Below are 521,864 nucleotides of genomic sequence, written 5' to 3'. Positions count from 1 at the left end.
ACAAATAAAACTACATCTTCCCAGCATTCATGAGGCAAATATTTGGTTAGAATTGATGCTGAGATGTAAAGATAAATAGAGGGAATTCTATAGAGGTGGAGGTGAAGCCACTCTTCCAAGTGTCCAGAATAGGAGGACATCTTTAGGTTGGGAAGTCAAGGACAGAGGACTGTATCCTCCAGAGCCCTACCAGAAGCATGACACAAAGCCACCTGCAAAGCTCCCTCCCTTTATAAAAACCCAGTTTGTTCTACAGTGGGGCCAGATTTCCTCTCATTGCACCCCTTGTCTCAACAGGTACCAATATGGAAGAGGCACAGAGAGCCAAACCAGAGCAATAAGACAGCAAAAAGCTTCACACAAATTAGCACCAGTGCCTGCAAAAACACACGGTCGTGGATGGAAAGCATCACGATGGAGGCAGTTTGCAGACAGGCTGGGAGGCTCAGGCAACAAGGTGTACGTAGGGTAAGTTCACACACTGAAAGCAGCAACTTGTGGCAGTCTGGAGGATCCTGCATTGACTGGTTCCTCTGTCAGGCCTTAAGGTCATGTCTTCGCATAGCACCTGGCACCATGGGGCTGGGTTACAGATTCATCTCTAGCAAGGGAGACCTGTTAATAAGAACTGAAAAAGAGTAGTACTACAGACTAGCCTAAGAGAAGGCTTTTAGTTTCATTTAACAAAAAAAGAACAACCTCTGCTCCTTCAGCAAAATGTAACATGACATGCAGGTTTTCCAACCTCTGCTACTTGCTTAATCAGCTCTGCCCTCCCTGAAAGGAAACAGCCTAGGCTTACTCACATGCAGCTGCCCATTCTATTGCAGGCACTGCTCCCTGCCCTGGAAAAAAACACCCAGCTCCTCGGGCTGCTTTCTGTACCCAAGCAACTTAACCCTCTCTTCTCTTGCTCTGTGCTCTTTGCAGTTTTACCAGGCGCCTCCTCAAATGTGCAGGCACCAAGAAACCAACCCCAGGTCAGGATTAGTGGAACTACCTCAGCCCACCCGATGCCTCGACATCAACAAAATGCTTGTGCTGCACCGACTGCAGCAGCAAAAGAGAAGGAGGAGTCTCTCTCTCTCCTTCCCCCTTCAGCCCTGACTCTGGGGCTAACCCAGTAAATACTAAAGGCCAAATTAATCCCTGGTGGGGCTCTATTGACTGACTCAGAATTATATTACACCAAAAAGTAAATTGGCTGTCAGTATTTAGGTGCGCAACATACCAGCTGTGGTTACATAAGCAGTTTCCGCTGAGATTTCTGTTCAAACATCAGCTTTTGCTCATTCTGAGCTGGGTGAAATATTTCCCCTTTTCCCTTGAAAGCAGGCAGGAGGGATTTGGGGCTGAATAAGAGGGATCTGACTGCACGAAGGTGCTCTAGATGATCTCGTTACCTGCAGAAATGGTAAATGCAAAGCACTGTGCTTGAGACTGAGGGAAGCAGCTGCGGGTTTTTAGCTTTACTGCTGTGAGAGTTTAATATACACACACATATATATATTGAGGTTTGAAAAAGTTTTGCTGCAGTTGCATCAGATGTTGGCTTCTATCAATAAACGGTGCCAGGGAACTCAGCACATGTGCACTGCAAAAGAAAGGGGGGTTGTTATGCCATATTTCTTCTTTTGCCTTTCATCTTAAGACATCGCTGTGCTTTAGTGAGGAACATATCAGTGCTGTGTGCCAAATGTATTGATGGGGATTTAAAAAAGAGAAAAGCAGAGGGACGATGAAATTTGCTTTTGAGATGGACCAGGAAATGAGGTTGGGTTGAATTAAGGGACAGGAGTAAGAGTTAAAAACGTACCTCAGCATTATCATGGCCCGAAGTGAGGAGTAGGTGTGTGTGCTTAGGAATATTGCAAAATATGGATTAAAAGCGAGGGCTCGGCTTTATGAGCTGGATCATGGCAACACTAGTGAAAAATTCATATGCACGGGAAGAATAAAATGTTATGCCTCGCGTTCCCTGGGTAGCCATTATTTTATGAAGTGTGATTCACAAAAGCAGTGAGACTGGAGAAATGTGAACACAAAACACATGTCCCAAAAAGACATGATGGGAAAGCAAACAGTAATTATTGGACCATCTGCAAACGGCGAGGCTTGAGGATGGGGTAAGTCAGCAGGAACAAATACATCGCTATGTTTACAGCTCAAAACACTGACTTTTTTCCCTCACACACAACTAATACAGGAAACCCAATAGAAATCCCGACGGCACAAGCTGAGGACAGCCTGCATTTCCATTGGAAACAGCTGCATCACTGCTAGAAATTCAGCCTTTTTGTGTCTCCCAGGTGTAGTGATCTGATACCGATGCACGTCTGTGAATAGTGACATTTCTCAGTGCTGCTCTGGTGGCAGAGGGGACATTTCTGCTTCTCCATGCTCCCATTAAGCCAACCTGCCTTTGCTGTCCAGGCTGGCAGAGAGGTGAAGTCTTGTCTTGGGGGATGAAATGAGGAGTGGATGGTGTTGGCAGCTTTGTAAATACAGGGATATAAGGATGGAGAACAGCCCTACCAAAAAGGTCTTGAGGGTAGTGGTAGATGGCAAGCCAGATATGAGCCAGCAACGTGCCCTCACACACTGCCAGTTGTATCCTGGGCTGTGTCAAAAGCAGAGTGGCTGGTAGGGCAAGGGAGGTGATCCTGTCTCTCTGCTCTGCACTGGTCAGACCTCACTCAAAGTACTGCATCCAGATGTGGAGTCCTCAGTGCAGGAGAGATGTGGGCCTATTAAAGCATGTCCAAAGGAGGACTACAGAAATGATCCAAGGGATGGAGCACCTCTCCTCCAAGGGCAGGCTGAGGCTGTATAGCTTGGAGAAGGGAAGGCTCCAGGGAGACCTGGTTCTATGATTGCCACTCCGTTCTTCTGCCCTGACTTGCGCCCATATCAGTCAGGGCCACATTCTCCAACCTGACACAAGCATCATCGTCTTTAAGGCTCCAGAGCACTGAGCATGAAGGGAATGCATTTATCATCTCCAGATTGCTCTTTACTCATGGGTTAATTCATCAGGTGGCTCAGGCTTGACACATGGGTTGCTGGTGTTCCTTGAGTATGTCCCCATTTCCCACTTGGGGTTTCAGTGCTGTGGTTTCTGCCTCCCTGCTTTCCATAGGAAAAAGCCCAGAGTATCGCAGTGTACCTGGGTAGCTCAAACACATTTCTGAGCACATTTCTGCTTCACTGAGAAACCTGAATTATCCCCGGTCCTGCTTGTCTGCTTTCATGCTATGAGGAAATATGATATGTGATGTAGAAAATATAATATGCTACTGGCAAAAGCCAGGACTGGGCACATCTAGATAAGCACTCAGACACTTGGGGCTCTGCCTGCTCTGTAACGAGTACCAGATTATTGTTTTAGTATGAAACAGGTGTTGTCAGATGTTTGTTTCCTTAAAAAATGACAATTCTGTGCAGCTTGAACCTCACTGAAAGTTGAACCCCCACTGAAAGGACATGGTTTAGTGGACGTGGCGGGGATGGGTACTCGGTTGGTCTTCATGATCTTAATAGTTCTATGAAGGTTTTCCCTTTGTTGTCTATGTACAGTCTTAAAGAAAACACAGTCTGATCTTAGAGGTGAAATAAAGGAGGCTAAAAGGAGCAAAGCTGAGCACATCATCTGCAAACCTCTGCTTCATCCCACAGGTTGCAGGGATGGATCAAGGTGCAGCGCTGGACTTTGGAGCTCATGGGGATGCTGGGAATCACCATCCTGCCATGCTGGGCACCGGGAAAGCAGCAAAAGAGTTAAGATAACAAGAGAGCAGAAAGTTTTATGGTGAGGCTTGGAGTTTAGCTGTACAAATCCTATTAGCATTAACATCAGCCGTGCAGTTAAATCCCTGCGTTCTGCACAGAAATTGAATCCCTGAGGGTCTGGCTTAAATCAACAAATACTACGAAAGGCAGAGCAGGGAGTGACATCCCTGTGCACAGGGAGTTTTGTCTGGGGACAGTGGCAGGGAGTAAATGAAACAGAGTTTGTTTCTATAATTTCTGGCATGCTGATTGACCCCAGTAGGGATGAGCACCCAGCATTGCACATGAGTCCTTCAGAAAGGCTTCGCTTTGATTTCCTTTCTCCCTTTTTACCTACTACTCTTTTATTTTAGAGAGAGAGAGAGGACACCATGACATGTTGGTGTGAACTTTAATTCACTAAGGCAGGTTTTTGTTGAACTCGGGACTGGAAAGTTGGAGCTGAATGTGTCTTGGATAGAGAGCCATGAGCACTTGGCCATCAGTGGGATTTGTTATCACCAAAATTAAGCTGCTGCCAAGACAAGATGGTTTCTCAAAATGGAGCCAATGGCCACAGATTGGGTGCATGGTAAAAGATATCTGAGATACAGACTGGGTGATACAGACTGGTTAGCACAGATTCTCTTGACCAGTGTGGTCAGGAATTGCTTTCAGGAAGCTGTACCATGTACTATGGATGGACACATGGCAAGCTCAAAACAAAACCCCAACCATTAATACTCACCATGGAAATGTCAGCACCCACTATGTTTAAGCAAGTTAGTTATTAGCTCTGTTTGGATCCAGCCTTATATCCAAAGCCATTCATTCTGCTATTACCATTCATTATTCTCTCCGGTCTTCCCCTGGATGTTTGAACTGGGATCTGCCTAATCCTGCAAAGCCCAGCTTCACCTCGTGCCAGAACATGGAACAGTCATAATTCCCATTTGCAGCCCTGCTGGCTGTTGCTATGGGAATGCTTGCAGTGTAATGGACTGAGCGATGCCGTGCCCCTGTGCAACAGTGCAGGTAGAAGGTTTGGAGCTCAGAGCTTTCCTGGGTGTGCTCTGATAATTAGCCAGGGAAGTTACTAATCACCTTGCACAGCACCAGGGCTCTTCCTGAGCTAATTGGTGGAAAACTTGCTCAAAGCTGTCACTAATGGCATCACATCTAGATTTGCACGGGGAAATTCAGAGACAGGTAAATTTCCAAAGCTCAAACATGCAATGAAACTGCTGCTGACCACAGCTTCCTTCCAACCCCTGGACAGCGGCTGATTGCTTAGGCAGGATCACAGCTCAGAGCACTTCATCATGCCCTTAGGTTCTGTATATTTGGGAAGAGCTGTAGGGCTCAACCTGCCCTTCTACTCACAACCAGCAGGTCAGACATTGCCAGATCCTTTTGCATCAGCACCACCAGACCCAAGGGCAGTGCACACCCACTGCCAAATCCCCTTTAATCGGTTGCCTCCTTCCTTGGCCAGCCCCAGCTCTGTGCTGGATCACGGCTTTAATAGCTCCAAAGAGGAATTCCTAAAGCAAATATTTTCTTTCCAAAGCTCTGCTCATTAGCTATAAGCACAGAGCAATGTATCACAGGCAGGTTCTGAAGAGCTCTGAGGAGAGATAAGAAAATGCACATAGAAACTTGCATTTACTGAAGTGCTTACAGGAGAAATGAGTGTTGCAGTGCTGTAGGTACCAAGGCAGTAGTGTCTCCATGCTGTGACAAAGAACACACGTATGGAGACCCAACCCAACCCATCCATGACTTTGTGATTCCAAGAGCAGCAGCTGGGTGCAAAGCTGCAGGGAGACTTTGCTGCGACTGGTGAAAGACGGTTGTCCAAATTGTGCTGAGTCAGTGGAAAGGAAGACATGCGCCCACGTGCTGCGGCAGCAGCTGCCTCCTTGGGAGAAACAAAAACCCCTTTGCACGGGGACAATTCTGTTTGCCAGCTCAGCTGCATCGCTGCCAACCCTCGCTGGTCCCAGCGGGCTGTCCCAGCAGGAGCAGCACAGCTCTGTAGGAACACTTAGCCCAGAGCTGCAGGTGCATCTGGCAGCACCGAGCTCCTGCAGCATCATCACCCACACATCCCTGAAGGACAGAAACACGGATGGACAGACACGTTGATGGGCTGCCTACCATTTGTTTGTTAGATCTTTTTTACCCCTGCCCCCCCCCAATTCCTACTTTCATGCTGACAACTGGGCCTGGGTATCAGCTGCTCAGTGCTCTGCCTTTCAGCCAACAGCAGGTGCAAGCGGGGTGACCCCGGGCTTCACTGCAGCAATCCCTGCACTTGGGCTCGAGAATGTTTTTGTCTCTCCTTCACAGTTGTGAATTCTTTTCTATGGGGTGGGAGGAAATCTCTTTCTAATCTTCCTGCTCTGAAGTGGGCAAGGGGAGCTCAGCGCAGCTGTGCAGCATCCTATGGGGCGGCTGCGTTGCATGGCATCCCTCAGCTGAGCCCCTTCCCTATTTCCAGCATGGGCAGAGGGTGTGGGACCGTGTCAGTTCCCCTCCTGCCTGTGGGGCAGTGAGAGCGTGCAAAGGGCACAGCTCAGCGTACAGAGCAAGGAGGTGACTCAGCAGCTCCGTCACCAGCCCTAAACCACAAGCAAAGTGAAAGCTCTGAACGCAGAGAGATTTTTAACGGGGGAGGCACTATACACGGAGATGGAGCAGCATCACAGAGCTTGGCCTCAGCACATCCCCTGCGGAGGGTGGAAGCGAGAACCTCTGCTACTTTCACAATGCGTTATCTTGTAGTGAAACTGCACAGCAACACCCAGCCCGGGAGGCAAACATCATCCCCCCCCTCCTTGTTGCCACGAGCACCGAGGAGCAGCACAACAGGCTCAAACCGCATCCCCTGCTGCATGCATGCAGGAGAACCAGCCCCAGACACAGCCCGGGGGGGGGGGGGGTACATTCAGGTCATGGTGCTTGAGCTGTGCTTTTATTGGGTCTGCAATCTCAGGGTCTGACTCTGCAGAGCAGCCCTGAACATGCAGCAAAAAATAAATGAATCACCTGAGCTGGTTCCCCAGAGCCAACAGCTCCAGCTCACATAGGCAGGGTGGTTTTAATTCTTTCCAGAAATCAATAAACTCTGAATCTGCAAAACTTACCCAGCTGCTGCTGCAGAGGGGAACGCTTTCCTTGCTCAGGAAAACTATGGCAGCACCCCAAACATCATTCAGTCCTCAACTGTGCCCTTCCCAGGAAGCGCCTGCAGATTCCTGATAAGCTGGGAGAAGCTTCACTATGATTTCACTATGATCCTGCCACTTTTTGCCACCTCCCCCCCCAAAACCTCAAGTTTTCCCTGTTAACTCTGCTGCTCTCCAGAGGAAACCTGAGGCATGGCCCAGATGTATCACTACGTATACAAACACATACACACACACATAAATATACCCACACTTCTATATATATAAACGTACCAGGTAGGAATTGAACCCCACACCTCTCTGGGAACCACCCCAAGACCACAAGGCTGCCCAGTACAAGCTGATCTAATTACATTGCACACAGATTAACACCCTTAACCTTGAATGCTGGTGCAGCTCCCAGCACCAAGAGCTTTGTTTTGGTACCACAGTGATAACTGCTCGGTGGGAAGCAGCCCGTGCCCTGGGAAAGCATGGGACATTCAGTTAACAGAACCCTGCTCAGGATTTATGAGTGCCTCCCTCCACCCCATCCCACGATGTATTTGACATTGATTCATGATGCCTTTAACTCCAAGGTGCTGCTCAGCTTAGAAAGTAAAGGCATTATTTATTGTTTGTATATTAAAAACAAGTTAGACCTCTACTATGATAGAGGACAGGTTTAAAAACCTGCGTGTCCCCTCCAGCTCAGTGTGTGTATTTTGTTTTAAACACCCTGATGCCGCTCTGACCTTTCTTCTAGGGATCTCCTCTGGTTGGAGACAGATCACAACACAATGATTTGACTCTGATGCCCTTCTGAGAGCCTTCAAGGAAACCTGCAGTGATTCACTCCCACATTAAGAGCTGAGGAACATGTAAGTGTGATACAAGTTTCCCACCACCCTTGGAATGAGATGTGCCACTACAAGCAGAAATAAAACAACGATACAAAAAAGTTTAAAATTCTTTATATTAAAACTACTTGGAGTTTGCCTGTATGGCAGCTGTTGAATTCATCCTTCTGTTATATTTACAGCATCCAAGCTTTCAGCGTGGTTCACCCTTGAAGGCCGGCAGCAGGGAGTGCAATTCTTTAACAAGGCGAAACTTCCATGTGCTCTATGTAATATATATATATATGGAGGACATCTCAAATACTGCTGCTCTCACTCTGACTTCTTCAGCCAGCCATCAGCAGAGCGTGATTGAATGCTTTTACCAAAAGAATAGCCTTCAGGAAAAGGAAAAAAAAAAACAAGAAAAAAACCCAAATAACCCCAACCCTGAAAGTCAGCCTCCTCCTGCCTGCCTCATTCATGGATGTCACAATACAGGTCTGACGTTTTAACTGTTCCCGGAATGATGGATGGCGGCACTGGTGGATGAATAACACAGCAGGAGGTGGCCCATCAGGGAGGCAAAGGGCTGCATCGAAATACCTTGAGAAACAGCAGGACTAGGAAAGGAAGTATGCACTGAAACAGATGTGGGACTTTGATGAAATGTTAAGAACCATCACCTTACACACCGGTTGGGTGCCTCTGATTCTCAAGTGTTCCAAAGGGCTGCCCCTACAACATGATTGGTGTCACGTGCCCCAAAACAGAAGTTTTTCATCCCATTGGAAGATCACAATGGGAAATCTCTCTTTCCAGTGGCAGCACGTCAGCTGCTGGCTATTAATGGCACACCGTTTTAAAAAGAGAACTAAAATCATTCCCATGATCATTTCTTAGATCTGAGCTGAACCCAAGCAATGGCTTTCCCCTGGTTCCAGCCATGCTGACAGCTGCTTTGGTTGCAGTTCGTCCTGCGGATGAACCTCAGCTTGACAGTGCTGATTTAGGATGGCTTACAACAGGGTGAATCAGGCTGATCACAAGAAGAAAACAAATACATTTCCCTTCTATGCTGCAGTCTGATTCACCCATTCAGAGAGCAGACAGGCTCCACAAGCGTCAAGGCAGGAATCACAAGAAGAACAAAGTTGTGCGCTCCAACCTCCACGTGAAAGGCCTCGTGGTGCTCAGTGGGCTGCCCCTCCACTGCTGGAGGTTACTTGAAGGCTGCATTGAAGGCCCTGCCAATGACCAGCCTGCGCACTTCACTGGTGCCAGCTCCGATCTCGTAGAGCTTGGCGTCACGCAGGAAGCGCCCCATGGGGTAGTCATTGATGTAGCCGTTCCCACCTACGACCGGAACCAAGTTATTGCTTTTCTCTCAATTGAGGGGCTCTCAGCAGCCTCCCCAAATAACACACTGGCAGCGACTGCCTTACCGAGACACTGGATCCCATCCAGAGCCACCTGGGTAGCGCACTCTGCTGAGAAGAGGATGACTCCAGCACAGTCCTGCGAGGAGAGAAGCAAATTATGACAGAGGCACGAAGGTGTCACCTGCCCTTTTCCCATCTATGTTGCTCTGACCTTTTCATTCCCCTACAGACATCTGCTAACAAACCTGAACCACTTCATCACAAAGGCACCAGGATTCATCCCCTGCAAGCAAGAAGCTGACACCGTCCTTCTGTCACTTTTGTCAGACTACACAAAGGTAGAAAATAGAGTGCAGCAGGGGTGCTGCTCTGCCTCGCGGATGGACATCACACCCCCTGGGGACCAACCTGATTCGATTTGATGCAGGGCTCTGCTCTGCTAAATGCCTGGTTCTCTCCCCCGACAGACACATGGTGACAAGTCAGTTGTGTCAGTGACAACAGCTCAGGATGGTTGCTATAGCCTCTTATAGCAGGCAGGATATTGTGTTAGGCCTTCCTATAAAACCTACCCATCCTGCTACATCTGTTCCATTGTACAACTACAGTTTCTGTCTCATGAGGGAAGAAGAGGGGAAAACAAACACTTGGAGAACTCAAGGTCGTTTTAACCCCCAGTATTCCCACCCTGCATGTGATGAGGAACCAAGCTGTCCAGCAAAGCACTGGAGTCACCATCCCCGGAGGTTTTCAGACATGGTTTAGTGGTTGGACTTGATGATCTTGGAGGTCATTTTCAACCTTAATGATTGCATGATTCATGGTTCAGTGGGCACTGTGGGAATGGTCGACAGCTGGATTTGATGATTTTGGAGTTTTCTTCCAAACTTAATGATTCAATCAAAGGAAGAGCATTCAGACACAACCCACATAGAACTGCAAGCTCACCTTCGCATTAAAGTGGCCGCGGTCACAGGCTTTGGCCACATTGTAGACGTACTGCCGACAGGCCATCAGCCGGGTATACATATCAGCCATTTTGCCCTGCATGAGCTGCACGTTGCATGAGAAAAGAGACATGTTGCAGCTATTGAAACTTAACGTGAGTCCACAGGGATTGAGGGGAAATGGTTTTTCTGCTTGAGCTCTGGGAATCAGCTGGGTTCATACAATGCATTCCCTGTGGTCTCTCAGAAATCAGTCATAACACCAGGCTACCTTCCCCATGAAAAGCCCTCCCAGCACAGAGCACCCCATCTGCTCTTTAAGAAGAAGAAAGACAGAAAAAGAATTGGGGTTTTTGTTTATCTCACCTGGAAGTGGCCAATTCTCTGTCCAAATGCTTCTCTTACATGTAGGTATGGAATTGCGTGGTCAAGAACAGCTTGCATGAGCCTGAGAAAAGCACAGATAGGCAGGAAAAGGAAAACAGGATCATTAAAATACAGATTACATCTTGGAAGCTCTATCTAGGGCAGGAAGGTTTTCCTATGCAGGAAGATAAAGTGCTGTCTTCCTACAGCTCCACTCAAACAATGCAAAGAATGAATTCCGAAAGCCTGTGTTTTCTCCATCATGTTCTATTCATTTGGGACATCTTGTGGTAGGGCTCTGCTTTCTTAATTCAGGAGGCTGAGATGGAGAGTGTTGAAGAGCCTTCTTACACCTGCAGCCAGGACAGTTAGTGCCGCCTTGTGTCTCCAGGAGACCGACAGAAGGGGCATGAGAAATCCTCCTTCTGCTTTGCAGACAATAGTGTGTCCATACGAGGGTTTTAGTGCAGAAGAGAGCACAAGGAAGGAGACAAAAGGACTGTAAATTAAATGCTTATGCCAAGACCACCATATTCAAAGCCATGCTCTGGATGGCAGGTCCATGGAACCACCTGGTTCATGCTACACTGGAAGGCAGGGATTCCCAATCTTTCCTTCTTGCATTGCTTCTATGAGGAATGGAGAGGTGACTGTGGCTGATCTTTCTGGCCTTACAACCTATCAGAGGTGGCAATCCCTTACCCCAGTGGCCCACCAGACAGCACGAGCCTCTCCAGGTCCAACCCGCTCATCAGAACGTAGACTCCTTTGCTCAGCTTCCCCAAGATATTTTCAGCTGCAATCAAAGAAAAATGAGTCACCTGTACGCAAACCTAAGATAAGCCATTGTCTGATGCTCTGTGTTCTCTGGACAAAGGATTCAAACCCTCACTGACATTCACCTTACCTTCTGACTTGAGACATTCTCAGGATGAGCTAGACAGGCTGAGTTTTGGTGCATACACTCCCTACCACTGAAACATCTTATAGCAAGCATTACTTCAAAGAACAGAGCACAAACTCCATCAGAAATAGTAAAAGGAGAGCACTGTTTAGGAGTAATGACATTCCATGGCTTAAAAACCAAACCCAAAAAACAACACAAAAACAAAGAGGACCAAACTGGCTGAATGTTCTCCTGTACACCCAGGGATAGGGGATGGATAGGTATGCAGGGAGCTGAGAGACACGTGCTGATTGCACAAGGGAGGGTGAACCTGCTGGCTGCACATCACAAAGAAACGCTGAGGTTCTGAACCAACTTTTACCAAATCAATATGACCAAACCAACCCAGGGATGACACTCAGTATGAGAAAAAACCACTCAGTGGAGCACGGCTGACAATGAAAGCCATATGTTTGAAAGCAGATGGAACCACAGTGCCAGAGGAAGACATCTGAGACAAAGATTCTGCAGACATATGAAACAGCATCAAACTGGTTCAGCTTCCAAGGTAGAAGATCAGAAGCAGCATTAATGGCCTGAGTGCAGAGCGCGTTAACTTTCAATAGTGCAGCGATGCGTTTCTCCAAGTTATCAGAAAACTGGGATCTGGTTACCATGAGAACACGCTGTTCTGCACAGATGATTACCCAGATGATCATCTGAAGTCTCGAGTTGTGCCCTTTCTGATTTCAGACTTCAGGAGTCTGGGCAAGTTAGAAATGCCAGATTTCAGCTGAACAGATTTACCTAAGAAGAGAGTGCAGCTCCCCACATACATACTGCCACAACTTGGAACCAACTCACCAGGGATCTTGCAGTCCTCAAAGATCAACTCACAGGTGTTAGACCCTCTCATTCCCAGCTTATCAAGCTTCTGTGCCGTGCTAAAGCCTGGCATTCCCTGCAAAGCCAAGACATCAAAACTAAGGATTCCAAGCACTGACAGTGACAGGACTATGCTAATCTCTCCGTCAGGTAAGTCCATCAGAAAGTTTACTGATCTCTGAGAGTATTGTTTATTTTACAGCTTCCTCACTGGAAAGAAGATGCAGAGTGTGGTCTCAGTTAACTAAAAGGAAAGAGAAACCCCAACAGATTCCTGTTTCCCAAGGGCTCTCTATCCAAGTGCAGAGGACAAATCTCATGGGTTTATAAGGCTTACGCAGGGAATAGTTTGTCTTTGAGGGACTGACTGGTATCGAGCTGATTTCTAAACAAACCACTTAGAGCGAGGGAGGTAGCTTTAAAAGCACACCAAGATAGAACTGTGACAATTATTAAACAGTAACTGAAACCCACCTTCTCCACAATGAAAGCAGTTATCCCTTGGGAGGCTGGAACGGCATTAAGGTCAGTTTTAGCATAAACGATGAGAACATCTGCATCTGGCCCGTTGGTGATCCAAAACTTGTTCCCATTCAAAACATAGTAGTCCCCTGAAAGCACAGAGTTGTTATATTGTAATAGATAAACCAACACTTACATCCTCACCCCATTTATTTCAAGGGTGACCTATCAGATCCCCATGAACAACATGCACACAGCCCTCCCCAAAATCAAGAAAACTTATGACCTTCATTTCCAGAGTCCAAAGACAGGTTAATGAATGCCTGACAAACTAAGGCTCCCAGCACTGGTTCCAACAGATTGTAATCTTCCACTATCACACTCAGAAGTCGACTTGGGACCTTCAAACCACCCACCCTGTGTCTTCACTACCTTGTGTTATCACACACTGATTACTCTGGGAGGAAGCACAAGGCTGCCAGCATGCCCTGATAAATGCTGAATGGCATCAGGGAGGTTAGCTTCGGTTCACAGGAAACATTTGCACTGGAAGCTCACAACAGGTTTTACCTTTCTTGTCTGCCTTCAGCTTCATGGACACAACATCAGAGCCAGCATTGGGCTCGCTCATTGCTAAGGCTCCAATGTGCTCCCCACTAATGAGCTGGAAAAGAGAAAGAGAAGAACCTCCTCTGGCATGACTTAAGGACATTATGTCTCATCCTTATTCAAACCAATTCAATCCATCAGCACATTTCAACAGAAGTCTCAGTGATATACTCAATTTTAGTTAATTGAAGCACTACTAAGAACTTGGTTCTTACTCATCTTGTTTCATAGCAAGTAATTTAAGCTATTGCACTACCCATATTGAAAGCCAGTGAAGGAGGGCATCAAAATACACCTGAGCTGCAATGAAGACCACGTGGGGTCACATATCACTGCACAACACTTGTTTGAGGAGTCAAAAAAACCCAACAAACCCCAAACCCCCCATCCTGCCATTTCCCAGCATCATACCTTGGGCAAGTACTTCTCTTTCTGGGCTTCATTGCCATTCCGCACCAGCTGGTTGATACAAAGGTTGGAGTGGGCTCCATAACTCAGCCCAACAGCAGCTGATGCACGGGAAACCTCCTCCATCACCAGCACGTGGTCCAGATAGCCCAGAGCAGAGCCACCATATTCCACTGAGAAACAAAAGCTCTCATGAACCACCACAGAGCGCATCGTGTACGTACAAGATCCCAGGGTGAATGCCCCATCCCTGCAGGCATTCAAGGCCAGGCTGGATGTGGCTCTGGGCAGCCTGGGCTGCTGGTTGGTGACCCTGCACACAGCAGGGGGTTGGAACTGGATGAGCACTGTGGGCCTTTGCGACCCAGGTCATTGTGTGATGCTGCTGTGTGAAGCATTACCTGGCAGATGGTGGGAATGGACTTACCAGGAGCTGTGATCCCCAGAACTCCCAGCTCCCCAAGTTTCTTCCAGAACTCCTACAAACACAGAAGTAGCAGTCAGGCCAGTGGGACAAAAAAAGAGCTCCCTGGACACATGGATTTACCTCGTTGGTGTGAGACCTCAGAGATAAGCACATCAACAGCAGTTCCTCCTGCTGCAGCAGCTTCACCCTTCAGACTAAGAACCCACACAGTCTTAAGGACATTAGTTATGCTACAGTCTGTTGACTGAAGAAAGGTAACTCATAAACCTGAATTTAATTTGAGGCAGACAGGTTCTAAGATTTAAGAATTCAGATGAATTTAAGCCTCCTATTAACTTCAAAAACTGCATTTTTAGATCTTCTTATGCTGTATCAAGCTAAAGATAATTTAAGACTCAGGATTTAAATTGACACTCGCCTTTTACCTCATACAACTTTGTCACATTTGTGGCTCTATTAGCGTGTGACTGCTGCAAATAGCAGATAGCATAAGTTATCCACGAGTGAGACACTAGGAAAATATGAGAAGAGTTGCAGTCACTGAGCAATTTAAGACTCTTTAAGTAAAACAGAAACTAGTATGGAAAGCCAAGGAAACTGTTCTAAACACAGATTTGTTAGCACTGGAAGGGACCTTTAAAGGCCATCTGCTCCAACTCTGCTGCAATGAACAGGGTCACCTACAGCTCCATCAGGTGCTCAGAGCCCCATCCAGCCTGACCTTGCATGTCTGCACACATCAGCTGTGCCTCGCACAGAGCAGCACAGACTAAAAGGGAAGCCATGAGTAAATGCAGCAGGGACAAAACCACCAAGGGCCACTTCTGCTGTCACTTCAGCCTGTGGGCTCTCCTCCATTATACAATGGACACAAAGGTAAATGCTTATTAATCTATGAACAGCCCCAAGGCACTTCAAAAGGTATTATTCAATAGCACTGGATGACATCTGGTGTACCAGACTAAACCTATATAGTTAACTTCAAAGCTACACATATATCCCTGAAAATATCAACATCAGAGCTCCGGGAGATCCCAGCAGATGTTACAAGTGTCTCAAGTCTTGTGGAGCTTATGAAAACCAATAGTGAGAGCTCTCATTTTCATCAATCAAACCTCCCTATTGCACAGTTTGTTGCTCCTGCTAGAAAGAAAGCTTTCGACTCGGCAGTCCAACAGCTCTATGCTTCCTGCATTCACACATGATGTTTCCAAAGCAAAAAGGAGAGGAGGCTCAGATATCCAAGGAGTCGTGCACAAAATGAGCCATAGCAGGGAGAGTGAAAAACACACATGAGAGGAGGGGTCTTCAAAGAGAGCCAGGCACAAATACCACAATGAAAATCTAAACAAGACCACGATCAATCCACCTCTATTTCTTTTTTAATCAGATGTTGGCTCAGATCTTCCCCAGGTTGTTCAAAGTTATCAAAAGAAGAAACAGGAAATCAAAAAAACTTCTTTTCAAGTCTGAAAAGTTGATGCATATCTTCCTGTGGTGCAGACCGGGTCTTTGTCTGAACTTAGGTACAGATCAAAGTACAGACTACCATCTATTTCATAGGCACACATCAAATACTTACTCGCATGCCTTTGAATTCATTCTCCTGGTCAATTTGTTGGGCCTTTGGAGCCAAATGCTCTTGACAGAACTTTGTCATGGTCTGTCTAAGCTGGGAAAAGAAGCGAGGAGAAACACACGTGTTACACTCCATCAATATATCATCATCTCCTTTGCTGGGATCCACCACTGGGCAGTTCTATGATTTGAAACCCAGGCACACAAACATCAGAAAATCTCTATTTCAGGTTATGAGCTGAACTACAGCACAAAATACCCTCAGCTTTTGGAAGGATGGATTTGACAGAAGTGTTAATTAACAAGCGTGGCTTATCAGGCTGGGACTATGTGAACTATCCTGGTATCTTCAATAGAAGGAAAAAGTCATCGAGTCAGGTACACTACTTGTTCTATGTGCTGCAATGAAACCAATTCAGAGTATTCTCCCAGGCGTTAAGATTCATATACTCACTGTTGTTTGTACTCCAAATAAACTTAAGCAATATTTCAAGCGTTTATAATAAGAAGACTTAAACAACAACAAAGAAGTAGAGATGTTGTGGTAGAGCTTAAGAATCCAGTTTTAACTCTTGGTTCTTTATTCCCTTACATTAATGTCAGAGAAGGAACATTCTGCTGTTTAACCAAAACACTCAGAAGGGACAGATGCAGCAAAGCAAAACGTGCCCGGTCTGTTCTGCCTCTCTCCCTTGTTTCAAGTTAAAAAGACAAGTTAGTTGCCCGGATCCTGTATCCCCCCAGCAGTGCTTGGTGCTGAGGAGGCTCTGAGGTCCCTCCCCCCCCAGCTCCAGCCGTGCCGCCCACCCCACCCCGCTCCCGGACAACCCCCCCGCGGGAAACGGCGGACACGTGTCAGCAGCGCAGCGCCGCGGATTGGCCAGCTCCTGGCAGCCTCAGCCAATCGGCGCCCTGCCACCCGGACACACCCCTCGTTAAGGCGCGCCGCCGCTCGGTGCCGCGCTGCAGATCGGTGCCGTGCCGTACTGTACCGTACCGTACCGTACTGTACCGTACCTGGCGCTGCTCGTCGCTCAGCCCGTTCACCGTGTCGTCCACCGCCAGCCCCGCGCAGCTCCGCCGCACCAAGGCCTGGCACCGCCTGGCTCCAAGCAGCGCCGACCCGAGCCCGGCTCTACCCAGCACCGCCGCCATGGCTGCCCCGGGCCGCTCGCGGCGCGCAGGCGCGGCCCTGAACCGGAGAGAGCCCCGGCCCGCCCAGCGCCGTCAGGGGCACGAGGGGGCGGCACGGGCAGCACCGCGGGGATCCGGCAACGAGCTGCCTGGGGGCACCACAGCCAGCAGTCTTTGTAACGAGTTTAATATAAAACACTTGATACAAGGAAACAAAACGCCGTGGATACAAGGTGTGCGGGGAGGAAATGCAGGCTGAGCCCCAGCAGGAATCACTGCTCGCCTTGCCCCGCTGCTGTTACCGGCACACGGGGCTGGTCTGCCCAGCTTCGTGTTTAGACAGAACAAGGTTTGTAACACAGACACTGTGCAGTCCGTCCTCGCACCTCACTGCGCCAGGAGCTGCTCCAGCTGGTCCAGGGTCGCCGAGCACTCCTTCAGCTGCTCCTGGAAGGAGGAGTGCTGCTGCAGGGAGCGCTGCCGCTCCTCTTCCGCCACTTCCCACCTGGCCAGCGCCGCCTGCGGCACAACAGCAAACTCACATGAACGCACTGAGCAGCAAAGCTGGCTTCCAAAAGGCAGCTCAAACCACAGCAGGCAACAGAAGCCTTCAGATGCTGGAGCTTAATGGCTAACTGGGCCAGCGTATGGACAAGACAATAACACAGGAGCTGCTTGTGCTTGTATATTTCTTAGTTCCCAGAGCGATCCCAGCTCAGCTCAAGCCTTACACTGAGCACACAGTGCATGTTAACAGGTTGTCTGCTCTGTTTGGAGCCCCAAACCACAGGGTCAGCCTTACCCGAAGTGCCTCCTTTTCTTTCTCAGCTGTTTGATTAAATAGCTTCAATTCCGCCATGAGCTTCTCAGTTAAAAGCTGAAGAGACAACAGAAATAATGAACACACCCCAGCAGCAGCCGTGACAGCAGCAGCACACACGGCACCAAAGCCCCTTCAAGGACTCTCTTACCATCGTTTGCTTCTGGCATTCCTGTGTTTTCTCTTCCTCCTCCAGGATGTTGTTGCCTGTAACTGATGGATGAGATACAACATACAGAAGTGCTCCCAACACCTCCCCTAAGGCGGCTTTACAGCATGAGAACTGCTGTCAAGGCTTCCCCAGGCAGCAGCTATTCCCCCTTAAGCAGAAAGGAATCCCACAGTACGACATCAGTGCTTCAGAAACATAAACCACACCGTCCTTACCGGGATCGATGTTCCTGCTTTCTAATATCACCATGCAAGTCTCCTGGAATTTCTTGAGCTTTTCAACCTCTTGCAGCAGGCCTTCGTTCTCCTCCTTTAACTCCTTTATAGTGCCCTGTTAGTAACACAGCAATGTTTTAAGTGAACCGATGGCACAGCATCATTCCCTGCCCAGTCTGGATGTCAGCAGGCAATGGGATGAGCTGATCGACCTCCCATGTTAAATGTGATTTGCTGAGCAAATCAATAAGCGCTGGATTAGGGTGATCCAGCTGATAACGGCCACAAGCTTTTGGACTATCCCCCCAAGGGGGTCTCAAAGAAATTAAGCTACGAGATAAAAGGAAAGATCATCTCAGAGATTAGTAACTGGTTGAGAACTAGGAAATAAAGCGAGCTTTTACAACTGAAGGCTGCACATAGGGCCTGTTGTACATGGCAGAGATTATACTGCTCTGATCAGGATGAGCTGTCCCAGCTCTCAGTGTTTCCTCATAGGATAGAGGCCCTACATCCTCCAATAGCTTAGAGGCCCCTCTATGGGCTCTAACAACACGCCCTTCTCTCTCTTGTACCCAGCTCCATGCTCCCGGGTACAACACTCCAGGTGTGGCTCAGTCAACTGCCTTCCAAGGGAGACTGGAAAAGGAGCCAGTCAGCCCTTGGATTTTACCCTGCGGGGAGTAAGAATTACTCACTGATTTCCAGTGCTTACACCTACCTGAGCTCCCGTTAACCTGGAGTGCAGTTGCTGTTTGGCTGATTCCAATAGCTGATTCTTGGCCTTCAGCTCTGCCTCTAGTTTGTACCTGGTGGGAGGTCTGTAGAATCAAACATCAAGGATATAAGTGAATAGACACCTGTATCACACACCTTTTGCTTTCATAAAGATGTCCTTCTTTGAAAGATTTGCTCTTGATCCTGGACAAAAAGGCCATTAGCAAAGCCTTTATAAGGTTAGAGCTCATCAAAACTCACTGAGAAGGAACATAACCACATAGGGACGGCTACTAACAATATAGTAGTAACAAGATACATACCCTCTTGCGGCTGCCTTCTTCAATGACAGCTCCGCTTTCTTGGCAGATTTAGGAATCCTTAAACGACAAGGAGAACACAGTTATCCAAAGATCATTTCATATTCACATACCACGTACATCTGACAAAACCTCTTTGTCCTTCTGCACTCTGAACTGATGAGACTGTATGTTGAATGCTGTGTTCAGTGCTGGGCCCCTCATTTCAAGATACTGAGTTACCAGAACGTGGCAGGACAAGGGGAAATGGTTTTCAGCTGAAGGAGGGAAGATTTAGGTTGGATACTGGGGGAAATTCTTAACAGAGAGTGGTGAGCTGCTGGAACAGCTCCCCAGAGAGGTTGTGGATGGCCCTGAAGGTGTTCAAGGCCAGGTTGGATGGGCTCTGGGCAGCCCGGTCTAGTATTAGACATGGAGGTTGGTGGCCTCCATGGACTTTTATGGGGGACGTTTATCAAACAGCACACCCAGCAGTTCTTTAATTTACCCTTGGTTTGTAGCTCTGAACACATCATCCGCGGCAACGTTGGAACCTAAGTTAAAATCGGCATCTTTGTTGGGCTCCATCCCCGCTGCTTTACCAGCACATTGCTTCTTAGAAGAAAAGGGCACCTGCATTTCTGCAAGAGAAAGGCAGCCATAAGAACACCACAGCCCACAGGGGCTCAGCATCAGAAGCACACACTAAGCAAAGCGAAACCTCACCAGGAACCCCCCAACCCCGCAACAGGGACCTCCGTATCGCATGAAAGCACACAATAAAGCGACAAAACGTACCCATACGGCTGCGGTAGAGCGCTCCACAGACGGGAATACGGGAGAACTCGGCGTCCATGACACCGACCGGACTTTACCTCACGGCGCCGATTTGAATCGCGGCCGGCGCCCAACGGTTGGGCGGGTTCGCGCATGCGCAGTGCGTACCTGGAGCTTTACTTCAGGGATGGGGTTGTTATCAGGGGTGGGTGTAGTCGGCCATTAACCCTTGCAGCTCCCCTTAGGATAATAGGAAAGCCTTCTACCTCCCTTCAATGTTCTCGCCGTGTCGTGTTGCAACCGTCTCAACAAGCTTATATTAGCTTTATATTCCTTGGTTACGTGGGGTAGCCCCTCTCCCACAGAGCTGGGAAGTCTGCTGGGGGCCCGTTCTGTCAGAACGATTTTCCCTCTACTGACATGAAATGGCATTAAGTGCCTTATTACCGCCTTTAACCGCAGTATATTTGGCAAAAAATGAAGCATCACGCGGATATAGCAAAAATTTGTCGTAAGCATTTATTTTACATCAGCTTGTAGGGGGAATTATGTTGGTTTGTTTTGACAAAGGGGAAGAAATGTTTGTCTGCCTGTTTCTGGCAGAGAACAAAAAAATATACATAAAATCATATGTAAATTCATAAGAGTTATGTGTTTGTAGCCTTGTGTGGAAAAGGGCAGCGGGGACGGAATGCATCCAAAGGGATGAGGGCACTTCTTGAAGAGATCTCTCACTGAAGATCTTTGGCAGTACCAGTAATTATGCTGAGAAAACAAGCTAAAACTGCCCCCAAAAACAGCTTGGGGATCGATTCTACAGCCTCCTCCATGGTCATTAAGAGACCGAACTACCTGAAACCTCATGGTTTGAGTCTTAAAATAATATCTGAAGTGTTTAGTAGAGATCTATGTACCTGAATTCATCTATTCCATAGAAAATGAAAGACTTGGTTTTTGTTTTTAATTTTTATTTTTTTAAACACTACACTCTCCACTGGAAATCTATTTTTATTTTTTTTTTCCATTTTCCATGGCTGTGGGTTTGGTTTTTGGCTTTTTTTTTGTTTTTTTTTGTTTTGTTTTTGACATGAACTCTCTGTCTCTAAATATCTGGGGAGATTCTTCTCATTATTTCCCTCCTATGTGAGCTTGGCAAGAGAAAAAAACCTTATCACCATTTAGGAAACGACAAAACAGGTTTACTCGGTACATTCTGCAGTACGGCTGTGAATATGGCACAGGACACTGGAAGGTCAAAGGGTTTATGCTCCACCACGACTGATCTCACCTCTTCTCGCAATATCAGATTTGCTGGCTCTGTGAAAGCACAGCTGAAATACCACAAGATAGTTTCAGCCTACGGAGAGGTGGGAGAAAAAAAATGATATTTACAGTTCCGAGGAGATGTTGACTTCCCCTTCCCCTAGCAGTACAGTTTTGTTTTCCTGCAAGATTTCAACTGTTGTAACCAGAACTTTGTGCGCTAGATCGCTTGATCCAAACATCAGGCATGTCTGGTTGGCTGTTTGGTAGCACAACGGGCCCTTCGCTCCCTAATCCAAATCGATTTTTCCATGAAGAGCTGTTTTGCTGCGATGCTGCTGGAGAGATATCAAAGACAGTCTCCCTCAGGTCCAGACGCAGAGTATCTCTCTTCCCATTCAAGTAGCCTCTCTCTGTTTGACTGTACGAATCAGAGAGCTCTAAGACATCAGGACAAGAACTGGCTGATTCAGCGAGCTTTAGGCCTTGCTCAAAATCACTGATCGATGTCTCACTGGAGATGTTGAGCATGTCAAAAGAGCTGCCAAGAGAACAAAGGCATCTGTGAATTTTGTAGATGTCAGCAGCAGGAGGATGGCTGTTGTCTGAGGTATAATCCGACTGCTGCTGGGCAGTGTCAGTGGAGCACTGTGATTTATCGAGCTGCCCTTCTTCATTCACACCAGCTGGCTGAATATAGTCCAGCCCAGAACTATCCCAAGCTTTTGGCCTGTATTTTTGACACTGACAATCTCTGAATAATCTCTCCCTATGAATTTCTGCTCCTGAGCTGCTGTGCTTGTAAGGAGAGGAAGTTTGCAAGGCAGGACACCGGCACAGGACAGCCTGGTCATCTCCAAGGTTCTCTTGCAGATTCTGTCTCTCTCTTTCGAGGGGAGGATGGGTTCCTATTCTTGGGCACCTGTTATCTTCGGCTTGCATGTCTTCAGAGAGCACTGATGGCCTGTTGGACAGCTTGCTTGTGGATGTGCTGTTGTCAAAACTGTCGCTGAGTTTTCTGGACAAAGGCTGGAGCTCGTATTGTTCATTTGCAGTGTTGGACTCCTGGACCTTCCGCAATCGGTTTTGCTTCTCGTTTCCCCCACAGGCATAGGTTCCATTTGGCTCAGAGTCATTGGAATAATCTTTCATGGTGTGGGCACAAGGCCAAAGGATCTGCCCGCAGTTCTTCTCCGGGCCAAAGAAGCAACACAGTGACTGGAAGAAGAAGCTGGCAAACCCACAGCTGATACACTTGATCATCATTATAAATATCCCCAACTTTCTGTAGGCCAGGACTGTAGCGGGCAACATAATGACTCCCGCAGAGAACAAGGCAGATGCTGCCATTGCGGTGGCACAGCTCATCTGCTTCAGGGAAAAGGCCACTCGGCTCAGGCGGTCCGAATGGGGGCACAGGTGGTAGGAGATGCAGTAGTTGACAGTAAAGTCAACGGAAAGACCTACTGCAGCTGAAATGAAGAGAGACTCCACCGCATTGAGCTGCCACTCCAAGAGGACCAAAAGGCCAACAGTTACCAGGACGGTGCCTGCGATGGCGGTCACAGAGAAAACGCTAAGGAGAACATTCCAGGTAGTGAGCAGCAGCACCACAAAAGAAATGGCAATAGAGAGCCCCATGACCACCATTGTTTCTGTGCTGAGACTGTGCTGGAGGTTGTACAGCTCTAGTTTACTGGTAAACCACCCGTTTTGAAGTCCCACAGGGGCAGTTTTCATTTCTTCTGTTACCCAGAGGTTGATTTCTTCATAGAAGTGTTTGGCTTTGCTGTAATTGAAGCTATAATGATAAACAGTTTGAAACTGCAGTACTAAGGCAGCAAGATTTCCCTCTCCATCAAATCTGAGGCCCAGATCGTATGTTTCTGCCCCTTCCCTGCCTTGTTCCAGGAGCATCATTTTGATGCAGTGCAGGAAGACTTCGCTTCCATAAGGGAAAGAGAACTGGTTACAGCACAGGCTGAAGCTGTTGTCTCTCTGGGAGCACTGGCGACTATCCATCCACCTGACAAACTCCTCCATGAAACACACAGTAGATTTCTGCTCTGGATCATGGTAATAGAAAGTTTGGTTCTTCACCTTTTGACAGAATTCAAAGAGCCATTTCTGGGCATCAGGACTTTGGATTGTGAAGGTGGCATCTGCCACCAGGGTGCCATTACTTTTTGGATCGAAATGGTCCCCGTTGTCCACAGGCAGGATACCCCAGATGATAGTGACAGGCATACGCTGCCCTTCTCCGTGCTCTATCCTCTCAAACATGAACTGGTGGCAGTACTCAGAGTCGTACCTCTCAAAGGGGTGGCTTAGTCTGAACACCTGAACAGACGATGACTCGAGAGTCGGGAGTTTGAGCTTTGGGTTGGAACAGGAAATGTAGGCACCTCCGATCGCTAGGGCGGCAAACCAGCAGATCCAGATGTACCGAAACTTGATGACCCCACAAGGCAGAAGCTTTTCAAATAACAACTTGGAGGTTTCACACAACGTCTTCTGGAGACCCCTGAGAACATAGTGGAGGGAGAGAGCGACTCTCTTGTGGCCGGAGTTTTTCCAGTAGTCTTCCGGCTTGTAAACACAGCTTGTTGCAATGTAGCGCTCGTACAGCACAGCCGAAGAAGGAAGCCAAGTCATCATGAATACGAGATTCACCAGGACGGAGGTGCCCATGTAAACAGCAAAGCAGCGGATGGCTATTATATTGCTGATGTAGCTGGCATAGAAGGCAGCACCCGTTGTGAAGCAGGACGCCAGCATGAGATACGCAAAATGGTGCATGGTTTGACTCACCCGCTGTGAAAGCCCAGCAGAAGGGTTCTGGCTCTTGCTCAGGTTCCAGAGGTCAAAGAAGACAAAGGCGTGGTTGGCACAGATGCTGCTGAGAATGATAACAGCTGTCAGGTTTACAAAAGGGAAGTAGGTGAATCTGAAGGCCACCTTGTACAAGAAGTAGGAGATCATCAAAGAGCTGACGACAGTGAGCAGGACCATCAAGGTAATAAAGACCGAGCGTAAATAAAAAGAAACGCTTAGAAAAATAGCTAATATTGCCAGAACTGGATACTTAGTATCCAGTAAAAGATAGTGCTGGAATAGTTTCTGTTTAAGGCCCAAGTCCATTCCAGTGATAGATGTATAGTTATCAAATAGATCCCAGGATTCCAGATTGTCTAAGTAGATCCCCATCATAGACGCACCTTTCCTCGTAGGCAAAAAGAGCAGGCTGTACTTGAGGGATGGCACTTGGTACTCTATTGTCTGGGGACTAAGAAAGTCTCTGTCGACCAAGAAGTGAAGAAGCTGGTAAATAGCATTGAAGCGGGTACATTTTTCTGGGACTTTGGCACATTGAGAGTGTTTCTGTCTGGTGGATTCGGGACCAATGCAAGATGGAGTGAGGATACCTTTGTGGTAGTCTGGAGCGCAGGCACGAAGGAGGGCCAGGGTGTGGGAAATGTCTCCTTGAGTTATTTCCAGACAAGAAGACCTGTTGTACAGGACAGCAATGTAGTTCCCCAGGGACCAACTTGGGCAGCATTCGTTGGCTTCGGTACGTTGGCAGAGGTCTCTAAAATGTACGTGTGACCGTATCTGAAAAACAGCCAAGGGAACATCATGGGAGGTCCACTGTGCACGCTTCGTCTTGCTCCTCACAGTAACCCTGCCCTCCAGCTGTACAAACCATACACTTTCTACTGATTTTATTTTCTATTTACTTCTATTTTTATTTTACTCGTATTATTATTACTAGATTTGTGAGTAGAATCACTGGTAGCCAAGGACACTATGTGCAGTCCTCCAGGGCACACAGTCTTGATGTCTTACCTGTTGTGCCTTGGGACTTCTTGCTCTGTGTGCTTCTCCATTGCAGGCATTACTGTGCTGGCAGCTGCAGGCACACCACTGCAGCTCAGGTGTGGTTGACAACATGACAAGCACTGCTGAGTGTGCAGCATGCAGTGATGTGGATGGGTCTGGGAGCCTGTGCCCTCTGTGTACTGTGGCATGGTTTTAAAGCTAGTTTGGCTACAGCTCCCATAGCTGCATACCTGGCATGGTGTAGTGTGAACACACAGCCTCCTGCCAGCAGGATGTCAGGCACTTGCAGTGGAGGTTTTCTGGAGTCTTATCACCTAGAGTTGTTCAAGATCCTATGGCAAACACAACTAATCCCATTAAACGTCCCTCTTAAAAAACTCACTGTGGCAGTCTCCAGGACCATAGCTCCATTTTGGTAATTGGGTTCTGCTGCTCAACATTCTCAACAGCTTCTGATGGATGGCTTTGGCCTCTGCACAAGGTTTTTGGCCTAGTGACTGCGTATTCTTGTTAAATGGCAGCTGGACTTCAGAGATCGGTGAAATCATTCTTATGTTGCTAGCTAGGTAAAATGCTCTGGAGTTCTCTAGGCTGAAAACTGCTCTGTAGCTTATGTTGTTTTTTTCTGCTAGATATTCAAGATAATGACAGTCAAAAAAGAGAGTACATGTATGTATGTATGTTCTTTGTGACATTACTAACCTTGTCTTGTTCAATTTGACACATGGACTGAATAGCTTGCAAGTTCCATAAGCTCCCAGCAGTTGTAGACATAAATACCAGCTGGGAATAGCCTTTCTCTGAAAGAAAAGAAAATTAAAAAGAACAGAAAAAAACCCCAACAACAGAGTCTGAGGTAACGAAGATGAGTTAACCAGGCTGGTTGGAGTAAACCCTCTGGGCATTGAAATAAATAAATTCATCTTGCAGTCTGTAAGACTGTTTTTCACTGTCATATGTATTTCAAGAAGAAAAGAAGAAAGGGGACTGGTGTTGTGTGCACTGTTTCCTCTGAGCACTTCTAGAATGTTTTCCAGTGTCCTAAAACACTCTGACAGTTCTGTCCACTGTTGAATTCTGGGTGCACAGTGCACACTACTCCATCACCACACCACTCACCTGGGGGACCGCAGAAGAAACCATCTACTCCATAGATTTGTTCCACCATTCTCCGTGTCCTCGCTTCTTGTCCTCCCTGAACAGCCTTCTGTCCTCTGCTAATGCCGATGTCATCGTAGCTAGAAAGAGATGATATCATTTGTGTAAGTAGAGAGATCAGCTGGCAATGAGTGATGTTGACTAGAGAGTCTCCGGTAAACAGTGAAGTGAACACCTGGAGAGTTTAGAGCCTGAATCGTGGTTTCCAGAGGGGGAGGTCCAGGCCCATCTCAAGGCTTTTAAGACTTTAAATCCTCCAGTGCTTGGTTGCTTTTTAGCACAGGACATAGACTGCAATTTGTATAGGTATCTTGGAACAGTGAATCGGTACCTTTATACCCAACATTTTCCCCAAAGCCCACACACCAAATGCAAATACCTTTTCTTCTCAGCATATGGAGAAAGTGAAAAGGTCTTCTTGTAGCCTGTATGGCTCTCTACATTTCTCCACACAATGAGCTTTCTGCCAATGTCGGTATCTCGTGGCTCAAAACCCTGCAGCCAAGCAGAAGGGTTTTCTCATTAGCTTGCATTTTAGCATAGCTTAGCATTCCTTAATGCTTCTCCTAGACACAGAAACTATATGAGCTAACTTGGAGAGATATACGCAATGATTTTTCCCTGGTAATACTGCATCCAAGAGGTGAGAGGGAAAAGAAGTATATTTCTCCTTTCTTTTTTGGGCAAGGATGGCTATAGTGTGAGTCCTCAGCACTGCAGAGACAGGCTGGCGGTTGTTGTTGGCACAGGGTGTGCTCCCTAACCCAGCTCAAGAGTGAAGCTCAGCTCTTCCACAGCTGCCAAGTGCGACCCAAAGTTTGCTGTGCCCCAGTCCTGAGAGATGCACTCTGTGTAAGGAGGGAGGTCTGGAGATGCATCTTTGTAGGCTGGAGCAAACAGTCCTCAGGAGGGAGCTGGAGTGTTTAGAAGCTGCTGAGGACATCCTACAGAGCAGCATGCTGGGCCTCAGGAAGGGGACTTAACACTGAGTACTAACAGAATTGCTTCACCAGTAAGAGCTATTAAGCAGTGCAGCAGTGAAATAGCAAGGAAGGCAAGTCTTCTGCTAATGAGTGATGTCACTATTTCTGTTTTTGTGACCGTGGTATCAAAGAAACAGCAAGCACTGAGCATTACTCTGAAACATTATGTCCATGCAGAAGGAATCTTGCTTTGGTTGCACGCTGTGAAGATGAGAGGGGAAAAGATCACAGCAGATCACTGCTAAATATTGCCATTTATTTCTAGTGGCCTTAGTGTCCTCCTGTCCTGCCTTGCTGCCTCTATCTGCAGAGAAGGAAGGAAGCATAAGCTTGTTTTGTATGGCAAAAAGAACACATTATTAGTCACCCTGTCGATTTTCCTTCTGTTCACGCTGACACGTTGCCTGTAGGGGCTTACCATCAGGGGTTCTGAGAAATCCGGCAGATTTCCAACAAGCAGCCCAGCTAAAGTGCAAACCACAACCGTCACTGAACACAGCACCAGCACAGCAACGGGCCACTCTGCGATCATCTGAGAGTAACTAGAATCAACAGGAGGAGAAAAAATGCAGCTGTTAGAGCCCTTCTGTTATTAGCTTGAAAGCTGCCGTTGAGCCAACATAATGCTAATAAAAGGAAGGAAAAGAATTAGGGAATTTGGGTTTGAGCATTTGTTTATTGAAAAGCTTAGAGGCTCTAGTGCAGATATTAATGAATGTATTAGACCTCCAACCAGATGTTTGAAGGCAACTCTAATTAACTCAGGTAGCCATACTTTGCCTCTCTACATTTTCCTACTTTTTCAGTCAGAAATAATAAAACCAAGACTATCCCATCCTGAGGCAAAAGGAAGCTTTAAATACTTAAAAGGCTGCATTTAGAAGGAGCTTCTTTCTCCCTTGCTTTCTTTTTAACAATTGTACAATTGAAGCCGGTAGCTGTGTTGTTATTTGGCCTGCAGATTTTCTGCCTGTGGACCCTGAGATGTTCAGCTATTCTGAAAGATCTCCTGAAGATAACTATCTCAAGCAAGTCATTATCATTGTTCTAAATTCACTCACTGTATGGAGGCCTGCCTTACTGCTGGGAAATACCTGCAAAGTTAAAGAAGGATGAAAACCACTGATCTGATGTTCAGCCACTGGCAGCAGCAGTCATGGAGCGGGCAGGTTGTTTTTCAGTTTAAGCCTCGTGAATCACTGTGCATAGTCTTGCAACAAAGATCTCTTCTAACGTAGCTTGTGAGAAAATCAGGACTGCTGCTATTGCTCCTGCTGCCCTTCTGATTCCCCATCTGGTGGGCCAAGCTGGATTAATCCAATCAGTGCAATCATAAATATAAAGCTGTCGTATGGACTAGAGCCAGGCACCTGCTTTGAGGATGGCTATCAAGGCAGCGTTGCTATTCAGTAGTGCAGGCTGCACTAGTGCAAATAGAGGTTTTTCCAGGTGGATGAGAAGCATGGAGCAGGGAGCAGCAGCCTTGCCTCTGAAACTGGGCCTGCTGGGGAGGTCACTAATACTGATGCCCTGCATTTCCTAATAGCAGAGTAGGAAAGCCATGATAACAGGGTAGAAGAACAGCAAGGGTTTGATATGGAGCATACCTTTTGGGCATCCTGAAAGCTTTGTCGTGTCTGCAGACAGAAAAGAAAAAAGACATACATTTATTATTTTCCTGCTAAACACCATCCTGGGCTCCTAATGGGCAAGTTAACCCTTTCAGAAGCTGAGCCATTGCTGTGGGAGTTGGTTGGCACTACATGGATTTGTCTAATGAATAACAGGGTCTTTCCGTCTCATTGGCATTTTAAACAAACCTGATGGGAAAACTCTTAGTAACTCCTCTGTGTTGCCCCTCCAGAAAACACAAAGAATGTAAAGGACATAAACAACATAATCCCATAGGAATCACACTGTAACACTTCTCCACTAAAATCTATCTGTTTCAAGAGCTTTCCTGCTGAATTTTTAAATTACCTCTTGGCAACAGCATAACTCTATGAAATGTTATGATTGGGGCTTACAATGCCTATAGTGTTTATTTCCTGTTCAACTCAGCAAGGATTTTCCAGCAAGTCAATCTCATTTCTTTCCCAAGCCATTTCAAAGATGACATTTGTCCAGTCTAGAGGAACCTGTTACAGAGAAAGCAGCTGATGATTCTGTTAATTCAATACTGATACAAATGCAAACACAGACAAATTAAATCCTCTGTTAGTGGTTAGAAATTGAGATGATAAAGGACTAATGTGCCTAACCCTGCATTGCTGTAAAAAAGCAAGGATTCCTATACCACTGGACTTTGCTTGCTGCTTACTGCTTGTTGCAAAGCAGCCTGGAAGACCAAGTTGTATTCCCCAACTTTGTATTTCTCCCTGTATTTCCCTCCCCTCCATCACAGGCAGCAGCTTCACCGGGAGTAGAAGAAATTAACCATGTTCTTATCACTCAGAAACTCTTCCAAGATAAAGGATTAGCCAGCTGACTATCTTGCATTGTAAATGGAGAATGGGGAGGATGGTGCAGAGCTGGATGATGCAGAGTGACCTTGACTCTATTCCACAGGTCACCTTGAGAAGGAAATCCTGATTCTCCCAGGTGCAGGAATGGCAGCTCTGTATATTCCTAATGGGTGGAGAGAGAAAATTCTATCCCTCTATATTTCGGGGGGCATCTGCTGCTTTGAACTGGCGAGCAAAATCACTCAGAGCCTTCTGTGATTCTGATCCTGTCCCAAAGCTCAGGAGATGCCTCCTGAAAGCTGCTGAGCTGCGCTCCCCATGCCTCTTACCTGACTGTTACAATGTGGTGCTGCACCGGCCGAGAGAGTCGCTGCCCAGGAGACCACCGTTTCCAGGGGGTTTCCAAAGCCTCATGATGAGAAGCTGGCACGGGATCGCTGCTGGAAAGGTGGGAACACAACGTGGACCTCTCACCGTGCCCAGGGAGCAGGGGCAGGCCGTAGCTGCCTTGGGGCTCCTGCTGGTTGCAGGAGTAATACAGGTGATGCTGTTGCAAGTCATGGGAGCTCGACGGTACCTGACCATTGGACTGAGTGGAGATTGGCCCCAGTGTGTGGCTGGAGGAGGGCAGGTGGTCTCCCCCCAGCCTGGGAGATGCAGGAATGGGGCAGTGATGGACTGGGCAGATTCTTTCCCAGGAAGTGCCACTGTAGCTGGGCTCAGTGTTGGCAATCTCTGGCATGGCGAGACAGGTCTGGCAAGGTCCTGCATTTCTTTTTGCTCTGTGAGGAAATAAAGGGGTGGTCAAACTTTTCTGGTTTAGAACAGTTTTCAGCTCCTGTAATGGCTATGGTTTTAGAAACCAGGTATGGCTGCAGTGTATAGGCAGAGTTAATTAAATGTTCATGGCATTTAATTAGATGGGCCTCCTTACTCCTTGTTATTTCTTCCAAGACATTTCAGTGCAAAAAGGACAAAACACACTGGTGATAAAGGCAGGGTCCTAATGCAGGAGCACAGAGTAATTACAGAGATCTGAGTCAGTCTGAAGAAAACCCTTCACACACCATAGGATGAGGTCACACTGACCCACAAATGCCTTTGAAATTACCATCTCAGTGTCAGGGAGCTTCAGAAGCACTGTGCAATTTGGAGTTCAGGAAGCAAGAATGATATCGAAACACCTACAGCCTGTGGTGGTTGATCATTGAACGTGCCATAGTGTCTACAGCTGAGTTATATGCTTGCTGTAGTGTCTGGCATTGAGCTTTAAGTATGATGGATGATTTGGGCCAGCTAGAATCACAAAGTGTCTTGAGTTGTCGGTGAATTATGAGTACTGGATTGAGACAAGCATGAGATGGGCTTTAGCCTGAGGCACCTGATGAGATGTGGAGAAAAACTGAAGACTAAATATGACTGAGAAGGGGATATTTGCAAAACTTTGCAGAGTTCAGCTCATTTCTCTTTCAGACAGACATGGAAAAAGACGGAATTTCAGCAATTACAAGTCTCTGGAATTGCACCAGCAGTTAAATAGCAGTATCGATGACAAAAGAGATTTGAAGATTTCTGTTAGCTTAGTACTGCTTGAAAATTGCTATTTTTTCCAGAGAGAAGAAGATCATATTGGCCTTGGCAGCTCATGCTGTGTGCTTTCCAACATCAATTGTGCTTATCAACACTGGGAAACCATATTTCATGATATACAGAATGGGCTCGTTTCACTAAAATCACATTGGGTTATAGCTCTGAAGGCAGCTTACAAAGAAGGCTACAAATTGTTGGCGATGTTTACAAATGTGCTGCACAATCAGATGTCAGCGATGCGTTCATGAGATGGAATCTGGGGCTCAGTGCAGCCTCATCAAAGTCACCTGCACTGGGGGGATCTACATTTAAGCTACGCAGAGCAGGTGCAACAAAGGCAGAGAGGGGAAAGCCTGTGGTCTGTGGTAGGCAACGAATGAAATGGCATATTTAATTAATTATTGCTCATTTACAGTAATTGCAGAACCAAGTAGCCAGGGACATAGTAACCACCACATCCTCCCTGTCTGTGGGAATGAGGTTTATTTGTCAGTATCTCACTTCCACTCTTGAGATTAAAGTGTAACTCCTCTCCCATCTCCCAGGTTTCCAGTGGTTGGAGTGCAAGTTAATTTCATTTGGAGGCTCATAGTTTTGCATTAGCAGAGCTGAGGCACTGAATCATCACAAAGCTGGGACTGTGGTAGCGTTATACTTTTGCAATGTCTGGACCTCTTCTCACTCCCCTTTTGATGTCTCTTATTTTCCCTCTACCTTCAGCGTATCATTTTCCCTAATTTAGATACACCTTAAATAAGTTATTTTCCTAAAATGCAGAATAATTCACAGAGTCTACTGCACCGACCATTTATGCTTCTGGCATTTCCACGCCTGTAAAATTGGACTGCACTGCCATGTTTGCCTGCCTCATCTGTAACACCGGACAGGAGGAAAAGGCTTTCAATGCTAAGAGTTAACAGGCAAGCCCACTCCCCTTGATTATCATCTTGGCTGTGAAATACTGTCATGTTCTATTCTTTCCCCTCATGTGGTCTCAGCTCCTTCCCCTGGCTGCTCAGCAGCTTCATGTTTTAGAATAACTTTACCTAATTCAAACCATTCACTCGTGACTCTTCTTCGTTATCTCCTGAACAATTACAGCCCTGTCAGTCACACTCCAGATCCAAGTTGCCTTCTGCTCATCTCCAGCTCTGTGACAATGTGACCTTGGTTATCCAAAATCTCCAGGGAAACCCAGAGCTCGCACATAATGATGGGTTTGGATAATTACTGGTGGCAGGTCTGAAGGTTTTGAGTCTTCAGTTGCTACTCCCTCAATTAACCAGGGTGCTGGCAGGCTTCACATTTGATCTGCTGAGATCTGCACCAGAGATGTAGGCTGCTCCATGTTTGCTTTCCTTTCGAATGTTCATTCCCATTCAGGGCTGTGTCAAATGTTTGACATCTTTGGGATAGTGTGGGCAGAAGTGGTCTCTTGCCACAGGAAAACAGTCAAGATAACACCGCTGTTATTTCTTATGTTTGCTTGTGCTTTTAAGGTGACGAGTGCACGTACCTGGAGATTATAGGAGGGCTTATTGCATTTCACTCTCACCTATTATGCAGGTTCACTGCCCAGCTGGCAGGGAGGGATGGGCACCTGTCAAGCAATTCATCTCCTCCTTTGGCAGGGTCACATTCTCATACACTGGAACATTTCTGTGTAGTTACTCCTTGTTTTACTATTTCAATCACATTTCCTTAAGGAGCCTTACAATCTTTTTTTTTTAACGAGACTCCTGAGTATGCTAAATCTTCATGAAAAATTAATGAGACTGAAAAGCTCTCCTTCCCACATAGTCTGCCAAGAAAAGTTTTGTTTTATTATTCTTCCCATTGACTCGCCTGAGCAGCCTTACCCTCACCGCAGGCAGCCAGCAGTGCTGTGGGTACAGGTGTTTGTGATGGGCTGCAAGCAGACACTAAGGGCTCAGCCATCCCCTTTTGTGGCTACATGAACAGCCTTGCATAAAGAAGCATTTATTTACGTGCTTGCTCAGGAGGCAGAGAACTATCTGTTCAAACGAGCAAGGATTAGACAGGCAAGCAAAGCTCAGACCCCACCCAGTGCCTGAGATTTAAGGCTGAGACATGCAGAGCTAAGGGGATGCAACCCCCCCCAGACAGGTGGGGATGGCCTGCCGTGAAGACCCCATGTCAGTGCAACTCTTTGGGTTTTCAGAATGAATTTGTGTGTTGTTGACCTCAGGATGTGCCTTGATCCAGAGAATCTGAAGAGCTCAGATGTGTTGCGTTCAGTCTAACAAATGGCAGCGTGGTCAAAAACATGGGGGTGGCTCAGTGCCCAGGATCGTGGGCTTGTTGGCATTTCTAGAAAACTGCAATGATGGTGGCTTCCAGCCTGGATTGAGGCACCAGCTAAGGGAACATATGGCACAGGGGGCAGAAGGAGAGGGAAAAAAAACCCTTTGAATTGAAACCAGTTCTTGTCCAAAGCCAGGTGAAAAGAGGACTCTATCCAAAACAGGCCGAGCACCTCTAACAATACCTCACCACTTGCAGGTGCGGTTGCTCACCTTATTCAACGATAAAAACCCCCCAGGGAGGCCAAGTTCGACAGCAGCACAGTGGGGCACGAACCACGAGAGTGCCAGCCGGGCAGCACCGCTCTTTTAAACGCCGAAACGAGGGGCTTAGAACGAAAGGCACATGCCCCTCGATGGCGCTGGACGGCAGTGCCAAGCCTCGGGATAACCGAGCCTCGCCCAGTCACCCCCCCCAAGCAGTTTAGCGCTCACCACCGTCCCCGCTCTCCGTGCTCCTACCTGGGCGAGGCGGAGCCGCGGCCACGACGCGTCCCCTCGGGCCGCTGCTCCCGGCGCGGCGAGGCCGGCCCGGCCTCCATGGCCGGCGGCGGAGGCGGCGGGGCGCTGTCCGCAGCTCGCGGTGCTGAACGCTCCCGGCGAGGCGGCGGCGGCAGCTCCGCGCGGCGCTTGCGCGACCGCGGAGGCGGGCCCGGAGCGACCGGCCAATGACCACGGGGCGCTGCCGGTGGAGGCTGAGGGCGGGGGGTGGTTCGAGTGGATGCTAGGTGGTGTGCGTTAGACCCCCGTAGTCGGGGGGAGGCTGTCAGGAAGGTACAGGTGAGAACTCTGGGCAACCCGAGAATGTGGGGTTCTCTCTGAGATGAAGCAAAGAACCTCACCCAGCCCCAAACTCACTGTGCACCCTCAATGAAAGACATGCGGTAGAGCAGGCTATATGTTCAAACAGTGCATTCTTAGAGTTGCTCGTCCCTTGTTCCATGAACAGTTGTGCTGATTTGGCCCAGGGTAGGAAAGCTCCCAATGACACTCTTAGACTTCATATCACATGCACAGGGCAGCATGTTGAAGTGCAGAAGTTCATGATACAGATTTTAGCAGAATTAGGTTTGTTTAAATAGATGGTAGCTTTGAAACAACTGAATTGAACTCTAGAAGAACACCAGGAGGTCAGATCTGCTAACACTGGTAATCAGTACTATAGCCCCATGTGAACGTCTGATTTTACTTGTGCTGGGAACAGCCTGAGCCTTTCTCTTGGCTGTGTAGATGGCCAGGGGAGTGGCAGAGACATTCTCCCTTCTCTTAACCCTACATGTGGCCATGGGCATGGCTGTGACCTTCTCCTTTCTCATGGCTCTGTCTATGACCCTTACGGGGGCAGTGACCTTCTTTCTTATGAGGGTGGCATCCTTCTTGCTTCACATGATACAAAAAAGCCAAAGAAAAAAGGGAGTATTAAACCAGAGAGGATCCTGTAATTCCCACTAATCCTCTAGCTGTTTTGAAATAAGCCCTTCCTGCCTTAATGATTTAAATGCCCAAGTCAGTTTAAAGAACAAAAAGCTTTCTCTAATGCTACTATACTCTGTCCAACTGTAGGCTATCACCTCTTCAAACCCAGCAGGAGGGACTTCCAATAGCCCGGCTTCAAGTGTCCTAGTGAGTTGAAACTCACTGGGGTGCTGCCCGCAGTGAGGGGAGCAGGCTGCTTTGCTGAGCCTTAGCCACAGAAATGTCTGGTAGATCAGATATGTCGAGCAGCCAGAGAGTAGCTTGTATTATGTTGCTCAGCAGGAAAGACTAAAACCTGGTATCTGCTGAAAGGATTGGCTGGGATTAATGGGATGGCAAGGATATGGTTGCTGTTTCCTTTTCTTTCTTTCTGACGCTAAATAATAATACTTACAGCAGCAATGATAATAATAAAGCTATGGGAGCTGAAAGGACGATGGGAATAGGCTGAATTGCAAACATCCCACTGCTTCTGACAGACAGTCACACATACAGCTTCTAGTTTGGCTCAGTGCAATGTGTGAACTCCCTGTCTGTGAAGCGAGGCTGATAACACTTCCCCACTCCCACAGCTTGGCAGTATCCCTCTGTGGCCTGTGAAATATTCAGTGCCTGGATTTTTTTAAAATTGCCCTTAAACGAGGACTACAGAAGGGCTCGTGCTCCCATGTAGAGGCTAAGCACTGTGCAAGGTGTCAGTGGGGCTGCTCACCTCTTTCTCAGGGCTGTTTTCACCCAGACAGAGACAGAGCATTGCAATGATTTAGTCACATGTTGGAGCTGGATCTTCGCCGTGATAATTCACATCCAAGACCTACCAGCATCACCTGGGTCCAGCTGGTCCCCAGTGGTGAGAGGGGCACAGAGAGAAGTTGCTGAAAATGCTATAGAAACTAAGAGAAAAAATAGAAAAAAAAAATAGAAGAAAAAAAGAAGGAGATGTAGGTTCAGGACTATTTAAAAAAAGCAGACAGGCGTTAATGGAAATGTGTGTGGAAAAGGAGAAACTTGGTGAGCAGAGATCAAGGGAGAAGGAAAATATACAAGTGAATGGGATAAGGATGCACTGAGGGTGATGCAAGAGGTGGCTGAGGTAGGTTTACAGAGCTGCTATGCTGCAAAACCACTTTGTCATCCACGACAGCAATTTTCAGCTACTGACCCTGAGAAACCTAGGGGGTCCATCAAGTACTCCACGTTTCACGAAGAGCATCCAAGAGCAGGAAACCTTCTGTGTGGGGGTTTGAGCTCCATTTCTTTGGCTTGGTGCACCCTTTGAGCACCAGGGGAAGAAAAAAAAAGTGAGCTGGAAATATTACCTGCACCTCCAGTTAGGGTAAAACCTAAGGGCCTTTATTCCCTGGCTGCAGTGATCCACAACAAGCAGCACAAGTTTGCACACAGCTGAGGCATTTCATCATCCGGCACAGCCATGTTATGCAGCAATGCTTCAGAACAAGCCTGTGCCTTTCTGGCCAGACACCCACATTCTGCTGCTTCCTTGCTCTGCTCTATGTGTCTTGCCAGCACAGAGGAAGAAACAGCAAGTCCTGCAGTCCTATTGGCAGCTGATGCAAACAGCCTGCTGCAAATGCAGCTCTGTTCACACCACGCCATTTACATTCATGGAGGAGACTGGCTTTTCTTAGACCTTTACCTGATCAGCACAGTGGATACAGGCTGGTCCAGATCCATACCTTTGGATGGGGATGCATCCCTGCCTCTCAGTGCAGGCAGTGCTACTCTAGCTCTCCAAAAAACCACATTCAGACCTAACTGTTTGCAATGGTGACCCCACTGCAATGACAAGGATTGTGCTTTTTACAGCAAAATCACTCACATTGTGTGTTTTATGAACAGCTGAGCTCTTGGAGTCACCATGGTCACATCAAGGCTGGAGATGACAGCTCAGCCTACAGCTTCTCTGCAGCTGCACTCGCTGCTTCACTTGGCAGTAGGCTGCCAATTTGCAAGCAGTGTGCACTGTCTTGCAGATCTGCAGCCAGCTGCATTGGAACTCAGGTCTGCCCGTGCTCACTGTAGCAATAAAATAGCAAGGGTATTTTTGCAAGGGACTGCATGCCAGTCCCTTCCTATGCTGGAAGGTTTCTGTGAGTACACAGCAGTAGTCCTGAGCTTTTCTGCTTCATAAACCTCTTGTTGCCTCAGCCCATTAAATTGCTTCCTTAGCTGGAGCACAAGTCTCTGTGGGGGCTGGTGCTGTGTTAGCAGATTGAGCCCCATTCACCTTCACTGGACAGAGCTTATTTTACAGGTGAATTTATCTACCCCCTTAATGCAAGCAACTTCAGGAAGGTTTAATTTAGTATAGAAAGCTGCTTTAGTTACAGGCTGAATGCCATGACCTGATGTATCCAAAGAGCTGCTTACTTGTAGACTGACGCTTAGGCCAAAAACATAATCTCTGAGGCTGAAAGAGAAAGGTCTGGGTGCACGGTTTGTCTCCTGTATACTGATCTGATTTCCTGCACCAGTTGCACAGCACAAGCAATGCCACTCAAAAGGACACATATCTCTGCACACATTCACACTCAGTGGAGCCTGTCACATTCCCCTGTGTGACTCCATTTACATGTGTCAGGTGAAGTTGTCTGCACTGATAGGAAGCATCCTCTGCAACCAATGCATCAGCACACAGCATGGGATTTCAAGGGGACTAAGGAATCAGGCTCACAGGACCTGCTATTATTTCTGCCCATCACAGGCATACAGCAGTAAGGGGCAGAACACCCACAGAGAACTATTTCACCATTGTCTTGGCAGGGAAAATCTCCCTGTAGAAATATTGTACCATTTTCTGCAGTGCCTTGTGCTGGGACCACAGCCATGTTTGCTCTGAAGCAGCCCATATGTTCGCACTGTTTCCCAGTGTGACTGAGAGCGAGCCAGTTCCCTCAGAGCATCTTGAGATATGCAAGACTTCATTTTTTGCAGGTAAATATGGTCCTCATGAAAGTATGGGACAAGTTCTCAGCTTGAGGAAGGTCAGAGAAGATGCCAGGGTATATATCAACTGCTATCTTGTCTAACTGTGTCTGCTGTGTCTTCTTTAGCTTCAGAAAGGTTTGAAAATCACAACTGACTTTTAGCAGAACTGAGGATCTCGCAGACACCCTTCACAGAATGGCCCTAACAGGACGTGGCTGAATTTGTGTACAAAATCCAACACTTCAAAACCAGCCATCCCCTTCCCAGGCTCCTGCAGTTCACATGTGAGACCCACATTTCAAGCCTGGTTCTGCAAAAGAGGCTGAGCCCAAATGTTTCACAGCATATTAGAGCCTAGCACCAAGATACCCATATCTCTGGAGTATTGCTGATTGCTTTCAGGTTTCTTTGTGCTTAAAAAAGCAGGAAAAGAAGGGGAAAAGATTTGGCATTAAGGATGCAGTGAATGGAGGAAGATCCTTCCTTTCAAAGCCCTAAGAATAAATGAAGACGTGTTGCCACTTATCTGAAAAGGGCTGTGTTGAAGAATTTTACAGAGCAGCAGCCATGGATCAAGATAAGGACTTCACAGAGCAGCAGCTACGGAGCAGGGTAAACAGCATGAGAACCAAGGACACCTCTAGGAAAAGAATGGCTTGTGGCTTTGAAGGGGGGGTTTAGGGTTGTTATTGCAGTAGCTTTCCTCCAATTAGTGTGTGTGATTTTTGAATGCCCTCGTTTGCCTGCTATAAAAGTATGGCTTTTCGGGCAATAAATGGACACAGCTATATTTAACCATAATGGTGTGTGGCTGTTTGTCATAGTGCACTGACCTTTTGCCTTCAGGTTCACCTGCAGGGCTGAGTCTCGGGGAAAGCCCTGGCATGGTGTTAGTCACCCTCTCTACATCCTATGCACATCCTAGAAATGGGAATTTTGCCTGGGTTCTGTCATTCAGGATTCATAGCACATACACTGCCTGCTGAGTGTGAGAGGATGCTGTGCACGATATGTGACCCACATTGTTAACACAGTCTTTGATTCTTTCAGCTCCAAGAGAAAAGCAGCAAGCTAGATACAGACCTGATAAAGACCATGAGGGAGAACATGAGGAGCCTACAGAGTTTTTGAAGTAACCCCAGGACAGCCAGGATACATAAACTCTCGAGGGAGAGGTGCTCCTCTATTGTTAGGAAGATGTAGGAGGAAGGAGGACATGGTTGACAATCACCCTGTACCATCCATCCTGACAGAGAAAGAAACAGGTCACACATTTTCTGCTACATCTGTTGAATCTCTGCACAACTTCCTTTTCTCATACCGTATTTGTTCACGGCCTATTGCAGGTAAATTGTTCCTTAAAATGGATTGATCACAGTTCAGTGAGCCTCAGACATTACATCTTCATTCCGGAAGTACAGGCTAATAGTAAAGAGGCACACTGAGAGGCACTGAGAGGGGAAAAGAATCTTATAAAATACTGTCCTGTGGTAACTGTGAAATGTGCCCTTGGAGGCTTACGCCTTCTGCTTTACCTTCAAAATATTTCCACAGAGCTGCCTCTAAATCCCACGGAATGCTGCTCCCCAGCATGCACATCTCTGGCATCTCCCTCCTGGCCTGGAGGTTCCTTCTGCTCGGAGCTCCCCTGCTTTGCTAGCGCAGGATGTAACGAGTGCTGCTGGTTCCTGTGGTTTTGTGGCTGACACGACACGTGTTATCTCTGCTCAGCAAACACAGCCAAGGTATCAGTTGCCAGGAGACTCTCAGCCTTTCTAATCTAATTGTTCAATAAGGAAAGTTTGTCTTGAGAGCTCCAGAGAGCATTTAACTGTCTGCCCTCCTGCTCCAGCCATGTAAGGAGAAGACCATGCTGCTCTTTTTATTGTGGCAAAGCTTATTTAAGGGCTTCCTGCTCTCCTCTTCTTCATCTGAGTTTGTTAATACAGTTCTAACAGGTTTATGGGCAAAGGAAAGTCTCAGCCTGTAGGACTCTGTCCATACCATGGAAGAGAAAATCAGATGAATCAGCAAATCAGATCAGTGGTTATCAGCTAGAAAGTTTTAATATGGGAATAGCTTTTAAATTTACAACCCTATTATGTCATTCTTTCTCTTGATTCATCTAAGCTTTGTTGCAATGACTGCAAAATATGAATATTCTAGTCTTGCCAAGGATGCGTTTAAATTCCACTGATGAGTGACTTCATGCTGTGAGTCTGTAGGAAAAGCCTTTTTCTCCCAGAGCTGATGTTTGTAGACCACAACATGCTCAACCCATTAGTGGTGGCATCTCCTTGGCTCTCCCAGGGCACTCGTATTATCCTACAGCTGCTGACCTACCAGTTACCCCAACACAGAGGGATCAAGCAATAAATCTAGCTTTTTTCTCATGCTTTTAAAGCTCTTATGCTGCGTTCACATGTAATCCTAACTTTGTACATCATCCCAACCATCCAACACCCCAGCTTGATGATGGTGTGTGTCATTCATCTCTGCCAGCGCTACCTCCCTTCCTCTCATTACTGGGTTTGAACTTTAATTTAGGATGACTCTTACTTTTTATGTAGGATTAACATTTGCAATTTCTCAGGTAGTTAGGGGTAAACTTCTGCCTGGCTCTGGGTCAGTGAGGGCTGTGCTGGCTCCTGCACAGCCTGCTGGGGCAAAGGGAAGCTAGCACAACTGGGATGGTTTCCCTAAAACCAGTTTGATGGCTCTGGCAGGTTTCTGGACTGCTGTGAAGGTGATCAAAGCTTCAGATAAGAATAGGACCAGATATAATGACAGACAGAAGACCTACTCTCTAACAAATCCTCAATCTTGTCAGTTTAATGCATTCTGTATTCAGGTACGAATTTGCCCATTTGATTTCACAATAACAACTGTAATGCTACTCAAACCACAAATACTAGCTTTATTGCTGGATCTCACAGGGTTCCAGCTATTCTGGCTTCTGCACAGTCCTCGATGCTGGGAGAAGACTCAAGCTAGCAGGATTGGCTGCAAACTGCTGATCCCTGCCTGTGCCTGTCTCATACCCACAGGATATATAGGACCCAGCAGGAACTGTTCTGTCCCTATGGCAACAGTGCCAGTGATTGGGAACTGCCCATTGACATTTTGGAGAGGAAATATTTGTGTTGTCTCCTTTTGGACCTGGGTAAATCCTTTGCCTCCATGTGTCTCTTGGCAGGATGTTCTGTGGATGTGAAAGAAAGCTTTTGTCACTTTGAATTTGGCTCCTGTTACCTTCACCTGATGGTCCAGGGGTCTTAGTGTACTTCAGCCCTTTCTCTTCACCCAAGGAGAGTACTGTTGAACTGGTTCTTTAATACTTGTCACCTTGTCTCCTCTTTTCATCTCCTCCCTTCTCAAATCATTTCTGCTCCTCACCTTCTTCTGCAAGTCCATCTCTCTGCTGAGCCCAAACTGAACCCATAGAGCATCAGCATGGTGTGATGTCAGTGGAAACCATGTTGAATCTTCGGTCCAGTTTAAACCCTGGAGCCTAGCTTGGTCTCTAGAGTTTGATTTTGAGTTCTGCTGGCAAAGCAAAGTGAGTTGGATTGTTAGGTTTTAATTCAGTTTGGTTGGGATGAGATACCTGGAAAACAGCCATGGAGTTTGCTACTTCTTTCCTCCTGCATTAGTCTGGATGTGAGTCATGTTGCTTCTGGTGTTGCCCCAAAGCAGCTCTGTGTCAAATAAGTTGGACCCTGTAAAGTTCACAAGGCACATGTGACCATATTATGAACCAGTTGGCTTCTGGCTTTCTCATTTGCACTTTGCACACTGCAAGTTATAGGCCATTGAATTTCCCATGTCCTCCTAGCTCTGGGCTGAAACAATGTGCTGAAAAGAAGAAACACCCTTGGCCCTGCTGATGACAGCCTGCACCCGGGGAGAGCTGGTTGCTGTCTGCAGTTCTCCCTGCTTTCCACAAGTCCTGCAGTTCCATAAGAGATGAAAAGAACCTGTTTGACTGGCTGCCCCAGCCACTTGTCACATCTTGGCATCCTCTTGTGTCCTACATCTGAAGGCTGGGGATGCAAATGGGGTCAGCAAACCTGCATTTGGTCCTGCTCTGCATGTCTGGAAGTGGGAAGAGACCAGACCCTTTTCTTATTTTGCTCACAATTACTTCAGGGACTTTACAGCAAAATTACAAGTTTTCCAGGAGTGGCAGAAATGTTGTGAGAGAAGAAATGATTCATGGTGGCATTAAACACTGGTAGGCTCAAAACTTACCCACGGGGTGTACAGCAGCAGCAGCCTGCAAGCTGGGATGGTGTGCAGGGAGGGGGAAAAGAGGGGAAGAAATTGTCTTTCAGTTGGAACAGAGCTGCTCTGCACATTCTGAGTGGTTCCTCTGTTATGACTGGTATCACTGTATGAAAGCAATTGCTTTTATATCCTTTAACCATCTTTGGTAGTTTTCAATTTCTCTAGATATTGATGCATTTCAAAATGAATGCCTCAGCAGTCCTTAGATCCCCATGAGTCTCTCCAACTAAAACCCATTTAAAATTGCTGGCTTATACCTCCTCCCAGTCTAGGGAATATGCTGATCTTTCATCTGGCTGGCTTGAGGAACAGCCTAACTCCTTTTTATCCTGCAGTTGCAGCTGGTCAAAGGGCCAGAACAAGGAGTGAGTGAGCAAGAGAAGCAAATGGGGAGATCGCTTATTGCAAGGAAATTTGCTCTGTGGTTGGTACAGAAGGTGCCTCCAGGCTGTCAGCAACCTCTTCTTTGATAATCTGTATGTTCCTGCATCCAACAGGACTGGAAAGGTATTGCTGATTCCTCTCAGGAGCCTTGGGCAGCATGATCTGAGGGTTCCCTGGTGCATGTGGCAGCACACTGCAGTGTTTCTGAAATTGAGAGATGAGGCTTATCTGCTGTCCCAATACATTATATACAAGCAGCATCCCAGAGAAGGCAGATTAAACTCCTTCTACAGTGGGCTTTTTGGCAGCTGGCTCCCAGCTTCTCCCAGCAGTTACCGAGTGCCATCTGTTGACTAAATAGTGGTCGTGCAAAAAATGGAAGGGAGCCAAGGTGAAGCTGGGCACAGGGCACTTGGGAGACGTGTCAGCATGGGAAAGCCCCTCACTTTCTCTTTATTCCTTCAACTTTCATGGTTTTCTGAAGGCAAACTTCTGTCCATCACAGGGACTTCTCTCTCAGAGGGTTCTGACAGTTAGCAAAAGCTGATACATCCCCTTTCCATAAAGTGGAAATCATAGAGGCAATCTGGAGTGTCCATGCTGGGTACTCCCTGTGGCTTTAGAGATGGAACAAACCAGTCCACATCAGCCAGCCTACAATAAAAACAGATCAGAAAGCAGGTCATCCTGCATATTAAAGGCCTTCTGGTGATTTTAGAAGAATAAAGGGATTACCTTGGGGGTGGTGGACAAATTTCTGCATGAGTAATTAGCCTGTTTCCTCCAAACATCCTTATTGTCACACATGGATTTAATATACATTCACTCTCTGAAGTACACCATCAAGTGCAGGGAAATAGCTGCCATTGACTGCCTGAGAGAGTATTTATGTACTTCAGCCACCAAGGTGGGTGTGCTCATGTGAACAGGTTTCAGAGTGTCCTGAGGTCCTGTAAGGCCACTGAAATGTCCTATATCCATCACAGCCCTCTCCACTGTAACTGAAGACTAGGGACTATCTCTGGCTCCTCTCCTTCCTGGTGCATTTTGGTGCTCCCCAGGGTCAGGGTGGTGGTTCTGGAGGATCACCCTTACCCTGTGGTATGTATGGATCCCATGGGAAGGCATCACTGATTCCAGGAATGACACATATATAAGAACAAAGCAGGGTTTTTGAAGCTGAGTATGGCTCTAGTGTAGTTGCAGCTCCTTCTGGCCTTAACACTGTGTATAAACAAACATATGTGCATGCATAAAACCCCATAAACCTCAGCATATTTATAGGATTTGTCTTCGTACATCCAGTGAGAGTCCCAAGAGCACCAACAGGTCCCCAAACCAGCCTGTTCTGCCCCACTGCTGAAGCTGCAGATTCCTTGTTCCTTTGACTGGTCCCTTTTGCCCCCAGGTTTCTGTGTCCACAGCTTCAACAGAATCCTTATCCTCTTATCTGTCTCAGATGATGATGCAGAAATACATGCCTGTCAATTTTGTCACTTAGACTGAGTGAGGGACAGCTGAGAAACGTCAGCTGTTTCTGCTGAGCACAGCAGAGGAGCTGACGCTGCCCTGGGGGAAACTGCTCAGGGATGTTTCTGCTCCCTGACAGCCCAGCACTATCTGCCAGAGATGACCCCCTTCCCTCTGGCCCATCAATAAAAGGGCCACTGCTCTGCTGTCACAACGACCCATACTCGGAAACCCAATGCAGCATCATCTTCCCAGCTCCATCTGTCTCATGTGGGCTCCAAGGGCAAGGAAAGGCTCTGCATGGCCCCACACCTGCACATAGCCATTACAAACCTTTTGCTGTAGCAATGCTCTTGTGTCTTTCTCTGAAGTTTCTACCCACAGGAATGTCTTCATTTCTTTCTTCAAGCCTGAATCCAGAGGCGCTGCCTGGGAAACGCTTTAAATTGCCTTTCATCGTTGCAGTAGCTACTAATTAATATGGGTCAGTCTTTCCCTCTGAGCACTTTTGCTAAGCCATGCTTCCTCATCCTTTACTCCTTTAGTAGTCCCGATATCCAGTATTTAAAGCTAAGAGGAGCCAGATTCAAAGTTATGCAGAGTCTTTTGAGGGCCTCCCTTGGAACTTGCTGGATTTGGGGTTGAGATTTCTGGATTTGTGAGTGGCTGACCTACTTAATTGCGTTAGAGGGGTTATGGGGGTTATGTACCAGCAGTGGGTCTGTTATTTCTTCATGCTACAATACAGAAACAGAACTGTTACTGAGTTTGTGGTGGGTGGTAATCCTTGAGCAACAGAATATTCCCCTATGTTCTTCCAAATCCCATTCACCTCTTTGTGGATCTTGTAAGTTAAAGTCTCAATTCAGCATAGAGGAAGGACACAGCACACGGCCAGGAGGTGTTCTGAGATTTCTTTTCCTTTTATTCCTCCATAAAGACTCTCTGTGACTCTTCTGGGGTCACAGAATCATAGAATCATAGGGTCATTTTGGCAGCTTTCAGGTGAGGACTTTCTGAGGGTCCCTCTCCCTTGACTACGTGCTTTATGCCAATCATGGTGCTGGTTGACCATGTCCACCCCATGTCTTCTCCCTCCCTGAATGAAAGACTCATTTTAAAAGTAGAGAAATAATTCCCAGAGAAGACTGAAAATAAAAGGGCAAATCTGGCACTTATTTTCCCATAAAGATTCATGCATGTACTTGCAGCGACAAGGTATTCAGGACTGCAGATATTACCCCAATTCCCTGCCAGGCATGCAACTGGCCATGCATAGCAAATAACACGACCCCATGAATGGCCACAAAGCGAAGTCAAGCTGTTTGCCTGATCCATTTTTCACTGTTTGCCAAGCTTTCCCCACTTGCAATGAGGGCTCGTGGCATCAGGAAGTTAAAAGGAGTCAGGAGGGGGGAAAAAGGGGGAGTGTTTCTTTTAAAAAGAGAGTGAGATTGGAGAGGAGGACACAGGCACTCAAAACCCTGTCTGTGCTTGGTATATTAGGCAGCCAGCGCTCTTGGCTGGGAGCCCAGACGAGGCTTTTGTAATCAAAACATGATCTTGTATGCTGTGCAACCAGTGCTGAGAAAGGCCGTCTGATGGCTCTCCTCTTTTAGCTCTGTGCTGGAATCTGCCGGGCTCTGCTGCCGATGTCTGACATGCACCGAGCGGTGAGTGCTGCCTTCGTGGCTCCCAGGAGGGTGTGGGCAGTGGGGTCTGTACCCAAAAAGGCCCTGAAACGACTTGCACTTGGGGTGGCCTTTCGCTGGTTGGGGCTTTGTTATTTTCATTCCTCGCCCGCCTGCCAGCAGGCACTGGGAGCAAACAAACACTGCTGTGTCATGGGGGGGTGCCAGGGGGTGGATGTGGGGTGCCGGGGTTTGTGTTGCGATCTCCAGGGTGGCTGCTTCAGGACAGTGTACCTCCTGGGTGGGTGGGAGGTGGGTATAGATAACAGAGACCCACGGAGCGCTGGATGTTGCCTATCCCGACAAGGGTTGCAGCTGTCAAGCCAGAGGATATTTCTTAAAAAGAGCAGATGCGTTTGCTTATGCAGAAGAGTGTTTGTTAAGGTCCTTGCTCTTCTCTTCTCCTCCCTCCCCCCACCTTCTGTCTCTCTCTTTCCCACTCTTGCTGCCTCCGAGGTCTCTCGCTGCAGAAGCAGGCAGCTGTAGGAGCTTGCAGGAAAATCCTGCACGCAGCTCCAGCCTTGGGTGAGGCATCCCTGGGGAGCTGTGCAATCTGTGTGTGTGCCACCAGGGTGTGGGGGCATGGCAGACCGAGGTGTCGGCATTTAATGGAAGCACCAAGGTTCTCACCTGCTATTTCTCATCTTGTGCCATTTTATTTGTGATAGAGAGAGGCCTCTCCTTCCCTCTGCCCGGCTCTCTTGGAGGCACTGGGCTTTCTGATTCAAAGCCATTGCACGTCCATTCTGCCAAAGCCATTTATAACTCTCCCTTCTCTAACATACGGGCACCTCACTTCCCCGGAAGAGCTTCATTCTGCAGCCACTTGTCACCCCAAGCACCAGCTTCAGCAGGGGCTGGGCGGACAGCTTGGTTCCAGAAGCAAAGAAGAGGGCATGTCCTGACTATCAGCTGGCTCACAGCAGCTGCTGAGCTAACGCTGACTTGGCTGAACTGTACAATGGATAAGCCCCAGCCATCTTTTGCTTGTTAAAAGAGAAGAGCACAAATACAATCTCTACTGGAATTGTTAAATTCTTCCTGAGCAGGCAGCTCTGTCAGCCCTTGTTCAAAGAAATGTGAGGATGAAAGGGGTGTGTTTGAGGGCATGCACTACTTTGATCCCACCCTCAAGCAGCCAACACCCCAGCATTCAGCAAACACCGAACCTGCCAATTTAGAGCTCACAGAATGGCTTCTGTTCTGGTAAACACAGGAATTCAGCTTTAATCAAGCTTGCAAAATGGCCATGAAAGTGTATCCACCCACATGCACAATCTACTTGTCTGTCACGTACCTGAATGATAGATGGCAATAGGAAAGTGCGTTTCATTCTCTCTCAGACCTCGACAAAATACCATTGTCCAGCAGATGAATGTGTGGGTGAATGTGTGGTTTAAATGTCGCTGTTGTTCCACCTGAACACGAATGTGTTCCTGTGTCCTGGCAGAGCAGCCTTCATGAGGGCTGTGATATCATCACTGATAAAATACCATCGTGGTGGTGTGATTGAAGGTATACTTGTGCAAACTGGTTTTCCTGCCTTTCCCCTTTCTGTGGCTCTATTCTTTGCAGTGATGGTCAAGTTCAAGCAGCAAGTCTTGCTTGATCAGAGCTGAAATGGCATTAGCTCTGTTCTTTCTCATGTCAAGCCCTTGAAAGGAATACCTGGCATTGCTGGGATGTGTGGTGATTCAGTAGCTGGATCCCTTCCTTTGAAAACGAGTGTTGGCCATGAACAACAGCAGACGATTTGCAGTCCTGGTTCCCAGGAGCCCCACAATGTTTTTGGAAGAGCAGTGATGCTCTGGCTAAATTCCCACCTGCTACCTATGATTATTTTCTGCATTACCGTGGGCTGCCAGGAGCCCAGTTTGCTGCTTCTGCACCAGCACAGGACAAAACCACTTCTCACTTTTTCTCTCAGTTGAGGAAGAGCCTTGTTTGACAGCACTTTCTCTGGACCTCCAGTGCTCCAGTTGTTCCTCTGGTGACCTAATTAGGACCAGGCAAAAGGTAGGAATGCAGGAGAAGCCCTCTCTTTCCAGGAATTAGCTTTGCAAGTCCACTGGTTGGCTTGAGGTGAGACCCAGGGCAGACTGGCTGACATCACAGGCAGGAAGGCACCAGGGCATGGCGAGGGTCAGACCCAGATCCTGTGACCCAGCAGCCATGACTGGACCCTGACGTATCCTTTCCTGAAGTAGGCTGCACCTGCCATGTCGTGATTAATGAAGGAAAAACCTCTCCTGCCTGTACAGAAAGCTCTTCCCAGCCTTTGCTGTTCTGGATTTCAGTAGTGGGGCTGATAGGATTACTGGGGAAGATGCCATATACCCAGAGGATACAGGCATGTACAAGCCTCTTCACCATGAGAGCCACCTCTAGTTGTAGTGTGATGGATGATGGCTTTGTTGCATTTGTTTCTTCCTCTGAACGTTCCCTGTGCTTTGGGCAATATGCATCACACTCAGCAGCTTGATTTGCTAAGCAGTGCTCCCACAGCAGATATTCTGCATGGGACAGGCTGTGGGTAGCCTGCTGGCTAGAACTGTAACAGCAGCAAAATAGATGATGCAGTGCCTTGCTCATGAACCAAGAGTTTTCTTTCCTCCCCTCCCCAAGCCAACTTTTGTCTTACTCAGCTCTCTGTGAGCAGAGGAGAGGGAATGTGAAATCTCTGCAGCATGCAGATGCCGTGCTGATAAGGAGAGTACAAACACACTGTTTAAAAATAAACCTGTAGTGCCTTGGAGATCTCAGCCTTTCCACCTTGCTCTTCATGTAAGTGGCAGGCAGTCTAGATGATGTGGATCAGCTTGCTGCAGTGTGCTGATATCCATCAGCATTACTTTTCACTTGATGTTGCTGTCACTAAAGTTCTAAAACCCGATTTCTTATCCCCTGTGGTAACCAAGGTGCTGTCTGAATGTAAATGGAGTGCACTGGGTGTGCCTGAGAGCACCTGAACTGAGAGCAGGCAGAGGTGTCATTTACTTCATGCATTAAGTGGTGTGGTAACTCTGGAGTTACTGGCAGCCATCAACGTGGAGCATTGCTTTTTCACTCCAGTTACTTCATTGGAGAACAAAACAAGTGCTAAAGTAGAAAAGGTCAACTCTGTAGGGAAGAATTCAATTTGCAAGATGTGATGTGCTTTTAAATGGAGGGCTAAAGGGGGAAATGGTGGGAAAAGACCATTCAACCTCCCTCCACAATCTAAGCAGAAGGATCGGGCAGTGTGATGACTAAGAAAAACTTTGCTCTTTATGTTTTCAGGATGCCACTGTGGATGATGCTGTGCTAAGGAAGAAAGAACAGAAGGATGTTGAGCTCGATAAGAAAATCCTGGCTCTGCGGAAGAAGAATGAAGCTCTTATACGAAGATACCAGGTAAGACTGCTTGATTCTTATTTTACTCAGTTCTGTTTTGGAGACCTCACAACTCACAGCATGAGGATAGTCAGCAGTGGATGACTTTGTTAGATAACATTATTTTGTAGGAAAGTGTTTGGGGAAGGTCAGCCAAACTCTGCTCTTTGCTACAGCTCCTCAGATTAGAAACCAGGCTCACTGATGCTTCCCTTCCTGCTGCAGCATTTCTTCTCACCCTACTCCCTTCCACCATCTGCATCACAGCTTTCCCATCTTTTCATCTAATACACACTGTCTTCTTCCCCTTCTGTCCTTCCCAGTGCCTCATGCTTATTCTCCTGGGTATATAATATAATGCATCCCTGAGACATCTGAGAGAATTTGTCTTCCCTCTTGCTGTCCTCACCCAACATGGGGCAGTGGTATGGGCTGAAGCTTGTCCCAGGCCAGTCCCAGTGTTTCTGTAGAGCTCACAGGGGAGAAAAACATGCTGGTTTTTCTGGTCCTGGATTGATTGGCCTTGGCCAAGAGAATCTACCTAGTGACCCGCACAACATATCCAGCCCGGCTTGTAGGAACTGTTCAGTGTCTTCAGTGTGACATTATGGTAACTTGGAGCTCTCTTTAGGTTTGTCTGACTGTCTGCATACAGCAGTGCAGACTAGCACAGTCTGAAGGTACTACTGGAAGAAGGATCCCCTGGCTTGCCTGGAATATTCTCTTGGCTTTTCCAATCACTGCTTGGCTTTGGGGGCTGCTTAATATTTGCTGGCTGGCTGGGCAGTCTTGAGAGTGGCAAAGAGCATGTTTTGCGTCTTGGACCAAGAACCAAAAGGTTCAGTGGTGCTCTATGCTGGGTCTTGCTTAAAAAATGTACTTCCTTTGATACCAGAAGAACCATCCTGGACATCTTTTGATCATAGCAAAAAAAATTATATCTAGTGGAAAACTATAGGATGAATTGAATGTGACAAGCATACAGGAACTCTCACCCTCATATTAAATGTTACCTTCCTACTGAAGCTGCTTGGCTTCAAGAAGAAGCTGCCTAATAATCAGATCACAGCCAGAGATGCCAGAGCAGATCACTGTGAACAGCTGAGTACAGGCCAATAATAAGCATGTGTCTGTTTCAGGAAATAGAAGAGGACAAAAAACGAGCTGAGCAGGAGGGAATGGCTGTTACCTCCAGGAAGCCCAAGCAAGATGGACTCACTATTACCATCACCAAAGCTCACAATGTAAGTGAGTGAATGCCTCTTCACCACAAGCCACCACAAGCTTCAGTCCTGCCTCCATGAGCTTCACAAGTGGCATTGCTGAAGGAGACAGCTTCCAGAGCAAAACTCTTTCAGGCATGGAACGTAGCTTCTAAACATTCCTATAAGGGTGTAAAAGCTCAAAGTGCCCAAAGTGTTGTTTGCTGATCCACTCATTTCCAGCCATGCCCAGGCACCTGTACCCAAGCATTCAGAATGAGCACGCATGCAAATAAGTGAGTAAGTGAACAGTTAGTTACATTTGGCCCTCGGTGGGTCCCAGGTGTGAAAACTGATGCAAATATATAGGCAGAACCTGTATGATGTGTATGTGCCATCAGGAACACATTTGAAGATATGTGCAGGCTGGGTGAAATCACGATCTCATTAGGCTTTGTACTTGCAATCAAATAGCTTGTAGTTACTTGGGGGCTTTGAGGCAAATGCTACAAGTCTCAGGCATCCTTTCTGACTGCATTAAACCTGTATCAGACAAACCTTATCCTCCCCTTCTGGCAGTATGTGGCCTGCTAAATTACTAGGCCAGTCCTGTGTGAGCCCCTGGGGGAATCCCAAAGCCAGACTGAGCTGGCCCACTCTCCTTCTGCACCACCAGCACTCTTGGGCTGTTAGATCCAGACTAGTGCCTTGCTTACTTTACCATGCCCCGGCCATTGCTTTTCTCTGGAGGTGCTCTGTTGCACACATTTTTCTCTCATACAGGACCTGAAAGATGCAATTACCCAGACTGAACACTATGGACAAGATAGCCAAGCCCTCTCGATGGTGAGCACTGACCCTCAGGAGCCGTCCTCTTGGCTTCCCAGGCAATCTCCATCAGGACTTGGACTTTTCTGATCTAACTCAGAGTGCTGCAGAAAGAGATAAAACTCTGACACTTTAGTCTGAAATGTCAGATTTGTAAGTGCAAAGGATTTTCCATGCCCACTGTAATTGTGGGTTTTGCTGCTGAGCAGACAATCAGCCCCTTGTTCTGCAGGAATGTCACAGCACAGTGCCATGCACAGAAAGCTTTCCCAGGGCAAGGCCTACCATTCCATAACTGGTCTGCCCTGCTTGTGTGCAGGGGTGTTTGGGGAGGGAGAGTGCACTGGTGAGCTGAGGGGCTTGGATTTGCTAACTGAAGTGCTTCATTTTCCAGGACAAAAGGGTTGTGAGTGAGAAAAAGAGCCCCGGCCCTGTGAGCACTGGATTTGGCATCGGCAGTGAGGAAGAGGAGGAGGAGGAGGAGGAAGCAGATCATATGTTCACATTCAGAATGGGGAAGAGGATGCAGCTAGCTGTTACCATGGACAACAAAGCTAAGGTGAGCAAGGAAGAGGATTCCTCTTACACTGCAGTCTCTATCTTACAAAGGGGCTTCTGTTCCTCCTCATCTGAGCTTTCTGCTCAGCGTGTCCCCCAGTGTCTTCTCTCTGAAGAGAACAGCTTCCCTCTCACTCCTTTCCTCTCATTTCTTGATCCCTCAGTGCAGCCTCAGTCTTCAACTCGAGGTGCCATGCCTTTTGTTTTTCTCTGTATGTCTGATTCACTGGAATCAGCCCCCAGGCCTTGATAAAGCTCCCAGAGGTTCCACCCACCGTGCACAGCCCTTTCTGAGATCAGTCATCTCATTTCTCACTGGGGTCACCGGTGGAGTATCCCGGAGGAGTGACCATGTTCTTGCTGGAGTTATTGGGTTTGGCCACTGAGATAAATAGGAACAAGGATCAGAAATGCCACATTCACTGGAAATTTGTATGATCTGCATGAACAGACGCACCCATGTGGGAGCACAGGGAAGCTCTTAGTGAGTCTCTGGAGGGAGATTGTTGCTATGAGTGGAACTTCTCACCATTTAATATATTCCAGAAGAGTACAAGAAACAATGTTATCCATTTATTGATTAGCACTAAGAAGATACCAGTGAGATACCTGGAGACACAGTGCCAAGATGAGCATGGCCCCATTTGTGAGGTCTGTGTCAGTGTGAAGGGGATGCAGATCCTCAGCCATCCACACCAGAGTGGATGAGATCAGCCCATTCCTTTTCACAGCAGCACAGTGTAAAGGAAACAGTGGCAGCAAATGTTGCTCCCCTGGAGCCTCTTTTAGGCTCAGCAACATGCTTGGCCCACAAAATCAGAGAGGGCTTTTTTGAAGGGAGGTCCAAGCCAAAGACATTTCCCAGGGTAATGAAGTGCAACCTCACCCTTCCTGCTGCCCGGGAGGTTTAGGGTAGGAGTGCTGAAAACCTTGGCTGTAAACAAAAGGCATGGAGCCATTTACTCCATCTGAAGCAGCTTGAAAATATTTTTCCAATGCTGTGCCTTGAATTCCTTTTAATTTTTGTTTCTCTCTGACCTCGCTACCATTTATTTCCATGAAGAAATAGGCCACAATCACTGCGCCATTACAAAGTCATTATATGTTACCTTGAAGGAACCGAATCATGTTGGAAATAATGTACCTTTCAGGATGAATTTTCAGGAGAAAAGAGGCTGAGGTCTCTCATTTCCTTCATTCCAGATAGATAACCAGTAGTGCAAACATCCCTTTCAAACAAAATCACATTCCATAAGAACCAAACCACCTTCTGATGTAAAAGAAAGAAGTGCTTTTTTTTCCTTAGGATAGAGGGCACGTAGACATCTAACCACCTTCATTACCAAGTGAATTTAGCAGTGAAATATTTAAGAGTTTTCCCCATGGCCACGTAGCTGGGGGGAGAGCGAAGGGGATGACTTATATCTGAAGTAATTACATTTGCAGAATGAAAGGCTCTCACAGACAGCCTAAGTCCCCCGGAGCCCTTTCCTAATCTACAGCTCAGAACTCAAGTCCTAGGTGGGGATTTATATTAGTGCATAATGCTGACAGCTGTATCATTTTGCTGCCTTAAACTCTGCACCAGTGTTTTTCAGCACGGCCAGTGAGATTTTTCTTCTGAAAATACAGACCTCTTTCTTTCTTATATTTTCTTTTTTTTCCTGACAGCCCCTCAGGTGCACATTTTTAACACTACCTTTGCCATCTAGGGCATGCGTCTGACCTAAGAGAGGCACTTCTTGATTTATGGATCCTCATCAAACAGCTACAGGGAAAGCAAAGTGGCTTTGTGTGGCTGCAACCAAACAGCCAGTGCTGGAGTCTCAGATCTCACACAGGGAGAGAGGGTGCAGGGACTGGCTTTCCACTTTCCAGTGGCTTTTCCAGCCACTGCTTTCCATTTGGACTCCTCTCTTTGTTCCCGTTGGCTGTGCATGGGCTCTTTCCTCATCTCCCTTGCTCTGGGAGCTAGCCCACTGACAGCCAGGATTCCCCAGTGTGGTACAAGTAATCTAGGAAATCACTGATGTTCTTAAAATAGTAAACAAGCAAAAGATGTGTTGGCATGTTAAGCAGAATGTGTCTTCAGGCAACCCGTTTTAGCTAAAAGTAACATGCAGGGGGAGGAGGAAAATATATTTCCTAAAAAAGCCAGTGGTCTCCCACTCCTGCTTATGCCCAACTAACACAGCTCTGCTAAATAGGTATTTCCTGTATCAGCCTCTTGGGCTGCTCTGCCATCTGTTCAAAAAACTGCAGGGTTTAATGGCTTTGCCAACATGCCAACTTTCCTACTGTGATTTTTAGTATCTAATGACCTGCAAATCCAGTAACACACTTTGGAGCATCAGTCTCATCTACAGTATTTGGATACAAGCTCCTCTGCACTGTTTATTTTTGTTATGATTTTGGGTAGAGGCTTTGCTGTTGTCTATACTCCTGGCCTGTATCCATACTCAGGAAGGACTTTCTCATATAGCAAGTGACAAAGCCAGCTTTCAACCATACCCACCCAGTGCTCAGTATCCCTGGGAAGAGTTATTGGTGACCATGTTATTTGTTCAAAGAACAGGTCCATTGCCACCTAAACACCTAAAAGAGCTCTTGGGTGCAGCTAGAATTCATGCTAGAACTAGGGCAGGGAGGCAGGACAGCAAGCAGTTCAGTGCCTGTTCTGCAAGGCGTTGTATATCCAGCTGCCTTCAGAGGTTCCCAGTAGCTCTCAGCTCTTCCCCGGATACATTAGTCATGCAGGATTCAGCCTTATTCTGAAGGTCTAAAATGAGTAATTCCTGTGATTCCCAAAAGCTTTGCTGTTATAGTGGGAGAATGCCATCTCTGTTTGCCTCCCGAGGAAGCAGCAGTGCATTGCTTGGTCTGCAGAGTTCCTCAGTGGCAGTGGGCAGCCTCCTTGGCTTGCGGGTTGATGCCGGGGAAGCAGAAGCTGAGGAAAAGACAGAGATTCTTTCACAGAAGATTATTTTACAGATTGCCTTGGGCAATTGCCCAGATTTCTTTATGGAATTCTTCTCCCAACAGACATAAGCGAGGAACAGGTTTTAAGGAGAAGACAAGTTGTGGGGAGAGAAAAGAGAGAAAACAGTCTTGTACATGCCTATTCCTATAGCAGGGATGGCTGGTTTTGTCCCTTTTGTGACTCCACTGGCATTGCTGTGGTTAAGCTGGGGACCAGTCATATGTAAGGGGCTTCAAAAAACTGCTAAGCACTTTTCTTCCATGTCTTGAGGCACAAGAAACTGTTTGGTTTCCCTTATATAGGAGAACTGTGAAGCACACACAAGGATGTTTTCTACTTCATCCTCACTAGCTGTGGGACCGTGTTTCAATAGGAATGCTTAGGTTTTCAGAGCAGCTAACAAGATTTAATTTTCACTTCCTTTTCATTGCAATGGGAAATGTTTGTTCGTGTATCTGGAAGACACGTGATTTGGTTAGCATAACTTGGCAAGCTATTGTATAAGAGATAGCTGTTTACATAGTCTGTAAAGGAAGAGTTAAATAAAACTTCTTTTTCCTGTGTTTATCACAAGATTAAAACAGTCATTGCCCATTAGTACTGAATAGTGTATTCCTAAAATGACCGTGTTAATTCTGTGTTCCTGAAGTCACCTCAGCACAACTGCCAACATGAGTGAGACCAGAGAATACTGCAGTGGCTACAGATGTTGCTCCATGAACCCAAAGGGGATGGCAAGAGAGATTTACAGCTTCAAGTTAGCCAGTCCAGCTCTGTGGTCTGAAATACAAGACCAAAATAGTCAATTCAGAAGGTTAATTTTTTTACCCATGACTATTAGTATTGGTTTGTATTAGCATAAAGAAAAGCCACATTGGTTTCTTTGACTGCAAACTGGAATCTTCTGCTGACCATTCTAATTCTGGTCTCCGGTTTCACTGAAATTTAGGAATAAAATACATGAATTACAGAATATGAAAAGGATTTGAAGCATTATTTTTAGTTTTAAAGCATCCTCTGTTTGAATTAGCCAATAGTTCTGGCAACAGAAATACACCACCCCTGGACATGATGTGACTCAGTCATTCAGAAGCAGGTGCTGCTGAAAGGCCAAGACGTAACAACTACAAGCTTTGTGGCTGGCTGATCCCGAATTCTGGTCTGTACTATCTAGTTGTTGTATAAAAGCTGCAGGCTGAACAAAACAGACACAATAATATGCATTTGTACACATGAAGTTGTGGATACGTGCATGTACACACCTAAACAGGTTTTACTTCAAAGCTGAGGCAGTCTAAAAGCTGGAACACAGCGTTAGAACCCAGGCAGTTGTGGGATGGAACATCTGGAGGTCTTCTACTCCTATCCCCTGTTAAAAGCATGCCTCTAGTTTAATAGTTGCTTAAGGCTGAGTCTAGTCAAGTTCTGAACCTCTCCAGCACTGGAAGATTTCACAGCTGCTTTGGGCTTGGTTTTCAAGGGTTTGACTACTGTCATTGTGGCTGCTTGTGTCACAGAATCACAGAACTGTAGGGGTTGGAAGAGAGCTCTAGACATCATCTAGTCCAACCCCCCAGCCAAAGCAGGCTCCCAACATCAGGTCCATTCCTTGCCCTTTGAGTACATCTGAGAGAAGTCTGGCAAATCTTGCCAACAGACTAAGTCAAAGAAGGCCTAGAGTACTTTATTCCCTTCTGCAGCACTAAGTTGCTCACCACATTTCGCATCCCAGGCCAACATCTTCTTTTGCTGCTGATGTACGTACAGAAGTCCTTCTTGCTGACTCATCTCTCACTGGCTTCAATCCCAGCTGAACTTTGGCTTTCCTGACCCCATTCCTGCATGCCCAAGCACTGCTAAAACATTCTTCTTTGGGAGCCTGTCCCTTCCCACCTCCCACATACGCCCTTCACACATTTAAGTTCAAGCAGGAGCTCCCTGCTTGCTTCTTACCACACCTGCATTTTCTTGCACAACAGGAAGTCCTTAATTATATTCTCCAGCTTGGTGTATGAAAACCAGTCAGGTCTCCTGAGTTCTTTTCCCCTTCAAGACTTGTGTCCTCAGCATCCTGTGTACAAGCTACCCAAACAAGCCAAATCTGCTCTCCTGGAGCCCATGGTCTTTCCTTCATTGCTGCTCTCAGGCTCATAAAAACCAACATCCTCTGATCACTGATGGCTGCCTAACCATGGTAGATGCTAGGACAGTTGTACTCCATGTTTAAACAATTGCCTGTTCTCTTGATTGAGCAATAAAAAAGGTCTTGCTTATGGAAGCTGTCTACACTAAGGCTGCCTCCATGCTAACATCTGTACTTCTAGCAGAGCCAAGTGGAGATGAGGCTAATGCAAGACATCTTGAAATCATATTTCAAAGCAAATTCATAGATGCTTCCAAGACTTCCATACGAATCTGAGGTCAGTGTGTTCTGTTTGTTTTTGAAAACAAGTTCATAGCAACAAAGAGTTCCCAAGTTTCACAGCAATTTACTAGGAGAATTTGAGAACCTTTGAGACTTTGAGATCTATTGAAATCAAGCGTCTGGTATTTGTAGAAGTCCAGGGAGAAAATCAGAAGGAAATCCTTTAGAGAGGGATGCTTCTGAGGGGTGAACTCAGGTAAGATCAAGCAGAGAAGTCACTCAGATGAAAAGAAATAACTCAGAGATAAAGATGGAGATGACTTACTGAGTCTTTCATTTCCGTGCCAGGCAGAAACAAAAAGACACATGATGGAACCAAAAGGTAATACTTTTAAATGAGAAAAAAATCTGTATTTTTGCACAAAAGATGTACTCATTTTGTGGAAGTGATGGCTGAGGGCACTGGCAACGACTCCACTGGCTTCAAGGATAGTTAACAAAATAAGAACCAGATGTAAATCCATGCATTAAAGACATGAACTGATACAAACAGCTGGAAATAATAATATCTGAAAGGAGTAAACTGTCCTTGTTCAAGGATTTATAGATCTGTTTTCTCAACTTTTCTTCTGTTGAATAAATTATTCCAGAAATAGACATGCACAGTGATTACAAAGGTGACAAATTATCAGGGGTTGGTGCACTTCAGAGTGGTGGCTGCTTTGCAGACAGGAGTGGAGAGAACACCACTATTTCCTTCCTATCTTATCCTGTAGGTTCTGCTCCAGTGCAGCCTCACATTTTGTTGGGTGACAGCTTTACAAACCAAGAGACCTGGCTTGTGTTTCTGTTCTGTCAGACCTGTGCAGTCTGGGTACAGGAAGGGAAATGGATAGAGCTAATGGTGGTGTGGTAAACTCAACCTGTCTTTTTCAGGGCAAACGAATTGTCAGTGAGAAGCGCACTGAGTGCTTCCCTGGTCCAGGCAGGATGCCAGACCTGAGTGAAGAAGAAACAGATCACTTGGTGGCTGTCCGCCGGGGGAGAAGAATGCAGATTGCCATCACCATGGATAACAAGGAAAAGGTAGGTACACTGTGGATGACTAGGTTGCAAATTATCAGTGGCATCCAGCAGGTCTGCTGGATGAGAAGTGACATGTGGACAATGTTGCTGGCACAACAAAAAGACATTGGGCGAGACTGTATGTTAGTAGTATGGAGCTTACCATATAAAAGTCTCTGGTTTTGATCACTGTGGAAGGGGAAAGGCTACAATCCTTTTTCCGTTCTCTGTATTCATAGCTACAGCTAGCAGGCTCTTAAATACACAGGATCCCTAAGAAATACCAGGTGCTGTTTCAGGAGAATCGATGAAAGCATTGCCGGATATATGACATGAATCTCACAAATGAGTCCTGCCTCTCTTACCACCTTCTTTTTAGGGCCATAGAGTAGGCTGTCAGTCAAAGGCCTGGCCCCTTGATGCACAGCACAGCTTATAAGTTAACAGAGCTGGGCAATACCTGCTTCTAAAACCAAGTCCTGCTGTGCCTTGCCATAACCTACTGGGTGAACAGACTGAACTTTGTTGATCTTTGAAACATATTTCAAATACTTCCTTGCAAATACCTTCCTCTTTACACACACGGAGGCATGTGGCATTTTCCTATTCAAGAGTTTGCTCAGATAAGTAAGAATGCCTGCAGCAAACAGGGTCAGCAAGAACTATGAAGGAAAACAACACTTAAAGTAGCTGCCAAACACACCCAGGAACACTGGGAGACCTATGCAGTGCCATCTCTGGGACAGCAGCCACCCATCTGTTAGCTGCCCATGTTAATCTTCAGCTTCTCCTCCTCCCCAGAGTTTCCTTTGAAACTCTGAAAGTTCATGAGCTCCTTTCTCATGACTACCAAGCAGCTCTTTGAGTGCCATCAATCTCATGTTGGCCACTGGTGCTTAGTGATTCACCACAGGTTCACATTGCTGCTGTCACTTGGTTCAGTCAGGGCATCAGGGATCTAAATATGATGATGGGCTGAGGCTGACCTGACTGTTCCTGTGCTGTAGCTATCCTTCAGGCTGTCAGATGTAATTCTGTGTCACTCATGGCAAATCTCTCCACTTTGGCTCTTGCTGGGCTTGTTTAAGTTTTTATCTCTGAGGTCATCAGGTCTGGGATCATGCTAGAAGAAAATAGTAGTGCCTACGTTTTTATTTCAGACCCTGAACTCTGTTTAAAAAGTGATTTTAAAGGACAGCCCTGGAAAAGGTATTAACTCATTTACTATGGAACGCGAAATTTGAGGCTGAACGTCTGCATATTCTGTAATCTGTGGTTTTGGTGATGCCTTGCTTATGTTAATCACGAAGTGGTTAGATTCAGAGTGTGTGAGAGTAGGCCTACAATTGTGCTAGCTTAAAGCCATGTCTGCCAACAACTCTTTACATGAATCTGAGGCTTTGAGACTTAGATGGGCAAGGAGGGTGTGATGTCCCTAATGACTGGTAGATCTGATTTTGATGATTGAGCAGAGATTGTGTTTTACTCTTGATAACTTCAGGTCCCACTGTGCTGCCATTCATCTAGCTCATTCATTTAAATTCATTCTCAATGAATGCAATTACCTCCATGTAGCAGTACAACGAGCTCGTGTAACTGTTGTCCTGCCTTTCCTCAATTGTATGTAGCCACAGTGGTCTCCTTCACACAGCTTGGGCTAGAATGTAATCCTAATAATCCCTAGGAATGCAAACAACTCCATGCTGCTGCTCCTCAGACACCAAAGTTCATTTGAAGTGTTTCCTTTTCTTCTTCCTTAATCCAAAGCCAGTCACTCAGCTGGCAGAAGGTAGGACCAAAGCCCCAGCATGCTTCTAGTAACAGTGGGCTGTGAGAGAGGTTACCAGCTGCTGATGTCTGCAGGGAAAGGCATTGTATAGAGACATTCAGTGCCTCTGTGCTTTGGATGGTCAAGGAAAGGATCTCTGTCAGGAGCACAGGGAAGCCACGGGGGCTTGATATAAATCTAACTATCAATCAAGAGTACCAAGGAGCAGCGCATGCCCTCATTGTTACTAAGAGTAAAAGGAAAGATCAGTTTTCCTTGGTCACCTGGTCTTCTGGCAGGACAGATATTCTGGCTCAACAGCAGTCTTGGACCAACGTCATTGGCAAGATTCATTTAGCAATAGCATCACGCTTCCTTCTGGCACACAAGAAAATTGTGCCCTGCTTTCAATTCCTGAGCTTGGCATCATACCTCCCCCAGCCTCTCAGGAGCTCACAGAGAACAGAAGGGGAGCTTGCAGCTCCCTGGAAGACAGTGTGCTTTCAGGAATCATGCACTGGGACAGCAGGCAGTTAGCTATCTTCTGTAGCTAACAAAGATACCTTTTATTAGTATTTTAAATGTGTGACTTTGGGGCATAAAAGAGCTCTCAGTGCACAGGCACCTTTCAACTCAAAGGAAGTGGCTAAATGAGAGCTAAGTGTTTGGGTTTCCCAATCATCTCTACAAGCTACTTCCATCCATTTGCACTTTGTCAATGTTTTCCTGAGATCAGTGACGAAAGCAGATGGGCCCCAAAGTGACAGGTTACATTGGCATCTCACACATCATACCAGCTTGAAATAATGCTTGAAAATAGTGCTTGAAATAAATGATCCCAGGCGAGACTGATTTCATGTACTGTGCCTCAGAGCAATGAGTTTCTCCACAAGGCACCGGAAGACTGCAACGCAGAGGGCAGATCAGAATTAGTAATACCCAAATGGATTAAACCTTTATTAAGTAATGTTAGCCTGCAGAGCTCGCTGTGCGTCACATGGATGTTGAATACAGCAACCCACTTTGGAAATGGAGGGCAAATCCCACCGGTGCTGATCATGGCATCCACAAACCTCCAGTTTCCCCCTGCATAAAGGGGGCTTTAGTGTTCCTTTGCCTCCCGAGCTTTGATGGCAATAGGCATGTGAGCAACACAGAGCTGCTGAGCACAGCATCATTACAGGAAAGCTGATAAAGAGAGCTGGTTCCTCTGCAACCCAAAGCCACTCCAGCACTGCAGAGGAGCTCATGAAGCACTATATGCTCTAAGTGTTTGCTGCAGCAGCACAGGGGCTCAGAATGAGCAAACCAGGGATGTCTGCAGTTGTTCCTCACCTCCTTCACTCACCAGCCCCCAAGTTCTCTGCCAGGAGCAGCATCTTCCTCTTTGATGTGTCTTTCTTCCCCTGTTCTCTTTTTCAGACTACATACGATTTCACTGACCTGTTTCACATCTCCCTTCTGCCATGTCTTCTGCAGGCTTAGGAGTCCAGCCCTGCTTAGACATGTCTGCTGAGGAAGTAGTCCAGTATTTTGGATCACCCCTGTTGTGCCTCCTTTGCACCTTTTTAGCTTTTACTGTATCCTTTTAACATAAGAGGACCAGAACTGTATGTGGTATTCAAGCTGTAGGCTCATTGTGAATGTACTCAGTAATACAGCGATGTTTCTGGCTTGTTCTCTATTCTTGTCCAAACAATTTTGCTTTTTCTTTGCTTTCTTTTCTTTTTCTTACACCCCCCCCCCCCGAATAATTGAGCTAACATTTTCAGAGAGCTACTCACAATAACACCAACATTTTATTCTTGAGTGGTAATCATAGCTCACACTTCACCGCTGTGTGCATATGTATTAAAGAAGGAGCGTTTTTCTCCACGTGAGTTCCTTTGCATTAGTGATACTTAATTTCATCTGTAATTTTATGATGCAGGCATTCAATATCAAGAGATCTTTTTCAGCTCTTTCCTAGCAGATTACATTCCTTGCCCTGGATGATTTAGTACTACCAGCAAACTGTCATCTCTCTATTCGGTTACTTTTCCAGACCATTTATGAGCATGTTGAGCAGCACATGTTCCAGTGGCACACCCCTGCTAATCTTCAGCTACAGGAAATTACATTTTCTTGCCACTTTCCGTTTTCTACCCTTTTATTAGTTGTTAATCCACAAAATAAACTTCACTTCCACCCCCAAATTGTTCAGCTATCATGGGATGGCTATCATAGGATAGTTCTGTTATCACATGTCAGGGGGGACCAAATCATCCTGTCTCTTTGCAGGACAAGCCAATCTGAGCACATTGCTCTACTGATACAGCATCACAGCCTCCAGTTCTGCTGCTGGCTTAGAGATCACACAACTGAGACTTCTCTTCCCACCTCTGCCTGCATACCCCTAAATCTGCCATCACTGGGGCTCTTTCTGCACACAGGACCAGGGATAATGCCTGATGTTTAGCCCTAGTTTTCCCATGCTCTGGCAGTGTTTCAGGATCATTAGGGCTGTAAGCCAGCAGCACAGGACCAGTGGAACACAATGGTTAATTAGCAGGTTGAAAATCATCTTGTAAATAGACAGCCGTAACAGTTTAAGGTCTTTTAAATTGTCCTTTTAGTTTTCCATGATGACGTATCAAAAATGACTGTAATCAAGAAGCACAAAAGCTGTTTTCGGGACTCAAGCAGGTGAGCCTGACTCTGTGCTTGCTCACCAAACCTGCAGCAGGAGAAAACACTTTTACACTGCAGATTAGAGGCAGAGACAGGTAGGGAGGGTGGCTGGAAAGCCTTCAACTCCCTACAGACCTCACAGTTAGTAGGCAGATCTTTCACAAGAGATGGGGAAAAAAAGAGGTAGGTTTGCAAATCCTGCCCAGTGAGGGACCTGAGCTGCAAGCCTCCCTCACCAACCTGGGGCTGAGGGATTTAGGAATCCTTAGGAGAAATAAATGTAATCTTCTCTGCTTTGGGCTTTTATTTTCTCCTCACGTCTCCTCCCTAGCTGGGCAGGAACAGTTAAACGAGGAGTCAATAATGTCATTGTCATATTTCATCATTTTGGGGGTGGAGAAGAGGAAGGAGGAGAAAAACATGTTTTGTTTCCCTGTGGCCTGGGTGTGTCATAACAGGCTAACAGTGGCTTTGGGGCAGAGTGGAGAAAATGCAAAAATCTGCTCCTGAGCCAGTGCAAAAGCCAAGCTAAGTGTGTTTTCTGACCTGCACAGTTCAGACCTGCTTTTCTGGTAGAAAAGAACCAGATTTTTTTGGTTCTGTTTTCCACAGAGTCCTTTGAGAAGCAAAAATAGAAACCAGCTAAGGAACAAGGCAGCCCGGCTTTGAGCAGAGGGAGGTATAAAAGGATGGAGAGTTGCACACTGTCCCTGGAACAGAACAATTTGTGGTGCCCAAAACGGGACAGCCTCCAGCTTGGCCAGCCGCGCAGCAGCTGCGTCTTCCTGCTTCTCACAAGCTGCAGTGCTGTCCCTCTGCCCATTTTCCAGCACGTTTCCTGGGCGCAGGCTCACTCTTCATTTCTCTTTGGCAGAGCCAGAGCTGAAGTCAAACTGTGCTGGGCTGCAGACAAGCAGAAGCACACTGTTCCCAGCACAGCCTGCACAAGCCCTGGCTCAGTGCTCTGGCTGTGCGGATGCTCTGGCTTTTCACTTCCCATCTTTGGGGACACAATCAGGCATTGTAAAAGCTCCAAACCAAATCACTTTCTGTGTGAGCTTGCATGAGAAATATGCAGACACAGATGAAACAATAATCACACCCATGCAGTTCCCTGCTTCAGTTTCTCAATGAGCTGTCTTTGGCATTTCCAAGGCAATCAGTGCTCCTTCTCTTCCATCTCTTCTCCCCGTCCTCCCATTTCCCCCAGGGACAGAGGAGCTCCAGCTTTCTAAAACAGCTCATGTTTCTTACTACTGCTTCACAGGCTAAACATCCATCTACACCTTGCTCCCCAGCCAGCTTCCTCAAATAAGCTAAGTTTCCCGGTTTCTTCTGTTTTAATCTCTCTATAAATGCAATGTCTCAATTTATAGCACTGGCTATAAGATCACGTTTCCCACCTGCACAACCCCCCAGAAAAGACTGCCTGCTGCTGCTGACAGTTTATCTGGACTCCAGCTCCTTCCCTACATGATACCACAGCATACATGTGAATAGCAGAATTAGTTGCTTTGGGGCACTGCATAGAGATGTGGAGATCCAAGTTTCCAGCATTCAGCCCTGTCGTGCCACGCTAAAGCTAGGGGTGCTAAATAATTGGATTATAATTCTGTTTCCAGCCTGGGTTGGCCCTCACAGCACTGATGCTTTCTCGAATGGCTGATCTGGCAGTTTGCACTGTGACTTCCCTCTTTGTTTTTCAGTTTTGCCTGGCTGTGCAAAACAGCAGCACGAGAATCTCAGCCTCACACGTAGCCCAGCTCCACAGAGTTCAACAGGGAAGGGAATCTGTGGATGCCTCAGCATCCTGTAGGAATTCATCCCTTCTTCTTACATTCCTTACTTTCCAACTTTTTCCCTTCTTCATTTTAGCTTGAGTCAGGATTCCAGGAACCAACCTCTTTTTCCTAATCTTTCTAGGGCAGATCTTACATGTCACAATGAGCAGAGGGATTGCAAACACAACCCCAGCCAGGAGTCCTTGCTTTATCCTGAAGTAATTCCTGTGTCTGTGCCCTTGCAGATAGAGGAGAGGAGAACAGTGGAGAAGAGGAGATCAGACAGTGACAGAGGCCCTGAAAGTGAGCATGGCCGTAAGGTGAGTGCTACCCAATGTCCTTTAAGCGACACTTGTCTTGGAGATGGGAACCAGCAAAATGTGCCTCCCTGTCAGTAAATTACCTAAGTGCTAAAACAAATAGCACTATAGTCTGATGTGGTCCGCATTGCTTATTCCTCTCCTCCTCTAAAGCTTTGCTGAACAGCTAACACACCTGAAGCTAAGGAGCCAGCCTCAGAGCAGCAGGAACTTGCTCATCACATCTTGTCATGGCTACTTATATCCCTAGCACAGAAGTGGGAATATAGGGAAGCACACTTACCCAAGTGCAAAAGCACAGTCCTAATCATTTCCTCTCCCTGTGGCTTGGAAGTCTCAGACCTCATTAGCTGCAGAACCTCACTTGAACAGAAGCTGAGCAGGATGGAGGTAAATTAAAGCACAGGCCTTCCTACTGACTGTTTAATGCAAACCTGGAGGACATGCTGACTCCCATGAGCCTGCAGATGTTCTTAATTAATGGAGCATAAATTGAATAGACCCACCTCAACAGGATTCATTAAGAGAACACAGATGGGCTCTTAACTGTTAATCCCAGCTGAGCCCCCTATAGCAGAACAAGGTAGCACAGTAGCTTTACAGTCCAGCTAAGCACAGCTGTGCCCCAGACAAGGCAAACCCCTGCTCAGATACCATCTCCCACTTCTTGGCAGGACCCACAGATCCCACTGCATCCACCCGTGGGAGAGGATGGGTATCAGCCTCAGTTTTTGGCTTCTTCTTTGCTAACAGTCAAGGTGATGATTCAGGGCACATCCTTTATCCCCTGACTTGGGAGTCTGAACCCTGCTCTCTCCAGCTGTGTGCTGTTCAGCTCTTGCATGCCTTTCATCTGTGGATGCATTTGCTGTGGCAGGACCCACTGTGCTTTTCTGGCTCTGGAGCTCCAGAGCATCTCTTAGCCTTACATCCAAACCAAGGGATTGGTGGTTGCCTTTGCTTTGCTCTGCCTTTCTGTAGACCTCATCTTTCCATTCTCAGAGAGGCAGCCTCAGGTCCCCCAACTCCCACCAGCTAAGGAACAGAGGAACAATTACTGCCACCTCAACTCCAACCCACGCAGGTACATCTCCTTGGCAACAGGGCTTTCAGCCATTCTTCCCCTCTGCTCTGCTTTTATCAGCAGTACAACACTGAGGAGTTAATTCCCATGTGGAGAAGGGCACATGTATGAAGTAATGAATTACCCACTGGTAATTAACACCCCAGGACTCAGCACTAAGCTATTTGCTACACAGCGTTGCTTAACAACACCGGTTGGCTCCTATTTCTACCCCATCCATTAACTTGATGGCTGGATTACCCAATTCTCCCTCTTTGCACATTTTGCTGGAGTTTCACAGAGCTCCATCAGCTCTGAACGATCTTTTTCCTTAGGAATATAATGTTGTCCATGTTAATCTGGACAAAGTGGAACAGCTATTCAGAAATGCATTGACACAAACAATCATCTTGCTGTTGAATATCTCTGGGATGGAATAGTTGCTAGCTCTAATCTGACCATGGATTTACAAAGTGGATCTGAACAAGCTGCATAACTTCTTTTTTTTTTCTTTTTTGTCTCAGTTCTTTTCTCTATAAAGTCAATTAGATATTACCAACCATGGGACCAGCATATTCAGGCTATGGTTAAAGTGGAGTCCTTCTGTGTGCACGTTGCTTTACAGAAGTGGCACCTTGCTCCAAATGGTTTTCAAATATTAGTGAGCATTAAGGCGAGAGGTAATGGCCTGCAGTTGTGCCATGGGGGATTCAGGTTGAATATTAGGAAGAATTTCTTCCCAGAATGAGTGGCGATGCATTGGCATAGATGTATAGGGTAGATATATAGACACATATATAGACATAGGGTAATTGTGGCACTTAGGGACATGGTTTAGTGGTCATGGTGGTTGAACTCCATGATCTTTTCCAGCCTTAATGATTCTCTGATTCTGTGATCTCTGGTGGTAACAATCAAATACAGATGTTTCAGGCAGTTTATTAACAAGAAGCTCTTTTGCCTCCCTAGGAGGGTGGGAAGTCAGTCCAGAAGTGCCTCGGAGACCTCAGTTTCCCCTTGAGTGGACGGGAACGCTCAGAGTACATCCGCTGGAAGAGAGAGCGAGATCAGATTGACCTGGAGCGACTGGCACGGCACAAGAATGCAAAGGGCGAGTGGAGGCGGGCTTGGGATGTGGAGAAGTCAGAGCACATGTAGGTCCTCCAGTGTCCCGGGGTGGTTTGTCTGCAGCAGGCTGAGTAAAGCCAGTGATGAGATCTTGTACAGATGTTCATTGCTTACGGAATCCCATGCTGCCATCTGCCTCTCCCTGACTCAATTTTCATCTCTGCCTCCAACCTAAGCCGTTCTGTGGTTCTTCTGCTCATTTCTGTCAGGTGGACCAGATACCAGAGCAATTCTCTTCTTTCTGTCTTCTACCCTGATAGGAAATACTTTGTGCTAAGATTGCTTGCCGTTGTTCCTACAAGGACAAGGGCTGAGGGAGGAAGGGAAGCATGAATCCATGCTTAAGTCTATGCCTGGAGAGTCCTCTCTATCCCCACTAGGACAGGTCCAGTGGCAGGGAGGAGGTGCAGGTGCTCTTCTTGAAACAAGAACAGACAAACTTGTGTTGCTAGTCCAAGGGTTTTCTCAAAGCCCTTGTTTCTCCTTTTCAATCACAAGATGAGAAAACAGGCTTATATCCTCCCCAGGGAGGAGTGATTACTTCAGAGACCACCTGCATGGTACAGGAGAAATGCTGGGTAGTGTGGGAGAGCTCTCAGTGCGCTCTGACATCTCCCCACTTTAAACACGGTTCATTTAACTGTGCTTTTCCAGCTGAGCTGCACTGGCTAGAAAGCTTTGGAGGATGCCTTAGCACCTGCAGCAGGATAGGGTTTGGAGTCAGGGCACATTCCATGGGCTCACTGCTAAATGACTCAGGGCAGAAGGATGGGACAATCTTTTGGTTGGAGAATAGGACTCGAATATGTAGATTTTTATTGAGATTCCAATAATCAGAGGTTGACTTCAGCAGGTGCTGAGTATTGCTGGTAAGACAGCTCTGAGTCCTCATATTCTCCCAAATATCCATTTTTAAGAAAAAAAGCCATAATACTTGACAAGCAGGATTAGAAACCAACCAAACAAATCTAGTCCACAGGTCTGACCTGAGATGACAAGTCCTGAAGCTACTTCAAATTGTGGTTAGGAGCTTGGGAATCATAGAATCATAGAATTGTGTTTGGGCTTTGTACGGTTACACTACAGGCATCTCATAGATTACATGGATATTCATAGAATTAAAAACATATAGGTACAGACGTAAAGATTTTAGAGGTTCTCCTTTGGGGTAGAATTGCCTCACAGCCTCATCTCTCCTGGTTAATGCATGCAGTCTCAGCTTCTGCTGACAAACCTGCACATATTTGCCAGTGGGCAGGTGAAGAAGGGCTGGAGCCTGTGTCGTCTTGAGGTCTCCTGCCCACACTTTTGCACAGTGGAAGAGAATGGTCAGGTCTGACAATGCCTGTTTTTAACCTGCAGGTTTGAAGAGGACTTTGTTAAGGATGGGGAGCCAGCCTTGGATAATCCCAGCAATAAGAAAGGTTGGCAAGGGACACCTAGATTCTGTCCTGATGCTAATGAATGCTGATCGTGCGAATCCCAGTGCCACAGCTGTCATGGCTGTCACTCTGCTTTCCTCGGCAAATGCCTCTGAGTGCAGTGTTGGGGTCTCAGCCCTCTCTGCTTTACAGAGTGCTCAGGGGATGGGATTTGAGCATCTGGTTGCTAGTGCTTCTTACCTTCCCAGGGAGAGCAGTGGCATGGTTTCTGTAACCTTGTACAACACAACGCAGAGGCCCACCACTGCCTCCTTTCCCAAACAGTGGTTTGAGAGGCAATCCTATTCCAGAGCACTTCATCTCTGATCCCTGTGGCACATGCTGGCTTCTTTACTAGCATAAGTCCATCACAATTCCTGTTTCTCAGGAGATGGACTGGCACAGCAAAGCTTTCCCTTGCAGTACCCTATTTGAATGCCAAGCTCTCTGCTACCTGTCCGATACGGGCTGTCACTCACTTTGTGCATGCTTTTCTTTGTCCTTTTAGGGGGAAGAAATGCAAGGAAATTCCAGCACAGGTCCTTTCCTTCCAATGGGAGAGGTGAGTAAACCACATGACTCAGTTGTGTCACCCTCCTAAATGTCAGCACCTTTGACGTGCCCCATGGGGAGAGTTCTAAATTCTCATTTTGTATTCATAGCTTGTTAAATGTATGTATAGTATGCGTGCAACTTCAGAGGCTTCCCCATCCAAGGGTATTTTCCAGTGATACAAGGATGTTGACCCCACCAGTTCTGGCAGTTCTGTCTGCTTTTGCATGGCCTTTACAACCTGTCTCCTAGGTGCAGGACAGCACAGCGTGAATGTGAGCGATCCTGGTCCCAAAGCAACGAGCAGCCGAGCCAAAGGAAAGGACAGACTGACGGGCAGAGCCAGAAGGTAAAGAGACTGGCAGCAATGCCACAATCCAGTGCTTGTGATGTCCATTTCCAGGTCTGATTCATTGCCTGATGCTGAGGGCGGACAGAGATACTGTGCAGTGGCAGCTGCTCAGATGGATCTGCATTAGCATGGACCATGACTGGCAGGACTTCACTTCATGGGGGGTTGTGGCAGCTGTGGGGTGCATCTTCGCAGTCCTGACCTGCTGCATCAATGCTCTTAGGGCCGCCAGCAGAGGCTAGGGATACTCTGGAACCAGATTTGGGCACTGGCACGTGCCATGGGAGGCTTTTGAACACATTATCTGACTTCCAGGCATCTCTGATGTGGGGGAGCTGCCTCCAAAGATAGTTTCCAGCTGAACCAATAGTAATTAGGGTTGATAAAGTGCTAGAGAAGTGACCTGTTCCTGCCAGTTGTGGGCAGCACACAGCAGTGTAGTGATTTTCACTGAAGCAATTTCAGAACACCTGCAAAAGTAAGTGCATTTTTCAGGTTCACCCACATACTCCCTTGTGTCCCTTCCCCTGCTGATCTCTGTAATTAAATCCAGCACAGTCTTCAGGCTCCCTGAGCCACGCTACCTAATGGTTTAATAATAGAGATTGTCTTCATAGCGCTGCTGTGCCCTTTAGCAGGCAACAAAAGGATGATGATTACATACCCCAAGCTTTATCTGGAACACAAGACCATTCCAGTAGCTTTTCCTGTTAGTTCTTCAACCAGTCAGGTCAGTTATGGCCACACAGTTAAACAGGTGCATAAACAGGTTTGTGTTTTATAGGCATAAAGCACAGCATTGTACAATAAATTAGCTGGCTGGAGGTCATCTGCTGTTTGCTGGATGTAGGAGTGCTAGGCAGGGTCTGTGTATGCAGGAGTCTGCTGTCAGGGTAGTACACAGGTAGCTCCAAAAGTAATGCCTCCTATTTATTTTAATGGAAACTAAAGCATGTGGTGTTCTTTCCGTTCCTGTATGAGCACTTGTGGGACCCACCTGGTGCAAACTTTGCGATATTACATCATCATCTTCATTTCAAACACATTGAAAACGATATTCAGCTCCTACACAGTTCTCTGGTTGTAATCTGGTTCAACTTCTGCTGCCATACCACCAATATCTGCCTGTGACATCGTGGGCAAACATAATAAAACAGGAGGCTCTGCCTTCTGCATTGACAAAGGTTCATAGGACAACTCATAGCTGCGGAGTAGAACATGTCTCATTGTGGGAGACACACTCAATGTTCCCAAGGGCTGGAAGAAGTCGCACAGAACACTGTGATTTCCCTGCCAGTATTTTCTGGGAATGTGAGTTACACTCATTGCAAAGATCGTGTTGTTGCTCATAAGAAGCAGAATGTAAGGAAAGGCCTTAGAAAATAGGATGGTGTTGGAAGAATAGGGCTTCCAGTGTTTAATCTTAGAGTTCAGTACTAATATCAGTCATTGTGTTGTGCTCTGTGGATGTTTAGTTGCACAGTTTGGTGCATTTATCTGGTTAAATGTGTGCTGGGTGTACGTTCAGTGAGAGAGCTGTGTGGATTTTCAGTGGCACTTTGAAATGGATGAAGAGTTTCTTACTTCTCTTTTATAGGCAAAGCAGATAGATGGATCTCATAATGATCTGCAGGTCAGAGGGCTACACTCAGGTCCTGCCTCTGGTTCTATCTTGATCTCAGTCAGACTCTGGGGAAGGTCAGACCACTGTTTTCATCTCCTCCTCTTCAGCAAAGGTTGACTTACACCCCAAAGTATGCCTGTGTCAGAGGATGCTGACTGGTTACCAGAAATCATAACCAGCTCTTGAGATGTTTCTTTCTCCTTCTGTGTTGCATTCTGAGCACCATGCTCAGAAGGAATGCCTTGGCTAGCTGTCTTATGTCAGGAATTCAAAGAAATAATGTTGGGTTGGGATTTAAGCTTTTATACAGACTGCTGCTGAGCCCCTGCGTGGCCAGCTTGGAGTGCTGTTTGATAACATCTCATTGAGCTGCCACTCATTGGCAGCTATGGGACTTTCTTCCCACAGTGGTCCCTGCTTGCCTCTTCTGCTCCTGCACTTGTGTAGGTCATCAAAGGCAGCCTGCCCTCTGCCAACAGCTAGGACAGATAACATCATTTAAACTGTAGTGTTCTACATGGGCATCAGCACTTTTAATTACTTAGTAGGTGTTTTGATTATGTAGTAGGACAGTGTTATCCCTTTGCTTTCCTCAGATCACTGCCTTTAGCAGGTTTATGCAGTGCACCCAGCTGACTAAAGGCCTCTTGAGCCATGGACTTGCACAGCCTGTTCATTTGTTTTCACAACAAATTGGGCAAGTGTGGGTTTTCAGTATATCTGTGCCCCCAGTGCAGAGGCTTGGAGGCATTTTAATGTATCTAGCCACTGTAGGGTCACTGGGTTTAGTCAAAATGATATTCATACCCATTAAAAACTTTAAGTCCCCAGAACAGCTGGTGCTGGAGTCCTGTTCAGATGCCTAACTTATCTTGCTGATGAAATTATAAAATTTATTGTACTGTTGTCTTCAGAGAGACGTTACTTTTTTTTTTCTTGCTTTATTTACCAGTGAAATAATTCATCGTACTCCTCCATGAACATTGTCCATTACAAACTGAGCTAGAAAATCTCTTGATTGACTTTTTTCATTCTTGTTTGCTGTTTCAGTACTCCATATATATCAGCTACCAGGATGGAAAACCATGGTTCATTTATAACTACAGAGAAGTATCTTAAGCACTGCTGAGATGAGTAGGAACATGGAGTCATACCCTAAAGTCCTTGTGTTCATCTGTGGACCTTGGAAAAATGAGGAAGCCAAACATTTGTCTACTGCAGCATGGCCGCCTCCTTCAGCACTAATTGTGCCATCCTGCCTGAATAACTTCAGAATAGCTTTCCTTCTGCCCACCCATCTCACCTCCTGGACTTCCTTTTTCTTACCTCCTCTCCACTGCTGCCTCTGCGTCTCTGTTGATCTAGAAGATGTCCTGTCTGTCCATGTAATCGTATCTTTGAAGCTGGAAGAGCATCCTTTGCTCTCCTACTTTTTTTTGGGAAAAGCCATTCCTCAAGCCTTTCCTCTCATTCCAGAAAGGCTCAAGGTGCCCTTGAGGTGCTGAATATTCCTTACCTTCGTTTGGATCAGCCCTTTATCGCTCACAGACTTTCCTCCCATTCAAGTCCAAGCAACCCAACAGCAGTGGTAAGATCCATTTGGAGCATTTTATGGATGCCCTGTCCCTGGAGACATTCAAGGTCAGGGCTCTGAACAGCCTGATCAAGCTGTAGGTGTCCCTGTTCAATGCAGGGGAGTTGGACTAGACAACCTTTAAAGGTCCCTTCCAACTCAAATGATTCTGTGATTCATGACTTCCAGACAAAAACTGTAGCTGAGTTCCCGTGTGCTCACCTATCATGAATAACATCAGCATACTAGGGAATGCACTGAGTATTTCTTTTGGGTGTCAGTGATCAGCAGCACATTCTGGTATGTTCGTGGTGATGATGGGGAGGAGGAACACATCAGGCAGTGATGATTATTTCAGGATTGGTGTCTGGTTTGTTTTGGCTGTATTTAGGCCTGTGGTGGTGACCTGTTCTGGACTGGCTTTGCAGGAGACACGGTGGCTGAGTAGTCAGAGCAGAGTTAGCTTATTGAAGACACCATACCCAGCTCTACACCCTGTGAGAGCCTTGAAGTGCTTACAAATGCAACTCACTGCTGCCCAAGGGGCTTCACTAGCTGCAGAGACAGCGTGGAGTAGTTCAGTATGATTGTACAGCAGAACCTGTGATGGCAATTCCCATACAGGTTTCACAAGGGCACGTGTGATCACTGTAACTGTGCACATTTGCCTCTGGAAATGCCTGAATGCAGTCACCCCAGTGTGCATTGTCGTTTTTTAGGCCCAAGTTTGCCTGCTGAAGTGGCCAGCGAGTTCAGCATAATCTGTCTAGAGAATTAAATCTCATACACCTCTGCACATGTGCTTTTAAGAGTATGTGGCAGGGAGAAATGCATACAAATATACGTCTATGTTGTGCACTTGTGACTCAACTCATACATTTGAATGGCGAAGGATTACAAGACCTGCCATACCCAGTAGTTCTGCATGAACAAATTCACATCTACATTTACCCAAGCAAACTCCAACAAGCAAAAGAAAACATTTCTCTGTGCAGCCTTTGGCTGAGCTGTTGCCCTCTTTGGCACAGGATGTTGTAGCTGCTGCAAATTTAGTATGGGGCCAAAATGCACTTATACAAGCCTTTGGAAGAGACTGAACAGAGCATGACTCAACACACAGATAGTGTCGCAGGCTCAGGAAATTGCAGAGCTGCATGTTTCTGGAAGCTGGGCAAGGTTCTAGGGAAGGATTAAGTACATCAAACTGTACCCCAAGCATCTGCCAGTGATGCTGGGAGGGCAAAAGGGCTTGGGTTAGGTGGGTTCAGTCTGACTCTTACAGCCATTCTTGCAGTCTTGTACGTGTCCTTACCTCCGGTTCCTCCAGCTATTCCAGTGAGCTTTTACCCTGCAGTGTCTGCCTTCTGTGTCTGCCATTGCAGATATCTGGAACATGTGGGCACTGCCAGGGGAGCAGGACCAGGCTGTGGTCAGCACAAACAGACCATATATCTTGTTAGTCTAATGACAACTGTCTGTTCTGGCAATTGGATTTTATGTTTTCATTACGTTTGGAAGTATAACAAGCAGTTCATCAAGATTTAGTGGTCTCAGATGAGCGTCTCTGAACAGGCTGAATGCTTTGCAGGTGCCAGGAAAGGAACTGGACCAGTTATGTTGACCACTGTTATCTTTTATTACTTGGAGATGGGGCTCAGACAAGGAATGGATGGCACTGGTAGAAATTCCTGCCCAGGCATCCAGCAGGGAACGCAGCTTTTTTGTGAGACCCTGAAAGCCTGAATCTTGTATTTTCTCTCTTGACAGGTGGGATGCAAAAGAAGGCGAGGACACGTCTTTTCTGAAGGATGAACCTGACAGCCAGGTGAGTTCAAGGGGGGCTGTTGAGTTTACACAAAGCATGCACCATTAGTAAGCTTGTCAGCCAGTACAGAGAAGGGAGATCACTGTGCTGGGATAAATGTACCCCTTGACAGCACTCTCCAGGTGGCAGGATGTGAGGGCATTGACCCTTGGTCAGTATAACAACCCCCAATTAGTCTGTTTCACCTTTTGTTTCTTTTAATGGCCTCAGCAAATTTATTCTCCTATGTTGGGAAGCATCATAGACAAGGAATAGCATATACTGATATTTTAATAAGCTGAAATAAATATATCCGCCGTTGTGGGTTTTTGTTTGTTTTTAAGAGGAACCTTGGTACAGACAAGCAGAAAAGCAAAGGTGAAGAGGTGGTGGAAGAGAACTGCCCAGCTGAGCTGGAGGAGAAGGTGAAACCATCAAACCTTCAAGAGCCTGGGAGGCGAAGTGGGAAGGCCTGGCCTGCCCACAGTGGCCAGAAGGAGGAAAGGAGAAGAGTGAAAGGACTCAGCAAGGAGGTCTCTGAGGCCAGCACAGGTGACTTGGAGCTGAGGTCCAAGGCAAGTGAGGAACTTATTGAGGAAGATGCCAATGGGAAGCCTGGCACTGCTGATATCCCCCAGGAGAATGAGAGCACAAATAGCAGTGCTTCACAAAGTGGCCTTTCAAGTGCTGTGCAAGCCACTAAGCACAACAGTGAGGAGACCTTATTATTGCCTGTGGGAGCTGAGTTAGATGGAGGTGGCTTAGAGAAAAAGACAGCTTCTGAACAGGAATCAACTGAGGACTCTTCTAACAGTCACGGAGGAAAAATGGACACAGATGCAGGAGACAGACTGGATGCAGATCAAGGACAGCTGGTGGGAAAAAGAGGGGAGGAAGTGGCCCAAAACACTGCCCTTGAGGGACAAACACTTGCTCTGAAAAGAGTTGAAGATGCTGAAGACACTCAACACACAGGAGAACCTTTGCCCACAGAGAAAAACAATTCCAATGGGACTGTTATTCCTGAGCAGGATGTGGCAAAACGACAGTCCAGGGAAGGGGACCAGCCTGAGGATGGCAAGGACAAGGACAGTGGGGACACTCTCAACTAGCAAATAATGCAACAGTCTGTCTGAGATGGAAGGTGAGTTCCTGACCCCACTCATCATGGTGTCCTTTGCCAAATAGTTACCTTTGCCAAATACATTCCTCCCAGGCAGTGTCACAGCCCAAGGTGTCATACCCACATGTGCTACATCAGCCCAATAAGTCAGGATGTGGTCCTGCCACCAGGGGAGGCTGTATCTCACTATCCTGTAAGAAAAAAGGCAGCAGAACTATTCCTAAGTGGACACTCCAGGCATCAGCTGCCCAGATGGAGGCCTCACCAAAGGCTTTTCCCTCATTCCAGCAGGCTGTTTTCAGACACCTAACCAGAGGCACAAAGGGGCTTAGAGATGAAGTGGTTAAGCTTTGCTGCGATCCAGTTCTATACAAAAGGCACAGAAAGCACAAGCTCAGCAGCTATATAAAATAAGAAAAAACACCAAGAATTAGCAGGAACTAATGTCTAAGTCTAAGGAACTAAGTGGGTACTGGAACTAAAACTCTTCTAAGTGAGGAGCATTATTTAAGAGAAAGTTGGGACCTGAATGCACATAGTACATGGACTTTAGTGCCCAGGCTATGCCTCTCCAATCTACCAGAAATACCCCTACAAGTATAGGAAGAAGGAATTAAAATCATCCTGAGTGATAAAAGTAGTCATTAACTAGACACCAGCTAAGAGGGAACAATAAATTAGAGCAGTCCATTTTCATCTCAGCAATGCAGTGAAGATTCCTATGGCTTCATAATGGGGCCCTGAGTCAATTCAGCACAGTTCTTTACTCCATTACTTTTCACTTAAATTATTAAGGCAGGCTTAATTATAAACACAGCCTTTATGCCTTGAAGAAGTCTTGGAGGTGACTTAAGCTGGTGTTTGCATTTAAGCACTCGTGCATCCATTTGGCTAAGCTGGAATGTGAGAGACCAAGAAAGCTCTTTGAAATTATTTATTGCTTGGAAGACACCAAGCATAGTGATGCCAGGGGATCAGTCCCCGTGCATAGCTACTGAGAATCCTGAAGGCAAACATGGTGCACCGGCATTTAGCTCAAGTCCGTTATATTGGAGCAAAAAGGTCTTGTGCCATTGCACCTGATGGCAGGGAGATGTCCCCTGGTTCCAAGATCCCACCTATCCCAAAGCACAGCAGTTATCTGTAGCAGCGGATAACTCAGCAGCTGCTGCCAACTCAGGCATTTCTGCAGAGCAGCAGCTCCTTGCAGCAGCCACTGTGTGGATTTCACAGCTTCCACCACTAATGTCTATTTATGGCACTGAAAATCTCCTGCACCTTCAAACCAGTTGGAGATGCTTTGCAGAGAGTGTGGTGGGGCTTTCATCATTTGCTTCAAATAACAAGGAATAAATATTTATCCAAAGTGCAGGACTGGAATCCCTGGAGAATGTCCAACAAGTCCCAGAGAAGTAAACGATACACAAAAACCACAGAAGCTTTTTTCCCTGAATTCTCTTGAGAAAATTAATCTTAACATCTTTAGAGAAAATGCAGCTGGGGGTACATTTCCAGAGCAGCTCCAGGGATCTGACCTTGCAGCTCTGGCTGACGTCAGCAGGAGTGGGGCAGGCAGGGCCTGCAGGATGGGGAGGGCGGACAGGGTCAGCTGTCTGATGCAAACCAGTGCTAAAGGTTGGTGCTGGAAGCAGGACAAGCAGAAGCTCACACTTCTCAATGCAGTTCCAGGGCTACAAAGAACATACCTCTTCCCTCAAGGTCTAAGAGTTGAGAAGATACTGCTGCTATGTCTCAGATGTTGGTCTGGGGTTAGGCAGGCAGAGATCTCAAGGGTTTAGCTTGGAGAGCACTGGTCCCTCTGGTCCTTTTATGCAGCCCCAACATGCTGGTACCCACAGCAGCCACATCCTTGCAGGAAGGTCAGGCTGAAGCTCAGCAGGCACTTTAAATTTAATGCTCAGCTGTTCCCTGAAGGCTGATAACCCTGTTACTGTCTCTGCTCTTGTTTTGCCAGGATAACGTGCTGAAGGTGGTGGATGAGAAGAGGAGCACGACGATAGCCTCACTCTTTGATCTTCTATGAAATCAACTTTCAGCGCCTTCCCTGTGCCCTTCATCACCCTCAAGCTCAATTTCAGCATCAGCCCTTCCTCTCCATATGCCAAAGAGCAGGGAAGGCTACCCACACTCCCCACAAGGAAAACACCATCACTTCTCTTTTTTATTTATTTTGCCTATATTGTAGCTGTGTGGCAAGCCAATGAAACATCTACTGGATGCACTTTATTTTGTTTCATAACTAATTCTGTTTAAAGTTAAGATTTTTTCCTTCTGGGCAGCTAACCCACTTCCTCCCCCAGAGGCTGGCAGGGAAGCACATGTGCCAGTAGGGAGCAGAGGCTGCTGGGCTCTCCAGAGCAGACAAATGACAAAGCAGAGCATTAGGAGACAGCATGAGATGCTATGTCGTAGCTCAGTAGGTGGGTGAAGTAGTGGTCAGGGCAGCTCTTATAATAGAGATCTGCGTGTAGTTGAAGTGGTGGTGGGACATAGAGTTGCATGGGTCACGGGCACAAAGAGCATTCTTGGGTTACACTGTGGAGCACAGATGGTCCTATATGGAGCCAGGAGTTGGATCCTTGTGGGTCCTTTCCAACTTGGGCCGTTTTATGGTTCTCTGTTGGAAGAACAGCGTTTTTTCCTATAGGAGGTAGCTGCTTCATCCATGAAGCTTGGCAAAGTACTGCTGCCTAAGACCAAGAAGTTCAAAAGCTGCATTGACTGGGGATACAGCTTTGTGTTAAGTAAGACAAGGAGCAGAGCAGCACAGATGCAATCCCCTCCTCCAGCAGCAAGGAAGGAGCTGGCAGTGAGGAACACAGCCAAACTGGAGTTGAAAGTCAGAGCTTCCTGTCAAGTGCCAACCTTCCTGGTTGTGCCTTTCAAAGCCTTGGGCTTGAAGAAGAGGGCAGCTGCTCCCTTGAAAGCTGCCAAGCATAACTTTGGAGCAAACCTTAAAAGATACCTTTCACATTAAGGAACTGAGTGAGCATTACAAGCACAAATGAGGACAAAAAACCCAGCTTGGATTCCCAAGCAGCTGTAAGGCTTACAGCAAACAGCAACTATATGGCTACCTATTAAGGGGCAGGCAGAAAGCAGGCACAAGTGCTTAGATTCCTAAGTGACAGAGAAGCAAGGATATCACCTTCCCTTTGAAGCACTGCCCTAAAAACCTGAAGCAGTTTCAGGAGTCAACTGCAGGCACGTATGCATGGAGATTTATTGGATTTCATTGCAAGATGCATTTGCTAGCTAGAATGGCAGGCTGCCTTGGTGATAAGATTGGCATATGTGGTGGACTGAAATACTGTATGCTGTTTTAATAAACTAGTATTTGCACATGCAAACATTTGGCTTTTCCACGTCTGTAGCACCTAAGTCATGAAGAACAAGCCTGGGAATTCCTATGTGCCAAACTGAGGTGAATTTATTGGCTTCATACCATGCATTAGCAAGAAACTCTCGAGTGAGAGCTCCACTGATCCCTTAGGCAAAGACCCCCCTCCTGGGCTCACTGCAGCCGTGCAGTGAAACACAAGGCTCACTCATCCATAGAAGCATCGAAGCTACCTCATCAATGTCACCTTCCTTGCAAGCAAAGGTGATGGCAGCTATGAGAGTGCAAATTAAGCTGCCTGTAGAGACACCTGTTCTCTCCCAGCAGTAGCTGGTAGGTCAGGGATGTTCTCAGCTCAAGATATTCTTAACTGTTATGCACAACAGGGAAGCAGGAGGAGCCATCAGGCAGAAGACACCTTTCCCTTCAAGCCAAAGGAACAGCTTGACACTACTTGAAGTTGGCAAAGTTGCATTGTCAGTTTCAGCACAACTCTGCAGTCAGATTGAATATCCAAATAGGTTACAGACCAGTGAATCAGTTCTTGATTCAATGAAGAAATTCAACCCAAGGACAAAAATACATCTGGATAAGGTTGGAAATATTCAGCCTCCAGAGCTTTACAATCCTAGTGCAACACTAGAAACCCTTTCCAGTCATTCCAGCTCTGTGTTCCCCAGCTCAACAAGGCTAATGCTGTAGCAGAAGGGCACCACTCGGCTTTCTAAAAGCAAGCAAAGCCCTGTACAGAGACTGAAAGTATTGAAGTATCTGAAACATTCACCCATTTTCCACACCAATTCCCCTCCGCATCAATTGGATGCAAAAGGTGTAGGTGCCTGAAGCTAAGCTAGCACTTAGTGAGAAATTCTTGTAATTTAAAGTTTGTAATAGTGCTTTTCTTAGTTATGCAGAAAGCTTGAAGTCATTGAGAGGTACAGAGCAGGGTACAGCACTGCTGTGAGGTTAAAATGCTGCCTGCTGCCTTCCCTTTGAAGGGCTGTACAATGGCTCAGCTCGCTTGCAGGTTTGCACTCACAGTCACTGGCAAACCCAGCTCTGACATGGCTGTTTCTTCTATCATTCTCTCCTAGAAGTCAGGGAATAAGAAAATACCCGTTACACCAGATGAGGCCAAGAGAGAAGATGCAGAGGGGGGAATCAGGTATCTTTCATTATATGAAGATGTGAGCCAGCTGCTGGAGTGCATTACACGCCCCAATAACTTTTCTTCCAGCTATTTCCCTTCCTTCTGGTCATATCAGTGCACTCTCCTAGAACAAACTGAGCTCAACAGGACAAGACCAGTGTGTACAGACTGAGGGCAAGTGCATTAAGTCAGTCAGGTTCCTTTCCTCAATCAGGAGACCCTTCTCAGTCAAAAAGGAAAAGCAGAACAAGGCCTGGTCTTTAACTCCATTCTCTTAAGCAATTACTGTGACTAGGAATTGGAAACTTTAAGCTACCATGTTATTTACTTCCTCTTGACACTTGACAATGATGCGTTCTGACATTCCGGTACAGAACTATGCTGCACTTGAAGCACAAATATGCAGGAATTTCTGCACCACAAACTCTTCTAAAGGCTGGAATCTGGACTCAAAATAAGGAGGCTTGAATTGCTGCAGTGAATTTGGCATTCAGCAATCAGCAGCACATTTATCCAAGAGCACAGATATCACTATTCCAGATACCTTCTTAGGGCCATCGTGCTTTCACATGAGTGTCCCATAGCCAGAAGATCTGATGCTGTTAACAAGCTAATACCTCTTGCAGCCAAACTGCCTTCCCCAAACACTCCAGTACCCATTGGTATTAGAAGTTAACATCCACATGCACCCTCATCCTGAAGATCCTTGGCCACCTCTACCACACGCAGGTGAGCAGCTTGAAGTTGTTACAGCATCTCTCCCCTGCTACACGGCTGGTTGGAAGAGGGCCATGCAGCCCATTTAATCCAATTCCCTTCCTCTCCCATCTGCCCTATGCAGCCATGCCCTATTAGTCTTCTGAGAGCAATTGTATTTAAAGAGAAAAAATGCCAGGAGTCCACGTACATCCAGCGTGCTTGGGATGTACTGTTCCAAGCCAGCTCTGAGCTGCAGGCCAGTACCAGAGCAATCCCAACCTCTGTATCGTCCTGCCCAGCTTTTATCTTTGAAGATGGCTTTAAAAATTAAACAGAAACCCTTCCCAGCTGCTCCTTGATTAAGTACCAGAGCTAAAACACAGTCCAGTCACTACAGCAAATGAAAGGGAAGAGCTCAGATGCAGCCCTGGAGGTAACGATGCAGCCATCCCCTTAACAGCAGCTTCAGGCTTCCCTCTCCTTCACTTCTTGCTCTCTCACCTGCCCTGCAGAAAGATGGCAATTTGACAGGCACATTTTGGTTTGAGATGACTAAGCTATTTCCCCACCACCTCAGCTTCAGAATACAGCCTCACCGTTACGCTGTACAACTGAAACCACACGCACAACGCAGGCACACAGCTGCCCAGTGGGCAGCCCAAGGTGACAGCCAGCACCATGGCCTGCCACCTGCCAAACCTCAGCTCAGCACTGACAGCAGGAGACAGACATACACAGCCTCACCTACAGGCACCAACAACGAATGAATGAAGATCACGATACATCATAGAATGGCCTGGGTTGAAAAGGATCTCAAAGATCAGCCAGTTCCAACCCCCTGCTGTGTGCAGGGTCACCAACAGACAGACCAGGCTGCCCAGAGCCACATCCAGCCTGGCCTTGAATGCCTGCAGGGATGGGGCATCCACAGCCTCCTTGGGCAATCTGCTCCAGTGCATCACCACCCTCTGGGTGAAAAACTACCTCCTAATATCCAACCTAACCCTCCCCTGTCTCCGTTTAAGCCCATTCCCCGTTGTTCTATCACTGTCCACCCTTGTAAACAGAGCAAAGAAAGCAGTTCTGTACCCGGAGCTCTTCCATCCTCCCACCCCACCGCAAAGAGAACGTACCGTATTACAGAGGCTTTCATACTGGGAAAATATTTTAATATAGCAAACAAGTCGATTTACCTCTCACACGGTTTAAATAAGTTTACGCTCATGGCTAAACAAAACTCGGGACTTAAAACGACGTGTTAACAGCCTACGGGTCGGCATCGCTCCCAGGCGGTCCCGCACACCGAGCTCCTCGGTTGGCCACAGTCCGGCGCTGCTCGGGGGGGGGGGGCGAAGAACGGAGAAGAACGAAGCCACGGAAGCCCACAGCAACGAGAGTCAACAGCACGCCGTCCCTCCGCTCAGTGTCCTGCGCTGCCCCCCCGGGCCTCCATCCATCCATCCCTCCATCCCTCCATCCTCACGGCGCACTGCGGCCCTCCCGAGCCCCGCGCGGCGCTGGCAGCTCCGTGCCGCCGGTCCCGGCCGGGCTCCCCCTGGGAGGCGGCGGCGTCGTGGGGCCGGGGGGCGGCGGAGCGACGGAGCGCGGCGGCGGAGCGATGCGGGGCTGCGAGGAGGAGTTGGCGGCGGGGCCGGGAAGAGACGGAGGAGAAGCCGAGGAGCCGCCGCCTCCGCGCACCGGCTGCCAGATGAGGCTGTAGTAGACGGCGAGGACGATGGCGGCCAGCGAGACGGACAGCACGTAGGCCAGCACGGTGGCCAGGCGCACCCACTTCTTGTTGGTCTTGGCCGCCATGCGAGCCTTCTTGTCCCCAGTGTAAGTGGCGGGTTTGCCCCGCTCCGCCCCGGCCTCCTTCTCCTTCATGGGGGCCCGGCCCTTGGCCCGCTGCTCCACCGACCCCTCCGTGGTGGCGGGGGCTGCGCGCCGCCGCTCCGCTCAGGACATGCCGCCGCCACCGACACCCCCGGCCGCTGCCCGCGCTGCTCCGCCGCGGGGCGGCCCCTGAGCCACGGCACCGCCCGGCAGCGGAGCGGGGAGGAGGGGGCGCGCCTGCGTGGTACGTAGGAAGCGGGTGGGTGAGGAAGGGGCAGCACCCCTACCCAAAATGGCGGCCGTGCGCCACCTCAGGGCTGGTGCGGGCCTCTCTTCTCCTGGGTACGGTGATAATGAGAGGCAGCGGCATCAAGGCGCACCAGAGGAGGTTCCATCTATTGCAGCGTTTCGTTTCTCCCCTTTAATAGCAGGGTGAAAGCTGAAGGGTTGGGAGAGAAGGAAAGAGCTCCGTGTTGCTCCATGGTACTTGCAGCTCAGTTGAAGGCTGCTGGAGCAGGGGAGAAGGTGGGATCACTTGAAAGCAATCACAGCTCTTGCCCCTGGTGAGGGTAGCAGTGATTCCTCTGCCTGTTGAGGGCAGGTGGGCCTTAGAACATAGTAGCACGAAAGAATTGCATCTGGCAGCCTGATATGGTAGGTAGGAACTGACACTTCAACACGCATCCTGTGGTGTTCTGTAGGCGCTATAAAGATATATGTCAGGTGCTATGTAGGTGCTGTAGGTGCCATAAAGATATAAAGATAGATCATCTGGCTATGATTGAACGTGCCTTATGTTGCAGGGTCTGATTGACTGTAAACTCTGATCTCTCACTTTGCTTGTCTGAGGGTCCTCCAGGAAACTCAGTTGCTTCTGAGCCTGCTGTGTTTAGTTGGAAACCCAGATGCTAGGACACGTTGTTGAAGGTTAGATGTTCCACCCACATAACTGCACGGCATCACTTGGATTCTGCTGCTACCTGTTGCACTGAGAGGTTTGTTTGCTCTATGAGGGCCCCTGAAGGTTGTCGCTAAATAAACCTGTAGTATTGATTTGTCCATGTTCAGAGTCGGTGAAGAGTATCTACTGCTTCAGGACAGAGAAGACTTAATTAAGGGAAGATTATTGGCCTAAGATATCGCCTCTGTATAGACCTTGCTTTCGAGAGCAGTGGAACACTACGATGGATGCCTGGGAGGTTGGCCAGCCTCCCGTGCTAATGGAGGTCTCCTGAAGCTCTCTCAGCTAATGTCTGTCAGTGCTGATAAATCACAGCTGATCCTGCCTTGGGGTGAAGGACAGGCAGGATGGTTTCCCACAGTCCCATTGTTCCTCTGCTGGTGGTTTAACAGCTCTTCTGCCTTTCCTTATGCTCAGTCATTGGGAGGCACTTGGATGTGACGCCCTACAATCAAGTTGCTCTGTGAGGTGTGCAAACAAAATAAGCTTTATTTTACTCTGTTGTTCCCATCTCCCATTTGAAACCTACAGGGTTTGCTCCTCTCTGGTGTTTCTCTATTGCACTTCAGAGTCTCTTCTGTCTTATATGGGGAGGTGCTGTCTCTCATTTGACTACTAATGTTATTGATTGGCTGTGATCCTAAGGGTGTTCTTAATACCTTCATGATTCTTGGATACAAAGTGGAAAAAGGGGTAATAAAGAGGAATGTGGTTTTGCTTAGCTGTGAGTTCATCACTGGTGTTTGAAGACGACACTGAAGGCTCATGTGCAATGTCATTACTTCTTCACTAGAGGACAGCATTACACATTGCAAAGTGTAATTATAATGGGAAAGATGTACTGGTTTCAGGAGAAGTGGGTGAGCTGGAAATAGGTTGGGGTTGAGGTTATAGGGTAATGTGCTAGAACTCAGGAGCCACCCAGTCAAGGTGGTTCTTATGTAGCATGACTTAAAATCACCACCTACAAACCTTACTGTGTTAAATCAGCAGAGGATGGTGCAGAGTATCTCACCCCTGTATGTACTTGATTTAGAGGCAGCTGAATAGGTAGTACAGAGGAGATAATGAGGGAGGAATAAAGGGGGAATATGTTCAATATCAAAACTCTTGATGGATAAAGGGAAAGGATGAAAGCCAAGGAGGTGCAATGGATGTGGGATGGCTGCAGACCAGGTGATGGATCCCTGCAGGAGAAAAATAGCAAAGGGCGGTCCAAAGAAATGCTGCTCACAGTGCTGCTGCTTCTGCCTGCTTTGATATCAGAGCTTTCAGCAGAGGGCAGGACTGTTTTGTTCTATCGCTGTTCCATCAGCTGTCTCTTCGTGTGAGACACAGAAGCTCTGACACAGAGCAAGGAGTGTGAAGTGAGAGATAAGGAGGTTATGCGAGGCTATGCAAAAAGAAGGGAGCCGCAGCCAAAGTGACCATCGTTATGCAGCCAGAGGTTTTGGAAGTTATCACTGCAGCACCAAGCAGCCTCTGAGGACAGAGCTGGCTTGGTTGCTTCTTCATATTTTTTTGTATTTCTTATTTTATTCTTCAGGGAAAGCTGACGATGTTGGGAAGATACAACTGTTGATTCCACGGGTGTGAGAGAATTCAGGACAGAAGCAGAGATCCCAGTCATGACAAGAGGCAGATGTTGCTTTTGAAGCAATAATGTGGTAAATACAGGATGGTCACTGGAACCAGGAGATGTGACAGAAGGGATCAGCTGAGAGTAGCTACGGTTTCCTCACTGCAGTGCTTATGGTGGCCTTGCTCTATACATACCTAGGCTTCAGGGTCTGTTCCTAAGCTGCTCTCAAGAAGAACAGAGAACAAAAGCACTCAGCAGTGTGTGGGTTGTTTCATTGACATTTATGCCAAGTCACACGCTGTTGGTGGTGTGCATGAGCTCCTCCATCTCAGCCTTTGGGACCTGGGAAGCCATTGTCATCTCTTAGAGTCCAAGCAGGCAGCTCCTCATTATGCTGGTGTGGGACTGAAGCACCCCACTGCTTTCCCAGCACGTACACAGAAGCTCAGGTTATGAGATGAGGCGATACATGCCCATGTCCCAGTCTCAGCCATGACACTGAGCAACCACAGTCTTGCAAGGTATGCAGAAAACTCAGTAGTAGCTGGTAGTGTAAAAGCTCTCTCATGTGCTTCTTCCCAGGCAGATAAACCTGAGTTTGCTATCGTGGATGTTTCCTTTCATCTGGCTGAAATTTCCACCTGCTCTGTCTCAATTGGAGGTTGGCATTCAGAAGAAACCTGTAAAGCAAAGGAAAAAAGTTCATCTGGACCCCACAGACTGAGTCGACTGCGTGATATATGGTCCAGTTGCACGAAGGAGGCTGTCTGCTTGTAGCCAAACCCCGCGCTGCTCTGTTAACCACATCTGCTGAAACAGCTTTGAGTGTCAGCTGGCAATGCCTGCATTTTGTCAAAGAAAACATTTAAGGAAGTTCCCTTGCGGAAGTGCACTGAACAGCGTGCTTTGCAAGCAGAGCTCTGAGGAGCAGATCCCTCCCAGAGGGACACTGTGTGTGTGCATGTGTGCCCACACGGCTGGTTGCAGGCTTTCCCTCCAGGTGACCTGGTGCCTGTTTTGGAGAGCTGTTAATTTACAATGCAGATTCATCTGTTGTCGCCTGCCTGTTGTTGCCTCTCCTGAATTTGACTGGGATGTAAGAGGCTGTTTGCTCTCTGATGCCAACGGTGGTGATGGCAGAGAGCCCTGCCATGTGAGAGGCAGAGATAGAGGAGAGGGGACGAAGGAGGAGTAAACTGTGCAACTCCTATTGCTTCTGGTTGTCCGGGGAGCAGATCTACGGGACCATGTCAATGCTCACCCCTGTCCTGCAGCCCCCAGAGGTGAAGGAGTATCTGTCCAAGGGCGAGCGCTTCATCAAATGGGACGATGTGAGTACTGAGACTTCACTTGGCTGGGTTGTATGAGTGGTGATGATGTTTTGGTCAGGTTTGAGGGGAGGCTGGGAGTGCATCTGTGTGGAATGGGGCACTAACTGCTGCTTCCTCTATGCAAAGCCAGTCCTGGGAAAGGCAGCCGATGCTGGGAGCCTCCCTGGGCTGAGAGGCACGCACTGCATTCAGATGTATCTTGGGGAGTGTTGGGTAGGATTTACTCACTGCATGGACTCTCCATGCTTTGCAGATGGGAGGAAATATACCTCCAGCTTGCTTCCTCGTACAGCCCTGCTTCTGGAACTGATGGGCATAAGCCTTGTCCTGGCTTGTGGGTCTGTGAGCTACCAAACGCACAGCAGCCAAGCTGTGCAAAGCTGCCTTCCTCTCCAGCTCCATGTCCTCTTGTGTCTTCAAAATACCTTGTTTGCAGGCTGAGTTCCCCTTTGAGGGGAAAAGAATGTGGATCAGCAGAAAAGTAGGGGTTAACTTGAGTATGGTAGTTCCTCTCCTCACTTTCTGAGAAGGCAAGAGAGTATTTCCCCTAATACCCAGGCACAGCGATGGCAGTGCCTGTCCATCTTGTTTGGAGTTTGGTCTGTGTATTATTGAGCGTGCACATAAGAAGGGCTGGTCCAGGCAAACAGAGACAGAAGGCAATGCAGTGCTGACAGAGTGACTGAGTGCTAAGGAAAACAGGTTGGAATAGCATCGTGCAGTTCCTCCTCTAGTTCTGTAGGAAGATGACACCAAGCTTTGGTAGAATGAGCGACATTCCCTTCCCTTTCTTCCTAGCAGGGCAATTGCCTGCATAATGTCGTGGGTTCCTTAAGGTTGAACAGGGAGCTGGTTTCTGAGAATAATGGAGGCCAAAGTTGACTGAATGAAGGCTGAGCATTTCCAGAAGTTAAATCATAGAATGGGCTGAAAAGAAACACAGTTATCATATAGTCTGACCAAGCTGCCATTGACTTTCTGTGCTCAGTCCAGGGAGGGGCCACTTTCCAAAAGCTTGAAGCTATTAAGTACTTCCCAGGGATATTCAAGTTTCCTTAAAGCCCCAACTGAGGATCTATGGTTGGAATGAGTGCACTCAAGTCTCGTGTGCATTTTTACCCAGGATTTACTAGTCTGAATTTCCTGGAAAAGCTTCATCTAACTATTTACTAAGTTTATAAACTTGAGCTCCGACAGTAACGAAAGCCTTCACAAAGTGCTGGTCACATTGCACCATCTTATCTTGCTTTCCTGCAGTTACAGCAGGCTGCAAAGGAAGGTGGAAAAAGCTTCAACCTGTCAGTTTGCTGGTGGAGGATCAGGATGAAAGCAGCTCTCATGCCAGGCCACATTATGGAACAGCACTCGCTTTCTGTCCTAGAATTGAACTCCACTCCACAGCATGAGCAGCAAACACTTGAGCTGCCAGACCATCTCCTTTGGGATTCACCATCTCCTCTGTTGCCAAGGAGCCAACCCACAGCAGGGTATAGCTGTGCCCCAAAGCCACCCGTGTCCCCGATCAGGGGGTGGCTGTCCTTATTGTGGCCTCACCTCGCCTTCAAGAAAGCTGCTTCACAGGAGATAAGGTTTATCTTGAAACAAGGCAGAATCTTCAGTAGTAGTATTACAGTGTCTGTTCTACTCTTCATGGCATGGAGGAACCCAAGGCCAAATGACAGATTCCATGACTGGTTTCATCTCAGTAGCTGAGTATTTCAACTTCCTGAAGTCGATTTGAAGCCTTCTTAGAAACGGCTGATAGGCCTTGTGATTCTATCTATCATCTGTGGCTCCAGAGGTCAAGTGCAGTCAGGAGCCTGCTAGGCTGAATGAGCAGCTGGACTAGGGCCCAAGCAGGGTCACCAAGCGCTCTCTATCATTGTTTCCAAAGAGCTCATGATAATTCATCTCTTAGCTTGCATGCAAGATGGGAATGGACGCTGTGCTGGGAATGTCTGTGAAGTTGTCTTTTGTTTTTTTTTAATAGTCCATTTAGAGCTAATGCATTGAACTCTTCTTGACTACATCTCTGGAAAGAGAGCCACGATGGCTAGCACAGGTAGACATCTGGGTGGTGTCTCTTCTTGGCCTTGATCCTTCTGGAGCTCAGAAGGAAGCAGGTTCCTTGAAGAGAAGGCAGTTCAAGTGGAACAGTTACATCAACAAGGACCTTCTTCTCTATTGACTGTATAGAAATGTCCAGAAGAGTTGCTTTAGCTAAATGCATAGTATTAGGTGAGTCCTAGGCTTCAACAGGGATTAGGTTTTGTTGCTAATTACTGGTTCATCTCCATAAATCAGATGGTGATTCACTTTGCTGGGTCTGTGTTTTAATGAAGAACCTTGTATGGCTGAAGGAGTCTATCATGGGATGCGAGGTGCTAACCTTTTCTCTTTGCTTATGTCTGTGGGTTTATTTTTTATGTGTGTTAGGAAACAGCAAGTGCTTCTCCTGTGATTCTTCGAGTGGATCCAAAGGGCTTTTATTTATACTGGACGTATCAGAACAAGGTAAGTGTTAAGATTGCACAGGTTGGTCACCAAACAGTCAATTCAGGTTTGTGCAAGATTAAAACACAGGACGACACAGAAAGGAATTGTACTGATACGCCTGTTTCACAGCTTGCTAAAGGATTCTCCAAATCACTGAAGTGGTGCAGTTAGATTAAAAATAGCTAGAAATGTGCAGTTCAATGTATGCATCACCAGCTAACTTGTGCCTTCGGTGTCGGTAAAGCACAAGGGAGGGTGAGAGCTGCCAGAGGGGAGTAAGATGCCACATATTTAGGAAAGAGAACTGTGTTCCTTGCTGTTGGGTAGCAACAAGGGGTGGAGGGATCTGCCTTGTCAGGAGGTGGAAGGCTGGGTTTACTTCTGCTTTCCAGAGCAGAGCTGTGGTTCAGCTCTACTTCCTCCTTGTGACCTACATGCTGAAGAAGCATGGTAGATAAAAGAGACAGAGCCAGTGCTCCTCCACAGCAGCCTGGCCAGGCAACCTGACATGTTCTGGTGAGCTCTGAATTCTCAGAAAGTTGTGCCCTAATGGCAGCTTGAGCAACTGGCACACAGCCACAGCATCTGAGAGTGGTGTTGCAATGCTGGAGACTCTGACATCCCTGTCCAAGGCGTGCTGGTCTTTTCCAGCCCTATCTGTCACTTATTCTCCCTTTCAAGGACTGCTCAGTCCTGGTGGAGATTCAGAAAGGAGTGAGATTAGGAATAACATTTTCATCCTGCTTGACAGTAAAGTGGGGATACAGCCAGAAGGTATGGTATCCACATTGTTCTTTATTGTGATCTTGGAAAAGATCTGCTGCAATGAGTATAATTTGTTCTCCAGATCCGTGGTGAGCAGGCAAATTAGTAACAGAGGAAGGAAATTCAGGTTGGATATTAAAAGAGCAAACAAAACAGACACAACAACTAGCCAGCAGTAGGGACAGTGAGGACATGGAGCAGACTACATAGGGAACTTCATGGAGTGTCCTCTATGGGAATTGCTTCAGAAGGTCTTCTGGTACAGGAGTGAGAGAATGTAATAGTAGCGTAAGACAGGCAACATGTGTGTCAGATCTTTGCACGTGCTTTTTTTTGCACTACCCTTCTCCATAAACTGAACTAGATGGTACAAAGTAGGATGAACACAACCAGCTCCGTGCTCCTCCTCTGCAATGCTTGCTGAGAACTTCATGTTCTACCACAGCTCTATGCAGAGTCTTCATTTTCAAGATCACGCTCTCTGCTTCATTGGGTTTTATTTACCCAGCTCTAGTTCAGCATCCTCATCCTGCCAGTTTGTAGCCTGAGGCAGAGGTGCAGGTGCAGTGATGTTCCTGTTCCCTGCTTGCCAAAGTTGGCAAAAATACTGTCTAGGCTTTCCCACTCCTGTTGTTTCTGCCTGGATGTCTGGGCCAGCTCAAATCTACTGTGGCTATTTAGAGCCAAATCTGAAGCTCAGAGGAGGAGATCTGGGTAGAGAGGAGCCATGTTCATCTCAGTAAACTACAGAAGGTTTCTGGCCTCAACCTGAAAATGATGAAGTAGCCTTCCAGCTGGGAGTAGTCCCCTGCCTGCCTTGTTCCTTGGAGGTGAGCTTTTCCCCAGTGATGGGTGCTGCTTCAGACCTGCTTTGCAGCTTCTAAAGGCTCTGCAAAGGTTTTAACTTCTTCCTTTCTCCTTCCTTCATCATCATTGTCCTTATTCTCTTGTAGGAGATGGAAATTCTGGATATAACCAGCATCCGAGATACCCGAGTAGGGCGATTTGCCAGAATCCCCAAGGTGAGTGTGTGCTTCGTTCTGCCAGGTTGTAGGGGGATGGAATTGCTGCCTGTGCCTTTGACATAAGCTGAGGCAGTTTAGCCTGGCTTTATGTTACAAGAAGGTGAGACAACCTTGTCTGTTCACATCAGAACAATGTAAATATAGAGCTAAATATAAATATAGAGTAAATATAAAGCTCCTACTCTCGTCCCTGGACTCCCCAGCAGTTCTCTATGCACCTAACAGACTCTTATAGACTGTTATATATGAGTTTGTTGGAAAGAAATCTTGGATAAAACAGCAATTCAACTTCCAAGTAAGTGCCAAAATTGTGATTTTCTGCTGTGCACAACAACTAAGCTCTCTCCTGAGCCGTGCATCTGGCTAGTTTTAATCTGGACCTGGCATTTCAGCTCACTAAGCTGCACTCTGAGGTCCTGCATGGGGTGATCCTGTGTTGAGTCACTAGAGCTGCTCTTATACAAAGATGCACAAGTTGGGTCAAGGCAGCCACAAACCTGGAGTTACAGAGTGAGTCCAATGCGGCACGTGGTGTTCTTTTCCTTTAAAGGGAAGAAAATGTAGTAATGGCAAAAGTTACTGGGTGTTTTTCAGATAGTTTTCAGTTGCCCATTTGCAGAGTGCACACAATTATGCCTTTGTTTTTGGTTTCAGTTATAACTGAAGCTTCCTGCAACACAGTTGCCCTTGTTAGGACTTTTTTCTGGGCCTGATTTTTGTTTGTTTTGAACTTTTCTGTGTATCAAAAGACAAGCAGCAAATTGAAGCTGGAATGTGAAAGGGAAACAAAAAAGTAAAGATAATGGCTCTGTATGGTAACAGCGATGATTCTCAGTCTAATGTGAAAGAGGAAGATCTTGCAATCCATACTGAGAGACTTGAGCAGCCTCTTTGCGTAAGAAGTATGGATGTTTTCCTAATACCTCTCTGAAAATGCTATCAGGGCATTTATATCAAACAACAATTGTTGTTGTTTGAGATAAAGAATCGAATGCTTGGAGCTAATGGGGAGAGTGCTGCACTCAGAGTATAGAGCTTGCTATGGAAAAGACCTACCTAAAGGAGAGGCCTGAGGTACTGTTTTCTAGGGCCATAAACTCTAGGAATAAACTGTTTACAAAACAAATTAAACTCTGTAGATTAGAAGTTAGAGGCGGAAGCGCTGAGACTGTAGGTGGGTGTCTATTTGGCAGCAGCAGCCAAGCAGGAGAATGACTTAGAGCTCAGTGAGTATTTAAGGAAGACTTTCTGTTGCAGAATACCAGGAAAAACATGGCAGTCCAAGTATCAGGGTTGCCTCTAGACAGAGGAATAAGAACCAGGGATTGCAGAAAAGAGCATGGCCAATAAGGGCATGAAATGGAAGAGAGGTGGTGGGAGAGCAGACTGCCTGCAGACTGGCAACATGAAAAGTGAATTGGGGAGTATTGTGGAATGCTGCAAAATCAGGATCTGAATAGAGAAGGTGAGTGTGAAGTTGTTGCTCAGTGTTTCTCCTCATGAGAGCTCTGCATCAAGTGGAATTTTCCAAAGGTTGAGAACAAGCAAAAGGAGGTGCAGCTGTTTGACTCATGTCATTGCACGGTGGGATGCCTTCCTGCACAAGTCATGGAAATGTGTGTGATTTTAAAGTTAGGTCAAGAAGGGAATGCACTTTGAGGATCTTAAATACAAGATAAGACCGTGGCTTGGAAAGTTGCTGAGCCATAAATTGCTGGAAGCTGCAGAAATGTGTCAGGGATGTATCATTGCATTTGCCCTTTCTTTTCCAGGCATCTGGGTGGCTCTTTGGTCTGATGTGGTGTGGCTGTTGTGTTCTAGCTGTTTTAATAGGGCAGAAGTTGTTATACAGTGCTGGGAATTGGCTACAGTTCATTTAGGGGAAAAAAAAAAACACAACAAAAAACAAAGGTCAAGCATTAAGTCATTTATTAAGTACTCTCAGTGGGCACAAGTGATGCACATGGTGATAACCTCTGCTGTGAAAATCCCAAGTGCTTTTCAATCTCTGCATCTCAGACCCACTTAATGTATCAGTCTCTGTTTTATTTCAGGGGATTTTCTGGCCTTTCTGTGATGATGTATGTGGTAGAGTGCATTAGGCTGGCTCACCTTGATGAAAGGATTTGTGTGGGCACTGAAATGGGTACTGAACCAAAACACAACGGTGCCATCTGGGCCTGGCAGTTTCCAGTTTCCACATGGCTGTGCTGTCCTGAATGCTTCTGCAGAGCACATTGGAAGTCCTCAGCAGTGCGTTCAGGTGGCTTTGCTGAGGACAGGATTTGAGAGCACGCAGAAATGCAGGAGGTGGCAATTTCTTGGCACAAGTCACCCTCCACACAATGCATCCAAGTCCGGTGCACCATCACTAACAGGTATCAACATGAAAATCCAATGGGACAAAGAGGTGGAGGGTAGAAGGATGAAGATATGTGCCATTCTCCTGTGCTGCCCCAAGGTGAAACACAGCTGTGCCCTTGGAGCAAAGACTTGCTTTATTTGAGAGTTCTGCAGCTTTTCAATGGGAGTTTCTCTTTTTTTGAGAGCCAGGGCAGGGTGAACTTTGGCACATGTTCAAGGGTAATAAAGATAAGAATTAGCAGGGACTTCTAACATAAGCGAGACAAGATAAAAAGCTATTGAATGTAGTTCAGCAGCGTGCCGAAGCAGATCAAGATGTTATTTACAATGCAGTTTTTATTTGAGTAACAAGGAACAATAACAGCTGCTCCATTTTGTTTTACTTCTGATGCACCAAGAACCCAGAACATTTGCACAAGCCAATAATTAGCACTACAGTATATGATGCTGCAGGCTAAGCTGCTGAGCTGTTGGCTTCAGCCTGGGTTTTGTTTGGGCATGTCAGCAGGCACGGGCTTTGAAATGAGTCTCATTTTTCACAACACAAACTTGTGTTTTCTCACTGCCGTTCATTATTATAATACAATTTCATCCTCTGTACATATTTTGTTGCTTTTGAACCCAGACATGCAGGCTCTGAGGACACAAAGTTTGGATCGCTCCCTCACAGTCTGTTCCCCATTTGGTTCCAGCAGGCTGAGGGTTATTTGGTGCCATGTGAATCTGTGTGCTGCTGCATTCTTCATCTCCTTTAGATAAGGCAGCAGTGAGAGCTGAGAGTGCTTAGCTGCATCTCCCTTGTCCCTCCAGGTTGCTTGGCACAGAGACGTGCCCTGCCACAGTCGTGGTGCTGCTGTCCTAAAGAATACACGGGAAGGGAGTTTGCTTGTGTTGTGCACTCCAGCACTGCACCATGAAGATACAGGACTGTCATATATAGTGATTGCAAGCAGCTGGAGCAAATCCTTGCTGTCATCTGCTTATGTCTGTTTCAGGTGGAGAAAAGGCTCTTTCCATCTCTTGCATTAAGCTCTGTCCTTTGCGTTTGCATGAGAATTTGCTTTTCTCAGGATTATGAATATGGTTTATACAGATCAGGTTTTTAGGGAAATCAGGAGAGTGGGAAGTGAAATGAAAGCTGATTGTGTATTTCAGCCATTCTGCTGCTGGGTTGCTTTCTGTGTGTGTGTGTGTTGTTTTTTTTCTAAGTGGATTTGCTAAGCATATTTCCCTTCCTGATTTGCATGGTTGATACGGTTGCCTATTTTCATGGACTGATGCCTCCTTCTCTGTCCACCTGCAGTGTGGCTCTAAGGAATGGCAGTGAAGCTGCAGCACAGGAGAGTGAGTTATTAAACAGGCAAAACGTGGCATCAGGACAGCATCTGGCCCATCCTCACCATTGCTGTGCCAGCATCACTGCCTTTATCCCAGGAGGGAGATAATCCCTGAGTACAGCAGGCAGCACAGAATGAGTGAGTGACTTACTTCAGGCTAAGTGGGAAATATGCTGGGAGAATATGACCCAATTTAGATTCCTAAGAAGATCATCCTTTCCTGTCCTTGCTCCTCCCTGCTGTAGTTAGCTAACAGAGGTGTTGGGGGGGTCCTAAGCTATGCTGACAATGTGCATCCCATTTGGATAGCTGTACAGGCTAAGGATGTCCAGTTCTTGTTCTGAGGTGGTGGTTGAGCCATTCTAAGGGCTGTGTGTGCCCAGCTTTGTCTGCAGAGCACAGGTGGAAGCTCAGAACCAGCTGGGGACACATCCTGAGCAGAAGCTGGGGAGCCAAGTGACACCAGATTGCAGAGGAGGAAGGGGCGGGAGGAGCCGCCTTGTAACAAATACAGGAAATGAGCTTAGCTCAAACCACAAGTTCTCTATTGTCTTAGCTTCATCGAATTTACAACACCAGAGGTAAGGAAGCTGAACAAATGCCCCTGGGTTTGCAACATGAAGTTCAATGTGAAACTAAAATCTAACACTTTGCCACTTGTAGTTCCATCAAGTTGGACTCGTTTATCCTTATGGGTCCCTCCCAGCTCGGGTCTGATTCTCTGAGTCTGGTAGGATATGTGGGTGCTGTTGGCTTCTGCAAAGGAGAATTGCAGCTGAGCTGCAGGGCTGACTTAGTGAGTGCTTTGCATTTATAGCAAGCACATGAAGTCAACCAGGCAGGAAACAGGACCCGAGGAAATGGCCACAAGTTGTATCAGATGAGGTTTAGATTGGACATAAGAAGGAACTTTGTCTCTCAGGCACTGGAATAGCTGCCCAGGGAGGTGGTGGAGTCGCCATCCCTGGCAGTGTTTAAGAGGAGTCAGGATAGGGAGCTAGGAGATATGGGTTAGTGGTTTGCTGTAGTTATGGTAAAGGGAGGATGGTTGGACTAGATGATCTTGTAGGTCCCTTCCAACCTTGTGATTCTATGATTCATTTAACGTAAAATTCTCTCACTGAGGTCAGTGTGGTATCTGTAACGTGCTAGGATATTACTGATGCTTTAATCTGTTGAAATGGAGTAACTCAGCCATATGTCTAACATACAGCTTACAGCTCCAGGTACATTTCTGAGCCTGCCCTGCCCTGCTAGCAATTGCTGGTGATTAATTTTGCCCTTAGTTTCTGAAGGAGCAATGCTCTGCCAGTTTGCTTTGATGGATCTTTGATGGATTTCGTGTCATGAATTGCTGCGCATTGTGGTAGGACATGGGAATGTTATCCTTCTGTTATAAATAGCAACCATTGGTGTAACTCCAGGATACCTTGGCTCAGTTATGCCTTATGTAGGATAGGAATGCATGAAGTGCTAAATAAGTTAAAGGGATCCTATAAATACTTTCGTATGGTGATGAAACCCCAGTATGACTAATCGGATGAGCTTTTTGCTTATCAAATCTCTGGTGAGCCATCGCTTGGGACATTGTGATTGCTATGGAAAAGAAAGACAACAAATTTAGCAACTGACAACAGGAAGAAAATGTCACTTGGAGACTGAGAGCGAACTTCTGTCCCCAGCAACAAGGCTTAAATCTATTTGGCCTTCTGGGACCCCAGACAGCACATTGCTTGTGGTGGGGCAACAAGTGTCACACCAATTGAAAAGCCATAGCATGTTTCCACAAATGGATGTCTGTGCTAACTTGGTTACACACCCATGCCAAGTGGAGGTCAGATACTCTTCTGTTTGCCTGCCTGCAAGTTGAGGCTGAAGTTTCACATGCCATTTATTCTTTTTTCTGGTGCAGTTTGCCTCACTCTCCTTTTCACCCCATTTGTTCTGTTTGTGTTGCAGTGCCAGAAGCTCCGTGAGGTTTTTAACTTGGATTACCCTCACAGCACCTTTCTGCTGAAAACTCTGACGATTGTATCTGGCCCTGACATGGTGGACCTCACTTTCCATAACTTTGTGTCCTACAAGGAGAATGTTGGCAAGGTATGTGGGCCTGAGGGCAGAGAAGCACTATGAAGGACAAAGAGTTGGCACGTTCCAGAGGGAGCAGAAAAGGAGTTGTTGGGTTTGTAGCTCAGCAGTATCAACCCAGGCTGGTGCCCTGTCCATGCAGTGTACTTGTGCTGTTCCATCAACTGCCTCCACCCTTATGTGTGTGTCTGTTTTTTCTCCAGAGCTGGGCTGAGGATATTATGGCCATTGTTCAGAATCCCCTCACATACAACGCTTCTCGGTACACCTTCCTAGAGAAAATGTAAGTGGTTTCTGATAAATGTTGCTATCTGAAACATTTGCTTGCTGCCCTTTCTGTCTGTAATGGAAAGAAAAGGCTTCTTAGCATCCGAGTCCTTTGGCAGTCTCCTAAGCAAGTCCTGTGCCAACTCAGGTGCCCTCAGGTGCATGGCTGTGGGTGGTCAGTGGGCTCTGTGCTGTGTGATGACTGACCAGCACTGCAGGACTTGAGCCTTGGTATTAGATACACATATAGCACTAGACAACCTGAAATTCTGAGCTTCAGTGCTCACCTCAACTTGGTACTGCCTCTTCTTGGCTCTGTGATACTGTTCGGTTTGGCAGCATGAGATTGTCAAGGAGGACTTAATAACAGAGGATACCATCATCTCACATCTGTCATATGTTTCAGAGGGATCTTTCTGATATCAGAACAGTTTGCCTGTTTCTCTTTCCAAAGAGATGGGAGCAGGTTCTATCTGAGGTTAAGCTTACAGCCTGTAAGACCCTGGTTTTCAGTTAACTTTTAGTTTCCTTTCCCAGTTGTGTTTTCTTTTTTCTTCCTCATCTTGGCTTTTTTTTCCACAGCCTGGTGAAGCTGAAGATGCAACTGAATGCAGAGGGAAAGATTCCTGTCAGGAAGTGAGTAAGGCTTTTGTTTGTCTTTTATTGTATATACAGTTAGATGAAAGGCAGAGCAGCTGGTAAGAGAGTGGTAGCCCTGTGCTTTCGGCTGCCTGCTTCTGCTGCATCTAAGGGCAAAAAACATTGTCAAAAACCATGACCTATGAGGTAAAAACTATTCAAGTCATGAGAGGACTCCTGCTGCACTTAAGTTCCTCCCACTGAAGGGCCTGGTAACATAACCTGTGTCTGGAAAGGAGCCTTTCTGTGACTGCAGCAAGAAGAGATGTCTGATACAGGCTGTAAGTAGCTCACTTCAATGCCCTGGCCTTGCTTGTAGAATAGCAAAGGTGGTTTATATGGTCTAAACCATTTCACAGTTAAATTGTCCAGATTAAGAGCCAGACTTATAAAAAATATTCAGCATCTCTGAGTGCAGCTGTATATGAAGCTTTCTGAGCCTCCATGTCAGGCTTTATTTTTACGTTCCATGTTTACTTGACTTTCACTTTGGACATTAAAATCCCTTTTGAAGTATAACAAGGATGCTGCGATTTTTGCCTTGCAAAGGGCTGCTTGGGAGCAGCGTGCAATGTTTGCATATGTCAGCTAGAGCTCCAGTTGAGCGCTTTTCCATCTGTCAACATTATTTGGCACTTTTTATTCCCCTTCTTGACTGTGAGCACCTGTTATTCCAGGAGTGTAATAGACCTGACATCTGAATTTATCCACAAGTGATACATCATTGTTGCTGATTGGGATGTTCTGAATCTAGGGAGAATTCAGTTATTGTTACTAATCCATAATACTACAAAGAGACTGCTTTAAACTGAAGTCTTGACCAGATGCATTCTGCCCTGCAGACCAGTACCTGGCTTTCTGCATCCTTTTACATGGTGGTAATGGTTTCTTGTTTCCCTGTCTGTGTAGTATTTTTCAGATGTTTCCTGCAGACAGGAAGAGGGTGGAAGCAGCATTAAGTGCTTGTCATCTTCCAAAAGGCAAGGTAAGAATGTTACCAGGTAGCCACTAGTTTGGGAATAATCTTTTTGCTTATCCTGACTGTGCTGCCCGTGACTTCCAAAACATCAGCTGCCCAGATTCTTTGAAACTGCTTTGAAATCCTATCCTTGTTGTTAGCTGCCTTGCCTAAACTTCAAGCCTTTCTAAGATATGTTCATAGCGCTTGCAGCTCTATGACTTGCACTGTATGGCGTAGGAAGCAGCACGTTCCCTTCTGTCCATTTCCCCTACTCTTCGAAGCAACAGATCTGATGGCACTTCTGCCAACCTTCAGAGCACCATCCAGACCTCTAACAGCTCCTATCTGCTCATTGTGCGCTTTGTCATTGAACAGGACCCACTAAGTGACAGTTTAAATAGCAGTCCTTTCTGAAATAGGCCATTATAATGCCTCTCCACTCCATCTCCTCTTTCCTTGCTAGGTGTGCCAATTGCTTATCTGCCTTGTCACAATGAGTGCTGGACTGCAGGCGTTGGGTGTTAACAGGTGAAAATCATTGTGGGTTAATGATACTGACATGTCTTTCTTTCATTCTCAGAATGATGCCATCAACCCAGAGGACTTCCCTGAGACTGTGTATAAAACTTTCCTCATGAATCTGTGTCCACGGCCTGAGATTGATGAGATATTTACTTCACAGTAAGTTTCCTTCAAGCCACAGAAGAGGAATTCATCTCTTATGGCAGAAGAAAGGCAAAAAAGGGTTTCAGGTTAATCTAGGTGATGGTAATGAGACTACTTGTGGCTAGCCCCAAACCAGACCATGCACAGCATAAAACCCATTAGCCAGTGACTTGTTTTCTGTGCATTAGTTAGGAAGAGGTTTTTAGAGGAGGAAAGAAGACCAGAGTAGGAAGCATCATTTATAGGAAGAAATGTAGATAAAAGAGAATTTTGTGGTCTCAGAGAACTGTGCACTTACTGTTAACCCGAGGAAGGACCAGTGCCTCCATTATGAAGTTTTCTGGCACATGTGTTTTTATGTAATTCTTTCCCCTTAGCCATTTCAAAGCAAAGCCCTACATGACCAAAGAACACTTGGCAAAGTTTATCAACAAGAAGCAGCGAGACTCTCGCCTCAACGACATCCTTTTCCCACCAGCAAAACCTGAGCAGGTGCAGAGCCTGATAGAGAAATATGAGCCCAGCGTCATTAACATCCAGAGAGGTGAGTCTCACTCAGCCCATAGGACTGGTTCTTCCTTCACATCCCACTATGAAGGTAGCCTGAAAATAGCAGAGCATCTCATACCTTCTGGTACCCTGGCTTTTCCAGGGGAGCAACCAGCCTGATTATCACAAATCTATGCCTTACTGGGTAGGAGGTGCCAGAACCCTTGTGTTTCAGCACCATTAAAGCTTTCTTTTCCATGTAGGGCAGTTGTCTCCAGAGGGAATGGTCTGGTTTCTCTGCGGCCCTGAGAACAACGTGATAGCACTGGACAAATTGATGCTGTATCAGGACATGACACAGCCACTCTCACACTACTTCATCAATTCATCCCACAACACTTATTTAACAGGTATGAGCATGTACAGAACTGCCTGATCTCCGGCACCTACCACCACAAGGGATGGGTGAATGATCCTGACAATCAGGCAGATGCATCTCCCCTTTAGTTTGGTGGGCTGACCTCACCACTTCTTTCCAGAACTTGTTTTTTTCAATAACATCCAACATATTTTCATTCTGCTCAAAGACAGCAGATGTTTTTGCTGGTGCCCCACGTGAATGGCTAAAGCTGAACCTCCCTCCTTGTGTTCTCCTCCAGCTGGCCAGTTTTCTGGTGTCTCATCTCCTGAAATGTACCGTCAGACGCTGCTGGCTGGGTGTCGCTGTGTGGAGCTGGATTGCTGGAAGGGCCGTCCCCCAGACGAGGAGCCCATCATCACTCACGGGTTCACCATGACAACTGAAATCCTCTTCAAGGTACAGGATTCTTCTCCACACACTTGCCCTTGCTTGGATTTAGACTGATATCCATTCAAGTTGACTGACAGTCAAACATATGGGCAAAGATGTTTTGAAAGAGAAAGATTCATGGCAAGGTCACAAGGGAATGAATGTGTAGATAGAATGAAAGATGAGCATATGTGCAAGAGGTTGGATTTTGTGTGCATCATTGGACCTGGAGGACCACGAAAGGTAGATGAGGATGAATGAGTGATGGGAATACAGGTAGTCGATTAGAAGTGATGGAGGGACAATTGAGCTGGTGTGCCTGCATGCAGAGTTGTGTAGCACGATGGATATATGGACAGAAAATTGCATGAGAGTTTTACAGCTGGATGCCAGACAGACAAACAATCGAGGTGGCTTGTAGAAAACAAACATTTAAAGTGAGTTAAAGTGTGCTTTACAACCTCAGCTGGTGGTGCTTTGGAGGAACATATTTTAATTACTTAATTACATATCTATCTGGTGGAGCAACTGCCCTCTAGCGCACTGAGCAGACAGCTTCCCTGAGGGCTCAGCTCCCAGGCTTCTGAAGCACAGTTCAAAGCCTTGCAAATGCAGGGCATTCATCCACAGAAGTTACAGACAGCTTGCAGGTTAAAAATCAATGCACCACGCTTATTTTTCTGCCCTCATGTACACAGCAGCTGCCAACAGGAGGGCACTTCTTCATTTTAAAGCTCTTTATTCATATTCCGTATCTTTCCCCAGTTCCAATGCTTCTCAAGTACTAAAATATTTCTTACCCAACGTGGGACCACCACATTGAGGTCCTGGTGCTAGACCTGGTCTCACCATTTAATCTGGAGCCCACGTGTAAAGTTAATACACAAACACAACTAGAATCAGGGCTGGAAGGTAATTGCAAAGGAGCAAGTGATGCTTCTTTACCATGTCATTAAGCAGCAATGGGAAGAAAATAGTGGAAAGTTTGTGGAGCTTAACAGGGATTTGGAGATAATATGATTTTTTTTACTTTTTTTTTCCTCAATGTTATTAATACTGAGTATGTTTCCATGGTATTTGCATTGGAAATGTCAGCACTGCTGGTGAGTGAACATTCCAGATTTCTCTGCTGCTGGATTTGAAGCATGTTGTGAGCAGGTGAAATGACAGAGAATTGGGCAGCTTCAGAGGCTGGTGTAAACTTTTTTACTGGAGAAGCCCCTGACTGATCACTGTAGAGATTCGAAACATGGGGAGGGATCAGTTTTGTGGGGAGATCAGATCTGTTACTAATGAGTGCTGGTCTCTGTGATGTGCTCTCCCTCAGGACGCCATTGAGGCCATTGCAGAAAGTGCTTTCAAAACATCTCTTTACCCTGTCATCCTCTCGTTTGAGAACCACGTGGACTCGTGAGTATCTGGTGATTGTGGTGACACAACGTGGGAAGATTGTATTCTCTGTTGTCCAGAGCAGAACAGACCAGGGCTGATTGGTTTGAAATGAGTGCCTGTGTTGACATGAAACACTGTTAGGGATTTCTGTGGCAATTCTAAGTGGGTGAGGATTTATGGATCTCAAGATAGTTGCTCATGCTAAACTCTGGATTTGGGCATCTGTTTTTCTGCTCACTCCAGCTTTATCTCTTTGTTTATTAGGCCTAAGCAGCAGGCAAAGATGGCTGAGTACTGCCGAACCATATTTGGAGATATGCTGCTGACAGAGCCTCTGGAGAAATACCCAGTAAGTGGGAGCTGGGGAAGGAGGCTGAAGAACCTGGTTAGGGGAGAGGTCTTTCTGAAGAAAAAAGTGGCTCCTGATGCCAGGAGATGCCACAGGGGATATAAGGACAGTGATGAAAAAGGATAAATGAGCTCAGTACATTGGGGTGAGTAACCTGACAAGTGGAGGAAAGACTTCTCAGTCACAGGGTTTTTCCTGAGAACTTGTCTGACCCTGCTCCTAATGCTCCATCCCTTCAGTGACTTTGGAAACTGAGCTGTAAGTGACCAGGCTGTTCCCATTGCACCAAGATGAATCAGTGTATTTTCAAGGGTGTCTGCACTTGCTTTGGAAAGAACCAGGAGTGAGGGCATAGTAGCATTTCAGGCTCTTCCAACCATTGTTTCTAAATTCCTGTTTCCAGCCTGGAAATAACCCCTTGGGGGCATAGATGGGCAGGCCAGTGACATGCATCACACTGAGATAAAAAGAGCTGAAAACAAACAGGGATCACACTGATGATTGCCCACTGTCCAGTCCCGTGTCTTTGCCCAGGCAATGGGGAGAAACAGCAGGATGGATGTGGGACTGGGCAGCCTGGTCTTGTGGTTGGTGACCCTGCACATAGCAGGGGGTTGGAACTGGATGATCATTGTGGTCCTTTTCAATTCAGGCCATTCTATGATTCTGAATTACTAATAGATCTGTTGCTATCTGTATGGGGAGTGTAGGTACGGAAGCAATCTGAGTCACACATCCTCATGTGACATACAAAGCCACTGCCTTTGAGATTTTTTAATTTAGGAAGGTGAAGACTTAGGAAAAAATCAGCCTAGATATAGTGGGACGTGCCTGTAGGTGGAGAAATTAAAATATACAGTGGGTGAGAGGTGTTTTCATGCGCCAGTAAGTGACCACAGGAGGGGCAGGATGGCTGAGTGTCTAAGTTGTATCTTTGCAAAGAAAGTTCATTTTGAAGTTTCTCTTTTGCAGCTGAAGCCAGGAGTTCCTCTGCCAAGTCCTAAGGATCTCTTAGGGAAAATCTTAATTAAGAACAAAAAGAAACAGTCTGTATCTGAGAAGAGGCAGAATTCTATGAAGAAGGGGAAGAATGTGGAAACAGAAATCATGGAGCAGCCAGCTTTTATGGATGCTGAAGATACTGGTATGTCAAAGGGGGAAAATGGGACCAGTGTAGCTAGATGAGCAAGTCTGACCTGCTAGGGACTTTCCAAATTGCCTGATAGTAGCTCTAGGCAAGGCGATACCAGTCATCAATTCAGGCATCTCAAGAAGAAGCGTAAGCTTAGAAGATAAACTAAATCTTCGGAATATTTTCAGACACTGTTCCAACTAAATACTTAATAGTAAAGTCATATTGGCTGTCACCAGTCACCTCTCTATTTTCCATGTGCTTTAGCATAGTTTCCAGGAGGATCTGCTCCATGACCTGGCTGAGCACAGAGGTGAGACTGACTGGCCTATAGTTCCCTAGGTCTTCCTTTTTGTTCCTTTGTAAAAGTTGAGGTTATGTTTCCCCTTTTCCAGTCAGTGGGAACTTCATCAGACTGCCACAACTTCTCAAATACAATGGCTTAGTAACTTCATCTGCCACTTCCCTCAGGACCCTCAGAGCTCTTCACTGTTTGCAGTCAGAGCAGTCATGGAATCTTGTCTTCACGTTCTACTAAGCACTACTGATGTGGGCTCTATGCTTAGTCTGGGCAGGTGATGTGGCTGAAGAGGAACCAGAGGAAGAGGATGATCAGCTTGGAAACCTGGATGAAGAGGAAATAAAGAAGATGCAGTCAGATGAGGTACTGTTATTATGGTCTCTGTTCCTTTTCTGGTTTGTTTGTTGTTTTTTTTCCCCCTGTCCTCCAATTTTCTCTGGAAACTCACTGTTCTGAATGGAGATTAACTAATATCAAAATGCAAAGGGGAGCAAACCATGCTATGACAGCTTTGCTTCCTTCCCTTCCTTCATGCAACCCTCCTGCAAAAGTTGTGACAAATATAGAGGCCATAGAGAAGAGGTATTATTTCTGAACCTGACTTTGATATTCTGCTTGATTTGGAGGTAACTCTCTGCCCTCAGGGTGTTTGGAAAGGCTTAGCCTGATAAAAGTTATAGAAACATGAAGTGCTGCTTCTAAAGGGGAAGAAGCAGATCAGCATTGCCTTGAATGGAAAAGATCCATTTCCCATTTCCCTTTCCCTAGTGTTACTCAGAGAAGAGGGCAAACAGTTTATCTTCCTGGTTTGTCCCAAAGGTTTTGACAGACTTTGACAGGTTACAGAGGTCCTGAACTTCTTATGAACTGTCCAGATGTGTTTTATTTCATCTCTGGAAAAGGTCTCTTCATTTTTCTTCTTTTGTATTTTGTTGCATTTCTTTTCCTGCTCAGGGCACTGCTGGTTTGGAAGTGACGGCGTATGAGGAAATGTCCAGCCTTGTTAATTACATACAGCCCATCAAATTTGACTCCTTTGAAGTCTCTGCCCGTAAGTCAGTCTCTCATCACACGCAATGAGGACTGGGTGCACCTTTCTTCTAAACACTTTCTTGTCTTCTCTTTCTAGAGAAGAACCGGAGTTACGTCATCTCTTCCTTCACTGAACTGAAGGCTTACGATCTGCTGACCAAGTTCCCTGTGCAGTTCGTAGAGTATCCTTTTGGCAACGTTTGCCCCCTGCAGTTGGTTGTATGAAGTGTGAGAGATGGGTTAAGGCTAAGGTGCAGTCAACTGAATTCTGGGTTCAGGATATGGTAAACTCTTCATCACAGGTGTAAAGTGTGCAGGTGCTGGTGATGCACAAGCCACAAGGGTGGCTTGGGCTTCTCACATTGATTCTTGACAGCAGGCATCCTGCATTAACAAAAGGCAAAGCTGTTAGATGTTTACTCTTAAACAGGAAGAGATGTAGGAAAGGAGTGTTGTTGCCCCAGCTTCTCTTTCTTCTTCTTCAGAAGGCTCTGAGTTTTCATAGGAGAGCTTAAATGACTCTTAAATCTGAATTCATGAGCTAGTGCCAGGGTGCACAAGGAGTGCTCCAGTTTGGGTTCCAATAGAGCAATTGTAGATACAACAAGCGCCAGATGAGCCGGATTTACCCCAAAGGCACCCGGATGGACTCCTCCAATTACATGCCCCAGATGTTCTGGAACGTTGGCTGTCAGATGGTGGCACTGAACTTCCAGACCATGGGTGAGTGTCATGTTGTCTTCCAGCTTCTCAGTGGGTGAGGCAGTGTGCTCATGTTCATTATCTTTCTTCCCTGCTGTTTTCTACCACTCCTGTTCTGCACTCCTTGTTCCCAGAGTGTTGCTCTTCTCTGAGTCTCTCACAGACCAACAGCACCTTTCTGGGTCCAGCACAGTCCAGGCATGCAGAGCCTGCAATGCCTGTCCGACATGTTTATGTTTATACGTGTGCACAGGCTTGCTGTCCAATATCTGGGTACCATGTCTGCCTAGTTTGTAACATGATGTCAGAGTAAATAACGTGAATGAAGGCACCAGGAGCTCCTGCATTCCCTTTTCCTACAAGGCAGCAGGCATAGCTCCATCTGGCCACAGGGCTGTTCTGTCTGTGCTATTATTTCCAGTACACTGACCTGAGCAGGGAAGAAAAGCCATTTCTTGCTGCACAGCCAGCGTAAGGGGAGGCAAAGAAAAGCCTTCAGATAACACTGTTCTTTACTGTTTCCTCTGTCTCATGTATGGAGAGTGGAGTAGACTGGCTTACAGGATCAATAGGAGGGAAATAAAATAAAAGAGAGAGTGAGAGATTGGTTATGAAGAGGATATCATACCAAAGACAGGTGCCAAAACCATAAGCCACTGTTAGTAAGACAAGAGGTGGCAGAGGAGAGGATGGACTGAAGGGAGCCCCAGAATGACAGAAGGAAGGAGTGGAGAGGTTCAGGCAATGATTTGCCTCACACCCACAACAGCGGGTACTTCTTAGAGTATTTAATTTAGTTCTACCCATGATTTATGGTGCAATCATAAGCAAACCACTTTACCTTTCTCATAATAGCTGCTGTAATATTTTTCTCTGTAGGGTGCTGAGAGACTTAATTAGTTTTTGAAAGGGCTTTGTGAGTCTTTGGTTAGCGTGGGCTGCAAAAGTACAGCACCTCTCAGCTCACTGAGAGCCACCTGATTAGATCTCACAGCAGTTTTGCTCATTGCTTTCCTCTCTTTGTATCTCAGATGTCCCCATGCAGCAGAACATGGCTCTGTTTGAGTTCAATGGCCAGTGTGGCTACCTGCTCAAGCACGAATTCATGCGGCGTCCAGACAAGCAGTTTGACCCTTTCTCAGTGGAGCGCATTGATGTGGTGGTGGCAAGCACCCTGTCTGTCACGGCAAGTACAGCCCTTGGAGCTCTTCCTCCTCTGACAGCCATTTGCTATATAACCAGTGTGTATGACCCCTCTATTTATTACCCAGTGGGGTTCTTAGTGGCAAATGAACCCAGGGAATCCTGTGAGAGAAATGCGTTTCCGTGGCAACTCCCCACCTTTTTGCTGTTTCAAATTAATCATAATCACAAGAGAATGGAAAATTAGCATCTGCCAAGCAGAAGGATGCCAAGGCTGTGATGCTGGGGAGGGAGGAAGGTGGAGGAAGTGTTGGTGCAAGAAACAGGGGTGAAGGAAAGGTAAAAGAAAAGCCTATTGTGGATTGGAAGGTGCAGCAGAAAAGGTGATTTGGAGCTGGAGAGGAACTTAAGGTGTGGGTGCGTTCTTTTGTTTTATTCTTTTCAGCTAATGAACATTTCTGTTTGCTCACAGATACTTTCTGGTCAATTCCTCTCAGACCGCAGTGTGAAGACGTATGTGGAAGTGGAGCTGTTTGGGCTGCCAAGGGACACGAAGCGCAAATACAGAACCAAAGTGACCTCCACAGCCAATTCCATAAACCCTGTTTGGAAAGAAGAACCTTTTGTTTTTGAAAAGGTAAGGAGCACTTCTGTAAGGATTCGGAGTGACACCAGGAGGGACTCACTGGAGAGCTCACTTGTGGCTTTAAACAGACCAAGAGCGTTGCACCCTGAGATAATATCCAAACAATCTACAAAACAGCTCTCCATGAAGGTTCCTTTGTACAGATATGGAGCGGCTGGGAACATTGATGGAAATAACAGGTTCAACCTCCCCTTGGTGGTGCACTTCAGAATGAATTCACTGATTAGATTTGAAGACTTCAAGCATAAGGAAGCAGAAGGAAACTGTGGTTAAATTGTCAATGGGGAGCAGGCGTGATGGGCAAGTAATGGGACCAGCAGGAGGTTTTCATCTGTGCCTGATAACAGAAGGCTGTCCTGTTTGTCTGCCAGAATTCAGTGCTCACTAATCCAGCTATGGGGGGGTTAAGCAAAGGCGATATTAAGGTCTGGCTTTTCTGCAGTTAGAAGAAAGGTGCATTACAAATTCAGCTCTGCCAACACACTGTGAGATAGCAGATATTTTCAGCCTACTTGGGATGCGGTAGATAAATATTATCCTCATTTCAGAAAATGCTTTTCAGGCTACAGTTTTGACAGACTGATTTTTAGTTTTAGAATTTTATGGCAGAAAAAAAAAATGAGAGAGGATGATGAAACAGCCCTTATGGCAAAGTTACCATGCTTGCTAAATTATCTTTCCAAATGCGTTTCCTCATTCTGTGAATTGCTTTGTGGGAGTGCTGGTTTGGAGGGTTTATTGCACAGCTTATTCTTTAGGTAGCCTGCCCTCCTGCAATCCCTTGCAGTTTCTCCTCTGAGAAGCCTGTGTTTGGTGGAGTTTTTGTAACTTCACTTGTGCTCATGACAAACTGCAGCTTTAATTTACAGCGTTTGGAAACAGGAGATGGCTTCTCTAGAGAGATATCCCTGTCCATTGCAGGAGATTTGGACTGGATGACGTTCAAAGGTCCCTTCCAACTCAAACAATTCTATGATTCTATGAGATTGCACTGTCTTGTTGGAAGGAGTGAAGTTGTGCTCAGTGAAGCCAATATGCTGTTAAGGAACAGAGTGAAGGTGTCTCACACTGTGTGATGTTTTGTTGTGTTTTTCTCTAGATCATGATGCCTGAGCTGGCATCACTCAAAATCGTGGCCTTTGAGGAAGGAGGAAAGTTCATTGGTCATCGTATCATTCCCATTATTGCAGTACACTCAGGTAGGTTTTGTGGCAATCCCTTCCTCTTGGGTAATCTTGAGGTATATCCATCTGAACATCTGCATGTTTTCCTTCTACACCTGTTGTGTGGAATATCACCTGTAGGCATTGGAGCCTTCAGTTTCATCTGATTATATCCTTGGTTTAGCACCGTACATATTCACCATGCCCTCCTGCAGACAGAGGCTTCATTTTACTGTTAGGGCACATAGACGAGAAGGGAGGAGATTGTGTCAACTCATCTCTTCTGCTTTCTGCTTTCAGGCTATCACCACATTTGTCTCCGCAGTGAAAGTAACATGCCACTCACCATGCCCTCTCTATTTGTGTACCTGGAAGTAAAGGATTACGTCCCTGATGCTTGGGCAGGTAGGATGCTTCAGAATGTGCCTGGGGTTTTGTCCAAGCTTCAGTCTAGAAGCATTTTCTGTCCTCTTCCTTTAAATAGGGAATGGCCAAACAGAGAGAAATGAGGAAAACACCCCTCTGGAGATATTAGCAGCAAAACTTTTTAACAGTCATGAACAAAGCCAAGTAGGATGTCATGGCAACTGCCACAGGACTTCTTGTCAATAGTATGGTTTTGACCATACTCTCTTTCTCTGTATCCATAGAAATGAACCTTGTTCATGGAGAGAAATGCTGGGAAACTGATGGTTTTAACACAGATTCTTAATAGGAAAAAAAATTGGGTTAACGCAGCATTGGATGAGGGTTGGAGCAGGCGTGCAAGCTGACAGTCTTAGCCTGGTCTGTCTTCTCCACAACTTTTTGCCTTTTGCCAGAAAGGAAACCAGAGGGTGCTCAGTGTTATTTGGTAATTCAAGCAACATTTCCTTTTTGTTTCTAGATCTGACTATTGCTCTCTCCAACCCAATTAAGTTCTTCAGTCTGCAAGAAAAGCGATCAGTTAGTCTAAAAGATGGCTCGGAGGTGGAGGTAAGTTTTCCCAAGTTCTGCCATTGTCTTTAAGATGTGCTGCATGGAATTGATCTGAAGTATCAGGGGGGACTGTCAAGGGGCTGCCCACTGTCCTGGAGCAAGGCTGTCCACAACAAGCCTATGTGTTACATCTAGGCAGGCAGAGGACTGCCTTGGGTATAGAAGTGGAAAGTGTCAGAGACTAATAGCAGCTTCTCTTAGCTATGAGTAGTTAACACCATTGCCAACAAAGGGGGAAACTTTGTGGCATACAGGCAGATTTCCTAAGAGATCAACAATGGAGAAAGCACATGAGAGCTCTCTGTGTGTCTTTGCTGCAACTTTTATTTCCTAATGTCAGTCTCCAGTTCCATTTGCTATCCTTAGATTTACCTCTGATCTTTGTTGTAGAGGCCTGACATGCAGAGGAACTTCTCATTCCCTGAAAATAATGGGATACCTGAGTCTGCCAGGAAATTCAGCACCCCTTTTGCCAATGGGCCTGCAGGTAAAGCCAGAGCCATGGGATGAACTTACAGAGGGGAAAGCCAGGCACTCACATGCCTGGAAAAAGATAGTGCTGGAAGATGAAGATCCTTGGTAACAGGATCAGAACTTCTTGAACCAGTTCAGCAACTTACATTCTGGTGCTTGTCATTAATAGCAAAAATTGTGTGTGTGCTTTGGGTATTGTGGTTGGAATGGATGTGACACATACACTGCTTTTACTCTGCAATGGAAATGTATTATCTGGTTTGGTCCTAACCCTTAACACCTCTCTGCCCTTCAGCTCTTTGTTGTTGAAGGATCTCTTGTAGCTCACTGTTCCTTCTGACATTCTAAGTGTTCTCCCTGAAAACTCAGTGCCTTGTGAAACTGTGCTTACACAGAACTTCTGTGTAATGTTGGGAGCTGTAGAGGCTGGTAGTTTTATTCACCAGCTCAGATGTGAGCACTAGACTTATTTATAAGAGTTGAAAAAAAGTTAATGGATTTCCTTGAACAGGAGGCAAAGTCTGTTGCATTTATTACTACTGAAGAAAGCATTTATTACTCTGTTCAATTAAGATGTAACAGAGAAAGATCACATAACATTGCTTGTTCCTCTCATATGGGCACCTTCTTGACCTTGCAAAACAAGATAACCAACAAATGTAACAGATGTCTGTGACAGTGCCAGAAGGAGCATTTCTTGAACCTGCACTTAATCCAAAGTGATTGATAGTCATTCAGGTTAGGTAAAAGCACATCTCCCACCGTGCACTTAAGATTTACTCATTCTGTTCTAATTTCTGGCATTGATGATCTCTCCTCTGTCCATTTTCATCCCAAAGTTCCAAGGTGGAACACTGACAGCAACCTCTTCTGTCATTTTAGGAGCAGCAGCTCTTGTCAAGGATGGAAACATGAAGGAAGTGACACAGCTTGCAGGTAATTCCCTTTGTGCTGTTTGTGAGAGCTGAGGTGTTGTCAGGTCCTTCGCTGCCCAACTTCTGTCTGGAATGGTGCTGAAACCTGTTTGCAAATTAAAGAGGAACCTAGCCAAGAGTAAAGTTGTTGCCCTCAGGCCATGGTGCCAAATAATTGCTGTGTGCAGCAAGTTTTGTTTGGTTGGTTTTTTTTCAAGTTACTCCTAAACATACACAGTAAATATTCCCTCTGGCAAGAGGTATCACATAATATGGAGCTCAGTGGGCTCTGATTTGAAAGACCAGACTTACTGACCAAGAGACTTGCAGTTGAGCTGCACACTTGAGTGTCCTCACTAGGAGCCTTTAGTAAGAACTTGACCCCCATTTGTAGACACACCCTCAAAGCTCAGCTAAGTTTTTACACATTTGAAGCCAAAAGTAAAAGTGACTTCCCCTGTGAAGGTAACTCCCTGTGGCTTTTTTGCTAGATAACCACATCTGAAGCCAGTCAGTAGACTTGGTGCTGCCAGATAACAAGTTCTCCAGCAGTTCACAGCCATCCTCCTTCTCAGTGTCTTCACTGACCTAGGGAGACCTTTCACTCATTCCTTACAAGTGAAGCCAACTGTTAGAACTGGAAGAGCTGACAGCTCTTGTCATTGTCACCTGACTTTGCCTCCCCCCTCATTCCCCTCCAAAAGAAAATAAAAATAGTAATGAAATAACAAAGCTTTTCCCTCATAATTAGAGCTGCCAGCTAGCTTAGTGCTTGGGCTGCTTAGGACTATGGAAGAGGAGGCAAAGAAAGACATAAGGGTATGTTACTCCATCATGTTCCCCTGGGCAAAATGCCAGAAGGCAATTGTTCTCGCTGTCCCCAAGGCAGGCAGCCAGCAGGTGGGGAGCTGAGCTGGATGCCATGCTGAGGAGATAGAAGGAAAATTGAATTAAGGCATCTCTCTGACCCCAAGAGGCATCACAGCAGGGTGGGAAAGCAACCTCTGTTTGTATTGCAGAGCCTCAGACAGCCAGCCTTGCAGAGCTGCAGCAGATGAAGCTGTTCCTGAAGCTGTTGAAGAAGCAGGAGAAAGAGCTGAAGGAGCTGGAGCGGAAGGGAAGTAAAAGGAGAGAAGAGTTGCTGCAGAAATATTCTGTTCTCTTTTTGGACCCTGTCTGCCCCGGAGGCAAGAAAAGATCCACGCACTCCAGGAAAACCCAGAAGAAAAGGTAAATATGGCAGAGGGTTCTCTGGCCTGTGGAGCACTTCCATAGACCAAAGCAGAGGGATTTCTGAGATGAACAAGGCCAAGCAATGCAGTACAGGCCTCTGTGTCTCACTGGGTCACTTGGCTGTTGGGTGGATGTTGGGTCAGCAGGGTATTAGCATCCCAAAAGCAACACAGCTGCTGTATGTGTTCTGCAGGAGTCTGACAACAGGTGATGTCGGTACCTGTGTGCAACCTGTAGAAATGGCAGAAAGCATGGATAGCAGAGTTTTGGAACTGAAAGAAAGGCTGGAGATAGAGCTTGTCCGCCTGGGGGAAGAATACCACAGTGGAATTCGAAGAAGGAAAGAGCAGCATGCCACAGAGGTAAGGACTGCATGTGCCAACCAAAAAGTAGCCTGTGAAATCCCCTGCAGGGACAGCTTGAAAAACAAGTTCCTCACTGAACTGTGAGGTCAGAAATGTGGCCACGGGGCAGAGAAGCTCTCAGAGCAATTGTCAGGACCATAGAAGGTACTTGAAAAGAATGCAGACAAGTGATGTTTGCTTGTCAGAAGCTACAAAATCGAGGCCCATCCTCATGAATTAACCAGCCCTGGGACTCCAGTGCAGGAAGGGCTAAAGCTAAAACTGGTGGTAATTAGATACTGACAGTGCACTGTGTCTCATCTTGGTCTGTTTGGTTTTAATCTCACTTTCATCCCTTCAACAGCAAACAGCCAAGATAACAGAGCTAGCCAGGGAGAAGCAGACAGCTGAGCTGAAGGCACTGAAGGAGTCATCAGAAAGGTAAACCCTGCATTTGAACAGCAGACTAATGATAAGTAGCTCTTAGTTTGGGGAGCATTTCCTGTTAGATTGCAGAGCACTGTCCTACAGCAAGTGAATGACAGAGAGGAGAAACATTTATTTGGTGGTAAATTGAGGTACAGCAACGTGACGCAGTGTCCCATAGTCACACAGTGGCAGTGTTGAGAGCAACTTACCACAGGTGTTAGTGCCTGAGCTGCAGCAAGTAGCCTTGACTGAGTCAATACAGGGAGCAAGGCTGCTAGTCACTGTCTGTCACCTCCGTGTGCTGCAGCCAGTACATCAGATAATCCCTTCCAGGGACTGATTGGCTCAGTCTTGGCTCCAGCACTTGAATAAACTGACAGAATCAATTTGCTAATTTCTAGTTGGGCATATGTCCATCTGTTCTTGCAGTCACACTGTTCTGAAGCTAAAATCCCTGCTCGTTCCTCTTTACCTCTTTAGCCTTTAGCTGCCAAGTTTCAGATGAAACTTCTTTCAGTGTCCTCCATCAGGAATGATTCTCAGTCTCCCTCAGCTGCTGATCACATTCAGACGAGACTAAGAAAAACAGGCTGACCAGTTAGGTAATGGTTTTCTAACAACAGAATGTAATTTAGTTGAGTCACACCTACAACTGGCTGTGAAACATTCAGAGATCTTAAGCAGCAATAAGGTGGCTGTGGGGGTCAAGGCAGAAATGGCAGCATCATCTCCAGATCTATCTCCATAGTAATTTATGTTAAAAAAAATGAATAAATAGGACTGTGAGCTTGAAGAACAGATGATTGAGGAGGATGTGACAGAAACGTGTAACATCATGAATGCCATGGGGAAGTGATTATTGTTTCTTATGAGAGGAGGAATTCTTTGGGAGTACTTCTTGCATACAGCATATAAATGCTGTTCTTTGCCTCTCAGAGCAAGGAGCAATGCAGTCTAAAAGTAGAGCTAAAACTCCAAGGTACAAGAGACGCTTAGGAAGATGAACACTTTTCTTTTCACAGCAACATTAAAGACATTAAGAAGAAGCTGGAGGCGAAACGATTAGACCGAATCCAAGTCATGATGAGGAGTACTAGTGACAAGGCTGCTCAAGAGAGGTACTGAGGTGGATGTTGTGGGGTTTTATCTTTTTGGAATGCTAGCTGTGCTGCTCCAGGCAGGGAACAACGCTACTCCATAGTCACTGTGACCATCAGGGATACTTTGGAAAGCAATCAAAGAGGCAGTGGCAGAGCTCCAGTGGTCAGAGGAGAGAAGCTGGCCTGTCTTCACTTCAGGCACAGCATTCTTTTTCCAGTGCATTCCAGTACAAAGTGAAGCCAAACATCTGCTCCCTAACTGCAGTGATAGTGTCATTCCTGCAGGCTCTGCTGACGTTGGCTTCTGGAGCTTTCTCCCTAGGCTTAATTTATGTGCAGCAGTCAGCAAGATCCGTGTCACTTACTGCACTTGTGAATAGCCTGAGAGCAGAGCATCAGAAATATCTGCAGGGATTAGGAGCTCATATGGAGATGCAGTGGAAGGTAATTACCATGGAGAAGTGGTACCTTGAAGACAACCCTCCCCTATGGCCCCTGTATCTTTGGTTCTGTTACCTCTCAGCTTCTTGCCAGAGGGACAGTGTTCCATCCATCCTATTCAGCTGAAGTCTGGGAGCACTTCTAAATCTTTCCCATCTGCCCTCATGAGTATTTCACCCCCCTGTCTTCCCGAGCCTCACTAGAATCTGTCCATGATGGTTTCAGCAGGGTGTGATTGGGTGCGTAATGGCTGCATCCTTCCTTGACCTTCATTTTGTTACAAAAATAATAATTCTGCTGCTGTGCTCTTGTACTCAAGGACTGCTTGATATGAATCAGTTCTAAAAGCTACATATGTTCAAGTATATAGAAGAGGGTACACTGCCTCTTCTGCTTCCTACTCACAGCAAGGTCCTTTTACTGTCTGCTTAGAGGAGAGGACGCAACAAGAGTGTAACACACCACCAGCTGTCCTGTCCTGCCATATAGAACTTTATCAGTATTCATAAACAGGCTTTATATAAAGATAACAGATGCATTATAGGATTTTATATATATATAAACTTTTTCCTTCACAGGTTGAAGAAAGAAATTAATAGCTCTCACATCCAGGAAGTGGTCCAAACAATCAAACTGGTAAGTTCTGCTTGTGGCAATCTGTTCTGTGCAAAGTGGGGGTGTCTCACGTACAGCATCAGATGTGCCAGGGGGGAGTGCGAGCTCTCTGAGCTATTTAAATCCCATTAAGCTGTTGCTGTATTGGGGTCTGAGTGCTTACTTCAGGCAGCTAAAGTGCAGTTGCAGACAGTTAGTACCCTCAATAAGATCCTGCTGCTCCAACACAGTTCAGTCAGTCCACCCAGCTGGTTGCAGAGCCAACAGACCTCAGTACTTTGAATTTCTAATACAAGTGATATATACCCCTCTATTTGCTGTTATAAACATTCATTTATGATAACTGATGTAAATTTGGATGTTGGTTTTCTTTATTTTGTTCTTTTTCAAGCTGACAGAAAAGACAGCCCGGTATCAGCAGAAGCTGGAAGAGAAGCAGGCAGAGAATTTGAGAGCAATCCAAGAGAAAGAAGGCCAGGTAAAGGCAGAGATAATGCTTTGGGTTCACTGCTGCTACTCAGTGCTGTAGTTCCACAGCAGCACCATGGCTCAGTCTTCCTCCTGTATTCTTTAACTAGAATTTGGAATCACTGCTGCACTCATCCTCCACACACACACACTTAGCCACCCACTCCTCAGCATGCTGAGGAAATGAATGGCTGTGAAGGTGGCTCTACAGAGCCTGCAGCAAGCTGAGGCAGGGACACTGCACTCCTACAGTCCCTGTATAGCCTTCATTTAATCACACAAAGCCCCCAGCATTTAAAATGGGATGGAGCTGTGTCTTTTGCAGAGGTGAGTCTCCTTCCCAAACTCCTCAGACTCTCAAACCATATTCATGTACCAAATTGTGGTGCAAATCACAACAGTGCATCCTTCCTCTTCCCTTTATCTGCAGGGAAGACAAAGGTTGCCTGAGGCGTGGAGATATGTCATTTAATGAGACCAAAACTGCACAGTGCTAACACTGCATCACAGTGGTCTCTCTTAGAGCAAGTTTTTATTCTGTTTTGAGCCTGAATTCTGCTTATCCTCAGTGTCTGGAGGCTGACTGGAGGTCTCTGTTTGCAGCTCCAGCAGGAGGCAGCAGCAGAATACGAGGTGAAGTTGAAAAGTCTGACTGTGGAAGTGCAGGAGTTGGTGAAGAACTATGTGAAAGAAGTCTTTCGTGATGGGCCGGTGATTCAGAAAGAAGCAGTTCTGAGCATTCCCGTGGAAGAACAAGGCTCTATAAAGCAACTGGAAGAGAAGATCCCAGGGGCAGTGGTGTCAAGGCTGGAAGCAGCTACAGCTGAGCCTCCAGGAGCAGAAACAGACATCAATATTGAGGAAAGCATTCTGTGAGCAATGCTTCCTTTGTTCCACTTACGGAATGTTTATGGACATATGTAATGAAGTTAAAGACCAGCTTGACAAACTACTTTTTCTTTCCATTCTGGGTAACTCCTGAAATCCTTCAGGAATTTTACTACTTTGTTATTCTAGGTATTGGAAATAGTCTGAGGAGCTCACCTACAGCGAGCACTTCACTCTCCTTAGCACTATAGTGTGTTTCATCAGTGGGGCTGAAGACAAGCTGGTTGTTGGCACTGACAACAGCATATTTTGGCCTGGGTTCAGTTGTCAGTTTTCAGAGCAAGATCCCTCATTGTCCATTATGCACTTGTTCACACCATAGCAATCTCAGAAGTAGATCCCTCTGAACAAAATATAACTCTCCAACTGTCCACTGTTGATGCTCCAACCAGCTGAGAGCCAGCCTGGAAAAAAGCCTCAGAAATGCACGTGAATGGAAACAGCAGAGGCTCAGGAGAAACTGTTGCTCCCTAAAGTGCTCTTCCACCTGGCAACAGTACCTGCTAACAGGTAACTACCTATTACAGCCCCTGTTTGTAGGAGGAAAGGTCAGTTTAAATCTCCTATCTTTTTGTTTCTTAGCATTCCACTTCCTTGCACAACCAGTATGGGCTTTTCAGTTGTTTTCCACCCCGGGGGCTGATTCTCACTCCCTATTTTGACTTTACCACTTTGGTGTGTCTTCAGGCAAGTTCTTAGATCTGAATCCAGTATCTCCTAAGACCCTTCCAGTCTTCAGCAGACTCGTTGGACAATTGTAAGGTACACTATGAGGAGCCTAAGAGCCTTAGCACGGGTTCCTGCTATCACAAACACACTTGCAGATTCTCTACTACCATAATTAGATGCTGTACAGAGCATCACTGCAACTTTTGCCCATGAAGCTAAACTATCTCCAAGCTACATAGTATAGCAACCTTTACCAATATCTCTAAGCTGCTTGAAAATAATTATGTTGCTCAAATGAAGAGCCAGACAGTTATATATTGCCCATAAGAGTACCTCACACAGAAAGCTCAGCACAGAAAACACATTGCATCCATTCAGTAGCTGAAAGAACAGCAGATCTCTGAAGCTTCCTTTGCCTGCTGCCATCCCTCTTAAAGAATGAGAACAGTGGGTTCAACAGTGATGAGGAGAATCTGCTCCTGGGAAAGCCCAACTCCTCAAATAATTCACATGCTCTTTGGGACCTGCAGTGTAAGACAACACTACTTCTGTGTGAAGGTGCAGTGCTCACACCTTTCTCCAAAGCTTCACTCACTTCCCATTTCTCCATGAGTTACAACCACTCTGACTGATAACAATTCTCTCCCTTTGGTGACATAACAAATAAGTCTTGTTCCACAGCCTCACTGAAGGAAATCTGCCCAGCTCTGCCCAGCAGCACAACTTGAAAGATGAATGGTTCTCAGCCTCTTTTAGCCATAGCAGGCACCTGCTGCTGTCTGTTTTCACTCATACAAAACCTTTCCAGCAGAGGGTCAGGTTCCCAATGATTTGGCTTTGTCTTGCAGCAGAAAAAAGGGCACATTCCTCTTAGCCATCTTTACACTTTCTAGGACAACAAAGCCTTATGTTGTGAATGCAGAACTTACATCACAGTCCCCTGCCTCCATGCATACTTTCTCTCACCTGTGTTATGATTTTGTGCTCTGAACAGCGAGTTCTCACTCATCCAGAAGGAAGGAACTGGCAACATATGGCCCAACTCCTTCCCTAGCACTGTGTAAGACAGAGCTTGCTAATGGATCCTAAAAAAGCAAGAAATAACAGCAATAATTCAGTACAGAACAGAAACACGCTGGCCTTCCATCAAATCCTGTATGCCTTAACACCAGCCCCTTGCTTTAATGCACCCATTTGGGCAGCCATGCCACCACAGAGCTGCAGAGGGTAGAGTATCATTAAACCCAGCCAACATGCAAGAATACAGCCTGCAAAGCTGCTCTTGTTAGTGAAATCTTTGCCCTTAAACTGTGCATTCCTGACTGCAGCAAGGGTTTCTCTCCCCTCCCTACAATGTGCCGCTGCAGTATCGTCTATTGCCACTGCAGTATCGCCTATTAGTCTTCTCCACCCCTTGACCTGTTCTTCAGGTTTCTGTCTTTTCTGGAGCAGTGAGCTCAATCATGGTTGAACCTGCAGCATGCAGTGGTTGTCAGATGAGAGCTGTTACACCTCGAAACTGCACTGGGGAACGTAACGTCAAGTGCTGCCATAAAAACCAGCTCAAGTAGGTATGAGATGAGATGTTCCAAACCTGGTCTGACATGCAACAGGAGACCAATACCTCCCTGTGGTGTTAACTTAGTACTGGAATTGTGTGATGTACATTGCTGACTTATTTATTTTCTAAGATAATAAAACACTGCATTTCTTACCGAAAAAAAAGATCACCTTCTTTATCTACCAAATGGAGGCCAGTGGATATGGGTTCAAGTCCCACGTGTTGCCCAGCCTACACACAGACTGTAATAGAGTGTGCACAGGTCTCAAATTCAGCTTCTCCATTTCCTAAATATGCCATCGCCTCCAAGCAGAACATCGTTCTCTTGCCAGCCTTTGGACAGTGACTTGGTTAGAGGAATCAAGGGCTGAAATAACACCAGGGTGCTCTTTGGGAAGCTGTAAGGGTGTGGACATTGAAAACAAATCACAGCCTCTGGAGGAAGTTATTAAATGAATGAGATACTAAAGTGGCTGCAGCTTCCAGCACAGAGCTCTGTTTGACGAGGACAGGCACCATTATATATACATAAGTGCAACTGGGAGACGACAGCAGACGCAGGATCCCACTTTGATTTAGCAAATTGTTCATCTCTATTCCACCTGCCAGCTTCAAAGGCCTGTGCACACCGACTGCCAGGGCTGAGACAGCACAGAAAGGCAGAAAGGAAAAGAGAAAGCAACATTTGGGGGGAAACATGACACAGAAGAACAGCAAACCCTGAGATACAAACGTAACCTTGTTGGAAGCTGATAGGAAAAGATCTTCAGAGGGAAAAAGAAGAAAAGAAACAACATCTCAAAGCAGAAATTACCCACCGAGTAGGCTGCAAGACTGCATTTTGCAACGTACTTACTTAGATATCGATTAACACATGAGAAAGCTGGCTATAGAACATTACTGCAGTGCAAATCTAAAAGGTTAACGGCATGAGTTTCAATAGGGCCAAGTGTTGCGTCCTGCATTTTGGTCACAACAACCCCAGACATCCCTACAGGCTTGGGGAGGAGTGGCTGGAAAGCTGCCTGATGGAAATGGACCTTGGTGTGCTGATGGACACACTGAATATGAGCCAGCAGTGTGCCCAGGTGGCCAAGAATGCCAATGGCATCCTGGCTTGTATCAGGAATGGTGTGGTGAGCAGGAGCTTTCCTTTTCTTACACCTCTGAACTATAAACACATTTCAAAGCATCTCAGCAATGCAACAGGCATATGAATAAATCAAGGTCTACTTTAATTTAAAACACAAGTGCAAAGGATTCACAACCACAGGTGAGCAGGATCGCTTGTTTTGAATTATAAATCTTTTTCAAAGCCCTGCTCTTTTGCATTAAAAAAAAAAAAAAAAAAAAGAAAGAAAAAAAAAAAAAGAAAGAAAGAAACAGAAACATTTGACATCAAAAACTTTCCAGTGCAGCTCAGGAAGAGCTAAACAAATTCATTTCAATTAGCTTTATCAACCACGAACTCAGACATCCAGTCAGTGCGGACCACCACGATCTGCTGGCCACAGGTAGAGCGCCATTGAGAGGCAGCAAACTCATCCCTCAGCAGGCAAATAAATACTGGAGCTGAATCACCTTCTGGAGCTGCTTCTCTCATCACAGCCTACAGAGGCAACCAGTGTGCTTGGCAGTCTCAGCACCCACCCTTTATGTGACTGACAAAAGTGCAGATGAATTCCATCCCAAATTACTTCAAGTAATCAACTGTGGCTTCAATTCTGAAGCAGGATCTATCATTGGAGTAAACAGCAGAGGACAGAGATTATCAACATCTTCTGAAGAAAATGCAGTGAAGGGTATCTGGGACAGCACGACTGTCCCAAGAATAACTTAATTTTCAATAACTTTGAGTTTCAAAACGGGATCCCGCTTTCATACATAAGACACACTCTTGAGACCTCACAACAATAGGCACCAGCACTGCACAACGTGACATCCTGACCTAGAGTCCAATTACCTCGACTATCTCACTGATCAGAAACTGCATCGTACAAAATACCTAAATCCATTTAAAAATAACCAAGAGGTCTGCTTAGACAACCAGAGTCCTTCTGAATGTATCACCAAGGGGGTGATGGAGGAAGGACACACCAATTACAAAACGTACATCAAAAGTTCCCCTTCTCCCCATGTCCTGCAGTAGGAAGCAAGGGAGAGGGAGGCTGAACAAACAGCCTTGCTGTGCACATAAAAATCTCTCCTGGGATATAGGCAGGACAGCTGAAACTCTTTCATTCTGTCTCCCAAAGAGTTCCCCCTCCAATGGTCTCCCCTCCAAAAGTTTAAGGGAATGAAATGGATTCAAGACTGACCACTAAACCGTACGTATTCCTCAGCAAAAGAGATGCGTGTTGATGCAAGGGAGCCATTGGAAAACAAATACGTACATATCACATCTGCTCCCTGGGGAAATATGTACAGCATTCTACGTCCACGTTTAATTGAAGATTAAAATCGTCCATGGAGGAAAAACAAAATATGTGAAGTCATTGTGCAACGTTGGAGAGTTGAAAGGCATCTGTGCCCCACAATGTACATTTAGGGGAGCCCAGCGCTCCAGTGTACGTCTGACAAAGCAAAGGTCACATTTCTAGTAGGGAAATTCTCTTCCAGTTCAGTAATCAGCAGCCAAGGTTTGCAGGAACCTGCAAGCACTCAGATACACAACCTCAGGTCCACATACAAATGCCATTCTTTGGAAGAAGCGATCCAGAAGTCATCCAGCACCTGCTCTGCTCTTGAGAAGAACGCGGTCGTATTGAGTCTGCATTGATTGTCTTTAGCAAAAGAGAAGTCACAAAGGCCGAGAACACAAGGGCCTATCCTGTGAGAAGACCACTGACGAGTCCCGAGCACCATTACACAGGATAAGACTGCCTGGTCTCCTGATTGTCTCTTACACGTTACCTTATCCCAGCATTTCCCCTCTGTGAAGTCAGCAGGTAGAGGTACGCTTTCTGTATTGCTGGATGAGGGGGACCAGGCACTCTGGGAGCCCTGTCTGGAGCAGAAAGGGATGGTCCAGAAGTTCCTGTGCCGTTGCTCTTTCTAGTGGCTCCCGTGTTAGCATCCTTTCCAAGAAATCCCTCAGAACTGGAGACGTCTGTGTGTGAAAAAGATCAACCAAGTCAAGCCCATATAGGAGAGAGGCAACACTGACAACAAGCTACCAAGATAGGATTGCTTAATCCAACTCTGTCACTCTAGTTTCTAAGATAAATGCATGCCGTGTCTTTAAAATGAAGCTGGACTAGATGACCTGAGAGGTCTTTTCCAGCCTTAATGATTCTATTTCTATGATGAAACTAAATTACCTCCACCCTTTAAAATATGCACATTGAAGCCAGTTGCGTAGCCAGGCTCAAGAGCCGCTGAAAGGCTCCGCTCATCTCTTGCTGATAGTAATCCTCCGTGTCATTAAAACTGAATAAAAAATGAACTTGGTATATATTTATTTATTTTAACGCCACTAATTACATCCATTTTAGACTGGGGGCATTTTCTTAGCTCTGGTTAACTCAGCAGTAGATCACAAACTACTGCTTACAGTGAGCTACAGCTTGTTTGGTGAGTGCTTTGAACAACCACTGTGATGGCCAGAGGGAAAAGGCAGAATGCAGCTGAGCACCAGGACTCAGCCTCTATCACCCTGTCAGTAAACCTGCCTATGCTTTAGAAAAGCAGCAGAGCATCCCAAGGGGTGTCTGTTTAGCTTGTTGTACCCCATACCACTGACTGACCACAGTGAACCACTAAGGGTGATCAGAACAGAGGGCTGAATTCACAGCAGGTGCTGAGCCCCATTCAGACAGCAGTGAGAGAGGATGATGGGGTTTTGCTTCCCAGACAGCTGTGGGCACAGCTCACCTTATGAAGGGCTCTGGCTTTCACAGACTGCAATGGGGTCATCCTACCAAGTGATGTAGACCTCAACTGGTTTTATGCTGTCTATGCAGGTCCTGCATGCGACCCTGACATTTTAATTAGGGTTGCAAAGGCAAATAGGAAAGACAGCAGCTGTTGATGTTTGAGTGTGTGCTGTTAGCTCAGAAGTCTGCTCTGTTAAATAATTCAGGTTTAGCAGCTGAAAATATTCTGATTAATTGGAAAGGCCGGAGAGCTCAGAACGCTGCAGAAGCTATTTGATCTCAGAGGCTTGGACTGAAATGAAAGGAGGACTGTTCTAAGAGAGGACTAAAAGGTAATCACTGCATTTCTTATGTCACTGATAGTTTTTCATAAGAAACCATGAAGATGAGCTAATCTTCAAAGCACCCGCAGCATCCTCCATGAGCTGCTGTCTGTACTGAGCCTTCTTGCTCTGACCATAATGCAGCCTTTGCATTCCTGAAAGCTGCTGAGCTGGAAACTCTCAAGATCAGGGAGCCTCCTGTTTGCTTCCCTAAAAGGTGAGCAAGATATTAGGATAAATATTGGCTCCACCCCGAGCAGTTTTTGATTTGCATCATCAGGTTTATGCCCAAGCAACCTTACATTATTAGGACTGCTTCCCAAAACAGCCACTAGCTGTCAGCAACAGCTTGTATCCATGGAGGTACCATGGCCAAAGAAGGTCCCCAAGAAACATGTTCTAGCAAGGCCGCTCTCACAGCCAGCTTTACAGGGAACAGCTGGTCAATGTGTTTCCCCATCAGGTTTATAAGTGCTTTGCCAATATGCTCACCCTGTGGAAGTTTTTCAGTTTGGGAGGAGGACTGTCACGGAGTCTCTTCATTGCCTGGACTGGAGAATCACTGAAATAGGGGGGTTCTCCATCCACCATCTCTATCACCATGATCCCCAGAGACCAGATGTCCACCTGTGGGGACAGTGACACATCTATACACACAGCCCAAAGTAACAGGTCCTCGCTTTGTTGCTTTCATAAAGGTTACAACACCCACTCCACCTATGACAAACGTTATTGGGAGAGTAAAACATGAATCCCCTTGGTGCTCTTGGATCATCATTTCCTACCCTTCTGACATCAGGGTAGTTGCCCCTTACCTCAGTGGTGTACGGCACCCTTGCAATAACTTCTGGAGCCATCCAGTAGGGAGTACCTACCAAGGACTTTCTTTTAGGTACATCTTTACTGATCTGAGCACAGAAACCAAAATCTGAGAGCTTGACCTGTGCAAAGAGAAAGCAACCAAAGTTAAACACGACTGTTAAACTATGTGGATCTAGATGACCTTAAAGGTCCCTTCCAATGCAAACCATTCTATGGAAGGAAGCACCAAAGGCAAAGAAGACTAAAAGGAGTAAGAGGATGAAGTATAAACTGTGAACAGCAAGGAAACAAAGAAGCAGACTAAGGCTGCAACAGCAGAATCCAGGTAACATTGTGGCCAAGGAAACCTACCCTTCCATCCAGGGTCAGAAGAATGGAGTCGCTCTTAATGTCCCGGTGAATGACCCCCTGAGAGTGAAGGTAGGAAAGAGCCTGCAGCACTGATTCACACACTGTTGCAATTTGCTCTTCGTTTAGCCTGAAATTAAGGACACCATGTTTTAATGGCATTGTACCCTCTTGCGGCTGGTGTTAAGTCACAGTCGCTGTCAATGCTCAGTGCAGCTTCATGCAGCTGGATAATCTAGATAGTCTTATGCATAACTGAAGGTAGCACAGGTTATAAGCAGGGGAAGACACTATGTCTACTACTACCAACACAAGAGCCCTCATGATCAAGTGTAAGAAAAAGAGTAGAAATGAAAATCATCTCTTGTTTCAGGGGCCAACGCTTTCTGCACATATAGACTGACTTAAGAATTGTAAATCAACACTGAAGTCCTCTGAGTGCTTTTGATTCTCAGCTCTAAGAAAAGCTGATACGTCTGAACTCTGTGGTTCTCAAAGATAAGGAGGAATACGTTCAGCGTGTAATGTATGGAATCTGGTTTCAGCCAAGTGATTGCGTGGTGCAAGAGAGATTACGGGGGGATTAGCTGACTCCTGGAGATGCAAATCAGTTATCACCTTCAGCAAGTATTTAATGAGGGGAATGAGGGTGTTTTCCTCCCTGCGAAAAACTGATAAAGGCTTGAAGCTGACTTTGGATAAATGTTATGGTTATAAAAGATCCTGTTTCCACTGTGTGGAAAAACAAGAATTCATTAAAGGGTTGAAAGGAAGGCTTTGAGAAACAACATTTAGGCTGACATCCCGCAATGGAATTCAGTCTCACTACATAAACCTTTCACAGGCCCTTCCAGAATTATTATTATTATTATCTGTAGCTCTATTGGCTCTACTGACATCAGCTATGGGCTATGAGAGTTTCAGTGGCTCTGCGATGCCGTAACTCAGCACTCTTTGGGACTAAACATTCTGTTTCCTGTCTGGGAGCAGATACTCAAGAGAAACCTTCACTCATTCTCTGTGTGCTTCCAATGGGTGACAGTGATGAAGTATAGCAGTTTCCAGGTAGTGCAATTACAAAGTGCCACAAGAACTCTGAGGGAAACTGCTCCTCTGAGCAGCCTCCAATCTGCCATTGCCTGTGAGGTGCACATGAAAGCGTTGACGTTTTGGGTTTCACTTCTCACCTGATCTGAGACACAATGTCAGTGAGGGCCCCCCCCTGCAGGAACTCCATCAGCACCCAGAGCTCCTCTCCCACCAGGTAGCTCTTGTACATCTCCACTACATTGACATGTTGGTAGTCCCTCATTATCACCACCTGCAGGGAACACCACACAGGGAACAGCTGATCACCAAAGCACCACTAACTCTACCCACAAAGTCAATATGATCAGTCAGTGCAGTTGCCTCCCTCCCCCAACCATTCCTTCCCTTTAAAATGATGCCTTCTTGCTCTTCCCACCCCTCCTGTTACCACGGCTTATGTTGAGCAGCAGAACCCTACCTCTCCTTATTATACCCACCTCATTGAAAAGCAGCTCCCTGCGCTGCTGCTTCCTCAGATCCATCATCTTCACCGCCACCTGCCGCCCCGAGTGCTTCTCCCGAGCAATGCAGACAATGCCCGTGGACCCTTCCCCGATCTTTATGTAATTCTCCAGCAATGTCCGTGGATCCCCCTGGTCCACCACCATCCTAAGGGCAGCTTTGAACTGCTCATGAGTCACAACCACGGGGTCTTCGCTCACTGGCTGCCCTTTGGCAGAGGAGTCCTGGGGGAGGTGTAGGTTGCTGGAACTCGTCTGTGTCTGCCTGTTTCGGGGGGATCCAGCTGGTGACGGCCTGCCTTGGGGTGCTGCTATTGCCTTCTCTGCTGTAGGAGACTTCTGGGGGGTGCTGGCTTCAGAAATGAGCCTGGGGAAATCAGACGTGGGCTGATCCGATGGGAGGGACTGAGCTTTGGCCGCAGGGCTGCGCGGTGAGCCCCACTGCTGGGGCCTGAAGAAAGCAGTAGGCTTTGGGAGAAACAGAAGGAGAAGAAAGGAAAAGTTCTGTGGTTAGGTTAATGTGAAGCAGTAGGAGGCTGTGGATGCCCCATCCCTGCAGGCATTCAAGGCCAGGCTGGATGTGGCTCTGGGCAGCCTGGGCTGCTGGTTGGTGACCCTGCACACAGCAGGGGGTTGGAACTGGATGAGCACTGTGGGCCTTTGCAACTCAGACCGTTCTATGATTGTGTGATTCAAATGAGGCAGCGAGGCTCCCAAGATATCAGCAACAACAAAACACACACACAGCAAAACCCACAGTAAAAACAGCCCTGCTAAAAAGCATTCCAGCCTCGCCACCAAAACTCAGGGGCAACCCGAGTTGCAGAGCGTTTGAAAATCCTTTATCCCTCCATGCCTCTGATCTTCCTGTATATAAAAAGAAAGAAGATTCACGCCAAAGCTGTAAATCACTTTGAAGTCTTGGCCTAATTCCCTTTGGGTAATTACACTCTGCCTACTGAAAACTCTCCCCTCACATTCTGCTGGTACCTGCAGAGCGCTGCTGTCGATCAGACACGGAGTTAGTGCTGTTATGGGAACAGCACAGTGAGCAAAGCAGCTGCAGGCTGCCATCCCTGTACAGCCACCTTCACCTCACCCTACCCCCTGCTCACCACTGCCCTCAGTGACTTTGGATCAACAGTGCCCTTCCCTGGAGCACTCAAGGCCCTTTTGGAGACCTCCCACTCAAGCTCCAAGCTGGCCCAACCCAACCTAAGATCACAGCCTGCAGTGGTGTGGCTTCAGGATATGCATTCCCATGCTAACACCGCACAGATCCCCCAAGCAGGAGAAGAAGCACACACTCAACCCTGGAAATGCTGAGCAATTAAAACTCAACAGCATCCAGCCAGCTGGGTACAACACACACCATCCTTGCTTTGTTGCATTCACAGCAATGGTGGATCTGACAAGGCAGAGCTTCAGAAAGAGCAAAGCAACCATTTGTATTACAGCACAAATCAGAACTTCAAAGCAGCTCTCACAGTTCAGACCAATTGCTAACAAAGTTAATAGGGCGGGTAGGGGAACTGAAGGTAAGCTACAGAAAGAAAAAATGTTTAAAGAACATTCATTTTCTCCCCGAAAATAATAGTCTAGACTTTAATTTCTATGGGTATTTCATCAAGGACTTGTGAGAACGGCAGTGTCTGCATAAGTCCCAGCCCGTGGCTGTGTGGCTCCATGCTGGCACTGTGCTGCTGCAGTGCTCAAACACAAGCTGTCAGAAGTTACTTCCTCTTCATTTCCCAGCTCCACCCCTGCAGTCCTGTGCAGACACGCTCATGGCAACCAAATATCTATTTCCCAACTCTTGTTTTGTCTCTAGAAGGGGGGGGGGAAGGGGGGAAAGGGGGTTTTATATAACCTAGAGCATGCAAAAGGGCACAGCTTGCATGCAAGCTCGCACATGTTTGGCTAACCACACATCAGTATTGTTTCCTGCTCTGGGAATGTGACAGTCCCTGTGCACACAGCTCCTGTCTATGGACACTGTGCTGTGTCAGTGCTCTCCCACTTCTCCCAGGCCAAAGCAAGGAGTGCTTCACCTTCCCTGTGCCTGCAGACTGATGTCCTGTCTGATAGCAGGGTGGCAGACTCAGCTACAACCAGCTAACTCCTAATCTGCACTGGCAAAGCAACACATACTCATACAATAATACACCCTAATGTAAGTGATGGCCATTTCCCAAAAGGCAAAAGTGCATTTGTGTTAGTACAATTGCATTTAAGTTACAACAGCAGAAGGACAATGATTAGCAAGTCCCCTATCTCCTTCCTATCAACCTACCTGCCTGCACAGCTGTGCTAACAAGGCTTTCCCATGCAAATCTGGCTGCCATTTTGAGCTGTGCAGGACTGTGTATCTCCTCTGGCCAGGGCTATTTGGATTCCAGCATTAACCACAACGTTAAATGCTGGTTGTGCATTGTTTGCAATCAGATTTGCTCAGCTGTGAAAAGAACCTCTGGAAGTGCAAAGACAACACTGAGCTCAATGAAAAATACTGAGTAATTGTACCTTTATATGCAGGGAAGGGCCTGACTTGTTTGAGCTGCTGGAGGAGGGGAACACGCTGCGTAACAGCCTCCTCTTCAAGCTGTTCTCCCTCGATTTGGAGCTGGGGCTGCCTTCTCCTGAGGGCCTAGAGTTTGCCTGCCGTACCAGACAAGGTTGAGGCCAGCACTCTTCCGAGCTCCTTTTGCCCATCCTATCACCGTCCCCTGGCAGAGCTGGCACGTGCTGCAGACAAGAAGCACGTTGGAGACAGCTGCTCTCAGGATCCTGGAACTCTGAGGGCCCAAGGGACTGCGCTTTCACAACCATGCCATTGGGGTGAGACTGTCCATCCAGCCTGGGTTTGTAATCTGGCCACATAGTCTGCCTTCGGGTCACCTTGGTCCCACCGTTGCAATTGAGGTAGTTTCCATATTTGTCTGCCCACTCCGCCTCAGGGCTCTGAAGATACATGTCTGGGGGTCTGTCTTCCCCCAGGAGCCCAAGGGACTGAGCTCTCCTCCTGCTGGTGGGGCTCCTTCCCCTCAGAGTGTTGGAACTGATGGCAGAAAGCTTCTGGATATCGTTGAGTATCCCAGAGATATAGCCTTCCACTTCCACGGTGCTGCCCCTCACCACTGTCTGCAGAATACACAGGGAAGAGGCAAAAACATTACAGCTGTGAAACACGAGGCTCAATTCATTTGACCAAGGTTATGTGTTGTCTGTGTAGCCAAAAGGGGCTCAGACTTAACAGAAGTGGCACTGCTTTCAGAACAGTGGCTCCTGCTGCCCTTGCCTCCTAATGGCCAAAACATCAGCACTGTTGTAATCAGCCTCCTTTAGTCTGGTTCTCTCCCATTTTTGATAATTCATTTTAATCTTGACCACACTGTTCCCACACTATATTCCCCCTCTGTTTTGCCAAGCTATTACAATTAAGAGTGACAAAAGAAGGGTCACACCAGCGCACAACTTGCCTTGTAAGCAAAGGATAAAGAACAAGGCATCCATCCAAACAAGCCACAGCACTATAGAAGTTGGACATTTGAAGCTGTCAATATATTATATGGTGTTCTACCTTGTTTATTCTAGAACTGAAAAGCATACAGAAGCTTTTTTAGGGCTGGAAACCAAAACGTTTCATTTCTTCACAGAAATCCACAGCACAGAATGACTCCTACACTTTCATGAACCTCTGCCTGAGGAAAATCCTCCCCTGGAGTAATGGCAATCTCCTGTTTGCTAACTGAACTCTGGGGGTTTTCTAAAGATGCTGAATTAATTACACCTAAGCCTAATATTTAGCTGGTGCTAAACAGCAACTCCAGTCATTTCAACACCACAGTAAACAATTGAGAATCTTATGCACTTGCCCATTTGCTCTGGGAATGCCATGGGTAACAATGTCATGAGCCTAAAGCAAGGCATGGGAGAGATCTATCACCTCACCCTGACCCAAAGCCTTTTACTTCACGATTGAAGGAAACTCCATTGCTCAACATGAGCTTCTTGGTTTTGACAAATCCTTGCTGGCTGCCAGCTCTCACCCTGTTATCTATGGGAAGTGGCTGCAAATAGAAGACTTGCTTATTTGTTCCAGTTTCTTTCTGGGAATTGAAATGATTCTGCCTGATCTGTAATTCCTTGAATTTTGTTAGACCCAGATGGCTTGAAAACATCCAACATGTTTAAGAAGTCTCATATGTTTCTCTCTTATTCCAGCCTGAGCTCTTATCCCTCTGTGCTTGTGTTGTGCTGGCGAGCTAATCACTGTTAACCTTTTCAATCAAGTCTGAAGAAAGATCATTAAAACTCTCCATGTCCTCTGTTATTATCTTCTTTCCAAAATGAGCGGTGAACAAACCTTTTCCTTCATCCTCCTCCTCAGTGTGTTTATGATGTTTCCTGAGTGCCTTTTATGTTCTCTGAGAATAACATCTCTCTTTGTGCCTTGGCCTTCCAGTTTTTTTTCCCTACGTACATTTCTTTTTTATTTGCCCTTTCCAACTTGACCCAGTTTCCACCCATCTGAGCAATCCTCCCGCACTTTAAGCTCATTAGAGCTCTAACCAAGTTGGGCTCCTATTGTATATATTCTCTGGTTCTATCACCTCCTATGTTGACCTCAAAGCAGATTCAGGACAGCACAAAACAAAAGGCAATATACCTCCTCCCTTTTCATTTTGCCTATTATTTTCCCTTATAAATCAGCATTCTGTTCAAATGATACACCATTTAAATTGCAGGCTTGGTTTTGCATTAGTACCTGCATTATGCTAAAATATAGTCCCATTTAGACCCCAGAATTCCAGCAACTGTACACAAAAGGCTATGGATGTTCAGCAGATAAACAGCTATTTCCTTTCCAGTTCCTCCTGAAATCCAAGCAGAAATACCTCTATTTTGTACCATACCTTTCAGCCTTTAGGCCATCGTAGGGCTGGGTTTTTGGTTGTTTGTTTGTTGCTTTGTTTAAACAGAGAACCAAAAGTTTCCACAGGCCAAGCAAGACTTCAAATGCAGCCATTCTGCCACCACCTGTAATTCCTTTTTTTCAGAGGTCAGTATGAATCTGCCTCTCTTCACACACCAGCTCCCTGAAGACACTTAGGAACACACAGTTTTCTGATGACCATTATTAATGGCCATCCAAGCAAGACAATCATCTGAATGGTTGTCACCATCCTTAGTCCTGCTTGAACACATATAGCTCAACATTCCCACCCTGCTGACCCAGGGAACTGGAAAAAGTAGCCTCCTTCTCTTACCTTCATAGGCTGGAGCTGCATCCGGGTGATCCTTGAAGGGTCCACCACTGGCTTGGGGCGCCTCAGCGTGTCTAGAATATTCTGCCATTGAGGTGGCAGGCCCACGAATTTGCCTTCTTTTGGGTCAAACGAAGTGTGGACACGATGCTCGAAGTTCTGCGGAGCTGAGATCTCTGGGCGTTTCTTCTTCTTCTTGCGGAACATGATGCCTGAATGAGAGAAAGCAATGCCATCAGTGCTCCTGCATCCTGGATCACAGCATCATAGAATGGCCTGGGTTGAAAAGGACCACAGTGCTCACCCAGTTTCAACCCCGCTGCTATGTGCAGGGTCGCCAACAGACAGACCAGGCTGCCCAGAGCCACATCCAGCCTGGCCTTGAATGCCTGCAGGGATGGGGCATCCACAGCCTCCTTGGGCAACCTGTTCCAGTGCATCACCACCCTCTGTGTCATAAACTTCCCCCTGCCCCAAGAAGGGAAAGAGTTTCTATATCCACCATAGCAGGGGCATTACAGTGATGTTACTGCTTTAAACTGTATCTTTCCTTCTCCTGCTCCTAATCTCTCAGCTTCCAATCTTCATCCTGTCTCTCCTATGAGGAGATAGATATTCAGGGCATAGCACACGCTGTCTTTTAAGTTTGCTTTTTAATGGCTTCACATGACCAGGGATCCTGTAAAATGTGGTTTTAAACACACCGCAGCCATTAGCCCTTGCAATATCAAGTGTTTTTGAACCACAAGACGAATGATTAGAGCTAAGCTACAAGGCTGGAAATGCTCAGATTTACAGCCTGGGTGACATCTCAGCCCCAAGCAGAACAGCAGCTCAGTGCCAACATATCGGTTTGCATAGGCACAAACAATGTGCATTAGGGAATATACATTACATGACCATACCTGCCAATCAACACCTGGAACTCACTTAGTTCCTCCATACAAAAGCATCGAGTCCGAATACAGTACAACACTGGGCATCCAATGACATTTGCTTGATGTGGTCAGCATCAGTCTTTGATCATAAAGACACTGCCATAGCAGACAGGTGGTTTAAAGGCACACTGGAATCCATACACTGTTAAAAACAGTGATTGCAGCCCGCTTGGATTTCGAGTAATCTGTGTAGGTTTTGTGTCTGATTGAGAAGGTCTGTATTTAAGCAGCCTCCTCTCACTTTGTGGCTTTCATGCAAGAGCTGCTTGTTTTCACTTCCAATATCCAGCTACAGAACGTTAAAACAGAAAACACAAAACAGGCCTTTTCTAATTCAGCAAGAAATTAACACAAATACAACAAGCACCAAAGACTTTGTAAATCGAGACAAACCTGTATTGAAACGCAGACAGCATCCCTTTAATATAACAACACAAACACCGTGACACCGATATTACAATCACCTCCCAGACTTCAGTCCTTCCTTCACTGCTGACAATTGGAAGCAATGCCACAAACAGAAAGAATAAAAGTCACTACCACGAGACAAAAGCGGTCGGAGATTGAAATGCTCTCAGCGATCCATTGCTGCTGCTGCCTGGGAAACCACGTTAGGTTTTTCAACTCCAGATAGAGCTGTTCCTAGATGATACAGTTCCAATAGCTGTCACATCTGCCTGTGAGCATGAGGGAAAAAAAATCCCACAGCATCCAGAGCAGGGGGAGGGATCGGTGGGAAGGAGGGGCGAGAAGAGAGAAGGATCAGGCTCCTTGGAGAGGGAGGGGTGGGAAGATTGGGGATGGGAGAGGGAATGGGGAATCGGAGTTAGGGGCAGAGCAAGGACTGGGAGGACGTGGCAACCCACGGAGGAGCAGGGCACGGAATAGAAAGAAGTAGATAGATAAGCGTTATCAGAAATTGCTCAGCACAAGAGTTCAAAGCGGCAGACAAAGAGGTGAGCTCACGTTTCTTTAATCTGACTTGCCACCACCCTGCATCCATTCAATGCTCTGCTCCACTGGTGTAGATGTGCTGCACTTATCTATGCACATGCTCATTCACTCACACGTACACTTGCTGATAGCAAAGCCAGCCCAGAGCTACTTCAGCCTCACTCGTGTGGCTTCCGGTTAAAAATAAGCTCTCCCTCCCCCTCCTTGCTGCAGCAGCTGAACTCACTCGGTGCTTATTCTGCTGGTCTCACAGATCTGGCCGCAGCTCGTTGCATCCCTCCCTGGGCAAGAGATAACGAGCAGTGCTCAGGCTGAAGCAAGCAGCTCCTGTGATTGCTAAACACTCCCTCAGCTGACAGTGCTGGCCAGCCAAGGGGGGATGGAGAAAGGAAGGGAAGAACTCGGGACCTGAGGAACTGCAACATGTGGGTCGGAAGATGAAGGAGATCCCAGAGAAGCCACCATTTAAAAGGGAGGGAAAAAAAACATATTTCCATATTTTGCTATACACTAATTTAACACATTTCAAGAGCAGTGGAAGCTAAATAGGCCACTATCAATGTGTGCTGCGTGTTTATGTGCTTATGTTTGTGTATACCTATGGCCATGAGAGCATGCACAGATGGCAATAGCTGCATTCCATACCTTCTAAACCCCTCATGTTTACCCCCTGAGGATTCCGAGATGTTATTTATAACAAACTGCAGATATCCACAGCGTTCTGCAGACAAAGAAAAATGACAGGTTCCTTCCCTGAGGAGCTTCAAATCTGTGAGTGGTTTCATACAGATAAAACAATAAAAAAAGACAACGAAGGGTGGGCAGAAAGGAGAAAGAAAAGGTAAATAGTCTGAAATGGGATCTAAGAGCAAAGAGCCTCATCCCAACAGCCCACATTCATCTGCTATACTTGTTTTTAAAATGCTGGGTTAGACACTTTTCTTCCCTAAAGGAAGAATGGATGTTTGCCTGCTGTGCTATCACTTCCCCTATTTCAAGTCCTTTCCTTCCATTCCTCTCACCCCCACAGCTCCCAGTAGCAAAGCTATGTATTGGTGTGAACTGATGGGATGCTCTAAATCCTGCACAAACACACACGTGGATTAATATTACATTAGAAATAAGCTTAGAGAGAGAGATCTCTGTTATATTGGCCGGTTTATTTCAGATAAATGGGGAAAAAGAACACAACTGCTTGATGGTTTTTGCACCACCAAACAGGGTCTGGAAGCTCACAGTGCTGCCTCTTTCTCCCCTGCTCTATTTCCTTGCTCATAAATGAGAACTGAAGCCTCATACAGTGAATGTCTATCTGTGAAGGTTGTTTTGGATGCTGCTCAGTGCTACACTTGTGAGCGTGTTTTAGCCATACCAGACCAAATTCGTTCTGGAACTTATATAAAAGCTCTTGCAGAAAGCAAGACGTAGCTATGGAGCTTCAGTCTCCACTCTAAGTCAGCATAAAGATGTTACCAAGATTAGAATATCAACATTTCAAGCTCTGCCTGCAAAAATACAGATGAAAAATAACCTTCTGCCTGACACATAAAATGTTACGCTGGGACAAGGGAAAGGGGCCCCATCTGGCCTAGTGGATCACGTGGCAATGGAAGGAGCCAAGGCGTTAGGCTGCATCTGGGGAGCAGACCACATCAAGCACAGTACATTGAAACACTGGGTGCCACGTCCTGTGGGTCAGTGCTCCTCCATAACGTGTGGTCTGTAGCCCATGGGATGACATGAGCAAACTGCAGCCTGGGCACAGAGTCCCAACACGTGGGGAGGAGAGCACAGGCTGAAGCCCCGCAGCCTGGCTGACTCAATGCCCTGCTACTCACTGTTGCTATTAAACAACACTGGCCGATAAAGAAATTTAAGTCATAACAGACCAGACCTTGAAGCACAGTTACTAATCCAGCGAACTACTTGTTGATAGCTCTTGTCCTTATTTGATCAGCTGTCTTTGTTACTAGGCACATAAACCATCGCTCGCACTTAGCAGACAGGACATGCAGATCAAGGCACAGAATATGGAAATCAATATGCGGCTTCATCACGCCATCAAGAATGAGGCTGTTAAAAGGGATGGGGCTTGGGAAAGAGCCATACAGCAGCATCCTCATCCCCAGCAGCTCAATGGGGGCTCAGCTGCTCAGATTTTACCTTAACACTTAGATAAGCAGATGAAGACTCAGCGAACACCCCAAAGCCCCGCGGAGCTCTCACTCACCAGCCACAAAGTTCTCTTTAGTTGTTTGCTCTTTCTTCAGTACTCTGTCCCCAGATACATTACAGCATTAATGTCCTGGCAAAGAAGAAAACAGATGCATCAGCAAACATTCGTGGACGGGACTTTCTGTAGCTGTGAGATGAGATGTGTGTCTGTGTATGTTGGTTAGCACTTGGCTGAAATAATTAGGTAGAAACAGGCAATAGAATTGTTGGTAATAATTTAAACAGGCGGAGATGAGACAGCTTTCAGATAGCCAAGATGCACTTCCACACCCAGACAATGGGAGTACTACCGTGTAGTGTTTCAATAGGTGTGCTGAAAGCATCTTGGCTATCGCAGCTGCCAGAAGGTCGGGAGTGCAGACACGAGGGGTTTTAATTGGTGAGTCAATTAGGCTTCTTCATCAGACAGGGCAAGGGTCCTTGCAGATATAACAGACTTCAGAGGAGACGTTCCTATGCCTCATGTAAAAGCAATGAGCGTGCATGCTCCTGACGTGCTGTCAGCTTGCCCAAGCATCACCCGGAGTCATCTTAACCCCTCCGTCACCCCAATGGTTGTAGAGCATTGCCTTGCAATGATTCAACAACGCACTTTCCTCTCCGTCCTTTTCACTCACTCATAGGTTAAACTGTCAGACCCCACAGACCCACACCTCAGCCCATCTGAAAGACAGTGGAAAGCAAAAAAGGTCTCACTGGCAGTCCAACAATGAGAACAGTTCCAAATGAGAGGAGAAAGAAGGGTCTGGGTCTGCAGGGAAACTCTCCCACTGCCATGCAGCAAAGCCGATTGGAGGACGGTGTTGCTGGGCTATAGGAGTAAAGATGAAGTGAACTCCTTCCCAAAGGAATCCAGCTCCTGGATTTTCTTGCCTTCCACAACCATCCCTTGAGAGGAAAAGATCGCGTGATCCCCCTGAACCATCCGCTTCTCATTCTGCCCAAGGCTGGCACTGCCAACACGCGTGTGATTGCTGCACTTGCTCTTGGAAGTGGCAAGGCTTAGCTGCAAAGGGAAGGGGTTAAGCCATAGCAGCACAGCCACTGGGGAGCAGAGACATGAGTTTAAACCCAGCCCCGTGTAAACAGAGGGAACAAACTGCACGGAGCAGCAGCCATTAGGACAGCGTGGCTTTAAAGCAAGCAAGCAAGTCAATGCGGGTCCCCAAAGCAGCAGGAGGGAGCTTACCCATGGCTCCTCATTGCTCCAGCCCCAGCGGTGAGCTGGAAGCTCTCTGCCACCTCAATCCGCTGAGACGCCGATAGACTTGGGAGAGAAAGAAGGCAGGAGAGAGCGGGAGAAGGAAAAGGGGTGGAGGCACTGCTGACATGTTTGCACAGTGCCTGCTTCACCTGAGCTGCCGAGTTTGATTTCAGGGCGTGGGAGCAGATGGGACACAGGCGCACTCAGTACACAGGAGCCTCGGATCCGTGTTCCAAGGAAAAGGACACGCTGATAGCAGAGCCTCCCAGGAGCATCTTGCCTTATCCTGGAGGGGGAAGAGAGAGGGGAGTTTGCTCATACCTGGGCACCACAGCTTGCGAGGGCTTGGGCAAGAAGCTCAGGGTGACCATCTCCCATTTCCCTCCATGCTTCCTTACCCCTCCTCGCATCATGCTGACCTATTAAAGCTTCGCCTTGCCTGTTAGCTCCTCTCTCTCTGCTACACAGCCTCAGGGCCTGGAGCTGCTGCAGCTCCTAACAAATACCGACATCTCCTCCCGTGTCGTTCAGCCGCAGACTTCAGGACCTGCCTCCCATCCTCTGTCATTTGAAAGCTTTGATAGTCTGCTGCATTGCTGGCTATAACAGAACCCCCCAATTTATTTGCATGGCAGACGCATGTTACATGACCTGCCGCTTTTACTTCTCCCCTGTTGCTCAGCATGAGTCAGTGCTGCAAGGTCTGAAGGCTCTGCTATCACCCTATAATCCTGTGCTGTGCCTCAGGGTTTGCTGGCTCGTGGAAATAGAGGCTTGGCTGGGACACGGGCAGTGCTGAGCAGTGCACAGGTTGAAGGGGTCAGAGGCGTTGGGGATTGCAAGAGGAGAGGTCAGAGATCACATCAGCAAACCCACTGGCTGCTCCGCAAACAAAAGTGGATTCTTGGCCTCTTACAAGAGAGAAAAACAGCAGAGGAAGATCAGAGATGAGGAAACAGAGTGTAACCCTTCTAGGTGTGGAGGGAAAATGAAGCACGGCTGTCATCTGTCACATCCACACCTTGCTGATGTGCCATCAGAGAGGAGCCAGCCATCTCCACAACCACAGCTTTGGGAGTGCTGCATAGAAATGGCATTTGTATTCTACAAGGAGTCACCCAGGCTTGGAACTGGCTTCACATTTGCATACGTATTATACTTTATGTTTTTACATGCTAAGGCAGTCTTCTAGAACAAGGCGCGAGCTCTTTATAAATGAAAGAGCCTGATTTTACTTGTCAGGACACAAGCTTAGATGGAACCGAGGTAGCTTTGAGTTGGTGTGAACCTCTGCTGCCTACAATGTTAATGAAAAACTAGGGCACTTTCCAGCCTTCCCCTTCACAAGTTCAGTCCCAGCAGTCCTAAGCACTTTGAAGCAAGAATTCACCATTAAAAGTGATGAATCTCTAATTTCCCCCTTCAGCGTTCGTCATGAAGGTCATTAAAACATCTCACTTCTCACCTGGAGAGCTGCACGAGATGATGTAAATAATTACACACATCTCTACAAACACATGCATCTCTCCTCTTTCCTCACCCTGCCCACCCATGGACAGCAGCAGTTCCTCGCCTCCTGCTGCAGGAGCCCACTTCATTTCTACTACATGAATAGTAACTCAGATGCATTCAGGAGATCCCAGTAAGGATTAAGGCAATCCCGTTCATGCAGCCTGCTTGTGATTCAGGGCTGGACCTTCCAGCAGGGCTCCTCTGTGCTTTGGGATTTGCTGTAGTTACCCCTCTTCTCTTCCAAGGCTCTTGATATTGGCCAGGGAAGTGCAAAGCTATGCTAACAGCTGGGATACAGGGGTCATTAGGGGAAAGGGCGTGTTGCAAATCCACAGAGCATCAGCTGGTGGGAGGATGCACAAGATAGAAATCAAGTCTGCAAGTCTCCTAATCAGCACCCGAGATTAGCCAGAACTAGAGATGAGAAGGGAGCAATCCAGAGGCAGCTTTGCTTTAAGTAAGTGCCTTCAGTTTAGCTGCCTTTCCCCAAAGCTGTAGCATTCAGAGGTGGGGAGAGAATGTTGAGAGCACTATCTGTATTGCTGCTTATGTGCTAGGGCTATCTCTTGCTTACTGTGCATTGCTGATGCTGTAAAGGTAGCACCCTGGAGGTCCCATCAAGACGAGGCTTTACTTGCACTCCCACTCCATAAGCTTGTCTGGTGGGCTTCTAGGCATCCCCCAGGTTTTACACTCATACAAGAAGTAACATCATTCTGCTCCAAACAAGTCTGTGCTTTCCTGTCCAAGAGGTGTAGCTGTGCTGATAAGCTTTGTGATGGCAATATAATAAAGTCAGCACAGCCCACCCTTTCACAGATCCTCCAGGTCACCATTTTGCACACCACTAAAAGGACTCTGACAATGCTTTGCTCCCCCAGAAGACAGGCAGCTTAATCCGTTGTTTTTCCAAGCATGCTCCAATCCTTAAAGATGCTATAGAAATGCAGATTGAAATCCCTGGCTGACATAAGAGGAATACAGACTACAGCTCCCGTTCAGAATAACTAGGTCAGCCAGCTATTGCAGAAGTATTAACCGGAATTCAGACAGTTCCTCCTGGCTAAAATAATGGCAGCAAAAGCCTAATGCCATTTGCTGTTATTGGTGACTCTCTACCTCTGGGTACATTCAGCCCCAGCTCTCAAAGGCCCTGAATAATTTGAGGGCTGCAGTTTACGCTTGTCAAAACCCAGCCACAGTGGGTTCAGTGCAGCAAAGCAGGCTCCCACCCCATTGAAACAACTGCCCTTGCTGACAATACAGCTGAAGACATGCAGCCCAGCTCAGAGCTGTGCTGTTAATCCAGTGCTAAGGGAGCGGGCATCACAGCCATCCTCCCAGCAATAGCAGCAAGTGCAGGAGGATGCTTTGTACTGCAGCTTGCTTTTCCTCCTCGTGCAGCTACCACACCAATGCAGCTCATCAACACAGCTACTTGCATTAAAAAACACCCAACACATTGTGTTTGGTGAGGCAAGGAGGTAGGCAAAGGGTCAGCCCTGATTATTTAATGTTTTCATTAATATCTAATTTCTTTTCAACCTCAGCTGGTTTCAGGGGCCTGGCATACAGCTCAGCCACACAAGTCAGGAGCCAGCAACCTGTCGTGCTGGAACTGGACCTTCTTGTTCTGCCACTGAAACAAGCATGCCATGATACTGTACCCTCAGTTTCCCTTATCTCCATGAGCTGTCAGTGCTCTGGAGTCCATAGGGAGTTCTTTCATTTCCTTCTTAGCAATCTTGGTCCACAACGCATGATGAAGGTGACCACAGGGCACACATCAGAAGTAGCCAGGTAGCGTAGGAGAGCAGGTGGCAAGCGACCCTAAGTTCTAAGAGACTTCTAAAACCATGCTTTGAAATGACACAGAAATAAATGGCAGCACTCTTCATTGGCTCAGATTTACGTCACTTAGGCTGCTATTTTGCAGAGCTTAGAGAGAACATATTTAGAACTTGGAAGAGCACACAGAAGCCTGAAGAGCTTCTGTGAGTTTGTGAGTTGGGAGCAAGAGGCACGATCAGTATTTCTGACTTCTTTCTCTCTGCACACTCAGGAGCTCTTGTTGCTGCTAATTAATTACGTGCATACCCAAACTGGGCAGCTCATTAGCAAAAACAGCTCAAAAATGGCTTGCCCAGAGCCTGCTGTTTTATTCTACATGACTTTGTCCGGTGCAGAGGGAAGAGTCAGACAGCTGGAAGGCCATCAGTAGGACAGCAGATACTATAGACAGCCCAAGCAAACAGGTTGACATTATGAGTTCACTTGTCTCAAACTGTTGAGGACATTCACCCTCTAGTTTGAAAGAATATGTATCATTTTGAGAAAGAGAGCATGTTTTTATGCAATGAGGTGCTAAGTATCTCCACAGATAGGAACTATTCATGTCCTGCTATTGTTCATTTTGCCACTAAGAGTCTTCTTGTTAGCAGGAGTTTTAATTAAACACCAATCCTCCTCTCCAAATAGCATCCCATTCACCTATCTCACTAAGCTACATGTTCTCAAGCAGTATCTCAACCTTACCCCCTTGTATTTACCCACCCCTCTGTTTCAATCAGATACTGCAGAAAGAGACACCTTTTCCACCCACAATCCACAAAAAGCGATATAAGATTTTACCAAAGAAAGGAACTAACACATGCAAGATAACATGGTGCTCAACACTGGTTATATAGGATATCCACGAGCTTAAATTGATGTCAAGTGACACTGCCAGAAGCAGTAGCATAGTAGTACCCCAAAGCCACACCTGCCTGCTGCCTGTCCTGCAGCACACTGCTCCTCCTGACCCTCTTTGGTTTCCCTTCCCTGTAGCTTTGCTTGCAGTAGTGCTTCCTCCGCTGCCCTCTGATGCTGAGTCTGCGATCTCCATATGAACTGCTGAGTATATCTGGAAGGCTTTGGGAGATCACAGCTCATGAAGTCCACTCAGTGGGTAAACACCCTTTCACAGTTTTTGTTGTTTCTGGATAACAAATCAGATCACAATGTGTTCTAGACTTCAAGTACACAGGATTCTTGGAAGCTGCTCTGGATTAATGCTTTAAGAGTTACTCATTAATGATCCCCAAGTGGCAGAGGCAGAATAGATGACTTCTGACTGTGAAGCTGGCAGACGTTTCCTCATCTCAACTATTACTACAAAGTGAATCAAACTGCAGCAACAGCATCCAACTGCACCAACTGCTCCTGCACCAGGCAAAGCCAACTCAAGAGACAGCACCACGTTACGCAACGACTGCTGGCACCAACCCCCTCCTGGCCATCAGCCCATGCCTGAATACTGGGCACCATTACCCTTCCCCAGGCAGTCTCACCTAACCACTCTGCAGTCTCAGCAGAGCGCAGCTTCCCCTCTAGGCACTGCTCAGCTAGGAAGAGTTTCAGGTTTGGGTTTACGCTGGGGAGAACGCGTTTCTGACGATAGGGGTTTTTGAGATGTTACTCGTCATTCTTTCCACAGTCATCTCTGTCTATTCAAGGCTTTTTATTTCCCTACCTTAAATAAAGCTGCAACTGGGATGACGAGCTCTCTGCTTCTTTCCAGCCTCTCTAAAAACAGTTTTCAGCAGTAACAAACTGGCTGCTCAGGTATAGCTTAAATATACATATATATATTCTATCTCCCTACTCTTATTTCAGTAGTATTTCTTCCAACCAAGCCTAGCAAGAAACTTGGAGGTCAAGTTCCCAAGACAAGAACCACCTTCATTTTGCTTTGAGCAGAACATAAAAAGGTTTGAAACAAATAACAAGATGTATGAACAGAAAGCTTAGATCTAGTTACTTAATCATACTTGCTTTCACGCTGCTCCTACAATACTCATTCAACTGCTTAAATACACGATTCGGGATGGTCAATGGTATTTACCACTAGCATACAAGCAGGCTAAAGACAGTGGTAAAAAAAAACCCTCCCTCCCATTTCTGTGGCTTCAGACCTCACAAAAATCAGCTTCCATTGGCTAATTTACATTTCCAGTCTAAAAAGAAAGTTCCAGAAACATCAGAGATTTATCCCCATTCTACAGAGTGGGAAGGTAAAGCAGATTTCAGAAGCCATCGGAGTTTTAGTGCTTAGGATATTAGACCCTGTTGCCCCTTCTACCTCCCAGAGTTGGAACCTTACCTGGAAAAAAGATCTCCGAGAAATACTTCTGGAATGAATTCAGTCCCTTCTTCCTTCTGACTACAGGTTGCTGCTTGTCTTAAACATGGGAAACATCCCTTGCTTCAGGCGAAAATTCTCGGCAATTTCATCTTCAGGCTTCTTCAGAAGGATCCTGGTTCAGTCTCATACACATGCAAACACATGGAGCTTGCAGCTGCTTACTCACCAGCATCACCCCAATGCCAGCTGCCTGGAGGAGAGTAGCAGAGTGCCAGACTCCCCCTCTTCTTGGCAGCCAGCAGAGAAATACACCAAAGGTAAAGCAACCTCAGAGGAGACCACGGTGATAAAATCCAGTTAAAGCTGATGAGACCTCAACGTAGACACATACCGGGATCTGTAATGCAGTGAATCAGTGTTTTCTGGGACCTTTCTTTTTTTCCTATCGTGGGCTGATGCTGTGATCTCAGCAAAGAGGATGGGACTGGGTGGTGACTGACATCTACACAAAAGGCATGAGCAAGATACTAATCAAGATTCTTGTGCGTAAAGACTTCTCTCGTGCATTTACCCTCAACTAAGCCTTGAAATCAGCCTTGAAATCACGGGCTGCCCAACATGAGCAAGGAGGGAGTTTACAGACCTAACAAAGCCTCAGGTATTGAGAATTGGTGGTTCTTCACCTATAAGGTGAAGACCATGATTGGCAAATATAGCACAGTTGCACTGCTCAGGCAAACCAGTGTGTCACTTAGCTTTCTCCTCTGTCCCTGCCTGGCTATAAGAACAGAGTGGGTTTTGTGCTGATCTTGCATAACTGGCCTGAATCCACGTCATGCAATTTCAAACACATCTAACGTGATATCAACTGACGCTTCTGCAGGATGGGTTTCAGCAACAGATCTCATGCCACTCTGCAGAAGCAGGCAGGTAAAGTGAGCTGAGGCTCCAGGCTTTACAGGGATGTAAATCAGGCCGGATTTATTAAGCCAGTCGGAGCAGTGGCAGTTGACACTGACTGCAGCTCTGCAGACCCAGCTGCTGATCTTGCTGCTTGAGTCCCAAAGTGGAACCCAGCAGAATCCCTAATCAAGAGGCAAGTGAAAGAGCTGCACCCCCCCCACACAGCTTAGAAGTTGACTCAAAGCCAGCAGGTCTGTCAGTGAAGCAACTAGGTGTTTTCCATAGGTAGGCTGATAAAGAAGCCAGTTATTCACTGCTTCCTTGCATGTCAGTTACTTTAATATTTCCTGGACAATGTTCACGAAGGAAAAGCTTTTTGTTGTCTTTTTTCTAAGATAAAGTTGTATCCAAGAGATATTTTGTTGTTTCGCTGTTCGAGTTGGCTTTTATTTTCTCACCTGGATAACCACAAGCGTTTTTTTGGGTTTTTTTGTTTTGTTTTTTTTTTTTGCTAACATTAGGTAAGAAGAAAGCCCTGCTGCAAATTCCTTCTCATCGGAGCCTGGGGGAAAACACAAGCTGTTGGGCCAAAGCTGCACAACAAACAGAAAAGATGGGAGGGGGGGGAGAGAAGGGAAGGGAGAAAATAACTCAGGAGTGAGTCAGTATGCTCCTCCTGCTTAGTCACCTGTAGTGCATCTCTCCAGACACACCGGAGATGAAGAATAAGATGCCTGCCTGCCTTCCACCCACCTCCTCCTCCTGACAAGAGGAGGAGAAGGGGCAGGGTTTTAGGAGGCAATCATTACAGATGCAAGCTTTCCAGAGCTGACAGTAGCCAGTTTGCTCATGCTTCCCACCCCCTCCTTTCGCCCCCCTGCACTAGTTCTCAATTAAACTAATCCTGAATCGACCTGTTAGTTGGGTGGTTTAAGTTTTCTCTGATGGTGCCCTGCAGTTTTGACATGGTTGGGAGTTGCCATGGAGAAGAGGGTGATGTCATTAACACAAAAAGCACTGAATTTACAAATCCGACAGGAACAGGGCTATTTATAAAGAGCTGCACTGCTCCCCCACTCTTTGCTGGGGTGGGTGGAGGTAAAGGCAGCAGTTCCATTCTTGATGCTCCTTGTTGACAAGTCTCAGAAATGAATTTTCTTGTTAGAAAAATATTCTGAGCCCGTGAAATTGCTGAGTGCTGTCAGCTTTTGGGCTCCATTCATTAGAGCTGGACTCAGCTATCCAATTCACAGCTATTTTGGAGGTCACGTAACACGCATGGTTTGTACAGTAACATCTATCCTGGAATAAATCCATGCAGCATTACTGAAATACAGCTGCTGCTGAGAGACAATAGCATGCAACAGTAAAAGTGAAGAGACAGATACCCTTTCTCATATAAAAGCTTCATACTGCTTTATAATTGCCTTGAGTAATAACTGTGACTGTTGGTTTTGCCTTAACACCGTGGGGTGCCGTTATGCATTGATGCAACCCTTATATAATGAAACATTTAGCACATATAAAAGCACACACCAAACATGCAGCCATCAGCAGTGCTGACTGTGGAAGGTTAGTCTTCAGCCCAGAACCAGAAACTTAACAAACCTACCAATGCCAGAAGCATTAACAGGGCTTTGCCAAAACATTCTCAGCTTCTGCAGCACAATACCCGGCAGCCTGGCTTTTAACTTAATGAAACAGCAAGATGATTCAGGACAAACAGAGAGTTTGCTTCTATCTTCATTATAGCAAGTCCAACTACTCAAACGCCATTTCCAAAATTGCTGTCTCCCATTTTGACGAGGCCAGTGTGAATTTGCTGGGGAAGCAAGAACTGAATATCCTGCAAGAAAAGAACACTTAGAGTGAAGATGGCACCCACATTTAGCTGTGCGGCAATTATCTGTTGAAAGGACTGTGACTTTTCCAGTCTTGTCTAGCTCAGCAAGTGAAAAATATGCTTTCCCAGGAGATGAGGAGGAATAATAATAGTTCTAATCACGTAAAAATGGAATATTCCTAATACACATTCCCTATATGGTAAGCTAATGAGAGACTATCTTTAAAGCTGCCCACACCAGTTGTCAGTAATGGCTGCTGGTTCAGGCTAGGCGAGTCTGCTTTCAGCTGATGCTCGTGTTTTACATCTTGATATAAAAACTGCAGCTTTTAGTCGAGTTTCCAAGACATTAAGAGTATGGCTGACTCCATTAGAGTCAGATTAAGAAAGTCTTGTGTGGTTTGCCTGCAGACATAGCAGGAACAGCTGATGTGCCAATGAAATGATAGCTGTCTCTTTACAGGTTAGATTTAATCCCCCTAATACTTATCTTTTAAAACAACAGATCTGTACTGCAAAGCCACAGGAACAGACTACTGAATGGGTAAGTATCCTATTCAGATCACAGGAAAGGACTAATCCAGGCTGGCTCTTTAGGGATTAAATACAGATCTAGTGGTACTGGGTCTGTTTTGATGGTCATCTAGGAAATTATCATTAAGACGTATCCAACCACCTCCACATTTTGCTATATTTCCTTAATTGTCTTCCCTATGAAATTATCCCTGTTACTAGTCCAGCTTCAAGAAGAAACTGTACAGTCCAAGAGATGCTGAAGAACTGTGCATCTAAAGAATGCAAAGCAATAAACACTTATAGAACTAACAATGCAAACTGTTTTCTTCCCAGGTCTTCCTGAATGACCTCGGGGATCAATTCCAGCTTAATAATCGCAAACACTCCATCAGATAAAGAACAAATGGCAGTGAAACCTCATTTCTGAGTTATCAAAACGTAGTGTTCTGTTGCATTAATCAAACAGAGCATAAAATAGTAAGAACCAAGAGAATGAAACTGTGAAGTGAGCTTCAGTCTTTCTTCAGCAATTCTAAGAGCAATCCTTTTAAGCACATGCAGGTTAATGTAACTGCAGTGCCCATAGCCCAAGGCTAAACGAGAGGCTCTAACCACCAATTCTCAAGCCCACAGTCAAATAACTCATTAGAATAAGAACACTAAGCTTTTGTACACCTAAGCATCGCTGGGGAAATCACTAGAGCACAGCACCAAGTGCAACACCTCACAAGTTACCGTTTAGCCCAAAGCCACTTTGGAATATTTATTATTTGGGAAATCAGCAGCAGCACAGAGGAAAGACTCGGAATCATTTGCTGATGCACATGCAGGAGGTGCAATTTGTCTACTTTTAAATACAGTTGTAAGCTGTATGAGCTAAAAAACAGTTGGGTATGATTCACTGTAGGTTTGCTAGAACCAGAACAGAACTGATTAATGCACATCCACAGTCTTATAGGTCAGTCAGAATGACACAGAATGTGAATTGACAGTGTGCTGTATAAAAATAATTAGGTTTTGCTTCCATCATTTGTTCGAGACTAACAACAGAACAAATGGCTCACTACAGCCTTTATACAATTAGCTCTTGAACTGTGATTTTACTGTTCCTCAGATAAATTTAATGCTACTGATATAATCCTACATACTTACCTTTATGAGTTATTTCTTTCCTTATTTCCAACATTCCTAAAGTTAGACGAACCCACGACTTACACCACATATAAGAACGTAACGTTATAACTTTAATCAAAGACTGGAAATGTAAGTGTAGGATTTCACGCACCAGCCACATGTAATGCATTCTCCTTATTCAACAGCTGGATTTACACAGGCACGCCCAATTTAAGTGCTACAGGGGGCACACATTAAGGCAAATTGCAAGCTGCAATTGCAAGCAAGGACCACGGGAAATCTTCAGGTTAGAGGATCCTGAATGAAAGAACAAACCCAAACTTGACCTTCCAGGTCCTTTAGAACAGAATGACGACTTAGTTTTTTAGGGGGAGGTAGGAGGGTGAGATCCAGTCTCTTAAACTGCTGAGTAACATACATATTAATAACCATCACACAATATTATACTTACCAACTATACCATCAAACCTCTATCTTATTCTCCTGAAGACTTTCAGAGCCATTTACTTGAGCAATGCAACCTTTGTCTTACCTTGAAGTTAGATATTTTCCTGTCAGATACAGAAGATAACTAATAAAGGGAATTAAATCAGAATGGTTGTGTTAAATTTCCAGAGTATTGCCCTTAGAATCCTTAGAGATGAAAACTGTCCTAACATCTACAAAGGAAAAGAGGCAGCTTTAACAGACACTAAGATGACAAGAACTGCCAAAAACAGTAGAGGGTGTAGGGTGAAATTACATCTACATCCAGGTATACAAGCCCCAGTTAGGTCACCTGTAACAACAGTAGTAAGAGAATTAGAAGAACTGCAAATTCAAATATACTACTACTATATGATCAAAAGCACACTAAAGAAAATAAGCGAAGAAATACCCATAGATCACTGTTGTACCCAACTGCTTAAATAATAAAAGACTATGTGGAAAACAAGGATGCCTAGGGAAAGAGAAACCTTTACCATATTGGTGCAGCCAGCTCATAACTAACCTACATGGAACAGCTGCAGGATTTCAGCTGAGTAGAACAGGGAAAAAGATGCAGAAGAGGTGTCTGTGCTTTTTTTTTTTTTTTTGGTAGCTTTTAGTTCTTTTTGTTGTTGCCATTTCTTATGGCAAGTCTTTAATACTATTATGAAATTATATTGCTAAAAAACAGTTTTAATAATTCACTAATTACAATTCACTGAGGCACTTATGTTGTGTATGATATACATGAACAGTAACAAGACATGCTTGTGTTACTGTTCTAGCAGAGTCTTACCCAAGGGAAAAGGATTAATACACTTTTTGCTCAGAGGAAAAAAAGCAGTAGCTAAGAAAACAACAATAATCATAGTTTCAGCTTCATAGTGTTCATTAGAATCATAGAACAGCCTGGGTTGAAAAGGACCGTAATGATAATCCAGTTTCAACCCCCCTGCTGTGTGCAGGGTTGTCAGACAGCAGATCAGGCTGCCCAGAGCCACAGCCAGCCTGGCCTTGAATGTCTGCAAGGATGCAACATCCACAACCTCCTTGGGCAACCTGTTCCAGGGCATCACCACCCTCTGAGTGAAAAAGAATAAAGGTAAATAGATTCGCTTACATATTTTGAAGATAAAAGGAGCAAATTTCTTTTACTGAACTTCTCCTGAAAGCTCTCAACTGTGCATTCAGACTGTTCTCAAAAGCTTTATCTGAATAAGGTTAATGAGATGTGTGAAGTGATTAGTGCTTCTTTGCTGACTGGAAACAGGCCTTGACTTGGGATGACCAGGCACTATTACGAGCATTCTCTTCCTAAGCTACTTGATCTTTTTAATAGCATTGGAGGATCTAAATGAAAAGGTTAAAAATGAGAGGGCAATACCCAAGATCCCCCAGATTTTGTCTAAAGTTAAGTGTGAAGATGAGCAAAACAAAAAACTAAATGAAAACACAAACATGCAAAGCCATCTCCAGCTGACAACAGTTAGTTCAGCACACAGCTTCCATTTATTTTAGCAGTGATCTTCACTCCTCTGGCTGAAGATCATTGTTTCATCTGCTTGCTCCACTGATGGTCAACCAGTAACTTGTAATACAGGAAGCATTATTTGAGGCATCAATGATTAGTCATAAATGGTTTAGAATAGCTTGTCTACCCTTGCATTTAGTCTTATTCCTGAATTAAATGAAGATATAACCATAATGAAAAGAACTATGAAGAAAACACGAGGGACCTGGAAGTGCAAGAACACGTCAAACACAAGCATTAGTGATGGACACAGGCAGGAAGAACAGGAATTTCTATCTCCAAAAGCTTACAAATACCTGCAAACACATCAGCACATATAGCAAATAGTCTACAAGGAGATTTCTGAAAGATTCCCAATCCAGTCAGTAACTCCAGCCCCTTTGTAAGAGCAGTTAAAACACAAGCGTTGAGAAGGAAAACCATAAGTATGCACCTTTTTCACTTATGTCATTATTTTTCCTGTGATGATCATCCATGAGAGCACATTCCAAGTAGAAACGTTCAAGTTGTGTTCAAGAGGCCTGGAAATTCTGCATGGTTATGAAAGTGAGATGCTTTCTCACCTAGAAGTTAAAGACAATTCCCAAGCAAGGCAGAAGTGGATAGTAAATCAAACTATTGGAACCATCTGACAGGAATACTTAAGAGACAGAGTTACAATCAAGATACAACTTTATTAAAGAAGCAATGATTTATAACAGTACTATAGACAATCTAAATGTAGGACCAAGACACTTTTGAGAATGCAGCATGAACAAGGCATTAAACATTTTTAAGGAGCTATACAAAAAGGGTAGGGGGACAGTCAGGACAACTTATGTGCCCTGGCAAACTGCTCAGACACAAAGTAGTTCACATAACAGCTTTAGGATACCTAGGCTGTTGTGATCACTGATGTGATACTCTTTGTTGAATCCTGTGTGGAGTACTATAGAAATGGCTACAATCACATGCTTACATTTGAAAACAATAAGATGTTAACAACAAATTCACCTTTATAATACAAAACAGGTTTGTCCTCTGTGAAATCAGAACTTCTCCAAGAAGAAAACATCTCCCAGCATTACTAAGGATTCACAAAGACGTTCTTGGAAACAGCTGTCAAACATGTTACTTATTTCTTCTCTCAGCTCCCTCAGCAGAAGCTCTGTGGACTTACCATCTGCATTCAGAATTTGCTGGAAAAATTTACCCCAGAAATCACAGCCAACAGTCCTAAAATAAAGCAAGCAACTATCAGTGAAACAAGTAGGCACACATGACATATTAGTTAATACTTCCACTTAAATTCAGCATTAAACACCCTGGGAAGACCAAGACTAAAACAATATTTTCACTCGCATAAAAATAATATAAAAACTAGCAATATAGTAAAGTTTCTTTGGGTTCCTCCCTCTTTCCCCAGTAGGCTTCTGCATAGTAACTAGACAAACTGTTCCACAGGTCTATCAAAAATGTTTTTACAGTTACTTTTCCTAGTGTATTTGATGTGTGGCTTAGAGTCAGATTTAACTCCCTTATTTCACCCCTCTTTCTTCCAGAGTTCTCACACAGGTAATATCTCAAAGACAATTAAACCCTCTGTTGCACAGATAAAAGACTTACAGCTTGAATAAAAAGGTAAAGTGACTCATGAAATCCTAAGAAAACTGCTATGAGAGCTATTGCTTTGTCCTTCAGTGCTGCACTGAAGACCAGAGGCTGTGCAGCTTGTGACTAAGGCACTGTTCCCCTTTAAGCCAGGAGATACACTGGTTTCTGAAGAAATTATCAGCCTCTGCTTTGCTCAAGTGACTCACAGAACAGGAGCCATAGTCTCAGAGAGAACCTGGCTTATAGTATTACACTAATAACTCATATTTTCTAAGATGATGCAGTCATACAGAACCTGAAAGACACAAGGCCATTTCCTTCAAAGCAAGTAAGAGATAGCAAAGGATGTTACGTGTTGGTAGGGATATCTAAGGAACTGAGTGATAAAAATAGTCTAGAACTTCAAACACAGCTTCTTTATGCTAACTGTTATCAGCCTGCACAGATGAAGCTACCTAAAATAACGTGGTGAAAATAGAAAAATCTAAAAAAGTAACACATTAAAACTCCCCTCCCCTAAAAGAGAGATTAAGTCATAAGTTACATTAATGCTCAAGAACAAAAAGAACTTGATCAGAATTTACATTCTACCTTCCCAGAAATGTTAAATACAGCAAATTAAACAATTCATATTCATTCTGCCAGCTTCTGAAGGGGAAGGGGTGCTGCTTTGAGTGCCAATAGCCCTCCAAGGCCATTTCTGCACCTTGCCTTACAATTCTTGACTTGCAAGGATAAAACACAGCATTAATTAGTATCTATCAACTAACTCCTCTTAGAGTGAAGGCAGTTCTGGTAGATGAAGACACCCTGCAGCAGTAAACTAACTTGCCAAAGATTACTTGAGAACTCGCTGAAAGCTTTAAATTTGAGTGGAGGGGAAGAGTCATCAGCTGTTAATAAGAACCAGACACACCAAAAGATCTAAGCGTGAATGCAAAAAAGATTCTGTGCAGATTGCTTATTCCTGCATAATGAAGTGCCCCATGCTGCTGACACAAGTTGAAGTCCAACAGGTTTGTATAAGTGCTTAAGTTTTTCAATATCAAGAATTGCAAGAAATATATGTTAGAAAGGATGAATGATTCTAGCAGCAAAGTGAAAAAACAAAACAATCGCCACCACCAGAATGGAAAGGTTCAATTCTTTACTTCTATTCAGAACTTTAAAAAGAAGAATTAATAAACTAATACACCTAGATGAGAGATGAACCATTACAAGCTGGGTTCAGCATTACAAAACATATGCCCAAGCTTTGCCTTCTCCTTCCTTAAAATTCCTCTAACCCCTCACAGCTCTCAGTGCCCATGTACTATTGTATCCCCACACCCCACCTCTACCCAAAACCTCTTTTCCTTCAATCCAGTGTCTACAGCTTTGACCCAAATGCCTTTACAGCTGACCCACCCCATAGTGGGTGACATGTCAAATTTACTCAGTGATATGAAATTAGAATATTTGTCAGTAGAGAACAAAAGTCTGTTTCCATCAATAGTTTAGCTGCTGTATTTCCCCCCTCCCCTCCCCTCAGTATTTCTGAAACTAAGGCATTATAAAATGGAGATTTACTGCCAACCTATAAATCATTGATATTCATCACCAGAGATGAATTACTCAGATTTTGTGCCTAGTGCATACAATATCCCTAGCTATAGGATATAGAATGGAACATACAGTCAATATTCAGCAGAAGCTTGCTATAGCTTTATAACTACCAGTATCACTCCATAACTGCGTGTAAAAAAAAACCAGATATATGCAGAGTAAAGAGGTGAGGGCTTTTATATCCCTGTACAAAGCTTAAGATTAGATTTTTTTTCCCCTAATGGTTGACTACAACAAACTAAGAAGCGTAAGTAATGCAGGTTGCTAGGGAACTGGACAAATCCCAAACCCATAGTAGGTTTTCTTGAAGAAATGGTTACAGAAGGACATCTAAACTGACTATAGCTAATATACCATGACCCTGAATGCAGACCATTCTCAAGAAATCTCTGTTATGAGCAGAGAGCTCTAGAAAATCCTAAGGAAATGCTAAGGATGAAACATTCTATAAGATTTGACTAGTGAAATAAATAAGCATTTTGTGTAGGGATGAATAACAGATGTATAAAGACAGTTTTGTAGCCATCCCATGGACCCCATATGCCATAAAAAGAGAGGGGATAATTAATGCTAAGAGATCTAAAAGGGATCTACAAGGGAGCAGTATTAGTGAATGACTGAGGACAAACACCACCACTTCCAAAAGAGCGGTTGTCTTAATTGGTCTTCCCTCCTGTGCATGTATAAGATTAATACTGCTCCTGCAACAGTCGTAGAGAGAAAAGCAGTGTCTTAGCCCTTCAATAGAGCCTAGAATCAATGCAGAAAATCAAAATCACCATTTCTAAAGCAAAATGCTCATGTAATTTCTTTTTCCTCACTACCCACGCACTTTCAAAGCTTGGTCTGTCAGGTCAAAAGAGAGACTAAGACAGTCAGGTCTGAAAGGCAAGCAAAATCAGCATTGTAACAGGCCTGTACAGCCCTTACTCAACTTAAAACTGTTTCCTGCATAGCACTATGGCTATTCCAGACTCATGCAGTGTGTGAGTTTCAAAACTCAAGCCCTCACAGAACTTATGTTTTTAGCAACGGCACTAGAATTTGTTCTAAGCTTTGAAGATAGTATTAATGTAAAGAAAGTGAAGGAAATTGAAACAAGTGCATTCCTTCACAGCAGGCTTCTCTAAAAAAGGACTTACTTGGATACATTTTGGTTGATTTTCCAGATGGAGTTCTCCTGATAGACCTGGATATGGTCACCAAACAGCATCAAATGGGCTATATCTGCAATGCCAACCAAGTCTGCCTGCAATAGCAACAAAGTTCAATCTCATTTGATTTCTGCAGTCCACTACAGATTCCTATTCTTGTACTTCTATACGTTTAGTTCTGAAACGGCCTTTGCATCAGAATCTTCAGGGGGCTAAGCAGTACAACTACAAAAGCAGAATTCTGGTTTAACTCTTAGCACTTAAATATAGCAGCTGCAGACACACAGCAGCTCCAGAACAATGTTGCTAAGTCCCTTCACTTAATGCCAAAAACATAAATCAGATTATAAAATTCTCTTTATTCAATATTTATTTATTAAAATTTCCCATACGTTTTTTTAAAATACAACATAAAGCAAACATTTTGAAAAGGAAACACAGACATTAAGATACCCTGCTAGATACCTGATAAGGAAGGCAGCTTTTTGCCAGAAGCTGCTGTCCATGAGGAGTCTGAGATATTGGAAAGCTGTTGGGCAAGCTTACACTTGACTGCAACCTTAAATCCAGACTGTGAGAGAAATCCACTACCTTCAGAGCTCTTGCCATTCCATTATTAGCAAACGGATCACAGATCCTGAGAAAGAAAGCAAAACAAACATGAAGAAATCCAAATTAAAACAAACAAAAAAGTGTAACAAGTGTAACAAACATGAGCCTTTGCTATGTCAATGCTCCCCTCTCATGGTTAGCTTAAGAACTACTTCTGAACAAACTTCATGTGAAAGGGAATCCAGCTGGCAGCCTGAAGTTGATACCAGTATCTCCAGAGTGTGCTAAAGGAAACAGTAATGGGTTACAGATGTTGCAGCTTTTATTTTCAGCATAGTTATCTGAAACATAGTTGGTGGAACAAGAAAATAACCTGGCTGCTAGCACTTTTCTCTCTTGTTCAGGAATTCAAATTACTTCTACATAAGAACTGAGTATTATAATACTTCATTAAACTGCCTTGTCTATACACCAGTGAGCACAAGCTGAAAGGGTGAGAGAGGGAGTACTTGTATAGATGACAGTGTACTGCCAAGCCACTAATATAAACAGATCACTTGTTCTTTGTCTCCTAACTTGTTTTACTGATATGCAGGATCACAGGCAAGTAATTTATCACATTTAGTTAGCTGTCCATTATGCTGGCAAAAGCATTTTATTTAGTATCACATACATTTTACAGCATCGTTCTACACCATTTCTTGGAAGGAGGCACACAGTGAAAGAAAGGTTGATTTAAACACATAACCTAACCTGTCTCCCAGAAAGAATACTTCTGGCCTCAGATCTCCATGGACGATCTCCGCTTTGTGGAGCTTCTCTACCACATCCAGAAGATTATAAACAACTAGTAGAATAACTTCCTTATCAATGGACTTGCAGCCACAAATAACATCCTGAAAACAGGGAATAAACATGCATTGATATGCCATTCTACCTCAGATTAAGTTAAATATTTATAGCTCACCTTTCCACTCTCCAACCCACCCCACTCATCTGTACCTAAATTCAGTTAAACCAAATTTTGCCCGTGAACAGCCTAGTAAGAAGAGCCATGAGCTCATAGAAGACACTATTATTCAGAAGAAGACAACAGCTCAAGAGGAAGAAACTGAACTGAAGGCTGAAATTACTATTTCATTTACAATTATTTAATTTATATGCAGCTATTTGAAGCGTACTTTCTAGACTTCATTTAAAATGTAAATCCTTGAACAAGGCACTAAAGTGCTAAGACCTTCCAATAGCAGACTGGAAGACTGGAACTCATTAAAAGATGCCAAGCTAAACAATAAATAGTGTTAAATGCAAAAGTTAGTGTGGAATAACATGCAGTTCTTGGCTCGGATTGTTTATCACTCATGAACACAGAAAAAGGAAGAACTGCTTTTTTCCAAAGCAGCATGTGATCTATAAATGAGAAATCAGCTCTAACTTAAACTAGAATAGACAATCTTAATTTGTATGTATATAAAACAAAATAGAAGACGTAGATTGCAGGAATATGTTTATTCGGTCAGCAGTGCCTGAAACTCACTAATGGTACCTATGAAAGTGTTCATGGCCTTTTACAGTTGTGCTTTGTTTATCTGTACTGACCCCAAGCGTGAAGCGATTTATATTCTTGTGCAGAACAGCACAGCCATCTTGGTACAAGAAACAGCTACAGTTTTCACTGAAGCTTTGGTCAAAGTCAGCATTCAAACGCTCCTGTAGCTGAAGCGTGATATAAAAATCCCAAGGCACAGGCTGAGAATACACCTACAAGAGGATACATAAGAACATTTATTTGAGGAATAAAGCAAAAGTTGTTCATATTCTTTTACTTTTTTAAACACTGCTTTACCAAGAAACATGTCTACAAAACAGAAACCTTTAATCTGTATCAGTAGTTAGAAAGAGGACAGAAGGCACGGCAAATCTTATGAGTGGCATTCCTGAAATCAAATGATGAAGTTTATGTATATCGTATATTGTACATCTCATGATATGAACTCAACATGCCACACTTCACACATAAAAGCATTATCTGTCTCACCTTTATTGCAAATCCCTTTGCATCCAGCTGGAGAAAGTTAACTGGAACGGCAAAAAGCATTTTGTATTCTTCATTGCTCCAATATTCCCGTTTGATAGAGTAAGTCTCATTTCCTGTTAGGAAATTTTACATTTGTGAGCCATCACAGCATGTGTATGTCCAAACTGTCCACATTGCACCCCATCTTCACCACATGTGGTTGAATAAAAAGTTCATTTCAAACCAATTACAAGATAATGAGGTCCCTGCAATACCCAGTGTCTGGAATACCTACCTAGCTCAATGTCTTTCTCAAACTCAATGACGGGCAGAAAACCAGTCTCCAAATGAAAATGTGGAGAAGCAGTCAATGACTCTGGCACAGGGTCTAGAAGCTTTTTACGCTGTTCAGCAGTCCACAAGAACTGAGTTGCATCATCACCTAGTAAGACAATAAAAACAGATCTGCTCAAAATAAGAGTTAAGACTAAAAAGCTTGTATGTGTTGAGGAAAAAAATCTACCTGGATATTGAAGCCTGTAACTTGGCTTTCCCTCTGCAAGTCTAGTAACCTGTTCCCAATAGTTTATTATTCTACAAAATGAATATAACACTCATCTTTGAAACTGCCTTATACAGTATCTCATTATGAGGTTTCAGCAACACTACCATTAATGTACTGTAACACATGCCTTTTGTGAGACAGAAAGCCATGAATTAGATGCAGCTCATCTGCTCAGCCACGGTACGATCAAATCCATTATTTTCTGAATTAACAGTCTCTTTCTAAAATCTGTATCTGGAGCAGACAATCAGTTCATGATTTTTAAATGAAGGGTTTGATTGTAATTAACTTCTTTGAGTACAGCAGGGTTTTTATTTAGTAAAAAATTGGGCTCCAAATCTGCTGCTCTCTGCAATAAGAATTTCCTGGTTTACACTTCTCAGAAAACCTTCAAGAAAACCCACACAGTTCTGAGTTTGTTTTTCCTGCGTGACAGAAGATGTCATTCAATAGATGAGTTCATCTACACAAAGCCAAGGCAGCATGAGAAGAGTTGGTCTCCAACACCAGACAAAGCAAAACAAGACCACTAAAGGCTTCTGCCAACTTCTTTTCTCAAACACTATAAGCTAGTAATAGTCACAGTGCAGTTAACAGATTTCAACCATGATCCTATGTTGAAAGCTCTCATTTTTTACTCTGATTCCAGGTTCTGAACATACTTTGTTATGAAACATGAGCAGCGCAACAGACTTCTTGGATTACCTGGTCTATAGCCACACAGTAACACTGTTCCCAAAAGTAGATACACTGAGAACTTTCAGTACATATGTTAATTAAAATTATGTATAAGTGAAATCAAAAGACAAAGCAGATTAAGCACTCTGAAAACAATACAAGCTTAATTATATTGGCTAGGTTTTGAAGGCTCTGACCATTCCCATTCTAAGCTTTAACAAAGATCTGTAACAAGAAACAAATGTCTTAGTTTCACATTTTCCTGTAGCCAGATTATGTTATTGTTAGTATTGTTTTTCTTCAATAGGAAAATGACAAAAAATAACACAAATCATCACTTAAAGGTAATGAGAAATTTAGAGTGCAAACTAGAAGCATGCAATTTGCCACTAGATTTCATCTATTTTTTCAATGTGGCAATTACTGACACACCAAAAGAACAGAGCAACAACAGAAAAAAGACAAAAAAGAAAACAAAATCATCTTAACAGTTCTCCCTGTCCCCCAGCCTAAATTTTTCATTTCAGAATTTCCCCTCATTACTCCTCCACTCTTCTTGAAGTAATGCCTTAACTGCTCTGTTACCCTCATATTTACATCTCCTAGATACATACAGGCACTTTATTCTACATAACTCAAATAGATCAAGATACATAGTACAGGAAGTGACAGGCTTAGTCACAAGTCTAAGTAATGGGAAGTGTAAAAAGTAGAGTAGAAAAGAGTGTATCGGAAGCGTTACAGTTTAGCATCAGCAGCAAGTTATTTGTTGTGATTGAAATCCAGTTAATTCAGCTTAGTACTAACCAGTCACGATTTCACTGCTACCTCCAGAATCAGCAATTGGCTCAGCAGGCAAACTCTGAGCAAGTTCCAGTTTCTCAGGGACGTGTAGGTATTTAATTGAGGATATTTGTGTAACAGAGGAAAGAGAAGATCCTGAAGAGACAGAAGAACCTGATGAACGAGTATCCTCCAGGCTGGCTTCCAGGATTGGGCTGTAAACAAAGACATCAACTACTCAGACACTCAGAAAATGCAGGGTCTAGATCATTGTAGCCTCCTGAAAGTATACTGTGTATTCCCACACTTGTAGAAAGAAGTCCTTTCCTAGCCTTACTGGAAAATGGACAGCGATGTTGGAACTTCATGTCTGCTTCCATCAGCTTAGATTCTGAATCTATGTCTACAAATGGCTCTTCTATTAAATACGACTCCTACAACAGAAGATATGCTGAATCTTTATTCCTCCCTTATCTAAGGGAGAATCATTCTTGCTCTTCCCTCCTAATTATAATCAGCATGGCTTCCAGGAAACTTGCCAAGTAAACAAACACCTTCAACTTGGTATACAAGTGTACATACTGACAGCTAGCACAATAAATTCAGTTGTGAACTAAGATACCATACAACTCTCTTCTTTACAGGGGTAAGAAACAGCAGGTTATTGCCTAATTTTTTCTTTCCATCTTTCTTCAATCCATCTCAGATATAATCACCCAATCTATTTCTATATGCTAAAATGACTAACGAAACTAACAAGTACAAAAGGAACCAATTAGTCATCTTTTAATCTCTGGTTACAAAGACAGAATATATTTATGAAACTCTTCACAAGTTAATTGGTAGAACAAGCATAGAGTTGAGTCCCTTAACAGTAAGGCTGGAAAGCTAAATGAGTTTGCTATTACCTCTTAAAACTGCTCAATGCAAAATGGACCATGACCTAGAGAAATAGCACTGTTCATCATAAAAGACAATTGTTTCTTCAAAAACAGTAGTAAAACTACAACCTATCAGACACATGGAAAACAGCTTACAATGCAGCGCTATTTATTACCTCAGTTTATTTACACAGAGAGCTTCGCTGTATGTTCCCTCACAAACTGGTGTTTTCTCATCCAGAGGTGCACTCTTGGGTTCCGGACAGTCTTCCTTTAGAACACTCTGTGAATAAGCAGGAGCTGGGATTCTCTGAGCTACCACCCCATGAAAGGGAGTCGAGGCCAGATGGGCAGCCCTAACAAAGTCACACGTGTCTTCCGGGTTGGCACAAAGGCTTTTGTGCTTGTAGGAGCCTGTCACAATTGCATCCTCAGTCAAAGGTTCAATTCCATGCAGCTCATCCTGAAACAGGTAGGAAAAGATTGAAAGCCTGTAGGTTTTATGTCAAATTATACATACTTTTCTAATTTAAAACTGAAAAGCCATCTTCCACTCCTCCTCTCATCACTGGGAAATTCAGAAGATGTGCTTCAAACGTAAGTTCAGGAAAAAAAAAGAACCCATGACATACCTCATACAAGCAATTACTAAATATGTCATATTAAGTCACATTTACTCTTTTTAAGCTTATCTACAAGTATAAGGATAGAATTTATTCACTGGGGTTTTAAACTAGTTTAAGTACCTCCCATATAGTGTTACTTCTCTACTGTCTTCAGCCCCCTCATGTTGGCTCTTCCAGGCATTCCAGTCTTACTGTTACCCCTCACCTCATCAATATGAAAAGCTTTTTTCTTCCCATCTTCTACCTCATCCATCACCTTCCAAATTCTTTGCATCCTCTATTTACATCATTATTCCACTTGAGTTATTGAAACCTAACTGTAATGTACTTGCATGTGTTATTCCCCCAACTAGAAAGGCTAACATTATTACATCTAGCGTTGCAGGGGTAACATGTACTTTTAAAGACTACCTGCTTTCTAACAGTCCAGAAGTGCCTCTCAGTTCAATTACAAGCATATTATTTTAAAAATATTATATTTTAAAACAATTGGGCATAGAAGGCACACATGTAAAACCACACTCTGCAGGCACCCAGACTGATTCTAGAATCAAATTTAACATGAAGCTTACCAAGAATTACTTAACTCTACTACGTGTTCCATACTGCAACTGCCTGTAAAATCCTTCTCAGTTTGAAATAAAATCCTCACACTCTTTAAAAGTGAGATTTTCAGAACCAGTCTAAAGATCTATTGCAGCATGCATTAGTTAAATCCTTTAGAGACAGCAACTTCTACCTCTACTGAAAGCTTTACAAATATCTGCAAAACTCACATATAGAGAAGGGGAATCACTACAGTTTAAGAAACAAGTATGGAGGTTTAGAGGAGTCAAATATGCAGCTCTTCAAGTGACAGCATCTGAGATGTTTGTGTGGACAAGTAGCTTCCTAAAGTTTTGGAGTGAAGAATCTCAGCCACTAATCTGTTGCTTAAAATTTAGGAAGATTCCTTACCATTATTTTCATAACAGTCACCTTAAGTCCTAATATAAGCATGAATTTTCCATTGTATTTTAGAAACGATTCTACAGTTCTATGAACATCACCCAATTCAAGTATCACCATGCTAGACAGAGGCTTAGGATCCTTGCTTATCTCATTTTAGTCCAGTTTCACTCCCTTCAGCAGTAGAATGTTCTATTCCCATTTCTCCTGGACAGGAGATCTACCATGGTGCAAGCTGTTTCCTTACACAGGCTTCTGGTGGTAAGTTCTCTTTCACAGTGTCCACAGGTTTGCGAACAGCAAGAGGGCGCCGAGCAGTTTTCTGGGCATGATCTGTAGAACGACTAAGAGTTACATGCTATTAAATATTCATTCAAGGTTAGAAACTACTAATACAGGCTTCTCTCAAGAGTTTAATCTACTGAATATTTCAATCTACAACTTCCTACTACATAACTACCAATAAATCATATTGTGTGCTCTCCAGAATAAAGATAGATTATAAAACATCCTGAATAGTTCTAGACCTAAGAGGAACAGCAAGACAATGTCTTTTCATTACAGGCATCACGAGTAGCACAAAGGGGAAAAAACACAAATAAAAAAGCCCACAACCATATATATAAGAGCCTGTAAGTTAGGTTAGAGAAGGTGGTTTGATACTTCTGTTTTTCTTCCCTCCCTCCCTCTAAAATCCAGGTCATAAATAATAATACTACCTTGTATTTTGGTTTGGTGAAGTAGATGATTCAACAAATATGGAGAAAAAGGTAGCAGGAGCTGGTGGGGGAAGGAACACTGCATCTGTAAAGAAAAAACAAGAGCTTTTATTATATCAATACTTTTTTTGCATGTATTAAAATGCACAGGATTCAGTATCAAAAGGCAGCCTATAAACAGGAGGGAAGCCAACTCTGAAAAGGTAGGCAAGGAGAAATAGTTTTAAGTTGAAGGAGGGAAGATTTAGGTTGGATATCAGAGGGAAGTTCTTCACTATGAGAGTGGTGAGAGTGGAACAGGCTGCCCAGAGAGGTTGTGGATCCCCCGTCCCTGGAGGTGTTCAAGGCCAGGTTTGATAGAGCCCTGGGCAGCCTGGTCTGGTATTAAATGTGGAGGTTGGTGGCAATTTCTAATTGTTTCCTTCTACGAAATCCACAGAGGAAATAAGGTAGTATCAATCTTAACATGAGTTTTGAACTCCTCTAGATAAGGCTGCATACACAAGTGAGAAAAATACTCTTCAGCTATTAAAAGAGAAAAATGCTCTCATGCTGTAAAGTCCTCTGAAGTAAGGAAAATTCTCAAGCCCTTACATGCTGGGTCTATTGCTTAGATATGCTTAAAGGCATTAGCCTCTAGTACATTCCTACTTTCACTCTAACTCACATAGGCTATTGTTATCAGCTTGCTACAGTTTTGATATTCACATCAAAGAACATTTTCTCTTCAGTATGGTCTCTTCTCATTCTTAGTAGACATTTAAATCCTTACCCTCAGAGCATGACTGTTTATGCAGTTCAATATCTTCCGAGAGGCAGCATTCACTGTGAACAAGATAGAAATTTAATATTTCTTGTATTTTACACACTCACAAAACACAAGAAAACATCACAAAAAGAAAACAGTCAAGATGACCTATGCTAATTGTAAAAAATTAGGTTCGTTTGCAGACAAACAAACCAATCTTCACATAACTTCAGTTCAAATTCTGGTTACAGGCAGATACCTAAGGGTACCCCCATTCCTTCTGTGGAAACAGTATTCTACATTGCTTACAATGAGCTGTACCCACAAATTCTCATTGCTGGCAAAGAAAACCCTCTATATTACCTTTGCAAGTGAGGCTGTTCCATTCCAAGTTCTGTTGCAGTGGATAAAGTACATTCTTGTAGTCCCAAAGGTGGTGAAGGCTTTGTTACCTCTGCTGGCTATAGAAACAAAACTCTATTTTTGATTCTACAGTGATGAAATGATAAACCATACATTAATATCCCAAGAATGCTACGACAATCCCAGATGGGTTATTGGAGCACTGTCAGATTAATAATTATTATGTTTTTACTTGTACTTAATTTGCTGGCATAAGAAAGCATCCACTGCTTAGTGCAGTTAAAATGAATAGATTTTACTCCTCACAACACTATGATTTCTTTTCTTAACAGGAGCTTTTAGCTACACTGCAACTGTTAACAACACATGCAAGCACACATCTTACAGCAAATACAGAATATTCTGCATTTCATCATTTATAAATGCTTATTCTAAAGTTATCAGAAGTGAGAACTGTGGTGGGGGAGAGGGAAGGAGACTGTGAGAGAAGATATCTTATGGACATAAATAAGCTAAGGAAAACTTTTGAAGTAATTAACTTTTACTTGCTATTTCTAACTAGAAAAAAAAAAAAGTGGCAGCTAAGAACTGCTGCAAACAGAATAATAACTTGCTGTGGGTAGTTGGTTTTTTTGTTTGATTTTGTTGAGTTGATAACATAGTAGCTCTAGCTCTTGCTAAACAATGCTTACACAGCATCAAGGTCTGTTTCTCACGCTGCCCTGACAGGTGCAAAGCAAGCTGGGATAGAACAGAGCTGTAACAACTGATCCAAACTTAAAGGGATATTCCTTTCTATTTGATGTTTTACTCTGTAAGAAAAGATGGAATAAAGGAGTAGAAGGTGTGAACAGGGGAGGGAGAGATGTTTGGAGTTCACATGTTTGGAGTTGCAGTATCTGACTTCCCAAGTGACTGTTACACATGATGAAACTATGCTTTCCTAGAAACAGCTGGATCTTCCTGTCAAGGGGAAATAGTGACTCCATTCCTTATTTTGGTTTATTTAGCTGTACTCATCTCAACCCACCCTGCTTAAAAAGCACTGTTTAGATAGACTACAAGACCTGAAGCCCTCGATTTACACCCCTATTCTGAAAGGGCACTTAAACATTGATCTGAATTTTCATTTACTGGGTGATACTGAGTGTACATGTACAACAGAATGAAATATCCTTTCAAATAGGAAAGCCATTAGCCAGCAAAAAAAAAATAAAATACTGCACTTCTGGTATTTTGAAATAGTAACCGTAGAAATGCAGCTACATGAAGAGGACAATACCTGTTCGTGTAATTGTTGCTGTTCGCGATTTTCTTTCTCCTTTAATTTCTTCTCCAGTTCCTCAATTTTCTTTTGTATTTCTTCCTTCTTCTGTGCTAGGATATGCATCTCCTCTAAGGAAGAAAAGCTTGTAAGGTACAACATATACTTCACATGATCTGTGGCTAAAGTGTGAATTCTTTAAAAAGAAGCTTGACCTCTGGTCTGCTTTCACCTGTTCCTGGGTTACATGTTCAGCAGTTAATTACATTACCTTCAGTATACTTCAGACTAGCTAAATAATTATTCCCGTAGAAAAAAAAAAGCAGCTGCAATAATAGATACTGCCACATACTGACAAGAAATAAGTACAATTTTATGATTTCATCTCAGAAAGATGGAAGCCCTTCCATTTTGAAGCATACCTTCAGCTTTCTTTCTTGCTTTCTTTCTGTAGACTTCAGCACGAATCTCTTCAAAAGAGAATTCTTCCACTCCAGCATAAACTTTGTCTTTACAGTACATCACCGCCTCTTTCTTCTCCTGGGTATCCTGATGATGATTCTGCACCCGCTGTAGAGGATCCTCCTTCTCAGGCTTGCGAGCACTTAAAATGTGATTTATGCTGGGTTCAATCTTGAAGGGAGTCCTGAAGAAAAACAAAACAAAATGAGCAGTCATTGCTTGGTTTATACGTGCTTCACTGAAACACAGAAGAGACAGTACAGGTGAGAAAATAGCTAGTTTCAGAATCTAGCTGCACCAGTCTAAAGACATTCTTTTGATTACACAAATGAGAAAAGTGGAATGATAGCACATAAAAAGAAATACAAAAGTCACAGTGGTGTAATCAAGGGAAAAAAAAAAAAAAGGTGTTCGTTAAGGTCCACTCAAGAGCAAATTAAATTCTCATGATACTCTGAATCACTGTGCATTCTGGATTGCTGTTTTTACTTTAGTTCCATCAAACCATGTGACCACACAAGTCCCTAATCATCCTTCTAAACATATATATCCATACATTTTTCATATATACTCAATATTCATATATTTTGTTTCTATATACGTAGGCTACCTTCTGTAAATAAGCATTCATCTAAGAGAGACCAGTAGTATGCCAAGAAATCTAATTCTCTCTCCCAAACTCAGCAGTGTCACAGAACAGTCGTATTGGTTGGGAAATATTCTGTTTAAGCTTTCTTAAGTTACTGTATGCCCTTGGTCAGAGCTACTCTGCAGCCCACATGCAAAACCCACAGAAAAGGATCTATGCTATTAGACACCTTTCAGCATTCTTAGACCTTATGTACTTCAAACCCAAGGAAGCAGTACGTAACATGAAACATTCTTTTCTACTCCTCTCTCTTCAGAGCAGAAACTACGCTTTCTATGGCCATCATGAGGCAGCAGAAAGGTGTGGTAATACAAGAAGAATTCTACAGAGCAGAAGCCATGGTTCAAGATAAGGACTTCACAGAGCAGCAGCTACGGAGCAGAATAAACAGCATGAGAACCAAGGACACCTCTAGGATAAGAATGAATGGCTCGCAGCTTTGAAGGGGGTTTTTAGGGTTGTTATTGCAGTGTGGCTGTTTGTCCTAGTGCGCTGACCTTTTGCCTGCACATTCACCAACAGAAAGGTAAGCAGTTGTGCAAAATAAAGCATTTACCTCTGCTGTAACAAAACAAGGCAACCCCATCTCCTGGAATTAATCAGTATTTCAGGGAACACTGTGTGAGCAAGAAGGGAATTTCAGGCAAAACTGCATACTCCTCCATAACCTAAGCAACAATGTTGTCATGGAAACTTTGATAGCTAGTTTCTGAATAACAACTCCAGATAGATGGAGCAGAGTCCTCTAAACAGAGGAAAAAAGCAATAATAAACCTGCATCAATTTGGAGCTGCTTTCACTGGGAAGAGCATCCTGAGACAGGTAACTACAGCATTCTGTCAGTGTACTGAGTTAAACTAACAAACTCTTTAGCAAGCATAAATGTAATACAGGCTCCTACATAATGAACAGTCAAATATTTTTCACGTCCTGATGCACCTTTCACTGAAGCTTTTGCCATCAAGCTGAAATATTAAGAGCTTCTAGGTTGACAACTTAATTCCCTTAGAGCTAGAAGCTTGATTATTTGGCAAAGAATCAGAAAAGCACAAAGCAGCTTTGATAGTTTCAATGCATTTCTCATTTCAAACTGAACACTCACATGACTTGCTGCTGAGCTGACTCCTCTACATATGGGGTAAAACTGGGCACTGGACAGGGCACTTCTACACCAGAATTTGCATTGCTGCGAGGACGCTGAGAAATGAGAATTAAGTGTTAGCAGCCTGAAGATTCAATTTTAGACACTACTATTAAGAGAAAATAACAGAATCCCTTTTGTTCCCAGTATTTGGCTAATTTGTCAGCTTTGTTACAAGATGTTTAACCTTTCCCAAGATGCATATTTACATGATGAACACCCTTCTGATACACAATCAGTTACAGATCAGTAAGATGAGTTCTAGCATTAAAAAAAAAAAAACAAAAGCAAGACACACCACTCCTGCACATCCTGATACAGACCTAGGCTCTGTTATTCTGAGAGTGTTAGTCAAGGAAAGTATTCATTTGTTCCTTGTTTACTTTCCAGAAGTGCCATCAACCACACTTTTCAACAAAAGCTGTCTCAATTATATTATATTCTCCCTTCCGCTGCCCACTAAGAACCTCCAGATTTCTCAGTTTTCCTCTGAGGCCATTCCTACACCACAGATATCCCTTAACTACTTTTAGAGCCTGTTATTTAAAGAGAATACGGATGACATTGAGTACCGTAACATTCTACTCACATCTGCCTGTTTAAAATGTTCCTAGGTCCTCAGACAGAAAGTGTTACACTGTAGGGATATTTCAAATTGGCTTCTCTTTCCCACATAGCAGTTTACTTATCCATCCTGACTCTGCCCGAAACCTCTTTCCTCTGTGCAGCTTTTAATGCCTCAAAGCAGTCACCAAAGATTATTCTTTCATTGTAATACAAGACAGAAAGAACAACATTGCATTGAAGATGATTTAAACAATCACAAAATCACAGGGGTAGAAGGGTCCCCTGGAGATCCACCAGTCCAACTCCTCCCCTTCTAAAGATTTTCTCCAGTATGTTACACATGAAAGCATCCAGGGAGGTTTTGAGAATCAGTTTGTGCTCATTGTGCCTTGATTTGCCACTGGGCAACACTGAGAAGAGCCTGGGCTCATCCACTTGATTCCTGTCCTTTCAATATTTATAACGATGTATAAGATCCCTTTGAGACTTCTCCAGGTTAAGCAGTCCCCACCACTAGTTACAAGCCTCCAACTGGACTTTGCACCGTCAATCACAACCTCTGAGCTATACAAGTTAGCCAGTTCTCAATCTACCTCTCCCAGCCACTCATCTGTCCCACACTGCTTAAACTTACCCATGAGGATATTATGTCAAAAGCCTTGCCAAAGTCAGTGTACTTATTAATATCCACTGCTCTCCCCTCATCAAACCATCATGGCATCATAGAAGACTACCACATTGGTCAAGCACGATTTCCCCTTGGTGGATTCCATGTTGACTGCTGATAACCTTTTTTTCTTCCAACTGCTTACAGATGACAACCAGAACAAGTTGCTCCATCACCTCCCCAGGGATGGAGATAAGGCTCTAGTAGCTGCCAGAATCCTCCTTGCCCTTTTTGAAGGATGAAGTAATACTGGCTATCCCCCAGTCAATCTTCAGGTACCTCTCCCACTCTCCATGACCTTTCAAAGATGACAGAGAGATGCTTGGCAATCACTTCTGTCTTCAGGGTCTATGGATTTGCATGCATGGAGTTTGCTGAGACAATCTGTGACCAGATCCTCCTTGACCAAGGGGAAGTCTTCCTTTCCCTAGATTCTTATCTCAAGAGTCTGGGATTTCCACGATCGATTATTAGCAGTAAAGACTGCAGCAAAGGTGTTAAGTAACTTCACCTTTTCAGTGTACTTCATTCCCAGGGCACCCATCTCATTCAGCAGCAAACCCACATTTACCCCTTGTCTTCCTTCTGCTATGGATACTTAAAGAAGCCTTTCTTGTCTTTGACCTCCCTCACCAGATTCCATTTCAGGTGGGCCTCAGCCTTCCTTCTTGCCTCCCAGCATGCCCTCACAATGTTGTCTGCTAAGCTGGTTCCTGGAATTTCCATGGATTCCACCCCTTTTGCTTCCTTCTCTAGTTTTTGTTCCTAAGCTTCACTCTTAAGCACCTTCTGTGCTGATAAGCCTTATACGCATATTTTATCATCTGATAACTTCCCATTCTTCCTGTCTAATCCACAGAGAGCAGGAGCACGCTGGAAATTATCTAAGGACCTATGAAACAGAATTTGATTTCATATAATTAATTTCTTTCAGATAACATCTTGGACCATTTCTTAAGAAGAACAAACACCTGTAGCCTAAGTTCTCCTTTTTATGTCCCCAGCATCAGTTTAAACCACTGGAACAAACCTTCTGTCATCCCTTTTTTCATCTCCTGACAAGCCTCTCTGGCAAGATCAGGCTGTTAAGCCTGACTACACAGACCAGAGAGTCTTCAGGAAGAAACTAGGAATGCTCCACAGGTACCCATAGAAATCAACCCCAGTGAAGTGTGAAAGAACACTTGTCTCAAGGACTGGATGAAGACATTTTGGCTTACACACATCTTCCTCTTTTTGCCAGTCCAGTTTGAGTCTCCTTACCCTCCCAGAGTTCCAAGGTCCTGCACTTAGTTCATTCTCCTTTGCCCTTGGAGCTGGAGGTTCTGTCCAATGCTGTGGAGTAAGTATGGGAATCTCAGGTCCAGAAGCCGAAGCAGAATCTTCATCAAACACAGCAAAACCCAGATTGTTTGAAAGCTGCTGAGGAGCCTGGAAGCTTCTGTTCCGGTTTGAGGCTGTAGGTGGAAATTAGCTGTTAACCTGTTGCACTTCGGTGCAAATTCTACAACAATAGCATCTAAGTTTCCCAATAATATACTGCTTCAGCAGCTGAACATACCTTTGAGTGCATCTCCTACACGACTAATTGGAGCTCTCACATTTTTCTTCCCCCTGCCTTTTAGATCTGCCAGCGTGCTCCTCTGAGGTTCTTCAGTTTCCAGAAGACCCGTATCTCTTTCATGAGCAGCTTCCTCAAGCCCCAGTAGTGTTTGCCTAGAAACACGGGTCTGAAACTGCCTGGGAATACCAGAGAAATCAGTAAAAAAGTCACTGTAGCAGGTATCCTCTAAGGCATGCAAAACTATTTCAAGCTCTTCATCTGGAATCTTACCTGTGATGAGACTGGAGTTTGTCCAAAGGCTCCGCCTTGCGATTAAGACCTTCCTGGAAGATGATATCTGCTTTCTTAAAGCTTCCTCTAGCCTCAAGTTCTTCAGCCCATGTAATATAGAGTTGTGCCAATGTTGTACCAATTTCCTGACTGTGCAGGTAACTGTACAGATCCAAGGGCTCAGTACAGCAATTTCCCTGAAACAACCCAAGTATTTCAAAGGGTGTCAATGTCTGCTTTTTGATACCTCTGCTTTTATTTCAATACAAGACCTGCTGGAGCAGTTGTTAGGTCAAGAGATACTGTTGTATCATGTCACAGTGCACAGAAAGAAAGCAAGTCACCGGGTGAAAGGAAATGAGGAACACCTCTGCCAACACCTGTGTATGTCAATATTACTTGCCCCTTAATCTTACCTTACATATTCCAAGTATTGATCTCAAGTGTTTTTTTCCTATATTTCAGTGATTGAAATATGTCATTTTGGCATTCCTGAGAATAGTTATAAAGTACAATATATATATTAGCAGTCTAGGGACTAGTAAATTAACTGGAAAAGCTAGACTGGGAGGCAAGTCCCTTTAAGAAGGCAAGAACAGCAACAAGAAACATATCAATGAAGAAACAGTGCAAGACCAGAGCACACAGGTTTTTCCTTAGACTTAGATGTGGATTCAATACAGTTACAAGTTAAAATGACTGGAAGGACAGGCAGATGTGACACCTAAAACAAATCTTTAAATCCCAAAACACACACGGAATCAAGCTTTACTCATTCAAACCAGCTTGTCTGCAAAATAAAACTAGAAAATTAACAGTGTATGTCACTTTACAAGCACAACGACCTTGAGAAACACCTGAAGATACTACTGAATGTTTGAAACATCATTCCAGAATAAGCAAGAGGCTTGTAGAGACAACTTCTAATATTGCACTAGTTGTACAGCACACTCTTTTACTTGGTAGGTTAAAGAAAATAGCTTAGTTATGCAAACGGCTTGACAAATACCAAGAAAAATCAACACTGGAGATTTACACAAAACACTCACAAATTTGAGCCAGAGACTAAGATAGCGGGGATCTTGGTAGTATCTCTGCTGCTTGTTGAGAGCTTTCACTGCCCTTTCCAATACTGCAGAGAGGTTACTCTCCTTTCCACCCTGGGGGAAGGTTTGCTCAGTCCACTTGATGTACCTAGGGATGGAATACGTTCATAGGAATTCTGTTTGGAAGAAGATGCATTGGTTCTGTTACAGCACAGTACAAGAGTTAAAATAAAGCTTAGGAATAGCATTGAAACAGATATTGCTGATTATAACATAATTAATAATAATTTTCTCTTTTAATGCGTTCATTATTAAATTACAATAATATTTTTCTAAGCTTTTACAAGGGTGGCATTTCAAGGGCATAGCTCTAATCATTCCATTAGTTCTTTGGAAACAGAAGGAAGCTCACCTGTCCCAAACATCCAGTGGATCATCTCCAGAATAAAACCTGATTTCTGATTCAAATTCTCTAGAAAAAGAAAGCCCACATTAACCACACAACAGGTGTGTGCAACCACAAATGCTTTCTGTTCTGTAAACTAAGATCATTGCTCTCACTCACATCGTTTTATTAGCCCATAATAATAAAAAGCGATAATAGCATACATTACAACTCAATATTTAGACACACACATTCACCCAGATGGTTCAGCACAGTCTAACTCAGGCACAATACACACATCTATGCAGTCACCTCACAGTCAACTGGGCTTCCTCAAGGAACATGTATTAGAAGACCAGACTATAGAAATATAACTGAATAGGTTCAGGTTACATGTATTAGAAGACCAGACTATAGAAATATAACTGAATAGGTTCAGGTTACAAGACACCCCCTTTTGGTATAAAATCATATATAACTGCAGAAAACTCTACACATAATAAGAGCTATAATCAAACCCAAAGTGGCTTTTTGCCCTCTTAAGAGTCTCTGCAAGCCAGGGAGGGCAGAGATACCTCTGTGCTGACACAATAGCAGGAAACATTTATCTCCTGAGAAATCATAGAATGGCTTCAGTCAGAAGGGACCTTAAAGATCATCTAGTTCCAATACCCCTGCTGCCAAAAGGTCTGCCAACCAGGTGCCCATGGCCCCATCCAACCTAGCCTTGAACATCTCCGGGGACAGGATATCCACAGCCTCTGTGTGCAGCATGTGCCAGGACCTCACCACTCTTAGTGTGAAACCTCAGCCTGTGGTTTTAAACTGAGATGGGGAGGTTAAGGTTAGATATTAGGAGGGTGTTTTTCACACAGAGGGTGGTGACGCACTGGAACAGGTTGCTTAAGGAGGCTGTAGATGCCTCATATCCCTGGATGCATTCAAGTCCAGTCAGGATGTGGTTCTGGGCAGCTTGGTCTGGTGGTTGTCAGCCCTGCACATAACGGGGAGTTGAAACTGGATGATCATTGTGGTCCTTTTCAACCCAGGCCATTCTATGTGGCCTCTGCTGGACTCATTCTATAGGCCCACATCTTTGTTGTGCTGGGGGCCCACTGCTTCAAATGATTATTGCATGAAGGAAGAAACAAACAAACAAACACTGTTTCTTTTAGCAAAGCTGCCGAGGAGACAGTGAAATAAAGAGGGAAATTGAAAGCAGGGCTCACTGTTTCTTGAGCTGAGCCGCAGTGTGGCTGGAGGTGTCCTGCTGAGCCAAGGCCTCCTGTAGCGTAGCCATAACCCGGCCCTGTCGCAGCGGCTGCACGTTCTCCTTGCACAGCTCCCACTCATCGTCGCCGTCCCGCGACATCTTCAAGCTCTGCGTGATGACAAAAAGCGATTAAACGTTAATCGGACGGGATATCTAACCCAAAACCCCACAAACCTGACCCGATTCCCGCACCTCAGCGCCGCCGTCCCGGCTCCTAAAGCGACCGCACACACGCCGCCTCACAACGGCAGAGAGAAATTCAAACCTCCAACGGCCCTCCAGCCTCTCTCTCATTGGCTGTCCGGCTCACAGCGCGCCGTCTGATTGGTCGACGCCCTGAGCCCTCTCTGCTGCACTGTGGGAGCTGTAGTGTTCTCACACTCCTCACAGTTCTCTGGTGCTGAGTGGCTTTGCTAAAGGTCTGTTAATCTCTTCAGTTTTGACAGAAAACCTGCAAAAATCCAGCAGTTTCAGTCCTGAGTGTGTTCCAGGCTTGTTTCTATCTGTGTTCTGCATCTCAAATATGAGGCAGCTACAAGAACTGCTTGGAAAGAAGCTGTAAGTATCACCAAGTCCCATCGTCATCATCATCCTGGCTCCAAACAAACCTGATTTTACATAGTTATCCTACAATAAAGGATAGAATGCATATAGAATGTATATAGGTATATATACATATATATATATATATATGTATGTATATAGGTGTGTGTGTGTGTGTGTGTGTAGGTATAGATATATATAGGTGTATATATATATATATATATGGGTATATAGGTATATATATGGGTATATATAGAAGGTATACAAGCTCAAGCTCGTCACCAAGCAAAACATGATGTCTTATATTGCATCTGTTCCACTTATCAAAGTGTTTATCCAAACCTTCACGGTGTCAAGGTGAGAATCAGAAGTGGAATCCCTGCTGTTCATCACAGCAGCCTCTCTGTGCCATACTGAACCTCACTTAGGTGCTTAGAGTGCAAATACTTGCTCATGTTTGAGCCTTCCAAGGCTTTCATCTCAAGGGGTTTCTTACTTGCACTTTTCTCCAGCAGAGGGTACTCAGAGCTCAGAAATGTTTCATCTCTCTGTGCCATTTCTGCAATGCATTTCAGCCTTCCTTCAGCCACAGCCGCAAACCCAGCTCTACCGCTGTAACGCTGAAGCAGGTGACTGATGGAATGACCAAGCACAGGCAGGAGCCAGCAGAAGCACCTTCTCTTTCAGCTTTAATTCAATCCTAATTGCATAGAATTAAAGACAGATGCCTTTGCTCTCCATGAGATGGCACTATCTGAACACACATTTTTTTCCTTTTGAGTTCTGTTGTGCAATTTGTCTTAATACAAACACTAAGCTCTGTTTGTTTTTTTTTTTCCCAGAATGAACTTTGCAGGATAAAAGAATAAAAGAGCTTGTATAAGGACAAGCTGAGGAGCTCAAGTGCAGTTAAAGGGCAGCTGATCCAGGATAACTGTACATGTGTGTGTGCCCCCATGCATCACCATGGTGGTGTTATCAGTTTGCCATGCTACAATAGCTACCAAGCCAACATTCACTGGCTGCACATATTTAAGTCCACCAGGGCAATTTTGGGCCTGGCCCATGTTCCTTGCTTTTCAGTATTACACATCTGTGTGTCAACATTTCTCCCAGAAATGGCTTTCCTCATTTGTTAAAGGCAGACCTGGCAATCAGCAGTTCTACCCAATGCCAGTCACTCACTTATCAGATCATTATGCCTTAAAATAATTCAAGGTTCCACAATAATGCACTTAGGAAAGACCAGCCAACTGTAACCCACATAGCAATGCTGTGAATAACAGGAGATGGGTTCTGGTAAGTACAGGTCCCAGTTGTGAGGGCAGAGGAGGTGATAAACACCAGGTTGCTTTTATCTGCACTTTTTTAAATCTGCACATGGAGTCAAAGCAGGAACACTGCAGTCTCACTCACCTATTAGCAATCTTTCCATGGGTAGCAACTACACTGAGGACTGGCTTAGTTTTACACTCATTCTCGGTGATGGCTGGACGTGTTGGTCTAGCAATCAGCAATTACTGGGGAGTTCTCATAGCCCCATGGGAACTGTTTGCTGGGCATAACCTTAAGCTACCAGAGGAACCATGCTTACAAGGTAAATATAAGGCACTCTCCCCACCCTCTGTTATCAGACAAACCACGGTAGCAATTTCTGGGCAAATTACTTTATTGCAGTAAGGAGAAATGCTTCCCATATTTCAGTCTCTACCTTCAGCAAAAGTACAGTTCCTGAAGTCCACGTAGCAGGGCTGCTCTCATCAGAGAAACCCTGGCAGAGGAACAGCTTGAGTCCTGTTGGACAGGGGAAGCAATGTGCTGATCCACATCTTGCACTTTGAAGTGACATCTATTGCTACCAGAAGTCCAGAGAGTTGGAAATACACCCAACATTCTATAGGCAGCTTATGGCAGGAGCTCTTTGCCTTGAAATATAGGATACAGCCAAGGAAGGACAGCACAGTGAATGGTTTTGTATTGAAATTGAATTGAAATTTTGATAAATTCCTTCAGTAAAGAACATGTTATCAGTCCTTGGTTATCAGCAGCAGAGGAAACAGCATCTTCCAGTCATCTGAACGTTTGTTTTCTGGCAGGAGGGAGACCTGCAGTGGCACTCCTGCTGTCCCTAGTGTGTCATGCCAGCTGCTCCTGCAGAGCAAAGTCCTGAACTGAGCTCCTGAATGTAGTCAAGGGAGCAACAGCAGGGTCAGAGTGACTGGCACTGGTTAACACCCTGCAGCTGACGTCAACATGCAACACCTAAAGGGAACAGCTGAGCAGTCTGTGCTGGCTCATTTACCCACCAAGAGGAGATGAAAGCACTGGATCATACAACTAAATTGCTACCATGAGCTGAGATAAATGGCTCAAAGTCTGTTCAGCTACATCTCCAATATACCTACCAGCTTGGGGAATGTGATGGAGGGGACCCTAGGATGAATAGGAAGAAGGATGGGACATGTTCTCCCCACACATAATCCCAGGTCATATTTCAATGTCTCACTAGAAGTTTGAATTAGTTATAATCTCTTCTGGCTTTAATCTCTGCATGCAGGACAGGCATCTTTGTCCTCCTGCATTTCAGTTTTGCCCTGAGCAGAAAGGTGGGCTCTGTCTCACCCAAGCAATGAATGTTTCTCTGTTTTGGTGTGGGGACAGTTGCAGACCTATTTCCATTATGCATGACTGTCACCTCTGGGAGACATGTTGACTGACACTTGGAATGGTGAACTGTCTGAGGCAGGGGATGTTCCCGGACCTCTGTAGTGATCATCCTTGTAATCTTCTTCCTCCTTCTCATTCTCCCGCATATCTTGATCACTGTCATCATCATAATCTGCTGCACTGTCATTAATCACTTGAACATTCTCTCCGCTTGGATCCACATCGGTCTTAAACCACACAGCTTTGTATCCTGGGTCCCCCTCATTCCTGTCTGTTTTGAGGATAGATTTCACTTCCTTTTCATGCTTAGTGTCTTCTTCCATCTTTTCCTCTTCTTCTTCCTCTTCTTCTTCCACTTGCTGGTCAGAAATGACGGTGGGAACTGAGGAAGTCTGCTGCAGTCCCTGAATTTCTTGTTCAGTAGAAGATCTGGAGGAAAGTGATTGCTGCTGTATCTTGGTTACATTGATGTATTCTGGGCTTTCCTGCTTGTTGGCACTCAGATCTGGATGTTCATCTTGCTTGTAAGCTTGATTGTCATAGCTTCCAGGGAAATCCTTGGAGAACTACAGGAGAAGAGACACCTTGTGAGTGTAGTGAAAGGAAAAGAAATTGGCTGGGGGAGTGTAGCTGAAGTGACTTGGCTGGATTTTGCCCAGGTCTATAACAACTTCTAAACAGGGACCAGGTACAAAGAAGGCACTTACTTTTTTATTAATCAGGAACTTGACTGTCATTCCATACTGTTTGTATATCATCAGTCCAAGGAAGACTAAGGCAATTAATAGCAACGCAGCTAAGATACCTCCTAAGATCCCCATATCCTGTGCAGTGTATATCTTATCAGAGGAGGAGGGGGTTTCAGCTACAAGGGGGAAAAAAATAAGGCAAACAATGTTACGAAGTCAAGCAGTGTCAACCAACCTCTTTGTATTTTACCACTTGAGAGTACAGTATTTTATCCTTCTTATGCTGAAGGCAAAGATACTAACAGCCATGAGAGAGAAAGAGATCATGTCATGAGGATGTTTTGCTACATTTCTTGCAGTTTCCTCCTTAAAGCTCCAGTCCCTAAAATGGAGCTGTCGGGCTCTTTTGTAACTACAGAAAGTCCCTTTCCAGGAGAAGAAAAGCAGTCATGGAGATCCTCAAGACCTTTAATATCTCTGACAAAGCAGAGTAATTCTAACAGGAGCAATTGGTAGGAGTAGTTTATGCTTTTGGTTTCTGGTCAGCATGTTTGCAGGAAGATCATCCACATTACAGTGGAGAAACTGCAACTTCTTCAGGGTTAATCAGCTTTGCTTGTGCACAATGACAACCAAGCTGTCACTGGGTTTCTTTCTTTAAGATCTCCAGCTTCATTTTGTAATGTAAATTAATCTCTTTAAAGTTTAATGATTAATGAAACACAGCATTTCCCTCCTACTGGCCTGTTTATGACAATGGACTTTGAGTACTTTCTGTGCATTTAATTGCACTCTCAGTTTATCATTAATAAACCTGTGAGGGTTTAGGACGTCAGTGAATTTTTAATTCTTAATCACATCTCCTAGGGATCCACAGCCTACAAACCTGATGTGGAGCTCCACCACACTCAGCTCCTTCTCCCTTCTGTGCTGTGCCACCCTCAAAGCAATCACAGCTTGGTGGGATAACTCACCCTGAGGCCAGTGAACCAGAAGACAAAAGGTACCCACTCTACCTTTGGCTGCAGTGATCTCCACTGTGACTACAGTGCTCCCCTCCTGTAGACTCACTGTATCTTTTGCAACAGCCTGTGTTGGGGAAAAAATAGCTTGTCTCCAATGATATTTTCCACAGGAGGATAGAAGAAACAACTTTACAGCTAGTGCCAGATACAGCCTGTGTCATGCAGACTGCATTAATACCCTTGTTACTCCTTTCTTGTTAAGTTGCCTTACCTCCATGATTGCAGTCCCTGGTGACTGCAGCATCACGTTAGTCAGGATGAGTCCATCTTTGGTTGCAATGAAATTAGTGCTGTTCCTTATGTAGTACTCAATGTTTGGGTTGACTTTCTGAAAAAACATAAGAGTGAATGATTAAACCTCGCTGTGCTTTGTGTGCATCTTTCTAACAGCCTCCCAGCAGGACTTGTCAAGTATGCCTGAAGCATAAGCAGACGTATAGAGTAGGAAATTATTCTGTCATAAGAAGGTAAGAATGTATCCTGAAAGTTTTGCCTCCAAAAAACATCCCTAGTCTTAACCAGCTTGAGTTGGTGTCAATAATATTTCCACAAACAAAACACATCTGTGCAAGGGCTCTTGTAATCTTCATAGAATCGCAGTAACATTAAGGAAAGGAGTCCAGCAGCTTCTCCAGATTAGACCATACCACAAATGGTACTAATCTATGTAGAATTTCCAGATAAATATATAGGACACTAGAAAAAACAATGTGCTTGTCTTTCCCTCCCACCCCCCTCCCCATGTCCACTTATCCTGCTTTAAGACTGAAGCAGCGCTGAAGAAATCAGTGCATTTTCTATTTCTTACATCAGGGAAGTCGTCATCCAGTGCTGCTATCATCAGGGGGCTTGAAGAATCACCAGCTTGGAAGACAAAGCTCCTTGGGTTCAGACCAACAAACACTGTCCCTGCATAGGTTCTGGACTCGAAGTATGGTGCATGGTTACTCTTATTGATGACCTGAATTTCTACATTGGCTATGGAGTATTTCTGTTTGTTGTTGACTTGAGTGGCCTGGGGAGAAAGAGAGAGACATTCCTTCGAGTGAATTCTTTGAACTCAGCAGGATGTTCTCACTCAGTTAACTTGCTTTAATAATATAAAACAATCAGAAGAGAAAAGGCCTCGACTCCTGCAAAAGCTTCACATGAAAACTGGCTTAAGATGCTGATCAACTATTAGGTCTAAATACTTTCAAAAATAAAATCATAAAATAAAAAAGGAAGGAAGGGAAAAGAGGGTGTGACAAAGTTAGATTTCATTATTAATGTGATTAATTCCTTACATGACAAGATCCCTGCTTTCTAGAAAGCCAGATGTATGGGATTTCTGTCTGCAGTGTCATCAGACTTACCATCACCTGCAGTCGGTAGGAATTTGGAGAAGTTGCTACTTTGTTCATAGTGAGATTTCCTGTGTCTGCATCTACTGAGAAAACGTTATCTGCATTCCCTAAAGGAACAGAAAGACCATTCAAACATGGGATGCATTCATAAAGGGACCTGGAGCTCACGGCTCCTCTTGGTGACAGCTAAGAACTAAAGCTATAGAGAACAGCATCTCTATTCAGCCTTGTTACCTATCTGACTCATTGTGGACTTACTGTCCTCATTATGAGTTGCATTCTGCTCTGGAAACACTTCTTTCTCTCTTCTGACTACAAAAGGAGCCTGGACACAGAAACCATCTTGCACTGATGGACAAGTAGAAATCAGGCTCCTATATCACTGCTCTGAGTCTGAATCATAAAACCATCTGTGCTGGATGTACATTAAGATTTAAGTATCATTTTTGCTTGTCTTCCTTACTCTGAGATGCTGTATTTAGACAATAACTTCCTTATTGGGCTCCCATTGATTGTGTGGAGTTGAGGACACGCTACATCCAAAAAGGAACTTGAAGTTCAATAATGTCTTTGTTATCAGAAGGATAGTCACAGATGTGGGACCATGTGGAATAAATCAAAGTGATCACTCCACCTGACCAATACTGATGCAGGAGATATAGGAGTAATGTGGTTTGGAGGAGGTGACAAATTCCACTCACCACCGACAATACTGTACACAATCTTTTCATTAAACATGTAGTCAGGATCAATAGCATAGATGGGTCCTGGCTCCAAGGTGAGTGGTTCAGTCTGCAATGGAAAGGCAAAGTATTACATAATACGCTACAACACCAAATGCTGTCCAGTACTCTGCCATTCCAGCATGACTCTGCTGGTTTTACCTGAGCAGAATCAGATTAATTGCTGGGGAGGAATGAAGGGAGGGAGGGAGAACTTTCATTTTCCAGTGTGATGAAGGCTGTGTTTATTCCTGGAGACCAGCACAAGCTCATGACAATGATTAGGTGCTCATAGCACGATGGATACCACTTTATCATGCCTTCTTACCGACATCTCGGACATATTGACTCTCCCAGTATAGGTGCTGCCAATGCAAATGCTTCTGTCAGCATCAATGAAGGTGCAGGGTAGGAACCAGGGAGGTCTGGTGTCAGCTTGCTCAATAATTATGTTTATTGTTGCAGTAGCTGTATGAATGATTGCGTTTGTGCCCTCAGTATTGTCCTGTACCCAAAAGCAAATCGTATTTGTAAGATGCAAGTTTTATTGCCAGAAGATCCCACCTGAAAAAGCCCAAGGTCTTTTAGCTGTTCTAGCATGATTCTGTATGAGGTGTAGGAGCTCATATGAAATTAGCTCAAGCAATGAATCATCTGCATCCCTGCAATCACTGTGTGATTATGGAAGTGGAAGGCTGCTCCAAACCCACTGCCCTCACTATCCACCCTCCCTCCTGCCATCCCAGAGACCTCCCATTCAGCCTTAACCTCTAGTTGCTCCGAGGTAACTTACCATTGCGTACAGGAGCAATGTTGTGGAGTTAAATTTTTCATAATTCAACGCTTTTTGTAAGTAGATTTCAGGGTTATTGACTCCTCTTATGGCAAAATAATCGCTGGTGTTCTGTTGGGGTGGGGTGGGGGGGGAGAAATGGAAAAGCTTTACTAGCAGTCATGATCACAAGCGGGTTAAAAATGCTGCCTCTGGATTTACACCAAGAAGAAAATGAAGTCAGCCTTTGTCTTTGATATAAACTTCTGCGATCTTGGGCAGATCATGAGATCTCCACTGCGTGTTGGCTCTGAAGACAAACAGGAGAACAATTTCTTTCTGACTCAGGGCAATTCTGAGCTCTGTGAAGTTCAAAGATCTCTCCTGATCTTTTTACAGACCATCCCATCGTGACTTCCCTGAATCCTATGACTCAAAAATATCCCAGGTGAAAGTTCGAGCAGCCCTGTGTGATAAAGCCATAAACACAAGAAAATGCCAGTATCAGCAATATCGATTGCAATGTTCTGCTAGGAAGACCAACACCTGGTTCTCGCAGTAGGCTTATCTCTCCCAGAAGCTGCTGGAGAACCAGATGGCACACAGCAACCCTCAGAGCTGGGCCTCATCTGAATCAAACGTGAGGATTTCTTCAGAACTATACTTTTCTCCCCCAAAGAAGAAAGATGCTTACCTGCACCGTCGAATTGAGTTTATAGTAGATGATGTCCAGGTCAGCATCAGTAGCACTTACATTTTCACGGGCTATAATGGTTGAATTCACTTTTGCATCCTGAAACACAGTTGTTGTGGTTATTCTCTCTATGAAACTGGCTGAAGACGCCTCCCTGGTAAATATCCCTTAGTCCCACGGCACTTGGTAACACACTTCAGTGAAATCCTTACCTCAGGTACAACTTTGGTGACGCTCGTTTCCTTAAACACTGGGCTGTTGTCGTTCAGATTGATAATGGTCACAGTAATTGTCAGGCTGTAACTCTGCAGATGGAGAGAATCAAAGAGAAAAGTGAGTCTTAGGGCTTGGTCCCGAATTATCAGGTGGTAGAGGGGATGGTGTAAGGCCTTGTGATGGAACTGAGTGTTTGGGAGAGCACTCACCTCCACAGCACCTTTCTCACATATCAAGGTCACTAACAGCACAGCGTCCCTCTGCATGCAAAAACAAAAACCCATCTATTTTAGAAATGTACAGACTCTTTCTGAATCAGAAATGCTGCTGGGCTTTATCTTGTTTTCAAGCATATCTAACTATCCCCTTCTTTCTTTTACAGCTACTCATCAACACTGGGTTCTTTTTTATACTGGAGTCAAAGCTGACTCGTCAACAGCTACTTTGTGATCCCTGTAACATGGCAGAAGAGCTAATTAACTGTTTTCTCCTCCTTTAGGTAAGTTCAAACAGAAATTTCTTTTTCAACTGAACGAAACAGAAATGTGCCATGCAGGAAGTGCAGCAGCGCCTGCAGGGTGTTACCTTTGCCTGCTATTCTTTACTCAAATGTGGGTTTTCACTTTGTTGGAAAGGCATCTTAAGGACACTTGTGGCTGCACAGAATTCTGCAGGGAGGTAGAATAGTTTAGCAGCATCCTAACTAAGCACACTGACCTTTTCGCTGCCTTTTTGCTCCACACAACATCACCTCACTGCTCTGAACTGTATTTCAAGACAGGCAAACAGGGATCCTTTCAAACGAGTCCTGAAGAGCTCTGAACACTGCAGTTGTCCCTTTCTGGTTTAAAACCTTTGGATTGCTTTTATTCTTACAGGTTTATTTATTTATATCACACAGCCCCCCTCATCCACGTGTTCTGCCTGTGGAAGGGCTGATCTCCCTCATAGTGAACAAAAAACCCATCTGAAATAGGCTTATTTTTCAAAGATATTTACCTGTATGCTTTAGACTTGGGCTACCAAGACCTGGAAGATCAAGATCTCAGGTACTGCATCCCAGCATTACCCACCTCACCCTTACAGCCTGAAGGCTTACCTCATAGTCCACACTACTGACCAGCTGCAGCTCAGACCCATTGATGATAAAATGACTGGCATCCAGTGAGGTAGGATCAATAGTTACAGTGTAATCTGGTTGCAAAGAGATGGTGGTCACTACATGTCCAGGAAGGTTGTTTTCAGGAACACTGGGATTGCTGTTGGAGACAGAACATCCTGGGGGAGAAAAAAAACCCGCATAAATAAATCACAAAATTGCCCAAAATTCACACTGTGTTAGAATAAGAACTGAGACCCCTTTGGTTACCTTTGGAGAGAAAGTCCTTGAACAAAGCTGTCCTAAAGCAAGACTCTAAAAGCCATTTGCTGGCTGCAATGGAGCAGCCTGGTGCCATGGGGGTTATTTCTGTGGTCACAGACCTCCAGCAACTTACCTTGCTGTGCTGTTACAGAGAGCGGCAAAAAGAGCACAGCAGCCAGGAGCCAGTGGGAGATACCCATGGTGAGCTGCGTCGGCGAAGAAATTCCTAATCAAGCTGATCCCCTTCTCCCCATTTCTCGCAGCACCTTCCGCTTTCACTGCCTCACAAAGGCAGGAAAACACTGGCAGGACGGAGAGCGTTGCTGCACTTCAACCTTTGCCTCATCGTCTCATTGGATGACTTTTAAGACATGTGCTGGTCACGGAACACAGTAATGCATGAATTCCGGTTTCTACTTCGATCCCCGGGCTTTTCTCCCTTCAACTTTATTAGCAACAAGGGAATATTCAGAGCAATTTTACAGGGTAGGTTTTCCTGCTTGCTCTCTTGGTCCAGTTGTATCCACAAGACTTTATCTCTTCCTCTCTCAGAACTACAAGCTGAAATGTTTAAGGATATTTAGCCTAGAGGAGCTTGTCCTGTCCATTTCTCCTCATCAAGCACTGTGTTGAGACTCCTTAACAAGAATTTTGCCCAGTTCTGCAGTAAATACTTTTAGAGGATGGCTGGAGAAGGCAGAACTCTGGAGTGATTCAAGTAGACAAGGGCCTTCCATCTCTTGCTTTAACAGTCTGATTTTATTGTGAAGGCAAAAACCAGGTTAGAAGATAAGTACAGTGCCATGCAGAGGACACCAGGCTGTGGTTTACTGCCTTGTTGCACCATTGTTTATGTAGGCTGGACTTTAGCAAGACTGTTTAACCTCTTTACTTTAATTTTCCTATATTTAAATGGAGAGAAATAACCACCATCCTTCTGTTTCAAGTCATTGCATGAAGTGCTGTGGGGAAGGGAACCTTTGTGCCAGGTAAATGACATCACTGTGCCTCGATCTCTCTCTTCGAGGCAAAGTCTCATTTCTTTATAATAAGAGTCTCAAAAGAAGATAGATGACTTAATGCCAGTCTGGCTTATCTCCAAGGCTGTTTCTTTCCTTATTGTTTTGCTTATGTTCCCAGCTGCTGCCATGCGCGTTGTCAGTGCTTCCTCCTGTGATGATGAGCACTGCAGCTTTACTTATACCTGGAATCTACTATTCTCTGAGAAAGAATCTGAGACAGCAGAGGTCCCGGTGTTCATCAGGTGGAAAGTGGGAAATGGTGAGCTGGGCACTGTGTGTATCCAGTATTAAGAGCATCTACTGGTAAAAGATCTCACTTGCAAGGCAAAGGTAGGGCAAAATGAAGCATGTTAATTCATTTCTGAACAAGTTTATGGTTTCAGTGAAGTAAGAGGCATCTTGGCTGCCCTTTTGTTTCAATGGCAAAGAAAGCTAGTCCATGTGTAGGTGGGATAATCGTGTGCCCCGGTGGCGCAGTGGTAGGAATGCCACATTGCAACACCGCAGGCCCTGGGTTCGAATCCCCCCTGTGGCGCAAGTGGTAGAAGTGCCGCTCTGCTACACAGAGGCTCGAATCCCGGGGGTTGGACTCGATGATCTCTAAGGTCCCTTCCAACCCACATGAGACTATGATGATAATCAGCCATGTTTCTGAGACTATCTCAGTCACTCAATGATACCCAGATTAGGTGAGCGGAGTGGATCCAAAGACTGATCAGATCCAGATGCAGCCCTGTGTGCAGCCCCATCCAGGATCCAACAGTTTACACCTCAGCAGCTTCCTGAAGCCTCAATAGTGTGCCATTATATTCTCTTGTCCTACCTCTATCTGAGCCTGTGTAAATTCTTCCAAGCCTAACAGCACATGGCAAGGCATTTGGCCACTTGTATGGACAAAAAAACAGAACACATGGTTCTGTTTAAATGATGGGAACAAATTCCTTCCAGCAGAGCTTTGTCTTTGCACAAGCTCCACCTATTGACACAACTTCACACCAACACGCATTTTAATCTTGTCTAAGAGGTTTTATTGTTGTTGGTTGGGTTTTTATTTATTTTGTTTTATCTCATTTAGCTGCTTTCCAGAATTTTCTTTTATCTTATTTGCTGATCTCAAGAGTTTTTTTCCAAAGCAAAATCCAACATCTTTTGTCTTTATTTTCAAGGTTCTTTACATGCAAAATCATCTCCTCGGTTGGTTCTGACAGAACATTGGTTTTCCTTTCACCTGCTGTCAAAAAACACCTCTCTTCCTTCACATCTGCAGCTGCAGGGGGGGCAAACGTACTGGCTGGTAATTGCAGCAGCTTCCTTGGCATCGCTGTCTGAGTGGCTGTGGGGAAGGGGGGGGAGTGAAAAATAGTTTGTTATTAGTGTGGGAAAGGATCAGAGGAAAAGGGAAAAGAGCAAAGTTCAGGGGTGATAACAAGGAGGTGTGTGATGGGGGGGGCCTGGAATGCCCTTATCATCACACAGCAAAGTGTTTCATCCTACCTAAATCTACCCTCTCTTATTTAAAGCCCTTACCCCTTTTCTTGTCACTACATACCCTTATAGACCCTTCTGACCATCCCTCATTGTTCTAGGCAATGTGGAGGGCTGGCTTATTCCTCCTCTTTCTAATTGTCTTATGCTGAGATTAATTAAAAACAATCAGCCACTGAGAAGACACAATGTCCAGATGTAGGGGTAGAAATTCCTGAGGGCTGTGCCTGAATCTGAGTGGACTGAGGCTCCTGATGAGCTGTGACATCAGCTTAGTCCAGAATAACAACTCTACACTTAGATCTTAGCTCATTTCCCTGAGCTTTTTATTGTTTTTCATTACTGGCTTTTATATGGCACATCTTAGCTGTAAATCTCAGTGTCAACATTGCTTTAGATAAAGCACAACAGAGTGCCAGGCAGGCTCAGCAGGTAGAAATGGAGATTACCTTGAATGCAGAGAGGAAAATCAATTGAGATTGCACCCATCTTCCTGCCACCTTGCAGTTTGACCAAACCATTTGCTTTCTTAGCTCTGTAAACCACCCCTGAGAGCTCAGCTTTTGGCAGACCACACCTACCTGCTGTTCAGAAAGCTCTGGTACAGCCACATGTAGCAAAGGTCCTCATTGCTGTTTTCTTTCTCCTTCTCCTGCACATCTGTTTTGAGCGGGCCTGGGTTGCTGCTTGAAATAAAGCATAACAAGAGCAATAATAATAATAATAATAAAGGGTAACCAGCACAGCTGTGAAGCAGCACTGCTCTCTGGAAGGCAGGTTGACCCTGGTCTGTCAACTATGGTGTGTAGAAGCCCTGGCCACACTGCCTTCCTGCCCCTGAGGAAGAGGAGCTCTCACCTGCGCTTGCGGCCCATGAGGTTTTTGATAAACTTCTGAACCTGAGCATTTCCTCTCATCTTGCTGTACTCGCTGGTGAACAGCCCATCTGAGTGTCTCTGAGTTCTGCAGCAGGGAAAAGACAATGGAATGACTGCAACTCCCAGCCATGCAACTTATTTCAGTGCTCAGAAATGTCTCCATTCTTTGGATGAGCCATATCCCTCCCCTTCTATCTCCTCCCATCACCTGCATCCACTGGATGAGGCCAGCTCTGAGGCTGGCATTGGAATTGGAGGAAGCTCAGCCCTGTGGACTCCTCATTCATCGCTGGAATCCCATCTCCCTGCACCAGGAGAGTGGATTCAGCTCCTCCCTACCTCTCCTTGAGGCCCACCAGATGCTTCACTAGCTGCTGCACGTAAGCGTTGTCATTCATCTTGCTGAGCTCACTGTGGAAGAGCCCGTCAGCGTGTCTCTCAGTCCTAGAGATGAGAAGAGGATGAAAGACGTGGCTTTAAAACTGGAGAAGAACAGGAAGGAAGATAAAAGGTTGGCATGGATGGCAGGCTCTTCCAACAGAAAGACATGGAGAAAAAGGAAGCAGAGGCAGAAGGAATGCTTACCTCTCCAGGGATGGATGACATGCTGAGAAGTGCGATAGGACGATCATGGGAATGATTATCCGACTCAGACCAGTCACCAAGGAAATCATGTTGGCCCCTGAAACAAAGTTGAATGGCTGGTGGAACAAATGACCTGGATCTTTGGTGGGGATGACATGCGACAGAGAAGACATGGCTACAGAAATAACATAACTATGACTAAATGAGGCAGGAATTCCTGCCAGCAAAGGCAGCGTTGCTTTAAAATGTGAAAGATGAACAATTCAAGTCATTCATGTTGCCAGGAAGTTGTAGCCATCACTCCGCCACCACGGCCAGTTTTGGAGCTTGGACCTGAGGGTGCCTTTCATAGACAATGTCTGTGCTGGGACTCAGTATAACACGCCTTGAATACGCAGGGAGGGTGAGTTAACATGAGATAATTCATTGGTGGTACCACTGTGTGGGATAAACTCCGCTCTACTACAAGCGCCTTGAGAACCGAGTCTGCAGGGAGCAGATTTCAAACACCTATGAAAGCTTCCCACACTGACAGTTAACAACATACCTCAAGGGTGCCCAGGAGAAATCTGTTTTCCTCCCCTTCTAAATTATCAGGCAAGAAAAAATGGCCCGTAACAGAGAACTCACCTACACACAAGGGAAGGAAAAGCCCCACGCGTGTGCTGATATCCGTCTCTCCTCTAATCTTTCAAGATGGAAATAAGAAACAACAGGCATTTTCAGTAAGAGCAGCTTGTATTTTGTTTTCTGGTCCAGCTCAGTTCTTTCCTCTGTCTCCTCCAGAGGAGCAAAGCCCCATTCTCTTATCAGCACGACTGCTCAGGAGGTGGATGTCCTCATGGATGTCCGAGCCTGGAAAGCAGGGAGGATGCAGCCCACCCATCCTGATAGCACAGCAGTACTTACCACTCAGTGCTCGCTCTGGACTCTCAGCCAACTCACAGTGTTGCCCACTTCACTCCACAGCCCCCTATAAATCCTTGGCTCTTATCAAAAGCAATTATTTGGGTAAAGATACGAATATGAGCAATTGTGGTTAACAGCAAATAATGCATCCGGGCTGAAATGTCCTTTTAATTATTCTTGAAACCCATCGGGGTCATTCACAACAGTTCACTGGGCTGCATTTCTGCTGATGCTCCTGTTTGTGTGCATAATCACAGTAATTTGTTGGGCAAACATCCCTGTACCAATTGATTCATTACGATTGGCATCATTATCTCTCCTCCTGGCTTTAATTACTTCTTGATAGGAGCTTCATCTTCTGCTCTTTTCTTCCTTTTTTAATTCTGGCCTGGGTTTTGTTTGCATTTACCAGGGCGATTCAGTGAGTGTGATCTGGCTGAACAACAAGCAGTGTTTCCTATGGCAAATACATGCTACCAATGACATAGGAAAATATAGGAATAAGACTTTCCTCTCTGTATTTATGTTGTATGAAGATGCTTGGAAGTGGTATCAGTGCTGATGGGATCGGCTGGAGCTCCTGGAGTTGCCAGGCAAGATAGGAAAAGAGCAAGGAGGAAGGAAATACTGGAGACCAGAAGAACAAGAACTGAAGGAACCCTATTTGCTTGGCAACAAAGAATGGGGTTTGCCTTGTGGCAGTGGCAGAGTGAAGAGGTGATGGGGTAGAAAGGAGTGTGGCCAGTCCTAGTGCTGCTCAGTCTTGGCACTGATTAACACAGCATGGAGAGACCCGTGATGAGCTGCATTAAGGAAATCCAATTGCCACATGTGCAAGGGCTATTCACAGCAGCCGTGTTGTCAGCTGCAGTCACCCCGGTGAGAGACAGAGGGGATAGCAGGCCTGCAATGTGACATGCATCAGCTTATAACTCTATTGCATCTCCAAAAAGCTGTAAGAGCAGGGGGTGCCTGCTTATCCAGGGCAGCCCCTACAAGGTAGAATCTCTTGCCAGCTCATTCACTATCCATATGTGAGATGTGTTACAGCAGCATCTCAGTGTCTCCTGGGATTGCTCTTCATGGATGCTCCTTCCAAACACCCCTACAGCCTTTGTGCTGCTCTTTGAGACTGGTAGCCCTGAGATGGCTGAGTGCACAGGGCTCCAAATGGGCTGAGAACTTTGCCCACTGCACCCATGGGTGACATGGGAGTTCATTGAGGTCAGACAGTACACGAAACTGCATGGCTAAATCCTTCCTACGTAAAATACCCTTTAATCAGCTTACAGGGTGTTCAGGAACTTCTACCTCCCCCGTTCTTTCTTTCTGCTTAACACGTATGTGTGCGAGCCCATGCGTGTCATAAGGATTTTCTCTTTCATGCTTTCAGGTGAGCCCTCCCCAACAACCAGAGCCTGGCCAACAGCGCTGCTATTTACAGAGAGAAGATCGGAGGCGTTTTCTCCACCCTCAAATCTGAAAGAGAAAGGTCCTTAATTGGACTAAGGGGATTGAGTGGTGGATTTAGCCCCCCGAATACTCCTTTCTTGCACAGAATGGTTTCAGGAATGGTTTTAATCTTTGCCGCCTGATCTGCAGTGTTGGCCGCAGAGGAGAGGAGCGGGATTTGGATTTGGGAGTCCTCAGCAGAGAGAAGCATCCCCCCACATCCTACCCTCCCCTAGGGATGTGAGGGGTGTGCATGGCTCTGTCTACCTGCATTGCACTCAGCTCCTAAGATGCTTTGGGGTTGCCTTGGATTGCTTATACCTTCCTGCTTTGTTCTGGGCAGCAGAGTCCAGCAAAGCAAGGCAGGGATGTGCTGTGTATCATATGGCATTCTTCTGGGTTGGCACCTGCTTAAAAGCAAAGTTAAATATGGGGGATGAGAGGAAATCACTGGTATAAGGTGTCACATTCCTGACAGTTCCCATTTGCTCTGAAGTCTGGAAGATGCTGGACATGCTGGTTATCTCTGATACTGACAGCAGTACCTGTGGGGAAGGAAGGACAGCAAAACCTTCACGTTAGGAGTTCTGGGCTTTGCTAGAGCAGACCTCAGCCATTCGGATCAAAGCTGTATCTGCTTTGAGCTAAACCCTTGGGTGAAACCTGCCACAGAATCCAGTTCTTTAGGAATAAAGCATTAGGTACTTGACACACAGTGGAAAGCAAAATCCTTAGAAGGTTTTTGCTTTGGGAGCAAGCCAAGCCATCCCTTATCCAACTGCTTGGGGGAGGACAGCGTGCATTGCTGCAGGGACAGGGCTGCTTAGTCTGTCCTTGGGCTCTTGGTCTGGCATAGCTCTGCCCAGCTGGACTCTGCCTTGTTCCTTAACGCAGAGCAGCTCCGAGCACAGGCTCTCTGCAGCAGAGCTATGTGCTAATGCTCCCCAAGCTCCTGGCTTTGCCACAGCTCTAATTGGCATCGGCATCTGTAATCTCCGCCTCCAGCTGTTTGCTGTGTCCGGGGAAGTAGGAGAAAGCACTTTGGGGAATTCATTTTAATTATCAAGATAACACGCTCTGGGACCCAGCTGCCAGGTGGCCCAGCCCAGCAGTGAGCATGGCAGCTCCCAACACCTGGACTTCATTTTGGCTGCATCCCTTTCCATGTCAGGGACCTGACAGGGTTTGTGAGATGAGAAGGTTCCTCCTGATGCTCTTGTGCCTCTCCGTGCCTGTTTGATACCGTGCACATCTCCTCACCTGGAGCTTTTACTTGATGAATTACTTACCGTCTCTTCTTAGAAATACATTACAGGCAGATTGTGAAGCAGGACGGCTTGGCTGTGGATGATGCTTTCATAGAGAATCACTCAGCTAAATATGGCAAATAAAAGGAGGAGGATTGGCTGTAAAAGCTCTTTATTTCCCTCCTTTTGTTCTGAACCTGAAGACAGCCCTGGTGATGTGTTGCCCAGCCATCAGGGCACTATTCAATAGATGACTTCAGGCACATCTGTGCTGAAATGTTGGCAGGTAATTTTGTTCTCCTTTTCTATTTAAAATTCAACCCCTCAGGCACGAACAACCACAGCCATCAAAGCTCTGAGTCCCAATGCAACCTCCACTGAACTCATTAACACACCAGACTCTCCATAACCTGATCCTTTGGGTTTCTCCTTGGCTGCCTGTTGGGGTTAAGCTCGGAGCTGGTTGCTGGGCAGAGATGGTGGCATTGCACTCTCTAGCAAAGCCCAAACAACCACTGTATTTGCTAAGGGGCAGCAGGCACAGAGGAGCTGTTGGACTTAGAAGCAGAGGACAAGCATTGCTGTAGCCTGAGTTTGCAATGGAAGAGCTGCCCTAATTAGCGCCTTGCACGGCTGCTCTCTTTTGGAAGTCAAAAGCTTTATTTCACATTAGATTAATCTGCTCCAGGATTAAACTGGTCTGGGATTAAAGCACCGTTAGACTGGCAAAAGGACTTCCACGCTGAGAGTTTAGAGCCATCCTGTGCTAACCCACGGGGAAAATCAAGATAATTAATACAAATTGAGTGTTAAAGTCGGTTAGATAAATGGCATTAAGCCCTGTGGGAAGGCCTGCAGTTACAGCTCAGTCCTGATCCCTGTGCTGGGTACACAGAATAAACTAAGTGCATTATGTTCAGTATCATTAATGCACCTCAAGGCCTTTCGTGGCCGGTTTGAGCTGTTTCCTTGGAGCAGAAGGGCTCTGCTACACGTGATGCTGCCAAACCAGCTCTTCTTGACCGCTCTCTTGGAGCAGTGATTTCTCTCCTCCCCGTTGTGATTATTGCTTTGAATCTTCAGGTCGGGTTAACTTGAAACAACTTCCTACTCGAAAACCTGCAGCTTTGTGGTTGTTTGGGTTTTTTTTCCCCTCCTCTAACGCTGTCAGGGCTTTGCTAAAATCCGAAGGCGCTTTGATCCGCCGCTCTATTCGCAGCGCAGCGCTCGTGGGACCGATGTCTCCGCTATTTCCGAAGTCCCATCAGCGCGGCCAGGCTGATGAGAAGGGACCCGTCTGAAAGCACACAACCACGGCACGGCTGGGCTGGAACGGACCTTGAAGCCCTCCCTCCCCCTTCCCCCCCCCTCCCCGCCGCATCCCGGTGAGCCGCTTACTGCCCCGGGGGAGGCTCCTCCCATCACCTCGCAAAGTTCGGAGCCGGCTGAGCTCCTTCGCTTCTCCCTCCCGCGGGGGGCTGAGCCGGGGAGGCGGCTCGGCGGCTCCATGCCCCGGCGCCATGGGGAACGGCAGCGCCGGGGCCGCCCCGTGCAACGGCACCGCTCCGCCGCCTCCTCCTCCTCCTCCTCCGACCGGCCACAACATCGCCGCCCTGGTGCTGGGCATCGTCCTCATCCTGCTCATCGTTGGGGGCAACGGGCTGGTGTGTCTCAGCGTGTGCACGGAGCGGGCTCTCAAGACCACCACCAACTACTTCATCGTCAGCCTCGCCGTCGCCGACCTGCTGCTCGCCCTCCTCGTCCTGCCCCTCTACGTCTACTCCGAGGTGAGAGATGCTCGGGGGGCTGCGGGGGGAAGCGGAGGGATTCAGCCCTCCCTGCTGGCATCCTGGACCGCTGGAGGCGACAGCAGGTGGCTCCGCACTAGTACGGGTGCTGTGCTTTGGCAGCTGTAAGGTGATGGGTTATGAGGTCTTTAGCCAGGAAGCAGGTTGCAGTGACAAGCTGAGGAGGAGATGCTGCCTCTTTAGCCCTTAAAGTGGCTTTGGTGGCTCTCCCTGCTCCCTTTGCAGCTCTATCAATCCTCAGACAACAGAGGAGAGCACCCGTGGGCCAAACGAGCTGATATTCTGCACTTATTCCTGTTGTAGAAGACAGAGGACACAGCCCACACCAGCACTGGGCCTATATTTTCTTAAGCAAGGAAGTCGACGGATTAGAGCTTAGGATGCTTTTAGTCTCTCTACCTTGCCCTAGGATTTACTGGGACATTGTGACCTCTGTCTCCCCAGAGCTCTTCAAGGGGCACAGGTTTTGCTGGGGACCCATGATGACCAGTGACAAGCAGGAGAGCAATAGATACCCCCTCCCTTAAATGCACTCACTTCAGTGGCTGTTAAAACCATCAGTTCTGCGCTGTAATCCTTCTGTGTCTTTACCTGCCTTGGCAGCTCAGGTTAACGCTCGGGGCCTTAAAGTGTTGAAATGGATGTGATGAAGCTTGTCTTCCCTCAATCTAAACGTCGTTGTCCTTGGTCAGCTCTGATCTTCCAACCAGCACTGGAAACTGAGCTGTAGTCATGCTGTGCCTCCTACCTGCTTCACCCTGCTCAGCTCCTTCCCTAATCCTTACCCGAGCTGTGAAATGGGGCTGAGCCAGGAAGCTGAGTGAGGTACAGTTATATAAACATCCTTGCCACTAAGATCCGTGTAAGAGATTATGGAAAAGAAGAAACTCTTTTAGCAGCTCTGCACTCTTAGGCTGAACCTCTGCAGGCTGGGGAAGGTGTTTCTCTCCAACAGAGCAGATGCAGAAGCAGTCGGCTTCTTGTTCAGGATACTTCAAGGTTGTTGCTGGTGCCACATCCAGCACTACTGGAAAAGAAAACAGTGGAGGGTCTTATGCTAAAAAAGCAAAGAATGTGGGGGAAAAACTAATTGGAGTTGTTCTGGAGCGCTTGTTAAAGGCGGCTTGAGCTGTTTGTGATCCCTAAAGCTTTACAGTGTGTACCTTGATGGGCTAATCTTCTGCAACCTGCTGGAATGAGGTACCGCTCAGCCACATGACCAAACAAAGCCAGCTCTGCCTCTAATCCAAAGTCACTCCTCCAAGCAGAGTGATTCTGGGCACCCAACGTGAGCCCATGGCGAAGGCTGTGTCCTTTGGGGGTGCTGCAGCTTGGCAGCTCAGGGCCTGCTCAGAACACATCCATTCCTTGAAGCCACAAATGGGTTTTGAACACCACAGCCGAGTCAGGTTTTGTCCAGCAAAGCTGGTCAGGTTCCTAATGAAGCTTGGGTAACAAAACGTGAGGGTTGTTTCAGGATTCAGCTCCCATGTTCTGCTTGGAGCAGCTGATTTACCCTAGAGAAAAGCCCGAATTAAACACCCAGGTCTGACTCCAGCGCTCTTCTGGAAGCTCATGGGGCCTCTCAAGGGGATGGGGATATAAAAATAACCCACCAGTTTCTCCAGAGTCTCCTTTGGCTTTGCAGCTCCACTAATCATAATCCTGTGTGTGACATCAGGACTGACCGATACTAATCCATGCAGAGCTGCCTGCTCCTGCAGATGTGAATGGGGAGGACCATGAATGTCAAAAACCTCAAGGTTTCCACACAGGTCACTGGACACCCAAGTGGAGGGGCATATTATACACATGTATACAGAGCTGTTTCCCTGCATGTCAAAGGCACCCACTGACCCAGGGATCTTGTCCTTCAGTTTCAGGGGGGTGTGTGGTCCCTCAGCACTGTGCTCTGCGATGCCCTGATGACGATGGATGTGATGCTGTGCACAGCTTCCATTTTCAACCTCTGTGCTATCAGCGTGGATCGGTAAGTGCCCTTCTTCCTCCTTATGCCGTAGGAGAGGGATCATGTCTCAGCATCAAGCTGCTTCCAGTTGTACTACCCCAACCTGAGCACTGACCCACTTGTGTTGGCAGGTTTATCGCTGTTTCAGTCCCGCTGAACTACAACCGGCGACAGATCGACCTGCGGCAGCTGATCCTCATCTCCACCACGTGGATATTTGCCTTTGCTGTGGCATCCCCAGTCATATTCGGCCTCAACAATGTCCCGAACCGAGACCCCAGCTTGTGCCAGCTGGAGGATGACAACTACATCGTGTACTCCTCCATCTGTTCCTTCTTCATCCCTTGCCCCGTCATGCTGGTGCTCTACTGCGCCATGTTCCAAGGACTCAAGCGCTGGGAAGAAGCCAGGAAGGCCAAGCTAAGGGGTGGCATCTACGGGGGCAACAGAATGCTCTATCCCCCTTCGCCCTTCATTGAGAGAGAGCGGGTTGGCTTGGGGCCGGAGGAGTACCACCATTACGGCCACCCTGAGCACCCCCTTCCTGGGGACTATGTGATGAGCAATGGGCTCCAGACTGTCTCCTACCCACACCTCAAGTACCCACACCCAGCGCTCAGTCAGAAGCGGGCCAAGATCAACGGCCGGGAACGAAAGGCCATGAGGGTACTGCCTGTGGTTGTTGGTGAGTGGCCGGTGGAAGAGGCTGGTCAAGGAGGGTGGGAAATGTGCTGTGTGTTCTTATAGGGTTCAGGATTCTGTTGAGCCCGGTCCATTGAGTGCCTCGGTTTCCCTTTGATCCAGAGTAGCATCACTCCTGGGTGTTTTTAATTCAACCTTCACTTCAGCTGTCAGCATTTGTGACTCCTGATGTTTTAAATGCTAATCCAAAAATGACACACAGCTCACATCTTTTCTTCACCAGCATTTAGGAAGTTGCCCAAAATCTTATGTCATGGAGGGATGGTAGCTCTGCACTTGTTAACCCCAACCCTTTTCAATACAATACCTTCTGTCTTTAATCTCCTCCTGCCAGGTGCTTTCCTCTTCTGCTGGACGCCTTTTTTTGTGGTCCACATTACGAGGGCTCTCTGCAAGTCCTGCACCATTCCCACTCAAGTCACCAGCACCGTCACCTGGCTGGGTTACGTCAACAGTGCCGTCAACCCCATCATTTACACTGTTTTCAACGCCGAGTTCAGGAACTTCTTCCGCAAAGTCTTGCACCTCTTCTGCTGAGCTCACTGGAACTGGAGGGAATGACCAGGATCACTTTTTGTATAGCTCATTAAAGATCTATTTCTGCCTAAGGTCTGCTGTCTTTGTTGGGGAGGAGGGAAACATGGTTTCAAAATGGCAGCTCCAAGACGGTGGTTCTCAGCCCTCTGTCTCCACTGTGAGGAGTTACAGGTGAGTGCAGTGGTTGCAGCTTGGATACTGCAGGTGTAACACTTGGTGCTTGACGCAGACATCAAGAAACCCCACAAGACGGCGGGATGTTGCACAGAATGGCAATCTTCTGTCTAATGATTTTCGTGCAGGGCTGTTGCTTTCCAAGGGGTAATTTGTTTGCTTAGAAATAAAGAAGACTTGCTGGGAGGTCTTGAGATTTTCTTCGACTGAGGGTAATGATTGCTTCATCAGTTTATCATCAACACATAAACACAGGATGTTGCCACGACAATTACACTGCAGTCTTCGCTGTGTTATAGGGGTTGGCTCCCCCAGATGCCAGGGCCCTGATGAGAAGCTTCTAGAGAACTTTAATCACACGTGAGTCATACCGACACATCTTCATTTAGGATTGCTGTCCCACTCATGCTCTTCAGAACCTCCTTAATCAGAAAATGCAATAAAAACAAAATTCAGACCGTAACCAAAGCATTGGATGTACTCATCCACCAGTGACAGTACTGGAGAGCTTTCTGCATTGGTATAAATTGCTGCTCAGTTATCTGCACATACGTGGGTTTGGCGAGCACGGATGTAGTGTGGCTGAGCTCACGTCTTTATGTAGCTGCAGTCGTCCCTGAACCAACACAGCTCTGCAGGGATTTTCCTCTGGGGGAAAAGCAAGATGTAGCTGAGAACAAATGGGTGCTTAAACCAACCAGCACAACACACTGCTTCCTTTAGTCAGAACCTTAATGGGCAATAGATGGAGGCGAGAAACCTTGTAAATTAGTTGTATTGTTGTGGGCTCAATTAAGAGCATCTTTTCCATTAAGCCATTTTCTTAAAGATTTAGAAAACTGGCGCTCATTGTGTCAGAAGAAATGACTGCAAATACTGAAGGGTGACTGGGAAAGCTTGAAGAGCTGAGCACGTTCTGTGCAGTGGGATTCTACAGAATTGCCTATTTCCCTCCCCAGAGTTCTCCAAGTGTCATTTCTGTTCTCAGCCTGCTCAGCTCGTGCTTGGCTTCCCACTAAGGAATGGTTTCCTTGAGAGGAGGCGGGCCTTGCTGCTGCCTTCCTCCCACCAGTGCTGGTCCTCACCCTCAGCACCAAGAGGAAAACTCACTGCAGTGAGAAAGTAAGTAACAGCAACCATAGCCTCAGTTATTAAAGCAGCGCGTTATTAATTAAAGCATTTTAGAGTAGTGAATGAAGCCAATAACCTCTTAATGCTCGCTACTGCTTTAATTAGGAGCTACTAAGCAGCAGTGAGAGGTGAGAAATCTATCCTTGCACTCTTACTTGGGGGTTGCTTGGATTTTGGTGCTACAGCCAGGGTGTGCTGCTGTGGTAAGAGCTGCTCCTCCCTGCTGCCGCATCACATCCACACTGATGTTCTGCAAAGACTAAGAGCCGACACCTTTGTGCAAAACTCGCTGCATTTTTCCACGTGCCAACGTGCTGCCAAGGGGTTACACCGTACTTTCATCACGTTTTATTGAACAAGATGTGATTTTTCATTTGTATTCAAGTGCAGAAGCTCCGATGTGTTTCAAATGTCCCCAGCACAGAGGGAACACAGAAGATCAAAAGAAAACAAAAGTCCTTCCAAAGGCAAATTAAGAGTTTGTACTTTTTCAAGGCAATTAAATAAACCAGATGAGGGATCATTCCTTTGTTCAAACAAGAGGTAGGGAGGCATGGGGAAAACAGAACAACAGCAAATCTAATTGCAGCAACTGTTCTTAATCCATCTCAAGAGAGACAATGAGGTTGTTATCCACACAGTGGAGATTTCAGTCTGGCAAAATCTAAGCTTCCTCGAGCTGGAGGAGGCTCCCGGATGGGAGGCTGCAGTTTGCCTCCTCCAGATCCAGATTTCTCAGTCTCCGCGTTACCCAGAGGTTTGCAGTAGGACTGGAAGTGGGCAAACACTGTCATCACAGTATGAAAAAGTCTTTGAGAAATGAGGACAGACCGTTCACATCAGGCCGCCGATCCAGCCGGCTGCACCGAGCTGCCATGGGGTCAGAGGTAGGTGTGTTCAGACAGAGACTTTCTCCATCACATTGTCCGCAACATGCACATCGTCAGCCTGTACCGTCACCGCATTGGCCTCACCACAGATGTGCTGGTGCTCCTTCCAGTCCTGCAAGGAAGAGCAGATGGAGAGACCATGAAGAAATGGCCCAGTGATGGGGCACCCACAGCTTCTCTGGGCAGCTCATACCAGGGCCTCACTGCACTCTGAGGGAAGAACTTCCTCCTCACATCTAACCTTTATCTCTCCTCCCCTTGTCTTATCACTATCTGCCCATGTAAGAAGAGTTGCTCTCCCTCTTGTCCATAGGCTTCCTTTAAAGGCTTCTTCACAGAGCAGTTATATGCTGCCTCAGAGTTTCCTCCTCTGTTTCCACCTCCCATGTTAGTTTTACAGTTTGTCTGTGTGCTCAATTCATCTTGTCATCCATACCATCACAAACAGTGTGAAAAATAAGAGAACTACAGCCTCATTGGCACAGGATCAGAGATACTGAGGAGTACAGCTTTCCAGGGAGCAGCAGGGAGGGCTTGTACAGCACTCTCACACAGCTCACCCCACAGTTTCCACAGTGAGGTGTGGGTTGTACTCACTATTTGATATCCTCTTTCAGAAGGTGCGTGCAGATCTTGGGGCCATTCCTTACTCGTTTCACCCACCCCAGCACTGCACCCTGGCTGACAGACAGTGACCCCCCACTCTGCTGTATGTTCCTGTCTTTGCTGTGCCCTCAGCCTGGATGCAGGCTGACCCCAGTGTCACCCAACCCCTCTGCATGGCTACAGCTGTAACTCACAGACGCTCTTATACCTTCCGCTGACAGAAAGTGGAGCAGTAGTTGACTTTGTGGCATCCTGTGCACTCATTCATTGCCTCCCGGCCACAGTTGACACACGACTGCTGTGAAAACAAACGGCAAAGGGACCACATCAGAGGCAACAACAATGGAGGGGTGACTGCAGTGAAGCAGAAGGCAGAGAAGTAAAAGAAGACTGTAACAGGAGCACAGGACTGACTAACCTTGCCAGAGGGCCATAAGGGACTGTGTAAACGTGGCAATAGGGCACACTTTGCCCTATTTGCCAGGGAAGGCTCAGAAGACGAGGCCAGACACAGAATACATGATTTCTGGATCTTTAAATGCAACAAGACAAAGGACTCCTCATAAAACATGAGTCAACCAGAGTTTACCTTGATGATGATTTCTGTTTTCCCATCCACATCTTCTGTTTGCTGAAATAACTGGTTCTGATACTGCTGCAAGGGAAAAAACAAAGCAAGTGTGTCACTTCATAGCCAGAGAATGCAACAAGGGCTTGAGAAGTGAGAGCTGTATGGAGGGTTCATGCAGTTCTGTGAGGACCAAAGGGAACATGGCTCCTCCCTTACAGGAGACGGACTCTGTGCCATAGCGTGGAGTCACATGAAGAAGCCAGTGCTGCTGAGAGGCAAAGTGCTCAAACAAAGGGATCCAAGACTGGCCCCCATTTGGTTACATGCTAAACCTGATTTAAACTCCATGAGAAACAGTTAGAAAGAAAGGGAAAAAACAAACCCCCACCTTCATGCAAAACAGGTTTATCAAGGAGTGATATGACCCAACAAGTAAGGAGATTAAAGGCTTAATTTAAGTGCCTCCATGACCTGACATCTCAGTATTTATTCTCCTGTGAAACTGCAACCTTTTTGTTACCAATACACAAAGCTGAGATGAAAAAGCTCTCCAGGGAGATGGAGGAGGAGGCAGGGAAACCTCTTGCTGTCTGGTGCAAGAGCTATGAACTGCTTCTATCACTATTAGACAAACAGGTAAGATCAAGCTTATTAGCAACACAGCACACATGCACTGTACAAGTGTTCTTAAAATTCTTTTAGGTGAGGAGATTGTATGTCCAGGTCTCCACATAAATACACCCTGCCACTACAGCCCCTCTGTGACACCCACACAGAGACAGTTCTTGGGTTAAAAATGCAGAATTCCAGTTCTGAGAGATGCAACAGCTCGGAGTCCACTGCACCCTCCACAAATGGGCTTATCCTATCTTCCAATCGGACTGCTAAAGAGAAAGGAAGCTGAGAGCAAGTCCAACCACCCCCTGTACTTGTCAGACCCAAGGCACCCCCTTCAGCTCTGCCTTGGGTCCCCAAATCCTGCTAATGGGAATGTTGAGAAGCTGTGGAGAAAGGAAGGGAGTAGGAACAGAGATGACCAAGCCAGACACACACAGATCTCTTGCAAAATCATCTCCAGCAAACTGATGAGCGCCAGCTCTCAACCATTTCCACATCTGCTTTGGAGGATATAAGTCATTACTTGCTTACTAGAACTACTTTTCTTAAGTGCCCGATCCTTTTTAGGTTAATTTCATACTCTCCAGCCCTGAAGCGTTTTAATCTGACTAAAAAAATAATTCAGATGGCCCAGCTGTTAACCGACTTAATCTTCCACCTTGTTTTCAGATGGACAGGGTACTCTGTAGGCATCACTGCAACACAAGAGGACAACTGCAATTAAAACACCCATCAGATTTCAACCCTGATTTTTTTTTACCTTCATACAGAAACACTGTCTATCACATTTGCAGCACATCTGCATCCTCCAGCTGCGTCCTACAGCACAGAACTTGGTGGGTTCATGTGCTCTCCCCCTTCTGAAGTTTATCCAGTATCCTCATCTACAAGCCATTTAATTACAATAGAGGAGAGCTCTCTCTGAACAGCTGTGCAGAGTTCTGACACAGAGGTTGTTCTTAGTGAACCTCATGTAAAATGTTGCAGTTCTATAAAGCCTACAAGTATTTTGATAGTTTAATTTTGAGTAACGATGCATTTTAGATAAACACTGAGCTGGAGAGCTTCTGGCTTGGTTTTCTTTTAGGACATAATTCCTCGAAACTTCCAGATAACATCGATGTTATTGCTGGACACACTTGGTGTCCCTGCCAGCACAAAGCCACACACAGGCTGAGCACCAGCTGTGTGTTTACTCACTGAAAGCACAAGGTTTATGGCATCCACGTTTCTCAAACAGAGTCAGTTTCGTGTCTGAACCAACTCTATGAGGGCTCTGCTCGTTAATTAAGGAGCTGTCATGGCACTGAATCTTGTGTATAAAGTTGGGAACAAGCCTGCTCCCACTAACAGATTTCATTAATCCTGCTCTGTATGCAGTCACTCTTCCAGGAAGAGCTGAGTCTACATCTCTATTATAATTTAATCTATTGTAAAGCCTTGGCTCTGCAGCTCAGATGTAACCATACAACCTTTCAGTTTTAAATCTGTGGGAACATACTGGCTCAACTGTTTATTAAATGGGCCCAAAAAAAATCCACAACACCGCAAAGCAGGACGATACCTCTTTCCCCCCATCCAACTTAAAAGACAAAAGAAGTGGTTGGACCAACACCGAGGAGTGATTTTAAGTCCTTTTCCTGAGGCAAGAAGATGTACACCGAAGTGAACTGGATTTGGATCAGAGGACGAGAGAAATGGACTCTGAAACATTGTTTTGATTAAGGATAAACAGAGGGGATGACAGCACGTGAACTGGAAAAAGAGCAAAAGGGTGAAGTTAAACAAAGTAAGATGTCCATCTATAAAATCATAGGACATAAGAGAGATCGGCTTCACTTGCAGAATGCTCAGCAGAACAACTCTAAATTTTCCTGGTTATCTTCCCAACAAACTCCACAGCTGTTGCTGTTCTTATTACCTCTCTGCCTCTTCAGGCCATCAAAAGCCTATCTGATAGCCCTGCTCACTTGAGAGAATGAAAGCAGTGCTGCAGGGCTGAACGCTCATCATCTTCCCTATGCCAGGACATATGGCAACCCATGCCTCCTGATGTAAGAATGTCTGACGGCAGAGCTCGGGACTTGTAACAACAAACAACTGGTGTTACTGCTACAGCTGCTGGAATCCCAGGTACTCTACTCCTTTTCCTATAGTGGTAATAACTTACCTTTGTTTCTGCTCTCAAGATGTTGAGAAACAATTGATTTGTAAGGGTTACCGGAGCTACACCCAGTGGAAAAAAAACTGTATTTTTTTTTGGGATTGTACAACCCATACAATCACAGAAACATTACAATTGGAAAAGGCTCTGCCAAAAAGATGCCCCTGTCACCTCCTGTGGCATAATTACCTCTTTCCTTTCCACATCAGCTTGAATCTTGGCTGGCGTGACAGCAGCCTCACAGAAGGAGGAGCTGGCCTGCTTGGCCTGCTCAATGAGAGACTTGAGCTGCTGCGCCGTGTTGAGCAGTGAGTTGACCATCTCTTCCAAGTAGAGCCAGCTCCGCGGTTCTGTCACTTCCAGCCCGTTCACCACTGTTGGGGATATGGCTTTGGTGGGGGTCTGCGGGGGCACCGATAGGGCAGGGATTGGGGTCAACACTGAGCACAAAGAAAGGAATATAAAATACAAAGAATTAGGGCACTGCATTTCCATAAAGTGATTTTGTTTTTGTTTCGTTACAGGGTTCGCTCTGCTGCATTTTCAGAGCAGCATTTGTCATGGCAAAGTATTTGATAACTTATCTAACAGGAATCACTTCTGACTCCTCGTTTTAGCAGAGATATCTCAGGCAAGAAAAAGTAATGATCTTTGTTTCACGAGTGGACAAAAAATCAATGTTTAATTAATAGCATCAACAGCTGAGTAAGGCTTAACACCAAGGAGATTGCATTCTGGACAGAGCAGGATGAAACATACCGATTTTGGGATGAGATGTTGGCAACGCAGCTTCAGGGAAAGGTGAAATCTGACAGTTGTCCTGGTAAGTTGGGTAGTGAGGCTCTGGGTGAGTGACCCGGCACGGCTGCTGGACATTGGTATCCTGAACTGCAGGAGAACAACGATGTTACATATCACTGCATGGCACAGCTTTCAGGCATGTCTTAAGCTTCTTTCACCTCTCTGGGTTGTCTTTTAGTTTTGCTTGTTTTCCCATTTTCTTCAGGTTCCTATTCTCTATGGTAATTCCAGAGGTTGCAAATGAGAAACAGCAGCGGGATGTCACGTGGACGCCAAGCAAAGCAACTGTGCACTGATTTCAGTTCTCTCCGCTTTCACATCTCAAGGCTTCCACAAAGATTATTGCCAGGCTGCTCCTCATACGCTTCATTTTACACTGATAGGACTCCAAGATATTGTTCTCAGAGGATGCTCTGAGCAAAACCCACAGCCCCATACAGAAATTAGAATGAAAGAGCTTAAAATCTATGGTAAGTACTTCTGTTCTCTCTGCTTTATTCTGCTAGCCTGGTCTAGTATTAAATGGGGATGTTGGTGACCCTGCCTGTGGCAGGGGGGTTGGGGATTCATGATCCTTGAGGTCCCTTCCAATTCAGGTCATTCTGTAATTTTCCACTCAGTTTAAAAACTCGGCTACTTTTTTGGGCAGTATATATATATATATGTGTATATATATATATATATGTACAGCATCTGTGTAAGTTCTTTTCATGCAGCATACAAGAGGCTTGTTTTTTTCCCTACCTTCCCATGGATGTCAAGCAGGCATGCAGCTCAATCCTTACCAGTGGCTCCTGTGAAAACATCCCCCTGGGCTGGACTTTCGGAGATAATTGCTGTGGCTTCCACTGTCGACGTGCGGTCAAAGGTGAGAGCACCAGAGGTAGTGATCTGTCCAGAAGGAGTCACGGTGACTGGAAATAGCAGAAGCACTTTCACAATCAGCACTCAGTGCTCAGGCCTCGGCTGTCTAGCTGCTGAAATCCCTGTTCCCAAAGTCACAGAACTCACAAATCAGTCAACGGGCTGTGATAGCCAAGTTTGGATCTCCCCCCTAAGGCCACTAAAATGGGAATAAAAGCCCTGAACAGCTTCTGAAGACATGTCTGGCCCTAATATACTACAGAGTGGTTCTTACTGCTTGCAATCTGATTCAAAAGCCCCACAGATTACAGCTAATTCTATGACAGTTTGGTTTACCGGACAAGTTCAACTGTCCATCTACATGGAGTGATATAACCATGCTTGGCCAACACAGCGAACAAGTCCCATCTGGATGAAAGTACCAATGCAGCTCCAATGTGTTTAAAACCCTTTTTAAGTTGGATTAGTCCCAGCACCACTAATGGGCTGATTCTGTCCAGCACAGCTCAGCTTGAAAGACCTTTTTACTAAGTGTTCAGTTCTAAGACACTGAGGCTACAGTTTTGTTTCTGAGGAAACACGTGGCTGCCAACAAGACAAGCAGTGCTGCTCTCTCCCAGTGCTAGCAAGCACGAAGCCCCCAGCAGCACATGTTAACAAAACAGTACAGATTAAAGCTGTTTGGGGGGATAAAACAACAAAATCTCTGCAGAATTTTTATTAGCTTCTCCTCCTGCTGTTGCCAGTAGCCTTATCTTACACTTGGCTTGCTCAGTTCCCTTTTGTATTCTCCTCAGCTCACTTTGTAATGTTACCATCCAGATGATGAGAACAAGAGGACATGAATGTGACAGGCTGGACCAGCCTGCAGATTAATTTCTGTTCTCACACAGATGGTTTGACTTCAAAAACATGGAGTGACAAAGCGAGTCCTGAATGCCAGAGAGGAGCTTACAGATGAAAGCATCACCTTCTGCCTCTTCCACTAATGGCCTTCAGACTGCATTTCATTACAGTTGCTTAACACCTACTTTTCCATGTATTTTCCACACAGCCCCACCAGATATTAAAGGCCATATACAAGGAAGTGCCAAGAGATAATACATTTTTCTCAGTTGACCACTGATAAGACAAAAAGATATTTAGCTCGGCCATTTTTACCAGGAGCAAAGAACCTACACGTAGTAGCAGCTGTGGCAGGAAGCAGAGTGATGTTTTTGGAGGATTCCTTCTTGACTGGATTTGCAGACATTTCATTTTCTTTTTTCCGTCGTTTATATGGAACAAAGAGTCGAATAGGTCCACTCTAGGGGGGGGAAAAGAGAGAAAGGCATTAGCTGAGGCACCTCTTAGGGGAAGATCAGTTCACTCCAACCTCTCCAAATGCAGCTATGATTAACCAGGATAGATTTGCAACCATAGACCAAAAGGTTTCTATTGGATCTGCAGACTGAAAAGCCTCTGTGAATAAAAAAGTTACACTCAGATTCAGCAGTTTCCCACTGTTATGAGAAGACAAGAACTGGTCAAATCACTACAGATCCAAAGGGTGGAAGAAAACAAGAGTGAAAGATGAGAAGTGTGCAGTTCCAGGTCTACACAACAGGGAAAGCATCCAGTTCACAATAGAAGAGCACAAAACAGCGCTTGAGGTGAAGCTAAACGCTGCTGCTTAACAACTCTAGCATCATTTTCGTAACAAGCAGGCAGTCTGATATGGAAATACTCAGTACTTGTCAGTGTTTCTGGGACACTCCTGGTCTGCTCACAGATGGCTGTGGCAGCTTGATGGACGAATTGTTTTTAAACTAATGGATGTAAAACCCACAACTCACCAGAGTCATGTCATCACAGCAGGCAGCGCAAGTACAAGAGGCAGCGTGAGGATTTAAAATCCCATCCTGAAATTGGAAGATTACAAGTTCAGCATCAGGCACCAAAAGCAACAAGAGCAGGACTGTGCTCTGCTTAAAGATCCTGGCAGCTCCAAGGGAGATATAAACACTAATTCCCTTCTGGGGGCCCTATGCAATAAAAGAAAGGCCAGTTCCCCTCAACCAAATCAATGAGTTGCTTCTCCTTCACCCCACATCACCATTACACACAACTCTGTACATGGCTCAGACTCTGCCTAGAATTAACCTGCTCCTTCCCAGCAAACAGGATAAATTAAAGGTAACCTTACATGAATAAGGCACTGCAAGGGCCTCCCAGCATAGCGGATGCTCCTCTTCCAGTCTTTGCTGCTAGCTCGTCCTGCCATAGCTTCAAATTCAGTGGGGCTGTACCAGCTGTCCCCTTGCTTAATGCACCTACCACGGCCTCCTGTATTAAAACCAGAAATAAGAAAATAAAAGCATTACTACAGGCTAAGGATTATTTCTCCCATTTTTTTTCTAAAGAAAACTGACAGGGGCTGGGCAATGACATGAAGTTTAACACGTATGTGGGCCAGATTCTGCTCCTAGAACAAAGCAGCCCTGGGCTCTGTGAACAGAGTGGGAAGCAAAGGCTGGAGTGCACCCTCTGCAGGCTCTATTGGCAAGTTGGACATGGTGATCCTTGTGGGTCCCTTCTAACTCAGGGTACTCTGAGACTCTGTGATATTACTGGGCAAAACAGCCCAGCCCAACAGCCCAGGAATGGGAAACCGTCCTTATTTTCTTCATGATTGGCCCTTTAAGGCAATCTGATTAAAAGGAAAGTGCAGTAAGTGAAGAAGGTACAATATTCCTCACACAAGAAGGCTGTTTTTACCTGAGCCGAGTCTGTTTTTGTACAGAATCCCACTGATGTTCCGGCACCTCACCGGGAGCTCGTTGTCATACACTGATGGGTCCCAGTTGTACTTGGTTCCAGTTTTCTCTTGCACAGTTGCTAAAGGGGTAGGAGGAGACTGCGGACCTTTGAGGGGGGAAAAAAGGAAATAGGTGATAGGAACCAAAGTGCATAATAACAACACCTTCACCTGGAGTTTGGCTGGGCCCAATGCATCCTATGTTCATCACGCCACAAACAAAAAACGTTTGGAACAGATGTTTGATGTAAACTAGAGCCATACGCTTTTAACAGCACCTTAAACACTCGGGCTGTAGCTCGTAGCTGGCTGGATCGCTTCATGTTTAGAGGACAACGTGCAATGTGATTGCCTACAAAAGGCTTGTCATGCCACCTCGTGGGCAGAACGGGGACTGCCAGGCAGCTGGGAACGAACTTGGTGATATTAAATACCAGCAAAAGATCTGAATGGAGACAAAACTGTGTTCAAGGACTCTTTATGAAAAGCCCAGGTATTAATCTCCTAGTTACGGGCTTTTATTATCAATATTAGAATCGATCTGCTTGTGAGGGTGGGTTAGAAAGGCACAATAAGTACAAAATAAGTACAAAAAGCAGTGTGTTAAGAGGGGGCAGAGTGCACAACGCAACTTCATGTCATGTGTGTGATGTTTCTCTTGTTTTCCAGCCACACAAATAAAGCAATGAGGAAGCAGTTCCTCCATAGAAGGATGCTTAGATTGCCTTATACCTGGTGTCAGAGGTGCTGATGGCCCCTTCAGGCCTGTGGTTTCCACAATGCTGCCATCGGTGTGAACCACTATAAGAGTAGCTTTCTCAGTGTTCAAGCTGTCCCCGATTTGGAGGGCTGTTCTCCCAGACTACAAAGAAACAAAGGCAAAAAATACATCAGTGAGTATCCCTGCAGATCTCCTCAGAAGTTCCCTAAGACACCATCAGTTAGCAGGTACGTTTTTGAGCATTCAGCCAACCAGATACAAAGGTTACACGTATTCCAGGTCATCAGCTCCATGACGGAGTGCGTGTACATGGGTGGAAAGCACCACAAGATGACTCTGTGGCTGAAAGCCTTGCAGCTTTGCCCACATTCTGACTAATGGAAGTCATGGTGATTCAAGGCTCCTGGATGAAGGGCTGACTTACCAGCACGTGTCCCGAAATGGACGCTGCGTTTGCCACGGAGGTGGTGAACACGTTGTCTGCAGAGGAGCCAACGTTGGCCACTGTCACTGTGGTGACTTCTGGAATGCAAAAGAGAAATGAAGCAAAGCAGACCCCGCTATATCAACCCCAGTATGTCAACCCCACATAGAGGCACATTCACATTCCCTTTTCTCTTCCCCATTCATTGTCAATTAGTGCAAATATCACTGTTCTCTGTCAGGCTTTGGGTTGAGCACGGCCTACCCTGCGATGTACTAAGGGGAGAAACGTTTATTTCCTCGTTATTCTAGCACAGGGAGCAGAACAAACTGAGCTTCTTGCTTTACACCTGACCCGGCCACCAACGCGTGGCAGCCGTTTGATGTGAGCTGTGAGGGGAATTTTGCACACAATGGCCGCGGTTGGGCGGCAGCTCCTCACACCGTGTGGTGAATGGGGGGCGGCACCGCGCAGCGCGGGCGGCGCTGAGGAGAGCGGCGCATGCGCAGTGCGGCTCCCGCTGACCTGCGAACGCGGCGGCCTCGTCGGCGCTGGGCAGCGGCTCGGCGCCCATCTCCATGTGTTCGGCGTCCGCCGCCATCACGGTCACGGCCGTCACCTCCTCCCTCCGTTCCGCCTTCCCCTCCGAGCTTTGCGGTTGCTGCCTTTCGGGTTCTGCCGCCGCCGCCGCCACCGCGGCCGCCACCGCCTCCGCTAACCCCAACCGCTTGGCCGCCGAGTCGGCGTCCTCCATGCGAGGACGATGTGGGGGGGGAGCGGGGCCGAGCCCACCCGAGCAGCCCCGAGCGCTGCCGCTCCCCCCCGAGCGCCGCCGGGTTGGGGGGGGGGGGGGCGCGATGCTCCCAGGTCGCTCGGTCGCTCCCGCCGAGCGGTGCCGAGCGTTTCCGAGTGCGCTCCCCGGGTCGAACCGAGCGGTTCCGAAGCGGCCCGAAGTGTCCCGAGTCCTTTCAGGCCTCGTCCGAACGGGGCTCGGCGGGGCCCGAAGCGCTGCGCCCGCGCTGCTGCCGGCGGCCAATCGCAGCGCGGGACGCGGCCGAGGCCCGAAGCGGTACCTGGCGGCTCCCGAGTCCGCCCGAACAGGGCCGAGTCCCCGAGCGGCCCGGCCCGCGGGGTCGAAGAATCCCGAGTCCGCTCGAGTCTTTTCCGATCCCGCCCGAAGGCGGGTGAGGCGGCCGCGAGTAAAGCCGAGATGTGCCGAACCTCTTCCGAGCGCTCCCGAATTCCCTTTCGCCGTCCCGAACGGCAGCTCCCGAACGGGCACTGCCCGAAACCGCCCGAACCCGCCCGAACCGGGCCGAGCTCCGATCGCAGCCGAAGGGACGGGGGCGGGGCCGCACGAACGGCCGCGGCGCGGGGGCTGCCGGGATGCTGGAGGACTAGAGGGGGAGGGGGTGCTAAGATGGCGGTGGTGAGGAGAGGTGAGCGCTGTGTAACGCTGTGTGTACGCGGAACCGGCGGCGTGTCACAGCGTAACACGGCTGTGCCTGCTCACACTGCGTTCCTAAACAGCTTAAATGGGGTGTAGGGGTAGCGGGGTCGGCTGTGAGGGGAAATGGGCCTAAGGCTGGCACAGCCATGTAGGGCCTACAGCTGGTCAGTGCTGGTGCCTGTGGAAGGGGCTGCAGCTATTGAGGCCTATTAACAGGTATATAATTAGCAGGGCGTTTCTGCAGTGCTTTTGCTCATTATTTAGGCTCATTCTCTCTATTCTCTTTTCAACTGAAAGGAAGAACTTATTCGGTCGTATCCTTTTTGTGCCTTCACGTGTGGGGAATCTTCAGGAGGACCAGCTGATTCATCTCTTCCCAATGGATCTGCACCCACATGAAGCACAAAGTCTGACTCAACCTGAGGCCTTGGCCGTCACCTTCTGGTCTCACTCATTTCCTTATGGAAATCAAGGCTATGGGGTGGCTTTGTGGACCTGCAGACACAAGGTTCCCACAGCACAGCCAACAAGAGGCAGCAAAAGCAGCTTCTTCTCACCGTATCTATTCCCATGATCTAAGTAGCCTCCTAAAGGAGACACCCTTGACTTCAGAGATTTCCATGCTTAGAACCCATCTAGTAATTTCTTTTTGTTCCGCCTCCCTTCAACTGGAAAAACACAAAAACCTGGTTCTGGTTGAATACAGGGAGATTCTCTGGGAACTGGAAGGCATTCACTGCGTGTGGGTGGGTGCTCCCTGCAAAAACCGGATGGGTTGTGCCCATAAAAGATGCCTGGGATGAAGTCCCTGCTTAGACAGTGTCTGAGAAGGGCTGAGGAGGGGATAAAGAACGCCTTGAAACAGCTCAAAGTAATGAACTCTGTACTGATAAGTTCCTGGTGTAAATTGCCTTGTCTTACTGAAGACTAAGAGAAACAGCTGGTATAATTTTGTTATAAAAAACACATAGGAATGGCCCAAACCTTCTGGATTCTTTCAGCCACGTTGCAGCTTTCCCATATGGCAGCAAGCCCTGGGATGCCCTTTGTGCTTTCTGTATTACATTCATAACATGGTGCTGTGCCACAGCGTGCATGTACCTGCTATGTAGGAACTGTACTCACCTGTAAGGGAGGGTGGCCTCCTGAAGTTGTCTGTTGGGTATCTCATATAAACTTAACCATTTAAATGGCTTACGTAGCCAAAGAGAGAGATGGGCAGGTAATTTAACTGAACTGCCTGGTTATGAAGGTGTTCTTCTGGGCTGACTCCAGAGGGAGCCCAGGAGGTGAATTCAGAGCAGAGGCCTAACTTTACCGTGTTTCTCATCTTATGATGGCTGCAGGTGAGAATATTCTGAGCCTGTAAGTTCTCCATATTTGTACATTGGTGCTTGCCATGTTCCCTGCCTCTCAGAGGCATCCTGAGGATGTGTTAAGGATTGTGGCCAGAAATAATGAGCTAAATATTGCCTCCTACAAGGCTTTGTTTTGTGAGCAGTCAATTAAGGAAATCTATCTAACAAATTTACATCTCAAAGTTGAGCTTGTGGCCTTTCTCAGCCATATAACAAAGGCTGAGCTCAGCTCTCAGACTTCCTATCATGCAGGCAATAATAGGGCTTGTCTGCTTCACAGAGCCATCTATTTTCCAAAACCATGGAGGAATTGGATATACCAGAGCATGCCACCAGCCAGCAGGTACAGAAGCTGCCTGGGGAAGTACACACATGCACAACCTGCCCTCATTTCCTTAGGCCAACAAACCACTACAACCAAAACTGAAATAAAACTGAAAAGGACCTAAAAGCAAACCTGAAACAGCAAAGTGTTCTCTTAGCTGCTGGTGATTGCCATCTCCAGTTACTTTCTGGACCTACCCCATAGGCTGAATCATTTAATAAAGGGAGGCACAGAGAATATTGAAGTTACCAGGAGCTGGTTATTTTATGAGATGGATCCCAGCTAACTCCTTAACAACAGTTATCAGCTCTCATCTGTTCCTTTACAGATGTTATTCTATATAAATGGGTTTTATTACATCTTTTACTTCGTGGCGACGCTTGCGATGCTTATTTATAAAAGTAAGTTGCAACCAGAAATAAGCTGCGTGGTTATGAGGTGTTTGTGTCTTGCTGGTATCCCTGCTGTTGTTCTCCTGCCTTATTTATGCTGTGCTATTCTACAGGTCAGGTTTTCAGTTATCCCGATGGTTTTTTGGCTCCCGATCTTGCCCTGCTCTGCATCATGGCTGTTCTTGAAGCGCTGCGGTTGTACTTGGGTATGTCACGTTATCACTGTGCCTTTGGAATCTGTAAGTATTCATCATTCCGAAACAGAGTTGGGTGTCAGAACGTGTCAGTTTAGCAGACAAGCAGATTTTTGGAGGCCCATTAATTTATGTCATTAAACTTGATCTGTCTGGTTGACATATTTGGCTAGAGGGTCGTATAGAATTTGCTCTCGTATGATGTATGATCTGTACTGCCATAGGAAGACAAAAGCTGCTCTGTCTGGCAGCAGTGTAACTGGGACAGCTGGAATGCTGCTACACTGTTTACCATCAGTGGGGCTGGTGAGAATGAACGTGTTGAAACACAGAGATTTCAGTGCAGTGAAGTGATACAGGTCCTTTCAGCTGTCCCACAAATGTCTGATGGTAACCAGATGGCTGGAGCCTTGTGGAACAGGTAGTGCTAAGGATGGCCCTGAGCAGCCCATGGCTTACCTTAAACTTCTTCTAAAGACACACATCACTTCCATCATCTTCATTCCACTATGCCAGAACAACAGAAAGGGCCTGTTTGTAATCCTACTAATCCAAAGCTAGCTGAAATTTCATGAAGTCCTTTCTTTTTAAGTAAGGTTTAAAATTAACATTAAAATTTGTGCTAAATATTCCTAAGATATTTACACAAGGCGGGTCTGCTGAACGCAGCTGTGTTGCTGTAGGGCTGAATGCTTTGCCTGCTGCCTTAAAGCTTTCTGCATTTATTTGCTTGGAGCCTGATGGACGAGTAGAAAGTGAGTTTGAAGTCTCATGGAGTTAAACAGCAAAATCTACCAAGGCAAGCTCAGAAATAAGATGCAAGAAAGGAATAAGTGCAGCTTCTTCACAACGGCAGGAACTTGAAGTAGGAATAGAGTACCAGGGTATATAGAAGACTCTCAATTGCGTAGGGTTTTAAAGCGATCAGAATGGTTGCAGCTTCAGGACTGGTTGTCTATAGTAAGAGAAGGTAGGTCTTCTGACTTGGAATGTCATCTGGTTTCTCTGCATTCAGATTAACCTCTGTCATCAAGAAATGGGTTGTCCATTGATTTTTGGGTTTATTCTTAAGTTACTGACTGGGCCTTGATTCAGATTGGTATTTCTACGTACCCTGAAGTTTTACAAATAGAGCCTTTTTTGAGCGTTGTCTCAATAAATCAAAGATTCATATCAGCTTTTTGTTTTCCTCCAAGGTTCAAAGGGTAACCTGATAGAAGAAGAGGCTCCATTAGGACTCAGCCTTGTGATAACGGTCGTGAGCATGATTCTATCTGTGTATTTCCTGATATGGCAAACTTACGTGCTCAAAGCAGATGTCATTCTAAACACCATTCTTCTCTTTATGTATGGGCTTGAGTCAGTACTCCAGGTCTTGGCCATTGCTGCTTTTGTTGGCTAAGCCCTAACTGTGACACATTTCTTCTTTAAAAGAGTGTTTTTCCATTTCAAAGATTTAATTCTTCTGCATCTCAAAGTTCAGCAATGCTTCCTCCTGTTTAAATGCCCTATTCTGGCAGAGATAGCTGCAAAGCAGGAGGTGAGATAGCTCTACCACCTATATCACACAGCTCATCACTTAGTGTTCATGAGGGATCAATATTAATTCCCAATGCAGAATAGCAGCCAGTGCTTCATGCCATTGAGATTGCATGAGTTTTCATGGCACAGAGCAACACCACACAAGCAAAGTGACATGGAACTCAATGAGGCCAGTGTCGTATAGACTCTTTTCCTGCATACACTTACATCTTTCAATGCTTTTGCTTTATCACTCATCTGCTCTCATTTGTTTTCAGACCCCAATCATCATTCCCCTGCCTTTAGTAGGGCAGTATCTGACTGGTCCCAGTGGGGCTGGGTTGAACTGAGTTTTACTCCTGGGAGAGCTGAGCCACGAGGTTTGGATGGCTGCTTCTTATTGACATGGAGACCAAAGACAGTGGTGTGAGGGTCTGGTTGTTTAAACACAAGCAGCCCAAAGATCAGCTTGAACATTCACCATTCACCCTTCTGTCCTGTTCCGAAGCCCAACAGATGCTGTCAGACATAGTTCTATTTAATCTTTAACATCTTTAGTGCCACGACTCTGCACAAGTGACTACATTCCAACCTCTTTCATTCAATCAACTGTGCAGTTTCAGGTGTTCTTTCTTTTTTAACCTACCACAGATACATAATAATGTAAAGCTTGTGGGTTTTTTGGGTTGTTTTGTTTTCTTTTTTGTACTGACAATTTTTATATTCCGAATTTCTTATATTTATTTATTCAAATAAATGATGTATTAGATCTAAGAAGTGTTTGAAGTACGGTGTTCTGTTCAAATCCCAGGGCATGGCTACCTACACAAAAGAGACTTGGACGAGACTAGATGTGTGACACGGTGGCACTGCCCTGACCAGATCCTCATTGCATTCAAGCCAGTGGCACAAACAACCCTCTGCTGATCAACAGGAGCGAAGCTGCACCCAGAAAGACAGCAAGGCAGCAGAACTGGGTGCTAAGCAGCCAGGAAATGGCATGGCCAAATGTTTCTGGGCTTGCACACAAATCAAATACCCACCCGTTCATTCCTCTGAATTGGCTTGGCATAATGGAATGCACTCATCATGTATTGGTTACAAAGACTGACAAACATACCTACCTGGATCTACACTACTGATGATGAATGCATTCCAAGCAGAAGCCCTTTCTGCATGCATACAAATAAGAGGGCACATTTTTCCTGGTATCTGTTTACATCTGCCTTGTGCAGAATGCTGGACCCAGAAAGAGCGCCAGGATTTAAAGGCAACTGCTAAACGGAATATTGCTTTTACCTGTGGTAAAAGGTGCTGGAGGTGCTGGAGTTGCAAATGGCAGCTTCAGGTTGCAGCCTTTGTGTATGTGCCGTGGTGCTCGCTGCAGACAGAATGCGAGATCTTAGCAGGAGCAGAGGGAGAAAAGTCATAGTAAAGTCATTGATGACATTTGCCAGGCGTAAGATTGGTGGAGCTTTTAATTACGAGGCCCAGCCCTTCTGAAACAGGATGAGCAAGTTGGATGGAAACGGCATCAAAAACTGCGAGGAAGCCACGTTTTGAGGAGCTCAATTTGGGTGTTGTTTGTTCTCAGGCCATCACAGGGATGTCTGCCGCCAACCTGATTTAAAAGGCTGATCCCAAGGAGCACGTTGGCCTCCTGGGATGTCAGGCTCTGATAGTGTGAGCGATAGGGCTGGATTGGTCCAAAGCAGAGGAGTCCAGAGTGCAGGCAGCAGTGCAGCAGGGTAATTCTCTGCCTGGTGATTGCTCTGACCACCACCAGGTGTTGCAGGGAAGATGTAATAAGCTCATTTGTGGTTTTCTTCCCTGCCCAGAAGAAAAGTTCCCCCCTCTGCTGATCTCCTACGGGGCACAGCACTGTGAGCCTATCATCATAATGACCGCAGGGCCGAAACTGCCAGGTAATGAGGTGCCTTAGCATGAAACAGCTTCTGCAATGAGCTGTTTGCACCCTGGGAGAGTGAGCCCAGCCACAGCTGTAGCAGAGCACCAGGCCTTTTGGTTTGCACTGCTGCAGGAACTGGCAGCCCTTCCCCTCCTCCGTGCTGTGACATTTTCCAGCACGGCCATCAGTTCAGTGAGCTGATCCCATCCATTTCATAAATGCTTTAAAACTAAGTCTTAAGGCAGATGAAATGAGGCATCCTTTGCAAGTCAGCCCACACAGGAGAGCTCTGAGCTCCAAATCACACTGTCAGACCCCAAAGCACAGCTCTGACATCCTCGTCGTGTGATGGCAACACAAAGGATGGATGGGCACAGAGGTGACACCACACTGCCTCCAAACTGTGCCTAATGCCAGCACACGTTTCATTCCCCTCCTAAGCTATGGCAATTGATTGGTCTCCATCCTCCCAAAGGGAGGTTGATGGCTCACAGCCCCCTCCCCAGCAAGGCACCCCAGTGGGGCTCCCAACCCTGCTCTGCTCTGGTGCTCTCCGGGAGGACGTTTTGCCCTGTGTCCATGCCGAGGCATCTGTCCCAGAGCTTTCAGCAGACACCGGGGCGGTGAGAGCAGGCAGGAGAGGAGCTGGCAGAAAACAACCCTCGAGCAACACGGCTGCACAAAAGCTGCCTTGTTCCCCCCACCGGGCAGCACCTCCCCTCTCTCACCGGCGATGGAAAACCCGGCTCAACGCTCTCCTTCATCACCCCCGCCTTCCTCTACCTCCCCCGGGGTACGAAATGTTCTCGGGCGAGAAAAACCTGACGTTGGACACGTTCTCCCCCCACCCACCCCTCAGTTTTCGCTCGGTAAAGGCCCACTGCCCAGCTCCCTGGGGCCGCCGGCTCCTAGTTATTCAGTAACCTGTTGCTCCGGGTCCCAGCTCCACCTCTCGCTGCCTCCACATCCCTCCCCTCCTCTCTCCTCTGCCAAGAAACCTCTGTCACCTGCTCACAGACAACTGGGGCGAGTGGCACGGGGACGAAAGGGCAGCGGGGAGGTGAAGGCAGCGGGACCCCAGGTCGGGGCTCCAGGTGGTCTCTGTCCTCCATCCCTGGGGGCACGAAGTGAAGCAGAGGAGCCGGGGCTGCCGGAGAATGGCAGCAGGATTGCGCTAGGAGGGCACGGCTATCGGGGACAGGAGCGAGAGGAGCCGAGGGGACCATTGGGGACACGAGGGGCTGCTCAGCATCGGTGAGTCTCACCTTTTGAACCCTAAAACCAAATATCCCCCCACCCCCTAATCCACGGGGGGAATTGAGCCGCAGGGGGCTGTGATCAGAGTGGGCTGCTGCTGGGAACACTCTAAGTGTGGAGTTTTCTATCTCTTTGGGTTGTTTTTAAGGGTGGGGGAAAAAAGTACTTTTTTCCAGCGTTTCTTTTGGGTTTGTTTGCCGTTCTTGTATGTTCCTGCCGGGCCAGCTCCAGTAGGTGGCACTTTCTTGGCAGCAAAATGTCCGTCCTGCACAGAACAGGGTCTTTATTTCTTGTTCCTGACGAAGTCTGGGCAGTGTAGGATCAAGCAGCTGCTTGCAAAGCTCAGGAATTTCTGCTGCTTTTGCTTTTGCTGCTTTTGGTGACCTTGGCAAATCCATTGCCTCGGTGCCGAGCCATCCCTGTGCACCACAGCTCTGCCTTCTATCTCCAAGTTCGAGTGCAGCCCTCATTCCCCTTTCACTTATTTGCTTGGGGAAATGCTGGTGCAAACTGCACTGAGAACAAGGCTCGGGGGTGACCCGTGTTATTTCTGAATACAGAAAATAACTGTGAGACAACACAGTAGTAAAACACGGTGATTGCCCTACTGTAATTAGGGCAACGGGGAGTAACGCTTGCATTGCTGGGCTGCTCTGAAATGCTGCATGAGGCACAGGTCTATCAGCAGCCGCTTGTCTGAGAGCCCTCTGAGCTGCTTCTGTGGGATCCAGCCCTAAAAAAGGGCTTCTGTGAGCTGAAGGAATGGCAGTGGAGGCTCAGAACATATGACAGCCCACGGAGAGACCCACACGGTACTTGCGAGTGCCACTCACAGCTGTGCATTCCCAGCTCTGTTCTATTGATTTCTCAGTTGATGGGAGAAAAATCAGCCCTTAGGACACATAGGGGGCAGAGAGCAGTATCGAATCCCTTTAAAACACAGGTGGGGAGAAGGGGGTTGGCATCCAGCATGGGAACGCGTCTGTAAAGTGGCAAAGGTCCTTGCTTTGCCCTGGAGGAAAGCAAGGTTTAAGTTGGTGCTTGGTGAGCGTGTAAGTTCATAGAGACAGAGATCCATCAGTGACCCCGATGGGCTGAAGGACTGACTGAGGAGGTTTCAGTTCTGATAGACAAAGAAAGAAGTGAAACAGGAAATGTATGAGTTGGCTTGTGTGGGCTTGAGAAACATCCATATGAAATAAGTGCCAGTGCAAAGCTGAGCGCGTGGGGGTAGCCGTGGGGTGTTACATCCCGAGGGCTGGATCATAGAATCATAGAACCATGGGATGGTGTGGTTGGAAGCGACCTTAAAGCCCATGTAGTACCAAGGCCCTGCCGTGGGCTGGTTGCTCCCACCCCATCAGGCTGCTCAGGGTCCCATCCTACCCGGATTTGGGCACCTCCAGGCATGGGGCACCCCCAGCTGCTCTCTCTTCTACACACCGTTGTCCCCCTCTGTGTGCTCAGTCAGGACAGGTTTGTGGGGTCGATGACAACTCAGCCATGTTCTCTTCGTGTGGGACTGAAGTCCAGCCCCACATCTGTTTCACATAACAGCAGGACTGCTCCCACCTCTGGGGCAGGTGTCAGTGCTCGCCCTTTGGCCCCATGAGTTTGATGTCATCATTGCCAATAAAATTAATCACCCTCTAAAAATACTCAAGGCTCACCAGCCTTCCCCAGCAGGAGTGCCAAGGCAAGTCTGTTGACTTCCTGGAGTGACAGAGCCGGCTTCCCACTCTGTATAAAGCACAGTGCACAGCAGAGAGGTGATCCAAGCAGGAGATGCTGGAGAGAGCTGCTCCTGTGTGCATGGATGGGCACAACTGTGGCACAACTGGGTCCTCATGGCCCACAGCCCCCCAGCCCAGCCTTGCTGTAGGTGAAGACATCTCCCTTAGTGGCCATTGCAGTAGAAACACCTTGCTTTTAATGGGGTCGTCAGCACCGCCTTGGGCAGAGCCAGCCAATCCTTTCCTTGTTTCAGTTTGCAGTTGAGCCACTGCCCCCCTAAACCTTCCCGTAATGGGAATTGATTTCAATTTTGTTCTTCCTGATTCCTTTCTGTCATTTGTGGTTTTTTTCTCTCCCTGCTGTTTTATCAGTCTGAGCCTGTACAGATTTATATCCTGCTAAGGTAAACTGCAGGCCTTTCAAATGGCAATAAACCAAAGTTCAGGCAGCCAGCAGCACTGCCAGCCAGGGCTTAGGCCAGAACTGAGACTTCTAGATATGAAATCCCCTCCACCAGGTTGGAGGCTTCCATTGGTAACCCTATGGGAAGAATAAAGCAGCGACCATGCCCTTGCTCTGTCTGCAATGGAAATAAACACAGAGTTTGGCCCAGCCTGAGATGCTCCTTTCATCACCAAATTCACTTTGTGGAAACACTGAGGAGAGGGGAAGAGAGAAAACTAATTGCACTCATGACAGCCCTTAATAAATCACAGGCTGGAGCCTGCTCTCCTTCCTGACACCACTGCCTCTTAATTAGAGCTGCATTCATCTGAGGAGTCGGAGGAGGAGAGCCAGGCTTTATGCAGAAGGGAGCGCTAATTAAAACCTCTCTGTTCCCTAGAAAGATATTCATGCTTTCCTCTGGGATTATGGACTCATTCCTGCAGCTTTCACACAGCAGGGCAGTTCTGCTTGTTGGCAGTGCCTGATGCTCTCAGCATTGCTTCTGGGCTGACATATGGGACTTTCAACACTCTCTGAAAAGGAAAGAGGAATAACAAGCACCCAAGCTGCCCATGCAGGCATGGATGCTGCTTGCCAGGTGTAAGGCTCCATCATAGGGAATGGCTTCTTGGTGTCGTTGTTCCCCTGACTGCAATAGATGACTTTAGTGGGGTAGATCCATGACCAGACCCACAGAGGGCTGCTCTGTTACCCTGCAGGGAGGTGAGCTGCTGATGCGCTTTGCCTTTCCCAGCACCCCAGAATGCAAACTGAAGGCAGGCAGTGGTACCTCTGCAATATGGGAATGGTGGTTTGCCCCATAGAGGTCAAAGGGCTGATGCCCAAATGGTGTAAACCAGCTTCCTGCAGCTGGCCATGCAGTATTTTGGTAGCAGAGAACACAGGAGGGTCTGATCCTGCTTCCCATCAGCTCAGTCCAAGCAGGAAATCTAATTAAAAAGAGGACAGAAAAGCTTTATCTTATTGAGAAGAGCTGCTGCACTGAGCTAAGCAAGAGCAGGTTGAACTGGATCAATGGAGAGCAAGTGGAGCAGAGCTGTGCTCACCTCTGGTCTCAGAGCAGGTAACACCCAAGGTGTGGCCAGGCCAACAGCTCCCTGAGCAGTCCTCACCCAAGGGGCAGCACCCACTGCTCCTCCACGCTGCTGCAGCTGCTCTGCTGCAAAATAAAGAAGGAAAGGCCCCCGTATATATATTGGGTCACAAAGCTCCCAGTGCCCCAGAGGGACTGCTGTCCTCCAGACCTGGCGGTGCTGCCTGTGGCATGGAGACAGTGAATAAGGGAGCAGCTGTTGAGTGATGACAGAGCTGGGGGGCATCCCGTGATGCTGGCAGCTGGCGAGTGCAGAGCCAACAGAAAGAGATGGCTTAGCATGCAGGTACAGACCATGGAGCATCGTGCTACGGGTGGTTTGGAAGTCAGAAGATTACATGGGTAGGACAAAGTCTAAGGTTAGGGGAGCCATCCACAGCACCGGAGCACACAGCAGGAGAGACGTGGGCTGTCGCTGCTCTCAGCAGTCCCTGGTGTGTTCCATAGAGCACTGCGTGTGATGCTGACCCCAAGATGATCTGTGTATGGCCAGACAAGTGCAGATAGCTGCCAAGGTGCTGCATGCAAAGCTGTTCTCTGCTCCTGCACTACATGGGTGACTGACGCTCAGCTCCTCTTGTCTCAGCATCTCCTTCCCCAGCACCTCAAGCTAAATTCAACCTTAGCTCCAAACTCCCAGCTTAGCATTAGGACCAAGCTGGTATTTGCTACATGACTTTGTATCCAGTCAGAGGCTCCCTTTCCCTCTCAAAATGTATTCCTGTGCTATCTGTGCTTCTCATAGCCCAGCTTACAGACTGCCCTCCCATGCTCCCAACCCATCCCTGCTGCAGGGACCACATCTATTTTTTCCTCCTTGCCAGGTTTATTTTATTGTTAAAACATTTCTGTGCCGTCAGATTAGAAACTGCCATTTCAGTTCCCTCGATAAACCCAACTGCACACATCCTTCTATTCTCAGTGAAACAAAAGGGCGAAGGGAATGGATGTATTTTTTTTCTTGTTGTTTTGGAGCCACCTCCCATGGGGCTGTTCTGGTTACAGCGCGACTGGCTCTTCCTGCCTTAAAAACCAGCTCCTCCTGGCTTTATGGGAAGCCCAAGTGACAGAAACCAATCCCTGAGCACAGCTGTAGGGTTTACATGCAGGGGGAGGCCCACCCTTGGCAGGTTGAATAAATAGATGACTGACAACCAAAGCGCATCTTGGTGACCTCCTCTTTCTGCCTTTGGGGAAGGGGCACTCAGTATGAAGACCCCACACCCCAAACAGCCCAGGATTTGACCCAAGCCCTGTCCAAAGGTAATGGAAAGATGGTTGGACTAATGATTTTGTAGGTCCTTTTCAACATTGTGATTCTCCATCCCAGGGATCATGGTGACCATTGTAGCACTGAGCTGGTTCAACCCACGTCAGCTCACCTTCTTGCAGTGACAGCAGAGCTCCCACCTGCCAAGTTTGAGCTCCAGTGAACTGTTAGTAAGTGGCCAAAAATACACGGGCAGGATATGAGTAGGGAGCACAGAATGGGGTGGGAAGAGGTGGCACCGAGCGCTGCTGTGATGAGGCTGTGAAGGCTGGAAAAGCCTTAAACATCGCATGTGTTTTTTTCATGGGATGAATCTCCTCCCTCAAATCTTCTTCCCCACCCTCCTGGCAAGAGTCAGAGGGTGAGTTTTATGGCAGGAAATGAAAATTAGTGATGCATTAGCATCCCCGAGCCCAAAGCACAGACGTCTGGAATAGGGATGGGGAGACCACTCCCTTTCTTTGGGGAAAGATACAGCAGCATGACTTTCCCAAGCAGGGAAATAAGGATCTGCTAGGTTAGTTAACCTAACCATTGTGCTCTACATCTTGCTGCAGCCACAGAGATGTGAGGATGAGCACACTGAAGTCAGGCTTGCAAGGTGGCAAGCAGGCAGGTGGTGTTCAGGTTTGAGCATCACGGTGCTGGGGCTGAGCCTTTTGCTGGGAAGCGATGTGGAAAATGCATTTGTTTGCCCATTGGACGTAACAAGCTTTGCAGGTCACCTGTAAAAGCAGTAGCTGTGGAGGTGAGCGTGTCAGGATCGTGCGTAGCGGCGTGAGGTGGGGTCACAGCACACCTACACATTACAGCAAATGCTTAATGAGCTCTCAATGCACTCGGGTGATCAGCTGAAAGCAACCACCGCTGCAGTGGGTGATGCCCTGCCCATCCAGTCATCCTGCAGATGACTGGACCAGGGAACAGGAAAGAAGAAGCACTATCAACCTGTTTGATAAAGAAAGAGCCTCCCACACTGCTCCTTGCTGGCTCTATAGTAGGCACTGCGTGACCCCAGGGACCACTGGTGCCAAGGCACATGGGTGTTCCCTTCTTGCTGCTGGAATCTAGCCTGTTTTCTCAGGAAATCCATTTTAAGCACAAATCGTTGTTCCTGAGGAGGTTAGGGAACAAGGCCTTGGGTGTGATGGGTATAAATCTCATCCTGGTGGGGTGCAGCCTTTTCTATTTGTTAGTATCTTTCAATCCTCTGTTGGCATGCAGGGAGCTGGAAGGATGCCCTCAGGGGCGGCCTGTTTTGTGGGCAATACAAGCAGGGCAGGATACGTGTATAGTATCGTGTATAGTATCGTGGTGCCTGTCCTCCCCCTGATCCGGTGCGTACAAGAAGGCTGAGCTTTGCAGGACAGTCCATCAAACAGCTTTTGTCAGTGTGACGTTCCCTTGCAAGAACACCCAGCAGCCCGAACAGACGGTGCTTTGTTGTCCTGGGAAGTTTAAAAGATAACATCATGTGGGCACACAGCTAATGTTTCGAAGCCGGGCTTTATGTTACTTGCTGAGGCTTTTGCTAATCTAGCATTTCTGCCTGGCATATCCAGTTGGCTCCATAGATCTGTGCTCCAGGCCCAGGCAGGACCCTGGGGCAGCCTCTCCATCACACACACGTTTCTTCTCACCATCACCACTTTTATGTTGGCTTGATGGGGTGTGAGAGGACCATTTGTGATTTAGGCTTTAGGCTATGGATATCAAACCTTACGTGACTCCTTTTTGGTTACACACTGGTTAAAGCAGCAGGATGGGTCCGGGCAGGAAAAGACATTTCAGTTGTATTCTGTGGGCACTGTGGCAGATTTCAGCTGATGGAATCAAAGACAAGACCCGTGAGGAGAAGCACTCCCAAGCACTGGATGCTGCTATTGGTATTGGCTTGAACAGTGATTGGGATGAGAGTAATTCTGGCCCTAATGAGACATACTCCAATTCTTGAGTCATCCAGTCTTCACCCAGAGTTCAGAATTCCTCACAACTCCTTTCCACTGGCTTGAGAACTAAAATAATATGTGACCACAGCAGATGAACGGAAAGCATTGCTGATAAAAAGGATGAATGGCAATGAAAGCAATCAGCCCACACAGAAGAGAGTCGTTATTCTTTCCCTTACAGCTTTTCCACTCTTGCAGGGCTGCAACTCCCTCTTCAAAGACTCAGAGAAAGCCAAAACAATGCATGGCTCTCTTCCATTTACTAGGAGCATACAGAGGTGTAGCACAGACAACAATGACAGGCTCCTGTCTTTGGGAGGATATTTGACCTTCAGGGATGTCCGGAAAGCCAGGGAGGGAGACTTCCTTTGCTTTAAAGCATGGTACTTCACCCACCTCGGTGTCAGGGAAGAGGTGGAGTCGTCATTCCTGGAGGTGTTCAGGAAACATGAAGAGTGGCACTGAGGGACGTGGTTTAGTGGGCATGGCAGTGATGTGCTGATGGTTGGACTTGATGATCTTAGAGATCTTTTCCGACCTTAAAGACTCGATGATTCTATTTAGGGACATGGTTTAGTGGGCATGGTAAAGATGATGGGCAGCATAGTTGATACAATAGAAGGGAGGGACATCATCAAAGCCAGGTTGGATGGGCATATGTGAAGCTGCAGACTGCCCTCTTCAGAAGATGAAGCTCTCTCAGCTCTTTCTTCCTCTTACTCAAGTCCGGCTGCCTCTCATTTCACAAAGTAATTATAAAGGCTCCAACCCCTCAGAAGAGTGTCCTCCCCCAGTCTGCCAGCCAGGATTCAATTAATATCTGACAATTTAAATGGAATTAAAAGATGTGGCGTGAGGCTGTGTCCCAGTTTGACTTGGCCATCCTCACACCACACCCTCCTTGCAATTAATGCAAGTTTGAACGTGGTCCTCACAGCAGCAAGAAGCAGGCAAAGGTTAAATACTGAGAATAGCACTAATAACTAAAAAGCAGGGAGCTTAAGGACTTGCTGGCTTGGTTTTGTGTCCCAGCTGGGATGCAGACACCCTGGAAGTGAGGGCAGCCTTTCAATAGTGATGGCAAAGGGAAGGTTCCATTGGAGTTTGCTATGTTATGACCGTGGAGATGAAGCAGGAATCACACTGTGTGTCCAAAGGAGCAATATGCAATCAGCTGCTTGCTGAAATCTGTGGTGCTGATGCATTTCAGCTTCTGCCTGACATCCTTTGTGCTTCCTGTTGTTTCTTGTCTGGGGCCTGGCAACAAGCTCTGAACTCCACCAGCCAAATTCAGCAACCTGGAGTAACCTGGATTTCAGTCCATTAAGGACACAGCCCTGGGGCAGTAAGTGAAAGGGGGCCAGAAACATTACATTAATAAGCAGAAACACTCCCAGCTCTCATCATCAGCCATGGGACTAAAGTGCTCAGACAAGTAAACAGAAGAGGGCCGAGTTTATTAGAGCACGTTCCCTTTTCTAGGTATCTCATGCTAATGTCCAGGGAGATCTGAGAGATAGGAACCATTTGAGGACTGTAAGAGGAAACCAGCAGACAGCTATTAACAGAGGAAAAATTCACAGGTACCCAAGCCTGGGTGCAGGGACGGGTTTCATTACTCACAGAGAGGCTGGCAGAACACCAAGTATCGATTCTAACATCTGTATGAATTAATATTGACATGCACAGTGGGGGTGGGGGGGCTTTACTGTCCACCAGAAGAAATGGAAATAAGGAAATTAATGTGCTTGGAAGCAATTCAGATGCACTGAAGAGCATCTCTGTGATACAAGGCAGGCTGGAAGCCCAAAACATGCCAGGGACCCCCCCCTAGAGAGAGTCTGTCTTGCCACAAAACACATTTCTTTGGCATATGCACAGTGAGAAAGCTGCATATCTGCCCTGACCTCAGGGTAAAACGCACAGAGCAAAGTGAGTGCTTCCAACAAACCAGATACGTAAGGAAGCCAGGGCAGCCCTAGCGATGATACAACAAGCCCTGCAGCACACAGTCAGCATCCAGTGGGGAAATCCCAGACGTCAGGGATGACTCTGAAGTATTCCCCAGGAATTGCATACACATACAGTACACACGGCCTTAGTTCAGCTGAGAAAAAACTATCAGGGCAGCTCACAGCAGCCTCACAGAACATGCCACCCTCCTTCAAAGGTCCCACTGCAGGAGCTCTCAATGAAGATACTGAGACCTTCCTTTAGATAAATGAGGAGTGTTTTTAAGCCATTGGAAATGGTTGCTCAGGGAAATTGTTTTTATTGCCTGGAGGGGATGGGCAAGAGGGGAGAGGTGGAAATAGGTTTTAGGAAGGTTGTAGCATCTTCATCTAAGCTCAGGTCAGAGCCATGGGGCAATGGATGACCAGAAAACCCCACTATGCTGCTCTCACCTGCTTGGTAACCCCAGATCAGAGTCAAGGCATCACATGCACCAATAAATCACCTGAAGGTGTGAAGGCTGTTTTCTAACCTTGTCTCCTCTGCTTCTGTTGAAGCTGCCCATCCTGTGAAGCAACATGAGTCTCAAGGGATCCCTCAGCAGCAGCCCTGGCTCAACAAAGTAAGGATCTCCACTCTGCGGGCAGCACTTCTTCCCAGTGTCCAGGGGGATGCTCCTTGTGGTCCCATCTTTCCCCCTAAGTGCACAGGGTTTGCTTCACCTTTCCTGGGTTCCTCACAAGTGGGATGTGGAGATGGGCCTTACAGGGGATGTAACCCATGTCTGGAGGCTTGACATCCCCAAAACTCAGCTGTTTCATACAGAATTACAGAATACAGAATTATATCCTCCCACAATTGCACATGGGACATGGGCTGTACCTAAGGGCTTGCTTTAAAGGAGTAGGTTTAAAACGTGTCCACAAACAAGAGCCCTGAGCCTTGGTGCTTACACTGCTTGGGTTCAGGTGGACTCAGTTCCAAGGAGCAGCCCCCTTTTCCCTGGCCTCCTCCCCATAGCAATTCATTGGGAGCACCATTCTTAACACAGCCCTTCCAGCAGCGATGTGCTCCCAGGGACACGGCGAGTGATGGTAACTCTACCAGGAACAGGCCTGGATGGGCTGCCCTGCTCCTCTTTCTGGCCATTGGGTTTGGTGACATGGGCTGGTTTCCCTCTGGGTTGCTGTAGAGTTGCACTGTTGATGTTGATTTGTGCCTTCCTTCTTTTGCAGTGGCAGCATGGGCAAAGCAGACGGAGCCTCCAAGCTGAGCGCAAAGGACCTGTATGGTAAGTGGTGCCCACAAACATGCTGGTTTGTCTCAGGTTTCCTATAGCAAAGGCACCTCTGGAGGTCTGGACATCGTTGCTGGGGAGATTGAGGCCAGCAGTCCATCACGTGTGTCTGCACCTATGTATGGAGCGTGGACTGTATGCTACAATGTCCAATGCTGGGCATGGCTGTGGTTCCGTGAGGGCAGACAAATCTATGCAGGGCATTGCTTTCTCTCACCTAGATCCTCTCTGGTTGTGTTAGCAAGATGATTTGATAAAGAACCTAACAAAAGAAAGACTGTCCTCAGCAGGTTAATGATTATACTCCTTTAACTACTCAGTGAACCGGCACAACTCCACTGCCCTTTGGCTCTTTGGAAACAGAGAGGATGGGTGGGATGGGTGCTGGTGCTCAACCCAATCTCCCACCCTCTGGCTGTCAGTGCACTTGGCTGGGACTGTCATTGGCTGTGGCTGTTTGTATTTGATCAGACAGCTCCTTTTGCTGCTGTGAAGTGAGGGCAGCTGCAGGAAGTGAGCTGTGGGAATAAAGGTAGATGAGGAATTTGGTGTCACTGACCAGAGGTATCTGTCACCTTGGTGCTCAGCTGCCAAGGGGAGGCCTGAGATGCATCAGTCATTTGTCTGGAGATAAAAGCACAGAAAGAAGAGAGAAGGAAGGAGTGGGGATGTCTGGGAGCCTTAATTTTGTATTTAATTACTCTTTTTTTTTTACATGGACACACCTCAAAAGCAAATCTCAGATCAAGAACAGGACACCTCTCCCACCAAATTCCAGCAAACCTGAACTGTAAGGCCAGAGGCCAAACCCTTGAGAGGAATAAATCACCTCCCTTGATTCCCCCCTCACCTTGGCAGTCCTTCACCGGCAGCTGCTGTTGGCTCTGCCCCTATGCACAAGCACGTCTGTGGGGTTTCTTGCCTGCAGAATGTGGGACCCGCCCCACTCATTCAACATTCCTTCTCCAAAGGGCACTCAGCGTGTGTGAAAGCAGCATTCAGATGTTTGGGTTCCATTTCTGCTTGCATCGTCCTCCCCCAAGCAGTAATTTCTGCTGGGAGCTGGGGGTGGAAGGCAGGCGAGAATTCCAGAGAGAATTATGTTTCATAATGAAATAAATCACATCAAGCTGAGCTGGCCTTGATTATGTGATTGTGGTGCTGCTAAGGGACATTTTGGAGCTTATATTTCCATTTTTCTCCTGCGCAGTCAGGTAGGACCCTCAGCCTGTGCACACTGCTGGGCATCCCAAGAATGAGCACAACAAGCCCCAAATCCACAGCAAGGAATGGAAATCCACAGCAAAGGAAGAAATGGCCTCAGGTTGTGCCTGGGGAGGGTTAGATTGGATATGAGGGAGAATTTCTTCAGGGAATGAGCTGTCAGACATTGGAACAAGATGCACAGGGAGGTGGTGGAGTCCCCATCCCTGGGGATATTTATGGGATACATGGATGTGGTGCTTAGGGATGTGAGTTAGCAGAGGGCTTATAGTGTTAGGATGGTGGCTTGACTTGATAACCTGAAGGGTCTTTTCTAACCTCAATGATTCTACCCATGCTGGTCCACAGAGGTGATGGTGGTGGCCCAGAATGGCTGCCCTTGCGCCACAGCCGGTGTCTTTTTCACTGCAGGGAGCACAGAGGGATGTAGAAAGATCCAAATCGCCAGGGAACTCTGCATAGAAATGGCTTAAAGCTCTGAGATGTCTTCCCCCACCTCCAGCCCTACCAGAATCCTACGGCATTCAGCCACAGAGCTGCCTGGCTGCCATGGCAGCAGATGCTCATCCTTCCCCTAAAGGGCATCACATTTGCTCAGCTCCATATTCTGGAAGAGTCCATGGCTGCCCACACAGAGAGAGGGCAGGGGGAATGGCTGGCACCTATCAGGTTGCCACCTTACCCAACGCACAGCAAGCAGCAGAATAAATGTTAATGCATACCATAAATAAATTAAGCTGCTTCTCTGCTTACCAGTATGTGCCCTGAACCTTGCTGGAAGGCAACGCGGGGAAATGAGTGTGACAGGAGGAGCCGAGGGAAGGGCTGGGAAGGAAGCATGGTGTTTGCTATAGCTTGCCACCCCTTTCTGGGGTGGTCACCATGAGGAGATAAGGAGATTAAAGATGACAGCAGGCTTCACATGGGGCTCACTTCCATGCTGTGTCTGTCTGTGTGATGCTCGGCTGCTTCCTGAGCCCTCTGAGCTTCACATCTTCCTCCTGACACAGGGAAAGACCCAAACGTGGTGTATACAGGGCTTGGAAATGGCCAGCAGCGTGTGTTAGGCTACAGAAACACAGGCTTGAAAAGCTTCAGTCTATGAGGCGTGATCACTTGACACTGCACACCTCCTGTAACCCAAGAAAGGCTCCTGAGCTGTAACAGGACACGGGATGCTAACACAAAGACAGGAGCTGCTCACACCAGGACACAGCCCTGGGATGGGTATCATCTGCCTGGGGAGATAGGGGGAGAGGGGCTGCACCAACAAGCTGGTGGTGAAGGAGTGAGTTATGCTTAATGGTCACAAAACAGCTCCTGGGCTGCACAGAGCTCCCTTATCTCATGCATGGAGACACACAGGAGTTGTGCCAGTTCAGGAAAAGCCTCAGAGGCAGAAAGACGGAAACACAGACTCGCTACAGTCCATTTCCTAAAGCTGCACTGTAAATGTGTGTTTGCAGCTGATGGCTGGACATAGTGACCAACAACAGGGTCATTAGTATTGGTCATTGTATACCGCAGCTGTGCCAATCTGCTCCTGAAGCTGTGGTTCCCCCTCTCCCCACTTACAGCCTTGAATAGCTCCCTTGTCTGCCTCCATGTGCCACTTCTGCAGCCTTTCTTCACGTCCCCTTTGCTACCCCAGGTTCCAACTTCAGCTGACGTGGTTCCTCTCCACCCTCGTGGGTGACCCTTTTCACTTCAAGCCTGGAAATGTTATACTTCAGCTGGAAATGGGGCTGGAAGAAAGGAAGGAAACCAACATTCCTGTTGGCTTCTGCATCAAAACCCACCCGTGGCTCATGCTCAGATGCATGATGGTGCATGAGATCTGGCCTCCTGCTGGGATCCTGGGCTGCTGTTTCGTAAGGCTGCTTTATAATGCAGGCCCAGCAAGTCTGCATAACTGCTATTAGCATTCCAAGGCATTTGCTCTTTCGTTTCTCCTCCAAAGAGCTGTGTCTTGACCTGTTAGTTTGGCAGAAGGACCAGTTCATGCTACATGGGAAGGTTACTATAAAAAGTGTGCGTGCTGCTAGATAATATATAGGTAATATAAAGAACTGGCAAACTACAGAAGGCAACAGCCAGGGCTTTCCTTAAGCTGCTGTAAAGGATACAGAGGCTGGGGATCCCCTGCTTCATGTGTGTCCTTTACAAGAGCTCTGAAGCAAAGCAGCAGCTCTGACTCCTGGCTCCCTTCTGAGTCCTTGCAGGACTCAGCTCGTGGTCCCTGTTGTCCTGTGCTGACAGCTCCTGTAGAGACCAGATGCTCAGCAACAGCCATGCTCTTTCCTGCCTTGCCATCTCCCAAAGCTGGGGTTGTTATGCTTTGCTTCCCTCCTAACTGGTTCATTGATGAGTTGCTCGTCCCCCACATGTTCTACAAGGCCTCCTGCCCAGCAACAGCAGAAAACAAATAGAAGGAGATACGGGGAGGATGAGGGAGGATCCAGTGTGATAACAGCTCCCTAATTAAGCAGAGAAGGATGTGCACAGAGGAGAGGTTTGGCTTCCCATAACACCACTCTTCCAGGACGCGCATTGATCCTACTTCTTCTCAGTCCTACCCCCTCACTCATTATCAAAAAGCCAAGCAGGATGATCTCCCATCCAAGCAGCATTCTGGCCTGTTGTCACTGGCCTGTTGCTCAGCCCACCCCCTAGTTTTCAGGCCATTTTGAGTGGGTAAAATCCACACTGTGGTGGTCTCAGCATTTCCTTATCTGCCCACTGGTGCTGGTGGAAACACCATTTTCTCTAGTGCTGTGTGCCTGCAAGATATTGGTGGCAGATAACATTCTTCAGAGAGTAGTTTTGGCAGCTTCTCCCACGCCTGTAGGTATGAGGCAAGAGTAAAACCAGCTGCTTAGGAAAGGGCAATGATCTTTGTGCTATGGGAGATTCATCTTGCCTGACACCAAAAAGCAAGAGACAAAGCTCTGTTGTTTCCCCACCTCTTTGGCTCTCCTACCTGGCAGGAGGGAGAAAGTCCAGCAGTGGTCACTGTGGGGCTCACACCAGCTTTTATCACCTTCAGATGATGCAAATTCCCTGCCTGCTGAGGGCTCAGTATGGATTGGGTAACACCTCGCCACGCTGGGGCCTTCTCCATTGCAAGATGCTGTAGAAATGCAAAGTATTTCCAGCATGAGTGGTGTCAGATGAACCAGGAGATGTGCCAGTGTTCTTTCATACAACCTCTCAGGTTGAGGTGGCCTAAAATTGCTTATTTTGCAATTGGCAGCCTGAATCCTTGCTTCTTCCTGTGTTAAAGTGAAAGGAGATTGCAGTGTTTTGCACCTCTGTTGGAAAAGGGCTCTTACAAAACTCCAACTCTGTGGTATCTACCAGCTGCTCAACACCCCACCTTTCAGAGCTGGAGCCTCCTGCCTGCCCCACTGTAAAGAACCTTGGTTTCCAGCCTGACCACTTCAGCCTTTTCCACTCCCTTTTAAAAAGGAGGGGACGGAATGTCTCAGAATTGAGCTTAGTCTCCATCCCACACAAGACGCTGTGTTCTCATTTCCATCGGTGTCATCTATTTACATGAGAAGTGCTCGGTGAGAAAATTGAGGTTACTTAGAGGAAAAAGAGAGTCTACTCCCCGCAGACGTGTGTTGCTGTGTGCCCTATCCCAGATCCAGATCTTGCCCCACATCCCAAGTAGGGCAGCCTGCAATTAAAACAGCCAGCAAGCTGAAAATGGCATTGACCCTTTCAGTGTAAACCAAAGGGGGGGAAGTGGTTGTGCTGGAAGATTAATTCCTGTCCTTAGGGTCATCTCAGGAGCTTGTGGCTGAGCTGGGAGCTGTGCATGGTGTCCAAAGGTCCTCCTGGTGTGCAAGGCAGAGCCTCAGCCAACACCATCTGCAGGCAGCTTTGCTACCAGTGCTGAGCCATGTGTCTTTGGAGAAGCGCAAAGAGAGGCTTGATCTGAAAGCTCTCCTGGTCTAGCAAAGGTGAAAATCCCAAGTTAAGTCTCAAGGAAAACAACCCTTCAGGGCTGTGCTTGTTCTGGAGAGACATCTGCTGGCTGGAGAGGCACTCGATAGGAGCCAAGCAGGTATAAACATCTCTCTGAGACTCCAGGGAGTCCAGGGAAAAGGCTAAAGAGGTGGAACCCAAAGCAATGGAGCTGTGGACCTTGACCCAAGCATGGCAGGGCATGGGTTGAGAGCTCTGAGCAGAACACTAACAGTCTCAAATACTTGAGGGACGTGAGCTTGTTCAGCCAGTGGGTGACAGGATATTCTAACACAGGTTATTTCACAGAATCCCAGAATCACCAAGGTTGGTAAAGACCTACGAGATCATCCAGTCCAACCATTTCCAGCTTAGGATGGCTACAAATGTGTAAACAGATGGTGAGGATGTGTGACAACACACAGAGCTACAGTTACACTGTCTAAGCAAAGGAGAGGTTACAGGATGTCCTCTGCTGGTGAGGAAGGTGCTTTCATTTCAGCTCACTCTGAGCCCAGGTAGTCACTCCTCTGCCATGCACACAAAGCATGTATCCCTGCACACATACCATTAACTAGCGAGTAAAAGCTGACAGGGTCGATTTTCCTAGGGTTATATTCCATGGGCTCTTACAGATGCAAGCAGTATTTATTCCCAGCTGCTCCTTGCTGCTGTTTTCCTATGAGAAATGCGGGAAGCAATAAAGGTTTGTTGCCTCGTAAATATATTGTTCCAGGCAGGTTCTGGCTGGCCTTGATCTCTGCAGCCCTTCCCATTGCCAGGAAATGCAATAAAGCAAACTAGCAGTATCACAGTGCTGCAGAGCTTTCTTCCAAAGGCCATTTAAAAGGGCTGTTATGTCCAGGGTGATGGGATGCAGCCCATTGCAAGCTGCTCTTCTGAGACCTTCCCTGGTCATTTGTTGGCTGAGGCTTTGCTTTATACATGGTTTCGTTTCCTCAGCAGCCCATTGTGAGAGCTGTAATACTCTGACCCGAATCCATTGATAAACAGCCATTAAACTAAAGGCATTTTCTTTCTCTCTTTTTCTTTTCAGAACAAAGGAAAAAATACTCCAATTCCAATATCATTATGCATGAGACTTCCCAGTACCACGTACAGGTGAGTATGCAATGATATTTTATGGGGCTGCAAGGCTTGTATCAGTGGTAGAAGCTGATAATGAAATATTTCTCCTTTCCCGGAGCTTTATTAGGTCAAAGAGCAGCTGGTAACCTACTTAACAATATGCAAGCATTGCTTTCCTCATCCTGGGACAGGCAAACAGCAAAGCTGCTTGAGAATCCTCCATTCATCCTTCAGGGAGATGGGACTTGCCATTCCTGTCATGAAACGTCACGCAGAGCCAGCCTTTATCAATACAGAATCATAGGATGGCCTGGGTTGAAAAGGAACACAGTGATCATTCAGTTTCAACCCACTCTGTGCTTCAAACCCTTCCTGGTTACAGGAACTCACCTGCCCAAACCACACAGAGAACATCTCAACTATCATTTTTCAGCTCTCCCTCAGCTACTGTGTCCTCTCAAGTAATTCAAAACCCTTCAGCCATGACAGGCATTCAGCCAAATTCAGCTTCTAGTGTCATAAGGGAGGAAGGCAGCCTGTGCCACTGCCAACCAGCAGGAGCTCCACCTGGCTGGGGACAGCCGCCTCACTTGGCACTGAAAGCTGGCAAGGCAAGAAAGGAGGCTCATGAGGTTCACAGGTGGTGGAAAGGATCCTCTTTTCTCTGGTTTAAGGCCTCAGCCAACCAACCATCCCCATCAGTGAGCCCTTACAAATAGAGTCACTCATGACTAGAGAAGGGACTTTAAACAGTGACGCGGACGTGAATTCTTCATTCCTTATGCTGCGTGCCACTCATTTGTGATTCCTGCCTTGAACTTTGACCAAAGCAAACAGGGCTTCAGTGGCAGGCAGTGAGGCAGGAAGAGGCATTTTATGCCCTTAAGTAATCTGTAAGTTGATCAGAATTGAGAAGTGGAAGCAGTCGTTACCTGTTCTTAGTAAAGTTAGAATAATTGGTTCTTCCTCTGGATAGGAGGGGTTTAATCAGATAAAGATAAGAATAAGCCTCTATTCCCACCCCCCTCCAGCAATATGTAAAGAAAAGGGAAAGGAAAAATATCTTAATGAGTCTGAGATGGAGAAGTAGCTTTGGCTCCCTGAAAATTAACTTATTTAACAGTAAATAACTGAGGAATTTATGAAGATTATAAACCTAGCAGTTATCATAATAGGGCAGATAAGAATGCCTGTCAACAGGTACAAACCAATTCTCCTCACTGCTCAGAAGGCAGAGGGTTTGGCATCTCTGCATGGGTAATATTGACTTTGTAAATAGCTTTTCGTGCAGCATTTTACAATTACAGTAACACATACCCAAGCACGTTCTTCATATCTGATGGCACGGCTAATCTCAGCTCTGGCTGCTCACATACCTGCCAGAAGTTCTATTTAGATAGTGCCTCACCCCATACCTTTGCTTTATGAGCACAGAGCTGGGCCATCACTTCAGTTCTGTACTGTTTGTCCTCTTCTCCAGTCTATCCAGTCTTTGTGATCTATCCAGCAATCACCTTAGCAATGAATTGGCCACCACAAATGCCCTCTGTCCTTAATGTTGATTAAAGACTCAACCCCTTCATCCTCTTAGGGCTTCAAGTGCTTTCCATCTGAGCTTTCCTCTATTATCAGTGTAGCAAAGAGCTGCTACCTGATCTCTGAAATGGTTATGACTGAGAGGAGGCATGAAAACAAGAGGTCAGAGGGAGAAAAGCCAAGCAAAACTTGCTCCTGTACTGAAGACAGCAAAGAGCAGATGCTTCTCCTTTCTGTAACCACCCCCTGCCCTTCCCTGCTGAGATTCCCCTTGCATGGAGCCCTGCCAGCAGTCAAAAGGCTGCAGGTGACACTTGATTACACAAGTCTGTATAAACTCGGTGCCAAGTGTAAAGCTTGGATCATTGCTTCAGGACACAGAATGGGTCTGGGAAAGCATGCAAGTATAGTCATGCCTGGTGCTAACTGGGATGAACACTTTGCTCAGTGACTCCAATGAGTTTGTGCAGTAAAGAACAAATAACTGTCCAAACTTTCAGAGATGGTCATTTTTACCTGTTTTCTCCCTCTTCTCCCCTGAACTTCAGCACTTGGCCACCTTCATCATGGACAAGAGTGAGTCCATCGTGACGGTGGATGACGCCATCCGAAAACTGCTGCTGCTCAACTCCAAGGAGAAAATCTGGACACAGGAAATGCTGCTGCAAGTGAACGACAAGTCCATCCGCCTGCTGGACTGCGAGTCACAGGTAGATAGAGGTTAACGCAGGGGGTTCTGCTTAAGGAAACCATTTGTAAGGGAACCAAACAAGGGTGAATCACTACCAAAACCCACTCTGGGTTTTACAGGGGCTGGCTGACTCTAATTGGAAGGGTAGGCTGTCTTCAAGCAGGCATCCCAAGCAAGAGTTCATGTACAGATCCCTGCTGCTCAACCCATTCCTTCTTCTTTCCCAGGAGGAGCTGGAGGACTTCCCACTGCCCACTGTCCAGCACTGCCAGACGGTGCTCAACCAGATGCGCTATTCCTCCATCCTCCTCCTGGTGTGCCAGGACTCAGAGCAGCACAAACCTGACATCCACTTCTTCAACTGCGATGAGGTGGAGGTGAGCAGAGCCTTTCTCAACACTGGGATGTGATGGGAAACCATGAGAGACAGAGGAACCTGCACTGTGTAACCTACAAAGCTCAGGGTGGGGTTGGGGGAAGGAGTGCCACCTGCAGGGGTGTATCAGTGTGCAGCATGGCTTTGTACTCCCTTGTTCAAACAAAGGTGTGGTTTGGGCAGGCTCTGATGGTGGTCAATGAGAGCTGTGAGCCACCCTAAAGGTTTGCCCAGATGTTGGTGCCTTGACACCACCCTTTAAAGGCTCCCCTGTGTTGCAGTCAGTGATGTCTGGCTGCAGGTGACCCCAGGGCCAAGCAGTCTTGTAAACAGAACAAGATATGTTCCCAGCTCTCTGCCAGCCACTTTTCCCCTTGGAAATTGAAAGCTCACTTGGAGCCTTCAATTCAAGCTTTGCAAAGCACAGCCCTGTAGTAAAAACACTCCTGTTTTACCTTTGAGGCGGAGATGGTTCACGAAGACATAGAAAGTGCCCTGGCAGACCACAAGCATGGGAAGAAAATACGACCACAGACGCTCAAGTAAGTACTGAAGGACTCAGGACAAAGGGGCAAGGCAGGCAGTGTACTCATATCACTGCCTGCACTGCATCCCTGCTCCAGCATTCACACAGGTCTCCTGGAAATAGGATCAGCATCTTCTGATGGGGTCGTTCTGTGTTGTTGCCTTGCAGGGCAAACCAAGAGAAGATCAAGCAGAGACAGTCTATCCTCCCGCCACCACAAGGGCCAGCCCCCATCCCTTTCCAGCACGACATGCGAGGCCAAGGCATGAACAGGAACCGGGTGGCACCGCCTGCCCAGTATGAACCAGGTACGGGGACTCATCAGCCTGGGCAGACAACCTTCCTGAAGCAGCCTTATTCCAAAGTCATTCCAAAGTTAGTATAGATGCATTGAAGGCAAACAAGTGGGAGCCTCCCAGCAGCTGGGGCTCGCAGGTCTCTGCCTGTAGCTGGTAGCTGGCTGCTCTCCATGATTCATCCAGTGAAAACAAGCAGTGTACAGACACAGGTGCTGCAATCCGTGGCAGATTTAATCAGCACCTTTGATCACCTCCTGCCCTTCGTGAGCTTCTGAGGTGCCCTAAGAACAAAGGAAAGAACAAAGGCAGCCAGGTGTTACCGCTCCTGGGTCACTGTGTTTGATGGAGCCCATCTTCAACCTTCCATGCTAAGAAATACCTTTTCTCTCCCCTTCCTTGCCTGCAGACTATGAACGCCGAGGCTCTGCCTCCCAGGACCACGAAGAGTCCCGAGCCATCTTAGCACAGAAGATTGAAAAAGAAACGGTTGGTAACAAGAACAGCAGGCAGAAGGAAAAGGGGAGGACTGGAAGGAAGCAAGGGGCTCCTCTGTGAGCTGGCGTTTTATGCATAGCCCGGTCATTTTTAAACTGATATCTCCTGCTTAGAAGGGAGAGCAAAAGCAAAACTGCATTGCTGGGTTAGCTGCCATCTCCTTTGCTGGTTTCAGAGGGGTTCTCCCCAGTGCATGGTCCTCTCTTGGGGTTGTTTTGCAAAGGCCCATTAGCCAAGAGCCAGTTATCACACAGCATGCAAAGCAAGGCACAGCTTTGTGTTTGGAAAGGGATAAACCCAGCCTAATTTTTTGCCTGCACTCTTCCCTCTTCCAGGAAAGGAAGTAGGTAAAGACCTTAGGATTCTTGTTTCCCATCTGTGTGAGGTCTGGGCTCTTTCTCATCTGTGTTCGTTGCATTTCTGTTCTCACAGCAAATCCTGAACTGCACCCTGGATGACATTGAAGTCTTTGTTGCCAGGCTTCAGAAGGCTGCAGAGGCATTCAAACAGCTCAACCAAAGGAAGAAAGGGAAGAAGAACAAGAAGAAAGGCCCAGCAGGTACAGTGCAGCAGCTAGAACAGATGGGGAACGCGAGGGCACAGATAAGGTTAGGTCAGCATTGCAATCAGTTTGCAATACACCATTTAGAAAGTCCTGCTGGTCTCTGAGGACTTAATGCAGAGATTTGGCTTCTCTCAACCCATAGATTTATCAGCAGCTGTTATTGCTGTGACATTTGCATGCCAGCAAGGCAGACCTATCCCAGAAAGGGACATGCTAATTAAACTTTCTCTCCACATTCTCATTAAAGAGGGAATGCTGACACTTCGAGCAAGACCCCCAAGTGAGGCTGAGTTCATCGACTGCTTCCAGAAAACCAAACTGGCTTTTAACCTCTTGGTAAGACACTGGGGGTTGTATTCATCTTAGGCAGCCACGTTCAGTGCACTAGTAAGCATTTGCAATGAAACATGTACTGAAAGCACTATCAAGGGCCAAAGGTGTGAATATCAGATTCTTCTGCCAGAAGCAACCACAAAACAAACATTGCATGAGGTTTGTGTCGGTTCCTTTAGCCAAGCTGTTAAACTGAAACTAGAGGCCTAAAGTCCACCTTCGGAAAAGGCATGTGCCTTCCACTGCCTGTGCATGTGCTGGAGCCATGGTGCGTGGGATGAGAATTGATCAGGCACCCTGCACAGCCATACATCCACAGCCCTCCCCACATGCAGGTCTTGGATTTGGATATACTATCTTTATATCCAGAAACCTGCAAAGAGAGACTGGGGGCAAAATAGTGGGGAATCAGTGATCATCAGGGATCGTGAGCCCTCATGTCATAGAGACCTAACCCAAATCAGGTTAGGATTAAAGTGGGTTTTTCTTTTTATCTTTTCAGGCCAAACTGAGAAAGCACATTCAGAACCCGAGCGCTTCAGAGTTGGTGCATTTCCTATTTGGGCCACTGGAACTGGTAAATCTAATTCATTGGTTTTGCTATGAAATTGCTTTTTATTTCTAATATCACTTTTGCAGCTAAACTGTGCTGCTCAGAAGCTCCCAAAGCTTTCTCAGTAAAAACAGCACCAGCTATTCCTGCTTTCTGATCTGATATCCAGCCTGAATTAAATGCACAAACCCAAGCAAATACAAATCTTTCCACCACGTTCACAAAGACTCACTGTGAAGAGCGAGAGCCAGCTCTGGTTCTTGTTAGGAATCTGCCTGATCTCACCTTTGGGTAAACATGGCTTAATATTTGCACTGGAAGGAAGAAGCAGGAATCCAACCAAGAGAAGAAACCAGAAGTGATGCAGAAATACCAAGAGCTTTTCCATTCTCCAACGTGGCAGTCTGTGTCCTTTCTCAGTGACTGCTTCTTTCATGGTATTATGAACCTTTCCTGCCTGTTTTCTCACACTCCTCTGTGTCTGTGTGTCATCCAGATCGTCAATAGCTGCGGTGGCCCTGAGCTTGCCAGGTCTGTCATCAGCCCACTTCTTTCTAAAGATGCCACAGACTTCCTCAGAGGACACCTGACACCAAAAGAGATAAGCCTCTGGGACTCCCTGGGAGAGGCATGGACCAGATCCAGGTGAGGACAGAGCTGCTATCTCACCAGCATCCCCAGGTTCTTAAGGCAGGGGATGCTTGATTTTACAGCCACATTGGCCCTGGCTCTCTCCCTGGCACACAATACTGGATGCTTTGTGACTAATGTTACTTTCTCACCACATATTTCTTCATGTCCTAGGGCTGAATGGCCCCGAGAAGCAAACATTCCCACCTACATCCCCAAATTCCGCAATGGTTGGGAACCACCCATAGAAATCTTCCGCGGAGCTCCCTGGGAAATAGACATTGGGCACTTGCAAGAAGAGGTGAGTTTTGTGCTCCGGACCATCCCCTCTTCCTTTCACCATTGCCCTCCTTTCCCTCTGTTGCAGCTTCCCCCTTTCCTGGCACCACTGACTCCATTTTCCCCCTTCCAGCTATCATCAGCCAATGGATATCCTTATCGCAACTCCTCTCTCAAGCGTGGCCAGACGGCTGATCAGACACAAGCAGTGGATGCCTTTAAGCAGAACGTAACTCAGCATGTAAATAGGTAATGTACCTACACCACTCTGCAAAACAGGGCCTTGGCCTTCCCCAGGTAACCTCAGCAGCACCCACTGCACCACATCATGATAACAGCAAGCTTTGGCAGCAAGATGGACTTGTGGACAAGGTAGAGGGATCTTTTTGATGGGGTCTATAGGGAAATGAGTTGCATGTGCTTTCCACCAGAACAGGCAGAGCTCTGTCAGAAAGTCATTCCATAACACCAACCCACCAAGGTGATGCTAAGCATTATGTGCCTTGTAATGTCTCCCAAGACCTCCGAGCTCCAACAAACTCTTCCCAAATTACAGATGAATTCTTTGCCATGCTTTGCTTTGCAGTGCTTTGACATGAAGCTCAAGCACAGGCCTGGGTTACACTAATGAGCCGTGAAATGCTAAAGCTGGAAGTCCAGACACAGCAGAGCAATTAACCACCAGCTTTTCCAAAGCCAGAGTTGGGCTGGAACAAAAAGCTTAAGGACACAGTGTTTGTTTCATGTTTTAATGTTCTAACCCAAAAGATTCACGAGCTCTACTGCTGTTCCAAAGTGTTCAGATACACAGTCAAATCCTCAATTGCAATAGTAAAAGAAGTTATTCTTCCCATTCTTCTCTGGGCTGCAGGGAGGTGTCATTGGAAGCCCTAGGCAGTATTATAATAAACAGCCACGCTCTCTCATGTATAATCTAGATGCATGCAAAGCACACATTACCCTCACACTCCTCCAGCTGTCCCCTTTCCTCATGACCCTTTTACATTCTGGAATCTTAGAATAGGAGCAGAGGGGCCACTTCCCCTCCTAACACAAACACAACTGGTTCCACCTGCACTTGCACAGCCATCACCTCTGTACGTCCTCAGTTCTTCAACAGGCCTCCTTTAAAAACCCTCTTTCTCTCTGCTGCAGGAACTTTGAGGCGCAGGGAATGGCCCAGCCGAAGAGATATGCCAAAATCCGCTATGATTTCACAGCACGAAATGCCAATGAACTCTCAGTGCTGAAGGATGAGATTCTGGAGGTGAGCAGTGTGCTCAGAGTTGTGCCCTGCTCCCTTTTGTAGCAACAGGACAGAGATCTCAAGCATAGAGAAACAAACCCCGGCAGAGCTCTCCTATTCATCATTAGGATAAGCTGTGATGCAGCAGATCTGTTTGTCTCAGTAATGCCCAACTTACACAGGCCAGAAATGCGATGGTCTCACCAGCAATCTCTTTTTCCCTCCCTCTGTCAGGTGCTGGAAGACAACAAGCAGTGGTGGAAGTTGCTCAACAGGAGCGGGCAGGCGGGTTACGTCCCTTACAACATCCTGGATGTAGTGAAACTGGAGGAGCTCGAACAGGTGTGTAGCCAGGTGATGTTAATTGCTAGTCTGCAGAAGGGCATCATCAGCCACTGGGAATGGTGCAGGACAGCAGGAATGCTCACAAATGCATGAGCTGGAGGTTCTTGTGATAAACAGGGAGGACACAGCAATTTGTCCCTCCATTTGTTACCATGGCAGGGAGACAAAATGCCTAAAAACACGAAGAAATATTCTTACACATTTTCTTTTCTTGGTCACCCAGGCTAACCAGAGGTACAAAGGAGACCCGAGTCCCAGAGGATACGGGCCATCCAGCCCAACTCACAAGCTGCCTGCCAGCTACGCTGGGGATAAATGGGGTAGTGAAATGTTGTCACGCAACTCTCCCCAGGATGCCAAAGAACGTACGTGCCTCCCATCGTGCCTCTTTTACACCACACATGCTGCTCTCGGGCAGCTCTGAGTTTCAGGAACTTCTTGCGGATGTGTGCTTGTGCCATCCCCACTCACATCAGTCCCTTTCCTTTGCTGTTGTCTCCTGTGCCCAGCTGCCTTGTTCCTTACAATGGCTCCAGGGAAATCCCAGCCACCAGATTTGTCACATATGAGATATACATCACACTGCCCTTCTGCACAAGCCATACAGAGGCATGGAGCATGAGAAGGACCGGGAACCTTGCTCACCTCCCCCCCTTGCCTCACCCTGAACATACTTGTAGCATACAAGTCATAGCCAGTGTTCATCCCCTCTTCACCTCCTGTCATCTCCTGGAAGCAGAAGCTCTTCTGGGACAGTGGAAAGCCCCACAATACAAACACTGTAGTCACATATCTATTAATAACACTGAGTTACTCTCCTCGGCCTTCAGGAGTTTTGTGGAAAGTGATACTGGGTGATGTGTCGGAGCTGTATTAGTCACACCCAGTTCAGGCTTCCTCCCACTTCCATTTAGTTGCAAAGCAAAAGCTGAAGGTCTGAAGATTTGGGGTCTGAAGATTAGCAGAAGTCACGGTGAGGGCTGAAGAATGCAGGTAGCAGGAGCACAGCTTAAAAAGGAGGCTCTAATTGTAGGTCATGTCAGCTAATGGCAGAGAGGTGATGGGAAGAAAATAGACAGCAACACAGGGACACAGAAAAATGGGAACCTGCTTTGAAAAACACAGTTAGGCCTCTCTGACTTCTGCTGTCTCATGTGCTCTGGGTTTTATTTTCCCCTCTGTGCCACTAAGCTTGCAGGGCAATTTCCTTATCTCAGTAGCCTGAAGGGAACTAGGAAACCCAAAACAGGAAGATGATAATCTAAAGCAAAAACACAACAGCACCACGAGGCACTTGGGGAGTCCCTTGTCACCACCTGACAGCACTGATGGCGGCAAAGTCACTGTCACTCATCTGTTCTCAATCACAGTTTGAAGGTGCTCCAGTAAGTTTGCCTTGTTTCCCCAGAACTCCTGCATCAGATGGATGAGGTAAATGATGAGCTGCTAAAAAAGATCACCAACAGTAAAATCCAGCCTCCTCAGAGGAACTTCAGAGTGGAGAAACCTCAGGAAGTTTATGTGCCCCTCACCTTCGAATCCAGTGCTGAAGAAGTCAAAGCGTGGCTGGAGGCAAAGTCATTCAGCAAAGGGTAAGATCACTATTGCCAGCTGGAAGGTTGGTTCTTTGTTTAAGGAAGTACATTTGGAGCCCACACTGGCTCTCTTTTCTCTATTCTATCAATACCATCTTATGGTACAGCCAGTAGATCTAACAGCAGCTGCAAATAAAGCCATGCTCTCTCTCATTGATCCTCATCCCTCTCTGGCAGAGGCCACGTATGACACTGGTATTATCTACTGGTTTTGTGTCTTCCCAGGACGGTGGACCACCTCGGCATCCTCACTGGAGCTCAGCTCTTCTCCCTGAACAGAGAGGAGCTGAAGAAAGTGTGTGGTGATGAGGGGAACCGAGTGTACAGTAAAATCACAGTGGAAAAAAACCAGCTGGAGGTAAGCTGGGCAATTCCTACCCAAAGGGATGCCTGCCTTCTCACTGTTCCATTTGATACTTTCTCTTCTGGAATGAGTTAGATGTTAATAATTGAAGTTAGAATCCAAACTGCCTCTTTTTTGCTTGTTTCCTTTATAGAAAAACAGAGGGGAGACGGAGCTCCAAGAAATCATGAAGCGTCGCCAGGAGAGGATTGATTCTGCTAATTAAAACCTATTCGCTTTCTTTCAGCTATTAGTCATAGTAGTGCAGAAAAAAAAGGGAATTAAAGCAATGATCCCCAGTCTAGACAAGAGACAGCAGTGCTCCACAGTTAGCAGTGTCATTGCCATCAAAGGGACAAGTCCTCAAACGCTGTTGATAAGGATAGACACTAAGACCAGATCCCGCTGGGAAAGGTGTTTTAATATTGCATGAAGTTTTATACATACATATATATATATATATATATGATATCTATATATTTTATACTGAAATTGTATGTGCATGTGATCAGAACAGATGAGGGTTCATGCGGGGATGACAATGGCTGGATTCAAGAAGACAAACCAAACCAATACAAGGCTTTTAAAGCAGGGTTGTCTGTGCTCACGGTCCCTTGGGAGAAGAGGGCACAGCACCCAGCACAGAACAAGCCAGCCTGAATGCTTAGACGAGTCTGGGCCGCAGAAATAGATCCTTTCCCCCACCCCATCCCCTGCAGCCCACTAGCAAAGGCTGGGTGTCAGCTCACTGCCCTTCTGTCCTCACCTGCCCCCCCCGGTTGGATCAGGTTAGAATTGCAACACGCCTTACCTAAGACTGGGCTGCTTCCTTAAATACCCGTCCTGCGAGTGCTGCCTTCCAACAGTGGCAATGGGCTTTGAAGAGATTTGAATCTGCAAATAGGTGAGCTCAGCCTGATCCTCAGCCCTTCACGTTGGTGCTGATCCTGGGACAGAGGGAGAGGTTAGAGGTATAATCAACGGGATTGGAATGGAAGTGTTTGCAGCAGCTGGGAGCATCTCTTTGACTGTAAGCCTCATTGGGGGTCACTTGTAAACCTTCCCATGCGACTGAGCTGTGCGTCTGCTCTGTTTGTACTGCCTGCAGGTGATGCTATCGTGCACTGTACATTGATGTAATTGAACCGAGGAGAAAATAATATAACCATGCACTGTTATAAGATTTATTAAAATAGTTAAGTTATACGTACAACCGCATCTCCGCCTCTTGCTTTTGGATAGCAAAGCAAGCCAGTGGGACCCAAGGGAGCGTTGTTAAGAGCTTGTGGCCGTGGGTTTGGGATAGAGAGCTCGGTGTAGAGCAGTGACGACACCCGGGGGTGGGTGCTCGGTAACTCCTCCATCAATGACATCGATAGTGGGATGGCGCCCATAGCACCCAATGACGAACCTCCTTCTTCCTCTGCACCACCTGCCGGTCTGCATTCATGTCTCCGAGATGGGATTGGGCGGAGCGGGCGGCGTGCCCTCCCCCGGGCCGAGGGTGTCGGGAGCGAGCGGCGGGTGCGCGCGCAGGGAGGCAGGCAGGCAGGAAGGCGAGCTCCCCTCCGGGCACGCAGCGTTCCTTTAAGGCGGCCGCAGCCCCCCCCGTCCTGCGGAGCGATGTCGGTGTCCCCAGTGAAGAGGCAGAAGATGGAGTCGGCGCTGGAGCAGCTGAAGCATCACACCACGGTGGTGGCCGACACCGGGGATTTCAACGGTGAGGGGGAGGAGGGGGGTGGGGGAGTTGCTCTTGTGGCTAATGCAGTTGCTGGTGTTGGTTTTTAACCGGATCCCTGCCGGTATTTCCTTGCTACGCACTGGAATATGTCTCTAAAGTTGCGTATCTGGTTGAGAATCCACTCTTACAACGCACTGCTTTGCTGGAAGCGGTCGCCGTGAGTTGAAGCACGTCCTGTTAGCATGGAGTGAAGCAGCTTTGGGTGCTGCAATTTGAAGTCAATTTGTGTTAGCCCATGTTTCCTGCTACGGAGAAGCGCTGGGGAAGAAGGGCTGGCAATAACTAGTTCGTTGTTCTGGGCGTTCAGCTGCGTTAACAAGGGAGCTCGCAAGCAGGAGCCGCTGCGGGGCTTGCAGAGGCCGTCCCCAGTGCTGAGTCAGCCCTGCGTGCCAGGCGGCTCAGCTGCGATTAGGGCCTGACAGTGCACGGCCAGAGCCTGCTTCGGTAAACAGCTGAAATAGGGGTAGTCGGGGTTAAGGTGAGCCCAGGAGCCAGATATCCTATGGGATGTTTGGAAGGAAGGAAGCCGGCAGTACAAGAAAGTCACCAGAGCCAACACCAAGAAGTTGCCTTCAACTACTTGAACTTCTGCCGTGCAGTAAGGCTCTAACAGCTTTCCTAAGAGATGGGTTTTACGTTTGTTCTGGCTCTTAACAGCTGCGGGCAAACAGAAATCCAGCTGCCTGGCCACAGAGGGGAAGAGAGATTGCCTTTCCTTTCCTTCCCCCTGCGACTCCTGCAACTCAGTTCTGCTGACAAACCTGCTAATGGCAAAGGGTTTTTGCTTTTACAACTGGTTATTTGCAACAAACCATCTTGTTTTCCATAGCAATCGATGAGTACAAGCCCCTGGATGCCACCACGAACCCATCTCTGATACTGGCTGCTGCTCAGATGCCGGCCTACCAGAAACTTGTGGATGATGCTGTTGCTTATGGAAGAAAACTTGGGGGGTAAGTAGAGAGCTGAGCTGTTTGCTATGGTTTCTTTTAACTTCTTCTCTGTCGGTGTATATTTAAGATGCCTTATTAATGCAAACAGTGTTTCATACTCCTAGAAGCATAGTGGGTTGTCTGTTTGTATACCCACTTCCAAAGGCAGGACATAACCACTTGTGCTCTGCTCAATGCATATCTGAGCACAGGAATTTAATGCTAAATGGGCTGTGAAATGTGATCTTTAAATCAATAGCAAGGCTTGAATGCACTTCTTGTATTTATTTGTTGTTGGCCTTTTTTCCCCCTCTTGTGGTTTTTAGGTCAGAAGATGTGCAAATCCAAAATGCCTGTGACAAACTTTTTGTGCTGTTTGGAGCTGAGATATTGAAGAGGATACCAGGCCGTGTGTCCACAGAAGTAGATGCAAGGTTGGCTCCTTTTCCTCCACGTTACCCTATGATACATACAAAGAGAGACACTATAGAGTTGAAGAAACCCGTCCTTGTCTGGACAGCTCAGTGTTACAAGGGGTTATATTGTTAATATTTAAGAGAATTCATTTACTTGTTTTAACTTGGTGGCAAAACCTCCTGAGAAGCAGTAACGCGGGTCTGATCTTTGCTGTACTTGTGTTGTTCATACACAACTTTGAAGAGCCCTGTTCTTGTTCCAAAGGTTGTCTTTTGATAAAGAAGGAATGATTCAGCGGGCCAGGCGGCTGATTGACCTGTATAAGGAAGCAGGAATTGGTAAAGATCGGATTCTCATCAAGCTTTCTTCAACATGGGAAGGAATCCAGGCTGGCAAGTAAGTCCTTCTATAGCTGGTGTGCTGATTCATTGGGTGCTTCTGGCTATTCAAAGGCACTTGACAAACACGTTCTACGCTTAAAATAAAGAACTGTTTTGAAAGCATAGCACCGGGAAGTCTGTTGCTAGGACTGCAGTAAGCATGGTGGCATCCTGGAGCTTTCTGTGCATTAGGAAAAGTTTGTTCATATGAGGGCCAGGCCATTCATAAAAAGCTTCCTGGAATGTCATCTTAAGCCATCTGCACTTGGTTCAATGAAAAACATGAAGTAGATCACTGGGAGCCTGGCAGGGAAAAGCTTTGTTCTGCTGCCTTTGAACTTTAAAGCTTGTAAACTGTACTGCACCTGAAACTAAGAGATTCTTGACTTAATCACTAAGTCAAGAAACGAGTAGCTTAACCTATTAACTTACTGCTAGCATGGACAGTAGGTGAGCAAACTGCCATGTTAAGCCAGCCTATGTCTGCAGGGTTCTGGAAGCAGAGTACGGGATTCATTGCAACATGACCTTGCTGTTCTCCTTTGCTCAGGCAGTTGCCTGTGCTGAAGCTGGGGTTACTCTGATCTCCCCATTTGTAGGACGCATCCTGGATTGGCATATTGCTAATGGAGACAAGAAAACTTATGAACCTTCAGAAGATCCAGGTTAGCTTTTTTCTTGCATTTGAATGCAATAGCTATATGTTCCGATGTTAATTAACCTTTAAAATCCCCCTGTGAAACAACTGGGTTTTTTAGTATGTTCTAAATAACCACTTAGAATTGAAGAATTAGTTGATGTGTTCTGAAAGTCACCCATTTCTCCTCTGTAGGAGTGAAGAGCGTCACTAAGATCTATAACTACTACAAAAAGTTTGGCTACAAAACCATTGTGATGGGCGCTTCGTTTCGAAACACGGGAGAAATCAAAGCACTCACAGGCTGCGACTATCTCACTATTTCACCCAAGCTCTTGGCAGAGCTCAGCAAAGAGCATGTCAAACTAACTCCCACGCTTAGTGTTAAGGATGGTAAGTCCAGTTCTTGGTAATACAGACTTGCTCAGACTCCCTTTCTTCTTGAACATTAAGATATATGGTTCCATCCAGCTCTGTGGTGCTTCCATTCTGCTTTAAGGCTAAACCTTGACCCTTTGCTGGAGGAAATAGTCATGATACAGCTGTACCACTACAGCTGCTTATTGGTTATTTCCTTAGGGTCTCAGTTCCCACCGAGTGCATTAGTTGGAATTGGGTTTTGAGCATGCTTAAATACATTGTCTCTTCCCCTGAAGACAGAGAAAGGAGGAAGAACTTCATGCTTCATATACATGGGATGAAGTTTCTCTCTCTGTTAGCAGAGATCCAAGCAGAGTTCAGTCATTATGCTAATGCTGCCGTTACCTCTGGGTGTGCCAAAAGGTGTTTTCCCTCCAGAAATATTAGAGATGAAGTCACACGCAAGACTTATTTGATCTAGTGATACCCTGCCTCAATGGCTTTGAGCACATGTTCTCATTGCATTAATCTCGTGCTTCTGTAGCCTTATTAAAATGCTCCTTCTCAGCTCAGATGTTGGGATTTGTGTACAGCTGTAGTTGGTGCTCACAGGGTGCTAGCTGGCTTGTAGGAGTGCATCAATTGAGCTTTTGTGAGGTGCTTGCCAAAGGATCAAAGACATAATTGTTCAGCCTATTTGCTTAGAATATCTCGCTGCAGTGTTCTTGGTAGTACTGCTGAAAGCACCAGACCGATTAGAAACAGATACAAGATAACAGCACACCCATGAATGTTGTATTTGGAAGGAAAGTGATGATCTAGATAACTATCTTCAGATCATGGATGAGGAGCATTTTGAGTCCTGCATCCCAGAGTGCGCTCACAGAGCAAGTCGTGCTGAAAACCATGTTAGAAACCTCCCAGCTTTTCACTTGGAGATGGCCAGAAGCTTGAGACTGTTTTTAGGAAGCCCCTGATAACAATCTGATAATAGAGTTCTGTTTATTTTTCAACTGCCCCGGTGCAGCTCAGGCCTGTGACCTCGAGAAGATCCACCTGGATGAGAAGGCGTTCCGCTGGCACCACAACGAAGACCAAATGGCTGTGGAGAAACTATCTGATGGGATCAGGAAATTCGCTGCAGATGCAGTAAAATTGGAGAGGATGTTAAAGGTAGATGCTCTGTGGTGCTGCCAGTCTCTACCTCACATGTTCCTTTAAATACTGCAGCTAACCCTTATGGTACAGCAAAGGATTAGGAACCTGTCAGCAAGTTGGATCAGGTTTTGTACAGGTGGTGTGTGTTATGTAGGACAGGCAGCCTGTAAACTGGCCACCTGAATGGAGTTAATTTGATAAACTCCAGTGCATTTCATGAAGGAATTCATGCCATGTATAAACAGACATCTGTTTTTTGAGCCCCAAGGCAGTGTTTAGACTCACAGCTAATCAAGATAGCACTCCTATCTTGAATGAAGAGCCTCAAAGTGAAAAGCCTAATTCTAGTTGCTTGCTAACTGTCAGCAGTGATTTGAGACACACCAATAATGAGCTTCAAAAAGCTGGAAATCAGGCATGCTTGTCTGTTCTTTGGTGCTCCAGGAACAGATGCTGAACATAGCCAAGCCCTATACAAGTTTTCTACCTATATAGGGCAAGTCTTTTAGAGGGGATTTTCTGACTTTTATAGGTTTTAGGGGGGGAAATATGGATGCTAAACTTGAGTTCACAGCACTCGTAGACTGATATAACTTACATTACATACAGCAGTGATATAACTTACATTATTGAAGCAGAATTCATTTCCCAGACTGCCACTGATCTGTTCACATCTCTCTTTCTAGGAGCGAATGTTCAGCGCTGAGAATGGGAAGTAAAAGGAGTCAGAGTTCTCCTCACTGCTTAGGGCTGAATGAGAGGATCACCTGAAATTAAATGGATGTACAAATGTTTTACTTGTAAAAGTCTTATGCTGTGTATGCATAGATTTCTGTATTATGCTTTTTTAAAGAACCAATTTGCAAAGGGACAAAATTTCATTGTTTTTTGTGGCACTTTGTTAATACATTAATACAAATTAACACGTCTTTTCCTTGTAATGTGCTTACTTCCTTGCTGTAGGGGAATTGAGTGATTCAGCTGACAGAGCAGCCCAATTTCTACTAGTACATAATATTGTGGTTCATATTAGAACATACTAATTGTCAGTCCTGTACTCCTCACACATTAAGACCGTCTATTAAGACCTGGCCCACAGTCCTTTCTTGCCCTTTCTTTGCAGCCAAGGCTGTGGCAGCAGCAACTTACGGAGTAGAATTCATTGCTGTGTGGAAGCTGCATGTGGTACTGCTGTTACAACACCAGCATGAGTTACACTATTTCACCATTAGGTAACTAAGTCAAGCAGTTACTTGTTAACTTCAGAACTGTTTAATCTGAGCTGACAGAATGAACATCTGGATACAACCCAGGATTGGTGGTTATAGCTTTGTGTATTGTCTTCAGGGCAAGTTACTGCATTTCTTTCTATCAGCCCTGAATTGCTGCCAGCCCTACCACAAAATTCACTTAAAACAAACAAGAAAAGCCCTCTGTTATCATTCCTCCCTTCCTCTTTGTCCATCTGTTCCATCAAGAGCAGACAAGATGTTCCTGTTTGCATGCAGGCAATGTTGAACTATTTCCTTATGGAGGAGCCTGAACTTCTAGACTTAACAGCATTAAGACTACAGTGTTTATAAACAAGCTATGTCCTGTTTGAATAACACAAGAAAAACCACACTGATGAGTAAAGCTCAGTTGGACCCAGTGGTAGTGTTGACAGTACAGCAAACTGAGAGCTGTTGTTTCAGCCAAGGTGAAGAGCTGAGTATCCCCATAATCTGGGGCTGTGGAAGCTCACAGACAGAAAATGCTGTATTGAGAAGCCTGTGCAGTTGCCACTGGACATTCATCAGCAGGTGATAACCTCTGTACAGGCTATTAGCTCACCTGGAATCGAATTGAGCATTAATTACTAGTATACAGCCCCAGGCACTTCCTGGCAGCTGGGAGAGAGGATGGCTCAAGCTGCTACCACAAATACTTGTAAACCCAGAGCACCATCTCTGTGCAAGGAAGCAGATTTAGGGCAGAACACCTCAAGTTACAGGCAGACTAGAAATAGAATGCGGTGCTGTTTACAGATTGATTGTGGCAGCTAGAAGGATTTTACAAGAGTTGCAGGATATTTACTCCTATGCTGCAGCAACATTGCCCCATTCCTCCTCATAAGATCAAGCAGGGAAAATGGTTGCTGAGGAGGAATGAGGGTGTCGGTGTGGAGCAGTATCACCACCTTGTGGGAGGCTGCAACAGTACAGACAGCTCCTTTCCATAGCCCTTAAGAAAAGAGTCCACAGATTTGACACCGTAATGTATTTTCAGCCTTCCAAGACAGAATTTCTGTTGCTTAGCCATTGAGATAGACTAGAATAACCTCAATTCCTGGTTTCTAGCCCCTGCTGTGGCTTTGAGACCCTATGAGGGAGCTGTTTCCAACACTCAAAGTGTTCTAACTGCTTTCCCTCCACAAGATAATACATTGGAAGCTCTAGGAAAAACATCTATGAACTGCAGGCTCTCTAACCTATATTCAAGTAGCTCCATCTATAGTGTGCTTCAGCTCTGAAGGGAAAGCCAACACACTGCAGCAGACATGATAAGCAAATATGTCAAGACATCTGATATTGCCTTGAGCTGATTTCTATCTAACCAGGTCAAATCAGGTATGTGTAGTTTCTGACTCACATCACCAGGTGAATCACCATCTTTACATTCTAATTCACTTTAAGCTAAAGATTAGCATCCCTGGGGTGTAGCAGAGCACATGCTAACTCTATCACAAGTAAGACACTGATAAAGGCCAAGGGTCACAAGGAAATAGGCAGGAACATTTCTTGTGTATGCAAATGAACCTTCTCAAACAAGAAATATCTGCTGTGCACTCTTGGGTAGGAAAAATACTTAAAACTTGGCTACTGAACTGTGTTGTTATACCTTGTTCTTACAGCTTAAGAGATGAGAATATGTGTCAGGGGTTAAATCCAGCAGTGTCTCACCGCCACCAGGTGGTGAAATACCCAACTACAGCCCAACTTTCCTACATAGAAGCCCAGAGAGTCAATGGAGCCTGGGGTGGGAAGATTCATCTTTTGTATTCAAAGCTTTTAAGGACAGAGCTGTAGCTGCACAATGTCCAAAACAAAATGACCCTAACTACAAACACTACTGCAGCACAAGAACAAAAAGCCTTCTGTATCATTTCAGCAGATAGTCTGCTACAAATCCTGATGGCAAGTCTGTTCTGATGGTGACAGAGGCTAACAAATCTCTGAGCAAGCTTGTCAGAAATGAGGGTTTAAACCAAAGCTAAAAATGTTAAAAACGAACAAACAAACCCAGATAAGCATTTTCCATCCTGCTCCAAGTATATTTAAGTGTCACAGATACATTCTGAATTCAGACAGTATTCAGATCTACCAAAGAAAGGTAAGGACACCTCTGGAAGGGGCACATCAATGTGGAGATCGTAATATTTGAGCTACAAATGATGGTTGGTATAATGTTATCCAAGAACAGTCTTCATCCTCAGTAAACAACATTCACAGCCACTGATTTTTTGTTCCTTCCTCCATTCTGTATACAGACAACCTAATACTGTCACTTCAACATCACAGTCACTTCATAGTCCAGGATAGAAATTTAAACACATTTTATCCAGTTAAAAGACAAGAGTCCCCAGCCTGCTGGCTCAACATCCATCCTATTTGCAAAGAGATCTTCTCCTTTATTTCCTGCTGAATGAAACACATCCAAACATGACAGCACCTGTTAGTCCACATCCAGGAAAGGACTTCTAACACACATTCACCTGAACAAAAGAAGATTTTTGTGGTTACTTAAATACATTCTTCTATCTGACAAGAGGAAAAGACAGCCAAATGGCCAAGGTATTACCAAAGAAATTAAACCCAGAATCCCAACATATAGTTAAGTATTAACTTGGGAAAGCACAAATAAAAGCCATACAAGAGAAATTTTGCTCAGCAGAACTATTTAGAAAAGCCTGCACCAGTCTTGATGGATAACTTTGCACTTTCCAACCCAACATGAATGCCTTTTTAACAAAAGGCTTATCAGACTCAACAGATAGGTCAAGCACAGACAACATGCATTTCAGTAGCTAAATAAGGAAGAATGGGTCTGGTGGACAAGGCTCTTGAGCTTAAATTCTTTGACACTACCTGTTCCTAGTTCTCATCTCCCATGTTGCCTTACCTGACGTTGCAAAGAATAAGAAGATTCTGGACTGCTGGAAAGGTGGAGTTTTCATTCTGTCCTGTCACCAAGTGCCTGTCCAGCACAACATGTACAGCATCTGGTTTGCTGGCTGCAATACAGGAGGAAGAAAACAACACAACAGGTGTATTAGTAGGCACTGCCTCAGTTTCACCTCATAAAAAGAATGCAGAAAGTAACTATTTAAAGTAGGGAGATTTGCTCAGTCAATCTATAAATCCAACAGACAGGGGCAATCTCAAGCACCCAGTCCTGCAACAACTTCACTAGAAAGCCCTTCTCTAAAAGAACAGCAGGACTGGTCCTTTAATTCAATCAACAGCAGGTTGAAACAGGTTGCCCAAGGAGGCTGTGGATGCCCCATCCCTGCAGGCATTCAAGGCCAGGCTGGATGTGGCTCTGGGCAGCCTGGGCTGCTGGCTGGTGACCCTGCACACAGCAGAGGGTTGGAACTGGGTGACCATTGTGGTCTTTTTCAACCCAGGCCATTCTAAGATTCCCCTGCAGGCATGGACTGCAAAGCTGCACAGCAGTGGAAACCCTCCTGTGTCAAATGGGCATGCAAACGTTAAATCAACACAGCCACAAAACAAAGTGCTGGTCAACGAGAGTGACTTACCACTAAATGTAGCTCCAGAATCTTTCACAAAGTCTTCCACAATAATGGGCAAACTGGCAAAATTCGGCTGCCTTATTAGTTCATACACAGAGGGCTGAAAAAGAAAGAATTAATTGTCTTGCTTTTGTACAAATAAAAGAGGCAAAACTCCATAATTTATCTTTACTGTTCACAAGTACAGCAGGACACTGCAATGGCTCCTGAGTCTCATGAACACTGCATATAAATTTTCAACTCTAGAAGTTATACTACATAGGTTTGGTGCACAGCTATAACTGCTATATAAAAGGCTTTGTATAAACTGTCTTGTAACTCAAAACCCAGCTTTTTCCCCCAAAACTTCCTCTAGCCGTCAAAATAAAAAGCACCATAAGCAGTAAAACCTGCCTCTTGCATTCATGAAACAGAAAAAAAGACTCTTAAAAGCCCTCAGCTCTGAACTCAAAGAGCTGCAGCAGTCATTTCCAGCATCCTATAGACTCAGTTTGAAGCTTATGGAACAGCAAGAAATAAACACTATCAGTGCGTGAGGTGAAGTGAAACAGTTCCCTCGTGGATGGTGCTGGGCCCCTTTCCAATAACAGCCTCTTGAATGTAAATTAAGCACACCAAGCTGATGGATTTGTGTGGAGTAAGTTCTAGAATAAGGCCACAAACACTGGCATCGCCATCTCAAGCCTCAGAGCCTGGACAGGAAAAGATTCTTGTAATAGGATAACAAAACAAGTCCCAGGAAGCGTGTTGAAAGCTCAACCTACCCCTGTCAGGCTGTATCCCTGAAATACCCAGGTTTTATCCTCATTGGTGGCACAGCACAAAGCTGCAACGCCATGTCCAACTGCACAGATAGGCTCTAGAGAGAGATTAAAACACGTTTAAGAAACTGTAAGCATCTTCAAACTGCCAAAAAGCTTCATCTGTTGGGGCTTTAATGCCTAGTCTGGTATATCCCACATTTGGCTTCGAACCTTGAATCCTATCGACCAGGAGAGAAGCATTTCTGTCTAAGAACCTTCCCACAAAACAGATGTTACTTACTGTTCTCTGTGCAGAAGTGCTGCAGTATCTTTGCCAGGTACCCACTGTTTGCAAGGTCAGTCATAGCCCCTGGGCAGTTTGGAATCAGCAGTGCATGGTATCGAGCACCTAGGAAAGAGGAACAAAAACTAACATAACTAAAAAACTACCTGACCATAAATTCATGTCAGATTTGACAAACTTCAAACAACAGTATTCATAGACTGAAAGGACTAAGGAAACTGAATGATCTATACAGAATAGAGGAAGAAGAGGTAGGAGTTCTTTGTCCCAGGACATTTTTAATGAGGTATTTCTTACATAGACAAAGCTTAAAAGCTCTGCTTGCTAGCTTTTACTTTTTTAATAAGCCTTTTCCCAAGTAAACAAGAAGTAAGAAGGAAAATAAATGCAGTCACTATGACTTCCTCTTAAAACAAAAGCTTCCACGCCTTTTCTGTAACCTTCTTCTCTAAAATCATAATGTGAAGAAGAATCTGTTTCCCTGATAAATGGAAATAACACACAAGCCAATAGCAAAGACCTTACCATCAATTGACTCCAGCTTGGCAGGGTTTGCATATGACTTCATGCGGAAGTCCTGTATCCAGCGCACATTGCTCTCATTCACATCCACAAAATCAATCGACTTCCCCTAGTGGAAGAAAGGTTTGCAGACTACAGTTGCCATCGTCACACAGATTTCTCCTACATTTCTTGATGAACACCCTTGGGGGACGTCACTAAGTACCAAAGGGAAAAAAAAAAAAAAAAGAAGAGACCACACCAGCAAACAGCAGAGCAGGATAATCCCTTTCCTTGCCTGGCTGGCAGTGCTGTATCTGATGCATCACCTCAGGGTATGGTTTGGCCCTTTGGGCTGCCAGGGCACGTTGCTGACTCAGCTTCAACTTGCCATCAGCCAGAACCCCCAGATCCCTTTCTATGGGGCTGCTCTCCTGCCTCTTGTCCCCAGGACTCTACACATGTCCTGGATTGCTGCAGTCCAGGTGGGGAATTTGGCATTTGCTCTTGTTCAATAACTTGATACACTCAGTGACTACCCACCCCTCACATTAATCAAAGATCCCTCTGCAAGGCATCTCTACCCTTGAGTCAACAGCTCCTCCAATTTAGTAATACCCTCAAACTTTGCATACACTCAAATCTTGCATCAAGACACCACCTCTAGATCAAACCTTTCCTTCACAGATTAGGCACATGATCTTATAGAGAAGGATGTGATTTAAAAGGCTTAAAGAATATAGCTGGTTTTGTTAGCTTGCCTCCTAAAACATCAAGTAAAAACACAGGAACCATAAGTATCTCCTGTTAATGCCATCAGCAAAATGGATGTAGTGCCTTTTTCTGGTTGGACCCAGTTGCCGGGAGACTGCTGAGCATCACTTGTGTACACAGCTGTCCTTTTCAACCCAGTCCATTCTATGATTCTATGGCTGCCCCTGCTCTGCAGGGAGAGATCTGAACAAGAGCCACCTGAGGAGCAGTACAGGTGCCCAGGAGCAGCTGCTGGGTAAGAGAGGAGCTTGCTGGCAGCAGAAAGCAAAGCTCCAGAGACCCATAGGTCCCCCACCACATCCTTAGAAAGCCACTACCCACTACATCAACCCAGCTAGATTGCTGCAGCAGCATAGAGCAGTGCCAGCCTCCCTACCATCACTAATCAGCAGACAGGCTTCAGGTACCACTTCTGCTCCTTCACCTTAAATAATAATAATAATAACCCAGCTTTACAACTGGCCCACCTCAGCAGAACCTTCTCCAGCACCTCGTATAACAGTGTGACAGGCTCCTTGAGCCCTGCCTCTCCTTACCTCATCCCTTGCAAGTCATAGTGCCAGCATCCATGCTGATGCAACTTGATGGGCAGCTGCCCAAATTGCACTCACAGGGCACACACAGCCGCTCGGTACCGAGGGATTTAGCCTGAAATCACAACCATTACCGTTCTTACTCACCCCAGGAGTGGCGACTTGCAGGTTGAAGGCAGAGCTGCTCAGCGTGAAGCACTGCTGGAAGGACTGGGCTGACACCCCTGCAAAACAGAGCCCAACAGCAGCGTGATTTTACCTACCGAGGCCCGCAGATCCGCTTTGGGTCATTTAAAAGCTCAGGAGATGGTCAGAATTCAATTCAATTCAAGGCCCGGCGCGGGAAGCGGTACCACACGAACACCATAGGGCCGCGCACCGGGGAGGGGAGGAGCCCGGTTGACAGGAAAAGGGGCCGGAGCACCGCGCACAACCAGGCCGGGATAGAGGGAAGCAGGAGGGTCTCGGGGCTGTCCCCGGAGCTGCTCACCGGCGGAGGCGGCGCTGGCGACGAGGAGGCAGGTGGGTTTACCGAGCCGCTCCGACATGGCAGGGACGGGCGGCGGCGTGCGGAGCCGGCGCCTCATGCAGCCGCGCATGCGCACTCGGGGCAGACGGAGCTTCGCGACCGTTGGGCGGGAACGCTGAGGTGAGCCGCCATGATGGATGTTGCCCCGCGGTGCCTTTAATACGCTCTGGGTCGGCCCATTCGTTTGCATTGTAATGGGCAATGGCCGCCGTGCTCAGCTTCCCTTTCTGTCTTTCCTCATTGGGTTTTATGTTGACGTTTGGCTTTTGATACCGGTTTTATATCCCTCCCTCTTCAACTTTGTTGGGCTGAAGCGCTGAGCGCTCAACGCTGACCTCCCTGTGGCAGCGATAGCTTGTTGTAAACGAAGAAGCAGAATGTAATGTGGATGTATCACCTCATTTTCAGTGCCCAGTGGTAGCTGAGATGCTGCATTTCCAACCTTTTTATTTCCCAAGTCCCTCTTCATCTGAATACCAGAGCCTCTCAGTGAAGCCCTGTGGCGTATTTCTAATACACAAAATGAATAAACTCATCCAAACCATCCCAAAAGTGTCTTTCCCATCCTTCGAATTAGCTGAGTGTTTCCTCTTTGAGTCTAGTGTGGTCCAACCCATGTTCAGCCTTACAGCTGAGCCTGGGTGGCTCTGGATAAGCTATTCTAGAGCTCAGCCCCTATCTGGAAATGATAATAATAATCTTCTTTTGCCTGTTTCCATCAGGCTGAGGTTTATTCTGGGCAGGGATTTCATTTCACTGTGGTTTTTATTGGGATCTCTAATCCTAACCAATGTTCAGCCTTCAGGAAACATGACCATGGCTGAGGAGTGAGAGGAAGTGAACCATTTTCACTCGCATACCCGCATACACAAAGATGCTCACAGGAGGAATTATACATCTCTATCTGTATATATATCTCTAGATATAGTTTATTTTTTCACAATCCTGGTAAGAGTTACAGGTGTATTGGGAATCATTTACAGTTTCACAGCATATGGAGTGGCCATACAGCTTCTAATGTGAGTAACATACAGTGTGTAGAGAGCACACGTTTCCAGCCCATCCACCCACCACTCATACAATGGGTTTTCAAAGCTAATACTAGATTCAGCTACGTGGAAAGCCTGGAAAATGTTAGGGTACAGCGTTGGGTGTCATACAACACTGTCAGTCACAACGGGACAAGCTAAACTACTTTAATTTTCAATCTAGTATTTCTAGTCTACCTGCATTATTGCATTTATACGCTTTGTTTTTTGTAAGTCAAAGGAAATAGAATACTATATGGGAAAGGAAAAATTCTTGACTATTTTAGGATTTGAGCTGCAGCCCATACAAAGTGTCCATAGAAGCATAGACGAGGTTATAAATTCAACAAGGTATAAATTAGCTTTGTGTGTAGGTAGGTGTCCATTTCCCTCCAGGAAATGAATCTAGCAGCATATTGTTTCTGATATTAACCAAAAAAATACAAACCAACCCAAACCTGTATGTTGAACACAGGTAAAAATATGTGTAAGTGACAAGCAGGCCTGTTTGTACCGGGAAGAAAACAAGATGTCACTCTGGAAGTTATTATCAACTGGATAACAGGGGCTGATGGAGAACCCACTGGTGGCACAGCAGGCATTTCCATCTGACTTCCAGGGGCTTTGAGTCAGTCCCTGGCAAAGTAACACAATAAAAGCCAAAAAAGAAGAAAAGAAACCCCCTGTAATCAGACCTTCGAGTTTCTACAATCTTAGTTTCTCCACGAGTTTATAAGCAACCTGCACCTACCACTAGAAGGGAGCTGGTTTGTACTGGAGAATTGAGATGACACCTTTTAAAGGCTTGGATTGAAAGGGTCGTAACCAGTGACTCAGAAAGAAGGCATCAGGCTTAAGGAGGGCTGCTCGAAACTGGATAAAGCCAAATGATTCACTTGTTGTTCTTGAAAGGAACTGTATGGCACCCTTGTTCTTAGCAGATTGTCCCAGAAGCTTGACTGCTTGAAGCTGATGAGGCAAAACCAGGGATACAATGCAGGGTTGGTTAAAAGTGCAGGTCCTTGACTTCAGCTGAGAGCCAGCTCTATTCTCTGCCTGTATTTCTAGTGCTCCAATATATTGAGTACTAAAGTGTTCCTAGCTTCAGCCAGGCATCCTGTTTGCATACACTGTGTTAGCGTCTCTTGAATAATAGCCTGAATACCCCCACATCCAACTGGCAGGCAGCTCCTGGGTCTCCAATCCCAGGAAGAGCTTGCAGTCATGCAGTGTTTCATTAAGAACCATTTACTCAACAGATTTAACTCTCCAGGGCCAATCGAGGCCCTGTGATCTGAGCTAACTCATGCAAGAAGCAATAAAAGACTAAAAAATGACGTTGGAATAGAGCTAGGCAAGTCAAACTGAATGGTACATGGGGTGTGCTCCAAGCCAATGACTCAGTCCCTTCAGCAGCACCTTGCATCATCATCTGGGCTGCTAAATTCGAGCTATCATAGCCTAGCTCAATGACAGCTATCCTGTGGACAGCTGCATTCAGGAGGATGGACTTAGATTAGGTGCTCTATATGTTGTTTTTGACAGCTAAGACTGTCATTAACCTTACTAACATTCTGTGCTCCTTGCCCTTAAAAACCAGTTCTAAGAGTATTTAGAACAAGGCAGATTTCTCAACCCTTGTGACACTTCCAAGAAAGGAAGGGAATTTTAAGCAGGAATCATCTCTCACCGGTGAGTTTTTTGTTCGATTGCTTTTAAAGTTATCCTGATGGTTATTCACATATATTGCTGTCCATATAGGCATGGTTGTGCAGATAAAGACTTTCCCACTAAACCTGGTGGGGCTGGGAAGTGCCCATTGCTTGCCATTCTGAAAGTGCTGCTATGTTTCCTTTTCCTCCTAGGTTTGTTTGCAAAGCTGTTGGGAGTAGCAGGACTTACCACAGCCTATTAAACCAGAGGACAGTGGAAGCAGACTTGTCATCTCTTCCATTGTTCTGAGAGCTAGAAGCATCAAAAACCTTCTACAGAGCTGCCCAAGGGAGCATACAACAAGGTATGGTTATTGAATCTATAGCTTCAGTGATAAGCTGCAATGTCTGTGAAGTCAAATGTCTGATTTAGACTTTATCCAAAGAGTAAACTAGCAATCTAGATCTCTTCCAAACCCAAGCGCAGAATCTTATTCATTTTAACAATCAGCTCATTCTCCCCATGGAGATATCACTTCATGTCACAAACACCACACAAAGAATAACAGCAAGCAAATAACAGCATGTGCTCAGTATGAGAAAAGACAACTATTTATTTAGCACAGCGAGTTCAGTCATTTTAGCCTTCGGCTTCTCGACAGCTTTGAGTTCAATCTCGCTTCGATGCTGAGAGAGAAGAATTTGCTCTTCTCAGCCTACTTCTCACTGGACATTTGGACTCGGAATGAAACCACCGCACAGCCTGGCACGTTAAGGCAGAACAGGAGGTGTTTGCTAAGAGGAGGTCACTTGCAAGTGCGTGGTGTCAGCAGCGTGCCTGGGAGCTCATGTGGCATCTACGCTTCATCTGCCTGACTCAAGCCAATGCTAGACCCGCACTTTGCCAAGTGCTACACAGTCCATACAGTTCAATATAGTCTAAAAGTACCTTAATTTCAAGCGAGTAGCCCACATGACTATCCAGGGAGAGGAATAGCAGTTTTGAGCTTTTAGCATAATGGGCACATGATACATTCAGCAGTTCACTAGCCATACATTCTTTGCACTGAGCAGAAACCAGGACCAAATAAAGAAAGGTGGGTGCTGCGTGGTGTGATTCATGGCGCAAAAAAGACATCATGAACACCTTGTGAGAATGCAGGGGAACAAAGTGTCACCTCCAGATTTGGTTTTGGTTTTCCCTACAAGGAATGTGAATTTACTCAGACTGCGGTAATATAGATAGGTAAATATACAGACATACACAGAATATTCTTCAGGGCAGGGTGGTGGTACAGACACACTCACATGCACACATAAACAGAGGTGTTCCTCAAACCAAACCCAAGAGGTGGGCTCCAGATGATAGATCTGGACAGCAGACAGTGTTAAGTTACGGCAGTAAGCAGAAGATCCCTTATGGATAGGACAAATTACAGTCCCTGCCTGGGGAGGGCTGCATGTGGTTATGTACCCAGAGCATGAGCTGTCATCCCAGCACTGCCTCTGGGGGGTGTTTCTGGATGGGGATTCTGGCCCTGCACCCACAGGCCCTAAGGGCAAGATACGGACAGAAATGGTTAAGGCCCACGTTGGCTGAGAATTGTTTTTCCCTCTTCCTTTGCCAAACTTTAAGGAAAGAAAATGAAAACGCTTCAAAAGTAAAATAATAATAAGATATTCAAATGAGGCAGGCATTTTTTTTTCCTCCCCCTGCATCTATCTATGCTGATCAATGCTGAGTAGATAAATGCTGCATCTGTAGTGTCACACACTGCTAAAACTATCCAATAGCAGGAGAAGACAGGTGGAAACATCTCTTAAAGGCAGGAGTTGAAAATAGAGGAATTGGTCTGAAAATCACCAACCCTGCTTTGGTAAAACATGAATCAGAACAGGGGTGGCCAACTTCCCTCCCTCATAAGCAGCACAAGAAGAGTCCCTACAGCCAAAAGCTTTGTGCTCAAAAGGAAGCAGAGCCCAGGAATATCCATCCCTGTGTGCAAACACCATAGGTTTGGATATGTTACTCTGTACCCAGTGGGCAGTAACACTGATGAGGTTCCTGGATGGGCTGTGCTGCCTTTTGTTTCTGGCTTGTGCATGAGGACATGCCAAGGGCACTGCCAGAGGCTGGGTGCTCTACATCACCCCCAGGCTCTTGGATGAGGTGCAGGCAGGGAGGTGTAGCAGCAGCCCCATTGCATCCTCTTGCAAAGCCCTGCTGCGATTTCTGCAAAGGTTCTGTGCTAGGACTGCTTCTCAGCTACTTTGTGCCTTACATCTCTACTTTCCCAATTCCTCTCATAGTCCTCTGCTGTTGTTTACCCTCACTTCACCCCAGCCTAAAATGAATGACTGAACTGCAAAGCAAGATGAGGGGAAATCCACTCTTTAGACAGAAGTGATGTTATGGAGGCACCCAGCCATGGAGGACCCTTCTGTTCAACTCCAGCAAATTCTCCACTGTACTTGTGAAGGTAGAGGTAGACATTAAACTCATGCTGCATCAGACATCATCTGATACTCCCAGAGGCTGTGTGCCTTTGGGAATATTTTATGAGCCTTGGGGAAAAGAGGGTGACCATAGGAATGGCCATGCTGTGTTGAAAAGGCTTTTTGTCTTGGGAAGCTGTATGCATTCAGCCAAACAGATTCAGAGGTAAATAAAGAGGACGTGAGCCAAGAGAATTACCAGATTGGGTTATACACATCTGCTGTCCTATCTAGTAATTTTCAAAGACAAGTCACATTGGCTCTTTAACTGATTTCTGCTGAACTTACCCCAACATCTCATGTTCTTTTTCTAAGCATCACTCAAAAATCCCATTGGCTGCAACTTCTGTTGAGCTCCAAGGGAGCCTGTAGCTCTGACCTCATCTAATCTCTGATATCATCTGAGCTCTGACCCAAGTTAAAAAGACAGTGCAAGATAAAGTGACCCACTTCTTGGTGTCAGAGGAAGGGCATCTGCCAAGGCACTGAATCCTCTCATTGCCTGCCTTCCTTTTTCTTCCTAGAAGGTCTGGCTTTAGACCTGAGGTACTCACCAGTGAAACCAGGCTGCTCCCCAGTGCTGGGAATTTGTTTCCATTTCCAAGCTGTTGGAGGAGTCAAAAATCCCTGCTACTGTCACAGGCGAGGAATCACTCAAGGACAGATGGAACTTTCCAGTGACCTTGATCAGGGTTTCCCTGGCATGATGCAGGTCAGGGTTATTTTTCATGAGGTCCCAGCTCCTGTCCACCCCTAAAACCAGCTTGTGTTTCCTACCTTCTCATGTACAGAAAGGCCATAGCCTCCAGTGGGAAAATACCAGCTGAACAGCCTTATCCAAAGCCCCAAGAAATTAACACAAAGAAATCACGCTTTGCCCCACACACGGGGACAGGTGAACTGGGTCTTCTCGCTAGGCTCCATCTCTTCCCTCAAAACAAACTGAACAGAAAAACCAAAACACAAAGCAGGGACTCTGGATGGGACGAAGAACACTTTGGACTTGAAAACAGGGGACCGCAAGAGAAGTGGGGGTGGCTCCCAGGGAGGACAGCAGGGGAGGGGAGGGGACACCGTCATTTACACCCATCAGGAGAAGCTGAAATCTATACACAGTGGTATAAGCCAAGATATATTACATGAAAAGAACACACTGAGTGCATGGAGTTACCCACATCGGGTCAAACTGGCACTGTTGTCTTGAACAAGACTCTTGGAGTTGCGGTTGGTGTTTGACATTGACCTATCTAGCTCGCTCTCTCTATATAGATATGTATAGAATTTTTCTGCATGCATTTGTCTCAAAAGGAGCTGTACAGCCAGGCTGGGTTTCTCAGCCCACCCCATCTCGGTCTTCATTTTTTCCGGGCTAGGAACACCACTCCCACAACCACCGCCAGCGCCGCCACCGCCACTCCTCCAACGATGATCCAAGACTTCATGTTCTCGAAGATGCTGCCCGGTGACTCCTCGGAGCCATTTCCCTTGTGGTCAGAGTCAGGGGACTGGCCAGTGGCCTCCTGTGTCTCCGTGGCGGCTGCACTGGGTTTCAGGTTGCTGTGGTTGTTTGCAACAGCAGCATCGCTGCCTGCTTTCTTGGCAGCGACAGGATTAGGCTGCTCGTTGGGGGTCTCCTTGTCTGCATTCGTGGCAGGCCCAGGGCTGGGCTTTTCTGGCTTTCCAGAGCTGGCGGCCTTGGCATCGGGTTTGTTTCCACTTCGGACGTTACCTTTGGACTCCATCCTTTCGAGTGCTGCAGGTGGTCTGGATGCCCCGCACACAGGGAGACAGTTCAAGGTCTTCTTCGGCTTTGCCTTGCTGCTGGGTGAAACAGGAGCCACAAGATCAGGACAACTCAGTGCTTTGGGGTGATCACCTTTGGATGACGTTCACACTGGTGGTGTCCTACCTGGACATGATACAGCACCTGGAAGATAAAGGAAAGCAATGAGAGCTGGGTGAAACAAGCTACTGCCATCCCACCTGAAGAGGAGAACAAAACTGTGGAGAACTGTGAGCTGTAGTCAAAGCATCTACTCTAGTGCCTGCACTTGAGGAAACACCGAACATCAGACCAACCTTCACTGAGGTCTACTGTATCTATTCTTATACATCCCCAGCTGTGTATGCAATGTCCTTTATTTGTGACAGGATGTACTCATGTCCAGCCTGTTTCATTACCTCCCATCTGACCTCTGGCGCTGCCGAGGGCTCTCTGCCTGCTAAGTGAAATGTGAGCTCAATAACTGTCTGGGTTTAGAAACAGAGAAGCTCATCAAAAACCTCTCCAGATAGACACTGCTTTCAATAACAGCTCAGAGGACATTCATGATCCAAGCCCAGAGGCATTTAAAGGTGTGTAGATGTGATGCTTAAGGACATGGTTTCACACTAGGCTTTGCATTGCTGGGATAACGTTGAACTTGAGAACCTGAATGATTCTATGATTTCTTAGTAGAAATGCCAGATGCACCCAGAGGCATGTTCCTATGTCCTACAGCTCCAGTCATTTGTAAGGCTCTACTCCTCTGGTTTGAGGAAGTGTTAATTCTCATTTTACATCTGATGCAGTGATGACACAGGCCACAAAGAGAAAGTGAGGCTCACAACAGGAGCAGGCTTTGAGGTTCAGGCAGGGAGAGCCAGACTCATCGTATCATAAATATTCAGTTACCTACATAGAGACTTCAATGGCAATTAGCAGGGCTGCTCACTCTCCCTAGCACTGTGCAGTAATACTGTATTCTGCTATCTCTAAATATTTGCTGTTTTCCCCTTATGCAGATTCCAAAGGTTTCAAAAGATTTGGAAACCAAACTAAACCAAAATTCACTATCAGGTTTTGCACTTATTTCTTCCTGCCAAGCCAGGTTCTAAAAGCATTACAATGCATTCTGCAGAACTGATCCCAAAGCTGTCGATATCCATCAGACTTCCTAATTTCTTCTCTCCTCTTTCTAGCCCTGTGCTTTCAAAGGCACAGGAGCTGCTCATTTCTAAGCACCTCTGCAGCCCTCATCAGGCTCATTTTTGAAGGGTTTTTCTTCTCCTTGCCATAAAGTTCCCGTTTCATCCCATAAAGTTTTCCCTCTCATGGCCCATCCCTCCACCTTTACTTTCTTCTCCATAGCTCATCACATCTATTTATTCCCCCTCAGCTCCTGTCTCCACGTCTACCCGTTCCTCCCCCTTCCAGCTCCCATCTGCCTCCCATACAGACAGCAGCACTGTAGAATGAGGTTTTGTGAGAAACAGACTTCATTTCCCCTGTCTCCCTGATTCTATGCTTTTATTTAACAATCTTTGCCCCTTGCAGGGAGTTTTCCACTTTCCACCAGCTCCTCCCCAGGCTGGGGAGGGGAAGCAGAGATCATGACATCAATTAAGCAATTAAGGAGATAAAAGGAAAATGAAAGTGCTCTGAATTCCTGCCCAACAAAGTCCTTGGCTGGTTCTGCTTGCTGCAGCTCAAGGTCAGTGCAGTCAGACCCATCACAACAAGCCCTAACCAAAGCAACAGGGAAGGAGCAAATTTCCCTGGCTCCTTGGAGGGCACCTTTTCTGCTTCAGCCCCCCTCCCTGCCCACCACATTAGCAGGCGCATCTATTCATCTGTCTGCTGTCTGTGCAGATGAAAGCTGCATCAATTCTGCACCAACTGGAGCAGATGAGTCACTGCTGGCTTTGCTGTAAGGTATCACTCTTAGAAGGTCCTATTCCCAGCCTCATTCCCATGCCCTGTAATCTTCCCCTCACACTTCTGAGTTAGAAAGAAAGCTGAGAAAATCTGCAAGGAAGAGCTGAGTGCAGGATGCAGCATGAAGCTGCACCCCACAGCTGTAGGGGGTCCTCAAACATCACCCTGGCGGGACTCAATTACCATCACAGATTCATCCGTTGGCACCAGCTGGTAGATCACGAGCAGGTAATTTTAGCTTGAAAATTTTGTTCCGTTCTGGCAGACTGCACATAAACAAGGAAACGAGAATTTAGCCACTTCAAAAAGGCACCTTAAAGCTTAAAACTGTATGACTTTACAAAAGGAGGAAATAACAGCAAAATCAACATGGTTCTGAGTACCAAAAATAGGGCAGCTAAGGGAGCAGGCTGTTAGAAACAGGGTGCTACTGGGGTATCAGCACTGCTGCTGCCTTCCTACCTGACCTCTGCATGTCACAAGCCTATGGAAATGGGATTTATGTCATAGTGGAGGCTGAGCTGACTGATTCTAGATCTTCAGATGGAAGAAGGCACAGTGATGTTGATTATTGCCACCACCAAGAGGTCTTGGCTTAGGTGGCCAGGGGGAAAGCAGATGGAGCCACAAGAATGAGAAGTGATGGCTTTAGGTCCTTTCTGCCCCTTTCTGTGCTGCTGAGGCAACAGGCACATCAAAGGCAGCAAGATGCCATGCCAGCAGCCAGGCATTGTGACGGCAGCATACTGTGACTAAGCCATTTCCCATCTCCAAGAGGTGCTGTGATGGTGGATGAGGTAATGCGGTACATCTCAGTATTGCCATAAATCTCAGAGCAGCTTTACGTAAGGAGTTTGTGTCATGTCACTGGGAGCTTTTCAGCCACCTCCACTCTACTTTGGATCGACGCAACGCCCGGCAAATGAGATAAAACAGCATGAATGCATTCAGAGTGGGAATTGCTTTCTGTAGGAGCTCTTCATCAGGCTCAGTGCACCAAGGCTGGGCTGTGCAACCCTCCTGAAGCACAGCCTGGAGGCAGCAGCACTGAGCTGCAGCACATGCCGCTGACCCACTTCCCTGGGATGAAATATTGATGGATCCTTTTCCCAGCGTGCTCTTCTCTGCTTCTAGCATCCCAGATTAAATGCTTCCCACCCAACAATCCCTTTGAATTTTGAGCATCAAGGAGCTGAAAGGCTTTTAGCAGGCGGCGGCAGCCTCAAGTCACTGCTGACAGTGTCTGCATCAGCCCTGCAGCTGCATCAAGACCTGGAATCTCAGCCATCACATCCATGGTCCATTGAACGTCACAGGGTCTGTGTAAACTAATGTCACATTTCTGCTTTGTTACCTACTCTTACCCTATGTGAAAATAACTCCAAGAGCCCTGAGAAGAACTATAAACCTGCTCGCTGCCTGGTGCAGACAAACCCTCCTTCACATGCCTTGCAGCTGCCCTGGAACACAGCAAGAACAGGGAAAGCAGCACCAAAACAGCCCCAGGACACAGAATTTTGCCTCCATGGTGGCACTGCATGAGGCCGTGAGACTGCATGAATCTGTGTCTCCATTAATGGAACAAGGCTGTAGCCCTTACCACGCAGAATTGCAAGGCATTAGATCCCAAGCCTTTCCCTGAGACAGCTTTGCTCAGCCATCCACCCCGAGGGCTGCCTGCTCCAGAATGGAGGCCACTGCCTCCCCCAAAAGCCTCATAGTCTGCCCAAGGAACAAAAGAGCAATTCCCTGTTGCATCCATCCAAACACCTATAGCTGGGACCTCAGCAGTAACCCAAATGCAGAAGTGCTTTTGGTTCCTCCAAGCTTTGCAGTTCTATTCCCTCTATGCTGTGCCAAGAGGGGAGATGGGGAGAGGGTTCACCCTCCTAATGCTGCTTTTAGAGCCCCACCTTGGGAGTCATCAGTCCCATTTCTCTCTGAAGTGCAAAATACACGAGCAAAAAGATAAAATAAAATAAAAAAGAAAGAAAAAAAAAGGATGAGAAGAAAAAAGACAGAGAAAAAAAAAGGTCATCTCTGGCAGTACAGTAGCCCCAGGGACTGCAGTAAGCAGCAGTTGGATTTGGCAGCTCTCTTCATCTATGGGCAACCTGATAGACCCATCCAATGGAAGCCGCTTGTGCCATCACCCCCCCCTCCCCTTCATCTCAGCTGTGATCACAAAGATTGCAGATTCCGTTCTGCAACATCTGAAAACTGTTGCTTTGCAGCTGAAATGTGAGGAGCCCCTGCAGGTGGAAGGGGAATAATTCAGCAGTGTCCTTCTGGGGATCCGGGATGTCTCTCAATGCATGAAGGCTGCCCTATATCCATCCTTCCTGCGTCCCACTGCGGATGGAACCGCTGCACCGGGCCATGCCCGCAATTGTGGCCACCCGCCAGCCAAGGGATGAATATGTGCATCTAAGGGGGATTCTAGATTGTTCCTCCTGCTGCAATTGCATGGGTGAGGGGCTGGAAGGATGGGAACTGCTGAAGGTCGTGGCTGTGAAGGTCAGAGTGTGGATGTTGGTCCCCGTTTGGAGCAGGGAGCTCTGTCCAGCTGCGTCCTCCCATTCCTGACAGCATCCTGCCCAAGCCCCACCCAGGAGAAGAGGCTGCCATCACCTTCCTATGGCCCCAGCACCAAAGTTCTCCTGTGCTGACCTCGGATATGGCATAAAAAACCTCTCCCCTCCATCCTCAGTGGTCACTGAGACCTCAAGCAGGGACCAAGCAAACAGGTCTCTGCACACATAGATGCAAAAAGAACTACACATAGAGGCGCAGAAAAAGCTCCAGAGACCCCTCATGCATTTCATTCCCATCTGGTGTCTCCCTCCCATCTGATACACTAGCTCATTTCTCTCAGTTCTCCACAAGGGGCTTGATTTTGTGTTTGTCTGTTTCTCTTTGTAAGCAACTTTTCAGCACAAAGCAGGGCACAATATCAAATGCGATCCATTTGGTATCACAGATATGGCCCAACCCAGCAGAACAACCCCCACCTCCAAACATGGAGAAAGGAAACATTCAACAGCCAGGGCTATTAATTACCAGCACTGTTTGCTCTGCATAGCCTCCTGCCTGTGGACTGCTAGCAATTAGACATTTAACATGGCACTGTGCAGGCAGAAAGGAGCAGGAACACAGCTGGGAACCCGGCAAGAGCCTTCCAGGGCTGCAGCCTCCATCGCAGGGCTTCAGCCTCCATCCCAGCTCCATCCCAGCTCCCTGCCTCCATTCCAGATCTGCAGCCTCCATCCCACCTTCCTGCCTTCATCCCCTCTCCCATCCTCCATCCCTGGGCTGCCTGACCTTGAAGGACACGTGCACAGATCCTTACTATTTTAAGACATATTGTTATTTATCAATGGGGAATTAAAATCTCCCTCCCCTCTCTCCAACCTCCCCCCTCCCTCCAATTAGTGTTACGCGTGGGGAAAAGCAGCAGCCTTACCTCTGTCCTCCAGAGCTGGCTCTTGCGCAGAGAGGAGGGATGGAGGCAGAGGAAGGAGGGAGGGTGGGGGAGTGGAAAAAACTTGGGAGTTTCCCACAATGCGCCTCTGCAGACCTGCAGGAAGATGGAGAGCAGGGGAGGAGGGCAGAGAGTGCTCCAATCCGGAGGGGAGGGCTGGGACCGCGGAGGGGAACTGGATGCCAAGGTGGGGGATGGTGGGGAGGGGGGGGGGGGGGAAGTCTGACACCCCCCTGTCTCAGGGCTGGGTGATTTGGGGCTGCCCCCACTGCACTGAGCATGCAGCAATTGCAGCCACCAACTTGGAGCAGGGGAGGAGAATGGGAGGGGGCAGCCTGGCAATCTGAGATGCTTCTGCACGTAGGTAAAAGAAAAAAAAAACAACAAAAAAAGGGATTTGGGGGCTCACGGCGCTCAGGATTTCTGAGGATGTTGTTAGAAACGCTGTCACACAAGAGATGCTCTGCACAGCACAGGGGAGGAAGCTAAAATGCTGCATAGAGGGAACGTTGTGGCATCTCTGTTCTCCCTGAATCCTCCCAGGTTAAAACCACCTCTGGGGCCAAACCTCACATTTCCCCATGGCCAAGTCCTGGGACTTCGTGTGGGTCTTTTAGCTGGGTTTGATCAGCAAATAAGGGTTATGATGCTTGTCCGTGTTTAAAGCAAACCAGAGAAAATCCATGGCAGTAGAGCTCAGGAGGGAGCCAAGTGCCAGCACAGCACGCAGTGCTTCAGCTCAAGATGCAGCAAGGTGAAAGCAGCTCCTTCAAGGTCAAAGGGAGACCTTGTCTCTTGTACATGCATTGGCTTCATGCAATAACTACAATAAATCATGTCATAACAGGCTAACTCTGCAGTCATCATATTTACATATAACCATTTTACCCCTTCAGTATATTATTGTTATTGTAATTCTGCATCTCTGCTGCTGCTCCACCTGCTCCTCTGCAACTTGATGAAGCTTGCCTTTGGTTTACTATTAGAACACTGCATCCATGCCCAATGATTACAGCTGGTTTCTGTCTAACAGCGTGATATGCACCTTGTTCAGCCAGAGCAGGAGCGAGAAGATCTGGTTGTTGTAAGGTCTGCGTGGTAATTCTTCTGTCCTTTAATATTAATGCCCACTGCTACTCACTGGGCACACCCCTGAGCTAGTGGTTGGTAACTTTGTCCACAGCAGGGGTTGGAAATTAGTGATCTTTAAAGACCCTTCCAACCCAAACATTCCATGGTTCTGTGGTCTCTAAGGACTCTTCCAACCCAACCATTCTGTGGTTCTGTGATCTATAAGGACCCTTCCAACACAACCATTCTGTGGTTCTATGATATGATTCTGCTTGCTGGCATAGCATCCATTAAGATGACTATTTTTCATTATTCTCAGGAGATAATGATTTGAACAAGTTGCTGAAGTGAGCCCGTGTCCTACAGGTGCATTAGGAAGCCCTGGTGTTACCAGTGAAGGGTTTTATCTCTTCAAATAAAAACCAACTCTGAAAAATGATTCTTCAGTAATCAGGGTGGCAAAGAAATGGTTGGAGCTATAATTGAAAACCACTTGTTGTCTGCTGGTAGCTTAGCAATAATCACTGCCTTGCTAAAATAGGAGCCGTTCTCATGGTGAACACGTTTCTTTGGCAGTACTCCATTGTCATTTGTCACAATTTCCCATCAGCCTTGCTAATGGCACACAGTGACAAATCAGAGGGGTTTATAATTTCTCAAGAAATGCTGTTTAAAAAAATCCTCAAAGATTTGGCTTTGGCTTCTTCAGGGTGTGACTGGAAGCCTTCTCCCAGTCTCTAGCTTTGAGTGTCACCCCTTTCTTCTTCCCTCAAGGATTTGCTGCCCTTCTATGTCAGTTTTCTTCCTCCTCAAACTCTGAGCCAGCAGCAACCCCCATCTGAGCAGCTCTATCCCTGTGAAGTTCACACCAATACCCCTCACCTGCCCTTTCTAAATGAGTGTGAGACCAAGCCTCAAATACCACTGCTCTTGGTGCTTATATGTTCTCAGGGATGTCTCATAACAACACTGAAAGAGAACTGATTTCTAACTCTTGCCTTTTTCAGGTGATTTTCCATATCCCACAATGGCAGGAGAAGAAAGCACCATCCTGTTAGAAGCACTGGCAAGTCTCACACTCGAAGACTTCCAAGCATTCAAGAAGAAGCTGCCACAGGATGATATCAAAGGAGGATGGAACATCCGCAGGGATGAGCTGGAGAAGGTCACCCATCCTTCCACTCTCATCAGTTATATGGGCGACAGCTATGGGGAAGGCGCTGCTATGGACATTGCCATCAGGCTGTTTGAGGAGATGAACCAGAGGGACCTTGCTGAAAAAGTCCTTGATGAGAAGGTGAAAGGTAAGCAGACAGGGTAAATGTCTTTGTCTTTTGAGTGCTTGGGACAGAGAGAAGCCAGTAAAAGAGCAGGTTTCAGCTTCATGGTGAGGCTGGAACAGTGAGGGTGTCCCTCTGATCCTATCAGGGTTCCTCTCCTCCCTTGCCTCATAACGCAGTGAGGCCACAAGCAGATTAAGGCCTTTGGGGACAAGGTCAGGGTGCCTGGAAGGGGCAGCAGTGTGCCTGTACAGGCATTCACTGCAGCCACAAGGTCCAAGCTGGCAGATATTTGCTGAGGTGAAGGACACAAGGGACACCTTGGGGACATTCCTGGAAGGGTCCAGAAGAAGAAAAAAGGGCTCAATGAATTGGGAGTGCATAACTGAATTTGATATTGAGGCTCTGAAACAGATGCCCTGTGCTGTCGCTGTGTCAGGAGCGTGGCTGTGCTTTGGAACTGACTGTGCTTCTGTCTGGTGCAGAATACAAGCAGAAATACAGAGAGCACGTGGCCAGAGAGTTCCTGCAGTACAAAGAGGTGAACTGCTGCCTAGGGGAGAACTTGTCCGTGAGCGACCACTACACCAACCTGACCATAGCCAGGAAGTCTTGGAATCAGCATGGAGATGAGCCTGGAGATGTCAGCTCTGACGCTGTCACCACACAAACACTCTTTGAACCCAGCAAAGACAGCCAGGTGCCGCGGGTCACGGTGCTGGTGGGTGCCAGTGGCATGGGGAAGACGATGACCATCAGGAAGGTGATGATGGAGTGGGTGGAAGGGACTCTCTGCACACAGTTTGACTACGTCTTCTGCATAGACTGCAAGGAGCTTTCCTGTTCCAAAGCTGTGAGCGTGGTGGACCTGATCTCAAACTGCTGCCCTCAACAGCGAACGCCGGCTGGAAGGATTCTGAGTAACCCGGAGAAGATCCTGTTTATCTTTGATAGCTTTGAGGCCCTGGGATTGCCCTTGGCTCAGCCCAAGGACCAGCTGAGCACTGACCCCACAGAAGCCAAACCACTGCAAACCACCCTGCTGAGCTTGCTCAAGAGAACCATCCTCCCTGAGTCCTCTGTGCTCATTGCCATGAGACCCACAGCTCTGCAGAGCCTGGGGCAGTGCCTGGAGGGTGAGCATTATGTGGAAATCCAGGGGTTTTCACCAGCTGCACGGGAGGAGTATTTCCACAGGTATTTTGGGAATGGCAGTAAAGCAGATTTGGCCTTCAGGTTTACCAGGGGAAACGCGGTCCTCTACAGCTTGTGTGTCATCCCTGTCATGAGCTGGACTGTCTGCACCATCCTTAAGCAAGAGCTGGACAAGAAGGATCAGCTTCTTGCGTGCTCTAAGACCACCACACAGATGATCATGTTCTACCTCTCCTGGTTAATGAAGCACAGAGACAGCAATGCCTGGCAGAACCTGCAGCAGTTCCTGCACAAGCTTTGCACCTTGGCTGCCGACGGCATCTGGAAGCACAAGGTCCTCTTTGAGGAGAAGGAAATCAAGGACCAAGGCTTGAATCAGCCAGAGCTTCTCTCCCTCTTCCTCAATGAGAAAGGTTTGGAGAAAGGCACAGACCATGGGAACGTCTACAGCTTCAGCCACCTGCACCTCCAGGAGTTCTTTGCAGCCATGTTTTACGTCCTGGAGGATCGGGAGGAGGTGGTCGATGACTCACGGCTCCTTGCAAAGGATGTGAATGTGTTGTTAGAAACCTACCACATGTCTAGGATGGATCTGAACATGACAGTGCAGCTCCTGTTTGGTCTGGTGAACCCCAAGTCAATAGAGTACGCAGATAAAGGGATCGGGTGCAGGATTTCATCACGACCTCGGGGAGATCTGCTGAGGTGGCTTCAGACAAGGCACAGAGATCTCTGCCATCGCCATGAAGCGACGGTGGTGGAGGATTTGGACACTTTCCACTTTTTATTCGAGATCAATGAGCGAAGCTTTGTGCAGAGCGTGCTGGGCAGTTTCACAGGCATAGCCTTGCAGGGTGCCAAGCTGACGCTGTATGACCAGGCGGCTCTTTGCTTCTGCATCAAGCAGTGGGTTGGGCTGCTCAGTGTCACCCTCCGGAGCTGCTCCTTCCACCAGCAGCATCGCAGGCAGGAGCCAGCCAAGGGTTTGCACTGGTAAGTACTGACTGTGCTCTGTATCCACACAGGATTTCCTTTTTCCTTTGCAAAGTTCTGGAACGTCCTAGAATTGCAAATGCCTCTTTCCATCCAATCCATGGAGGATTTTACCTATTCTTGGTAAGAACTGTGGGACAATGTGGTCATTCTCATCCCCTCCTTCCTAGGCAGAGCTGGCAGCAGGAGGAGCTGTGCTCACCTCTGCGCCCGCTGTGCCAGGCACTGTGGTACCCAGGCAGCTCACTCCAGAGCCTCAGGTACGACCCTGCCCCACAGCACCTCCATAGGGTGGGTGGCTGCACTCCCCACATGCTGCAGTGCAGTGGGGTATGGTGTGCCTCCATCCTGCAGGCTGCAGTGGTGCGGACTGACAGAGGGTGATATTGAAGCACTGGGGACACTGCTGGCCACACTCCCCAGCCTGGTCCACTTGGAGCTGGGTGACAGAGCTCTGGGTGATGATGGTGTGAGGATGCTCTGCACCGGGCTGCGCCAGCCCGGCTGCCACCTGCGTGTCCTGCGGTAAGCTGTGCTGGGACAGCTGCCTTCCCTGCATGGGAGCGTGTCCCCAAAGCATCCTCCAGGGCAGCCGTGTCCCTCTGCCCCACTGCACCTGGGAGGCAGCAGTGCTGAGGCTCTCTCCCACAGGCTGCGGTACACCCACCTCACCAGTGGGTGCTGCCAGGACCTCGCCGTGGCACTGGGCACCAGCAGGTGCCTGGAGGAGCTGGACCTGTCCTTCAGCTCCGGGCTGCGGGATGATGGTGTGAAGCTGCTGTGTGAGGGGCTCCAGCACTGTGGATACCAACTGCAAACACTACGGTAAGAGCATGCAGCACCTGCACACCCTGTAGGCTCCAATGCCACCGCTGTGTCCCCAGTGCTGCTGTCTCCCCTTTGTTCTGCAGGCTGGGGAGCTGCAGCCTGACCGGCGCCTGCTGCCAGGCCCTGGTTACGTGGCTTGGGCACAACCACAGCCTGAAGTGCCTGGACCTGAGTGACACCGAGCTGGGAGCCGGGGCCACGATGCTGCTGCAGCAACTCCGCCATCACAGCTGCACCCTGCAGACACTGGGGTGAGTGTGGCCACATGGACCTGGGGAGCAGGTTTGCCCAGCTGGTGCTAAAGCTGTTTCTTTGCATTCCCTTAAGGCTCAGTATATCGACACTGAGCAAGGATGCCCTGCAGGAGCTGGCTGCCCTGCGCGAGCTGAAGCCCAACTTGAAGATCACAGACCTGCTGGAACACGAGGCCCCAGAGACGGGAGCCATGGAGCGGCTCAGCTTCCAGCGCAGCGTCAGGGCAGGCAGGGGGGCAGCTGGGCGGGGCCGAAAGGGGCTGACAGCCCCTCTGACGGCCCCTCCCCACAGCGGGAGCCTGTGTTAGCTGAGCTGTGCCCTGCTCTTCCTGCTGCTGACATCCCCCCCCGGTGCCAAAAGGCGAGTTTCCAAGCAGTTTAAGGGTTGAATAAAGAAGGTGCGTTCACACTGAAAGCCTGTTTTACTGCTTAACAAACACACACCCTAACGAGATGGGTGGAGGAGCGGACATGGAGCCATTGCTCTGCGGTTCTGCAGGGCCGTGTCCCCGGCCATCACCCTCACAGCGGTGTCCCTGGGCAGCTGACATCGTCGTATCCCATCTCCCCGAGCGTCTCCTCGGGCACAGCTGCGGCATCATCATAATCCTCACACAGCATCCGCCCTGCGGTGCCGCCCCCCTCCTCCTCATCCCCGGTGCGATGTGACAGCAGCAGCCCCGAGCCCTGCAGCACGGAGCCTGGGGGAGGGTGGGCGCTGGGGCACAGAGGGGACGGAGCAGCCCCGGCTTAAAGGATGAACCCGCTCCCACCTGCACATCCGAGCCCCTCCCTGCTGTAATCCAGCTCCTCGTACGTCGCCTCGGAACCGCCGTCCTGGCCGGTGCCTGCAAACAGTACACGCGTCAGCGGGTCCTTAAGCGTCCCCAACGGGGAGAGACCCCCAAAGCGCCGCCCACCTGCACGCCGAGCCCGAGCGCGGTGCGTCTGCAGGGCCAGGGCGGCCAGGGCCAGGCTGAGCATCGCCCCCAGCAGCGCGCACAGCACGGTGGGCAGCGGGACATCTCCCAGCGGGACGGCTGCGGGGACAGCGGGGCAGCGTGAGGCCTCTCGGGGAGCACCCGACATCGGGGGCACCGGGCGCGGCGGAGACACCTGCGCAGCCGTCCCCGTCCCGACGGCCGCTCCCCGGGGCCGGGCCGCCGCCCGCGTCGCTCCCGTCCTCATCGCAGGCCACGTGCGTGACCCCGGCGGGGCCGCACGTCCGCAGGCTCCAGGCCGTGGAGGAGCAGCGCCAGAGCGAGCGGCTCCCCGCCTCGCAGCGCAGCCGGCCCAGCCACGCGGGGCCCGAGCCCCGGTCCGGTACAGCGTGCAGCGTCCCGGCGGCCCCGCAGCCCAGCTGGCGGCACACGGCGGCTGCTACAGCCGAGCCGTCTGCATCGGTGCCATCGGCGCACACGCGGCCCCACGCTCCGTCGTGCAGCAGCTCCAGGATCCCGGCGCATCCGCCGCCGTCCAAGCGCAGTGACCGCAGCGCTGCCGCAGGACGGGGCCGCTCACGGCTCCGCATCCCCGGCGGCTCCGCGACGGCAGCGCCCGCCCCGCGCTCACCTGCGCACACCGCGCCCGCTCCGCCGCCGCCGCAGCCGCCCCGCGCCGGGCAGTCCCAGAGCGCCGCCTCCGTCCCCGCGCAGCCCCCGTTGCCCGCCCACGTTGTCCCGGTCCCGGAGCCGAAGCGCTCGGGGCCGGGCGCCTGCAGGGCCGTCCCGCAGCGCAGCTGGCGGCACACGACGGCGGCGTCCCGCAGGCTCCAGGCGTCCCGGCACACGGAGCTCCAGGCGCCGTCCATATACACCTGCACCCTGCCGGCACACCGCCCGGGGCCGCCCGCCAGCCTCAGCCGCCGGCTGCCTGCACGGGAGGGCCGCGATGGGGCCGGGTGCGGACGCGCGATGCCCCGCAGCCCATCCCGGGACTCCCACCTGAGCAGATGACGACCAGCGCCGAGGGGCCGCGGCTCAGCCCCGAGGTGCTGCACCGCTCCAGGAGCTCCTCGCTGCCGTCGCACCGCAGTTCCGCGAGGCCGGAGCCGCCTCCCGGTGCAGCGTACGCCCTTTCGAGCGCCCCGCAGCCCAGCTGCCGGCACGCCACGGCCGCGGTGCCGTTGTCGCTGGGTCCCGCGGACACGCCGGTCCAGACGTCGGGGCTCGACGCCACCTCCAGCCGCCCGTCGCAGCGGCTCTCCCCGCCCCGCAGCCGCAGCGTTTCCGCGGCTCCCGAGCAGATGACGGCGGCCGCCCGCCCGGGGTCGCAGTCGGGCTCCCCGAGCACCGCGGCCGGGCACTCCCCGGGGTGCCGCTCGTTCCCCACGCAGCCGAGGCGGTCGCGCCGCAGCGGCCCCTTCCCCGCCCCGAAGCGACCCCCCGGCTGAACGGAGGCGGCCGGGCCGCAGCCCAGGTGTCGGCAGAGGACGTGAGCGTCGGGCAGCTCCCAGGACCCGGCGCACAGCGCTCCCCACGTTCCCCGCCGTTCCGCCTCCACCCGCCCGGCGCAGGACGAGCCGCCGTCCGCCAGTCGGAACCCGGTGTAGGCTGCGAGGAGGAGAGAGAACAGAGGGAGGGCGGCGGGATGCGGGCACGGGATGCGGGCACGGGATGCGGTCCGCCGGCCCCCGGCCCCACGCTTACGGGAGCACACGACGGCGGCGGCGTCGGTGCAGCGGTGCTCGGGGGGCGGCCGCGCCGCGCAGGCGGCAAGAAGCTGCTCGGAGCCGTCGCACTCGAAGGCGCCGTCCCAGAGCGGCCCCGACGCGGCCCCGAAGCGGCCGGGCTCGGGCAGGGCCAGCAGCGCCCCGCAGCCCAACTCCCTGCACAGCACCCGGGCGCCCTCCTCGTTCACTCGGCCGTGGCAGACGCCCAGCCAGGCCCGGCCCCGCCGCACCTCCAGCCGCCCCTCGCAGGCGCCGTCCCCTCCGACCAGCCGGGAGAACCCTGCGAGAGGTGCCGGTGGGTTCGGAGCCGAGCTCTGGGCTCCCCTCGGGGCCGCCCGGCCGCGCCCTCACCTTGGCACACGACGGCGGTGTCGTGGTCGTGATGGCCGTCGTAGGGCCCCCAGCCCTGAATGGCGCAGTCCCAGAGCGCGCTCTCGTTCCCTCTGCAATTAACTACGGCCACGTTGATGGGACCTTCTGCCGGGCCGAATTTAGAGCCGTGATGGGCGCCGGCTGCCGAGCCGCAGCCCAGCTGCTGACACACCACCTCGGCGTCTTCCATGGTCCAGGAGCCGTCCGCCACCGCGCCCCAGCGGCCCCGCAGCTTCACCTCCACTCTCCCCTCGCAGGGTCCCCTGCCGGCCGCCAGCCGCAGCTCCAGCGCCTCTGCACCGCGTTAAGCATCAGTTACGGCCACGGCCACCGCCTCCCCCGCCCCACATCCTCGGCGGGGCCTCACCCGAGCAGGTCACCCCCACGTCCCACTCGTGGCCGCAGAAATGCCGTCCCCAGCCGAAGTTGTAGCAGTCCTGCAGGGCCCGCTCCGTCCCCCGGCAGTTAAAGGGATGCAGCCAGATGCGTCCCTCGCCCTGCCCGAACGGGGCGTACGGGGATGCTCTCACTGCGGCCCCGCAGCCCAACTGCCGGCACACCACGCCGGCACCGCGGGCGTCCCAGTCGAAGTCGTAGGTGCAGACTGAGCCCCATTCGCCTTCGTGCATCACTTCCACCCTCCCGGCGCAGCGATGGCCGCCTCCCACCAGCCGCAGATGGACGGATGAGTTGCTCATCGCCGGGGAGGGCTGCGATACGGCCGCAGGTCCAGCACTAAACCCGCACAGCTGCACACAGAGCAGCAGCCCCAGCACCCAGCCGGGCTCCATCCCACCCCACAGACCCAGCGTGCAGCACAGGCCGGGAGGGGAGATATAGGCATCCCAGGAGCCAATGGGTGCAGCGGAGGCCCCGCACAGCCGTTATCAGCGGGGTTATCTGCCTCCTGGCGGGGCCCAGCCGCCAATAACCTGCAATGTGCCCAAATATGAGGCTGAGCTGCGCTTCTGCCCTCACACAGCCCCGGCGGGGGGGGCTCAGTACCTGTATGTCCCCAGGCCTGTTCTTGGACCCCCCAGGCCAACGAGGTCCCCATGGAGGGCAGCACAGGGCCGTCCCCCTGCAGTGCGGGCAGGGGTGGGGTGGTTCTTCCCCCCCAGTGGGACACCCGCAGTGTCACAACGTGGTGATGGGGGACACCACCGGGCTCGGTGAGAGCAGCCCTGTGCAGAACGACCTGGGGGTTATGGAGGGCAAAGAGCTGGACATGAGGCAGCATTTAATGCCATCCCGGCTGCACCAACACGGGGTGGCGGTGGGCACGGAGCTGTGTCCGGCTCCGCTCTGCCCCGTGTGTCGGTGCCGGGACCGGTCGCCGTGCGGGGCCGGGCCTTCCCGCTGGGAGGAGCCGCTCGCACCTCCCGCCGCCAGGGGGCGCTGTGGGGCGGCCGTAGCGCTCCGGAAGCGGCCGCAGGGCGGGCGGAGGCGACGGACGATGGCGGAGCAGCTGCGGGCGGACGGCGTGTACAAGGAGGTGCTGCGGGAGGGCACCGGGCCGCCAACGGAATTCCGCGACGGCACCAAGGTCAGCGCCGGGACACGGGACGGGATAGGGGGGGGGGGTGGAGCGGAGCCGGTGGCCACGGTGACGCTCGGCCTACACTCAGGCCACGTTCCACTACCGGACGCTGCGGTGCGGCCCCGAGGAGGCGGTGCTGGATGACAGCCGGGCGCGGGGGAAGCCCATGGAGCTGATCGCCGGCAAGAAGTTCAAGCTGCCGGTGTGGGAGGCCATACTGCGCACCATGCGGCCCGGGGAGCGCGCCCGCTTCCGCTGCGACACCAAGGTGCGGCACGAGGGGGCGGGGCTTTTATACTGGGGGCGGGGCTTGGCTGGTTTGTGGGCGGGGCTTTGCGCGTGTGGGGGCGTGGTTTGGCTGTTTGTGGGCGGGGCTTTGTGGTGTGGGCGTGGTCTGACTGTTCTGGGCCTGGCTTTGTACGGATGGGGGCGGGGCTTAGTTGTTTGTGGGCGGGGCTTTGTGCGGTGGGGGCGTGGTTTGGCTGTTTGTGGGCGTGGCTTTGTGTTATGGGGGCGTGGTTTGGCTGTTTGTGGGCGTGGCTTGGCGCAGTGGGCGTGGTCTCAGAGCCCCCTCGCCCCCAGCACGTGGTGCTGTACCCCCTGGTGGCCAAGAGCCTGCGCAACATCGCGGCGGGGAAGGACCCCCTGGAGGGGCAGCGGCACTGCTGCAGCATCGCCCAGCTGCACGAGCACTACTCCTTGGGGTACCCCGACCTGGACGAGCTGCAGAAGAACCCCCAGCCCCTCATCTTCGACATCGAGGTGCTCAAGGTGAGCTGGGCCCCGGGGTCACGGCACTGATGGGCTCTGCCCCACGGCTGCCATTGACTGTGTATGTGCAGGTGGAGGAGCCCGGCTCCTACCAGCAGGACCCCTGGGCCATGACGGATGAGGAGAAGCTGCAGGCTGTGCCTGTGATCCACCAGGAGGGCAATGAGCTGTACAGGCAGGGCAAGGTGCAGGAGGCAGCCACCAAGTACTACGACGCCATCGCCTGCCTCAAGAACCTGCAGATGAAGGTGGGCTCCTCCATTGCTTGGGATCCCGCCGTCCTTCTATCAGCACTGGGGCTCACTGTGCCCTCCCATCCCGCAGGAGCAACCCGGCTCTCCAGACTGGATCGAGCTGGACCAGAAGATCACCCCCCTGCTGTTGAATTACTGCCAGTGCAAGCTGCAGAATGAGGAGTACTACGAGGTGCTGGACCACTGCTCCTCCATCCTCAACAAGTACGAGGGTAAGGAGCCGTGCTGGCTGCACGCTGCACCAGGGAGGCCTGCGTGCTCTCCAGCTGATGTTTCCCTCCCTGCAGACAACGTCAAGGCCTATTTCAAGCGGGGCAAAGCTCATGCGGCCGTATGGAACGTGGCTGAAGCACACGCTGACTTCGCCAAGGTGCTGGCACTGGACCCGTCGCTGCGCCCCGTGGTCAGCAAGGAGCTGCGCAGCCTGGAGGCACGGCTGCGCCAGAAAGATGCAGAGGACAAGATCCGCTTCAAGGGCATCTTCTCCCAGTAGAGCCTGCCAGGTTCTGTTAGATATTCCACATGTGGAATGGTTCTCCGTGTTTATTAATGTTTAATACAACGTTTATCTGAAGGCGCGGGGGAGTTCAGCGCTGAAGGCGTAGGGTTGAGTGCTGGACCATTGGATGGCAATAGAAGAGTGGATCTCCTCAGTGAGCCCCAGACTGCGCCCAGTGGCACAACAGTGGGAAAGCCAGTGGAGGAAACGTGGCCAGGCCGACGCTGTTCCACGCTGCTTTATATTCCATGTTTGGTTTTTATCCTTTTGGGCCGAGCCGTGCTGTGTGGGTCTAGGTGAGCCCATGAATGGCTGCGAGAGCTCCAATGCCGAGGCTGTGCCCAATCTCCAGCCCTTCTGTGCCACATCCTGCATTGCCACTTCGCAAAGGCTTGCGGCTGCATTTCCTCTGTACTGCATCGCAGCAGAGCCGTTGACTTTTTATCTGAACTGCTTTTTGTTTCCACTGCGTATATAAAGCTGTGATCATGCTATACCGAGATAAACACAAGTAAAACTCGTCAAAGAAAGACATCTGGGCGTGTAGAACAAGTGCTGTGTTGGAGATAACCAAGTAAAACCAAAGGGTAAATATGAGCAGTTGGGTGCTACCACCCTCTGTGAGGCACCTGCATCACGCTGAGGCTGTGGGGTACAGAGCAGACAGGCAGCCCCAGCAGCTCTGCATTACATCGCTTTATTTCACAATGAAACAAACAGAACAGAGGAACGGTTTGTTTTGTTGCTGTTGTTTTTTGTTTTAATCTCAGCCCTTCCCTCGCCCCCCACAACTCTGAACAGAAATAAATACAAGGGTGTAGGGAGGGGGCTCTGTGCCTGCCCCACCACCACTAGGGCAGAGAAAGGTGAATGGGACATGGGGCAGCACCCCAAACCTCAGAGCTGGCTGGGCACTGCCAGCAGGGATGGGGGCAGCTGGGTAGAGGCAGAGCTGGGGGGCAGCAGGTGGGACCCAGGGGGGTCATTCCAGCCCCCGGGGTGGCTCAGAGCAATGTGGCTGTGCCCTGCAGTTTCAGAGTGCAGCACCTTCCTCACCCTCAGCTCCAACTCCGCGATGGGAAACGAAGGTTGTGGCTGGGAGGGGGCAAAATGGCAGGGGCTCACTCCTCACCCTCCAGCTTGAGGCTGACACTGCGGGGCTTGACACGGGCAGGCAGGGGGCCCCCGTCACGCTCTGCCTGGCTGGAGCCCCGTGAGCGCAGGAGCTGGCTCTGCTTGCGGAGGAAATCAACGGGTGCTGGGCAGCCGTAGGTGCCTTTGCCCAGCACAGGCCGGGGGGGTCCTTTGGGGGAGTGCACCAGGGCAGCGGCCTCCAGCTGGGCCAGGTGAGCCACGTAGCCCTCAGACAGGAACTGTGAGACACGGGGACAGCGTGAGACCCCAGTGAGGGCATGGCACCGCTCTAGCAGCCCCAGCCCTGTTGCCCTACCTGGCATTGGTTAATGAACTTCTTGACAGCACGACCCACGATGTAGATGTGTGCCGGTGCCAGCCCCAGGGAGCTGTAGACTGAGACGTCCTTGGTGGATCCGTAGCCAGCGACGATGGTGATCTCTGCCTGCACAAGGAGAGGAGCATGAAGGTGGGGACAGAGCCTCCCCACCCCCCTGGGATCAGTGTCCCAGCCTCACCTCGGAGCGCAGGCTCTGCAGGAAGGCTGCTTTCTGCCGGAGGGGGTCGTGGGTGAGTCCATCGCAGAAGGAGACGGCACCGTGGGGGAAGTTGTGCTGGGTGAGCCAGGCCACCACGCGGTGCTTCTGCATGTCGGGGCGCCCCGTCACATAGATGATCATGTAACCCGAGTCCTGCCAGTGCCTGGTACAGCAGGGCACATATGATACACATTGTCACCACCTGAAAAGTGGGTTGGAAGCCACCAAGAACCTCCCAACTTAACTGAGCAGGTTGCAAAACAGCAGGACACCCTGGGCTGGATCTGGTGCTCCCATGGGGTTGTCATTGCATAAAGCTGGCTGTCCTTGTATGAAGAGCACTTACCGTACGACATCGACAGCTCCTGCCCGCACTTTGGGGTCACTGCCCATGATGGAGACGCTGGCAGTGAAGGAACCATCGATGCTGAACACCACTGACTCAGTGCCCCGGGCCACCACGGTCAGATACGCCTCTGCATAGCTGTGGTCCCCCCTGGGATGGGACAGCAGTGAGGCTCAGTACGGGCTCTGTCACCTCCCTCAGCCCACTGGAGGGGAAGTGGCTGAGGTGACACCACCAGAAGCATACAGCCAACATCTCACCTGACCACCATGCGCACAGGGTAGATGCCGATGGCCAGGGCCTTGTCCTGAGGGATGGTGAAGGTCAGGCGTCCACTGCCACTCGTCACCTCCGTGCCATAGTACAGCCACTTCCCCGACAGTGGCTGCGTCATGATGTAGATGTCCACCTGAGTAAGGGCAAAAAGACCACGGTAACAGTCTGTAAGCCATCACTAACCTTTCCCACCGTCCCACAAGGTCCTATGGAGTCCTGGTCCCTACAGCCCTTCCATTTAGGTGCAGTTAACACCAGCACTGATCCCTGCCATTCACCAGGGCCCCGGGGATGTCCCAACAGTACCTTCTCTCCTGTCAATGTCACCACATCCAGGGGGCCATACATGAAGCGCCCGCTGAGGACCTGTGCTTTGCCCTCACAGACGATGACGTCGCTGGCCCGGTGGTTGGCTGCTACGTTCTGCAGGGACACACAGGGCTCAGCAGCAGGTGGAAACCAGAAAAGCCCCCCCAGAAGCAGCATGTGGAGCCCACCAGGATGGGAGCAAACCCTCCTGGCTGCATCACCCCACAGCACCTGGGGACAGCTGGAGCCCGATGCAGCCCTAGGGTCATACCCGGATCTTCACTTGGGTGCGTTTGCGCTGCCACTTCTCCCGAGGGAATGCTGGGCTGTAGATGGAGCTCTCCTCGCTCTCAGCCGGCTGCGGGCCCTCCTTCTCCATCACCTGGCCAGGGGATGCTGCACAGCTCAGCCCGAGCTGGCTGAGCACGCTGCCCGCCCTGCCACACGTGCCCTACCTGGCGCAGGATGAAGGCCACCACATCGGAGGATTCCCAGTAGCTGGCGTGGAAGAGGTGAGGCAGGGTGATGGTGGGGAAGGCAGTCAGTGCATCAGGGCAGTACAGAGAGTAGTCGATGCGCTTCAGGCCCCACCAGCGCTCCAGGACTGCACAGAGAGCTCGGATTAGTCCATCCCTGGGCCTCACCCCACGGCCTGGCCCCATTTTGGGGGCTCAAGCCACTCCAGTCCCTTGTGCCTATGGATGGTGGTGACGGCACTCACTCTTGACGACTTCGCTGGTGCTGGCAGGCGTAGGGGGGTCTCCTGGCTCGCTTCCTTTCCAGAAACCCCCCCCAAAGCTGCCGGTGGGAGTGGGGGGAGCAGCCATGTCCACCTCAGGCAGGAAGAGGGCAGAGTGCATCTGCAGGGCCTCCGCTGCAGACAGCGCTGAGTCAGGCCACCCATAGCCCCCCACTATGGGGATGCTAGCCCCCAAGGCCACTCACCCAGCAGTGAGGAGGTGCCGTCACCCAGAGGGTACTTCTGGTAGCGGGGCACGCTGAGCGGTGGCACAGCATGGAAGGCTTTGGCCAGGAGGGGCTCCAGGCGGGAGGCACAGGGGTCGGCAGCGTGGAAGAGGTTGTAGATCTGCTCACAGGCAGGACGCAGCTGGGCCACTGGGGGAGAGATACGGGTCAGGGCAGGGTGACATACAGTCAGGAGGGCTGAGGGCACAGGGAGTTGAAAGCAGGACCCAGCAGGAGGAGAGGACAAAGAGACAAAGCCAGGAGACCAGTGGCACAGAGGGGATGCTCAAGGCATGCGCCAGTACTGAGATGCATACAGCCACAGTGCAAAAAACCCAAGCAGAGCCATCTGGGAAGGTCCAAGGGGGCTCAAGCAGGAGGGAGCATGATTGAGGACAAGGGCTTGAGCCCCACACGGAGGCGTGGGGGCTTGTGCCACAGCCGACGGGGCTCCTCACCATCCAGAGCAGGCATGACGGTCTTGCGCAGCGCGAGCACCAGCCCCAGCGGGGAGCCGAAGAGGAAGAAGCCGGATACCTTAAAGTCAAGGCGGGTGCTGGTGCTCTCTGCCCCATCCTGTGCTGCAGCACTGTTCCGTGGTGCCTCTGCCTCCAGTGGGGCATCGCCAGGCTGTGGGCTGCAACAGCAGAGCCAGTGGGCACAGGAATGGCAGTGCTGTGCCCACTGCAGCCCATGTAGCCCAGAGGAGCTGCTGGGAGCAGGGGAGCCCAAGCACGGCACTGCTGCACCTGTGCAATGCTTCCTCCAGGCACAGATGGGGAATTCATTGTTCACATAAAGCACAAAGTTTGTATGGAGGGTGCTGGCTCTCCCACAGGTCCCTTGCTCTCACCTGCACGAAGAACCTTGATGCTGGCTGTCCCCTGGCTCAGGGCTGCCCTGGCCCACTGCTGTGTCCACCCCATCGGCTAGTGGGTCCCGTGTGCCGCACAGTTCAGGGGAGACAGGCTCTGTGCTCTGCAGGTGGACAAGAAGAATCAGCGAGCAGCCAGATGCTGTCAAGCTGGTTGGTAGTTCTAAAATCAGAGGGACCCACCAGGCTGCCACGGCGGCTGCTGCTCCGGCTGCCCCCAGCACCTGCCCGGCTTTGGCACAGCGCATCGAAGCCCAGGATGCCTCCCACACAGTCCCCAAGCAGCACCACCTGCAGACAGCACAAAAACCATCCCAGTGGGAGTCAATGCCCAGCCAGAATCCAGGGCAAAGCCTCCCCCAACACCCCTACCCCTCTCACCTGGCCACAGAAGCCGGTGCCCTCAGCAGAGTGCAGGAAGGCGGCATAGGCCTGGTTGGCACGGGTGATGACATTGCCCACAGCATGCTGGTAGCTCCCTGAGGAGGTGGCCAGCAGCGGGAGAGCCGCCAGTGGGATGTGGTCCTGACTGCTGGATAGGCTGTCCCGGTCATGGCTGTAAGGGCTGAGCCTTGGGGAGACATGAGGATGGGTCAGCGGGGCTGCCCCATGTTCCCCAATCCATCCCGCAATGCTCACTTCTCTGGGAAACCCCTCCCTGAGCCCACCACCTCCCTCCTGGGGGTGCCTTGCGTGGGGTCACCCCTCTCCATCCTCACTTGGAGACCAATGCATAGGCAGCGGCACAGATGGGCGGGCAGGGCACCAGGCGCAATGCCACATGTCCCAGTGCCTCGGGGAAGTGGACACGGGTGACAGCATCAAAGGTGGCAGCCAACGTCTGCACATCCGCCTGCTTGGAGCCCAGTTCTCCCCCTCCCTGATCCAGGATGTTGCCACTGTGGAGGATGAGGAAGAGCACGTGGATCCGGCACGCCTGCGCCGTGCTCTCAGCTGAGCTGCCCTGCAGGAGGAGAGCACTCCTGTCTGCTCCCATGCCAGGGACCCGGCCAGGGGCTACAAGGGATGGGGTGAACGGCTCACACACCTCAGTGAAGCTGGATGCTGGCTGTTCTTTGCCATCTGTTCTGGAGGTGCTGGGTCCCTCCCCTGCAAGCACACATCAGTGGTGAGCAAGCTGGGGTGTCCACGCAGGGTTCGGGTAGACTGCACGCATCCTGCTCACCCAGATTCTCATCCAGCTCTGCTGGCCGCTCCAGCGTGTCCAAGAAGTCATTGGAGCTCCACTTGGTCATCTCTTTGGCAAAGACCTCATCGCTGTCAGACAGATCCTCTGTGGTGGCAGGGAGGGAGCTGTGGGTCAGCCCATGCCCCTGTGCCCCACCAGAACCCAACAGGGCAGATGTAGCACATTGCTGTGCTGCAGGGCTGCTCTGCCATACCATAGGCATCAAAGAACTCCTCTTCGGAGCTGTTCTCGGAGTCACGGGCGATGTTCTGCATCCGCCACTCAGACAGGCTCTGAGGAGACACCCCACCTGCCAGCAGCACAGGGTCAGCACTGAAGGCAGCAAGCCCCTACTCCTGCCCAACAGTACTGCTCATGCACCCAGAGCCACCAAGAGCTTTGAGACACTCAAAGCCACCCACTAGGGCAGGAAAGAAGGGTCCTGATGCATCTCTGTTAGAAACAATCAGCAGCCACAGGACCCTGGGGTCCCACATTCCTCCCGTTCTCACCTCCGTGCTGAGAAGAGTAGGAAGAACGTGAAGATGTGGACCACTGCTTGGCAAAGCTGTCATCGGGGGAGATGTCGGCAGTGCCCTGAGCCTCGGTGCCCTCCTGCCCGCTGGCACCTCCTGGCTCTGGCCGCCCCTCAGGGCAGGGCCCGGCAGTGGAGGGCTCCTCAGCCTCACCACACTTGGCCATTTTCTGCGCCAGCATCCGCGCCGTCTCCTCCTCCAGCTGCCGGATGTCCTCCATGGTCAGGTCAGTCCACTCATCCTGCCAGCACCAAGCCTGGCGGTGTGCACGCAGCATGACTTTGCGCAAGCCTGAAGCAGGGGGAGTGAGCAAGGCACGGCCCCCACCTACCAAAAACCCACCATCCCCACAGGGCTTGGGCTCACCGCCATCGCCCCACGCTCACCAACATCGTGGATGAACTGCTCAATCTTGGACTGCATCCCCCAGTAGCGGAACTCCACCTTGCACAGCTTGTAGGCACACATCAGCGGCCCGCTGCTGGCTGCCTCCAACCAGTTATCCCCCAGCGGGCCCCGGCCTGTCTTGGCTGAGCGGTAGAGTTTGGGGTCCTCCTCAGGTTTATACTCCCCAGGGGAGATGGGATCACGCACAATGTCAATGGTGTCTGGGGTAGAAGGAGAAAAAGGTGAGGAAAAAGCCTGGCAGCAAATCATTACCACACATTGTGTGCTCAGGGTGGGACACCCCTCTGTCTCCTTGAGCCTCTGTGCTTACACGGGGGCCAGAACCGCTGCCTCAAGGAGCAGCAGCAAGAGGTGGAGGCGGGGGGGTGGTGAGGCTAAGAGCTGGGCTGACACACATAGGCGCATTAGCATGGGGATTTGGCAGCTGGAGAACGACAGCAGTGACCCCAGGGGCACGGGGGGGTGGGGGTGGGATGCAGAGGACAAGGCCAAACAAGGCAGCTCAGAACTCTGCTCACTGCCTGCTGGTCATGGCAGCAGGGACAAAATTTGTCTTCCGCCTTGGCCGTGCCACCAGCATCCCAGCCGGACATCCCCAATGCTGTGAGAGCCAATGAGAGAAATAGGTCAGATGAATCATTTCCTCCGAGTGCCTATTTTAGGCCTCCATTTTAGGAGGAGAGCATGACGCGCTGCGCTCCAGCGCCCAAAACAACCGTGTCGACACTGCCAGGAATGGGAACAGGCAGCAACAGGGGGACAAACGTGTCCCTGGGGGGAACAGTCTGCCCCAGGTACCCAGCATAGGGGGGCTGGGAACGGGAACGACACTGTGCAGAGTCCTGGGGGGCAGGAGAAGCAGAAGACAAAATGGGGACACAATTCCTTAGCTCCCTGCCTCCAGCTGATCCTCAGGACTGGGCAGGGAGCTCAGGGTACGGGCACTTTCCCCTCCAAGGATAACTTAACCTGTCCCTAAAGCACAAGGTTAGCAGAGAAAGCCCCAGATCCTGCCTCCTGCCCCCGCTGCACGCACCTAAGATCCTCTGCCTCTTCTCAGCAGCACTCAGATTGAAGATATTGGTCTGCTGGCCGGCATCTGGCCGGTAGTACGTCTCAATCTCGATGGAGAACTTCTCCACAAAGGGACAGGTGTACCTACAGGAAGCATGGGGATGAGGCTGAGCCCAGCGGACAGCCCCCAAACCTACATTCCTATGGGGTCCCACCTGGTGCGGGTGTAGGGGTATGCGTTCCAGGACTCCTCCTCCACCTGCAGAGCAGCTTTAGGCAGCAGGGCCCGAAACCAGCTGGGGATGTGGGAGCCCACATGGTAGATCTTATGGGTGTACTGCCCGCTGCCACCGGGGCCATCGCTGTAGGGGCGGTTTGCCAGGATCTCCACCCCGCTGCCCTCGCCGCTGGATTCCTCACGGCTTTTCTTCTGCAGGGTGAGGGTGAGCTGAGCTCCAGCACCCCAAACCCTGGCATCTTACCAGGCATCTAACGCCACCCCCCCACACCCCATTCCTCACCCTGCACCCCCACCTCAGCCCCATAGCTATTCCCAAGACCCCCACTCTGCACTCTGAGAAACAGGCTCAGCCCCATGCCTCCACATTCTATTTCCACAACAACTCCAAGCCCCCAACCCCGCACCCTCCTCAGCCCCCAACCCTGCATCCCTGCACCCCTCAGGCTCCATATTGCCCTCGTATCCCTATTACTCTTAGCCCCCACCACTTCAGATCTCCGATCCCACAACACGCTGACCCCCACCCTCAACCCCTTCTCACCCCATACCTCTCAGCCTCAAATCTCCACCCTCAGCCCTGGGCTCCCACACAACTCCCAGGACCGCATACAACCCCCAAGCTCCATACTACCCAGAAACAGCCCCCTCCAGCTCTGAATCACCCCAACCCCCTCTCTCTCAGCCCCATAGTTCCATAGCTCCCCATACCCCCAGCTCAGCCCTAACCCTCACTTTCTGCCTCATCCTCCTGCACTCCCCCAGACTCCATAAGAGACGCCTCCATCCCCCAGACCATCCTCAACCCCCCAAGCTCCACATTGACCCCCATATCCCTCAGCCTCGAACCCGCTGACCTCCACCCTAAGCCCCACATTCCTGCACCCCCCACGGCTCCACACGATCCCGGGCCCCACACGACCCCCCCCCCCCGCCGGGCCGCAGCCCAGGCCCCATCCGCACCTGGATCATGTAGAGCTGCGCTACCTGGTACTCCTCCAGGCTCATGGGCAGCAGGATGTGGTACTCCTTGATCAGCATGGCGCCGTGTTTAGGGGAAGGGGCGAGGGGTGGGGGGGGCTCCGCGGCCCTCCGCCGTTAACCCGGCCCCGGCCCGGCCCGCTTCGGCCGGGCCCTCCCCACTGCCATAGCAACGCGCCCCCCGCCCGCTCGGCCGCGCTCTCGGCTCCCTTCGGCTGTTTCCGTCACCCTTCGGCTCCTTTCGGTTCCCTTCGGCTGCGCTCGGCCCCTTCCGAACCTGCGCCGCTCTGAGCCGGCCCCGCGCTGTGTGACGTCACGGCGTGGGGGGCGCCCGCTGACGTCAGGAGGTGGAACAGCGTGGGGGGGCGTGACGTCAGAGGGGACGTCAGAAGCGGGGGGGCGGCGGACCGGGAAATTAAAACGGAGCGGTATATATGGGGAAATGGGGGCTTGGAAGGAGGATTTCCTTTATAAGGGGGGGGATGCAGCACGTCCTTTATTTATAAAAGCCGGAGGGTTGGGGCGGGGGGAGCCCCGGGGGTGGCCCCGTTCGGGGGGAGCCACCGGCGGGGCTCGGGGGGTTGGGGGGGGTCGGGGGGCTGCTGTCACGTGCGGGCGTTGCGCTCTGTCTCGGCCAAGCACTCCCGAACCAGCGCCCGAGCGTGGATGATCCCTGAACGGGGTGGATATGAGTGAGCACTGAGCTCCGGGCTTAAGGGGGGGGGAGGGTCACAGAGGGTCGCCCCCCGGCTCGTTACCCCGCTTGAGCCGCTCCATGGCGCTCTTGCTGCCGGCGTAGGTGGGCCGGATCTCCCTGCCCATCTCCTCGATGACAGACAGCAGGTCGCTGTAGGTGCTCTGCGAGCCCGGAGCGCCGGGCGGCTTCATGGTCTGACAGGGGATGGAAGGCGAGGAGGACGGAGGGGGGGGGGGGGCTCAGCGTCGCCCCACGCCGCCCTCCCGCCGCGTGCCCCTGCCCCGCGGGCTCACCTGCACGTAGCCCATGGACGGCGGCCCGAAGTCGTTGAAGAGCGGGCGGAAGGCGGACGGCGAAGGGACGCTGGGAGCTGCGGGGAGCGACCCCGGGTCCGGCCCTTCCTTCGCACTGGGGCCGGGCCCGTCACCCCTCAGCCCGGCCCCGCTCGGGCCCAGCTCCGTCCGCTCCCTCCCTCAGCCCCGACTCCCCTCCGCACTCTCCGTCCCTCTCCCTTAGGCCCCGCCGCCCCTCAGGCCTCGTGCCCCTCCTTACACCCTCTTCTCCCCCCACCCCCGCTCTATCCCCGGGGCTCCTCTCACCGGCGGCCGTGGCTGCGGGCCCCGGGGCGGGGCTGGCGCTGGGTGCGGGCGCGATGGGTTTGTAGGACATCCCGCAGCGCTCCGGGCCGAGCGGCGCCCGCCGTGTGCAGGAGACGGAAGCGAGCGGGGCGACCCCCCCCCACAACCTCCCGCTGATTGGTCAGACGGAGCGACCCGGCGGCGCCGATTGGTCGACGGCACGAAGGGAGCCGGCCTGCGCTGTCGGCGGAGCGCGGTGATGACGTCACGAGGCGCACGCCGCCGATACGCAAACATGGCGCGCCGGGCTCCCATCGCCATGGAGACCAGCGGCGTCCTGCACCCCCCCATCACCCCCACCCCCACAGCGAGGGCCCGAGGCCTCCCCCGGCACTCAACGGACGGGCACACGGCACCCGGCGGCACACAGCTTCATTGCGAACCGGCAGCGCTGCCAACACACCGACACGGGGCTCCAACACCGGAGATCCCCCCCCACACACACCATGAGGGGCAGCGCAGGCCCGGGAAGGCCGCCTCCTCCTCCTCCTCCCGGTAAGGCACGGCGGCGAGTCCCGGCCCTTCAGCGCGACATCATCCGCACAAACTCTGCACAAAGAACCACAGCATTAACCCCAAATAAAGCCGGCAATAAGCCCCGAATACAGCTGGCAATAGGGGCTCACCCCTTCCCCTCCCCCCCCTCCATGGCTCCATTGTCCCCCAGTTAAAGCTGGGATCAATAGGGGTCCCCCCCCCCCCCCTTCACCCTGCCCCCATTTACCTTCAAAGTCCACCAGGCCGTCCCCATTGAGATCCACGTCCTTGAGGATCTCGTCCACCTCGCGGTAGTTGAGCTGCTGGCCCAGCAGCTTCCTCATGGCCTCCCGCAGCTCCGCCATGCTGATCTGCCCGTCCCCATTGGTGTCGAACTGCCCCATAGGAGACCCAGCATCACCACTGTGCTCCCAGCACTGCACCCCCTCCCCTCCCCAAATCCCGGCCCTGCTGCCCCCAGCCCTCACCTCACGGAAGGCATCGCGCAGCTCCTTGATCCCAATCATGTCCGCCGTCTCCGCCAGCATCTTGGGGCCCATCAGCTCCACAAAGTCATCAAAATCTACTTTGCCACCTGCTGGAAGGACCAAAGGGGGATTACAAATCAGCGGGGCTGGTACCACTGTGGCAATATGGGGTTACTTCCCCCTTGTCCTGGCACCTACTGATCTGCTGGGACAGCTCAATGAGCTCCATCTCGGTGGGCATGTAGCCCATGGTGCGCATGCATTCACCCAGGTCCTTGTAGCTGATGTAGCCATCACGGTCCTTGTCAAACTCCTTGAAGGCTTGTTTCAACTCTAGGGGCAGCACAGGGAGAATGGTGACACCTATAGACAGCCATGGGGGCACCCTACAGGAGGGGGCAGGTGAGGATGAAGGGAGCAGCACTCAGACAGGGACTGTGAGGGATAGATGCTGAGATGGGGACCAGCATGGGGAGCTGAAGAGAATGGATGTGAAGATGGGGACTGAATGGGAAAGGTGGCACAATGGGAACTGGGATAGGGAGCCAGTGGAACAGGTGCTGATATGGGGACTGAAGAGAACAGGTGTCAAGATGGGGACAAAGCACATTAAAAACATGAGAACAGGGGCAGGGAGCCAGGAGAAAAGGTGATGAGATGGAGAATGGGATGGAGACACAAGGAAATAGGTGTCAAGATAGCAAACGAGTGGGATGGATGGCACAGTGGGGACTTGGGATGGGGACCCAATGGAATGGGGCAGAGGTTGCAATGGGGATTAATGGGAATGGGCAGAGAGATGGAGACCAGGATGAAGGCTAAGGGGAATGGGTGCTGAGATGGAGACTGAGATGAGGACCCAAGGAAACAGGCGTTAAGATGGGGACTGAGTGGGATGGGTGACACAATGGGGATTGAGATCGGATCCAGTGGAAGAGGTGCTGAGATGGGGACCAGGATGGGGAACAAGGGGAACAGGTAGTGAGATGAAGATTGAGACAGGTTGAAAGATGGGGACAGGGCAGAATAAGAGGCACAGTGGGGACCAGGGTGGAGGACATAGTAGAAGAGGTGCCAAGATGGGGAATGGGATGGGGACTGAGAGGAACAGTTGGTGAGATGAAGATAAAAGGAAACATGTGGGAAGATGTGGACTGGGATAGGAATTAAGGGGAATGGGTATCAAGACCAAGCAGGATAGATGGCACAATGGGGACTGGGATGGAAACCCAGTGGAACAGGTGCTGAGATGGGGACCAGGATGAGGACCAAGGGGAATGGGTGGTGAAATAGGGGCTGGGATGGCAATGAACAGGAATGGGTGGTGAGATAGGGACCAGGATGGGGACTGCAAGGAACAAGTGCTGTGATGGGGACTGAGATAAACAGATGGAAAGACAGGAACAGGGATGGGAAGTGAGAGGAACAGGTGCTGAGATGGGGACCAGGACAGAAAGTGAGGGGAACGTGTGGAGAGACAGGGATCAAACAGGACGGGTGGCAAGATGGGAACTGGGATGGGGACTAAGGGGAATGGGTATGGGTGAGACCCCACACCGAAGCAGCAACCCTGGCCCCACATTTCACCTTCAATCTCCTCCGGCCGCAGCTCCCGGTCCTGACAAAGAGAACACAGGCTGGAGGATGGCTCCCTCCCCACAGCCACCCCAAATCCACACCAGTGGGCAGCTGTGAGTGCACTGACCCCAAAGGATGCGCCCCAGGGGGGGTACAACACTCACATACCAGCTGTGTGATGGCAATGCTCTGCCGGAGGAAGATGCACGCCGGCCCCACCAGCCCATGCAGCACCGAATAGCTCTGCAACGGCGGGGATTGCGCAGCCTCTGCCAGCTCCTCACCATCCTGGGGTCCAGGGGGGCCAGAGCGCTGCTTCCCATCCTGCAAGCAGAGCCGGAGGACAGTAGGAAACCCAGCACAGCCCCCAGGCACCCCCCCGCACTAAGACCTTACCTTAGAGAGCCTCCGCTCGGGGGTCTTGGTGCAGTTGCCCATGGCCGGGGGGTGCCCAGGCATAACCGTTCCCCCCCCGGGGGGCGGCCTGGCACAGTGCTGGGGGGCCGCCTCTGTGGCCCGGCCGCGCCAGGACGGGGTTTTTTTATAGTAACAGAGGCTGCGTGCGTGGGGATTTACGGTTTTTATGGAATATCTCGGGATATGCAGGGCAAGGCGGGGGGGGGGAAGGGGGGGGCACACGCTGCCCGCACACACACATAATCCCTCGGATTATGCTCGGCCACAACGCTCCAGATGTGGAGGAGCCGCCCAGCTGTTCCCATGGAGGGGGGGCGGCGTTATTGCCTCATCCACTGCCACCCCCCCCCCAACCTAACCCTAACCCTAACCCTAACCCCACACCCCGTGTCCTTCCCGTGCCCCCCATTACCTGCCCGCCCCCGTTACCTGCATGGAGCTGGGGGGCAGCTGGGGCTCCTCGCTGCTCCGCCGCCCCCCGCCCTCTCTCCGTTGCCCCCGGGGGTTGCGGCGGCCCCGTTTTCCCCCGGGGGGGGCTCGGCACGGGGCGGGCATTGGGCTGCCGGGGGGGCGGCGCTGGGGGCTGCGGATGAACAGGAACATGACGGCTCGTGGCCGGTGCTCGGGGCTCACTGCCCCCCCGCCGAGCACCGGATCGGATCCCACAGTGCCGGGGTGAGATTGCAGCGGGGAAACCGGATCCGAGGGCCGGGATACACGAGCCGAGACATTGACACCGGACTGCGAGACCGCGGGGGGCCCACGGTGCGGGGACAGGGGGTGGGAGAGCCGGGGCCTAAGAGCTGCAGTGAGGCCTGCGGGGAGCCCCGGGCGCCGTGCCGGGGTTGGCCCCGTGAAGGCCGCGCCATCCTCACACCGTGGGGCCGACCCCAACACTGACCCCCGGTTGGTTTCGCTGATGTCATCAAAGCGCGCCGCGGCGCAATCGGATGACGCCACACCTGTGCGACGCAGCGGGGGGCGCCTGAAGGTGGCGGCGGAGCGTCATGGCCGCCTGGCAGCTCCGGGCCCTGCGCCGCCTCCCCAACGCCACCGCCGGCTTCTCGGTGAGCGCCGCAGCGATCGCTCGGCTCGGTTCCGAGCTCGGGGCCGCGCTGAGCTCCTCCTTTCCCCGCAGACAGCGCCGAAGAAGACGCAGTTCGGCTCTTTGAAGGATGAGGACCGCATCTTCACCAACCTCTATGGGCGGCACGAGTGGAGGTGGGAGACGGGAACCGGGAGCGGGGGGGAGGAACGGGGGCTGCATGGGGGGCTACGGGGTGCTGACAGCCGCCATATTGTGCCCTTAGGCTGCAGGGAGCGCTGCGGAGGGGAGACTGGTACAAGACCAAGGAGATCATCCTGAAGGGCGTCGACTGGATCCTGGCGGAGATCAAGGCCTCGGGGCTGCGGGGCAGAGGGGGGGCCGGCTTCCCCACCGGCCTCAAGTGGAGCTTCATGAACAAACCGCCCGATGGAAGGTGGGAGGGGTGGGACATGAGTGGGGATGCTGTGATAGGGACGCTGGAGGGCCGGGGGGGGCTGGGAGCTGACAGGGAACAGGGACATGGGGAGCAGGGGACACCGGTTGGGAGAGGGAAAAGGGGTGTCTGGGACATTGGGGGACACGGGGTTGGGAGATGGGGCAGTTGTGATTGCAGGCAGTGGGGACAGAGAGGTCTGGGGGCGTAAGGATGGGGATTACAGGACATCATGTGGCTAAGTGACATTGGGGTACAGGCGCAGGGAAGGGAGTGATTGAGGATAAAGTAATTGGAGCACTGAGGAGGGAGGGATTGGGCTGAGAGGGGATGGGATTACTTAGGGACATTGGGAGGGGGGGGTAGTGGGGAGATGGAGGAGAGGGATGATCTTGTAGGTCTTTTCCAACCTTGGTGATGGTGTGATTATGGGGGACATGGAGCTGGGAGATGGGGCAGGGTGCTGACACTGACACGACGTCCTGTCAGACCCAAGTACCTGGTGGTGAACGCCGATGAGGGGGAACCAGGAACCTGCAAGGACCGGGAGATCATGAGGCATGACCCACACAAGCTGGTGGAGGGCTGCCTGGTGGCCGGCCGTGCCATGGGAGCCCGTGCTGCCTACATCTACATCCGCGGCGAGTTCTACAATGAGGCCTCCAACCTGCAGGTGGGTGCCATGGATGCAGTGTGATGTGTGCGGGGATGTCCCCTGCTGCTATCTGCCTTGTCATCCCCTCCTCAGGTGGCCATCAGGGAAGCGTATGAGGCTGGGTTTCTGGGGAAGAACGCCTGTGGTTCTGACTATGCCTTTGATGTCTTCGTGGTGAGGGGTGCTGGGGCATATATCTGTGGTGAGGAGACAGCACTCATTGAGTCCATTGAGGGCAAGCAGGGCAAGCCACGCCTCAAGCCGCCCTTTCCTGCTGATGTGGGTACGTCCTGGAGCCTTTCTGCCCATCTCCACTCCCCTAATTCCCTCTAGTACCACTCACAGCTCTCGATTCCCTCCAGGAGTCTTTGGCTGTCCCACCACGGTGGCTAATGTGGAGACGGTGGCTGTGGCCCCCACCATCTGCCGCCGTGGTGGTGCCTGGTTTGCTGGCTTTGGACGTGAGCGTAACTCCGGGACAAAGCTTTTCAACATCTCTGGCCACGTCAACAACCCCTGCACAGTGGAGGAGGAGATGTCGGTGCCGCTGAAGGAGCTCATTGAGAAGCATGCTGGTAAGCACCATGCTCAAATGCAATGGGACGGTCCAGCCAGGCTTGGCTCAGTGTATCCCCTCTATTTTGGCAGGGGGTGTCCGTGGTGGCTGGGACAACCTGCTGGCTGTCATCCCGGGGGGCTCCTCCACCCCACTGCTCCCAAAGTCAGTGTGTGAGACTGTGCTGATGGACTTCGATTCCCTGATACAGGCGCAGAGCGGGCTCGGAACAGCTGCCGTCATTGTCATGGATAAATCGGTACAGGGTGAGCCCTCCCCAGGCTGCCCCGTCCCCTGAATGAGTGTCCCCTGAGTGTGTCTCCTTCCTTCCTCCTTAGACTGACATTGTCAAAGCGATCGCTCGTCTCATCGAGTTCTACAAGCACGAGAGCTGTGGGCAGTGCACCCCGTGCCGGGAGGGTGAGCGTGGGGCTGTGCCATAGGGTCCATCACTGTGTCACAGGGTCCATCACTATGACACAGGGCCCATCACCGTGTCCCTGTCCCCACAGGTGTTGACTGGATGAATAAGGTGATGGCCCGCTTCGTGCGGGGCGACGCGCAGGCAGCCGAGATCGATGCCCTGTGGGAGATCAGCAAGCAGATTGAAGGCCACACCATCTGTGCACTGGGTGATGGTGCCGCTTGGCCTGTGCAGGTGAGCTATGGGATGGCAATGGGATTTGAGGGGATTGACTCTCAGCCTCACCATCCCCGCTTTGTTTCTCAACCCAGGGCCTCATCCGCCACTTTAGGCCGGAGCTGGAGGACAGGATGCGGCGCTTCGGAGAGGCCAAAGCACGAGCGGCCTCAGCATGAGGAGGTCAGAATGGTGGCAGCAGTGGCAATGTGCTTTCGCTGCTCCCGGTGGGTTCTTATCCACTCTTGGGGCTCCTTAATAAACGCTGCTGCAACTGAAGTGGTTTGAAACATGGCTTTTTAATAAAGTCACATCTAAACATCAACTAGTGGCACAGAGAAGGGGGACAGTGGTGTAACCACGCCACCCTCCATCCCAACACCTTCTACCTCCAGAGCCTCGGCTCCTTCCAAAGTGCAGCTCAAGCCCTTTTTTGGGGAGCAATGACACCGCGGGCAGGCACGTGGGTCTTCCTGCAGTACAGGTCGGGTGCCAGCAGCTCCAATGTCAGCTCGGTGATGATGGCTGTCAGCCCCCAGATGCGGTGGGGGCCGTTGAGGAAGACGGGCAGAGTGTAGCCGTAACGACCCGCAGTGCGGAAATGGGTGTAGCCCTGATTCTCTTCCTGCAGGAGGTGCTCCAGAGGCAGAGTGAAGACCTCAGCCACCTGTAAAGGCAGGAAGAGGGTTGGAGGGACACACCTGGGTGGCATCAGGGATGGGAATGAAGTTTAGGGGGGTCACCCACCTCATCAGGGTTTGGGGACAGTGTCAGGTCCTCCAGGGGTCCCAGGTTGGCCACCACGGGGACCACGAGCATCCCTTGCTGGCAGGGAGCACGTGGCAGAGGGACAGGGTGATAAATGGCACTATGCTGCAGCCACCCCACATGTCCCATCCCAAACCCACCACGTCCCTGCCACCTTATCCCCAGCCACCCCATGTCCATCCATGTGTCTCCACTGCCCCGCTCTCCATCTTGTCACCCTGTTCCCAGGCCCCACTGTCCCACCTCCCAGCCCCATCCTCCCTGAACCCCAATGTCCCCATCCCCACACACTCCATCCCTGTATCCCCACCAACTTTACCAATCTCGCCCCATCTCTACTGTGTCCCCAGTGTCCCTGTCACCTTGGTCCCGGTCACCTCTGTTCCATTTCCCAGCCACACGGTGTCCCCATTGCCCCCAGTTATACTTTATTCCCAACCACCAGCCCCGTGTGCCCCGATCCATGCCCATGTCCCACTGCAGTTACCCCCACATCCCCATTCCGTTCCCAGCGTCCCTGTCCTCATTCTGCCCCATACACTGTCCCCACCCTTCCCATGTCCCATGTCCCCCTTGTGTCCCCCTGTCCCCGCTCCGTACCCTCTCGGGCAGCCCTCGCAGCCGCCCCCATACTCTGTCCTCCCGCAGGTTCAGCCCCAGCTCCTCCCGAGCCTCTCGCAGCGCGGTGCCCTCCGCTCCACTGTCCGTCGCCTCCCGTTTCCCCCCGGGGAAGCTACAACGGGGCGGGGGGGGGGCAGCGCTGCGGCAGGGCCGGTTGAGTGGGGTGCCCCCCACCCCATAACCCCCATCTCCCTCCGCACTACCTCACATCGCCGCCGTAGGGCCCTCGCAGCCGGCTGCAGCGCAGCGTATAGAGCAGAGCGGGGCGGCCCCGCACGGAGCACAGCGGCACCAGCACGGCAGCCCCCGCCTCCCCGCCTCCCCCCGCCGCCCCCTCCGCCAGCAGCCGCCGGCAGCGCCGCTCCGTGGCCCCGCACAGCGTGACGCGATGCGGGACACCCCTCACCCAGCTGCCCACCCGCATGACTGCACCGCCCCGGGACGGAGGGAAGGACCGCCCCCCCGCCCCCCCCGGGGGCCTGCAGCGCTCCCAGCGGCTGTACGGCGTAGTAATGGGACGCTGGGTACATGGGTGCAATAGGGTGCAGCCTCCCCTGCAGGGCATGCAACGCCCTGAGCGGGCGTGCAACGCTGCTGCCGGATGTACAAAGGACTGCAGCAACCCTAAGGTGTGCCTGAACCTTCCCCTCCTGCCCCACAGCCCTGACACAGCACATTCAAGCCTCTTTGGAACACTGGAGATCAACCAGGCAAGGCAGGATCCACCCCCCCCACCACAAAAGCCCCACAACAGACACTCACACAGATGTTTTTCATCGCTCAAAATTAAATGATTAAAAAAAAACCAAACAAACCAAAAAAACAAAGTATAGAAATCACCATTCGCTCATAATTGTTTCTCAGTAAAGATCAATGTGGGTTTATGGCTCCGCTCCCCCCCACCCCCCACTTCAGCGGAACCTCCTCTCATCCCACACGTATCGTTTCCCTGCGGGCACCTTGCGGAAGAACAGGCTGTTTCCTCTGCTCATGTTGCCCTGGAACAGAATGAGGAGCAGCATGGGAGCCATTCAGGGCTGCCCTTAGCCCTAAAACAGCCCCATAGTGGCAGCCCCATAGTGGCTCTTACTTCCTTGTGCAGCTGGCTCCAGCAGTCCAGCCAGGAGGAGTAGGCGGGTGCATAGGGGAGCAGGCCCCCAGCCAGCCTGGTAAGGAGAGCACAGTGTTATTTCCACCCAGGGATAACATAAGACCCATCATTCCGCAGCCCTGAGCTCCATCTGTAACACTGCCGAGGCTCCAGCTCCCACCCCGCACCTCCCCATGGCCACGCTTGCTCAGCCTTGGGGGGTTGGGAACCATTCTTGCCCTCTGGGAGCTTCCTTTGGGGACATCTGACGTGGCTGGCACGCACACATGGTGAGCATGAGAGACGAGGGAAGGTGGTGGTGGTGGCAGTGCGCTCACCCGCAGTTATTGACAGCCATCAGGTTGGAGACCAGCACGAAGGGGTATGTCAGCATGCTGGCGAGGAACTGCAAGGCAAAGCAAAGCTGCTCAGTGGGGAACACCATGAGCATCCCAACATGTCCCTGTGGGTTCTACTCACCCCGGTGACTGCCTGCGAGTAGCTCTTCATCTCCGTCATAGAGACCTGGGGGGGAGGAAGGCACTGTGAAGCCCACCTGGAGACCTGAGCATCCCTTGAGACTGTGATCACCCCCAGCCTGGCACAGAGCACATACCCCATTCTCCAGCGCGTATGTGTTGATGAGGTAGGCCAGCATGTTGCAGAGCCAGAGTGAGATGATGTCTCCAAGGAGCCGAGGAACAAGGCCCCTGGAAGGGAAGAAGTTTAAGGTTTAGGAGAAGGAGGCAGCAGATCTACACTCAATAGAAGAGCTCACAGCCTCAGGAATGTGGATACTCAGGAAATAACAGGCATGGTTTGATGCTTCCCCAGGCACCAAACAACCACATAGTGGATTACACAAGATGTGGGTGCTCCATCCCTACGGGTGCCCAAGGCCAGGCTGGATGGGTCCCTGTGCAGCATGATGTGATGGGGGGGTTTGTGGTCCCTTCCAACCCAACCATCCTGTGGCTCTATGAATGTGGGGCAGGTGCTGTGATTACATGCCATTAGCTTGCCCAACGAGTACATCCACAACCCAGAGCACTCACGCAAAGAACCCCAGGATGCCTTCTTCTCGGTAAATCGTGGCGAAGGCGCTTAGTGTTCCGCTGTACCAAGAAGAAGAGGAGAGGGCATCGGTCACACCAAACAGAGCCATGGGGGACATGGCTCCCTGTGGTTTCCCCCCTGTACCTGTACTTGGTCTCCCTGCCGATGAACTGCACCATGCATCGCAGGGTGATCACTGCGGGCAGAGCTGAGCTCAGTGTGGCACGGTGGGACGGCACCGAGGCCATCACCATGATGTCCACAGAGGCAGAGTGGTGTTTATAGGGAACCACGGGGGTACGTACCGTGGAAGGGGTGGGTGATGAGGGTGGCAGCAGAGCGAGCGACCATCTCTCGGGAGGTCTGGAGGAGAGAAGAGCTGTCAGAGGCAAAAAGAGCGGGCAGAGGGGAGCCCTGCAGCACCTCCTTCATCTCACCTCCTTCAGCACCTGCTCCAATGAGGACACGGGCTCCTTCTTGCTGGCTCCTGGCTGCAGAGAGGCAAAAGCATGAGGCAACCCCTGGAAATACCCCCCCAGCCTAAAAGCCCCCACGTACCTCAGCCTTCTCAGCCTCCTGGTACCGCTGTGGAGAGAAGCACAGTGTCAGCACTGACCCACCAGCGGCGGCTGGTAATGAACGCACGCAGGGGGGCACGGTACCTGCAGCACTTTGCTGTGCACCACGGTGCCGATGGCGCTGGAGCAGAGCCGGGGGGCCAGGCCTTTGAAAAGCCCCGCTCTGCCATCCACCTTCACGATGTGTTTGGCTGCAGGAGAGACGGGCGGCATCAGAGACCCGCTGTGTGATACCGCCGCCGTACGGGGCCGTGCTGGAACACTCACCGTAGGCAAAGAGCCCTGGAAGCTGGTAGACCTGGCGGCCGAAGATGTTCCTGCCCAGGGTGGGCGGCAGCGGCTCGTATCCCACCTGCGGTACGACAGCACGGACGGTCCCCACGGCCGCCCCCCGAAGCGCTGCGCCGCCCCCCGGCCCCCCCTTACCTGCACCAGCACCTTCACGTACATGAGAGGCTGCGAGAGCACGGTCAGCCCCGAGCCCAGCAGCAACTGCGAAGCCTCGTCCGCCATGCTGCCGCCCCGGCGCCACGGCCCAAAGGACACCTCCACCGCTTCCGCTTCCGCCTCCTGGCGACTTCCGGCGCGCTCGCTTCCTACTTCCGGTCTGGTCGCCATTGCGACGCGGCCTACGTAACCCTCGGAGCCCGAGGCCTGCAGGAGCATGAGGACAACATGGCAGCCGGCCCCCGGCAGCCCAGCATCTCCCCCCATGCGACACAAACACGGCGCAGCCACGACAAAGCTGCCTTTAATGCCGAGTGCAGGCGGAGCAGCGCAGCGCTGTGAGGCCGGGCCGCCTCCCGCAGCCAGCAGCAGCGGCCACACGCAGGGACAGCCCCGCTGTGGTGCCCCGTGGGGAAGGCCGCGCCCTGCCCTGCTGTGAGGAAGCAGTTCTGGTGGAGATGGGGGAGATGGCACGCCGTGTGGCCATGGCAGTGCTGTGGCGGTGGTATGTGGTGTGTGCACCTGGAACGCCTCTGTGCAGCTCCTCTGCTTCCTCACGGCCTCTTGGTGTGGGGACGGGGACAGATGGCGACGGCTGTGGCTGCTGGGGCACAGAAGTGGGGCTGAAGGCACTGCGAGTCCCACTATGGCAGGCAGAGGTTGGCTGAGCCATGCTCACCGGGTCACCGCCGTGACTCCATTGGGTGGCATTGGGCCTGCGCATGGCATTCCTCGCTCTGCGGCTCCGGAACCGCTTCCTCCTCCTCAGCTGCAGCTGAGGTGCCACACTGGCACCTTGTCCCTTCTGTCCCCAGGGGCTCTCGCTCCTCTCCAGGGACCCGTCAGACACGGAGCTGTCGGAGCCGCTGGTGCTGTGTGAGGGAGAAGACAACTGCAGCCAGTGCCACTGTCACTGTTCCCATGGATGTCACCACCGGGACACACCTGGACTCCAGCTCTGAGGTGGAGACGTCACTCCAGCTCTGCCCAGAGCCCAGCCGCTGCCGCAGCAATGCATCCACCTCCTCCAGGCACTGCTGGAACTGTATGATGGAGCCGGTGTCATTGTCACTGCACTGCGGGGCTGCTGCTGCCTGCAGTCACCCACCCACCTTGGCTGGATTGGGGTCACAGAAGTCTAGCAGCGTGTCACACAGGTGGTACCCCAATGATTTCAGGTCCTCCACAGTGAAGTGTGAGTTCCTCCCACCTGTGGGATAACAAAAGACGTAGTTGCATCCCTCACCAGGCCCCAGAGCCTGTCCTTAGGGCTGGACTTGGGCTTCTGAGTGTGACGCCATCACCAGTGCTGCCCCTCACCCAGCGTGGAGCCACCAAAGGCCGCCTCTAAGGTGTAGCTGTTGGCAATGCCCATCCTCCACATGACCACCCTGCCCGTCCCCTCCTTGCTCTTCTGCACCTTGAACTTGCAGCTGGAGAAGGAGAACTGCGGCCCCACACCGTGACAGCAACCGATGTCACTGTGCTGCTGCCCACTGCAGGTTACCAGGCGCCAAGCCCACCTTGTCAGGTGCGTTTTTGCTTAGCATCAGTGGGAAAACCCGCTCCCGCAGCCGCATCTCAGAGCCATCCCGACCACCGTCGCAGCCGTACATGAAGACGTTGTTCTTGCGGCTGTGCCCATGGAAATCACAGTACAGCACCACCTCCCTCTCCGCCAACAGCCTGCAGGTACCAGTCAGGATACAGCATCCAACACCCCACAGGTACCATTAAGGATATAGCATCCAACACCCCTCTGGCTGCTCTTACATCACCAACCTCACCTCTCCACCATGGCCCGCAGGTGCCAGACGGCTGGGAAGGACCCCTGAGACCCCGTCCTGTAGGCACGGTTGGGGTCACGGCCGGCCAGAGAGCAGCGGGAGTTACCCACCACCACCCCATCGGGGTTGAGCATGGGCACCACCTTGAAGACAAAGAGCTGACGCAGGAGCTGAGCATCAGGAGCGGCGCTGAGGATGAAATCGAGGAAGCCCTGCATGGCCCAGGAGCCACCGCTTTCTCCTGGGTGCACCCGGGCACTCAGCACCACTGCACGCTTGGCTGCACCGCCGGATGGAGCAGTGATGGTGAGCACGTAGACCATGTTACCGGCCAGGCTGCGGCACAGCACCCGCACTGCACAGTACCGTGAGCGCGCTGGGTCAGCCGCCACTGCCTGCAGGTACCGCTGCAGGTCCGAGTAGGTGTAGGGGTAGCAGTGGGCGAAGTAGCACGTGTCGCTGTCGTGGGGAAAGCAGGCGCTCCAGGACAGGCGGAAGGCGGCCGACTCCTCCCCGCTGCCCCCTCGGTAATAGCGGATGTTGGTGCCGATGCGGCGCCAACCGATGCCGTGGCTCTGGGCATCCTTTTGTGAGTAGAACAGCGGGCACATGCCCTTGCCATAGAGGCTCTTCGGCTTGGCCAGATTGGCGATGGTGAAGCAGTAGGAGGTGTCTTTCCGTGTGTTTTGCACGCGGAAATAGAACCACTGGGTGTGCTTGGCGGTGTACAGGTCTGGCCGCAGCGTCAGCACATATTCATAGGGGCCCCTGGTGGGCAGAAGGGCCACACTTAGGCACCTTGGCACGTCACTGTGTCCCGCTGCCTGTTCCCATCACCACCACCCTTACACCTTCACTGCTTTCTGGAGGTTGCCACCCTCAAAGCGTGACTCAAACAGCAGCGTGTTGTCCTGGGAGCTCTCTAGGGTGGCTGCCGGTGAGGAAAGGGGGCCTGGGGCTCCCCCAGCCCGAGCACGGGTGAAGCAGGAGCCTGAGGGCACTGGGAACAGCTGGGCTTAGCACCCCAGGGGTAGCATGAGGGTGAGGAGGGGGGTAGCAGCACCCTTGGGCACTACCTGGGTTGAGCTGGTAGACGATGGTGCCCTGCTCCTCACCCATTGGTAGCCGTGGGTGGTCTGTGGGCTGGTAGAAGGGTTCTGGTTCAGGGGGGATCCATTCTAGGGAGGGATAGAGACAAACCCCATTATCGTCGCAGGGGTTAGACACGGGGACAAGGATAGGAAAAGGCAGAGTGCTACCTCACCAATGTGCTTGATGGTCTCCTTGATGACCTCACACTCAATGGGCCAGCGGGGAGCAGGAAGTGGTCCTTGTGCTGAGGGAAGGGCAAAGAGAGCCCGTGGCTCCCTGGGTGACTCATAACCCTGCAAGGGGATCATCTGCAGGGCCCTGGGGGCTGCAGAACGGCCCAGGGAGCTCCCAGCCCCATGGTGCAGTTTGAGCAGAGAACAGGCAGCACGAGCTGGAAGGGATGGAGACAACGCTCCTGGTGTCACCTTGCCAGGAGTGCTGCAGCCCATTGCTGGGGGTTCTACTCACAGCTTGGGTCCTTCCCCATGCCCCACTGGGTGCCAGAGTCAGCGCAGTGGCATTCAGTATGTCCCCATGGAGACACAGAGCTCTGCTGGCTGGCTGGCTTCTGGCCTTTGGGAGAGCATTGCTGGAGCCCAACCAGGATGGGGGTCCCACAGGCCGGGGGACAAGAAGGTGACACGCAGCTCTCACCTTGGAAGTAGCCGTAGTAGCACAGGTGTCCACGCATGAAGCTGTCGTAGGGCTCAGGGACAGCCTGGACAGAACGGTGCCATCAGGCCCTGCTGGCAGCCCCCAGTCCTCCTCCCAACCCCCCCCAGGCAACCCCCAACCTGTGCAGCTGGGTGCCTCGGGAGCCACATGGCTTTGAGAGGAGCTCAACCCTCTTCTTTCCCCTTCTGTTCCCAGACGCGGTCGCTCAGCGACCGCTGGCAGTGGTGAAGGATGGGGCGTTCCCAGAGTGGAGCTGGGAAAGGAGCCAGAGGAACCGAGTTGTTTGCTGTGCCCTGGTGGACACCAAGGGAAGCACATACATGGCCCATACCCCTCAGTGCCCATACTGCAGGTGACACTCCATCCCCAGCCCACAGTGTCAATCCAAACACGTGAACCCCAAACATCCCTCTTGTCATTCAAGCAGACAGCACATCCCAAACTGCTACAATTTATTGGACAACAGTTGAGTCATAAAGGGCTCCAAACTGTACAACTGTAAAAAACAGCGCTCCACGGACGCTTCATGTGCTCGATGCGGTTTTCCTCCGCTTCAGCCGTGCTCTCCAGTCCTCTGGCAGTGCTTCGAAGTTGGCATTCCTCTCCGCCATGCCACTGCAGGGACAAAGCAGGGTGTCAGCACCCATGTGGTGCAAGGGGACACTCTCCCCACCACTCTTTCCCCAATACAGAGACTCCAGATCACACTCCCTGCCTCTAAAGGAGATGAGGAGATGGCTCTTGACAGCAGTGCCCCATGACAAAGCTCCCGTGTCCATACCTGAGCAGCTGTTGCTGCTTCCACTCCTCAATGCGCCTCTGCGCTGTTGTCTCCCGGTCCTCCTCACTGGAGCTGGAGTTCTCCTCCTCATCGAGCTCCCGCTGGATGCTCTGCCACTTCTTTACCAGCGACGGCATCTTTGTTTTGCCCTTCTTGCTCTGCAAAGGAATTAAACGGGCTGCAGTTAGGCACAGCACCAAGCCAGCAGGCACACAGGCAACAGAACAGCCCAGGAGCATCCTCCTACCTTCTCTTTCCTCCCCTTCCTTGGCTTTTCAGGTTTATCTGGCGGCGGCGGCGCTTTGGGTGTAGGAGGTGGGGGTGTCTGGGGTGGAGGTGGGGGAGGTGGGTGCTCAGCGGTGCTGGTGGCAGGCAGGGAGCCTCGTGCTGGGGATGGTGGCACAGCAGCGAGGCTGGCGGGCATGGCGCACTCGGAGTAGCTCATGACGGACGGTGCAGCAGGTGCTGTCACACCCAAGTAGCCGGGCTGCATGGCTATGCTGGATGGCTGGGGGACAGCATGTCCCGGCGGCAGGCGGAGGCTGGCACGGCTCTGCATCTCACCCTGCAGGCGCTGGCGTGGCCTCAGGGAGGTGAGGGGCACAGGCGAAGGCTGGTACTTGCCAGCAGCCATCAGGGGCTGGCTGTAGATGACGGGGCAGCTGCCGATGGTGGCCGTTCGCTGCATCAGCTCCGGGTTCATCTCAGCGGCTTTCCGCTTCTGGGGCTTGGCAGAGAGCAGCAGGGCAGGGCTGGGTTCTGCAGCACCCTGCAATGGAAAGCACTTGGCTGAGAACTCAGGCAGCAGGTATGCAACTCAATGGGAACATGGCTTGCTAGTTGGAGACACCAGTTGAGCCCCAGCTGTGCTCACCTGGCTCCTGCTGACAGCCGGGCGCAGGAGAGGCTTGAGCAGAGCATCTTCCTCCGTCCCCGGGGCAGGTGGCTCCTCACCCCCTTCATCTTCCATCTCCACTTCCTGGATCTCGCCGTCTTCTCCAGGAGGTGGTGGGGGTGGCGGCGGCGGCGGCGAGTCAGGTGGAGGCGGAGGCGGCGGAGGCATTTCCAAAGGCAAGGGAGGTTGGAGGACCGGGACAGAGGACTGAAGCAGAGTCCAAAATGGAGTGAGCGGCATGAGAGACGTAGCAGGGACTTGGCCTGAGAAGGATTCTTTACAAAGGGAGCCTGAAGAATACATAGTGACACAGGCTTGAAAACCCAGGCTACTGACCGCGCTGCCGCTCCGCTGCCAGCATGGGCGCGTGCTGCCTCCTTCCAAGGCCCTGCTGCTGAACAGGGAGGCTCACCTAAAGCTACCGCCACCGCCACACGGACGGGGACCCGCTCCCAGGGCCGGGAGTGCCACACCAAGCTCCCCCCCCTTCATCTTCCTACCCCCGCACCGTACCTGTTGAACTCTCAGTGGCGTCGCCGGGATGCTCTCCTTTCTCTTTGGGAGGTGGTGGTTTGGGAGGACCGTCGGCTTTTCTGTCGGCGCTCTGCTGTCCTTCATCGTCATCCTCTCCGTCGGGGAACTCCCACTGCGACTCTCCTGAGTGCTCGTTAACATAGAAATAGCGCCTATGCTCCCTAAATCACAAGAAAGAAAACAAAGCTTTAGATTCCCTTCCCGCACAGCGACACTCCAAGGCAGGCCCCGCCCACGACAGCAGTGTGCTCTCGCAGGGAAGACCCTCTGCAGCTGGGCTGCCGCTCCCAAATGCGACAAACAACTTTGAGGATAGAGGCAGGAGAGGCCCAGGCCAGCTTGCTCCAAGCTAGCAGCCCCGCTGGCTCCGTGAGCACTGCCCCGAGCCCCCTGCTCCGAGGGAGGGGAGGGCTGAGAGCGGGCCAGTGTGCAGCAGAGCCACGTCGCACTAGCACTGGGACTTTGAGCCGCCACCTCGGCTTAAAGTTCCCCCTCCAAGAAGGGGCACCAGGGAACAGCCCAATGAGAAGCGGCTGCCCCCCAACCCCGCGGTGCATGGAGGTCGCTTTTATGATACTCTTGGTGTCAAACATACAGTGAATGCTAGAGAGAGGGAGCGGATCTGGGAGCTGAAAAACAAAAGAGCAAAGATTTCAAATAAAGGAAAATTAATCGAGAAAGCCAAATAGACAAAGAAATGTTTGGGTCTGACCTGCTGGCAGGAGACAGAAATCTTGTTCTTCATTCCGGCGATGAGTTGAAGTTTGTCCTTTGTCAGAGCTGTTGGTCAGAAGAGGTGATCCAGAGATCCTGCAAAGTTCACAGAGCTCTCGCATGCGCGACCCCCCAGGCCCGCCCAACGCAGCAGCGCTTTACACTCGTGTGAGTGCCACCAGCTCTGTCCAAACAGTGGATTGGCTCCGTCTCAAAGCACTGAGCGCTCGCTCTGCATTTCTCTCATTTGGCGGCCGGCTCAAACTCTGTAAGTGCCGCAAGTCGCTCTGCCTGCCCAGCACTGCTAACGGAGTCTCCGAGAGGGACGGCGCCGCGTCGTCAGGTGGTGATGGTCACAAATCATGTCTGAGATGTCAGAGATGAAAGGTGAGAAAGGTAGGAGAGGGCGTACCTGTCCCAGTGGCAGGACCAGCCTTTAGGGGTGGCGTTTATTTCGTATTGTTTTAGCTGTTCGGCTGCATCTTGGAGTTTGCGTTTGAGGTAGTTTCCATTGAGAGCACCTTCTCGCCAGTCTGCAATGCGGGTCTAGAGGGGGCAAGAACCGGGGGGAAGCCGTTGAGGGGAGGAGCTGCCGGCAGTCCCAGGGACGGGACTCAAGGTCTGGGAGAGGCTCCCTTATGGCACAGGACTCGAGGGGCTGGGAGGAGGAGCCCGCCTCTGCGCAAAGCCATGCTCGCGCCCCACCGAGGATGGGCCCTGCGGTGCTGGAGCCACGAGCTTCGCGCAGCGCGCGCACAGCGGGATCCGCTTGGAGATGGAAGGCCGGAACGAGGGGCGAAGGCTCGGTTACCTCTGTCTGCAACAGCAACATGTGGAAGTTGGAGACAGATTGTCTGTTGATGCCCAGGAACTCCAGTTTACTAGTCAGAGTGTTTGCCAGCTCTCCGATCTGAAACTGCCGGGGAGAAAGGGGGGAAGAGTCAGCAGCCGCGCTTGGGCACTGTCGCTGGGCTGCCATGCCCACTCCGGAATGTCCCTGGGGTCCCACTGCAGTCCTGCGGTGAGGATGCATGCCCTGCTCCTGTGCTGGTCGCTCCCTCTGCCCAGCCCACTCCCTCCCGCAGCCTCTGCTGCTTCCTGGGGACCATTCCCTACTACTAGCTGCAGCTCCTGGCTCCAAATCAGCCAAAGGGCCTGGCGTCACAGCAGAGCAAACGCAGATCGCTACATCATCAAATACTTCAAGTGCTTCCCAAAGGAAATGGGACAGGATCCATCTTTCAGCCTTTGCAAATCACTGCTTTCCAGACAGTGCCGAGAAAGGCACCAGCTCCAGATTTACTCCTGAGCTGAGGCAGCATCTGCATTACAATCCAGCCCACGGTAAGCACAACTCAACCCCAGCACCCCACGGGAGCTCTATGAGGGGACGTGCCCCGGGGGAGCAATGTGAAGGCAAGGGGTGAGCTGGGAAGCAACAGAGAGCAGCAGAGATGCCTGCAGGGGGACATCACAATTGCTTGGAGAAGGACTCTGAAACCATTCCATTTTCCATGGTTCTGCAGAAGAGACCTTGGAAAGTACCCAAAGCCAACAACAGGACCGGGCTGATGAGCCATGCTAGAGGAGCCCGAGGCAGGGAAACAAATTCCCGCACTGCAGTCCCTATGAAGAAGGCAGGAAGGTCTCAAATGAGGGGACGGCTCCGCAGTGCAGGATCTCCTACAAACCAGGCTGAAGAGGATGACCCCGAACCGACGAAGCGAACGGAGCAAGTTACCCAAGGAGCCGGCATTCCTCCAACAGCGCTAAAGGGATCCTGCACGTGAAATCACCACGCTACGGCACACAGTCCATCACACAGAGCACCTCCAGCACCAGAAGAAAAGGTGACAGCAAATGTGACACTTTAACAGGCTACCAGCAGCTGGCTGGGATGCAGCAGCCAATGAGTACAATCCTCGCCACAGGCTCTGTTGTGTTTTTTTTATCATAAATTAGAAACCCACAAAAGCCTTGTGCCCATCTGTGCTACACGCTGGAGGAGGTTTTGTGCACAGAACGTCACATCACACCTCAAAACCCTGCTAAGAGTTTTTTTTGACAGAGGTTAAATGTGGCACAAGGATGATAAAGCCCTTTCACGCTGTAAAAATGATTAAAATTAGGGGAAATAAGGGCAAGGTTACACGTGAGTTTTCTCAGCAGAACATTTCCTGGGGGGTTCTACTGCAAGCCAGAGACTCCTCGTCCACAAACTGTCTGGCAAAGGGAGGGATGCAACCTGCTAATGAAGCAGATCTCAGTAACAAGCGACTGAGGAATGAAGGGGACAGGTTGCAAAGGACAAATAGGGAGATGCCCCCTGTCCTCCTGCATAGCCATCAGCAGAGCCTGAAGCTCTGTGTGCACGCATTACGGCTCAGGAATCAAAGAATCACTAAGGTTGGATAAGACCTCTGAAAGATCAAGTCCAATGTCAACCCATGCCCATGGAGCCCATTAGCCACGTCCCTCAGTGCCACAAGCCTACATTTCTTAAACACGTCCAGCAAGGGGTGCTGGGAATTGTTTGGCTGCTTAGAAAAATGGACTGAACCTCAGAAAAGAATGTACCAGAGCAATGGTGTGGGAATCACCTGTTTGCATCCAGCAGCCCATCGCTGCTTCATAAAATAAAGCTAAGCATGGAGCAGGAAGACCAGCACTAGCAGCATCTGGACACAGATTGCTTATGGACAAGGAGTCTTGGGCCTAGAAACTGATGGGGTGTGTGAGAGAGAACACTGCAAACCATTACAGCAAGAACTTAAGGCAAAAGTCTTTGTTCTCTCTCGTGGCAAGAGTGGGAATCATTCTTTCTGCCTCTATCCTCCTTTTCTCTTTTGAAAAAGCTCCTTTGAAGCCTCTGCTGCTGGCTCCTGCTGGAGACAGGGCATGAGGCTACAGAGATGCTGGCCTGATCCTGCACAGCTGCTCTGCCACAGGGTGAGCTGGCCCCACTGTCCCCTTCAGGACCCCAGGACCTGCTGCCGTCCCTGCCGCACAATGGAACACATCACACGTCTGTATAGTTCCATACCTTTAGGTCCTGCTCCTCCTCTTCTATTTTTGGTGCCACTTGTGCTTTGACTTTCTCCTGGGGCTCCTCAGACTCTGCCTCTTTGTCTGAAGGCCCATCAGCTGCTTCTGTGCTCACAGCTGCAGGAGAAAAAACGAGAGGTGAGCCTGTCAGCCACAGTGCTGTCCACACGCCTCGTATCACACTGAGGAGCCAAAGCCAGGGGCCTGTTTCCTATGAGAAAAGCCTGAAATTTAAAAGCAGAGAGGGCTGCAGCCCCTGTATGTCAGATGGTCGTTATCCTTCTAGAAAGAACACATGGGACTCAGTGAATGGCAGCTGCCACAACACAAGGATGAGGAACAGAGAGGAAATGCTAAGCGCCAGCAGCCAAGCGACCAATCGTTGAACTCCTGCAGGTTAATAGTTTGTTACAAAGAAGCATCAGGTATTAAAAGGTTGAGACAACCATCAAAGGAGATCACACAGCTCCCAGGAGCTGTCAGTATGGGAAGGCTTCGTTTGGGCTACGTTGCAGGACAGCAGCAACTCAGTACCTGCCCACGTGCCAGGGAGGAAGTTTTGCAAGGAAGTCCAACCAGAGCCATTGTGTTACAAAATCACACTCCTGGTACATCCTGGTGTTCAGCTCCCTTTGCTACCCCACAGCAGCAGGGTGCAGGTTAAACTTGAACAGCTTCATGTTCCCCAGATGCCAACTGGGAAAGCTTCAGTGCTGCAGGAGAGCTGGCTCTGGGCACCATCTCCCCTGAGCCTGTGAGGCAGGAGGAAATTTCCTATGCACTAAATGTGGAGCCAGATGGCTCTTGGGGACAACTGAGCTGCATGAAATGTGGCTGCTCTTACCCAGGGATGAAGGAACAGAACTTAACAAGTGAGGTAACAGCTCCTGGCATATCCCTGCTAGGGTTTACAATGTTGTAAGAGAAGTTTGCAGGGCATGAAGCCACAGTTACACCTTTGCGTTCTCTTTTCAGCTGACACATTAAGTGCCAGCACTCTCCTAACTACTTTACTTGAAGGATAAAGGAGAGGATTTGGCAGAGTGGGAGTTATCTCTGCAACATTGGCAGCTGAGCTGAGCGTCACCACTGCCAGCCAGCCCTGTGCCCTGTCACCTACCTCACCTCCTGGCTCCACGTGCCTTCGGGGATGAGAAGGGAGCCTTTCAAATTACCTGCTTCTGCTGCCTCTGGGCTCTCCCGGCCCGTTTTGCTTGAGCCTCGACTAGCAGAATCAGGGCTGGCTGCTCCTGCAAACAGTTTCCATTTCCCCCTCTTTGAGGCCAGCCTGCGGGTTGCATCCTGTGAGGCCGACTGGCTCCCATCAGAGAGCGGGCTGGAGCCTGAAACGCTGCCATCTCCTTCCTCCAAAGCACGCAGCTCTGCCTGCAGAGACACAAGACAGTGAGCAGCACATTGGGGGTCCAAAGTGCTCCAAATACATGTTGCATACATAAGAACTACTCTAATTAGAATGCGGAGTTAAGGGAAGTGAACAGGAAGCAACAGCTCTGGAACCACCAGCAGAGCATCCGTGTGAAGCTGTACTATCAGCTCCATGAATGGTACAGGACACAAAGAGCACCCCTCCCAAAAGGCTCAAGAAGGGATGGGAACAGCTACTACTGATGCCTCGTTAATTTACTCCCAGCCATTTTTCATTGCTTTTTCTGTACCAAATCACCTTCTTTCTTTCCAGCGCCATCTCCAGCTCAAGGGTGTCTTGCTCTTCCTCCTCCTCCCCGCTCTCCCCTGACTGCACTACACTGCACAGCTCCTCCTGCAGCGTGTCCTCCAGGGGATCCTTGCTCAGTTTGGGCTCTTCACACGCAGCTGGCACCTCCTCTGCTTTCACCTCCTCTTCTGGGGGCGGCTCAACTTCCTCTTTGCAGATCACCTTTCTCCTCCAGCGCTCCTCTTCCTCCTTCACCACATCCGGCACCAGCGGTGCCAGCAGGGCTGCAGCCACCCCTTTCTTCTCCTCTTCACTGTTGGAGAGCGCCTGCACTCCTTCATTTACTTCCTGTGGGGTTTAAGTGCTGCATCAATGACTGCATGCAGCCCCAGACTCGAGAGGGGGTTCAGAAGCAGAGCAGAATGATTCTCCTTGGCTGCCTAACTCACCTTCTTCACCTCCCGCTTCATCCCAGGTCTGGCAGCACTTATTGGACTCGTTTTCTCCTGTGCCAGTGGCTCAGCAGCTGCTGGGAAGCTTCCGTTGCTGCCTGCTGCCGTGCTGCTGAGAGAGAAAATGCGCCAACAGTCAGCACAGGGATGCAGCCCCTTCCTCCCTCCTTCCCCCCCAGCCTGGGTGCACACTCACCTGGGCTGCTGGTAGTGCTGCAGGCCCTGCACCTGAGCTGCCAAATACTGTGGCAGCTCCCAGGTCACCTCGTTGCTCTGTGTGTTCCAGTAGTAATAGCAGCCTGTGTTCTCATCCCACACCTCCTGCCAGTCACCCATCTCCAGTTCTCCCACTGAAAGGGAGCAAAGCAGGTCACTCGTAGGACAGACGCCCCTTACACTGTATATAAGCCACCCCACGCTGCTCTCACCTCCTGCCAGCGAGCACTGCGTGTCGTACTGCCACTCCGGGGCCACGGCTGCATCCGTGCCATTGGCGGTGGCCGTGCCCGGCTCCTTGGGCTCCGGGCGGGGCGGGGTGGGAGGCGGCGCAGCGGCAGCGGGGGTGGGCTCGGCTGGCTGCGGGGGGGCCGTGATGGCGTCGATCTCCTTGTAAAAGCAATACAATGAAAGGGCGTGATGGAGAAGCCGAAGGACGCCGGGGGTGGGGGGGTTAAAGGAAGGATGGAAGGTGGGCGCTTACAGCCAGGAAGTTGGCCAGCGTGCTGTCGATGTCGGTCGGGTTGTTCCCGTTGGTCCCGGCGGGCCGTGCCGGCTTCTCGCCGCCTTCCCCTTCCTCATCATCGCTGTCGGCGTAGGCGCCCAGCAGGCACAGCCCACCTGCAGCGGGGGGTCGGGGGTGTTCATGGCCCATCCGAGCCGTCCCGGTGCCGTGGGGGGAGCAGCGGTCGGTCCCTACCTGTGGGTTTGACGGCGGCGGGCGCGGGGGGCGGCGGGTTCGGGGCGCTGCGGGGGGGGTCCGGCACCGCCTCGGCTTCGTCTGCGGGAGGAAAAGGGGGAACGGGTCCAACGGGGGCACCGAGATCGGGGGGAGCCGCCCCACACACGGCCCCGCTCGGAGGCCGCGCTAGGCCGCGCCCCGCCAACAAAGCGGCTCCTCCTTTACCCGGCTCCGAGCCCGACTCCGTCCCTTCCGCCGCCTGTCCCGAAGGCCCCGCGTCCTCCCGGCGCGGTCCCGGCGGGGACAGCTGCAGGATGGGCCGGCGGCCCGGCGCGCTGCGGGACTTCTTCCCCATGGCGGCGGCGGACAACGACCGCGCGGGGCGAGCGGCGGCCGCGCTGTGCGTCACGGCGTGTGACGTCAGCACGCCGCATTACGTCATGACGTCGCGGCGCGCCCCCGCCCTGCAGCATCAGCTGTGATGGCGCCCCAAGAACAGGCCGCTCCATTAACAACGCTCGGCTTTTATTCAACTTCATCCGAAACAATAAATAAAAGGAACACGGACAGCGAGACAGGGGCGGCCCCACCGCACCCTGCTGCTCTGTATGGGGTCACGGCCATGGCCGACCCACAGCAACATGGCCCCGGGGTGGGATGGAGGAGGACAATAGCACCGTCAGCTGTCATGGCCGCCATTGGGGGCCGCCATTGGGGGCTAATTGCGGCGGTACAGCCGGTCCCTTGTGGCCACGCTGACCTTCTGCTGGTAGTCCTCCATCTTGTCGAGCAGCTTCTGGTACAGCTGGGTGGAAAGCAGCGCAAGGATGCTCTATTAGAGCCCCCCCCTTCAGTTTATTGCCATTTATTACGGCTGCACCTACCAGGACGTTGTTGTGGTTGGCAGAGCTCTCGCGCAGCGCCTGCAGCAGCTGGTCGATGGCCGTGTAGGGCAGCCACACCATGGGGGCTGTGGCTGATAGAGGGAACTGCAGGGAGGAAGAACATTTGTTCTCCTGCTCCTCACCAGGAGGCACATGGAGATATGGCCAGCATTCAGCTCACCTCAATCCCAAAGTACTGGTGCCCTTTGCCCAGCACAGCGTCCACATACTCCAGCACCAAATCCACCGCCTCCTCCAGCAGATCGTAGTTCAGGTAGAGACGCAGCAGCTGGGCAGCATCCACCTTCTGCAAAGAGCACAAGAACCCCTTTATGAACCTCTTAACAGCCACAGAGCCCCAATACATTCACAGGGCTGGGAGGTGACACACTCACCTTGTAGCTGTTAATGAGCCAGTTGGGCAGAGGGATCCCATGTGCCAAGAGCTTGTTGATAACGCAGCGATGGTACAGGCTGTTCTGGGACGGGTAGCGTTCCAAATAAGATGAGAGCAGCCGCCAGGCTTCATCTGTGGCACTGCAAGGCAATATCCCCCTCAGCACCACGGCAGCATCCTCTGGGAGGTGCCTGCAGTGCCATGAACCCGCCCTGCCACTCAATGCAATCACCACAAAGGATTTTAGGAGCCTCTGGCCTTCCACAAGACTTTAGACTCCAGCCTGTGGGGTAAAGAAGCCTCTCGTCTGTTCCGCTCCCCCACAGCTGAGGATCTACCTGGACTCCTTGGTGGTAACCAGTGCCGAGAGCTGGTTTGATGCTAGCCACTCCCAAGCCTCCGCCTGTGCTGCCTCCCCTCCCAGCTGCAGCTTGATGCACCTGGAAGACAGAGCAGTGCAGACAGTGCATCTTTTGGATCCAGAAGCAGAGCCCAAGGCAGGAGCTGGTGACATACTTGAATGTGAGCCCCTCAAAGATGGGTGTCAGCGGCAGCTTGAATGTTTGGCACAGGGTGATGGCAGTGTCAAACAGACCAGCCCGGATCAGGAGGGCAACTGTCTCCTCAGGCATCGAATTGCCTGTAGGAGGCAGAACCAGGTGAGCACCTCCACAGCTGCTGGGCTCAGCCCCATGCAATTCCATAGGGCAGAGCTCCAGCAGTAGCATGTAGGTGACACAAGGAGGCTCCTCTGCAACCCTCTCACCTGCCACTGCGGCTGTAGACAGGTCGTGTTGTACCAGAGTCAGACGGATCCTGGCCAGTACACACTCCCTTTCCAAATCCTCCAGTTCCAGGATCTCAATTTGGCGCGTTGCTGTAACAGATGGATGCAAAGGGACCTCAGCAGTCCAAGAAACGCTACACGGCAGCACACTGCAGCTAGGAGATGCTAACACTGAGTGCACGTGCTTACAACCCCCAGATTAACCCATCCACCATAGATGAGCTCCCAGGAGGCAAGGGGAAAAGTTGTGGGGATGCAGGAGATGGGGAGAAGTCAGTAGCAGGCACTCACTGGGGACTGCAGTGCACTCTCCATCGTGGCTTCTCTTTGGGGATGCTCCAGGCCGCTCATACTTGCAGTAAGGAAGTAGAAAATAAGAGTTTGATGCCCAGGTTTCTGAAGGACAAATCAGCACAATGCACTCCAGCCCTAAGCTTTCCCCTCAAGCCTTGATTTGAATGAGGAGCCATGCAACTGCTTATCAGTTCAGGTTACGTTTCCTTATCTGTGGCTATCAAACACAGCGCAGCATTGGCTGGTCAGGCTACAGCCACCTTCCCTCCACAAAGAGATCGGAAATACAAACCATGTTTGTGTAATTCTCCCCTGGATTGGAATTTCAGCTGTTTAGTCTGCTCAAGATCTGACTTATCTTTAACAAGAGGTGCTACATTCCTCCCTGTGGACCTTGCAGGAGGTTACAAATACTCTGTATATCACATTTCTCATTGAGCTGCATTGCGAAGGATTTCAGAAGCAACCTCACCCAGCACAGCCCTGACCATCCCTACAGCCAAAAGCTCAAGGGCTGCTGACAAGCCCACAGATCCCCTACCACAGCTCCAGACGCTGGCTGCACTATCCAGGCGTACTCGGGTCGGATCAGCCGTAAGCAGTTAATGGCTGCAAGGAAACAGTTGCCCTGCTTCTGCAGCCCTCGGAGCGTCCGCACCTCGCGGCCCAGGCGCATGCCGTACTCAAACATCACCGTGCCAGCTGAGGAGAGGAGGGGATGCATCAGCTGTGCTGCTGTTGGAGCAAGATGAATGGGACGGGGCCGCTCCGTCCCATGCCTCACCCTTGCGGTAGTTGTGGCGGTAGATGTGGAAAGCGTAGAGCAGCTCGTAGTAATTGTGGGTCATCAGGTCCACTGCTCGAGCGTGGGACTCTATGATTCCTACAACCTGCGATGAAAAGAGGCTCAAATAGGTCAAAAATCCTCTTTGAAGGAGTTGTGTGTGTCCACCCCCCATCCTCCTCCCAGCGCAGGTTAATTAATTACCTCATTATGGAGATTGACGTAGGGGAACTCTACCAGGTCCTGGAGCTGGGAGCGCTCGCAGAGCACAACCACTAGTTGGCGCAGACAGTCCAGCTGCCTGCGGAGGGAAAGCACAGCCCTGAGCTGACCCACCATAGGGATGCAGGCTTTGAGCCACCAACGTGCTGCCTTGGAATCAGAGCCAAAGGTTTTACTGGCTTCAAACCAAGAGGTCCCTTCAGGTTTCTCCTGTGTTGCCAACAAAGATTAGCAGAACATCCCTCCGCAATGCCTGTGTTGCTCAGGAGGGCAGCCCCCCACCCCCAGCTCTGTTTGGTGAAGCTTTATGTGGCCTCCATACCAACTCCCAGCCCCAACTCCAGCTTTTAGCCCCTCCTGCCCACTGCACTCTTCCTGGCTGCTGCAAAGCTTCCTCTACACACCTCACTTTAAGAAGGTACGCAAGACAAAATTCCATCCCAAGTCTCTTTCCTGTAGTAAACCAGGTTAATCAGACTGCTAGAGCCCTCCCAAATGTAACGCTGCATGCAATTCTCAAGCCATTTTGTTTCTGGTTTTTCCCTGAATAAGGCCCTATGTTTTCTTTCAGTTTCCACTTTGGACGTATTGCCAATTATAACTGCTCTTAGTATGCCTCTTTAAAGGTATTTTCACAGAGAACCTCTTAATGCAGCAGTCATATCCTACCCTACAGTGCCAGCTTCCTTCTGCTTCAGTACAAAACCTGGAGAAGGCAGGAGCTCCAAGACAAGAGAGCATCTAAGAGCACAAAGCTGTCACCTACCTGCTTGGATCTGGGTTTTGTGTTAAGGCGACGTATGCGTCACTGTTGTGCCCTAAATCCAAGTGGTGTTTGAAGATGCAAGTCCTCAAGGTAGCCTGAAAACACCACACAGCACAAAAGAGCACATTGCAAGTTATGCAACCAAGAAACAGTTCCTATGGTAGCTCCCTGAAGAAGCATCTCTGTGCAGAAGGAAACTGTACCTGGGTTCTCCAGTCATCTGCTGATTCCATGATGGCCAGAGAAGCCAGCTGGATGACCAGCTCTGGTAAGCCAACCATGTCCAACAAGCGCAGAACCTGTAAGTGACAACTCCAGCCATATGAGTAATCAAGATACTTGGCCACCGTATCTGAGCGGCTAGAGCCAAAAAAGAGAAGCGTTTTGTTAAGTTGCAGAGGTGTGAACCAAATCCAGCAGAACAGGTCCAGGCCCTACTGGACGAACAACCTCTGCACAAGTGTGAGTTCCCTGAACACTCAACGGCTCCAGGAAGACCTTGCAACACAGAGGTGAATGATGCTATCCCCGAGCAAACACTCTGCTTGATAGCAAAGTTCCCTTTCCGGAGGCACCAGCACTGGTGGGGACCACATGTGCTGGATGGACTGAGCCGTACCTTGCTGTAGTACTGCAGGCGTGGGGTGGAGATCATCTCGCCCTCCTCAGGCTGGATCAGCCTGTCCAAGAACTCCTCTTTTCCCACCTCGGAAGCAGCTTGGCAGAAGCAGTCCAAAGCCTGGAAGCACAGCAAAGAGCAGCTGAGCTTGTGCCTTTGGGGACTGCCCCAGCCTGCTGTACTGGAGAGGACACCGCAGCCCATTTCAGCTTCATCCTACAGGTCCTGCTGGTCCCAAGCTGCAACAAGAACTGCCCTGACAGCAGGTCCCACTGTGCCCCCCAGTCCTGCTCCCTGCCCAGAGACAGATCAATGTTCCCTGAGCTACACAGCAGAAACAAGGCCCCAACAGCAAATACAACCACGGTGCCTTACCTTATGGCCCTCACCCATGACGAGGTAGCACCTGCCCATCATGAAGCAGCAGGAGCCCATGTTCACATGGCACCATGGCTGCAACAGGCGAATGTATTCCTACAGGAGAGGAAAAAGTGGAGCTTTCATCACCACCCCTGGCAGGATCATTTCCCAACCTCAACATCCCCTTGGTGTGCAGAGAGAGAAGGACATTCCCTATGGCACACACCATAACTCAAAGCCATAGCACAGGGCAATAGAACTCACCACGGCCCTGTGCCTGCTTCATCAAGATAACATAAAAACTGAAAAATGTCAGCATCATTGATCAGGAGGGAGCTAGAAGACATGACGAAGACTCAGTAGCTGAGAGAGCACCAGCTGTTCTTTGCACTGAGAAGCAGAGCTGTGCTAAGATTGCTGGGAGAGCTTTGGCACCTATTCCAGGGCAGCACTTTGGCCACTAGACTTTCTCTGTGCCTGCCTGGTACTTGCAGGGCACTTGCTGCATCTTCACCTCTATTTGGGTCACTGCATGCACGCTCAAAGCTGTTGTTAGCTCTCTGAGGTCAGCACACTTAATCCAAGTTTACGTGACTGGCTGGGATCAGCGAGCCCGACAGAAGGCGGTGAGGAGGAGAAGTGCCCGCTCCTGCAGAGTGGGATCCTCTTCTATCTCCTCGAGGCAGGACACGAGCGAGGCAAAAGCAACGTGAGGAAATGCAAAGCGTGCTCACAGCACACGTGTGCCAGGAGCAGAGCAATGCAGCCTGAACCGTCCTGGCATTTCCTGGCTCAGAAGAGCTGCAGATTTGACATTCTTAACAGCACAGTGAAAGCAATTCAGCCCACAGGTAGAAGGGTCTGTGAGAATGAAGAGAGTTCTGCTAAACACCTCATTAATAGCAGCCTGCCTAGTCCTGAATACCTCAAGGACTACTGTCATAGGGGAACGAAAAGCATCACGTGGCATTGCAGACAAGAAATCATGCTCTTCAATAGAGCACAGGCAGCTGCAACCACCAGAGCCCTACAGCACACAAGAGGAGACAGCACGAGAAAGTATCCCTGAAACAGCTCAAAAAAGCCCTTCTCTTAGCAGAGGCTGAGGTGGCCACTAAAAGGATGACGACAGATACAAGATGGAAGTTAACTGCAGAGGCAGATTTGTGTTGATTCTCCCCCAAAAACTTGTTCCTTGCAGGTCCACTTCCTCCTCAGGACAAACTTCCAGCCCAAACTGGAAACATGGGAACAGAACATGTGGGAAGATCATTTTGCTCTGACTTCAGAGGGCAGCAGCTACAGGAAAGCAGAAGCTCATGATGTGCAGATAGTTCTACTGAAGGGACTGTAGGTATTAAAGTGGTATTAAAGGCACTCACCTGCAGCTGGGTGTACTGGCAGCTCCCTATCAGGCACTCTGGGAAGAGGAACCCAGGATTGCTGGGCCATCTGAGCAGGAATTAAGGAACAGGTCTGGTCCAGAGAGCTCAGAGCACTGGGCTACAACTCTGCATGTGCTCTTCTTCCATTTGTGGGGGGGAAAGGAGAGAAGATTAACCTGCTCTTTCTACGAATCATTATTCTGTAATAAGATTTATCCATATTAGACCCAAACCTTTAGCACATCTAATCCACGACTGCCCAAATCTCGTTATCCTTCCAAATCTCCCAGCATCTCACCTTGCCAAGTAAACCTGCCAGACAGAGCTCAGGGGTTTAAAATCAAAAACTCAAATCCTTCACTGTGTATTTCAATAGAATGGATCCCAGGAAATCTTAAAATACCCACAAATCCCATTCATGCTTACAACAGCCACTTGTTTAGCAGACTTGACTCTGAAATTTGGGGGAGGGAAACTTTTGGAATGAGATGGCCAACGTGCTGCCCCTGTGACAACCTCAGGACAGGCCCACAACACAGAACCCCCCCCACCCCCCTCATTACTGCCCCAATAGAAAGCACAGCTCACAGCTGTGAGGATACAGGAGGGGCAGAAAGTCAGCCACTATTGCAGTAATGAGATGGGGCCAATTCAAACTCGTTTCAACCAAAGATGCATTTGGCTGCAGGAAGAGTCTGGAGACGATGTGCTTTCTGGCCACGTCCCGAAAGAAGAGCTCCACGATTGTCTGAGGGCTGGATACTGAAATGCAAGGTAAGGAAGCATGGAATGTCCCAGGTTTCTACACCGAGCTGCTATGCTGGGCTCATCAGCTCAAGTAACACAGGTTAAGCCAGAGCAAAACAGCTCAGACTTGTGGGTATAGGATTTCTCCCAACTTCTAGTTAAATCAGAGGGAGCAGCAGGAGAGCAGAGAGCCACATGCTGCAGCGTTTATTAACTGCAGCTCCATTACAACACAAATAGAGGGCTGTGCTCTCTCCCCAGCTGTGCTATTCGCAATCCATCTGCAGCCTTCCCAGTGTTTAGCAGGGCAGGGCTGAGGGAGTGCTGATTTTGCTATCTGCCTCTCTCCAAATGCCTCCCTCCTCATTCCAGTCCCCTAAGCAGCACCATCTCTCATGGTCTAACTGTTCTCAACGCCTCTTCCCAAGCTGCCACCTCCTTTCTATCTGCCCCACGTCTCACATATTTTTCCTGAAGCACAGTGGCCAAACAGGACTTTCCTCATGAATAGGCCAAGCAATAACCCACAACGCTGGCGAGCACACAAAGGATGTTTTCAATTTTGCTTTCAGCCACTGACATTTACGTCAAAAGCAACTGCTCCCAAACTGAGACACCGATGGAGAGTTCAAACGCTGAAGTCTGCAGCCCGGTTACAGAGAACACAAACCCTGCAAGGCTGTCAGCAAATGGAGAGAGCTCCTAAACTCCCTGCAGCCTGCTGCCTCCTCACTTCTTATTCTAGCTCCCTCGGAAGCTTTTCAGCCTTGAAGTAACACACAAATTAGTCACAGGCTCCGACTGTGCGTTCTCCTCCCTATCCTGCTCATCACCTCTCTCTGAAGCCATTTCAAGGTACCTACCCCCCTAATTAAGTTGCTTTGTGTTCTTCCCCCGTTATGATTCTTCCCCAGAGCTGGGAGCTGAAGCATAATGACTTTGTCTGGGGATTGTAGCAAGACATAAAACGTGAGTGTAAAATGTCAGCTGCAGTTTCCTACTTAAGCTGCTGGCTGCGAGCAGCACTCACACCTGAAATTCAAATTCTTGGAAGCAAAAGCACATTCTGGGGAAGCATTTTCTATATTCTATCCCTTCCCAAAGCTGCTGCTCCTGCTTGATAAAGGCCAGCAAGCAGAACAAGCCTAACATGACTGACTACACTGACTCCAATGTTGCAAGATACTTTGTTGTTTTTATAGTGGACAGCAGGAACAGCAAAGCAGGGCTGCTCAAACACACCATCCGTTGGCTCTCTGCCTTAAGCATTTCCCTTGGGTGGCAGAAAAAAAGAGTTTAAGAAATCTATTTAACAAGAAACTGAGAGCTCATGAACTGTAAACATCTTACCTAGCCTATGGGGTGTTAGAACAGTGGTGTCTGCTAACTCCAACACAGAGAGATGCTGCAGATTCGATTCCCTGGAGAAGAAAAAGCCATCAGCAAAAAGACAACAAAACGCCTCCTGCTTTAATTGTACTCATTGTTCAACTCAAATCACTCCTACTGCTGGAGAAGGCAACAGTGCACAGAACAGGGAGACCTCGCAGGGCAGATTTAGCACAAGGCAAGGAGTCAGCTCAAAACACAGAAGATAAAAACCACCCTAGCACAAACTAACTCCGAGAGCGATACTCCCACGGCAACCACCACCACGTACTGCTGGAAAGGGGATTTCAGGTCGATTTTGCAGCAGCCTACGATCAAAGAGAGAAAGGGCAAGGCAGGGACTCACAGCGTGTCAATAGGGACGTCCGATGCCAGGCACTGGCTGGCCCACCTGATCAGGTAGTAGGAGAGCAGCAGAGGGGAGGTGCGGTGCAGCAGGTCCTGCTGAGACTGGAACAGCTGTCCCCCTCCCAGAACCATCTGCAAACAAAGCACAGGGGCTGACATGTCGAGAGGCTGAGCACCAACCCGTGCACCTCGGTGCCAAGGGGTGAGGTAAGGATTCTGGAGGCCCAGATGCCATGGGGAAAATCTGACAAGTGAAGGGATGTGTGAACCAAGGTGCTTGGCACTGCTGCAGTGAAACAGTGAGATCACAGCTTTGCTGTGGCCACATCCAGAAACTGCATCCCTTCTGTTTTAGCTAAGGATGACACAGACAGCTGATACAGGAAGAACAGCAATCCCTGCATGTGAAGGACAAGCATTTCAAGGTGGCAAACATCAGCTTCTGACCATGCAACGTGCCTGGCTCCAGAAGGGCACCTTGCAACATGCTTTAAATGTCAGCAGGACAAGCTTATCCAAGAAGGGGATTTCTGCTCCCCGAATGACTGCAGCAGCACCTCCAAGTAAATAATAGTGGTATAAATAATCGCCTCCCTTTGCTGTGGGGGCTTCTCCCCTCAAATGACCAGCAGCACTGCTTTCTCAGCCCCCCCCAGCCAGCAGAATCAACCCTGCCTGGGTTACCCTATAAACACAGCTGCCATCGTGGCAGCTGCTGGCACTGGCTGGAACAGCCTCGCACGGAAAGCAAAACCACGGCCTCTGGGTAAATGCTGCTGCTGTGAGGCAGAAGGGCTGTGTGCTGAGTTGCTGGATAACAAGGCTGTGATTGTCAGCTGTGCTGTGGGAGGGACAGGGACTGGATGGGAGAGCTGTGTGTGCTCAGGCAGCCCTGGTTTGGATGGAGGGCTGGAAATGGTGCCCTCCTCCCTCAGAGAGTTTTGCTTCCTGGATGTGCAGCATGGAAACAGGGAATTTGGGTGTGAGTGGATGACAAAAGACACAGGAGGAGAGAACAGGGCTGGCCCAAGCCTCAGGCTAGTTTCAACAGTTGCCAGTGTTTTGTGGGAAGAGAGACAGCTTGCAGCCTTGGCACCAAGTAACCCAGATCCAAAAGTTCAAAGTGTGCTGGATAGCTTGAAGGGCTGTACTCACAGGATCACCCAGCCGCAGCAAGAGCTGTTGGAGGATCAACAGGTCCCGACAGATCTGGAAACGGATCGTGGCAATCTTACATACCCCCCAGCACACCACGCTGATGGCTGTGCTGCTGCCATAGAGCTGGGTGAGGTTCAGGAGCATATTTAGAGGGTGAGCTGAAAGAAAATCATGGAGATAAGGGGAGGAACCAGCCCAACAGGAACGCTGGCCAAGCGGCCACTTTCCCAGCCCAAAGTACTGATGTAGGGCCTTCACCTCTTTCCATGTCAGCATCAGTCTCATAGTCCATTTCTCGGATGAGCACTCCGATGGCATGGATAGGGTTTCTGATCTCCTGCAGTTTGCTGTGTATATCCTCCATCACGTTTTCCCTGCTTAAAAACAAGGAAAAAAAGATGAGGTTTAAACTGAAGAGGACTCCCTCTTCGCCCTTACTGATCCTCTCTAGATGGGAAAGCATCCAATCAGCCAGGATGCTGCCTGAATCCTCTTCTGGCTCCCAGTTTTATTGTAGCGCCTGCAGAGTCTGGGCTATTTATTCTGCTCCCCCAGGGCACTAGGAAATAGCAGTCAGATAGCGGGCATTCCACAGGGAGTGACTGGAGGAGGTTAGCATGTAACCACACGGCTTGACCACGGCTCTGACCTCTAATAAGCGTGCCTGCACAATCGGCTAATGAGAACTTGTTCCTCTTCCACCCTGCCTCATCTCAGAACCTGCATATATTTTGCATACATTTCTGCTCAGGGGAGCCTAAGGCAATAGTAAGGGGGCTGGGATGGAAATGCCTGCTAACAGGACCAATACCCACACCCACCATCTCCCTATGGCAGCACAGGGAGATACCCACGCATCCCCAGTGAGAGGACTGCTCCAAGCAATCCTTGCTCAGCTATCCCCTGCCTGCAGAAAGGCTTCTCCTTACGTGTCATTAGCTATCAAGTCCTCCAGGATCTGCTCTGCAGCCTTTTCTGGAGGCTGGAGGCGGGAACAAGCCATTTCCATAATGTATGCTATATCCATGGAAATTGATTCTCCGATCAGTCGAAGGCACTGGACAAGACAGACAACATCACGAGACATCTCCAAATCTGCAATGAAAGAATCTAACTGTATATTTACAAGAGATTTCAACAGCCAAGCGGGAGGACCATTCTAAACAGATTGGCCCAGATCACCATCAGCAAAGCACAAGCAGCAGACTGGTCTCAGTCCTGCATGTCACCTGCATGTCAAACTCACCCTGCCCTGCAAACATGACCAAATCAAAATGTGGCAGTTGACAAAGATTTGGACTTTATTTGGGGGTAAAAAACAAACAAAAAACAATTAACTATCAAATTCCCTCTAAGGCATCTCCTCCAGCTACAGGTTGAAAGGAAACACATAGCAAAGAGCAAAGAAATCCAAAGCCAGGGGCTCATACAGCTGAGCTCCACCAAGGAGCTGCCAATCCTGCTGTAGCAGTTCCCCATTTGCAGCCCTCTCTAGCAAAAAGGAGATTCTCACATTCTTAGGTCAATTCTCAGATCATTTCTAAGGGCCAAGGGTTTACAGAACAAATCCCTGTTTTCCAACACAGTCCCTGGGGTATGTGTATCTTAAAGATCAAGTCACTTTGTTTGAGAAGCTCAAACCAGATGGAGCAGGCAATGTCAGCCTCTCCAAACCAGCCCAGGCCTCCAGCTTTCCCTCTACAGGAGCCAGAAATAGCTCAACCAAGTGGAGAATGATTAAAAATAACCCAAAAATGTGAAAAAAATATAAAAAAAAATGACTCAAGCACGGAAGTAGGACTTAAATAATATTTTCCATTGCCTTTTTCTTGTTCCATCAGCAGCAAAGCATAGAGGGCACTGTGGTGATGATATTAATGATGAGTTTTGCTCTCTCTACCACTTACTTCTGGAGACAAGCTTCCCAGTCCCTCTCTGTAGCCTACATGCAGGTCCTACAGCTCTTGGTGAGAACTGCAAAGCCAAAAGGGGTTCAAACCAGGGTGTCACCCATAAGATCCTTATATAAGGGGTCACCAGCTGGCACGATATGAAATTATGAAGTATTTCTGATGGAATTGGCCTCCTGGCTTGAGTTTGCATTCACCTGGTAGCTGTTAAAGGCTGATTAAACAAAGCAGGGGGCAGAAACACAAGCTTCTGAGCCCCTGTAGCACACTGTTAGGCTCCAGTCTGGCAGATCTAACCCATAGAGTGGGTGTGAAGAAGGCACCAGTGTGTGTACTCAGGGTATGCCACGAGGCAAAGGATCGCACCACTGTGGATGCCTGTCATTAAGCCTGAAATCTAGGACTCTCCCTTTTTCAAGTTTTCCAAACTTATTTTTGGCACATTTACAGCCTCCAATAACAGAAGAGCTCTGCATCTCCTCACTTACCATCAAAGATGGCAGCATCGTCCTCAGTCAGCAGATGCTCATTAGAGAGGAGATAGAGATGGTCCACCAAGGAGCAGGGCACAAGGAAGGACACGGACCCCTAGAAAGGCGAGGCAAAGCAATTATGTGAGTTCCTTCAATCACTCCTCAGTAAGAAGGGCATGGCAATGTGCAGGCTAATTGCCTGGGTGCTTTACCCAGAGCACTGCTGCTCAGCCTCACCTTCTTCAGCACGCACACCATGTTGGTGTAGGGGTTCAAGAGCAGGGCCAGGGGCCGCGAGAGCGCTTCCTGGTACTGAAGGCAGCAGGCACAGAACTTGGACCAGAAATCCACCTGCAGCTGACAAAACTCCTCTGGAGAGCACTCGTACTCTGTCATGCTGCCCTGGAACTAGCAGGAACAAAACAGCTTCAGATGGGAACCGGAAGGGAATGAAAAACTAGCATTTGAACTGATATTGTGTCCCTTGTGACCAGCATCACATAATTACACAGTTAAGGATTTATAAAGACCACTTGCAATTCCCTTCCCTACCAACCTACAGGCAAAACTTATTTGTTTCTAACATCTCCCCACTAAAGACACAAAAAAAGAACGGGGAATGAAAAAACAGGTGAAGATTTTCTTTCTTCAGAACCAAAAACACAGTTTGCATAACTCTTCCAGAAATACAAAGGATAAAACACGGCTCAGGGTCATGTTGCATTTAACCAGCTTCACTGAGCCACCACAACACTATGTAAAAATGGATGCAAGAACAAAACATCAGAGGGAAAAAGAAACCCTACCTCATTTTCCACAGCTAAGGTAACCTCTTTTTTTAACTCATCCCACGTCAGGTCCATGTGCCTCTCTGTTCCTTGAGAAAAGATCTGAAAATCAACACAGCAAACCTTTCTTTAAACCAAGAGAGCTGTCTTGGAGAAGCATTCAGCAACATACAACATTCACAATGCATTATCCATTGATTTGTGGGGTGAAAGTGTGAAAAAACAGGGCTGGGAGCTAAGTGCTTCAGCCAGCTTTACTCTTTCTAACTTGCTCCAGTGACCCCTGACAGGCCTGTAAGCTGTCAAGAGCAAACTGATGCCAGCCAAGGAATCCTGCTGCCTCACATCTGAACTGTGAGGAAGAAGCTGAACAGAGAAGGCACCAAATGCTCTCACACAAACCTGCAAAGCTTTCTGGATGGCTGCATTTGAAAAGCGGCCAGGCATGAAGAGGTACTCCAAGTAGGTTTCCTGTGAAAAGAACAAGATGGCAATTTACAGAAATGATAAGATATTGCTGCTGGTGTTAGCTCCCGTTCTCAAACTCCTCCCTCTTGATCTGTATTTCTTTCCAGCTTCAGTTTACACTCACACTCTGCTCCAGCCTCTCTTCCTCCCCACCCTTTGCAGCTCCCACAGCTGAATATGGCTCCCCACACACTCCAGACCTTCTTTATTCATACAGCTTGTCTCAAGGCTTGCTCTGGACTGACTTGAAATTCTCCCCTTCCCTCAAATTCAGGCTTTGTAACTAGGCTTAGCACTTTAATGCTGTGATAAGAGCCCCGGGCTCATCTCCTTTAATTTGGAACAATTTCAAGAAGTGTTACAAGATAAATTATACACTTCAGCAACCTTAACATCTTCCTTGGGGCAGAGAAGCTTCATTAGTTCTTGTTGCTTTTCTAGTCAGCTCACCCTGGGGTCCTGATCATGTCGAACTGTCACCTCTTCTTCAGGCAGTGGCTGCATGAAGACCTGGTTCCACTGTCCTGCCACGTTTCTGGAGTAATGAAACAAACAAGAAAAACCAATCAGTTTTGCATTGCAACGCCCCCAGAAGCTGTCACCTGAAGCCAACCTGTCACACTGACAGCCCCTGGGGACTGGTGACAGGGCTTTGAGTGGTGATAAACAACAGATTGAGCCAGCAGAGCTACACACTGTTATTCCCAATCCTGAGCTAACCTAAATGCTCAGCATTTTTTATTCAGTTTTCAACTCCCCGCCTGGTTTCATGCCAAAAGAACCCTCTTGGCTTTACAGAAATAAGGACAAAGCTTTCATGTCACTGCTCACCTCAAAACATGATCATACTGGAAAAGAGCAGCCAGACCTGCTGCTGAAGTGCAGCCCTCCCTCACTGCAAACCTACTGCCCGCCTTCTTACATTTCTCACATTCCTGCAGCTGAGCTGTGGCATTATACAGCACAACAGAAAAAATATCCACATGATCTGCACTGCAGGAAGACACAGCTGTGTGCATGACATGAACGCTGCGCTATCAAGAAGTTCTGGGTAAGAGCTTTCAATGAACAGAGCAGCATCTGACAGATCCCCTCCACCAGTAAGTCAGGGCAGAAACTCACTGCTCAAAGTTGATGTATTTCACGATGGTTTGGTTCTCTTCATTATGCCACAGCGCCCAGATCTCAGCTGAGGTTAAGGCAAAGTCGATGAGAGTCTCCTGCAGGAAGGGAACAGAAATGAAAGCATAGCAAGAGACTCGTGTGGTTAAAAACAGCCAAACTCTCCCTCATGCCGTTTACCCATATTCTGGACAGAATTCCTGACTAACAGTTAAATCCAGCAGGGAACGCTCCCTTCTTATTTTGCAAAGACCTGCCCCAGCACTCACCTGAGAGGAGAACAGAGAGGATATGTGGTCAAGGCTGTAGCGGCTGCTCTCGGTGCTTACCAGCTGGAAGACACAGAACTACCAACACATCCTGTAAGTCGTTTGTTAAAGAGGAACACCAACCCGTGTGCTGTGGGGAAGCCTCTCCTTGCTCCCTGCGACCCATCCACAGGTCCCTGGTGTGGCAGCTGCCTGGCCAAGGGCAGCAGAGACTGGACCAAGCCAGCATTCCAGACTCCAGCCAGCCTTGTCAGCAGGACAGCTTGATCCCTGCCTGGACTTGAAGGGTTTCTTCTGAAAGACTGAACCAGCAAAACAACACTACTGCTGGTTCCTGCTAGTGACAACACAATGCAGGCAAACAGAGATGGAAAAGACTGGAATCCTCAGGCAAGCTACCTCAAACAAAGCTCTGCGTATTCTCACACAAGTGAGCTAGCACTGGAGAGACAGCAGAAGCCACAGTATGTGCTTCTACTCAGAGCTTCAACCCCCTGGAGAACTGCAAGAAGCTGTGCAAGAGATGAGGCTGCCCTGTGCTGTCAGCCCCCTCCTGCTGGATTCATTATTTACCACAGGACATGGAGTTGTACAGCAGCTAACATTTGGCAGAGTGCTGTGATGCACTTGCACGTTCCCAGGAGCTCAACATAAACACACTCTCAGTGCTTCCACGTTTCTGGCTCCTTTCAGACCTTTCCCATGGCATGTGTGTACTACCAGAACAGAAGGTGAATGAGTGGATCAGCACTTGGCTTAATCACACACAACTCTCCTCCCAAAGCAAGGACACACATCCTGCAGTGCTGAGGACAAAACTGTTTACTCAAAGCGCTGCCTTCTCTCCCTGTAATGGCAAGCTTTACTTTCTCCTTATGCATACTCAGCTCCAAGGAGAAATTATGTATTTTCTGCATGGGCCAAGAAAAACGAGCTTATAGCGAGGCAGCCCTGCTGCTCCCTACCTGCCCTCGCTTGGGTGCATGCATGTACACGCCGAGGTAGAGCCCCAGGGACTGGGAGAAGGCCAGGCGCAGGCGGTGACAGGTGCCAGCTGCGAGCCGCAGGTCCCTGCTGACCGGCATGAACTCCAGGAGGTCTGCAACCATCAGGCACATTTGATCCTGCAGGAAGCACAAGAAAGCAGCATAATAAAGGACTGCAAAACTGCCTTCAAGTCTACCCCAACAGCAGCCCAATCCTTCCCTGCAGAATGCCAGCAAAGCATTTGTATGTACACCATAAGCATTCTGGTTGCAGTTTAGCTCCCCCAGCTCATCTGTGCTCTCCCAGCCAGCACATAAAGCTTCCCCTCCCTCCAGTAGCAGACACACATTCCAGCACAGCCCAGCCGTGAAAGTGCCTGTGCTGGCTGATTAGCTCTGGAGCAAGTACAATGCAGCAAGCAGAGGCTTTTAGCAGTTTCTTCTTGACAAAGAGTCACATTACATTACCACTCAAGCAGCAGAACACCCGTTTTGGGTGCTGCCTCATCCCTTGGGGTACTCCCACTTGCCTGCCAGAGTTAGTTTGGAAAGCACCCAATGTCACCTGTTAAACTACACCTGCGCCGAACGCAAGCCTCACCTTGTAGGACCACATCCGAAGCTTGTGGTCCTGGCAGAGAGCAAAGAGAAAGGCATCGTGGTCCAGGCAGTGAACTGCAAGGCTGATGGGCACGTCTGATGGGCCACCGTCACCTCTGAAAGCACAGGTGTGTTAAAAGGAAGCCAAGGTTGGCACACAGGTCCAAGACAGTAGATTTCTATCGTGATGTTTTACCCATTAAGATGAAGGACTGAGGTGGGAAAAGAAAGGCACCTGGCCCCAAGCAACACACCCCTTGTGATCCAACTCAGGGTGCCGCAGGCTCACTCACATTTCCCAGGAAGGCTTTAACAGGGTTTGATCATGTGCTTAAGCTGCCATAAGACTACAGTCCCCAAACGAGCTGTTATCTACACGTAACCTCTGCTGGTCAGAAAGAAGCCTGACATTTTGGAACAAGGACAAGAACATACAACTGTTGTAATCCTTAATCTACCCTGGCTGCGAGCCACATCCTGGGTAAATCCTCAGAGGCCAATTACTGGATGTAACACACTCACAGACACCAACGCACAGAATCAGCAGGACCCCACTAAGATGAACTAATCCAGCCCTCAAGTCTCACTGTGACGGGGCCTGTGACCCAGTTAACATTGCAGAACACATCTGCAGGTGCTGATTTGCCCACGCTGGACTTCAACTAGAAACACCACCTCCTCCTATGCGAGGGAATCATAAAGCAAAGCGAGCTCCCTGTGTTTGTCCCCAAACACCAACCTGATTGCTGTTGGCATCCAACCGGTGAGAAAGCGCTGCACCACCGAGCTCTGCTTCAACTCCACAACCGAAACAACTCCTTGCAAAATAAAAGCAACACAGGGAAAACACAGTGAGGACTTAGTTAACAAAACACATGTTGCCAGAAAGGAGGCTGATGCAAAAGAGATAGCAAGGCCATAAGACACAAGTGACAAAAGCAAAACCCATCGAGGTCCAAAGCTGGAAGAGGGGATACAGTGCTCCACAGAAGCAGGTGTGAGGATGCAGCCTTACCAGGTATGTCATGAGGAGGCAGCTTAATAACAAAGATGCCTCCTGCTGCAGAGGGTAGAGCAAAAAGGGCCTCCCCATCACTGCTCAGCCAGGCTGCTGAGGCCAGTGAGTTGGCTGCCAAGCCTGGCACACTGGGAATCAGGTAGTAGCTGGATGGATCTCTGAAGTTGATTTTGCCAATGTCTGTAAAGACGGACTGCACTTGACTCTCTGCTATCAGATCCTGGAGGAGGCAAAGGGAGGAGAACAAGCCTCAAGCACATACACAAGCCATGGAGGAAATAACTCACCACCTACAGAGCAACACTGCTAAGTGACAGTCACTTTTTCAACCCACGATTGCTGCTTCCCAAAACATATAGGCTTTAAAATCTCATTTTCCAGCAGCATTTTCTCCCTTCTCACACTCAGTAATGCCTCCACAGGAGCCACTGACCACAGGGCCAGGCTTTAAATCCCTCATAAACTCCTCTATGCCACTCACCCCGCGATAGGCACGGGCTGGATGAGGCAGCAGGATGCGGTGCACGCTCTGCACAGTGACCAGCAGCAGCACCAGGTGGTTCTGCACCTCACACAGGTGTACACCGCCCGGCAGCAGCGGGCAGCCCTGGATGCGTAACCGCACAGCATTGTTCAGCAGCTCTGTGTCCAGAGATTCCTCCACCAGCTCAAGGATGTCCCCAGATGTTGTCCTGAGAGAAACAAGGAAGTGTGGGACAACAGGGGACACAAGGAGGGGCTGGGAGCAGGTAAAACCATCCCTGCCTGCCCCACCCCCACCCCCATAGCCTTCTCTATCCCTTCCTGCCCCAAATTCATTCCTTCTATAGCAAAACCCCTTCCTTCTGTCCCTGCCTTCTCCAATTCACATCCCTATCATCCCCCAAACCCATCCTCAACCCCCACAACCCCTACCTTCCATCCCTACCTGCCTCCAAACCCACCCCCACCACCCCACAGACCCTTGATCCACCCCCAGCCCCAAGCCCCCCCCCCCCATTCCCTCCATCACTCCATTCCCACCCCAAAACCCAACACCCTCCCACCCCAGACAGCCCCTCCATGCCCCAAGCAGCCTCTCTATCACAGCCTCTCTATCTCCATGGCCCAAAGAGCCCCTCCATGACCCAACCCCCCCCCCAGGCCTTCACCCCGCCCCGTCCCCTCACAGCCCCGCCCGCCTTTACTCACCACCTCACGCAGCGGTTCCGCGTGGCCGCCCCCAACTGAGCGCACTCTCGGTAACAGAACCCCCCAGCGCTGTCCCCGTAACGCCCGGTGGGGACGGGGGCGGTACCCGGCGGGCTGAAGGACACCTCCCGGATCCGTCGGGGCGGGGCACGAGGAGCCGGGCCCAGCTCCATGTAGCTGCGCTCCGCCAGCCCCGCCGCCATCTTGTCAGCGCCTTCCCGCCCGCGCGGGGCAGCACGGGAAATGGCGGGCGGGGAGGAGGCGGGGCCACCTGCCGGGTGGGCGGGGCTAAGGGCGGAGTGGGCGGGGCTATGTGGTGAGGCCACGCCCACTTGCGCCCAGGCCACGCCCCCTCCGGGCTCGCCCGCTGCTTCCTGCGGGCACGGCCGGGACGGGGCGGCGGCGGAGTGCTGAGAGTGAGTGAGAGCGGGGGGGGGAGGGATCTATGGGGCGGCAGCCGTGGGGTGATGTGGGGCTGGGGTGTGTAGAGCTGTGGGGGGTTGGATATGGGGCTCACGGGGCCGTGTGACCGCTGGGGTCCCACAGCGGACCCACAGCTGTGGGTCTCCGTGGGGGCGGGGGGGGGGAGCCGGGGTTTGCTATGGGGCCTGTGGGGCGTGGGGTTCCCTGTGCTGTGGGTCCCTGTGGGGCTGGGGGTCGCTGGGGTCTGTGGGTCCTGGGGTTCCCAGCACTGTGGGTGCCTGTGGATCTGGGGACCGAGGGCTACAATGGGGCTAGGGTTCCGTGGGGTGGGAGCCAGGGATCCCTATGGGGCATGGGGTCTGTGGGTCCCAATGGGGCTTAGGTCTGCGGGTTCCCAGTGCCGTGGGTCCCCGTGGGGCTGGGGACTGCGTGTCCGAGCGGGACAGCAGGCCATGGACCCTGGGGGTCACGATGGGGCAGGAAGCTGTGTGTGCCCATGGCGGGGGGGGGGGGAGCGGGTTGTAGGATCCAGGAGGGGAGAGCGAGCGTTCCGGACCCCAAGCCCATGGCGTCACCCCAGCGCTGCTCCTCGGCCGCGGGGCCGCCGGAATCTTGGGAAAAAAAAGCAGGGAAATGGTGAAACTCCTGCCCTTATATGGCTCCGGCCGCCCTCCGACGGCCTTGGCTATTCGTTTCCCACGCGGGAATTCCCCGCTGCCTCAGTTTCCCCATCCGCTGGTCGCTGGAGGGGCCGGGCGTGGTGGGGGTGGGGGGCATCGGGCCGGTCTGGGGGCTGAGGTCGGGGTTAAATCCCTCGACGGAGGCTTTGGCAGCACCGGGAAGGGGAGTGGGGGGGGCACGGCATCACCCCCCCGCCCCGTGACGTCGGCCCCGCGCCGTAATCCCGGAGCTGAGCGGATTATGGTGGCCGTGGGGCGAGCGGAGCTGCGGCTCGACGGACGCCCCAAGGCCGTGCCCTCCCGGGGGGCACCGATCCGAGGGCGGCGGTGGAACGCGGCCATGCGGCACGGGAGGAGTCGGAGGGAACCGGCCGGACCGGTTCGAGTCCCGTTTTGCGTCCGTTCCGGTGCCCGGGGGGAGGACCCCGCCGACGGCACGTGGACGTGGCTGAAGGTCACCGTCCAGTGTTTGTTATCACCATCGTTCCCATTGTTCCCTCTGTTTCAACCCTCTTCCCAGCCAGCGTTCGGGTTTGGGGTGGCACTGGAGGGCAATGGACTTGGTGACATGGAGTGGTGCCATATGGTGACATGGTGAGCATTGGCCATCAGGTCAACCTTGGAGCACCCCATGCCATCAATATTGCAGCAGCCTCCCTCCTTTAGGTTTTGGGTGGCTTTGGTAGCATCCAATGGGGCATGGTGGGCACCAGCCATCAGGTCAACCCCATCACCTTGACCTTCACCCATAGAGCCTGGGGATGCCGGTGCCCACCCTCAGCACAGGTCCAGCTCCTGGCATGGAGGAGGAGGCATCAAGTGATGGCAAGGAGCCCTGGTTGGGCAACAGCAACAACAACGCATCGCCGGTGGGATGGCTGTGCCGGAGGGGAGAGGAGCCCTCCTATCTACAGCGTGTGCTGCTGGAGATCGTGGAGTCGGAGCGCACCTACGCCCGTGACCTGCGTGGCATTGTAGAGGTGAGCGAGCTGCAGGGTGGGCATGGTGATCCTAAGTCTGGTCACTTGGTGACTGAGCATCCCTATAGGGTTACCTGGGGAAGATCATCGATGCCCAAGAACCGCCGCTGCGGCCGGAGCAGGTCAGCGCGCTCTTTGGGAACATTGAAGACATCTATGAGCTCAGCAGGTGAGTGATGGCAGCATGATGACAGCCATGCCTGTTGTAAAGGGGATGCTCTGGTTACCCCTGTGGTCACCTGCTGTTCTCTGTGCCCAGCAACCTGCTGCAGAGCTTGGAGAGCTGCGCCTGCGACCCAGTGGCCGTGGCTGTCTGCTTTGTGACACGGGTAAGGGGGGGATGCAGGGGGATGTGTGGGGCTGGGGACGCAGAGCCCAGCTCTCACCACATCCCTATTGCCCGCAGAGCCAAGAGTTCGACATCTACACACAGTACTGCAACAACTACCCCAAGTGAGTGGGTGCTCGAGGTCAACGGGGTTGGGTGCCATGGGGGCTGGGTGCTATGGGGCTGGGTGCCATGGGGGCTGGGTGCCATAGGCTGAGCCCCTTCTGCACCCTGCAGCTCAGTGGCGACATTAAGCGAGTGCATGAGGAGCAAACAGCAGGCACGGTTCTTCCGTGAGTGCCAGGAGGAGATGCGGCATGTGCTCCCATTGGGTGCCTACCTGCTGAAGCCAGTGCAGAGGATCCTCAAGTACCACCTGCTGCTCCAGGTGAGCACACATGGGGTGGGCAATGGGCATAGAACAGGCATATGGTGTGGCACATCTCCATGGCACAGCATGGGCACATCTCCATGGCACAGTACATCCCCATGACACAAGATTTAATGGCCTGGGCACTTGGTATAGCTTGCATCCATGACACAACAAGGGTGTATTTCCATGTACCCACCACATCCCTGCAGGAGATCGCTAAGCACTTTGAGCACAAGTCGGGCGATGACTACGAGGTGGTGGTGGAGGCCATCGACACCATGACCTGTGTGGCCTGGTACATCAACGACATGAAGCGCAAGCACGAGCACGCCATCCGACAGCAGGAGATCCAGTCCTTGCTGCTGCAGTGGAAGGGCCCCGACCTCACCACCTATGGAGAGCTGGTGCTGGAAGGCTCCTTCCGTGCGCAGCGTGCCCGCAGTGAACGTGCTGTCTTCCTCTTTGATAAGCTGCTCCTCATCACCAAGCGCCGTGGGGACCACTATGTCTACAAGAGCCACATCCCAGTGTGTGTCTGCAGCCAGCATGGGGGGCCTGGGGGTGGGCAATGGTCCCAGGCATGAGAGCTGGGTTTGAGGGGTGGGTACTGGGGGCATAGAGGTGGGTATGAGGGTCTCAGCTGTGGGCACTGAGGTCCTGTGGCATGGAGATAGGCATTGGAGTCTTAACAGGTGGGGCAGGGGTCCCAGAGGTGGGAAATGGGGTCCAAGGGTGGGCACAGGTAGGCATGGGGGTCATGGGTATAGGAGTTCAGGGGGTGGGAATGGGGTCCCATTGGGATTATGGGGGTCTAGGATGGGCATGGGGTTCCTGGGGTGAAAGTGTGGTCCAGGAAGTGTGGAGCATCCTGGAGGTGGGCAGGGGGCCCCTGGTGGTGAGCGATGGATTGCAAGGGATGAGTGCTGGGGGCACGGGGGTGGGAACAGGAATCCCAGGGTTTGGAACTGTGGTCTGAGGGGTGGGTTATGGGGTCCTGGAGGTTGGTAATGGGGTCCCAGGTGTGGACACTGCGAGCACAGGGGTGGGCATTGGGGTTCTTGTGTTGGGAACAGAGTTCCAAGTGGTAAGCAGTGGGGGTATGGGAGCAGGTATGGGGGTCTCGGAGTGGGAAGTGGGTTCAAGTAGTGGGCATGAAGGGGCAAAGGGGTGGGCAGCAAGGTCCCAGAAGTGGACACGGAGGTCCTGGTGGTGTGTATGGGTGGCACAGAGGTGGGCAGTAGGTTCAAGGAGTAGGTGCTGAGGTCCTGAGCATGGGCAGTGGGATCTAAGGGGTGGGCACAGGAGTCCTGGGGTGGGTATGGGGGTCCCAGGGGTGGGCATTGAGGGCATGGGGGTGGGCACAATGCTGATGACACTTTCTCCTCAGTGCGCCTCTCTGATGTTGATTGAGAGCACACGGGACTCACTGTGCTTCAGCGTGGCACACTACAAGCACATTAAGCAGCAGTACGCCCTGCAGGTAGGGGACATGGGGCATATGGGGTGGGGGACGTGGGAACCCTCTCCCACCTAATGCTGCCGTTGCCCCCACCCCAGGCTAAAAGCGCGGAGGAGAAGCGGGTCTGGACACACCACATCAAGAGGCTCATCCTGGAGAACCACCACGCCATTGTCCCACAGAAGGTGAGGGCACCCCATGTCACTCCATTTCTGTCTTGGTGATGGGGACATAAACCCTCTCTCTGGTGCCACCCTCTGCCATTGACTGACCCACGGCTTTTCCCCTTACCAGGCCAAGGAGGCCATCCTGGAGATGGACCTGTTCTGTGAGTGCCCATGTCCCCTGTTGTCCCCTTGCTTCTCTCCCGTCATCTTCCTTGTCCCCATGCCCCACATTTTCCCCACTGCCTCCTTGTCCACCACTGTCCCCCCATGCTCCCCACTGGCCGCACATCCACACAGTCACCATTGTCTACCATTACCTCCACATTCCCCACCGTCTCTATATCCCTTATCATCCCCATTGACCTCTTATCTCCATCATCCCCATGTCTTCCACCATCCCCACATCCCCTGTTGTCCTCTTATCCCACTGACTCCACGTTTGCCCCTCATTGTCCCTGTGTGCCCGATGTTCCCGATCATCCCCCACTATCCCCATATCACCTGCTGTCCTCTTGCTCCCCCTGTCCCCACATCCCCTCATCACTCCGCTATCCACGCAGACCCCCCCCGCTTGCCCCGCTGCAGCCCTGAGCGCCTGCCACGGAGCCACTCCTGCCAACCCTTGGAGCCACCCCGCCATGGCCGGCGCCAGTCTGGTGAGTGTCCCCACGTCCCCATATCCCTTATGTTGACAGCAGCATGCTGATCTGTATGTCGTCCCCCCCCCAAACACCCTCCGACCCAACAGAGCCCTTCCAGTGCCGTGACCGTGCCGAGACGCTGCCGGACCGGCTGCAGGGTCATGTGGGGCGCAGGCAGTCGGGTGCGGATGGGGACTGGGGGTGGGTGGGGGATGTGGGGACGGTGCCATTGCAGCTCTGTGACACTCCTCTGTGTCCCCACAGAGCCCGCCAAGCAGATCCTGCAGCAGCTGGGAGGGATAAAGGTAAGGCTGGGTGGTGGGGGGCTACCCTCTGGCTTCTTTAACCCCGAGTAGGTGCTGAGCCCTTGCTCTCCCCCTCTCCCAGCATGCAGGCAGTGAGGGGACCCTCCTGGATGCTGGGGAGCCCCTCCAGCCCCCTAGGAGCTGGGCTGAGGGTGTCGTGGAGGAGGAAGAGGAGGAAGAAGAGGAGGATTTGCACAAGGACAGCCAGGAGGATGGAGACAGGGACAAGAATGGGGACATGGCAGAGAAGCCTGAAGAAGAACAGGTATCCTCACCCTTGGGATGGCCCACATCGCTTATGGGGCACACCACAAGTGCAGTGATCCTCACCCCTGCCCCTCCTTCAACCTTTCCTCTTGCAGGAGACGTTCAAGTGGCACCACGAGGCCACTGCCACCCCCGTGTCCCCTGTGTCCCCTCCGTGCCATGGGGAGCATGAGGGGCGGGTGACCCCCGCTCCCCCCTCTCCATCGGGATCCCTCCCACCAGCGGGGCTGCCTGACGAGGAGGAGCAGCACCTGGAGACAGGCACCGGGGAGGACCCACGGGCTCTGAGCAGCGAGGAGGAGGAAGAGGAAGAGGAGGAAGGCCATGGGGATGGCAGCATCCTGCCCCTCTCCGTGCTGGACCAGGCCAGCGTCATCGCTGAGCGCTTTGGCAGCAGCATGTCGCGCCGTGGCAGTGTGGTGCTAGACGGACGCAGCGGTAGCGCCCTCAGCCTCGATGGGGTGACCCCTCCTCAAGAAAGCATGGGGTCCTGCAGCCCCCTGCCCTCCCCGGGCTCCCCCCAGAGCTGCCGGCGCCGCTCGCTGCTCTCCACGCAGGACCGGCTGCTGCTGCGTAAGATCCGCAATTACTACGAGCACGCGGAGCACCAGGATGCCAGCTTCAGCATCCGGCGCCGTGAGAGCCTCTCCTACATCCCCAAAGGACTGGTGAGGAACTCAGTGTCCAGGATCAACAGCTGGCCTCCTCCGGAGCCGGGCAGCCCCAAAACACCCACGGAGCCGACGAGCCCCAAAGTCCTCCTGGAGCCAGGGAGCCCCAAAAGCTCCCCAGAACCGGTGAGCCCCAAAATGTCACTGGAAGCAGCGAGCCCCCAAGTGTCGCCAGTGCCGGATGGAGGAGCATCACCTCCTGTGTGCCGAGAGAACGGGCTGCCCGAGCCTCCCGCAGAGCCTGCAGAGCCCACAGAGCCTCTGCTCATCCTGGAGGAGGAGGAGGTGCCCCCCCCAGGGGTGCTGGCTCTGGGGGCTCCTCCCCGCCGTCTCACCAGCAGGGTATACCAGTTGGCACGCCAGTACAGCCTGCGCATCAAGAGTCGCCGCCGTGCCATTGCTGCACCGGGGGAGGACAGTGCCAGTCACACGCCAGCACCAGGTGGGATGCGATGGGGGACCGCAGGCATCATCCCGCTGCCTCCATCCTACTCTCACCCTGCTCCTTCCACCCCAGGTGTACCCAAGCTGCCGGTGTCACCCAGGGATGGCATCACCGTCCCAGCCCCACGCAGCCCACCCAGCCCCACTGGCACTACCGAAGCCTTCTCCTGGCCGGATGTCCGGGAGCTGCGTGCCCGCTTTGGAGCCCCACGGCCCCCACCAGTGACACGCAGCCGCTCTGCACCTGAGGGGCCAGAGCGTGGGGGGAGACCAGCAGCCAAGGAGCAGCAGGGTGGGGGCCGCAGCCGCAGTGCCGAGGCGGGCACCGGGACCCCAAATGTTCTGCGTGGCGATGAGCGCCAGCATGCTGCGGGGCTGTGGGTGACGGCGCAGGCACCCCTGGGCCCCGGGGGGCAGCAGGTGCTGGTGTTGGAGCGGTTGCCCCCCGCTGTCGCTGCTGAGCCCCCAGCCTATGTGCAGATCCGCTCGCCCACCACCCGGGAGAAGATCTGCCTGAAGGCAGTGGTGGAGCGCTGCAAGGCTTACCAGGCTTCTGAGGAGTACAGGCAGCGCTGTGCCCATGGGCAGGCTGAGACCCCTGAGCCCCCCCGGCACGGCCTCGTCAGGGACCTGCGGCAGAAATTTCAGACCCTCGACACTGCCAGCTAGGGGGGGGGAGGGCAGCCAGGAAATGGGGCACCCCATGGAGCACCGGGAGATGGGACAGTCTGTGGACCACTGGGAGATGGAGCACCCCATAGATCACTGGAAGATGGGACATCCCATGCAACACCAGGAGACTGAAGGCCCCTTGTACCACCAGGAGGTGGGACATCTCATGGACAACCCACCCCTCAGCTCACTCAGACCAAAGGGTACCCAGCTGAAGTTGCACCCCATGGACCCCATGGAGGGGCATGCAATGGAACCCAACTTGCTCAGGAGATAGAACACCCTGTGGGCCACCTGGAATTGGGACGTCCCTTGAGCACCAGGAACTGGGACACCCCACTGAACACCAGCAGCAGTAGGATTCCATGAACCTTTTTGTTCCCCAGGATAAGGAGGACTATCAGAAGAGGAATCACCCCATATAGACCACAAAGACATGAAAGAGCCTGTGCTCCCCTACCCTGCTCACATTGCACAGCCCCAGGCCCACCTTGCTTTGACATCTTTATTACAAAAGAAAACCCAAACCAAACCCAAAGTTCTCCCTGCCCGCGCGCTCCCCCCAGAGACGAGTGGTGCCCCCCACCCACAGCAAGGGGCCAAGCGTTTGGGGAGGTCGTGCTCTTCGTGCTCTTTGGTTGGTGCCCATGGGGCTGAGGGCACGCTGGTGGGGGGCTGGGGGGGGCTTATGGCTTAGAAAAGAGGGTGGGGGGCCAGGATGTGCCCACGTGGGGTGGATGCACATGCATGCATGCGGGGCCACGCGAGTGCAAACACACGCACGCAGGTGTGTTCCCCAGATGGGGGGGAGGTGGGGGACGTGAGCACACATGTGTGCGTATCTATGCGTGCGCCTCCGCCGAGGCGCGTGCATGCCCTGAAGCATGGAGATGTGTGTGTATATATATAAATATAAATATCTATAAATATATATATATATACACGTGCGCACTCGCGTACGTGCCAGGCTGCTCCCCCCCCCCCACCCCCCCATGTTATTTCTTCTTGGGGAAGAAGCTGAAGCGCTTCTCCTTGTCCCGACGAGGCTCAGGGGGCGCGTGGGGAGGGGGCAGGCTGCGAGCCTTGGCCGGCAGGTTCTGACAGGAGGTGATGGCCACGTGCAGCCCCTGCAGCCACGTCTGCATCTCCTCCTGGAGGGGCACGGGGCTGTTGGCACCTCCGTGGTCCTGATGGTCGCCCCACAGCTTGACCCGGGGGTGCCAAGACACCCAGTGTCCCCATGGGCATCACCAGCCACCACCGCGTCCCTCTTGGGCACCTCTGCTCACCCCAATGTCCCATGACCACTTTATGTCCCACTGGGCACCTCTGCTCACCCCAATGTCCCACAGCCATGCTGTGTCCCCCTGGGCACCACTGTGTCCCTCTTGGGTATTTCCAATCACCCCAATGTCCCATGGGCACCTTCTGGTCCACTAGGCATCAGTGACCACCACCAAGTCCCACTTGGGCACCTCTGCTCACCCCAATGTCCCCCTGGGCACCAGTGGCTAACCCTTATTCCTTTGGGCACCTCCAGCCACCCCAATGTCCCATGGCCTACCTGTGTCACCCACTGCCCCAGCATATTCCTCTACACACCTCTCATGACCCTCACGTCCCATGGCTGCCTTACATACTAGGTCCTGGATGTTAATAACCATCTTTTGTCCCCTTGAGCACCGTTGGCTACACCAACTACACCGTGACTGCCCTAATGTCCCCTTGGGCATCACAGGTCACCTCCACGTACCCCTTTGGCCACCCTAATGTCCTCTTAGGTGCTGCTGGTCATGCCAAGGTCCCTCTGGCCACCCTCTAGCCTCCTATGCACCACCGTGGAGATCCTTGCTTGGGCACCTCTGGCCACCTCAATGTCCCCTGGCCACCACTGCCCATTTTTTGTCCCCTTGGCCACCCCAACATTCTGTTGACCACCCCAATGTCCCCAGGGCACCCCTCACCTCATCCTTGCCATGGAAGAGCCACTCGCTGCCATTGCTGAGCCTGGGGGCAGAGCACAGCTGGTGGTGAGACATCTGCCACCCTGTGGCACGCCGCAACGATGCCATGCCATGACACAACCATGCCATATAGAGCCACAACCATGCTGTATATCACCATAACCATGCAGTGCCATGCCATAACCACGCTGTATCGTGCCATAACCACGCCATAACCTCGCTGTGCCATACCTGAGCACAAAGACGTGCTTCTTCTTCTTATAGCCAGCAGCCACCTGGCAGCGTGCGTTGCGCAGCCCCAGGGGCTCCTCACCCTGGCAGGGCACCCCCAGTGCCCGGCTCTTGGCGTCCTTGAAGAAGGCGAGCTCCTCACCCTGCAGCACGCAGTACCGTGTGCTCCACGACCTGCGGGCAGCCCCGTCACAACTGGGACACCTCCACAGCCATGGGTGGCCACTGTGCTGTGCCTACCTGTTGGATGCACGCTTGGTGGCTGCCTCCAGGTCGTGCTTGCGGCCCAGGTAGCCCTCCAGCTGAATGTGGGTAGGTTGGGCGGGCAACGTGGCCACCTCCTCCCGCGGTGCTATGGGCTCCTCCTCGGGCACTGTCAGCTGTTGCAAAGCAACAGCCACGTCACTGTCCATCCCATCCCCATTGCTATCACCTCCCAGAAAGCCACCTCCCACGGGGACCTCCCCATCGTGCCATTGGGGACACATTGAGTACCAATGTTGGGGATGGCCACCCCATGCTTGGTGATGCATTACAGCCATTGGGAGCCACCACGGCATGGGACCCCTTGAATATGATGCCAGTGCTTGGGGACAGTGGCATGTGGTGGATGGAATACTCAGAGTGAGGCTTTGGGAAGAGGCATGGTTGGATCCGGAGCATGGCAATGCCATGGTCATCGTATCTGCCACACTGTGATGGTTTCAGCCCTTTGCTGGAGATGGCAGCAGTGAGCCACATGGAATGCCTGTGTCCCACCAAAGGGACAGGAGACAGGAGGCTGTCCCCAGATGACTGTGTCCCCAAGGAGGCAGGCAGAGAAAGATGGTGTCCCCAAGCTTGCAGGAAGCGCTCTTGTCCCAAAGCAGGCAGACCCTGTTCCCAAAGAGTCCGAAGTTGTCCCCAAGCAGCAGAACTAATCTTGTCCCCCAGCAGGATCTTGGGGGATCCCTGTGCCCAGGAAAGTGATCTTGTCCCCAACGAGCCAGAAGACATCCCCAGGTGGGCAGGAGAGGCAGAAAGGGTTGGTGTCCCCAAGCAGGCAGAACAACCAGAAAGCAAGTCTTGTCCCCAAGCAGGCAGCGAGGAGCAGAGAGAGTGGCAGCAAGCATGAGGTGGCAGCAGAGAGGATGACAATGCCAGAGGGTGACAGTGCCTGTGAGGTGATGATGTCCCATAGGGTGATGTCCCCATGGGGTGATGATGCCCCTTGGGGTGACGATGTTCCATAGGGTGATGTCTTCCAGGGTGACGTCCCCATGGGGTTACAGTGTCCCATAGGTTGACATTCCCATGGAGTGACGATGCAGCATTGGGTGAGGATATCTTGCAAGGTGACATCCCCAGAGGTTGATGATGCCCCATCGGGTGACGATGCTTTGCAGGGTAGTCAATGCCTTGCAGATCAGCGATGTTCCTTGGGGTGACGATGCCCATGAGGTGATATCCCCTTGGGGTGACCATGCTCCAAGGACGCAAAGGAGGTTGCATACGCAGGCACATCCAACCACCAGCACCATCACCACGTGCCCTTGTCCCCAAGAAGCCAGCTGTCCCTTCCAAGCCAGGACAGAGCCAGCTTGAACAGCTGGGTACCATGTGGTGGTGGCCATGCAGAGTCCCTGTGACCTGTGGGTTTTTCCTGAGACAAATGCCAGCAGGGATCTACCTGGTCCAGAGTGTTTGGCTCTGTCTCTGCCCTGTGCACCCATGGGTGCCAGCCTCTGCCAACCACCCTGAGCCCCACCGTGGGCTCCCAGCCATGGGGATGCACTGTGGCAAAGGTGCTGCCCTTGTGCCTGCCCGATGATTTGGGGTCATTCAAAATTTATTCAATTCAATGCAAGCGACAGCCAAAGGGCTGGAGGCATGGGTCATGTCTGTTCCTGCTGCAGGATGGGAGGGAGAGAATAAAGGGATGGGAACCAGGGGATATCTGCAGGGACGTGTCCAGGGGCAGCAGTTGGAGCAGTGGGGCCATGGGGTCCCTGGTGCTGGGGAAGGAGAAAGCTAAAAGGCAGAACTGACCGGCTGGGGTCCATCCACAGCAGGTGGAGAGGCTTCCTGAGAGATCACCTCCTTCCTCTTCTCCTCCTCCTCCTCAGACCTGCAGCATGGAGATGGTGCTCAGCATCCCGAAGGATGGGGGTGGGAATAGGAGGACACCCCAAAATCAGTGCAGCAGTGGATTTGGGAGTCAGGGGCATGAATGTGGAACTTTTGTATTTTCTTCCAAGAATTAAAAGCCCCAGAAAGGAGCAAGGCTATGGGTCAGCTGTTTTGCTCTCATTTATTTGGCTCAGAAAAGGCATATTGCTAAAATGGGGAAGGGAAGGTGCTGCCACTTGGGGATATGGGAACGACACCCCTTACCCTGCCTCCAGCTCTGCATCCAGATCCAGATGATGCTCGGGAGCAGCATCGTGCACCACGTCTTCCTCCCGCAGCGTCCTCCCACCCATGAGCTCCAGCTGCCAGGGAAGGAGACACGGAAATCAGTAGGAACCCAGTTGCGTCCTTTCTCCACCCAAAGGGCCAGCACCTCACCGTCGTCAGCTTCCTCAGGGCAGCAATACGCTCCTCCCACGTGGCTGTGGACTTCTCAAAGGCTTCGTGCCGCTTCAATAACTTCTCCACCGCATCCACTGTCTGCCCGTAGTCGCTGCTGGCCAGGTATGGCTCCTGTGCTATCAGCCACGACTCGGCCACTGAGGCATCCCGGGAGAACTGACACACCTCCAGCACTGTGGGACAAGGGCAGCGTTCAACATCCAGTGGGGGGGACCCCAAAAACCCCACAGCCCACCCAAACGCCATCACTGCACTCACGCAGCCGCAGCCGGTCCCAGCGATGCTGCCACATCTCCATCATGGCCTTCCTCTTGTCCAGCAGCTCCATCAGCTTTGCCTTAATCTGCAAGGGGTGGCTGTCAGGAGGAGGTTCTTTCCCACTGTCTCCCCACCCCAAGGGGCTGCCACCCACCTCAGGTGACTCCCGGTGCTTGCGTTGCAGCAGCTTCTTGCCTAGTTCAATGCAGGCAGCAAAGCTCTTGTCGCGGGCATCTATCTCGGCACGGATGCCTTGGTGGTACTCCATGAGCAGCTCCACTGAGGAAACATCCCTGGGGGGAGAGGTTGGGAATTGAGTTGTTGAGGATATGGAAACATCAGGGATATGGAGGTGGCAGGGGATGGAGGTGACAGGGGCAGAGAGGCATGAAGCATGCTGGGGATACAGAACTGTCAAAGGGATGGAAGTGTTGAGGATGAAGATGTTGGGGATGATGGTATTGGGGAACAGAGACTTTGTGGGTCAAAGATTTGAGGGTACAGAGAAGAAGAGCGGAGATGCTGGAGGTACAGGAGGTTGGAGTTGGTTGGATGGAGACAGTGGGAGAAGAAGATGTTGGGGGATGGAGATGTCAGAGCACAGATGTAAGGGGAAGAGATTTGAGAGAAGAGATGAAGGATGGAGATGTTGGGAATGATGGTGTTGAGAGTTGGAGGTGTCGGGGCGATGGAGATGTTGAGGTTGTGCCACACAGGTGAGCAGGGAAGTGGGACCCTCACCCATCTGCTCCTACCTGGGTTTCTCCTGCGTCTGGATCTGCCGCACGGTGCTCTCCATCCAGGACAGCAGGTCATGGGCCATGCTGAAGAAGCGGAACTTGTCGGCTGTGTCCACCAGCTGTGCCCTGCGCCCGCTGCATGCTTCCAGCAGTGCCTGCAGCGCCCGTGTCACCTCCTGCTCCTGCTGCTGGATGCTGACTGCCTTCTCCCCGGCATAGGCAGTTTGCAGGCGAGCTGCAACCTCTCGATACTGCTGCACCTGCCCCTCCAGCATCTGGAGGCCACGCTCGAAGGCGCTGTGCATGCGGTGGAAAGTCTCCACTGAACCTGAGTCTTCGCCCAGGTCCTGGGGCAGCTCCTGGTGACGGGCAGCAATGAGGGCCAGCAGCTCAGAGCCATCATAGAAGTACTTGTGCAGGTCATAGGAGGCGGCCAGCAATTGCATGCGTGTGTCAATCAGCTCCAGGAGGTCTGCCCAGCTCTCGTTCAGTCCATCCTTCCACTCAGCCATGGTGGCAGCCTCGGCATGGCCCGCATCGATGAGGTCCTCAATGGTCAGGTTGACCTGGTCCACACGTTCCTGCCCTATGCTGCCTGTTTCCCGTGCAAACTCCCGAAACTTATCCCTCAGCATCTGAGTGAGGTGGGGAAGAAAAGATGGGCTCACCACCCAGAAATGACCCACTGTCATCATCTCCATCACCATCATCACCATTACTACTGCCTCCAATATGATCATCACCATCATCTCCATCACTACCCCCATCACCACTAACATCTCCACCACCATCTCCATCTCCAAATCCAACACTGCGTTCAACTCCGTCTCCTTTGCTGTCTTCATGTCCACTACCACCACCACTTTCATCACCATCTCCACCCCCACCACCACTATCGCTATCTCTACCTCCAACACAACCATAACCATTTTCATCTCCATCGCCATCTTCACCACCATCTCCAAATCCAACACTGCGTTCAACTCCATCTCCTTTGTTATCTCCATCTCCACTATCACCACTTTCATCACCATCTCCTCCACCATCTCCATCCCCACCACCACTATCTCTATCTCTACCTCCACCACAATCACAACCATTTTCATCTCCATCACCACCTCCACCACCACCCACATGCCAGTGCACTCACCGTGACATGATCCAGGTCCTGCCCCAGCTCCTGGGAGGAGGCTGCCACATCACGCTCAGCAATCCACTGCTCCAGGTCCTCCACCTCGCGCTTCAGCTGGAAGAGGTGGCACATGTTCTCCAAGCGCCGCCGGCGCTCCTCTGCCGCCTCCTTCAGCCCCGCGTAATACTTGTCCACCTGGCCCTGCAGCCGGATGATCTGCTCCCTGCATGGCCCCAGGCACACAGACATCTCAGATTGCACCCAAACCTGTCGGTCTCACCACCTCTCAGGGCTTTTTATCAGGAGGATCCCCCCCATTAGATGGGCTCCCCGCGTCCCTCCACCACCACCACCACCACCACTCAGGGCAGTGGCTGTCACTGAAGTGCCATATCACCCAGGCACTGCAGACATAGGGCTGTCCCCAGGATGGGGATGTGCATGGTTACACCTACCCCTCAGGGTGGCCAGCAGAGAGCAGCTGCTGAGCCCTCCCTGCCAGCTCCTTGATGGTTTGCCCATAATCCTCGATGGAGCGCTGCTGCCTCACGTGTCTCTTCAGCATCACCAAACCACTTTCTTCGTCCTGCATCAGAAAGGGCACCACAAAAAGTCAATATATGGCATGGCCAAGAGATGGCGACCAGGGTTCAACCCTACTGCCCACCCTGTGGGGTTGTCCCACCTCCCTCCAGTGCAGCAGGGAGCAATGGTTGGCTCAGCATGGCATGGTGTGGTATGCAATGGATGGCACAGAATGGTGTATAATAGCACAGAATGAGATATAATGGCACGCAATGACACATAACAGCATGCGATGGGGTAGTGTGTGTTGGGATGGGATGGCATAACATGACACATGTTAGTGTGTAAAGGCACACCACAGCATTGGGTTGGATAGTACGTGGTACTATATGTGGTATAGGATGCCATGGCATGGCAGGAGATGGCGTATAATGGCATTGGATGCCACAACATGGCAAAGCATGGCATGGCATGAGATGAATTTTTATGGCACAAGATGACCTGTAATAACATGGTGATGGTGTGGCATGGGATGATGTGTAATGGCATGACACAGCGTGCCAATAATGGCAGTGCATGGGACAGCATGGATAGCGTGCAGTAGCAGAGCACAATATTCCATAAGACTGAAAATAGTGGCACAGTATGGCATGGCATGACACTAAAGTCTTCTCATGGTATGGGATAGTGTGTAATGGCATGGTGTGGGATGGTATGGCAAGCTGTGGATGGTACGGTACAGCATGGGATGGCATGTACTGACATGGGATGGACAGATGGCACGCAATGACACACGCCACTAGGTGGCATATCCTGGCACAGTGTGGGATTATATGGTGTGGGATGGGGTATAACAACATAGGATGGTACATAGGACGTGCCATGGGATGGAGTCCCCAGAAGACAATGGCAAACAACACAGAGCCACCCTCACCTTCGGCTTCTCCTCATCTCCCATGAAGAGCTCCTGCTCACTGACCCACGCCTCAGCCTCACCAGCATCCAGGTAGTACTGTTGTGCCTCACTGGCCTCCTGCAGCCTCTTCTGCCGTGCAGCCACTTCTTCCCTCAGTGCCTCCCACTGCACCCGCAGCACCTGTGCTCTCTCTGCCAGCTCCGGGCAGGGTCCCTCAGCAGCTGCCTCCCCACGTTCCAGCACCTCAGCCAGGCGGGGGGCATGGCCCTGCAGCTCCTTCTGTAGGGTCTGCAGCGGGGTCAGGAGCTTAGGGGCTGTCCGTGTTACCATGCACCCCCAGGTAGGGCAGTGGGTGCCACGGCGGCATACTCACCTCATTCCTCTTGGCCAGACGTTGCACACTCTGGAGGTCGGTGCCGTGCTCAGTTGACCTGGCCCATGGCATCCTCTCCTGCACCCATAACTGAGGACAAGAGCACTTGCTCAGCACTCTGCGTCCCCAGCCCTGCAGCCCCCGCTGCCACCATGGTGCTCACCATCTCATCCTCCAGGTCCCTCCCCAGCTGGTACATTGCCTTGGAAGTTTCCAGCTCCTTCCTCTTCTTCCCCAGTGGTTCCATCAGGTCAAGGAATCGCTGCTGGAGCTTCTCCTCCTGCCCATCGGGCTCTGGTGCCACCCCAGCAAGTGGTGCTTTCAGCTCCGTCAGTTCCTCCTGTCGTGCTGCCACCTGCTCCTCCAGCCGCTGGGAGGGGAACACCATCAGATCCCATGTCTGAGGTCATTCCTCAGGCCAGAACATCCCATCCCCATGCCACGCACCGTCAGCTTCTTGAGCAGCAGGTTGGCCCCGGTGAGGTCCTTGGCACGCTCCGTGGTGCGCAGCTCGCTCTCTGCCTGCCCCAGCCAGCGCTCCAGGTCACTGTAGCTCTGGGCGTACAGCTCAGTGCGGTTGGCCTCAAAGAGCTGCTGGCCCTTCTCTTTGGCAGCGCCGTGCAGCCCATCCCACAGTGCCTGCAGCTCGTCCAGCCTCCGGCCCACCACTGCACCGTACTGCGGTTTGCAGCTCACCAGCTCCATGCCCTCCTATTAGTGGGTGAGCTCAGTGAGCACTACATCCCCAAGCCATGCACATGGACACCCCGCCTCACCGAGACTCACCGCTTTGATCTTCTCCAGCCATGCCTCGTTGGCTGCCAGCTCTGCCATAAAGGCTTGGTGCTTCTGCCACTTGCCATGCAGACCACGTGCACCTCCATAGGATGCATCCTGCACTGTCAGCATCTTCTCATCCACCCAAGCAGCGAGCTGCAGGCAGGGTGAGTGTGTCAGAGTGTGTCATGGCTCGGCCACTGGCACCCTGCCGTGCCACCAGCCGTGCTGCTCACCCACCTCCTGGCAGCTCTGCAGGAAGCTCTGCAGCTTGTGGTTGTCCTGCAGCAAGCCTGCTGCCTCCTGCGCCTTGGCCACATTCACCTGGTGCCTGGCATGGGAATAGAATACAAACACAGACATCACCCCACTGCCACACCAGGGCACTGTCCATCGGTCCCTTACCCACTCACCGCTCCTGCAGGGCCTGGATCTTCTCGCTGATCTTCTCAGAGAAGATGTTGCCCTCTGCCACGAGCTTGGAGCCAGCAGTCACCACACTGGGGACTTTCTCAGCGCTGCTCTCCATGGAGGCACGGAAATCCTCAAAGCGGCGCAGGGCAGCTGTGGAACCCTCCAGCGTGGGGGGGAGCTCCAGGTGGGCCAGTGTGTACTCCTAGAGGGTACAGGGGGCTCAGCATCCTATCAGGGTGCCATCAGCCCTCCCCTGTCATAGGGAGGGACACTGTGCCCATTGGGGCTCTCCACTGCATGGACCCAACCTCAAGAGCATGGACCCAATCTCAAGAGCATGGCACAATCACACCCTGGATGCTTTCTGACACATGAACCCAACCCCAAAGGCATGGCACAACCATGCTCTGCGTGCTCTCTGCTCTATGGACTCAACCCTAAGAGCATGAGCCCAAACACAAGAGTAAGACACAACTGTGTCCTTGGTGCTCTCCACCACATGGATCCAAACCCAAAAGCATGGACCCAAACCCAAGTGCATGGCACAGCCATGCTCTGGGTGCTCTCTGCTGTGTGGATCCAACCTCAAGAGCATGGCACGATCAGTGCTCTCCATCACATGGACCTAATCCCAAGTGCATGGCACCACCATGCTCTGGGTGCTCTCTGTTGCGTGGATCCAACCTCAAGCAGACAAACCTAACTGCACAGCTGTGCCCTGGGTGCTCTCTACCACACATCCCCATATCCCTCACCCACCTGGTTGGCGAGGAGGATCTCAGCCTGTCTGGCATCGCGCAGGAACTCCTGGAAGCCCAAGCACTGGACAAGGAAGCGCTGCCGGGCATCCCACATCTTGTGCAGGGCACCCCATCCTGCCTCCACACCCCGTAGTCGCTCCCTTAGCTGCTCATACTCAGGGTCCTCCTGGTTGCTTGTCACCTTCTCTCCTGCCTCCAGCAGCACCGTGAAGGCAGCTGTGTGCCCCTCGGCATCCTCACGGGCAGCCTCATGCTTCCGCAGCAGCTCTTCTGCCTCACCCACTGAAACTGGCACCTCTTCAGTGGCTGCCACGGCTTTCTGTGCCCTAAAGAGCCACGCTTGGAAGTCATCCATGTCCTGCAGGAAGCTCTGCAGCTGCCCCACTTCTCCCAGCGCAGCCGCTCGGTCCTGCAGGGCACCCTGCAGCCCATCCATGGCATCCTGTGCCCCCGCCAGACGCCCTGCCGTGTCCTCGGCCAGCTCAGGGTGCTCCTGGGCCAGGAGGGCGGCTTGAGGACGCAGGGCAGCCAGGCGGCTCTCGGCCTCTGCCAGCTCACGTTCTATGCCATACAGCTTGCGCTGGGTGGCCAGGACACCAGCCAGGTCACGGCCGAGCTCCCTCGTGGACTCCACCACCCGTGTCTTGCTGAGCAGCCAAGCACGCGTCTCCTCGCACTCCAGTTGGAAGCTGAGCAGGTTGAGCGCCGAGCCCACCGCCGCACGCCGCTGGGACACCAGCTCCCGAAAACGGGCCCACCTGCATGTCCAAGGGGGTTAAGGTGTGGGGCAGGACGGGGTGAGGTGCCCTTGCTGCTCCAGGACCTACCTCTCATTGAGCTGCTGCTGGCACTGCCGGACCTGTGGGCTGCGTGGGTGGCCGCTCTCCAGCAGACCGTCAGCTGAGCGGTTGACAGCATCGACTTGAGAAGCCACGCCAGACATCTTCTGCTCCAGCTCATCCAGCCTGCGGGAAGTCAGGCTGAGAATGGGCTGCATCTTGTGATACTGTGCTGAGAACTAGCCAGAGCTCATTGCATGAGGCTGAGAACTGGCTGGAGACTGGGACACTGTGCTGAGGACTGCTCAAAGCTTGTGATGTCAAGCTATGAACTGACCAAATCCCATGGCACTAGGCTGAGAACTGGCCAGACCTCGCAACATCAAGCTGAGAATTGGATAGCACTCACAACACCAGGCTGAGAACTGGCCGCATATTGTAACACTGGGCTAAGAGTTAGTTAGAATGCATGGCACCAAGCTGAGAACTGGCTAGGTGTTGTGGCACTGGGATGAGAACTTGTCAATCTATTGACATTGGGCTAAGAACTGGGCAGCACTTATGGCAGTAGGCTGAGAACCATCCAGATCTCATAGAACTGGGCTGAGAACTGGCCACATCTCATGACATTGGGCTAAGGATTACTCAGAGCTCATGGCACCAGGCTGAGAACTGGCCAGAGCTCATGACAGCAGGTGGCAGCACATCCCTACCTGTGCTTCACCACATCCAGGTCCTCCAGCGTGCTGGGCACCTCCAGCTTCTCCAGCCACCTCTCCTTGGCGCCCATCCATAGCTGGCAGGCTTCACTCTCTCCAAAAACAGTGTAGAGGTTGAGGGCATCCCGTAGCCGCCGGCCTCGCGTCTCGGCCAGCGTGCTCACCTCGTGGTGCAGCTCCTGCAGCGCTGCCAGCCGGTTGTGCGCCTCGGGGCCAGCCCGGAGCTCAGGTGGGAAGCCCTCTGCTTGCTGACCCAAGCGCTCCAGGAGCCGCTGGGCACCCTCCAGCTCCTCCAGAAGCTCCTGGTGCTCCCGCAGCAGCGCTTGCGTGTGGACTTCATCGTGTCCCAGCTCCTCACTGGCTGCTCGCTGCCGAGCCTCCGCCAGAACCTCTGCCAGCTCTTCAGCCTCTGCCTGGAACTGGAAGAAGCCCTCGGCCTCCCGCAGCCCACGGCGGCGGAAAGCCACTAGCTCCTGCAGCTGGTCCCACAGTACCCGCACTGCAGCTGCCCGGTCCCGCAGCCTCCCAGCCTCGCGCCCCGCTGCTGCAAGCTGCTCAGCCATCACCAGTGCTTGCTTCAGCCGGGCTCCCCGTGCCTCCAGTTCAGCCTCCAGTGCAGTGTGACGGCGTCGCAGCAATAGCACACCTGCCAGGTCTTTGCCGTAGTCTAGCGCCGAGTAGATCTGCTCCTGTTCCTTGATCCAGCTCTCTGCTTCATCCAGCTCTTGCAGACACTGCCATACAGCCCGGGACTGCTCCAGCAGGGCTTTACGCCTCGCCACCAGCGCCTGCAGCTCCCGCCGGCACATCTCCAGGTGGTTCACACGGTCTCGGATCACTCTGGGGTCACAGGGGCGGTAGCCTGGCCAGAAAGCAGCAGGAACATGCATTAGTGGGGCTCATAGGATGGGCTGCAGCTTCCTGGTTCACTCAACCCTGAAGGCTCTTGTGCATGTACCTCTGGAGCAACTCTGCCTTTGGAGGACGCAACTATTGGAACACTAAAACCTTGAAGAACCTCAAACACTGGAGTACCCACCCTTGGAGAACTCAACCCTTTGACTACTCAACCCTTGGAGTGCTCAATCAGCAGAGGCACTTGGAGCACCCAACCCTGGAGCAGCCCTACCTTTGGGGGACCCAAACTCTTGAGTATCCTCTCTTAGAGCTCCCAAACCTTTAAATGCCAAAGTATTGGAGCATTCAACCATTGGAGATCCTTGGAGTGCCTGATCATTGGAGCACCCACTCTTGGAAAATCCAACACTGGTGCAGCCAACCCTTGCAGTGCTCAACCACTGGAGACCCTTGGAGCACCCAACCACAGAGTGGCCAACCCTTGGAACCCCCAAACCTATGGAGCATCCAACCCCCCTGGAGCACCCCCAACCCCTTGAAGAACACCTACCCTCAGCGTCAGCAAATCGCAGGGCAGCAGTGCTGACAGCCCGCACCTTCTCTGCCTGTAGGGCCATGTCACCTTCCAGCAGCCGGTGGGTCTCCAGGAGCTCCTCCACCTCAAGGAGGTGCTTCCCAGACTCAGACGAGGCCAGTTGCACCTGTGAGAGACCTGGAGGTCACCTGCATGCTATGAGCAGGTGATGAGCACTCCAGCACCAGCATTATCTGTGCGACGCATGCACCCAAGGATGGATGTATCTCCTGCACCCATCACTTCCTGGTATAACATGGTGCTGGTTGCCGCATGCTCCAAGCACCACATCTTTACCCAGCACCCAAATACCCCATAACCACCTGTGACTCTCCAAGAAGCCCCATTGATCCCCTGTGTGTTGGAGCCAAGGCACCGTACCCATGCATCTACCTGCAGCTCACCTTGACCTCATCCATCCAGTTGATGCTGTGCAGCATCTCCTGGAAGAGGTGCTGCAGGGTGAGGTTCATCTCAAGGCGCTGGCGCCGGTTGCGCAGCAGCTCCTGGAGCTGCTCCCAGAGCCTCAGGATGTTGTCCTTACGCCCCCTGATGCGTTTGATATCATGGTAGCCCTCCCTCTCCAGCTCCTTTGCCACTGCATCAATGGCCTGCACCCGTTCCTTGTAGGCAGCTGTGTCTGTCTCTATGGCCTCATGTTTCTTCTTGGCCGCCTCCACTGCTGTCAGGTCATGGCCAAAGTTATCCTGCGGGGAGCAAAGCCAGCAGTGAGGCAATGTCAGGGTGTCCCTGTCCCCATAGCAGTGCTTGCTGGCCCCACCTGTGCCACCAGGCGTTGGTTCTCACTCAGCCAGGCCTCTCTCATGGCTGCTTTGCGGTCAAAGCGCCGTGCCAGCTGCTCCAGCTTCTCCTGCCGGATGAGCTCATTGCGCAGTGCCAGCTCCCGCTCATGCTCTGCTTTCTCCAGGCGCTCCCATGCCTGGGAAAAGGCAGAGTTGGGTGGTGGGACACACATTCTGTATCCCACCGGCCATGCCTTGCTCTGCTGGTGAGCCCCAATGTGCCACAGGGGTGGGGGGACTTTGATGCAGAAACTCAATCTGCCCCCAATCTGCCCCTAGACAGACCCCCAGTGCACCAAGATGAACTTAGTCCAACCCAAGATGAACCCAATCCACTTTAGGATGAATCCCAAATGCCCCAAGACCTTAACTGCCCCAAGGTAGACCCAACCCATGATCAACTCAACCTGCTCCAGGAGGAAACCCAAGTTCTTAATTGCTCCAAGATGAACCTAACCTGCCCCAAGATGGGCCCAGACTGTTTCGAGATGAAACCCAGATTCCTCAGTACCTGAACAACTCCAATATGGAACCAACCTGCCCCAAGATGGACCCAAAATGCCTCAGGACCTGAACTGCTCCAGGATGGACCCAACTTGAACCAGGTGCACAAACAAACATCCAGGATGGACACAACCTACACTAAGATAGACTTCACCTGGTCCAAGAGCCTAAATGCCACTGGATGGACTGAAAATGCCCCAGGATGGACCTGATATGCCCCAAGACCAAGCCAAAATGCCCTAAAACCTGAACTGCTCCAGGACAGACTCAATCACCCCAAGCTCTGAAATGCCCTCAGATGGACCCAAACCACCCCAAGTTCACAAATGCCAAGGTGGACACAACCTGACCCAAAGGCCTAAATTAACCCAACAGCAGACCCAAAATACCCCCTAGTGGACCCAATACGCCGTGTGTCTCCATACCCGGTTGATGTCACAGACCAGACGCCCCTCTTGCGGTGTGTAGACGCGCTGGTTGTTGGCTCGCATCCGAGACTGGATGGTGAAGAGCAGCACCTCCAGGTTGCCCTTCTCCTGAAACCTGACCCAGCGAGAGCTCAGCCTGTGGCATCCATGGGTGCTCACCATGGGTGGGAGGTCTGGGGTGAAATGCTTACTTGGGGGGCTTCTCCACCGTGCGGTAAGTGCTGAAAGCCTGCAGCTGGTGCTGCACACCGGCCAGCGAGTTGGCGAAGCTGCGGCTGTTGAGGGAGATGATGGTCTGCTCGATCCAGGTGAGCAGGTTGGAGGCCAGGCCCCCGTAGCCCTCGATCATCCGCTTGGTCTCCTTGGCGTGCTCAATGACCTATGGCACAGCCAGTGTTGAGCATGGGGAATCCTGGCACTCACCAGTGCCATGCCATCCCAACTCATCACCATTCTGACCTTGCCCAGCCGCCTGCCCTTCACCTCCAGTTTCTTCATCTCGGAGAAGTAGTGGTAGAAGGCCACCACGTAGGTGATGATGGACTTCTCATCAGGGTTCTCCGTGAACACATCTGTGCAGCGGCAGAGAGGTGTTAGCCCCAACCAGCACAATGGGGTGCCACCATCCCAGGGTATTGATGGGTTCCCAGCATTCAAATCCCACCCAGAGCTACCTCTGGGGTTTTTCCACCTCCGTCCCTTCATGGGTGGAAATATGAGGCAGGGGGACTCACCTTCAGGGTCGAGGAGTGGGGTGATGCCCAGGTGCCGCTCAGCCACGCTGAAGGCATGCTCCAGGTTGTGCCGGGCGTTGGACTTGGTCAGAGTTTTGAAGTCAAACAGCTCAGGCCTGGGGACAGAAAGCACAGAGACATGTTGGCACAGCTGACACCGCTGACACCGTACCTATGCCAGTGGCTGTGCGACGTACCTGTGCTTGTGGATGAGGGCGTTGAAGGCCAGTCCATCCTTCCAGCTGGAGGTGAAGTTGGTGACATTCACGTGGGGGTAGCTACGGTGAGGACAACAGGGTGTCACCATCAGCCTCTGTGCGCCCCTGGGCCCCAAGGCCACTCACCCCACCAACACCTACCCTGCTGTCTTCATTTGGCACCAGAGCAGCAGCGCGTCCCTGGGTGAGCGTGTCTCTGGACCCTCCTTCATCTCCTTGATGACATCTTGTACCTGCAGGACAGATTGACAACCCACGATGGTGGAGAATGGCTCCTTCTGGGGCACCAAGTCTGTGGGTGCCACCTGCCCTTGGTACCTGGAAGCGGAGGATGATGGTCCAGATGAGGCCAAGGATGAGGCGGTGGTTGCCATCCACGATGTCATGGGAGCCCATGTTCTCCAGGTGCACCTGCTTCTCCTTCAGGAACTGCAGCGCCTTATCCACGTTCTCCAGGCAGTGGATGCGCATCCGGCCCTTGGTGGGCTTGGGCTGGAGCACGATAGTACTCAGTGTCCTGCCCTCACTGCCTGGCATCCCCTGCCCTGCCCAGGGACACCCCACCGCTGTCCCCAACAGTAGCATGGAAGAGCATGGCATGGCATAGGATGGCATAATATATGATGAGATGGCACGGAAGGGCACGCAATAGCACAGGGTATGGGACAGCATGGCATGGCATTGATTGGCATGGAATAGAATGGAACATCATAGAGTGAGATGGCACCAGATGACACAGGATGGAATGGGACAGCATGAGACAGCATAGCACAGCATGGCAAGGGATGGTATGGGATGGCACGGGATGTTATACAGTGGAATGGCAGGAGATATCACAGGAGGAAGTAGATCAGTGTGGTATGGCATGGCATGGGATGTCATGGCATGTGATGGCATGAGATGGAACAGCATGGGTTGAGATGGCATGGTGCAGGTATGCAGTGGCACAGCATGGCATATCACAGCACAGCATGGCATGAGATGGCACAGGATGGACCCCAGGGTTTCTATCTGGAGGGCACTCATACCAGCATCTCTTTGGACAGCACCTCCAGCAGCTTGATGAGCATCCTGCCGTCCCGGAGGTCCAGGTAGAGGTCAGAGATGCGGCAGGTGACACAAGCCAAGTGCAGGTTCACCCACTTGGTGAAGGTCTTCTTCTGCACCGCCTCCCTCTCATCTGCAACAGCAGCAACCACACTGATACCACCTCCAACCCATAGCGTCGGGGACCCCAGTGACCCAAACCCAGCCCCACACCTGCCAGCGCTTTGATGCGGGAGCGCTCGAAGAGTCGCGCTGAGCTGTTGTCATTGTCCAACTCATCGTCAGAGGCATCCCAATGGCTGTAGGACTGCTGCAGCTCCAGGTGGTCGTAGTCATTCTCAGAGGTCATGGTCCCGGTGTCCCGCAGCTGTGTGGCCGGCGGCTACAGGCAAAGGACCCTCGTTGGGCAATGTGGGCATGACCACCCCGCTGTGCTGTAGGATTTGCAGCTAAGACCTGCTGCTTAATCGGCTGAGCGGGATTTAGTGTCACTCCCAGGTGTTTGGGCACTCCCCACGGCTGTCACCCCATGTTGGGTCCCACAGCATCCATGGGTGGCACCCAAAGGGACTGGCACTGACCCATGCCTGCGCTGGAGGAGCTTTAGGCAGACAGCAGGCAACAGCTGCTGGGCTGGGGGGGATGGGGAGGGGACGGCCGCCCTCGGGGACATTTGAGCTGCAGATAGGACCGGCTGGTATCTAAAAATGCTGCCAGCAGCTGCCGGCTGCCCTGGGGCCCCTGGAGGGTGTGGGGAGCCGGACTTGGGGGCTGCCACCTCCAGCAAGCAAAGTCCTCATACCTTCTTTGCACAATGGGCTTTGCCCAGTTGGAACCCAGCACCTGTGGGGATGCATGGGACAATGAGGTGTCCCCCATGTAGAGACCCCAGCGGCTGTAAGGGTTTAAGGGGGAAAACTCCTGTGCATAGAAGGGGGTTTATCGGGACCAACCGGACTGGGTTGGGTCTGCGCTGTGCCCTATCTTAGTGGTACACGTGTGAGTGGGGCTGGGAGGGGTGAACACGCATAGCAGAGCACACAGCATCCCAGACCCCAACAACACACCAGCCACAGGGAATCCCAAATGTGGGAACCCTCTTACACGTGCTGCTGAGCCGTGCCATGTCCCTGCGCCTGCAAAGTCAGCGGGCAGCCAGCACCCTCCTGCTCCTCCCCAGATGCTGGCAGGGCCCCCAGCGTGCCGCCAGCGCACGTTGGCAACACAGGGAGCGTCGACCCTTCAAATCTGCCTCTGCCGCCGCCAGGAAAACACGGAGCCCTGTGGGATCGCGGCGTGGGGCGTCCCAAATGCCCCCTGCCGCCTTCCCCGTCTGCCGCTCGGTGCGGTGAATCAGCACTTCCCGGCCCGGGGCTGGCATTGAGCTGCCAGCACAGTGCCCATATTGCACCCGCTGATCCCGCTGCTCGGTGCCCCGAGCCCCCGCCCCACTCTGTGTGTATCTCTGGGTATGGGAGAAGAGCAGCGTGTGGGATCCCCATGCACCCCAAAAGAGCGAGCCCATGGGGTGCCAACGCTCAGCGGTACCCCAGCTCTCCATGCCCAAAGTGGGCTCGGAGCGCTGCTGCGGGCGGAGGGACGGCACTGTGCCCATCGGTGGCACGGCACAGAATGGCACAGAACGGCACGGAACGGCACGGAACGGCACAGCTCCCCGGGGCCCCACGCTGTCTGTCCCCGTCCCGCTGTCCCCGCAGCCGCCCGCCGGTGGCACACACACGTGCTGCCACGCTGCGTGCATTGCCAGCTATAAATAGGCCTGGGCTCAGCCTCTAGAGCAGGGGGCACCCGCGACCCCAAAAGAGCCATACGGGGCCCCAAAACTCCGCAGCAGCATCCCACAGCGGGGCCGTGCATTGAGGCACCGAACCCAGCGCAGCGGTGCTGAGCATGGAGAAAAACACCGCACTTGGAGCTAAACCGAACCCAAAGGATCGGGACACCTCGATGGGGGGCACCCCAAATAGCAGCACAGCGCGCTGGAACACCCTACACTGAGACGCCCCACATCGGGACGCCCCATGGCTGCATCCTCCCCCCAAGGGCACCGGGCTCCCCCTCCCCGTTGGGTGTATCCCCAGGGCTCTTGAGGACGTCCATCCCCACCGCCCCCTCTGTCGTACCCCCGCCCCCCCCCCCCGGTTCCGCACTCACCTGCGCGGGGCGGCGGCGGTTGCGGGAGGGCGAAGGGCGGCGGGTGCGGGAGCGGAGCGGGGCGGGGGGAGCGGAGCCGCCGGGCGCCGCTCTATAAATACCATTATCGGAGCGCGCAGGGACATTCCTGCCCGGGGCCCAGCGTTGCCCGCCCCGATAGCCCCGCTCCCCCCCGGGCCGGGCGGAGGCGGGCAGGGACGCGGTGCCGCCCCGCAATGCAGCACAGCGGCCCCCCCCGGCCAGCGCCGCCGGTACCGGGAGCGCCGGGAGGGAGGAGCGGGGCGGGGAGGGAGGGGATGAAGGGGATGAAGGGGATGAAGGGGGGGGGGGTGAGGAGCGTTCCCTATTAGTGATGGGTGACCCCAGCCCCCCCCAGTTAGGGCTGGGTGAGCCCCCAATAGCTTTATGTGTCTCCCAGTTAATGCAGGCTGCCCCCAATTAGCCCTATTTCCCCCCCCCCCCAATGTCTGGGGGGTCCCAGCTAATCCTATGACCCCCCACTCAGCGCTGGGTGCCCCCCTATAGCACTGGCTGCCCCCTCACTTGGCACTGGGTGCTCCTACGTAGTGCTGGGTGCCCCTAATTTCTCTTAGGTGACCCCCCCAATTAGTGCTGCCCCCCATTAACCTTGGTGCCCCACATGGTGCTGGGTGACCCCACTTCATCCTGGGTGACCCCAATGAACCACGGCTGGACTCCCCACTCAGCACTGGGTGACCCACATTGAATTAGATCCCCCCAAGCGAGCGCTGGGTGCCCCCATTTAGAGCTGGCTGCCCCTAATTAACCCTAGGGGCCCATAATTAGCCCTAGAAACCCACTCTATAAATCCAGATGCCTCCTCAACGGCCTTGAGTGCTCCATAAATGATTCCTGGGTGCCCCCAGTTGGGCGCTGGGGAGTCCTAGGAGCCCCATAGTGCCGGCTGCCCCTATTGGCACCCCATAGCTCCTAATGCCCCCATTGCCCCCCACTATTGCTGCCCCTACTCAGCCCTGCCCTCTCGAGGGGGCGTGGCCATAATTGACCACGCCCCCTCATCTCAAGCCCCGCCCCTTGCGCGGCGGAAGTCTCGCGAGAAGATGTGCGGGGGCTGCGTGAGCACCGAGTACCCCGAGCGGGTGGGTAGGCCGCGGCCTGGCCGGTTCCGGTACCGGTACCTGTACCGGGGGGTACCGTGAGGTTCCGAGCCGTGCTGTGTCCCCTCGTAGGGCACTACCTGCTTGGAAGGAGGCTCCTTCTTGCTTAACTTCGTGGGCTGTGCGCGATGCGGCCGCCGGGACTTCGTGCTGCTGGGCAACCGCGCCTCAGGCCTGCACGGGGATGAGGAGATCATCACCTATGACCGTGAGCTGGGGCGAGTCGGCCTAATGTGGGGCTGTGAGGGTCTGTAGGGGGGAATGGGGGTCTGTAGGGGGGTAATGGGGGTCTGTAGGGGGCAATGGGGGTCTGTAGGGGGGCAATGGGGGTCTGTAGGGGGGCAATGGGGGTCTGTAGGGGGCAATGGGGGTCTGTAGGGGGGAATGGGGGTCTATTGGGGGTAATGGGGGCCTGTAGAGGGGTAATGGGGGTCTGTAGGGGGGTAATGGGGGCCTGTAGGAGGGTAATGGGGGCCTGTAGGAGGGTAATGGAGGTCTGTAGGGGGGTAATAGGGGTCTATAGGGGTAATGGCGTCCTGGGGTTGTTTGGGGTCTGGGGGGGGGGGGCGGTCGAGTGTGGCCTAATGTGGGGCTCTGAGGGTCCATAGGGGGTAATGGGGGTCCTGGGGTTGTTTGAGGTCTGGGGGGGGTCGAGTGTGGCCTAATGTGGGGGCTCTGAGGGTCTATAGGGGGCAGTGGGGGCAATGGGGGTCTATAGGGGGTAATGGGGGTCCTGGAGTTGTTTGGGGTCTGGGGGGGGATGGGGGGGAGGGGTTGAATGTGGCCTAATGTGGGGGTTCTGAGGGTCTATAGGGGGTAATGGGGGTCTGTAGGGGGTAATGGGGGTCCTGGGGTTGTTTGGGGTCTGGGGGGGGGTCGAGTGTGGCTTGATGTGGGGGCTCTGAGGGTCTGTAGGGGGTAATGGGGGTTGTTTGGGGTCTGGGGGGGCTCGAGTGTGGCCTAATGTGGGGGCTCTGAGGGTCTATAGTGGGTAATGGTGGTCCTGGGGTTGTTTGGGGGTGTCTGTGGAGCTGTGAGAGGGGGATCTGGGCTTGGTTCTGGTGTCTGAAGGGGGTTGTTGGTGGGGTTTGGTGCTATGGGGGGGGGATATTAGGGGCTGTGGGGGGGGTGTTGGGCTTGGGGGGCACTGGTACTTTAAGGGAGCAGCTGGAGGGAGCCTGGAGCCTTGAGGGTTTGGGGCCTTATGGGGGTGATTGTAAAGGCTGAGGTGGGTTCATGTGTGAAGCCATGTCCCCATTGAGCACTATGTCAGGGCTGGGCGCATCCCTGTCACTAAAGGCCTTTACCTGGTGTCCTCTGCAGACCTGTGTAAGAACTGCCACCACCTGATTGCACGGCACGAATACACCTTCAGCGTGGTGGATGACTACCAGGTACATCTCCCAGGGCTCAGGGGGAGGTTCTGCTGTGCTCCCCCCAGCTCTGGGGGTGCCCTCAGCCTTGCTAATGCCCACCTGCCCTCAGCCACCAGAGGGAGATGGAGGTGAGCAGCAGCTTGGGGCCACCTGCAGTGCTGGCTTTGGTCCCGGTATCACAGGTGCACAGCTCAGAAGCTCCCTGGCACACATGAAAGCAACCACCCCGCTCTCCCCATCCCTCTTCCATGGCACATTGCCCATTCAGCAGCAAAGTGCTGGAAAATGGGCTCTGGGCAGCCAGAGGGGCAGGGTCCTGTGGGGGGGCGAAACGCAATCCGTTGGGATCTGATTGCAATCGGGGATCAAGTGTCGGTCCCAGCTCTGGTTTCCTCAGTGGTGAAGGGAGGGGATAGCATGGCCTGAGCCCCCTTCCTGCACCGTGCTCTGCTGCAGGAGTACACCATGCTGTGCCTGCTGTGTGGCCGTGCCGAGGACTCGGTCAGCATCCTGCCTGATGACCCGCGCCAGATGACCCCGCTCTTCTGAAGGCAGTTTGTAACTCTTGGGGGGGTGGGTTTCAACCCTGATCTAGTGCTGAAGAAAGGAAAGGAGGGGCCCAGCCTGTTGGCACCTCAAAACGGTTCTGTGCAGCACAGGAGTGTGAGCAATAAAGGTGAATCTGGTACATGGTACAGCTCAGAGCTGCATATGGGGGCACTGTGTTTGTTTCCCCCTCCTCCACACCCACAATGGGAACAGGGGCTGAGGATGATGTCATCTCCCTGTGCCCCACCTCCTAGTGCTTGTTCTGCTCCCAACCCCAACCCCCAACCCGAAGCATTCCCCTTTCTAGGGCTGTCCCCTCGCCCTGCTTGGGGGCACTCATTCCTGTTGTGGGCAGGGCAGGGTGGCACACCCACACTATGAGACTGCAGAAATTGCTTCCACCTCTTCCCGCCCCCCCCCCCCCCCCCCCCGTCGTGGGGCTGCCCCTGTGCTTGGCTCCATTCCACCCATGCAGCCACTTCCTGCATCCCATGTGCTCCATGTCTCAAAAGAACTAGGAAGGGGGGATGCACAAACGGGGGGGCTGAGGTGCTGCCTCCAGCTCATTTATTGCTGCCGGCCCCATCCCAGCGGTCCCAGCCCTCCACCCCATCAGGCCCCCTCCCCACGGGGGTTTCGGAGGAGGCCATCACTCAGCAGAGGGCAGGGGCTGGCTGGAAGGGGGTACAGCCCTACTTGGCCAACTTGAGGAGGCGCTGGATGTCGGGCTCTATCTGGATGGTGGGCAGGCGAGGGCTGTAACGCCGGAAAGGTTCCCCCTCGGGCCCCACCAGGAACTTCTCAAAGTTCCAGGAGATGTCGGAGCGCCTGACGGGGCTCCACACCAAGAAACGGGGTTCGGCCATCAGATGATCTGCCTCATCCACAGGGGCAGGCAGGTGGGCTTTCAGGTAAGCGAAGACGGGGTGGGTGTCCTTCCCGTTCACCTGGCACTTCTGGAACAGGGTGAAGTTGGGCTCAAAGCCGCCCCCCGGCCGCACATGTTTGAGGCAATTGAGGATCTCCTCGTTGGTGCCGTTCTCCTGGTAAGGGTAACAGGGCTGAGCCGTGTCCTCCTCCACCCCGCAGCATCCCCTCGCTCCCCTGGGTTTACCTGGTAGCCGAACTGGTTGCAGGGGAAGCCCAGCACCACCAGCCGCCGCGGGTAACGTGCCTGCAGCTGGTTGAGCTGGGTGTAATCCCTCACCGTGGTGCCTCAGAGCGACGCCACGTTCTCGATCAGGACCACCCGTCCTCGGAAGACGTTGAAATCCACCTTCTCCCCCTGCAAGGAGGTGGCGCTCAGGTCGTAGAAGGACTTGGCGATGGGGACGCTCATGGCTGCGGGTGACGGTGTGTGCTCTGTGTGCTCTGCTGCACGCCTTAAAGGCTGCCCTGCACCCACGTGATGATGGCATCCACCCCGCGGCCCTGAAAGCAGAGCCAGCCCACCTGCTGGCACCTGCCCAGGGATGGGGTGGGGCAAGGCCAGGGCAGTGATGCCAGCCTCAATTATTGATGTGGATGCTGCAGTCTGGAGCTGGAAGCAGCTGGGTGGGTGCCCCCATTGCACACCCAGCCCAGCGCCCACCGCCATCCCAGTGCCCACGTGTCCCAGCACCCAGCCATAATCCTGCTGCCTATGTGTCATCATCCTGGTACACATCCATCCCGATGTCCAGTGCTGTCCCGTTGCCCGTGCCCATCCTAATGCCCAAGGCCACCACTTTTCTGATGTCAGCTCATCCCAGCGTCTCCCCATCTCACTGCCAACCATCATCCTGATGCTCATATATCACTCATCACCATTCTGCTGTCTGTCAGTTACAATAAGCACCTAATGCCCACCCATCCAGCTCCCGGCCACCACCCCGCTGCACATCCATCCCAATGTCCATGCCCATCCTGATGCACATACGCCCCATTGCCCACCACCCTTCTAGTGTCATTCCATCCCAGTGCCCACCACAATCCCAATGTCTGCGTGTGCTAGAGCCTATCACCATCCTAACACCCACCCATCCCATTAAGCAACCATCCCAATGCCCACCACCAACCTACTGCCCACCCATTCCAGTGCCCACTGCCACCCTGATACCAGTGCCCTGATGCCCACCCATCCCATTGCCCACTGCTTGGTGCCCACGGCCCCTGTTCCTCCTGCATCTCCACAGCCTCATCCCCACCCTGGGTAAGGGGACACTGGCAGGTCCCCTCCATTATTCATCACTGCTCGGGTTGCCGCAGCGCCGGGGACACCACGGTGGCACTGCCGGGTGACACTGCTCCCAGTAAGGGGGCTCCAGTATCTCCTTTATTATGGAAACAATGTGCAAAACAGGGTGTGCAAACAGCGCCTGGGACCCCCCCAAAACACCACGGGGCTGTAAGTCCCCATTCCTTGTGTCCCCCCCTGCCATGCTCCCTCTGTAGCAGGGCTGGGGGAGGCCGGGCTTCAACACCAGCAGTTTTTAGGGTTGTCGTTCCCCCCTGGGGTCTGCTGCTCATCTTCCTCCAGCTGGGCCAGCTCTGGGGGGGCCGTGGCGGTGCGTAACCCCTCCAGCTCCTTGCGATGCGCCTGCAGCACCAGCTCCGTCAGCCGGGTGAAGGACTGTGGGGAAACGGGGTCAGCCTTTGGGATGGGGGTGGGAGGAACCCCCCCCCCTTTTGGCCCCACACACCTCCTTGATGTTCAGGTTGCTGCAGGCGCTGGTCTCATAGAAGTCCATTCCGTACTCCCGGGCAAGCTGCGAGGCAAAGGGCTCGGCGGTGCCCGTGGGATTTTAGGGCGAGGGGTCAGCCCCTATTTCTCACCATCATCCCCCCCCCTGGCCCTTCTGCGTCCCAGACAGATGGTCCCATGGGTCATGCATTGGGGTGGGGGGCAATTTAGGGGAGGCTGGAGGTGGAGGGAGATGCTGGGTGATGCTGGGGGGGAGCACAGGGGTGCAGCAGGCTCTGGGGGGGGGGGGGTTTGGTGCCCTGGGGGTGTCACCCCCCCAGCTCACCTGCAGCCCTTGCTCTTTGGCCACTTGCCTCTTGTGCTCCTCGTCCGCTTTGTTCCCAATGAGGATCTTTTGGACTCCATCAGGTGCATACTAAGAAAAAGGGGGGGGGTGGGTGGGGGGAAGGGGAGAAAGAACACATCAGCACCTCTCATCTCACCTATAAATGAAGGTGACCTCCCCCCTCCGAGCCCCCACCTCGTCCACGTCGCTGGCCCACTTGACGATGTGCTGGTAGGAGCGTTCACTGCTGATGTCATACACCAGGAAGATGCCCTGCAGGAAAGGCAACAGGGAGGTGGGGGTGGGGACCTCCCCGTGCCTCAGTTTCTCCCCCCCTGTGCTCCTATTACCTGCGCCCGCCTGTAGTACTGCTTGGTGATGGTCTGGTACCGCTCCTGCCCTGCTGTATCCCTGAGGGCATGGAGGGGGGTGGTGGGGTGAGTCATTCCTCACCCCATCCCTCAGCTGGACCCCGGGGTGGGGGGCACCGTGGGGCACAGCCCCCCTCTAGTCACTCACCAGATCTGGATGCGCACCTTGATGCCATCCACCTCAATCGTCTTCATCTTGAAGTCCACCCCTGGATGGGAAGAGGGCTGGACTTCATCTCCCCATCTCCCCACTCCATCCCTGCTTTCCATGTCCCCCTGTTCTCCCAGCCCCCAATTCCTCCTCTTCCTGGTCCTCCCACCTCCCTTTACTCCCAGTTTCCCATTTTCCCCCTGCCCATCGTTCCCTATTCCCCATTCTCCCATCACTCCCATCTCTCTCTGCTCCCTATTTCCCTTCCCTATGCCCACATCACCCTCCGTTCCCATATTCCCCTCTATTCCCATCTCCCATTGCCTTCCCTTTAGCTCCCAGCCCCCTCTCCCCCCGCTTCCCCACCATCTCCCGTCGCTCCCACCCCCCCCCGGCGCCGGTACCGATGGTGGAGATATGAGCCGGGTGGAACTCGCTGTCGGTAAAGCGGCACAACAGACACGTCTTGCCCACACCCGAATCTCCGAGCAGCAGCAAACGGAACAGCACGTCGTACTGCTTGGCCATGGCGGCCCCGCGCCGCCGCCGCCGGGCCGGGGGCGGGGATGTGTGCGGGATGGAACCGGGGCGGAGCGCGGGGATGAGCCGGGTAACGGGAGGGAGAGGAGGGAGGGATGGGGGGGGTGGGCAATGAGGAGGGGGTATGGGCATCATGGGGACATATGGGGGGGTATGGGCATCATGGGGATTTATCGGGGGGGGTATGGGATAATGGGGACATATGGGGGGGGTATGAGCATCATGGGGACATATGGGGGGGTTATGGGTATCATGGGGATATATGGGGGGGTATGGGCATCATAGGGACATAAGGGGGGATATGGGCATCATGGGGACATATGGGGGGGGTATGGGATAATGGGGACATATGGGGGGGTATGGGCATCATGGGGACATATGGGGGGGTATGGGATAATGGGGACATATGGGGGGGGTATGGGCATCATGGGGATTTATCGGGGGGGTATGGGATAATGGGGATATATGGGGGGGTATGGGCATCATGGGGATTTATCGGGGGGGTATGGGCATCATGGGGACATATGGGGGGGTATGGGATAATGGGGACATATGGGGAGGGTATGGGCATCATGGGGATTTATGGGGGGGTATGGGCATCATGGGGGCATATGGGGAGGGTATGGGCATCATGGGGGCATATGGGGGGGTATGGGTATCATGGGGATATAAGGGGGGGTATAGGATAATGGGGACATATGGGGGGGGCTATGGGCATCATGGGGATATATGGAGGGGTATGGGTATCATGGGGATATAAGGGGGGATATGGGATAATGGGGGCATATGGGGGGGATGTGGGCATCATGGGGACATATGGGGGGGGTATGGGATAATGGGGACATTTGGGGGGCTATGGGGGGGTCGAGGTGACACCGCGGCCACACTGCGACACGGAGTAGGCGGGGCTTAGAGCGGAGTGGGCGGGGCTATATGCAAATGAAGGCGTGGTCAAAAGCGAAAAGGGGTGTGGTCTTATGTCCCCGCCCGGCCGCCGTCGGCCCGGCCGGCAGCAGCATGGCGGGGGCCTGCCCGCACGGCCCCGGCCCGCACGGCCCCGGGGGGAGGCGGAGGCTGCGGGATGACGGGGTGAGGACACACACCTCAGCCGAGCAGGTGAGGGGGGAGAGGTGTGGGGACGGGGTGTGAGGGGTTGGGGGCTGAGGGGTTGGGGTGTGGGGGTGGTTGGGGGGCTGGGGTCGGAGGGGGACTTGGGGCTGAGATACTGGGGGCTGAGGGGGCTGTGGGGCTGGGATCTGTGGGGCTGGGATCTGTGGGGCTGGGAGCTGTGGGGGCCTTGGACATGGGGGCTGAGATACTGGGGGCTGAGGGGGGTGTGGGGTGGGATCTGAGGGGTTGGTGTCTAAGGGCTGAGATATGAAGGGGCCTAAGATTGAGACCTTGCAGAGCGTGGGGATGTGAGGGAAGCACGGAGGGACAGGGGGTGAGAATGGGGTCTGAGAGGGCCAAAGGATGAAGGAATGAGGTCTGAGAGGAGGGTGCTGTGGGTCTGGGATCTGGGAGTGCTATGGGGCTGGGTGTGAAGCAGTGGGGAGGTGAATTCCCCTGCTCCAGCCCCTGCCATGGAGCATTGCTTAACTCTGGGGGCAGGAAGCCCCAGCTGCTCTTCTTGCATAAGCTCCCTGGGGTGCTGGGGTGGGACAGGGAGGGGTCTGGAAGCGTTATAACCTTAGACCTAAAACGAGGGGAGGTTAATGGGGTGGCAGCTCCTGGTGCTGACTGCGTGCTCTCCTTCTTGTGCCATAGAGCAAAGTGGAGGACATCGTGCAGGAGGTGTTCGACGCCTACAAGACGAACCACCACGCAGTGCAGTAAGTCCCCTATGAGCTCTCCCATAGCACGCTCTGTGCTGGGGCTCTGCTGAGCCCAACCTGCTGCCTTGCAGGTTTGTCCTGCAGCGGGAGAAGCACTTCCACTACCTGAAGAGAGGCCTCAGGCAGCTGGGAGAAGCCTACGAGGTACCGAGCACAGCCCCAGGGCTCCATGGTGAACCCTTAATTGTCACCTAGTTCTTCTTGCCCTGGAGGCTGCTCCTGTGCTATGGGGCGGTGGATTCTGGCCTTCCTAGAGTGCCTATAGCTCCCCCTCTATCCCCATAGTGTCTGGATGCCAGCCGCCCTTGGCTCTGCTATTGGATCCTACACAGCCTGGAGCTGCTGGAGGAGCCCATTCCCCAGTCGGTTGCCTCTGAGTAAGTCCCCCCCCCAGCCCTGGGGGGCACTGAGGGGCTCTGTACCCTATGAACCATATTAGAGCTGCACAGTGTGGGTGCTCCTGCTCCCAGAGGTGCCCGCTGCTTTGTCCTTTGGGGCCACCTCCTGCTGTCCCCGTGTCCCTGGCGCCGACACAACAGTGCTTTGTGTCCTGTGCAGCCCTCAATGCTGCCTATTCTTGTTGGCCAGCAGCTCGTGACAGAGGGAGGTGGGAGTCAGCATCTACCTCATTGGGGTGGGGGGCTCCCAGGGCTGGTTGGGACACATCACCCCATGGAAACACCTGAGCTGGGGCTGGATTCTTTTGCTGCTATGGGATGTGCCCCATCCTCCTGCCCACCCCTCCCCACTGTCCTCCCCTGGTCCCTGTCACCATCTGCCCCCCTTATCTTATCAGTGTCTGCCAGTTCCTGAGCTGCTGCCAAAGTCCCCAGGGTGGCTTTGGGGGGGGGCCGGGCCAGCACCCCCATCTGGCCCCCACTTACGCTGCTGTCAACGCGCTCTGCATCATCGGTACAGAAGAAGCATATAACGTCATTAATAGGTACAGGAGGGCAGTGTGGGGCTGTGGTTGGGGTGTATGTATGGGGTACAGGCCACATGCTGCCCCACAGGCAGAAGCTGCTGGAGTATCTACACACATTGAAGCAGCCCGATGGCTCCTTCCTGATGCACGTGGGTGGCGAGGTGGATGTCAGGTGGGTGAACCATCCCCTCTGTGACTCCATAAACCAACCCCCCCCCATGGCTGGGCACAGAGGGACATTGCCCTTTAAACCCCCAGGAGCGCCTACTGTGCTGCTGCCGTGGCATCGCTGACCAACGTCCTCACACCAGCTCTATTCACAGGGACGGCCGAATGGATCGCAAGGTGGGTGCTGACCCATGGGGGGGTGGGCACGGGGTTGATGGCCCTGCTGTCATTGTCCTTAGTGTTGTCCTCGTGCAGGTGCCAGAACTGGGAGGGGGGTATTGGTGGGGTGCCGGGCATGGAGGCTCATGGTGGATACACCTTCTGCGGGCTGGCAGCGCTGGTTATACTGAAGAAGGAGCATCTGTTGAACCTACGCAGCTTGCTGGTGGGTGCCATGGGGTATCATGGTGCTGGGGGGGGTCCTGGTTCTGGTGGTGAAACCCAGTCTTGGTAATGAACCCTGATGTCTCATACAGCACTGGGTGACCGGGCGGCAGATGCACTTTGAAGGTGGCTTCCAGGGTCGTTGCAACAAGCTGGTGGATGGCTGCTATTCCTTCTGGCAGGCAGGGCTGCTGCCACTGCTGCATAGAGCCCTTCATACACAGGGTGAGTGGCCAAAAATGGGGCAAAATGGGGCTTCATCTGCCTCTGAGAAGTGTCTGTTTGTGGGATGAGGTGGCATAGCCATGGAGGGGGCAGCAGGACCTGCACCCTGGGGTGGTCTTGGGGTGTTTTAACAGCCCCCCCTTCCCCTCTTTCCCCCCGTCCCCTCTTTAACCCTGTGTAGGTGACTTGGCTCTCAGCATGTCACACTGGATGTTCGACCAGTCTGCGCTGCAGGAGTATATCCTGCTCTGCTGCCAGTGCCCAGCTGGGGGGCTGCTGGACAAGCCAGGAAAGTGAGTATTGAGCTGGTTATATGGGGGACAATGAGTATTGAGCTGGTTATATGGGGGGTAATGAGTATTGAGCTGGTTATATGGGGGACAATGAGTATTGAGATGGTTATATGGGGGGTAATGAGCCCCCAGACCCGCTTGCTCAGTGTGCCCCCCCCCCCTTTTCCCCAGGTCACGGGACTTCTATCACACCTGCTACTGCCTGAGCGGGTTGGCCATCGCCCAGCACTTTGGTAGTGGAGATCTGCACCATGAGCTGGTCCTGGGCATCCCTGAAAACCGCCTGGTAGGTGGAAAAGGGGGAGAAAGGATACAGGACTCCCCCCGCTATGGGGTTTCTTTAAGCTCAAAGTGCTTTGTCCTTGGCTCCGGCAGCGGCCCACACATCCCGTCTACAACATCGTGCCGGAGAAAGTGGTGAAGGCGGTGATGCATTTCTTGCAGCAGCCCGTGCCCAGCCTGGAGGCTGCAGGGTAGGGGGGCAGAGTGAGGCCCTCAGGGTGCTAGCCATACCAAAAAGGAGCCGGGGGGGCCATAAAACAGAGCTGCCACCTGCCCTCAGGGTGAGTAAGGAGCAAGGGAAGGTTCCCAGCCCTGCTCCCCCCTCCCCAACCCCAAGAAAACACGGTTACCATGGGGAAGGATAAAATAAGTTTTGGGTTTCTTTTTTTTTCCTTTTTATTATTTATAAGTCTTATAGTAAAGGGAAGCCTTAACTTGCAAGACAACTCTGAGCAGTATGTACAACATACTTTTAGATCCATGGAATGAACGGCGTTAAAACGGGGTTGGCTACAGGGAGAGGAGAGGTGGGGGAAATGCCACAAAGGTGGGGAGGGGGCTCGTGGTGTCTGTGTGTTTTGGGGGGGGTTATGGGGTGGGATATAGGGCAGGACGCACACGCAGACCACCCAGCCCGAGCCCTGCAGCTCTGTGCTATGGAGGGCAGGGGGGTGCCTTGCACACACAGGAAATAAATAGCAAGACCCCCCCCCCCCTTTTGTGTTCACCCCCTGGGGGTGCCCACAGGTGGACAACAGGGGCCGGGGGGGGACGCCCGCCTCCTGCACAGCCTTGTGCTCAGCTCAGGGCTGCAGTGGTCCCTGGGTATAAATAGAAATGCTCATATAAAATCGAAGGGGGGGGAACGGGCGCAGAGAGGGGCTCGCTAGCAGCAGGGGAGGGGGGGGGATGTTGGGGGTATCTCTGCGCAGTTGGGGACCCCAGCCCCCCCCTTCCTGCCATATTCTGGCACAGGGGGGCTGCAAGGGGGCAGCCCTGGAGCCTTGAGGAGAGAAGGGTGAGTCCTTAGGGGGCCAGGGGGCAGGTGTGGGGGGGCCTAGCTGGCCTCCATGCGCAGCTTCTTCCTGCTTTGTGGCTCGTCAGGCTCCGAGTCGGAGCTGGAGTCAGAGCCACCGTCAAAAGCAGAGATGGCGCCGCCCTTGGGGTTGGTGTAGAGGCTGCTGTCTGCTGCTGGGTAGTTGGCCTGCAGCTGGGCACTCGAACGCGCCTTCTCCAGGGCTCGCACTGCAAGGTGTCAAAGCCCAGGGTGAGGGGGGGGGGGATGGCCTCTATACCTCTATACCCCCCTCCTTGGGGGGAGGAAGGAGGAGTAGTGCTCACCTTGCTGCTCCAGCAGCGCGTTCTGCCTCTTGAGGTCGTCGATGTCCTGCTGGTGCGTGTGGTTTTTCCGACGCATGTACTGGATGTACTCTGTGGCTTTGTCCAGGATTTGGGCCCGGGATGCCTGTGGCAATAGTGGGAAAAGACATGGGCCAGATAAAGACCTCGGCTCTACCATGGCATCGTCTGAGGGACCCACAGCCCCTCATTGACTGCACAAGTCGGCTTCCACCACCAAAACCTCAAAGCCAAGTGACGTTAGCCCCATAGCAAAGGGAGAGGGAAGTCAATAAGGTCCCCGTGACGCCACGCTCCACAACCTCACCTTCTCGCCCTGCAGGGAGGGCACGGAGTCCCGCAGGCTATGGAAGCTGTCCTTAATGTGGTCCCTCCGTTTGCGCTCCAGTGCGTTGTGGTGGGCTCGTTTGTCTGCCTGCAGGGGGGGGGCATGTGCACACACACATATACACACACACACGGGGGGGGGGGGGGGGAAGGGGTCACAGTGCTTTCGGTTTCACCATGGCGCAGCTTCCTGCTGCAGCTGAATTGGGGCTGGGCCCAGAAGAGGCGGGGAGGGGGGGGAAGCACACAGTGCTGCCTCTACATGTACCCAAAGGGCACAGCCCCACGTGCATTTCCCCCCATCCACAGCCCCCTTGTTCCCCACGCAGTCCTCCCAAATACACATCCCACAGCTAACCCCCCCCCCCCCACACACAACCGCAGACAGAGCCCTCCCATCACCGCAGCCCTTTCCAAATCCCCCCCCCAATAACACAACCCTATAGGCCTCCCCACAACACTCCTCACCCCCCTAAAATCCCAGATGCATCCAACAGCTGCTCTCCCCCAAAAAGAACCCTATAGACCCCCATCATCACGCTGGCCTCGCTCAGATCCCACCCCCCCGCCCCCCCAATAGGGTTTCCACAGCCCTTTCTCCTACAGGTGTCTCCCCTCCACCCCAACCCTCCCCCCCTCCCCTAATAGGACCCTATCATGACACAGCCCTCCCCCCATCCAATGCTCCCCCCAAGAACAGACACCCACAGCCCCCCTGGATTATCACAACCCCCCCATAACCCCCCACAACCCCATAACCCCCCATAATCCCCCATAATCTCATAACTCCCCATAATCCCACAACCCCCCCACAACCCCCCATAACCCACCCATTACACCACAACCACCCCATAGCCCCATAACCCCCCACAACCCCATAACTTCCCATAACCCCCATTACCCCCCATAGCCCCTCATAACCCCCCATAACCCCACAACCCCCCATAACTCCATAACACCCCATAACCCCACAACTCTCCCATAACCTCATAATCCCCCATAATGTCCCACAACCCCATAACCCCCCCATAACCCCCCATAAACCCATTGCCCCTCATAGCCCCATAAGCCCCCATAACCCACCCATTACCCCACAACCCCCTCATTACCCCATAACCCCCCACAACCCCATAACCTCCCCATAACCTCCTAACCCCCCACAACCCCATAACCTCCCCATTACCCCCCATAACCCCATAGCCCCTCATAACCCCCCATAACCCCATAAACCCCCATAACTCCATAACCCCCCATAACACCACAACCCCCATAACCCCCCATAGCCACATAAGCCCCCAGAACCCCATATCCCACCCATTATCCCCCCATAGCCCCCCCATAACCCCATAGCACCCCGTAGCCCCCTAACCCCCCAGAACCCCATAACCCCTCCATTACCCCCCATAACCCCATAGCCCCTCATAACCCCCCATAACCCCCCATAGCCTCATAACCCCCCATAGCCCCTCATAAGCCCCCATAACCCCCCATAGCCTCATAACCCCCCATAACCCCCATAACCCCACAACCCCCATAACCCCCCATAGCCCCATAACACCACAACCCCCCCATAACCCCACAACCCCCATAACTCGAAACCCCCCCCATAGCCCCCCCATAACCCCATAACACCCCGTAGCCCCCTAACCCCCCAGAACCCCATAACCCCTCCATTACCCCCCATAGCCCCTCATAACCCCCCATAACCCCACAATCCCCCATAACCCCATAGCCCCCCATAACCCCCCATAGCCCCATAACCCCCCCACCCCACCCGCACCTACCGCGGACTGGAAGCGGGGCTGCTCCTCCTGCGGGGCCCGGGTGAAGGAGGAGGAAGAAGCATGGAAGGGAGGCGAGGAGGAGGAAGGGGGGACAAACCGAGCTCGTTACCCCCCGCTGCCCACATGTGAGCGGCGGGGGGCGGTGTGGGGTGTGGGGCGCTGGGACTCACATCGCTCTCCACCTCGATGTCATCGTTGTCGCTCATCGCTGCCGGCCAGGGAGCAGCGGGCCGCGCCGCCACAACAACAGCGCGCAACGCACATGCGCCCGCCCTGCCAGGCCGACTGCCTGAGCGCGGGGCATTGTGGGGCGGCGAGTCCGCCACCGGTGAATCAGCGCGGGTTGGGCGTGAGGAAGGAACTACAACTCCCGGCGTGCATAGCGCGCAGCGCGTTGCGTGCCGGGAGTTGTAGTTCCCCAGCGGTCACGCGGCCGGAAGTTCCATCGGCGGCCGGAAGCGGCGCTGCCCTCTCCATGACGGAGGGGCGTCGAAAGCAGCGCGACGGAATGGCGGCATTGAAGGCGGAGATGGCGATAGGATGAACTGTTTATTGAGCCGGAGAGCGCAGCAACGGGCCTCGGGGCCGGTCCGGGGGGGCTCAAGTGATAGAGGGGTTGCAGCCTGCTATGCAGGGCGGTGCGGCCTACTGCAAGGCTTTGCGGCCTACTGCAAGGCCCTGCGGTGAGGCCTGTGGGGCAGCCATCCTAATCCCTCTGCTCCCTTTCATCCCTTGGCGTCTCGTCCTGCTCTGGTGGGTGCAGGCTGTTGTCTCGGCTCGTCCCCTCGCCGTCCGAGTTGGTTTCGTCCGAGTCGTCCTCCTCCAGGTAGCGGTACCCGCTGACTTTGTGGCGGGGCCGTGGCATGCGGGGCAGGCGGAAGGCTACACGTTGTGCCAGCCGCCGCTCCATCCAGCCGTAAGAACCTGCCGCCAGCCCCAGCGCCAGCAGCATGAGGGACAGCTTGGCCTATGGAGGGGGTGGTGCGGGTCAGCATGTGTACCCGCACCACCATTTGTACCCGGCCCAGCCCCAGCCCTGCTCACCTTCATGGGCAGCCCTGCCCACAGGTAGACGACGAAGATGGCCAGCGCCTGCCACCAGTGGTAGATGGTGAAGATAAAGTCTTGGCGGCCTTTGTCTTCGTACAGCATGCCCAGGAGGACTGGGTGGAGGGAGGCAGGCACATGCCGTCAGCGTCCCCAGCCTATGGTGTTGTGCTCTTAGAATTGTTAGTGGGCCTACGGAGCTGGGGATGGCTGGGGCACACAAAGACAGGAAGAAATGGGGACGACAAGCCCTACCCATGGAGCTGGGGACCACCAGGATGAACGGGGACAGGATGAGTTGGGAACAGCCTGCCCTACTCAAAGGGCTGGAGGCCATTGGGATACACAAGGACAGAGCAAGGTGGGGATAACCCGCTCTGTTCGTGGAGGTGGGGACCACTGTGGGACATGAGTGTAGAATGAACTGGGGACAATCCGCCCTACCCACATAACTAGGACCACCAGGACACACAAGAACAGGAGGAGTTGGGGACGCCCTGCCCTACCCATGGAACTGCGGACCACTGGGGAACATAAGGCCAAGATGATCTGGAAACAGCTTGCCCACACCTGGGACATTCCCACTACTCACTGCTAATGCCAGTCTTGTTGAGGGCGCTGCCCATTCCCCAGAGTGCGGCTATGGCATAAAGCAGAGGTGCCTGCTGCACTTGTTGGGGCTCTGGTGCCCAGCAGAAGAGTGTCACTAGGATAGCAGCGTGGAGGAAGGCTCCGGCCAGCAGTGGGTACTGACGTCGCAGGCGCAGCATGCAGAGGGCAAGGCTGGAGCAGGTGGAGGCAGAGAAGCCGTAGGCGATGAGGAGGTATGCCAGCTTCTCCAGCCCCAGTGCGCACACGCCGTAGTTCTGCATCAAGGACAGGCTCAGCATTGTGCAGCCGTGCCGTCCCTGTGTCACCACCCCATCCCAGCTCTGTGCTGTACCAGGGAGAAGTCATTGCAGATGAAGAGCACCTCAAAGCCGCTGTAGATGAAGAAAGGAAGGAGGTGGCGGAGGCGATAGTCCCGCATGTGCTTGAAGGGCAGCTGGAATATGTTCCCCCAGCCAATGCTGCGCAAGTCAATCTCCTCAGTGGTCCGATACGCCGAGCCGCAGAGCAGCAGGACCTGTGTTGTGGTAGCAGGTGACCTGCCCCATCCTGTCCCACCTTACAACCAGCCCATGGCAGGAGGTTGGAATTGGAAGATCTTTAAGGTCCCTTCCAACCCAAACCATTCTCCAGTCCCGTGCTCACCACCAGCATGGCAAGGAAGGCAGCTGCCATCAGGATGCTCTCCACCACGATGAGGTTGACGCTGCGGGGCAGACTGTGCAGCACTGTCTTGTTGAAGCCTGTCAGTGTGCCGTGGCTCAGGGTACCTGCAGGGGCACGCACTGTGGGCTCAGCACCGGCCAGGATTGTACCAACACCCTGCGGTGCCACCCCGTGTGCTCACCACAATGCTTCTTCACCCCCCCAGGTATGTGGTTGTGCTGGTAGATGTAATTATTGAGGAAGAAGAGCATGGGCATCTGTGCGCAGACAAAGCTCAGCTGTAGGATGCAGAGTGGTGGACATTCAGCACCGGGCTGTCCCATTTGTCCCCTCCCTGTCCCCACTGGCCCTCACATGGAAGCAGATGTAGAAGATGGTCTGGAAGATGACAATGTAGGTGCTGCAGGCTCCACGTGGTGCTTGCCGCTGCTCCTGCACGTGCTCCTCCTTGTAGTTGGCGTACTCATAGTACTTCTGTGCCATCCTGCAGTGGAGTGTGGGTCAGCCTCTGCCCTGTCCCACCGTTCCCTTCTCCCCCTGCCACCTACCGTGTAATGTAGTTGCCCAAGGAGGCCCAGAGCGGCACGATGGCCACGCCGATGGCCACAGCAGAGGGCACGAGAGTGAAGTAGCGCTCCCAGTAGTTGCTGGAGACAAAGAGGGCGTAGATGCCCACGGCCAGGAACATGGTCCACTTGGTGCCAAAGAACCGGATGAGGACAGGAGTGTAGAGCAGTGCCGCCACGGGGGTGACATTGATGCCCATCAGCACCTTGCGGTCGATGTCCTCAAGCTCCATGTTGCTGTACTTCACCTCCCGGTAGGTCTCATCATAGTGCAGGATCAGTTGCATCTGCAGCAGGCCTGCGGGGTCCCAATTGCCATCATGTCATGGCCCTACCGACATCAGGGGGTCCCCTGTTTTGGGGCCAGGGCCGTACCCAGGTAGACGCTGTAGGTGAGCATGGCGGCCAAGCTGGCAGCCAGCACGTTCTTCACCACACCAAGGCGCTTGCGACGGAAATACTTCTGTTCCTCTTCCTCCTCATTGTAGTCCGTGTGTGCTCCCACCATGTCATCCAGCTGCAGGAGCCCCCTGCTCAGCCACAGGGCGCCACCACCCTGTGTTACCAACCCACCTCACCTCCCTGCCTCACCTGTGCCTCAGGGCCCAGCATCTCACCCGCTGCTGTTTTGGCCACATCCTGGCAGCAGCCGGGGTCCTTCTCCATCGCTGCTGTGTCTGAGGGGCGCTCTGGGTGTGTTGGAGGGGGGGAAAAATATATGTGTCCTGTGGCCCCAAACCTTACATCCTTGGGCTCCGCAACTTCAAGCTTTGCACCCGTGTGCTTTGTGCCCCTGTCTAGCCCCCCCTGATGCCCACACCCCCTCTTTGGGTAGCCATAATTCCTCCCGCTTCTCACTGCGCACCCCCAAACCCTGCACCCCCCTACTCTGCAACTACGTGCCTGGCACCCCCAAACCTTGCACCCATGTGCTCTGCACCCCGAAACCTTTTGCCTAGCACCCCTTAGACACCATGTGCTCTGCACCCCTGCACCCTGTGCCTGTCACTCCTCCATCCTCGCACCGTTCGACCCTCAAACCCGGCACCCTCATACCCCTGAGTCCAGCAGCCCCTACCCCTCACCCCCGAGCCGGACACCCCCGCGCTGGCTCGCCGCTCTCTGCCCAGCTCGGGGCGGAGCTGCCTCGGCTTCCTCTTTCGAACCGGGCGGGCGGGACGGGGGCTTAAAGGAACCGCACCTGGAACCCCCGGGACCCCTTTTACTCCCACTAGCACCCAACTTATGCTGCTCCTGTCCCATCCCTGCGTGGAAGCGGCACGTTGTCCTTTTGTCCTCTGCCCCTTGTCACCTGTCTTGTGTCCCCATGTCACCCACGTGTCCCCTGTCCCCCCCCCCACCTTCCCCACCCCCTCTGTGTGCCCGTGTCTCCCCCGACACCCCAGAAAGAGGAGCTAGGAGGGAGTCCGGCAGCTTTTAACCGTCCCTGTCATCTGTCACCAGCAGCCAAGGGACAGATCTGGCCGAGCCGGTATTAAGGAATGTCACACAGCGGGATGGGGACAGGGACAGCCCCAGGAGGGGTGTGGGATGACTCCCGTGCCCTCCGTGACCCTAAAGCCGGTGTGAGAGCGGCGAGCACAGCCCCACATTGCACCCCCAAAGACTTATTTGGGGTCCGGGAGTGCCAGTCTCCACTTTCACTTTCCCCACGGGTCACATGGAGCATCTTGCCCATGTGCCCTGTGTGTGTATCCAGTGTCCCTTACAGGTATCCCAGTGGGCATGCAGCATCCAGAGGACAGCCAAAAACCCCAAATCAACCCCAAATTGCTCTGCAGAGGATGGATATGGGCCAGGAGGATCATGCACAGGCAGGGGCTGCTCATGGCTGGGCATGGCCATACCCCCAAATGCAGAAGCGCTTTGGGATGAATCCATGCGCCCTATATGTGAGGGTGCTCCTTGGGATCTGGGGGCAGCATCACCCCACTGTCCTGGCACAGTGCACGGGGCAGGGCTGCTGCCTTCCTGTTTACAAAGCAGCGTCATTAATTAGGGCGTGCAGGGAGCCAGAGTGAGTGGAGGGGAGGTGGGTGTGGGGTGAGCTTGGGGCTTGTTCCAGTAATGATGGGGTGGGAATGGGCATAAGGATGGTATCGTGTCCCCACGGGGTCTGTGGAGTCCCCTGAATCAGGGCTGACTCTGGGGAGCAGAGTGAGGGGTTTCTGTGGGGTATCTGTGGATCAGAGCTCACAGTGATGGTTTGGTTGATCCCTAGCGCTGCTGTCCCATTGGGAGGTCCCATCCCATCCCAACATCAACCCCATGGAGGCGGAGTGCTCTCTCCCCATTGCCAGCCCCATGGAGGCGGGGCATCATCCCGCCCACCCCTGGACATGGGGCCAAGCCACCTGCCCCACAGCATTTATGAGGGCCACCCTGAACCTCAGAAGCATCAGCCCAGCTTTCTGCTCCTCCAGCCACCGCTCAGCCCCACAGGTAGGTACCTATGGGCCCCAATGTGGCACTCAGCTGCCCCATGGTTGGACTTTGCCATTGGTGGGTTTCCTCGCGGAGAGGTGGATGTGTTGGGCATGGAGAAGGGCGGGGAAGCAGATGTGGGGCTGTGGGTATCTGGGTATCCCCTGCCCCTCTCTCTCTCTCTTCCCCCTCCCCCAGACCCATGTTTGGGCAAATCTTCATTGATAGGGGGAGTGATGCTATGCCCAGTGGTGGGTTGGGGCAGTACCAGTGTTGCTCTGTAGTGGGGTGTGTGGGGAACCCAACAGGGCATCCTGGGATACCCCCCTGCATTGGGATCCTCCAGATCAATCCCACATCTGTGGGGCAATCCCATGGCTGAAGTCCATCCGGGGTGTGGGGAAGGGTATGGGAATTCCAGGCATCTCCAGCTGGGTGATCCAGCGCCTCAGGCAGCTGCACTGGAGTGACTCACACTTCAGTCCGGAGGGCCTCAAGCACCCAGCTGCCTTCAAAGGGCCACCACCGTGGGCAAGGTGCTGTGCTGTGGGGTGGCTGCTCTGCATCTCTGGGGCTCCCTTGCAGTGACTGCAGACCCCACACCACTGTGGGAGGGAAGAGCCCTTGGGTAAATTAACCGTCCCTATTCTTCTCCTCAGGGCCCGTGTAGACCATGCAGCAGCCCCTCCAGCTTCCCGTGCAGCAGTCCCTCCAGCATCCTGTGCAGCAGCCCCCAGGCTGTGGTAAGAGCAGCCTGCTGAGCAGCAGTGCCAGTGCAGCTGGTGCCATCCCGAAAGGGTCAGCGGTCTGCAGCACTGTGAGGTGAGAGCGAGGAGCTGGGGACAGCAGGGGATGGGGCACTGGCATGGAGGGAGGTGGGTGTGGGTGCTGCAAGGTGTTGGGATGCAGGGTCCCCCTGACATCCCCACTCCCACAGTGGGAACCCCTATGCAGGGCTGGTGAGCCACCTGCGGGCAGCCTGGCTCTCAGGGAAGACACGGCCCTTGGAGTACCGCGTGGCACAGCTGGAGGCCCTGGGCCGCTTCCTGGAGGAGAAGAAGCAGGACATTCTGGAGGCCACCGCCTCGGACATGGGCAAGGTGAGAGGAGTCGGGAATGAGCTCCTGAGTGATCTGTCAAGGCAGCAGGGTGCCTCCCCAGTGGGGACAAATTCAGTCTATAGTCACTTTTTCCCCTCCTGGTGTGCTCTGCAGCCACACGATTTGGTCACACAGTGTTAGAAAAGGTTTCTGAGGGTTTGGAGCTGCATCTGTGTGGTGGCTGTGCCCACAGATGGCCTCAAGCATCTCAAAATCTCCCCAGGCTCCTAATTGCCTTGTTTGTTTGAGGTGAGAAACTTCAGCTTCGGACAGGTGCTGATAAGCATCGACACTCAACGTGCGTTGTTCATCTCTCCTAATTGTACATAATGAGAACCGGTTGTCCACTAATGTGCTTGTTATGCAGTCAGGTCTTCATAGCTGGATGGACAATTCATCTGCTCTTACGTACCTGAGGTGGCTGCCTCACCTGTGGCCATGCTGGTTTCTCTCCCGATGATCGAAGAGTGACCTCAGACTTAATGTCCCATCCACCAGACTTCTGTCCCATCAAAACCCCTAATGGCCACCATTAATCTTCACCACAAGTTTCCTCATCCTCTTTGTGATGCAACTAGCCACCCAGGCTGAGAGCAGCCCCGTTGCTTTACCATGCAGCCGATATGCTGAGGAGCCAGAGAGGTCTCCTAGGCTGGGCTTGGTGGTGGAGCCCACAAGGAGATGGGTCACAAACTCAACTTTTCCCCCTGTTTCTTGCTGTGATAGAGGAAAGCTCCCATTATAGGTGCTTTGTGGTCTGGAGGCTGCCACAGTGGAGGCTCTGCAAACAACTCAGTGTCTGAATGGTGATGGAGGGCAGTTAGTCCTGAGCTAACTCCTCATGTCCTCATGCTTCTCCATCATGAACTGACTCTGCCATGCTCCTGTCAATGGAGAGGAGCTGTGTGGGCAGGAAATGCCTCAGCAGAATTGCGCCGCTCCCAATTCACAGTGATTTTAGTCACCACGTGTTGAGATGGCGTATCTGGGAGCAACCTGCTGGGTTTGTTTCTTCCCCCTTGTCTCACCCAACCTGCCCGGCCCTGCCATATGCTGGCTCACTACAGAAGCCCCACAGCTGCAGGGATTTTCCTGCCTGGTGCTGCACAGCCGAGCTCTGTTTTGTGGGGTGGTCACAAAGTATTTGGTCTTCATGGCGTTCCAGCTGGAACAATGCAGAGCTTTGAGCCTATCTGCTGTGTGGGGGCAGTGGAAGGAGGCACTGGACTCTGCTTCCAGCTCCAAAGTGGTCAGAAAGCAGCAACTCGAGGGCAGTGGTACCAAAAGACATCAAATATTGCTTGTTCTCACTGACCAAATGCCAACTTGTTATGAAATGGAGGTGGCCATGGTACTCCCCAGGACCTGCAGGACTAATAGCTCTTTCTGCTCAATAGCTTCTCCTTATTAGCTTCTTCTGCTCTTGCCTTTGTGAGCAGGAGAAGGGGAGACATCTGCGGGTGGGAGGAGATGGTGCTGGTGTTGGGGTGATGCTGACGCTGATATCTGTCCCCAGCCATCCTTTGAGGCCTATTTCACTGAGATTCTCCTCTGCAAGAATGAGCTCAATCACACCCTCAACAACCTGGCTAACTGGATGAAGGACGAGCACGTGGACAAGAACCTGGTAGGGCAGAAGCTCCGGGCTCCCTGGAAGCAGGAGGCCAACTGGGAAGGGGCAGAGCTGCTTCGGGAGCGGCACTGAGGTGCCTTTCTTGCAGGTAACGCAGCTGGACTCAGCTTTCATCCGCAAGGACCCCTATGGGGTGGTACTCATCATTGCGCCTTGGAACTACCCCATCCACCTCTTCCTTGTACCCCTCATTGGTGCTATTGCTGCCGGTGAGGCCAGGCTGCACAGAGCCAGGCACATCCCCTGCCTGGAGGATGCAGGCGAGGGGACCTGGATGGGTCTCTGATCCTTATTTGGGCTGCTCTGACATTCTGTTTGTCTCCCCCAAGGAAACTGTGTGGTCATCAAACCCTCAGAGATATCCAAGAACACTGAGAGGCTTGTGGCTGAAATGCTGACCTGCTACCTGGACAGTGTAAGAAGCTCTCCTTGTCCCTGTCATTACCTCTGCTTATGGCCAGGACATTCCAAGCCCTGCTTACACCTCTTTACACACACCAGCGTCATGGCTGCCCTGCTCTGGGGTGCTGCCGTGCTTGCTCCATGCTCAGCAAGTGTCAGCAAGCTCAGGGTGCTGCTAATGTGGATAGGGACAGATTGGCCCAGGCAGATGCTGACATGAGGATCTTTCCTTTTACACTGCAGGACTGCTTCGCCGTGGTGACTGCTGGCGTGGAGGAGACCACCAGGCTGCTGGAGAACAAGTTTGATTACATCTTCTTCACCGGTGAGTCCTGAGGGCCAGAGCTGAGCCCTGCCTCGTGCTGGGCTGTGGGGGATCCCTGATGTGATACATCCTGCCCTGCAGGCAGCCCCTCGGTGGGCAGGATCATAATGACGGCGGCCGCCAAGCACCTGACACCGGTGACGCTGGAGCTGGGGGGCAAGAACCCCTGCTATGTGTCCGACACCTGCGACGTGCAGAACGTGGCCCGGCGGGTGGCCTGGGGACGCTTCTTCAATGCGGGGCAGACCTGCATCGCACCCGACTACATCCTGTGCAGCGTGGAGATGCAGGAGAAGCTGATGCCTGCTCTGCGGGAGGCCATCACTGAATACTTTGGTTCCAACCCACGGGAGTCCCCTGACTTTGGCCGCATCGTTGGGGACAAACAGTTCAAGCGAGTGCGGGCACTGCTGAGCAGTGGCCGTGTGGCCATCGGGGGGCAGACGGATGAGAAGGAGCGCTACATCGGTGAGGAGATGGCTTGGCGTGTGGGGAGCAAGGAAGTGCTTGGCAGGGGGATCTGAGATGCAGAAGCAGAGCCATGACCACAGGGACCACAGGCAGAGACACAGGGAGATTGCGGAGGGCTCAAAACCAACTCAGGATATTTGATGATTCGGTGGCTGTGTTTCTGTGGTTCTATGATCATTGTTTGGGGAAAGGAACCTGTGAAGCAGCAGGTCCATGGTGAGCCCTGGGATGATAGGAGTGCTTGTGCATGTGCAGTGAGCTATTTGCTGCCATTCTCCTTCTCCACAGCCCCCACGATACTGGCAGATGTGCAGCCCTCTGACCCTGCCATGCAGGAGGAGATCTTCGGGCCCATCCTGCCCATTGTCGTTGTGGCCAACATGGACGAAGCCATTGACTTCATCAATGCACGGCCCCGGCCATTGGCCATCTATGCCTTCTCCTGCGACAGCAAGGTGCGTGTGGTCCATGGGGCAGAAAAGAGAAGGATGGAAATTGGGGCAGCAGGAGATCAACACCATGTCCCCTTTTCTGCTCCCCCCACACAGGTGGTGAACCAAGTGCTGGAGAGGACGAGCAGCGGGGGCTTCTGTGGCAACGACACCCTGATGCATGTGACACTGACCTCGCTGCCCTTCGGTGGTGTTGGTAGGTCCAAGCCCCCAAACCTGAGGCAGATGTGAGCCCCCATCTGGTCCCATCAGTACCCTTAGGCTGAGCTCTGGGGCTTTGCAGCTCTGCTTCTGCTGAGTGCATGCGGGAGCACCACAGGTTTTCTTCTCCCTGTGCTCCAGTGTCGTCAGCAAAAATGCCTCATATCAGGTATAGGGAAGTTTGCACCACTTGGGTATTTCCTTGGTATTTCTGAGCAGCGTGGGGCAACGTGAGTGAATATTGTGCCAGGGTTGGGCCTTTGCTCAGCATAAACTTTACTGGAGCGCTCCTCAAATGCTGTTGAATCTGCTCAGCCCATCACTGCTCGTTGTCTGGGAGCAGATCCATAGTATTGTGCTTCTTATGCATTCATTCTGCATTTTAAGGCTAAATATCAGGAGCAGAACACCCATAAACATCTGGGAACTTTGCTTGTGGCAACAGGGAGATCCTCCTCAGCCAAGGGAAGGAGTTTTTGCCTTTCAGGCAGCTTATATCTACACAGCAGTTGTTTTCTCAGCTGACAAGAGGTCTGCTGAGCTGTGGTTGTAGCACTGACTAATGTGAGATGCCCAAGGTTGAGCACAGGAATGCAGGATGATTGTCATGTTTCTTCCTCGATCCTGTGGTCTCTTCCCTTGAACTAATCTTATCTGGAGATTATTCTGGGTAAAAGGCTCCACACGCTGCCCAGCATTTCAGAGCTGCCAGCTGATTCAGCCGTAATAAGACAGCACAACAACAACAAAGCACAATCAACTCCTTGCCTGATTGCAGATGAGGGAACAATTGGTGGTGGTTCCCGTGTCGTAACTTATCCTTATGGACATGATTCAGAGAAACTGCCTGAAATGATCAGGTGGAGGGACTGAAGTCACCAGAGCTGAGATGACGTTTGTTAAAGCCATTAACCATGAGGTGAAATCCCCAGCTTAAATCAGCCACAGGAATTGGGAACCAACGTGGCCAATGGGCCTCTGGTTTTTATGAGGAGCTTCTTCCTGGAGCTCCTCATTCCATATGGATCAATGGCTCCTGACCACAGGTAGATATGGTAGGACCTCACATCAAGGGGGAAGATGGGGAAATGTGACCCAGCAAGGCTTTCTGAAGAGCATGTGACCATGTGGGTTAGGTGCAGGCTGGTCTAAAGGATGCAGCTGGGGCACCGAGCAGTGGTGAGCTGCAGGGAGCAGCTGGCGCTGAGTGACTGAGCCCTGGCGGGGCTGGAAAAGGAATGGGGAAGAAGTGCTGCACCACGTTGGCCGTTGTGTTGGCATGAGAAAGGCCTGGAGTGTGTTTCTCTTGTGGTGTTTGAGCTGGGCAGGAATCCCATAGCAAGCCTGGACCTGTGCTGTTTGTTGCAGGAAACAGTGGGCTGGGGAAATACCATGGCAAGTTCACCTTCGACACCTTCAGTCATCACCGCGGCTGCCTGCACCGCAACATGGGCCTGGAGGCCATCAACTCCCCGCGCTACCCACCCTACACCCAGCAGAAGCTGGGGCTGATGACTGCCACCTTCGAGATCAAGCGCAAGGGCATGTGCACCCTGCTCTGAGCCACATATGGACTGACCAGGACCCAACCCATGCCACGTCTTGTGTTGCACAACCATCCTGATGCATGCTGGATAGTGGGAACAGAGCCGTCCCGCGTGCCCACTGCTCTCCAGCTTCCTCTGCTCAGGGCTGTGTGCTGTGCCACATCTCAAATGATGAGAACAGTCCTTGTTCTTAGCCCACACTCCTCCCTGTAGAGCAGTAGTGCCCTGCTTGCTCATGATCTTGTCTCCAATTAGCTGATCCCTGCCTTCCGATACTCTCCTGCTGGCTGTTTCTTTTTTCTCTGTGTATAACTCTGCCCTCAGTAAAGACTTTGCACTGAACTCAGCGGCCTCTCCTCATGCCTCAGCTGCCTCCACAGCTTCATCCTGCATCCCTGCACCGTACCCAGTCACCCTCAGTCCCTGTTATGCCATCCCACTGCAGGCAGGGGACCCTCACTCATGACGCAGCCGTGGGGGCAGCCAGAGGAGCTACAGATACACTGGGCTGTGCTGGAGCCGAGAGGCAGAGCAGAGCTGTTCTGCTCATTGCCATGGCACAGCTTTAGGGTTAAAGCTCTCCTTCATCTCGAGCTGCTTAGGCTGGAGCTCAGCCAGCAGTGACGCAGGGAGCAAAGGGGAAGGGCAGGAAGCTGGCAGCCTGCACTCAGCAGAGAGCAAGGCTTTGGTGTCAGTGTGTTAAGCAGGCTCTGCAAAGCCAGCCCTTCTGGGTAAGGCTCCCGTTAGGCTGAACCACTGCAGAAGGCAGCACCGTGCTCCTCTTTTCTGCTCCCTGAGGCTGTTGGCTCCTGAACACAGCTCAGCATGGAGCTGCCCCCTGAGCAGCCCGCGGATGGGGATGATGGTGGCATGAGGTGAGAGCGAAGGGAGGATGATGAGCAGCTGGGGTGGAAGGGAGGCAGGAGGCGCCCAGACAGCCTGGCCGCCCCAGTTTGATGCTGGATGGGTTGTGCTGGGGCAATGTGGAGCCCCTGCGACTCGGCACCCAAAGGGGCTGCAATGGGGTCTCCCTGATGCCCCCATCCCTGCAGTGAGAACCCCTACAAGGGGCTGGTGAGCCGCCTGCGGGCAGCCTGGCTCTCAGGGAGGACACGGCCCTTGGAGCACCGCATGGCACAGCTGGAAGCCCTGGGCCGCTTCTTGGAGGAGAAGAAGCAGGACATTCTGGAGGCCACCGCCTCGGACATGCGCAAGGTGAGGCCCCCAGGGTTGGAAACAATGCTTGTGTTCCAGACCCCCCATCCTGAACCTCCCCCCTTTGGGACAGCTCTTTCACCTGCACCGTGAGCACCATATAGGGCTCGTAGTCTTCACCCCAGTTCACCCCGTGACACCATCCTTGCAGCCTTCCCCCATTTGTAAACACCAGCTCTTGTGCTGGAAGAGGATGCAGAGTGGAGCTGCATTTCACCCCTTTCCCATGGCTGCTGTGGGACCCCAGGGACTTGGGAGGGTTTTGCATATAAGTGCTTGAAATGGGGAAGCGTTGCTGAGAAGCCCAAGACTGGGTTGGCAGCAACTATAAGGACATAGGTATGATGTGCGGAGGGTGACCAGAGATCTACCCAGCCCTGTCTAACCAAGGAATGCTCAGAAATAGGCAAATCCACACGATGCTTGCAAATATCCTCCCATTTAGTGTCCTGGGAAAGTCCTGTGGCTGTGCACCTTTTGAGGTCTAGGTGTTCTCCAAGTCCCTGCTCCTTCTGGACAGCCCTTTCTGCTCGGGCTCCTCCTCCACAGCCCCCTCTGAGGATATTTCAAAGTTTTTGCTTTGCTGCTGTTGCTCCCCTTGAGGCTCAGCAGGGTACCCATAGCTGGGTTAAAGTCCCTTGGGGTGGGTGTGAAACATGTAGGAGTGATGGGCACAGTGCTCTGCATCCCCAGCCACCCTTCGAGGCTGAGTTCTCTGAGATCCTTCTGTGCAAGAATGAGCTCAATGAAGCCCTGAACAACCTGCCCCGGTGGATGAAGGACAAGCATGTGGACAAGAACCTGGTAAGGGAGAAAAGGACTTTGCCAGTGTGAGAAAGCCCAGAGCATGAAGAGGGCTGTTCAGGTGGAATCTGACCCACACCAATGCGCTCCTGTAGGCGACACAGCTGGACTCGGCCTTCATCCGCAAGGACCCCTATGGGGTAGTGCTCATCATTGGGTCCTGGAACTACCCCATCTACCTCCTCCTGGCGCCCCTAATCGGGGCCATCGCTGCTGGTGAGGCTGAGCCCATCCCCAGCTTACAGGATGTGGGCAGCACATTCTGGGGCTGGGGAACATGCTGTTGGTTGGGTCTCCCCGCAGGTAACTGCGCCATCATCAAGCCCTCAGAGCTGACCAAGAACAGTGAGAAACTCATGGAAGAAGTGCTGCCCAAATACTTGGACAAAGTAAGAAGCCTTTTCTTCCTTGTCGCAGCCTCATGGCTGGGTTCTTCCCACCCCTTGTGTATGCCGAGCTGTCCCTATACTCCCCACCTCTGAGTCCTCTGAGATATGCAGAACTGCACCTGTTCTCACCCATTCTGACACTCTAAAGTGTGGGGCTCCTTATGGCTGTGCTCTCCAGAGCCATCCCCACTGCTCACTCCACCAGAGCACTTCATCAGGGACAGAGTGACACAGGGGGTCCCCTCCTCTTCTGCTGCAGGACTGCTTCGCCGTGGTGACTGCTGGCGTGGAGGAGACCACCAGGCTGCTGGAGAACAAGTTTGATTACATCTTCTTCACCGGTGAGTCCTGAGGGCCAGAGCTGAGCCCTGCCTCGTGCTGGGCTATGGGGGATCCCTGATGTGATACATCCTGCCCTGCAGGCAGCCCCTCGGTGGGCAGGATCATAATGACGGCGGCCGCCAAGCACCTGACACCGGTGACGCTGGAGCTGGGGGGCAAGAACCCCTGCTACGTGTCCGACACCTGCGACGTGCAGAACGTGGCCCGGCGGGTGGCCTGGGGACGCTTTTTCAATGCGGGGCAGACCTGCATCGCACCCGACTACATCCTGTGCAGCGTGGAGATGCAGGAGAAGCTGATGCCTGCTCTGCGGGAGGCCATCACTGAGTTCTATGGCCCTGAGCCCCGTAATTCCCCTGACTTTGGCCGCATCGTTGGGGATGAACAGTTCAAGCGCGTGCAGGCACTGCTGAGCAGCGGACGTGTGGCCATTGGGGGGCAGACAGATGAGAAGGAGCGCTACATCGGTGAGGGTTTGGATTTCAGATAGTCCTGTTCACCCTTGCATAAGGTGGTGGGTTTTGGAGAGGTCAAGGCATCGTCCCCAACCTCCAAGCATTGCTGACACCTTCAGGTTTCTTTCTTTGCAGCCCCTACGGTGCTGGTGGATGTGAAGCCCTCTGACCCTGCCATGCAGCAGGAGGTCTTTGGCCCCATCCTGCTCGTCATCACGGTGGCCAATGTGGATGAAGCCATTGACTTCATCAACAGCCGTGAACGGCCTCTAGTTGTGTACGCCTTCTCCTCCGACAGCAAGGTAGAGTGCCCTGGTTGTGTCCGGCCCACAAAGACTTTGGCTGAAGGATTTTGGCCTTGGCTCTGCAGGATGGATGGCAACCAGGGCCATCGCATCAGCACCACATCCCCTTCTCTGCTCTCCCCAGGAGGTGAATCAAGTGCTGGAGAGGACGAGCAGCGGGGGCTTCTGTGGCAACGACACCCTGATGCATGTGACACTGACCTCGCTGCCCTTCGGTGGTGTTGGTAGGTCCAAGCCCCCAAACCTGAGGCAGATGTGAGCCCCCATCTGGTCCCATCAGTACCCTTAGGCTGAGCTCTGGGGCTTTGCAGCTCTGCTTCTGCTGAGTGCATGCGGGAGCACCACAGGTTTTCTTCTCCCTGTGCTCCAGTGTCGTCAGCAAAAATGCCTCATATCAGGTATAGGGAAGTTTGCACCACTTGGGTATTTCCTTGGTATTTCTGAGCAGCGTGGGGCAACGTGAGTGAATATTGTGCCAGGGTTGGGCCTTTGCTCAGCATAAACTTTACTGGAGCGCTCCTCAAATGCTGTTGAATCTGCTCAGCCCATCACTGCTCGTTGTCTGGGAGCAGATCCATAGTATTGTGCTTCTTATGCATTCATTCTGCATTTTAAGGCTAAATATCAGGAGCAGAACACCCATAAACATCTGGGAACTTTGCTTGTGGCAACAGGGAGATCCTCCTCAGCCAAGGGAAGGAGTTTTTGCCTTTCAGGCAGCTTATATCTACACAGCAGTTGTTTTCTCAGCTGACAAGAGGTCTGCTGAGCTGTGGTTGTAGCACTGACTAATGTGAGATGCCCAAGGTTGAGCACAGGAATGCAGGATGATTGTCATGTTTCTTCCTCGATCCTGTGGTCTCTTCCCTTGAACTAATCTTATCTGGAGATTATTCTGGGTAAAAGGCTCCACACGCTGCCCAGCATTTCAGAGCTGCCAGCTGATTCAGCCGTAATAAGACAGCACAACAACAACAAAGCACAATCAACTCCTTGCCTGATTGCAGATGAGGGAACAATTGGTGGTGGTTCCCGTGTCGTAACTTATCCTTATGGACATGATTCAGAGAAACTGCCTGAAATGATCAGGTGGAGGGACTGAAGTCACCAGAGCTGAGATGACGTTTGTTAAAGTACCCTTGGCTTCTGCTCATGTGGCCCCAGCTTCTGCTGGAATCTTTCTTCTCTCAGTTGTTGCTGTCCCGAGCAGCTTTATTGCATAAAGCTCTTGAGGTATAGACAGCGCTGAATGCAGATCACAAGGATCTGGAGACACCACGAGGGTGAAAAGCTTTACAGGAGGTGTTTAAGGGAGGTCTGTGCTCATGGTAGAGATGTTTTAGTGGGGAGCTGGGGCTGGTGGAAGCTCTTGTTTGCTGCTGTCTTTGGCATTGGCACCAGGTGAGGTTTTGGGACCAGGAACTTCTGCTGCTGTATTTAGGGCCGAAAAGAGAACAGAAAGTAGAGAGGGGAAGGAGGAAGCTGCAGCGCAAGAAGAAAGAGAGTTAAAGAAATGAAACCTGCTTATCAAAGGTGATGAAGAACCACAGGACTGAGGCAGGAAAGCAGCAAGGGGGTGGCATTTGCGGTCCTCTCCGTAGGGCAGCACGAAGAGGATGAGGATGGGGATGGGGATGGGGATGAGGATGGGGTGAGGATGGGGATGGGGATGAGGATGGGGATGAGGATGGGGATGAGGATGGGGATGAGGATGGGGATGAGGATGGGGATGGGGATGAGGATGGGGATGGGGATGAGGATGAGGATGGGGATGGGGATGGGGTTGGGGATTAGGATGGGGATGAGGATGAGGATGGGGATGCGGATGGGGCTTCATCCTGCTCTCCTTGGCTGAGAAGCTTTTGAGCACACAGCTCCTCCTAGCGAGGAGGTGATGCCCTGCAAATGTGTTTTTCCGTCCTCGTTTGCTGAGCCTCATTTGGTGCCCGGAGCTAAAGAATTCAAACGCTGACACTGATGTTGTGAGGGTGGCCGGGAGCCCAGCAGCCTCATTGAGATGCCCTCCATCCTTTGCTCTCCATCCTTCTGCCTTCCCTTCTTCCTCTGACCAAACCTCAGCACTGTGTGCTGTGCATTGCAGGCTCCAGCGGTCTGGGGATGTACCACGGTCATTTCACCTTCGATACCTTCACCCACCACCGGGGCTGCCTGCAACGTGGTACTGGCCTGGAGCCCATCAACACCCTGCGCTACCCCCCCTATAGCGCCCACAAGATGGGGCTGGTCCGCACGGCCACCTCCATCAAGCGCAGAGGGGAATGTTTCCTCCTATGAGGGACCACCGTGCTGCCACCACAGCCAGGGGAGGGTTGGGGGTCCTCCAGCCCAATGTTATCTGCTGCTGTGGATCCAAGTGCCTCGCTATGCCCACCACCGGCTTGGGGATGCCCATGAACAACTGTACCTCTCGCTTTAAGCTGAAATAAAGATGACTGCACCCACTCTGGGTGGGTATATGCCCCCCCCTCCCCGTACGAATGGTTCTTCCTGCCGTCAATCAGCTGATAGAGACCAATAGTGTGTGCATGGGCCGCCCCCCCACGCCTGCGTACTGCACTTTGGGGGCGGGCCAGGGGTCAGGACGGCTGGGTCGTTGGGGGAGGTGAGGCCTGGGGGGGAGCGGGGCTGGAGCGGGGGGGAGGTGGGGAAGGGGTAGAAATCGGCTCCTTTTTGTGTTATGGGAGTGAATGTGTGTGTGTGGGGGGGGCAGAAGGTGGGAGCCCACCGTGTGTTTTGGGACCCCCTCCCGTGTGTTTTGGGACCCCCCCCCCCCATGTCCCTTACCCAGCTATTGGGGTGGCCTTATGGGGTGTTGTATGGGGTAGAGGGATACCTGGGCTTCCCCTGGGGGCTGCCCAGGACCCCCTTATTGCCGAGCCCCCCTTGCAGCAGGACATGGCAGCGCTCCGTTTATTGCACCGGGTTACCCGGGCAGGTAAGTGGCCGAACCGAGCCCCCCCCCTGCATCCTATTGGCAGCTCTATGCTGCTGCCACCTCCTCCCCATCACTCTGCCCTTCCCAGGTCCACCCGTGCCCCCCTTGTGCTACCTGCGGGCACTCAGCACCACCACCCCCCTGCAGTGCTACAGTGAGTACCGTCCCTATCCCCATCCCATCCCATCCCATTCCCCTCCCATCAAGGCAGGGGGGGTGGCTCTGTGCAGGGTAAGGATGACATTGTGCCCCCCACAGAGTACGTCAACATCCAGGAGCCAGCTATGGACATGAAGTCCATCACCGACCGCGCCGCACAGACCCTGCTGTGGACAGAGCTAATCCGAGGTCAGCCCTGTGCCATGTCCCACCCCTATGGTGGCACCTAGAGGTCACTGCTCCACTTAGGGGGTGATGCTGTGTTCCCATAGGGCTGGCCATGACACTGAGTTACCTGTTCCGAGAGCCGGCCACCATCAATTACCCCTTTGAGAAGGGGCCACTGAGCCCTCGCTTCCGTGGGGAGCATGCGCTGCGTCGTTACCCATCGGGTGAGGAGCGCTGCATCGCCTGCAAGCTCTGCGAGGCCATCTGCCCTGCACAGGTCAGCACCCCACCGTGTCCCATGCTCTGCTCCTGAGGCTCCCCTTTATCTAACATTGCCTTTGTGGACAGGCCATCACCATTGAGGCCGAGCCTAGAGCGGATGGAAGCCGCCGCACCACGCGCTATGACATCGACATGACCAAGTGCATCTACTGCGGCTTCTGCCAGGAGGCCTGTCCTGTGGATGCCATCGTGGAGGTGAGATGGGTGGGGGTGGGACCCTCCTGCCACGAGGACCCTGAGGATCCTTCATCGAACGTCTCCCGCTCTGCAGGGTCCCAACTTTGAGTTCTCGACGGAGACGCACGAGGAGCTGCTCTACAACAAGGAGAAGCTGCTCAACAACGGCGACAAGTGGGAGGCTGAGATTGCAGCCAACATCCAGGCTGATTACCTGTACCGGTGATGGTGGGACCGCACCACCTGCCCCTCCAGAGCCCATTAATAAAGTGGGGGTACACCAGCCCCTTCCTAAGCCTAAGCTCATGCCTGCCTTGTCCGATTCTGTACCCGGGGGGGGATGCATTGATCCTGGGGGCTGCAGCCTGTTGGGGTGGGGGACACCGCATGGACGGGAGGTTTATGGGGCGGGTTCGGATGCTGGAGTGCCGCCCCCGAAGCGCCGGGGTGGAGGGCCGGGCTCTTCCTGGGGGGAAGAGGAAGTGCGGAGCTCGGCCCTCCCCACCGAGCACCGGGTAGGAGCGGGCGGTGCAGGGCTGCGAATCCCGGAGGAGGGAGGGGACAGGGTGGGGCGGGCGCCGGGGTAAAGGGGCGGGGATGGGGGGTCTCGGTTCCCCCGGAGCGGGAGCGCTTTGGCTGTGATTCAGATGCAGCTGAGCTCCGCGTGGAGGGGTTGGGGCGGGGGGAGGGAGTTGGGGGTGGGACAGCGTTGTGCAAGAGAAGTGCTGGGAACGGCGTGACCGCGGCCGACTCAGCCGGGAAGTGCCGTGTGACTTCCCCTGGCCACAGCCCTGCAGTGGGGACAGCGCGGCCGAGGAGAGGCAGCAGGATCTCCCCATCCCAGACCATCTCTACCCCTACCCGTCCCATCCCCATCCCACCACGACAACCCTTCTTCAATCCCATCTCCATCTCCGTTCTGTTTCTCCATCTCAATACCCCAACCCATCCTATCTCCATCCCACCACCCCAACCCATCCCATTTCCACCGCATCCCACCACCCCAACCCATCCTATCTCCATCCCACCACCCCTACCCATCCCATCTCCACCGCATTCCACCACCCCAACCCATCCCAACCCACCCCATCCCACCACCCCAACCCATCCCAACCCACCCCATTCCAACACCCCAACCCATCCCATCATCTCCATCCCACCACCCCAACCCGTCCCATCTCCATCCCAACCCATCCTCCATCCTCTGTCTCCATTCCATCCTACCCTTACTCCAGTCCCCTGCTGACTTCTTCCCTTCCCCCCCCATAGTCATAGGGTGACCCCCAACCAGGCTGCCATGGGGTCCCTGTTCCGCAGTGAGGAGGTCTGCCTGGCGCAGCTCTTCCTGCACTCGGCCTCGGCGTACAGCTGTGTCAGTGAGCTGGGCGAGCGGGGGCTGCTGGAGTTCAGGGATGTACGTAGGGGGTGCAAGGACCCCTATCTGTATGGGATATGTTGGGGTGGGCAGGGTGGGCTGGGGCTTTGGGTAGCATGGGTGCAGGGGGGATTCTGTGGGGTTTGGGTATGGGGAATTGGGTTTAGGTGCAGGAAATGGGGCATAGGTGGTTTGGGGTGCTGTGGGTGTAAGGTGATTGGGGTAGATAGATATGGGGTTGAGTGCTTTGGTGTGCTCTGGGTGCAGGGGAATTGGGATAGATGGGTGAGGGTGCGGTGGGCATGGGGGTTTGGGGTGGTTTGGGGTGTTCTGAGTGAAGGGGAATTGGGATGGATGGGTGTGGGGGGTGTGGGTGCTGTAGGTGGGTCACTCTGGGTTCATATATTTGGCTGGTTTGGGGGGCTGTGGAGCCATGGGTTTTGGGTCCTCTGGGGACAGCTGCGTGCTGACAGAGGTGCTGCACACCCCAATGCTGACAACCATGACTGTGTCCCCTCCCTCCCCAGCTGAACCCCCATGTGAGCGCCTTCCAGAGGCGCTTTGTGGGCGAGGTGCGGCGCTGCGAAGAGATGGAGAAGACCTTCAGTGAGTGCTGAACATGGGGCAAGCTGGGTGGGGGGGAGGGTGGTCCATCCCCTCCATCCTCTCCATCCTCTCCCACCTCTCCTCTTGCAGCCTTCCTGCAGCAGGAGCTGCACGGGGCCGGCCGGGTGTTGGGGCCATGCACTGAAAACCCTCCAGCACCACTGGCCCGCGAGGCTTTAAGAGTGCAGGAGCAATCAGAGCAGCTGGCGAGGGAGCTGCGCGAGGTCAGCCGCAACCGCGCTGCACTGCGAGGGCGCCTGCAGGACCTGCGCCAATACCTGCATGTCCTGCGTGAAGGGCAGAGACTCACAAGCATGCCGGTGGGTGCTGGGACCCATTAGACCCAATGGACATCTGTCCCACACCCCATCACCTACAGCTTCCTCTCTCTGCCCCCCAATGCTGCAGGGTCCTCCTGGATCTCCATCGTCAAGCCGGGCGTTCTCTGAGCGTGAGCCACTGCTTGACCCCTCTGTGCACCACCACCTTGACCGCAAGATCAAGTGAGTGGGGCTGGGGGTTGTGGGCAGCTGTGGGGCAGAGGACTGGTTGTAGGGTAAGGGTTGGAGTTGGGCTGTGGGGCAGTGGAATGTCTGTAGGATGGGGATGGAGAAGGGTGATGGGACTGTAGGAGATGAGTTGGGGATGGGCCCATGGGTCAATGGTGTGGTTCTAGGAGCTGGAAGTGAGCATCAGGGATGCTGTAGGATAAGGGCTGGAAATAGGCCATGGGGTGGGGGCATAGCCATGGGTCAGGGTGACAGGAGACCTGTGCCCATCCCAGTGCCCACACTGCATCCCCACAGCTTTGTGACCGGTGTCATCCACCCGTGGAGAGTGAGTGCCTTTGAACGGCTGCTGTGGCGAGCCTGCCGTGGCTACCTGGTGGCCAGCTTTGTGGAGATGCCTGAACCCCTGGAGGACCCAAATACGGTGACTGGGGCACCTGGTGGGAAAGGGAGATGGGATAAGCTAGTGCTAATGTGACTTATGTGTCCCCAGGGGGAAAGTGTCACCTGGGTCATCTTCCTCATCTCCTACTGGGGAGAGCAAATCGGGCAGAAGATCCACAAGATCTCGGACTGGTGAGTGAGCAGCTCCACGTCATTTGGACACACAATAAAGGTTTATTTAGTGAGACCCGCTGCAGTACCAGGGAGCACCAGCCTTCAACACAGCAATGTACATCTGTCCCAGCTTCCACTGCCACGTGTACCCCTACCCAGAGAGCGAGGCCAGCCGGGCTGACACTTTGAATGGGCTGCTCAGCCAGATCCAGGACCTCAGCGTGGTGAGCTGGGCACCGTGGTGGGGGACAGGGAGGCCACGCTGGGACTCCAAATCCCTGAGCCCCATTTGGGTGCCCTCAGGTGTTAGAGGAGACGGAGCAGTACCTGGCGCAGGTGCTGGACAAGGTGGTGCTGGCACTGCCCTCCTGGCGGGTGCAGGTGCAGAAGATGAAAGCCATCTACCTCGTCCTCAACCAGTGCAGCTTGGATGTCACAGAGAAGTGCCTCATTGCTGAGGTTTGGTGTCCTGTGCAAGACCTTACCCAGGTGCAGGAAGCCCTGCGCCAAGGATCGGTGCGTGTCCTCTTGTTTGGCTCTATGTCCTCATGCCGTGGTTGCTTTGCTTGACCCGTGTCCTTGTGCCAAGAGCTGCTTGGTGTGCTCCCACCAGCACCAAAGCTGCCACCCCCATGACATGCCCCATATGGTGGTACATGTAGTGGGGAGAGTTTTTATCCCCTGGTGCCTTGCATCTCTGTGCCACCCCCACTTTGTGTCCAACCCATGGCCATGGGTTGGGTTGCCATGGGTCAGGCTTTGGTTGCTCTCCCCACAGTACAAGAGTGGCTCAAGCGTGGAGTGCTTCGTGCAGAGGATCCCCACCTTGGAGAGCCCCCCGACTCTCATCCGCACCAACAAGTTCACTGCTGGCTTCCAGAGCATTGTGGATGCCTATGGAGTGGCCAGCTACCAGGAGGTGAACCCTGGTGAGGAACATTGTGTCCCCCCTACTGCACCCCAGTGCTGAGGGGGTCCCCGTGTGACATGGTCCCCATGCCTTCCAGCCCCTTATGCCATCATCACGTTCCCCTTCATCTTTGCCATCATGTTTGGGGATGTGGGGCATGGGCTGCTCATGTTCCTCTTCGCTCTCTGGATGGTGCTGTTTGAGAACAGCCCCAGCCTACAGCAGGGCAGCAACGAGGTGAGTGGGACATGGCATGGGGCAAGGCTGGTTGGGTTGGAGGTAGGGGGCAAGTGTTGGTCAGGGTTGGAGGGAGAGGATGAGGTTGGAGGCATGAGATGGAGTTTGCTGTGGGACAGGGCCAGCTTTGGGCAAATTGAAGTTCAGGGCAGGGTGGTGTGGGATGGGAACAGTGTGGGTTGGGGGTGGTGGTGTGGGACATAGCAGCCACGTTTTGTCCCCCGCAGATCTGGCAGATGTTCTTCAAGGGACGCTACCTCATCCTGCTCATGGGGGCCTTTTCCATCTACACTGGCTTCATCTACAATGAGTGCTTCAGCAAAGCCACTGTCATCTTCCCCTCGGCCTGGAGCGTGGCCACCATGGCCAACCACTCCTCCTGGAGGTGGGTCCCCATTTTTCTGGGCAGCCCTGGTCCTGCCCACACTGACCTCTTGCTCTGCCCACAGCTCTGCCTACCTCGCCACCCACCCATCCCTCACCCTGGACCCCAATGTCACCGGTGTCTTCCGAGGGCCCTATCCTTTTGGCATTGACCCGGTCAGTATCTCATGGGGGCAAGGGCAGGATGGGACCCTCTGTGGGGCGGCTGGGTGTCTTGCTCATGTTGTCCTCGGCAGATCTGGAGCTTAGCCACCAACCACCTCAACTTCCTCAACTCCTTCAAGATGAAGATGTCGGTGGTGCTGGGCATCGTGCACATGGGCTTCGGCGTCCTGCTAGGTGTCTTCAACCACGTGTGAGTCCCCCATTGGATCACACTAAGGGGGCTGTGGTGGAATGGGGTGGGCAAGGGGGGTCCTGCATCCGATTTGAGCTGAGTGTAAGCTTCATCATCGACTCCTGCTCAGGCACTTCCGACAGTGGCACCGGCTGGTGCTGGAGCTCCTGCCTGAGGTAGTCTTCTTGCTGGCACTCTTTGGCTACCTCGTCTTCCTCATCTTCTACAAGTGGGTCAAGTTCAGCGCCATCGACTCCCAGGTGGCCCCCAGCATCCTCATCCACTTCATCGACATGTTTCTCTTCACATCCAATGCTGACAACCTCCCGCTCTACCAGGGGCAGGTAGCACCTCTGGGACCCCCACCAAGACCCAATGTCATGAGCAGGGGCATCCTCAGCTCCATTTGCTCATGATGTGTTGGGCTTTGGATGCCCTGGTGCTGGAAGGGTCCCCAAATTGCTGTTTGCTGCAGGTGCCAGTGCAGATGGTGCTGGTGGTGCTGGCGCTGGTGTCAGTGCCCGTCCTGCTCCTGGGGACACCCCTGTACCTGTATAAGCAGCGGCACAGGCGGAGGGCGAACTTGATCCTGGTGAGGCTGGGGATGAGTTAGCGGGTCTTGGCTGGAGCTGGAGGGCACAACAGCATGGCCTGACCAGGGCTGATGTCCCCATCCAGCCCGTGGCCACGGTGGAGCAGGAGCCACTGCTGGAAGGGCAGGAGGCCGGCAACTCTGTCAATGCCACCAAGGAAGATGTGGAGAGTGGGGGGCACAGCCATGATGCCGAGGTGAGGGGCTGGGGGCTAGTGAGGGGGTCCGGTGTCTTTGACCCCCGACCAGCCCAACACACAGCATCCCACCTCTGTCCCTGCAGCACATGGACTTCTCCGAGGTCTTCATGCACCAAGCCATCCATACCATTGAGTACTGCTTGGGCTGCATCTCCAACACCGCGTCCTACCTGCGGCTCTGGGCACTCAGCCTTGCCCACGCGCGTGAGTGCCCCCCTTGCTCCCCAAACCCACCCCAGTGGCTGGGCTGAGCCTCACTGTCCCCTGTGTGTCCCCCACTCCATGGGCAGAGCTCTCTGAGGTGCTGTGGACCATGGTGATGCACAACGGCTTTGTGGGGCTGAGCTATGTTGGTGGTGTCATACTGGTGCCCGTCTTCGCCGCCTTCGCTGTGCTGACTGTGGCCATCCTGCTGGTGATGGAGGGGCTCTCTGCCTTCCTTCATGCCCTTCGCCTGCACTGGTGAGCCTAGTGGATATGGAGGGGACAGAACCCCGCGCACCCCCCACCCAGCCCTCACCGTGCCCTTTTCCTTTCCTTCCTTGGCAGGGTGGAGTTTCAGAATAAGTTTTATGTGGGTGCTGGCTACAAGCTGTGCCCCTTCACCTTCGCTCCTGATCCCTGGGAGTAACTGAACTGTGCCTCATGGACTTGGGGGGCTCCACGTTGCTGGGACCCCCCAGTGCCATGTGGCGGGGGGGAGGGTTGGCTGAATGCTCCCTGGACCCATCCTCTCCTTTTCCAAGCCTAGAGGTTTCTGCAGTGAATAAAGCCCCCCGGCTCCCTGTCTGTGTCCCCTGTCTGCTTGAGTGGGGATCCTTGAGGGGGGTGCACGGAGAAGACCCCTCACTGCTGCCCATAGCTGAAGCCATCTGGCTGCAGGGCAGGGAGGGGGTAGGGGCTGGCACGGGGCTTGGCCCCCACATAGACACTGTGGGCTGGGTAGGGGAGGGGCTGGAAGCGGGGTGCAGAGAAACCTGGGGGGGCCACAGCAGCCAGCGCCCCATGGCTGTGGGGGAGCAGCGGGGGGGCAGCTCGGCCTCTGGCCCCCCTACCTTTGTCCTGCGTGGTGGCCTGGGGAAGGGACAGCGTGGCCCCACACCTGCAAGAGGGAGGGCGGGGGGTTGCTGAGGATGTGTTATCGTGGCATTGTGGCAGTAGGGGTGGGGGGGGGTCTTACCACGGCTCAGGCTCGCCGTCCCGAAACCCTTTGGCGAAGGGGTTGCTGGCGATCTTCAGCTGGGTGATCTGCAGAGGAAGGGGGAGCAAGCGGGATCAGGGGGCTGGGGGGCACCCCATTGTCCTCCCCTTCCCTTCCCCAGCTCACCCGGTGGTTCTGGTATGCCGTCACTGCCATGAATTGGGTCTCTGGGAAGCTGAAGGACTTGAAGTTCTGGTGGGCAAAGCGTTCGCTGTCACGCCTGGGGTCCACCAGCACCACGTGGAAGCGGGGCTGGTAGCGGTGCATGGAGTTGAGGATGATCTGGGATAAGGCAGAGAGTGGGTGGTGGGACTCTCACCCCACACATGCTCCCCATCCCTACCCCAGCACCACGTCCTCACGTGGCCGTTGTCATCCAGGAGGTTGTTGGTGAGCTTGAGCTTGTCAAAGGAGACGATCTGCCGCATCCACTGCGCACCCTTGGCTGGTGAGTCGGGGTGGAAGTGGACGCGACCGGGAGCTGCTGGGTCAGCACGACCAGCCACCAGCCAGGACGAGCTGTGGAAGGCGTACCTGGGGAGCCAAAGGGGCTCAGCACCATTGAAATGCGCCCATCACATCCCCGTCCCTCTACATCCCCACCGGTATCTCTTGTCATCCAATGGCACGAAATCCATCAGCAGGACGTAGTCAGCCAGCGGGTCCAGCCCTGACAGCTTCACCTGGAAGGTGGGGAACATCCTCCTGCGGGGAGGGGGGAGGCCACAGGGGTGCTCCCCACGCCACCACCCTCCGGCACCCAGCGCCGTGCCTACCTGCCTGCCTTGGTGACGATCATCTCGGTGCCCAGGCGGTTGAACTCCTCCCAGAGGTTGCCCATCTCCAGCCGTGCCATGGCGTGGCACACGCGGCGGTTCTTGCCACTGGCTCCTGGCCCCTCACACGCCCATCCAGGAGCATTGCCTGCAGGGGAACCATCACTGGGAATGGCCAGGAAGGCGGCAGAGGGGGTGACAGGTGCTGAGGTTCCTGCACCCCACTTCTGGAAGCCACCCTGTGCACCCTCAGCCATCCATCGCGTCCTCCTCCAGGTGAGGGTCCCCAGTGTGGCATGGCGTTATCCCCACCCCATTGCTTTTTACCTGCCATGGGTGGGTAGGAAGCGACTGCAACTCTGCCAGCTCCAGGCTGCAGTCCCCGCAGAACACCAGGGGGTTTTATCTCCCTGCTTAGGGGTGGAGACAAGGGGGATGGAGCTTGATGGGAGCACAACCCCCACTCCCTGTTCTGCCTTCATGCCTTGGCACCCCAATGATGGACGGGAGGGGCAACGGTGGCTTTGGGACCCCTAGGTGGTTCTGGGCGTGCTGTGGGGTGGGGACATGATCCCAAACCACAATGGGGTCAGCAGCACAGCTGGGGCGGTGGGGACACCAGGGGGGGAGGGAGTGAAGTCCCTGCAGTCAGCTCTAGGTTTTGGGGAATGGGACTGGTGTGCAGACAAAGAGGGGGGCTGCCACCTCCTCAAGCCCCCACATCCATCACCTCGCTGCCTGCATCCCCTGCGGCAGCAGCATGGCCCCATCCATCTCCTGCTGTCAGCTGCAGGGCCGGCATTGAGCAGGATATGAGGAGGTGTGAGGTGATATGACAGCCAGGGTGGGGCTCAGCACTGCAGTCCTTGAAGTTGATTTTTCTGCTCTCTTCTGTTTTCCAGCAATTAGTGACCCTCTCTGGTCTCCATCAGCAGAGTGTTTTCCTACATGGGTGGGAGTGAGACCCCCAGTTTGGGGGCAGGTGCTCTTTGGGAGAGAGGTTTGCAAACAGGATTGAAAACCACGACACCATGTGAAAATGGCTGCCTCTGGGCCTCAGCATCACTTGCTGTTTCATTTCTTCCTTCCCAAGGCTGCCAACTTCCCATTTTCAATCAGTGAATGCAGTGGTTGCACCAGCACCATGATGTTAACCCACTGATGTCCCTCAGCAGAGTTCCTATAGACTGAGGGTCACAGGGTGGTAAATCTGCAGTAAATCAGCTCATTTTATCACACCTGAAAGAGGGGGGTGTTGGGGCATGACAGAGCACGAAGCCATAGGGCCTGGCATTGTCCTCTCCGTGCATCACCATCTGATGTCCAGAGATGATGCTCCAGATGCGCCATGTCTGTAAACCTTAGTTCCAAGAGTCTGAGTTCCAACCCAACCTTGCCTTGGGAAGGCTGCTCTTCCACCATAACCACCCTCAAGGTGTTGGTTGACTCTATGTCAGAGAAGAAGGGTATTGCCTACACTGGATGGTACTCATTTTTGACTTTTTGGGCTTCCTGCTGTCTATGATGGCTTAAGACCAATGTGCAGCCATTTGCCATCCCCTGATGTACTCAGTCATCACAGTCCCTGCTGCTCCACTTGTGCCTCCCAGCTGAATGTTGTGAGCTTCCTCCATGGTACATCACTACTTAAAGAACGGCTCCGGGGATGATAAATGGACAGCAGTACTCTACACCATGTGACCCCCATGCAGAACCCCTTGATCTACAGCTGGAGGAACCAGGAGGTGGAGGATGCTTTGAGGAGACTCACAGAAACGATAAAGATGTGGGTGATGTGCTTAGTTTTGTCAATAAATACCATTAAATATCCCATACGGGATGATTAACAGATAAAAAAATCATGGATGGCAGTTGAGCAACCTCTGTTGTGAATGAAGGCATTGCAAAGCAGACTGAGATGCAGCCATGATGATCCTTCCCAAAGGCAAATGCTAGATGACGTTTCCCAGCCTTATTGATTCTATGGCCTATGAGGATGGTGATGAACCTAAAACCCTAGTGCTACCCCCAGAGCCATGCAGTAAGTTGGGTTGGTGGTGAGGCAAGGAAGAAACTGGATCAAAACACATCAAGGTGATGGTGATCTGCTGATTTATTGACACATAACGTGCAGCCATGGCTATTATGCATACCACCTAATGCGTGAGCATTATGTTGGTGGAACCTGGGTTAAACACCGGCAGTTCATCAGCCAAGAGCTCATTCAGCTCTGTGGATTGTGTTGGTCGGAGTCATGTCAACTATAAGAACTTGGCTCACAAAGAAGTAGCAGCAGGCACTGAGCTGTGGTTCTTAATATAAGCTGAATGTAAAACAGAGAAACGAGTCCCATTCTGGAGAACCTGACTAGTGCTGGTGAGTAAACAAAGGCACAGAAAGACATACTTGTCCTTTGAATAAAAGGGAGTGGATGACTCCTGGAGAGCTGAAGAGCCTGGAGACCAACCCTTTTCTTTCAGAGCTAGCTGGAATCCAAGCCAACTTCAGTTTACTTTAGCATAGTAGTGTGTTTTAGCATTGCAACTCACAGCAAAGCCTTTGTTTGAACAAGTTCTCTGGGGCTGGGACTGCCCACCTTTCAAGCCTGTCCAAGTCCCACTGGATGATGTCCCTCCCTTCTACTGTATCAACTATGCCACTCTGGTTGAGGTTACACTCAATCCCACTGTCCATGCCATTGATAAAGATATTGAAGAGCACTGGTCCAAAGATGGACCCCTGGGGAACCCTTGGGGCCTCCACCTGAGCCACAACATTTCCTTGTCCACCTGACAGTCCAACCTTGAACTCCACATCTCTCCAACTTAGAGTTAAGGATGTGGTGTGTGTGGGACCATGGCAAAGGTCTTGCACAAGTACAGGTAGGTGACATCAGTTGCCTTTCCTTTGTCCACCAAGGCCATCAGTCCACCATAGAATGCCACCAGAGCAGTCAGGAACAATTTGCCCTTGGTGAAGATGTGTTGGCTGTCCTGGATCACCTCCTCATCTCTTGTGTGCCTTAACATCAGGAAGATGGATTCCATGACCTTCCCAATATATCCAATACTGATAAAGCCAGGTTGAGCTGCTCTGAAGAATCCCTGGTGGTTGTGTTTGAAATACCCCTGAGTCCATCCTTGGGGACCTGCTGATGTCAAGACAGTACGACACAACATTGCTATTCAGTGCGTAGGATGGGTGAAAGATAAACAGATTGAGGAGACATAGAAAGATAAAGATAGTAGACTTGGGGAAGGAAAAGGTGAAACTTTGATAGACACTGGAGCAACGTAAACAGTACTAAGTGCTCCTAAGGGAAAACTTAGTGAACACATAGTGTCTATAGCTGGAGCCACAGGGAAAAGGAGATAGGGCCTTTTTCTGGCCAGTCCAATGTAAAATTGGAAACTGGGTGTTTACCCATGAATTCTTGTATTTTATTGATTTCCATGGTCCAGTGGTAAGGTGGAAAGAATGAATCAATCACTGAGCTGGATGTTTCAGTACTTGATTTTAAACCAGGAGGCTGGATTTATCTGCCAGCCTGGAAGGATGAATGTTTAAAGGAACGATGGAAACGATCTTATCAGATTCTTCTTATCACAAATTCTGCAGTGAAATCAGAAGGATTTGGACCCTGGGTTCATAATGCCTGAATTAAGAAAGAACCTCTAAAGGATAAGTAGAAAATAAAAGGACTTGAGGGGCGTTCTTTGAAGTTTAAACTAACAGGAGAGATTTAATGAATGGTATACCTAGGACCACCCGCTGGTCTCTGCTGAACTGGAGTGATCCTGAGGCTTATTGATTATTTTTCTCTTTAATGTGGTTTTAATTTTTCTATTGGTAATGATACAGAGGCCAGAGTTTTAATTATATTGTGTTATATGTTAAAGGTCAGTGGGTTGGAAAACAATCTGGTCTTACACCGAATGCATGGATTTGGGAAGTTACAGAATATTACCAGTATCACCACTTGCATAGAAATACCAAGTTCCCACCCTAGCACTTGGAGTTTGTTTTTGTTGTATGCACACTTACTGCTTTATCTCAGTGCTGTTGAATTGTGTGGTTTTTCCTCTAAAAGAAGTGACCATGAGATCATGACAGTGACCAGCAAGGTCTGGCAGTTCTAATTCAACTAACTGACACGAGCTGTGGGACAGAAAAGTGTCTTGAATAGGATGAAACATTGGGTATAAACACAGAGAAGTGACCTGAGCAGACCCAAGAGCAGAGCAGGAGGGTCTTGCAAAACACCTTGACCTGGAGCTTGAGATTCATTCAGAGGGATGGGGTGTCAGTGCTTTAATCAGGGGAACCCAACAAAGCATCCCGCTCTTGTCAGCCATGCCCAGATGATTGCCCTGAGTGTGTCACGTAGCAACACAGTGACCCTCTTTGTCTTTGGAGCAACTCTGACAAAGAAAGTTGATGCAGAGGAGCTCCTTGCTGTTAACAAGGAAGAAAGTTTCTTTCTTGTTTGTCCTCACTAATGAGTCTCTCAGGGCTTGTTAAGGAGGATGAGTTCAGTTGACTCCAGGCCTGCTGAGAAGCTCTCAGGACCAGGAGGACATTTTCTTGGTAAGACCCTGAAGGGCTTGTTAAGCCAATGACTCCTTGAAGGGTGGTTGGTCTCCAAAGAACACTTTCTGCTGTGAGAAGAGGACCATCATCACTTGTGATGGAAATAGCCTTAACCAGCTGAATGGCAAGAGCCTGGAGCTCAGGCCTGCTGGAAGAGCTCTCTGTAAGTCATCACCATGCTTCTGTTGGTTCCCACTACTCATACAACTTGTTCCTGTCTGTATAATAAATAGAACACCTAAACAAAGTACTGATTTCCAAACTCTCTTCAATATATTGAAAATTGGAGTTGTTTCTACTCAGCAAAGCATAGGTCAGGAGATCACCACAGCCTCGCTCCCCAAGGAGCATAGATGTTCATGTGTATTTTGTAGACTGTGAGGCAAACTGAAGTACCCTGAGCTCATCCTCCACACTTGTCTGGGATTCATAAACATGTATTCTCCCATTTAGAATATGGGATAGGAGAAAGTGTGTGGGATCGTGCTCACCTACCTCTTGAGTTTGAAAACTCATTGTCCAAATAAGAGCAAATCTAATCTCTAACAAACGAAGTATTTTAGGATCTGAAGAGCTTATTCTCCTTTGTTGTACCCTCCTGTAGGGGCTGTGTAAAGCAACAAATACAAACATGAACAGGAAAAGATAAGTGCTCTTCTTGTAGACACACCTTTGGGGATGTGCAGTCCCCCATTTTCCTCTTTTAAGAAGGATATAATCTATTTCCCAGCCTCCTCAATTCATCCCCTCATCCTTCACTTCACAGTTCCTCAGGCTGCAGTTGAAGGGGTTCAGTAGGGACATTAACACCATGCAGAGCACACAGACCACCAGAATGCCTCTCATTTGATGTTTATTAAAAGCCATGGGGTGTCTAATCACACCACGCGGCCAATTTATTCTATATGGAGTAAAGGGTGCTAAAATTCTCCTCCTGGAGTGGTCAATTCTCTGGCTGTTCTCAGTTTAGTTATGTGAAAGATCCAAGTCTCTGAAACTGCTGAGAACTTCATTCTGCCCCATCTCTGAGTGCCTGGCTGTGCTCATCTCTCAGCATTACATCTTGCCTGGCTTCTTTGGGGACTCATTCAAGGGGGTTATCCCAATGTCCCCAGAACCCATGCTTCCTTTGTGGTGGATGGCCTCCTCCTTTGAGCTTTAATAATGAAATCCCCACTTGGAGCAGTGCTGCTAACCGTGTACCAGAGTTCTGCATTGGGCTGTCCTCCATGCTGACCTCTTAGAGGGACCCCAACAGAACTGACAAGTGTGTGTGAGGTGTAACATAGGAATGAGCTCTTGTTATCAAATAACAACAGCTTCTGACTGAACTTCTCTTAAGCATTCCACATGGCAGTGCTCAGGCTTCCCAGAGGTTCCATTCTTGGTGGTCTGCTTCCGTCTACCAGAAGAGAAAAACAATCCCTTAGAAAGAGAAGGCATTTCCCTTCACATTGGCTGGTATTTGTCAACAAGAGATGAGAGATGCTTTCCTTCTTTGATTCCAACCTGCAACCAGTCACTTCAGCTTTGCCCTGTAAACCTAAAAACAACCAGCACAGCTCTGTTGTGAGGCTCTCCCACCACTGGCTGCATGCCACCTTCTTTGGAACAGACCCCTCAAGCATCTTCCCTATCCTCCAGGCCCTCTCCATGGAAAGCAAAACCTGTCCATGCCCAGCTACAAGCTGTCCTGATGTCTGTGGCACATGAGCAGTGCCTTCCTCCTCACCCTGCTCAGGGCAGCCCTCACCTCTTTGTTCCTCAGGCTGTAGATGAAGGGGTTGAGCATGGGGGTCACCACGGTGTAGAAGATGGAAGCCACTTTGTCCAGCTTGACTGACCTCTTGGCTGCAGGTCGCATATACATGAAGGCAATTGCCCCGTAGAAGAGGAGAGTGACCGAGAGGTGGGAGGTGCAGGTGGAGAAGGCCTTACGCCTGGCCCCGGGGGAGCGGGTCTGCAGCACGGAGTACAGGATGCAGCCATAGGACAGCAGGGTGGCCGTGCTGGTGGTGCCCACCATGCAGCTGGTAAAGACGAGCATCAAGACATCATTGATGCTGGTGTCAGAGCACGAGAGAGCAAAGAGCAGTGGCCCTTCACAGTAGAAGTGGTCCAGGTGGCGGGAGGCACAGAAGGAGAGGTGAAGCATGGCTACTGTGTGCACGGTGGAGTTGATGGCCCCTGCAGCATAGCAGATGGCAACCAGGCACAGGCACAATCTCTGGGACATCACCAGTGTGTACCTGAGTGGGTTGCAGATGGCCATGTAACGGTCATATGCCATGGCAGCCAGGAGGAAGGCTTCTGATGTGCCAAACGTGACATAGAAGTAAATCTGAGTGAGACATCCCCTGTAGGAAATGGTTCTTCTCCCTGTCAGGAGGCTGAGGAGGAACTTTGGTGTGATGCTGGAGGATAAGCTGATGTCCAGGAAGGACAGGTGGCTTAGGAAGAAGTACATGGGGGTGTGCAGCCTGGGTTCACAGTTGATTAAGAGGATCATCCCCACGTTTCCCATTAGGTTGATGAGGTACATGATGAGGAACACCGCAAGGAGCACTTCCTGCAGCTCAGGTCGATCACCGAACCCCGCAAGAGTAAACTCTGTCACCACAGAGTGGTTTGTCCATGCCATGGTCAGTGGAGGTAACAAGGGCTGGAAATGCTGGAAAAACTGGAAACTGGTGTGGCTGTAGTGGAGGTCCGTCTTCCAGGTGGGAAACCTGCATTGGCTGGTGTCTTTCCTGAGTAACAAGGACATCTGCATTATTCTTAGAAGAATGGTTGTAGAGTTGCCCCTACACATAGTGGATATCACATGCAAATAGAAAGTCTTCTTTTCTGCTCTTCCCTGCTGCCCCTTCCAGCCAAGCAACTCTCAATCCAGCCAAAATTTGGACATGACCCTGAGCTTTCAGCATTTGCAAAGTATCTACCTGTACAAAATCAGCACCACTGAAAATGAATACTATAATGAAAGTTCCACTTCTCCCATTTCTGTACTTTCATGGAAGCCCCTCACTGTGGAAAATGAAAGGATTCCTAGAAGCTAGCTGGAAAGCCTGCAGGATGCACAAAATAAAAGGGAAATCCTTATCTTCTAATAATATGCCATTACCCACCTGTTTCATAGTTTCATAGTTTCGTGCGGCTTGGAAGGGACCTTAGAGATCATCGAGTCCAGCCCCCGGGATTCGAGCCTCTGTGTAGCAGAGCGGCACTTCTACCACTTGCGCCACAGTTGTCACGCTGTTCAGGACTTCTCTGACCTTCCTGATAAATGCAGCCACTCCTGTGTCTATATCTGGGCTACAGCGACGGAGCATCTCTGTGCTTGCTCTTAGGGCACCCAAAGCCTTGCTGGTGGAGCTGCAGGTTTTATTCTCCTCCTGTGGATGTGTGCAATTGCCCCCCTTACTGGGGCTGACATCATCTTTCTAAGCTCCTCAGAGAGGAAAATCCTCCTGGGCATTAGAGTTCTTTCCATCTTTCTCTTTGCACATTCAAGACACTTGGAAGTGCCTGGCTGATGCAGCTGCTGCTGCTGGAGGCAAAGCTTTGAGTGGGAAGCAGCTCAATGATAAGTCAGACCTCTATGATTTGGGTTCTTCTCAGTTTTCAGAAGACATATGTGATGTTGAGAAGTGAAGTGCAATGAAACAAAAGCAGGAGGTAACAAGCAGCACATTGAGGAGGCACTTTCCCTCCTAACTCCTCTACCATTCCAGCTGGTTTTGCTCTTTGTTGTCCAAGATGATAATTCAAATGGGCAGGTGGGAATACCTGAACCCCCACCATGGGCAATACCAGGCCATGGCCACCATGGGGGACTTCCCTGACTCCAGAGTGGGCTGTAGAGCAGCTTGTCAGAGGACATGAGGGCTGTGGTGAGCATCCAGCTGAAGATGAGCCATCACCGTGTCCTTGTGGCAAAGATGGCCACTAGGGCCAGAGGGTTGAAGGACTCTCCATACCACATCTGCAGCATGGCCATAGGGAAAGCTGCTTCAAGAGGGTTGATGGGGATAGATGGAATCTTCCTCAGGAAACAATCATACAGTTATGTTTTAAAATGGAGAGAACTGATGGTCTGGTGGAGGGTTGTAGAACAGAGGATGAAAGAAGGGAAGAAATACTGATATCTATTAATCAGACAGAAGGATTTAATTCGACTACAAGTGGATTTCCCTAGAATAGAATAGAGTGGGATAGAAATAATTGGAATGAAATGGGATGAAATGTTCTGGGATGGAATGGAATGGATGGAATGAAACAGAATGGAATGTAGTGGAATGGGATGAATGGAGTAAAAGAAATAGAATGGAATAGAACGGAACGGCACAGAATGGAACAGAATGGAATTGAACTGAATAGAATGAATGGAGTAGAAAGAAGTGGAATTAATAGAATGGAATGGAGTTGAGTGTAAACAAATGGCATGGAATGGCAAGGAATGGCATGGAATGGAATGGAATGGCATGGAATGGAATGGAATGGAATGGAATGGAATGGAACTGGCATGGCATGGCATGGCATGGCATGGCATGGCATGGCATGGCATGGAATGGAATGGAATGGAATGGAATGGAGTTGAGTGAAAACAAATGAAATGGAATAGAATGTAAAGGCATGGCAAGGAATGGAATGGAGTAGAAAGAAAAAATGGAATGGAATGGAATGGAATGGAATGGAATGGAATGGAATGGAATGGAATGGAATGGAATGGAGTGATGTGGAATGGATCGGAGCCAAGTGGAATGGAATGCAATTGACTAAAAGAAAATTGAATGGAATGGAATGGTGCTAAAAGAAATTGAATGGGATGAAATTGAATGGAGTGGAGTGATGTGGAATGGAATGGAAAGGAGTAAAAAGAAATGGAATTGAATAAAAATACATGGAATGGATTCAATGGAGTGGAATGGGATGGAGTGAAGTAAAAAGAAATTGAATTGAATGGGGTAGAAAGAAATTGATTGGAATGGAATGGAGTGGCATGGAATGGAATGAATGAAGTAGAGCATAACGGAGTAGAGTATCTGAAGACCGTCTCCAGTGGATAACACAGGAAGATGTCACCTTTTCAGTTTGATTTTTTTTTTAATAAGCATTTTCTTTGTTTATTTTTGTCAGAAATAAATTTTTTGTCACATAAGGTACATGTGGTAAAATTCCAGTGACACTGACTCACAAGGTATGTGCCCAGCAGTAAAATGAGAAAGAAAGAAAGAAAGAAAGAAAGAAAGAAAGAAAGAAAGAAAGAAAGAAAGAAAGAAAGAAAGAAAGAAAGAAAGAAAGAAAGAAAGAAAGAAAGAAAGAAAGAAAGAAAGAAAGAAAGAAAGAAAGAAAGAAAGAAAGAAAGAAAGAAAGAAAGAAAGAAAGAAATCATAATAACTTATAAGCCATCTGGAATTAATGAACCTTGTTGCATACGTTCACAACAGAGTTACTTGAGTTCATGCCCACTAACAAACACCAGACAGTGTAGTGGTGATGCATCCTGCCATTGGATGAGCCTGCGACACCGTGAGTGCTGTTGGAAGGAGCAGCTCAGGGGCTCTTCCTACTGGGAAGAAATGGTGCAAAAACATATTAAAGAAGAAATGGAAATTTCAGGTAAGCAGGGTCTTTGGGGAAAGCTGATGGCTTTTGAGGTGCCCCAGTGCACCTCTGGTAATTTGTGCTGTGGGTGTGGAATAAAACTTAAATCTGCCTGCCACACTAGGGGACGCAACGGGATTCTGTTCTGGTGGCAGACAGAACAGCTGAGCCTTTACAGCAGCTTCAGCCCAAGGAGCAGGGATTGAGTTTCTGAGAAGGAGGCAGAATGCAACGGACCAGAAAGGGTGATTTTCTGAGGGTGTTTGGGGCAGATGTGTGCTGGATGATGTGAGTGCCATCTGGCCAGGCTCAAAAAGAGCAGAGCGCAGAAGGAATTCAGATCACAGCAAACTCTGATTCCTCATGCAGAGCAGGGAAACCAAGATGTGAGCTCTGAGGTGCATCTCTGAGAAGGACTGAGGAGAAGAACTGTGCATGTGTTGACAGAGAAGTTGCAAAGAAAATAAGGGAATCCATGGGTCAACAGGCTGGGGAAGGGTTTTCTTAACAGAATGTCTATTTCCTTGCAGAAGCAGGAGTCCTGCCACCAAGCAGGACTGGGAATTAAGGTCCCTCTTGAAGGAACAAGCCCGCACCAAAGTGCATCTAAATTCTAATCCTAATTCTGAATCCAAAGTTTCTTCTGAGGGCTGATCCAAGAGGCACAGGAACCATAGAATCATGGATTCATTTTGGTTAGAAAAAGAGGACGTGCAAGAATGCAATCAGGGAAGCAAGGGAGAGGAAGGATTCTCCACCCTTTCTGAAAAGCTATGGATCATTTTATGAATATATGTGTGTATATATGCAATAGGGGATCTCTTTCCCTGTTGGCTACATAATCTGAAGCTGGAATCAGGGGAAGGCTGCGATTTATGTCTACTCACTGAGATTTTGAGAGACACATCTTATTACAGATAGCCATCTTTATGAAAGTGGTTAATAATTCAGTTTAGATGGGGAGGTTTTCTTTTGAAACTGCAAAGAATGGAATGGCAAAGAATGCTTGTCTCACCTTAATGCATCTAACTGTATCACTAGAGAGTCAGAAAACCACTTTGTCATGGTTTCTTATCTGTTGAATGCTACTCTTAAAGAAAGTGGCAAACAAATAGGTACAATACCATTGTATTGACTTCTCCGCATGGAGAAGAGCTCTGGTTTTTTTCCCAGTAAGCACAGCACCAGGAGCATGGCAGGGGGAAACCACTCTGCTGTGACAGAGTTTGTCCTCCTAGGCTTCACCACCATGCAGGAGCTGCTCTTTGTGGTTTTCTTCCTCATCTACATCACCACTCTGGTGGGGAACCTCGGGATGATCATCCTCATCAGGACCTACTCTCATCTTCACACACCCATGTACTTCTTCCTCAGCCACCTCTCCTTCCTGGACATCTGCTACTCCTCAACCATAACTCCAAAGTTGCTGCTGGGCCTCCTCACTGAGCAGAAAGTAATTTCTTTCCATGGTTGCATCACTCAGCTCTTCTTCTACTTATTATTCATCACCACGGAAGCCTTCTTTCTGGCCATCATGGCATACGACCGCTGCATGGCCATCCACCGGCCTCTGCACTACTTGGTTGTCATGTCCCACAGGGTCTGTGTGCAGCTGGTGGTGAGCTCCTATGTGGCTGGCAGCCTGAACGCCTTGGTGCACACCACAGCTCTCCTGCGACTGTCCTTCTGTGGCCCAAATGTGTTGAAACATTTCTACTGTGAAATCCCACCACTCCTGCAGCTCTCGTGCTCTGACATCTGGCTCAACCAGGCCTTGATGCTCTTGTGTTCTGGCTTCATCATCACCTCCTTAGTCTTGGCCATCCTTATCTCTTATACTTTCATCCTGCTCACCATCTGCAGCATCCGCTCTGCGGAGGGCCGGCACAAAGCCTTCTTTACCTGCACCTCCCACCTCACTGCCGTCACCCTCTTCTGTGGCTCTGCAGCTTTCTTGTACCTCTACCCCCTTTCCAGTCATGCGGAAGAGGAAAAGAAAACAGCCTCCGTCTTCTACACCGTGGTGACCCCCATGCTCAACCCTTTCATCTACAGCCTAAGGAACGTGGAGGTGAGGAGGGCCCTGAGCAGAGCTGTGAGGAAGGTCCCCTCCTGTGGCCACTGTCAGTGTTCTTCTGCCAACCAAATTCTAACGGGTGCCACACATCACAGCAGATGGAGCAGAACTTTAGATGCCTGATGTAACGAGGGCATTGCATGCTCCTGCACATCCCTTGAGAAGAAGACATTTCACCTTGGGCTGGGCATTGTGTGGATGATGTTTTTCCAAGGGCTTTGATCATTGTAGAATGAATGACCTGTAATTTTGATTTTTGGTAGGGTGGAGTATAGAAAGAATAGCAGCAATAGAAACTCTTCCTTTGCTGGTGAATCTTTCAAAGGAAAAGATATTATGTGTACTGAACATACCTGCACAGGGGAATGAACTTATAATAAATACCAACACAATAATGATAGATCCTCAATATTAATTAAAATATATATCTCAGGATAAAATGGTGATTTTCAGGGTCTGATTGAAAATGTTCTAAATTTGTTGACTATGGCTACACTTTCCTTCAATAAACCCGATGTGTTATTTTGCCTGTCCTGTCCAACAACAGCCCATGCTGAGTGTCTTTTCCATCCCAGCTGCAGCTAAATAATAACTTCTGCTTGCAGGATTGTGTAACGAGGCTTGAGTCACCTCAGAGCAGAAGTCACTAGTTCAAACTGTAGGCTTTGCTGTCTGGGTTAGTCACCACTAGTTCCCCTCATGGAGATAACCATGTGTTTGGAGGCTTTGATTCATCTGCCCTCTGCCAAACGTCCTCACCATGGTGAACAGAATTTTTCTGGGAAGTATATACAGGGTTCTCCACTTGCTGCTTGGCATCTCAGGCCGATGGGCAGACGTAGAGCCGTGGCAAAGGTGGAGTTTGTCCGGAGCCATCACCCTCTGGGGCAGTTCTTAAGGGTTGCTTTCAGCACCAAGGACAGCTGATGGTCGGCAACGCAATTGTATTATATTATATTTGTGATCATGACACAAATCACACCTGAAAAGAAGGAGGAAGAACACTCAGGCTTTCACTTAACGTGCTGAATGAGATCATGTTTACTTCTCAGTACACTTCTCCCCCTTAAGGTGCCATCTCCAAAGTTAGCAGCTCCCCAGAGAAATCTCCTCCATGATCAAACCAGGGGGAGGAATCGGCCATGCTTTTGAAGGGACGCATCATATAAACAACGGCTTCTCTCAGTCTAGGACCGATGCCTTTTACGGCTCACAAAACCGTTCTTGCCTTTCACACTAATGAGGAGAGACACAGCCGTAGGTGTAGGTGAAAACAAGTCTCAGCTTTGTGCCTCCGTAAACTGGGAAGAGTCCTGAGATACGAGCCAGCAGGTGAGTTGGGGAGCATTGCCCAGTGACAGCCAGAGGACCCCATGAAGAACTGAGCTGTCAGGAAGGGAGAACTTTGGCAGGAGCCTCTTTGCACAGCAATCACTCGCCCAAGGTCAGGGTCTCTCAAACACAGCCCAGGGATCCGGAAGCAGATTTTCTAAGCTGAAGGCAGCTGCTCGCACTAAGGAAAAGCACACAGTCTCAGCTAATTACAGTGCCTGGCTTTGCTGTAATCGCACAGTGAGGAAAAGGCAGGAGGCTTGGAGAAGCAGAGGCATTGGCTGTCCAGAGCCACACATGTCAGAGATGTGTGAGAGAGCCAACAGTGGGCATCAGGTGGTCAGATCTTCACTTGGCAGGCTCCAGGACAGCAAGCACCTGCAGCACTCCTGGCCATATGGCCAGTGGCTCTGCTGCATGTGAGGAAAACTGTCTGGAAAGTGCAGTTTCAAATCCTGGAAGGGAATATTAAGGTCTGTGAAGTCCCAGTTTCTCTAAATCCAAACTGAAGACACTCACATATTAGTCAGACAAGGGCTTATGCTATTAATTTCCCACATGCAGAACACTCCTTTCCTAAGGCAGAGTTTGGCATTGTGTGCAATGGATTCCTCAGTGAGCAATTCCTGCCACCACCTAGCTTCTCTTTTGGGAAGTCACAGGCTTGGTACTGTGATATACATATATATATAAGCTGCATTTTCAGTAGCTTGCTCTCTGCATTCACCTTCCATTGCTGAGGCTTCCAGTGGTTCTGGTCTTTATAAACCTTTCCATTCTCTTTCTCAGTTCAGCATTTTCACAAGAATGTTATCAGCACCAGACAGAAAAGGGGAGAGGGGGTTAATTTTTACACTATACTTCCCATTTCAAAGAGCTTTGGAGTTGTTCCCACCTTCTCCATGGGAAAGAAGGGAAGAAAGGAGAGTTTTCTTCTGCCATTCCTAAATGAAAGCCTCTCAGAATGTCTCTTTGTCTCACTGGTGCTTTTTGTTTTCTGAGACAGATTTAATTGCTTTGCTTATCTCTTTGGATCTAAAGATTGACCAGCTTTAACAAGAACACAGCTTCCAGTTCGCAAATTGACATTACCAAACCAAAATACGACCAGAATAAAACAAGCATATTGCACCATTCACAGTGCTTACTTTAGAATATGTTTTGAGACACTGAAACAGTTTTCCCTTGGTTGCAGCTTTATGTTCCCCGATAAAGAGACAATTCCATTGATCTTAGACTGTGGGGCAAAAAGGAAACATTCTGGTTTTGTGTTTCTCCACGTCTCTGCTTTCCAACTGCAACTGTGTTGTGATGGTGGCTGAGGGAAATCACAGCCCCATCACTGAATTTGTGCTCTTGGGATTCCCTGAGAAGAGGGGCATCCAGGCTGCCCTCTTTATGGCCTTCTTGTTGATCTACGTGGTAACTCTGCTGGGCAATGCAGGCATGATCATGTTGATCAGGCTGGACTCCCGTCTTCACACCCCCATGTACTTCTTCCTGTGCAGCTTGTCCTTCCTCGACATCTGCTATTCCTCCTCAATTACTCCCCGAGTGCTCTCAGATCTCCCAGCATCACAGAAAGTCATTTCCCACTCTGCATGCCTGGCACAGTTTTATTTCTATGCTGTTTTTGCCACCACAGAGTGCTACCTTTTGGCTGCCATGGCGTATGACCGCTACGTGGCCATCTGCAGCCCTTTGCTCTATGCCTTCTCCATGTCCAGCAGAGTTTGTTCCCTGCTGGTCGCTGGCTCATACCTTGCTGGGTTTGTGAATGCCACCATTCACACAGGGCTTGCACTGCGGCTGTCTTTCTGCGGTCCCTACCTCATCAATAACTTCTACTGCGATGGTCCCCCTCTCTATGCCATCTCGTGCACAGACTCCACCACCAATGAGATTGTGATGTTCCTTGTGGTTGGCTTCAACATGCTCATCACCTGTGCGACCATCCTCATCTCCTACACCTACATCCTGCTTGCTGTCCTCAGGATGCGTACAGCTGCAGGCAAATGCAAAGCCTTCTCCACGTGTGCATCCCACCTGGCTGCTGTCATCCTCTTCTATGCTTCTGCTGCTTCCATGTACTCACGGCCCAGCTCCAGGCACTCCCAGGACCTGGACAAGGTGGCCTCTGTGTTCTACACCATGGTGACCCCCATGCTGAACCCCCTCATTTACAGCCTGAGGAACCAGGAGGTAAAGGATGCTCTAGGGAAAGTGATGGAGAGGAAGCGTGTCTCTGACAAATAGCTGTCCTGAGTGACTTGGGGGATGGAGAGGTCTTCTCAGGAATGTTTTTACCCCTGCAATTCTGCTGTGCTGTAGCATGGAAAGAAAGAACACCCTCCAGTGATCTGTGAATGAGAGGAGGGAGAAAAGTAATGGGAAATCTCTACTGTGTTTCTGAATGCTCAGTCCCGGGCTTCCCTGGGATCAGGCCTTTTCCTGACCTGACTCAGCATTGCTGCAGTTACTTTTCTGTGTATTTACAGTCTGGTATGTGTAATTTCAGGAACTGAAGCCCTTCCGACCCTGAGTGATGGCAGTGAGGCATGTACATACAGCCCACCTCCTGCCTTGGGCTGCAGGAGGAACTTGGATTCTGTTGATGAGTTAGGCAAAACCACTACAAGAACATTCTCCAAATCCCCATTTCCTCTCTTCTGTCAACCTTGACATGGCAATAAACATTGAGCTTTGTAACAATGAGCTGCAAGAATTCATTTTACCTGGACTGTAACCTGTGTGCCTTCTTCCCACCCTAGCACTTGGAGTTTGTTTTTGTTGTATGCACACTTACTGCTTTATCTCAGTGCTGTTGAATTGTGTGTTTTTTCCTCTAAAAGAAGTCATGAGATACCTGACAGGGACCAGCAAGGTCTGGCAGTTCTAATCCAGCTAACTGACACGAGCAGTGGGACAGAAAAGAGTCTTGAATAGGGTGAAACATTGGGTATAAACACAGAGAAGTGACCTGAGCAGACCCAAGAGCAGAGCAGGAGGGTCTTGCAAAACACCTTGACCTGGAGCTTGAGATTCAACCGGAGGGATGGGGTGTCAGTGCTTTAATCAGGGGAACCCAACAAAGCATCCCACTCTTGTCAGCCATGTCCAAATGTTTGACCTGAGTGTGTCACGTAGCAACACAGTGACCCTCTTTGTCTTTGGAGCAACTCTGACAAAGAAAGTTGATGCAGAGGAGCTCCTTGCTGTTAACAAGGAAGAAAGTTTCTTTCTTGTTTGTCCCCACTAATGAGTCTCTCAGGGCTTGTTAAGGAGGATGAGTTCAGTTGACTCCAGGCCTGCTGAGAAGCCCTCAGGACCAGGAGGACACTTTCTTGGTAAGACCCAGAAGAGCTTGTTAAGCCAATGACTCCTTGAAGGGTGGTTGGTCTCCAAAGAACACTTTCTACTCTGAGAAGGGAAGCGTTATCACTTGTGATGGAAATAGCCTTAACCAGCTGAATGGCAAGAGCCTGAAGCTCAGGCCTGCTGGAAGAGCTCTCTGTAAGTCATGCCACCACACTTCTGTTGGTTCTCACTATTCATACAACTTGTTCCTGTCTGCTTTTGACACATGGAATAAATAAAACACCTCAACAAAGTACTGATTTCCAAACGCTCTTCAATATGTTGAAAATTGGAGTTGTTTCTGCTCAGGAAAGCATAGGTCCAGCTGTCACTACAGCCTGGAAGCTTGGGGATCTTTGACATAGTTCTCCCACCACATCCTTATCTCTAAATTGAAGAGATAAGGATTCAAAGGGTGAACTATTCAGTGGGTAATGAATTGATTGAAAGGCTGTAGCCAGTGGGTAGCAGTAAATGGCTCTATGCCCAGGTGGAGCCTGATAATGAGCTGTGTCCCCTCAGGGTCCGTCTTGGGTCCAGTAATCTTTAACACCAATGACATAGATAATGAATAGAGTGCACCCTCAGCAAGTTTGTGGATGACACAAAGCTGAGTGATGCAGTTGATATGGCAGAATGAAGGGATGTCATCCAGCAAGACCTTGATAAACTCTAAAGTTGGGCCTTGTGAACCTCATGAAGTTCAACAAAGCAAAGTGCAAGGTTTTGAGCTTGGCTCAAGGCATTTTAGCAGAGTTCATGCAGATCAGCTGCATTACAGTTTGCACCAAGGGGCTGTTCATGCTGAAAAAGAGAAGGCTTTGAGGTGACCTGATAGTGGCCTTTCATATCTAAAGAGGAGACACAGGAAATAAGAGAATCAACTCTTTAGCAAGGTCTGTTGTGATAGTACAAGGGAAATAGTTTAAAGCTCAAAGAGGGTAGAATTAGGTGAGCTGTAAGGAAAAAGTCTTTTACAGTGAGAGTGGTGAGGCACTGGAATGGGTTGCCCAGAAGTGTGGTGGCCAGTGCCCCATCCATGGAGACTTCCAAAGATAGGCAGGGTCAGGCTCTGGGTAACCTGATCAAGCTGTGGATGTCCCTGTTCATTCCAGGGTAGTTGGACTAGCTGGACTTTAAAGGTCCCCTTCTACTCTAAGGATTCTCTGATTCTACGATTCTATCCTTGCTCTGAATTTTTTTACAAGGTATAGCAACATTTTGAGCAATTACAAGTTCTTTGCCATGTTTTACTCCATTGTACTACTCATGAATCCATTGATCCACAGCTTCAGGAACAGGGACATGAAGAATTCTGTGAAGGAGTCTGCCTAGTGGAAGTAGCTCCAGCATGGTATCTAACCCAGCTTGTTTAATAACAGAGGTCTCAATGAATTCACATGTTGCCAAGACTTTTTCTTTCTTCATCTCATTATTTTGATTTCCAATATTTGACTTGGAAACATAGTTTGCCCAGAGAGACTGTGGGGACTGTTCTGTGGAGATCTGAAAAAGCAACCAGGACATGGTCCGGGGTACCCCCTGCTCTGGGTGGTCTGGAAAGATCAAGAGTTTGATCAGAGGGATTGAGAAGAGCCTATAACCTGAAACCATCAGGGGAGTCTTGCTCTATTTCTACTCACGCTTGTACTTGTCAGTAGAGATTGTGGACAGTCTATTTTACCTTCTGTATTTTATTGCACTTGGCTTTTTTATTCCCTCTTGGCTTTTTCAGACAGACGTTAGCCCTATGCTTCTCTGTAGCCCTGTCCACCAGCATCCCTCAGCTTATAGCCTAAATCAAAGAAGAGAATAGTAAAAATAACAAGAAAAAAATAGATTCTCTCCTACCTACACTTTGTGTTTATCCCATCTAATGGTTCCTTCAATAAATACTTACTTATTACAGAGCTCTCTATTCAGAGGGGAAAAAAATTAGTTTTTCCTAAATCCTATATTCCAGTGAAATATACTGAGTGCATTAAGCATTTCACCACCGGTGCAAACAAACCACACAGCGTTACAGGCAGGAGTGTCTCTCTGCTTGCCTGTGTGTCATTCACAGTTCAGCTATGGCATTTGAAAAGAAATTATTCTGTTGTTCAACAGTGCCTTATTAAAACCTGTTTGCCCTTCCCCTAGAAATGCTTAGAAAGATGCTGTAGGAAACATGAGCTTGACAACTGTTTGATGGTAGGAAATGTTCATCCAAATGGTTGGTATTTTGTTTAAAGAATATTCAAACCAGCCTTTCCATGCTCTGTTCTGCAGAGCTCTGATAATATCAATAATATCTTAACTGAAACATCTCCTCCTTGATAAATGGAAAGCATCTATACTTTGTTGGTCATGTTAAGGAGAAACTTGTATTATGAGAAAATATGATGTTTCTCTCACTTGTGTTATGCAGTGATCTGAAGCATTGTCCTCTCCATTGTGCAAAATGGAGAGCTAGACTTGATGTCTAAAGCTTAAGGTCTGAGAACTAACTTTTAGCAGATAAGATTAGGTCACTCAAATAATAGAAGGAAATATAGTAAGGTGTGGAGAAGGAAATAGAGATTTATCCCCCCCCGTATCAAAACTCTCCATACTTGCAGACTCCAATTTAAACTCAGGCACACGGTATAGGGCAGCTCCTTCTCCTGGGAAGGAGCCTTCAGGTTTCTAACAGGCTCACTATGGTCTCAGAAAAAAAGATTGAACTACAACTCTCAGAACATTTCAGGCTTTATTTGGAAAGAAACTGTGAATTCCTGCAGGTCATAGATGAGTAGGAAGGGAACTCTCACATGATGGAATAAATGGCTGTAGATGGCATGATAGGGGCTGCAAAGGATTCCAGGAAAGTTTTAAGTTAGGAAATCTGAGAATGGAAAATATGATTCAGCTTTAAAGAGGAGCCTCAAATCGTGATGCTCTTTTAGAGCTGGTAGCATTCAGCTGATCCTGTGATTTGTTTTACAGGATGGCACTACCTCGTTTAATACTTGCATGAATTGTCACTGCCAAAGTGAAAGAAAAATAATTGGTGTAGCCCTAGCCCTAACCCTAACCCTAACTCTCTCACTGTAAAGAAAACCCACTGTGGTACAGCTGAAGGAGCCCCTAAAAAAGATGTAAAATGACATGAGCAAGAAACCCTGTTGCCTAAAGCAGGAAATATCTGTTTTGCCACAGTGCTACAGCTGCTCCTGTTCAAGCTCAGCCTCAGAAAGCATTCATGCTTTGAAGAACTTAGTCCCATAGTATGTCCCCCAATTACCAATTGGATGTTGTAACTATTGGCTTCAGGATGTTGGCAATGTCTTATTTTTGAATTTGATTGAATGTTCCCTATGACTTTCAAGGCTGAATTCTTTACTTCTTGGCCATCACAAGCATATTTTCCAAAGCTTCAATCTGGTAATAACATTACCATGTAAAGTTGCAGTCTGAGTACTCTAAACATCATGACAGATAGTTATGCTTAGGCAAGTTCAAGTTTACATCAACTGAAGTGACAATACAGACCGAAGGAGGAAGGTAGAAGCCCTGCTTCTCCACATCAACAAAGATGTCGATCTTCATAGCCCACGTTAGATTCAATTGCAATGCAGATGTTCCAATTAAGTAAATATCTGTAATGTTTAATTGCATACACTGCACACAGATAAGTTTTACACATACATCACTGCTGGTTCCCTGTTGCTGATTTGAAGAACTTTGGTGAATCTTTGCAGCTGGAGTGCTTCCATAATTACAAGGTGTTGAGATGCTGTTACTCAATAACATCACTTGCTGATCTTGGTATGCTCCTGCTCCCGGAAGACAGCCCATCTCAAACGTTAAGGAATTAATAGCTCTTCATCTCTGTCTCTCTTGAAATCACTAAGGGAAGCATAGAAAAAGCATTAGAGATTGACCCAATGAGGCTGTTGGCAGCTTACCCCAACCATCTAAGCTGGAAAGTAATAAATGTTGAAGACAAGAAATAGCCTCTGGGAGAGACATCCACGTGTGGTCATCCAATACCGTGTGGAATCAAGAGAGAAAAGAAGACAAAGAATAAAGATTAAGAATAAATTCACTTCTCTGAAGTTCTATTTTATACAGCAAGCTGGATGGTGGAAAAATACTTTTTTAAGTCAGTGACAGTGAATTAATTATATAGAGAGCAGATTAGAAGCAATGATGTCAAAGGGAAGTAGAAACCTTTAATATGGAGTAGGAGTGTTATCAGAATAAATGTTAATGAATATAGGTTTCCCTTCCCTTAACATGGTGAAAACTGAAGATGGAAACAATGCATGTGGTGAAGTCCAGAATGATATAAAAGGGAAAGCTTGCTTTTTGACCTTTATTTTGACCTCATATTCAACTGCTTGGATATTGCATGGTCAATCATGTTGATTCAAATCAGTTCTCCACCTATTCCAGACATGGCATGGAACCTTTGAAGTTCAGGTGACCATCAGTACTGAAAAAAAGCTTTCACAGCAGCTGAAACCAATTGGATAAATCAAGGTAAGTGTTCCCTGGCACTCGGTATGGGGCTGATGTGCTGGGAAAATGCCCTGGTACGTCTAATCCAGCTAGGAATGCAACGGGCTTTATAAATCTTTATGGTCCTTTCCATGGGACAAAGCCACCAACTTGACTGTAGTGGTCTCCATTTCATTACAGATAATGGCTTCTTCAGGTTGGAGCAGTCAGACTGGAAAAATCATGGTGGGTCTGAACTAGTCCTGGGCACACACGTCTATTGAACCACAGCCTTCACCCCTGCTGGCTGTGAAAAGTACAGAGGCAGTTGTCTCATCAGTTTCTCAAGTGACAGATGAAATCACACCTATGGAAGTCAGGGATCAAAACAAGGACTCCTAGTTATATGGTTATATGTCTCACAGCGAGGTGTGAGCTGAATGGTCAGGGTGTGCTCCGTTGGGACCATCCCCTGGTATAAATCACTGCAGCAACGCTACCTTTGGGAAGGCTGCTATTTTACAGCAGCTAATGGCTCATTCTTCTGTGTTAGTTGAAGGTGGATTATTTCTGCTGAGTTGCACATCAGTATTTTGAACTCAAAAGCAGATTTGGACCAGAAATTACGGCACTTGTGGTATCTTGAAGGAGACTGGGAGAAGAAGAGAGAACCCTCTCAAGGGGAGATCAGCTCACAAAGTAAGGCTGAAATAAAGTGCATACATTCATCTGATGGAGAAGGATTCTGCAATGACTGCTAAGATCCCAGCACTCATCTGACAGGGTAAGACTGATCCTCACCTTTGCTCCTGTAAATTTGTGAGTATTCTATTCTAAATCTTCATGTTATCAGGAACACAAACATATATTTCCCCTATTTGCTAAGGTGAATAGCTTGAATAGGTGCCTTAATTCAGGTTCCAGGACATGGTGGATCCCAGTTCTACCCGGCTGCAATCACTGCACCACAGCTGGCTTATATTCATAAACACACACAGCTCTCTGTCCCAACACTTCAGTTACGTCTGCAAATCAGGTTTCATCCCCCAGCCTGTCCCTGCAAACGTAAGATGTGATGAATGCCATCAGTGCGTGATAGTGGTTAATGGGGAAGTGATGAGCTGGGACACAAGCATTCATTGATCATTTGTTAAATTCACACAAACTCTTTAAACAAGTGAACATAACACCCAGAGGAATGCATTTGCTCACAGTGTCATGGGGGCAATCAAGACATAATTTTATGTTTAAGACTTAATATTATATTCTCTAAGTTATATGAAAGAAATGTTTGATGCCTACCCTAGTGCAAATTAACAACTTTAAATCCAAATTTTATTCATGATCTCTCTGAATTCATCTTCCCAATGTTTATGAGACTGTAATGATAAACTCCTAATTTATTGAGTTTCAGGATCACGCCACATCCCCTTCTCTCTCCCATAGACCCGCTTTTCTGCAGCGTCTTGTCCAAAACTAAGGAAGAAAAGTGTCTATTTTCACTTATACTCCAAACTATTAGAGTTGTAGCCTGAATCTCCTCCTGAATTCCAAGCCTTCCTGTTCTCTGTGCTTTCTAGTCTGTCTGAGGTGGGAAGGAAGGGAAACAAACTCAGAGAGAGTCATAATCAACAAGAAGTCAAGGACAGAGTCTGTTATCCGCTGCTCTATCCCTTGATCTCTTCAACCTGGAGGTTTCAAAATAAGATCCTGAGAAAGAAACAGACCTTCCTTAAGGCCTCTACAGTTAGAGAAATGAGATGCCTTCAGCAGGGTCTCTCTGCAGGCTGGGACATAACTTTTACTGTCTGATGTCTTTGTGCTCTCCCCCTTGGTAGAGAGGAGGCCCTGAATGGCAGAGGAGAATTGCACCTTGGCAGCAGAGTTCACTCTTGAGGGCTTGAGTGATCATCCCAAGATGAAGGCAGTCCTCTTTGGGGTGTTTCTGCTCATCTACGTCACCACACTTCTCGGCAATGTGGGGATAATCATCCTCATCCAAGGTGACTCCAGGCTCCACACTTCCATGTACTTCTTCCTCGGCAGCCTCTCGGTGGTCGACATCTGCTTCTCCTCTGTGATTACCCCCAGGACTCTGGTGGACTTCCTATCAGAGAGGAGGACTATTTCCTTCACTGGCTGCACAGGCCAAACTTTCTTCTACATCGTCTTTGTGACCACTGAGTGCTTCCTGCTGGCTGTCATGGCATACGACCGGTACGTAGCCATCTGCAACCCATTGCTCTACTCAACCATTATGACTCGTAGGCAGTGCGTGCTGTTAGTGGTAGGGTCCTACATCGGGGGCATCCTCAATGCCATTATACAGATGGCCTTCATAGTCAGGCTGCCCTTCTGTGGCTCCAATGTTATAAACCACTTCTTCTGTGATGTTCCTCCCCTCCTGGCCCTGTCCTGTGCCAGCACCTACATCAGCGAGATGATCCTCTTCTCCCTAGCTGGCATCATTGAACTCAGCACCGTTGCCACTATCCTAGTCTCCTACATCTTCATCTCCTGTGCTATCCTGAGGATCCATTCAGCTGAAGGCAGGCAAAAAGCCCTCTCTACCTGTGCATCCCACCTGACGGCTGTCACCCTGTTGTATGGAACAACGATATTCATGTATTTGCGCCCCAGCTCGAGTTATTCCCTCAACACAGATAAGGTGGTCTCTGTCTTCTACACAGTAGTGATTCCAATGCTGAACCCGCTCATCTACAGCCTGAGGAACCAGGAGGTGAAGGGCGCGCTGAGCAGAGTAGTAGAAAGGATTACAGTTCAGGTCTAAGCAGAATGGATGACACAGGAGCTGAAGAAGACCCTGAAAACCACAAATGCTCTGAGCACCATAGGGCAGGTGTCAGGCCATCCAGCTACGGGGATTCATCTCAAGCTGTGGAGGCTTTGACCATGGAGATGTTCAAAATATGACCTGATGAGCCATGAGCAGTCTGGCCTGGCTGTGAGGTCAGCCCTGCCTTGAGCAGGAGTGGGATCATTTTGAGAAGAAAGGACTTCTTAGAGGTCTCTGGTCCTACAGGGGCAAATGGCACCCATGCAAGCATCTGTATGCATAGAATTGCATACAGACTATGTATTTACCTATGTAATAACAATGTATTCCTTTGTGTTCATATACACACTTATTAGAGACATCCTCGTCAACCCCTAGCTCAAATTGGATGTAATATCAAGCTGTAGCCTCTGCTCAGTAAATGAAGGAGTGTGGGACATGCTGTTGTTGGGTTTAGAAGACAAGTGCCTATACCAAGAGGAATGCCAAATTACAGCACAGAAGCTTTCAAGCTCCCACAGAGTTTAGCAGCATGCCATGGACAGTTTGACTGGATGATCTTGGAGGTCTTTTCCAACCACAGTAACTCTGTGGTTCTGTGAGCTGGAATCAGCATTTCTCCTCCTTAAGGCTCACCTGGGCTGATGTGTTCTTGGTAAGAAAGTGAAAATAGTTCCCTTATTCAGAATGGCTGGAGTGAAGCCTGGATATCCCTTCCCTTCCCTTCCCTTCCCTTCCCTTCCCTTCCCTTCCCTTCCCTTCCCTTCCCTTCCCTTCCCTTCCCTTCCCTTCCCTTCCCTTCCCTTCCCTTCCCTTCCCTTCCCTTCCCTTCCCTTCCCTTCCCTTCCCTTCCCTTCCCCTTTCCCTTTCCCTCTCCCTTTTCCCTTTTCCCTTTTCCCTTTTCCCTTTTCCCTTCCCTTTTCTCTTCCCCTTTCCCTTTTCCCTTCCCTTTTCCCTTCCCTTTTCCCTTCCCTTTTCCCTTCCCTTTTCCCTTCCCTTTTCCCTTCCCTTTTCCCTTCCCTTTTCCCTTCCCTTTTCCCTTCCCTTTTCCCTTCCCTTTTCCCTTCCCTTTTCCCTTCCCTTTTCCCTTCCCTTTTCCCTTCCCTTTTCCCTTCCCTTTTCCCTTCCCTTTTCCCTTCCCTTTTCCCTTCCCTTTTCCCTTCCCTTTTCCCTTCCCTTTTCCCTTCCCTTTTCCCTTCCCTTTTCCCTTCCCTTTCCCTTCCCTTTCCCTTCCCTTCCCTTCCCTTCCCTTCCCTTCCCTTCCCTTCCCTTCCCTTCCCTTCCCTTCCCTTCCCTTCCCTTCCCTTCCCTTCCCTTCCCACTTTCTGCCATTCAAAGGCTTGAAAACAAAGCTCTCATTAGCTTTCTAATTTATGTCCACAGTGGCTTGTTAGATACAAGCAGAGTATTTTCAGTAGAGGCCACATGCAGAAGGCATTCAGCTGGGCAGGAGGCATTTGGGAAAAGGAGTTTGAAAAAGGAAGCAAACAAAACAACAATGGAGGATAATAATAACAGCAAAGTCTTTCTTTCTTACACAGAGAGAACTCCTGGCAGAAGTTACAGCTTCCATCTTTCACCGTTCTAGCTGGAAATTGTTGGGTGCTGCAAACTCCCACCAGGGGAATGGTGGCCACATTTATCTCTTCCTCACCCCTAGGAAAGTTTTCTATGTCCCTCCAGCATTTAGACAAGCTGTCTGAGGTAGAGAAGTCTGAGACATAGGCTGGATGAGGACTTTCTAACTCAGTGTGAGATGCACTGTCATATACAGTCAGTATTTCCTGTATATTATCATTGCCTACCAGGCACCACTGGAAACAGATGCTCCCTTTTCTGTTTTATCTGAAAATGCACATCTTTATCCTGATGTAAATATTCCAGGTTTTACAATAAAGGAAATGAAAATACATCATGATCTCACAGCCATAACTTTGGGGTTGTAATGGCAGAAAATTCTAATGAAGGGCCTCCCATATGGTCAGGGGGCTCATTGGAAGGTCTTATAATGGTTTACCCAAGAGATGCAAGATCTTACTGATCACAAGCCGGAAAGCAGCAGCCACAAATGCACGTCCTTCCCCTGGGGGGAAAAGGATGAATATTGGTGGGTTTGCTGGTGGCTGCTTAGCAGAACATGGAATTGTGAACATGAAGAGGGCACAACCTGAGGCTGCAGGGTATGGCTTGCAGTTCAATTTCTTTCTGCTCTGGACAATGGCTTCAAGAGATGTGATTCCTGTTGGGGAGTTTCATCTGCCCTTTCTGATATGAAGTCCATGCCCTTGGGCTTTAGTTCAATACCCAGAGACACTGACATGAAGCAGCTGCTGGCAGGAGGACGCACAAAAGTTCATTGTGTCGCACTCCACTGCTTTTCCTCTGACAGAGTGAAAAGCAGCTCTAAATGCCCATTAATAATAATGGAGGGCCATGCACATCACCTGCAGGGCATCTGAAATGAGGTGTCTGGCTTTGGAACTGAAGTTTCCCCTGGAGCAAAGTGTTGGAAGATCACGATGGCTTTTAACTGTGCATCCGTTTGTCAGATACTAGATAAGATGAGCACTTTCTCTGCTCTCTGATATAACCCTGTCAAGTAATGATTAATGTTATCCAGGAAAAAAATCGATTCTTGGTTTTTCTTTTCATCTCATGTATTGCAGACTGTCATTTTAGGAGCAGCTGATTTTATCTCAGGTGAGCTGAGAGAGAATCCGAATTTACCTTTTATCTCCAGCTTTTGCATCGAGTCCAAAGAAAAGCCCAGTAGGGTAAAATCTTGCTTTTATTACTGCTCCATTTTACATGAGGACAAGTTACACCGAGAGAAGCCACAGTCCGACCATCCACCTACCACTAGTGTTGCCCACTAAACCCTGTTGTCCCTTAGTACCACACCTATGTGTTTCCTGAACACCTCCATGGACATTGACTCCACCATCTCCCTGAGCAGCCCATTCCAACACCTGACAGATTTTTTTAGAGAAGAACTTGCTCCTAATATCCAACCTGAACCTCCCCCATAGCAAGTTAAGGCCATCCCCTCTCATCCTATTACTAGTCATTTGGGAGAGGAAGCCGACATCCACCTCATCACAACCTGCTTTCAGGGAGTGATAGAAAGTGATGAGGTCTCTCTGAGCCTCCCCTTCTCTTCAACAAGACCTCAGCACCTGGTCTTGTTGAAATTCATGCAATTGGCCTCAGTCAGGTCATTAATAAAGATATTAAACAGGACAGGCCCCAGTACCGATCCCTGGGGAACACCACTCGTGACCAGTCACCATGTTCTCTTAGGATTTGCCTAAGGGCAATTGTAAAATTAAAGAGGTAGCACTATGAGATTCCATTTCTAATTTGCCCTGAATCCAATGAGCATCACTGTCTTATTTTAGCCAAATAGTGAATGCCTTCTCTGCCTGCCTCTTCTGTTGTTTTGTTAGTTGGTTGGCTTGTTTAAACCCAAATCAAACCCATGTTGGGTCCTTTCTGCAGTTTCAACTATAAACACGTAAAAGGTTTGTACTGATCTGACCAACAGTGTAAGTTTTCTTCTCAGAGAGTATTCACCTCATATTGACTTAAAGTACCGAACAAGAATTAACATTCTTAATGCTGTTAATGGATTTGGACCTCAACCTCAACCGGAGTTAACAGCTTGTTGCCTGGGGTGAGAGATGCCATGAGGAAAACAGTTGGCAGAAAGGTTTTTTAATGTTAAATTAAGACACATCCTTTGCCTTTCACGAACTATGTAAATTCTGGTACAGCCACGATGCCACGCTTAAACGCAAAAGTGAATTAACTGTATGTCTTACAAAAGGCAGCTTTGTAAACCAGGGTTTTCCTAAGAGAAATGCAACCAAGGGCAGGGGATGTCCTGCTGAGTAACAGAGTCAGAGTACGCAGCGAGAAGCTTGAGTGAATATTTTCCCTCTTACTCTCCTGAGCGCTTCTTTGACTTCCTTATTCCTCAAGCTGTAGATCAGAGGGTTGAGCATAGGAACAAGCAAGGTGTAAAACACCGCCGTGACTTTCTCCATGTTCAGTGAGTACTTGGAGCCTGGCTGCATGTGGCTGAGGCCAGCAGGCACGTAGAACAAGGTGACGGTCAGCAGGTGGGAGGCACAAGTGGAGAAGGCTTTGTGCTGTCCCCTGGCAGACCTGATGCTCAGGATGGATATGATAATGTATACATATGAGATGACGACGATGAGGAGCACAGTCATGGAAATGGTCCCATTGAAGGTGATGAGCAGAAGCTCGTTGAGGTGGCTGTCAGAGCAGGTGAGTTTCAGCAGAGGGTTGGTGTCACAGAAGTAATGGTTGATGATATTGGGGCCGCAGAATGGCAAGGGCAGCAAGCAGCACATCTGGGTTAGTGAGTTCAGAACACCCCCCAGGTACGAGCCAGCCACCAGCTTCATGCAGAGACAACTGGGCATGGAAATAGTGTAGAGCAAGGGGTTGCAAATAGCAACATAGCGGTCATATGCCATCACGGCCAGCAAAAACACCTCTGTGGTCACAAACACAAGGAAAAAGAAATGCTGGGTGAAGCAAGCGGAGTAGGAAATAGTTTTATTATCCAGCAAGAAACCAATGAGCAGCCTTGGAGAAAAGACAGAAGAGTAGCAAAGATCAACAACAGACAGATTGCAGAGAAAGAAGTACATGGGAGTGTGCAGCTGGGGGCTCGTCGTGATCACTGTGATCAGCCCAACATTACCCAGCAGGGTGACGAGATAAATCACTGAGAACACTATGAAGAGAGGAGTCTGCAGCTCGGGCTCACCTGTCAGTCCTAGCAGGATGAACTGACTCACCACCGTGCTGTTCCCTTCAGCCATATCACCACGTATCAGCACGGCATGCCTGCTGGATGGAGAGCAAACCCTGCAGTAAGGAAGAGCAACAGCACGGCGGGGGTACGAAGCAGCTACCGGTGAGGGTAGCACGGGATAGTGGGGACATCTACTGTATGGAAGATGTATGGGCCAGCTAAGAGGCTTTTTCTCTGCGACAATACATTTGAAGCGCTTCTTTATGGCTTCGACCCTCAACATCGAAGTCCCCAAAGTAAACAGCGGCTCAGAAGCTTCATGCCACAGAGGGGATCATTAGAAAGTCTCTGAAGAGTTTTGGTAAGCCTGAACCTGGGTCCGGTCCCCGTCCCATCCCCCCACCCCCCTTCTTTGCAGGGCTCATTAGCATTAGTTGGCTCAGTGCTGATGTGGGCTGTGGGGGTAATTCATTTTGGCAAAGCCACAGCTGGGAGAAAAAAAGCATCCACTAAAGCTTAACGGGATGCCAAGGTTGGGCAGCTGCGTTCTCAAGGTGAAAATAATCACTTCTGGGCATCTGCCTGTGATTTATGATGCAGCAGCGTCCAAAGACAGAGATCTGCATGGGAACCTTCATCTAGTCCCCCACACACTGTGGTTATGAGCATGTGAGCAACAAAGCAGCGGCTCTCTCAGCTGCAAGGTATAACATGAGTTATACGCAGACAGAAAATTGAAGCTTCAGATTAACCTCCCTAATCACATAATTGTATGAGCTGTGCACTGTCAGACACCAGCACTGACATCACCCCTCACACACACATCTTGAGATCCAAACCTCACATCAGTATTTACATTTTTCTATCAGCAAGAGCTTAAAAGCAGAAATACTTGCTGCTCTTGGCTGCAGTGTGCTTATTAAAGACATCAGAGGGCTTAAAATCCAGTTACCTCTGTAATGTTAATGGAATTCCCCTGTGAAGCAAGCCCAGCTTCTTGTCTAACTTAGCAACCAGCTGATAGAGATCAACAAAGCACTCAAAAGCCACAGTTAACACCGGGATTAAAACATGAGTTTCCCATATTCCAGCCCGGGCTTCATTTGTTGGCTGTTGTCGCTGATTTACACTAATGGGTTTCCATTTGAAATCAGGGTTTTGTTACCAACAAGGTTTTAAGCTCCCGTTCCAGATAACATTTCTCAAGTTCTATTTGCACACACACGTTTTATTCTTTAAAAAACTAAAAAAGTAACAGAAAAGCACATCGCTCTGACAGGTAGAAAGTTATGCTTAGTACAGAACTAAATAATAACTTAAAAAGGCAATGTCTTTATCTTTTATTTCTCCTTAGCATGGGCCTTGTGTGCCTGTGTATACAACATGGAAGGATGCGTCAAGAAAATAAGGGATGTTTTATTGCCTTCCTAGTTTTATTGCCATTTTTCTTGTTAAACATAAAACAGAGCCTGGTAGGAAGGCTGGGGCTTCAGTGCTACAGTTTTAGCTCAGCTTGTCCTTGGTTTATACACATTAAGCCAGAACCTGAGTTCCTCACTAAAGGGAGCCTCTTACCTCATCATTTCATTCTCCTCGCAACTCCACCTTGCCCTGTTTTCACCTCCCCCTGCTGTTTGTGTTAAAAGGATTTGACAACAACACACACAGCACCCCTCCCAGCAAGAACACTAAGATGACTGTCTATTTATTAGCCTAAAGTTCCCAGCTGAGCATAAAAACTAACAACAGAGGTTTGTGCTTGGCCAGTCCAGCTATTTCCCCTTTTTGAACTTGGTTGTGGTGCTGTTGGTCTTGGCTTTCTTTTTTGCTGACCCCTTGGTTTCAGGCTCCTTGCGCTTGGCCGATGTGATGGAGCCTGTCACCTTGAAGAAGTCATCCAGCCGGCCCTGTGTGCTGCCCTGCCGGCTCTTACTCAGCCTCTTGACCCCATTGCGGATGCGCTCCTCGTTGAACTGCTTCTCCCCACACATGAACTGCACGAGCTCCTCCTCGTTTGGCTCCGTCCACTTCAGCTCGATGTCATCGGGATTAACAACGTCAGGCTCCAGGAAGAGCTTCTGGGCCTCTTTGTGCAGCCAGTTGTCAGGCAAGGGGTACTTCTTGGTGTCAATGTGCTGGATGATTTCTTCAATGGTTTTGTGCTGCTTGATGAGCTCGACTGCCCTCTTGGGCCCGATGCCGCGGATGCTCTCGCAGTAGTCGCAGCCCAGGAGGATGCAGAGATCCACAAACTGCTCCCAGGTCAGCCCCAGATCCTGCAGGATGCGGTTCAGGTGGAACTCTTGGATGGGCAGCTTCTTTGCCTCGCTGGCAGTGAGGTGCCGCATCAACACAGGGCTCCCAAATGTCAGGCAATCCATGTCCTCCGTGGCGGCCGCGTACACCTTCCCTGCCTTCACCAGCGTAGCACAGCTGGCTTCCGCCTCCCCTGGCGCCTCCACATAAGGGATGCCCATCAACATCAGCAGCTTCTTGCACTCATCAGTGTGCTGCTGGGTCACCTTCACCAACCTCTTACTGAACTTCTCAATGTTGTTCTCCTCACCGGCCTCCTGCGCCTCCTGCAGGTGCTTCTCGGCCTCGGAGCGGCGCTCCGTCCTCTTGGCCAGCTCCCCGGCTTTGAGCTGCGGCGGCTTGCCATCAAACACATAGACAGGCTTGATGCCGTTCTCCACCATGCGGATGGTGCGGTAGAACATACCCATCAAATGGCTGGTGGTCTCGCCCTCCTCGTTCTGCAGCACCTCGGCTCCCTGCCGCACGGCGATCAGGAACTGGTAGATGCTCATGGAGGCATCGATGGCCACTTTGCGGCCGAAGTAAGACTTGATGTCGTTCTCCCGGATGGCGGCGGGCGCCACGTCGGCGATCAGCTTGGCCAGGCCGTGGATCCCCATCCTGAGGGCACACAGTGGGGGCTGAGGGGAGGACCGTAGGTCTCACTGAGGGAGAACGGGAGGATCGTAGGCCTCACACACCGCAGCCTCCCTCTGCCCGCCCCGACTGCCACCCTCGGCCCCACTCCGGCCTCTCCCAGCCCTCCTCAGCCCCTCTGGCCACCGCTTCTCCCCTCAGCCCCCTCCGGCCGCCACTACTCCCCGCCGCAGCCCCCGGCCGCCATTACCCCTCCGCGCCGTTCCCGCGCTAGGCCGCGCTGCCTGCTGGGTAGCCAATAGCGAGCGGCTCCGCGCTGACTCCGCCCACTCGACCAGGAGTGGCTCACTTTCTCTTCCGGCGGTGACAGGAAGCGGAAGTGGCTGAGGGGACGTGTCCGAGCGCGGCGGGAGCCGGGGGCTGCGGCAATATGGTGGGGCAATATGGCGGGGCAGGATGGGGGGCAATATGGGGGCGGCAATATGGGGGCGGCTTGAGGCTGGGAACCGGGAATGGGAGCTGGGGCCGGGACCTGGAACCGGGAGCTGGGACTGGAATCCAGGAGCTGGGGATGAGGAATGAGGGCCTGGAGCTGGGACTGAGGATGGGGCCTGGGACTGAAGGCTGGGACCGCTATAGGGAATGGGAATGTGGGGCTGGAAATAGGGAAGAGGAGGGGAATAGGAATTAGGGGCAAGGACCAGGAATGAGAACTGAGGGTCTGGAATGGGAGCTGAGGCTGTGGAATGGGAAACGGGGCTGGGAGCAGCAGCTGGGGAATGGGAATTGGGGGCAGGAGCCGGGAAAGGGGTAATAAGTGGGGCAGGGAACATGGGGAACCGCCCCCCCCCCAAAATGTGGGGCCTGGCAGCACTGCTGCCCCATATCACACCCCACAGGAGCTGGAGGCAATGAGCAGATACACCAGCCCGGTGAACCCGGCTGTCTTCCCACACCTCACCGTGGTGCTGTTGGCCATTGGGATGTTCTTCACTGCGTGGTTCTTCGTGTATCCTTGGGTGCCAAGAGTCCCCCCACTCAGCTCGTCATCCTCCTGTTATCACCTTAACCCTCTGCTGGCAGCTATGAGGTGACGTCCACCAAGTACACGCGGGATATCTACAAGGAGCTGCTGATCTCGCTGGTGGCATCACTCTTCATGGGGTTTGGAGTCCTGTTCCTGCTGCTGTGGGTTGGGATCTATGTGTGAGGCCCAGACGGTGAAATGTGGACCCCCAGTCGCTGTAAGCACGATGCTTGGTGCTGCATGTTGTGCTAGTTATGCCTGCAAAGCGTGTCTCCAGATTGTGTTTCTAAGCCAGCTTTCTTCAGAGGTGGATTTGGGGCACGCAGAGAGGAATAACCACATGCATCAGGTTAGGAGCAGAGGTGCTACACTGGAGCTCTGTGGAGAAGGACCTGAGTGTCCTGGGTGAGCACTGGTTGACTGTGAGCCAGAAGTGTTCCCTCACAGCCAAGAAAGCTAGAGGAATCCTGGGGTCTGTTACAAAGTGCATGGCTAACAAGGCAAGGGAGGTTCTCCTCCCCTTCTACCCTGCCCTGTGAAGGCCATATCTGGAGTACTATGTCCAGTGTTGGGCAGACAGGGAACTGCTGGAGTGCATCCAGTGAAGGGCAAAGATAATGGGTGCCTCCTTCATGAGAGAAGGCTGAGAGAGCCCTGGGGCTGTTCAGCCTGGAGAAAAGAAGGCTGAGAGGGGATCTGATCAGTCCTTATCGCTATCTCATGGGTGGGAGTCAAGTGATTGGGGCCAGACTCTTTTTGGAGGTGCCCAGTGATGAGGCTGCTGGCTGATTTAGGTAGAGAGGGCTTCTCTGCCCTTCTGTAGCCTTCAAACAGAACGTCTTTGTCCTGGTGTGAAGCAGTAAGGATTGTGCTTGCTGTGTGCTCTCCTTTGCTCAAGGTGTGGTTCCAATCTCACAGCACCTGGTAGAGGATCAGTCCCCATGCAGTGGGGTGCTGCTCTGGGGAAATCTTTCTTACCTCCTTCTCTCTTTTGGTTCCAGGTGGGAAGTTCCAGACAAGTTCTTTTTGTATTTGTTTTATACTTCAATGTGGGAACTCGTTTCAGGCCTGGACTGTGCTCCTGTCGGGTGACTCCTGCCAGCACAATGAACCAAACCTGAATAAAACTGGTTCACTTGCCTTTGGTTTTGCAGTTTGTCTCTTAGATGCTTGTACGTGGCTTTATGAACTACCTCTCATTTCTACTCAAAACTCATGAGCCTTGGGGTGGGGCCCCTTATTAAACCCACAGACTTTTCTAGGCTGTTTTCAGCAGCAGAAGCAGCTGTTCTGTAAGGAGGCAACATAATTCTTATTTCCTTCTGAGCAGTTGAACACACGGGAGGAATTTAGCTGGACAATGCAAGGAGTATTTGCAGACAGCGAGGGAGGAACAGAGGCAGGAGGCTTCCTTGGATACAAAGCCAATATTCATATCTTTATTTATATGGGCATATTTACCTCCAGCATAAAACAAAGTCTAAATAAGCCAAACATAAAAGTGGGGAATCCGGAGACTCGACACTCCAATTTAGCAAAATATAAATAGAAATCAGAAAGAAAGGAAGGGAAACCACACTTGTTCCCCACAAATAAAAACCTATCATCAAGAATACCTGCTAAGAAGGCAACTCTACGAACTCGCTGGCAATATACAGTGATTAAAGCTGTGACAGCAACATTTAAACCAAACAAATTAGTGCTTTACTTTTCTTAATTCTCGCGGTGGTGGTACAGTCTCTATTTACAGGCTTTAAGCTCTTGACAGTAGGACAGAATGTTTGTGAATTTGCTTTTGAAACAAACTCCGAAACAGCCAAACTTTGGCATGTGGCCTCATTTCCACGCTTGTTTTCCTTCCTGCCAAGAATGTCTAGAGAGATGAAGCTCCCGTTTCCAGCTGAAGAAGGGTTTCCCCAAGCTGCAAGGCTGGAGACGTTGGCTCAGAGCCCCCACCGTCTCATGCAGGTATAAGGCCTGATTGTGAACTCTCTGGTTACTGATTGGGGATGGGGAACACGGCAGTGGGTGCGGGTGGGAAGGGCAAAGAGCCTTCTAGGGGTGGTCTGTCTGTGCAAACAGCTGTCTCCGTGGGCTGAGAAGCAATCTTGTTGCCTTTATTGTTACAAAACCCTTCTGAGCTCATTCCTGCTTGGCTGCTGGTGGAACAGGCATATGATTTGTGACGTAAGTTAAGACAAAAGACATTACTGCAACGTAAGATGATGTTCTGAATCTCTCCTCTGGATACCATGGATTGCTGTCAGCCCCTTCTGTTTTCCTGCTGTAAAACAGCTGTTTTACACCACCTGTTGTGCTTTGGGTATTGCCTCATTTCATTTCTCAAGCTAACTGACCGCTGCTTTTGAGACACACAGGGTTTAACACAGGCATAGGGAACCCTGTTGGCAGAACAAGGCACTGGAGATGTTCCCATAGCCCTTAGGCACTTTGTTTGCTGAGGCCACTGTAACCCAATGGCTGAGCGTCACAGGGACACCTGAGAGACCCCCACCTCCTCCTGGGCTGGCACGTATCCAGTGGTTGATTGCTTTCTCCCTCCCTGCCTGCAGCCAGGGAGACACACGTGTGGCTCTAATGCTCTGTTGGCAAGGGTGGCAGTGATTGCAGGCAGCACTGTCAGCTCCAGCTATCACGGTGCTGCCCATTACCTCTATGGGGGATAAAAGAGAGCGTGGGCAGGTAGGAGAAATGGCAGCAGGGTCTGAGAAGGCTGCCCCTCAGCTGAGCAGAGCTGGCAGAGCACAGGGCATCGCTCGCCTGGATGAGGACTGGCTGAGCTGCTGATTGCCAAGTGGAGAGTAAAAGCTGCCAAGAAAGTAACTTATTCAGTTTGAGGCTGAGCAAAACACCTGGGGCAGGTGGAAAGAAGAGTGCTGAGCATCCTCTCTGGAGAGCTGCACCAGAGGGTTTCCTTGCAGAAGCAGAAAATCCTGCTGAGCACAGAGCTGACCTGTTTGTATGTTGGTACTCCTGTGCTTCTTGCTCTCCCTCCAAGCTCCCCAAAGGTCTCCCTCAACTTCATTCCTTAGTGGCTGCCTGCCATTTTCCCTGCTCACCCTCTGGTTCCTGGCTGCCCAGGCTTCAGTGCATCGTGCTCACTAGAAAACATCACCCATTTCATTCACTGCTGCCCACGGGCACAGCGTTGGAATTGAGAGCTGACATTGGAACTGCTCTGCAAATAAAGAGAAGGGCAATGTCCAAGAGGGGCAGCCACGTAAACTCCCAGTGATGCTGCAAGGAATTGCAAGGCTGTGGCTGCTCTGCTGGGACAGCCTCAGAAGGGAGCTCTGGAACAGACACGGTGCACAGCAGAAGAGCCTGCTGGTGGTAGTAGAGAGCTGCTCCTGCCCCGTGCTCCTCAGTGATGGAAACAGCATGGCTTGCAGCAGGCAAAGGGATCACTGCATCCATCTCCACTGACTCTACACAGTGCAGCAGCCAGATCCTGATGTAGAGTCCCAAAGATTGCGCTCTTCTCTTAATCAGCTTTAGGGTTTCCTTAAGGACTGGTGTGTCCCCCCTCACTGCCATTCCCCAGTGCTGCTTCCTTAGGAAAATGGGTCTCTGTTTTATAAAGCTGGTTCAGCCTCCAGGAGCACAGAGCTCTCCTTTAGCTGGAGCAGGACAGGGAGGAGGACATGAGAGCACTGGGAGCTGACATGCCAGCACTGCTGCAGCAGTCGGGGTTTAACATGGACCTTAGCAGTGCCCCCCTTCGGTTTCCTATGCAAGACTCACAGAGCTCAGGGACAGAATGAAGAGACCCATTTTTATGCGGCTTTAAAAAAAAATAAAAACAAAAATTCAGTAGTTTAGCAAGTTAAGAACTTGTAACAGTAAAATACCCAGAGTACACTCAGCCTAACTGCGTTCTGAGAGCAGAGATGGTGACAGCTCACTGTCGTGGTTGTTTCCCCTGTTATGCTGGTGGTGCAGTGAAACCACATCATATATCCCCAGCAGCCCAGCATAGCTCTGCAGGGCACACTGGGCTTGGCCAGTCGTCTTCTTCTTCAGAGCCAACTGGGCAGCTCTGTGCACACCACAAGTGGCCAAACATTGCTGGAGAGTGGAGAAAACAGGTCCCACTATGTTTAACTAACACTTCACAAAGGTGGCTTGGGGTAGTTCTCCTCCCATGGGTTGGTGGTTAAGTGTCCCCACATATGGTTTGGCCTGGGCACAGCCTCAGCAGCATCTCTAGTGGGGTTCTTGAGTTTATCCATTCTGACCTGGATACAGTGACAGCACAGTGAGGAGGGGGGAAAATGTGGAAGCTGCACCTTGAGTGGAGAATAGGGGTACTGAGGTCTCCAGGGGTCCAGTGGGGCTGCAGGTCCAACCAGAGGGAACAGCAACTCCAGTGTACAACTTCCAGTGTGTCCAGGCACAGCCTTTCCTTCCCAGGTGAAACTCCAGCTTTTTCCTCTTGGAAAGGGCTCCAGTGTGAGCAATTCCAGTGTTGTGGAGAACTGACGTGGCACAGCCGGGCCAGTCCCATGCTCTGGGATGTGGCAGATCCCTCCAGTGTAATGCTTTCAAATCCAGTGTCGCAGGGGGTGGGGGATACGAGCATCCCCAGAAGGGAAGGAGGGGTGTCTGGGTCAGTGTTGGTGCTGGGTGAGCCCAGGAGATGGCACAGGGCTGGTTGTGTTTCTGTGGCTTAGGTCCCATGTTCTGTGTGTGCTGTACTTCGGTGTCAGCACTGCCAGCCACAACCAAACCATCATCTCCACCCCCGAGGAGGGTGATGGGGCTTAGGTGGGGCTGGGGGTCAAGCGGAGGAGGGCGTACAGGAGGTTCCCAGTGTCACCAGTCCCCCTCCTCTCTGCAACCAAAGGGCACTGGTGCTGCCGGGACTCACTCACAGAGCCAGTAAAACTGAAAATAATAGTCAGTAAAAAAGTGTCCCATCTGTTCGGGAGTAGTGCTGCAGTTGGCTCGGCCCTATGTGAGAAAGCAAGAAGAGCTTATAGGTCTTGCATGCATGATACCACGTTCCTGTTGCCGTCCTCCCACTGAGCCCTGGACAAGAGGAGTAAAAGCAGCTTCTTGTACTCACAGTTTGTGCCACCCTGAAGTGGTAGGTGAACTCCCTGAAAGACAGCATCACAAGAGGCCAACGGTGCGTCATTTCCTGAGGAAGAAAAGAGAGTGTCTGCGGTGAGAGCAGGGTTGAGCATCCTGGGATGTCTCTGAGGCCATCGTGGCAAGCAGAGCACATCTCTGGTCCATTGAGTGACCCTACAGCAGTCTATGGAGGAACAGCAGCTCCACGCTCAGCTATGGAGATAGGCTGAGCAGGACAAAGAGCACTTGAATGCTTTATCCAGCCCCACGGGCCTTGGAAGCATCAGCTCAGAGACATAAGGTACCAGTGCATGGGTCAGCTGCCTGAGCTCAATGCTTCACCCCTTACCTGCGTGTTTGTGCCATCACTGAAGCTGTCTGTGTTCACAGCATCCTGGCAAGGGTCGCTGGAGACAAGGCCACAGAGGGAGATGGACAGCACAGAGGAGGAGCTGGGGAGACAAGAGGAGGTGAAGCCCTGGAAGGTGTCAGGCGCTGCTGTCTCTAAGCAGGTTGGGCAGGAGACACTGCAGTGACGTGGCATGGTACCCAACCCACTTGAGGGATGTAGGAACACCAAGGAGCCCCGTCCACTCACTTCATCTCCAGGGTCAGGTTGGTGTTCACTGCTGTCAGTTGGCTGATGGGGATGCGGTAGGTGAAGTTTCCAGTCCTAGGAAGACAGAGAAAGACCTCACTGCAGCAATTCAGTTTGGAGTGAGATGGCCAGGGTGGGCTCCAAAGTCCCATCTCTGGGTTGGGCCAGTTCCCAAGCCAGCTCATCACCAAATCCAGTCCTCCTGCATGCTGGATGAAGGAGCAGGGCTGGACTCAACAGGGGTCCCAGCTCCTGTGGCCACGGGCTGCCTCGGAGTGATGGTAAGTGAAAGCCCAAGGATCCAGGAATAGCCCATCTGCTGATGGAGCTCCCCTAGAACTGCCATCTCCCTCACCTGCACGCGTTGCTGGCCGCACAGAACTGGGACTGGATGACCATGTCGATCTCCAGGATCCGGATGGAACGCAGCACTGGGCTTGGCCCTGTGGGTGGGAGATGGGCTATGTAGGAACAGCAAAGGGCTGGCAACTGAAGAAGAGCCACGAGAGGGAGGCCAGGGGCCCACCTACCATCCGTGCTGGGGTCCTGACTGCGGGGCCACTCGCTCACCGGCTGCCTGATGCTGCGCTGTGGCCGAGCCTGCCCCAGTGGGGAGTTGCTGCGGGAGAGCGAGAGGTTGGAGATGTACTTGGATTTGCCCTGGAGGTGGGTGAAGGGGGAAGAGGGGCTGGCATTAGGGCTGCCGAAGCTCTGAGACCTGTCAGGCGTCTTTGGCCACTTGGCGTAGGAGGTTGCCTTCCTGGTGATGCCCCTGGATTTGGCTTTGATATTTGTCACTGGCTGCAGTGAGGTCTGACTTTGGTCTGTGAAAGAAAGGGAGAGATGCGCTGAGAGGCTGAGGGTCATTCAGCCTGGACAAGAGAAGGCTCTAGGTCACCTCATTGTGGCCTTCCAAGTACTTAAAAGGAGCTGATAAACAGAAAGAGGGTGACTTTTTACATGGGCATGGAATAATAGGACAAGGGGGGGGGTGTTTTTTTTAACTAAAAGATAGGAAATCTAGGTTAGATGTGAGGAGGAAATCCTTTATGCAGAGGGTGCTGAGGTCCAGGCACAGCCTGAACTGGTCGGGGGCATCCAGCCCCTGGGCAGGGGCTGGGGGGGCTTTGAGGCTCCTTCCAACCCAACCATTTTGTGGTTCTGAGATCTTTAAGGTCCCTTCCAATCCAACATTCCTATGGCTCTATGACTCCAGAGGTGTTATGGCTGGGCAGTGACTGCCTGAGATGCTGCTCCTCCTGCAGTAGTGATGTCAAAAGTGGGCTTGTAAAGCACAGTTCCTGGCCTGCCAAAAGCAAGTTGCAGTTCCTAGGGCACACTGGCCAGCTCTCATGGCATTGCACTGGCAGAGCAAGCTCTTCTGTTGCCACTTACCCTGGCAGCAGGATCATGGATGTACAAAGCACACCACGTCGGCAGCCCAGCAGTCACTGGGTGGGTGCAGGGGTAGGACACCAGGTGAGAGGGATCTGGGGCCACGAAGCGATGCAGCAGTGGGACACAGAGCTCAGCACTGTCCCAGCATCTCCCTCCTGCTGGGATGGGACTTACCTGTCTGATTGGTGGCACGAGTAGCGCTGGACTCAGAGAGGGCAACAGAGGAGGCATTGGTGGGAGCAGCAGAGCAGCATGTGGAGAAACACGGTGGGTTGAAACAGGCGAGCACGCTGTGACCGGGTAAAGCATCGAGTACATTGAGCATGTTTGATGTGACTGCAGGGCAAAGAGCAGAGGGACCTGGAGTAAGCCAACACTCTTTGCATCTCTTCTGAGGAGCTCCCAGCATGGAGCCAGCTCCGTGCCACAAGCCTCTGGCATGGAGGTGCAGCTGTGACCCACCGTGGCGTGCTGGGGTCCTGCTGCTGGCTCTGTCTGATGCAGCTGTGGATCGCACCATCTGTGTTTTGTCGATGTTCTGGCTTGACCTGGAATGTAGGAAAGCAGGGGTGAAGCTCTGTTACAGGGGACCACTTTGTGGGTGTAGCAGTGAGTGGGGGGATGGAACAAGCCAACAGAGCAATGGCAGGCAGGGGAGAAAAGCAAGGCAGGAGAGAAGCACACCAGGCACAAACATGGCGCAGAGAGCTGGGAGATGCCACAGTGGATGGGGTGGCAGCCCTGCTTCTGGCAGGAACAAGTCTAAGCTGTAGCTGTTCATTGCACAGAGATTTCTCCTGAGCTCCAAGCAAAGAAATGTAAGGCCTGACCTGTCTGTTCCCTCCTTGTTTCAGTTTCCTCTTTCCCTTGTTTCACATGTCCTGCCTGTCCTCTTAGCACTGCTCATGGTTTCTCAAAGAGCCTTCATTCACTTAGAGACAGCAAAATAACACTGTCACCTCCAAGACGGACCTGATTACATATTTCTTTCATCGGTGAAAGGAGAACCAGTGTTGGACTGCTGGAGGAAAAGCAGATCCAGCCTCTGAAGCCAGCTTTTATCCCAGCTAAGATCTACCTCCATCCCTCCACTGCCTTGTCAACACTCACTATGCCCAGCTTTATCTTGCCTCCCATCAGCAATTACCTTTTAATAGCCTCTTGTAAACCTCATGGCATTCTTAAAAGAACAAATTAACCATACCTTGCACTGCTCTTCACACAGTATTTTCTTCAAAGGCTGCTGATGGACAAATAAGACCTGCTTCCTTCTGAAGGAAAGTATGTTGCTACAGATCACATCGACTAAGCTGCTTTACACATCTGGTCCTAATTAGTAACTCAGTCAGCTTTCCCTGTGTTGTAATGCTGCATTAAAGGCCAGACCTCTCAATCTGCTTTCTGTTTGCTTCTTTTTCTGAGGATGTTTTTTCCTGCAGTGCCAAAACACAGGAGTGGAGTTCATAGACCAGGCACCAGAAGTGGCACACAGTGCCTTTCCAAGCACTCCCAGGAGTGATGGCTCATAAATGGAAGTAATCAAGGTAAAGTTTTTCCTGCCCTTTTTTTGCACGCTAAGCTCAACTGTAATTGAGAGTGACCCTTCACAATAAAGCTACTCATATATGAAGAGAGTGTAGGAACATCTCTGGGGTTAATCCTTCAGTTTGCATCCTTTCTCCTAGGGGTAACAGGGTATTAGCTGAAGAATTAGCGGCCATCCGAACATGTGTTGGGAAAACCACACGGCGAGCTGCAAGAGCTCCAGAAGGCTCTTGGAATCCATTGATGATAGCTTTCTGGTTCAGGTATTGGACAGACCGACCAGAGGTCAAGCGTTGCTGGACCTGCTGCTCACCAACGCTGAGGAGATCATCAAAGGCGTCAAGGTTGGAGGATGCCTGGGCTCCAGCGACCATGCCCTGGTTGAGTTTGTGATCTCAAGCGATGTGGGCCTGGCAAAGAGCAGGACCAGGATGCTGAACTTTAGAAGAGCAGACTTCAAGCTACTCAATGGAATGCTGGCCAATATCCCCTGGCGCGCTGCCCTCAAAGACAAGGACGTTGAGGAGAGCTGGCTGCTCTTCAAGGATGCCCTCCTGGCAGCACAAGAGGTCTCCATTCCCCTGATTAAGAAAGTGGGCAGGCGAGGTAGAAAACCGGCATGGCTCAGCAAGGACCTGCTAAGAGAACTGAGGGTGAAGAAAGGGGGTACAAGCTCTGGAAACAAGGCTGTGTCACCCGGGAAGAATACAGGGATGCCGTCCAGACTTGCAGATGTGGGATCAGGAAAGCCAAGGCACAGGCAGAACTGAACTTGGCGAGGGACGTGAAAAACAATAAGAAAACCTTCTACAGGTACATTGGCCAGAAGAGACAGGCCAAAATGGGCGTACCTACTTTGGTAAATTTAAAAGGAGAAATGGCTTCAACAGATGAAGAGAAAGCTGAGGTGCTGAATGAGTTCTTCACCTCGGTCTTCACTGGTGGCCAGGATTCTAGTCTTTTTCACGTCCCTAAGTCTTGCACCCCCATACCTCTATGTGGGGACCAAGGAGGTAAATCCCTCCCCACTGTAAGGGTAGAGCAAGTCCGAGAGTGCCTCCTTAGACTGAATGAGTACAAGTCTATGGGGCCAGATGGCGTGCATCCCAGGGTCCTGAAGGAGCTGGCTGAGGTGGTTGCTGAGCCGCTCTCCATCATATTTGAGAAGTCGTGGCTGTCAGGTGAGGATGATTGGAGGAAGGGTCACGTCACTCCCATTTACAAGAAGGGGAGCAGGGAGGACCCGGGGAACTACAGGCCGGTGAGTCTCACCTCCGTGCCGGGGAAGATGATGGAACAGATCCTCCTGGACAACATGCTTGATCACATAAAGAATGAGCATGTGATCCGAGACAGCCAGCATGGCTTCACCAGAGGAAGGTCATGCTTAACTAATCTTGTGGCCTTCTATGATGGAGTGACGGCGTTGGTGAACGAAGGGAAGGCGACCGATGTCATTTACCTGGACCTGAGCAAGGCCTTTGACATGGTCCCCCATCACATCCTCATCTCCAAATTGGAGGGAAGTGGATTTGATGGGTGGACAACTAGATGGATAAGCAATTGGTTGAAAGGCCGCAGACAGAGGGTGGTGGTCAATGGCTCTATGTCCAGGTGGAGGCCGGTAACGAGCGGTGTCCCTCAAGGGTCTGTCTTGGGACCGGTGCTCTTTAACATCTTTATTAATGACATCGATGAGGGAATAGAGTGCACCCTCAGCAAGTTTGCTGATGACACCAAGCTGAGTGGTGCAGTCGATACGGTGGAGGGAACGGATGCCATTCAGAGGGACCTTGACAGGCTGGAAAGCTGGGCTCAGGTGAACCTAATGAGGTTCAACACGGCAAAGTGCAAGGTTTTGCACTTGGGCCGGAAGAACCCCAGGCACCTGTACAGGCTGGGAGGAGTGGTCCTTGAGAGCAGCTCGGCAGAGAAAGACCTGGGGGTCCTGATAGATGAGAAACTTAACATGAGCCAGCAGTGCGCTCTGGCAGCCCGGAAAGCAAATGGGATCCTGGGCTCCATCAGGAGAGGGGTGGTCAGCAGGGATAGGGAGGTGATCGTCCCTCTCTACTCTGCTCTTGTGAGGCCCCATCTGTAGTACTGTGTCCAGGTGTGGAGCCCTCAGTACAAAAAAGACATGGAGATTTTGGAAAGGGTCCAGAGGAGGGCCACAAAGATGATCAGGGGGCTGGAGCACCTCCCCTATGAGGACAGGCTGAGGGAGTTGGGTTTGTTCAGCCTAGAGAAGAGAAGGTTGCGGGGTGACCTCATTGCAGCCTTTCAATACCTGAAGGGAACTTACTGCCAGGAGGGTAGTAAACTCTTCGAAAAGGCTGATAATAGCAGGACTAGGGGAAATGGTTTTAAGTTAAAAGAAGGAAGATTTAGGTTGGATGTTAGGGGGAAGTTCTTTACTAGGAGAGTGGTTAGGTCCTGGAACAGGCTGCCCAGGGAGGTTGTGGATGCCCCGTCCTTGGAGGTGTTCAAGACCAGGTTGGACAGGGCTCTGGGCAACCTGATCTAGTAAAAGGTGTATGTTTGGTGGCCCTGCCAGGCAGGGGGTTGGAACTACATGATCCTTGAGGTCCCTTCCAACCCGGGTCATTCTGTAATTCTGTGATCTGTGATTATTTCTAAGTGCTGCCTATTCTTGATCTACCTGCAGAGTACATTTAGCTTTCGATTCATTGGTTCTTCAGCCTGAAATTCCCCTTCCATATTGCCTGACATGGTTTGATGGACACAGTGGTGATGGGTGGACAGTTGGACCTGATGAAAGGTCTTTTCCAACCTTACGGACTGTACGATGTAACTCCTGTTTGCTTCTTGCTGAGCCATCACCTTTTGCTCACCATTTTTCTTCCGTAGTGCAGATGGAAAAGAAAAAGGGGAACTAAGAGAAGGGGTGCAGCAATTAAGTAACAGTATAATGAAAGAGTAACGTACCGTGGGCACAGAGCAACTGGGACCCCGGGACCCCTGTGCCGAAAGAGGGCCAGGAGACAGGCAGTGGGCACAGCAAAAGAGCTACGGGGCAGTGAATGGAGAAGGGAAGAAAAGGGAGGCAATGAAAGAGGGTGTGGGTAATGGAAATGGAAAGAAAAGAAAGGGAAAATGAAAGAGAACATGGAAACAAAAATGAGTTGGATGGGAGTTGTAACCAGAATGTAAGGGAAAGAAGTAGGATGGGGAAAAGAAAGAGAAAAAGATGCTCATTATCTGGTGCCATCAGCTCCTGAAGGAGCAAAGTGTGCTGAAACTGAATGCCCAGCACAGGCTGACTGTGTGCACGCCTGGCATTCTTTCCACATTAAGGAACAGCTTTGCCTCATACAGACCAGTCCAACTCCACAACACAGTGGTGGGACTTTGCTGTTTTAATGCAGCAGAAGAGGCACCCAAATTACATTCAGACAAACCACGAGTAATGTGAGCAGCCAACCACCAGGATGCTTTCTTTTTCTTCTGCTCGTCGCTTTGATGCAAAGTTTAAGGCTTGGACATGTGGATGCATTTGACTGGTCAATAACCCCACAGCAGCTGCTCCTTTTGCCTTAGACTGTCCCAGCCACCACATCCATCCCACTGAGCCCAGAGGTACATACCCTTCAATATCCACAAGGTCCTCCTCACTGCGCAAGCTCAGCACATAGAGCGTGGACATGGACACCACACTGCAAAGACAAAGGTCCAGGCTGAGGACGGGGCAGAGGACATGTCATGGTTGGCGCAGCCTAAACTGAGCTGATGAGATGGAGGGAGGGAGGCATGGGTGTATGGTCCCACCTGAAGGCCATGATGATCACCAAGGCAATGATGGTGCCTTGCAGGAAGCGCTGACTGATGCAGGCCTGCTCCGGGACAACCGATGGTGACTACAAGAGAGAAATCTCAAGCTCAGCTCAGGGCTCTGGTCCTCTCTGCTTTTGAGCATGTCACATCCCAAGCTTTACTCCTGCTCCCCTGCGAGCCCCCAGCCCCCTCAGAGCAAAGCCAGAAAACACCTCCATCAGGCACAGACAAAATGGAAGGAGAGATGAGGAAAATGGGAGCAGACAGGGCTTCTCCCACTGCAGCACACGCAGGAAAGGGAGTCCACCTTCTCCCCACACAGCAAGGCTTGTTTGGGAGCAGTCCCTTACCTTGCTGGCTATCTTGTGAGGCCTCTTTTTGTGGGGTATGCTTCCTGCACGGCTGAACTGGCTTCCTGTTTGGCTGCAAGAAGAAGAGGTTCTCAGGCAAAAAGGTAACTCTGTGTGAAGTGACAGCTGCAAAGTCCTGCCACCCGCCTTGCTCCAGGACTGCCTGGGGTCCCTGGACACGTCCAAGAAACGTGTGGATATGGCACTGAGGGCACAGTTAGTGGGCATGGACGGGTAGATGGTTGGACTTTGTGACCTTAGAGGTCTTTTCCAGCCTTAATGGTCCTATGAAAAGAGCCATCTCTTTGGGATCTCTTGCCCTCAGCATGCCCATACCTGAATGCCCCAGAGCTCACAGTTGACTTCATGCTGTCCAGGCGTTTGAGCTTGGCCAACTTGTGGCTCCATCTCTCCAGCTCATCAATGCGGGTCTCCAGGTTGTCTGTCAGCTTGCACAGCTCCTTCACAGCTCCCACATTCTCCATGAAGATGCGCTCCTGCCAGGGAACAGGTCAAACGGTCAGCAAGAGCAAGACAGATTCTCTTAAAAACCAATGGATGCACGAAGTTCAGCCCTGGCCATTCTCACTGTAGGCACTGAGGAGGGAGGGATGCAAGAGAAACCTGGCAGCTTTGGGAGAGCAGTGAGACAGTGAGCTCTATCCCCTCAACACCCAGAGCAGCAAAGAGGCTGCCACAGGTTATAGTGAGTTCAGACAACCAGGTGTTCTCGGTTATCTTGACATAACCACCTAATCTTATCTAGAAAGGAGATTATGACCAAGAGCCTCCCTGCAGGAGGCTGCCAACAAGAAGCCTGTCCTGAGGAAGATGCTGATAACTTTCACCAACACCAGGCAAGCTCCTCCCTGCAGATGTCTGCTGTCAACTCAGGTCAGCTCCTGACATCTGAAAGATCAGCCAAGTCTGAAACTCATATGGGTGGTACTGGTTTAAAAGCATTCCCCAGGCACCATGCTTTCCCTGTTCCAGCTCTCTTGAGCCAGGTTCAACAGCCTCCACAGTTTCCCTGCCCTTCCTGTCCCTTCAGGCTGCCACTGACCTTGTTCACCACCAGGAAGTTCTCTAGGGTCTTCCCATTGGAAAAGACCAGGTCTCCGGTGTCCTTCACAGCTTCGGGGAGGATCTCTTTCACCTCTTGAGCAATGACACCTGTGTGGGAATGGCACAGTGGCTCTCAGGACTCTGGGCAGCATTCTGCCCAGACACAAGCAGGGTAGCACAGCACAATGCAGGGCCCATACCTGTCTCAGAAGTGTTGTCGATGCCCACCGTAGCTGCAAACTCAGGTGTGTAGTTGTAGTGCACCAGTCGCATCCGTGAGATCCTCTTCAGCTGCTCTGTGGTGTCCACCTGGGGGCAAAAACAGAGACGTGCATCTCCTAAGTGGGGTGCTGCCTCTTTACATCCCATTGCTCTGACCCCAGGTGGCAAAACTCACTACGGTTCACCTTTACGACAGGTCCCTCACTGTGGGAGAGGGCCCTGAGCCCTGCTCTGAACCATTGCAGTGAAGCCCACCCTGGTTTGCCCAGCTCTTACCTCCTGGATGTCCTCCTTCACTCGGACATCTGATGGGTGCATCAGGGAACCCATCACCTTCACATTGCCATGGACCACGAGGGCCTCATCAGGGCGGTCCGTGTTGATGCCCACCCGGCCGTGGTGGAAAACAGTATCAGGGAGCTGAGCCCGCTGCCACAGCACATCGCTGTCGCTCTCAAACTGGCCAGGGTTGGAGGCCTGGGAAGAGGCAGAAAAAGATGGAGATAAGCAGATGCACCCCAATGACACACACTGTGCCCTTGTTCTGCAAATGGGAGCCAGGGATGGGGAAGATCTCAGCTGAAACAGAGGCAGATTGATACAGTCATTGCATCAGTCCGCAGACTCTGAGGTCCTTCTCTTTGCATTTTACCTCCTACCTTCAGGCCACAGAGCTAAGCAGCCATTAAGAGCCCTGAGAAAGTCCAGGGATGATTCCTACCTCTTCCTGCCACTCTGCATTCCCATTTGAATGCTGCTGCATAAAGTTGCAGCCATGGTAGAGCACTCAGTCTTTCTGCACCTGGAATTCTTGACCCTGTGTCATGGTTTAATAATTTTGTAATTTTGCTATCAGTATTCCACATCATAACATCATATAGAGCATGAATAATTTTACTGAATCTGCAACTTACAGAAGAAGACTACATCTCCCAGAGAGCAACACGACAGGTCACGGGACCTGGACACTATATTAACTCTGTCGCAGACTAGACTGATGTCTTTCGAGTTCTGGCGTTCAGGGGAGTGTGTGGGAGCCTTCGCCGTGTCGCCTAAATTTCACAGTAGGCCTCTCGGTTACGGGACTCATTCTCTCTCCTATTTTGCTTGATTCGTTAGCTCAATTTTCAATTATATTATATTATATTTTATTATCCTGTATTTCGATATAGTATTTAGTAAATAAGTGTGCCTCCTTAGATCGTTGCCGCTGTTTTCTTTTCCTAATTAACTTTCTTCCTTTCGGCCTAGGGCCCCTCCGGGGCCCACAGCCCCTGTCACAGACGCAGGTGGATTTTTCGTTCAAGCCGTGACACCCTGCCATAGAATCCTAACAATACCATTCCCTCATTCCCAGCAGCTCTACTGTAAGCACCAGTGCAAGGTCAGGACAAGGAGACACCTTCTCTGTCCTGCAACAAGTTCTTGCTGCTCCAACCAAGCAGATGTGGAAAGGATGGAGTGAGAACGCAGGCATGGACAGGGACAGACATGGGCAAGGAGAGCTGCAAGCAAGGCAGCATGGGAGAAGGGAAGAAAGGGCTGGGAGAGGAAAGCACTGCAAAGCTAAGGAGGTGCATGAGAACTGCCCAGCTCATCCAGCAAAGGGCTGTGGGAGGAGAGGAGGACTTACTCGGACGATGATGCGCTCAGAGATGTGGGCTGCGAGCGTGTAGTTCTGGTTCTGTGCGTGTGCCTGCAGGGCTACCACGAGCATGAAATACCTGGCAAGAGGGGAGAGAGGTCAGGGTGTCATCCTGCACCATAAACTGCTGCATCTGCCTCAAAGACAGGGTACCAGGCTGTCACAGAGAGCTGCACACATCCCCTCTCCCCTGTCCACAACCCCTTGCAGAATGGGGGATACCACAGTGGCCACAGCAGACATCTTTCCTCCACATCTCCTTTCCTCCATGAAAAAAAGGTGGCCAGCGTAGGACCCAAAGCAAGGGCTGCCACATCCACAGACCCTGAGTGCTCAGAACAGTTTGAAAAGGTGTCCCTGCTCTTCACCTCTGGTCTGGATTGGGTTTTCCTTTCTTCCTCATGTTGTTGGCTGTGGTCTCGCTGAAGTGCAGCCGCCCCACGGTGACCTTGGTGACCTGCTCTGGAGGCAGGTTGACCCTGGGGAAAACAGAGGAGCAAGTGAGGATGCTTCTGGAGAGGCGGCTCCTTGAGGAACAGCCATCTCCTGTCCTGCTCCAGTACAGTAGGGCTATGAATTGGGCACCAAAGGGAGTGGGCAGCATAAAGGGAGGAAAACTCTGCTGTGGGCAGCAAAACTGGAGGGTGTGATACCCACAGTGATACCTGGAGCCTTCCCATGACCTCCCCCCTCTCCACCCACCCTTGCTATTGCTTATTCCCCAGCCCACACTCACGTGACAGGGTTGAAGGGCCGTTTGCTACGGTCGGACTGTGACTGCTCGATGTTGATGGACTGGTTCAAGGCCTCTAGCTGGAGAGAAAGATTAGGGGATGTGATGAAGACGGGAAAGCCGAGACCTTCCCCTTCCCACTGCCTGCCCAACCCCTCCTGCACAACCAACACGCGGTGCCTAACTTGGGTGCAGCCCTGGCAGAGGGTGAATGGATCTTCCCAAATGCCTCCAGAGTCAAACAGGAGCGAGAGGAAACCCTGGGGATGCCCAGGGAGCAATCGAATCCATCTTAGAGTCCTATCTCAAAAGATGAAGATCAAGTATGGCCTTCATCATTCTCCTGCACACACCCATAGGACTCAGTGTATGAAAGATATGGTGTTGCCTGATCTCAGCTCCCCTTCTCCCTGCTGTGTTCGATTGGCTCCCGCTTGCCTTCACTCCGTGCAGCTTCAGGTAGAAGCACTCTAAGGGTTTCAGGCCCTCGGGGGTCTTCACATACTTGGGATCTCCAAGCATGCCGATGTAGACCGTGACCTGGAAGTGATTCTTCTTCTGGCACACGAAGGCATCATCGCCCACAGAGAAGTTGAACCCTTTGTCAGCATCCACACGGTAGGTGAGCATGGGGCTGTGGATGGAAAAGGCAGTAGGCATTAGGCCAGAGCCCCCAGCACATCCTGAGAGTCCTAAACTCCCAGAAACAGAGGCAGTGCAGGCTCTTGTGGGGCAGCACCGAGCCTTGGGGGTCTCAAATGCCTTTTGGTTTTACCCATTACGTTCGTGATGTTGCCCACATGCCCAATGCCTGTGGAATCAGTGTGTGGGAGGAGGGGGATGCTGCTGCCCAGCCAACACACACCAGCTGGGGAGGTTTAATCTCCATCTCCTTAGTGGGCTGGTTGCCATGGGAATGAGGGAAATATGTGGCCTTTAAGCAAGTCCCCTTTTCTCTCACCACCAAAGAACTCAGACCTGATGGATGGGCCCCTGGGATGCATCTCAGCCCGTTGAGAATCTCCAGTGAAAAACCAAAATCCCACATTTTCCCCTTTATTTTTGTGCTTAAACAGTCAGAAAGCAAAAAGCAGCTCAGCCTGGCCTCTGATATCAGCCTTAAAACTCTCTGAGCACCTTTCTACGGCAGGGTTAATGCTGGAGGAGATATGGGAGCCCATTCCCAGTAACACTGGGATGCAATTCCTTATCTCCTGCATCCGAGGGACTGTGCAGTCCCTGAACACAGGCCAGATGGTGGAAGCAGAGCACTATCCTATACCAGAAGCACGAAAGGAATTCCCTTCCACCGCTGCTCGCTTCCCAGCCTTAGCCATGAGGTCTCCATTTAGCTTCTCTGGCTCAGGGGCCAGGGCTTGATCTGGCCCTAGAACAATCTGCGCTCACCCAAGAATGGAGGAGCCTTTTTCCCATCTGCTTTCACCCCTCTGCCACCTCAGCTGTTTCTACTTGAAGACAGGTTGGACTTCCAAGCCACATCTGCTTCCAAACCATTCTATGGTTAACATCACTCAAACCAGTGGCTGCCAAACATACGCCAAAACAGTCAGGTTGTCAGGCTGAGTCTTGTTCCCTGAGCTCCCAAAGGACTCAGCCTGTGACCAACATCACCCTCCAATATGGGCTGCACTGGAGGGCATCTCCACTGTCACACATCCTACCTTTCACCTTAAACGACAGGGAACCCAGCAAACAATGGGGACTGGGTTTCTTTACCACCCCAACCCTGTGCTCAGAGGTTGGGGAAAGAAGGCAGGAGCAGCTCCTGGGGTCAGGGACAACAGTGGCCAGTGGCTTGGGGGCAGCTAGAGCAAGGCTAGCTGTTCCCATTGAGAGCAAGGGCCAGAGGGCAAAGCATCAGGAAGAAAAGGTCTAGGGTCAAATGGATTATTTTGGGCAGAATGCCCAGCTGACAAAAGCAGATTAACGCAGGGCTCGAAGGCCAGGATCAGAGGAGAGGAGGTTTCAGGGGTTACCAACACCCCACGCTGGGATCCACACTTATAGGAGTGGGGAGTGCCCCCATCCTCTAAGGGAAAGGCAATGCAAGGAAAAATGGCTCTGATAAGGAAGGGATCTGTTGCAGAAAACGAGATTGTCAGAGGGAAGTTCTCATGCCATCAGCTGTTTTCTTCATGGAAGGAAAATCTCCTCTACCTCTCTCCAATTCCAAATTCCCCATTATTTCAACCATTCTTAAGCCATCATGTCTGGAATGCCCCATAGCTGAGGGTCTGTTTGCTCAGTGATTTCATGCTTTGTTCTCCTCCCAGGCTTCCAGCACCATCTCAGCTCATCTTCACCAACACCTGAAATACATTCAGGACTGGACCACATCACGCTGCTCTCTGTCCCCTGTGGGATCTGCAGCTGTTGGTGCTGGCTGTAGGGTCACTTATTCCAAACCAGGCTTCCAAAAGCTTCCTTGATGGGAAGAGACTGCAGAGCCAGCCTTCCCCTTAATCTGCCTTACCTCAAGCTGTAAACACTTGGGGAGAGGGAGGAGGGAGCCTGCTGGCATTTATCAGAGCGCACTGTCAGGGAGATGGATTACTTCTGCTCCCGAGAGTAAATTAGTGAGCTGCCTGGTTCCAGGCCTCTTCGGCACCGCTGCTGGAAACCACCTAACCCTTTTGAAGGTTCAGCAAGTCTGAAACCACAAAACCAGCGCAAAAGGCCAAGGAGAAACATACAATCAATAAAACTAATCCGGAGACTTAGGTCTCCTTCAACCAACACAGATTCCTCAGCCCACATAACCACAGCCTGAGACATAAACTAAGGCACAGATTTCCAGGCACCTCCGCTCCAATCCATGCAGGAGCCCTTCTTTCCTCCCTCTGTACTCTCCTCAGTTTCCTTAACCCGATCTGCTTCTAAGAAAACTACAGCCTACAGTCCCCCTATAACTACACCTGCAGTTGCTCTTCAACTGGCTGCAGCCCCCAGGTTCTCTTGCTCTTCTCATGGCTCAGCCTCTCTCCTTAACATGCCTTTCTGGTCTCGTCTGGAGAGCAAGGGGAGGAAAAAATCAGGTGATTCAGATGATTCAGATTCCTGGGGCTGTGAACAGGTTGTGGGCATGTGGATCACAGGGGAGAAAATATGCTTCCCCTAGGGGCAGGAAACGATAACGGCACAAATGAAGTGCACAATGGTTAAGACAGGCTGGGAAGGGCTGGCTCTTGCTTAATGATCCCAGAGGAAAGTAATGTGGAAGCACTTACAGATCCCAAAGAGATACTCATTTGTTGAGTACACCAAAAGCGAAGAAAGAGACTCCTACATGCTAAAGCATTAGTTGGTGGTCCAAAAAGTAAAGGGGAGAGAAAAAAGAAGCCCTTATAGAGGAAAGAAGAGAAAGTTGAGCTTATGCAGTTCCTCCCAGCTCTATTCTGGTGCAGTGCTACATCAAGAAACCCATTTAAATGATCTTCTACTTAGAAAGAGATGTGGCCTCAGCTTGTACAACCCTTCCTAGAGCTGCCCCCTGACTGCTGAGCTGCCACGGAGAAGGAAAAGACCACTGAGGTTGTGTGCAGCAGCAAACACAGCTGATCAATCCTTCACTTTTTCTTTGGGTAGAATCCAGCATCACAATAACCCACACGTGGGTTCCTAAAATCGAGGTGAAGCCATTTCAAAGGAATTTAGTCATTACGCAACCGGGCCATGACCTAAATGCAGCAAAAGTAGGTTTGCTCTGGCTTCCACCCTAAATCCTAAAAGCAGGTATTAGCAAGTGACCCTGAGCACAGAGCTGAAGAAGGCGGCAGTGCAGGGCTGGGCTTGCAGGAGTTAAAAGCTGCACTTTTAGCTGTGACTGCAGTGTAGTGTTAGTGTGCCCGTGCAACACCAGGGTGAGCAACAAAGCTCTGCCATGGGAGCTGTGGCGTGTTTCAGGTGACAGACCATCTACCCAGCATGGGTAAACAGCAAGACGGAAGGCAAAGGAAGGCTCATTGTGTCAGAGAGAAAAACAAGGCCACGCACAGAGCTCTTTGGACCCTGCTGACTACAAAAGGCTCATTTGTGCTTCTGTCACGCAGGGAAACCCCTGCTGGCACTGATAGCAGATGAGAGGCCACTCTCGGGATCAGGAAGGTGGCTTTGTCAGGTGGGAAAAGCTCAGTGCTGTAGCTGCCCGGTGATGTCCAGGCCCTGACTGAAAACCAAGCACTAAAGATGGGAAAACAGTTTGGCAAAGGGAGCCTGCTGGGAAGCTGCCAGGCCATGGCATGCTAAAGGAAAGATTCACACCACAGAGGAAACAGAGTTGAAGCAGAGCTCTGCAGAGGACTATGGAAACAGCCTGGTAATAAACAAGCAAACACCTCCCCAGCTTAAACCTCTATTGCTGCAGTTAGGGAAACAGACACAAATACGGCCATTGCAAATAGCAGTGTCACCAAAGAAGTAGCCATCGGTCACATCTCTGCAGGGCTCTCAGCCACATGTCCTTGTCCTGCCCTGAGCACCATCTGGGCAAGCTACGATGACAGCCATGGGTTCTTTGGCATCACAAGCAGAGCAATCCATCTTCCACGTCCCCCAAGAGGACCCTACCAGCCTCTGGCTGTCCAGAAAGAGAAGGAAACAGGGCAGTATGTTCAGCTCCTGGAAGCCTGCCTGCTGCCTGCCTGCTCTCAGTCACCTCTGAGGAATGTAGGGAGGATCCAGAGTGGGTTCCTCCTGAGCACTCTTTCCTACAAAGCTTGTTCACACTCTGCCTCCACCCTCTACCCCAGCTTTCCTCTCTGGCCTCTCCACCCCTCCTGGTTTTCCAGCCTTCTTCCAACCTTTCCCTCTTCCTTTCTCTCCTCCATCCACCAACCACTCCTCCTCCTCAGGCTCCTCTCTGCACTGCTCTCAAGACATGCTGAAGTGGCTCTGGATTATCCCCAGCCACTCCTGCTATGAACCAGACCCATTCTTTAATCTCCCATCATTCACTCAGAAGTGAAGTGACCTTCCCAATGGCAAAGGTACAGCAGGGAGAATGTCTCCACCATAGTGCAGGCAAGCAGAAGTCAGCAGGTGATAAAAGGCAAGGCAGGTCCAACACATTGGATCTTCCGAACCTCAATGGAAAGGCCACTGAAAGAAAAGACATTACTCTGGGTGAATTACTCACAGTTCTTTATAGTTGGCATCGTAGAGAGTTGCCCACTTGTTTTGCTGATGCGGCTGCCATTTTATAGACTGGTAGTTGGGGTCTAGGTAGGAGCCATTCAAGCTGTCATTATCCTGAATCAGGCCTGCAGAAGGAGAAAGATGTGTTTCAGTCACCCTGATGAGGCCTTGGCAAGTCCACCCTAGTGAGTGGCAACCCTGTCCATGACAGGAAGTTGGAAACAGATCTTCTTTGAGCTCCCTTCATTCTGTGATTCGATAATTATATGACGCAGCATTCAGTTGGGTATGAGCACAAGGAAGCCAGTCAACTCCTGACAGCCAGGGCACAGCAGTGGCACACGGTCTGGACCCTGCCCTGCTCCTGGGGAACACTCCCCAGGCATTGCCAGGTTTGCACGCTGGGGAGGGATTAAAGGGATGAGAGGCTGAAAACCACATACCTGGAGAGAGAGGTCCTGGCTGGTGCCAAGGAGGTGTGGGAACTCTGTCGGGGTTGAGTGGCACAGACCCCATGCCTGGCTCCTGCTTTATCAGCCCATTAAGCATCTGTGCACTGAGGGTGTTGGGTGGGGACTCGGAGTGCTTCCTTTTCTTGGCAGGGTGCACCGGGAGGCTGTGAGACAACAGGGAGGTGACAATGCTGCAACATCACCACCTTCTGCCCAGCCACCAACAGTGAGTTCTGTGCCACGTGTGCACTGAGCCACATCTTGGTGTGGCTTCGAGTGTCCACCCTGAGCCACCCCCACCTCAACACCTCCCCAGAATGCCCCCGAACCCAAATCACATCAAATCCCAATGCCCCTTACTCTGCTCCGTGCTGCTGGAGAAGCTGGTGCAGCATCTGTGACTGCTGAGCGTGGTGGAGGTCAGCTGGTGCCATGCCCTGCCCCATGCCATAGGGTGGCATCAGGGGCTCAGCCTTCATGTACAGGTCCCGCTGCAGGCCAGGGTAGTGCGGATGGGAAGGAGGGGGCACAGGCTGCAGGTGGGGGGGAGGAGGAGGAGGAGGTGGTGGCGGTGGGGGGTGCTCCAGGCGGGATGGGGGAATTACATGGCACATGTTCTCAGGGGTCATGGTCCGAAGGAGGTGAGGATCTTAAAGAAGAAAGAGGGACAACCATGAGACCACCACGAGGTCAGCTCCAAACCCAGCCACAAGGAATTCCCATTGAGCAGTCCTATGCCATCAGAACTGAGCTGCACCCAAAGAACCCAAACAGAAAGGGCACACAAAGAGTGTGCTGCATTGGCACAGCTGCCCAGGGAGGTGGTGGATTCACTGTCCCCGGAGGCATTCAAGGAACATGGAAATGTGGCACTGAGGGACGTGGTCAGTGGGCACGGTGGGGATGGGCTGAGGGTTGGACTCGATGGCCTTAAGAGGTCTTTTCCAACCCTGATGATTTGATGACAACTCCTGCATCGCCAAGGAGCTACATGGATACAAAAAGTGATGGGATAACAGGTCCAACGGCGGGACCTGCCCAAAGCCTGTGCCTGGAAATGCAGAGCCAGAAGGTGACTTTGACCTCCACATTTCAATAAACAAAAAGAAGCATTCAAATGACCCCACCTTCCTCCTCATCTCTGTGGAATGGGGCACTAATAAATGCCGTGCTTGGGATTTATTTGACTATGCTGCCATCAGAATAAATGCTGGTGGAGAGGCATGCAAATCCTCTGCAGCTGCCCAGACTCCAGCTCAACAAAAGCTCAATGCCAGTGCACAGTGGAGGGCTCCGACTCAAAACAAAACACTTCTGGAATCTGGACTCATAAATACACTCCAGAAATCAAACACACTGGCACAAAAGTTGATGCACAGGCAAGACTTGAGCAAGCTCCTTTCAGATGGAGCAGGAAATCACAGAATGGCTTGAGCTGGAAGAGACCTCAAGGATGAGTCAATGTTGGCACCATCTTAGCAGCTTATTTTTATGTTTCGTAGAAACCAATGGGCATGTGCCATATGGAAAGCAAAGACTGGAGTCTGGTGGATTGCAGTGACCCTCTACACCAGCTTCTCCATCCTCAGTGCATCCCAAACACAAGCTTCCCAAGCACCCTTGGACAATGAGCACAGACAGACTCAGGGCTGCATCAGGGTTTGCAGAGCAGCCCATCACCCTGCCCTGCAGAGCACTGTGAGGAATGGGTTTTCTCATCATCTCCAGTGCATGTGCTGCACGTAGGGCCCTGCACAGCTCCCCACTGCCTCCTCTCCTCCCTGGGCAGATCGGAGCAGCTCTCCCCTCGGTGAGCAACTCAGCCTCTTTGTTATATTTAAGGAAGGGGCAGGAGGAATTCCAGGGATTTTTTTTTAGCAAGATAAACAGAACTCTTGACCTCTTCCATCAAAAAAAAAAAAAAGAGGGGAAAAAAAAAAAAGAAAAAGAGTAAGTGCTGTTCCTGGTGAGGAATGGCTGGAGCTCAGGGAAGAGGGTGCTGCTGGCGAGGGGGTAGGGAGCCCAGCACAGCCTTCCCTCCTCAGCAAGAAGTTTCTTCGAGCAAAGCACAGTGAAGGTCAGTGCTGGGTGGGTTCCCAGCAGGGAGATGGGCTGGCAGTGACTGTGGGGTGGGATTATGCTCTCTCTCACCCTTTGCAGGGGGAGCCCCAGCTCAGAAGGGAGGGGGGGATGTGGAAGGAACTTACTGCTGAACGGAAGGCTCATCTCGGTCTCCCCAAACCGGGTTCCATTTCAGGGACGTTCTCCTTGCCTTTGGCTCACACGGGGCGCAGGGCAGGACAGGGAGGCTCCAGGTGCCACATCCCACCCTCCCAGTGACGAGCCATGCTGCCGATCGCTCCCTGTGTGAGTGGGTTCACACCTCTCCTTCCCTCCTGTTCCCTCTCTTGCTCACTCTCCCCCCACTTGCAAAGACCAGCAGGAGAACAATAGGCGAAAGTCCAGGGATATTTACTAACTGATAATCTCCCCACGTATTGCAGCCGCCTGTTTTCTCCCGTCTGATAAAGGCTGCAGAGCCAACCACTTTCATGGAACAAAGAGGGGGAGGATGTCGGCTTTGGGGTTTTCCTTGTTATATATATACCTTTCCCCCCTCCCTCTCCCTTAAAGCACTTACCAGTCACCTGCTGAGGGGAGTAGGCTTCTGATCCAGAGTCAGGGGGAGAGTCGGGTAAAGTGCTGCAGAGAAAACAGAAGGGAAGGTCATTGTAAAGCAGCTTCCAGCAACGGAATCAACTGGTCTAGTTTGAGCAACGCATGGTCCCACAGGATGCCCATCACCCTGTAACTCCAGTGACCATATGGGGACTGCACTGCTCTCACCATTCCCCACAGCCCACACTTTGGCAGCAGGGAGAGGTATTTTGCTGACCTGCCTATGAGGTTTCCCCATCAGCTCAGCAGCTGAACAGAAAAGACATCCGTTCCCCAAAGACCTTGTGCTTCACCATGGAGAAATGGGGGGGGGGGGGGGGGGTGGTTCTGGGGGAGCCGAAAGCACAACCTGGGAAGGCCATGGGCAGTACTCTGCTATATGACCTATATGAACCTGAGCACCACCACAGCTGCCAGCTGTATCACTCTGCCTCTGCTCCAATGGCAGCAGGGGAAAGATTCGGTCCTAACTGCAGAATGCAACTGAATTGGGCACTCAGCTGCACGACCAGAGCTCGGGGATAGCAACCACAAAGAGGGTGTCACATCTGCTTCCTCCCTTACTGGAAGCCGAGCTCTTCAGCCATTCCCAAAGCCCCTCCTTGGAAATCCATTGGAATCAACACTTCCTTCTCTTTCTCCCAGCCCTTCCTTCAGGCCAGAGTAAATCTTCCACTGTCCTGGTGCACAAGAGAATAATTTTCTCATCTCAGATTTGGGTTCTTCTCTAGTAATATCTTGCAGGAGAATAAATGCATGGAAAGAGTTGAGGCTCTGCTGCCAGCTAGACCGAGCTGCAGTCACTGCAAGCAGGGCTGGGCAGGGAGGTGGTGGCCCAAGAGAAAGGACCTGCAATGTGCTATGAACCCTGCTTCCACTATATGCAGTGAGCACCAGGTCCTGGTGGAGTCCATTCACGAAGCCACATCCCAGACCAAGGATCCACCACGGACAAAGCAGCACATATTCCCAGGCAAATGCCTCAGTCGCTTCCATGACAGCCCCAAATGATTACATGAGCTCTTCCCTCAGCTACAGCAGTTCCCCATGTCTCCGTGGTGGGTTTCTCCTGCAAGTCAAGATGATGAAGCCAGCAGACAGGTAACCAGACCTGGTTTATGAATGGAGCATTGCTATGATCCCGTCCAGGACTTCTCACATCCTGGAGAATGCCAGAGGCATGCAGAAGAAAGGGATGTCACATAAGGGTATCCCACCCTGCTTTTGGGTATGGCTTCCCTAAGAAGCTCCACTGCAACTCCCTGGTCTGGGAATAAAACAAGGGCAGATCTGATGTAGGTTGTCACATTCTGGAAGGTCTTTTCCAGTTCATCCAAGTCATTCATTTCAAAGTCATCCCAGCGGAGCTACATTACAGACCCAATTATTCCTCCTGCGAGCTGCTGGATTGTGGGCATGGGAGGCACCACGCCGTACTTGCTGGCAACACTAGAGGGCACAAAGCAGAGGAAGAAAAGCCAGAGAGGGCTTTGTAGAGATGAGCAGCAGTTCTGGGGTCCTCCTGGCCTCCACGTCCCTTACATCCATCATCCGCTGCACACAGCTTGGTGTGTGGTGCTCCCTGCCAAGGCCGCCATGTTGCTGCTCCCTCCCAGCCCACCAGCGCCGTTCCCTTCTTCATTCCTCCTCCCATCTGGCCAGTTGAGTCCATCAGCAACACTAAGACTCCATTATCACCTTCCCCTTCACTGGGGCTGCATGCGGAGCCAGTTACAAAGGGGTGTAACTCCAGCTCAGACACCATCTCTTTCTTCTCTTCCGTATCTAAAACATCAGGCCAAGAGAAATGTGGTTTTCTTCCCAGCTTAGCTAACATCTTCCCCTGAGATTGCCAAGGGGACACACTGGAAAGTAAGTTTTGTCTCATCAAGACTTATTCTGCATCAATGGGACAAGCCACCTCTACCCTCCTGGCCCCACCAGCCTGGAGCACTGTCTGCCTTACCTCGTGCCCTTGTCCTGCCACCCCAGCCCTACTTACCCAGGTGCGTAGGAGGCCTTGGTCTCCGATTTGATTGGAGGGACCATGTTGTTTAAGCAGTGGCCACCGAGGTAGCCCTTGGGCACAGCCATACCATTGTTGTTATTGCAGTTGAGGTGAGCACCATAGCTGGGTCCGCAAGGGTTGGCCAGGAGAGGACCATGACGGATCGGGATCTGGTTGCCCGGGGAAGGAAGGTGGAGGGAACCACTGGAAGCAGGGTTGTTCACATGGCCAGCACTGCCGATGGAACTGGGAAGAGGCGCGCTGATGGTGGCTGAGCTGGTGGGCTGGGGGTGTGCAGAGCCAGATGGAGCAGGGATGTCAGGGAAACAGCTGAGAGAGAGAAGGTGATAACCTCAGCTGCAAGACAGGTAGGCAGCACTTTCCACCCGCTACCCAGCCCTTCAGCGATGGGGATGGAGCCATTAAGGTGCTCTGGGACACCCAGAGGAGGAGTGAAACAGCCAGCATTGTGGTGGCACCAGCAGGAGTGCACAGGTTGGTCACTTGGATCAGTGGGAATGATGTGACCCCAAAGGGTGAAAAATCCACCTGTAGGGATGGAAAGGCCAAAAGTGCCCAGGAAACCAACCTCCTACAGAGGAGGGCTCTAGGAGGGACAGTGGTGTAATACAGGGCACGGTGATGTCAAGATTCCTCCCATTGCAGAGCTTCTGCACAGAAAAACACAGCAAGTGCTGTTCCTGCTGTGGAGCAAGGGAACCACTTACATATCTGGTGAGTCCTCCTTGCTGATGTACTCCTCCAGGATGCTGGTGTCGATGTTAGATGGCTCCAGAGCTCCATTAATGTCGTGGCCTGTGAGGGGAGAGGTGGAAGCGAGAGCCGTGAGAAGGACATGAAAGGCAAAGGCGTTGTAGAGCAGAAGCACTGCCAAAGACCTTTGCAGAGCCAAAACCGATACGAGAAGACCAGCAGATCCTGCCGCTTGAGAAGGACCACTGGTCCGTAGCCATCTGTATCCCAGTGCAAAACCAAGCAGAGCCGAAGCTGGGTGAGCAACGGGTTTCCCTCTGCCTTCTCCTGAGGCCTCCTCCTCCCCTCTCCTGCCCTGGGGAAGTTGGGTTGGGTTTTGTTGATAGAAAGTGCTTTCTTTATCTGTCTCTCTCAAGTGGGAGTCTGCAGCTCTCTGGGGTCGCTGCCAGCCCTTGGTGCCAAAGACACTGCCAAGAAAGTGGAAGAGGAGGCCCGGCCTCGATAAGGAAGAGGGCCCTTCCCAAGAGGCCCAAAACTCATGGGCCGGCCCTCACCCCCCACAGGCCATGTGCTGGGGAAAGGTCAAGCAATGAACCGCAAAAAACCCCCATACGGGGGGTTCTGGCCCACACCCGGCCAATGGCAACACTCTCCTCTGCAAATCCCTTTCATAGTAAGACAAGCAAATTGGCAGAAATAAATCCAGCCAGGAATTCTGCCAAGCAGACGAGGTATGTATGTTGCATGAACAGGGGAATCTCTCCCTTGGTAACGAGGACACCCAGCCCGTGGGGTACCGTGGGCAGGAGGAGGTGACACTGCTCCCTGTAAACCCTGTGGCTCATAACCCTTCACAATCAAGGCACCTCTTCTACACTCTCTCCATTACCTCACCGTTGGCCAACAAGACCGAGCCAACAAACCACACGAGGCAACCACTGGCCACAGAAGCTATTGGAAGACATGTCTTCATCCCGAGTTCTGGGCTGGAGACCTATGCTTTCAATAGAGTGATGCTGCTTTGGCAGAGCTGCCCAGGGGGGTGGTGGAGTCACAGCCCCCAGAGGTGTTCAATGAAGGTGGAGATGTGGCCAGTGGTCATGGTGAGGCAGGCTGGTTAATGGGCATGGTGAGGTAGGTTGGGCTTGGACTTTGAGCTTTTCTCAATGTCAACGATTCTGTGATTCCAAGAAAACAAAAAAAGGCACTTGACCAATTTTGCTGCCTTTCCACAAGCTATTGAGGTGCCCAGGAAAAAGCCTCAAGGTACCTGACCCCAATAGCTTTCTCTCCCATCTCCAAACCCTAGCAGCTTCTCCACAGTGGAAGGGGAGCCCAGGACCTACCCAGAAGGGACAGGAAGCCCTCCAATAACAGCAGCGCTGCTGAGCTCTCCTGTTTTTCTGCTGCCTTCTCTTAAAAGTCACCTTTGGGAGTGCTCAGAGGAGACCCAGGCGTGGGGTGAGATAAGAAATGTGATGCAAGAGCTGCGTCAGCTGTGCTGCCACAATAATGGCAAGGCTGGGTCCAGCTGCACACGCGCAATGGGAAAAGGCTGCCCGCTGGAAAGGAAGGGCTGTCCTCAGCTTGAGGACGTGGGGACAGGGAACGTCCCACTGCCCATGGCTCCCATGCATACCGGGCTCTTACCGCAAGCCAGCTTAGGTGATTAATTAAAAGTTAATGCTTCTCCACTGAGTCACGAGCTCCTATCAACAATAATAATGTTCCCTCCCCTTCCGACGTAGGATTAGGAGGGAGCAGGAAGCCACACTGGGCAGCTCAACACCCACATGGCACTAGAGCTTTTGTCACCTGTGGTTTGGTTTCCAAACCCTCCAGCCCTGCCTTACCCTGAGCCCCCTCCTCACAACAGCACTGAGGAGGCCCTGAAGGCAAACTCTGCCATGAGAAGCAGATGCTAAACCCACTGCACCCTCCTCACGAGCAGCTCGGAGGCCCCGTATGTGCGAGAATGTCAGGAATCTCAATGTTTGGACTTGTTTTCTCTGCCTTCCCCAAACCTCCAAACACGACCGCCATCCAAGTGGAGCTGCTTGCTGCCTTGCTCCGACGGCACGGGGCTGCTGGCACAGCTCTGCTCCTGATATCAATCCCTGTCCCCTTTCCAGGTGCTCCACTGCAGCCCATTTCCCATTGGAGATGGGCACTGAAAGAGTTAAAGGCGTCTGGCCCCTGCAAGTTGTCATATTTACAGGTCTGAGAGATTAAACCCAGAATTTACCTCGAGTGATAGGCTGATAATTTTATGGTATTTCTATTTATAACAGTACCTCCCCCCCAATTCTTGCTCTGTTGCCTGTCTTCTAATCACCTATAATCCTGCCTGGGTCACCTGGGGGTGGGAGGAAGGGGGAGAGAGGAGGAACTTCATCCTGGGATCCACTAACAAGAACCAGATGTGGAAACCCGGAGATGACGAGGTCAACCACCTCCAGAGGCTGGGGAGGAAGAAGAGATGCGGTTGTGCCAAGCCATGCATGGTTGCATGGTGCATCCCCATAGCCATGCACCAGAGGCTGAATGGTTTCAGAAACCCATTTTAGGGGGTGCTGGTTTGAATGACAAATGAAGCACTCTGCTGCAAAAGCAGGACTGCAGTGGGGCTGAACAAAGAGCCACAGTGGGTATCATGGTAGTGGTGGCATCCCTCTGCCAGCTTGGCCCTACCTGGTCCCCAATCCAAGGGCTTCGGGCAAGGAACCTGTGATGGTGCTGGGGCTGACAAAGGGCTGACAAAGCCACTGCCAAGCAGGCAGGATGTGATAGAAGCCCTCGGGAGCCACGCAGCGAGGTGGCACCCATAGGTTGCACAACTGGCCAGACCCATTGCCAGATCGGCAGATTCCCGGGGCCCCGTGGGCTCCGCGTCCCTTTCGGCTTCCTCCTGTGTTTATCCTTCTGCTCTGGAGGATTGGCTGCTGGCCGGGCTGCGAGCACGAGGAATCCAGGCCACAGCATGCTAACCAAACACCATCTAAGCTCAGGAGCTGCGGGTTTGGGATCGCTGCTCCCCAGCTGGGAACGGCAGCCTCCCATGCTTCAGGATGGGATGCAGTGAGGGTGAGAGGACACGGCAGTCCTATGGCTGCTCAGAGCCCTGGGGACAGCAGGATGCTTAAGGCACGCAGTCCCAACTCTGTGGGTGTAAGTGGGGAACACATCCCCTCTGACAGGGGGGAATGCGACCCCGCAGCCCCCGCCCCCCTCAGATCCCAGCCCAGCATTCCTCCTTAATTAACGCTCTTTATTACCTGACTGTAACGATAACCAGTCCCTCCTGGCAGAAGTGGCTCCTGTAACCCGAGTTGGACGCCAAGACAGACCTCTCCCCCATCTCCCCCTGAGTGCTTTTGGGACCACCCCAGAGCGAAGCACCGCCTTGAACTGTGGGGTGAGCCCCTCCGTTGATCCTCTTTGAAGGACATCACCCACCCTACTGAAGCCACGGAGCAGCTCTCACATCCCCACTGGTACAGAAGAGCTGGGGTTTAACCAAGACACCAGATTCTGGTACTGTAGGATGAGCTGCAGAGTCCCCAGTGGACAGAAGGTGCTTGAAGCAACAACTGGGCTCAACCAACAGCAAAACTCCACGCCAATGCCATTCATGACACACTGCAACCAAACCACTGCCATCCTTCAGCCCAACACCCAGAGGCAGCAGCATCCACACACCTCCATCCTCCTCCCCAACCACCCCAACCCCTCTGTTCTCCTTCTGGCCCGTCCACCTTCCCTTCTCTCCCTCTCCCGACTCAACCCACATGTCCCCAGCTCCTGTCTCCCCTCGTCCCTTCCTCCCCAAGCTGTTTCTCCCCCAGAGCCCTGGGTCCCTTCCGGCTGCCCACCCTGGTCTCAGCCTCTCCTCCACCCTTGCCAGCTGTGAACATCGGCGTGGATAGAGCCATTGTCCTTTGGGCATCGGGGCCAAGGAGGAGGGGGGGAAGGTGTGAGAGGGGACACAGTGGAGCATTTGTGTGTGTCCCCGCTGCCGTCAATGCCCTGCTTGTCCATTCATGCACTAAGATGGCAGAAACAGCAGCACCCACACAAGCGTCGCCATTTGGTGGGGTCCAAGGTGCCCGCTCAGGGGGGCACATTGCCCTGTTTGTTTGGGCAGAGCCACAGGATAATGCTTGTATCTCCCTGCCTGGACTGAGGGTGGAGGTGGGGATGGTAGGAGTGGAGAAGGTCTCTCTGTGAGCCCAGTGTATGGGGAAAAGGCAGCACTGAGCACCCCAGGGTGACCACCGCAACACTGTCCCTGCTGTAGGACCACCAGTGATGGGGGCTTGTGGCTCCCAAAGAGGTTGCAGGGCCACCGTGCACACGTGGGGCTCGGAGATGCCTCGTGCAAAGCAATCCTTAGGCATGAGGCTTTAACAATCAGACAGCAACAGAACACAAACCTACAGGCAGCCAAGCAGCGCCTGGAACACAACGTCCAGATCGGGCATCTTGTTCCTCCCTTCTCGTTGGGAGGCAACGAGGTCTCTCCTGTCCAGCCTGGACAGCCTCCAGAAGGGGCCGAGCACACGAAGGCTGAGCTATTTATCTAGATGGGATGTTTTCCAGGGCCTGGGGAGGGCCATCACTATTTCTGAGCACCCAATATCAGTATCTTGTAAACGGGAGTGTCGGGCCATCGATGCTTGGCATTGGTTCAGGGTTGGCTCATGAGCTGATGTGTCCTGAGTTCTCTTTAGTAGTGAAGGGTATGGAGATGCATAATAAAACCCACTGTTTGCTCATTCCGACCAGCCGAGAGCTGTCTCCTGCAATGGAACATTGCTCCTGCACCAGGGATTTAGCAAACAGTTCGCAGACAATACAGATCAGATACCGAACGTGCTGCTTGGATCCCATCCCCCCTGCAGGCTGGCTATGCTCTGGGTCTCATGTCAGAGCAGCAAAGGAGGAATAGCTTTAAACAAAAAGAGGGGAGATATAGGAGGAAATTCTTTACCCAGAGACTGGTGAGGCCCTGGTGCAGGCTACCCAGGGAAACTGTGGGTGCTCCATCTCTGGAGATGCCCAAAGCCAGGCTGGATGGTGTCCTGGGCAGCCTCAGCTAGTGGGGAACAACCAGCCCATGGCAGGGATTGGGGCAGGAGGGGCTTTAAGGACCCTTCCAACCCAACCACTGTGTGGTTCTGTGATCTTCAAGGACCATTCCAACCCAACCACTGTGTGGTTCTGTGGTCTTTAAGGACCCTTCCAACCCAACCATTCCATGATTGTATGACTTTTTGACACTTGGTCTTGAGGTAGCAGTGCAACTGCAGAGGATCAGAGTGTTTGGCTCCTTTGAGTCACACAGAAAAATGTGTTTCTGTGGGAGATGGATTTCACTGCCATCAACCTGACATTACCAGCCTCCTGTGACCACCCAGTGCATTTCCTTTAACACTGAATGACCTGATTAGAAATGCCAAGGCAGCACTGTTGTCCAAGGTGCCACTGCCTCCACCCCAGGGCTTCCATCACCTTTCTCCTCTATGTTTTCCACATCTGAAAACTCAGCCCTGTCCTGCTCTCCATGCCAGCACCCCTTCCAAAGGCTGAACCGAAACAGGAGGGAAGGCAGATGGACAGACCCTCCCTGTGCCCACCCAGAGCTCCTCACTGACCTCAGGGATGGATCCGGATGGGACCTCAACATGAAAAGGGATGCTTCTGTCCTGCAGTGCCAAGCATCGATCAGATTATCAGCAAGCAGCCAACTGTACAATGGCTTGATGGCCCTTATAGGGCCCTTCTGAAGCTTTTGCTTTGCTTTAAGCAGGTGTTTCATTTCCAATAAAGTCAAAGCCGTGCTTTTTAGTGCTTTATTGTATCAATGTTCATAACCGTTACTTGTCATAACAGAAGAGATAAGCAAGATCGGGCTGGCTGATAAACTGTTTGGTTTCCTGTTGGTTTGGACTTCCAGCAGATAGCTGTAATCTGCACAACGGACTCGAAGTCATAAATGAGAGCTGTCTATTAATAAGAGCCATCCAGCACACGTTCTGACTTACTTTCATTACCCACTCACAAAAGTTGGAGACACCAACAGCCAGATCATAGTATCACAGTATCATAGTCTCGTGTGGGTTGGAAGGGACCTTAGAGATCATCGAGTCCAAGCCCCGGGATTCGAGCCTCTGTGTAGCAGAGCGGCACTTCTACCACTTGCGCCACAGGGGATTCGAACCCAGGGCCTGCGGTGTTGCAACACGGCATTCCTACCACTGCGCCACCGGGGCACACAGATCATGGCACATGAGTGGTGAGAGCAGTGGGAGATGACTTGACAGAGCAGTGGGGATGGGGAAGGAGAAAGAGTGGGAAGAAAGGAAAAGTGAACGCAGGCTAAGTCTGGAGAGGCTACAGAAACACAATCTACTGGCATCAAAGCAGACAAAGTTCAGCAAGATAAGGAGAAGGAAGAGGGTGTACCCATGAAGCCTGATGTAGGAGCCAATGCGTAGCCAAGTGTGGTGCCCAAAGCCATCCGGCCTCTAAGAGCATCCCTATTCCCTCCTCTGGACTCTGCACCTCCCCTGTATCTGACAGCCTCATCTTCCCCTGCCCACAGCTCTGGGGTCAGCCTGGAAAACCCCATAAAGTCGCACTGTGGGTTCTCTCTACTCCTGAAGGATGCTGCCCTATGAGCTGGAGCCTGGAAGAGGCAACCAGCCAGCTCCATCCCAAAAGCCACCAGCCCTTTCCTGTCTGTGCCGCCAGCTGCTCCCCCATCCACGGGCAACACACACGCTGGTTAATCATTCCTCATGCACCTTTAGCTTACTGGGGTTCTTATCAGAGAGCACAAAGTCCAAGTCCCAACCAGCAGCACGGCTACAGGGAGACAAGGGGCTTCCCAACAAGCCTTGCTGCCGCAGTGCCTGGCAGGGATGCGTTGCAGGGACCAGCCTCATACACACGTGTGTGCCAGGGGGCAATGCCCAGCTCCCTGCAGTGCTCACCGTGCATGCTTTGCTCAGTGGAGACTTCCACCACTCTGCATATACTGGAGAGCTTTGTTCTTCCAATGGAGTATTTCCAGGTGACAATAAGCCCTTTTGGAGAAGCTGGTGGTGCAGGCTGTGGACAAAAGCTTTATCCTCTGGGCTCCTCGGCCCCTTGGACCTCTCCAGAAGGCCCACGCATTGGTGAGTAATTCCCAAGCACAAGCCCAGCACCAAGTCCTGCTTTGTGTCTCAGGGGGAACACAGTTCAACCTCCCGGCCAGGATCCACAGCCACAGACCTCACTCACATCAACAAGGCCGTGTGACAACTCCCACCTTCACATCTGCTCTCCAGAAGACCCAAACCACTCACTGCTGCCTTATTGCACCTTGTGTGTGCACCAGACATAGAAATGCCTTTACGAGGTTCCCAGCCTCGGCCAGCCTTTGGGATCACTGTACCACATCCAGGCACGATGGGGTCAGCAAAGGAAAAGATGCATCACACCAGCAGCTGCACTTCTTCAGCCCAGCTGGACCTCCCATTCCACCCCAGCAGGGCACCCTCTGGGCCAGCATCTCTTTCTGATACCTGTTGCAGGCAGCAGCCCTTGTGCCAGCAGGGATCTCTGAGTCACCAGCAGCCCGGTCACACCTCCCCAAGGCTCTGCAGCACCTTTCCCTGCCTCACAGCTGGTCCCTGCATGGGCATCGGCTCCCCAGTGATACCAACATCAACATGAGCATGGGCAAAGTACCTCTTGCCATCCCCAACACAGCCTCCACGGGCACACGTGGCTCTGAATCACAAGCCACCCCTTATCAGATGTCCTTAAGAGATCCACCCTCCTACAAGTTGCTTACTCTGTCCCCACATCCCCTGTCCTTTTCTCATCCAGGAGAAAGAAGGTTTGGGGGAAGCTGAGGAATAGAGGGCAGGATGCAGAGAAGAACCAGTGTGGTTACAAGGGAAAGGATGAGTGCTCTGGATGAGGGCTCTCGGACCTCCTGGATGGAGCAAAGCCCTCTGCCAAGGAATGCTCCCCAGAGCTGAAAATGGGCTCAGAATAAAAGACAGAGTGAGGAGGGGAAGCTGAGCTGAGGGAAGATGGAGAGGGACCTGGACTGTTACCTGCTCGGATCCAGTGCATCCTGAGCATGGTGAGAGCAGACGTCAAACCCCTGCTGCATCCCTGCTCTCGCCCTCTGTCATTTTGCTGCCTGTCCAGCTCGCAGCGCTGCTGATTGCCAGCTTTTCTGTTCCTCTGGGGAGGAGTGGGAGGGCCGGGGAGCACACAGCTGCTACACTCTGGGATTTGGGTCTGCGAGGGGATTACCAGGAGGGATGGTCATGTGTTTGTGCTGTACCAGGTTCCCCGGGACGACTCTGTCACGGGCTCACTCTGCTCAGCCCCACACAAAGCCTCTTTCCTTCCCTGCTGCGCCAGCCCACCCCACAGAGACGTGGCCCCACATGGAGCACCGCAGTGATGCACTGCAAAGCCTATTGCCAGGGATGCACTCAGAGCATGCACAGGCTGGGCAGACAGAGGGGAGAACAGTCAAAGTGAAATCCATATCCCCCCCAGAAACTTTTTTCTATATGCCTCAAAGGAAGCAGAAACTCTGATCCTCTGTAGTTGCACTGCTACCTCAAGACCAAGCGTCAAATCCTACAGTCATCAAATGGTTGGGTTGGAAAGGTCCTTAAAAGATCACAGAACCATGGAATGGTTGGGTTGGAAAGGTCCTTGAAGACCTCAGAACCATAGAATGGTTGGGTTGAAAGGGTCCTTAAAGATCACAGAACCACACAGTGGTTGGGTTGGAAGGGTCCTTAAAGATCACAGAACCATAGAATGGTTGGGTTGGAAGGTTCCTTGAAGATCACACAATCATAGAACCATGGCTGCTTGCCCCCAGCAGTTTAGGCTGCCCACGGCCCCATCCAACCTGGATTTGGGCACCTCCAAGGATGGGGCATCCACAGCTTCTCTGGGCATCCTCTACCAGAACTTCACTGCCCTCATAATTAAGAATTTCCTCCTAAGCAGGAAAGCGGAGCAATGGCCCCCATCTCCTCCCGTAGAGTGGCAACCCCAAACCCTCCAAGCTTCCAGTGTTCCCCACTCTTCTGGGGGCTCCTTGCCCAATCCCGATGACCAAACCACCCCCTTCCCCTTCCCCTCCAGCCTGGCTCTGCGCATCCTTCTCACCATACATTCTTTACCAGCCTCTTATCTCATAAATTAGCTGGGAGAGAGAGGGATCCCGAATAGCTGAGCTCTGTCGTAACTCTTTCCCTTATGCGAGCGGTAGGCAGTGAGGAAGGTAAGGTTTCTAGCAGGATGCCAGCCAAGGGTCAGGAGCTTTCAACTCCCTCCTTTTTCCTTTGATACAACATACAAATGCTCCAGGCAAACACTCCCAATGCTACGGGAAGACCAAAGCAAAGCTCCTTTAGCTCCGCTGCCAGCAGCCCCAGCATCCCGCGCGCCCTCCTCCCAGCATCACCCCCCTCCATCCCAACCAGGAGAAAAAGGGTTTCACTATAAAAAGGATGGTCTGAACACGCAGGAAGGGAAACCAGAGATACCTTTAAAGAAGGCGTTAAAGAGGAACATCGTTCCCACTTCTCCCCCTTCAACTCAAGAGCTCCAACTGATCGGCCTTACACTCAGAAACCATTAACCCTTCAGGTCACGCAGAGCCCTGGGAAAACCCATCTCTGCTCTACAACATCAGGCATCTACAGACCCACTTTTGCACCAGGACCTCTCCTCTCCAACGCTGTGTTGTATATAGAGCATCTGCTGCCTAACAACAGCACCAAAGGGATGCAGTTGACCAAGGGGCTCTGCAAAAAGCTCTGCTCAATGCTCTTCAAAGGGAGCAAAGAGAGGAGATGGAGAAACAGCCACTCAGCACTGGCTGCCTTCACTCTGCAAAAGGGGTGATGGCAAAAGGGAGATGGAGAAAGAGACGGAGAGTAATGAGGAAAAAGGGGGAAGGAAGAAGAGAGAGAAGGAAGAAGAAAGGAAGAAGGGAAAGGGAAGGAAGGAATGGAATGGAAGGACAGGGGAAAGGAAAGGGAAAGGAAGAGGAATGGGAAAGGAAGAGGAAAGGGAAAGGAAGGAAGGAGGTCCCCCCGCGGCTGGCCGTACCTTCGAAGAAGCGCTGCAGAGCCTCCGTCTCGTCCACCACCTCCATAGCTGTGCCATGCACGGCGCTACCGGCCGAGCCCGCAGGGGGACGGACAGCCCCCGGGGCCGCTCCGCGCGGGGCCCAGAGCCGCTGCCGGCGCCGAGCGCGGCCGCCCGCTGCCCATCGGCCTCCGCCGCCGGCTGCCCCGCTCCGCCCCCGCCCCGCCCTGCCCCTTACGGCGCCCCCTGCCGGCTGCGGAGGGCAGCGCAGCGGGGCGGCCCCGCTCCCGTACGGACCCGGCGGAGGGTCGGGATGGGTCGGGTCGGGTCGGTGGCGTTTTGCGGGACGGTGGTGTTTTCTCGCCCTCCCTCCTCCCTCCCCCCTGATAACGGGACAGTATCTAAATGAAGTCACAGTGATCCGACCGCAGTTCACCAAAAGACGAGCCCCTGCCAGCCCGAGACTGTGGGGCCATTCTGTGCGGGGCAGATAAAGAACACAATGAGGTTTTGTCCGGCCCCGCGCACTAATTCAGAAGGGCAGATTCTCTGATATATATAAATATATTTTTCTCTCTCGCACAGCTGTGCAGTGACCAATTCTTCTCGGCGGAGGGGAGGGGGGCTGAGGTTTGGGGATAGTAATGGGTCTATTATTTCAGGGGTGGAAAGAAAGAGCTCAACAGCCCTTTTTTTCTCCCCTCTGCCTCTTTCCCTTAAGACAATTGTTATTCTCTGCTGCCCCGCTGCCCTTGTTCCTCATCCCCCCCCCCCAACCCCCCCAACCCCCAGCTTTGGGTACAGGCTGCGTGGGAAGGAAGCAAAACGTTTGCTTTGTGGCAATCTGCATTCAGTGTGCAGCCCGAGGCCCACTGCAGGTGACAGAGCCCACGATTGAGGCTCCCGATCCCAATAAACGACCCCACTGGACTCAGGGCACATCATCCCAAGTCATCGTGTCTGGCAATGACTGCTCTCATCCCAGACTTGTTCCCATAATTGTCCCTAATAAAAGGGACCTCAAAGATTGTAGAGCGGTTGGGTTGGAAGGGTCCTTCAAGATCAAAGAACCATAGAATGATTGGGATGGAAGGGTCCTTAGAGATCACAGGACCATGGAATGGTTGGGTTGGAAGGGTCCTTCAAGAGCACAGAACCACAGAACAGTTGGGTTGGAAGGGTCCCCAAAGCCCCTCTAGCTTCAACCCCTGCCATAGGGCTCAGACCAAGCTGCTCCATCCAGCCCAGCCTTGGGCACCTCCATGGACAATAAGATAAAGCTGAGTGCCCCCCAGCCCTCACCCTGTGTTCTCAAACACAGCTGGGAGAGCTTTTGGTCTCCAAATACCCTTTATGGTGACAAGTCAGCAGGAGCAGAAAGACCCCCCACTGCTGGCCTATGCTACGTGCTCAGGGTTCACACGTCGACTTATTTAGCAGCTCGAGGGCACATCAGTTTCAAATCTAAGGCCACAGGTGCTCAGATGCCACAAGGGCTAAAGGGGCTTCAGTACAGGAGCTGCAATCTCTGAGACTGTTGCTGAGCTGGTATTTCCCATGGCTGTTTGGCTGCATGGAGGGACAGAGAAACTTCTCTCCTTGACCCCACCTGACTTCCCCACAGCTCTTATCAGGTGCTGCAATGCTTTGAGCCTGCCTGTACATCCAGGAAACAACAGAAACGTGCATAACTTGGCTTTGAGATGAAGGATGCTGGGATGGAGAAAAGCTCAGTATCTTCCTCCTTTCCTTATAGCTTTTGCCTGGGGATGCAGGAAGGCAGACAGAGCAGCAAGGGAACATCAGCACGGTACAAAGGAGAGTCATTCACTCTGGGGTCATTGGCCACGTTCGCTTCAACACCGCTGATAGGGTTATCACAGCTGTGTAAGGTACATCCCAGATTGCTCCCTGCCTGCTGGGAACGGCCTCATCTTCCTGCAGATGCTGCCTTCTCTGCTCTCTGTGGGTCTCTGCTTTGGTACAGCTCCTCCTTGCCTCAAACACTGCTGCAATTCTTTCCCCTGCAGCAAGCGTGGCTGTGCTGGGATCCTCCTGACAGCTGTGCAGAACGAAAGCATTGCAGAATGGAAGCGGTGCAGCCACCTAAACAAAACTCTGCTGCCTCTTGGATGCCCCATCCACACCCAAGGCAGCTGCTGCAGGCGGAAGCAGACCACTGTGGGCCTGCTGGGTTATCTCCCCTTGGCAAGAGAACGGCGCTGATAAATCTCTCCCTGGTTATGCATTAACTACGAGAGGTTTGTTCCCAAGATGGAGAGAACACCACCATTGATTCAAAGGATAAGGGAAGGTCGCCAGCGAGGGACACGCGTTCTGGGGAGCTCTCATGGCTGCAGCACGAGCACAGCACCCTCTGCTGTGGCTCTTTATGGCCAATGAGCTGAAACACTTTTCCTTGCTACATTGCACCAAACAGTCAGAGAGTCGCCTTGGGAATAGCAGCTCCATCCCTGCTCGGGTATTTAACATAAAACAGGTCTCAAAGCAACGCCCACAGTGCCTGTTGTGATCACATTCATGAGCTTTCTCCTTAGGAACTGTATTATTCCTCCACAGCGCGGCTTATTCTGCGTTTACACAAGGGTAGGATCCGGAGTTTAATGGTTTTTCTCTCTCTGAGAGAGGAAGTGTTTATAGAAGTAATATCTTTTTATGAGACTACCCGATAGCCACGGATAGGAAAACAAAACCAAGCCAAAGCAAAGCGTCAGGCGGGCACTTCAACATACCAGCACTTTTTATGGGCATTTTTATAGGAACTCGGTAGTTCAGCCACCTCTGAGCTCTTCATGCCCTGATAGTGCTCAGCCTCTTCAGGAACAGCCCCAAAATCGACTCCATGATGGCATTAATATTATCCAGGTGTTCCTTTTGCAGCCTGCATTCCTTATGGCTGCTCAAAAAGCTCCTGCTCCTCTCCTGACCCTTCACAGCCATCACCCCCCAGGTCAGGCGTGGGAACAGTCACATACACCAGTCATGCTTCGACATTCATTTTATACAGTGCCATACAATATAAGGGGGTGGGGGGAAAAAATTATATACATATATCTTTATATAATATGCTATATTAATCTGTATCTTTTCTTTACAGCAATATGAGTTTCGAACTTTCATACATAAGTACAAAAAGTCAAGTGAGAATGGCATGTGAAGAGTGCTTTAGTTTCCTTGTAGTCTTCATGCTGGGGCAGCTCGGAGCAGGGATCCGGAGGGCAGCATTGCTGGGACAGGCAGTGACCTCTCAGCAGAGCATAGGGACACAGGATCCTGTGCTGACATGAGTGATAAAGATGATCACCGAGACAGGCATGAGCTTGAGAGCCTTACCTGAACATCACCTCTGCCATCGGCTGCAGTGTTTGTGGAGGAAAAGGTAGGAAGCTGCAGGTTCAGCAGCTGGGCCAGTGAGAACCGTGGGGTGCTGATAAAGGGGAGAAGACCCTAAAAACGTGTGGCTGTAACTTAGCAAATATAGCTCGCCTTGGTACTGCCAACTGCACCAGGTGCCTCTGACTCTGAGCCATCAGAACTGCACAAAGGGCTGCAAAGCAAGGCAGCAGGATCCCCGTTTCAAAACAAGAAAGATGCTCGTTTCTGTGCTGCTGTGGTTAATGGAATAAGGAGCCACATAAAGGTCCCTCCATCGTATGGATGTGCTGGGCAGGTGGGGAGCTTAAATGGATGAAAAACAAAGCACAGAATGAAGCGATAAGGTCAGGACTCATACAGAGCAATGAGCTGCAGAAATGACCGACTCTCCAAAGAGAGAACACTTACCTTTGGGAAATGACTGTTCCAGAACCAGCCTGGAACGTCAGTGAGACCAGAACTGCAGAGGGCAGTTCAGAATGTGTTATGGCCCTGTCAGCATCCATCCTTGCGAAGACAGAGTCAGACCTTGAGCAGAGGAGATTTACCCACTAACAGATCACATGAGCACTGGCACAACCTGATTCACGCACCTCTCACACAGAGCACTGCCTCCACCACGCAGCAACACCATGAGGGGGAGCTTTGGCACAAGAGATGCCCTAAATCCAGCCCTGAAACTGACATCTCTCACCTGCCAAGAAGTAAATCTCTCCTCTGAACGTGAGCTCTTAGGTTCCAAGTGACAGCTATTCTACCCATTTTCCTTCCACCTCTTCATACTGCTTTAATGTATTACTTCTCCAGAAGTACCAAGGAAGCATTCAGCCAACAAGACTTTTCCTACCCTAAGCTTTTCCGACTAGAAAGAGGATCACGCAATTCATCTGTGGGCTTCCTAAAGTGCAGAGGAGTTCTGTGAGAGTCTGTTGGTAGCAGAATAATTAAGAAACAGCTCAGCAAAAATTCCATATTTAGTGGGGTAAAGTGAAAGAGAAGGGATCAGAAGCAAGAGATGGTGGGGATCTCAGACTTTGACTATAATGCTGCAGAAGAGAGGAAAGCTGAAAGAGCTTTTAAGCCCCCACACCAGCAGGGCTGGAACTAGATGATCCTCAAGATCCCATTCAACCCAATTATATCATTCTATAATTAAGCAAAAGGCGAAGCTGATGGGTTTGTTCGGGTAAATAAACATAAACAGGGATCGTTGGATTTATACGTCTGTGCTCACATCCAGCTTTGCCACCTCAGTCCTCTATAGCAAGCAAACAGCTCAGAGAACTCCTGGATGGTTTGAACAGTTCTTAAGATTGCAGAAATCATGAATGAATGCTGGAGATATTGATCAAAAACAGGGTAAGCAAAAGCCACAAATGCCTCATTGCATCTGCTGAGCCTCTTGGTGGCAAAAGTGCTTTGACCTTTCTCGATAGCTTTATCTGCCACAGAAATGCAGCAAGACAAGAATCCAGGGATGATGCACAGCATCAGGAATCCCATTCACCTGTGGTTTGGGTCATGGCGAGATCTGCAGGGACAGTTTTTTAAGTAGTGCTACCACGGATGTGCTCTAAGGGACCCCATCATGCTGAGATGGGGTAACCAAGAAGCGAGGTAGCTTCTGGCAACAGGAATAAGGAGCACAGAAATGTATGTATGGATGAGTATGAATGAGGGATGTAGCTACAGAGTTAGGATGTGTCTGTAACTCTGCCAGGACAGAGCAGGAGAGCAGCCTGTCCAGAGGCTCCTGCAGCACAGCAGTGATAAGAATGAAGACACTCAGACATTGAAAGCTGGAATAATGCAAACAATGTGGATTTACTCAGTGAGGACCTTTTTGTGAGGGCTGGGAACAGACCTGTTTGTCAACCGAGCAATGGAAAAACCAGGAATCGCCCATAATGCCATACAGTCAGAACGTTAACCAGAAGGGCTCTTTTGCACCTTGACGTGGCCTCTGGCAAGGCCAGGTCACAAATATGAGGCATTTCCAGGCTTTTCAGAGAAGCCTGATAATCACAGAGCAAAAATAAAGAAAAAGAAATGCAGCATGCCAGGCTGTTTCATGCTACAGCTGGTCAGGGCAAGGTCAGCCCGTTCCCTAGGGACACAGTTCCAATGGCACAGAGAAGGAAACAGTCACACCATGATTGTTTTCCAGGACATATGGGAGGTATCCAGGTCAGAAGTGACTTTCTAGTGCAATCCTGTGAGCCATTCAACGTCAGGTCACCAGTGAAACAACTTGTTCTTAAAGAGGGAGGTTATCCACCTTTCTAAGCTCGCATCATCTCCTCTCAGTCCCTCGGGTAGGGCACCAGTAGTTCCACCCAGTCTCAGAGAGACGTCTCCTAATAGCTCAGTGCCAGGGACAGGGGTGATTCTTTCCTTCATGTTTGTAAAGTGCTTTGCAGATATAAAGCTCTGCTGAAGTGCTAAGTGTTTTCACGACCCATTTTCTGCCAACAACTAGAGGCAGAAGCGAAGTCCTTTTCCCCGCTGCGTGTGCATGGCAGCAGTCTGCATCAGGAGGTGAGCCAGCCTGCTAGCCTCAGGCTCCCTATGCTTCAGCTCCCTTTCCCCTCACAACTACCCACATACCTATTTCTGGATATCACCCTTGAACTGCTTCTTGACTACCTGCAGCAATTCAGCCTTCCCTTGTGGTCTGCAGTGGTGGATGATCCGATGGCACTTACAGAGCTGTCTGTACGAGCTCCTGAACCATCACCTCCCTGTTCTGGAGGACTGACAAAACAACTTCTCGTTGCTTGGAACAAAGTGTTTTTCTTCTTTTACAGATTACGGCTAATTCAGAGGGGATTCTTCCCTCTAAATCAAGATCATATAGAAAAGGTCCCCTCTGGGACAAAGTTTTACTGCCTGTTTGAACAAAAGCCCTGCGTTTCTAAGGGCCCTGTACCTTTTAAACAGCAGGGGGATAGAGTATCCTACACAAAACTGAGCAGGAGGATCAGCGCTTGGACAAAGTCCAGTTCATCTCTGTGCACCTGAAGTCACTTACATCAACACACAGCAGCTATAAAGTGCTCCTACTCTGAAGTGATGGCATTTGATACCACTGTGCTCTCTGTGCTGCATCCAGGGCAGCACAGCCCTGAGCCACGACCAGGGCTGCCAGTGATCATAGCCAGAGCCTAAGGAAACATGGGAGCCCAGGAGCTATTGCAAACCAAGCTCCTGGGAAGCACAGCATCTTCCCACATCAGCAATACCACAGCTAAGAAGGGGGAAGTCACATCCCTAGCGTTAGAAGGAAGTAAAAAGAGGAATATCTTTTCCAGTGAGGGAGGACAGAGCCCCAGTGAGACTACACTGGTAACTCCACTGAAGATGCTCTGCCAGTTAAAGGATTGCACGAGGTCACAGTATGTTCAACTTTCTAGATAGCTCATTTCTTTCCAGCTTCAAACCACGGAGATACCCTTCTTGGATAGCTCCAGCAGGCTCCTCTGGGCATGGAGGCTCTGCACAGCAGCGCTTAGGTAGTCTCACTAATGACTTGGTTGAGCTTTGTAATACGTTGTGCATCAGGGAGAATGGGCGAGGGACACAGCTACCCCCAGACTCAGAGCCAAATGGTCTCCCATCACCCCACCCTGCTTCTAAAGCGGAGGACTTGTGAGCACACAAATATACTTTTAGCCTAGAGAGAGCCCCCCTGGTCGCCTAATAAATACCTTCCAAAAGCTTAGCAGCTTTGTAAACATACAGAAGATTTCAATACTTAATAAAAGTCATCTTTTCCCTGAACTCCCAATGACAGTGGCTGGCACTGATCAGTGGCTGGCACTGATCTGCGATAACTGCACATGGGTAGCATGAGGACCCGGCAGGGTCCAGGAGGGGATCCCAGTGTGCCTAGAAAGCAACACTGGGTATAGATGAGCCATTTCAATCTTTAAGTTGATCCATCCATGCAGCTCTGTCAGTCCTGCAGGAGCATCGCCAGCTCAGAGCAGTCCAGGGCACTGAGTGATGATGGTGATGTCCAGGATAACTTTTTCTGGTGAAAGAGGGACATGGCAGAGGGCTTCAGGCTCTTCTGAGTAGCTTCCATTCCTCTCAGGAGCAGCCTGGTGATCACTGAACACAGAAGCACTCAGGGGAGAGAAAACACAGTGCCAGCCCAATTCTTGCTGCACCTGGCCAGGGGAGGGGAGACTGCATATGGGGAGAATACAGCCCCAATGGCTTTAAAAGAGGAGAGTGTCCCAGGAAGGCAATCCCCATGGAAGTGTGACGAATTGGATCTTGGGCCAGATCTGACATGGTAGTGCAACAGGGCCCAAAGTCTCAATACGTTCATTTCCAAAACCACTGAAATGGTACCGAGGGAGGGGGGGGGTTCTGGCCTGCCCCCCTCACTTCTGTCTATCCAACTCTCAAACCTCTACCCCCTTTGCCCTTGCAAATTCCCTGGAGCAAGGTATCTCACTTCCAAACTCAGCAGGTGCCCTGGGGCAAGGAATCTGCCTCTTACATGGAATGAGACAGGCTGAGGTAGGGAACTTGCATCTACCTTTAGTAGCTCAGACCCTCCTAGTGTAGCAGGCCTTGTGAAGCAATGCTTCTTCTCCCAGAAGCAAGCATGGTACTCAAGCACAATCCATCCTCCAGACGGCATGCCACCACCGTGTCACCCCAGAAGGAATGTTTCCAGCTGTCTCCACCAATTCCAACTGCCTGACGACCACCTCCTCTCTGAGTATTATCCCAGCACTCAGCCTATGGGATCAGCTCTCAGAGCTGCACCCCTTTACCCTGCACTAGAGGGCTGAAATCATGAGGTCCTCCTGCTTGGCAGGGCTGGTTACGTGCCCGGTGGGGGTGGAAGTCCGGATTTTGTCAGTGGCCAGGCACTCCTGGCTGCTCACACCCGTGGGAGTGATGTCCATGAGCTCTCCGGATGAACTAAGGGGGAAGGAAGGTGAGACAGAGATGCCCGACGAAGGATCTGTTGAGCCTGCAAACAACCTCGGGGGCTTTGGGACTAAGTTGGGTTCATACTGTGCCCTCAACAGGATCTCCTGATCGCTAACAGATTTGGGCATCTCTGCGAAGTCACTGGAGCTATCTGATACCATCATGCAGTAGATGTCCTGGAAAGAGCTGCTTTTGCTATCCAAATTAAAGAGGCTGTCTATGAACTCGGCAAATTCCAGCACCTGAGGACTGGGAACATCGGTGAGCCGTCCGTTCTGGAGGGCCAGCTCCTCACGGGGGGCTAAAGAAACACGGTCCCCCTCGATGCTGGCCCCCTCCTCGCTGCAGCGCCTCTGAGGGGTGGTGCCACCGCTGTTGAGCGCATTGTCAGGAGCCTGAGTCTCCTGGGAGTGCTTGGAGAGGCTATCAGCAGCCAGCAGCTCTGTCCGAGAGCTGAGGGAGGGGTTCTCCTCAGGGATAGCAGGGTCTATATAAAAGCAGTGTGTCTCATCCTTCTCCATAACAGCGTGGAGGCTGGGGGAGCCTCGGATGCTCCGGAAACCAGAGGAGCGCCTCGAATCGAAGCTGTAGATGGATTCATTGTCAGAGAGGCTCTCCATGGTGGCAAGAGGGGCACGGCGGTCCTGCAGCTCCACAGACAGACGTTCCTTTGTGTCCAGGAGAAGCAGCTCCACGGGGTCCTTCTGCACGGGAGAAAGTGGCTTTGTCTCATAAAACCCCTCCAAGCTGATTTCAGAATGGGACTTGCTCCTGAAATGACAAACAGAGACAACATGAAGCTGCTTCACCCCTGAGAACCACAAGCTGCCAGAACAGCCGCAGAGACTAAACCTGGGTCACAGACTCCCTTGTGCACACTGAGGCCATGTGTTGCTGATCTCCCCAGAGCAATGCATGATTGCAGGCGATGCACTTTTGTTTTATCTTCAGGAGCAGTGATGTTCTGAGAGGAGGTTTCAAGAACCCCAAGAGAAAGAGCCTGAGGCAGTAAACAAGCTCCGGCTTTGAGTTAGCCCTGTTGGGTCTCTACTCCATTCTAGAAGTCCCCCCCTTCCAAAGGGAATCTTCTTATATCAAGCTTATTCTGTACCTCCACCTCTTTGCGGAGGCAGGTGGGAAACAAGAATGTTTACAGGAATCAATTACAAGGAGACAAGCTGAGCAGTTTTCACTTAATGAAATCATCAATGGTATACAACAGCTTGGGTATATTGCAAGAGAATACAAAAGAGAAGCTTTCATGCATTACAGAAGTGGTAGGAACGCCTCTTACAATGGTTTTCTGCTTACGTCTTGCCTCCTGTCTCCAAGTACAAACTACCTTCCCTCTTGCCTTCTCCCTTCCCTACTTGGCCTGAAGGTTTCCCTTCTGTAATGCAATGCTGTGCTGGAAGCCACACGTCCAATTTTACATAAAGTAACTTCACGTGCTGTAAGCTCATGGCTGTCACTGCTTCCCAGCTTTTAAGAATCAGTGCCATGGGCTATCTTTGGCCACATAATTCACACAGAGATTTGGCTGCAAGACTGCAATCTTTGCTTTTCTGTTTCCAGGGAAAAACCTACTTGTCTGGATAAGAAAAGAAACTTCCCATATTTTCAACTCCTCAGTTCTCCTGACCCTGCTGCACTCCCAGAGCAATACAGAGGATCATTTCTTTTTTCTCCTGGATTCATTATGTCTTGTGTCACATTAATTAAAAGTCCCATACAGGAAGTCCTTCATTCTATACTTCTGACCACAATGCCCCAAGAGAGGATCCACACCCAGTGCCTCCAGAGAAATCCAAGATGTATTTCTTACTTTGTACTGCTGTTCCTTCTGTCCACTGTTAGGGCTCCAGTTCCAATCTGCACACAGGGTCCACTAGGCAAGGGCTGACTCTGGAAGATCAACTCTGGAGTGAGATCCACTTCTGTAGGGCTCACCATCACTTTGGCTGCAGAAAGTAAGGCTGTTTTCCCCTTGTTGTAATTCTCTAAGACCTATACAAGGCAAGCAGAGGCACAGCAGTGCTTCAGTGGAGACAGCAGCTTCACGCTTCTCAGATCAGAACATCTAAACTGATGAATTTACCACTGTTTCTTACTGATGCTTTCCACAAGCATGTGGCAAGATCTTGACATAAAGGATTAAATGAATGCATTTGGACAGTCTGCCCTGTCAGGATGTCCCGCTGAGAACCAGGAGTGGGGAGATGACCAAAAGTACAGTGAGGAACAGCTTTCAGACCAGAACAGCACAGCAGACTTGGCTAAAACTCATGGCAGAGCTTCATGGCTACAAATCAGCATTGAGAGGCAGGGACCCATTCCACAACCACTACACAAACTCATCATACTTCCCCACCCTCAGACTCCAGTTCTGAGTTACCTTGTTGAGCCCTTCCATGACCACGTATGGGAGGTGTTCGTGCAACATAGCCGGTGAGATGATCACTTCATTAAATGCCTTATTGTCACCCCAGATAGCAAAGTAAGTGGGATCCTCTTGCTCACAGCAACTAAAAAAAGGAGTTGGGATTGAGAGGAGAAAACAAGGAGCAGGGGAAAGAAGAGCAAGCCATTGTTTTGGCATGCAAAACAGCAGGTTACAGAGACAGGAAAAAAACAACAGGAGGAAAAACAGAAGGAGGAGATATTAGGCACACATTCTTCTAAAGCACTGCACAGTGACACGAATAGCTTTCTGTCCTCACAGTGCAATCACTGCCACCGTAAGGCAGTGAAAAAAAGCCACTTCCTTCATAGATGGCACATGGCAACACTTGCTCTCCTGGGTATTTATTATCTGTTGGAAAAGGGCACTGTGCCCACTCACCAGCATTGCTCTGCAGGATGATTGTGCACCACGTGGATGATGCGGCCAGGTGGGTAGAGAGGCGTGCTGGCAGACAGGGCAATGGTCAGATCACTGGGGTGGGTCCAGAGGCGGTTGCTAGTTACCGAGTTCTCTTCAGTCTCTTCAGGAAGCTCTGACTTGGGTATGCACTTGGTAGCACCCACAATGATCCGCCACTGTCCAACACCAAGGAAAGGTGGGGGAATATGGAGAAGAGAAAAAGATTAGGAAAGGAGAGCTATCTCACAATATACTGTCCACAGGTTTACTTGAACTGAATACTTAATGGCAGAAAAGAGAAGAAAAAACACAAGAGTTTGTGCCCCTGCTGTTCAAATAGCAGACCTTGGGAGAGAGAACCCTGCTCTGTCTTTCCTTCCTTTCCTTATTTTAACCTTAAAGGTGGCAAAATCTTCTTGTGGATGTTCTTGCAGAGTTAGGGATCTAGAGCAAGCACATCTTTGTCCACCAATGGGACATCTTCCCAGGACAAGCAAGGTAGAGAGAACCTGAATCTCAGCCCTGGCCTCTCCAGCTGTTTCCATCATCCCTCTGGTTACCTAAACAACAGAGGTGGACTGGAAGAGATCTGGAGAAGCCTGCACAATTGTTGTGTGACACTGAAACTTCATCATCACTGCTCAGACACTTCAGTGCCTTCAGGAGTCTGTTCATCCTCATTCTTACCTTTGGTTTGTTACTTCTCTGAAGAACATCCAGAAGCTGCCGGCGAAATCCCTCCAGCTGAGAGAGACCAATTCTGGGAAGAGAAGAGATGTGCTTACAACAGCTGTGCAGGGAACAGCAGACAGGGGGTGGGACAGGAAAAACATAAAGAGCAGGAAAAAATAAGAAACTATGCTACAGAAAAAAAAAAGAATGCAACAAAAATGCAGGTCACTTAAGAAGTGGGTTGTGCCATCACCTGGGACCAGTAACCAGGGTAAAGGCTACAGGAAGCCACTGTAACAACAAACAAGTATGAAATGCTGTAACAGGATCAGAACAGTGAACAGAGACAGAAGTCGATGAACAGATGAGGGTGATGGGGCAGTCAGAGAAAATGAGTAGGCAAGAAACAATTCAAGTACAGGATGCCACACAACAGACAAATCAAGGAAGAAATCACAGAGCTATATGACAATATTAAACATTATAGAATACACAAGATTCTGTTTTACAGGTTAACAAAAGGCGCTGGCACAGGTTGCCCAAGGAGGCTGTGGATGCCCCATCCCTGCAGGCATTCAAGGCCAGGCTGGATGTGGCTCTGGGCAGCCTGGGCTGCTGGCTGGTGACCCTGCACACAGCAGGGGGTTGGAGCTGGATGAGCAATGTGGGCCTTTGCAACCCAGGCCGCTCTATGATTCTATGATATAGAGAACATCATAGTACTCTGCCTCCACAAATTCTACATGTCTAATATACAGACCAAAACTGTCTAAGGTCACACAACAGGGCAGAATTTAAAATAAAACCCAGGTTGCTTTGACTCCTAGCCCTGCTCAGCAGAATGTGTCACAGGAGATGATAAGCAGTGAGAAATGTCAAGACAAGAAATGGGGGAGCTGGTTCAGAGGTGTGAGATTATAGGCAACACTACAAAATGTGATGAGAGCACATCTAGCTCAGGGCAGAGTGAAGAGGATAACACAGGCAACCAGGAAGATAGCACTGGCATGTCAGGTACGAACAGTGAGTATAATCACAGAGGCTGGATATTCACCTTCATGTTTCATACAGGCAACTGAGAGATGGAGACGGACACGCCTATAAAAAGGTATATAAAACACCAATATAGGTGTCCAGGTAAAAGACAGAGCAGTACAGGTAACTAGGAGGACAAGTGAGAAGCATACAAGGACAGGTAAATGAGGAAACAAGACAGGTATGATCTGGGTGTTTCTGACTGGAAATAGGTGACTAGTACAGAGCAGCAGATACTCATCAAGGAATTCAGACACTTCTCAACTTGCCTGGGCACTAGATCTTTGCCAAGCACGACTGCAGTCACAAACTCTTTTGAATATTCCATGGCATCCTCACTGGAAGAGAAACAGGACCAAGAAGAAGCAAACAGGGTTTCACTAGCAGCAAACTGCAGTTCATTCCCGATTTGCCGCTGGTGTTTGAGAGGTTACTAGACAAGGAACCTGTATCACAAAAAACACAATGCAAGCTGCTCATGGCCCTTAGAACTTGCACACTAAGATGAGCCTGGTATGCACATCCCATACCCCAAGCAACATTACTCTGTAAGGGTGCAGCTCCAATAGAGCAGCTCCTTCTTCCTTACCTGCACATGGCTCCGAATAGGCTTGGATAAGGAAGTTCTCTAACTCAGCACCTCCTAGCACTTCTCCTATCCTTTGGTAATGGCAGGAGACTATGGAAGAAGGTATTCCATGCCTCTGGGACTAAAAAGACACCACAGAACTAAGATAGCCACCTCCTGCAGTAACCTAAACACCAAGACAAGAGGGAATCGAGGCTTCCAACCTGTGACCTTGTTCTGCAACCAGCTGCCTTCTAGAGACCTCTCTTCTGAATCAGCCACTGCTGATGGAGGCCAGCAGTTTTCACCCAGGGATGATCATGGGCACAATGCAAAGCACAATAATGGAGGCATCTTGAACCTTGTGTAAATGTCCAGATTCATTAGAAGGATAATTAAAATCCCTTGGCCATTCCTGGACCATGATGCAGTAACCACCACAAGAAGCTTCTAATCCACAGGTGCTTTCAAGAGCCAATTCCTTTATCAGTTGCAAAAGGTGTCCTGACGCAACTAGATCTGATACATACACCTGCATTTGGTCAAACACCTCCTGTGTCTATTTGCAGAAGATGGGGAGAGAACAGAATGGTACTGTGCAGACAACAGGGATGAAATTTCACTCTGTCCACCCAACTTGCGTTTCCCACTAGGCAGAGTTAAATCAGAGCTACAGAAGCTCGCAACAAAGTCATAGACATGAATACTTGGGAGTGACCACCAGCCATTGGAACCTAAACTTCAGTTTCTAATAAAGAAAAAAGCTGCCCACAATCCTCAGCACCCATCAACTGCTACGACCTACTATGAATCTGATGCCACTCCAGCTACACACCCCCTCTCTGCCACCAAACCTCCTCACCCAACACCTACCTCAGCAGCCCACCTGGGGGAGAATAAGCAAAGCACTTCAGTGATGGGTACTGCGGACGCAAGAGGAAGGACAGGATGGCAGCTGTGCCAGCCCCTAGGGAATGGCCAACCACAATCAGGCCATAGTGTTTTGTTCCTCTCCCCTGAAAATGAAAACAAAAACAAAACAAGAAATTGAAGTCAGACTGGAAAGAAACTTCACAAACCCCCCCAAATCTGTCCCTTTTCCCAGCTGCTGGGTTGTTCCTATACATGAATACTCTGCACTCCAGCTAAGCAACTCCTCCTCCAGTGGGAGATAGTGATGTTCTGTTAGATTTTGAAATGGGAGCAGTTTTCTGCACTCTACTATTGCCTATTATGAAGAGACACTGGAATTCATTCTCTTCTGGCATTTTCTCATACACTTCCACAATTCAGTCCTTGACCTACTGAATCTTTCCTGAAAGAAAAATGAAATGTACACCTAAGCGGAGTTACATGAAATTTAATGAAGCTTTTGCTTCTCCTCATGTCTAATAGCCTTCTGATAATACTCAGGTACAGGCTCACAAATCAGAGATCTCTGATTCTGAAAATGAAGGCTTTTTTCTCATGTATCTCATTCCTAGTGAACGCTGAAAAAGAGATACACTAACCTGCAATTTGAACAGCAGTCTTCTGCAGCCTAGATGTTCCCAACAGCTGGCAAATGATTGAGTGATTCATAGACCAAACTATTCTCTAACATTCTGTAGTGTTCTGTTATCAGAGGTTACAGTGCTAGGCTTGCCTCACACTTAATAAGTCAATTTTCACGAATTTCAATCTTGTTTCAGTGCAGAATCTCAGAGCTCTGCCAGTGCCCCGTAGGGCTTACACAGGGTCAGAGAATGCAGCTCCTACTCTCTAAGGTCTGGGGTAACCACAAGTTCTCTCTCCACCCATGTGAGTTAGGTCTAGCTAGTTACACTACATCAGAAATTAGACCCACCACACATTAAGCCAGCTCTGAAAAAAACCAAGCAAGATAAGTAGCATCATGGACAAAAGCCAGCCTAAGTACTCAGCCACCAGACCCTTGCCAGTCAGATAGCAAGGACAGAAAGAAACACCCTTGTAACAGCTCACTGAACAAATCCAATTCTCATTTTCTAGGCAGAGAGGAATAAAGCACCATATAAAGAAGATGAATGTCTCTATATCTTCTTCCTACACCTACCCGTATCACAAGGCAAACACTTCAGTGCTAACCGGTACAGCACCAGATCCAAAGAAGCATCAAGACTTTCACCCTTCTTCTCTTTTTCACTATTGCTAATTTCCCATGGGCCTGCTCAGGCCAAGGGACCCTATGGGCATGAGAAGAAAACAGCTGTCTGGCTGCAGGGAATCAGGTGGTGCAGAACATGTCCTCGAGGAGGTTGACAGTGCTATTACTGACATATAAGCTAAGGTAAGCATCTCCTTAACATCTCCCTCGCGTCCTCTTCCGATAAAGAGCTGAAGGAAATGTGTGCATACAGACAGGCAGTGTGACAGCCTGTCTCCACAGAGGATCTCCATAGAGATGGGATTTTAGTTCCTCTTGGTTTGTTTTTAATGTTCCCTGTCCTGCATGGCCACCAAATGGGACTTCATGTCTGAGAAAAAAAATGACAGGAGCTGAGCAGCATTCTTGGGAAGAAGGCCTCAAAATAAAATAAAGCCTTTTAGGAGTAAGTAATGTGAGGCTGGGAGATAGGAATTGAGATATTAGTACAACAGAAGGAAATCTCAACTTCTGTACAGCCTGTGGTGATAAAAGAAAGCTAATGCTCACCAAGTCTCGTCCAAAGGCTTGAGAAAGCACCATCTCTTGCTCCAGCTTCTTCTTGATGTACTCAGCAGATAGCACCATTCCCTGAGTGCAAACAAAAGAGAGAACAGGGCATGAACAGCTGCCCATCGGCACTGCAGGAGGAGACAGCAAAGTGCCCTCAGTGCTGGACAAGCTGAGTGCTGCACAGCATGTGTCAGGGCTGAGGACGAATGCTGCTTCTGCTTCACTAGGCACGTGCTTTGGCTCACTAGAGCCACAGAGTGTTTAGGAGTAATGACAGCTCTTAAGTTCTGACAGCACACATCGATCCTATCCTTGGGCTCATGGCATAAAGCCTGAAAAAGAAACAAACCACACCACTAACTTAAATGCAAGGCTGTGTGTCTTGTGGGTCAGCCCACACTGGGGCCTACAGTGGAAAAGCAAACTTTGATTTTCTGCATGTCAATATCTTAACCCCAGAGCTGCGCTCTTGCATTTAAATCTGCAAAGGAAAGCATGAGCTGGCCTCATAGGTTCACAGGGAGACAGCACAAACACCAAGGCAGGGAAAAAGTGGCAGTTCTATCTGTGTGGGAAAGCTGCTGATGACCGGAGGTGTTAGCAAGTATTAAGTGGATTCAGCTGTCTGAGGATGTGAATGGAGTTTTATTTTTTAAAGGTTTTTATTCCCTCAAAGCCAGTGCTGGGAGATGGAAACAAATGGTCTGGTTCTAACTATCTACCCACTCCCCCAGCTGATGGCTGCACTCAGGGTTTGTCTCACTCTACGTAAGAGAGATGCAATTTGGTCTGTTGCATAAATTCTTGGTTATGCCTTTATTACAGTTAATATTCAAAGGTGAGCCAGCCTGAACTGCCAAGGCTAAAAACAGTGATAAAGCTCAGTGTAAACACAGAGATACTGCTAATTCTAATTAGGTGATTGCAGCCCTCAGACAATTCGCACTGCCTGGGCTGGCCAGAAACCAGAGAAGATCATCTCCTCTGCTATTTTCCATCACACCCCTACCTGCAAGCAGTTTAAGTACAAAGTGAATTTTATGGAGCACTGTTTAATCACAAAGGCTGAAAAAAAAGTATGGTCCCCTTCAGAAAGCAAAGAAACGGGGAATTTTCAAAGCCCTGGATATCAAACACCAATCTGCCCACTGAAGAAAAGGAACACAGGTGATTCTGCTGAGCCTGTAACGTCACTGTCATTATCAAACAAGCAGATGCCGTGGTATTTCAGGCCTGTGTTCAGCTCCCAGCAGCATTCAAAGGAGTCTCCATTTCTAACTCTAATGAGGAGTGAATGGCAGGCGACATATCAATTCCTAACATGAATTTAGGATCCTATTTTTAAAACGCATGATCTACCTCCATAGTGATTTTACTAACGGTCCAACAGTCTGAGAGCTCTATTTTCAACCATTACCGCATGTTCTAATACAGACAGCGATGTCAATATTATACAACGAGGCTTATCCCCACAAAGTTGGATTTAGGCTTCACAAGTTTCATAGGAATACAATTATCTGGGCTTAACTTTCAAACCCCACATATAAACAAGCAAATGGACCAACGATTTAGGAAAAGCAAAGCAGAAGTAATTGGTATTGCTCTGCAGCCTGAAGGCAAGAAATTGCTCTGCGATATGCGACAGAAGAGGGTATCTCTGTGGTAGAAAAGAAAGCTCTGGCTGTTGCTGACTGCTCTGACATACAGGTGAGGGCTGTTTGTACAGCTGAACATCCAGGGCTTCCTCCTGCATGGCTATTCACTGCCATTTTGGCTGGCTGAACACCAGTGACCAAACCTCCTGTCCTCTGCAGGCTGAATAGAATGGATTCATGCCCCTTCCTTATGATTTATTTTTCTTTTAAATGAAGTCCATTATAAAAATCATTGCATTTTACCTCAAGCAGTAAAGAGATTTTGTTGTGGTTAATTTCCCCTCCGAGTTGTGACAATCTCCCCAGCAAACCAACCCACAAACCTACAGCTGACCCAAAATAGCTCAGAGACCTCACAAACATCAGCTGCAGCATGTACAGCATCCCAGACAATCAAACACTTCCGCCTGTGGTCCCAGTGGAGCAACAGGAAGGCTCATGCAAACATCAAGAGTTTCCATTTCTCAGATGTCTGATAGGCACCGTGTGAAGCAGCATGGGTTGTAGTGGAGATAACAGGGCATCCCAGCCTGCTGGGTGTGCAGCAACAGCAGGGAAAAGAACAGAAGCCAAGCAACTAAACAGGAAGCTCCTGAACAGCCCAGTGCTTTTCTACAGATTAAATGTGTTAGCAAGGTACTTCATCTGCTTTTGTATTAAAGTTGAATTGTGGGCATTAAAAATGCATCGGGACCCGCATCTCTAAATTCTATTATCTCTGTTAGCTTCCCTCAGGAATCAACAGCACATTATTGTCTGAAGATTAATATTTATAATAATTTGAGATGATAAACCAGTATTTCTGTATTTGTAACAATAGAAAAAGGCAAAATGCAAAAGGCAAATCAAAATCCAATACAAAAGGCGGGGAATGATCTGATAATGTTTCATATAAGTTACTGGCATATGAATATTACCCCAGGAAAAAAAGAGAACAAGAGAAGAATCCAACTCCTATAGGTATCTATTAGTAGCTTTTCTGCAGATTTAAAATAGAACAAATGCCCCTTGCTTCCCTCTGGTTTATACGAACTGCTTGTCACAATGGTTCCGCAAAGTCATTTTGAATCAGATGAAGGAGCACAAAACCAAGTGACATTATCTTTGACAGCAGACATAACACTTCAGAAAAGGCTCAGATACCTCGGAATTAACTAAGTGACACATCACTTCCTCATTTATCTCTGTTTCTATACAACGCCTTGTGTAACCACCACACTGATTCACCTTCCCATTTTGGGGAAATGAAAGAAATACTCATTTGCGAAAGAAGAAGCACAAAACACTTTTCAAAAGGCCCATTTTGAGAGTGTGAAATAAAATCCTTCCAGAACCACAGCGAGCCCCAACAGCACGAGAGGGTAATGACTCCTTTCTCAGGCCCATACCCAGCTGAGCACCTGAGGATGCAGCTATCAGCCTCTAATGCTCCACTTGATAAAGCACAGCATCAAAGCACAGCACGCGGGTGATCTGGAAGGACACAGTGAACAGAGCAAGAGTTATGAGCTCAATGTCCTGTCCTGAAGGGACCCTGACCAGATCACCCCCAGCATTTCATCTCCCTGAGTGGCAGCGTTTCCCAGCAGCTACCACAATCCTTCCAACACATGCAACCTCCAGTTTGGATTTGCCTTTCCCAGTCTGGCATTATGCCTTGAGAGGCCGCCAAACTGCTGCTAATCTTAAAACCCAGCACGTGTGCCACTACTTTGCTGGACTGGGGCAAAGGTAAGCTCTGTGCTAAATTGATTTCTCAGTCCAGCCCTGCTCACTAACACAGACACGCAGCATCAGTCTAATTACACAGATACAAGCCCTGCCAATGCCTGGTTACGAGGTTCCATGAACATCCCTTTGCAACAGAATCTTAAAGAGGGTTTGATTGGGTTTAAAGGCTTTGATTGCAAATTCTGAAAAGGTGATTCATTGGAAGAAAAAGTAATTCCAACGACGCTGACAGTTTAGTTCCAGGTCCCCACAGATTCTTTTTGCAGCTTGCTTTTTGCTGATTGCATGCAGCAATTTTCTTTTCTTTTTGTTTTTACAGACTGATTTTTACAATTTCAGGACTTATTTGTTTTTACATCTCTTTCACTGCAGTTGAAAACACTCTTAACAGCTCAAACAGTTCAAGGCTGCTTTTTTGTTGCTGTTTTGCCTATAACTAAAAGTGAAGACATCACAACAATGTGTGTTTCTTTACATACCTTGTGTCCCAGCCACGTTCCATGGTGACCCTCAACTGGAAGGCGCTCTGCATCCCCAGTCAGGTCAGTCAGGGCATCCTGAAGGAAGGAGTCACTGTGCTTCAGGTAAATCAAACACCAACAGCAAGCCAGGAAGATCTCAGGCTGTCCTGAAAGTTTGCTAGGGTGGCCATGGGTGTGTGAGGCCACTGCACAACGCACTTACTTTTGGAGACAGAGTTCCTCGGATACTGATGACCACCTTCTTCTTCTCATGGTCCACAGCCACATAAAAAGGAGTTTCATAAACCTAGAAGAGATGCATTGCTGTAATGCTCAGATGAGACATTCTCCTTCACATATTCTCCTGCTCAGGGAAAGCAGAGCAGCTTAACATTTGCCTCTGATCAGGAGCAAATATTTCTGTCCAAGGGACAGAAATTCTTGGCAGAGAGATAGGAAGACAACTCTAGGATCAGAAAAAAGCTCAAGTTTCCTTCTTCTGCACCACTAAAGCTGGAGTGGAGCATACAAGTCCCACTTGGAAGGGCCTTGGGAACACGCCTCAAATAGGAAGGGGCTGCAGACTTTGCGTACCGCATCGTGGCAAGAAGTGTAAACGATGTCCACCGAGGTCATGTTCTCATCCAAGAAGTGGCGCCGGATGGCGATGGCATTGCAGCCACAGCAATTATCCTCTTCAATGGTGACACTGGGTGCATAGCGGGGACGTGAAGGACAGAGACAGCAACACCTGCAGAAGAAAAAAATATATAGCTTTGAGGAAAGAAGAGGAACATAAAAGAGACAGATTTTAAAGTGGGATGCCTAGAGGCAAGGGGAAGGAAAGGAAGAGAAAACCTGCAAGCCACACTTGTCTCATCCTGACAGCAGTGATTTCTCATTTGCTGCAGCTCTTGCACAAAACAGCACACAACTTGTATTTCCACATCAAAAACAGCACGGGGACCAGATGTAGTTTTCCTTCTGAGCACCAGAGAGAGCTACAGTGCAGCCAGTCTCCAAAGGATCACTGTGAGGTGGAGCTGGGATCTCTCCTCGGGGGATACTGTGCACAGTTCTACACTGCTTCAACACACAAGCAACTACCACTTGCTAGATCTACTTATAACAAGTAGCAAAACAGGTCTAGAATCATCCCAGAACCACAGTGCAAGCACAAACTCTTTCTTCCTTTCTTTTCCTTATGAAACATTTCACAGATCAAAGTGACTCAGAAGGATATTTCTCCTAATGGGCTTGGAGAAAAAAAACTTACTTCTTTAAGGGCAAAAAGCTCAACTCTGAAGAGAATCCGATGACAGCATTATAGAAGCTAAAAGGCTAACATTTAACATGCAAGCCTGAACTGAACTACAGTGTTGCTACCATGAGGTGAGCAGTATACAGCACGGCAATCAAAAAACAATTAGTCAGAGAGAATGCAGCACAAACTCTGGCCAAGTCTTGCTGATGCTTTAATAAAGATCCAAATGTCAATTGTCTGCCTAACTGGGCTTGCTGATAAATCTGATTTCTGCATTTTGAGGCAGCTATTTTGACTCAGTGTGAAAGCTCTCTTGTGCCAGATGAGTTCTCTCCACTGGTTACCCCAACTACACAGGACTGGCACGATCCTTAGTGTACCAGGGAGGACAGAATGTGACAGTCGGTTATTTTACAGGGTAAGCAGATAAGTAACTGTGGAAAAGAATGAAGAGAAAGATGTGAGAATGAAATTACTGAGAGATGGAAAGTGTAAGAGAAGAGAAAAAAGCAAAGAGCAAAAACAAAAAAAGAAAGAAGTACCTGAAAAGTGACAGAGAAAGCAAACCGATGGGAGAAAGGATTCTGAATCAGGGAAAAACAGAAAGGAAGAGGGAAGGAGAGAAGGCAGAGCGATAGGCAGGACGGCCACTCACGAGCAGGATCTGGCCAGGTGACAGAGTCCACATGTGGGCTTCCTCATCAGGTATATGGGCCAGCCATAGGCAGCCAGGGCAAACAGCATGTAGTAACACACCTCTTTGTATCGCTGCATCTCTTGCTGAAAGAGACAAGAGACTCACTAAAGGCCTTATTCTCTTCATATGTCAATTTCCTCCTGTTTTCCTTTTTCCATCGTACTTAGAGACTGCACCCTTCTCCCTGAACATCTGCATTCTGTCTTAACAGCACCAGGACAGCAAACACTACCAGCATTTCCAGGTGACTGCAGGAGAGCACTCTGGTCATTCTCAGATCCTCTCCTTCCCTCCCCTCCCAGTATAACTGTGCCCATTCATGTGATTAGAGAGGCCTTACTAGCCACTTAACAAAGCCTGAAGTTAGTTCTACAGGCATTCTTCCCTCTGTAACAAACACTCTGCTGCAAAGAAAGGCCATCCTCTGTGTATTTTGCCCCACTCAACTCGAACTAAGCAGGGAGAAACTACTTTTAAGTACCAAGAAGATGAGCTCTCTTAAAGACGCTGCTTCCAAATGGGCACGGGCCATAAGGAAGATGCCCAGAGAGGACCATGAAAGCCAGGCTAGGGCCAAATGCCTCACAGCTGTCTTCTGTATGCCATGCTGACCTCTCTCCCCACATATCTATGCAGAAGGAGACAGCCTGAACACAAGCAGGAAGTTAGCATTAGATGCAGAGCAATATAGCACAGCTGCAAGCAGGTTAATCACAGGATTGCTTGATCAGAGGTGCTGGGATTGGGTCAGTCTTTCCTATCTTGCAGGAATATCATCTGATCAAGAGGGGTGAATATAGCTTGCCCAATGAAGGGCTGCAACAGCAGCATGCCAAAAGAAAAGCCAAGCTTAATTTACATAGAACAGACTGCAGCCATCTCCATCCTGAGAACTGCTGACAGAAGCAGCTCCAGGGAAGAAGGCTCCATCTCACTCCAGGCAGCTCCCTGCCCTCACCAAGACGAAACCCAGCTGGTGGTACCATTACATGGAGCTCTGCACAACATCCCTGGCTGCAGCACTCAACTCGTACCTCTGACTTGTGAGAAATTTCACATTGTCTTTCAGCATCAGAGTGGAAATTCTACTTCCCACGAAGAGGAGGACAGACAGATAATGCTTTAAAAGTGATCCGAAGACAACAAAGCCTCCAGGAGAACAAGCATTATTATTTGCTTGCACCATTCTTTAATCTCTTTGATTATTCCAGAAAGGCAGAAAAGAAACCACCGAGAAAAAAGAAAACAGGCTACATAAAGAAGCACGTGAGTTTGCCAGATCACAGTCCAGTGACTTACCGCATTTTTCAGATCCAGATACTTTGTGTTCCTGGTCACTGGCATCCCAGACAGAAAAGCTAAAATGTCATTGTTTGCCTGTAAGTCAGAAATACACGAAAATCTTCACTGTGACACCGAGACAAAAAAAATCTATACGTGAGAAACAAAGAACTGTGTAACATGGGGCAAGGCAGCTTGCAAGCATCCTGACCGACTGCTGTTCAGATTTCCACCTGACCCCATCACCACCTCTGAATAAAATAAGTACAGCTTTTCTGTTCAATTAGGAATCTGCAAATTCCAATGACAGAACAGTTTGGGAATTCAGGCCTTTTTCCTTGCCCCTGCAGTTGTGCTCTGATGGTGGAGTCTTCTCTCCACTCTTCCTATTATCTTTAAAGAAACTGCCTCCAGTTGTCTAGGGTCAAGATTTAAATCAGGATGTATCACATAACTAAACAAGGCAGTAAGTTTCCACCCACCTCATCCAGCACAGCGTTGCGCTTTGCCCGCTGCCGTTGGCGCAGCAGTACCAGGCCTGCAATGATGTCAGATGGGACGATGTCAAGGTCTCGGAAGAACTCAGCAAAAAGGTAGGCAATTTCAGAGTAGGCATCCTGCAAAATCCACAGAGAAAAGGGTTTAGGAGGAGGAGTTTGAGTGTAGGGAGCCACAAAACAGGACAGGACACAGAATAAGAGCCAGTGCAGCAGCAATGGTCCCATTTCTGCAGCTCTCCCCAAAACATCCACAAGATTCCTTCTGGGAACATGACACGTGGTCTAATCATTATTAATACCTCTTATTGTGCAAAGTGGGCATCCCGCTCTGATGGTTGGTGACCCTACACATAGAGGGGGGTTGAAACTGGATGATCAATGTGGTCCTTTTCAACCCAGGCCATTCTACGATTCTATGAACGTCACATGAATAGTCTCAACTGAGACTGGATTTGCACTATGTGGATAAGCTGACCACCTAAGCAACAGGACAGGGAATGCATATACAAAAGGAGGGAAGGACAAGGTTTTCAGTGTAAATAAGACAGAGGAAGTAAGCTGAGAACCCAAAGAATCCCAATCCCACATCGCCTCATTGTCCTCAAAGGCAATTTCACTTGAACAAAGGCTAGTCAGGAAAAATGCACCAAATACATCCTATTTAACAGCCTCTTCAGTTCTGTAACCCTGTCCTGGAGTTACTGCCCCCATACTTAAGTCAGACCTCACCACCCTGGGCGCATCACAGAGAAAATGAGAGTCTTTTGCAAGCTGCCAGTGAACAACCTCTGTACTGCTCACCACTCACCACTGTGCTGTCTACTACACGATTCCAAAGAGTTAAATTACAACAAGCAGGTGTTACACATCAGAGCCCCAGGTCCTGAAAGACCTGGGCAAGTTAGCAAGCTTTTCCAAGTTTCTCTTGGAGCACACCCAAGCAAAAGGGCCTGAAAAGAACAACCTGTGAAAACAGATCCGAGTCATCGAGCCACAGAATCATTAAGGTTGGAAAGGACCACTAAGTTCATCAAGTCCAAGTTGCTGAACACAGAGTTCCCAGCAGGGAAAATGACCGATCCTCTAAACGAAGACACTGCAGGAAAAGGGAGAGAACTGGAAACTGGAAAGAAGATCATCCAAAGCTTTACAGCAGAGTGACACGGACTTCAAGGAGAAACGTTATTTCCCTTTTGGCTATGTACCATATTTAAAAAACAAATAAACAACAACAACAACCCACATAGGACCTGAGGTGAGAATGGTTTGGGAGGCTGGAAATGGCCAGACTGTGAGACAACATGTCTGGTTACTGCTTAGAACAGAGCTCAAAGGCAGGGGTGACCCAGGGGCTGAACCAACAAAGAGTGGGCTTGAGCAAATGCTATAGCACACAAGTGACCGGTATTTCAAGAGCTGCCACTGTTAACTTATCCTACCAAGATCTATCAGTCTTATCCTGGATTTCTAGCCGTATTTTCATTGCAACCTTTACTCAACACTAACACCATGCGACTGCAGTCCCATTTGTAGATAGCCTGGGCTGTTCACTTGGGCTGGTCTTCAGGGCACAGTCTCCCCATCTCTTTGACAGATCAGAAAGCAAATCCCTTCTCCCCCAGCAGGCTTGTAGGAAATGACCTACATTCTTCTATTCTCTGCCAAACTCCTGGAGTGCAAGATTACCTTTTATCATATTCTTGCTTGCCTAAAGCAAATTACATCCTCCTCAAGAATGGGGTTTCGGGTACCCACTGCACAGGTTTCTGTGCCAGCTGTGCAGCTAAAGAGCAAACAGACTCAGATCAGCCTTACCAACTTCACAACCACGCTGTCCACAAAGTGCTGACCCAGCAAGAAATGCAAATGGTCTCAAATGAAAAGGCAAACAACACTAATCCAAAGTAACACCACCACCTCTTAATACTCTGTCCACAATAAAGCCCAGAACCAAAGTTCAATGTGTATTCTTTGTTCTGAAAGAAGAGTTGTTGATGACACTGATCTGACACTGGAGGACTGACTGCATCACCCTGCTACAAACCCTGGAGGCTCTGGGGCTGGCAGAGCCAGTGGAGACTCAGAGCTGTAGACATTGCTCCAGACTCACAGGAACAGATTCTTGCCCTGGTGCCACATTCACTCTGCAGAACTTTATTTTCCAGCCCAGAGGACAATCATCCCCTGCTAGAACATTTTTTTTTCCCCCATCAAGCCTGGGAGAGGCAGCGATGGATTCATTTCTGATACATTACATACGCATTCATTCCACACACTGTCATGCCAGGACACACAAAGTCAGAGCTTGTTTCTTCAAAGAAAAGAGCCTGGAAATCATTCAAGCTGAATGTAAAATGGAAACCCAACAGCACAAGGAATTTGAAGATTCTAGTGTCTGCTTTTATCCTGAACTAGAAAAAGCAGCAGAAACCAACAGTCACTGCAGAATGAAAAGTCTGCTTAAAAAACTCTTGACACGAGGTGAAATATTTTGCATTCCTGAATACTGCTGCTCCTGAACAGCATTCCTAAATACCTCTGTTCAGGAACTGGGGCACTTGATGCCTCTCAGGGCTCTGGGATCTGGCAGAACAACCTGTTGGGGCAGCCAGGTAAAAACAAAGCCAGTGCACCCCAAGGTGCTTCTGCTGATGGGCAGGATGTAGCCCCCAAGCAAATGCTGCTGTTTGACCTGCCCCGACACACAGCTCGTCTCGTTGCCATTTTCCAGATGGATTTTCCTAAGCAGCTCTAGAAGATGATCTGTGAAAGCTGGCGGGACTGGGCTGTGCGTCCAGAACAGGCCAGCAGCTTGGGGCTGCACTTTGTCCATCACGCAGCCAGGAACACCACAACACACGGCTGGATTTCTGCAGAAGGGCTATGACAACAACTGCACCCTGAGGATAACGACACATGCTTACCAACAAGCCCTTGTCATCTAATTCATACTGGCTGCCATCTGTGATGAACACATGTTCAGGTAGCCTTCACCTGACTCTCCATTATTTTTACACGGCTTTTCATCTCACTGCACTTTTTCCTTCTGAGGTTAAAATCCCAGACTCATTTCTCTTCCTATACAAGTTCATAGCCCCTCCAATATGCTCCTTTTTCTCCTGCACCTTTTAGGAGACCAAACTATATTAAGTGAGGAGATCATTCAGTCAGTCCCTTGATGTTTTCTGTCACTTTCTACGTCCTTCCATGTTATTCTGAGGGTTTTTTTTTGGCCACTGCTGTGCACGGATGTCTTTGTTGAGGTGTCCTTGATAACTCCTAGCTCTTTCCCTGAGAGGTTGTAACTAATTCACAGCCTATCAGTGTATGCAAGTCATTTAAATTGTTTCTTCAAATGTGCACGCACTGCTTCATCCTTCACTATTATGACTTTCGTCTCTCATTGATAACAGCTCCCCGGTTCTGCTTGGTCCTCAAGGAGTTCTCAATTATTCGTAATTCTCAGCAACTTAAACATTAATGCTGTCAGCACAGTACTCCACCTCAATGTTGACCTCTATCAGGTTATTAGGACTCCTGCTGAATATCACTTGAACGTGAAAGCCAGGAATTAATGGGCTGCTATCATTTGGGATGTGAAATCAACCCCTTACCCTGCACTGTTTCTGCAAAGGAACAATCCCAACCGTAGCACGTGAAAACTTCAAAGGTTCAATCTTCATCTGAATCCACTGACAAAACAGCAGGCTCTGCTAGCATCCCAAATAGGGCCTGTCAGTACCCAGGAGTATTCTTGTTGCTGATTCTGGCAGCTTTATATTTTTCCATTTTCAAAGTCTCTCTCTTCCTCAGGCATAAGACTGACTTAAAGTAGTAGGATAATCTGACTAAGTAAAGGAAAACCGAAGCTGATCACACAAAGTGCTGTTAAATGGTGAACCTAGATTGATGAAAAATATATTTTTCCACTAGTATCATCACTTAAAATCAGTCAGTTTGCCGTAATAGCAAAGTAAAGAGCAGCTTCTGGAGACAAGCTTGAAACTGACAACACCACTCTTGAGTGCTATTATCTGTCCCAGAGAGGAGTCCATAATATTTTAAACCAGAAGGATAAGAATGGCTGTTCTGAAAGAGACAACTATCCTCCCCAGTGATGTTACATCTGCACCTAAAGAGAAATAACAGCTTCTTCAGAGGGTGGTGATGCACTGGAACAGGTTGCTTGAGGAGGCTGTGGATGCCCCATCCCTGCAGGCACTCAAGGCCAGGCTGGATGTGGCTCTGGGCAGCCTGGGCTGGTGGTTGGTGACCCTGCACACAGCAGGGGGGTTGAAACTACATGAGTATTGTAGTCCTTTTCAACCCAGGCAATTCTGTGATTCTGTGATTCTATTTCTGCAGGTAAGCCCCTGCAGAAATAAAAGCTTTAATTCGACCTACTCAGGCTGAGAGGAAGGAAAAGGAACCAGCACAGAGCAAAATGCGAAGTCTACATTCTGAGGGGTGGCTCAGATTGCTGCTTCTTGGCTCACAATGTCAGTCCTTGCAAGCACTGCTGTCAAGGCTCACTGGACTCCTCAAGGCTCTGCATCTCAGAACACTCACAGCGAAATGAGGCAGGTCCAGGTTTGATAGCAGGAATCCCACACTGCTCCGCTCTGCTGAGTCCTACGTACCACTGGGCACACACAGAGCTTGCTCTCTGCCAGGAGCTTCTTGGTACCTACCGACTGAGAGTCCTTTGTCCGTGTGCAGCAAAGAAAAACCTTGAGGCGGCGTGTCCAGCTGCTGGCCTGCCCTTCCTCCAGGCGATGTCTGCAGAAAAGAAATCCAGGTTTACAAAAAGGCACAGACTGAGCATTAGCATGAAGAGCAGTGCAACTTTTTCCATTAAATAACTTACTTGGGAAAATATTTTTATGATATGTACCAGTTTCAGAACTGAAAAAAATTCTGTTCTTTGAGTATGGTGCATAACTTGAAACCAGAAGTGGGAAAGCAAGCTAAAGGTTCTCTTTCAATTTAGAAAAGGTTAAAAAAAGCCTGAAATATGGAAGGTTTCACTCAGCCCACATTTGGTTTATATGACATTTCAATTTCAGCTTCAAAATTAGCTAATTGGACAAGCCTACTTACAATAAGCTATAGCTGAGTTCATTCCACCGTTGGGAACTTGCCCTAGTTACTACACTTCCAGGGTAACAGTCCATTAAGTTGAACCAGCATTCCTACAGAACAAACCTGAGATCAAGACAGGCTCAGTGCTATGGAATTAGCTGACTCTTCTTTACCCCCCCCCCTCAGAGAGCCAAGCTGCCTGCCTATGGATAAAGTCCACAACTCCTGTAATACAGGGTCACTGTCGTGTGAATACAGACCAATGTTAACATAGGTCAGTTCAATCAAAAATAAAAGACAGCTTCTATTTTTCTGCCATAAAGAGCCTGAGCACAGAGAGTTGGTTGCACCTGGAAGAAAAAGCTGCTGGTAAGCAAGTATTTGCCTACAATGTAAAGAGGAGATTTTGCAGGGCATCACAGCTGAGCATTTTAAAGCAAATACCCACAACGTCCAGGGAAGATTCCAAAGGTGGGAGAAGAATATGAGGGCCCTCAGACAGAGCTGGCAATGCTCTCTGTTTGCTCCACCAAATGCCAGAAAGCTCGTGCAGCAATGCAAAGAACTTCACAACTTCGCAGCGGGGGTTGGACAAGCAAGTGTGCTCTGAGCTATTTTCACTCTGACTTCTCCCAAATTCTTTCTTCCAAGCACTGAACTTCCACATGTTTTGGATGAGTCCTACAACAAGTTCTTTAGAAAAGTCTCAGCGCAATTAATCGAGCCATTTGTTTCAGTTTGATTTATTTTGTTCATGCTGCAAGAACATGAAAGCCCACACACATCAAGAAGCCACAGATAAAAGAAAACCACAGTCCAATAGCTACAGCAGAGAACCGCAAAAAGGAAGCTGGAGGTTCATGTCTCCTAAACGTGACAACCAAATTGAGTTCTTTCATGAGCTGAGACAGGAAAAACAGCTCAGATTAAGGTGACACAAATGCCAAATTAATGCTATACCTCTGCAGGCTCACATCGCTGCAGACCAAGGGATGCAATAGGAACAACTGGCCCTCAGCATCTTGCAGAATCATAATCTGGAAGCAGGCAGAAAATTTCAAAGCTGCCTGGAAAGGATTGCTTCAAGCAAGCGGCTAATTTCAAGCTATACTCTTTGGAAGCAATAGGTTTAGTAGCAACCACATAGGGTTATTTTGTGTTTCCCTTCCACGTTACAGCCCACAGCATTTTCCGTGTTAACATCTGTTAACGCTCCCTTCCTACAGCAGAAATCTGCAAGCAGCAGGAAAAAGCTATCTGAAAATGTTACAGGCCTGGAGGGAAAAACCTGGTCAGGGCCCAAGGGACAAACACCTTCACTTAATTGTCTGCGATCTCAAAACTCCAGGGGGAAATCATTTTTGGTGTTTTGTTTTGCCTTACTTTAAGCTCTGTGGCAAAAAGAGCTTCGTAACCTGTGGCACAGCCTCCCCTCAAAAAGAACAAAAAATGGATTAAACCGAACAGCTTTGATTTATTTTGGGATACCACAGCCACAGCATCTTTTCAGCATCTGCTTGGGAAGGTCTTTGCCACAATGCAGCAATTGCAGCCATTAGGATTACAAGGCGCTAATTCTGAATATATTCAAGGCTAGTGCTAGCAACGTACCAGAATGGCAAAACAAAGCTTCTTCTAATCTGCAATAAAAAAATAGGCATCTGGAAACTTTTCCTCCCTCCAGAAAATAAGGGGTCTGAAGGATTCCATTTTAAGACACAGAAAGAGCACATGTTCAAAAGACCCCTCAAATACACATTTCCAATGAGAAATGCAAAATCTGTTGGATATTTTCACCCAGAGGGCGGTGACGCACTAGAACAGGTTGCCTGAGGAGGCTGTGGATGCCCCATCCCTGCAGGCACTCAAGGCCAGGCTGGATGTGGCTCTGGGCAGCCTGGGCTGGTGGTTGGTGACCCTGCACACGGCAGGGGGGTTGAATCATTGTGGTCCTTTTCAACCCAGGCCATTCTAGGGTTCTATGATATTTTTTAAAAGCCTTATTTTTTAGCATTCAAAATCTAATGCCTTCTGTCCTACGGAGTTACATTCCTTACTGATGGTTACATATGTCAAAACTGTATAAGAAAACAAAGCCTGCTTGTGCTGTCCCACTACAGGAAAAAGCTTCTGGAAAATGCCTTGCTTGGTGAAAAAAAGCTTTCACATCCCCATCTGGTCAGCTCAAAGATGCAGTCAAGTCTTAATTAAAACATCTAGCTGCCAACACAAAAGACACTGTTTCTTGGCCAAGACCAAATTTAAGAAATCTCAGGCCAAAAGGTCATATTTTGCAGATATACACAAAAGAAGAAAGAAGCTTTGAACAAAGGTGCCTCATCCTAAGGAAAATTTAAACACTTCCTCCCTGTTAGCAGGTAAAGCACAGTGCTAACAGGATGGACAAGCAGGCTGCTGTGACTAGCACTGTGGCTCAAGGGGGCTAGGAAGGATTGAGGAAGCCAGTGACTAACACACAATCCAGCCAGGCGCTGCATTGCTTTGCCTCCTTTAAATACAGATGCCCACACACAGCACCTGACAGTCTGAGCTGCCTTCCTCCAAAATCACCCTCACCAAAGGGAAGCAACACCTTCAAGTGAATGCTCCCTGAAGCAAGGCAGGGAGAACGCCAAGAACCACAGGAAGCAGGGTGCCCTTCTCAGCAGTGCTTTACCGCAGGTTGTAGGTCCTTAGGTTGCGCTGCCTCCGCTTCGTGGCACGCAGTTTGACAAAGGTCCGGCCTGTCGGGTCGAAGACGCATAAGACAGTGATGCAGACACTCAGGATGACAACCCAGTTGCACACCACCATTCCTACAAAGAAAGGGAATACGTCACATGCTCTGCCCTCAGGTCTTGGCAGTGTTGTTTCCTGCTCTACTCTGTGTGCATCACACACGCCTCTCCGTTGCCACAGGGCAGACAGAAGAAGCTAACCCAAGTATTCCTGCAGCCAGCTGCAGCAGAAAGAAATCTTCTGCAAAGGCTTCTGACCACAGCTAGGTTTTGCAGCTGGTTTAAGAGATCTAGTGGACTGCAGCATCCCCATCACTCCCCCCAGGAGAATGGTTGGGTTGGGTTTGAAAAGGAATTTGAGATAGACAGGAAAGCCATTCTGAACAGAAGGAGGAGAACCAGGGCTTTCAGACTCCCCATGCCAGACCCCTCCATGGGAACAGGGATTTTTGCCTCAGTGCAGGCAGCACAAGCAAATGAATAGAACAACTGTTCTGAACACTGGTTTCTTGAGGGGAAACAAACACAGCATTTACAGCTACAATTCACTACCGACAGTCAATCCCCACATGCATGAGTGAATTAGCTCTCCAAGGCAAGAGGATGTCTGTGCACACACATTCCAAATACATACCCAAAGTGACACTCTTTGCGGTGATATCATTGCAGGAAGTGTAGTACTGCGTTAGCCAAATGATGCCCACAATAGCATACACAAACTCAATCACCAAGATAGCTGAAACAAAAGGAACACAAAGAATAGTAGCAGCATCTCCCTAAAGATCAATAACTGCCTTTCCCCATCTTCTTGCAAGGAATCCCAAAGATGAGCTCTTTAGTAGGACAGCTGCAGAATAAAAGGCCACAAGACCGGGCCAATACTCAAGAAAATGAACCCAAAATGTCTCCTTAACAATAACTACTCCTAAGTGACACACGGACCACATACCTAAAGTTAGAAGTGTTCTTGGCTGCATCAGAGAAGTCAATCCCATAGCTGCCCCTTTCTCAATGACAGTGCAAAGACTCCCTTTGGTAAAGAAAATCACCATCTAACAACAAAGCTGGCCTGATTCAAAGACATGAAATAAACAGCAGTGTGTAACCAGGATTACTTCTACTTACTACACTTAACAAATGTTTCCATGGCCTTTGCAGCTTTTGCAACAATAATTCCCAACATGTAGCCCTTAAGGAAGCCCTTACTGGCTCCTCAGTTCTGCATGTTATCCTGGTAGAGAGCAAGAAATTACAGCTGACTGTGGCTCAAGAAAAAAGTTGGGAATCACTGCTCTGAAGTGCCCATCCTCACTTTCTCAATGCAATATGGCCTCACAGTGTAGATGGGGAACGAGACAGGGGGTAAACAGCCTGCATGTAACCTAGCAAGCCTTTGGTGGAGCTGGGACTGAACCCACAGCCCAGCCCAAAAAACTGAGCAGCCATCCAGTGAGAATAAAACCAAGGATGAACCCAGATCCTTGAGTGTTCTGAAGTAGCGCTGCACTCGGCTTTGCCTACCTTAGCTAACCTCCCCTCTGAGGCTACCAGCTGTGGAACAGGAGTAGCAATACCATCGAGAAGACCTTTGTGGGCTATTATTACAACTACATCCTTATATTCACAAGCACTAAATGTGCTCTGTTGAAATCAGGCTATCACATGGACCTTGCCCACAGAAAGGTCACACCCCTAATTCAATCACCAGAGCCATTAAGAGGGAAAACAACCAACCATGAAATAAACATGTGCAAGACCCAAGTCACAGCTTAAATACAAATCTTAAACACGGGGAAGAAAATGAGATGATGATTCTTTGGACTCTTTCTACCTCCCCTGCCTCACTTAGTCTGTTTTCAGTGGTGTTAGTGAAGCTGTCAGGCTCTACATGCTTCCTCAGGGAGATCACGCTGTGCCTGGGAAACTGGAGAGAAAGACTTGTTTGCTATTCATGTTAATGATTTGCACTTAGCACTCTAAGGCGGAAATGCCTCCTTGATAGAGCTTTCAAGCAAAGTTACCCATCTTTCAGCAAATTTTGCCAGAAAACCATCCAGCAAAAACAAAAATGAAAAACTTGCTATGATTTGTTGGAATGGGCTTGATTCTGCTTCTCCAAAAGATTTTCTCAAAGTCTTCATCCAGCACAGAAAAATCAGATCGATTTTCTGTATCTGGAAGAGAATGGACCAGGGGAGGGAAGACAAACTAAAATGGAATCCCTGATTGATGGACTGAAAAACAGTCTCTTTTCCAACCCAGTTTTTGGTGGGTGAGAAAAAAAAAAGGAAATGTTTTTAGGAAGAAAAGACATATGCACTCTCAGAGAGAAGATGCAACCAGCAAGCAGGTGGCAAACCTATTTACCTCCCAATGCCTGGAGGCAAAGTATCAGAACGCACGTTGCAGGATGGAGAGATGCACTACATGTGAGCCAAAAGGTCAAACATGCTTCAAGGGTAAGCAGATGCAGATTTAAGTATATATGTGTCAGGCAAAGGACATGCACATGGCCTTGGGGTGAGAACAGCCATGATTTACAAAGGCATATGCCTGTATCATAGGAAAACTTGTGGAAAAACGAGTGGGAGAGAGGTGTAGATGCATCTCACTGTGGCAAATCTGAGCTGCAAGACAGAAGGAGAGCATATTTTGTTAGATGAAAAGGATGTACCTGCATCACAACGAGGATGACAAGTTAAAGGTTTGCTAGAAAGATATTTGGGGCACTGCATAAGAGTCTTACATCAATGACAGGGTGCACTATATGTGATGTATTCAGATGCATATCACATACAAGTGGCCATCTGGATGTCTTTGAGAAGCTGTGTTTGTCAGGGTGTGGAGAGAGAAGTCTTCTGTGCTAGCAGATGGCAGTGTGGAGGCTGAGTCATTAGGAGGCCTCAGGCCGCTGCCTCTTACCCAGTCTGACATAGAGCACATACTGCATGGAGTCTCGGGGTTCGGTGTACAGGATGCTGCCTCGCATGCTGAGCCAGATGATTGCCATCTCTGCGATCATACAGCTGAGCAGGATGCCCAGGTAGCCTCTGCCGTGGTCCACCAGGTTCAGCGAGCAGGTCTCATTGGGGTTGTACACCAGCCCAAAGAGCACCACGGAGAGGATCACAAACCTGCCACGCACAGAGATGCCAAGTCACATATCCCATGGGATCACACAGTCACAGAATGGCTTGGGTTAGAAGGGATCTTACAGCCCACCCAGTCTCAACCCCCTTCCATGGGCTGGCTGCCACCTACTAGATCAGGATGCCCTGAATCTGCAACTTCAACTGTTTTTCCTGAGCCCTGTACAGTAACACAATCCAAACTCCAGTCCTGGGTAGCACAGGAGGATACGAGGAGATCTGGTCAGGCTTCCTCTTTGTAAACTGAGCTTAGAATAGCACTTATGCAAACAACCAGAAGCTGGAAATATGCCGGTGGCTGTCAAAAATGCCCCATACAAGCCTTTGAACCATGTATGTAAGCACAAGAATTACAGCTGCAAGAAGCAGAATCGGTATGAAATGCATGGTGGAACTCAAACCATCACCCTGCCTTTCTCACTTACCAGGTGGTATGCAGGAGGAAGAGGAAGACTGCTGGCAAAACGAGGTCATCGCTGCCCACAGACCAGCGACGGCGGAACACAACAATCCCTGGCATGGCTAGCAGGTCTGAGAAAGTTCAGCAGGCACAATGCTCACCTCCTAGAAGAGAAAAGAAGCAAAGACACCGTTGACCTTCCTCACCCCCACAACAGAGCCCCACAGCCACAGGTCAAAAGAAGGCCTACATCTGAGCTAACCTACTTGACACCCAAGATGGCAGAGCTTCCTCCTTCCAGCACTAGGAGGCATGGCACGCTCAAAAAGGAGAGCGCAGGAGAGGAAGGTGCTGTTTGAAGAGTGACAAGTGTTGGGTGAAGCAGGTATGTAACCCGTCGCACACAGCTGCCACTCCACTCAGCTCCACTTCTCAAGATTAATAGGACTCCTGTTAGGGCCATGTGACAGTAAGAGCTCAGCTGGCTTTGGACAGGTTACACCGGTCTCAGTCCCCGAAAAGGTCCTGTTACCACATCCTTCCCAAGGCATGCCAGCTGCCACCCCCTTCTCTTGTCCAGCATGAGGCTCAGCAAGCCAAATCCCCATTAGCAGTTAGCAGCAGCATTTGGGGAAGCTATTGACTGGCTCCCAGCAGAAAGCACTTAAAGCCCAGGGAGCAAACTCCTAGGTGATCTCTCACTCAGCCACAAGTTGCACAGAGGAATCCTGCCAGCTCCACATCTCCTTTGTGCTCACACTGGCCCTGCCAGGCAATAACAATGAAAAAAGGTTGAAGACTGTGGGGCTGGCTGTTCCTCCCCACGTTTTGTTTATGCTCCTGTTTCTAAAGCTACACAAACCCCTATTAAAAAAAGAAACAGCAGTGATAGAAGTCACAAGACTCTGCAGGGCTACCCAGCCACCTCCTCCAGCACAGCCTTCCCACGCTGTTTCAGAGCTGCTGTGCACGCTCCAATCTGCTCCAGCCCAAGTCCCTGGGGTCATACCAGCTCTGTGTAACCCCACAGCGCACCCCATCTCCCTGCTGCACTTCTGGCACAACACGTTTCAACCCCCATCTGCAGTCTGTGAGGTTTTGTCAACCTCTCATTTCCTTTATCTTATCTGCGGCTGATCTGCCCACAGCCACCACTGATCATCTCCAGTGCCACATGAACCACAGCAAAAACTCAACTTGCACACGTCTCTAGGTGTAAAAACCAGGACGAATCACAGGATCACACTTAGGTAGTTTGAGCCTTCAAAGTAACACAGGCGCTGGGTTTGTGATGGAGCCTGGTCTGTCACTGCAGCAAGGCTGCCCATGCAAAAACTAAACATTGAGGTTTGAAGCCTTGCCACCCATTTGAACAGAAAGGAGATGACAGAAGGCCTGAGATTGTAAAGCCTACAAAATTAAACAACAACAAAAAAAAAACCTACAGTGCTGTCACTGTGAGAATTCTGGCTTTGTTGCAGGGCAACAGATCACAGAACTATATAATAGTTGGGTTGGAAAGGACCTTAAAGATCATAGAACAAGGGAATGGTTGGGTTGGAAGGGTCCTTAAAGATCACAGAACTGTGGAATGGTTGGGTTGGAAAGGACCCTAAAGATCACAGAACCATGGAATGGCTGGGTTGGAAGGGTCCTTGAAGATCACAGAACCACAGAATGATAGAGCTGGAAGAGACCTCAAAGTCCATCCATCCCCAATCCCTGCTGTGGGATGGTTGCCCCCCCACCAGATCAAGCTGCCCAGGGTACCATCCAGTCTGGCCTTGAGCACCTCCAGCAATGGGACACACACAGCTTCTCTGGGCATCCTCTGTTAGGGTCTCAACACTGTCTGGGTAAAGCACTTCCCCCTGAAATCCAACCTAAATATCCTTTCTTTTAACTAAAAAACAATTATTCTTGTCCAATCACAACATGTCCACATAAAAAGTCACTCTTCCCTCCTGCTTATAAACTCAAGAGTTACATTTCCAGAAGATGAAGATCAGACTCCAGCAGAGAGATGGAGAAGAAAAGTGCAAGGCTAGAGTGCAGCCAGCCCAGACACCAATGACCCTACTTTTGTAACGCTGAGAATCCATTATGGTGCTCCCAAAGGGTGAAAAATTCCCAAGACCTTGAAATCTACACCCAGCTGTGAGGAGCCCCAGTCTTGAAACTGAAGGGGGTTAGGGGGGGGAGGGGGCATGCAAGGAGCCCAGAGCCCCACCTCTCAGCTCAGAGTGAGATGGATGGAAGCAGAAATCTTACATGGCCTGCAGTCCATTTGTTTGGTATTCTTCTCTCCCAAAAGGATGTTGCAGGAAAAGTGCAGATCCACAGAGACAGGCATCACAAGCGAAGGAGGACGCAGCGAATTCTTCTTGCAGTCACTGAAAAGCCCAGCAAAGGGGAGCACGGCACAGTGCCCGCCTGCCTGCACAAAGAGCCGGGCATCCTCCTCCAAGCAACTCCTCCCTCCCTCTTGGGCTGCCACCTCATTTATCCTGCCAGAGCCACCAAGCCAGGGGTCGTGACTCCCCGTTCCACACAACCCCCAGCACCCTCTGGAAGGAAGTGACATCATCTCTATTCTAAGGAGATTGTATGTGAATTGTGGGAAAGAGCTGGAGTGAAAGCGGGCGACACCACCAGTGGCACGGAGATGGGAGGGAAGGCTCATCTCCTCCAGTGGCTCTGCGGGAAGCCCTCGGGCCCCAAAAGATGGCATAGGGCAGCAGTGCTGGGAAGGTGCCGGGGTCTGGCCTCAGCTCTGGCATGCATTGAATGGTCAGAGGGAGGGGAGCTGGCCCGGACACAAAGCGGGCACACAGAGGGGCCAGCCCGGGCTCAGAAAGGAGAGCCTGTTCCAGAGGAGCAGCCTCCGCTGGCCTTTTCAGCCGCTAATTCCTTGTGACATGCTCTGGGGTCCGACAGGATGTGGGGGAAGGGGAGAATTAGCTGTCTGTAGGGGAAGGCTTAGAGAAAAGAGCAAGGGAGAAAAATGCTACAGCGAGACAACATTCCAGCTAAACCTCAGAGATTTAGCCTAATCCAACATCCCATCACGTCTGACATTCGCCTGAGAAGAAGGTACACAAGAACAAGCTGAACGCAGCCAAAGGGAAAGGGCTGTGTGTACATCTCCAACCACAGGAGCCCACCCACACCGACCCCCAGCAGCAGGGCTGGCTCCAGGCTCACATAGCTGTGCCCAAGCCAGCTTCATGCCAGCCCTATGGATGCAGTGCTGCATCCCCACTGCCCCACACCGTCCTCCTGGTGCTGCTCAGCCTTCCATTCAGCACGATGAACCACACAGCTCCTGATCCTACAGTGAGTGCTGCTTCACATAATGCAGACCATTCCCCTTGAAATCCAGCACCTCCAGCCCCAACCTGAAGCTCACACACACCCCATTAGCAACACAGGCTTGGGTTCATCACCCCTGTGGCTTGCGGAAACCTCTTGTTCCCATTGAGCACGCCTTTCCATAAGCACTTACTGTACTTGATGGAAATCATCAATCAGAACTTGGAACAAATTTTACTGGTCCTTGGCCAGCACTTTTTAAAGGCCTTAAGGGAGCTCTTCTGGTTCCTGAGCTTGGATTCTCACAATCTGGGAATTGTTCTTTGCTTGCTGGGAGAAGTGGGCAACGTGGTTTCATCCTTGCAAAGCGTTTCCAAGTTGTCCAAAAGGTGTTTGCTTGGCTGTCCACACACATGTGAGCAGACCTCTCGTTCAGCACCTCCTGCAGGACTCACCATACAGCAGCAACAAGGCCTGTTGACATTCGACTCCCCTGCACAACTTACCCCTAAGAACCATTAGCAAAGAACAGAAGGAAGAAGCCATGAACAGATGAAAGTGAACATCTGCACCTTCAGCAAGTGCCTTCTCTGGATGGGAAGATTTCAAAGTGTCTTATCATAAGGCACACAAAATGAGCCACTCCACAGAAAGCCTCGGAGTGGAGAAGGAGCATGATCCAAGCCTGCTGACATGAATTTAGTTAAAAACAACACCCAATGGGTGTATCAATGGCGACATATCTGCAACCACCTACATTTTGTGCTAGCAAAGCCCACAATCTGAGCTTTCTGACAATTCCAAGCTTGAGCAAAAATAATGACCAAGTTGCTAGGGGGAAGAAAAGAAAGAGTATTAAAAAGTGAAACTAATTTTGTATTTCAAATAGAACTCGCTGTTCTACAGAGTAATAAAGCCTACTAATGTTTAATAGCAAGCAGCCAGTGATGAGAAAAGCTTGGCTTCAATGGGGAAGAAAAAGGATGCTGGAAGTTATTGCTAGGAAAAGCCACCACAGGTTTGTTCAACAGCCAGGCACCCCAAATTTGCAGGCAATGAGAGCACAACCATGGCCAAACCATGTTTGCATGTAAGCTACAATAGTTAATTTTTCCTGGAGCTAACCAACATTGAAGATTGAAATTCTTTAGGTTTTTTTTGCCATGGCTGCATTCAGAATTTGCTAATTCATGGTTGAAAAGGACACAACTATCAATTTGCACACTGGAAAAATGACCAGAGCTGGGTTAATTCAGCCAGGGTAAGGTGATGTAGTGAATGGCAAAGGGATTTATCAGGTGTAATCGAGCTATGCCTATCTGCCAGCCTTGTTTCTTTAAGCAAGCTATTTTTCACTAAAATCCTGACAAATTCCTAGCTGTCAGCTTTCCTCCATTCATCTGGAATGCTTATCAGATCAGCCACCTTCTAAAACAGGAGGAAAAAATCAGGAGCAGCATGTTTCAAGCTGAAAATAAATAAATTCAGTGACGTTTCTGTGCTGCAGCTCATTGTGTTTTTGGGAAAGAAGGACAACTCCAGCCGCACTGAAAAGGATGGCCTTACTATGATAGCACAGGCTCTCTGGTTTTCTATTTCATGCTAGTGGGCAAAGTTTTCCCAATAACTTGACTCACTGCTTCAGGAATTCCCTAGAGAATGAGTCACACTCCAGGGAAAGACACCAGTCGTTCTACAGGAGCTGAGTGGACCACCACCGCCAATATGAGAGGAAAGTGAAAGAAGTGGGAGGTAGGAAGATCAGTGCCAAGCGGGAAACTGCATTGCTCCCTGCTCCCCTCCCCCAATAACAGCAGGGCAGCACCAGGCCCCTGAGCAAGGGAATGGCTGCCGAGCATCCTAAGGGTGTGAGCATTCTATCCTGCCCTTAAGTCACCCAGGGCGAGATGTGAACTTAGGAGCCCTCCTTTGATTGTTGGAAGTGACTCAAACAATTAAGCTCTCACTGCTCCTCCCTGTCTTGCATAGAAAGCCAGCTCTCTATTGCCATCATTCCCCCTCCTCAGTATAGCTCTGGCTTCACACAAATAACATCAAATGCTACCAAAATCCCAAGACCACTTTTTCCAACAGGATCCCCTGCAATGTAATCCACTCCTAACACCCAGAGGGCCAGAGTCAGGCTCCCCTTGGTGCCAAGCCAGACCACACACCCAGTATCACAAACAGATCCAGTTTCCTTTGAATGTTCACATTCAAACAGGAATGGGACATTAACAGACCAAAGATCAAGCAGCAAATAAATGAGCTCTCTCTGGCAAGACATTATCTGTGCTGCAGAGCATTGTTACCAACACAAGGCTCAGCACAGCACACACCACTACCTTTAATGAACGTCCCACAGAGCTGTAATAAATCATATTTCTTAAAATCCCATACCAAAATTGTGAATTTCAGTTTGTAAGTCTGGATAACAGCAGCCGTATCACTTCATAGATATGCTGAAACACAGCTACTGACTGTCCATGTTCAAATACTGACCCTCTGCTGTTCTCAGTCCATCACTTGGTGTGCTCAAAAGGAAGCTTTTCAGATGCTAAAGGAAACAGGCTTTCGAGGTAAGTGACAGCAGAACAGCTTTACACTGCCTAGCAGGCTGTCCTCATCCCCAGCCAGCCCCTATCAGTATGGATGAGAATCCCTAGAAGCTTTTTCTATTGCATCAAAGCTCAAAGGGAACCTTGAAAGCCTGCCTGCGTTTTCAGACACAGGCTTCTGGCGCTGTGACTTCAGAGGGGATCTGTGCTTCTGCTCCTCCCTCCGCATGGCCACCATCTCAGTGAGTGAGAACAATCCTTGAAATAAAACAAAGGATCAGGTTAAGTATTCCCAGAAGAAGAAAACATTTCCCTATTCCTGCCTGGAGAACACAGACTTCTAAAGAAAGCTGCCAGCCCTGACCTGGCTCATGTAAAGCGTGCTAATTACAGTGAAAATCTGAAGAAAGCAAGAGCAGGAGGGAGAGAGAGAGCTAGACTGCAGCTCACACAAATGACAGCTTGAGCAAACTTTTCCTGCTGCTATAAATAACGCCCTGCAGGGCTCAGCGTGCAGGATCCCAGCTCCCAGCACCTCACAGACCCCACAGCTTGGCCTCCAGCCCCAGAGGCAGCAGCAGCCCTGTTAGCATACATATGCACGCTGAAAGCCTCTCTTGTCTGCAGATTTTATGCATTTCTCTCTTCTGGCAACCCACTCCCCCATTATGCTGTCATTCTCTTACTCCTTTTCCTTTTTCAGTCTCCACATTTAATGTGGTTTCCCTTAATTGCACTGCTTCGCAGCACTCAATCTCTTTCCCCACTTTTTTGTTGCTAAGACGCCCTGAAGGACACAAGCAGGGCTCCTCCTTCCAGCTGCTGACAGCTGTTCTCTAGCCCCAGAGGCATTGTCCATCAGGAACCCATGCTGAAGTAGCTGGATCTTGAATCTCAGCTTTGGATGTGTCTGAGAAGGCAGTAAGTCTATTTCCATTTTGCTTATGTAAGCAAGGGTGAACCAAGCCCAGGTTTCTCTGATCTGCTGTTACATTTAATTCATAACCAAGTCATATTTAACAGATGCATGCACATATCTTTATACGTACTTTCCATAACCCAGAGCTAAAAGCCCTTTTCAGACAGAGCCTCCAACAGATCTGCTCCTAAAGCCCAGCCCTGATGACTGGGCCTTTCTGGCAGCCCCACAGTGCTGACACCCTGGCTTCATGAGTGACCCCTTCCCAGTGACCATTAGAGGAGGAGCAGAGAAATCATTCCTGCTATTTAATGAGACAACTCAGTTCCACGTGGGCCCAAGGGAATTTAACAAAGTTCAATAAGGCCAAGTGTAAAATGTTGTATTTGGGTTGGGGCAATCCCAGATGTGTGTGCAGACTGGGAGAAGAACTTGAGAGCAGCCCTGCAGAGAAGGACATGGGAGTCCTGGTGGACTGGACTACAATTGTGGCTAATAACAACCTGTATGTACTAAAGGAAATCAGATATAATGCTTCCCCATGCGAATGCAGCACAAGAAGCACAGAGCAGCCATGCACAGGAGTGCACCAACACTGGTGCTGCAGACTTAGGACTACTGTAGGAGGTACATAAAAGCAGGACGCTAGTCAGAACATAAATCAAAAGGAAGGTTACTAAAATATAGAGAAGCATAGAAATAAGATGAAAGGGATCAGAGATCACAAAAGGAGGACCGGGAAAGAAGCTGGGTTATCTTCTCCCTGCCAGAGAGAAGCAGATAGAATTTAGTTACAAGCTTCATCTAAATGTCATCAGTCTGGGGCCAGTGAACTGCAAAAGAGAAAGGAACGAGATTGGCCACCTTATCTGTGAGCAAATAACACAGAGAGATATGTCAGACTGCACAGCTCAGCCTCACAGTTCGCCTGGCACACAGCTCCAGAGCCTCCTGAACAAACACATCCCAAGGCCATGCTTGGCTCCATTGTGCTGTTTTTTTCCAACAACATGCTCATCCTAAAGCTGTCACTGGAGTCCAGGTCACAATTCAACAAGGAAAATGTCATCATCCCTGAAGAAAAGCAGCAAGGTCATCCTCCAAACATCGGTAACTCAGCAGTTTTAGCAGAACAAAGGAAAGCAGCAGCTTCACTTCTCCATCAATAATCAAGGACAGAAACAGATCCCCAATCTTCCTGCAGAACTCACCAGCACAGAGGGGGCTTGTACCCACAGAACAGGCAGGGCCATGACTTCAGCAGCTCCCTGGGAAAGGATGCATTCTCAAATAGATTCCTGCAAGAGGACCCTTCCTTGTAGTCTGGCAGATGATCATTCCAAATGCTACATGAGTCTTCACACTCTAATTTATAACCCAAACAGGATTATAAGGAGAAAGAAAAAAAAAGCTGTTTATTCAGATATATTCCAGGACAAGTGATTGGCTCTGAACCAAGAAAGAAAAAGACAGATTTAGACCATTAGACAAGAAAGTACTCTTTCCTCTCCTGCTGTAGGCAATATATCATTATCCCTGTAATTAAATTTAGTGCCTTTGTGGCAATGTCTTCTGCAGCATTTATCTAAGTGTGGACTTCCTTTCCCTCTCCTTTAACAGTACAATTAACCATGAAGTGTTTGCTCATTTCAAGCTGGTCAGTTGGGCTTCAGAAGTGAATGCTGTGATCACCTTGGAATAGAACACAGGCACAAGACCTGTGGTCGGGCAACTTTCACCTTCATCGGAGGTGGATTTCCAAAGCTTGAAAAGAAATAAAGCTTTTAGTTCACCTTTTCCAGTTACAGCACTTGATTCAGATCCTCATCCTTGACGAGAGCTTGAAGGTCTCAGAATGGTATTATATAGCAATTAACCCAAGTGATTAATACATAATCACACACCTAAGTATCAGGCAAAAGCTTAGCCCAGGTCTGAAATCTCCTGCATCACATAATCCTGTGTTACTTCGTTCTTCAATTTCCGGCACTTAAATTCTGAATGCAGGCAAACAATCAAGCCAAGTTCTTTTCTGGGCAACGTGGGAAAGCATTTCCAGACTTTCTGCACAGTAATTACAGGAGTTCTGCCTGCATTCTTGCAGAAACATTTTGCCCAAATTCAACTCTGCACAGACCTCAGAGAGCACCAAGCAATGGCAAACCATGGCAGCTTTGACTCAACTCGAGATCTGTGTGTATGACAGCACACGAGGACAACTGCAGAAGATCATCATCTTGTCAGATGGCTCCAATTCCTTTCCTAAAACAGGACTGTAATCACAAGCTCTGAACGGGGGATCTCCTCAGCACTCACCAAGAGACCACAGGATAACTGCAGCTGGAGGCCAGATATCTTCTCATAGCTCTTCATGTTCCTTTCTCTATTCAAATACCTGCATTTCTGGCATCAGACTGCCAAATCATGGTGTCCTCAGGAGAACATGCTGGCTTCTCTTCAGTCTCTTCCCTCTGTTCAGCTGCAGGGAGCTACCAGGCAGCTCAGTTTTCCATGCTCCTTTCCTCCTTTGAAACTTGTAGTACCACCGAGGTGCAAAATGTTTTAGTAATTTTAGTAAACTCATCATCAGAACCAGTTAGTGATTAGTTTACAGTTGGAAGCGAGAGAATTAACAACTCATTTGTACATATCAGCATCACTCTTCATATGAACACACAGTCATTTCGTACATCCTAGGATGCACATGGTTCAAAACATGCAGTTGAGAGAGTCACACCAATAGGCCAAAGTGATCACTCTGGAACGAAACTGCTGGTAGAACGAGGCCATAAATAAATCACTGACTGCTCAATGATCTCTCCTGGCACTGCTGAAACCCTAAGGATGTTCCTGACAGCAGAGTGAAGTCAATCTGGAGAAGGAAAGAAGTGAATAAAGGACACCAGAATGACCTCAGCACACATCAGTTTGCAACATGGGCAGCTATATGTGCCTTATCTCCTTTCCATCTCCAGACAATAGTCAGAGAATCTAGAAATAAAACATCAGAAGGGAGGAGGGAAGGAAAGAAGTCAATGACTGAGTCAGCAGCAGCAGCCAGCCACCTTAACACAGCACCCAGGCATCATGTTCTGCTCATGCTACCAGCAGGGCTGCAGTGACCCCTGTGCCATCTATCCCTGCCAGACACCAGACCAAGTGCCATAAGCAAGCAACCACCTCCAATTTTCCCTTCCCACAGCTTAAGGGCATGTCAACTTCAGGGCAATCCAATGAGATCTGGTGCTGGTAGTTGCAGTTAAGAACAGTATTTTTAGGGTGGGTTTTTCCTCCCTCCACCGGGAAGCTGAAGTCACGCTCTTTAAATAGCTCCAAGTCTTCAGTAGGTGCCCTTAGTGTAACATTAAAGGAGGCAGAGCTATCCTTTAAATGAACCACTCAAAAGCTTTTCTGTACACATAACTGAAATTGCATTTTATTGTGCAGGTAAAACATAAAGCGTAAGGACTATAAGGAAATGATATCATTCTCATTGAGCACAGAGGAGTCGACACCCCTGCACCCCCCTGCAGCTCAGAGCCAGGTGTGAGCCACGCCACTGCCTATGCTCGTGGGCCCAATTGTGTTGACTTTGACCAGGATGTGAAGCTCAAAAATTACGCATGTGTGAAAGCAACATCAAAGTGCACTTTATAACTGCAAAATGATGGGTTTTACTCACATGAAAGGATCCATTTTCATATCCAAACACCTTCTTTCCCTGAGCCTTCAGCCACCGTGACAAACTGCAAAAGCCACCAAATTTCCTCTCTTAAAGAGCCATCCATGCTGAGCAGGAGCCAGGAAGGCAGTGTCCCCAGGCAGGTACATGCCTTGCACTGAATTGAGCTGGAAAACAGCACGAGAAAGGACAGGAGCATGGAAAGTCCTGCATTTTTAACAACAGGCAGCAGCTCAGTGCAGTGGACATCAAACAGCCATCTCTGCCCTGAACATCAGCTCTGCTTTAAATGGGGAGGTGGAAGTTGAATCAGAAGTACTTCATCTGGAACATTTGTTCAGACCTGGTTGCTAACCTTGCTTCCCAAGCACCACTCCTATGTGGATTCCCTGAGTTCTCATCCAGCAGAAACACGCAGCCTTTCTACTGCCCCCCACCCCCCTGCACACACTAAGGGCACCGAGCTGCTGACTTAGCAAACAGCAGCAGGGCAGGCTCACGCATCTCGTTGTCCACCTTGTAATTAACTCTGTGGCCAAGAGCAGCAAAGCAGCCTTGAGGACACTGCACAAAATCCCATCTGTTCAGCAGAGAAAAGCTATGGTTAGGGGGAGGATGCAGTATATTTGTTTCCCACTCCAACCAAAGATACAATCTTTCCCCCACCTTCCTTGACAAATCCCCTTAGATTTGAGAACTCAAGCCCTTGCATCTCCCATCTGTTCCCATAGGAACCTAACAGCCACAACTGCTTCCAACCTCATCTCTTCTCCCAGTAGCAGAAATATCAGATGAAGTCTTGGTAGCCTTGTTTCTCTGCAGCAGGAACGTTATGCATATTTGAAGAAGAGATAAAGATAACACTTATCATCTCTTCCACTCCTGCTCCCTCCAGAAAGGGAGGGTCACTGAGTCAAAGAGCTTCCTCTTATCCTCGCTTATTATTTGGCACCTGCCATTTTTACCTCTCCAAAAACCTCAGAATTTAAACAAAAACTCCATTATCAAGCACCCACTTCAGGAAAACTCCTATAGAAAGGTAGTCAGGCCAGTGCAAGGCAGCTAAGCAACCATCTCTACCTTCACCTAAAGCACAAGGAAGCTGACGGGCATGTTGGAGGAATGCAGGATCTCCTGGTGCTCTGGGCTGTGATGAGCAAGAGTCCAAGCACGCTGCCCTCCAGCACTGCCCAGTGGGAGCCTGGCACTTCCAGCAGCAGGAGACCAATCTGCAGCTCCTCCTGTCAAAGCAAAAGCTGTGAACGCGGACACGCTGGCATGACCAAGTAATCCACACCAGGAAAAGGAACAGGGGGTTCGCTCACACTCCCCACCTGAAAGGTCTAATATTTGAGGAAGGAAATCAAGCATGTTAGCCATACAAAGCCTGTTGAAAGAACTGAAAGTTCAACATGCTCATTCTTTTGGAGTGTTTAGTCCTCGTGGTTTAGACCAAAAGCTGAAGAGCTCTATTTTCTCATGCTCGCCAAAGGGAGTGTTCTGGCATAACACCAGGTAACTTCCAGTCCAACGGTTTGCAAAGCAAATCTATGTTAACACGGCAGTTTTCATCTCATAAATCAGATAATTTGAAGTGAAAAGGTTCCTGATTGTTTTAGCCACACCCTTTTCTGCATTTGCACTCGAAAGGATTTCATTTCATGACAATGATATATGAGGCAGCTACACGAAATGCAACCAATCCGCAGGCAAAAGCAGCAAGTAGCATTTCTCCCTATTGTGCTTAACTCTGTTTCAAAAAGCATGTCTGCCCACCTAGCGCTGAGATCACACAGGGGAGGTCCCATTCCTTGCACGCACAGTTAGGTGGGAAGCAAGACAAGAGCCTTCTGTCTTTTGCCATCTTCTGTTCAATTAAAAACCCGTCCATTACAGTGATGTCAAGTCTTCTTCTGTCTATAACAAATTGAGAGTTAACTAGAGAAGCAACTGGAAAAGCAAAAGTTTTCAGAGGATAAATACAATGGCATCTCAGGACATAAAGGCTGTTAGCTTGTCCATTGCACATCATTAGTGTCCTGGAGGATAATGAGCTCACATACGCAGTGCTGCAGAGTTCCACATTCCCTTAAGCAACTCCATCCTCTCCCCTGCTCACCCAGGCAACCTGCCTCAGCCTGGGCAGCTACCAGCAGCACCCATGCACCCAGGAGACGCCATTCAACCTACTGTATATGAACACGCACGCTCTCATTTCAGAGGATACGCTGACTTTCCCTCTACCCTCTTGACACAAGGAATATATCTGAGAGACTAGTCATTAACAGCAGCTTCAGAACAGCTCTGCTATTTCACCTCCCTGCTTCTGCAGCACAGCTATGGAGCAATAGCGACTTCTTATCAGGCTTTCATTAAGCGTCACGCCAGAAGTTCAAGTCCCACAAAGCCTCATTTCCTCTTCTTGCCCTCGATGCTGAACACTTTGTTATTTAATCTCCAGCTCTGCAAACGCCTGCTGTCTGAAAACTTGCATTTAACACCCCACGCTCCTCCAGCTGCAGACCCACAGGCACACAAGGGTACAGGAGAACAAAGAGCCGGGCAAGCTCTGGGTCAGATGAATGGCACACAGCAGCACGCTCAATTTCTCTGCTCTTTACTGCTCCCAGGAGAAGGAAACACGCTACCACTGAGGTGACACCATCCCCTCGAGTCCTGGTCAAAGTAGTTCATCACGAAGTACACACGGTGTGTCCCAAAGAATAAAGATATTACCAACCTCAGAGCTCCTAACGGGAGGCTTTCACGACATTCCAAGCAGAGAACAGTTGATGAATCAGGAGAATCAGGGACATGAGCGTGGTTTGGGTAGTTGAAGGAAAGAAACTTCAGTGCAAGTCCAGCCACTCAGGGCCTGCTCATAGACAATAGCACGTCCAGCAAAGCTGCACGCTAGGTTACAGAACTGCACAAGCGTGCCTACACATCTCTCCTCTATCCAAATACCTGCTACCCACCTCACTGAGGACCTTCAGGCTTCCCACCCACTCTTCCTTCAACCAGCTCACACACCTCCCTTCACTGCCACTAATTAAATACGGTTGACACTCCCTGCGCTTGCGCAGAGCTCAGACGCCACACACTCCCAATTCACCAGCTCTGTAAATATGAGCAGCAGGCTTCTGCCAGGCACTCGAGATGCACTCACAGCACTTTCTCAGACACCCTAAGCTAAGAGCTTTCTCTCAGCCTCTTCTAAGCCAGAGACAATCTGGAGGCATCCAGGGCAGCTCTGCATTTGGGAGTGTCCCAGTTTTCTACTGAGTTAAAACTGCCTGTGGTCCCTGAGGTATTCAGAAGGGTTTGCTCTCAGAGAGCTGGAAAGAGCATGTCTTCCTTCATCTCCTGTCCCCAAAAACCAAGAGGGGAAAAAGACTTGTTTCCAAAAGCACAGGGAGAAGTAGGAAATTCAGAGGGGGAAGGGATCCTGGTGGAAGAATGACAGGGCTTCCTGCAGGGTGGAGTTCCAGCAGCACAACCCTGCGAGGGCACTCTGTCCTGCACTCCACTCATGTCCCCGAGGTTCGAGGAAAGCTGGACTCTTTCCCATTTTAGAACACACACATCTCAGGAAAGGCAGCTCTCCCTCCCTATGGCTCTTCATTGTTCGTGTGCCAAGTGGTTTTAGCCTCATATTAACCTCGGATGGAAGACTTGAAAGAGCAAGTAGCCTCTTTCTCTACTGGAAAAGAAGTGAAAACAGCAAAGGTGAATGGAAGAGCAATCCTGTAGAGTTCATATAGAGAAATCTCTCATTAAAGAAATCTGTCACTACTTTCCATAGGTTCTGCTCAGGGAAGAGCATCTACCACAGCTAAAAGAAGTCACAAAATGCTGTTTCTCTGCTTTCTATTGAGGAATAAGCCGACCCACCACTCAGCAGAGCAAATTGGAACTTTCATTCCCGCTGCCCAGGGACCACAGGAATGCCATCCCTCTAAGTACAGACACTGAGGTCCGGAGCTGAATGCTCTCATTTAGTGAAGTGGTTGCCACTAGCAGATGCTTGGATGCCATGGAGATGGTGACAAACAACTGAATCAGCACAGTAACAGGAGGGGCACTGTGGTGTGAAAGGTTCGATCTGGCAGAGAGGTGATGCACTTTGCACAGGACCTTTTGAAAGGAAGGATAGATCAGCTCAGCAGGGAAGGGTCTGCAACACAGCATACAGAGCATTGGGATAGAAAAACTTCACCACTTCACAGTCATAAAATGGCTTAGGTTGGAAGGGACCTTAAAAGCCCCCCCAGCCCCAACCCCTGCCCAAGGGCTGGCGGCCTCCAACCAGCTCAGGCTGCACCAGGCACCATCCAGCCTGGCTTTGGGCACCCCCAGGGATGGGATGCACGCACTTCTTTGGGCAGCTGTGCCAGAAAGGCTGGGTTGAAAAGGCCCACAATGCTCATCCAGTTTCAAAACACAAGGTCACCAACCATCAGACCAGGCTGCCCAAAGCCACATCCAGCCTGGGTTGAATCTGGCTGAAGAACACTTGATACAATCCAGTAATACAGTATGCAAGGTAACAGAAGATAGGAATTGCTTTATTTAGGGCAGTCGTAGGCTGACTGAGATGCTGCAAACTCACAAAGAAAGCATGTGACTTGCCCTTGTGTTAAGGGAAGCGAAATAGTTAATTTCCCACGAGAGAAAATAGCAGAACTTTGCAAGATCATTTAGCAGATCACATGGGGAAAAAAAACAAGCCTCCAGAGGCTCAGACTTCTGAGCTGGAATCTATATTCCAACAACACATCGAGGCTTTATCTCCAGCTGTAAACACCAGCAAGAATATTACAGAAACTGTGCCAAATAAGTTTTATTTTTCTTCGTGAAAGATGCAGAACTGTGTGAATTGCAACTTTAAACACAGGGAATCTGAGATAAAACCTTCTGGGGAGAAAGGCACTTCAAGTTTTGACCCACAGCAACCTGCCCCTTTTTATGGTACTTACTGCAAGGATGCACCATACAAGACACTGAATTTTGCCACTTCTTCCTGTTATCCAGGACAGGATTCAGTCTGCTTGCATCTGAGCTCAGGATACCCCAGGACTGTAATATGCACTATCCCTCTAGGCCAGGAAATCAAACAGAAGCTAACACAAGAAAGACACAGCAAAGGCTTAGAGTAGTTAATTACTCCTATACCTACATCCTGCATCTATAAACACTGGATAAAATCATCTCACCACGTCTCTGCAAGAGGAAGAGAATCTCACAGCAACAAACTCAGCATCAGCAAGTCTCTCACTCTTCATGTGTGGTTCTAAGCTCTTCAGTAACACAACAGCCTTGCTGTTTAGGTGCTCCAAGCAAACCCTCCCATTTCACACATCAGCAACCTGCACCAAGTCAGGCACCCCTTACCCCCATACTTCATTGTATGTCGCTCCTTCAAAGCTTGCAATAGTGCTGCAAAGAAACAGTTAATTGCCTTCTCCAGCAGACCAGTTAATGATATGTTAGTTTCATAACACATTTGGATCCAGATGCCAGGCACCATATGACAAACTCAGGCACTCAAACAAGCCAGCAGGACGAGAAGAGTGCTTAGCATCTTGTACTACACAATCATATGTAGAGCAATTGCACTCAGAGGGATGCAGGCTGTACTACCAAAGAGCAGAGCGAGTTTCTATGAGTTTCTGGAGTAGCTGTAAAAACTTCTGCTGTGTGAGGAAAAGAGTCCCAAGCATCCTTCCCCCAGCAGCAGGGAGAACAGAATCCCCCCTGATTTAATATAAGAGAGATCACGACACTGCAGGCAAGGTCATAAGTGCCTTGAAGCCCCCCATTACCCGCCCAAAGACAAGCAGCCTATCAAGTATACTGGGGCTTGTGCACTCAAATGTTAGCAGTCCTGCAATCCTTGCAGGCCTCCAGCTTGCCTGAAAGGCATCTGCAAAGGCAAAAGGACATTTATTTGCACTGCTTTTGGACAGTTTTCTAAGTCACGGAGGCTTGAAGGAGCACGTGAATCCTGTTTGCAAATTCATACAATCCTACCGTAACATAGAAACCAAAGTGACCTAGTTTTGAGGCTCCATCTCAAGATTAATTCACTTCTAGGATGATGCTGCACCTGAAATACCCCTGTGCCCATTTTTGTCTTTGCTACTGTAGAAAGTCATTAAAACATCTGCCTCTTCAACGCCCTTGTATCCCAATGGGTGTGAGCTCCATTCCCACTGAAGGAATATTCCTGACCTTCTCGCCTTTCCTCCCTAAGCAGCACGTTTCTTAACCACTCCGATCACAGCGTTGCACAACTGCTTCTTCCTAGGGTTTGAAAAGAGGAACGGGAAGACACGTCAGAGGAAAGTTTGCCCTTTTCATTACCCATTTCCAGCAACAACTAAGCCAACAGAAGCCACAGACATCCCACTTTGAGAACTCCGATATGATTTTGCAGACAGTGATCAAAAGGATCCCAGTCCAGTGCCCTAAAACGGAACTCTGACCAAACCTCATTGTACAGGACAGGGCTGCTGCTCCCTTGCCTACAGTGGTGTTTCTTTCTGGATCTTGCCTGCTGGCCATCCCAGGGCTGCTTGTCTGCACATTCACCAGGCTGAGCAGTAATCTGATCAGCAGCTTTAGGAACCCAATGCAATTTTTACGACACAGAAAGCTAACACCTAGGACCACGAACGGCTTCACCTAGATAACATTTTCTATTCTAAAGCCCTTCCAGCAGTGACCGATTCCTCTATAATCGCACACAAATCTCCTGAGCAGTGTGGACAATTCCCCACACACCATGTATCCCCCTGGAGCAGATGTCAGAATAGCCAGAGATTAAAGAATTTGGCTTTGCAGAAGCCACTTGCTACAGTTTCATTGTCTCCCATCCGGGGCTATTTTTAAAGCACTTTGCCTGACCGCAGGATCTCCGAAGCTTCTCCTCACCCAAGCAGAAAGCAGCAGGATGCAGCCACGTGCCGCCAAATAACACAGCATTTCATCCTGTAATCTCACCTTGGCAGAGGTTATGCTTTCTCACAGAACCGTTTTCTTCCAACAAAGCCATCAAGGAGAGACGGTCAGCTTCCAACACACACCACTTACAGCAGTGTATATTCTCCCTTCCTGCTCGGCTCTGGCTCCGAGCACCACACTGCATGCAGCAGGACCTACAGAGCCAGCAAGCACCAGCTCCACGCTCCCCACGTCCCAAGCACGCAGGCAGGAGGCCGGCAATCCCCACAAGGCTCCCAGCACGGCTCGTGGAAGCCCGGCACCGCCCCGGCTATAGCATCTCGGTGACGCATCCCTTCAGAAGCGGCCACATCTCTGACCTTAACTGCAGCCGGGGCCGCTCTCCCGCTGTGGCAGACGCATGGCACGGGAGCGCTCGAGGTGCCGGGGAACTTCTCCAGACGCCGGTCCCTGCGGAGATGCGATGGAGGCTGAGAGACAGAACCCGCGTGTCACACCCACAGCGCTCAGCCCACCTCCCTCCAGGCGGACACGGCACGGCCAGCGCGGTGCCCCCGAAGCCGCCTGCGGGGAAGGACCGGCTCCTCCCATAGGGCCACATCGCAGCAGGATCCCCGCTGCGGCCAAGGCGCTGGAAGCCAAAGGGGAGCGGCGACAGCCAGCGGGACGCGGCGAGCAAAGAGCCGGGAGCGGCCGCAGCCCCAACGTCAACCCCAGTCACCTCGGGGCTGAGGGCTGCAGGCCTCCCAGGCCGGCACCTGCCGCAGGGCCTCCTCCCTTCCCCTCCGGGCCCTGCCCTCCCGCCGTCAGACAGGCCCCGCCGCCGCCTGCCCGCCCCTCCCGTGGCCGCCCCCGCCGGCCCGTTACCGTCCGCCGCCGCCCCTCACCTCCACGCCGCCTCCAGCCCCGCAGGCCCAGGGCCGCCGCCGTCGCCTCCATGCCGGGGGCCTCGCGGCCCCCCGATTCTCTAACGCCGCCTCCGCCCGTGCATGGGCCGCCCCCGCCCGTGCCGGGCCGCCCACTGCGTCAGCTTCGTAAGGGCCGCTACGCAGCCAGCGGTCGCCATGGAGACGGCCGAGGGGAGCGGGGAGGCGGGGAGGCGGCGGCGCCCCCTGGCGGGGATGGGGCCTTCCTGCAGCCTGGGCCGGGGGCGGCGCTGGGGCCGAGCGGGGCGGTGGGACCGCGCTCGTTGTAAGGCCATTTATCCTATAGACAGGTGATGAACCACCTCAGTCCTGCCCCTACATCAGACTGGGAAGATACAGGTGGTCCAAGGGGCGTTCAAATCGGTCTGTGAGATTTAGAACGCTAACAAGGCTCTGAGATGCACAAACCCCAGGGCCACAGCTGCCAAGAATAGCAGCTGCCTACACTAGAAGCTGTTTTATTATCATCATTATTGTTGTTATTATTCGGTTTGTTTTAGTTACCACCACCCCCAAACGCAGCACATCCAATTGCACTGCTCTTCAATTGGGCTCACGCTCACCTCCCGGAGCCTGTCAGCTCCCCAAAGTCCTACAGGAGAATTATAACACTCACCAGTGGGGAATAAAAGCAACAGGACAAAGCAATATCAATGGGAATCCCACACTGAGAGCACAGAGGACTCCTTGACA

General features: G+C 50.1%; 52 protein-coding genes and 2 long non-coding RNA genes across 192 annotated transcripts; 22 read left to right on the top strand and 32 right to left on the bottom strand.

Annotated features, from left to right (window-relative positions):
- Positions 1-7,896: 7,896 nt before the first annotated feature.
- On the bottom strand, positions 7,897-16,902 carry IVD (isovaleryl-CoA dehydrogenase). The gene is made up of 12 exons (XM_015863274.3): positions 16,745-16,902; positions 15,732-15,821; positions 14,150-14,201; positions 13,726-13,895; positions 13,276-13,369; positions 12,718-12,854; positions 12,223-12,319; positions 11,175-11,268; positions 10,473-10,554; positions 10,108-10,212; positions 9,223-9,295; positions 7,897-9,133 (listed from the first exon to the last, which is right to left on the bottom strand). Exons 1-12 carry the CDS (start codon positions 16,880-16,882, stop codon positions 9,000-9,002), a joined length of 1,266 nt encoding a protein of 421 aa, XP_015718760.1. The 5' UTR covers positions 16,883-16,902; the 3' UTR covers positions 7,897-8,999.
- A 130-nt stretch (positions 16,903-17,032) lies between these two features.
- KNSTRN (kinetochore localized astrin (SPAG5) binding protein) lies at positions 17,033-19,970 on the bottom strand. Of its 2 annotated transcripts, none has more exons than XM_015863275.3 (8): positions 19,883-19,970; positions 19,593-19,725; positions 19,109-19,165; positions 18,790-18,889; positions 18,069-18,183; positions 17,833-17,894; positions 17,664-17,738; positions 17,033-17,380 (listed from the first exon to the last, which is right to left on the bottom strand). In XM_015863275.3, the coding sequence occupies exons 1-8, from the start codon at positions 19,938-19,940 to the stop codon at positions 17,249-17,251; spliced, it is 732 nt and encodes a 243-aa protein (XP_015718761.2). In that variant the 5' UTR covers positions 19,941-19,970; the 3' UTR covers positions 17,033-17,248. The 2 variants fall into 2 exon arrangements, with proteins under 2 accessions (XP_015718761.2, XP_085405967.1); XM_085549841.1 differs by having other exon boundaries at positions 17,033-17,308.
- A 387-nt stretch (positions 19,971-20,357) lies between these two features.
- On the bottom strand, positions 20,358-34,098 carry DISP2 (dispatched RND transporter family member 2). The gene is made up of 8 exons (XM_015863269.3): positions 33,947-34,098; positions 29,900-30,352; positions 28,713-28,742; positions 27,524-27,647; positions 26,502-26,617; positions 26,084-26,202; positions 25,667-25,764; positions 20,358-24,736 (listed from the first exon to the last, which is right to left on the bottom strand). The coding sequence occupies exons 1-8, from the start codon at positions 34,024-34,026 to the stop codon at positions 21,317-21,319; spliced, it is 4,440 nt and encodes a 1,479-aa protein (XP_015718755.1). The 5' UTR covers positions 34,027-34,098; the 3' UTR covers positions 20,358-21,316.
- An 11,298-nt stretch (positions 34,099-45,396) lies between these two features.
- Positions 45,397-78,661, top strand: CCDC9B (coiled-coil domain containing 9B). 9 transcript variants are annotated; one of them, XR_014946881.1, is made up of 15 exons: positions 45,495-45,723; positions 49,021-49,134; positions 50,253-50,357; positions 51,099-51,161; positions 51,538-51,702; positions 57,983-58,132; positions 64,576-64,650; positions 66,683-66,867; positions 68,204-68,265; positions 68,771-68,824; positions 69,067-69,163; positions 71,841-72,378; positions 74,131-74,188; positions 74,512-75,311; positions 77,266-77,537. XR_014946881.1 is itself a non-coding variant. In XM_015863270.2 (14 exons), exons 1-13 carry the CDS (start codon positions 45,703-45,705, stop codon positions 75,277-75,279), a joined length of 1,917 nt encoding a protein of 638 aa, XP_015718756.1. In that variant the 5' UTR covers positions 45,495-45,702; the 3' UTR covers positions 75,280-75,311; positions 77,266-78,661. The 9 variants fall into 9 exon arrangements, 5 of the variants coding, with proteins under 5 accessions (XP_015718758.1, XP_015718756.1, XP_085405966.1 ...); XR_014946882.1 differs by lacking the exon at positions 51,099-51,161 and having other exon boundaries at positions 45,432-45,723; positions 77,266-78,661; XM_015863270.2 differs by lacking the exon at positions 71,841-72,378 and having other exon boundaries at positions 77,266-78,661.
- A 2,986-nt stretch (positions 78,662-81,647) lies between these two features.
- On the bottom strand, positions 81,648-82,587 carry INAFM2 (InaF motif containing 2). Its single transcript, XM_015863288.3, has one exon. The coding sequence runs from the start codon at positions 82,382-82,384 to the stop codon at positions 81,980-81,982; it is 405 nt and encodes a 134-aa protein (XP_015718774.1). The 5' UTR covers positions 82,385-82,587; the 3' UTR covers positions 81,648-81,979.
- A 2,604-nt stretch (positions 82,588-85,191) lies between these two features.
- PLCB2 (phospholipase C beta 2) lies at positions 85,192-118,232 on the top strand. Of its 2 annotated transcripts, XM_032444859.2 has the most exons (32): positions 85,192-86,207; positions 88,644-88,721; positions 90,422-90,490; positions 96,154-96,294; positions 96,486-96,565; positions 97,132-97,185; positions 98,098-98,173; positions 98,730-98,830; positions 99,193-99,359; positions 99,568-99,714; positions 99,964-100,121; positions 101,422-101,504; positions 101,751-101,835; positions 102,808-102,979; positions 103,534-103,631; positions 104,223-104,319; positions 104,398-104,482; positions 104,899-105,023; positions 106,034-106,188; positions 106,618-106,782; positions 107,891-107,990; positions 108,255-108,359; positions 108,841-108,929; positions 109,323-109,419; positions 110,289-110,342; positions 111,340-111,550; positions 111,747-111,915; positions 112,262-112,338; positions 113,349-113,444; positions 114,446-114,503; positions 114,874-114,960; positions 115,554-118,232. In XM_032444859.2, the coding sequence occupies exons 1-32, from the start codon at positions 86,124-86,126 to the stop codon at positions 115,824-115,826; spliced, it is 3,636 nt and encodes a 1,211-aa protein (XP_032300750.2). In that variant the 5' UTR covers positions 85,192-86,123; the 3' UTR covers positions 115,827-118,232. The 2 variants fall into 2 exon arrangements, with proteins under 2 accessions (XP_032300750.2, XP_015718763.2); XM_015863277.2 differs by lacking the exons at positions 85,192-86,207; positions 88,644-88,721; positions 90,422-90,490 and adding an exon at positions 91,936-91,958.
- Positions 118,233-119,280: 1,048 nt separating this feature from the next.
- PAK6 (p21 (RAC1) activated kinase 6) lies at positions 119,281-135,864 on the bottom strand. Of its 10 annotated transcripts, none has more exons than XM_015863282.3 (10): positions 135,734-135,864; positions 134,376-134,450; positions 130,257-130,465; positions 127,510-128,127; positions 124,963-125,454; positions 124,624-124,757; positions 123,440-123,566; positions 123,082-123,207; positions 122,759-122,893; positions 119,281-121,177 (listed from the first exon to the last, which is right to left on the bottom strand). In XM_015863282.3, the coding sequence occupies exons 3-10, from the start codon at positions 130,458-130,460 to the stop codon at positions 121,010-121,012; spliced, it is 2,004 nt and encodes a 667-aa protein (XP_015718768.2). In that variant the 5' UTR covers positions 130,461-130,465; positions 134,376-134,450; positions 135,734-135,864; the 3' UTR covers positions 119,281-121,009. The 10 variants fall into 10 exon arrangements, with proteins under 10 accessions (XP_015718768.2, XP_085405962.1, XP_085405963.1 ...); XM_085549836.1 differs by lacking the exon at positions 135,734-135,864 and adding an exon at positions 135,570-135,707; XM_085549837.1 differs by lacking the exon at positions 135,734-135,864 and adding an exon at positions 134,671-134,793.
- LOC146760610 (uncharacterized) lies at positions 132,045-135,875 on the top strand. Its single transcript, XR_014946885.1, has 2 exons — positions 132,045-132,147; positions 135,004-135,875. It is a non-coding gene; the product is annotated as an uncharacterized LOC146760610 (long non-coding RNA).
- Positions 135,876-148,268: 12,393 nt separating this feature from the next.
- Positions 148,269-170,370, bottom strand: BUB1B (BUB1 mitotic checkpoint serine/threonine kinase B). 2 transcript variants are annotated; one of them, XM_015863317.2, is made up of 23 exons: positions 170,327-170,370; positions 170,091-170,242; positions 168,889-168,948; positions 168,480-168,624; positions 167,431-167,627; positions 167,158-167,336; positions 166,860-167,053; positions 164,324-164,418; positions 162,533-162,756; positions 162,129-162,241; positions 160,847-160,944; positions 160,508-160,560; positions 159,736-159,820; positions 159,264-159,360; positions 157,619-157,905; positions 156,586-156,776; positions 154,831-154,977; positions 154,557-154,669; positions 154,118-154,279; positions 153,272-153,414; positions 152,432-152,603; positions 151,955-152,061; positions 148,269-148,829 (listed from the first exon to the last, which is right to left on the bottom strand). In XM_015863317.2, the coding sequence occupies exons 2-23, from the start codon at positions 170,231-170,233 to the stop codon at positions 148,643-148,645; spliced, it is 3,192 nt and encodes a 1,063-aa protein (XP_015718803.2). In that variant the 5' UTR covers positions 170,234-170,242; positions 170,327-170,370; the 3' UTR covers positions 148,269-148,642. The 2 variants fall into 2 exon arrangements, with proteins under 2 accessions (XP_015718803.2, XP_085405961.1); XM_085549835.1 differs by lacking the exon at positions 164,324-164,418.
- A 1,958-nt stretch (positions 170,371-172,328) lies between these two features.
- On the bottom strand, positions 172,329-180,523 carry CDHR5 (cadherin related family member 5). Of its 2 annotated transcripts, XM_015863107.3 has the most exons (14): positions 180,305-180,523; positions 179,908-180,086; positions 179,018-179,068; positions 178,805-178,897; positions 178,593-178,691; positions 177,920-178,030; positions 177,455-177,631; positions 177,106-177,196; positions 176,414-176,511; positions 175,867-176,073; positions 175,270-175,386; positions 175,050-175,122; positions 174,052-174,209; positions 172,329-173,910 (listed from the first exon to the last, which is right to left on the bottom strand). In XM_015863107.3, exons 1-14 carry the CDS (start codon positions 180,369-180,371, stop codon positions 173,356-173,358), a joined length of 2,076 nt encoding a protein of 691 aa, XP_015718593.1. In that variant the 5' UTR covers positions 180,372-180,523; the 3' UTR covers positions 172,329-173,355. The 2 variants fall into 2 exon arrangements, with proteins under 2 accessions (XP_015718593.1, XP_085404130.1); XM_085548004.1 differs by lacking the exons at positions 177,455-177,631; positions 177,920-178,030; positions 178,593-178,691; ... (2 more) ...; positions 179,908-180,086; positions 180,305-180,523 and adding an exon at positions 177,289-177,307.
- Positions 180,524-182,198: 1,675 nt separating this feature from the next.
- On the bottom strand, positions 182,199-189,301 carry SCT (secretin). 5 transcript variants are annotated; one of them, XM_015863122.3, is made up of 7 exons: positions 185,051-185,162; positions 184,772-184,829; positions 184,142-184,238; positions 183,896-184,000; positions 183,537-183,641; positions 183,260-183,364; positions 182,199-182,526 (listed from the first exon to the last, which is right to left on the bottom strand). In XM_015863122.3, the coding sequence occupies exons 3-7, from the start codon at positions 184,228-184,230 to the stop codon at positions 182,418-182,420; spliced, it is 513 nt and encodes a 170-aa protein (XP_015718608.1). In that variant the 5' UTR covers positions 184,231-184,238; positions 184,772-184,829; positions 185,051-185,162; the 3' UTR covers positions 182,199-182,417. The 5 variants fall into 5 exon arrangements, with proteins under 5 accessions (XP_015718608.1, XP_085404218.1, XP_015718612.1 ...); XM_085548092.1 differs by adding an exon at positions 189,175-189,301 and having other exon boundaries at positions 183,260-183,361; positions 184,142-187,047; XM_015863126.3 differs by lacking the exon at positions 185,051-185,162 and having other exon boundaries at positions 183,260-183,361; positions 184,772-184,996.
- Positions 189,207-192,836, top strand: DRD4 (dopamine receptor D4). The gene is made up of 4 exons (XM_015863114.3): positions 189,207-189,536; positions 191,435-191,547; positions 191,658-192,211; positions 192,563-192,836. The coding sequence occupies exons 1-4, from the start codon at positions 189,270-189,272 to the stop codon at positions 192,763-192,765; spliced, it is 1,137 nt and encodes a 378-aa protein (XP_015718600.1). The 5' UTR covers positions 189,207-189,269; the 3' UTR covers positions 192,766-192,836.
- Positions 192,837-193,225: 389 nt separating this feature from the next.
- DEAF1 (DEAF1 transcription factor) lies at positions 193,226-205,280 on the bottom strand. Of its 7 annotated transcripts, XR_014946272.1 has the most exons (14): positions 205,052-205,280; positions 204,527-204,624; positions 204,114-204,243; positions 203,342-203,488; positions 202,770-202,909; positions 202,420-202,485; positions 201,764-201,890; positions 200,506-200,634; positions 199,679-199,807; positions 199,109-199,359; positions 196,156-196,221; positions 195,775-195,864; positions 194,902-195,072; positions 193,226-193,361 (listed from the first exon to the last, which is right to left on the bottom strand). XR_014946272.1 is itself a non-coding variant. In XM_015863108.3 (13 exons), the coding sequence occupies exons 1-13, from the start codon at positions 205,278-205,280 to the stop codon at positions 194,968-194,970; spliced, it is 1,707 nt and encodes a 568-aa protein (XP_015718594.1). In that variant the 3' UTR covers positions 194,404-194,967. The 7 variants fall into 7 exon arrangements, 5 of the variants coding, with proteins under 5 accessions (XP_015718594.1, XP_085404141.1, XP_085404143.1 ...); XM_015863108.3 differs by lacking the exon at positions 193,226-193,361 and having other exon boundaries at positions 194,404-195,072; XM_085548015.1 differs by lacking the exon at positions 193,226-193,361 and having other exon boundaries at positions 194,404-195,072; positions 195,775-195,861.
- Positions 205,281-205,289: 9 nt separating this feature from the next.
- Positions 205,290-210,540, top strand: TMEM80 (transmembrane protein 80). 4 transcript variants are annotated; one of them, XM_085548074.1, is made up of 5 exons: positions 205,290-205,965; positions 206,274-206,290; positions 207,967-208,060; positions 208,165-208,257; positions 210,045-210,540. In XM_085548074.1, exons 1-5 carry the CDS (start codon positions 205,290-205,292, stop codon positions 210,194-210,196), a joined length of 1,032 nt encoding a protein of 343 aa, XP_085404200.1. In that variant the 3' UTR covers positions 210,197-210,540. The 4 variants fall into 4 exon arrangements, with proteins under 4 accessions (XP_085404200.1, XP_015718617.3, XP_085404198.1 ...); XM_015863131.3 differs by having other exon boundaries at positions 209,442-210,540; XM_085548072.1 differs by having other exon boundaries at positions 208,165-208,290.
- Positions 210,541-212,589: 2,049 nt separating this feature from the next.
- Positions 212,590-240,003, top strand: EPS8L2 (EPS8 signaling adaptor L2). Of its 2 annotated transcripts, XM_032444693.2 has the most exons (21): positions 212,590-212,929; positions 221,957-222,021; positions 222,635-222,690; positions 228,950-229,014; positions 231,066-231,227; positions 231,436-231,585; positions 232,047-232,126; positions 232,279-232,418; positions 232,816-232,895; positions 233,337-233,463; positions 233,717-233,805; positions 234,305-234,379; positions 234,852-235,000; positions 235,160-235,286; positions 235,398-235,513; positions 236,420-236,531; positions 236,745-236,852; positions 237,079-237,220; positions 238,264-238,447; positions 238,676-238,808; positions 238,948-240,003. In XM_032444693.2, the coding sequence occupies exons 2-21, from the start codon at positions 221,978-221,980 to the stop codon at positions 239,017-239,019; spliced, it is 2,211 nt and encodes a 736-aa protein (XP_032300584.1). In that variant the 5' UTR covers positions 212,590-212,929; positions 221,957-221,977; the 3' UTR covers positions 239,020-240,003. The 2 variants fall into 2 exon arrangements, with proteins under 2 accessions (XP_032300584.1, XP_032300585.1); XM_032444694.2 differs by having other exon boundaries at positions 212,610-212,929; positions 235,160-235,513.
- A 305-nt stretch (positions 240,004-240,308) lies between these two features.
- On the top strand, positions 240,309-245,347 carry TALDO1 (transaldolase 1). Its single transcript, XM_015863110.2, has 8 exons — positions 240,309-240,513; positions 241,364-241,487; positions 241,793-241,900; positions 242,148-242,279; positions 242,753-242,928; positions 243,096-243,293; positions 244,288-244,433; positions 245,105-245,347. Exons 1-8 carry the CDS (start codon positions 240,417-240,419, stop codon positions 245,135-245,137), a joined length of 1,014 nt encoding a protein of 337 aa, XP_015718596.1. The 5' UTR covers positions 240,309-240,416; the 3' UTR covers positions 245,138-245,347.
- LOC146760609 (uncharacterized) lies at positions 241,737-242,176 on the bottom strand. Its single transcript, XR_014946296.1, has 2 exons — positions 242,037-242,176; positions 241,737-241,926 (listed from the first exon to the last, which is right to left on the bottom strand). It is a non-coding gene; the product is annotated as an uncharacterized LOC146760609 (long non-coding RNA).
- A 2,363-nt stretch (positions 245,348-247,710) lies between the features above and the next one.
- GATD1 (glutamine amidotransferase class 1 domain containing 1) lies at positions 247,711-252,667 on the bottom strand. 9 transcript variants are annotated; one of them, XM_015863118.3, is made up of 8 exons: positions 252,559-252,667; positions 252,216-252,292; positions 250,786-250,891; positions 250,258-250,365; positions 249,978-250,072; positions 249,220-249,313; positions 248,580-248,691; positions 247,711-248,172 (listed from the first exon to the last, which is right to left on the bottom strand). In XM_015863118.3, the coding sequence occupies exons 1-8, from the start codon at positions 252,665-252,667 to the stop codon at positions 248,169-248,171; spliced, it is 705 nt and encodes a 234-aa protein (XP_015718604.1). In that variant the 3' UTR covers positions 247,711-248,168. The 9 variants fall into 9 exon arrangements, 6 of the variants coding, with proteins under 6 accessions (XP_015718604.1, XP_015718605.1, XP_085404208.1 ...); XM_015863119.3 differs by having other exon boundaries at positions 247,711-248,098; XM_085548082.1 differs by having other exon boundaries at positions 247,711-248,095.
- Positions 252,496-270,947, top strand: NLRP3 (NLR family pyrin domain containing 3). Of its 3 annotated transcripts, none has more exons than XM_085547952.1 (9): positions 252,496-252,590; positions 255,491-255,642; positions 267,030-267,326; positions 267,788-269,450; positions 269,621-269,710; positions 269,805-269,975; positions 270,102-270,275; positions 270,362-270,529; positions 270,606-270,947. In XM_085547952.1, the coding sequence occupies exons 3-9, from the start codon at positions 267,050-267,052 to the stop codon at positions 270,838-270,840; spliced, it is 2,778 nt and encodes a 925-aa protein (XP_085404078.1). In that variant the 5' UTR covers positions 252,496-252,590; positions 255,491-255,642; positions 267,030-267,049; the 3' UTR covers positions 270,841-270,947. The 3 variants fall into 3 exon arrangements, with proteins under 3 accessions (XP_085404078.1, XP_085404079.1, XP_032300580.2); XM_085547953.1 differs by having other exon boundaries at positions 252,496-252,717; XM_032444689.2 differs by lacking the exons at positions 252,496-252,590; positions 255,491-255,642 and adding an exon at positions 264,973-265,138.
- On the bottom strand, positions 255,868-264,980 carry CEND1 (cell cycle exit and neuronal differentiation 1). 2 transcript variants are annotated; one of them, XM_085548032.1, is made up of 4 exons: positions 264,934-264,980; positions 261,654-261,736; positions 259,683-259,700; positions 255,868-259,591 (listed from the first exon to the last, which is right to left on the bottom strand). In XM_085548032.1, exons 3-4 carry the CDS (start codon positions 259,688-259,690, stop codon positions 259,129-259,131), a joined length of 471 nt encoding a protein of 156 aa, XP_085404158.1. In that variant the 5' UTR covers positions 259,691-259,700; positions 261,654-261,736; positions 264,934-264,980; the 3' UTR covers positions 255,868-259,128. The 2 variants fall into 2 exon arrangements, with proteins under 2 accessions (XP_085404158.1, XP_085404157.1); XM_085548031.1 differs by lacking the exon at positions 261,654-261,736.
- LOC107314166 (scavenger receptor cysteine-rich type 1 protein M130-like) lies at positions 270,936-274,512 on the bottom strand. 7 transcript variants are annotated; one of them, XM_015863117.3, is made up of 9 exons: positions 273,943-274,512; positions 273,555-273,869; positions 273,181-273,483; positions 272,476-273,084; positions 272,105-272,404; positions 271,649-272,029; positions 271,453-271,572; positions 271,306-271,380; positions 270,936-271,233 (listed from the first exon to the last, which is right to left on the bottom strand). In XM_015863117.3, the coding sequence occupies exons 1-9, from the start codon at positions 274,364-274,366 to the stop codon at positions 271,055-271,057; spliced, it is 2,706 nt and encodes a 901-aa protein (XP_015718603.3). In that variant the 5' UTR covers positions 274,367-274,512; the 3' UTR covers positions 270,936-271,054. The 7 variants fall into 7 exon arrangements, with proteins under 7 accessions (XP_015718603.3, XP_085404081.1, XP_085404082.1 ...); XM_085547955.1 differs by having other exon boundaries at positions 271,649-272,404; positions 272,476-273,483; XM_085547956.1 differs by lacking the exon at positions 271,649-272,029 and having other exon boundaries at positions 272,476-273,483.
- Positions 274,513-275,002: 490 nt separating this feature from the next.
- On the top strand, positions 275,003-277,173 carry AIP (AHR interacting HSP90 co-chaperone). The gene is made up of 6 exons (XM_015863082.3): positions 275,003-275,121; positions 275,204-275,383; positions 275,698-275,886; positions 275,958-276,134; positions 276,211-276,352; positions 276,428-277,173. Exons 1-6 carry the CDS (start codon positions 275,032-275,034, stop codon positions 276,631-276,633), a joined length of 984 nt encoding a protein of 327 aa, XP_015718568.1. The 5' UTR covers positions 275,003-275,031; the 3' UTR covers positions 276,634-277,173.
- A 147-nt stretch (positions 277,174-277,320) lies between these two features.
- PITPNM1 (phosphatidylinositol transfer protein membrane associated 1) lies at positions 277,321-285,758 on the bottom strand. Of its 2 annotated transcripts, none has more exons than XM_015863102.3 (23): positions 285,432-285,758; positions 284,446-284,660; positions 284,253-284,374; positions 283,195-283,416; positions 282,785-283,099; positions 282,487-282,582; positions 282,270-282,377; positions 282,132-282,193; positions 281,803-282,047; positions 281,465-281,654; positions 281,267-281,374; positions 281,063-281,187; positions 280,668-280,846; positions 280,189-280,359; positions 279,965-280,117; positions 279,699-279,847; positions 279,515-279,625; positions 279,241-279,357; positions 278,919-279,067; positions 278,659-278,808; positions 278,292-278,475; positions 278,090-278,218; positions 277,321-278,012 (listed from the first exon to the last, which is right to left on the bottom strand). In XM_015863102.3, the coding sequence occupies exons 1-23, from the start codon at positions 285,507-285,509 to the stop codon at positions 277,761-277,763; spliced, it is 3,630 nt and encodes a 1,209-aa protein (XP_015718588.2). In that variant the 5' UTR covers positions 285,510-285,758; the 3' UTR covers positions 277,321-277,760. The 2 variants fall into 2 exon arrangements, with proteins under 2 accessions (XP_015718588.2, XP_085404051.1); XM_085547925.1 differs by having other exon boundaries at positions 281,803-281,982; positions 285,432-285,625.
- Positions 285,759-285,911: 153 nt separating this feature from the next.
- Positions 285,912-286,851, bottom strand: CDK2AP2 (cyclin dependent kinase 2 associated protein 2). Its single transcript, XM_015863100.3, has 4 exons — positions 286,746-286,851; positions 286,440-286,516; positions 286,208-286,340; positions 285,912-286,122 (listed from the first exon to the last, which is right to left on the bottom strand). Exons 1-4 carry the CDS (start codon positions 286,813-286,815, stop codon positions 286,055-286,057), a joined length of 348 nt encoding a protein of 115 aa, XP_015718586.1. The 5' UTR covers positions 286,816-286,851; the 3' UTR covers positions 285,912-286,054.
- Positions 286,852-287,139: 288 nt separating this feature from the next.
- CABP2 (calcium binding protein 2) lies at positions 287,140-290,673 on the bottom strand. 4 transcript variants are annotated; one of them, XM_015863092.3, is made up of 8 exons: positions 290,174-290,306; positions 289,724-289,883; positions 289,496-289,651; positions 289,337-289,367; positions 287,948-288,082; positions 287,750-287,859; positions 287,509-287,656; positions 287,140-287,333 (listed from the first exon to the last, which is right to left on the bottom strand). In XM_015863092.3, exons 2-8 carry the CDS (start codon positions 289,784-289,786, stop codon positions 287,308-287,310), a joined length of 669 nt encoding a protein of 222 aa, XP_015718578.1. In that variant the 5' UTR covers positions 289,787-289,883; positions 290,174-290,306; the 3' UTR covers positions 287,140-287,307. The 4 variants fall into 4 exon arrangements, with proteins under 4 accessions (XP_015718578.1, XP_015718575.1, XP_015718576.1 ...); XM_015863089.3 differs by lacking the exon at positions 289,724-289,883 and having other exon boundaries at positions 290,174-290,673; XM_015863090.3 differs by lacking the exon at positions 289,724-289,883 and having other exon boundaries at positions 287,750-287,856; positions 290,174-290,659.
- A 47-nt stretch (positions 290,674-290,720) lies between these two features.
- Positions 290,721-293,355, top strand: NDUFV1 (NADH:ubiquinone oxidoreductase core subunit V1). The gene is made up of 10 exons (XM_015863086.3): positions 290,721-290,811; positions 290,883-290,965; positions 291,055-291,225; positions 291,715-291,898; positions 291,974-292,163; positions 292,243-292,455; positions 292,529-292,695; positions 292,775-292,856; positions 292,949-293,094; positions 293,172-293,355. Exons 1-10 carry the CDS (start codon positions 290,752-290,754, stop codon positions 293,253-293,255), a joined length of 1,380 nt encoding a protein of 459 aa, XP_015718572.2. The 5' UTR covers positions 290,721-290,751; the 3' UTR covers positions 293,256-293,355.
- Position 293,356: 1 nt separating this feature from the next.
- NUDT8 (nudix hydrolase 8) lies at positions 293,357-294,940 on the bottom strand. The gene is made up of 4 exons (XM_015863094.3): positions 294,669-294,940; positions 294,445-294,577; positions 293,824-293,901; positions 293,357-293,743 (listed from the first exon to the last, which is right to left on the bottom strand). The coding sequence occupies exons 1-4, from the start codon at positions 294,887-294,889 to the stop codon at positions 293,498-293,500; spliced, it is 678 nt and encodes a 225-aa protein (XP_015718580.1). The 5' UTR covers positions 294,890-294,940; the 3' UTR covers positions 293,357-293,497.
- A 294-nt stretch (positions 294,941-295,234) lies between these two features.
- On the bottom strand, positions 295,235-297,726 carry MTCH2 (mitochondrial carrier 2). Of its 2 annotated transcripts, none has more exons than XR_014946283.1 (13): positions 297,616-297,726; positions 297,457-297,541; positions 297,274-297,380; positions 297,170-297,196; positions 297,049-297,102; positions 296,917-296,974; positions 296,756-296,807; positions 296,611-296,670; positions 296,172-296,265; positions 296,036-296,080; positions 295,744-295,961; positions 295,556-295,631; positions 295,235-295,463 (listed from the first exon to the last, which is right to left on the bottom strand). XR_014946283.1 is itself a non-coding variant. In XM_015863088.3 (13 exons), exons 1-13 carry the CDS (start codon positions 297,700-297,702, stop codon positions 295,377-295,379), a joined length of 900 nt encoding a protein of 299 aa, XP_015718574.2. In that variant the 5' UTR covers positions 297,703-297,726; the 3' UTR covers positions 295,235-295,376. The 2 variants fall into 2 exon arrangements, 1 of the variants encoding a protein (XP_015718574.2); XM_015863088.3 differs by having other exon boundaries at positions 295,894-295,961.
- A 198-nt stretch (positions 297,727-297,924) lies between these two features.
- AGBL2 (AGBL carboxypeptidase 2) lies at positions 297,925-301,488 on the bottom strand. Of its 3 annotated transcripts, none has more exons than XM_032444695.2 (12): positions 301,310-301,488; positions 300,984-301,233; positions 300,688-300,906; positions 300,500-300,601; positions 300,273-300,423; positions 299,424-300,191; positions 299,160-299,322; positions 298,957-299,083; positions 298,749-298,846; positions 298,582-298,679; positions 298,316-298,508; positions 297,925-298,240 (listed from the first exon to the last, which is right to left on the bottom strand). In XM_032444695.2, exons 1-12 carry the CDS (start codon positions 301,337-301,339, stop codon positions 297,941-297,943), a joined length of 2,499 nt encoding a protein of 832 aa, XP_032300586.2. In that variant the 5' UTR covers positions 301,340-301,488; the 3' UTR covers positions 297,925-297,940. The 3 variants fall into 3 exon arrangements, with proteins under 3 accessions (XP_032300586.2, XP_085404087.1, XP_015718558.2); XM_085547961.1 differs by having other exon boundaries at positions 297,925-298,508; positions 300,984-301,088; positions 301,170-301,233; XM_015863072.3 differs by having other exon boundaries at positions 297,925-298,508.
- Positions 301,489-301,625: 137 nt separating this feature from the next.
- Positions 301,626-310,625, bottom strand: FNBP4 (formin binding protein 4). Of its 9 annotated transcripts, none has more exons than XR_014946249.1 (17): positions 310,410-310,625; positions 310,203-310,283; positions 309,987-310,123; positions 309,715-309,892; positions 309,483-309,636; positions 309,284-309,398; positions 308,844-309,182; positions 308,335-308,545; positions 307,158-307,276; positions 304,926-305,894; positions 304,527-304,660; positions 304,113-304,210; positions 303,380-303,561; positions 302,846-303,156; positions 302,219-302,740; positions 301,972-302,129; positions 301,626-301,805 (listed from the first exon to the last, which is right to left on the bottom strand). XR_014946249.1 is itself a non-coding variant. In XM_015863067.2 (17 exons), the coding sequence occupies exons 1-17, from the start codon at positions 310,537-310,539 to the stop codon at positions 301,715-301,717; spliced, it is 2,982 nt and encodes a 993-aa protein (XP_015718553.2). In that variant the 5' UTR covers positions 310,540-310,619; the 3' UTR covers positions 301,626-301,714. The 9 variants fall into 9 exon arrangements, 4 of the variants coding, with proteins under 4 accessions (XP_015718553.2, XP_015718554.2, XP_015718555.2 ...); XR_014946248.1 differs by having other exon boundaries at positions 302,846-303,073; positions 303,380-304,029; positions 304,926-305,030; positions 310,410-310,623; XR_014946245.1 differs by having other exon boundaries at positions 304,926-305,030; positions 310,410-310,619.
- A 67-nt stretch (positions 310,626-310,692) lies between these two features.
- On the bottom strand, positions 310,693-329,369 carry NUP160 (nucleoporin 160). 13 transcript variants are annotated; one of them, XR_014946235.1, is made up of 35 exons: positions 329,150-329,369; positions 328,440-328,650; positions 327,956-328,178; positions 327,680-327,758; positions 326,942-327,056; positions 326,320-326,478; positions 325,355-325,432; positions 325,086-325,183; positions 324,414-324,498; positions 323,898-323,966; positions 323,514-323,597; positions 322,945-323,115; positions 322,723-322,822; positions 321,254-321,419; positions 320,583-320,701; positions 320,322-320,482; positions 319,165-319,298; positions 318,780-318,850; positions 317,285-317,444; positions 316,680-316,749; positions 315,313-316,596; positions 314,938-315,057; positions 314,522-314,617; positions 314,319-314,413; positions 313,535-313,631; positions 313,331-313,436; positions 313,088-313,248; positions 312,544-312,604; positions 312,232-312,342; positions 311,982-312,105; positions 311,804-311,905; positions 311,464-311,605; positions 311,250-311,375; positions 311,069-311,173; positions 310,693-310,989 (listed from the first exon to the last, which is right to left on the bottom strand). XR_014946235.1 is itself a non-coding variant. In XM_032444686.2 (35 exons), the coding sequence occupies exons 1-35, from the start codon at positions 329,350-329,352 to the stop codon at positions 310,903-310,905; spliced, it is 4,203 nt and encodes a 1,400-aa protein (XP_032300577.2). In that variant the 5' UTR covers positions 329,353-329,369; the 3' UTR covers positions 310,693-310,902. The 13 variants fall into 13 exon arrangements, 8 of the variants coding, with proteins under 8 accessions (XP_032300577.2, XP_032300578.2, XP_015718545.2 ...); XR_014946236.1 differs by having other exon boundaries at positions 320,583-320,698; XM_032444686.2 differs by having other exon boundaries at positions 315,313-315,411; positions 321,254-321,434.
- An 87-nt stretch (positions 329,370-329,456) lies between these two features.
- On the top strand, positions 329,457-337,490 carry PLEKHG3 (pleckstrin homology and RhoGEF domain containing G3). Of its 4 annotated transcripts, XM_085547935.1 has the most exons (16): positions 329,457-329,565; positions 331,005-331,232; positions 331,301-331,401; positions 331,492-331,561; positions 331,639-331,685; positions 331,798-331,948; positions 332,143-332,460; positions 333,321-333,413; positions 333,491-333,577; positions 333,687-333,720; positions 334,120-334,215; positions 334,308-334,382; positions 334,465-334,505; positions 334,588-334,770; positions 334,868-335,885; positions 335,961-337,490. In XM_085547935.1, exons 2-16 carry the CDS (start codon positions 331,014-331,016, stop codon positions 336,554-336,556), a joined length of 3,129 nt encoding a protein of 1,042 aa, XP_085404061.1. In that variant the 5' UTR covers positions 329,457-329,565; positions 331,005-331,013; the 3' UTR covers positions 336,557-337,490. The 4 variants fall into 4 exon arrangements, with proteins under 4 accessions (XP_085404061.1, XP_085404063.1, XP_015718552.2 ...); XM_085547937.1 differs by lacking the exon at positions 334,308-334,382; XM_015863066.3 differs by having other exon boundaries at positions 334,868-337,490.
- On the bottom strand, positions 337,051-356,254 carry SPTB (spectrin beta, erythrocytic). Of its 5 annotated transcripts, XR_014946234.1 has the most exons (36): positions 356,061-356,254; positions 354,099-354,267; positions 353,867-354,018; positions 353,157-353,330; positions 352,980-353,071; positions 352,818-352,898; positions 352,621-352,736; positions 352,346-352,458; positions 352,078-352,265; positions 351,884-352,001; positions 350,933-351,091; positions 350,556-350,858; positions 350,128-350,278; positions 348,714-349,581; positions 348,049-348,186; positions 347,220-347,979; positions 346,460-346,662; positions 346,287-346,377; positions 346,056-346,202; positions 345,717-345,980; positions 345,433-345,639; positions 345,270-345,359; positions 344,915-345,184; positions 343,911-344,041; positions 343,474-343,678; positions 342,339-342,958; positions 341,738-341,876; positions 341,584-341,668; positions 341,302-341,498; positions 341,128-341,225; positions 340,783-340,861; positions 339,911-340,171; positions 338,995-339,134; positions 338,755-338,928; positions 338,524-338,566; positions 337,051-337,710 (listed from the first exon to the last, which is right to left on the bottom strand). XR_014946234.1 is itself a non-coding variant. In XM_015863057.3 (35 exons), exons 2-35 carry the CDS (start codon positions 354,232-354,234, stop codon positions 337,555-337,557), a joined length of 6,888 nt encoding a protein of 2,295 aa, XP_015718543.2. In that variant the 5' UTR covers positions 354,235-354,267; positions 356,061-356,254; the 3' UTR covers positions 337,051-337,554. The 5 variants fall into 5 exon arrangements, 4 of the variants coding, with proteins under 4 accessions (XP_015718543.2, XP_015718542.2, XP_015718541.2 ...); XM_015863057.3 differs by lacking the exon at positions 339,911-340,171; XM_015863056.3 differs by lacking the exon at positions 339,911-340,171 and having other exon boundaries at positions 338,755-338,897.
- An 880-nt stretch (positions 356,255-357,134) lies between these two features.
- On the top strand, positions 357,135-359,285 carry CHURC1 (churchill domain containing 1). Of its 2 annotated transcripts, none has more exons than XM_085548097.1 (4): positions 357,135-357,181; positions 357,272-357,407; positions 358,523-358,593; positions 359,032-359,285. In XM_085548097.1, exons 1-4 carry the CDS (start codon positions 357,143-357,145, stop codon positions 359,122-359,124), a joined length of 339 nt encoding a protein of 112 aa, XP_085404223.1. In that variant the 5' UTR covers positions 357,135-357,142; the 3' UTR covers positions 359,125-359,285. The 2 variants fall into 2 exon arrangements, with proteins under 2 accessions (XP_085404223.1, XP_085404222.1); XM_085548096.1 differs by having other exon boundaries at positions 358,523-358,703.
- A 375-nt stretch (positions 359,286-359,660) lies between these two features.
- Positions 359,661-360,522, bottom strand: GPX2 (glutathione peroxidase 2). The gene is made up of 2 exons (XM_015863087.3): positions 360,239-360,522; positions 359,661-360,167 (listed from the first exon to the last, which is right to left on the bottom strand). The coding sequence occupies exons 1-2, from the start codon at positions 360,461-360,463 to the stop codon at positions 359,817-359,819; spliced, it is 576 nt and encodes a 191-aa protein (XP_015718573.2). The 5' UTR covers positions 360,464-360,522; the 3' UTR covers positions 359,661-359,816.
- An 879-nt stretch (positions 360,523-361,401) lies between these two features.
- Positions 361,402-363,202, bottom strand: RAB15 (RAB15, member RAS oncogene family). Of its 2 annotated transcripts, none has more exons than XM_015863095.3 (7): positions 363,059-363,202; positions 362,652-362,712; positions 362,483-362,543; positions 362,328-362,405; positions 362,133-362,222; positions 361,806-361,871; positions 361,402-361,735 (listed from the first exon to the last, which is right to left on the bottom strand). In XM_015863095.3, exons 1-7 carry the CDS (start codon positions 363,180-363,182, stop codon positions 361,580-361,582), a joined length of 636 nt encoding a protein of 211 aa, XP_015718581.1. In that variant the 5' UTR covers positions 363,183-363,202; the 3' UTR covers positions 361,402-361,579. The 2 variants fall into 2 exon arrangements, with proteins under 2 accessions (XP_015718581.1, XP_085404212.1); XM_085548086.1 differs by having other exon boundaries at positions 362,161-362,222.
- Positions 363,203-364,190: 988 nt separating this feature from the next.
- On the top strand, positions 364,191-367,752 carry FNTB (farnesyltransferase, CAAX box, subunit beta). 2 transcript variants are annotated; one of them, XM_085548049.1, is made up of 12 exons: positions 364,191-364,310; positions 364,962-365,026; positions 365,101-365,173; positions 365,315-365,406; positions 365,826-365,972; positions 366,043-366,126; positions 366,213-366,299; positions 366,378-366,507; positions 366,599-366,731; positions 366,913-367,024; positions 367,196-367,310; positions 367,400-367,752. In XM_085548049.1, exons 1-12 carry the CDS (start codon positions 364,212-364,214, stop codon positions 367,499-367,501), a joined length of 1,239 nt encoding a protein of 412 aa, XP_085404175.1. In that variant the 5' UTR covers positions 364,191-364,211; the 3' UTR covers positions 367,502-367,752. The 2 variants fall into 2 exon arrangements, with proteins under 2 accessions (XP_085404175.1, XP_085404176.1); XM_085548050.1 differs by lacking the exon at positions 365,826-365,972.
- MAX (MYC associated transcriptional regulator X) lies at positions 367,674-371,051 on the bottom strand. Of its 2 annotated transcripts, none has more exons than XM_015863099.3 (5): positions 370,947-371,051; positions 370,777-370,803; positions 368,973-369,080; positions 368,648-368,771; positions 367,674-368,551 (listed from the first exon to the last, which is right to left on the bottom strand). In XM_015863099.3, exons 1-5 carry the CDS (start codon positions 370,980-370,982, stop codon positions 368,364-368,366), a joined length of 483 nt encoding a protein of 160 aa, XP_015718585.1. In that variant the 5' UTR covers positions 370,983-371,051; the 3' UTR covers positions 367,674-368,363. The 2 variants fall into 2 exon arrangements, with proteins under 2 accessions (XP_015718585.1, XP_085404221.1); XM_085548095.1 differs by having other exon boundaries at positions 368,648-368,778; positions 368,974-369,080.
- Positions 371,052-371,306: 255 nt separating this feature from the next.
- UNC93B1 (unc-93B1 regulator of TLR signaling) lies at positions 371,307-374,788 on the bottom strand. 9 transcript variants are annotated; one of them, XR_014946271.1, is made up of 11 exons: positions 374,750-374,788; positions 374,256-374,353; positions 374,040-374,181; positions 373,647-373,962; positions 373,453-373,582; positions 373,280-373,376; positions 373,078-373,202; positions 372,767-372,990; positions 372,416-372,689; positions 371,821-371,939; positions 371,307-371,743 (listed from the first exon to the last, which is right to left on the bottom strand). XR_014946271.1 is itself a non-coding variant. In XM_015863077.3 (11 exons), exons 2-11 carry the CDS (start codon positions 374,328-374,330, stop codon positions 371,483-371,485), a joined length of 1,722 nt encoding a protein of 573 aa, XP_015718563.2. In that variant the 5' UTR covers positions 374,331-374,353; positions 374,743-374,788; the 3' UTR covers positions 371,307-371,482. The 9 variants fall into 9 exon arrangements, 7 of the variants coding, with proteins under 7 accessions (XP_015718563.2, XP_085404139.1, XP_085404137.1 ...); XR_014946270.1 differs by having other exon boundaries at positions 372,797-372,990; XM_015863077.3 differs by having other exon boundaries at positions 372,767-372,949; positions 374,743-374,788.
- On the top strand, positions 373,169-382,582 carry LOC107314145 (aldehyde dehydrogenase family 3 member B1). Its single transcript, XM_085547889.1, has 12 exons — positions 373,169-373,303; positions 375,907-376,127; positions 376,780-376,931; positions 377,047-377,209; positions 378,726-378,836; positions 378,931-379,051; positions 379,172-379,257; positions 379,488-379,569; positions 379,651-380,037; positions 380,329-380,495; positions 380,589-380,688; positions 382,062-382,582. Exons 2-12 carry the CDS (start codon positions 375,954-375,956, stop codon positions 382,253-382,255), a joined length of 1,737 nt encoding a protein of 578 aa, XP_085404015.1. The 5' UTR covers positions 373,169-373,303; positions 375,907-375,953; the 3' UTR covers positions 382,256-382,582.
- Positions 382,583-382,859: 277 nt separating this feature from the next.
- On the top strand, positions 382,860-388,245 carry LOC116652398 (aldehyde dehydrogenase family 3 member B1-like). Of its 2 annotated transcripts, XM_015863081.3 has the most exons (10): positions 382,860-383,115; positions 383,293-383,455; positions 384,149-384,259; positions 384,355-384,475; positions 384,563-384,648; positions 384,908-384,989; positions 385,071-385,457; positions 385,581-385,747; positions 385,875-385,974; positions 387,852-388,245. In XM_015863081.3, exons 1-10 carry the CDS (start codon positions 383,066-383,068, stop codon positions 388,043-388,045), a joined length of 1,461 nt encoding a protein of 486 aa, XP_015718567.2. In that variant the 5' UTR covers positions 382,860-383,065; the 3' UTR covers positions 388,046-388,245. The 2 variants fall into 2 exon arrangements, with proteins under 2 accessions (XP_015718567.2, XP_085404174.1); XM_085548048.1 differs by lacking the exon at positions 382,860-383,115 and having other exon boundaries at positions 383,321-383,455; positions 384,133-384,259.
- Positions 388,246-388,343: 98 nt separating this feature from the next.
- Positions 388,344-389,793, top strand: NDUFS8 (NADH:ubiquinone oxidoreductase core subunit S8). 3 transcript variants are annotated; one of them, XM_085548090.1, is made up of 7 exons: positions 388,344-388,373; positions 388,664-388,706; positions 388,795-388,860; positions 388,965-389,054; positions 389,138-389,310; positions 389,382-389,510; positions 389,587-389,793. In XM_085548090.1, the coding sequence occupies exons 2-7, from the start codon at positions 388,667-388,669 to the stop codon at positions 389,716-389,718; spliced, it is 630 nt and encodes a 209-aa protein (XP_085404216.1). In that variant the 5' UTR covers positions 388,344-388,373; positions 388,664-388,666; the 3' UTR covers positions 389,719-389,793. The 3 variants fall into 3 exon arrangements, with proteins under 3 accessions (XP_085404216.1, XP_015718582.2, XP_085404215.1); XM_015863096.3 differs by having other exon boundaries at positions 388,661-388,706; XM_085548089.1 differs by having other exon boundaries at positions 388,631-388,706.
- A 175-nt stretch (positions 389,794-389,968) lies between these two features.
- TCIRG1 (T cell immune regulator 1, ATPase H+ transporting V0 subunit a3) lies at positions 389,969-395,987 on the top strand. Of its 2 annotated transcripts, none has more exons than XM_032444696.2 (20): positions 389,969-390,007; positions 390,762-390,906; positions 391,395-391,473; positions 391,564-391,793; positions 391,882-391,976; positions 392,280-392,406; positions 392,476-392,558; positions 392,671-392,764; positions 392,844-393,056; positions 393,319-393,469; positions 393,548-393,687; positions 393,915-394,072; positions 394,137-394,227; positions 394,308-394,426; positions 394,539-394,752; positions 394,884-395,000; positions 395,087-395,197; positions 395,284-395,404; positions 395,491-395,662; positions 395,750-395,987. In XM_032444696.2, exons 2-20 carry the CDS (start codon positions 390,790-390,792, stop codon positions 395,829-395,831), a joined length of 2,514 nt encoding a protein of 837 aa, XP_032300587.2. In that variant the 5' UTR covers positions 389,969-390,007; positions 390,762-390,789; the 3' UTR covers positions 395,832-395,987. The 2 variants fall into 2 exon arrangements, with proteins under 2 accessions (XP_032300587.2, XP_085404088.1); XM_085547962.1 differs by having other exon boundaries at positions 389,969-390,058.
- On the bottom strand, positions 394,315-397,213 carry TBX10 (T-box transcription factor 10). Its single transcript, XM_085548088.1, has 5 exons — positions 397,005-397,213; positions 396,764-396,935; positions 396,528-396,683; positions 396,381-396,448; positions 394,315-396,302 (listed from the first exon to the last, which is right to left on the bottom strand). Exons 1-5 carry the CDS (start codon positions 397,100-397,102, stop codon positions 396,047-396,049), a joined length of 750 nt encoding a protein of 249 aa, XP_085404214.1. The 5' UTR covers positions 397,103-397,213; the 3' UTR covers positions 394,315-396,046.
- A 6,235-nt stretch (positions 397,214-403,448) lies between these two features.
- Positions 403,449-404,706, bottom strand: LOC107314133 (olfactory receptor 5J3-like). Its single transcript, XM_015863051.3, has one exon. The coding sequence runs from the start codon at positions 404,577-404,579 to the stop codon at positions 403,449-403,451; it is 1,131 nt and encodes a 376-aa protein (XP_015718537.2). The 5' UTR covers positions 404,580-404,706.
- Positions 404,707-408,418: 3,712 nt separating this feature from the next.
- LOC107306870 (olfactory receptor 5AR1-like) lies at positions 408,419-409,687 on the top strand. Its single transcript, XM_015850271.3, has one exon. It carries the CDS (start codon positions 408,519-408,521, stop codon positions 409,572-409,574), a length of 1,056 nt encoding a protein of 351 aa, XP_015705757.2. The 5' UTR covers positions 408,419-408,518; the 3' UTR covers positions 409,575-409,687.
- Positions 409,688-411,992: 2,305 nt separating this feature from the next.
- On the top strand, positions 411,993-413,165 carry LOC107314211 (olfactory receptor 5B21-like). The gene has a single exon (XM_015863235.2). The coding sequence runs from the start codon at positions 412,095-412,097 to the stop codon at positions 413,037-413,039; it is 945 nt and encodes a 314-aa protein (XP_015718721.2). The 5' UTR covers positions 411,993-412,094; the 3' UTR covers positions 413,040-413,165.
- A 7,288-nt stretch (positions 413,166-420,453) lies between these two features.
- Positions 420,454-421,526, top strand: LOC107314209 (olfactory receptor 5AR1-like). The gene has a single exon (XM_015863233.3). It carries the CDS (start codon positions 420,457-420,459, stop codon positions 421,393-421,395), a length of 939 nt encoding a protein of 312 aa, XP_015718719.3. The 5' UTR covers positions 420,454-420,456; the 3' UTR covers positions 421,396-421,526.
- Positions 421,527-425,105: 3,579 nt separating this feature from the next.
- On the bottom strand, positions 425,106-427,252 carry LOC107314207 (olfactory receptor 5J3-like). The gene has a single exon (XM_015863227.3). The coding sequence runs from the start codon at positions 426,468-426,470 to the stop codon at positions 425,301-425,303; it is 1,170 nt and encodes a 389-aa protein (XP_015718713.2). The 5' UTR covers positions 426,471-427,252; the 3' UTR covers positions 425,106-425,300.
- A 142-nt stretch (positions 427,253-427,394) lies between these two features.
- Positions 427,395-429,361, bottom strand: FEN1 (flap structure-specific endonuclease 1). Of its 3 annotated transcripts, none has more exons than XM_015863228.3 (2): positions 429,333-429,361; positions 427,395-429,150 (listed from the first exon to the last, which is right to left on the bottom strand). In XM_015863228.3, the coding sequence occupies exon 2, from the start codon at positions 429,103-429,105 to the stop codon at positions 427,960-427,962; it is 1,146 nt and encodes a 381-aa protein (XP_015718714.1). In that variant the 5' UTR covers positions 429,106-429,150; positions 429,333-429,361; the 3' UTR covers positions 427,395-427,959. The 3 variants fall into 3 exon arrangements, with proteins under 3 accessions (XP_015718714.1, XP_015718715.1, XP_015718716.1); XM_015863229.3 differs by having other exon boundaries at positions 427,395-429,126; XM_015863230.3 differs by having other exon boundaries at positions 427,395-429,106.
- A 96-nt stretch (positions 429,362-429,457) lies between these two features.
- Positions 429,458-431,249, top strand: TMEM258 (transmembrane protein 258). The gene is made up of 4 exons (XM_015863236.2): positions 429,458-429,515; positions 429,982-430,091; positions 430,166-430,326; positions 431,111-431,249. Exons 1-3 carry the CDS (start codon positions 429,513-429,515, stop codon positions 430,290-430,292), a joined length of 240 nt encoding a protein of 79 aa, XP_015718722.1. The 5' UTR covers positions 429,458-429,512; the 3' UTR covers positions 430,293-430,326; positions 431,111-431,249.
- Positions 431,250-431,521: 272 nt separating this feature from the next.
- On the bottom strand, positions 431,522-467,910 carry MYRF (myelin regulatory factor). Of its 18 annotated transcripts, none has more exons than XR_014946242.1 (29): positions 467,708-467,901; positions 457,579-457,666; positions 456,845-457,180; positions 454,805-454,866; positions 452,524-452,812; positions 452,155-452,327; positions 451,713-451,836; positions 446,996-447,191; positions 446,561-446,637; positions 446,193-446,303; positions 445,813-445,903; positions 444,456-444,656; positions 444,158-444,266; positions 443,956-444,065; positions 443,229-443,389; positions 442,893-442,965; positions 442,537-442,625; positions 442,356-442,424; positions 441,697-441,777; positions 437,665-437,750; positions 437,377-437,538; positions 437,200-437,294; positions 436,523-436,628; positions 436,335-436,423; positions 436,160-436,247; positions 435,805-435,879; positions 435,556-435,658; positions 435,199-435,273; positions 431,522-435,083 (listed from the first exon to the last, which is right to left on the bottom strand). XR_014946242.1 is itself a non-coding variant. In XM_015863215.3 (28 exons), exons 1-28 carry the CDS (start codon positions 467,751-467,753, stop codon positions 434,997-434,999), a joined length of 3,357 nt encoding a protein of 1,118 aa, XP_015718701.2. In that variant the 5' UTR covers positions 467,754-467,901; the 3' UTR covers positions 431,522-434,996. The 18 variants fall into 18 exon arrangements, 15 of the variants coding, with proteins under 15 accessions (XP_015718701.2, XP_015718699.2, XP_085404052.1 ...); XR_014946243.1 differs by having other exon boundaries at positions 437,200-437,255; XR_014946244.1 differs by lacking the exon at positions 456,845-457,180 and adding an exon at positions 441,542-441,609 and having other exon boundaries at positions 433,887-435,083; positions 436,523-437,110.
- LOC146760607 (uncharacterized) lies at positions 439,054-441,519 on the top strand. Its single transcript, XM_085548098.1, has 2 exons — positions 439,054-439,606; positions 441,416-441,519. Exon 1 carries the CDS (start codon positions 439,179-439,181, stop codon positions 439,515-439,517), a length of 339 nt encoding a protein of 112 aa, XP_085404224.1. The 5' UTR covers positions 439,054-439,178; the 3' UTR covers positions 439,518-439,606; positions 441,416-441,519.
- Positions 467,911-470,687: 2,777 nt separating the features above from the next.
- On the bottom strand, positions 470,688-521,303 carry DAGLA (diacylglycerol lipase alpha). Of its 18 annotated transcripts, none has more exons than XM_085547939.1 (23): positions 521,133-521,273; positions 520,605-520,695; positions 515,056-515,196; positions 513,280-513,446; positions 502,834-502,972; positions 502,182-502,393; positions 499,894-499,995; positions 499,199-499,337; positions 496,131-496,218; positions 491,422-491,556; positions 490,958-491,035; positions 489,617-489,741; positions 488,292-488,448; positions 487,921-488,004; positions 487,716-487,793; positions 483,848-483,928; positions 482,047-482,189; positions 480,875-480,943; positions 479,586-479,658; positions 478,878-479,074; positions 478,431-478,560; positions 477,861-478,042; positions 470,688-476,806 (listed from the first exon to the last, which is right to left on the bottom strand). In XM_085547939.1, exons 5-23 carry the CDS (start codon positions 502,926-502,928, stop codon positions 475,879-475,881), a joined length of 3,096 nt encoding a protein of 1,031 aa, XP_085404065.1. In that variant the 5' UTR covers positions 502,929-502,972; positions 513,280-513,446; positions 515,056-515,196; positions 520,605-520,695; positions 521,133-521,273; the 3' UTR covers positions 470,688-475,878. The 18 variants fall into 18 exon arrangements, with proteins under 18 accessions (XP_085404065.1, XP_085404064.1, XP_032300581.1 ...); XM_085547938.1 differs by lacking the exon at positions 515,056-515,196 and adding an exon at positions 510,809-510,962; XM_032444690.2 differs by lacking the exons at positions 513,280-513,446; positions 515,056-515,196 and adding an exon at positions 519,514-519,585 and having other exon boundaries at positions 520,285-520,695.
- Between the last annotated feature and the right edge of the window lie 561 nt (positions 521,304-521,864).

Source organism: Coturnix japonica, chromosome 5 (assembly GCF_054131305.1).
Source record: "Coturnix japonica strain WE chromosome 5, WE-NBRP24, whole genome shotgun sequence".
NCBI lineage: Eukaryota > Metazoa > Chordata > Aves > Galliformes > Phasianidae > Coturnix > Coturnix japonica.
This window is presented reverse-complemented; position numbering and strand designations above follow the sequence as displayed.

Bases quoted from the DNA above. Each gene is read 5' to 3' on its own strand.
- IVD (XM_015863274.3), bottom strand. From the start codon at position 16,882: ATGGCGGCGGTGCTGGGTAGAGCCGGGCTCGGGTCGGCGCTGCTTGGA. The intron at 11,269-12,222 runs GTGAGTTGGTTC...CTTTGATTGCAG, and splicing joins TGAGGACTGCAAGATCCCTG to CTGAAAATATCTTGGGGAAG. The intron at 10,555-11,174 runs GTAAGGGATTGC...TGCTTTTCTCAG, and splicing joins CTGTCTGGTGGGCCACTGGG to GCTCATGCAAGCTGTTCTTG.
- KNSTRN (XM_015863275.3), bottom strand. From the start codon at position 19,940: ATGGACGCCGAGTTCTCCCGTATTCCCGTCTGTGGAGCGCTCTACCGC. The intron at 18,890-19,108 runs GTATGTATCTTG...TTGATTCTACAG, and splicing joins AAGAAGGCAGCCGCAAGAGG to ACCTCCCACCAGGTACAAAC. The intron at 17,895-18,068 runs GTAAGGACGGTG...CTCATCCATCAG, and splicing joins AAGCAGGAACATCGATCCCG to TTACAGGCAACAACATCCTG.
- DISP2 (XM_015863269.3), bottom strand. From the start codon at position 34,026: ATGGAGGCCGGGCCGGCCTCGCCGCGCCGGGAGCAGCGGCCCGAGGGG. The intron at 27,648-28,712 runs GTATGCTCCATA...TGTTGATTCTAG, and splicing joins GCTTTCAGGATGCCCAAAAG to TTACTCTCAGATGATCGCAG. The intron at 25,765-26,083 runs GTGAGTGGTGTG...CTTTTCTTTCAG, and splicing joins TTTCTTCTGCGGTCCCCCAG to AGAAAGGCTATTCCCAGCTG.
- CCDC9B (XM_015863270.2), top strand. From the start codon at position 45,703: ATGTCTGACATGCACCGAGCG. The intron at 49,135-50,252 runs GTAAGACTGCTT...TGTCTGTTTCAG, and splicing joins CTCTTATACGAAGATACCAG to GAAATAGAAGAGGACAAAAA. The intron at 74,189-74,511 runs GTGAGTTCAAGG...TTTGTTTTTAAG, and splicing joins AGGATGAACCTGACAGCCAG to AGGAACCTTGGTACAGACAA.
- INAFM2 (XM_015863288.3), bottom strand. From the start codon at position 82,384: ATGAAGGAGAAGGAGGCCGGGGCGGAGCGGGGCAAACCCGCCACTTAC.
- PLCB2 (XM_032444859.2), top strand. From the start codon at position 86,124: ATGTCAATGCTCACCCCTGTCCTGCAGCCCCCAGAGGTGAAGGAGTAT. The intron at 100,122-101,421 runs GTACAGGATTCT...GCTCTCCCTCAG, and splicing joins CAACTGAAATCCTCTTCAAG to GACGCCATTGAGGCCATTGC. The intron at 111,551-111,746 runs GTAAATATGGCA...TGTGTTCTGCAG, and splicing joins AGGAAAACCCAGAAGAAAAG to GAGTCTGACAACAGGTGATG.
- PAK6 (XM_015863279.3), bottom strand. From the start codon at position 132,194: ATGGATGCAGGGTGGTGGCAAGTCAGATTAAAGAAAC. The intron at 125,455-127,509 runs GTACAATTACTC...TTTCTCCCAAAG, and splicing joins GCCCTTCCCTGCATATAAAG to CCTACTGCTTTCTTCAGGCC. The intron at 122,894-123,081 runs GTAAGGGGCAAC...CTGTCCCCACAG, and splicing joins GGGTGCCGTACACCACTGAG to GTGGACATCTGGTCTCTGGG.
- BUB1B (XM_015863317.2), bottom strand. From the start codon at position 170,233: ATGTCGCGGGACGGCGACGATGAGTGGGAGCTGTGCAAGGAGAACGTG. The intron at 167,628-168,479 runs GTGAGTGTTTTG...GGGTTGTTTCAG, and splicing joins TTAGTCTCTGGCTCAAATTT to GGAAATTGCTGTACTGAGCC. The intron at 159,821-160,507 runs GTAAGGATTTAA...TTTTCTTTACAG, and splicing joins TAAACAGTCATGCTCTGAGG to ATGCAGTGTTCCTTCCCCCA.
- CDHR5 (XM_015863107.3), bottom strand. From the start codon at position 180,371: ATGGGTATCTCCCACTGGCTCCTGGCTGCTGTGCTCTTTTTGCCGCTC. The intron at 178,692-178,804 runs GTAAGGATTTCA...ACTGTGTTTCAG, and splicing joins TCACCAAAGTTGTACCTGAG to GATGCAAAAGTGAATTCAAC. The intron at 175,387-175,866 runs GTAAGAAATAGA...ATGTTTTTTCAG, and splicing joins TGGATGACGACTTCCCTGAT to AAAGTCAACCCAAACATTGA.
- SCT (XM_085548091.1), bottom strand. From the start codon at position 184,314: ATGTCTTCTCTGTCGCATGTCATCCCCACCAAAGATCCAGGTCATTTG. The intron at 184,001-184,141 runs GTAAGCATTCCT...TCTCATCTCTAG, and splicing joins TGTCATCCATCCCTGGAGAG to GACTGAGAGACACGCTGACG. The intron at 183,365-183,536 runs GTGAGAGCTCCT...CTTTATTTCAAG, and splicing joins CTCATGGGCCGCAAGCGCAG to CAGCAACCCAGGCCCGCTCA.
- DRD4 (XM_015863114.3), top strand. From the start codon at position 189,270: ATGGGGAACGGCAGCGCCGGGGCCGCCCCGTGCAACGGCACCGCTCCG. The intron at 189,537-191,434 runs GTGAGAGATGCT...CTTGTCCTTCAG, and splicing joins CCCTCTACGTCTACTCCGAG to TTTCAGGGGGGTGTGTGGTC. The intron at 191,548-191,657 runs GTAAGTGCCCTT...TTGTGTTGGCAG, and splicing joins TGTGCTATCAGCGTGGATCG to GTTTATCGCTGTTTCAGTCC.
- DEAF1 (XM_085548014.1), bottom strand. From the start codon at position 205,280: ATGGAGGACGCCGACTCGGCGGCCAAGCGGTTGGGGTTAGCGGAGGCG. The intron at 203,489-204,113 runs GTATAAGGCAAT...CCCCCCTCAAAG, and splicing joins ATCAGCACCTCTGACACCAG to GTCCGCAGTCTCCTCCTACC. The intron at 202,486-202,769 runs GTAAGGTTACCT...TTCCAATTTCAG, and splicing joins CCTTGCAGTGCCTTATTCAT to GATGGGATTTTAAATCCTCA.
- TMEM80 (XM_085548071.1), top strand. From the start codon at position 205,290: ATGTGGGGGGGGAGCGGGGCCGAGCCCACCCGAGCAGCCCCGAGCGCT. The intron at 208,061-208,164 runs GTAAGTTGCAAC...GCTATTCTACAG, and splicing joins TGCGATGCTTATTTATAAAA to GTCAGGTTTTCAGTTATCCC. The intron at 208,291-209,441 runs GTAAGTATTCAT...TTTTCCTCCAAG, and splicing joins TCACTGTGCCTTTGGAATCT to GTTCAAAGGGTAACCTGATA.
- EPS8L2 (XM_032444694.2), top strand. From the start codon at position 221,978: ATGAGTCTCAAGGGATCCCTCAGCAGCAGCCCTGGCTCAACAAA. The intron at 233,806-234,304 runs GTAAGACACTGG...TTATCTTTTCAG, and splicing joins AACTGGCTTTTAACCTCTTG to GCCAAACTGAGAAAGCACAT. The intron at 234,380-234,851 runs GTAAATCTAATT...TGTGTCATCCAG, and splicing joins TATTTGGGCCACTGGAACTG to ATCGTCAATAGCTGCGGTGG.
- TALDO1 (XM_015863110.2), top strand. From the start codon at position 240,417: ATGTCGGTGTCCCCAGTGAAGAGGCAGAAGATGGAGTCGGCGCTGGAG. The intron at 241,488-241,792 runs GTAAGTAGAGAG...TGTGGTTTTTAG, and splicing joins TATGGAAGAAAACTTGGGGG to GTCAGAAGATGTGCAAATCC. The intron at 243,294-244,287 runs GTAAGTCCAGTT...GCCCCGGTGCAG, and splicing joins CACGCTTAGTGTTAAGGATG to CTCAGGCCTGTGACCTCGAG.
- GATD1 (XM_015863119.3), bottom strand. From the start codon at position 252,667: ATGCGCGGCTGCATGAGGCGCCGGCTCCGCACGCCGCCGCCCGTCCCT. The intron at 250,366-250,785 runs GTAAGGTCTTTG...CCTCTTTCCTAG, and splicing joins CAAGCTGGAGTCAATTGATG to GTGCTCGATACCATGCACTG. The intron at 248,692-249,219 runs GTAAGTCACTCT...CCTGTATTGCAG, and splicing joins TTCTGGAGCTACATTTAGTG to CCAGCAAACCAGATGCTGTA.
- NLRP3 (XM_032444689.2), top strand. From the start codon at position 264,973: ATGGAGGCAGAGGAAGGAGGGAGGGTGGGGGAGTGGAAAAAACTTGGG. The intron at 269,451-269,620 runs GTAAGTACTGAC...CCTCCTTCCTAG, and splicing joins CCAGCCAAGGGTTTGCACTG to GCAGAGCTGGCAGCAGGAGG. The intron at 269,976-270,101 runs GTAAGCTGTGCT...TCTCTCCCACAG, and splicing joins TGCCACCTGCGTGTCCTGCG to GCTGCGGTACACCCACCTCA.
- LOC107314166 (XM_085547954.1), bottom strand. From the start codon at position 274,366: ATGGAGCCCGGCTGGGTGCTGGGGCTGCTGCTCTGTGTGCAGCTGTGC. The intron at 273,484-273,554 runs GTGAGGGCGCGG...CACCTCTCGCAG, and splicing joins CACCGCCGTCGTGTGCCAAG to GGTTCTCCCGGCTGGTCGGA. The intron at 272,405-272,475 runs GTGGGAGTCCCG...CCTCCCGTGCAG, and splicing joins GCTGGTCGTCATCTGCTCAG to GCAGCCGGCGGCTGAGGCTG.
- AIP (XM_015863082.3), top strand. From the start codon at position 275,032: ATGGCGGAGCAGCTGCGGGCGGACGGCGTGTACAAGGAGGTGCTGCGG. The intron at 275,384-275,697 runs GTGCGGCACGAG...CCTCGCCCCCAG, and splicing joins GCTTCCGCTGCGACACCAAG to CACGTGGTGCTGTACCCCCT. The intron at 276,353-276,427 runs GTAAGGAGCCGT...CCCTCCCTGCAG, and splicing joins CATCCTCAACAAGTACGAGG to ACAACGTCAAGGCCTATTTC.
- PITPNM1 (XM_015863102.3), bottom strand. From the start codon at position 285,509: ATGCTGATCAAGGAGTACCACATCCTGCTGCCCATGAGCCTGGAGGAG. The intron at 281,655-281,802 runs GTGAGGATGGAG...TGTCTCCCCAAG, and splicing joins GCCTATGCATTGGTCTCCAA to GCTCAGCCCTTACAGCCATG. The intron at 279,068-279,240 runs GTACTGTTGGGA...GCCCTTACTCAG, and splicing joins TGACATTGACAGGAGAGAAG to GTGGACATCTACATCATGAC.
- CDK2AP2 (XM_015863100.3), bottom strand. From the start codon at position 286,815: ATGTCCTACAAACCCATCGCGCCCGCACCCAGCGCCAGCCCCGCCCCG. The intron at 286,517-286,745 runs GTGAGAGGAGCC...CGCTCCCCGCAG, and splicing joins GCCCGCAGCCACGGCCGCCG to CTCCCAGCGTCCCTTCGCCG. The intron at 286,123-286,207 runs GTAACGAGCCGG...CACCCCGTTCAG, and splicing joins CATGGAGCGGCTCAAGCGGG to GGATCATCCACGCTCGGGCG.
- CABP2 (XM_015863089.3), bottom strand. From the start codon at position 290,347: ATGTTCCTGTTCATCCGCAGCCCCCAGCGCCGCCCCCCCGGCAGCCCA. The intron at 288,083-289,336 runs GTGAAATGTGGG...TGCTGCCCCTAG, and splicing joins GCGGCCGGAGGAGATTGAAG to AGTTGAAACAAGCCTTCAAG. The intron at 287,334-287,508 runs GTAAATGGGGGC...TTCTTTGTGCAG, and splicing joins CGGCCTGGTGGACTTTGAAG to AGTTTGTGCGGATGATGTCG.
- NDUFV1 (XM_015863086.3), top strand. From the start codon at position 290,752: ATGGCCGCCTGGCAGCTCCGGGCCCTGCGCCGCCTCCCCAACGCCACC. The intron at 290,966-291,054 runs GTGGGAGACGGG...TTGTGCCCTTAG, and splicing joins TATGGGCGGCACGAGTGGAG to GCTGCAGGGAGCGCTGCGGA. The intron at 291,899-291,973 runs GTGGGTGCCATG...TCCCCTCCTCAG, and splicing joins ATGAGGCCTCCAACCTGCAG to GTGGCCATCAGGGAAGCGTA.
- NUDT8 (XM_015863094.3), bottom strand. From the start codon at position 294,889: ATGCGGGTGGGCAGCTGGGTGAGGGGTGTCCCGCATCGCGTCACGCTG. The intron at 293,902-294,444 runs GTACGGAGCGGG...GCTCCCTGCCAG, and splicing joins TGCGAGGGCTGCCCGAGAGG to CAAGGGATGCTCGTGGTCCC. The intron at 293,744-293,823 runs GTGGGTGACCCC...CTGCCTTTACAG, and splicing joins TGTCCCCAAACCCTGATGAG to GTGGCTGAGGTCTTCACTCT.
- MTCH2 (XM_015863088.3), bottom strand. From the start codon at position 297,702: ATGGCGGACGAGGCTTCGCAGTTGCTGCTGGGCTCGGGGCTGACCGTG. The intron at 297,197-297,273 runs GTACCGTGCCCC...TTCTCTCCACAG, and splicing joins TGCACAGCAAAGTGCTGCAG to CGGTACCAGGAGGCTGAGAA. The intron at 295,632-295,893 runs GTGAGCGCACTG...TCTCCTTACCAG, and splicing joins ATGGCTGTCAATAACTGCGG to GCTGGCTGGGGGCCTGCTCC.
- AGBL2 (XM_015863072.3), bottom strand. From the start codon at position 301,339: ATGTGGCTCCCGAGGCACCCAGCTGCACAG. The intron at 299,084-299,159 runs GTGGGCTTGGCG...GTGGGGCCGCAG, and splicing joins GCAAAAACGCACCTGACAAG to TTCTCCTTCTCCAGCTGCAA. The intron at 298,509-298,581 runs GTGTGTCCCGGT...TCCCTCACACAG, and splicing joins ACCTCAGAGCTGGAGTCCAG to CACCAGCGGCTCCGACAGCT.
- FNBP4 (XM_015863067.2), bottom strand. From the start codon at position 310,539: ATGGGGAAGAAGTCCCGCAGCGCGCCGGGCCGCCGGCCCATCCTGCAG. The intron at 304,661-304,925 runs GTAACCGAGCCT...TGCCCCCTCTAG, and splicing joins TGTTGCTGTTGCAGACAGAG to ACCCGCATTGCAGACTGGCG. The intron at 304,211-304,526 runs GTACGCCCTCTC...TGAACTTTGCAG, and splicing joins TGGTCCTGCCACTGGGACAG to GATCTCTGGATCACCTCTTC.
- NUP160 (XM_032444686.2), bottom strand. From the start codon at position 329,352: ATGGCGGCGGGGCTGGCGGAGCGCAGCTACATGGAGCTGGGCCCGGCT. The intron at 323,598-323,897 runs GTTTGTGTGAGA...GTTGATTTTCAG, and splicing joins CCATCCAGAAAGCTTTGCAG to ATCTTTTCTCAAGGAACAGA. The intron at 310,990-311,068 runs GTAGGTGCAGCC...CTTTCCACCCAG, and splicing joins CCAACCACAACAACGTCCTG to CTGTACCAGAAGCTGCTCGA.
- PLEKHG3 (XM_015863066.3), top strand. From the start codon at position 331,014: ATGCCGGTGCCCACCCTCAGCACAGGTCCAGCTCCTGGCATGGAGGAG. The intron at 331,686-331,797 runs GTGAGTGGGTGC...TGCACCCTGCAG, and splicing joins TACTGCAACAACTACCCCAA to CTCAGTGGCGACATTAAGCG. The intron at 333,414-333,490 runs GTAGGGGACATG...CCCCCACCCCAG, and splicing joins AGCAGCAGTACGCCCTGCAG to GCTAAAAGCGCGGAGGAGAA.
- SPTB (XM_015863055.3), bottom strand. From the start codon at position 354,234: ATGACCTCTGAGAATGACTACGACCACCTGGAGCTGCAGCAGTCCTAC. The intron at 349,582-350,127 runs GTAGGTGTTCTT...CTTTCTGGCCAG, and splicing joins GCGATTTGCTGACGCTGAGG to GCTACCGCCCCTGTGACCCC. The intron at 348,187-348,713 runs GTAGGGATGTGC...GACTTCCCGCAG, and splicing joins CTGGATGTGGTGAAGCACAG to GCTGGATGAGCTGGAGCAGA.
- CHURC1 (XM_085548096.1), top strand. From the start codon at position 357,143: ATGTGCGGGGGCTGCGTGAGCACCGAGTACCCCGAGCGG. The intron at 357,408-358,522 runs GTGAGCTGGGGC...TGTCCTCTGCAG, and splicing joins GGAGATCATCACCTATGACC to ACCTGTGTAAGAACTGCCAC. The intron at 358,704-359,031 runs GTGAGCAGCAGC...GCTCTGCTGCAG, and splicing joins GCCACCAGAGGGAGATGGAG to GAGTACACCATGCTGTGCCT.
- RAB15 (XM_015863095.3), bottom strand. From the start codon at position 363,182: ATGGCCAAGCAGTACGACGTGCTGTTCCGTTTGCTGCTGCTCGGAGAT. The intron at 362,223-362,327 runs GTGGGGGCTCGG...CCTTTTTCTTAG, and splicing joins GGGCCAGCGACGTGGACGAG to TATGCACCTGATGGAGTCCA. The intron at 361,872-362,132 runs GTGAGCTGGGGG...TTTGCCTCGCAG, and splicing joins CCAAAGAGCAAGGGCTGCAG to CTTGCCCGGGAGTACGGAAT.
- FNTB (XM_085548049.1), top strand. From the start codon at position 364,212: ATGGCGGGGGCCTGCCCGCACGGCCCCGGCCCGCACGGCCCCGGGGGG. The intron at 364,311-364,961 runs GTGAGGGGGGAG...CTTGTGCCATAG, and splicing joins CACACACCTCAGCCGAGCAG to AGCAAAGTGGAGGACATCGT. The intron at 366,508-366,598 runs GTGGGTGCCATG...TGTCTCATACAG, and splicing joins TGAACCTACGCAGCTTGCTG to CACTGGGTGACCGGGCGGCA.
- MAX (XM_085548095.1), bottom strand. From the start codon at position 370,982: ATGAGCGACAACGATGACATCGAGGTGGAGAGCGAT. The intron at 370,804-370,946 runs GTGAGTCCCAGC...CGGGCCCCGCAG, and splicing joins ACATCGAGGTGGAGAGCGAT to GAGGAGCAGCCCCGCTTCCA. The intron at 368,552-368,647 runs GTGAGCACTACT...GACACCTTGCAG, and splicing joins CGCGCTGCTGGAGCAGCAAG to TGCGAGCCCTGGAGAAGGCG.
- UNC93B1 (XM_015863077.3), bottom strand. From the start codon at position 374,330: ATGGAGAAGGACCCCGGCTGCTGCCAGGATGTGGCCAAAACAGCAGCG. The intron at 374,182-374,255 runs GTGAGGCAGGGA...GGGCTCCTGCAG, and splicing joins TGCTGGGCCCTGAGGCACAG to CTGGATGACATGGTGGGAGC. The intron at 372,690-372,766 runs GTACAGCACAGA...TCCTTGATGCAG, and splicing joins TCTGCAATGACTTCTCCCTG to AACTACGGCGTGTGCGCACT.
- LOC107314145 (XM_085547889.1), top strand. From the start codon at position 375,954: ATGGAGGCGGAGTGCTCTCTCCCCATTGCCAGCCCCATGGAGGCGGGG. The intron at 379,258-379,487 runs GTAAGAAGCTCT...TTTACACTGCAG, and splicing joins TGACCTGCTACCTGGACAGT to GACTGCTTCGCCGTGGTGAC. The intron at 380,689-382,061 runs GTAGGTCCAAGC...TGTTTGTTGCAG, and splicing joins GCTGCCCTTCGGTGGTGTTG to GAAACAGTGGGCTGGGGAAA.
- LOC116652398 (XM_015863081.3), top strand. From the start codon at position 383,066: ATGGAGCTGCCCCCTGAGCAGCCCGCGGATGGGGATGATGGTGGCATG. The intron at 384,476-384,562 runs GTGAGGCTGAGC...GTCTCCCCGCAG, and splicing joins AATCGGGGCCATCGCTGCTG to GTAACTGCGCCATCATCAAG. The intron at 384,649-384,907 runs GTAAGAAGCCTT...CTTCTGCTGCAG, and splicing joins TGCCCAAATACTTGGACAAA to GACTGCTTCGCCGTGGTGAC.
- NDUFS8 (XM_085548090.1), top strand. From the start codon at position 388,667: ATGGCAGCGCTCCGTTTATTGCACCGGGTTACCCGGGCAG. The intron at 388,861-388,964 runs GTGAGTACCGTC...TGCCCCCCACAG, and splicing joins CACCCCCCTGCAGTGCTACA to AGTACGTCAACATCCAGGAG. The intron at 389,511-389,586 runs GTGAGATGGGTG...CCCGCTCTGCAG, and splicing joins CTGTGGATGCCATCGTGGAG to GGTCCCAACTTTGAGTTCTC.
- TCIRG1 (XM_032444696.2), top strand. From the start codon at position 390,790: ATGGGGTCCCTGTTCCGCAGTGAGGAGGTCTGCCTGGCGCAGCTCTTC. The intron at 393,470-393,547 runs GTGAGGAACATT...CATGCCTTCCAG, and splicing joins CTACCAGGAGGTGAACCCTG to CCCCTTATGCCATCATCACG. The intron at 395,405-395,490 runs GTGAGTGCCCCC...CTCCATGGGCAG, and splicing joins ACTCAGCCTTGCCCACGCGC to AGCTCTCTGAGGTGCTGTGG.
- TBX10 (XM_085548088.1), bottom strand. From the start codon at position 397,102: ATGTTCCCCACCTTCCAGGTGAAGCTGTCAGGGCTGGACCCGCTGGCT. The intron at 396,684-396,763 runs GTGAGGACGTGG...GCCTTATCCCAG, and splicing joins TCCTGGATGACAACGGCCAC to ATCATCCTCAACTCCATGCA. The intron at 396,303-396,380 runs GTAAGACCCCCC...TCCCTCTTGCAG, and splicing joins GACGGCGAGCCTGAGCCGTG to GTGTGGGGCCACGCTGTCCC.
- LOC107314133 (XM_015863051.3), bottom strand. From the start codon at position 404,579: ATGTGTAGGGGCAACTCTACAACCATTCTTCTAAGAATAATGCAGATG.
- LOC107306870 (XM_015850271.3), top strand. From the start codon at position 408,519: ATGGAGAAGAGCTCTGGTTTTTTTCCCAGTAAGCACAGCACCAGGAGC.
- LOC107314211 (XM_015863235.2), top strand. From the start codon at position 412,095: ATGGTGGCTGAGGGAAATCACAGCCCCATCACTGAATTTGTGCTCTTG.
- LOC107314209 (XM_015863233.3), top strand. From the start codon at position 420,457: ATGGCAGAGGAGAATTGCACCTTGGCAGCAGAGTTCACTCTTGAGGGC.
- LOC107314207 (XM_015863227.3), bottom strand. From the start codon at position 426,470: ATGTTGAGGGTCGAAGCCATAAAGAAGCGCTTCAAATGTATTGTCGCA.
- FEN1 (XM_015863228.3), bottom strand. From the start codon at position 429,105: ATGGGGATCCACGGCCTGGCCAAGCTGATCGCCGACGTGGCGCCCGCC.
- TMEM258 (XM_015863236.2), top strand. The intron at 430,092-430,165 runs GTATCCTTGGGT...CTCTGCTGGCAG, and splicing joins TTCACTGCGTGGTTCTTCGT to CTATGAGGTGACGTCCACCA.
- LOC146760607 (XM_085548098.1), top strand. From the start codon at position 439,179: ATGCTGAACTTTAGAAGAGCAGACTTCAAGCTACTCAATGGAATGCTG.
- MYRF (XM_015863213.3), bottom strand. From the start codon at position 467,753: ATGGAGGTGGTGGACGAGACGGAGGCTCTGCAGCGCTTCTTCGAAG. The intron at 447,192-451,712 runs GTGAGTAATTCA...TTCCATCCACAG, and splicing joins GATGCCAACTATAAAGAACT to CCCCATGCTCACCTACCGTG. The intron at 442,626-442,892 runs GTAAGGGACTGC...TCTCTCTTGTAG, and splicing joins CTCACAAGATAGCCAGCAAG to TCACCATCGGTTGTCCCGGA.
- DAGLA (XM_015863261.2), bottom strand. From the start codon at position 502,928: ATGCCAGGGATTGTTGTGTTCCGCCGTCGCTGGTCTGTGGGCAGCGAT. The intron at 496,219-499,198 runs GTAAAGCACTGC...TCTTTTCTGCAG, and splicing joins CTAAGGACCTACAACCTGCG to ACATCGCCTGGAGGAAGGGC. The intron at 476,807-477,860 runs GTAAGAAATACA...TTGTCATTTCAG, and splicing joins AGAAGGAACAGCAGTACAAA to GAGCAAGTCCCATTCTGAAA.